The sequence below is a fragment of the Eretmochelys imbricata genome, chromosome 19 (genome assembly GCF_965152235.1).
Source record: "Eretmochelys imbricata isolate rEreImb1 chromosome 19, rEreImb1.hap1, whole genome shotgun sequence".
NCBI lineage: Eukaryota > Metazoa > Chordata > Testudines > Cheloniidae > Eretmochelys > Eretmochelys imbricata.
Genome location: NC_135590.1, coordinates 16,418,868 through 16,995,583, shown reverse-complemented (window position 1 = coordinate 16,995,583; position 576,716 = coordinate 16,418,868). Strand labels below are relative to the sequence as shown.

The window sequence follows — 576,716 nt, the reverse complement described above, 5'->3', positions numbered from 1 at the left end:
ACTTCATTAGCTAAGTCATTAATGAAAATGTTAAATAGCACCAGACCCAGGACAGACCCTTTCAGGATCCCACTAGATATGTCATAGAATCATAGAATATCAGGTTTGGAAGAGACCTCAGGAGGTCATCTAGTCCAACCCCCTGCTCAAAGCAGGATCAGTTTGATAGCAAATCATTGATAACTACTCTTTGAGTACAGTTTTTCAACCAGTTGTTGCACCAACTTTATAGTAATTTCATCTAGACCGCATTTCCCTAGTGTATTTATGAAGCACCCTGACTGGGTTGCTCTATTTGAGTTTAAGAGCCCACACGGTTGCACTGTAGTTTTTGAAATTCCCTTTCTTCAAGGTTACTTCCATGCTGTTTAATAAGCTCTTATCTTGTAAGCTAAAATACAGTTGCAGGCTTTAACCTGGTGTGACCGTGTTTGGGGATTTCTTCAGCATTAAAGTATCCTAGGGACAGAACATTCAGGACCAAACCCAGAGATATAATGAGGTGATGAAAACTAAACTACAGTGCAAAACAGATTGAATCGCCTTGTGTTTTGTTCGTCTGGCCTCCCCCGTCCCGCAGTCCAGCTGGAGTCAAGCTGCCCTTCTTCATCCTTGCTCCACTCCTGTTGTGCATCAGGCAAACACAAAAGAAACACAATTCAGTCTCCACCACACACATGCAAGTATGTGAAAAGCCATAGCAGGGGGTTTACAAATCACCCTTTCCACTCACCAGCCCAACCCTGTAACTCCTTGAGTTTCTCCTCTGGCTCCCCCTTCTCCAGCACATCAAACACAACCATCTGGCTCTCACCTTCAAGGCCCTTCACAGTTTAGCTTCCCCCTATTTATCCAGTCTCTTATCTCCCCGCACTGTGACTCACCTTCCCTTGGTTCCAGACTCTTTCAGCCACGTCTCCATTTCTCCCACAGGCATCCAATTGTCACACCCACGGCAAATTACCTCGGGTCGGTGGTCAAGTGGGTGTTAGTGATGCAGCGATATCTCTTCCCCATGTATCTCATTTTAAATAATTTTTTTAAAAACGTTGATGGCTGCCCATTGTGCACTTGAGGCTTGATTTTCAACTGAGTTCAGAACCAGATTTTCAAGAGCTCAGCATCCACAATTGGGACCAGATTTTTGGACAAATCCCAAAGCCCTGTACAAACCACAGATCTGGTTTGGTTGGAAGAAGGCAGCTATTTAACTCCACAGAACAACAGTGTACGAGAATGTAGAGCAGAAGGGGAAGAAGAACATGGCATTCAACTGAAACTGCAGGAGGGAATTTTGGAAGGTAGAATATAGGGCCAAATTTTCAAAGCACCCATGAGCAGGTCTGGATTTTCAAGAGGGCTTGGCTCCAAGTTTTGGCACCTGAATAAGCAAGATTCTCCAAAGTGTCTAGCACCAAACAGCTCCCATTGTGACAGTGATGATCACATTTTCAAAAGAGCTTATTTTGGTACCCATACAGGAGCTGGCTCATCTGAACACTTTAACCCATGCATCCTTGTGTTGCTATTATCACCCTTGTCTTCCTCCCTCCCCTCCCACAATGAGTCCTCTGTCTCTTATGTTCATACAGTGCCTAGCGCAATGCAGCTCTGAAGCTGACTGGAGCCTCTGGCCACTGCAATACCACAAATAATAAGCACTAATGCTAGTAATCCAGCACAGCATGTGAAAACTAAGGCTGGGACTCCACCATGCAGAAGAGGGTGTTGGGCTTTGAGTGTCCCTTTTGTTTGGGGAGTTTGTCATGCTGTCAAGAAGAGTCAGGAAAGCTTGACCTTGGTGGTGGTGCTGGTGAATGCCTGCTAAGATTGCTGGACACCCCTCCTAGGACAGCCAGCAGGCCAGAGCTTTGAAATCCACCCCCCACCGCCTTCCCCAAAGCCATTCCTGAAAGTCCTGGAGTTATCAGAGAGCCGAGGGAGGGAGGCTGGAAACATGACCTTCCTTGTTTAGTCTCAGTCAATAAGCAGCAGGAAAACATCGCCATCCTGTTTTCGAGGCGATAGCACGCAAATAAGAATGAAGGAAAAATACGGCGGCCTCCTGACAGGCTGTGATTAATTCTCATTGTGTCCTGCATTGAACAGAGGCCAGCGGTGCTGTTCAGATATGTAGCCCCCTTTCCCCAACCCCCCAGGCCTGCGAAAGGCTGGGCAGGCTGAGCCTGTTAGGGCAGGGACAGTGAGTGGCTAGTGACGAGGGGGCACGGTCTAGCGAAGCAGAATGTTTATAGGTGGATGCACTTGAGGAAAGTGCGTGTTGCCAGCTGGGCCCAGTAACCATAAGGCCAAAGGCACCTGCTCTGACGTAAGAGCTTTGGAAGAAGTGGTTTAGGCCGGGGGACAGTGCGGGAGGAGCGCCTGTTGTTTTCCTCCTCGACTGCTTGGCCCTGTCAGTCCAGGAGAGTGTGATTCACCTGCCCTTGCCCTGCTGCTATCTCTTCCTAACCCCCCTGTGACACAGCCCCGGGACTAGCTTTGTCACACAGTGTTGTTCTCATGAAGAAATATCTTCCAAGCCAGTAGGGAGACTGTGTACAGTGGAGACACAAGCCCGTCAGCCCCACCCAGAGTCAGCTGCTCACCAGACCTGCATGCGGGTATGTGAGGGCACAAGGAGCCAAAGTGCCATCCCTGTGTGCGGTGGATGCTAGAATCTCCCCCCCACTCCAGGTGCAAGCATCCCCCAAAGGAGTGGAGATGAGCAGGGAGCCCACCTCGTCCACACTGGCAAGGAGATCGCAACCTGCACCCTCCTCAGGGGCGGCAAAGGCAGATTCACCCCAAGGTTTCCTGAGGCACAATAGCTCCTAGTGCCTCCCTGTGCCAGCACCACTCTTTATTGCCCCCAGTGTGGGTGTGTGGCCCATTCTGCACACAGGGGGCCACACTATCTACCTTTTTGTCACTTAGAAAATGGGGGGACGGATAGCTCAGTGGTTTGACCATTGGTCTGCTAAACCCAGGGTTGTGAGTTCAATCCTTGAAGGGGCCATTTGGGAGCTGGGGCAAAAATTGGGGATCAGTCCTGCTTTGAGCAGCGGGTTGGACTAGATGACCTCCTGAGGTCCCTTCCAACCCTCATATTCTATGATTTTTATTACTGCTCAGACCTGAGGCAGCAGGTTGAGTTCAGGAGACTCCTGGCTCTGCCTCAGGCCTGCCAGGCAACCCTGGCTGAGACCCCAGTGTAAACAGGCACTTAGCCACCTTCAGGGGCACCACAAAGAGGCGGGGGGAGAGAGGTGAAGGTCTGGGCCTGCTCTCGACACTTTCAGTAAAATATTGTCCCATGGCTGGTAGGGCAGCTGTGCCTCAGAGACAGCACAGTGCCCAGCCAGCGGGTCTCCTCCTGCCCATAGAGAATGACCAGCTGAATGGGAGCTTGGGCTGCTGCTGCCACTGGCTGGTGGGGGGACACTCCCTGGGGGGCATGCTGAGGAGCTGGCTCTGGGGGTGCCATGGGGGAAGGAGGGTGTGAGAAGCTGATCCTGGGGGTGCCATAGGGGAGGGGGCATGCCGAGGAGCGAGCTGTGGAGGTGCAGTGAGGGAGGGGGCATGCCAAGGAGCCAGGTGTTGGGGTGCTGTGGGGGAGGGAGGTTGCTGAGGAGCTGGCTGTGGAGTGCCATAGGAGAGGGGTGATGAGGAGGAGCCAGCTGTGGGGGTACCTTGGGGAAGGGGACAGTGAGGCCCTGGGGAACAGCATTACCACTGGCAGACCCGTTTTAGAGTGCGGCTGGTGCTGGCCCCACCCAGGAGCCCGAACTTTGCCCCCGTCTCCTGGTAATGCCTGAGGCGGCTCAGGGCAGAGCAGGGCTGGCTCAGTCCCAGGCGTCTGGCTGGAGCAAAGAGGAGCTAGTGCACAGTGGGGGGATGGCGCAGAAAAGCACAAACCCCATCCAGTAATTCAACATCATGGCCCATCCCCTGCCCCCTTGAGCCACCTGACTCCAGCCCCTAAACCCCACCCCAGTATCTATCCCAATCTATTCCCTTGACTGGGGACTTCTCCCCTCAAACCCTTCAATCCCATCCGCACCCTTAGATACCCCAGCCCCAGAACTCCACCTCCTAACCCCCATGGCCTCCATACCACTCTCTGATTCTAGTCACACCTCCACTCCATAGAACAGAAAACCCCCATCCCGACACCCCGATCTTGTAACAACCCCCCCTCACACACACAACCCCCACCCCATTGCTCACCCCAGTCCCACATAGATAGAGATCATGGACCCAAGCCTGCAGATACAACTCTGGTACCCACTCCTCCCCTTCTGCCTCTTCAAGCACATTCCACCATTTGTCCCTTGCTTCCCCATGCCCATCCTCAGGACCCCCATCCCAGGGTCCTTCCCTAGCCCACTACTCATTTCCATCACTAATTCCACTTCCCCACCTATCCCCAACTCCCTGTTTGTATGAGAAATATGTATTATTTATCTCAACTGCCTACCACATATGGAGCTGCAATGTTTCTATTCCCATCCTTCCTCTCCCATCTCTGGCTATAGCGAGAGATTTTGCCTGTTAAGTCTTATACTATGTAAAACTCTTTAAAAGTTTTGATCTCTCTAAGAAATTAAATACCTTCTTTCATTTTTGTGAAATACCCTGTAACTAGCAAGTGTAGTTCTGAAATAGAAAAACAATGCTGATGAGAAATTAATGTTAGGTGAGCTACATAACAATACTCTGTGTGTTTCATTCATCAAGACACACATTCATTGGAATAAGAAAAGGAGTACTTGTGGCACCTTAGAGACTAACCAATTTATTTGAGCATAAGCTTTCGTGAGCTACAGCTCACTTCATCGGATGCATACTGTGGAAAGTGTAGAAGATCTTATTATATACACACAAAGCATGAAAAAATACCTCCTCCCACCCCACTCTCCTGCTGGTAATAGCTTATCGAAAGTGATCACTCTCCTTACAATGTGTATGATAATCAAGGTGGGCCATTTCCAGCACAAATCCAGGGTTTAATAAGAACGTCGGGGGGGGGGGGGGGGTAGGAAAAAACAAGGGGAAATAGGCTACCTTGCATAATGACTAAGCCACTCCCAGTCTCTATTCAAGCCTAAGTTAATTGTATCCAATTTGCAAATGAATTCCAATTCAGCAGTTTCTCGCTGGAGTCTGGATTTGAAGTTTTTTTGTTGTAAAATAGCGACTTTCAGGTCTGTAATCACATGACCAGAGAGATTGAAGTGTTCTCCGACTGGTTTATGAATGCGATACAACCGCATTTGCTCCAACCCCTCAGACAGAGACAAACACCTACAAGATCTCTATCAAGCATTCTTACAACTACAATACTCACCTGCTGAAGTGAAGAAACAGATTGATAGAGCCAGAAGAGTTCCCAGAAGTCACCTACTACAGGACAGGCCTAACAAAGAAAATAACAGAACGCCACTAGCTGTCACCTTCAGCCCCCAACAAAAACCCCTCCAACGCATTATTAAGGATCTACAACCTATCCTGAAGGATGACCCAACACTCTCACAAATCTTGGGAGACAGGCCAGTCCTTGCCTACAGACAGCCCCCCAACCTGAAGCAAATACTCACCAGCAACCACATACCACACAACAGAACCACTGACCCAGGAATCTATCCTTGCAACAAAGCCCGTTGCCAACTGTGCCCACATATCTATTCAGGGGACACCATCACAGGGCCTAATAACATCAGCCACACTATCAGAGGCTCGTTCACCTGCACGTCCACCAATGTGATATATGCCATTATGTGCCAGCAATGCCCCTCTGCCATGTACATTGGGCAAACTGGACAGTCTCTACGTAAAAGAGTAAATGGACACAAATCAGATGTCAAGAATTATAACATTCATAATCCAGTCGGAGAACACTTCAATCTCTCTGGTCACGCAGTTACAGACATGAAAGTCGATATCTTAAAACAAAAAAACTTCAAATCCAGACTCCAGCGAGAAACTGCTGAATTGGAATTCATTTGCAAATTGGATACAATTAACTTAGGCTTGAATAGAGACTGGAAGTGGCTTAGTCATTATTCAAGGTAGCTTATTTCCCCTTGTTTTTTCCTACCCTCTCCCTCCCCCCGCCCCGGACGTTCTTGTTAAACCCTGGATTTGTGCTGGAAATGGCCTACCTTGATTTTCATACACATTGTAAGGAGAGTGGTCACTTTAGGTAAGCTATTACTAGCAGGAGAGTGAGTTTGTGTGGGGGGAGGGAGGTGAGAAAACCTGGATTAGTGCTGGATATGGCCCAACTTGATTATCATACACATTGTAAGGAGAGTGGTCACTTTAGATAAGCTATTACCAGCAGGAGAGTGGGGTGGGAGGAGGTATTTTTTCATGCTTTGTGTGTATATAATAAGATCTTCTACACTTTCCACAGTATGCATCCGACGAAGTGAGCTGTAGCTCACAAAAGCTTATGCTCAAATAAATTGGTTAGTCTCTAACGTGCCACAAGTACTCCTTTTCTTTTTGCAAATACAGACTAACACGGCTGTTACTCTGAAACCATTCATTGGAATGATCTTGGTACCCTCTCACATTTATTTCTGTGATTTACATTGGTGTGAGTGAAAAGTAACAATAACAATCGATAAAAATAGCAAGCAATGTTACCAAGGTAAGTAACAGATGAATGATCAACAAGAAGTGAAGTAGTAAATGTAATTATGAACGAATCCATATGAAAACATAGATTCTATTTTAATTAAGACCTTGTTTCTTTAAGGAGATAGATGGTTTTAAAAATCCTCAACAATCAGTGAACAAGATAAGTCAACACATTTGAAAATTCTGCAATAATTCTTAGTGGAAAATAGTTTTCTCACAATCTTGCTTAAACTTTAAGCAATGTTCATAGGTATTTTCATATTTGTCCATTAAATTAGTTTATCTTCAGTTCATTGTGTGATACTTAACAGGAATTTTTGGTTAATGTAGCCATGCGACATATTTGAGGACTTCAGTAACTCAGCCAGAGGTTAGGGGTCTGTTACAGGAGTGGGTGGGTGAGGTTCTGTGGCCTGCATTGTGCAGCAGGTCACACTAGATGATCATGATGGGGCCTGGCATTAAAGTCTATGAGTCTATATGGAATCAGGCCTATTGTCTTTGACAGGGTCACACTGGTTTTCTCATGGATTAATAGCTGCTACTGTAATAAAATCTGACAATCTTGTTAATTCTGGATTCCCAAATGTTTATTTGACTTTATCAGAGCATGTCTGGAGTGAAAAATAAAAAATCTGCGTCAAGAAGCAATGGCGCGCTAGTGCGCTGTTCCGAGTGCAGACATACTTTTCAGAAAGACTATTTTAATGAACTTGTGAGAAGATGCCGTGCTGATCTTGAAGAATCTCAGAATTTTCAAATTCTAAAAGACGTGCCTCAGTTTGCCAATCTGTTTGCAGCAGCTAAAGCCACAACAAGTGGGAAAAGACAGAAGTTAAGTGAAGTTTCCAAACGTATCAATACCAGTCATGTCATGTCCAGCCCAGCCAGACCCAACGCATACGGAGTCCCCTTTGCCTGTAGATACACCACCTCCCCATGAAGTTTCTTCTGATCTTAAAAAGGAAGTAGATGCAACATTTGAACAACCATGTGAGTAAATCTGTCTATCCTTACACAGAGCCAAATTATTAATCTAAAATGTTAAAAATGCTTCAGTTCAGGATGACAACAATACCAAACTATTGGGTGATGATATTCTGCCAAGTGAAATTGACCAAAAAGTATTGCTTGAGGAATCCAACGAGGAGCCGATTTCCATCTTCACTCTGCTTGGATTCTTTTCTGGTTTAACAGCTTGAAACCTTGTGAACACAGCTTAACTGCTGCAAAGGAAGCAGTCGTTTATATCCTAGATCTGTATCTCACAAAATCTTAGATATAGCCAAAGAGACGAGTAACAAAGTGTCTATGTTGCTTGGCAGTGTGAAGAAATTCACATCACAAATCACATCCACTAGTGACATTTCTGTTTCATTGATTTTGTGAGTTCAGGAACATGATCCCGACAGGCGGCCTAGAAATTTACCTGAGAAACTTAGGTCTGTGCCAGCGTCGACTTCAAAACTACCCTCAAGACCCACAGATTTTGAAGAGGGGTATAAGGCACACTTGCATGTTTGTGAAGAGCTGGTTTGATGAGTATAGCTTAGAGAAAGATGCCACATTTTGCTTTGTGTGTTAAGTTACCTGTCAGACCAGGAAGAATGAATGCCAGTGATGCTTTTGTACCAGGATCCAGAGTCTGAGACAGGATGAAAAGCTGGGGAAAAGATGATCCCAGGTTTTTGGTAAAACATTTTAACAGTGAATCACACAAAGCAGTGCTCATGGTCTACCTACAATTCATGAATGTCAGGGCTTCTACTATTGAAATGCCAAGACAGGAACTTGTCAATATCAAGAGAAGTTGAAGCTGAGAAAAAATGTAATTTATCAATGTTCCTTGATGTAACAAAATGTTCTAGCTCATCAACGGCTTGCTTTTTGGGGTTCCAGTGTGAGACAAAGGGGAATGTTCATCAACTAGCCAAACTGATCTCCAAATAGAATCTCTATCTCAGGGCCTGGCTGGAAAATCATCATGGATGCTCTCATAAAGCAGAAGTGTCAGAATGAATTCATCAAGATTCTTGCAGATGGTGCCAAGAACACAATCCTGGAAGATTTGAACAAATGCAAGTTCCTTGGCATCTTTGCCAACATGACACCTGATGTCAGCCATGCTGAACAGTTAGTTGTGGGCATGAGATATGTCAACAGTAAAGGTGTTGCTAAAGAAAGAACAATAGCTGTTCTTGAAGCAAAGTCAATGACGTGTAAAAACTTAGCAGCCGAAATTGTGAAATACATCTATGCCTTAAGACTGGATGTAAACTACACTGTCTTTCTAAGATATGATTTTGCTCAGGGTCATATTCTGGGCGGTTTCTGTATTTCTGTATTTCCAGTGCTTAGGCCATTGAGAAAATAATATAGTAGAGCACACTTGCAAAGCTAATGCCCTCATATGAAATGTGTTTGGGACTTTACAAACATTTACAACTTCTTTACCAGTGGAACAAAGTGTTATGTACTTTACAAAGGTGCAGTGGAGTTGGTAGAGGGCAAACATCATGCTAAAAGGTTTTGGGAAACTCGCTGGTGTGCTAGGAAAGAATTGCTGCAGACTACCTGGAGCACTCAACCAGAAGTGGTGAAGCTTCTCAGTGATATTTCTCATGATTCTACGGCATGACTCAGAAATTAGAGTGAAAGCTGGAAGCCTCTTTGCCGCCATTTATTGTTTCAATTTCATTTTTGTTCTGAGATTCATGAGACCTTGGCTCAAAAAATCAAATGCTTTAATATCTTCACTGAGGATTTTGACATTGTTACAGCTTCTTGACTAATATACATCACATTTCGTCTGAACCAGATAACTTGGAATGAGATAACTGAGTCAGTAAAGACAGTAGTCTTATTGATTATTTGGAAGACAATGGCTCTGAGGAATATGACCTTGAGCAAGAGTTCTAAGTGAGGCATGGAGCATGACAGGCCCTTGATCGGTTTCGAGACCCTAGCAATGCACTCTATAGACAGCCATCATTTGAAGAGTTCTACAGATCTGAAGTCCAGAAAATGCTGGCAGTTACGGTGCAGGAGATATATCTGGAGATGAAATAAAAGAGCCTCCCGGTTATCTTGACCTTGACCTTGACGCAACAAAATGCAAAAGGTTCTCCGAGGCATTTCCTTTTTGCAACCTGAACAGTTGGTGATAGAACTGACTTTGTTCAAAGATGATGTTGAAAAGAATTTTGGAACAAGTTTACATATTGGTTTGGATGTACTAATCAAACATTCATCTGGGATCAAAAAGGGGCTCCTGAACTTGTGGACTGTATTTAAATTGACAAAGACAATCTCTGTAACTTCTACAAAAGGAGAATGAATCTTTAACAGGATGAAGCTGGTCAAAATGGTGCTACCCTGGGTGATGACTAGTTGGACTGTTTGCTCCTTCTTCCTTGTGAAATGAACATAGTCGACTCCCTGGACACTGAGAAAATCGCCGAAATGTGGAGTGCAATCGAATCATGGAAATTTCCCCTCAATTAACAGTTTATCAGTCAATACATTTAAAGTAATTATTACTTGCTTGTTTTATCACTTCTCCATAGATTTCAGAACTGATGTTTTAGTTAGCTCACAAAGCTGATACTATTCAGTAAAAATTCAGGAAACATTCAATAAATTTTTTACACTTCACCCCCACCTCTTGAGACCTCGAGTGGTACCCCTGGCCAGCTTGCAGGGGGTGGGAGGCCAAATCCTTTACCGTCATGTTAGAGTAATGGTACTTTGAGCTTTTCTATGCCTGTCATCTGAGTACCTCAATGCATTGTGCAGTGCCTCTGAATTAAATCAAAGACCACGTCTGGGAGGGAAATATACTGCTCTCCCATTGTACAGATGGAGAAACAGGCCCAGAGACTGGCTATCCAGTGTGTCTCAAACGGGAATAGAAGCCAAGTCGCAATACTCCCAGTGTAGCTGCTGGGGTGTGAGGGAGGGAGTGACTACTGCTTGCTGGCTAGAAGGGGAGATTGGGATTCTTGGGTTGTATGCTACTGACTTGTTGTAGGACCTTGAGCAACTCACTTTCCCCGTTTTGTGCCTCAGTTTTCCCATTTGTAAAATAATGAATAATTGTCTCATTGTTACCTGGTAGCCCCTGCCTGTTAGGCACACAGACCATCTCTTTCTTACATGCGTCATCAGCACCTAGCACAGTAGCGTCCATAGGTGCTCCTGCAATCTGACTAATAAACAGTATAATTTTGATCCATGCTTCAGGGATGCTGAGAGGCTTCATTAATGTTTGACAAAATTGTTGAGCTGTTTTTAATAAGTGGCTGGAGTAGCTGCCAGAATGAGACCTGCGGAATCAAAACAGAATGTGTTCCAGTAATATGAGGGCTTGGCACATTTTATATTGATAGAGATCTCTGTGGCCTGCAGCCTTCGGGAAAGCTTGGCAAATTGGTATTCACATGTTAAAGGAAATTTTCAAAAGCACCTAAGCCCTTAGAAGCCTAAGTCCTATTTTCAAAAGCACCAAAGTTACCTAGGAATCTAAGGGCCAGATTTTTAAAGGTATTTAGGTGTCACAGTCCCACTAAAATGGGGAGTGAGGTGCCTAAATACCTTTAAAAAAAACCTGTCCCTAAGTCTGATTGAATTTCAGTGGGACATAGGCACTTCAGTGACCTAAGTACCCTAGAGAGTGACCTCTCATGTGCAGAATGGACTGTATTCTGGTATGAGCATAATGTGCTTCCTTGGCTGTGAGCCACCTTACCCACCTTCTGAGTGATCTTTTCTCCCCTTTCCATTCAGGCAGGGGACGAGTGGTGTATATGAAAAGCTCCCAGAGTTGCTCCTGCGTACTGCTGGTTGTCTGATGGTTAGAGCAGGGGACAAGAAACCACACCTCTGGGGTTCTGTTCTTTCCCAACATGATCCGGTGGCTGGAAGCTGAAATAAGTGAAGTTCAAAATGGAAAAGAAGACACATATTTTTAACAGTGACGGCAATTAATATTGGGACAGCTTATCGGGGTATTGGTAATGGTGGATTTGCCATTTCTTGGAGTCTTGAAATGAAGACGGGATATTTTTCTGAAATATACACTCTGGGTCAACCACCAGCTGTTGGGCCCAATGCAGAAATTATTGAGTGAAATTCCATGGTCTGTGTTATAATAGTTCTTTCTGAACTTAAAATCTCTGAACACTCATGCTTCACAATCAGGATATAAATTAATTGTTCACTGGTATGAGGAAGGAAAACTTCCCCGTCTTCTACCTGCTCCAAAACATACAACATTTCACAACTGGGTACGTGCAATATTTAGGATTTTCACCTTCCTCTGAAGCCTCAGACACTGGCCGCTGACGGATGCTGGTCTAGACGGTTTGATGGTCAGATCCTGTATTGCAAATCCTTCCGTGCACTCAGATGAGCCTCTTCACTGGGTAAAGATGTACGTGCTATTTGATGAGGGAACAAATTGGATGCAACTTCATCAGAACCAGATAAATGGGACCCAGATTCCCTCCTGGTTTGGGGTTTGGATCCAGCTGACATGGGTTTGCAAAACCAGAACCCGCCCACATCTCTTTTTAACTATATAATTGCCCCCAAACCTTCCCCCACAGTTAAGGCTGCTTAAGGCAGAACCACATCCATCAACACACCACACCCCAACACACACACGCATGCACACACGCACACACACACACACACACTTAAAAGCAAAAAATGTCCAATTGAGTCTCTTCCCAACACATCACATTTATGCCTTCACTAACAGAGTCTGCCTCTCTATAATTCCTTTATGCCTCCAACATACACAGAAACTCAACACAAACATCATCATCACACTGTCACACAAAACCTTCTCTTCGACCTCACCAAAACGAAAACAAAGGTCTGGTGGGCTTCTGTGGCCCAGTGAACTGAGGGATGTATTGTTGTTGTTTTTCCCATGGTGAAGTATGAGGTCAGAGTTCAGGGTTCGTATGATGGCTTTATGCTACCACCCTCACAGCATCAGTCAAAGAACCGGAAACCACGTTGTGATGCACAGCCTGAGCTCTGATCTATTGATTTGTTATTTCATTATATAGCACATTACAAAGGCTTTTATGTAACAGTTTATCTTTCAATAATGTTTGGGTACCAATTTGTTTGGTACAAGTCCTGGTGTAAATAAACAGCAGATAAGTAATGATGAGTATGTGCAAAGCTTTACATTCCTCCTCTATCTGGCATATGGCATGCAAAGACACTAAGATTGTAATTTTCAGAAAGAATGGTCATTACATTATTAAACACTGTGGCACTAGAAGGCCAGAGTTAAGGTGATGTATTGCATTGTGATTTCAGTCCTTTAAGATGTGCTCCTAAGATACTATTATTGTTGGAGGGAAAATTAGGGCGTTTGGTGTGGTGTGGCCATGATGGCAGAGGGTAACGCCTGGAGAATGGCGTTGTAGGACGGTAGCCGTCACTCTCCTTGCGTCTTACGGCAGTGTGTACAGTTCAGGCACAGCATGCCCAGCTAGTATAAACAGCAGTGTAGATAGTGAGGCACTGTACAGACATGCCAGACCCTTCGGGTATATACCCTACACAACAATCCACTCGCCCAAGCAGTGCCTCCCACGTCCACACTGTGTCGAGTCCTGCTGCGGCCCCCCACCAGAGCCTTTCACTGCCATGTGTAGCCACGCACCACAGTGTGGATGCAGCGTGTAGCTATGCACCACTACACACACACTGCCACAAGGGTAGGCAGGGCCTTAGTGTTTCTGCATTTGTGAGGAAATCCACTCAGGCAATCTTAACTCAAAGTTATCAAACTTCCCCATGTGGGAATCTAAATACAACTCTGCAGCTCTGGGGGAGAAAAACAGGAGCATTAGTCAGCACCACTCCGGGGGGGGGGGGGGGCGGGGGGGAGCCATACAGAAGGAATCCGGACACAGTCTCCTCCAGAGAGGGTGGAAAATGCACTGTACAAAATATTTTCACAGAGCAGGAAAGCGCTGCATTCTTTGCATGACAATGGCGTTGTGTCAGTGCCTGAGATCACAGCCCTGAGGCAGTTCAGTGCTGGGGGCAGGGAGGGTATAGCAAGTGGCGGGGGAGGGGGGTGGCTGTGGATCAGGGCCTGTGCTGCTAACTGTAAGATGCTCTCAGAGGTTCCAAAGACAACACAAGGTCATTGTTTTATTTTTCCTGAAAGAACTGTTCCTGATGGATTGCCCGGCAGTGTAAATACTGCACTTGGGTCACGTGCACGAAGCGTGAGCACAGTGGGCTTGCGTTCCCTGGCACAGATGGACACTTCGCCTGCAACAGCCTCTGAGGCACCTGGGAGAGCAGCATTCAGCTGCTTTACGCCATGTGCTTCCCACAGCCTGGCGTTCCACAGCTCTGCCTGATGGAGAACTGTGCAGCATCTGATCCCAGTCATTAGCACATCGCTGATATTAAGAAACAGCAAAGGACAGACTGCACCTAACCTTGCATAATCTGGGGAGGGGCTGTAAGGAGCCTTCCCTCCCCCCTTGGCATCGCCATGGAAGATACAGGTACAACTTCAGACTGGGTACTTTTCTGATTGTCTTCTGCTATCACTCCTGGGGTGCTAGCCACTCCACAGGGTGATGGAATAGCAGGCGTAGCCCTGACGCCCTTTGCATCAGCCTGCCTTGCTGGCTAGATATGCAGGAGACATCACGTTGCACTGTCTTAGAGGATGATGGGCATGCTCTCCATGTCCGCTGGGAGGCACTGTGCTCCCAGAGCTCCTCCCGGCACAGTGCTGTCCTGTGCTGCCATCAACACGGGGTTAGGTCTGCAAGGCCCAATCTGGCCCTAAACCTGGGCTCCTGTGATTTGTAGTACATAGGACCGGTCTTTTATTGACACCCTGACACTGACAGGAGACAGAATGCAAGTGAAGAGGCCCGTGGGTCTGTACAGAAACCTTCTATTTTTACTTCGGGACAGAGGCTGCATCTCCGTCTATGTTTGGAAAGTCTAGCACAGTGTCCCTCAACCTTTGCAGACTACTGTACCCCTTTCAGGAGGCTGATTTGTCTGGCCTACCCCCAAGTTTCACCTCACTTAAAACCTTGCTTGCTTACAAAATCGAACATAAAAATACAAAGTGACCCAGAACACTGTTACTGAAAAATTGCTGAGTTTCTCATTTTTACCATATAATTGTAAAATAAACCAATTGGAATATAAATATTGTACTTACATTTCAGTGTACGGTAGACAGAGCATTATAAACAAGACATTGTCTGCAAGAAATTTTAGTTTGCACTGACTTCGCTGGTGCTTTTTATGTAGCCTGTTGTAAAAGTAGGCAAATCTCTGGATAAGTTGATGTACCCCCGAGAAGACTTCTGAGTACCCCTGGTTGAGAACCACTGGCCTAGCACATCTTGGCAACTACAATAATAATATGTTTCTGGTCCAAAGAGTTTGGCCAGGATTTTCAAAAATAATTAGGCCACCAAGTCCATGTTTATTAAATATTAACTGTGATGGGATTTGTTGGGTGAGTAGCCCTTTTGAAAATCCAGTCCCTTCTATCTGTCTCAGGTTAGGTACCCCAGAGCTGAGGCACCCAGAGTCACTAGTCACTTTTGGATGTTTTTCTAAAAGATCCACCCTAGGAATTATTTGGGGGAAGTTCTCTGGCCAGTGATACAGGAGGCCAGGCTAGATGATCAAAATGGTCCCTTCTGGCCAAGGAATCTATGAAAATGTAGGCCATGATACTTGGAAAACAGAAGCAACATCAAGGCGCAATGCAGACTGGAGAGGTGAAGGCTTTGAAGATGGGGTGGTAAGACAGATAAATGGACATCATTTTACAACATATGTAGAGGAGATTTCTTTGGAATGTGTCTGTGTGTAGCAGCTTTCGCCCCAAAGCACATCACGGACCATCTAGACAGTCTCCCACCGGAATGTGCAATGCCCAGCAGCTGGAGGAAGGGAGAATGTGGCTAAGGCTAGGTGACAAACACCTACTATGTAGGATCTTCAGTGTCCATGCAGGGCAGACAGAGCCTCACATTTTAAACTCTCTGATATATGAGTAGCACAGTAACCTGCATGTGCCTCAATTTATCTCCTTGGGAAAGATGAAAGACAGAGGGGGCACCATTGGCAGGTGAGCATACGATTCAAAGGAGGTGAACTATGGCATTGTTCAGATCTCTAAGCCACACTTGCCTGCCAAGAGATGTGACTGTGACTACAGATCACACAACCTCAGAGAATTGCAGTGCTGATGGTACAGCTATTCTGGGCTCTGTGATCTTAAAGGGCCCCCCATGGTTATATGATGTTCAGAGAGCCCAGTTACTTTTATCCTTATGGAACAGAAGAGAAGCTGCCAATGAAACCGCCAGATTAGACACTTGGAGGAGCTTCAGCATGAAAAGCGCAGAGACGACACTTTACTGGGAGCGGGACATCTTTATTAGAGTCAATTAATAAATAGGAATGTAAAGACACAGGATTTACGGAAAGTTAACGAAATCTGGGCAGGATCTCATGAGCACTTCTGCAGCAGAGGTGAGTGAAGCCCCGTGATTTGGGTTCTCAGCTTTGTGCCAATTTTTTCTCAGTTTCTCTTCATACAGGATTATTCCTCTTGCTTTCCACCCTGGATTTCAGGTTCAAACAAACTCCAGACCTCACAGCAAAATTCATCTGAAACCACAAGTTATTTACTCTTATTCACCTGACTCTGAAAAAGAAGTCCAAACAAATACAACAAGAAAATAAAGTGCCTGGCTTGAGGAACTTACAGTCCAAAGATGTGCTCCTGCAAACACTTGAGAACATGCTTATCTTTATGCACAAGTAATTCCGTTGAGTTCAATGGAACTAGTTGTGTGTGTAAAGTTAAGTGTGCAGAAGACTGGAAAATTCACTAGGAAACAACATCTGTTAACTAACACATAGTAACTAACACAAGGTAAAATCCTAGTGAAGAGGCAGAATGTCGTTTTCACCCACGTTAGCATGTCAGGGTAAACAGTCGGGGGAAGCCCAGGGTTTACACAGACCTGCTAACAGGTGTTAAAACCTCAAACTGCCTGATCTTCACTGGGATTTTACCTCACCCTAGTTACCCTGTGTTAGCTCACACAAGAACATTCTATAGTGCCAACCCCAGATGCTCAAAAACCGTGTGTCAAAGCTCAAAAAATCATTAAATTGGCCCCCAAATCATGCAAATGGGAAAAAAAATAGAGAGAGATTAGAATTCTGTATCTGTCTTTTAATTGTTGAACTCCCCCTTGCCCCCCCCCCCATGAGTGTGTGACAGTGCTGGCAGCTCTCCCAAACTTACACACTAGGCCCTCACTGCAGGAGTTCTCTGGCTCCACAATTCGAATGAATGAATTACCTCCACAATGGCCTGGCCTCCAGCCCAGCAACTCACGATGCACCTCCCTAGTCCCCCATCTGATCTGCTCCCCGCCCCCTCAGCTCCGCTCCTGCTGCAGCTCCAGGGGCTCTCTGACACCGTCCCCTCACCCCAGCCTGTGGGGGGCTGCAGCAGAGTCCCCTCTTCCCCTTCCAGGCTGGGTAGTGCAGTGATGGGTAGAGGGAAGGAGGGGAGCAGAGATGCCCTGAGCTGCTGGGCTCTTTCTGCTCCTTCCTCCTCTCCCCAAAATCTCTTCTTGGCTCCAGGGGGCGGGGAGGCCTCTGCCTGCCTCCTCCAGCAGCCTGGATTGGCTGTTCTTCCCCAGAAGGGTGGCCAGTCAGAGTGGGGTTTTCCCCCAGGCAGGGCTGAAATTCCCAAGAGGGCTGGGGCATCTCCTATCCAGCCAAGACTGGCTCCCACCGGGGCCAAACCCTTTGCTGGAGTGGAACTCGCTAGAGCTGCCAATGCTGCTCTTGTTCTGAGAGAAGACAGGCCCTAAGGGTGAAATTAATGGTGCCTAGACCTTATGCAGGTCCTCTACAAAGGACTGAATTTAATCCTAAAATACTAAAAGCCTCCTTGCTCCACGTTTCAGACTGCACCAGCTGTCCCACATGTGCCTGAGCTCTGGCTGTAGTTGGTTTATGTGTGGCAAAATCTCTGACTGTCATTTACTCCTGCTTTAGCTTGGGTCCTGGCTCTTCCTACCTATTCCCTTTCTCCTCTTATCTGCTGCACATATGTTTCTCGCACTGAAAGTTAGGGGTAGGGTTAATTTTGAAAGGGGGTTTCCTGGTCTTCCGCTGCTGCCATGTGTGGGAGCTGCTTCCCTCTCATTGCTATTTTAATATTTGAATTGGAAGTCAGGCGTGACACATGCATGAAGCTGTTTGCAAAGACCTGGGGAAGAGGGGTGAGATCCAGGCGTGGAAGGGTTCATTTGGAAAGCCAGGTCCCCACTCTGCCATGCCGGCGAGGGCTTGTCTTGCCAGGGGTGTGGTTAGCACTGGTGCTGCACACCATTTATTGGATTAAACTTTTTTTCACCAAAACCTGCAGATTCAGATCAACTGAAACGTCGTGGGAATTGTTCAGAAAAAAGAATGGAAGCGTTTCAATCTTTCAACTCAAAACCCCTTTTTGTTTAGAATTTTACTAGAAGTTTTTAAATCAAAAAACTCAAACAAACCATTGCATTTTGGGCTGAACAAAATGTGGGTTTTTTTGTTCAACCCAAAATGAAATTTTTCAAAGCTTCCTAGTTCAGCCACTGACCACAGATATGGGTTACTCCCACAGCTCTGGTCCTCACTTGGTGCCCTACTGAAGAGCTGTGGGGATGGAGCCTGGTAGAAGACCCCATAGATCCCTGTCCCTGCTTGCCATTCATTTTGGCTCTTGTTAAACGCAGATGTCATTTTTCATCCCCTCCTCCACATCCCGCGACTGATGCAAGCACAAGGAACAGTCACCTGCTGCGGTCCCCGCTGGGAACGGTGCAGCTAGCAGTGAGCACTATGTGTGAAAAGTTCTAATGCTTCCTACCGCCAGGCGTTCCAAACGCTCTCTGGCACCGGACCGTGCAGGCTTCTGAGGGGACTACTCGCAGGAGTGAGCGCTCTACCGGTTGTAAAAGGGTCGGCAAGATCAGGAGTTACGACCAGACATAACATGCTGAGGAAGGCAACAAATACTAGGGCCGCGGGTAAGGTCAGCGTATACAAGAGCTCTAAGTACCCGTGGCTGCTTTACTCTTTAGTTCTGTTTAATTCAATTCTTTGCAGGACTCTGCTGGACGCTGTGGAAGGCAGCATGGAACAGACAGATACTTCGTAAGCGTCCTAGATGCATAGTGTAGCAGGCATTTTGGCCCAGGTATTCTGTTATATTGCCCTGACAAAAGACTTTGGAGCCATATTTTCTAACGATCCAAGTGAACTCCAATTTGCATGCATACACTCAGCCTGTCACACCCGCATCTGTGTGCACACAGCAGCCTACCTGGCACTTAGCATGGGTCTTTGTGCAATTGTGTTATTTCGCAGGTGCAATTCAGGTGGTTTGGTTCGAAAATTTGACCTTAAAAGATAACAGACAGTTAGAGTGATAAAGAATTTGTTTGTCATAGCTTGCATTCTCTGCCAAAGACAAATGCAGACTAGTGTGTTTGTGTGAGCTTGTGTATATTGTTTGTATGCGTGTGTGTGCAAATAACTTAGTTACATTCCAGTTAACAAACTCCAGCCTGTAATAGAAATGAGGTTATCTTATCTACATTGTCAGTGTAATTATATGTATGCAAACAATTCTTTCTGAATTGCTTCTTAAACCTTCTATAGCCGTCAGGACTATTTTCCCATGCTAGCACAATTAACTCACCAGTAATTTATTAATTTCCTACTCCGAACTTTTCTAAAGTACAAACTCCCTGAACAGCCAGTGCAACTTTGATTCCTTAGCATTTCATTTTTGCTGTGCCTCGCAGAAACACATCTGCCAATCCAGATGTAACCCACACACCTTCTGGGTGCGGTGCTCTGTCCCGTCTAGTGGCACCAAGACCACTTGGAGAGAGTTAAATGAGTCTGCTCTACAGCCTTAGCTAACACCCAGCTGGCTTTTAGCTCATGCTCTAAAGGCTCATGCACTGAGCTCCAAAGGTCCCCTATTTGATCCCGCCTGCCCAGTCAGCAATACACTGACTCTGCCCACTGCCCCCAGCGGTGCCAATCAGACTGCATCGTTCCACTGCCCACTCGTTTCCTAGATAACCAGTGCACAGACATCGAGAGATTGAAAAGACGCCAGAACGAGCTCAGCAGCATTTCCACTTCTCTCTGTGCATTGAAAGCATCCTAGAGTTACAACACATGGAACATGAAGAAGGACAACCAGGCTCATCGCAGCTGGGGGTCTCTCTTCATCCCAGGAGGTTAGCCTGATAGATGATACACACACCCCAAAGTCCCTGACCACTCTGCCATGTGCAGAAATTCCTGCTTTACTATCAGCCCTAATAATCTCCTCCTGGATGGAGGGGAACCAATTAGTATAAGAACTCAGTGGTTTCAATGGAGCAGAGGGGTCTGAGTGTTCTCCCCAACAGCCCTCTGGCTGGGATACTGCATAGAGGTCAGACCTGAATAGCTGGGGACCCACAGGGTGTGTAGCCTACACAGTTTCCTTCACCAGATCCCCATCAAGCCACCCCGTCCCCAGCCCAGCAGCAGCACCAATAGCCCTGCAGACTTTGGCCGTCGGCCATGGGAGGAGGACAAGTCGTAGAATATGCAGAGGGAGTTAATGCTGCTTCCCCAAGGGAACAGAACCTTTGTGAAGCTTTTCCTGCAGATTGGCCACCTTTCTTAATATGGCTCTTCCCCACCACTCCTTGCTGCAGGGACTTTTCCAGGGGTCTGTACAAGTGGGGCAGCATCCTAACCCCCTTCCCATCCTACATGCTCCTCTCCAGAAGATTCTGTGCAATGCTGAGGGGCTTACAGCTTGCGGACGGTGTTCAGAATGGGCTCGGCCATATAGCAGCACATAAACCAACCTACTCAGTCTTAGCATCAAAATATTTACGCTGACTCCCCTGTCCTCCTCTGGAAAGCCCTTCTAGTCTGATGCAATGGACTCCAGGGAATGGCTGGTCCCTAATTATAATTCTTGTAATTGGGTAGGATACGCAAGAGGAGGATGCAGATTCCCTTGTCAAAGCCCAGATAAGATAGCAGAATTTCCTATTCAAATAATAAGTACCCTTTGGACACTGAAACAGTCCCGTCTTCCCTCTGCTGTTTATGCACCATCAGAGACACAGGGCATCAGCCTTGCTCAGAGGTCACAAAGAGGCCACCCTTGCCATCTTGGGCATCCTTACTGTCACTGTTCCCAATGTTTTGTCCATGCAAAGACGACCCTCTGCTGCACGGTAGGGTCTCCACAGGAGCTCAGCCCTGGGAGTGAACAAAGCGGCAGGCCCCATCCCAGCCCTCTGAACTGTAGCTTTCTTTCCTATGGCCTCCGGGAGCGTCTATCAAGGTGATTCCTCAGCTGTCCCTGTACACAGCTGTCCTGGAGCTCAGCACTGTCTTAGCAGCACAGAGAAAGCCGGAACTGGGACAAAGAACTTGGCTTACGGTGCTCCCAGCAAAGAGTTTTCACAGCTCTGGAAAATTCCTGGTTTTTTTAAGGTCTGCCTAAATGAAACATATCCAACCCACGGTGTGCAGGCATGTCATGTACACACCAATGTCAATGCCAGTGACTAAAGCTTGGTCAGCTATTGCTAGTGTCGGGTTTGCACACACTTATACACTGGTATTAAAATGCTAGAAGGCACTACATTAGACACTTGTGAATCAGGTGTCTATCAAAAATTAATTTTTCTTGCAGTCTGTGTTCCATGCTCTTCTGTTGGGAAAGGGGAAGTCAGCGTACAGCAATGCATAAGTGAACAAAGTAACATATAGGAACACTAGACTTTTGAGAGCCAAAGAAAGCCGGGGAAATCATCACTGCATGATTTGCTCCCTTCTTTCTGAGCAGCGTTCCACACGCGACACGCTGCCCATTTAGTTGGGTGTCTAAACGCGAGTTGAAATAGCCGTAGAGGTCACATGGCCTGTCTTTGCTCAACTTGAGTCATGGCCCTTCTACCTCCTTGCACAATGGCATTCTGCTGTGTAATCAGGCTTGGCAGAATTCAATTGTTATTGATTTATAATATTGACAGAGAATATCGATCTTCATTTTTAAACATTTTTTCAATTTTTATCTTTTAAATTTTCACTGGTGTGTAAAATAATGGGCAGGGCAGCCAACAATTATTTCATAAGAGTCGACACTGGGATTCAAAACGTTAAAGCTTCATATCTGTTAAAATATAAGTTGTCAACATCACATGTCAAAATAGACATAATAAATATCCTTAAAATAAACTAATTCTCAAACAGCATTTGCCTGAATTGCCTATCAGTAAATTTCAATTATTATCAATTGACTAAATATTTCTTCATCGGTTTGTGTGTCTACAGTGAAATAGACATTTACTGGTACAAATCTAATCCTCCCAAGCCTATCTATAAGGAAATATTGCTGAGCCCTTCTGTGAACTTTCCATGAAGCAGATGAATATCTTGTCAAAATATACAGTGATACAATGCATGGGGAGGAGCTTTTGGGGAGCACCTTTTACACAATGATTATTCTAACTCTATCTTCCCTATAGAGAGCTATTTTGAGGACAACACAAAGGATGTTTATATCTGTCTTGATATAGACATAAAGGCTGCCCTTTCAATCCAGAGTATCTTACTGGCGGTTGCTGTTCCTAGATTCCCAGAGGATATTTCCCACCTGAATTTATTATTTATATTACCATAGTGTGCAGGAGCCCTAGTCATGGCCCAGGACCCCCATGTGATGTGTGCTGCACAAACACAGAACACAAAGTCCCTGCGCGGAACAGCTCACACTCTAAACAAACAAGATAGACAGAGGATGGGGGTAGAATGCACAAACAGAGTGAGCAATGGGATGGCAGTAAAAGGCAAAATAGTGCCACAGTTGTTGCCCAAAAGGGCTAACAATATTATATGACAGAGAGAGAGAGAGAGAGTGAGCACGTATGCAAGGGGTTAGAAGCCAGGAGGCCTGGGTTCTAGTCCTGCTTCTGTCACTAACTCATTGTGTGTTCTGGAGAAAGGCACTTATGCACTCTGAGGCTCAGGTTACTTACCTGTAAAATGGGTATCATGGCTACCACAGAGAGGCATTGGTTACCCATTGTCTATAGAGTGAGTTAATATCACTGGATGAAAGGTGCAATGGAATTGAAATGTATTGATACTTCTTATCCTACTGGAAAATATAACCATACTCTAAGGAAAACCAAGAAGTGATCACATTAGAGGTTTAGAGTAACAGAAAAGACCTTCAGACAAGCAATGCTAACTGACCTGAGGTAACAGAGGGAGCTCTCACGCAAAGATTGGTGGACAAGGGCAGATCAGTTCTACATAATGATCTGGATCGCTGGGTAAGCTGGGCTCACTTGAATATCATGCATTGTAATACAGCCAAATGCAAGGTCATACAGCAAAGAACAAAGCACACAGGTCATACCTACAAGATGAGAGCCTGTATCCAGGAAAGCAGGGACTCTGAAAAGGACTTGGAGGCCACAGCAGATATCCAATTGACCATGAGCTCCCAGCACAACACTGTGGCCAAGGGGGTGAACATGAGACTTGGATGTATAAGCAGGAAAAGCTCAAGTAAGAGTAGGAAGGTGGTAGTTCCTCTGAATACGGCAACAGAGAGACCATTGCTTGATACTGTGTCCAGCTCTGGTGTCCCCACTTCCAAAGGGATGTTGAAAACTTGAGAAGTGTTCAGAGAAGAGGTACAAGAATGAGGAGGATGGAACACCTGCCTTACAGTGAGAGGCTAAAGAAGTTCAAACTACTTAGCTTATCAAAGAGAAAGTGAAGAGGTGACTTGATCATAGTCAACCCTTACATGGGAGAAGATTTCTGACTGTAGGAGGGCCCATTAATCTAGTAGCAGACAATAGCATAATGGAATCCAGTGCCTGGAAGATGAAGCTAGACAAATTCAGATTAGAAATAAGGGACAAATATTCAAGTGAGGATAATTAACCATTGTAACAACTCACCTCGGGATGTGGTGGGTTCTTCATCATCTGGAGTCTTTATATCAAGACTGGGCATATCTTTCTAAAAGAACAGCTCTAGCTCAGCCAGAAGTTATGGGCCTGGTGCGGAATTATTTTAATAACAGTCCAGAATAGGGACTGTATTTTTTGCCTCTGTGACTGTCTCTGGAATACCTGTCCTCCTCCCCTGGCCAGTGCAAAGAGCCTGGAGACCTCCCTCTCTGCTAAGTTTCTTGGCACTTTTAAAATCCCTTAATGGGTTTTCAACCTCTGTGTGAGGGACCTCGATAATTTCCAATTTCTAATCATTAGTCTGTAATGATGGGGTTTATTGTAATGCCACACACAGTGTGGGAAAATACCATGAGAGAATGGTATCCAGGAGCACATAATTGATGTGTTAGAGCTGTGAAATCTGACCATATATAGCTCATCAAGTGTCTCTTTCCTTATCAGATAAGGAGTTTAGTTTACTCCCTGGTATGTCAGCACAAATGCAATCAGTACTTAAGCTGATCACGCTGATCATGCTACACTATCCCTCTAGCACAAAAAAGCCTTATGGATAGACACCTTCATATTTCCTATATTTCCCTTTATGGTTTCTCTCTGTCACAGGTATTTAAGGTGTATGGGGCTGATGCAAAGCCCTTGAAGCCAACAGAAAGACTAGCCATGACAAAGTTAGGCTTTGGATCAGGCCCTTAGTGAGAAGCAGCTCAATGTTGCGATCATCCTAGAGGGGACATGTGGCTTACCGTCTGTCCTGATGCTTCATACAAAGCTGATAACGACAAGTATCAGATACAGACATACAGATGGAAATGCAATGCTGGGTTATTCTACAAGGTGTCATATAACTGAATATTGGCAAAAAAGCTTCCTACCAAGTGATGTCTAATAGAATGTGGATTAGTCTCTCAAGGAAAATGGGGAAGATCCATCTTTTGAGGATTTTTATACCGGACTGGAAAGGGGGCTGAAGAATAGATTATTATGTATATTACATAGAGTTCAGGGGCCCCAGTGTACTAGGTGCTGCATATGCACACGGTGAGAGAAAGTCCCTCCCCAAAGAGCTTAGAGTCAGAACAAAGAAAGGGAGAGGACAGCAGCAGTCGTATCTCCATTTTACAGAGACATTCATGGACAAGAGTTAAAGTTCTAATATGTCTTTTCTGCCTCTAAGTCCTATGAGCAATTCATCAACTGAGATGAGACTGGATCCATTCTAATGTGATGAAATAATTATTAGCGACACAAGGTGGGTGAGGTAATATCTTTATTGGGACAACTGCTGCTGGTGAAAGAGACGAGCTTTCAAGCTAACACAGAGCTCTTCTTCAGGTCTGTGTGAGCTCGCAAGCTCGTCTCTTTCACCAATGGCAGTTGGGTCAATACAAGCTATTACCTCCCCCACCTGGTCTCTCTCATATCCTGCCCAAAGGCCAAAGTCAGGATGAAGATCTCAGTGTGTTGGGCACAAATGAATATACAGTCCCAGAAAACATACAGTATGAAGGATGCATTGGAAATCATATTGGAAACAATATGCCCTAGCTCAGCCAGCATTATGAGTTTGATGCAGGAATCACTGGGTTAAAGCCTCTAGCCTGTGTTATGCAGCATATCAGATTAGATTATCACAATGGTCCCTTCTGCTCTTGCAATCTATGGCTACTACGATACAGTCATATACAGTCCAAAAGTGTTAGTATTACCATGTGACTGTTTGCATCTGTAGTAACACAAACATAGCTGGGCACGTCAGTACTCAGCACCAACCGATGCTTTTCACATTAGAACTGTAGGTAAGGTAGAGATCAGTCCAGGCCATCCAGTTAGGATAAAGTAAGAGGACCAAACTATTGCACAAATCTGAACCAAACCACTTTAGAAGTTCAAAAATGCCTATTTGGGCTGGGATTTTCAAAGAAACTTAATAGATTTAGGTGCCCCAATCCCACTGAAAGTCAACAAGCTGTGGGTGACTGACTCCCTCAGATGCCTTCGAAAACCTTAGATTTCACTTATTTGTTTTTATGCTTTTCATTTTCATGATCAGGACCTGGGTTTTACATCTCATCCAAATGGCACCTTTCCAGCACCACAGTGCCCCAAGAGCTGGTTCACTACTTACAAGGGAAAGTATCAGCTTGTTAAGAATCAATACCACTTCTTGTGATGCCCCAATTCTCCGTGGAGGTCTCCCAGTCAAGTAATAAACAGGCCCAACGCTGCTTAGTTTAGGAGATCTGATAAGATCAACACCTTAAGTGCCAGGGCTACAGGCCAAAATGCTGCACTAATAAACCATTTTCTGTCATACCACCTTGTCTGGACTTGTCTTCATTAATGGAGTTAGGCAAAGCAATGCACTCAGGTGCAAAAAATGTGTAAGTGATATTGATATTTGTCCAACCCTTTGAGGCCCATAAGTCTTCCAGGAAAGATGGAGTAGGAGCACTACGAAGAAAATATGGAAGTTTAGGCATGGATTCCTTTTCTGTTGTCACCTCAGAAATGGAGTCTGTTGATGAAATGCTCCCCCCTGGGGTTTCTTCTGAACTATCAGTATTCCCACAAGCTTGGGTCTGCCTATTTCACACACACACACACCACACGTACACTCACGCACCCCTGCATGTGATCAAAGAGAAAGAATCAAGTGTCTAAGCTAGCAAAAGGTGGAACCTAAAGGCCAGCAGCAAAAACAAGTGAAGCGGCCCTGGAGAATCTCTCTCCTAGCATTTCATTCCAAGGCAGAGCTCTGAAATAAGGAATGTTTTCTGCCACTGAAACTTAAAAATGAAAACTGACGTGCTAGCTGCATTTGGCAGTGGCTGATCTAGGCTGTTTTGAGCAGCTGAGATAAGAGATCCTATTGATGTCAGTGCTGTGCCTACCCTTTCAGTTTACATCAGTTACCCCAGGACATGTTGTATTCTTCATGCAAATCAGACTTGTGTCACCACAAGGATGCGTCTTAGTGAACACCACCGAGACACAGCTCCTGGTATAAATTATCCTGGCAAGACAGCAATGCTAAGGAAACAATGTTTCCTGTTTTTAAGCACCCAATATTTACAGCACATGGTTCCTTGTCTTCATTATCCCCCAGGGAAATGTTTGTCACTCTTAATGCATTTATTGATGGTGTCATGTGAACACACACTGGAAAGTGCTGACCACGTGCCACGTAGAAGAGACAAGCAGCAATCTAAGACTGGATGTCCAGTGCAGTTTGGCTCAGTCGCACATGGCTGGCCCTGCTACTTCCTCCCAAGGTCAGCCAAGCAGCAAGAGAAACACACTAGTAGGGAGTTCTGCCAGAAGGACCCTGCCATGAGTCAGAATCAAGACCTGCCTGAGATTCATCAAGGGCCATAGAAAGCAATTTCCTTTATTTATGAGACTGACAGCCTCTTGGCTCCATGGAGATTCCTCTCATGCAGGTATCTCAAAATTATGTCATTTTCTTCTCCCAGGGATTTTTTATTTCCCCCCTTGCAGAGAGGGGCTGTACTCAAGCAGGCTTCCTGACATCTGCTCAAGAGCAATACAGCAGTGTACAGACAATCCAGGAAGTTTTTGGAGAGCGCTGGGGACAACTTCCTGGTGCAAGTGCTGGAGAAACCAATTAGGGGCTGTGCTCCTCTTGACCTGTTGCTCACAAACAGGGAAGAATTGATAGGGGAAGTAGAAGTGGGTGGCAACCTGGGCAGCCTTAATGATTATTCCCCTCTATTCAGCTCTGGTGAGGCCACATCTGGAGTATTGTGTCCAGTTTTGGCCCCCCACACTACAGAAGGGATGTGGACAAATTAGAGAGAGTCCAGCAGAGGGCAACAAAAAGGATTAGGGGTCTGGGGCACATGACTTACGAGGAGAGGCTGAGGGAACTGTGCTTATTTAGTCTGCAGAAGAGAAGAGTGACAGGGGATTTGATAGCAGCCTTCAACTACCTGAAGGGGGGTTCCATAGAGGATGGAGCTCGACTGTTCTCAGTGGTAGCAGATGACAGAACAGGGAGCAATGGTCTCAAGTTGCAGTGGGGAAGGTCTAGGTTGGATATTAGGAAACATTATTTCACTAGGAGGGTGGTGAAGCACTGGAATGGGTTACCTAGGGAGGTGGTGGAATCTCCATCCTTAGAGGTTTTTAAGGCCTGGTTTGGCAAAGTCCTGGCTGGGATGATTTAGTTGGGGTTGTTCCTGCTTTGAGCAGGGGGTTGGATTAGATGACTTCCTGAGGTCTCTTCCAACCCTAATCTTTTATGATTCTATGATTCCAGCTCGGCTGCCCAGGCTAATCCCATTGGCCTCACTGGTTTGACTGTGGGTAGGATTTCAAGGGGAGTCCAAAAGACGAGAGTCAGCAGCACTTACCCTGAAGACTACTCTGAGCTATCCTGGGTGAAACTCACCCTCTGAAGAGGGATCAGCACCAGCCCAAGTACCACTTAGGTCTCACTAAAGCCTCAAGTAGGACTTAAGTGATGCATACCCTTGTGCTACCTCTTTCCACAGCGGTTCAGGCGTTAACATGTCTGCTCACCACTATCCTCCCCAGTGAGTGAATGGGAATATTGGAATGTTCTTTTTGGTTCTGTTTAGGGAGGGGGAAATTCTGGAAGAAATAAAAATCATTTTTATTATTCTTATTCAAGTGAATGCCTTTTAGTGCCTGATTCTTATCAAATGTTGATGTAAATCAGGAAGTAGACCAGCATTTTGGACATTACTACAGATGCATGCAATGGGGATTTTTAGAGGTGTCTAAGAGCAGTGGAAGACTGAAGGGAGCAGGCTGGGCACCACTGAGTGGAGAGTGGCTAGTTACTGTGGCCTACAAAATGAACGCTCAGCCAGGTCGCTGCAGCTGGGGTTTTAGTTGGCGCCAGCCTCTCTCCTTTCCATAGATGGATGGTGATAATACGTTCTCCTTTATCTCTCCTTCCATCTAAGGATCTCAAACTGTTTTACAAATATTAAGGCTAATATTAATAATATTAATATTGGGGAGGAGGTGACGAGCCCTCTGTGGAGAAAGAAGTGGTTCAGGACTACTGAGAAAAGCTGGATGAGCAGAAGTCCATGGGGCCAGATGTGTTGCATCCGAGAGTGCTAAAGGAGTTGGCGGATGTGATTGCAGAGCCATTGGCCATTATCTTTGAAAACTCATGGTGATCGGGAGAGGTCCCAGATGACTGGAAAAAGGCTAATGTAGTGCCCATCTTTAAAAAACAGAAGAAGGAGGATCCTGGGAACTACAGGCCAGTCAGCCTCACCTCAGTCCCTGGAAAAATCATGGAGCAGGTCCTCAAGGAATCAATTCTGAAGCACCTACATGAGAGGAAAGTGATCAGGAACAGTCAGCATGGATTCACCAAGGGCAAGTCATGCCTGACTAATCTAATTGCCTTCTATGACGAGATAACTGGCTCTGTGGATGAAGGGAAAGCAGTGGACATGTTGCTCCTTGACTTTAGCAAAGCTTTTGACACTGTCTCCCACAGTATTCTTGCCAGCAAGTTAAAGAAGTATGGGCTGGATGAATGGACTATAAGGTGGGTAGAAAGTTGGCTAGATTGTCGGGCTCAACGGGTAGTGATCAATGGCTCCATGTCTAGTTGACAGCCGGTATAAGTGGAGTGCCCCAAGGGTCGGTCCTGGGGCCAGTTTTGTTCAATATCTTCATTAATGATCTGGAGGATGGTGTGGATTGCACCCTCAGCAAGTTTGCAGATACCACTAAACTGGGAGGAGAGGTAGATACGCTGGAGGGTATGACTAGGATAGAGAGGGCTCTAGACAAATTAGAGGATTGGTCCAAAAGAAATCTGATGAGGTTCAACAAGGACAACTGCAGGGTCCTGATAGCTGCTTTCAACTACCTGAAAGGGGGTTCCAAAGAGGATGGCTCTAGACTGTTCTCAGTGGTAGCAGATGACAGAACAAGGAGTAATGGTCTCAAGTTGCAGTGGGGGAGATTTAGGTTGGATATTAGGAAAAACTTTTTCACTACGAGGGTGGTGAAACACTGGAATGCGTTACCTAGGGAGATGGTGGAATCCCCTTCATAGAATAATAGAATCATAGAATATCAGGGTTGGAAGGGACCCCTGAAGGTCATCTAGTCCAACCCCCTGCTCGAAGCAGGACCAATTCCCAGTTAAATCATCCCAGCCAGGGCTTTGTCAAGCCTGACCTTAAAAACTTCTAAGGAAGGAGATTCCACCACCTCCCTAGGCAACGCATTCCAGTGTTTCACCACCCTCTTAGTGAAAAAGTTTTTCCTAATATCCAATCTAAACCTCCCCCACTGCAACTTGAGACCATTACTCCTCGTTCTGTCATCTGCTACCATTGAGAACAGTCTAGAGCCATCCTCTTTGGAACCCCCTTTCAGGTAGTTGAAAGCAGCTATCAAATCCCCCTCATTCTTCTCTTCTGCAGGCTAAACAATCCCAGCTCCCTCAGCCTCTCCTCATAAGTCATGTGTTCTAGACCCCTAATCATTTTTGTTGCCCTTCGCTGGACTCTCTCCAATTTATCCACATCCTTCTTGTAGTGTGGGGCCCAAAACTGGACACAGTACTCCAGATGAGGCCTCACCAATGTCGAATAGAGGGGGACGATCACGTCCCTCGATCTGCTTGCTATGCCCCTACTTATACATCCCAAAATGCCATTGGCCTTCTTGGCAACAAGGGCACACTGCTGACTCATATCCAGCTTCTCGTCGACTGTCACCCCTAGGTCCTTTTCCGCAGAACTGCTGCCTAGCCATTCGGTCCCTAGTCTGTAGCGGTGCATTGGATTCTTCCGTCCTAAGTGCAGGACCCTGCACTTATCCTTATTGAACCTCATCAGATTTCTTTTGGCCCAATCCTCCAATTTGTCTAGGTCCTTCTGTATCCTATCCCTCCCCTCCAGCGTATCTACCACTCCTCCCAGTTTAGTATCGTCCGCAAATTTGCTGAGAGTGCAATCCACACCATCCTCCAGATCATTTATGAAGATATTGAACAAAACCGGCCCCAGGACCGACCCCTGGGGCACTCCACTTGACACCGGCTGCCAACTAGACATGGAGCCATTGATCACTACCCGTTGAGCCCGACAATCTAGCCAGCTTTCTACCCACCCTATAGTGCATTCATCCAGCCCATACTTCCTTAACTTGCTGACAAGAATACTGTGGGAGACCGTGTCAAAAGCTTTGCTAAAGTCAAGAAACAATACATCCACTGCTTTCCCTTCATCCACAGAACCAGTAATCTCATGATAAAAGGCGATTAGATTAGTCAGGCATGACCTTCCCTTGGTGAATCCATGCTGGCTGTTCCTGATCACTTTCCTCTCATGCAAGTACTTCAAGATTGATTCTTTGAGGACCTGCTCCATGATTTTTCCAGGGACTGAGGTGAGGCTGACTGGCCTGTAGTTCCCAGGATCCTCCTTCTTCCCTTTTTTAAAGATTGGCACTACATTAGCCTTTTTCCAGTCATCCAGGACTTCCCCAGTTCGCCACGAGTTTTCAAAGATAATGGCCAATGGCTCTGCAATCACAGCCGCCAATTCCTTCAGCACTCTCGGATGCAACTCGTCCGGCCCCATGGACTTGTGCACGTCCAGCTTTTCTAAATAGTCCCTAACCACCTCTTTCTCCACAGAGGGCTGGCCATCTCTTCCCCATTTTGTGATGCCCAGCGTAGCAGTCTGGGAGCTGACCTTGTCAGTGAAAAAAGAGGCAAAAAAAGCATTGAGTACATTAGCTTTTTCCACATCCTCTGTCACTAGGTTGCCTCCCTCATTCAGTAAGGGGCCCACACTTTCCTTGGCTTTCTTCTTGTTGCCAACATACCTGAAGAAACCCTTCTTGTTACTCTTGACATCTCTCGCTAGCTGCAGCTCCAGGTGCGATTTGGCCCTCCTGATTTCATTCCTACATGCCCGAGCAATATTTTTATACTCTTCCCTGGTCATATGTCCAACCTTCCACTTCTTGTAAGCTTCTTTTTTATGTTTAAGATCCGCTAGGATTTCACCGTTAAGCCAAGCTGGTCGCCTGCCATATTTACTATTCTTTTGACTCATTGGGATGGTTTGTCCCTGTAACCTCAACAGGGATTCCTTGAAATCCAGCCAGCTCTCCTGGACTCCTTTCCCCTTCAAGTTAGTCCCCCAGGGGATCCTGGCCATCCGTTCCCTGAGGGAGTCGAAGTCTGCTTTCCTGAAGTCCAGGGTCCGTATCCTGCTGCTTACCTTTCTTCCCTGCGTCAGGATCCTGAACTCAACCAACTCATGGTCACTGCCTCCCAGATTCCCATCCACTTTTGCTTCCCCCACTAATTCTACCCGGTTTGTGAGCAGCAGGTCAAGAAAAGCGCCCCCCCTAGTTGGCTCCTCTAGCACTTGCGCCAGGAAATTGTCCCCTACGCTTTCCAAAAACTTCCTGGATTGTCTATGCACTGCAGTATTGCTCTCCCAGCAGATATCAGGAAAATTAAAGTCACCCATGAGAATCAGGGCATGCGATCTAGTAGCTTCCGTGAGCTGCCGGAAGAAAGCCTCATCCACCTCATCCCCCTGGTCCGGTGGTCTATAGCAGACTCCCACCACTACATCACTCTTGTTGCACACATTTCTAAACTTAATCCAGAGACACTCAGGTTTTTCTACAGTTTCGTACCGGAGCTCTGAGCAGTCATACTGCTCCCTTACATACAGTGCTACTCCCCCACCTTTTCTGCCCTGCCTGTCCTTCCTGAACAGTTTATAACCATCCATGACAGTACTCCAGTCATGTGAGTTATCCCACCAAGTCTCTGTGATTCCAATCACATCATAGTTCCTTGACATCACCAGGACCTCCAGTTCTCCCTGCTTGTTTCCAAGGCTTTGTGCATTCGTATATAAACACTTGAGATAACCTGTTGATCGCCCCTCATTCCCAGTATGAGGCAGGAGCCCTCCCCTCACAGACATTTCTGCCTGTGCTTCCTCCCGGTATCCCGCTTTCCCACTTACCTCAGGGCTTTGGTCTCCTTCCCCCGGTGAACCTAGTTTAAAGCCCTCCTCACTAGGTTAGCCAGCCTGCTGGCAAAGATGCTCTTCCCTCTCTTCGTAAGATGGAGCCCGTCTCTGCCCAGCACTCCTCCTTCATGGAACACCATCCCATGGTCAGAGAATCCAAAGCCTTCTCTCCGACACCACCTGCGTAGCCATTCGTTGACTTCCACGATTCGACGGTCCCTACCCAGGCCTTTTCCTTCCACGGGGAGGATGGACGAGAACACCACTTGTGCCTCAAACTCCTTTATCCTTCTTCCCAGAGCCACGTAGTCCGCAGTGATCCGCTCAAGGTCATTCTTGGCAGTATCATTGGTGCCCACGTGGAGAAGCAGGAAGGGGTAGCGATCCGAGGGCTTGATGAGTCTCGGCAGTCTCTCCGTCACATCGCGAATCTTAGCCCCCGGCAAGCAGCAGACTTCTCGGTTTTCCCGGTCAGGGCGGCAGATAGATGACTCAGTCCCCCGGAGGAGAGAGTCCCCGACCACCACCACCCGCCTTCTCCTCTTGGGAGTGGTGGTCGTGGAACCCCCAACCTCAGGACATCGCATCTCATGCCTTCCAACCAGCGGAGTCTCCTTCTGCTTTCTCGCCCCAGACATATCATCTGGTCCACTCTCCGCAACGGTACCTGCGGAGAGAACATGAAAGCGGTTAGTTACCTGTGTCTGTGTTACTGGAACCCGGACATTCCGCTTACCTCTTCTGGAGGTCACATGTTGCCAAGCTTCTTCACTGGCCTCTTGGCTCCTCTGTGCAACCTGCTCTATATCTTTAGAGCTTTGTGCCCCTAGAAGCCTATCCTGAGTTTTGTCTAGAAAATCCTCAGTTTCTCGTATGCAACGCAGGGTCGTTATCTGTTGCTCCAGACCTTCAATCTTCTCTTCCAATATGGAGACCAGCTTGCACTTTGTACAGACAAAGTCGCTTCTGTCCTGTGGAAGAAAGACAAACATGGCACATCCAGTGCAGGTCACAACAGCTGAACCCCACCCCCTTCCATATCACCTTCCTACTATGAGCTTCCTCAGAGCAGTTTGCAAGACGTAAGCCTCACTGGGCTCACTCCAGGCGAACTCCCAGGCAAACTCTTGCTGTGAGCTGCTCTGCTGTCCCCCGCTGCTCAGCTGGTTCGCCGCCGCTCAGCTGGTTCGCGAAGCTCTGGCTATTTTTAAACAGCCAGGCTTCCCTGACGCAAACAAACAGACACCCTAATGCCCGCCCCCTGCAGGCTAGCAGCCAATCAGACACTCACGCAGGCTCTCACACTGCCCTCCCAGCAAGCACACGCTCGGATACTTCCTTAGCAAGCAAACAAACACACACTCGGATACTTACCAGTCCCAGGCAAACTCCTGCTGTGAGCTGCTCTGCTGGAACTCTCCTTGGAAGTTTTTAAGGTCAGGCTTGACAAAGCCCTGGCTGGGATGATTTAGTCGGGGATTGGTCCTGCTTTGAGCAGGGGGTTGGACTAGATGACCTCCTGAGGTCCCTTCCAACCCTGATATTCCATGATTCTATGATTCTAAGGCTATTTATTCTCTGGCACTTACAGCCAGAACCTGGGTCAGGAGGTGAGGTCAGCAAGTACCCAGCGTGGATTTAGCCAGACTGTCTCCAGGAACATATATATGTGCTTCCTCCTGGTTTAGTCCAGTGGCAGCTGTTGGTGCAGAAAGGGGCTGGGCATACATTTTTGGTAGCAAGAGTAATTAGCCATTGGAAGAATTTACCAAGGGTCATGGAAGAGTCTCCATCATTGACCATTTTTCAATCAAGATTGGATGTTTTCCTAAAAGCTTGGCTCTGGGGACTATTTGGGGGACATTCTCTGTAGCTCAGACTAGATGATCACAGTGATCCTTTTTGGTCTTAGAATCTATGGGCCCACATCCTAGCCTTCTTTGGGATCTTGTGATACCCTGGTACTTGCACAGTGGAAGCACAAGGACTGGGATTACATCTGCCCCTTGCCCAGATAAGGAAGATGGGAAGGCCCATTGCACTCCTCACAGCACCAGAACAAAATTAATTTAATCTCTCAACACATCTGAGAGGAAGGAGAGGATGGCAGGAACCTGATGGAAGAACCAGAGAGAATGGAAATGGGGCTGTCAGGAGAGGCAGAAAGAAAACCTACCATTACGCTCAGTACTATGCTGTGTAAAAGCAGTTGCCAGCCCTGTGATGTGGGTTCCCTTGCAACATCCTGGACGTGCTCTCCTCCAATAGCCTGGACCAAGATTTTGGAGCCATTAGAACAGAGAGAACTACCACTATCCCGAGGGTGTCCCTCTCAGGTCGCTTGCAAGACCCAGTCCATGCTGGGACAGGATTTGAGTTGTTATAGTCCAAGCTACACAGACAGGCTGTATTCAGCTAAGATCTAATGCCAGATTTTCAGGATTATATCTGTTTTGGTCACACCAAGATGGCAGCAAGGCCTTGAAACCTGCTAGGACACTTGAATAAGGAGCTTCACATCTGACCTTTAAATCTGATAGTTCAGATGTGAGGGGTGGGCTGAGGCATGTGCTCAGTTTTAATACAGAGAGCAACTACCTCACTTCAGTCCGAATGACCTTTACTTTCAATGAAAAGAACAAACAAGATAGTAAGGTCTCCAGGGGAGAGAGCATGCATGCGTGTGCCTCCTCTGTAACAGTCTGCAGCAGGAGTGACAGACAATGGCTGCCTGCCTCTGCAGAGAGCACTGCCCTTTGACTTTTAAAGGTGCAGGACACAGATAACAAAACCGTACACGGTCAGGCCTTAGGCCATCAAAGACCTACAAACACCAAACCAAAGGGCAGCTGAGTTCGTCAGGAGGTTTCCCTATTGATCTGATGATGGTTATCCAGAGTCCAGCTCAGCATTCTCCACTTCACCTTTGCACAGAAAATAACCTGCTGGGGAATAGCCAGGTCTCTGTATCTATAAGGGAACTAGCTTGTTTTCTATCCTGAGAAAATTAAGAGAAATTAAGAAAATGAAGGAGGAGGGCTGGGCAGAGACGGGCTCCATCTTACGAAGAGAGGGAAGAGCATCTTTGCCAGCAGGCTGGCTAACCTAGTGAGGAGGGCTTTAAATTAGGTTCACTGGGGGAAGGAGACCAAAGCCCTGAGGTAAGTGGGAAAGCGAGATACCGGGAGGAAGCACAGTCAGGAACGTCTGTGAGGGGAGCGCTCCTGCCTCATACTGAGAATGAGGGGCAATCAGCAGGTTATCTCAAGTGCTTATATACAAATGCACAAAGCCTTGGAAACAAGCAGGGAGAACTGGAGGTCCTGGTGATGTCAAGGAATTATGACGTGATTGGAATAACAGAGACTTGGTGGGATAGCTCACATGACTGGAGTACTGTCATGGATGGTTATAAACTGTTCAGGAAGGACAGGCAGGGCAGAAAAGGTGGGGGAGTAGCACTGTATGTAAGGAAGCAGTATTACTGCTCAGAGCTCCGGTACAAAACTGCAGAAACACCTGAGTGTCTCTGGATTAAGTTTAGAAGTGTGAGCAACAAGGGTGATGTCGTGGTGGGAGTCTGCTATAGACCACCGGACCAGGGGGATGAGGTGGATGAGGCTTTCTTCCGGCAACTTGCAGAAGCTACTAGATTGCACGCCCTGGTTCTCATGGGTGACTTTAATTTTCCTGATATCTGCTGGGAGAGCAATACAGCGGTGCACAGACAATCCAGGAAGTTTTTGGAAAATATAGGGGACAATTTCCTGGTGCAAGTGCTAGAGGAGCCAACTAGGGGGGAGCTTTTCTTGACCTGCTGCTCACAAACCGGGAAGAATTAGTGGGAGAAGCAAAAGTGGATGGGAATTTGGGAAGCAGTGACCATGAGTTGGTTGAGTTCAGGATCCTGACACAGGGAAGAAAGGTAAGCAGCAGGATACGGACCCTGGACTTCAGGAAAGCAGACTTCAACTCCCTCAGGGAACGGATGGGTAGGATCCCCTGGGGGACTAACATGAAGGGGAAAGGAGTCCAGGAGAGCTGGCTGTATTTCAAGGAATCCCTGTTGAGGTTACAGGGACAAACCATCCCAATGCGTCGAAAGAATAGTAAATATGGCAGGCGACCAGCTTGGCTTAATGGTGAAATCCTAGCGGATCTTAAGCATAAAAAAGAAGCTTACAAGAAGTGGAAGTTTTGACATATGACCAGGGAAGAGTATAAAAATATTGCTCGGGCATGAAGGAATGAAATCAGGAGGGCCAAATCGCACCTGGAGCTGCAGCTAGCAAGAGATGTCAAAATTAACAAGAAGGGTTTCTTCAGGTATGTTGGCAACAAAAAGAAAGCCAAGGAAAGTGTGGGCCCCTTACTGAATGAGGGAGGCAACCTAGTGACAGAGGATGTGGAAAAAGCTAATGTACTCAATGCTTTTTTTGCCTCTATCTTCACTAACAAGGTCAGCTCCCAGACTGCGGCGCTGGGCATCACAGCATGGGGAGTAGATGGCCAGCCCTCTGTGGAGAAAGAGGTGGTTAGGGACTATTTAGAAAAGCTGGACGTGCACAAGTCCATGGGGCCGGACGCGTTGCATCCGAGAGTGCTGAAGGAATTGGCGGCTGTGATTGCAGAGCCATTGGCCATTATCTTTGAAAACTCGTGGCGAACGGGGGAAGTCCCAGATGACTGGAAAAAGGCTAATGTTGTGCCAATCTTTAAAAAGAGGAAGAAGGAGGATCCTGGGAACTACAGGCCAGTCAGCCTCACCTCAGTCCCTGGAAAAATCATGGAGCAAGTCCTCAAAGAATAAATCCTGAAGCACTTACATGAGAGGAAAGTGATCAGGAACAGTCAGCATGGATTCACCAAGGGAAGGTCATGCGTGACTAATCTAATCGCCTTCTATGATGAGATTACTGGCTCTGTGGATGAAGGGAAAGCAGTGGATGTATTGTTTCTTGACTTTAGCAAGGCTTTTGACACGGTCTCCCACAGTATTCTTGTCAGCAAGTTAAAGAAGTATGGGCTGGATGGATGCACTATAAGGTGGGTAGAGGGTTGGCTAGATTGTCGGGCTCAACGGGTAGTGATCAATGGCTCCATGTCTAGTTGGCAGCCGGTGTCAAGTGGAGTGCCCCAGGGGTCGGTCCTGGGGCCGGTTTTGTTCAATAGCTTCATAAATGATCTGGAGGATGGTGTGGATTGCACTCTCAGCAAATTTGCGGATGATACTAAACTAGGAGGAGTGGTAGATATGCTGGAGGGCAGGGATAGGATACAGGGGGACCTAGACAAATTGGAGGATTGGGCCAAAAGAAATCTGATGAGGTTCAATAAGGATAAGTGCAGGGTCCTGCACTTAGGACGGGAAGAACCCAATGCACCGCTACAGACTAGGGACCTAATGGCTAGGCAGCAGTTCTGCGGAAAAGGACCTAGGGGTGACAGTGGATGAGAAGCTGGATTTGAGTCAGCAGTGTGCCCTTGTTGCCAAGAAGGCCAATGGCATTTTGGGATGTATAAGTAGGGGCATAGCGAGCAGATCGAGGGACATGATCGTCCCCCTCTATTCGACATTGGTGAGGCCTCATCTGGAGTACTGTGTCCAGTTTTGGGCCCCACACTACAAGAAGGATGTGGATAAATTGGAGAGACTGTTGCCAGCGAAGGGCAACAAAAATGATTAGGGGTCTGGAACACATGACTTATGAGGAGAGGCTGAGGGAACTGGGATTGTTTAGTCTGCAGAAGAGAAGAATGAGGGGGGATTTGATAGCTGCTTTCAACTACCTGAGAGGTGGTTCCAGAGAGGATGGTTCTAGACTATTCTCAGTGGTAGAAGAGGACAGGACAAGGAGTAATGGTCTCAAGTTGCAGTGGGGGAGATTTAGGTTGGATATTAGGAAAAAAAATTTCACTAGGAGGGTGGTGAAACACCGGAATGCGTTACCTAGGGAGGTGGTAGAATCTCCTTCCGTAGAAGTTTTTAAGGTCAGGCTTGACAAAGCCCTGGCTGGGATGATTTAATTGGGGATTGGTTCTGCTTTGAGCAGGGGGTTGGACTAGATGACCTCCTGAGGTCCCTTCCAACCCTGATATTCTATGATTCTATGATTCTAACTTGCAAGGCGAAAGCAGGCATTGAAGCCCCATCCAGCAGTATGCTCGGAACTTCCTAATGAGGATGAGTGGAGTGGCAGTTGTCTCATGCCTGCAAACTGGCTGCACCTTGATCCACTTGAGTGCATGCTCCTTAGCTCAGCTATGAAAGGCCCCCAGGTGATTATGTGCAGACATGTCTCTATGGTCCTGTAATGAACTGAAAATCTGGGCACAACTGGGACGTGCCTGGAGCCATATCTAGGGCTGCGCTTTGCTAAAATGGCCACACAAAATCTTTGCCAATTGCAGGGCTCGCAGGTTTCATGGATTAAAATGAGGCTTCTAGTGACCCAAACTCCTGAAATTGTTTCTAATCAGGTGTTGTTCCTGATCCATTCCACACAACCAGGTATCTTCATTTCCCTGGTGTGATTATCTTTAGTCACCTGCGGTCTGATTCCCCACAGCCTGGCTGTCAGGATTGAACTTGGGGCCTCTGGATCTTAGTGCATGAGCTAAAAGCCACATGGCCATTATCTAAGGCTGTAGTCGACTCATTAATCTCTAATGACAGGTTTCAGAGTAACAGCCGTGTTAGTCTGTATTCGCAAAAAGAAAAGGAGGACTTGTGGCACCTTAGAGACTCACCAATTTATTTGAGCATAAGCTTTCGTGAGCTATAGCTCACTTCATCGGATGCATACTGTGGAAACTGCAGAAGACATTATATACACAGAGACCATGGTGTATATAATGTCTTCTGCAGTTTCCACAGTATGCATCCAATGAAGTGAGCTGTAGCTCACGAAAGCTTATGCTCAAATAAATTGGTTAGTCCCTAAGGTGCCACAAGTCCTCCTTTTCTTTTTTCATTAATCTCTAAGTGGTCTCAGTGCTACTACAGGGAACAGAGCACCACACCCTGGAAGGGTGGGTGTTACATACTTCCCCCAACTGAGGAAGTGCATCTGGAGCTTTAGAGACTTCCCAGTTGATATCCCAGACAAGCCCCTACTTGTAACACCAATAGAGCCCAGTCACCAGGTGGGATCAAACCTGGAGCCTCAGTGCATGAGCCTCTACTGCATGAGCTAAACACCACATGGCTCTTAGCTAAGGCTGTAGAGCAGACTCATTAATCTCTAAGTGGTCTTGGTGCCACTAGAGGGAACAGAACACCACACCCAGGAGGTGTGTGGGTTACACTTGCACCATGCATTGCCAGTTACTCCTGTGCAAGGTGACTGCTGCGTGCATGTAAATGTTACCCCTTCAGGACAGGAGCATTTCACAGCCCAGTGGAGGTGGCAGCGCAAGGCAGGGGAGAGTCGGGTCTCTGGTGTCTCTGCGCCGTTTACTCCTCTGAGAGCCTCCACAGGACTGTGCTGCTCCCTTGCTCTTCCAAGCTGCTCTAGGTTCCTTGGGTTTGATCGCCTGTGCAGGGTCAGCATAGGGTAGAGCAGTGGAGACAACCCTTGTGGAAGCTTTGTAGAAATCAGGGGCAAGACTTTCCAATGTGGGTGCCTGACGAGTGGCCTGATTTTCCGAAGTGCTGCGCTGTCAGCAAGGTGGTTGGATTTCACTGGCAGCTTGCAGGGAGCCCAGCTTTTAGGCCCCAAGCTTTCAGCGTGATCTGCACACAACCCTGATTGCATATGAACAAACCATAAGGCCTGGCAGGAAGGTGGCAAAGTGAACAGGGTATGAAGGGGGAGGGAGGAGTCCAAGAGCAGAACAAAAGGGAGGAGAGGAGGGAAAATGCAATGGCAGGAAGGAAGGGAAAAGAGATGGACTAAGAAGAATAACCACGGGTGTGTGCACTGTGCCCTGTCCCTCAAGTGGGCTCTCGCACTGTCAGTTGCTGGTGACCCCATTCCAGGCCCAGAGGCCCAGGAGAAGGCCAGTTTCTGCCTTTGGATATATTAGTCCCTACACACCGCCCTCTTAGTGCCTCCTCTTTCATCACAGAGATGAGTTAGCTCTATAGAGCTTTTCAACCACAGCTCACCCCTGCTACGCTCCTAGCACCATCCAGCCTCTAACGAGGCTAGTGCTGAGCCCCAGTCCCACCCAGCAAACCCAGATAGCCTAGTAACCTATTTGTTACAATTCACCTCAATCAAATAAGCAGAACCCAACACAGCCCAACACACCCAGGAGATATGCTGCAAGGAACCATAATAGCAACCCAATAAAAACATTAAGAGGGCAATAAACATTTATAGCCATAATGAAAAATTCCTCTTAATGCTCATCAAACAGAGTGCAAACAGAGAGCAGACAGAAGCTGCAGAACCTAGCCGCACCTGGGGGCTGGGCTGAGCCGCCATTGCAGGACAACAACTTGGAGGCCAAAAAGAGGAGATTCCCTGAATGGCAGCCATGGATGGTGGGGTCCTAGCATGTGACCCAGAGACACGCTCCCTTGCATGGGGAAGACGAAGCCGTGGGTGATTGCCAGTAATGAGCAGTTTTGATTCCTCTGCTTAGGGATACGAGTACCATGGGAGTTGGTTTTACAGTGATGTACATTTGCACTAAGAGGAATGACTACTATGTAGGAGCCATGTGGCTGTCTGCAGTGCAGAGGCTGGGGATCCAGGGTCTAAAGGCCACTGAGCACTTAGTGCACAAGACGCCCTGCAGATAAGGCAAGGAGGGTGGTTAAGGTCCCAAGGATCCTTATCAGGAGCAGCCGGGCAAGGGAGCTTCTGAAGTGGAGAGAGCAAGAACCCTCGCCCTCTATCAGCCAGGGGAAAGGAAACATCCTGTATCTTCGCACCAAGTAGGACTGCCAACTCTGACTGAAGCTATTCCAGGTTTTGTTTTTCCCCCCAACATGATGTAATGTCATTTTCTTAAAATCTCCCGGATTGCTTTCAGTAGTCACCAGGAGATCGATGCTGATTCCGGGAGACTCCAGGCCAATTCTGGAGGGTTGGCAACCCTAGCACCAAGGTAGACAGAAAAGAGAGAGTCCTCCCTTACAGCAGCTGAAGGCATTCACAGAGCACACTAGGGAGGGCATGGACACAGTCTGTCCTGCTGCTCCCCCCGCGGTACACACACAATGCAGGGCTGTGTATTAGAGGCACAAACCAGCCCTCAGTTGCCTGACCCAATTCCATGAGGACTTACCAGCCCAGGCCCAAAAATCTACTCCCTGAGTAGAAGGCCCTGAAAGAACAAATGGCTTTATTCTTTAAACACCTGCCTGAGGACAAGTTCTCTCTCCTGGACCATGTGGTCAGCCAGATTCAGAGATCTTTGGGCTTTTCCATGGATAACAGAGTTGGGCGAGAAATGGTTTTCCCATCCTGTGACTATTTGCAAGAGTTCAAAAAGTTTTACCACCCTGAATTGGGACAAAACCGTTGCAATCTTGCCAATGTTTACAACTTGAAAAGCTGATTTCTCCCCCTGCCCCCCTGCCCAGTTTGGGTCAATCAAAGTGTTTCATTTTGAAATGTTTCGTTTCTATTTCAACCTTTTTTTAAAACCGTTTTTTTCAATACGTTTCCGAAACAAAAAGTCATTTAAAACCAGAAACCCTGAATTTTTCATTTCGACAATGTAGACACTTCCCCCCAACCAACTTCTGTTTGAGTCGAGGGACTCGGCAAAGCCAGCACTGACTCCCCACCAGCTGTACTGGATAATGAAAATATCTGGAGTTACTGCGAGCAAACTGCAGGGGATATTACACCTTGAGCTCCAGGTTTTACACCAGTCATTTGGGGTTAGGAGGAAACGTAATGTGGGGGGCAGATTCCCTCTCATCCTCCTGCTGCGGGGTTCTTACACCTTCCTCTGAAGCATACCATGCTGGCCTCCCTGCTAGGGGCACCACGGGTGTGATCCAGTCTGGTAGCTCCCATGTTCTGATGCTGCTAGGGAGAGCATGCTCGTGGAGCTAGGTTAGGGTCTGAAAAGGCCTTAATTGTCTGCAGAGAGTCGTTCCTCACTGGCTGCTCCCTGCCCAGCGGAGGAATGGCTAGGCCTGTGCTCAGCTGCTTACCTTGGCTATCTCTTCTCATCATGGTCTGTGTTACTACATTTTAAAAGCCGATGCAGAGGAAGAGAGGAGGGAAACAACCCTATGGTCTGTTTATGCTTGAGGGGCACAGCATGAAACTTACCTTGCATTCCCCGGACCAGCAAGCGTTTGCAAAGTGTTCCATAAGCAATAGGCCAGTATCAATAAACATTCACCAAAGACAGTACAGAGTCTCTTTCCTCGAAACACCTAAGGATCACAACTCACAAGCTGAGGGTCAGACTCAAGCGAGGGACAGCTGGAAGTTTGTTTTCCACATTTTTAGGTATAAATAGCTACTCTGGTTTGTGAAAGGTCAAAACTACACTAGGTAGATAGCAAAAAGAAAAGGAGGACTTGTGGCACCTTAAAGACTAACCAATTTATTTGAACATAAGCTTTCGTGAGCTACAGCTCACTTCATCGGATGTAGCTCACGAAAGCTTATGCTCAAATAAATTGGTTAGTCTCTAAGGTGCCACAAGTACTCCTTTTCTTTTTGCAAACACAGACTAACATGGCTGCTACTCTGAAACTAGGTAGATAATAGATCATTTAAGGTGGAGCAATGGCTGAACACAAGAAGCCCAGGACCCGGTCAGTATTTATAGTGAGCTTCTTTTCTACAGTTCATCATGATCCTTTGCATTTACATAGCACTTTTCATCTGAAAACCTTGAAGTATTTTACAAAGGAGGGTGAGTATCATTCTTCTCATTGTACAGATAGGGAAACTGAGGCACAGAGAGGCAAAATGACCTGATCGTTTGTTTACAGACATGAAAAAAACACACATCTATAATTTCTCAACCACAAACTAGCCCCATAACCTGTATGTCTAATTCCCCCTTTTGCCATCCTCAGTTCCCATCACTGACCTGCGTTTGGAGTTTGGTAGGCCCGAATCTTATAGTCAGCTTTCACGGCTTCTGAAATTTGACAGAAAACTTTAAAAATGCAGTTCTTGTATAACATTGGGTCGAATCCTGAGCTGTGCTTCATGGGTATGGGGAAAGAATAGGAAAGCAGAGCACTGGGCATCAGGACTCCTGGTTTCTATTCCTGTCTCTGCTACTGACTCACTGGTGTTGGGCAAATCAGAGGTGGAAAAATGCAACGATTTCTCATTACAAAGAACAAAGGTTCATCCAGGGCAACGTTAATAAGGTTCTGAGACAAGGTCTTATAAACCAAGATCCTGTCTGGATTGGAATTAACATTGTTTCATTATCAAACACTGTATTCACCCACAGAAAGGGCAACATGCCTCCTTGATCAAATTCACAGATGATTATCAAAATACAGGAGCATCTGTATTGTCATATAGGTGAAACTCACCCTGCACAGACAGCTAATTTTTTTAAAGGGAGTGTAATTATCCATTGGAACAGATTACCAAGGGATGTGGTACATTTTCCATCTCTTGGAGTCTTTCTAATAGATACACTTTACTTCAACCACAAGTTATTGGGCTAGATGGAATCACTGGGTGCGGGTCTCTGGCCAGCGTTTTGCAGGAGGTTGGACTAGATGATCATAATGGTCCCTTGAAATCCATGAAAGTCCCACCTAACCCTTAAGTGGTGTGCAGGCCTCGAACTGAAGAGCTGCAAAGGAGTGAATTTCACCAGTCAGTGAATTGGTAGGGGGAGACATATCTGGATATGCAGCGCATTTAGTTTGAAGTGGCCAAAAGAAGCAAGGAGATTCCTAGTATAGCACTTGCAATCCCACGAAACCCGGGGGGCATGGGATGGAACCACACTGGATAAGAATATATTCTTGCATGGCAGCCAGACATGAGGAAGAACAAACACACTGCATGAAATATTCATGGATACCGGCTGCCTAGTTGGCAGCTGGTATCTAGCGGAGTGCTCCAAGGGTCGGTCCTGGGGCCGGTTTTGTTCAATATCTTCATTAATGATCTGGCGATGGTGTGGATTGCACCCTCAGCAAGTTTGCGGATGACACTAAACTGGGAGGAGTGGTAGATACGCTGGAGGGTAGGGATAGGATACAGAGGGCCCTAGACAAATTGGAGGATTGGGTCAAAAGAAATCTGATGAGGTTCAACAAGGACAAGGGCAGAGTCCTGCACTTAGGACGGAAGAATCCCACGCACCGCTACAGACTAGGGACCGAATGGCTAGGCAGCAGTTCTGCAGAAAAGGACCTAGGGGTGACAGTGGACGAGAAGCTGGATATGAGTCAGCAGTGTGGCCTTGTTGCCAAGAAGGCCAATGGCATTTTGAGCTGTGTAAGTAGGGGCATAGCGAGCAGATCGAGAGACGTGATCGTTCCCCTCTATTCGACATTGGTGAGGCCTCATCTGGAGTACTGTGTCCAGTTTTGGGCCCCACACTACAAGAAGGATGTGGATAAATTGGAGAGAGTCCAGCGAAGGGCAACAAAAATGATTAGGGGTCTGGAACACATGACTTATGAGGAGAGGCCCTCTGACAAGCTAGTGAAGCTTCTGGGCTCTGACATTTCTCTGGCAGAGCAGTGACTGTGGAAGCCACCCTGGCAAGTTGTGTTTGCAGATCACTTGGTGTTTGGCAGGTTGTTGTGCTGTGCAAACGCTTTGCTTGCACGGAGCATGGCGCAGTGTGTCACACGCAGCAGCTCACTCTGTGCCCATTTTTTAAACTGTTGTTCAGCATCTTTCCCACCCCTCATCCTCCGGGGTCAATTTTATCCTCTGAGACGGAAAATTTGGGCATCATCATTGGTTTGTGAGTCTCCTGTCTGATCTTCCTATTTATCCTGACGTCCCCAGCAGCCAGGCAGACATTGATACCAACCGACAGAAAGCCAGGATCTCTCATTGGACAGCTCTCACTAGGTTAGGCAAGGATTGAAAGCCTTTCCATTTCAGGAGTGTTTTTGTGTCAAATCACTCTCAGCCCGTATTTAGGATTCAGCCCTTTTTTAATGACTCCACTTCAGTATTTTGTTCTTCGTATTAGGAACCAGATTTTCAACTAGTATTAGAAAGGCAAGTTATATCACTGCCCCGTCCCTCAGATTCCCCATCAGTAAAATGGGGATAATGATACTATCCTCCTTTGTAAAGTTCTTTGAGATCTACAGATGAACCGTGCTGTATAAGAGAGAGAGAATTATTTACTTAGTTGCATTGCACTAGCAGCCTCAGCCATGGAACAGGACCCCACTGTGCTGGGTGCTGTACAAACACAAAAAGAGACAGTTCCTGCCCCGATGAGCTTAAATGGTATCCAGCTCTTGAATACATGCGCAGGGCGGTTAGGCCCCTAAACCCCATGTGCCAGACACAAGAGCAGTCCCTGTGTTCTCCTGAACGCTGAGGCTGCTTCCTGATAGTGCTCCCTGGAGTCCTAGACACGCTAAAGTTGGCAGAAAGGAGGCATAGCCATGGGATTCCACCCTTTCTCCCTGCTCAGGGGAGCGTGCTGTGCCCTCCCCACTGGGTCTCTTCCCCTGTGCTCTGTGAAGGTCCAAACGCCCCCTTTACTAATAATAAGAAGCCCCTAGTTTATACTTAAAGAGATGTCAAAATGCTTTATAAAGGAGGTAAGCATCACTACAATCAACTTCACAGCTGGAGAAACTGAGGCACAGAGAGGAAAGTGATTTTCCCAAGATCACCCAGCAGGAATAGATCCAGTGCTCTACCTACTAGGCCCCACAGCTGCTCTTTAGAAGTGGTGCCTTCCATAATGACCTCATGCTCCACCAACACAAGTGTGTGCTGTAATAATCTGACCCGTCTGTGGTTTATGAAGAAGTCACTGAACCATCCTCAGATTGTATTTTAACTCTTCGTGCGTTCCCACACAGGGAAGAAGAAGACTTTATCCATCAAGTGAGTCTCAATATTTGAGATTATAGGATCCTTTAATCTTCACCATTTTTTCCTCCTTTCCATTCTAAATAGAAAAAATCTGTCTGGCCACAGTAATTCTTGCCACATATGGCTGCCAGCGAAGCAATATCTGTGAGACATGACACAGAATGAATGAACAGAACGATTAGCACAGCTTCTATCAGGGTAATCGTTACAATAAGTCTTGTCTTCCAAACGAGAACGAGACGCGTTCATCTCAAGTGCAGAGGCAGGAGCCCGCTACAAGGTTGGTGCACTGCTTATGACCCATGTGAGTCCTTAAAAGAATGTTAACCATGTAGTAAAACTCCACAGACTTAAGGAAAGCAGAGCTGGTGGAAATGTTTTCTACTGCACGAGGGAGAGGTGGCCGCGTAGCTGAATGCAATCAATGTCCTGGAGAGGATGAGGCTGGCCTGCACACAAGCCAGTGGGTGGAAGCCAAGACTTGGGGGAGCGCTTGCGACATCTTTATCATGGGTTAGGAAGTCTGTTCTGGGTTCTGGGTGGGCTCCCCCCAGTGCCGCCCGCTGGCTTCATGCCTGCCCAATCCCCTGGCCACGCTTTGCACCTTGTACAGCGCTGCCTGGGCTAACCAACCTCGGGGCAGCTCTGAAGAGTCCCATGCGAATGGGGAACAAATATCTGCTAATGAATAGGCTCCTCAGCCTAGCAGAGAAAGGTCTAACTCCATCTAGTGGCTGGAAGCTGAAGGTGAACAAATTCAAATGGGAAATAAGGTGTAAGGTTTCCTTAAAGCGAGAGTAATTAACCACTGGAACAATTTACCAAGGGTCAGGGTGGATTCTCCATGAGTGGCAATTTTTAACTCAAGACCAGATGTTTTTCTAAAAGATCTGCTCTAGGAATGTTTTTTGGTGGGAGAGCGAGGAGGGGAAATTCTCTGACCTGCGCTATACAGGAGGTCAGACTAGATGATCACAGTGGTCGCTTCTGGCCTTGGAAATCGATGAATCCCCAAACACACACCATTCACCCCTGCACACTTTGAGCTGGACTTACATACACAATTTATGTGCGCTGTGCACGACACACCTGGTCGTAGTCAGACACACATCCATACTAAGAATACACAGACTGCACAGAGCACCAGGCACCCACACCCAATGGCTGAAGCCCCCAATACCTCCGTCAGCTCAGAGTCTTGATGCACAGCAGCTATGCATTAGCACGGCCTCAGCTGGCTATGCGTCCATCAGCTAAGCAAGGCCTTTTCTGGCTGGTCCTTGTATGGCAGCTTTCTCCAAGAAACAACTATGAATCCCTAGAAATGGTGCTAATGAGATTTAGGAGGGGTTGACCCGCTAATGCTGCAGAGGGGAACTCTAGAATTCTTTTAGATGTGTTGTAAAACTGATCCATTGACGATCCTTTCTGCAAGTGTTGGTGTGTTAACCCCAGTGTCCTGGGCAATTCTACCCTGGCTATGGAGTTCTTCACTTCCCCTTCTAAGCAGTTTTACAATGTGCAGCTGTGACCCACACTTCTCTGCAGAGGTGAGAGCAAGGATCCCTGTCCTGTGTAAAGAGCTCTGAGAGCCTTTGGCATGAAAGGCACCCCACAAATGTAAGGTATTGAACATAGCTAACAGCTGACATGTTCCCGATGAGGGCGAGAACACCCCTCTCCTGTCATTGGGGCTGTTATCAATGTCTTGCAGGGATTCCTGCACTGCACAGGGCAGGCTGAGTACTTCTCCGTTTGGTTTTAGCCTTTGGAGAGCTGGGCCATGAACACGGGTTTCCAGCCTTCTTGTGCCACACTGGATGGATGCCATTCACAGAAAGATTCATTCTAATATTGTTTGTGCATTGGATTTAAAGTCAGCCCAGGGAAAAGATTTTGGCTTCTGTCTCAAGTGATTTATTACCATGACTTTAAAGAGCCAATAAATCAGTTGGGCAAATACTAGGCGGGTGATCACATGTATTTGGATTTCAGGGGCGTAAATGGTTGTGCAGTTGGGATATCACAGACAGAAATCCAAAACACGGAAACACATTTTTTCATGTTTTGATGCAACCACTTGAGTCTTTAAGACACTGAAATAAACCCAGGAAACCTCACTGGCTGGACTGTAAAAACTCCCGATTCCTGCACGGCGTGTGGTTTTACCGAGCCATTTGAAAGACAAAAAATCAATCCCATAATTAGGGTTTTAGGGTGATTTGATGGGACACGGAATAAGTTGTTTTGGTCAGTTATTAACAGCGACATTCAATTCAGCTACTACAGAGGCTTTTCTAGGGTTTCAGACTTAGCACAACCTAATTTTCTGAGTTCCCCCAAAATAGCCCTTTGCCCTTTTCTCCTCTTCAGATGACAATATTCCCTGACTGTACTGACCTGGAGGGTGCAGGAATTGCCACTGTTACGCTGTCACATCCCCTCCAGGAGCTAGTTCACCAGGTCTCCCCCCAATCTTCCTTCAAGTCCCTCCTGAACTTGCCCAAAGGGCCAACATCCCCTTTGCCCCAGTCCTGCAGAGAAGCAATAACTTACAGGCAGCTGAAAAATCATCCATACAATCGAACAAGGGAAGGGGAAAATAAAAATCCAAAACAAACATAATGGGACGAGGAAGACGGGGTCTTACACCACCCTTTGACTGCCCTGATCTCAGTTATCTCTCGCCACCCTTCCTGTATTTGCATGTTTTCTGTTTAGACTGTGAGGCCTTATTCATAGAGTCACCGATTTTTAAGTCCACAAAGTACCACTGGGACCATCTCGTCTGACCCTGCTGCATAATACAGGCCAGAGAACCTCACCTGGTGACTCCTGGATCAAACTTATAACTTCTGGTTCTGTTAGTGCCTGGGTTTGCCTATATGGAGAGTGGCAACCATTGAACTGAAGGTGTCAATTTAAAGAGAAAAGGCTACAGCTCCGATGAAGTGAGCTGTAGCTCACGAAAGCTCATGTTCAGATAAACGGGTTAGTCTCTACGGTGCCACGAGTCCTCCTGTTCTTCCTGCAGATACAGATGAACACGGCTGCTGCTCTGAAATCTACCTCTTAGGAACATGGTTCAGCTAAACCAAAATAAGAGTGTCCACACAGCAATTTGCACTAATTTAACTAAACCAGGCAACCCATGCAAGTTTGTATGTATACAACACCCAGATCTTTTAGAAAGACACCCAATCCTGATTTAAAGACTCCAAGTTTTGGAGAATCCACTATGTTCTGAGTCAGTTGCTCCAATAGTTAATTATCCTCTCTGTTAAAAATGGCACCTTATTTCTAGTCTGAATTTGTCTAGCTTCACCTCCCGCCATTGGTTCTAGCTCTGCCTTTGCCCAGGAGATCAAAGAGCCCTCTTTCAGAAATCTTCCCCCCAAATAGGTATTTATAGAACATGATGGAGACACTCCTAACCTTGTCTTGAATAAACTAAATGGATTGAGCAACCTTTGTCTCTTGCTATAGGGCATGTTTTCCAGACCTCAAATCATTCTTGAAGCTCTCTTCTGAACCCTTTCCAAATTGTCAAACCCTTTTGCAGTGCAGACACCACACTTCTAGGCAGCAATCCAGTTTTCATTCTTGTCTGTAAAGTGCCATTTAACCTCTTCAAAACCAAGAACTGCCCCGCACACTTTCCTTAAAACCTAAATCAAAAGCACCGGAGCTCAAGTAATTCATATGTCTCCATTCTCAGGAAAGTTTCCAAGCTTTCTGCTTGGACATTCTCTTCACAATGCCTGCCCTTTCCTCCCAGCTCCCTGCCTTCTTTAATCATTCTGTAACCAGCTCTTCAGTTAGGTGACTGGTTGTTTTTTCTTCTTTAGTCTAAGAACAATAATCCATAACTCCTAAAGAGTGTACAAATGCTGCCAACCCTCCCCACCAAGGAAATCCTAGGCTCTGGGTCCCACATTTTTAAAGGTATTTCAGCATTGGTCGGTTCAGCATTGCAAGATTGGAAGGACAGATTTTCAACAGTATCTAGGTGCCTAAAGGAGACAGGTGACTAATTCCTATTGGTTTCATGGGAGTTAGGCACCTAGTGGGATTTTTAAAAGCACCTAGATGCCTATCTGCCATTTAGGCATCGAAGGCTCATTGAAAATCTGGCCCTCTGTGTGGAAAGAGCCATTTTACTGCAGTTCATAGTCTTGTTGAACATTGCAAATATAGAACTTTAAAAGAACAACTAATAAGAAACAGGCAGGGCTTAAATTCTTATAGAGTATTTCCCGGAGCTCCCCACATCCCAGTCACTCCCCCCAAACATGCTATAAAAACTCCAGGATGGGGGTTAAAAATATTTACCGGATCTCCACTCCGGACAGCTCTGTCTGAATTTAAGCCCTGGAGACAGGATAGCTGTTGGTATAAGAGACACCAATTTATCAGCACAGCTTCAGTTGGACCTAGATCTCACACTAAAAAAGAGAAGGAGTACTTGTGGCACCTTAGAGACTAACCAATTTATTTGAGCATAAGCTTTCGTGAGCTACAGCTCACTTCATCGGATTCAGACAGCTCACTTCATCGGATGCATGTAGCTCACGAAAACTTATGCTCAAATAAATTGGTTAGTCTCTAAGGTGCCACAAGTCCTCCTTTTCTTTTTGCGAATACAGACTAACACGGCTGTTACTCTGAAACTAAAAAAGAGAGAATGCAAGAAACAATAAAGAAACAGCAATGTGACTTACATGCTATAGGGGAGACTGCATCAGGCAATACTAACACCGGAAAGAGAAAAGACACAATTTACAACATAAGAACAGTGCACAACCAGGAAGCGGTAGACCAAAGAACCTTAATAGGAGAGAAGCGTGGAAAGCTGTGGAAGATGTGGCAAGTCACCAAGCCACAGGTGGCAACAACATCCAGCAGAAGAGGCAAAATGTAAACGCCACAAAATGGAACAATTTGCCATAGCATGCAGGGCACCGAGAGTGATGGAAACCATCCAAGAGGGAGTGTTATCATCAGGTGACAATGAGTCCATACTTCTAGGGACTGTATTCTCAATAGAACAGACAACAAACGTAATTCTAAACAGATGAAATCTTACATTTAAAATGGATGCCGGAGCAGAAGTCACCGCAATTCCAAAAAGGGTTATAAATTGATCTTGGGATGGAGTTCTGCAACAACCAGATAACATTTTACATGGGGCTAGTAACAATATTTTGGATGCTTGTGACCAGTTCCCTGGGAAACTGAAGAAAGGATGGAGAGTTACTCAACCAATAACATATGCAATACAAGGACTGACAACTGAGCTAAAGTTGCCACCAACACAGGGACTACAGCTAGCTGAGAAACTGAAATGTGTTAGTGGCAAAAAGTAAACGACATAGGAGATGTATCCACATATCTTCACAGAGCTCAGAAAGCCATCAGGGATGTCCAAATAAAACTGGTGCCATCAGCAACTCCCTTTGGTCTCACAGCCCCATGCTGCATCCCCATACTCTTGCTAGGGAAAGTAAGAGAAGAATTAAAGCGAATGGAAGACATGGGGTATATTTCTCAGAGGAAAAGAACCCGCTGACTGATGTGTGGGGATGGCTGTAGTAGCAAAGCCCAATGGCAATATCTGGATTTGTGTGGATCGTACATAACTTAAGAAAAGTCTATACAGAGAAAGACACGTGCTTCTCACAGTTGATGAGACATAACCGCAATTATCAGAGGCCAAAGTCTTCTTAAAGTTAAATGCACCTACAGCCGGCTTCTGGCAAATCCCCCTTGCCAAAGGAGCTATACCATTAACTACATTCATCACCCCATTTGGAAGGTACTGTTTCAATCATCTTCCATTTGGCATGTCTTCAGCACAAGTACATTTCCAAAAGACAATCTCTCAGATCATGTTAGGTCTGCCTGCTATCATTTACCATGGAGATAATGTGTTGGCATATGGCAGAGAGACAAATGAACATGATGTATGACTACATGCAGTTGTGAGATGCTTCCAACAAGCTGGCCTCACTCTGAATAGGAAATGTGAGTTTGGGAAAGGAGCAGATAAAGTTTATAGGATCAGCAACGGAGAATTCAGATGGACTCAGAAAAAGTATTACTTACATTACCTGAACGCAAAGATATTTCTGCTATAAGAAAATGGGCATGACAAGTCATTTTGGTAAATTCTTACCAAATTTGGCTCATCTAATAAAACGCTTGACAGTCAAAATCTATAGATCTGGGATTGGACACAACAAAATCCATTCAATAAAATAAAAGGACTCTTGACATCTCCACCTGTTTTGGCACAGTATTCGGTAACTTATCCGACAACAGTAGCAACAAACACCTCTTCATACGGATTAGAAACAATGGTCACATAAAAGCAGCCCAAAAAAACCAGAGACTTGTTGCATTCATATCAAGAAGTCTCGCAGAGAGCAAGCAGTGCTATGCTCAAGTGGAAAAGGAACCTCTAACAGTCACTTGAGCCTGTGAACAGTTCAGCATATATCTGTTTGGTTTGATTTTAACATAGAAACAGACCACAAGCCCTTAGTGGCATTACTGGAATAAAAAACACTGGGAATCTTTGAATTCTAGGTTGAAAGTCATCGATTATGGATGATTCAATTTTCTTTCAACATTCAACACATGCAAGGGAAATAACTCATAGCAACTGACAGTGTATCTAGAGCCCAGATTAAGCACCCATCAACAGAAGAAGAAAAGGTTTTAGAGAAAGATGTCAAAGTCTACATTGACCTTCTTCAGGCAGCAATTCCAGCATCTGGTAGCCAACTTCAGCAAGTTAGAGATGAACAATTAAAGAATGAGACTTGCCAGAAACATACTCAACTTTTCCAAGGACGGTGGAGTTGAAGGAATCAGCTCCCAACATACCAAATGCCATATTGGCAGAACCTTCACACGGCTGATGGCCTGATTTTGAAAGGATGGCACGTTCTTATCCCTATGGTACTTCAGAAAGAGATACTCTCCAAAATCCACGAGGAACACCAAGGTATGAACAAGTGCAGGGCATAAACCCAACAATCTGTTTGGTAGTCCTGTCTGAGTAGCCAAATGTAGACCTTAGTTGAGGGCTGCAAGGTGTGCACAAAGGAGTGGGGGTGGGAGGAAAGAGGAGGAACACAATAAAATAATTATACAGAAGTTGCCAGAATCATTATTCTCACAGATGTTGGCAGCAAGTAGCAACAGGTTTTTCTGGAAAGGACATGCATACTTGATTGTAGCTGATTACATCTATATTGACTTGGCTACACTTACACAGACTTAATCAGCACAGGCCATCCAGAAACTAAAGTCAATATTTGCAAGGGGTTCCTCAAATCCTCCTATCTGACAATGGGCCTCAATTTACCTCTAAAATGTTCCTAGCATTTGCACTGGACTTTGATTTTGAACATTGTACTAGTAGTCTACATTATGCCCAGAGCAATGGGAAGGTGGAGAGAGCAGCACAGACTGTAAAAAGATTTCTGCAAAAATCAGTGGATTCATTTGAAGCACTCCGAGTAAATAGGTCAACATTGCTTGCAGAACTTCCAGTGGGAAGATAACTAAGAATGCCTTTACCTGGGCACCAATGCGGTTTAAGTAGCCTGACCTGAAGGAATTTTGCAAACAGGATACTGAAATAAAAATTCGGCAGCAACAAAACTTGGATGTTCAGCACAGAGCAAAAGCACTTCCTGAACTGAGACCAGGGAACTAGTGAAGACCCGCTAAATCGACGGCAGAGCGCTCTCCGGTCTCCACCTCTCTGAGAAGAGTAAGGTAAGTCAACCAGAGAGCTTCTCCTGTTGACACAGCGCAGTGAAGACACCAGGATAAGTCGACCTCAGCTATGTCGACTCTATTCACGTAGTTGGAGTAGCGTAACTTAAGTTGTTTTACCCTGGCACTGAAGACAAGCCCTTAGTGGAGACTCCAGAAGGATTTCTCTGGAGGAATTGGGATCTGAGACTTACAGGTACTCTGTCAGGAGGTGAGCCCCCTCCATGGGGAGATCCACATGCTAACTCAAAAGAAGTGAGATCACAGTCTGGAAGATTGATTCAGCCCCCGCAAAGACTTTGTTCTTTAGAATAGTGCTCATGACTATTTAAATGCAACTGATAACGGGACATAGTGGTGTAAATAGTTTTCAGGAATCTGAATTTTATTTTGAATTGTTGTGTATGGAGAATTGGTTTAGAATTAAATTTTAATCTTTTATTATAAGGAAAGGGAGCTGTGGAGTGGTTATAGAGTTCCTGGTCTTCCAGGCTGTGTTGCAGTGGGGAGTTTAATAAAGGTAGGCACTTCCTGATCATCAGGGAGTTCTCTAGTTGCTGCTTAAGGTGGGTTATTAAGTCCACTCAAAACCAGCGACCTTTTGCTTGTTTTTGGCCAGTCAGGCCGGCATTTTTAGACAACTGCAGCCCACAGGGTTTTCCACATGTCTTGTGGGCTGCTTCCCCCCCACACACACACACCTTTTTTTTTTTAACGATGCCCTGCAGGCATTTTTGACACAAACCCCACCCAGCATCATGGCGACATGACACAAAATCTGTCCCCGCTTATATTTTTTGGTTTTTGCACTTCCCCTTGCCCCTATTTTGGCTGGTTTGGGGTGGTTTTCTGGCACAGGGAGGGTGGTACAGGGCAGGCCGTAGTAGGCATTGCAGAATTAACCACAGTGTGACTGGAAGAGGTGTGTGTACACAGAGACAAGGCAGACTCCTATGACCCAGCTCTTTGCTTCCCTAAAAGCAAAGGCTACTGGATCAAACTCCTCTGCCTCATTCCCTCTGGACAGGAGCTGCAGGAATGGAGCAGGTGGTAGGACATAGGGAGGGGGTGGGTCAAAGAGAAAGAGCTACAATTTCCCTGCTCCTGAGGTGGGAAGTGGCCTGAGACATTATAGGGGATCCTTTTTCCCTCCATCCCAATTTCAAATGCCTCACACAGCAGGGGAGCGGAACCAGGGCCGGCTCTAGGTTTTTTCCCGCCCCAAGCTCCAAGAGGGCAACTGCCCAAGGGTGGCCGGAAAGCCGCCCCTGGAATTGTGCCACCCCAAATACGTGCTCGCTTTGCGGGTGCCTAGAGCCGGTCCTGAGTGGAAGGTACCTGGCTCAGCAGAGACCCAGGCCCAAGTCCATGGAAGGATTCCCAATCACTTCAGTGTGGGCTGAGTCAGGCCCTAGACCCTTTGCTAGGAACCACAGATGCTGGCCAAAGCAACTGAATCTCCAGCTTCAGAGGAGCTCTCCATAGTGGCAGCCACAGCCCTGGTATTGCTGGGAGAAATGGTTCCGACGACTCCATTGCAATCAGCACCAGGGAAACTTGCTGAGCCATGCCTGTTCCAACAGCTCTGTTCTGACAGTGAGGTGAGTCAGCCCAGCACATTTAAAGATTTGCATAACCAATGCCAAGAGGCAAGGTGGTACGCCCCGGCCATGCCAACCCAAACACCCAGGAATGAGCCTCACACTCCAGAAGCTGAGCAAGTGGACCCTGCAGAGCACCTCCTAGGAGTTAACGGCATGACACCTTGGCGCAGGGATGCAGCCTCACTCTGCCTCTGGCTGCAGCTCCCGTGCCAAATACACGAAGAGCGATGCAAGAGTGAAAAGCAAACCATGAGCACCTCCCTGTTCCCACTGACAGCCCTGATCCAGGAAAGCCATCCACATGTCCACAGCGATGCACTCATGTACCTTTCAGCAGCACCATTCAGAAAAGGGCTGCAACACACTTAACCAGCATTAGTCACTGGAGGCTCACAGCCCCCCAGCGGCTAGGTGAGTACTGTGAGATTCAGTGTAGAGCTGGGTACACTGAGCTATGGAGAGGTTACTTGCTCAAGAGACTCACAGCTAGGAATGCAACTCAGGATCCCCTGCTCAAACTGCTTGCCCGTATTCTCTCCTCCTGAATTACAGGTGGCCAAAGTGGGAATCCAAAAGACGGGAGGGGTGCCTGTATTTCCAATTCTTTTCTCTCTTTATAACTTCCACCTACAATCAGACTGACGCAGGTGCTAGAAACCCCCAGGGTTCTATTTCTTATGGGGACTTACTTCAGACTGAGGAAAGCACCATGGAAATACCAAATATAAAGCCACAGTCCTGGGCCCTTGCTGAGCAACACTCAGTGCACCTCATGAGGAGAGCCACCTCTGCACACTGATCCCAGAGCCTCTTCCTGCTGGACTGGTCCCCAGTACACATTAAAGCAGCCTTGATCTGTTCTATCTTTCACCAGCTGCCAGCGGCCCCCAAGGGGTCAGTACAGGAGCTGGAGATTGCCAGAGCACAGCGGATCCCTGACCCTACACCCTGAGCCAGATGGCATGGTCTCTGGCCAGCTAAGGCAGCTTTGTGCTGGAGGAGAGGTGCAAGGTGGCTGCCCTTTGTCTCCGGTAGAGAGCGCGCAGTGACTCACACAGTGACTCGCTTTAACATTCTGCATCTGAACTGGGCAGACAAAGCAGCAACTGCCTCACACCTGCCCCCTGAAGCAAGCAGGGAGACTCCTCTCCATTTAAAGGTGCAATACCTGGAAGAAAGAATGACATCATCTCCTTTCAATTACAGAGCTACCTACACCACACCCGGTATTTACATCCAACAGGCCTGGTAACCACTTCAAAGGAGCACCGCAGTGCTCCTAATAGCTTAGAGTTAAGTGAGGCTTTAGGAAATAAAAGTGCCTGGTTATCAATCCTACATATTTGGTCATAACAGCCAAGTGTTAAGCTCCAAAATGATGGCATAAATTGCATTTGTCATTCACCTCTAATGGCCTCCAGTGACCCTGCCCGCAAATCCATCTCCAGAGGGACTATGGCTACAATCCAGACCTCAGGCAGCTCTCTGACAGCTGCTGTCATAAAACAGCTTTCCTCAGTCCCCCCTTACTCCCCAAATGTGGAGCCTACCCCAGAATCCCAGCATGCCGTCCTAAGATTTGTCCAGACACATTTCAGTCCTGGAGGAGTGATACTTTTATACTCCAACAGCTCACAACCATGAGTCCTAGAAACACCTTCTTTATGCCACTTGAGACGCTGCAAAGCCAACTCTCCACGGGGTATAGAATCATAGAATCATAGAACTGGAAGTGATCTCGAGAGGTCATCTAGTCCTGTCCCCTGCACTCAAGGTAGAACTAAGTATTACCTAGACCACGGATCGGCAACCTTTGGCACGCAGCCCATCAGGGAAATCCGCTGGCGGATCCAGCACATCCCTCAGCCCGTGCCGCTTCCCAAAGCCCCCATTGGCCTCGAAAGGCAAACTGCAGCCAGTGGGAGCTGCGATTGGCCGAACCTGCAGATGCTGCAGGTAAACAAACCGTCCCGTCCTGCCAGCAGATTTCCTTGATGGGCTGCATGCCAAAGGTTGTCGATCCCTGATCTAGACCATCCCTGACAGGTGTCTCTCCAACCTGCTCTTAAAAATTGCCAGTGATGGAGATTCCATCACCTCCCTCGGCAATTTATGCCAATGCTTAATCATCCTGACAGTTAGGAAGTTTTTCCTAATGTCCAAACTAAACTGCCCGTGATGCAGTTTAAGCCCGTTGCTTCTTGACCATTCGACCGAGTGAAGCAGTGCCATATCTGCATATTATCTGCGGGCAGTCTGGGGACACTGAGGGATAGCTTGACTAAATTTTGTACTTGGGCCCCATAGTTCTGGGATTACCCTGTGGGAACTCTCCTGGGCAAAGCCTGGGTAATGAGTGGGTTTGGGGGTCACCCTGATGAAAACTGGTGTTTTCCGAGGTGGGGGAAGAGGCCCCAGACAGGCCAAAGAGGGAAGTTGTGTATGTCCCTGGTTTGCAGACATAAGGACCGTAATGTGAAAGAGCTGTGCTAAGAGCCGTGACTGCCTTATCTGAAGAGAAGTCATTCGAAGGTCTGGTTGTCTAGCTAGTAGCAAGCAGAGGCCAGAGCAGGACTGGTCATCTGAGCAGCAGGCTCAGCAAGGCAGTGGTTAGGCCCAGCCAGAGGGAAGTGGCACTTGGATTCACTCCTAGCTGAGCAGCAGAGCGAGAGCAGTTGTGTGCATTACAGCGGGAGAAGAGGATTCACAGCAACCATCTAGTCAGCCCAGTGACCGTGGTGAGGCCTCCCTGTCCTAGCTGCTGAAGTCATTATAGCAGGGCAGGTCGTAGGTCCCAGGGCTGCCTGCAAAACAGGAACCCTGGTTTTCCTGGACTCATGGAAGCGCAAATCGTGAGTGAGGAAGTTGGGGACCTGTGAACTGAGAGTGGGAGGCTGGGAGGTAGAACAAACAGCATCAGCCATGCAGGGTCCAATTGTTTGGGACTGTGACTTATGCACCCTGAAGGAAATGGTGGCAGAAGGTGTTAAATTGTAATTATTTGTCCCAGTTCAACCTGGTCTTTCCCTTTTCTTCACCCCTTCTGCCCCCAATAAAGTTGGCTGGTTTAAACCTTTGTGCTTGCAAGCGGGTACAGATTTGCCTAGCAAAGGTTCCCAGCGTGGTTATAGGTTTCCAGATTACTGGGTGCGAGCTTGAGGCAAAACCAAGTGAGAAATTTTAGAGAATCCCCTCAAATCAGGACCTGGCCCTTGTTGTTGCCAATGCCAGGGGCAGAAGGGCTCAGAAGGTGGGGAGATGGGGGCAGGGAACGGTGTAAAGGCAGCTGAGGAATGAATCAGCCAACAGCCACTCTTGCTCCTCAGTTCAGCCCCTCCTCAGAGAAATCTGCCAGGGGACGCTGGGGTGGCAGAGGCTTGTGCAGGAGGGTTGTGGGACACCAGGGCAGGCAGGGGTGGCTGGATCAGCTGTGCTCAACTTTATTCAAGTCTGAAACTCTGCACATGGAAGACTTAAAGCCACAGGCTGGTCATAGAGTTAAATCCTCTACCCTTCCAACCCAAGCATCCTCCTCGCCCTGTCAGTGGAGAGAGAGAGAGAGAGAGAGAGATGCAGGATGAGAAGCTGACACATTTGTCACCATCAGGACCTGTTTGACGAGAGGCTGCTGCCTTATTAGGTGAGAAGCTGGCACTTCATGCTGCTCCAGTGATTTATTTCAATAGATCTTCGGACTTCTTAGCAGCAACAACAACATTTTGAGGAGTCCAGCTCCATGTGGCATAGACTCCTAGACTTCATGGTCAGAAGGGACCATCATGATCATCTAGCCTGACCTCCTGGGACAGTGGAGAGAAAGGCCTGGAGATAGGAGTGGGATGAAATCCAGTCCCTTTGGCTGGATTTCACCGTGAAAGCTCTGTCTGATCCATGCTATTCTGATAGACATTTCCCACCTCTGTTTGTTCGGGTTAGGCTGTGAATGCCGTATCCCGTATTGCCAGCCCCAAGCATTCAAAAATCTTGAGTCAGGCCTCAAAAAATCATGAGATTAGCTTAAAAATCTGCAGACTTTAAAAAAGAATGCCTCTGGGGGCCTCTTCATTCTGCTTTCTGGTTTGAGCCTTTAGGGGTCACACTTACAAGATTTTGTATGCAACCATGAGGACTAGAAACTTCATTTTTGAAATGAGAGCTGAGATTCTCCCATAATGTGACGCCGGGAGACAGGACTTTAAGGAAAACATCAAATATCATTGGCAACACTGTCAAATGCAGAAAATTCCCACATCATGATTTGAGGGGCTGGATTCTGTGCTGTTGCTGGTAATCAAGAGCCTTCGCCCAGTGGGCAAGTCATTTGTGTGTATCTTGGTCATAGAATCATAGAATATCAGGGTTGAAAGAGACCTCAGGAGGTCATCTAGTCCAACCCCCTGCTCAAAGCAGGACCAACCCCAACTAAATCATCCCAGCCAGGGCTTTGTCAAGCCAGCCCTTAAAAACCTCTAAGGAAGGAGATTCCACCACCTCCCTAGGTAACGCATTCCGGTGTTTCACCACCCTTCTTGTGAAATCCTTGTGTTTCCTAACATCCAACCTAGACTTCCCCCACTGCAACTTGAGACCGTTGTTCCTTGTTCTGTCATCTGCCACCACTGAGAACAGTCGAGCTCCATCCTCTTTGGAACCACTCTTCACGTAGTTGAAGGCTGCTATCAAATCATCCCTCATTCTTATCTTCTGCAGACTAAACAAGCCCAGTTCCCTCAGCCTTCCTCATAAGTCATGTGCCCCAGACCCCTAATAATTTTCGTTGCCCTCCGCTGGACTCCTCCAATTTGTCCACATCCTTTCTGTAGTGGGGGGCCCAAAACTGGATGCAATCCTCCAGATGTGGCCTCACCAGTGCCAAAGAGAGAGGAATAATCACGTCCCTCGATCTGCTGGCAATGCTCCTACAAATGCAGCCCAATATGCCATTCGCCTTCTTGGCAACAAGGGCACACTGCTGACTCCTATCCAGCTTCTCGTCCACTGTAATCCCCAGGTCCTTTTCTGCAGAACTGCTGCTTAGCTAGTCGGTTCCCAGCCTGTAGCGGTGCATGGGATTCTTCCATCCTAAGTGCAGGACTCTGCACTTATCCTTGTTGAACCTCATCAGATTTCTTTTGGCCCAATCCTCCAATTTGTCTAGGTCAGTCTGGATCCTCTCCTTCCCCTCCAGTGTATCTATCATTCCCCCTAGCTGAGTGTCATCTGCAAACTTACTCACAGTGGAATCCATCCCATCATCCAGATCATTAATAAAGATGTTGAACAAAACCAGCCCCAGGACCGACCCCTCAGGCACTCCGCTTGATACTGGCTGCCAGCTAGACATTGAGCCGTTGATTACAACCTGTTGAGCCTGACAATGTAGCCAGCTTTCTATCCACATTATAGTCCATTCATCCAATCCATACTTTTTTAACTTGCTGGCAAGAATACTGTGGGAGACAGTATCAAAAGCTTTGCTAAAGTCAAGATTCAGGTTTCAGAGTAACAGCCGTGTTAGTCTGTATTCGCAAAAAGAAAAGGAGTACTTGTGGCACCTTAGAGACTAACCAATTTATTTGAGCATGACCTTTCGTGAGCTACAGCTCACTTCATCGGATGCATACCGTGGAAACTGCAGCAGACTTTATATATACACAGAGAATATGAAACAATGCCTCCTCCCACCCCACTGTCCTGCTGGTAATAGCTTATCTAAAGTGATCATCAGGTTGGGCCATTTCCAGCACAAATCCAGGTTTTCTCACCCTCCACCCCCCAACACAAATTCACTCTCCTGCTGGTGATAGCCCATCCAAAGTGACAACTCTTTACACAATGTGCATGATAATCAAGTTGGGCCATTTCCTGCACAAATCCAGGTTCTCTCACCCCCTCACCCCCCTCCCAAAAACCACACACACAAACTCACTATCCTGCTGGTAATAGCTCATCCAAAGTGACCATTCTCCCTACAATGTGCATGATAATCAAGGTGGGCCATTTCCAGCACAAATCCAGGTTTTCTCACATCCCCCTACCCCCATACACACACAAACTCACTCTCCTGCTGGTAATAGCTCATCCAAACTGACCACTCTCCAAGTTTAAATCCAAGTTAAGCCAGAACATCAAGATATATCACATCCACCACTTTCCCCATATCCACAGAGCCAGTTATCTCATCATAGAAGGCAATCAGGTTGGTCAGGCATGACTTGCCCATGGTGAATCCATGTTGACTGTTCCTGATCACCCTCCTCTCCTCCAAGTGCTTCAAAATGGTTTCCTTGAGGATCTGCTCCATGATTTTTCCAGGGACTGAAGTGAGGCTGTAGTTCCCCGGATTCTCCTTCTTCCCTTTTTTAAAGATGGGCACTATATTTGCCTTTTTTCAGTAGTCCGGGACCTCCCCTGATCACCAGGAGTTTTCAGAGTTAATGGCGAATGGCTCTGTAATCACATCAGCCAACTCCCTCAGCACTCCTGGATGCATTAGATCTGGACCCATGGACTTGTGCATGTCCAGCTTTTCTAAATAGTCCTTAATCTGTTCTTTCACCACTGAGGGCTGCTCGCCTCCTCCCCATACCGTGCTGGCTGGGACAGCCGTCTGGGAGCTGACTTGTCTGTGAAGACCGACGCAAAAAAAGCATTGAGTACCACAGCTTTTTCCACATCGTCCATCACTAGGTTTCCTCCCCCATTCATTAAGTGTCCCACACTTCCCCTGACCTTTTTCTTGTTGCTAACATACCTGTAGAAACCCTTCTTGTTACCCTTCATATCCCTTGCTAGCTGCAACTCCAGTTGTGTTTTGGCCTTCCTGATTATGCCCCTGCTTGCTCGAGCAATATCTTTATACTCTTCCTTTGTCATCTGTCCAAGTTTCCACTTCTTATAAGCTTCCTTTTTGTGTTTAAGCTCACTGAAGATTTCTTTGTTAAGCCAAGCTGGTCACCTGCCATATTTGCTATTCTTTCTGCACATCGGGATGGTTTGTGAATGGGGCTGATGGTTCAGCAAGAGATGGGACCTCACTGCTTCCTGTGATTTAATGGAGTGACACAAAGAAACATTAGACACTTTCCAAAAAAATTCCAAAAATCAATGTTTTTTTATTTGTAAAAGAACTCTAACTCAGCTTCATCTACCTGTGCCAGCTGTTGATGACACTTAACTCTATAACTTTTATGCTTTCAGATTTGTCTCCTTTCCTTGGTAGTGATCCCAACATAGCCTGCAAGTAGGTTTAAACTTGGGACCTCTTGCACCAAACCCAGGCTTCTTCCACTTGAGCTGACAGTGCAAATCTCAGTTACTGGTGGGAGTGAGTAATTATCTTCTAATATAGCAGATCCATGACTTGTCAAGGAGAATTAGCTACAAATATAGTCTGAAGTGGCAGCAATAAACTGTTTTGATGCGAGAGGAAGCCCACGTTAGAAAGACACCGTTTCAAATCAAAGTAAATTTTAAACAATCTGATCACTGAGAAACTGTGATGAATTTTCTTAAAACATTGTCATTTGCCTTCAGAATGAATCTGGACATTTTAAGACTAAGCCAGTTTTCTATTGTTTAAAAATAATAGGTGGGTGGACAGATGGAAAGGTTATAACAGGGGGTTATAATGGTTGTTGGGTGCACCTTTTAATATTCTCCATATTGATTATAAACATATGGGGAGTGAGGACTAAAACTTTGTTCCTTTATTCAAAAAACACAGCCCTCTAATAGCTGCATTAAACAAGCTCTCTCTCTACCACGTTAGCAGCAAGTCCCATATCCGCAATGAGCACCCAGATGACTTCATTCACTCATAGACATACAAAGCCAGAGCATTACATTGGAGTTTTCTTTCAGCCCACTATTGAGATGAAGCACTTGCAAATTCCTGACCTTGGTCAGAACTTTTGCAAGGTTCAGGGGCATTCAGAGCCCATGGTTGTGGTTTAGATCCATGTCCAGTTAGTCTTTCTTTCCTGTGTAAAGACAGGAGCCAGATTCCCAAGAGGTACTGTAAAAGCATAAAATCCACAGACATCCTGGATATTATTCATCCTGAGTGTAACGCTATTGACTGCAGTGATGTTGCTCCAGAAATCAGTTTATCCCAGTTTGTTTGACGCTATTTTATACAATGACATTGAAGTTCATAGACTGCTGGTTGATACATCGTGGAGCAGAGAGTCCCATAACAAAACCGCCCTCAGCGTTACCACTGTGAGGCCCTTTCAGGCAGAGTCAACAGAGAATCCAAGGACTAAATGGGCTTTGAGGTTAGAACTTTCTCTTGTACCCCTAGTGGCGGTCCCCTCCAGGGCAGGTTTCACACACACAGACAGAGTGGAGGAAGATTCCACCCATGCTTGAGGTGTTCTGGAGAGGCGGTGGGCACAGGGCTGCTAATCCAGCCCTTCACTGGCATTAAAATCACTAAACGTAAAAGAAAAGAACTTGAGAAATAGCTATTGCTGTCAAGTGGCAAAAATCATTTGTCGCAGGACTGCAGGCTCTGAGGCTCACTCTGAGATGCTCACCTCTGAAAACTCCTGGTGATCAGGCGAGGTCCTGGACGACTGAAAAAAGGCAAATATAGTGCCCATCTTTAAAAAAGGGAAGAAGGAGAATCCGGGGAACTACAGCCTCACTTCAGTCCCTGGAAAAATCATGGAGCAGGTCCTCAAGGAAACCATTTTGAAGCACTTGGAGGAGAGGAAGGTGATCAGGAACAGTCAACATGGATTCACCATGGGCAAGTCATGCCTGACCAACCTGATTGCCTTCTATGATGAGATAACTGGCTCTGTGGATATGGGGAAAGCGGTGGATGTGATATATCTTGACTTTAGCAAAGCTTTTGATACTGTCTCCCACAGTATTCTTGCCAGCAAGTTAAAAAAGTATGGATTGGATGAATGGACTATAATGTGGATAGAAAGCTGGCTACATTGTCAGGCTCAACAGGTTGTAATCAACGGCTCAATGTCTAGCTGGCAGCCAGTATCAAGCGGAGTGCCTGAGGGGTCGGTCCTGGGGCTGGTTTTGTTCAACATCTTTATTAATGATCTGGATGATGGGATGGATTCCACTGTGAGTAAGTTTGCAGATGACACTCAGCTAGGGGGAATGATAGATACACTGGAGGGGAAGGAGAGGATCCAGACTGACCTAGACAAATTGGAGGATTGGGCCAAAAGAAATCTGATGAGGTTCAACAAGGATAAGTGCAGAGTCCTGCACTTAGGATGGAAGAATCCCATGCACCGCTACAGGCTGGGAACCGACTAGCTAAGCAGCAGTTCTGCAGAAAAGGACCTGGGGATTACAGTGGACGAGAAGCTGGATAGGAGTCAGCAGTGTGCCCTTGTTGCCAAGAAGGCGAATGGCATATTGGGCTGCATTTGTAGGAGCATTGCCAGCAGATCGAGGGACGTGATTATTCCTCTCTCTTTGGCACTGGTGAGGCCACATCTGGAGGATTGCATCCAGTTTTGGGCCCCCCACTACAGAAAGGATGTGGACAAATTGGAGGAGTCCAGCGGAGGGCAACGAAAATTATTAGGGGTCTGGGGCACATGACTTATGAGGAAGGCTGAGGGAACTGGGCTTATTTAGTCTGCAGAAGATAAGAATGAGGGATGATTTGATAGCAGCCTTCAACTACGTGAAGAGTGGTTCCAAAGAGGATGGAGCTCGACTGTTCTCAGTGGTGGCAGATGACAGAACAAGGAACAACGGTCTCAAGTTGCAGTGGGGGAAGTCTAGGTTGGATGTTAGGAAACACAAGGATTTCACAAGAAGGGTGGTGAAACACCGGAATGCGTTACCTAGGGAGGTGGTGGAATCTCCTTCCTTAGAGGTTTTTAAGGGCTGGCTTGACAAAGCCCTGGCTGGGATGATTTAGTTGGGGTTGGTCCTGCTTTGAGCAGGGGGTTGGACTAGATGACCTCCTGAGGTCTCTTTCAACCCTGATATTCTATGATTCTATGACCAAGATACACACAAATGACTTGCCCACTGGGCGAAGGCTCTTGATTACCAGCAACAGCACAGAATCCAGCCCCTCAAATCATGATGTGGGAATTTTCTGCATTTGACAGTGTTGCCAATGATATTTGATGTTTTCCTTAAAGTCCTGTCTCCCGGCGTCACATTATGGGAGAATCTCAGCTCTCGTTTCAAAAATGAAGTTTCTAGTCCTCATGGTTGCATATAAAATCTTGTAAGTGTGACCCCTAAAGGCTCAAACCAGAAAGCAGAATGAAGAGGCCCCCAGAGGCATTCTTTTTTAAAGTCTACAGATTTTTAAGCTAATCTCATGATTTTTTGAGGCCTGACTCAAGATTTTTGAATGCTTGGGGCTGGCAATACGGGATACGGCATTCACAGCCTAACCCGAACAAACAGAGGTGGGAAATGTCTATCAGAATAGCATGGATCAGACAGAGCTTTCACGGTGAAATCCAGCCAAAGGGACTGGATTTCACCCCACTCCTATCTCCAGGCCTTTCTCTCCACTGTCCCAGGAGGTCAGGCTAGATGATCATGATGGTCCCTTCTGACCATGAAGTCTAGGAGTCTATGCCACATGGAGCTGGACTCCTCAAAATGTTGTTGTTGCTGCTAAGAAGTCCGAAGATCTATTGAAATAAATCACTGGAGCAGCATGAAGTGCCAGCTTCTCACCTAATAAGGCAGCAGCCTCTCGTCAAACAGGTCCTGATGGTGACAAATGTGTCAGCTTCTCATCCTGCATCTCTCTCTCTCTCTCTCTCTCTCTCCACTGACAGGGCGAGGAGGATGCTTGGGTTGGAAGGGTAGAGGATTTAACTCTATGACCAGCCTGTGGCTTTAAGTCTTCCATGTGCAGAGTTTCAGACTTGAATAAAGTTGAGCACAGCTGATCCAGCCACCCCTGCCTGCCCTGGTGTCCCACAACCCTCCTGCACAAGCCTCTGCCACCCCAGCGTCCCCTGGCAGATTTCTCTGAGGAGGGGCTGAACTGAGGAGCAAGAGTGGCTGTTGGCTGATTCATTCCTCAGCTGCCTTTACACCGTTCCCTGCCCCCATCTCCCCACCTTCTGAGCCCTTCTGCCCCTGGCATTGGCAACAACAAGGGCCAGGTCCTGATTTGAGGGGATTCTCTAAAATTTCTCACTTGGTTTTGCCTCAAGCTCGCACCCAGTAATCTGGAAACCTATAACCACGCTGGGAACCTTTGCTAGGCAAATCTGTACCCGCTTGCAAGCACAAAGGTTTAAACCAGCCAACTTTATTGGGGGCAGAAGGGGTGAAGAAAAGGGAAAGACCAGGCTGAACTGGGACAAATAATTACAATTTAACACCTTCTGCCACCATTTCCTTCAGGGTGCATAAGTCACAGTCCCAAACAATTGGACCCTGCATGGCTGATGCTGTTTGTTCTACCTCCCAGCCTCCCACTCTCAGTTCACAGGTCCCCAACTTCCTCACTCACGATTTGCGCTTCCATGAGTCCAGGAAAACCAGGGTTCCTGTTTTGCAGGCAGCCCTGGGACCTACGACCTGCCCTGCTATAATGACTTCAGCAGCTAGGACAGGGAGGCCTCACCACGGTCACTGGGCTGACTAGATGGTTGCTGTGAATCCTCTTCTCCCGCTGTAATGCACACAACTGCTCTCGCTCTGCTGCTCAGCTAGGAGTGAATCCAAGTGCCACTTCCCTCTGGCTGGGCCTAACCACTGCCTTGCTGAGCCTGCTGCTCAGATGACCAGTCCTGCTCTGGCCTCTGCTTGCTACTAGCTAGACAACCAGACCTTCGAATGACTTCTCTTCAGATAAGGCAGTCACGGCTCTTAGCACAGCTCTTTCACATTACGGTCCTTATGTCTGCAAACCAGGGACATACACAACTTCCCTCTTTGGCCTGTCTGGGGCCTCTTCCCACACCTCGGAAAACACCAGTTTTCATCAGGGTGACCCCCAAACCCACTCATTACCCAGGCTTTGCCCAGGAGAGTTCCCACAGGGTAATCCCAGAACTATGGGGCCCAAGTACAAAATTTAGTCAAGCTATCCCTCAGTGTCCCCAGACTACCCGCAGATAATATGCAGATATGGCACTGCTTCACTCAGTCGACTGCCCTTGCTCTGCCAGCAGACAGCTCCCTCAAACACCTTGCTTCTCTCATAGGCTTCAGGCCACAGGGCTCACAGCTCCAGTCCTACCTGCCTCGGTGCTGACTTCTCATAGCTTTTAAGGCCAGAAGGAACTCTTATGGTCATCTGGTCTGACTGCCTGCATAGCCCAGGCTAGAGGTTTCCACCCAATGATCCCTGCATCCAGCCCGTCCACTCCAGTGCATCTTTTAGTGAGACACCCAGTCTTGACTTAAAGACTCCATGGGATGGAGACCCCACCAGATCCCTAGGTGAGCTGGTCTCATGGTTAATTACGTTCATTTCTATTTTGTTATATGATGGTGTATGCCTGTAGGCTGTAGCTCTTGAGGGGAGGAGCTCTCTACCCCCATCTACTGATGAACTGGAGGAAGATACAGAATGAGCAAGCCTTGTTTGCATCTTTGTTACTGCGGCAAAGTCGTTGCCTGAACACACACCCTCCTGAGTAGTGCGGCACAGCGGCAACTTTTGCCTCAGTTTCCCCCACCTTCTTTTGGCCCACTGTGTCCATAGGAGTGTCCTGGCCCTCCAGCCAGTCCACTTTACAGAGCACAGCCCCTTCCAGGGCAACAGAGTCATCAAAGTCCCACAAAAATGTATACAAACCAAACTTTCAGCCCAGGTGGGCTCAGCACAATCACACCTCTGCTGCTGCTGCTCCCTGGTTTGATCAATCCTCCAACCCCCCCTTAATCGGGGATTCCAGCAGGCTCCAGCTCACTGGGGCCCCATCTCAGTCAGGCTTCCAGCTCATCTAGTCTTTTCCCCTGTCAGCCTTCTTTTCAGGCTGCTTCCCAGAGACTGGGCATTTCCCTCTGGGTCTTCTCTCCCGATGGGCTCACCCCACTCATTATGGCAACAAACCTTCTCTCCCCAACTTGGCTTTATTTCTAATTCAGCCTGGCCCACCCTCCCGATGCACCAAGGCTGGTTAATTGGCCTCTCGGGTCCATATTAATTCTTTTGCAACCAGTGAAGAGTAAGCACCCCTCTCAGTCAACCATCACCACAGTGTGAAAATGGTGGTTATTTCATTAAAAATGCTTGTAAGTTTGGGTTGTAGGGATAATGAAACCTTATTATCACAGAATCATAGGACTGGAAGGGACCTCGAGAGGTCATCTATTCCTGTCCCCTGCACTCATGGCAGGACTAATTATCTAGACCATCCCTGACAGGTGTTTGTCTAACCTGCTCTTAAAAATCTCCAATGATGGAGATTCCACAGCCCCCTTAGGCAACTTATTCCAGTGCTTAACCACCCTGACAGTTAGGAAGTTTTTCCTAATATCCAACCTAAACCGACCTTGCTGCAATTTAAGCCCATTGCTTCTTGTCCTATCGTCAGAGGTTAAGAAGAACAATTTTTCTCCCTCCTCCTTGTAACATCCTTTTACGTACTTGAAAACTGTTATCATGTCCGCTCTCAGTCTTCTCTTTTCCAGACTAAACAAACCCAATTTTTTCAATCTTCCCTCATAGGTCATGTTTTCTAGACCTTTAATCATTTTTGTTGCTCTTCTCTGGACTTTCTCCAATTTGTCCACATCTTTCCTAAAATGTGGTGCCCAGAACTGTACACAGTACTCCAGCTGAGGCCTAATCAGCATGGAGTAGAGCAAAAGAATTACTTCTCGTGTCTTGCTTACAACACTCCTGCTAATACAGCCCAGAATGATGTTCACTTTTTTTGCAACAGAGTTACACTGTTGACTCATATTTAGCTTATGGTCCACAATGACCCCCAGATCCCTTTCCACAGTACTCCTTCCTAGGCAGTCATTTCCCATTTTGTGTGTGCGCAACTGATTGTTCCTTCCTAAGTGGAGTACTTTGCATTTGTCCATTTTGAATTTCATCCTATTTACTTCAGACTGTTTCTCCAATTTGTCCAGATCATTTTGAATTTTAATCCTATCCTCCAAAGCACTTGCAACCCCTCCCAGCTTGGTAACGTCTGCAGACTCTATAAGTGTACTCTCTATCCCATTATCTAAAACATTGATGAAGATATTGAACAGAACTGGACCCAGAACTGATCCCTGTGGGACCCCGCTCGTTATGCCCTTCCAGCTTGACTGTGAACCATTAATAACTACTCTCTGGGAACGGTTTTCCAACCATTTTTGCACCCACCTTATAGCTCCACTTAGGTTGCATTTCCCTAGTTTGTTTATGAGAAGGTCATGTGATACAGTATCAAAAGCTTTTCTTAAGTCAAGATATACCACACTTCCCCCCATCCACAAGGCTTGTTACCCTGTCAAAGAAACCTATCAGGCTGGTTTGACACAATTGCTTCTTGACACAAATCCATGCTAACTATTACTTAAAACCATATTATCTTCTAGATGTTTGCAAATTGATTGCTTAATTATTTGCTCCATCATCTTTCCGGGTACATTGTCCTTGCTGTGTGATACAGAGGTAACAAGAGCAAACTGACCCTGCCATGAGTGAGGAGTTGCCATAGTGGAAACCTCAGTCTTGCATTCCTGGGTGATGGGGCTTGGTCCCAAGCCAGATAGCAAGGGAGAGCCTCCTGTTTTGTTGAAAAGAATGAATCCCATTTGGCAAGGACTCTGCCTAAGGGTCCTGCGTGCTACTGAGTTCTCCTGCATTGTGCACTAATAGAACTGAGAGAACTCTGGGAAGGAACGTCGTAACAGTGGTAGAACTCAAATCACCATTGCTGAGTTAAAGCCTGGGTACTTGGAAGTGACCCAGAGTGATACAGACGCAGTAGCGCGATAAAAACCAATGTCTGAGTGCTGATAATAGCTCACCTTAATTGATCACTTTCGTCACAGTGGGTATGGCAACACCCATTGTTTCATGTTCTCTGTGTATCTATATATATCTTCCTACTGTATTTTCCACTGTATGCGTCCAATGAAGTGGGTTTTAGCCCACAAAAGCTTATGCTCAAATAAATTTGTTAGTCTCTAAGGTGCGACGAGTATGCCTCATTCTTTTTTCAGTCCCTTTTGCACTCCTCCTGCATCACTAAGGGAACAGACTCCAACTCTGTCCCCCAGCATGGCGGGGGCTCCCCATGGGGAGCAGTTAGTGTAGCTGGGTCCTATGCCACCCTCCCCCACTATCCCCAACACAAGGAGTATGCTGGGATTAGGGAAGAGATAGAGAAGGGCAAGGAGCACTAGACGCTGAGTGCAATGTACTCTGGCTATGTTCTGCTGGTGGCTGGCCCCTTAAGGACCATACGCAATTGGTGCGAGTTAGAACAGCCTTCAGTCTGCTCCAGCGTGGGTCAGAGCATTAGGAAGGTGTAGCTAACGCCCTGCTGGACCTCACACCTCTGCTGCACTCTGCTAAGCTCAGCGGCGAATGTGGCCCAAAGTGTAGAGAGTTAACTTAAAATGCTAGTAAACAAGCGGTAGGCTAACGCCACCCCTGCACGCTAGCTTGGGGAGGGCTGTTCCTCCGTGCTACGCCAGCAGGGAAATGGTGCCTTTAGAGCTAAAGAAAAAAACACACTGCAAAGTGCAACTGCTGAAGTAAACCCCTGACACGTCTGCACATCATCTCACTTTTGCCTTCAAGGCTTGGAGTGAAAACTAGCTCCTCGAAGGCCTCAGACAGCTTTATCTACAAAAAGAATGGTTAGCTAATTAGCACGGCATGCAAACTGCCTGCACCACGGGAATGTTGAGGCTGATACCAGTGCCATGGGTGCAGAAGGACTGATGGGACCCACCCTTCTGCCTGGGATAATACTTTTAATGCCTTCAGTGGTTGGCTTTGTTTTGCTGTTTTGTTGCTATGCGCCCAAGATCTCAGCAAGGGAAACCGGGACTGTACAGGAAACAACACCAGCAAAAAGTCACCAAATCATTGTCCTGATTACATTCCATGTCAGGAGCAAACACATGAATCTGGGCTTGTTTATCCTGAGGCACAATTTTGCCAGTTCTCCGCAGTGGTGAGATGTGTATTGGACATGCTGGTCTCAGTGGCAACCCAAAAAACAAAACCAGGAAAAGACTAAGTGTTCCCATGCAACTTCCAGTGCAATCAGCAGGTCTCCTCAAAAGGGCCTTTAGAGCAAGAAATGGGAGAGGGAAAAAGCAATTAGCACAGAGAGTTAAAAGAAAAAAAAGACAATTCTACCATTAATCAGGCCCTTATCAGCAGCAGGGTGCTATAAATGACAGGGTTTAATTGGAATTGTGCAAATGTGTTTGCGCTGGTATGGAGTGCCCTAGAACGCAAGCAGGAATGCAGCCTGCATCCTGTTTTCTTTACTGATGGGGGGTGGGGAGGAGGGCAGTGCGCTCCAGGACTCCTTGAAAAGCCCTAGTGTGTTTTCCAAATGCTCCATGCTGGGCTCATGAATTGTGTTTGGGTTTCCTAGCTTCCTGGACAGCAGCACTAGCCTTAAGGGGTCATGAAATGCTAGCTCTGCGCTGTATAAAAAGTGAACCTTCTCTCATGGGCAGCAAGAAGCGCCAAGGCTGCTTGGCACCAAAAAGTTACATTTGTCTTAATCCCCTCTGGGCCTGGGCTGACGTTGGAGGAAAAACAGACGATTCCCAAAGATGGGAGATTTGTGGTCCAGAAGCTGGTGTACTCCCAATATGCTGGTCAAATAAATAGCATCACATTATCCATCTGGTTCTCTGTGAACGTGGACAGATCTAGTTAATAAAGGATGTGAGGATCAGAAAGAATCCCATGGGGTAGATGGTCAGGTGAATGGCTCAACGGGGCTTCCAACTGGGCCTTCGGGTGCTGAGGGCTGCTGAGAAGAGCTGGGGGTAAAGTTTTCCGTCAAATAGTATTGTAGTGAGGGGCCCTGGCCTCCCTCCAAGACGACGGGGTGGGATGGCAGATCACTACGATTATATTCACTGACAAATGCAGTTTGGGGTCAACTGAAACTATTGGCAAATTTGGGTTGAATTTAGGCAATAGTTTTGGCCAAAAAGATTAAAACCACCCCAAAACAAAATGAAAAACTGAAAAAAATCATTTCAGGTTCCACAAAACTTTTTGCCCCCAGTTTTTTGTTTTGGCCACTGAACCAAACATTCAGTTCTCTGCCCAGCTCTAGTGCTGAGTGGCCTCAATTCCCATTCAAGTCCATAGAAGTTGAAGGTGCACAGCACTTTGCAGGACTGAGTCCTTAGTCCAGCCCTGTAGATTCAGTCAGCCATTTGGTCCACCAAGAAGGCACCTTTCATCCTTTTGCATCACAGTGCATCTTCTGTGGCAGGGTCTACTTCAACCTGTAGGAATCCTCTCCTGTTTCTCCTGGGGATCCTGGGCAGACCTCCAGCTATTTATCTATTCCCTCTCTCTTCCTCATGGTGGGACTTTAAGTGATTCATCTAGTCCTTCCCTCTCCATGATGGCTGGGAGCTCTTCTGATCCATTCAGTCTAAGGCCTTGCATAATGGTATCTCAACTCTCCTAGCCCCAGGCAGTGTGCTGGAAGCTCTGGTGAGCTATCTGGCCCGACCTGCTGACAATGGCATGATTCATTTAACTATCCTCAGCACTGGGGGAAAAAAATCACCATGGACCTTTACCCCTTTCAGCAGAAGAAGTAGTTATGACCTGGCAGATATTTTTTTAAAGGGAATCGTAGTCAGTGTTTCATTTTGCTTTCTGTTTACACTGAGCAGTGGCTCATTAGGGAGGGAAAGTCACACCCCTGGACCAAATTCTACAGCTCATTCTCAATCAAACCTCCCACCTGCTTGTGTGGGAGTGTCTCTGAGTAAGGGACTGAGCCCCTTGTTCTGTGAAACCCTTGGACTGCAAAGATGTGATTTTGTTTTATAAACGCAGGCTCCAGGTGTGACAAATGCAGAAGGCATTCCCACAGTAATTAAGCAGCATTCTTATTTATGTCATCTCCTGGCTCTTGCATAGGTTTTATGATTCTCATTATGTAGACATATTACTTTTGGATTGACTCACTTGATGCACTGATCAGCACTTTACCGTAGCCTCCAGTTATAGTGGTTTTTATGATATTCAGAAGAATTTAACTATTGCCAAACTATTAGAAAGAACACTGGAAAATGATTAAGTTGCTGAAGGTCAAGGAAATTTCTCTAATCGTTCTGTGTATGCTACTCCCTCTAGGACTGAGCTGGAGGGAGATAATTCTGCTTTAATAATAAAGTCACAGAGATATACCTTGTCTTTACCATCAAATCTCTGAAGAAAGGGTTATTCTCAATTTTAAGAGCTTGTCTAAGCTGTTATCAGCTCTCTGCTGAAATGAATTCTTGGAAGTTTTCATGGTATGTATTGTAAACTACAAAACAAACAAACAAACAAACCCCATCAGGTTGGCTTATTGAGTTGCTTAACACATATTGCAAATAATGTGCTATCAGGGTCATCATAAACTGAATGTAAAGATGGGCTGATGGGAGCTCCTTTTAAAATCCCATCACAGTTTGAGAGGGAGGTTGGGTGATTCTCCAGACTGTGATGGAGTCACCCCCTTTCTCTGGGTACAGCCAAATCATTCCTGCGAAAGACTAGTTATTGCTGCAGCTCATCAAAGTACCTCTAAACAGCCTCCCGCACCCCCCCTTTGGAATGCACCAAGTGTCAGGTATTTATTTCCAGGAGTACATCCCTCTGCAAGGTGTTCATATCCCCTATTGCCAACCACTACAAGCTAAACATTGGGCTGTAGTCTCAGGATACTCAGAATAGCTTGTAGGACCAAAGCATGAACATTCCCTTCAGGAACAACAAGGAATCTGGTGGCACCTTAAAGACTAACAGATTTATTTGGGCATAAGCTTTTGTGGGGGAAAAACCCACTTCTTCAGATGCATGGAGTGAAAATTACAGAAGCGAGGACTGGCCTGCCTCTCAAGGTCTGTGAGAGTGAGGGATCCTTTTCCAGGATAGGTTGTACATAAGAACAAATGGCCATACTGAATCAGACCAAAGGTCCATCCAGCCCAGTATCCTGTCTGCCGACAGTGGCCAATGCCAGGTGCCCCAGAGGGAGTAAACCTAACAGGTAATGATCAAGTGACCTCTCTCCTGCCATACAGCTCCACCCTCTGACAAACAGAGGATAGGGACACCCTTCCTTACCCATCCTGGCTAATAGCCATTAATGGATTTAACCTCCATGAATTTATCCAGTTCTCTTTTAAACCCTGTTATAGTCCTAGCCTTCACAACCTCCTCAGGCGACGAGTTCCACAGGTTGACTGTGCGCTGTGTGAAGAAGAACTTCCTTTTATCTGTTTTAAACCTGCTGTCCATTAATTTCATTTGGTGACGCCTAGTTCTTATATTATGGGAACAAGTAAATAACTTTTCCTTATTCACTTTCTCCACACCACTCATGATTTTATAGACCTCTATCATATCCCCCCTTTGTCTCCTCTTTTCCAAGCTGAAAAGTCCTAGCCTCTTTAATCTCTTCTAATATGGGACCCATTCCAAACCCCAGTCATTTTAGTTGCCCTTCTCTGAACCTTTTCTAATGCCAGTATATTTTTTTTGAGATGAGGAGACCACTTCTGTACACAGTATTCAAGATGTGGGCGTACCATGGATTTATATAAGCGAAATAAGATATTCTCCGTCTTATTCTCTATCCTTTTTTTAATGATTCCTAACATCCTGTTCGCTTTTTTGACTGCCGCTGCACACTGCATGGATGTCTTCAGAGAACTATCTACAATGACTCCAAGATCTTTTTCCTGATTAGTTGTAGCTAAATTAGCCCTCATCATATTGTATGTATAGTTGGGGTTATTTTTTCCAATGTGCATTACTTTACATTTAGCCACATTAAATTTCATTTGCCATTTTGTTGTCCAATCACTTAGTTTTGTGAGACCTTTTTGAAGTTCTTCACAGTCTGCTTTGGTCTTAACTATCTTGAGCTGTTTAGTATCGTTTGCAAACTTTGCCACCTCACTGTTTACCCCTTTCTCCAGATCATTTATGAATAAGTTGAATAGGATTGGTCCTAGGACTGACCTTGGGGAACACCACTAGTTATCCCTTTCCATTCTGAAAATTTACCATTTGTTCCTACCCTTTGTTCCCTGTCTTTTAACCAGTTGTCAATCCATGAAAGGATCTTCCCTCTTATCCCATGACAACTTAATTTATGTAAGAGCCTTTGGTGAGGGACCTTGTCAAAGGCCTTCTGGAAATCTAAGTACGCTATGTCCACTGGATCCCCCTTGTCCACGTTTGTTGACCCCTTCAAAGAACTCTAATAGATTAGTAAGACATGATCTCTCTCTTTACAGAAACCATGTTGACTTCTAGATCATTGATGATGTGCTGGAGAGGTTTTAGCTAGGGTTGTACGTGATGGCCAGTGATGTTCTGTTATTTTCCTTGTTGGGTCTATCCTGTAGTAGGTGACTTCTGGGTACCCATCTCACTCTGTCAATCTGTTTCCTCACTTCCCCAGGTGGGTATTGTAGTTTTGAGAATGCTTGATAAAGATCTTGTAGGTGTTTGTCTCTGTCTGAGGGACTGGAGCAAATTCGGTTGTATCTTAGGGCATGGCTGTAGACAATGGATCATGTGATGTGTCCTGGATGGAAGCCGGAGGTATGTAAGTCAGCGTACCAGTCAGTAGGAAACCTACTTTTTTGATGATGAAACAGAAAGCCTACACCCCCAGAGTGTCAGGCACCTAGAGCACTCGCTCTGCATCTGAAGAGCCAAGTTTAAGTCCCCACTCAGCCTGATTCAGAGCAGGGACTGAAACACTGGTCTCCCACACTCCAGGCAAGTGTCAGTCTCTGTTTCTCCCTATAGCTGGTTAGGGCTGTCCCACTTTTTATGAATAAATAAATATTCATGGAGCCAGAGAAACTGCTTCTAGAGCCCTGTGATCAAAGCACTCCCTTGGGAGACCTGGCTTCAAGCTCCTACTCCAAAGCAGGGATTCAGAGCAGGGTCTGTCACAATGGGGTTTCTCTGGTTTTAACCAGAAATTCTATCTTGGACAGGAAACCCTTCCCCAACAACATTTTCACTGAACCTGGTACGTTCCTGCGGATGGCTTTGGTTTGGGCAAATGGGCATTTTCCTACAAAAACCTGTTTTGTCAAAAAATTCCCAACCAGCTCTTCTCAGACTGTCCTGACTCCCAACAGCAGACTCATTCTGCCTGTGCCAGTGCTTAATTTGTGCCTGAGCTTGGTAGTTCAGAGCCCTGGCACCTCTGGGCTTGCCGCATCAGTTCTGTATGTTAAAAAATTGCTTGAGCTGCAGCACCTAATTGCTTGAGCCCTGGTATCCCTTTCATCACAAATTAGGCACTGGCCTGAGCACACTACTACTCAACAGGACCAAGCCACTGGAGTCCAGAGCTGTGTTCCCTCTAAGCTGTGTGGTCGGGCGGCCGCCCAGGAGAGATTCAAGTGCCGCACACTTGCTTAGCAGAGCCGCGAACGTCCGGCAGCATGTGTTCAGGTGCCCCTCCCCCCCCCGCTGCTCTGCAGCCACATTGCTCCTGAAGCTGCTCCCAGGACCCTCTTGCCAGCTGTGCAGAGCAGGGGTGGGGAGTGCTGATGTCAGGGTGTCCCCCTTCCCCCATCCCTTTACCCCATCCCCACAGAGCAGGGGAGAGGAGACAGGGCTCAGGACTCACAGCAGCTCTGAGGTCTGAACGAGCCTTCCAAGCCCTCTGGGCAGTGAATGAGTTCCTTAAAGAGACAGCGCACAGCATCGCTCAGAAACTTCCCCAGCAGCCAGCACACACAATCTCTGTTTCTCTCTCTCTCTCTCTCTCTCTCTCACACACACACACTCTCTCTCTTTCTCTCTCCCTCTCCCCCCATCCACATACCCCATCTCCGCAGAGAAGGGGAGAGGGGACATGGCTCAAAAGCAGGAGAGCTTCAGTAAGTGCCTTAAAGAGACAGTGTACAGTGTCGCTCAGAAACTTCCGCAGCAGCCAGCACACACACACACACACACAGAGTCTCTGTGTCTCACACACACTGTCTCTGTCACACACACATACACACTGTGACAGGGCAAGGCCAAAAGGCTATAGTAAAGTAATGGGAGACAGATATTTTACCCACAGACTAAACAAATCCCTGTTACCAGGATAAGCAAATGGCAGCTGCTCCAGGTCAGTTAAGACACCTGGGGCCAATTAAGAATCTTTCCAGAAGGCAGGGAGGACAGCTAGGTTGATTGGGACACCTGAAGCCAATCAGGGACTGGCTGAAACTAGTTAAAAGCCTCCCAGTTAGTCAGGTGGGCGCACGTGTCAGGAGCTGTAGGAGGAAGTCGTGCTGTTGGAGAGACTGAGCAAGACAAACCATATCAAGCACAAGGAAGGAGGCCTTGAGCTAAGGGTGAAGTGGATCTTGAGGAGGTGGGGACTGCTGTGAGGGAGTGGCCCAGGGAATTGTATGTGTCCTGTTTCTAAAAAGTCAGCTACCACAGCTGATACTATTAGGGTCCCTGGGCTGGAGCCCAGAGTAGAGTGTGGGCCAGGGCTCCTCCCCCTTTTGCTCTCCCCCTCCCCCCCCAGATTAATCACTGAGACTGGGAGACAACAGAGACTGTGCAGGTGAGGGTAGCTTCTCACATCCCTTGCTGGCTTATGATGAAAATGGCTCAGTAGGCTGTGACCCTTGCCTCTAGAGAGAGAAGGGCTACATGGAGGGTCACAGTGAGCCTCTGAGGATAGCGAAATCCACCAGAAAATGCAGGACCCATAGAGACAAGGACAGAGCTTTGTCACAACACACACAGTCTGTGTCTCACACACACATACTGTCTCTGTCACAGACACACACACATACAGTCTCTGTGTCTCTCTCTCTCACACACAGTCTTTCACACTCATCTTCCAACACATACTTGTATTGTTGTTGTTGTTATGTCTTGGTGCTTCCTGCAATGCACATATAGTCTCTGTAATTTTATTCTTTCAAAGTGTGTTATTTTAGTTTTTTGACTGGTCTATGCATTTCATAATTATTATTTCTCTCTTACACTTAAATTTAATTCTTTCAGTTGTGAGTTCTAAAAGGCCTAACCAGTCCTGGCTGAAGTAATTATCCCTATGGTAACTTTTTAAAAATATATATTATATCTAGGGTTTTTGTTTCTACTGGTGACGCACATCTGCACATTACCTCGGTGCACATAACAAAATTTATTCCACACATGGATGAAAAAAATTAGAGGGAACATTGATCCAAAGATCAAAGATATCTGGCTAAAGGGATATTGTCAGGCAGCGTAGGCCCCAAATCTCAGTTTTGTTTTAATTATTTTTGTTTTAATGTCAAAGGAAACCACTTGGGTTTGGATTTAACTATCCCCCTGTCTGGCCCTTGTGCAATCCAAACAGTGCCCTGATAGGAAAATGACAATAAACCAATATGAAACTCACTTATCTACTTTCATTCTTTAAGAGCAGAGACTTTCAAAATGAAAACAAACAGCTGAAGAGTAAATTAAATTTTCAGATTATAAATTCTTCAGTGTCTTCCTCTGTGTTGGGAAAGTACACAGCACATAATAACTAATAAAATTTCAAAAAAATTATCTCTGATTTAACAATCTCAGGCTCCCGTTTTGCATTGAGTTCCATGCAGTAGCATCCACCTACATGCAACTCACTGTGGGATTGGAATCTAAATTTTTATTAGTAATACCATACTAATAAGGAATACAGTTTTAAACAATATGGCTGTTAACCTGGCTGGGCCCTTTTGATTTTTCTTTTTCCAGTTTCCAGTGTCTTCTGTGCTTCCTATTGTCATCTGTGACACAAAGGCAAAGTACCTAAAAGTTGTTTTCATGGCATCTGCCAAGAGCCTGGTAATGGCAACCTCATGAATTTTGTAATCTGAGCAAAATGATTAGATGCTTATCTGAACTTAACCTCTGAACCTTCCATGGTTCCCTTGTCACTGCTATAACTTAGAAAGAGCTGGCCAAATTACAGACATTGTACGGAGCCTCCATGTGAAGTCATGTCCAGGTCATCCTTTCAGTTCAGGTTAATGGTGTTGGTTGGTTTCTGATCATAAATCATCTCTCTCTTTTTTGAAAAGAGGTGTCCATTACAGTTCTTTCCCAATTCAAACTATCACTACCTCAGAGAGACAAAGTGGGTCAGGTAATACCTTTTATTGGCCCTACTTCTGTTGAAAAACACAAGCTCTTGAGCTTACACAGAGCTCTTCTTTAGGTGCTATGTTTCAGAGTAACAGCCGTGTTAGTCTGTATTCGCAAAAAGAAAAGGAGTACTTGTGACACCTTAGAGACTAACCAATTTAGTCTCTAAGGTGCCACAAGTATTCCTTTTCTTTTAGGTGCTATGTAAGCTTGAGAGCTTGTCTCTCTCACCAACAGAAGTTGGTTCAATAAAAGATATTACCTCACCTACTTTGTCTCACTTGCGGATACAACAACACTGTAAACACTTTCTGAAGCCTGTGCATTATTTCCCTCTAATGCGGGAGTAGCTGGAGGGTAACTTCAGCCAAGATGAGGAGAGGCTGGAAGCTACTCATTGGTAAAGCTACGATTTAGTCACGGGTATTTTTACCTGTGACTAAATCGTAGCTTTACCAATGAGTAAAAGTTTTTAGTAAAAATTACAGACAGGTCACGGACAATAACCAAAGTCACCCGACTTTTACTAAAATTACCACTAACCAAATCTTACCTGCTTGCGGGGTGGGGGTGGGAGGCAAGGGGCGGTGCTCCAGTGGATGATGCTGCTCCCGGGGATAGGGAGGAAGCCCATGGCCATACCACCACCACTCTGGGTTGGGAGGCAGCCCAAGGCCCTGCCGCCACTCCTCTGGGCCCTAGGATCAGCCGTACCAGCTGCACCAGCCACTGCAGCTGTGGAAGTCACAGAGGTCCCGGAAAGTCACAGAATCTGTGACTTCCATGACCTCCGTGAAAGATTCACAGCCTTACTCATTGGTAAGTGAATATGAGCCTAAAGAAGAGATTCTAAGAAGAGTCTAAATTAGTGTTATTTTCATATTGTGCAGGTAGGAAGAAGGTATACATTGCATTAACTTATATTCCCTGTAGATTTGCCTCTGGATCTGATCTATTACTCTCTCTGACTCTGACTTGCTGCAGGTATCTGATCAAATCACTTAATATCTCTGGGCCAGATTTTTTTAAAGATATGTAGGTGCCTAACTCCCATTGAAACTAATGGGAGTTAGGTGTCTATATACACCTTTCAAAATATGGCCCTCTGTGCCTTAGCTTACCAGATCTGTAAAATGGGAATAATATTCAGCTACCTTAAACCAGGGAGACATCATTGGCTGAAAGTGCACATTGATACTTTTATTGCTTCCTCTCTCTTTGGGATGCTCCCATTCTGGGTTTGCAGGGCTGTATGAGTAGCCATCTCAGCATAGACCGGAGCTCTTGAAAGCTTGCTTCAGTTACCCAGAAAGCTGTGCTCTCTGCTGCAAAGGAGTCATTACAGCCTTCCTAGTTCAGTTAATCATGTTAATTAATGCTTGACATTGTAGGATGAACAGCCACAAGAAGCCTATCAAATGAAGAAGAAGTTTACTGAAAATAGCCTGTCGTGTTTTGTTATTTGATTTTTATTCATATTTATGAGTGATTTTTAACTGATGGAATCTTATACAAAATAAACAGGGCTGGGGGAAAAGTTTTCAGTCGTGTCTAAATTACATATATTGCTGCTCCTCTTTCAGCCTGTGCAGGGGGATAGAAAGGCCTTTCACAGTGTAACAGAGGCCGGGGACACTGAGATGCCGGGAGACTAGCCCCCAATGTGTCAATCAGCTAAACATCAGATAACTTTGCACACCATGCATCCCACCATGGCATGTTTCATCTTCTTCTTTACAGCCAAGACTTGATTTCAGCTCTCCTGGGGGGTTTTCCATACGTGAAACAAATGAAATAGAACAAAATAATAAAATGTCAATAAGGAGAAAATTCCAGCAGAGCAGATGTCTTCCTACCCCAGCTTCTTCCTTCAGTGTAAGTGATGAAGGCAGGCAAAGCTCTTGTTGCATGCATCACTTGTTTGGGTCAGGCAACAAAGTGCTGTTCTTATATTTTATTACATATGCTCCACAGGAGCACCCGCCACTACAGCAAATGTGGGAAAAGTCAACAGAACTTTTTTGAACCTCATGGAAGTTTTTAAAGAGCTGGCTGAGGAGATCACAGGACCATTAATGTTGATTTTCTTGGATTTTGAAGTCTGAAACACTGGGGAAGTACTGGAACACTGGAAGAAAGCTAATGTTTTCCCAAAATTTAAAAAGGGTAAACAGGATGACCTAGGTAATTATAGGCCTGTCAGACTGACTTCAATCCCAGGAAAGATAATGATACAGCTGATATGGGTCTCAATCAATAAATAATTAAAGGAGGTTAATCTAATTAATGCCAATCAACATGGGTTTATGGAAAATAGATCCTGTCAAACTAACTCGAGATTTTTTTTTGATGCTATTCCAAGTTTAGTTGTTAAAGGTAATAATGTTGACGTAACATACATAGAATTCTGTAAGGAGTTTGACTTGGCACTATTTGCCATTTTGATTAAAAAAATTAGAACAATACATAATTAATATGACACACTTTAAATGGATTAAAAACTAGCTGATACATAAGCAGGGAATCATCATAGACTAAGTGTATTTCCAATATGGTCCTGCGGGATAGGTTTTTGGCCCTACACTCTAAGATTTTTTTATCAATGACTTGGAAGAAAACATAAAATCATCTGTGATAAAGTTTGCAGATGACGCAAAAGTTGGAGGAGTGGTAAAAATTAAGAGGGCAGGTCACTGATACAGAACGATCTTGATTGGTTGGTAAACTGGGTGCAAGCAAACAATATGCATTTTAATAAGTCTGAATGTAAATGTATACATCTGGAAACAAAGAATACAGGCCATACTTACGGAATGGGAGACTAGCCTGGGAAGTAGCGACTGAAAAGGATTTGAGGGCAGTGGCAGATAATCAGCTGAACATGAGCACCCAGTGCGATGCTCTGGCCAAAAGCACTTATGCAATCCTTGGATGCATAAACAAGGGAATTTTGAATATTAGAGAGGTTATTTTACCTCTGTATTTAGCACTGGTGCAACTGCTATGAGATTACTCTGTCCAGTTTTGGTGTCCACAATCTTGAATGGTGATAAACCGGAAAGGGTTCAGAGAAGAGCCAAGAGAATGATTAAAGGATTAGAAAACCTGCCTTACAATGATAGACTCAAGGAGCGCAATCTATTTAGCCTAACAAAGAGAAGGTTAAATGGTGATTTGATCATAGGCTGTAAGTACCCACAAATATTTGGTAATGGGCTCTTTAGTCTAGATGACAAAGGTCTAACGAGATCCAATGGATGGAAGTTGAAGCTGGACAAATTCTGGAAATAAGATGAGAAATTTTAACAGTGGGGGAAAATAACTATTGGAACAATTTGCCAAGGGTTGAGGTGGATTCTCTATCACTGGCAATTTTATAGAGAGAGTAGATCTTTTTCTAAAAGCTAAGTTTTAGTTCAAACAGGAATTATGTGGGGGAAGTCCAATAGCCTGTATTACACAGGAGGTCAGACTAGATAATCATAGTGGTCTCTTGAGGCCTTAGAATCTATGTATTTCTGATGCAGATTGAATGGCTTCTAAATAAAATTATCAGGTTTCATTCCCTGAGGGCTACAGTCTCCCCTCCTTACTCATGCTGAATAAGTTCCTCATTCCATAAATATCCCATTGAAGGGAATGTGGAATAAAGTTTTGTCCGACATGTATAAGGGCATCAGAATCTGCTCGAGTGCACAAGGTATTCAACTAATCAGAAATAAGTCTTATACAGAATCTCCCACTGGAAAAAAATCAAGAGTCCCATGCCAGGCAGGAGAGTTCCTCATGCATAGGAGGCATTAATCATGAGAAACAATTATTAGTCTAAAGATGGTATATAGGACAGGGACTCTGGCACTCTCCATCACTCACACTGAAGGAAGAAATGGGGTTGGGAAGACATCTGCTCTATTGGGATTTTCTCCTTATTGAAGTTTCATTATTTTGTTCTATTTCTTTTATGTATAGAACTTTTAAAATATTCTTTGATCCTAGTCCTGCCCTAGTCTGTGTTTTGGCATGGCATGTAATAAATTTAAGTGGAAATAGTATTCATTTTTGACCCTACGTAACATACTATTAAGCTCTCAATTCCTCAGGTGCTCTACATTAGGTCTTATTAGTACAAACTATGAACAAGGGGTCAGTTTCTAAGCCGGTGTAAGTTGGTGTAGCTACATGAAAGTCAATGAAGCAATGCTGTTTTCCACAAGAAGCCATATCCAGTGCCCTTTGAAGTCACTGGGAGATGTTCATGGTCATTAGCTCAGACCCCAGCTGAGATGCTGGCCTAAGGTTTGTAAGAGTGGCCAAGGACATTGGATTGCCTCAGGTTTTGGATGCCCAGCTGGAGATATCAGAAGTGTTTAGTATCAGCCCCTCCTGCCAGAGGGCTTGCTGATAAGCTTGCCCAGCTGTGTGTAGAGAGCTATCATCATTCAAATCCCATTGAGGGATTTCTTTTCCGGTTGTAGATATTATGGCCAGAAGGGCCTGTTATGATAGCTCTGTCTGCCACCTGCATTGAACTTCCTCCATATCCTCATGTGATCTAGAGGACATTTCTAGCTAGACTTCCAGGGGTGGAGATGCTCTCCCTTACCTTTATTAGCCGGGACACTGAGCAGGGGCTTGGGCTGCTCTGAAAGGGGCAGGTTTCATTCCCATTGGGGATGGGGAAACAATCCTATTCTCAACCTGCCTAGGATCATACTTCTTCTATGAAGAAAGAAAGACAAATAAAGGCTGGGCCTAACAAAGACTGCTACAAAAGACATTCCGAGTGATGTGGAAATCATTCCAGAGGAACAAATGAAAGAAACCATGGAAACTTCAGCTTCCTCATTCAGTAACCCTGACATCAGCAACAGACACAGGCAGCTACAGCAAACGGGCTACCTCTTTCTCTTTGGAGGTTTTTGGGGAGAAGGTTGAACGAGTGATAGGAGAATCCCACTTAGGCACAGGACCCATCCCGGTGAAAAGTGGGCAGGACAGGCCTGTCCACTTGCAAAAAGTGGGAGGGCCCTGGCCCCCTGGTTCCGGCACCATTGGCCTGGGGCCCCAGACACAAGGGAAGGAAAGATCAGCAGTAGAGCACAGAGAGAAGTAGGAGGAGACCTGGGGATGGAGTGTGGGCAGGGCAATGCAGGCTGTTGGGGGGGTGGGGAGGGGTGTCACCCTTCCCCTGCCTTTGATACCTGCTGCCCATGCACTTTGGGTTGGTTTCCCACTCTAGCACACCCATTGGTGCTAGTTGGTATGTTTTATTATCTATAACCTGTCCTGTCTTCACAGAGTGTCAGATGGATGGGTTCATTTTTAAACAAATGAAAGCAAGTCTATAGGTGAGAGGAGGGAAAGTTAGTTATTTTGGTCTCACTAGCACCCCATTCATGTTCATCACTGTAACAGGAGATCAGAGTCTAGATCCTTGCTTTCAGGAATCCTGGCTATTGCACCCAGCACAGTGCAAGGCTTTGATGGTTGTGACTGTGTTAGCATCTAGTCCACAGCTACATTCCCAACAAACACCAGCCAGAGGAGGGCCAATTATATTGGAACCATCCCAGGCTTTTAAGGTCACTGCTAAATGGGGCCACCCTGAACTGAAACCTGTCTCCCCCTGAAGACTCACCCCTAATTCCTGCCTATCTCTACAGTCTCATGGTCATGTCTCTGTTCCAAGACCTTGGGAAACAACTAATTCAGCTGCGTTCTGACCACACCCACCACCCCACCCAATAGCACACCCACACTTAACCAGCTATCAAGTGGGGGGGGGGGAAAAGGAGGAAGGAATCAGAAATGTCACCTTTTACCATCATTTATTACAAATTAAAGTTTACATATTTGCAAATTACTGTCTAAAAATAGGTTAAAATAAATATACTGAAATGTTGGGATACTGCACACGGTGGGTGCATGCTATAAATTACTCCATTCCAGGAGGGGACAGGACACACAGAGCAATTTAGACCAGTAGTTTGATTTAAAATGACACAACTTAGAACATTAAACAGTGTGCAAAGTTTCCCTTTCAAACAGGAATTTATCAGATCTTTTCAGGATGATTTAAACCTTCAGAAGGCAAAAAAACAAACAAACAAACGCCATGCTTTTCTCTCCAGCTCCAGACACCAGAGGATTTTTGTCTTGACTGTCCTACATACCGATACATGGATTAACTGGTCTCATTGTTCTCTTTCTCGAAAGAGAACTGAGGAAGTGTTTTGCACGCCCAATGGGACTAGACTACAATACGGGTATGGTTCAGTCCACCAGCACCCTTAAGTGTTCATGTGAAAGAGTGAGGTCACAGCCAGAATTGAGATTCCAGCCAGGATTTCAGGAGTGTTGGTGTATCTGCACTAACTAGATGAATATTTTGCAGCCAGGCTCTGTAATAGAAGTTGTATGCTGGGAAATCAAAGAGCATTTGTGATACAAGCCCAGCCTCCCCCACTCTTGACGTTTCATCAGTCTGGCAAGAGGATCTTCCAGAGCATGGATGCAGTGTTCTTCAGTGGAACTCCTCCCGGAGGGCCAGTGGAATTATAATGCTCCAGGACTGTACGTGACCATGATCCTGGGTTTTGCCTAAGCCCATCCCTCTTGCCTAAGCCTTTCCCCATGAGCCACACCGAGCATGTCATCATTTGTCCCTTTCAGTCTGTCACTAAGTGAAGCAGCAAGCAATTGCACCTTCTCCCACTACCTCTTCACTGCCTCCAGCTTCTCCTTCAATGGAGTGCTCTGTGCATATCAGCAAGCTGGGAGGGCTAAGTTAAGAATAACCTAGTTACAATGTTCTACCCTGCTAATTACATGTCTAAGGACATAGACAACATTCACACCACCGCACTTGTTGGGACTAGTAGTTTGGCTCTGAATTTCCCCCTCCCCATGTAACAAATGTGACCTGCAACACTCCCAGCAGCAACAGAGGAGAGAATCAAAGAAATGCAGCTCTACCAGAGTTTCCCCACCCACTCACTGTGGAGCCAGGTGTGCAGAGCTTGGATTTAACACAGGTTCAGATTTAAACAGGCTATTCTCGGTCTACACTTGAGCCACTCATGGAGAAGGGACCTCAAGCAAATGGCTTAGCAGGAGAAAGCCAGAGCCTGGTTAGCTATACCATGGTACAATGGTATGTGTTACATGGGAATCCCAATTTAACGCACATCAGATTGTCTTTGACAGGGCAGTAAAGAGGAAAAAGTGCTAAGACGACAAGCCCAACAAGGCAGCAGCTCGTCAGTCCACGAGTCTGTGATGGCCACCCAAACCATGGATGAAAGCAGCGCAGCTGGAACCCTGTTCAAACATGTAGGCCAGGCCTCCAATACAGGAGTTTTGGGGTGCTGCCAAGTTCAGAATTGAACATGTTTTTTTCTAGGCCTAAGTGCATGGACTGCAGAGACATGCTGACCATGGGCAGCATCCAGTGTGGAATCTAGCTGGTATTTGACTGATAAAACCCAGTCCTGATCCAACAGGCCTGATCCCACCTTCACAGCGTGTCCATGGCCACATAAGAGGAGATGCTGTTTTCCCTTACAGCAGTCTCTGGAGCGCTGAGCTGCCTCCTCTGCTTCATCCACCTCTCCTGCTTTTCCATCATGGTCTTTCCTTCTGCTCTTTCAGGCACCCATGGCAAGAGCCAGTGGCATCCACAGGACTCCAAATTATTCCAGAAAACAGGATTGTTACCTGCTCTGTATCTTTTTCTTCCAGGCAAGGCTGCTTGAACTTTCCTCTGAAAGCAGTGCTGCCATCTGGGAAGCTGGGAGTTAGAGACAGCAATGTCCCTGTAAACAAAAGGGACCAAACACTCAGCATCTCATCTGTTACCCTCCTCACATCCAGGGACAGCCAGTGTCCTTTGATATTTACATGCTGTCTGCTAAGTTGTTTTGCATGGCAGAAGATGGGAAAGTCCTGAGACTCATGACCTGCACAATACTACAATCCTCCATTGGTGAGTGGAAGGTGGGCAAAGGGGTTTCCTTTACCCCTCTAGTCTCCTATTCTAGGTTTAGTGTCAGAAGTTTTCAGTGTCCCCTGACTGGAAAAGCTGAAATTTGAGTAAAAGCTACAGTCTTGGAATCACAATCCTGTGGGATTTCACATGCTTATAGGGCAATTACTTTTGGGGAGCAGGGTGGCAAGGCCTTATGTATTTAGATCCAGTTTAAATGGAATTCTTACCGTCAGGCTCTCAGAAGATCAGTTTGTGGATGCTTCACATCACTGCTGTGGGGACTCTTTACCTATACGCTACGGCTCGGTGGGAGCTTAAGGTTCCCAAGATACCTGAAAGTCAGGATAGCACAAGCATGTTAGCCCCTCGCTTTCAGCAGGGAGAAAACACATGGAGTGGAAGGAGCACAGCTCTAAATATTACATACATCGCTCTATAAGAGGGTTGAAAGCTTTATTTTGAAAGGGCTAATCCCCTGCCATTTCTGGCAGCAGCTTATAGTGTCACTGTTAGACTCTTTCCTTTCAGAACCCACTCAGTTCCCTGGAACTATTTATAGCCAGTTTTATTTCTCCGCAAATTTGTTAGATAGAAAATTAAAGACAGTGGCCCTTTCTAGTACTTGGCAATTTGAACACATTATACTGCTTCTATGTTCATAGACTCTCAGGGTTGGAAGGGACCTCAGGAGGTCATCTAGTCCAACCCCCTGCTCAAAGCAGGCCCAATCCCCAATTTTTTGCCCCGGATCCCTAAATGGCCCCCTCAAGGATTGAGCTCACACCCCTGGGTTTAGCAGACCAATGCTCAAACCACTGAGCTATTCCTCCCCCCTATTTTGTCCCACTTCAGACTATAGTGACTGCCTATAGTACAGTACACACTTCCTGCAGCAGGCTCTATGCTTCTGAACGCATGAGTGTTCACATAGCAGAAGATTTTGTTATCTCCAAGCCAGCTCCATTCCAGGGCAGAATGGGCTGAGGGGAGAGTGAATATTTATATCTGGATTTACCCCAAGAGAAGCAAGCAGAAAAACAAGCAGCTTTTATCGTCTGGATATGGCTCTTCTGAGAGGTAAGAGAAGCAGGTGCCCCTTCAACGGACGACTTTCATTCTCCTCCCCTGCAACACGCCAGAAGGAAGCTACTGTCCCCAGGAGGGGAAGTCTCTGGATAACCCTCCCGTGCGCTTCACGCTGATTCTCCCGCCCCCTCCCATGTGATCGACGTCACCCAACCACTACGCAAGCCAGCACTTCCTCACATGCGCTGCCACCACACCGCCAGAGGGAACATTGTTTTCTACCAAGCAGAAAGGGGACCATTGTACGAACAGAAACGTGCTCATGACCCTTTGCCAGGGCTTCTCTGGGAGGGTGTAAAAGCCACTAGACAAGTTCCAGATGCTGCCAGAGAACAGTGCAGCCGCCGGGGAGTCTACGGAATTAGTCCATCTCTTCACTCAGAGCCTGGAATCTCAACCACTCCTTTGCAAAGCACCCCTCGACCGGCCGTTGGCTAGACGGGGGGTATCAGCCCTTTCCCAACCCGTCCCAGGGGCCTGCTGGACTCACCAAGGCTTTGCCTGGCAGAAGGTAGCACAGACGCTGTCCTTGGAGTGTGAGCACTCACACCTGTTCAGTGATCTCTTGCGGCGACTTGGAGGGCTTCCCAAGCCATAGGGAACAGTCTGTCTGTTAAAACAAAAGAAATCAAATAAGCAATTACTCTTTATTAGCAAAGAGATTTACCGTGCAGGCTTGGGAGGCAGCCAAGCTACAATAATAATAAAAAGGACATCTGTAGACACAAGGTGAAGAGACCAAGGATACTTCTCAAGCCTATAAAATTCAGCTCTTGCCTCCCACCCACCACTTTTCTTCCCACCACCCTCACAGGTAGCCTGGACCAGCGTCAGCCAGCAAGTACTGGACTGCAAGTGGAGTTTTATCCTCCTTGAAGCTGCTCAGAAACACAGGGACACGTTCCCATGCAACAGCGATTGTTCAGCATGCAGACGAAATTTAAATGCAGAGGCAGGACCAACGCATGGAAGAAAGTTGAACGAGTTTCCAATGCCCAGTTTGCCAAGCAGCAAGAGGCTCAGGCAGGGGGCCCTCCTCCCCACAAACACATGAAACAGTTGTGACTGCACAGGACATGTTACAAGTTAAAATGCCTTAGGGCTATAACAGGTTCTTCTGATCACAGCATACTTGTATAGCTGTTGGTGTACACGTTCCCTTTCCAGCTTGGATCACAATCCACCCCCATCACCTCCAAAGTCCTCCCAGAGTTTGGGAATGGCAGAGACTGCAGCTATTTTCAGAGCAAGTTGTTACTAATGAGTGCACATTACCAGGCATAATTAGAGCCACACCTGACTGAGACCGTCTGTTGGCACTGGACATAAAGGTGACAGCCACGGGTCTGAAAAGAGCTCTGCTTTCCTGCCACAGGTTCTTAATGCCAAGCCCCTGCAGCCCCACTACAAATACCAGCACCTTACGAGGAGCGTTCGGAGCAACAGGTGTAAAAGAAAAGAAGTTTGTGGCAAGTTGGAATTGTTACATTTTAGTTTTTGTATGGTGGCAATTTGAAGGGTTTTTTTAGTATAAATACCATGGGGAAAAAACAGTCACAAGGGGATCGACTTCCTGAGCTTTCACCCTATCTGTTTGGTGACAACATGAAGCAAGCAGCTGTAATCCCTAGAGGAAACAGGGGTTGTCCTTTTCTGGTGTTACTGTTTGCACTGTTATCTGCAACAGGTGACACAAACTGGGATTCGCTCTATCCAACTCACCACCCAACAACCACCATCAGCCAGAGAAATCCCTGCTTTGAGATCAATCTTTTACTTATAAATTATCAGCAACATTCTCCGAAAGAGCTGTCCACATGCTCACCCTGGGGTGTTGACCCAGATAATATCCAGGTGACAGAAGTAAATGCACTCCTTGTCCTGCCAGCTGTTGCAGGAACATCTCTTTGTCCTGGAGTGCCTGCTGCCGGTTGCAGCTAGGTGGGACTCAAAGGGAGGACGGCCCATACCTGCAGCAGAGGGAAGAAAAACGGATCCGTCCTGCTATAGTTTAAAAGCTCTGGAACGCACAATACTATGTAAACGCTGCAATTACACCTCTATCAGGGATTATGTTGATTTCAGTTTCCAGGGCAGTTTTACAGTAGGTGCAGCCTTGCTGATTAGGCAGTACTAGATCATAAAAGCACTTGCATAACTAAGCAGGGGAGTTTGCTAGAAAACCTGGAGCAATGAGGGACTGTAAAGGCAAAGTAGCACTGCTATGGCAGCTTTTGCTTTTTCGGGCAATGCCAGGCAGTCAACCCACTGGCAAATTGCACAGGTTATTTATCTGCCCACAAACAAAACCACAGAGAGGCAGCTATCGCCCTGCACATGCCTGCAACACATGGTTGTGGGCTGTGTGTTTATTTATTTATTTCTGTCTTGGCTTCTTATCAAGCTATGACTGCGACCTGCATGTGCGAGCTCTCCCTGCCAAGCGCGAAAGCAGGCACGATGCAGGGTCACTAGGGCACACAAGCAAACACGTTTCGATCCAAGGGAGGGAGCGGTGCAGTGTGCAGGCTGACCTCCTAAGAAAGAGGGTGTGGGGCGGACAATTGCACGGGGGCGTTAGCGAGAGGCTCCCCCATCTCCCAGGGTACCCTAACGCCTAGCTCCCTAGAGGAGCAGAAAGCAGCTGGAAGGGACACGAGCAGCGAGGGGGGGAATCTGCCCTGGTGACGTGAAACTTCGCGCTGCTCTGGAAAGCAGCTGCCAGGCTCCGAGTCCGAGCCAGGAGGGCTCAGCCCCAGCACGCCGGCCCGGAGGGGCACGGTTCCTCGGCAGGGGCATCTTCCAAAGCCCAGCCCAACCGTGAAATCCGCCTTTAACAAAAAACAAAAAGCCGAGCCGCAAAGAGTCTCACCTTCTCCCAGCAGGATGCAAAGGGTGATGGCCAGAGAAACGACGCCCGCGGGCCGGTTTGCCATGGCGGCTGGTTAATTCCGGGCCAGGAGCGGACGCTGCCTTTCCCCAGCACGGCCCCAGAGCCGCGCCGGGCAGGTGCTTTATAGCGCCGCTGGCCGCCGAGTCACGCCCCGGACCCGCCCCCCAGCATGGGACGGGGGCAGAAGAAAACAAAACCAGAGACCGGGCGACGAGCCAGCTGCGGCAGCCCCCCCGGCCCCGGCCCCGGCGCGCCTGCCAGGGGACCCGGCGCCCGGCCCGGCCCGCGGGAGCTGGGGAGCCCGGGGTCCCCCCGCGCCGCGGCCCGATTCCGGCTGGGTCAGCCGGGGGGTCCTGCTCGGCCACCAAGCGCGGGGGCGGGTCAGCCGGACACGGGGACCCCGGGACACCACAGCGCACGTGGGGCTCTCCCCCCGCAGCTCCGTGCAGCTGCCCAGCCTCTGCCTCTTCCCAGGGCTCCGCGGCTTTGCTCCCAGGGCTGCCCTGAGCTGGCGGGGTGCAACCGGGGCAGATAACCGGGGGCAGCAGGTTTCACACCAGTGCTGGCGAGCCGCAGAGACCGGCCTGGGGAGGCGGGCGGGCGGGTTGCAGGCGGCGAAGGGACCTGTTGAGTCGGGTGTTCAGGGCGCTGATTTGCATTCTTAATGAACTCCAGCCTGCGCACGGATTTGGTTGTGAAATCCCCAAACTGTATGTGCGGGGAGGCCGCGGGGAGTCAGCCGGTCCGAGACAGGGGAGGCGCGAGACCTTTGGGGTCTGAAATAAGCAGCGCCCCACCTTAAGAGACATGACAAATGATCGTGCAAACCACAGACAAATAAATGTGGGAGGAGGGTGGGAATAAATTCCCTGGCTGTTGTTAACTGTTCAGAGCCTGGAGACACAATCCGGAGCTGGAGCTGGTTTTCCCTTCACCCCTGCTGGGTGTATCCGGGGAAGCCTCCCCCCACGTCTGGACAAGGCCCTTGCTCTGGAACAGGCTGGCTTGAATAGTTTTTTCATCTGTCATGACTTCGCCTTTAAATCTTTTGAATTGAGGCAAAGGCCTTTATGATGGAGCCTCATTGTTTCATGATGCTGTAATGGAAGGGGAAGGAAGGAGGCAGCTTGCCGGTGTGGCCAGCAGGTGGAGCAATCAGAAAAGAGGCCCAGAACTGAGCAAAACACATGGGTGGCCGCCCAGTGAACTGGCAGCCCCTGGCCCTCACTGAGAGTGTCAGAAGGGCAGCCTTTCCCTTGCTTTGCTAAAGCACAGCCTCCTCGAGCCTCTGAGCCCCCCAGCCACATTCATGGCGCAGAGACCGGGCGCTATGACCATGCCCAGTTTGCCCCCAGAAAAGTGAGGCTCAGAAGTCACACAAGGAGTTTGTGGCGGAGCTAGGACTAGAAACCATCTGTCCTCCATCACAACTAAGCCAGCCCACATTCCAGTTCTGCTGCAAAAGCTCAAAGCCCCGGCACCGGAACCAGAGGCAAATCTCCTGTGTGAGCACTATTGGGGCTAGGACACTGCTGAGCTGTTCTGACTCTGTCCAGAAGACAGTAGTGTGTGCTCACACACATGTCAATAGATAAGAATATTTATTAATGAGGCCAGGATTTCCTCCCCTAGCAACACTGTCTGTACTGCCAGCGAAAGAGGACATGGAAGAAGAGATAGAAGTTTACAGCACAGTAGGAGAACAGCCAGGGGTCTGGTCTCTAGGCAAAAGCAGGTGTAAGGAAGCAAGGCTGTGACAATGAATACAGATCCCTACATCCCACTAGATGATCTCTGTGTTACCTTGAGTGTTTTCCCCAGGAATTGAAATTAGAGGGAGGTCTTTGAAATTACAGGGAGAGTTGGAAAACAACTACATCGGCAACACTGACCACTAGGGAGCCTGGGGGAGTTCGTGGAGTAAAAGGAGTTTTAGACTCTCTTACGACACCCACCCGAAAACAAGGTGGACAGAGCAAGCAACTCCTCATCAAACTCTGAGCCTTTGAGCAGCCTGCAGCTGAGAGATGAGCAGCCTACGAGACACAAGCTGGGAATGAGGCTGGCCCCAAAGTCCCTTTAACTAAAGGAGCTAAAGGTTCCTTAGTCATGGCAGAAGGCTAGAAAAAAGGCAAGGCCCTTGAAATGGGAAATAACTGATTTTATACAAGATGACAATGTCTTAAAAACATACCCTGAAGTCCTTTCCAACCCTTGCTGAGGCATATGTCTACACTTCAGTTGGACACCCGCAGCTGGCCTGTGCCAGCTGACACAGGCTGTGCTTGGTCTATATAGACCATAAGCTTGTTAAGTCCACTCTAGAAAAGTGATCATTTAAGGTAGCTTTAGTAAGCTTTCCCCTCGTGCTCACTTGGCCATGTGAAGTGTCTGAAGTCCATGTTAGGATCAACCTTCATTTAAAAAATAGGCACTGCACTGAATTGGGTACCCAAGGGAAGAAAGAGAAAGTGAGGGAGGCCAAGGAAGGACAGTTTGACAACTGTGACAGAGGATATTGATTGCGCTGGCATCCCCTGCGAAGAAATACCACAACTAGTGAGCAACCATAATCAATGGAGGAACTGCCTGATGTGTCTGTGGCACAGGAGGTGTACAGGGGTTCACGGGGTTCGGGCTAAGGGGTATTTTTAATTGTAGTGTAGATGTTCGGGGTTGGGCTGCAGCCTGAGCTCTGGGACCATCTCACATCGCGGGGTCCTAGAGTCTGGGCTCCAGCATGAGCCCAGACATCGATACCACAGTTAAACGGCCCCTTAGCCCGAACCCCGTGAGCCTATGTCAACTGGCCAGTAATGGGTTTTTAGTTGCAATTTAGACATACCCAGAGAGGGATTGGATAATGTACTTCAAGGACCAAGCTCCCTGTGATCCCAATGGTCTGATTCAGTGTAGCAGTATCCTGGGCTCCCAGATCTTGATGTGCAGGCAGGCCCTGGGAACAGGAGTAAGCCTAGAAACAAGAGCTATGATCCCCCGGGGCATTTGGAAGAGGCTACCTGGCAGTCCTGCTAAACTAGAGAGTTCTCCAGGAAGGTATTTTTTTAAGGTTTCTCAGGAAGGAAGTGCACCTTTTACCTATTCACTCAGAATACTTAGGTTTTGATTGTATCGCTGTCATGAATCAACACTAGCTGCTGTCAATGTGGTAAACCAGCGCAGCCTTGTGTAAAATGTAACAAGCACTAAAAACCAAGGAAAAGCAAGGAAAGCTAAGAGTCTGTCAAGAAGGAGAGCTGCTTAGAGTGGAATTTGTGTGAGCATTAACTCCTGCTAATTGTGGCAAGGTATTTCCAAGAGGCAGAAGGAGTTTAAGGAATTCAAATTAACTTAGCAAGCATAAAATGCACTGTCACTGAACACCAGTGAGAAGAATTTTTTTCATGGGAAATTAACACAAAATGGACACGAACACAGCAGGAACAGAGTTAGACTTAAATTCAAATGAATAGTCATGGGAAAACATCACAGTATTCACCTAGAAGCAGAGACCAAGTACGTGGTGCAGATTAAAACAGGGCTGTTTTAAGAGAGGTTTAGTCCACTCAGTTGGGGATGAAAGGAGATAACAGATGAGGATGGAGGGCAGAGGAAGATTGTACAGTAGGTGGCAGAGGAAAGGACAAAGTGGCTGAGAAGGTAGCCAGGTGGACAGGGAGGAGGGACTGCTCGGCAGCTAATATCAATGTTAATGAGAACAGAGAGAAAAAATAACAAAAAAAGAGATGAGTGTAAGAGAAAACTCCAAGATGTAAAGCAAACACATTGAAAGTCCTATAGAGGTAAAGGAGGGAAGTTTCTAAGACATCTAGTCTTACACAAATGCAATAATTATTCTAAAGACAATAAGGAAGCACTATAGCAGCATTAAATGTAACTCACCGAATTATAATTCCAGTATTGCATAATAGCAGAGTGATGCCAGGGCTGGGATAGTATGAGATATTCAGGCTACAGTCTAGAACCTAGATGACCTAATAAGTCTTTCCTGGCTCTAATTTCCATGATCCTCTGATTCTGATCACTGTACTGTGAAAGGAGGTATTCTCGAAATGGAGATGGTAAAGCAGGGATGCCAGCACGCTGCAGGGATCCAAAGATGTTAGTTATCCACACGCAAAAAAGGCTACAGGGATGATGTCAGCGAAGTTTGGAAGAGAGGAGCTTTAAGGTACGGAAAACTTAGAAGAGAACAGTAGATTCTACAAGGCATCTGTGTGAAATACCAGACAGAGCCAGGAACTGGAGGCTTACAAAGGTTCAATTACTAAAGGAATTAGCAGAGGATTCCTTTATGCCAAGAGCCAGGCTGTCATGTGGGAGGAAGGATAGCTTAGTGGTTATAGTGTGACCCTGGGATTCAGGAGGCCTAGAGGGTCAATGCCCTTGTACCTATTGGGTTCCGGGAAGTTGGTGGGCTGCAGTCCGCCCACTGCTGAAGGACCCCCCCCTGCCCCAGCCTAAGGGGAGGATCCACAGGACCTGGAAACCAGTGATTCCATGGGACAGCTAATCAAATAACAGGGACAGGAGTGTGGTCAAAGGGTCAAAAGAAGGGAGCCTGACAGGAACACCGAGTAGAGAACCCCGGACAGCACCCACTGCTCCTCAAAGGAGTCAAGGGAGCCAGTGGACGTCGCCCAGAGGAACTCTGCCCGGATACGTGAACAGACAGAGGATCGGAAACAGGCCCCACAGTCACAGGAGTCTCCATCGGCCAACCTCCTCCCCCTGGTTTTATAGATGGTCGTTTTGGCCAGGGCCAGGAGGAGGTTGAGCAGGAGGTCCCGTGACTTTGTGGGACCACGGATAGGGAGTGCATAGACAAGCAGGTGTGGGGAAAAGTGCAACCAAAACCTTAACAAAATATTCGTGAGGAGCCAGAATAGGGGCTGCAGCCTGGTGCACTCCAGGTATTTGTGCGCCAGGGTTTCCCTCATGCCGCAAAAGGGGCAGATGTCCGGGATTGGGGTGAACCACACCAAGTACACGCCCGTGCTCACAGCCCCGTGAAGGAGCCAGCAACTGATATCCCAAGCGGGCCTCACGCCTAAGGTGGAATATAGGCCGGCCCACCAGGGCTCCTCACCCTCTAGAGGTGGCAGGAGGTCCCGCCACTTTGTGGCGGGGCGGGTTCAGTGCCCTTGTATATTGGGATCTAGGAAGTGGGCGGGCGAAGCTCGCCCACTGCTAAAGGATCCTGCCCCCAGCCTAAGGGGGAGATCCACGGGACCTGGGAAACCAAGTAATTACGGGGAACAACTAATGAACAACAGGGCAGGAGTGCGGTCAAAGTATCAAACGAAGGGAACCGGACGGGGACACCGAGCAGAGAACCCCGGACAGCGCCCACCGCTCCTCAAAGGCATCAAGGGAGTCAGTGGACGCCGCCCAGAGAAACTCTGCCCGGAGGTGTGAACGGATGGAGGACCGGAAATAGACCCCACAGTCACAGGAGACTCCATCGGCCAACCTCCTCACCCTGGTTTTATAGATGGCCACTTTATCCAGGGCCAGGAGGAGGTTGACCAGGAGGTCTCGCGACTTAGTGGGGCCACGGACAGGGAGTGCGTAGATAAGGAGGTGAGGAGAAAAGTGCAACCAAAACCTTAACAAAATATTCGTGAGGAGCCAGAATAGGGGCTGCAGCCTGGTGCACTCCAGGTATTTGTGCGCCAGGCTTTCCCTCATGCTGCAAAAGGGGCAGGTGTCCGGGATTGGGGTGAACCACACCAAGTACACGCCCGTGCTCACAGCCCCGTGAAGGAGCCAGCAACTAATATCCCAGGCGGGCCTTGGGACTAAGGTGGAATTTAGGCCGGCCCACCAGGGCTCCTCACCCTCTAGAGGTGGCAGGAGGTCCCGCCACTTTGTGGCGAGGCAGGTTCAATGTCCTTGTCTATTGGGATCCAGGAAGTGGGCGGGCGGAGCTCGTCCACTACGAAAGGAGCCCCCCGCAGCCTAAGGGGGAGATCCACAGGGCCTGGAAAGCCGACTAATTACGGGGGGACAACTAATGAAAAACAGGGACGGGAGTGCGGTCAAAGGGTCAAACGAAGGGAACCGGACGGGGACACCGAGCAGAGAACCCCGGACAACGCCCACCGCTCCTCAAAGGCGTCAAGGGAGTCAGTGGACGCCGCCCAGAGGAACTCCGCTTGGAGGCGTGAACGGACAGAGGATCGGAAATAGGCCCCGCAGTCGCAGGAGACTCCATCGGCCAACCTCCTCACCCTGGTTTTATAGATGGCCGCTTTAGCCAGGGCCAGGAGGAGGTTGACCAGGAGGTCCCGCGACTTAGTGGGGCCACGGACAGGGAGTGCGTAGATAAGAAGGTGAGGAGAAAAGTGCAATCAAAACCGTAACAAAAGATTGGTGAGGAGCCGGAATAGGGGCTGCAACCTGGCGCACTCCAGATAGACGTGCGCCAGGGTTTCTCTCACGCCGCAAAAGGGGCAGGTGTCCGGGATTGGGGTGAACCGCGCCAAATACACGCCCGTGCTCACGGCCCCGTGAAGGAGCCGCCAACTGATATCCCCGGCGGGCCTCGGCACTAAGGTGGAATAGAGGCTGGCCCATCGGGGCTCCTCACCCTCTAGAGGTGGCAGGAGGTCCCGCCACTTTGTGGCGAGGCGGGTTCAATGTCCTTGTAGCGGGGCAGTTACCCTGCTCCTGAAAAACAGGGAGACAAGGCTAGGCTGATTGGGAAGGCAGCCACAGCTGGGGCCACAATTAGGAGGCAGCTGGCCCTATAAAAGGGCCGGGAGCTGGGGCAGTCTCTCTCTAGCTTTGGAGAGAGATGGACCTAGCTGCCTAAAGGAGCAAAGGCTACCGTAGACAGAGCGGTACTGGGGAAGGGGCAGCCTGAGCTGGGGAGCTCAGGCCTGGCAAGCTCCCAGGCTGCAGCCTGACAGGAAGGCCTGGAGAGGTACTGGGCTGCAGGGAAAGGCAGCAGGTCCAGACCCCCCTTGCCAATGATGAGTGTCCATTACACTGCAGTCTGCCCCAGTGAACAGGGGCTAGATGATGACTGGCGGTAGCCACTGAGGTGAGGTGGGCTGAGAGGGTTGGGGGTTCCCTGGGAGGGGAGACCCAGACTGTGGGGTAGTGCTGGGGCAGAACCCCAGGGTAAGGGGCACTAGAGTCCAGGAGGGACATGGGGCCTGAGGCAGGTGAGCCACCGGACAGCAGAGGGTGCTCTGAGCTGGAGCCAAGCTAATTCCCAGGGCAACCAGTAGGAGGTGCCGCACTGGTGAGTCTCACTTTGCTAGAGCCCTGCTTTACTACAGATGTCTTGTGTGATTGCAGGCTGGTCACTAAGGGCTAGATTTTTAGATACCTAAAGATTGAGAACTAATGGCTTTCTTTAACCCCCAAATACAGAGACACTTACATTTCTGCTTCCAAAATGGTCTCTGTTCCATGGGTGAATAGTAGGTACCACTGCCAATCCCACCAGCACCCAAATCACTAAGGGGAGCAATGGAAAGGAGTTGGGGGGGAATGAGTCTAAACAAAGCCACCAGCAAAACTGCTTCTGGATCCTAAATTCACGACTGGCTTGCAGGAGACTTTGGCTTCTGCCTCTGCCTTGCACCAGACTTTGGCTCCTGTTATTTTTCATTTCCCTTCTGGCCATAGGAGTACATTTCCCCACCTTGTTGCGAGGAGTTTCAGGCAGACATGATGAAAGGGACAAAGTGTTTTAAGAAAAGGGACACCCCGTGCAGCTCTCATGAAATGTTGTATCTAGAGGCAAGAAGGAACAAACAGGAAAACAGTTTAACCATTGAGAGGAAGGGATGCTGGCATGTGCAACTCGCAGGAACAATGGGGTGACGTAACTGTGCAGAATTCTCCAAGATGGCTGGAAGCACATAGCAAAAGTTCTTGCCTTAGGTACAGTAGCAGAACTGCAAAACTTTTCCACAGCCAGCTTCCCCCACCAAAGTCCTGTTCGAAGGCAGCACAGGAAGGGACACGAAATCACATTTCCTTTTGGAGAAGCCCCAGAGCTACATTGTCAGCAGCTGTAAATCGGTGCCACTCTGTAAACTTCTGTGGAGCTACACCAATTACAACAGCTGAGGATCTGGCTCCTTATATTCCACACTGTCTGTAAAGCAGCTCACAAGGCCTGTGTAGCGTTTCCTGCTGTATATTTGTCAGGGGTAAATGGCCAGAGATTCCATTCCTCCTCTAGGGGTTTGATCCTGAACTGAGTAGATACAGGGCTTTGCACATATAGGTTCAAAGATGCTGAGCATGGCAGGGATGACCCCTACCCAAACGAGGTAGCTGGGTGGCTGCTAAGTGACTACTGCTTAGTGTTAGGACTGAAGGAGGGGAGTATGTAGCGACGGGTGAGTCTATGCTACAGCGGCTACAGCATCACAGCTACAGGGCTGCAGCTGGGCCACTCTAGTGTCGCAGGGTACACGCTGCCTATGTCAACAGAAAGGGGGTTTCCATCCGTGGAGTTAATGCACCTGCCCAGGTGGAAGAATTCTTCCATCGACCGAGCTGCAGCTACAGTGCAGGTTTGGTCGACCTAAACCTGTCGCGTAGGGCACGACGTTTTTCACAGCTGTATGTGATGTAACTAGCCCAACCTACCTTTTAGGTGTAGACCAGGCCTCGGTGTGCTTAGCCCCTTGACTCCTCAGATACACCTGTTCTCCACCTGTAAGCAGCTCCACCGCATGCCCTGCACGCTTGCAATGGGCATGCTGGGCACTTCAGGCCTACTCATGCTCCATGCAGAGGGCTGCGCGAACAGCTTACCCTTGCATCCACATGCAGCCTCCGCTTGCCCGTGCAGTGGAGCACAGTAACTTTGTGCCCCTTGCTCCTTGTGAAAGGCTAGGAAGTGTCAAGACCTACGTGCTCCTTAGCCTCATAGGCAAAGAACTTATTTGTCGTCTTCACGATGTGTTCCCGTGTGATTTGCAATGCCAGCTACAGCATGAGGTGACATTTACATTCATCTGCAACGTCAAGATCTTTGTCTGGTTTCCCGAGACCTGGGAATTCCGGGAAAGGAATCCCTGTGCCTTTAGACAGGCCATGGGGCGCTGACATCCCTTGAGTCCTAGCTCTGGATCTGCCGTTGAGTGGCCTTGGACCAGGAGCTTGGCCTCTCTATGCTGCGGTTTCCCCATCAGTCGTGATAGGGGTGATATTTACCTTGGATATTGTCAGGATTAATTTGCTCAATGTTGACAGCACTCTGAGGAGGCAAAGCACTGTAGAAGGGATGAGTCGTGCTTGTGGGATGGTCGAGCGCTTTTCCGATTGAGAGTTTCAGTTGGCAGCTAATGCCTGATGGCTAATAAAGAAAACAATACCAATAGAAGGGCGGTCTCATTGTTCGTCTTAACCCTCTCCACTCATGTCAAGCACCTGTCGGGGATGGCCCGGCATCAGCACAGGGGGCTGGACTAGATGATCTCTGTGTCCCTTCCAGCCCTACATTTCTAAGATTCTGTGTCCAAGGTCTTCGAGGTAATTTGAACAAGAGACAAATTTTCCCCAGGGGTAACCGGAGTTATACCAAGGCTGGACTTGGCTCTGGATGTCATTGGCAAGAATGGGGCACATATGAGGCAGCCTGGCAGCACTAGGGAACTGCATTTCCTGAACAGGCCTGGTACACTATGTGCTTCAGCATTCAAAGAGCTGAAGGGCTGGAATTTAAGTAACTGTTAATGAAAACCCAAGTCCGGGAAAAGATGTAAATTAGAAGTGGGAGGAACAGGAGCATTGAATGGCTGTGAGGACTATGCAATCTATTAGATTATCTATGTGGGGTACTTCTAAGAGGTTTATCAGTCTGTTATATCAGTGGTATTCAGTTAGTTAATTAGTTATTTAATAAAGGCAAACTAGTGCCTTTTGCCTCTAGGCCACAAGTTCAAATCCAACCAGGAAGATACTGGGCAAAAACTGGCCATTTGGTACCTTTTGTGAAACATCCATCCTTAATGCTAACAAATTCTGCAAGGAATATTAAACCATGTGCATCAGGGCTTAACCCAGTATCTGACTGTTAGAGATTGGGATGAGACCAGAGTTAGGGTTAGGGATGGGTGGAAGGAGCAGATCATCCTACCCTACATCATCTACTGCTGGGTTCTTACACATTCCTCTGAAGCCTATGGTGCTGGCCACTTGTCAGAGCCAGAATCCTGAGCTAGATGGACCTTGGATCTGATCCTGTCTGGCAAGTCGTGCGTTCCAATCCACTGCCAGCGGTTATGTGACCACCAACAAATTTAGCACTCCGGCCCCCTTATGCAATCCCTAAGCTAGTGCTGCTATGAGCAACTTTCCCATTACAGCCCACTGCCCATATTAGTGATGTGTCAAGTCTGGTCAAATATTGCCCCGGAGATTCCATCACATAATGATCTTCCATATCATCAGCTAAGAGCCTGCTGGTTTGTTTTTTGAACCTCAGTAATAAAGGGCCTTCTGATGATGCCATTCCCCATTAAGAAGACTCAGTGTAAGACAATGACCAGGGAGCCAGCTGTATCCACTGAGCCTGGAATGAAGCACCTATGAATGAAGTCTCAGACACAGAACCCGGGAGAACTCCATGTGCTTCAGCAGCGCAGAACAACCACCAGATCCAGGCTTAGAAAGATGAGAGCTGGTAAAAAATTGGCAATCTTCCCAGTGCTAGGAGGTTTGCTGAACTTTTCAATGTAAACAATCCCCCCACTCAAAACAAATCACACAAACAAAAAAGGCACCATGTAACTAAGCCTTTGTGCTCGTCTTTTTGGGTGTGTGTCAGGCAAATTAATGCTGCCCCTTTTTCCATGCGTGGAAAAGTTGAGCCGTAGGGAAATATTTGTAGGTAAGAAGTAAAGTGCTTAATGGAGTTAAATTGAATGTCAGTTACAAATCTGTCCTGGGTGTCTGTCTGATTACATACACTTTTTGCCCAGAGGGCAAGAAAAGAAACGTGTAGTGTATGTTTAGACAGCCCCATGGAGACATTCCTTGTAAGCCGGGTGTTCATTGGAACACTTTCATGTGGAAGCCTGAATCACTCCACTTTGATTGCAGAGCTGTCCTCAGCCATCCAAGGTGATGACTGACCTGGAATTTGTAATTACAGTCGGGTATAATACAATTAATCACCACTGCTCGGCTGACTTCTATCTCTAGCTGCTTTATGATGCCAAAGTGTTGCAGCAAGTGCATGAGAACAGCTTGTAGGTATGCAAAAGAGCAACTTCCAGCCAAGACAAGCTCAGCAGAGCTCCTACAATCCCTGACAGACAGGAGGATCCCTTTGTGCTCCCCTGAGACAGCTGCTTTCTGCTGATGGCAAAGTGTCCTGGTTCAAGTCACAGACACAGCAACATTCAGCACGTAGCCACAGCAGGTCCATCCAGCTAATGGGGCACCTAACTAATTGCTTAAGTCCCCTTTAAGTGTCTAGTCACCAGCTTATATTAATCATGATTCTCTTTTTAATTAATCATGATTCTCTTTTTCTCTGGTTCATTCTTTGGTTTGGGGCTTTTGGGGGTAAATATTTGTTTTTATGGCAAAGCCAGAAAGTGATGCCTGCTTTTTAAGACTAAATATACTTTTCAGGGAAAATCAAAAGAGGAAAGAAGAGAGAAAAATGTATGTGTCATCTTTAAACCATAACAACACCGCTTGCTGAATGGGACTATGGGATCAGGTCATTATTAATGAATTATTTTTGTTGTTTATTTATTTATTTACAATTCCACCTACACACCAGGAGCTCATTGTACTCAGTTTTCAGTGTTATACAAACACATAAGCACGAAACAGTCCCTGTCCTGAAGAGCTCACAATCCCAGTGTAACATGAGCAGGAACAGTTGGATAGATTGTTATAAATAATACCAACAAAACTAATACCAATTAAGTACCTAGGAGTTGCTATACTGGCTCAGACATGGGGGTCCATCTAGCCAGTTTCCTGTCTCTGACTGGCCAGCACCAGATGCTTCAGAAAAAGGTATAAGAAACCAGTGTTGCTGGAAGGACTGCAAATGATGGGGGGCCCTAAGCTAATAAAACATGTCATATTTGAACGGGGTTGCAATCTCATGCATCAGGTTGCAATGCCACTTGTTCAAATTTGGCCTGCCGCCCTCCCCTGTCATGCCGGTAGGAAAGGGTCTCATCTTTTACACCACCCAGCTCCAGTCAGGGGCCAAGAAGGTGGGGACCCCCCCTTGTTACACCCCTGCCAAGACTCCCCCCGTCGTTACACTCCTGCCAAGCTCAGATTCTCAAAAGTGGAGAGGCGATGATCCTCCCCCTCATCTCCAGCACCCATGTGAGAAACTCTGCAATTGTTTTGGTTTCCTGCCCCCCACACTTCTGCAGTCCTTCCAGTGCCACTGGTTTCTCACACACAGCCAGTTCCCAAGTTCCCTTCAGAGGGGCTTTCTGTTGTCAGTAAACCAAACGAAAAGAAAGACTGAAGCATTTGCATTCTCACTCAGGCAAACTTCCCCTGCATGCTCGCAGCCAGGCAGAGCTCCCTTTGAAGAACTCTGGAAAGGGCTCCGATTCCTTCGTCTGGGCTTTTAAATGAGGAGAACTATGAGGACACCTTGGCTAGAAAATAGACAACAACAAGCAAAAGGTTTCTGGAAGGGCCGAGTCACAAAGTTTGGAGCCAGATCTCAGCTTCCTCAGAGCTCTGAGGGGATCTGCTCCATGGTTTTGGCCCTGGAATGCCCCACACCACGTTACATGAATAACACAGCAAGCCCTATGGCTTATGGACTCAGTCTGCCAAGGATGGGAGAATAATTAGGCTATGAGTTGTAGGGCAAGATGGCAGGTGGCTCAGAGAGGTGCCAGCACCGAGGGCACATTCCAGTTCCTTCCAGCCTCTGCCTGCTGCCTGCTAAGCTCTGCTCCCAGCCCATTCCCAGTCTCTCACTCTCCTCTGTGCTGCTCTCACTATGCTCCTCCTCTCTCCAAATCCCACCCCGCAAGGAGTTTCCTGCTTCTATCACTACTCCCCGCCTCCTCTTAGCGGAGCATCACCCACAGCCATCTGGATCTTGAGCAAGTCTTTGCAGCCTCTAAAGCAGCCGCTGGTTTGCGTTAGCTTAATGGAAGACAGATGGAGATGTCTTAGCCACATACTTCCTCTATGACCTTGGGCAAGACACTTAGCAGCGCTGGGCCTCAGTTTCTCCTCTGTAAAGTGGGAGCAATAGCACTTCCCAGCCTTACGGTTGGGAGGGGGAGCTGTTGTGAGTAGGGCTGGGTGAATAACAGATATTTTTGGTTTGCTGGAAAGTCCGCAAAAAATTGTTCTGGATCAAACAAACTTTTGTTTCTAAATTTTCGGTGAAGCAAGAAGTTGACAAAAGACATTTCAAGTAAAAAAAAAACCATTTCATTTTAACAAAAATCAGAATGTTTTGTTTCAATTATGTCCATTTTAATTTTTTTCATTAAAAAAATAAAATTAAAGGAAATACTCATTTTGACCTGAAAAAGAAAATATTTTTATATTTCTTGGAATTTTTAAGGGTTTGGGGGGGGGGGGTTAACCGAAACAGTTTGGCAAACGCAACATGAAGTTGCAAAACAGTTCAGTATCGTCCAAACTGCGTTTTTCTCAGAAAAAATGTTTTGTGTAAAAAAAAAAATGTCTCCCAGCTCTCTTTGCGAGGATAAATATGTTGAAGACGATGAGGCACTCAGTAGTGGGGGCTGTATAGTACCTAGGATGGCTAGATCCTCCTCACATGAAGTATGCTACATTTTTTTCAATACTAGTATTTTTGCTATGACCCTGTAAAGGTCACACAGGCTGTACAGATCCTTTCCTGGTAAACATTCCCCGTCGTCCACAAACTGTACTCCTCCTTCCTAAAACAATACACTTGTCCTGGTCGTTTCATGACATTTCGAAAGCATTCAATAACGTCCTGAAGGACACATAACTGAGCAGGGACAAACACTGATAACATTGGAAAATGGCAAACAGAGTTTGATAGCTCCCCAAATACCGACTACTACCCTGTGTTTAGTACTAAGAACAGTTTATACAGGATGGACCCACTTGGTGTCTCCTCGGTAGACTCATCTTTAGCTGGCGTAATTTATCTTTCTTCATACACATAGAGCAAGGAGGTGCTTTCTGTTGGAAGGTGTTTTCTTATAGCGTAGGAGAACAAAAGAAGAAATGAACACGGTGTCTGTGACAACCTGCAATGAAATGAACACAAAATGGCTGCCTGGCTTGGTAGATAACAGAGACCTTAGAGATTTAGTGTTGCCGTATACAAAAACAGCCATAATAGTTACCTAGCACCCCACACGCTGCGGTAGCAGTTTGCTTCGAGGTTCCCCAAGCAGTTCTTTCCCTACAGCTGAAAGAGCAGGTGTGTGGGGAAGGGAAGGTATGTGTGTGCCACGTGAAGCATATTTGTAGGGACAAACAGATGCGTAGAAAAGGTATGGAGGGAACGGTTTTATGGTGGGAAGGTTGGAGGGAACAGAGTGCATAAGACAGATGTGTGGGAGAAGGCAGGTGTGTGGGGGTGGGGCATGTGTGCTGGGACAGGAGTGTGTTGGTGGCAATATTTGTGGCAGTAAATAGCCTAGCTTGTGAACACACCTAAGATTTGGTTTCTGGGGGCAGGCTGGAACTCAGAGCCCCTCTGTGGTTCCACCAGAGACTCAGTTTGTTCAGGAGCCCAGAGCACAGCCCAGCAATGGGTTGGGATGTGCAATGGGATGGCTAGGGCTGGCAGGTTGAGCTTTGTTCTCTAGGGTAGTTGGACAGTACCCCAGACGTGTTCTTGTTTGTAACATTTTCTAAGGTTCCACTGGGCCCAGGACTTTGGACAATGGGGATTGGGCTTTTTTCTAAAAAATAATAATATCCCAGATTTTCAAGTAACTGCTGGTTCTGGCTGCCCCGTTTGGGAGTCCAACTGGAGATACCTCCGGGAGGTGGGGGGGAAGGGGTCTGTGTGGGGGGGCACTTCCAGAGAGTGTGTGCTTAGTGATTTCTGAAAATCAGGCCAGGCATCCAAGAACAGAGCATCCAAAATCACTAGTCACCTTGGAAAATCTCGACCTAATATATCTTAATTACCGGTAAATAACTCTGAGAAAAGGCCTTTGAAGCTGGCTTTGATCAAATGACCTGGAATCACCAGTGCTGGTGTTCAGCTTCCAAAATGAGGGCCACTTCCAGTTTTCATTTTACTCCCAGTGCTTCACCTTCTTGTACTGCTGGGAGTCTACACCTGCTCCAGGTGCTATCACTGAGCTCCCCGAGGTGGGTCAGAGTGTCCAGGTGCACCGAGCTGTAATACTAATGGCTGCGTAGCAGGAACGAGGGAAGGGATCTATTGGCACTTACTTTCGGACTGGATTTGTAACTCTTGCTCTGGTGAATTATGCTCTGGGAGAGTGGAGGCAAAGGACCTGTGTGCATAGCTCTGCCTGAATCAGTCTCCCCTTCCTCTTGGTGCAGTTGTTTGAACCTCTTTATGGCTTAGTTAAATGTTCAAACCTTTGTAAAGCATTGCCGGCAAGGCAGGTTGCTTAGCAAAGCAGCAGCTGCAAATACCCATTGTGCTAAGGGTGTCTGGGTATAATGTAGTGAAGCTTTGGCTTAGCTATGCCAGAGGGATAAGCAGGTCCAGAAGCACATATGGGAGGATCCACTTATGTTAACAGTGCAATGCAGGAGGTGTGAAAAGTATGAGCTTTCAGACAGGCTATGACAGCCCCGAGGGGTAATTTATTTGTATATGTGATGATCAGATATTATGATGATTGATGCAAGCTAAAGAGAGGGGTGCATCGATAGATAGATAGATAGGAAAAAACAAACCTGAGGAAATGTTAGGTACTTCCAGAAAAACTTCTGTACACAGTGAGCAATTAATGCTGAGCATGGACTCCTAAGGCAGAGGAAGAAACTGCAATTGTGAAATTATCCGTTCAAGATCTGACAAAGGTCCTGCAGGGTACAAACACAAGACACCAGGGCTGAACGGCCCACACGTCACTGGGTTATTTTGCAGGGCTTTGTGTCCTGGGGTAGGAAGGTGTCTGTTCAACTGTAATAATATCCAAAGGACCTGGGCATGATGTAAGCTTTGGAGAAAGGTCTTTCTGGGCCACATCAGACCCACTTCTGGGGGAGCTCAGCACCAAAAGAGAAGGGGCGGGGGAGACTAAAAGTTCTAAAGGGCATGAAATCCCACCGTCCAAGGGAGTGAAAGTTGGGGGAGAGGTTGTAAGTTTGTCACCATTTATGCTTATGGAATAAAGGGAACATGCCCTCTGTTAACAACGAGACACCACTGCGTTGTGCCATACTAGAGTGGGCCTGGTGCTAGGGGACTGTGCCTTTTAGACCTTGGCTTCCGTGCCAAAAAAAAGGTGCATTTTTTTAATCTCAGTGTATCTGTGACCCACGGCCCTCTTGGTGCCAGCTGGCAGATGGCACGGGGGTCCATAATGTTTTACAGGGATCCCTTGGGTCAAATATCTGCATAATGGTTCACCAAGGGGGGGGTGGGGGTGAGGGTTCTACCAAGGGCCAGTAGCCTGCTGGTCATCATAACCACGGGGAAATGTCTGTGTGGATAATAATGAAGGAGTTGGGTGTCTATACTGAAAATTATATTCTTAAGGTCTTGAATTAACACAGGTCACTAAGAGGAGACATACCTCAGACATACCTTTCTGGCAGGAGGTAACAAACGCTTGTCAGATGTGTGCTATATGCTTCACATTGGAGATCTGTTTGCACCCTCAGACAGGTGCCTGTCGAAAGGTTGCAAAATCTGCAAGAAAGAAAATCTACAGGAAAAAATAAAACAGCAAGGGCGGGGGAGGCCTGTTTATGAATGAAGGCAAAGCCTGGGACTTGCTTATCTTGGAAGGCAAAGGACCACAAGGGATCCTTCACCTAGGAGACAAGCTGACAGCATGTCTGTCTGATGAAAGAGGGGTCACAGAAAAGCCCGTCTGTAAAACGCTGGAGGGACATTAAGTAAGCATTGCTCTAGAGTAGTGGTTCTCAACAGGGATACACGTACCCCTGAGGGTACTCAGAGATCTTCCAGGGTGTACATCAACTCATCTAGAGATTTGCCTAGTTTTACAACATGCTACATAAAAAGCACTATTGAAATCAGTACAAACTAAAATTTCATACAGACAGGTTTCAGAGTAACAATGACTTGTTTATACTGCTCTATCTACTGTACACTGAAATGTAAGTACAGTATTTATATTCCAATTGATTTATTTTATAATTATATGCTAAAAATGAGAAAGTCAGCAATTTTTCAGTAATAGCATGCTGTGACAAATTTGTATTTTTATGTCTGATTTTGTAAGCAAGTCGTTAAATGAGGTGAAACTTCGGGGTATACAAGACAAATCAGATTCCTAAATGGGGTACAGTAGTCTGGAAAGGTTGAGAGCCACTGCTCTAGAAGACAAGAGAGTATCTAGTGAATTAGGTTCTAGAATGCCTCTTATGATTTTATTTTATATGTAACCATTTGTTTCCAATACGTCTATGTTCTACTGCTTGAATCTCTGTGCTTTGTTAAATAAACGTATGTTTGATTTCACTATAAACATATCTAAGTGCTGTGAGTTAAGCGGAGTGCTGATTTCAGGTGGAACTGGTAGACTGGGGTGTCCTGTTTCTTTGGAAGCAGCAAATCTGTAAATTCTGCGAGTGTCCAGTGGAGCAGGGGCTGGAGACTTCAGGGAGACGCTCAGAAGGCTTGGAGGTTGGATTGTGCTCATTGCTAACTGGGAGAGAGAGAACAGGGCCTGCATAGGGCTAGAGCAGTGCTTGTGGTGTCTGTGGCTGGGGGCGTCAGGGACTTGACCCTGGCGGGACCAAACAAAACCTCCTCATGCTAAGGCCAGGTGGTAGAGAGATGGCTCACAGCCCTGGGTACCCCCCAGGAAATGTCACAGTAACTAATGCATATGAGCTGTCCTGAGAGAAGAACACAGAGCAGAGATAAACTGGGCAAGGTCAGCCATGTCCAGGCCAGCTACTGCTGGCCTGGCCTAGTTTACTTCACAGTAAAACTGAAGTGCCTGGTCCTTGCTGTGGTTTTGCCTCGAGAGAGCTGCCGCATAACAGTTACCCTGAGGTAACAAACACACCTCACTTAGCAGTGCTGACAAGGCCTAAGAAAGGAATCTCCTCGAGCAACTTGCAGGCAGGACAGCAGCTTTTGGGAAAGCGAGCAGGGTGCCATCTTCCGGAGTGCCTCAGCTTGGTAGGCTCTGTGCGCATTCACTGTCATTTTCACTAAATCTCAGCAATTTAGCCATAGAAATCTGCTGTCCTGTGCAGGCCATAGTTCAAGGATCCCCTGGGCTGAGTCTGGGTCCTGGCTTGGGGCACTGGCCTGGCCAGTAAATGTGGTGTGCCAACAGTTGAGATTTGATGGCGAAGCTCTTGAAATTTGGCATTTTTCTTAAAGCCTCAGCTACTAGAATCCTGTGATAATCTCAGTGGTCATTACCTAAGAAGAAGCCTGTAGTCCTCATGGTTGAGGATAAAAGCTTGAAAACATTAATCCTAATGATTCGAAAACCAGAAGGCAAAAGCAAACAAACCCAACATGTAGTGATTTTTAAAACCTTATTCTTTTTAAGCCAACCTCATAATTTGGGGGGCATATTTTATAATTTGTGAGCAGTTGGGGTTGGTGATAATGTTAATGGCATGGGAGGCCCTGGTTTTCCACATGGGAAGAGGGCCCAGGGACCATGTCAGGGTATGATATATACGGCCCACCTCAGCTGGAAACTTGCGCTTCACACCAGGAAGGCAGTTGGGAGGTTCATGAGATCACAATATCACATTATTCAGATTACATTCTTTCATGTTCCTGTCTCCTGTGCTTGTAGAGAGCACCCTGTCAACTCGCCCTTCCTTCCCTCTGCACTCACGGACAATGCACGGCATGCAGTAATTCAGTGCAAGGAGCATGCCTGCTTAAGGAGACTCTTGCATAATTCAGACATGCTTCTTGCAGCTGCAGTGTCCCTGGCAATAGGAAAGAACTAGGCCTCAAACGTAGCAAAGAGGATTCTTTACGGAGGTTGCTGGGCACAGACACACAAACTGCAGGAGTGCTGAGCAGCACTACTACACAGCGTCTGTGTTAATCTCGGCCAAGATCAGATGATCGTGGAATGGGCTGCTGACTACACAAGAGCACAGTGCAGGCATGATACTTGCAATGGGGCTGGTAGGGCTGAAAAAGGTCGCAGGGTGTTCTCAGTGCTCCATCTTCTTCAGCCATCAAGGAGCAAACTCCTCTGGGTGGTCATCTGAAAAAACTGTGTTTTAATCTGCTGAGATACTGGCTTTGTTTGGCCTTGCCATAGGAGCAGAGGGAGGGTAAACGCTCCTGGGAGGACAGGGCAGGTGGGAGGATTATCTCCTTTGTTTTGGGAAAGGCTCTGACTTTACAAACATTCACTCATAGAAACAAACAAAAACAGCTTCTGCGGTAACGGCTCCTTGTGCCTGAGCCTTCTCCCGGGCTAGCTGATATGCAAATCCCACCGCACACAGCTGGGCTGGAGGCTTGCGGTTGGCAACCTTCTGTACCAATTTTGGTAACAGTCGTCTACGTGACTCCAGTGTGACTAAGCAGAAAGGAATTAGCGGAGACTCTTTGTTCTCGCTGTACAGCCGAAATATGAACGTGCTGGACTAACAAAAGCCAGCTCTTCGCATAAAGGCAATAAGGAGACCTGGGAGGTTAATGAGTGACATAATCAGCTTGCTGGAAAACTCATAGCAGCAAAGTATGAAAACAATGTGCAACTGAGATAATTGATTATCCACTGCGTGCTGCTGGAGGAACGTGGATTCCCCAGTGCACTGACTCAACAAAGCTTAGCAGGGACTGGGAATGAGGGAGAGACCTGTTATGGACAAGGCTGGGCAAAATAGTCAAGAGGGATCCTCAGAGTGTCTGTTTTAATTGCACTAGGAATGCCATGTCTAAAGACCAGCTTCTGCAAACAGGGTGATGGTGTCCAGTGCAGACAGAACACAATCAGAAGGATGGCCACATGGTTAGAACATAGGGTCGGAGACAGACCTGGTTTCTGTTCATATAGGATTTTCTCTCTCTCTCTCTCTCTGCTTCAGTTGCCCCATCATTCTCCAGATGATAATAAATGTCACAATGGGAGCTGTTGAGGGTGGGCACTTGACAACCTGGCTCTTATTTAGGTGCCTAAATGGGAGCTGAGCCCTTTTGAAAACCCAGCTCTAATCATGGGCGCTTTGAAAATCTGGCCCCATACTCCATCTACCAAAATTCCCTCCTGCAGTTTCAACTGGATGCCATGTTCTTCTTCACCTTCTGCCCTACATTCTTGTGCACTGCAGCTTTATGGACTTCAATAGCTGCCTTCTCCCACTCCAGAGGGGGCTGCATTTCAGTGCAGGGTGCAGTGATACCTGCTGTATCTATGGTTTGTATAGGGCTTCCAGCTCCACCAGCATTAGGATTACACACCACCAGCAGCATGCTGGGTGATTTACAGACAGTACAAAGACAAGATCCCTGCGATGCAGAACTCACAGGATGGCAGGTGCTAGAGAAATACTGTTGCCTGGGCTCTGTGTTATCAAAGAACAACAAAGACAATTACAGTCTTGGTAGTTTGATATTTTCCATGATGGGCCAAACTTTTTCAAATCACTAAAACTAGATGAAGTTCAGTCTGAGGTAAAGGCAAAAGTCTTGGGGTCCGTTCTTATATGCTCATGTCCCATAGGGTGACACCTCCTGATCCCATTTAGAGATGGCACCTAGATCCCAGAGTGATGGGAGTGTTTGAAATTGGATAGGTAAATAGATGGGACAGAGAGAGAGAGATCCACCTTCCTGAGAAAAGAGGGCGGGTGTAGAGACTGACCTTTGAACCCAATTTTACTTTGCTATGTGATCACTGAACTTAGAGAAAGGAATGGAAATGCAGTCTTTTTAGCAGTCAAATGGCCCATTTTACAGTCCACCAGGCAGTAGCTTGTCATGATCATTGCTGCATGCTGCCATACAGTGGTGTCCCTCCTGCTACATTATGGGCCTACATTATAAAACAAAAATATGTAAATGAACACTTCTTCTCAAAGACTCTCTTCTATTTGCAAGAGTAGCTCACTGAGGCCCATCCCCGCTAAGGGGCCTGGCGGCTCTGGAAAGCCAGACACTAAGGGCTTGTCTACATTACCCGCTGGATCGAGGGGCGGGGATTGATCCAGCGGGGATCGATTTATCGCGTCTAGTCTGGACGCAATAAATCGACTGCCAAGCGGTCTCCCATCCACTCCACCAGGGCGAGACGTGCAGGTGGAGTCGACAGGAGAGCGTCAGCAATTGACTCACCGTAGTGAAGGCACCGTGGTAAGTAGATCTAAGTGCGACGACTTCAGCTTCGTTATTCACATAGTTGAAGTTACATAACTTAGATCGATCCCCCCCACAGTGTAGACCAAGCCTTAGGCTATGGGGGCTAATGTACAATGTGGGGCACACATTTATCTCCCTGGTGCTGAGACTCTGTTAACCAACAGCTCTTGCTTCCCTTAGGATGGACTGGAGGCTGGAGACAAGGACTCATCTTGTTGAGAGGAACACACGCTGCCATAATCAGGCTTCCCTGGAATGCTCGAAGCTAACCGCTCCTCGATGTTCTCACTGGAGTTCATGTTCACACCTATCACCTTGCCAGTTCTGAGGAGCGATATTTTGTTCCTTTTCTTTTTTAAAAAATGAGTCTGCGTTTGGCACACCAGCATGTGGACCGCCGCTGGTAAATGAGTCCCCCGGGAGTTACAGACTCAAAGTGCGGAGCTATTAAACAGAAGGTGGGACACAGCTAGCCGAAAATGGTTAAATAAATGGTTGAAAGAATTTATGCATCAGGATATCCGTGTCACTTATCTAACATGATACCAACGTGTGTAACAGGGCGAGTGAGTGATTTTCTAACACAGCGTCCACATGCACACCAAGCGAAGCTGTGAATTCCAGCACACTGCTGAGTATAGGAAAAGACCCAAATCTGAGCTTTGGCCTTTCTGTCATACGTCACTAAAAGGTCATCAGCCAAACAACTTACAAAAACCATTAATTTCTTCGGGGAGGCGGCCATGCTGAGCAGGAACTTGAAGGTTTTATCATAGAATCATAGAATATCAGGGTTGGAAGGGACCTCAGGACGTCATCTAGTCCAACCCCCTGCTCAAAGCAGGACCGATCACCAATTAAATCATCCCAGCCAGGGCTTTGTCAAGCCTGACCTTAAAAACTTCTAAGGAAGGAGATTCCACCACCTCCCTAGGTAACTCATTCCAGTGTTTCACCACCCTCCGAGTGAAAAAGTTTTTCCTAATATCCAATCTAAATCTCCCCCACTGCAACTTGAGACCATTACTCCTTGTTCTGTCATCTGCTACCACTGACAATAGTCTAGAGCCATCCTCTTTGGAACCCCCTTTCAGGTAGTTGAAAGCAGCTATCAAATCCCCTCTCATTCTTCTCTTCCGTAGACTAAACATCCCCAGTTCCCTCAGCCTCTCCTCATAAGTCATGTGTTCCAGTCCCCTAATCATTTTTGTTGCCCTCCGCTGGACTCTTTCCAATTTTTCCACATCCTTCTTGTAGTGTGGGGCCCAAAACTGGACACAGTACTCCAGATGAGGCCTCACCAGTGTCGAATAGAGGGGAACGATCACGTCCCTCGCTCTGCTGGCAATGCCCCTACTTATACTTCCCAAAATGCCATTGGCCTTCTTGGCAACAAGGGCATACTGTTGACTCATATCCAGCTTCTCGTCCACTGTAACCCCTAGGTCCTTTTCTGCAGAACTGCTGCTGAGCCATTCGGTCCCTAGTCTGTAGCGGTGCATTGGATTCTTCCATCCTAAGTGCAGGACTCTGCACTTATCCTTGTTGAACCTCATCAGATTTCTTTTGGCCCAATTCTCCAATTTGTCTAGGTCCCTCTGTATCCTATCCCTATTCTCCAGCGTATCTACCTCTCCTCCCAGTTTAGTGTCATCTGCAAATTTGCTGAGAGTGCAATCCACACCATCCTCCAGATCATTAATGTAGATATTGAACAAAACCGGCCCCAGGACCGACCCTTGGGGCACTCCACTTGATACCAGCTGCCAACTAGACATGGAGCCATTGATCACTACCCTTTGAGCCCGACAATCTAGCCAGCTTTCTATCCACCTTATAGTCCATTCATCCAGCCCATACTTCTTTAACTTGCTGGCAAGAATACTGTGGGAGACAGTGTTAAAAGCTTTGCTAAAGTCAAGGAACAACATGTCCACTGCTTTCCCTTCATCCACAGAACCAGTTATCTCATCATAGAAGGCAATTAGATTAGTCAGGCATGACGTGCCCTTGGTGAATCCATTCCGACTGTTCCTGATCACTTTCCTCTCCTCTAAGTGCTTCAGAATTGAATTTTTGAGGACCTGCTCCATGATTTTTCCAGGGACTGAGGTGAGACTGGCTGGCCTGTAGTTCCCCAGATACTCCTTCTTCCCTTTTTTAAAGATTGGCACTACATTAGCCGTTTTCCAGTCATCCAGGACTTCCCTGGATCGCCATGAGTTTTCAAAGATAATGGCCAATGGCTCTGCAATCACATCCGCCAACTCCTTTAGCACTCTCGGATGCAACGCATCTGGCCCCATGGAGAAAGAGGTGGTTAGGGACTATTTAGAAAAGCTGGACGTGCACAAGTCCATGGGGCCGGACGCGTTGCATCCGAGAGTGCTAAAGGAATTGGCGGCTGTGATTGCAGAGCCATTGGCCATTATCTTTGAAAAGTCATGACGAACGGGGGAAGTCCCGGATGACTGGAAAAAGGCTAATGTAGTGCCAATCTTTAAAAAAGGGAAGAAGGAGGATCCTGGGAACTACAGGCTAGTCAGCCTACCTCAGTCCCCGGGAAAATCATGGAACAGGTCCTCAAGGAATCAATCCTGAAGCACTTACACGAGAGGAAAGTGATCAGGAACAGTCAGCATGGATTCACCAAGGGAAGGTCATGCCTGACTAATCTAATCGCCTTCTATGATGAGATTACTGGTTCTGTGGATGAAGGGAAAGCAGTGGATGTATTGTTTCTTGACTTTAGCAAAGCTTTTGACACGGTCTCCCACAGTATTCTTGTCAGCAAGTTAAAGAAGTATGGGCTGGATGAATGCACTATAAGGTGGGTAGAAAGTTGGCTAGATTATCGGGCTCAACGGGTAGTGATCAATGGCTCCATGTCTAGTTGGCAGCCGGTATCAAGTGGAGTGCCCCAAGAGTCGGTCCTGGGGCCGGTTTTGTTCAATATCTTCATAAATGATCTGGAGGATGGTGTGGATTGCACTCTCAGCAAATTTGCGGATGATACTAAACTAGGAGTAGTGGTAGATACGCTGGAGGGCAGGGATAGGTTACAGAGGGACCTAGACAAATTGGAGGATTGGGCCAAAAGAAATCTGATGAGGTTCAACAAGGATAAGTGCAGGGTCCTGCACTTAGGACGGAAGAACCCAATGCACCGCTACAGACTAGGGACCGAATGGCTCGGCAGCAGTTCTGCGGAAAAGGACCTAGGGGTGACAGTGGATGAGAAGCTGGATATGAGTCAACAGTGTGCCCTTGTTGCCAAGAAGGCCAATGGCATTTTGGGATGTATAAGTAGGGGCATAGCCAGCAGATCGAGGGACGTGATCGTTCCCCTCTATTCGACACTGGTGAGGCCTCATCTGGCATACTGTGTCCAGTTTTGGGCCCTGCACTACAAGAAGGATGTGGATAAATTGGAGAGAGTCCAGCGAATGGCAACAAAAATTATTAGGGGTCTGGAACACATGACTTATGAGGAGAGGCTGAGGGAACTGGCATTGTTTAGTCTGCAGAAGAGAAGAATGAGGGGGGATTTGATAGCTGCTTTCAACTACCTGAGAGGTGGTTCCAAAGAGGATGGCTCTAGACTATTCTCAGTGGTAGAAGAGGACAGGACAAGGAGTAATGGTCTCAAGTTGCAGTGGGGGAGGTTTAGGTTGGATATTAGGAAAAACTTTTTCACTCGGAGGGTGGTGAAACACTGGAATGTGTTACCTAGGGAGGTGGTAGAATCTCCTTCCTTAGAAGTTCTTAAGGTCAGGCTTGACAAAGCCCTGGCTGGGATGATTTAATTGGGGATTGGTCCTGCTTTGAGCAGGGGGTTGGACTAGATGACCTCCTGAGGTCCCTTCCAACCCTGATATTCTATGATTCTATGACTTGTGCACGTCCAGCTTTTCTAAGTAGTCCCAAACCACTTCTTCCTCCACAGAGGGCTGGTAACCTCCTCCCCATGCTGTGCTGCCCAGTGCAGCAGTCTGGGAGCTGACCTTGTTCGTGAAGACAGAGGCAAAAAAAGCATTGAGTACATTAGCTTTTTCCACATCCTCTGTCACTAGGTTGCCTCCCTCATTCAGTAAGGTGCCCACACTTTCCTTGACTTTCTTCTTGTTGCTAACATACCTGAAGAAACCCTTCTTGTTACTTTTAACATCTCTTGCTAGCTGCAACTCCAGGTGTGATTTGGCCTTCCTGATTTCACTCCTGCATGCCTGAGCAATATTTTTATACTCATCCCTGGTCATTTGTCCAATCTTCCACTTCTTGTAAGCTTCTTTTTTGTATTTAAGATCAGCAAGGATTTCACTGTTAAGGCAAGCTGGTCGCCTGCCATATTTACTATTCTTTCTACACATCGGGATGGTTTGTCCCTGTAACCCCAATAAGGATTCTTTAAAATACAGCCAGCTCTCTGAGGACACAAGTTTTATTGGATGGATTTTAGCCAAAAATATTATTGAAGGTGAGTGAATGAGCCATAGGCAATTAAGTTAACACACAAGTTCATTCAAAGGGTGGACTTTCAGTCAGCTAATAGCTATATGGACAGGTATGTGCCTAACAGGTGTTGTGTATACTGTCCCTCTAATGGCCACATATACAAGACCTGGGATGTGATTTCTGTACCAAGCTGAGTTCTGGGAAGGCTGGAGTGGAATGGCGGCCCTGTTTTCACGCAGGGTCTAAGGCTTGGTTTGCTGTTCTCATGTGGAGTGAGTAATGGGTCAGATCTAAACAGGTGTTGACTGAGTATTTCATGGCTGTACCCACAAGGGTTTGTTTCCCATGATCCTGTGGAGGTCATTGAAATATACAGCAGCGCCTGAGCAGATCCAATGTCCTCACATTCTGATGAGCTTCGAACCCGAGCTTTCATTGCTGGCCAGTCTCTGCTGAGAACGCTAAGACACAGTGTGGAAGAGGAGAAGGAAGGTTAGTCACACGTGTAAGACACTGTACTGGACACCTGAATTCAACTCCCAGCTCTACTACTGGCTTCTTCCTTGGACAACCTTGGACTCGTCACTGATTTCCGTACAATGGGGATGTATTACTTCCCTCTCCCCTCACCCCCGGAGGGGCACAAAAGTACTTAAATGAAAGTATTTTGTACCATCTGAAAATTTTGCTACCTCACTGTTTACCCCTTTTTTTCCAGATCATTTATGAATATGTTGAATAGGACTGGCACAGATCCCTAGGAAGGCACCACTATTTACCTCTCTCCATTCTGGAAACTAACATTTATGCCCTACCCTTTGTTTCCTATCTTTTAACCAGTTACCAATCCATGAGAGGACCTTACCTCTTATCACATGACTGCTTATTTTGCTTAAAAGCTATTGGCGAGGGACCTCGTCAAAGGCTTTCTGAAAATCTAAGTACACTGTATCCACTGGATCCCCCTTGTCCCCATGCTTGTTGGCCCCCTCAAAGAATTCTAGTAGATTGGTGAGGCATGATTTCCCTTTACAAAAGACATGTTGACTTTTCCCCAACAAATTATGTTCATCTATGTGTCTAATAATTTTGTTCTTTACTATTGTTTCAACCAGCTTGCCAGGTACTGAAGTCAGGCTTACTGGCCTGTAATTGCCAGGATCACCTCTGGAGCCCTTTTTAAAAATTGGCATCACGTTAGCTATCCTCCAGTCATTTGGTACAGAAGCTGGTTTAAATGATAGGTTACAAACTACAGTTAGTAGTTCTGCAATTTCACATTTGAGTTCCTTCAAAACTCTTGGGTGAATCCCATCTGGTCTTGGTGACTTATTTACTGTTTAGTTTATCAATTTGTTCCAAAAGCTCCTCTAATGACACCTCAATTGGGACAGTTCCTCAAATTTGTCACCTAAAAAGAATGGTTCAGGTTTGGGAGTCTCCCTCACATCCTCAGCCGTGAAGACCGATGCAAAGAATTAATTTAGTTTCTCCACAATGGCCTTATCGTCCTTGAGTGCTCCTTTAGCATCTTGATCATCCAGGGACCCCACTGATTGTTTAACTGATGTACTTAAAAAAAATTTTGCTATTATTTTTTGAGTCTTTGGCTAGCTAGTGGAGGAAGTTTGCAGTACAGCTGCCTCTTCTGTGGCTGTTTTAGCTATGTAACTAGGTTTCTATACTGTGAGTGCCTGTGGCTATGGCTAACCAGGACTTCAGCCTCCAGGAGTATCAGGCTAGCAGCATTCACCATCACTAAATGCATCAAAAATCTGAAGACCATTTAAAAACTACGTGGGCTGAAGAAGTCAACAATTCTTTTCCCGTGCTCCCGCTGGAATTAGAACAAGATCTTGGAACATGGCAGATTCCCTCATTTGAGACATCCCACACGTTTGCTAGACGGGGATGCATTATCACCCTGCAGGAATTCACATCTTCTACAGGCACCAAGGTGGGTGCTTTCCTGGCCTAAACAATGCAAAACATGGTGTGTGACTCAGCCCTGCTGTCTTGCTGCCTGGCACCTGCATGGGCTGCTGCTCTCCCCTCGCTCCTTGCATGCCAGAAAGCCCTTTTCAGACATGAGTGCCACAGTCTCTTGCAGGGATCTTTGTGAGCGTGTGGCAGAGCATAGCCACCAGACAGAGCCCAGCTGGAGTTGGGGGGAGAGTTACTGTGGCCATGGCCTGACTGTGAGGGTCAGTGTGGAGTGGGTTATAGTGCAGACCACAGTCTTTTGTGCGTCTCATGTTCCAGACTGCAGAGACTTTATGCGTGGGGTCACTTTACTTTGCATGGGGCCCATAGGCAATTGCCTTCCATGAGGCACTCCTTGCTGCCTGCATGCCTTTGTCTGTCTGTAGCAGCCCCACTCTATCCCCCGGAGACAGGGAAGGATAATGCCTAGCACTAATACAGTGCTTTCCATCTTCAAAGCATGGTGCCTAAGTCAACCCCACAAAACCCCAGCTAGGTAGGTAAGTAAATATTATCAGCTCTGTTTTACAGATGGGGAAAAAGCAGAGAGGTTAGCACTTGCCCAAGCCCACACAGTGACCAGTGGCAGAGTCAGGATAAGAACCCAGGAGTAGTCACTGGCTTCCCATCCTGTATTCTGAACAACTGTCAGTGCTGCCTCTAAGTGGCGAATCAGGGACATCGCAACCACTTTCCTGGTGCTTAGTAGGGGGCAAATGTGCTCTGCATTTCTGTCTGGCCAATACAATTCTTTCATCCCATTCCCCACAGCCATGCTTATCAGTACTAACACTGAGTACCAGCCAGCCCAGGGTGTCAGAGCACTGATGGGCTAGTCTCACGCCATGCCTGCACAAGCAGTAAGTGTCATCACCCTCCTTACAGATGGCAGAGGAGAGGCTCCATGAGATTAAAGGGCCAAGCCCTGGCCCCGTGGAAGCTCATGTGAGTGCAACCTTTGACGTCTGTCTGACCAGGATTCACTCCAGGTCAAACGGCAAGGCCGTAGCAGAATCAGGACCAGGCTCATATTGAGAAATGTGGGGCCCTGGCATGTCATGTTCTTTGGGGCCCCACCCACTCCCATTTAGTTATTTACACAGATGTTATGGTGGGACGGTGCCTGAGCTTGGAGCCCTGATATAACTGTCTCTCTTCTCAGCCCTGGTCAGGACTAGAATCTAGATCTCTGCACTCCCAGGCCTGTGCTTCAACCGGTTCTCCATGCCTTCTACCACATTGCAGTGTATCATACAGCTCCAGCATTTGCTCTGTTCAGGGTTCTGCTGTGCTCACTGACCTGTACTGTGCACGTGCCTCAGGTCTTCTGTGTCCACAGCCTTCCAGTGGGAATGATAGCTGGCCCTCCCCATGGGCACTGGCAGTGGCCTCCACATCCCTTCCAGGCCCAGCAGCAGGCAGCGACCTGGGATGCCCGGTACCAATAGGATTACCACATCATCACTGATCTTCAGCTTACTGAATCGGAGTAGGGGGGAATTCCTTTCAGGCTGATGAACAGGAGTAGCCCGAGCGTGACTCTGCCAGGTGCTTGGGGCTGTGAGAAGCTGAGAGCAGCAGCTGCAGTGAAGGAAGCTCAGGAAGATAAAGATCAGTCCTCAGGGAGAAGCCTGGAGGGGGCAGGAGCCCAGTGGGAGATTCAGAGCTCTGTGTCCATTTGATCCCTTAGAGCCATTTGCAGCACCCCTTTGGGAGCAGTTTCTGTGCCCTGGAATGCAGTCACACGTTGTTCCTCCAACAATGCACCTTGTGGAGATACCAATCGGCACTCTGTACACTCTGCTCTGGCCAGTCATGTGTGGAAGTGTGAGCCACTGGGAAGGGCTGAAATGTGCGAGCTCCACCTGAAAACCAAAGTAGTCCACCATTATCTGTGATGGGAAATTACTGGGAACAAGCCAAGGAGGGTAAAGTTCAACCCCGGGCCCCTCCCAGCACTCCTTGGACTGGTTTCCCGCCTCACACCTTCTTTAGACTTTGGACATGTTTCAGCTCAGCCTTAAGCAACGCTGCAGCCTCTCTCGCTCGCCCCGATTCTCCCCCTCAGTGGGTCACCAGCAGAACTTTACTCAGCCATACATTGGCTCACATTGAACCCAATCCCCAAGTAAGGCCATTAAGGTAAGTTACAGCAAGCGCATGGTTACATCTGGAAATAAGGTGCCATTTTTTTCACTGAGGGCCGTTAACCACCGCAACAGCCGACCAAGGGATATGGCGGATTCTCCATCACTTGGAGTCTTTTAATCCAGAGTGGATGTCTTTCGGAAAGATACACTCTAGCTCAAGCACAAGACATTGGGCTAGATGCAGGAATCGCTGGGGGAAATTATGGGCTAGAGGAAAATTACTTTCATGACCTGCCCATGGTTCTCTTGCCTCAGCTGCAGTCCACTGTACCTGACTGGTTGGATTCTACCGAGGCCATGCAGCTACCCCTCAGCTGGGGGCACCTCATTGGCATTGTACAGCCCCTTGTCTGCACTGCTCAGACTTCAACAGCACTTCTGGAGCCCCTTCTGTGTACCGGTTTAAAGGGACAGACCAAGGGCCAAAACAGAGGAAGGGCCAAAAAAAGGCAAGTCACTGCATGACAGAGGAAGGGCCAAAAAAAGCAAGTCACTGCATGTCGCATGTCTGTACAAATCTCCCTTCCACACTACAAGAACCAAAGGATTTAATCCAAGTCAAGGCTGCAACATCTTTGGAGGAAAGCTTGGTATCTGTCTATCCATCCGTCCCTCCCCTTACACCCCCATCCCTCTCCATCTCTTGCTAAGGTACTTATATGGCCTTCATCACTATAGTATCTGAGCACCTGGCAGTCCTTACTGTATTTCCCTGCACACATCACTGGGAGGCAGGAAAGGGCTAGCATCCCCACTGTACAGGTGGGGAACTGAAGCCCAGAGACACAGTTCCTAACTCCCATTGAAACCAAATAAGACACCCAAGATTACACAAAGAGTCTGTTGCCACCATTCCTCACTTCCTACCTCTTCATAGAATTCAGCCTTGCTAGCTGTAACTGTGCATGGCCAAAGCAATAACCAGGCATGGAGAAAGCAAATATCTTCCTTTGCTGCCCCCACGAACCTATTGTTGACTGTGTCTGCAAAGCAGGGGCGAGGGAAGACGAGATGCTTCCCCTGGGGTCCCCCTCTCTCATTGTTAAGGACTTTCTCTGGCCAGTGCTTAGAATGGGTCTTTCACTTCTAGATCACCAGCTATAATCCTAGCCAGGTTACTAGGGCCCAAAGGTGACTGGCATCTGGCTGCTGCTCCCTGATTGGCGGGTCTCATGTGAGTTGACCATGGGCAGCACAAATCCCACCACAACTGTCACTAATTGGCCACCTTTGTGCATCTCAGCTGCAAAGGCAAGGGCTGAACGGGCCATTAGAGACGGGACTCCCCCTCACCCGTTCAGAGGCTGTCTCTCCAGGTCAGGGTGAACTCCCTTTGGGAGGAGGGTGTGTGGCTTAAACTTGCATGGCCAATCAATGTGCCAGCTATGCAGTGTGCTCCTGTCTCTAGGGCTGTTGCTCAGGTGCCTTGCACCTACAATGCACCAATTGGTCCTGCTTCGAGCAGGGGGTTGGACTAGATGACCTTCTGGGGTCCCTTCCAACCCTGATATTCTATGATTCTATGATTCTATGAATTTAACAACATATGAATAAGTAAATAAATAAAAAATATTTATTCTGATATTGCCGGAAAACTACATCCACACACAAGATGCCTACAAAAGCCCAGGCTTCCTTATAACCCTGTTCCCACTTTTGATATGTGCATTGCTCTAATTGTTTAATTAATGGACAGATGGGTTCGGAGGGGGTCCACTTTTCATCAAACAAGGTGCAGGGTGGCAAGTTTTATTAGCATATGAAGCAATGAAATCAAGGGCAATTGATGTTACCCCATGCCAAGTGCCTGCTCAGCTTGAGTACTCTGGGTTGCAGGTATTGGGTGGAAGAGCAAACATGCCAGACTCTGATCTCAGTTACACTGACGTAAATCTGGAGTAATTCCATTGGCATCAATAGATTCAATCTTGTGAAACTGAGTTCAGAATCTGGCCCTAAGTATGTGTGACATTTGGTATTACAGATGGCACTGGAAGCTCTGGTTTGGAGAAACTGATTCAGATGGCAGCAAGCTGGCAGCTGGCCAAGGAAGCTTTCTTTTGGCATGTTTGTGGGAGGTATAAATGAAGAGAATGGAAATGTTGAAGGTTTCCCTGTGCCAGTTATTAGTAATCTTATGTCTATATATAGCGCCTGCTTAATTTACCCGCAGTGAGCAAATCGAGTGGCATGTGAATTACCCCTCCCGTCACGTTGACCTCTCTTTGAAATGCAACTTGTTTGCTTGCTTTATCACAGTGATGTAAGTCTGGCTGGGGGAGGGGATGAACGCTGCCCAACTGAGCTCACTGCTCTGCAGCAGGGAGATTACCCTGACACGTGTGAAAAATCCCGGATATTGCAAGCAATTAGATGTCCCCCAAATCACTCCCAGCACAGCAGAGCTCAAAAAAAGTCCTTGAGGGAGAGAAGATAGGTAGCCAACCTTCACCATTCATGTAGATGCTCCTCACCAGAGTTCTGTCTGTGTCTGTTGGTGTCTCGGGTGGGGTAACTGGCATGGTAAGAATTTAGGTTGGCACAACGCATTGGATAAAATAACAACTGAGCTGAACCTTTGTCCATACCTCAAATCAACCACAAGCCTCGTACTGAGGTTCCCAGAGGTTTGGTTAAATTTTCCTGTTTTTTTTCATTTCTCTGCACTCGGCAGGCTGGGACCAGAAAAGGAAACAATCCCGCCAGCAGCCAGTCCAATCATAGAATCATAGAATATCAGGGTTGGAAGGGACCTCAGGAGGTCATCTAGTCCAACCCCCTGCTCAAAGCAGGACCGATCCCCAATTAAATCATCCCAGCCAGGGCTTTGTCAAGCCTGACCTTAAAAACTTCTAAGGAAGGAGATTCCACCACCTCCCTAGGTAACGCATTCCAGTGTTTCACCACCCTCCGAGTGAAAAAGTTTTTCCTAATATCCAACCTAAATCTCCCCCACTGCAACTTGAGACCATTACTCCTTGTTCTGTCATCTGCTACCAATGAGAACAGTCTAGAGCCATCCTCTTTGGAACCCTCTTTCAGGTAGTTGAAAGCAGCTATCAAATCCCCCCTCTTTCTTCTCTTCCATAGACTAAACATCCCTAGTTCCCTCAGCCTCTCCTCATAAGTCGTGTTCCAGTCCCCTAATTATTTTTGTTGTCCTCCGCTGGACTCTTTCCAATTTTTCCACATCCTTCTTGTAGTGTGGGGCCCAAAACTGGACACAGTACTCCAGATGAGGCCTCACCAGTGTCGAATAGAGGGGAACAATCACGTCCCTCGATCTGCTGGCAATGCCCCTACTTATACATCCCAAAATGCCATTGGCCTTCTTGGCAACAAGGGCACACTGTTGACTCATATCCAACTTCTCGTCCACTGTAACCCCTAGGTTCTTTTCCGCAGAACTGCTGCCGAGCCATTCGGTCCCTAGTCTGTAGCGGTGCATTGGATTCTTTCATCTTAAGTGCAGGACTCTGCACTTGTCCTTGTTGAACCTCATCAGATTTCTTTTGGCCCAATCCTCCAATTTGTCTAGGTCCCTCTCTATCCCATCCCTACCCTCCAGCTTATCTACCACTCCTCCCAGTTTAGTGTCACCTGCAAACTTGCTGAGGGTGCAATCCACACCATCCTCCAGATCATTTATGAAGATATTGAACAAAACTGGCCCCAGGACCAACCCCTGGGTCACTCCACTTGATACCGGCTGTCAACTAGACATGGAGCCATTGATCACTACCCGTTGAGCCCAACGATCTAGCCAGCTTTCTATCCACCTTATCGTCCATTCATCCAGCCCATACTTCTTTAACTTGCTGGCAAGAATACTGTGGGAGACCGTGTCAAAAGCTTTGCTAAAGTCAAGGAACAACACGTCCACTGCTTTCCCTTCATCCATAAAGCCAGTTATCTCATCATAGAAGGCAGTTAGATTAGTCAGGCATGACTTGCCCTTGGTGAATCCATGCTGACTGTTCCTGATCACTTTCCTCTCCTCTAAGTGCTTCAGAATTGATTCCTTGAGGACCTGCTCCATGATTTTTCCAAGGACTGAGGTGAGGCTGACTGGTCTGTAGTTCCCAGGCTTGTCAACCCTCCAGGCTTGTCCTGGAGCCTCAAGGAATTAAAGATTAATCTTTAATTAAAGATTGTGTCATGTGATGAAACCTCCAGGAATACGTCCAACGAAAAGTGACAAGCCTAGGTGTGTTTATGACCAAAGCGAGGTTCCACTGAGATGGCTTGGCGATGGGTGTGGTAAGAAGGCTAGGTAGATAGGAGAGATCAAATCCTCAACATCTTACTCAGACCTACCTTGGGCAAATTCCTATTGCTTTCAATGGGTGTCGGTTTGTGTGAGGAATGAGTGAATTCTGAGTAAGGCCCCCTGGGACAGATTTCACTGGAGTGCCAGTGGGTAGCAGATGTTAAACTCCCTAGTATCCAAGGATTGAGCCCCAACTATAATTTTTTTTCCATTTTTTAATTAAATTTCCTGGGTTCAACGTAATTTTTTAATCCTTCTGCCAGACAGAAACTAGCATGATCACAAAACTCCCACTTCGGAGAGCTTCCAATGGCTTGTCAGATAGCTCCACAGCTGTAATCGGAGCACCAAGGGCTCACTTTCAATATGTACAGAGCAACAGCTTTTTATCCAGCATGTTAGCCACAGTGGCATCAACTCCTTTCATTTAAAAATAAAAGCCCTACCTCTAACATACCATCTTAATTTGCTAAAGTATCTCCCAACCAGAAAAATGGCCTATTGTGCTACTGGGGAGATAGTGTATGATTCTGTTATTAAAGGCTGCATTGTAACAGATACACACAGGAAGTTGTGCATGCAATACTCATATGTTGTCAGGTTTGGTTTATTAATGCTTTAAACACTTTGAGATCCTTTGATGAAAGGTATGTTATACCTTGAGTCAGCTCTCAACTCTCAATCAGTGATTTAACTGAATCAGCTGATAATCTGGCCTCTTTAATGCAAATTGTCATTGGAATCACTTTGCTTCATCATCTAAAGAGGATTTTATTCCAATTCAGTGGAAACAGACTTAGGTGTTCATGGCTTGAAAGGGGAATAATAGAGATTTGGCAGAGGTGGATTCATCTATCTGCATACCTAGGTTGTTTAACTCCTGGGCCCTGATTGGTGCTGATGGTTCATATAACTCAGGAAAAGGCTGTGTTGTTTGGATTGTTGTGTCTGTCAGTAACATGGTATGTGTGTGACTGCATTCTCTCAGTTTGAGTCATTCTCTAGATTGGGCCACCTGCAGTTTGCCTTGTAGAGACTAGTAAAGAAGAAATTACAGTAGATTGAACAAAACACTACTTTGCAACTGCTTTCACACCTAAAGGTGCTGAGTTCCATTAGCTGTGACTCATACCAAGTCTCATTTGTTAGTCATGAGGTTTTGGGCACCCAGGAAAACTCTCCCAAATCCAGAAAGCATCAGAAATTTTAGCATGAATCATCTGAAAATTCATCCTGGAAAGTGCCTCGGTCACACAAGGTATTTGCCCATTGAAACACATCAGCCAAGGAGCAGAAGCAATCCCTGGTGACTGAGATGACCAGTCACACAACACCAACAGCAAATAGTCAAGCCATTTGTGAATGCCCCAAGGCTAGAAATTATTGGAGCAACTGATCTCCTCCTGACTGGAAGGATGTGCTACCTTCATGGGCTGCTAATGCTGGAAAGTCCCAGCACCTGTCCATTTTGAGGCCAGCTCACCTAAGAGATCCTAGTTCCAATCTTGCGCTGGGAGAAGTACACTGAAGAAAGGATCTCTCATTTGTGGTCACTGTCCAGCACTGCTCTCTAGCCAGTTGAAGGAACATCCCCTGACTATCCACCTTGGTCACCAGAGAGCAGAGACAAATCCAAGATGCAAATTCAGATACAGGTTTGAAACTACCCCAGCAATGGGAAGTGTTGGGCTGTAGGTGGCTGGTTCAGAAAGATGGACACAATGAGACATGGCCTAGGATGGAGTGTGGGTGAGTGGCAGAGTCAGGGGGTGAGGCATTTAAAGGAGTCCAGGGCAGGAATCGCTCTGAACCCCTGAAAATAACTCCATGCTGCTGAATGAAGGAGTCTGAATGCACAGGGCTCTCCCACACCCTTCAACCAGTCTCCGTGTCGGGGTCCCCACAGGCTTGCTCTATCCATCTCTGACTCCCATGTGCTTGATCACTTCTTTCCTCTGAAATATTCCACCTGTGCCTTTGCTAAGTAGATTCCATCAGCACAGTTCTCCCCATGTTCAGGACGAGGACTCCCAGGAGAGGCTGGGAACACGACACTGTAACAGCCACTGCCATGGCTCCGCAAGGACCCACTGTCTATTAGCTCCACATTTCCAGGAAGGCTGCAGCACATCACCCCTGAGGACAGAAGTCTGCTGTGCTGGTTGCACATGGTTGGGCTTGATGCAGGTGAAGCTGGGAGTGGGTGGAAGGAACTGAAACTATTCCCATGCAATGAAGAACAGAGTCTTCCCCTGCCTTGGACTGGGGTTCCATTTGGAACGAGGGAACACACACAGTTACAGCCACGTGTGCACATTCACATGCAAACACACCAGGCATTCACACTCATTTAGGTACACACATGCAGACACTCATACACACACCCTCACATACGCTGACATAACCCTGTCTACACACACACTCACACACAGCCATGCATTCCTGTGCACACCCATCCACCCACCCACATTCACACACCGTGTCTAAGTTTGTATTCTTAGGCATGGCAATAGTTCTCATCGCCGTGGTAGTTAAGCGCTGTATTATATATTTATTGTCTCTATAGCACCATTGACATGCATGGGCCTTTACAGACAAGTAAAGGGACGAGGTCCCTGCCCTGAGGCGCTCCCGGTCTGACTCAGACAGATAACATGCACAGAAGCAGAGTATGTAAGGACAAAGTGGAAAGGGGCTTCTCGGAGATTACTGATTCCAAAGCACTCCCGTTATTTATTCTGTTCTCTCACTCTTACATACACAGCATGCAGAGATGCACAAGGGTTTGTACCTGTTTAAAAACATACTGTACATTGACTTTTGAGAAATGGGAACAGTAAAATAAATCGCCACTAGATGGCGATCCATAGACACCCATCACTCTCTGAGCAGCACCATGTGTTTCCATGTTTGGGAGGGGGGTGAGGGGGTGAGAGAACCTGGATTTGTGCAGGAAATGGCCCAACTTGATTATCATGCACATTGTGTAGAGAGTTGTCACTTTGGATGGGCTATCACCAGCAGGAGAGTAAGTTTGTGGGGGGGGCGTGGAGGGTGAGAAAACCTGGATTTGTGCTGGAAATGGCCCAACCTGACGATTACTTTAGATAAGCTATTACCAGCAGGACAGTGGGATGGGAGGAGGTATTGTTTCATATTCTCTGTGTATATATAAAGTCTGCTGCAGTTTCCACGGTATGCATCCGATGAAGTGAGCTGTAGCTCACGAAAGCTCATGCTCAAATAAATTGGTTAGTCTCTAAGGTGCCACAAGTACTCCTTTTCTTTTTGCGAATACAGACTAACACGGCTGTTACTCTGAAACATGTTTGAGCAGTCCATCATATAGGAAGCAGGACAAGCCACAGGAAATTCAGGGGCTCTAGTCCCATGGGGGGGAGCTGGTGATGGTTGTCAGCACTCTGCTCTGAAGTTGTGCTGTCGCAGAACACCAAGTCTGGTCCCAGATAAATAAACTGGCGATTCACTCCCAGCTACTGCTGGCGATAACAATACTTTGCCCTTCCGTGGCACCCCCCTTAGCCAAGGGTTGTGTGGTGCTTTCGAACCATCCGAAGGAACAATCACCAGGTCAGTGGTATTATCACCTTCAATTAGAGCGGGGAAGCCAAGGCCCAGAGACCGGAAGTGCAGTGCCCAAGTGAGGCATTCAGGAAGAACGGGAATAAAGACCAAGAAAGCCCAACTCCCACACCCCTGCCTTAACCACTGGCCCATCTGAATTATAAGGGCCATCTGGATTGGGCCACTAGGACAGCAGAGATGTGGCCTATCTTGCCATGTGTTTAACATTATTTCTCTAATCCACAAACTGGGGTGAGCACAACCCCCTTGAATCCTTGGGAGACTAGTTAATATGGAGGTGGCTGTCCTTTGGGAACGGCCTGGATCCCAGGGGCTAGACACACATGGACACAGGCTGTTCCAGGGAGGGTCCCTAGCTGGACCGAACTGGAGCTACAGGATCTCACCTTCTCATCCTGTGTCTCTTCATTCAAGAAACTCCTCCTTCGTTTGGCCTGTTCTCCCAGTCTGACTTGCTGGTTCCCAGGCTGTCCATCAGCAGGGGAGGGTGACTCCTGTGAGCAAGTCTGGCCAAGGCTGCGTCAGGAGCAGGCCAGGGGAGTTTGGGCAGAGGATTGTCAGGCGTAATGTTGCTCGGTACCCGATGCAGCAGAGTCACACTAAGTGGGGAGGAAGGAATTGGTGCAGGAGGAAGGAATTGGTGCAGCAGGAAGCCTGTCTCCTCATCAGACCCTGCCTTGGCCGGGTGACTGAATTTGAGCCAAATAAGAACCAGCCTAATTTTTCATCCCAAATCTTAACCAGACACCAGGACCTTTACGCAAACCCATCGCTGAACCCCTTGCATCCCTTGCTCTCCAGTGGACCAGGAAGGGGGGGAACCCCTTTTCCTGATTGCCTTACGGCGCTGGCATGCCACTTCTCTGGTACTAATGATCACAGCAGGGGACTGAAAATGAGGCCTCCTAGGATCTAGTGCCTTCTTCGGGAGGCAGTGGAGCCTGGGTTCAGTCCCAGCTCTGACACTGATGCACCAGGACACTTTGGGACCATCCCTGTGCCGCTCTCTGCCTCAGTTTCCCCATCTGCAATGCATAGATGGTGACAATCATGATGCTGACGGAGCTCACAAGTACCTGTGTGAAATGGTCGTGTGACCACAGGGTAGCTTTGGTGGCGGGAGTGTAACTTCCATAGCTTGACAGAGCTTCCTGAGGCAATTTAATTAAAGAGACAAGAGTGCCAGAGAACGATCATTAACTTCTCTTAGCACTAACTCATGGTGCAAAGCATCTGCCTGCTGCCGCACTGTCAGGAACAGGGCCGCACTCCAGTGGGAACTGCCGCTGCACCCACACACCCGCTAAACCCATCATTTTATGGCTCAGTCTTGCAAGCTCATGTTAATACCATCCGTCAGCAAGCCTCTCCCCACTTCTCAGCGCTGTAATCCCGTCGGGCATCAGGCAGGCGGCAACGGAAAAGCCAGAGGCACCTTCCGCAGGCAGCACGCGCAGTGCAGAGCAGTGCGGCACACGCCAGGGAGGAACCGTTCGTTCCGCGTGAGGGTGGGGCAAGCTCGTCTGTAAAATTACAGTGATGAGGGCACCAAAAACGTGCCCGGTGGTCTACAGACATGAGGCGCTTACAGTATTAACCGGCTAAATGCAGACAAGGTATGGAGGGGGGTTGTAAAAGCATCAGTCTGCTCAGTGATGTCTGGCCAGGGAGCTGTCGAGGCCTGGGTGGTGTTAGCCACTTGCCTTTGACAGGAGGAGCAGGGGGATGTAGGGTTCATGGATGAAGGAAGTTGGCCTTAAGGTCACCGTTCAGCTCTAGGCCTCCCTTCCTTTAAGGGCTGACAAAGGAGCAGAGGGTGGAGGCTGGGTGGCCTGGGATTGTCTAGGAAGCCTCGCATTGTCTAGGGGCATTGTCTAGGGAGCCTGGGTGCGTAACTCGGGACTATGGATTTCACAAAGTGGCAGGGCACCTGAAAGTTAGGCTATGTGCTGCAACACCAAAGTCCCCTTTGTGGATCGAGCCCTCAGTGTCTCTGGACCTCAGTTTCCCTCATGTAAAATGGGGACAATAGCACTGCCCTTCCTCACAGGGGCGGGGGTTGAATACATTCAAACTTCTGACTCGGCCAGATCCTTCAGTAATGCAGGGGCCGTACACGTATCTTAGATGGACTGATGTCCCCATGAGGTGCCTCCAGAACACAGTTGTGGCACGATGGGGGGCTGGTTATCTTGCCCTGCTGCCCCCCTGCTATGCCTGCACAAGGGGCTTTGCTCTCAAGAGCTCTGGGTGCTGTACTTCCAGCCAGCCCTACACTCACTACTTCAACTCCATGGGATGAGACAGTAACACAGGGCTGGGTCCGCTTGTCCCTCTCACCCTCTGGACGTGACGACAAAACAAGCCCAAGAGAAGAGGGAACACACACCAAATAAAACCTTCAGCATCACCCTCCTGGGGTTCCCTTCCCTCTTGGCCTTTTGTGGGGGGAAATGGCCGGCGCATGTGCTAGGATCAGGAAGTGAAACATGGGAGAGACGTGCCTCCCTCATACCACACATGTCTCTGATTGTGCAGTTCACACCGTAACATACAGTGGCATGGGCATGCTGATGATGCTCTCGTTATAGAGCATCGTCACAGTGGGGGTACAGAAGAGCTCAGTACAAGCTTCCAAGCGTGTCTCTTTCACCAGCAGAAGTTGGCCCAATAAAAGATCTTACCTTGCCCTCCTTGTCTCTCTCATATCATTTAAGTCAGACTGTTACATTGACGGGCAGCCCCATTCCACCCCACTCATCTGCTCTGTGAAGGACAGAGGGATGAGTATTTGTTCCCTGGGAGGAGAAACTCCATGTCACCATGTCTTTGGGCCGGTAGGTTGGAGTCAGCCTTGTGCTCAATCATAACATATAAGCGGAGATTTGGAGGAGGCGGCTCAGGTTGGAAAGTCACTTCCCGAGAGAACCCTTGGGGGGCATCTTTTGCACCATCTTGAAGCTACGGCTTTTCCCATCGTCAGGAAAGGCCAAGGACTAGGAATAAATGTGGAGGTGGCAAATGAGCAGTATTTTTCAGGCTACCCTGGGCAAATGTCTTGGGGGAAACACTGCTGTTATTTGTCAGCTGATTTCCTAGCAAACAGCTGTTATGGAGCTACGGACATTTAATTTGGTCGGCATGACTGCAGGGCTCCAGCAGGTGGAGCTCAGTGACTGAGCTGAGCTGTGAGGATGGCGCTTTGCTACACCTCCGTCATCAAGAGCCCGTAGCTCCTTGCATCAGGTATGAGTTTTCTGTCTGGCATGGCTGGAGCCTGGGCCCACCACACCTCACTGTGTGCTAGTGGGATGAGTGGGCATGCCAGGCAGAGAGCTCGAACACAAACACTCCCTGCTGGTGTGTGGGGAGCAAGTGTGTCATGCCTGTGCGCTACGTGCTCTGTCGATCAGCAGAGGGAGGCATCTGGGCACCTGGCCATAAGACGGGATGTACTGCACTAGCTACCGACTGCTGAAAGGCAAATGAACCCCCCATCTGATGCGGGTACACTGCCCGCCCCCGAGCCAAGAGATACGTGTGCACGGAGACACAGAGCTGAGATGCACACACACGCACGCAGGGACATACATACTCGTGCCTAAACTGAAGAATCTTCTCAGTTGTGTCCAGTTATTAAGCTGCAGGTTATGGATTCAAGCGTGGTCAACAGCAGCGAGGAGTTAGAGCCCAACAGGCTACTGGGATCAGGCCACTGAGAGTGGCTAATGGAAACACATTCTTCTGGCACCCCTGCAGGGGTCACAGTGTCGGTGAGAAACAAGCAGGATGTCGTCATGTAGCCCTGCTTGAAACGGGGTCAGCGTTGCCGTGGTCACTGAGAATATCTAGACTGAAAAAAGTCCCCCGCAGCAGGGATTCTCAGAGCCTGGCTCAAGTGGCTTGGCTTCCCAGAGCACCCTCCTACACCCCAAACTCCTCATCCCCAGCCCCACCCCAGAGCCTGCACCCCCACCCCAATTTCGTGAGCGTTCATGGCCCGCTATACAATTTCTATTCCCCGATGTGGCCCTCAGGCCAAAAAGTTTGCTCAACCCTGTTTCAGAGAGTGACATCCAACCTTAAAGACTCGGAGTGATGGAGAAGCCACTGCCACCCTTGGCAAGTTGCTCCAAAGGTTAATTACTCTCGCTGTTAACAATGTGCACCTTATTTTCAGGCTGAATTTCTCTGGCTGCAACTTCCAGCCATTGGATCTCATTCTGCCTTAGCCTGCAAGATCACAGAACCCGTTACCATCAGAAATCTTCCCCACACTGAGGTATAAATGAGGACAGGTGACAGGGCCAGGCAGTACAGTTTAACATGACAGGGACCAGGATCCACTGACTCTGCTGGTTACTGTTACAAAACTGATGAAGGAGGGAGCATCTCTTTGCCCCAGTCATTCAAAGAAAAGAGAAACAATGGGGAAGCATTAGAAGGCAAAGTGGTCTAATGGTTAGAGCAAGGCAAATGCCAATGCTACTAATTCCTGACACACAGCCCCCAGTCCTATTCCAGCCTTCATACATATTTCTGCGATGGCAAGTCAGGATTGCAGGGTGGATCCCTGCTATTCCAGTCCTGCATTTCCCTGCCCACCACTCTGACAATGCCCCTCAATCCTGACCTGCTATGCCAGTGCTGGACTCCCCCCACAGAACTCTGCTGAAGACCCTGACTGTTGGCCTGCAGCACCCCAGGGTCTTCCAGCCCTGGGTTCTCATGCTCAGAGCTCTGCTTCCATCTGCCAATCCTGATTCAAAATGGCCTTGCCAGCAATGGGATTCTGGGGAGTGGAGAGGGACTTGACATGGGCGAGATGAGACTCAGCCAAACTGACTCCTGACTCTATCCTTCGGGAGAGGTTTCGCTGCAAGAGGAGCTCTCTCCTGCCCTCTGTTCCATACAAAGGCTGCCTCCGCTGCGTGGGATTGGACTTGCCCATGGAGAAGACACTTCCTTGTATGGTGATGCGGACAGCGGCTGCTTACCCACTCTCAGCAGCATCAGGGTGGATTCAGGCACAGGGGCTAGTGCAAGCAGTAATAGCGTGGGGACTCTGCATACACCACGGTTAAGAAGGGGCTGAGAGCCACCACCAGCAGAGTGCACAGATAGAACTAGCCCTAGACCATTGGCGTCCCACTAAGCCAGGTCCCTCTTGATGCCTGGCCTGTTTTCTCCTGCCCCATTGGTAACACAAAACCAGCTTGACACCTTCCTTGCTTAACAGCTCCCTTGTGGCATGAGGGGTGTGGTTGGAAAAAGCAGGCCAAGCATCGGGTGGACCTGGCTTGGTGAGACATCACGAATGTCAGCCATGCAAGTTTCTGGCAAGGCTGTTACCAGATGCACACAGGCCTCTCTGCATGTAACTCTGGTCTTTCTGCGTGCTCTGCAAAGATCTCTTTCCTGCAACTCTGTCTGCCTGCTGCATCACTCAGTGCTGATGAAATATGGATATTGTTTTCTGAGGCGATTACAAGGTTGATTGATAAAGGTAATAGTGCTGAGGTGGTTAGAGTTCTGTAAAGCTTTTGACTTGGAACCACATGACATTTTGATTAAAAAACTAGAACAATACAATGTTAACATGACAATATTAAATGCATATAAAAACTGGCAAACTGATAGGTCTTCAAATGTAACTGTGAACAGGGAATCATTACTGAGCAGGTGTTTTTCCAGTGGGGTCCAGCAGGGATCAGTTCTTGGCCTTACACTATCTAACATTTTATCAATGACCTGGAAGAAAACATAATTTTATCACTGATAAAGTTTGTAGACAACACAAAGATTGGGGGAGGAGTAAATAATGAAGAAGATAGGTCCTGTTACAGAGCGATCTGGATTGCTTGCTAAGCTGGGCAGAAACAAGCTCTGTTTGAATACTGTTAAATGTAAATGTATACATCTAGGAAAAAAGAATGTAGCCATACTTACAAGGCGGGGGGCTCTATCCTGGGAAGCAATGACTCTGAAAAAGATTTGGTAGTCACGGTGGATAATCAGCTGATCATGAGCTTCTAGTGTCATACTGTGGCCAAAAGGACTAATGCGATCCTTGGATGCATAAGCAGGGGAATCTCAAGGAGGAGCAGAGAGGCTATTTTACCTCTGTATTTGGCAGTGGTGCGACTGCTGCTAGAATCACGTGTTCAGTTCTGGTGTCCACAACTCAAAGGGATGTTGATAAACTGGAGCAGGGTCAGAGAAGAGCCATGAGAATGATTAAAGGATTAGAAAACATGCCTCATAGTGATAGACTCCAGGATCTCAATCACTGCATCCGATGAAGTGAGCTGTAGCTCACGAAAGCTTATGCTGAAATAAATTGGTTAGTCTCTAAGGTGCCACAAGTCCTCTTTTTCTTTTTGCGGATACAGACTAACATGGCTGCTACTCTGAAATCTAATTTAAGAAAGAGAAAGTTAAGGGGTGATTTGATTATTGTCTATAGGTACCTACATGGGGAACAAATATTTGATAAAGGGCTATTCAATCTAGAATAGAAAGGTCTAACATGATCTAATGGCTGGCAGCTGAAGCTAGATAAATGCAGACGGGAAATAAGGCATATGTTTTAACAGTGAGAGTAATGAGGCATTTGAACAACTTACCAAAGGTGGTAGATTGTCCATCACTCCATCTTGAGATCAGACGAGATGATCAGAATGGTCCTTTGTGGCCTTGAATCTGAGCCCTATTCAGCCCCAATTGGCTCTCTGTACACAAGCCTAGGAGATGCTCCATCCTTTTCCTCTCATATCCTCGCAAACCCCCTCCTTCATCGGCCTCAGATCTCAGCTCTGTCACCCATTGGTGGCTCCGAGTCCCCAGTCCCCTGCACCATTCATGTGAAGAGGGCTGTGATTTTCCTGGTTTCTATTAGCAACAGTTCTGAATGGGAAATCCAGACCCTTCTCATAGTGCTTTAGTGACACAAAAAGCAGAAGGACCAAGTGCTTTGGAAGCACTGAGCGAGACCTTCTGGGAATAGTTCATGGTGCAGGAATGTTGCCTGTCAGAGCACACACTAAGATAGGTTTCATTTCCCCCTTACAAACAGGAAAACAGATCAACTATGGGAGCGTGCTCTAGTTTTATTGGGATTTTCCTCTCCCGAGTAATGAGAGAACCATGGAATGTTGTGATACTTTCAACACTGTTGTAAAAGACAGCACTAGCATCCTGAGGATGAATAAGTCTGGGGGTCTTCGGTACTGGGATGATGTAGGAGATGATGAGTTCTGATCTTTATTCCTAACTTGCCAAGTGACCTTAGTATAGTCACTTAGCCTGGCCTGAGTCATTATCTTCTCTGTAAGAAGATGATTTACCACTGAACCAGTTTACTATGGTAAAAACACCAGAGACTGATGTACACTCTCACTGCTACCACAGAAACAGCGGGAGCATGTCAGAAATAGCTCAGTGCAGATGCAGCTGCACGGGTTGTGAATATATTTCATTATTGTTTGTAAAGTGCTTTGCAATCCAGGGAGGAGCGACACTATCATGCTGCGTAACGGGGAAGAAGGCTGTGTCAGGATCCTAACAAGGGCCATCAGGACCAAGGGTCAGAGCAGGGTCAAACCTGAGGCTGGAAGTAGCAGAGGAGTTCACAGTCAGGTTCCAGAACAGGGTCAATATCAGGGTCCAAGTCAGATTTCAGGGTCTGGGTCAGAAGACGAAATCCAAATCAAGCCAAGGGAAAGACAGCCGTTCAAGAGCAGGGAGCAGAAACGGCCATAACAATGACAGAAGATGCACACTGTTTCCCAGACACTTCACGGAATGCCTTTGGGTTTATATAGGGAGGGGAACCAATCAGGAGCCATGAGGCTGCTGCCCGTCAGACCCCTTGAGGTGCGACTTACCATGGCCTGGGTCCACAGCCCCATTCTGATTATAAAGGTGCCTAGCAGCTGTCACTAAAACTCATTCATTTCCCCTATTGTAATATGGTCAGCTGGTGAGTCTCACAGTATTTGGTGTTTTTTTTAAAGCCCCAACTCCTGGAGTCAGGTGACTGTGAGAATCTCATCTTTTGTTAAAAAATAGTCAATGTCTAGCTCTCGCTGCTGTGGAAACCCTGGAACATGTCAGAACCCTGAAGGCAAGTACAAAGAAACCCACAATTTTTTAATCTCCTGGTTTTTAAGCCAATCTCATGATTTTTGGGGTCTGACATGATCTTTGAAAGTTTGAACGGGCAATACTACATTGCAACATGTCACCTACTGCTCCACACTGGACCCCATGTGGGATATAATTAAACAGTTACAGAGCTGGACACACCAACTCAAAGGGGTACCAGACGCTGCCAGAACAACAGATGTAAACCCTGCAGACATATCTCCACTGCTATGATGACCAGTATTCCCCACAAAACACAAGATCCATGGGTCCTACACATGCCTATCACAACAAAAGGTGTACCTCCTCCAGTGCATCAAATGCCCCAATAGAAACTATGTGGGTGAAACTGGACAGTGAACTCACATAGGAAAATGGTAAGAGACAAAAACACCCTATTACCTGTGAGCAAACACTTTTCACAGAGCAATCACTCCACATCTGATCTTTCAAGACTTGCCCTCAAAGGAAATCTGCACAACACCTTCAAAAGGCAAGCCTTGGAACTTCAATTCATAACTCGCCTAGACACCAAAAACCATGGACTCCTTCAGGCCTGTCTGCAAAGGCCTGTATTTCAAGAATTTAGGTGTATTCTTATCACTTGGCTAGTTATAGAGATGTAAAAGAATCAAAATCACTGTCTGCCGGTGTAAGGGCCTTCTCTTACTGTGACAGTCTGAGGCCCTGTTCTTAGGCTAAGGCCTTTGGCTAAGCAGCAGAGGCAGCCATAAGCTGGGAAGCGACCGGTCACATCCTCACATTCCAAACTAGTCACATTGAAATAAGGTGCTACTGGGCTCTGAGGCACTATCAGGACAGGATTGTGTTCCTATCACCTCCAGAGAAAGGGAAGTGCCTAGAAAATGTAAAAGGAAACTTAGTTTGATAGCATCCTGTCTGGCAAGAACTCACTTATCAATAGCTGGGATGTGGAATCCTCACTTCTGTATTGTTTTGTCAATATAGTTCCCACTTTGCTGTTGTTTGTCTGTATAACCTCTGTCTGGTTCTGTGATTGTTTCTGTCTGCTGTATAATTAATTTTGCTGGGTGTAAACTAATTAAGGTGGTGGGATATAGTTGGGTACATAAACATGTTACAATATGTTAGGATTGGTTAGTTAAATTTCAGGAAAATGATTGGTTAAGGTATAGCAAAGCAGAACTCAAGTTTTACTATATTGTCTGCAGTCAATCAGGAAGTAGGTGCGGGGCGTGGGCATGTGGGTGAGGAAAATGGGAACAGGGAATGGGGGTAAGGAAATTGGAATCATGTTTTGCTAAAGGGGGAGATGGGAACAGGGAATGGGAGTGGGGAAACTGGAATCCTGTTTGGCTAAGGGCAGGAATGGGAACAGGGACACAGGTGTAAGGCTCTGTGGTGTCAGAGCTGGGAAGGAGGATACTAAGGAAGGAAACTGGAATCATGCTTGCTGGAAGTTCACCCCAATAAACATCGAATTGTTTGCACCTTTGGACTTCGGGTATTGTTGCTCTCTGTTCATGCGAGAAGAACCAGGGAAGTAAGTGGGTGAAGAAATAAGCCCCCTAACACTTGCCCTCAAAGGAAACCTGCACAACACCTTCAAAAGGCAAGCCTGGGAACTTCAATTCATAACTCGCCTAGACACCAAAAACCATGGACTCCACAGGGACATTGGTGTTTATGGCTCATTACAACACTTTGTAACACACGCACACTACACTGCCTGCTACCCGTAATTGCCCACTCCAACCCCGTTAAGTATAAACCATATACCTTCCACCCATATCATGTATTACTTTTGTGGTTACCCAACTTCTGTTTAGCTCAGACAATGATTTCCTTCTGCACCTGAAGAAGAGCTCTGTGGAGCTCGAAAGCTTGTACCTTTCACCGACAGAAGCTGATGAAATAAAAGATATTACCTCACCTACCTTGTCTCTTGCAGCATTTGTCATTCACAATTTGTGCCTTTAAAAGGTCCAGATGTGCGAGGAGATAGGTACCATTTCTTGAACATTGTAGTACGAAACCAGGCATCAAGGGGGCTAGGGGCACTGCTGGGCAGAAACTATACGGTAAAGCAGACACACACACATGGTTGATTTAGGGATTACACTCTTTTTTTGATTCTAATAAAATTTGTGGGAAGTCAGTGATAAAACAAGGAGTATAACTGAGAACTCCCAAGTCCCAGGCCAGCACCTTCACCTTCCTCTCCCCGTAGCATGTCGCCCGCATTGCTTGCACAGTGGAAGTGTTTCTAAGCAGACATGCTCACCTCAAGCGCATACCCACCAAAGATGGGAAGAACCTCCATGGACTAACAGCATGGCCAACCTGAAGCATTCAAAAATCATGAGTCAGGCCCCCTACACCAAAAATCCGTGAGATTGGCTTAACAATCATGTGATTATGTTTTTTTTTTAAAAAAAATACATTTTCCATTCTGTTTCTTGGCCTTCTGGTTCCTGAGCCTTTAGGATGTACTCAGGTCACGCTGCCAAGTGTTTCGCTGCAACCAAGAGGATTAGCCCTACACATATTTCTTCAAGCACCTTCTTGCACTCCTTCATGTCTCTATCAGCCCACATTTTCATACTGAGCGAGCCCTGAATGCTCTTGGATAGCAGCAGCCAGTGGCGCCAATCAGGGAGGCCAGGGAATGGGGGGAGGACGGGAGAGGAGAGGGGAGGGGAGGGGGCAAAATGCTCTCTCCAAGGTCTTTAGACTTGCTTCAAGTCTCATAGGCCGTGGCACTGGTGAGGAGGGCAGCCTGGCTCAGCCACTTTTAAGTGGGCGGGGACGTATGCAAGTACATCCCCTACATGGCTGTCTGCTCGCCCATGCCAAGCTTCCCTGTCCTGGAAGGCTCTGCCAGCTCCCCCTTGCTGGAGCCTTTCCCCACACTAGGGAAGGACTCCGGCAGCGGGAAGCTGCAGAAACCTTTCCCTGCTGCCAGAGGCTTTCACTGACATGTGTAGCCACATGCCGCAGTGTGACCGCAGCCTGCTCGTCACTGCAGTGAGTAGCTATGTGTAAATTACACGCCCCCGCCAGCGCTGTGCAGTGGAGACTTAGCCTCGGTGTCTCTCTCTGTCAGAGGCTGCTACAGCTACTGCTGCCTGGTTAGCCCCTTTCTTCGAGGCTGCGGTCTTTAGCAGTTCACGGTCCGTTTGAGCCTAGGCTTGGACCTGGGGAAAGTAACCCTGCCAGCCTGGCTGGGACAAGGCAGAAGAGCATTTCCCATTTAATAGCCCCCCCCCTCCATTGCTCTCTTAAGGACCCTGTCATGCTGGGTATTTTCGCTGGGGGGACCTGATCTCTGTCTTTGTTTCATTTCCTGTTTGTTCCCCCCTCTACCCCCACAGAGCCTCTTTTGATGTAACTCCATGCAGACCTACAACATAATGCCAAGCAGGCAAACTGAGCCACATACAATATTCATAGAGAAGAATATCGCTCACGCCTTCATTCCCCACGCAGGCTTCTCCTAGCAGCACCACTGAGCTGGGCCTTAAGCTAGGATGAAGCTGAGAAGAGAGCTATTGAGGATTTTACGATAAATATCTTCCCAACGGGGGTCGTGCGAGAGTAGAACGCCATATGGGAATTTAGAGCAGTGCACCTCAGGAGGTGCATGATGCGAGAGAAGAATAGGCATGCCGGAAAGAAGAAAGCCTGAACGTTGCACTGTCTTGGCTTTCTCTTCCTGTTCTTACACTTGGACTGGCTGGAGGGGCTCATTCAGTGCTGTGGCCACAAAGCAGAGGGGCCAAGGACTCCAGGTTTCAGTCCTCATTTCACCTACAGTTTGCTGAGGCTGTGTTTTGGCTGCAGTGTCTGATACAGGAGCTCCTTGTTCTCCAGAACTGAGGGGTCAGCTGCTAGGTGGTTGTAGGAGGTACAGTAATCATTAGTGGGAGAAGGATACCAAGTCACCTTAATACTTGAGTGATTCAAAAGACCCAAGGAAATGTTAGCGTCTCAGTGAGCAGTGTTGATTTAGTGTCATAACAGCCCTTCCTTCACATGCTGATTGGTAACCAAGTTTCCCAGGAGGCCCTGAGCTGTAATATCAGCCAGGAGTCTTCATATTTTGACAATACATTTGGCTTCACAGGGGAGGAAATGTCTAGTCTCTGTGTCTAGAAAATAAAGACTCGGAGGGTTCAGGCATGTTGTGGGACACCTGATTAATTTGAGCCACTCTGGAGATTCATGTAAACCAAATTGGTTCCAGGTTTGAGAGATTACCAGGGTTTAGCTGCAGCTTTCCCCAGACAGCCCTGGCTGCCTTTAGAGTGTCTCTGTTTTTAAGCACTGGCAAAACTGTTCTTTGAAGGGGAAAATGACTTCTCCATCCACTGAGCTGGCAGGGTAGCTGGAACAAACTCTGCTGCCCCACGGGCTCCATCCTGCACGACCACAAAGGAAAATAACAGGTGTCCCTGGGCTAATGGAGGGTCCAATCCTTCTGCAATCCTGACTGACACATATAGTTAGGTGCCTAAGTCCCATTGACAGTGATATAGCTAAATACTTCTGAGGATCTGCACCATAGCCCTAGCTCTCACTAGACCCATTGGAGTCAGTGGGATTACCTGGGGGAGTGGGGACCAGATTGAATCACTGGACCCACACGTACTGCCGGTTGTGGCATGGATCCTGCGTGGGGCTGTGCAGGTGAGCTGGGCATAGGGAGAGCACAGTGAGCATCCAGATACTGAAACCGAGGCATGTCCCTGCATAAGCCCCATAAACCCCAGGCTGTTGGAGCCCAGAAATGATTCCCAAACATATCATAGAATCATAGAATATCAGGGTTGGAAGGGACCTCAGGAGGTCATCTAGTCCAACCCCCTGCTCAAATCAGGACCAATCCCCAAGATATGTGAACCCTGCACTTACCTGCTGCCTCTGACCTCATGAATCCAAGTCTTCTCTGTAGTAATAATGACCCCTAGCTCTTACATAGCACTTTTTGTCAGTAGAGCTCAAAGCACTTTACCACGGAGGTCAGTATTATCCCTATTTTACAGCTGGAGAAAAGAACTTGTCCAAGGTCACCCAGCAAGCCCATGGCACAACCTGGAACATGTCTCCTGAGTCCCAGTACAGTGCACTATCTACTAGGAAAAACTACCTCCCTATAAATGGAACTTCCAGGGAAGACTCTGCAGGACAACCAACCTCTGTTCTCCCCCCACCACTACCCCCAAACGGGTCCAGTCATCACTACGTGCCCCCAAAATACAGGGCACGTGAGCCATCTGGGTTAATGCTGGAGGTGCAGAACAGGTGAGGAATACATGGGAGGAGGAGTACTTCCAGCGAAGTGGGGTAGGCTTCCAAGGTGAGGAGTGAGAAACCCCCTTCCCTCCCCCTCCCAAATAAATTACTTGCATACAGGAACTGCCAAGCCGTCCCGCCCCATCCCTCAGCATTTTTGTCCAGAGTAGCCAACATTAGGGCCAATGCATTTGTAAGCAGAGTCAAGATGAGCTCCACCCTGACATCTGGTGGTGAGGTGTGGCAAGTTGTGGAAAAGAACTTCAGGGTCTGATCTCATTTGCATAGGCACACCCACCCCGCCTAGCATGAGCCCATAGCTGCCCAAATGGTCACTTTGGCTGCTATGGGATCCCCAGTGTCTCTGTTACTGGGGCAGGAAGAATAAATTGTTATTACCCTGACTATGGGAACTGTGCTTGGAACTGTACTGGGCCTTTTGTTATGATGGAGGGACTCGCCATCAACTGAGCAGCACTCGCTAGGCAAAGGACATGGGTTCCAAAACTGTGTGAATTGAGAGAGGTTGGGGATAAGTATTAATACTTGGTGGTATGGGCCCCTTAGTGAGGGCCTTACATACTAATTGCACTTTCTCCACTGTGGAATATCAGAGTTAATTTTGATTTCATTAGAAGTCTAGTTACAGGCTGCTGAGCTCACTTTGGGCTGACAGTGCACCAGCACTGAGGCTCCCCTACTACAAGCTGAATTCACCTAAGAGCTGAAATCACTGAGCATTGTGTTAAGTAGTGGGGGAGCCTGAAGATATATTGTGGAGCAGTTTGCGGGATGGCTGGAGTGGCTTGTGGGCAGGCTGGTGGAGCAGTTCATAGGATGGTGGGAGCTGCTTGTGGGATGCGGAGTGGAGCAGTTCATGGGATGGCGGGAACTGCTTGTGGGCTGGAGAGCCGAGCTGAGCGAAGCAGTTCGTGGGGTGGCTGGTGGGCCGGAGCGGAGCGAAGCGAAGGCCTATGGAGCTGTGGGGTGGTCAGCTTCAGATCATGGAAGGTGCCCCTTACCTCTCTCTCTCTTCCCCCTCCTCCCATCTCCACCCAGGTTGGGAGGTAAAGCTCTGCAGATAAACTTTCGAACTCTGGGGCTGCCCTGACCAGGGAGAGAGACTTTTGGGCCGCTGGACTTTTGGGACTTTGGGTGATTTGGGGTTGCTGGACTCAAGAACCAAAGGGAAAGGGCACGCCCCAATTTGCTTGGGGTGGGTTTTTTTGCTCATGGGTTGTGTTACGAATCCTATTGGTGGTGTTTCCCCAACATAATGCCACATTGTTTCTCTCTGTTATTAAAAGGCTTTTTGCCACACTCAGACTATGTGCTTGCGAGAGGGGAAGTATTGCCTCTTGGAGGCGCCCAGCGGGGGTGGTATATATTTGTCCCAGGTCACTGGGTGGGGGCTCGAGCCGGTTTGCATTGTGTTATTGGAATGGATCCCCTAGATATTGAACCCGGCCCTTGTTGCTGCCAACTCTGACGGGCAGAAGGGTTACACATTCATGCATTCAGAAAGCAATGATCTGGGAAGCTAATCATTCCTGAAATGGACTCTTACAGTTAGATAAGCAGCAGCTGGCTTCCCTGGTTGATACCCCCTGGGTTGCATGGCCTCGGGCAAAAAAGATCTATATCTCTATAAACATACCATCTTGTCTCCTAGCTCCCCTTGCACTAACCTGCCCACTGGCCCAGTCAGAATGTTCATGCATGACCGGGGGAGACCAAAGTGCGCCCTAATTCCACTTATCTAGCCAGGCAGGGTCTGGCTGCAGTGTGGCAGGCAGCCAGCCTCCCAGCAGGGCAGACAGACGTGCACTTGCGTGACTCGAAGTAGCACACTAAAAATACCAGTGTGGCCCTGGCGTTGGGTGGTGGCTTGGGCGACTCCTCCCCCACTGGCAGTTTGACTAGACAGAAGGGTTGATGTTCAGGCCCAAAGGCCTCTCTTAATCTCCCTGGCTGACAGCTGTGTCTGGCACTCTGCCTCGCAGGCCAATTACAGCTGGATCGAACCCTGAAACTTCATAACTTGGCTACCCTACAGCTAAGGCGGGGGAGGGCTACGATACACGCCTCCAAGAGCAGAAGGGCAGCAAAGCCCAGGAGGGGGAAAGCCTGTCTGGGGTGGTCTGAGGAGCACTGACTCCGTGTGACGACATAAAAATGAGCGATGGGACGTCAAGGAGGAGTTCTGAAGCAAACAGCCGATCTGACTGTGAAACAGTTTCCCACAGATGGGTTACACAGAGGCTTAAACAAAGCCTTTGGCAAGGATCTGTGGGAATCAATCCGGCCTTGGCAAGGGGGAACGTGGTGATTTTCTTGTGCTATGCACAGTCTCACCAGCAACTGAACTGGGGGTGGAGGGGAGAGCAGGCCTCTACGGTGGAAGCTGCATGCCCTGGTTGGGTTCCTCTGGAGAGCCTGCTCTGCAGAGCCCTCAGCAACAGCGCCAACAAAGGGCCTCACGGGGCAAGGCCTGCACGTAGACGTACCTCTGAAGTCAGCAGGAGCAGGTATTAGGTTCTAGCAGATTCACCCCCCTGCTTAAATTCGCCCAAGGGCTGTGACAGACAAGTTACAGGCTTTTTTTTCTAAAGAAGGAAATATTGGGTGGGTGGGTGAGAAACTTGCGGCTGATTGATGGGCTCCGAACAACGTGTATGTTTTTGGAAGGGGGAAATAATTTACTTAAGTTAAAAAAAATCTGTACTATTTCCAAAGGCCCCTAGAGCATTGGATGGACACATTTTAAAAATCAAAGCCAATAAATATTCATGTGGAGTTTATCCTGTTCAGTCTATGGCTGCCACTGAAATAGAGTGGAATCCTGGCCCCACTGAATTTGCCATTAACTCCCATAGGGTCCGGATTTCACCCTAGCATTTACCACGCTGCAGCGTGTCCTCCATTTTGAGTGGGACACACTGGAAAAGACAACTGCGAAGTTGCTCTGCCTCAGCGGGCTAGCTGCTGTGGGGTTTTCAGTGGCAATCTCTTTGGCCTGTGTGTACGGCAATGCACGGCCCTTTATCCAGAATTTGGCTCCGTGATTCTGAAGCCCAAGTCTATGAATGGATAAAAGCAAAAAATTAAGAACTGCCAGTCACGTAAGTAGTGATATGTTGGGACTTTAAAATTTATTCCAACATGCTATTTTTTTAAAAATATGCTCAGACTGAGCGGACAGCCTCGAGCGGTAGTAAAGGCAATAGCATACTCGTAAAAACGTTTCATTCACAGTACAGATGTCATTTACAACAAGGGTCACAAACATCAAATACTGAGTATTTTTTCCTTTTGTTTTTTCTTCTCACTTTTTACATCAGACTCTGTGCTTTTTACCTGCATTTTTTTCCCCGTTTTTTTTTTTTTGTTTTTTTTTGCACTGATATAACCATACAGACATTGCAAGATGCAAATGTAGAAACTGGAGTTAAAATAAAATTACAGGCAAAACTACCAAATTACATTGTACACTGTACATATTTACAGTACCTTTTTTGGAATGTATTGCCATTTTTAAGAACATATAGAAACTTTCTACAGACTATTCCACTTACAGAATACATACATCTTTTAGAAAAAAAGGCAAATATGTATCTTACATGAGACCATGTATATTAAATTTGCGTACACATTATTATTATTTTTTACATTACATTTACTAAAGTGATCTTAAGTGCCATCATAGTTCAGTAATGAAAACAAACTGGTTTTATGCCATCAGGACTGATTCTTTGTGTGTGTGTGTGTGTGTAAATAATTTACAATATTTTTATTTGTAAATACTGTGCAATAGATGGAAATTTTTTTTAAAAAGAAGAAACACATGATGAAACCAAGTCAGGAAATGAAAAAGAATGGTGTAAGAACAAGTAAAAGGGCTAGATCAAATTGTACACACAATTCGAGTAAAAATAGTTATAATTACACAGTTTTGTGTGTCAATGTATTTTGTTTAGATACTATTTTTGAGGATCAAAAGGAAAAACAAATTAGAAGGGACAAAAGGAATTAATTAAAACTAATTTTTTGGCGGCTTTTCAAGAAGGGGTAGAGGGAAATTAAATACAAATATATGACCAAATTATCGAGTCTTGATGCCTAAAATTTGGCTCCTCCGGCAGGAAAGTCAAAGGCAAGTAGGGCTCTGAGATGCTGAAATACCTTTGAGGATCTGGGTCAAACTCTCATTGAAATTAACGGGAGTTAGGCCCCAAAATACCTTTGAGGATCAGGACCTTTACTCCTATTAACTTTTAGTGGATGTTATGAGGCCTAACTACTATTTGAGTCTGTGACAATCTTCTCCTACACCCAGATTTGGCACCTCAGTAGAGGTGGTCTGATTACTAGAGCTGCTGAATACCTGCAACTCCTGTTGATTTCAGCAGGATTTATGAGCGCTCAGCATTGCTGAATAGCAGATCCCTTTTACCTAGGTGTCTAACTATGGCTTTAGGAGCCTAACTTCAATGACCCATGTCTGAAAATGTTGCCCTGTAATAACAGGTGATGAAACACATCCCCCAGTCGTAACCAATAAAGCCACAGCTACTGCATCACTAGGTTTAAGAGTTTCCTGTTGTACTTCTTGGGTATCTAGCAAGAAACTGACAACTTGTAAATAATTTGGGCTGACAATGATCTGCTGAAAGGCTGCAGGATGTGTCTGGGAACAGACTCTGATAGGGCTCAATCCTGAAAGACGCTGAGCACTCCATCCCTGATCCAGGAAAGAAGTTCAATATGTCCTTTAAGCACACTGAAGTAAATATGACTATGCGCATGCTTAACATTAAGCACATGCTTAAGTGCTTTGCTTTATTGGATCAAGGCAGAGTGCTCAACACTTTGCATGACTGAGTCCACTGAGAACAGGGAGAGTCAAATTGTTTCATAAGGTGGGTCTTTCACTGACAGATTCTCTCATGGACACATCCATACCCGTTTGCCATTGAGTAGCACCCCCAGCAATGGCTTACATGGAACATTAGGGGAACATTCAGCAGCTAGATAAAAGGATAACTGGATCCACATGAAAAGCCAGCTCTCTGTAGGTCAACATCCAGCACTCCACAGATCACTGGTGCTTCCTGGACCACAGCCAGGAACCTCTGGCATAGATGAAATTCTGGAACTTTTCAAAAAATTATTTTTTCCACCTGTTTTTTAACTTGTTATTTGTATTATTCATCTCTTTTGTAGCATGGGATACAAAGTGCTTGTGCACATATTAACTGATTCCTCCCCTCCAAACCTTCGGAAGGTAAATCAGGATTTATTCTCCCCTATTTACAAATGGAGGAATAGACACAAAGAGCCACAGTAAGAGTTCAAAACTGCAAACACTTACTAGCGAGCATAGCACGTACGCCTGTGACTAAGCCAAGGAGTGCACAAGGTTAAACAGTGCAATGCTCGGTAATAAATGTTTACAGGACTGGCACCTGATGTAAACAGGTGAAAATCCACTTAAATAAATGGCGTTGCACCAGTTTAAACCTTGTCAGAATATGATCCAGAGGAGTTGAGTGATTTGCTCAAGGTCACACTGTGATTTAATGGCAGAGCTGGGCTTAGCGTTTGGGTATTCCTGTCCTCTAAGCCTATGCTCAGACCAAGAGACCATCATGCTTTAGTGGGGGGCACTGTTTCCCTTGGAGTCAAACTAACATGATCATTTTGCTCATACATATCAATGCTGTTTTTCTTTTTCTGATCCTATGTGGCTAATTCTGACCTGCCATAGGTACCTGCTGAACACAGTAGAGGGTGCCATGAAGCAGAATTCCACCCAATCCTAGCTTCTCCCCGAAAACTACAGGAGATTTGTCACAATGGGAATCCAGGCCAGGCCCGAGGGCTGGGAATTTCTGCCTGTACTCCCATAGAGTTTACAGTGATGCCTGCGTTCACACATGCACATTCACCCACAGAGAGTACAGATTACTCCTGCACATGACTGGCATGTTATGTGAATGGGACCAAAGCTTGGCAGGATATGGGTGCACCTTAACACTGCGGGAATTGTGGTTTTCCCTCAGAAGTGACAGGAAAAAAACCAAGCTCTTTCCAATGTGCTGACATGTCAAGGGTTAAAATATGGTTAGAAAATAAAGCCAAGCAAATTTGATCTAGCCCAAAGTTAACGTCATATGCACTCAATGTAACCAGGTGCTGTGTACAACCACTGCATTATTTCTCTTTATGTACAATTTCAATTATAAAAAAACAATTAAATACATAAAGCTACCTTGAAATAATGTTAAGAATGTGACAAGGGGAAAGAAAAGAGAGAACCAGCCATAGCCAGGAAATTCAAAGCTGTACTCATTATGGAGGGAAGGGATGGGTTCAAATGATGCTCACGCCCGGGCCCTGATTCCGTAGTCCATCGCTGCTCATCACAGCATTTAAACATGTGCTTAATTCCCATTAAAATGAATGGGACGTAACCATGTTTTCCTGAACAGAGGTGGTTTGCTGAGTTGGGCCATGAGCCACAATCCTGCAGTGAAATCTGCTTGGGTCTGACTGGAGGATTGAGGGGGTCAGAGTTATGCTGTGCGTGGATCGGGGGAAAGGAAAACTAGGTAAAAGTTTTAGTCAGGAATGAGGAGGTGGGGTCCAGTGAACTCTGAAATCTGGACACTGGTTTAGTTGGTGTCACAATCTTAATGTTATTTTCATCGGATCTTCTTTAGAACTTAATTCCCTTTATACCAAAAGAAAAAATATCACAGAAGTTTATTTAAAACACCCCATATTATTCACCCATCAGTCAGGAGCAGTTCATAGCTCATCAAGTCTGGCAAGGTAATATGTCCTCATTCAGGATTATATTTGATTTATTATTATTATTATTTTAAAAAGTGTATTATGTACCCGATAAACTGGAACAGCTCTGAAAGAAGAAAGAAATGGCCCATTGGTTAAATATTTCTATCTTTTTGTTTGTTTGTTTTCTTTTAAAAATGTGTTTGTACAGATTCCATTGATTGGAAAGCCCTCTGAAGCAGTAAAGAGCCTGCTGTCTATTAGGGGAATCATGTACTGAACGTGTGTATTTTAAAAAGTGTGTTAACACAACAGAGCAGAATGGCTCCATCACATCTCTCCATATTTGGTATCACATCTATTGGCAGTAGAGGCCAACGCTCTGCTAGAGATGGTCATATTTAAAAATATGCTATGAAAACAGTTACTATGCATGCATAACAGGCCAATTTTCATACATTATCCACTCAGTCATCAGAACCTCTGTTTATGAAATACCCAAAAGGCCCCTCCACAAAATGGAGGCTAGGTGTTTGCAACATTTCGTTTAAATAAGTAAATAAAATAAAATATGCCATGGAGCCAGATGTGGGTTACAAAGCCATAGGTGTGCAAATAAAAGAGCACATGAGCTCTTCATTGCATCCCTATAACTTTTTCCTTAAAAAGGGCCGCATGGAAATTGTTTGGGAAGGCAGGGGCTGTAGAAATATAAATAAAGGTATGGCCAAAAATTGTTTGCAAGGCTGAGACTTTATTTTCATTTTGAACCCAGGAGCGAATGGTGACAGAGGGCTTTGAAACCCCAGAAAACGGGGCATCGGGGTGACACAGGCAGGACCACTAGCACACTGTGCCCTGTAAGAGCAGCCAGCCCTGGAATGTCACTATTAAAGCACGCCTAAGAATGGCTCTTTTACAAACCGTGAAACGCCATTCCCAGAACTGGTTCTACATTCGATACCTCCTTGTTTTCTTGCAGTTAAATATTTGAAGAACCCTTTTGTCGCTTTTAAAAAAAGTGCTTTTATGGGTTCTGCAGAAGGGAGGTGCGTTGAGATTTTTTTTTCTTTTTGGAGTGATGTTTGCATTCATTGCTAATGGGCCTTCCATTCTAAAATAAGTGCTAGTTTCATTTACAATTCAGGGTAAACACATTTTCAAATGTAAAGCAGTCGCAACTGTTTAAAGCACAAAGATAGGCAACCAGAGTGATGCAACAACAAAAAAAAAGCACTTTGCCAAGAATTAAATAAAGCAGGTAATAAATATGAATCATAAACTTCTGTACACAGGAGAAAGGGTTTGTTTTTTTAATCATTTAATCAATATTAAAAAAGATTTTTTGTTTTTGTTTTCAGTGCATCTTCTTCCCCCTTAAAATGCTTAACCTTTTCCTTTCTGCATCTCTCGAGCATATATGAACACACACCTAAATGGCAAAAAAGACAAGGTCTAACAAACCCCTTTCCAAAAAACTCTAAAAAAATATTCACAGCCTCAAACATTTTTGTACATTTCAAGCAACAAAAGGTAGAGAAAAAGGCACAAGTAACTGCATACATGTGGAGATAATACCAGACTGGGACAAAGAAAACCAAGAATCTTCCATGGGTTTGGTCATACACTAGAGTGCTTTGTATAGCGATGATTATAGTAAAGGAAATAGTGTTGAAAATGTCTGTTGATTTACATAGGAAGCCTAGAGGTGGAAGAGATAAATGGAGACTTAAGTACTTCCTGTATTCTCATCCACCTGCCTTTGAGCTTGACTGAACCGTGTGAGTTCTAAGTGCGGGCTGCTCTTCCTATGGGCTCCCCCTTGGTGACTTGGCTCTCCCGAGAGGTTCCTTCTCCTAACGGAGAACTGGTGGGAGTGTGAATGGCTCAATGAGGGCTCCGACAAGCAGCCGGTGCTGCTGCTTCTGTCCAACGTCTGTGCGGGGAAATCTGAGATGAAAGTGCAGGATGATTCAAAGTAAGTGCTTGAGCTGCCACATTGCTTCTTGCCCGTTTTTTTCAAGGGTTCTTCCCCGCTTGTTGAAGGCTTTGGAGAGTGCTCATAATTTGTGCTCGGACAGTCGGTGGGAGCTGAGCAGCCTTCTTGCGCTGAGTGGCTGGGCTCACCATACTTTTTTACCCTGTATTCCTCCTGTTCTGTCTTTTGCTGATGCTCACTAGTCCTCATTTTCTCTTCTAAGTAGCCGCTGCCTTTAAGCTGTGGGGACAGTGTGTATTTAGAAACCTTCGCAGCTAGGGATATGGATGAAGATTCTTGTGGGACCTGTGGTTCCTTGCCCCTTTCCTCAGCCTGGCTGGATTCTGTAAAGCTGCTGCTGCCATTGCCACCAGGTGAAAAATATCCTGCTTGCAGGGACACAACTGAATCGGGCATCAAACTGGGATGGGTACTTGGCCTGGCCTGGACCATCTGGATGCCCCCAATGGGAATCATAGGATATGGAGTCCTTGTTAGCTGCTGTGAATGCAGCGGAAGATGGCTGAAGACATTCTCTTCCCCTCGGCTCGGAGCATGGACATGTAGTTCATGGGATGCTTGCAAGGGTTTGGAGCAGACAGGCTGTGTGATGCCAGGTGAACATGCTGGGCTTCGAGGTTCTATCTTCTGCATTTAAGAGAGAAAAAAGAGCTGAGTGAGTGAGGGTTATAGCTCCTAGGATCATCACTCCACAGCACGAGCAACCACTGACTGGCTTTATTAACGTTCTATTGGAATGTAAAGGGGTGCGCAAACCTCAGAAGATATGCAGGTTCTGTTCAGAATAGAGAGGGGCCTGAGCCATGAAATTTGGTTCTGGACTCAACCATTTACAAAGGCTGGTGGGGTACAGATCTAGGGTTTTGATTCAGGCCCTCTCTATGTCAGAATCTTTCCCAAAGCTCCCCCATGAGTTTGAAACAGATCAACACCACCACAAGAAAGACTATTCTTCCTATATTCTAGTTCTGCTTTTGCCTGGCACAGTGAAGAGCAGTAGAGTGACATTTTTTTAAAAAGAAACCTTAAACCCTAACAATTTCTAAGTACAAAGCTGCGTTTTGGACTGAGTTTGAGTTCTCAGGGATGGACAGGATCAGTTCTTGTTTAATAGGAACTAATTTGCATGACTCTATCAAGTTATTTTTTGTCTGTTCTTCACTCTGTCTCTAGGTTTCACATAGTTTTCTGACCTGTGTCATGTCCAGAAATGTGGGTTACACAGAAATGGGTTACCAAGGGGATTATTACAGCTAACCACCACACAGGACCCCCAAGAGGAAGTGGTGGAATTCTCAACAGATGATCCTTAAAATTGGGTTGAACACAGAATTTGAGAATTTACTGCAGGACCCATGCTCCCAGTTATGGTCTGTAGAGGACCAGCTGCTCCCATGATGCTGGTTCTATGAGAAGAGATTGGAGACAAAAGGGAAAGTGATAGCAAAAGCAGTCAATGTAAATGGACAAAATATTTACCATACTGCAGGCAGTTAAAAACCCAAACTCTTGCCTAATATCCCTTCTCCAATGCAAGCTATTGACAGAGGTGCACTAGATGATTAGGGGTCTGTTTACACAACAATGAAAAACCAGATGCTGGCCCATGCCAGCTGACTGGAGCTCCCAGAGCTCCGGCTGGGACTCTTGCAGGGTCCTAGAGCCCAGGCTCCAGAAAGTCTACACAGCAATGAAACAGATCCGCAGCCCAAGCCCTGTGAGCATGAGTCAGCTGGCAGGGAGCAGCCAAGCGGTTTTCTTTGCTGCATAGATGTCCCCTAGGAGAACACAAAGAGAAGGAGGAGGTGGTCTGTGCAACAGCCAATGAGAGGGGAAGTGGTTTTACACACAATTTATGCTTCAATTAAGCCCTACTTTAAGGGTTTAAGTGGTGTCTGTGTAGGACCTTGTACAAAGCCTTTGCACTGGGGAGAATTTCACCCTGTTTAAATAGGCTGATCTAATCTTGCACTGGCTGGTCTAAAATGGTTTTTGTATCACTTCCTATGATTATAAGAGTACTTCCTTCCTTCATAAAGATTAGAGCACTCACTGAACCTTCACTTACCATTATTTCTAAGTGTCACAGTCACACCTGGGATCTCAGACTGTAGGTGACCTGAGACGGGCAGCTCACTACTGAGGTCACCGACCACCAGGGAGACGATGTTTTCGTAACTGAAATCAGGCCATGCTATACTGTGCTTTCCATCCCACCATCAACCTCAGCCTGGACCAGTCCACACAAGAGATCCACTTCCTGGACACTACGGTGCTAATAAGCGATGGTCATATAAACACCACCCTATACTGGAAACCTACTGACCGCTATTCCTACCTACATGCCTCCAGCTTTCACCCAGACCACACCACACGGTCCATTGTCTACAGCCAAGCTCTACGATACAACCGCATTTGCTCCAACCCCTCAGACAGAGACAAACACCTACAAGATCTCTATCAAGCATTCTTACAACTACAATACCCACCTGCTGAAGTGAAGAAACAGATTGACAGAGCCAGAAGAGTACCCAGAAGTCACCTACTACAGGACAGGCCTAACAAAGAAAATAACAGAACGCCACTAGCCATCACCTTCAGCCCCCAAATAAAACCTCTTCAACGCATGATCAAGGACTTACAACCTATTATGAAAGACGACCCATCACTCTCACAGATCTTGGGAGACAGGCCAGTCCTTGCCTACAGACAGCCCCCCAACCTGAAGCAAATACTCACCAGCAACCACATACCACACAACAGAACCACTAACCCAGGAACCTATCCTTGCAACAAAGCCCATTGCCAACATATCTATTCAGGGGACACCATCACAGGGCCTAATAACATCAGCCACACTATCGGAGGCTCGTTCACCTGCACATCTACCAATGTGATATATGCCATCATGTGCCAGCAATGCCCCTCTGCCACGTACATTGGCCAAACCGGACAGTCTCTACGTAAAAGAATAAATGGACACAAATCAGATGTCAAGAATTATAACATTCATAAACCAGTCGGAGAACACTTCAATCTCTCTGGTCACGCGATTACAGACATGAAGTTGCGATATTACAACAGAAAAACTTCAAAACCAGACTCCAGCGAGAGACTGCTGAATTGGAATTCATTTGCAAATTTGATACAATTAACTTAGGCTTGAATAGAGACTGGGAGTGGCTAAGTCATTATGCAAGGTAACCTATTTCCCCTTGGTTCCCCCCCCACCCAGGTTCTTCAGACGTTCTTGTTAAACCCTGGATTTGTGCTGGAAATGGCCCACCTTGGTTATCATACACATTGTAAGGAGAGTGATCACTTTAGATAAGCTATTACCAACAGGAGAGTGGGGTGGGGGGAGAGAAAACCTTTTGAAGTGATAAACACCCATTTTTTCATGGTCTGTGTGTATAAAACATCCTCACTGCATTTTCCACTTTATGCATCCGATGAAGTGACCTGTAGCTCACGAAAGCTTATGCTCAAATAAATTGGTTAGTCTCTAAGGTGCCACAAGTCCTCCTGTTCTTTTTGTGCTTTATATTGTGACCCTACAGGCTGGGTCAGTGTATCTCACTGATACGATTGTAATGCTTCCCTATTTAATAGCTCTGCCTGGTAGAACTGTCTTTCTGCAGCACTGCGCTGCTGCATACTCCACAGCATGACCGTCCAAAAATCCAGACGGGGCAGGAAACAGCCACAGTGCTAGCTGTAGGCCATGGAGAAATGCTCTGCTCTGAGGCTTTGTGCAGCATCTGTTCCCTCAGGTCTATGGATGCTCCTGCCCTACAGCCTCCACTCTCGCTTCTTTATCCCTAAAAATAAATCTGGCTAGATTGTCGGGCTCAACGGGTAGTGATCAATGGCTCCATGTCTAGTTGGCAGCCGGTATCAAGTGGAGTGCCCCAAGGGTCGGTCCTGGGGCCGGTTTTGTTCAATATCTTCATAAATGATCTGGAGGATGGTGTGGATTGCACTCTCAGCAAATTTGCGGATGATACTAAACTGGGAGGAGTGGTAGATACGCTGGAGGGGAGGGATAGGATACAGAAGGACCTAGACAAATTGGAGGATTGGGCCAAAAGAAATCTGATGAGGTTCAATAAGGATAAGTGCAGGGTCCTGCACTTAGGATGGAAGAATCCAATGCACCGCTACAGACTAGGGACCGAATGGCTAGGCAGCAGTTCTGCGGAAAAGGACCTAGGGGTGACAGTGGACGAGAAGCTGGATATGAGTCAGCAGTGTGCCCTTGTTGCCAAGAAGGCCAATGGCATTTTGGGATGTATAAGTAGGGGCATAGCGAGCAGATCGAGGGACGTGATCGTTCCCCTCTATTCGACATTGGTGCGGCCTCATCTGGAGTACTGTGTCCAGTTTTGGGCCCCACACTACAAGAAGGATGTGGATAAATTGGAGAGAGTCCAGCGAAGGGCAACAAAAATGATTAGGGGTCTAGAACACATGACTTATGAGGAGAGGCTGAGGGAGCTGGGATTGTTTAGCCTGCAGAAGAGAAGAATGAGGGGGGATTTGATAGCTGCTTTCAACTACCTGAAAGGGGGTTCCAAAGAGGATGGCTCTAGACTGTTCTCAATGGTAGCAGATGACAGAACGAGGAGTAATGGTCTCAAGTTGCAGTGGGGGAGGTTTAGATTGGATATTAGGAAAAACTTTTTCACTAAGAGGGTGGTGAAACACTGGAATGCGTTACCTAGGGAGGTGGTAGAATCTCCTTCCTTAGAGGTTTTTAAGGTCAGGCTTGACAAAGCCCTGGCTGGGATGATTTAACTGGGAATTGGTCCTGCTTCGAGCAGGGGGTTGGACTAGATGACCTTCAGGGGTCCCTTCCAACCCTGATATTCTATGATTCTATGATTCTATGATTCTATGATTCTATGATTAAACATACCAACGCAAGGGTATGGATATCAGACACCAGCAGACGACATTTCGAAACTAGTTGCTTTAGTATCTTGGCCCAGTCTGTGCGGCAAAAGGACTTAAGTGGAAGGGCCCTTGGTTTATGTTCCTTTGCATCCACTCCCCATATCTGAAGTCCTACATATGGGGAAACTCTTTGGATTTCAGAGAAGGTTGAATGACATTTAGGCAGCAATTCCAGCCTCTGTCTACCCAGCAAAGAGCAGAGCACTCTTAATGGAAGCCTTTCAGGGCAGGGACCACGGTTTGGTATATGGTTGTTCAGAACCTAACACAATGGACACTGATTGTTTCCAGGTTTCAGAGTAGCAGCCGTGTTAGTCTGTATCTGCAAAAAGAAAAGGAGTACTTGTGGCACCTTAGAGACTAACGAATGTATTTGAGCATAAGCTTTCCAGGGCCTCCAAGCTGGACTCCAATAAAAAATATTGTCACCATAACATGGGGAGAAATGACACAATAGAGGTCCCTGGTTACTCTTCCTCAGGGACTCCAGATCAAATGCTATTCCTTTATAACTCAAGAATCTGTTTTTCTAATTGCTGTCCCTGCAAACACCACCTTGGGTTGGAAAATCCAACTCTGATCTTTTGCCTCCTGCATCGTCATCAGGAATAAAGATTCTGCGGTGAAAACTCAGCTGACAATCTCAGTGATGATGGGTGAAGCAGAATAGGCTCCAGCTCCATCTCTCATAGCTGCTCTGGCGCTGTAAGTCTAGCGGGAGCGAAAACTTCTCTGTGTCAGTAAAATGAACAGAGGAGACTAGGGGCTGCCCAAAGAGCAGACAAATGGACTAAGAAGAGGTCACTTTTCTGATTATAACCACTCTTCAAAGGGACTGGATTATTTACCTCCTTGTTTGCCAAAAGCATCATTAATGACATAGTCAGTTATGTCATTACAGTCTGGGAATCTGGTTTGTCAATTTGCTTAGGCTGGAGAGCTACCTCTGCTGTACGGGATTCTAAAATTTTCAAGGGTTATCATGAACTTGCAAATAGAGAGACAGGGAGGTTTAGAATCCAGTGTCACATTTGGGGTGTGTGTACAATTTATATAATAATTCATAGAATCATAGAATATCAGGGTTGGAAGGGACCTCAGGAGGTCATCTAGTCCAACCCCCTGCTCAAAAGCAGGACCAATCCCCAATTAAATCATCCCAGCCAGGGCTTTGTCAAGCCTGACCTTAAAAACTTCTAAAGAAGGAGATTCCACCACCTCCCTAGGCAATGCATTCCAGTGTTTCACCACCCTCCTAGTGAAAAAGTTTTTCCTAATATCCAACCTAAACCTCCCCCACTGCAACTTGAATTGTATGTCTGCTTTCTGCAGCATAAGGATCCATCACAGGAGATCATAGAATCATAGAATATCAGGGTTGGAAGGGACCTCAGGAGGTCATCTAGTCCAACCCCCTGCTCAAAGCAGGACCAATCCCCAATTAAATCATCCCAGCCAGGGCTTTGTCAAGCCTGACCTTAAAAACTTCTAAGGAAGGAGATTTTACCACCTCCCTAGGTAACACATTCCAGTGTTTCACCACCCTCCTAGTGAAAAAGTTTTTCCTAATATCCAACCTAAACCTCCCCCACTGCAACTTGAGACCATTACTCCTTGTCCTGTCCTCTTCTACCACTGAGAATAGTCTAGAGCCATCCTCTTTGGAACCACCTCTCAGGTAGTTGAAAGCAGCTATCAAATCCCCCCTCATTCTTCTCTTCTGCAGACTAAACAATGCCAGTTCCCTCAGCCTCTCCTCATAAGTCATGTGTTCCAGACCCCTAATCATTTTTGTTGCCCTTCGCTGGACTCTCTCCAATTTATCCACATCCTTCTTGTAGTGTGGGGCCCAAAACTGGACACAGTACTCCAGATGAGGCCTCACCAATGTCGAATAGAGGGGAACGATCACGTCCCTCGATCTGCTGGCAATGCCCCTACTTATACATCCCAAAATGCCATTGGCCTTCTTGGCAACAAGGGCACACTGTTGACTCATATCCAGCTTCTCGTCCACTGTCACCCCTAGGTCCTTTTCTGCAGAACTGCTGCCGAGCCATTCGGGCCCTAGTCTGTAGCGGTGCATTGGGTTCTTCCGTCCTAAGTGCAGGACCCTGCACTTATCCTTGTTGAACCTCATCAGATTTCTTTTGGCCAATCCTCCAATTTGTCTAGGTCCCTCTGTATCCTATCCCTACCCTCCAGCGTATCTACCACTCCTCCTAGTTTAGTATCATCCGCAAATTTGCTGAGAGTGCAATCCACACCATCCTCCAGATCATTTATGAAGATATTGAACAAAACCAAGATTATTTCACAGTAGACTGAAATAGCTGTATGGTGGGTGAAAGTCTGGGCCTAACCCAGGGATAGTGTTTGAAGTTATAAATTAAAAGAATTAAACAAACAAACCCCAAGGGAAATCAGTGCCACATCCCTGATAGGGAAAAACCACAGACAAGGAAAAACACACACTGGGCTACATGGTTTCTATGAGGAATCATAGGATCACTGTCTGTCAGGAGAGTACTATGGCAGAAGTTCTGTAAGGGCTCTCTGTCCCCAGAACACTCTCCACAGGCGCACACCAGTTTCACAGCAATGTAACTGCATTGGCTGACTTCAGTGGTGTTACTCCTGATTTACACCAGTGTAACTTAGGTCTTGTTCACACAAGGGCTTATTCATGCATTAACATCGTACAGTTTCGAACTAGGGAATTTTCAGTCTGAGCCAGCAGGGTCTACATGGCCTGTTAGTGTGCAACACACTACTGCGCACGCTTCAGTTCAGACTAACCCACCATGTAGACAAGCCCTCAGATGAGAGCCAGGCACATACAGACTTTCTGTGGAGAGCTGTGGCAGTAACAGTGGAAGTGGGAGATTTCTCTACAAACCGCGTGTCCTCTTTAATCTATATGTATGGGAGAAACACACTAATGCCCTTTACATGTAGGATGTGATGTGTCCAGCAAAGGCAGAATTAATTGTTTTTTTGACCCAACGGGGAAAATACCTAGTTGGTCTGAGAAAGCGAGTGAGATGAGAAGCCCAAATAAATCTTTCTCAACAGCTAACGTAATGGAGCTGGCTGGAAGACTAGATGGGATTAGTAATGGCGACAAGAACTTTCGCCTTTACTGGTTCAAATCTGGTTCAGGTCCGTAGAAACGGAACATATCTAGAATATCATGGCTATTCATGGCATTTGAGAAATGAGTTAGTGGGTCTCAAATTCCTGTAGAACAAGTGTCCCTATCACAAAACCACAACCTCAGTCTTCACTAAGTGCCCTTCCCACCTTGTTGCCTCTTCAGCAGAAAGGCCAAGGACTGAGTGAGCCACAGATAATGAATATCCTCCCATCCTTTAGAAGTCATTCCTCCACACAGCATGGCATTAACCCTTAACTTTAAAAACAAAAACACACAAAAGAAAAAAAAACGGTGTGGGTGTGTGAGGGAAGAGCAGGGGGAGAGAGAGGAAACGGAAGGGGGAAGAAGGAAGAGGAGAGAGAAGAAATGGAAGGGAGAGAAAAGGGGTGCAGAGGAAAAGTGATGGGGGTGGAAAACACGCACTTGCTGCTACCTATGTAGCACCCATCCTGTGACTCAGCAGAGGATATCAGTCAATCTGACATCTTTCACTAGACAATATCCATGAAAGAAAATCAAAGGATTTACAAAGATGAATAGAAAATATGAACATAGAAGAAGAATTGGAGCTTACCAACTTGGACTCATACAGCTCTGCACTTTTGCCAAGGAACCTGTGAGGTAGAGGCATTGAAGCTAATATTCCATGCTGGAGTTTTAGTGAGCTTTGAACTTGGTCATCTGCAGCTGATTTGCTGCTACAAGGCAAGTCCTCTTTCCCTGGGGATGGATATCTAGAAAGTGACTCTGAACAGGCTGGAGGCAACATTTTCTTCAGTGATAAATATCTGACTGATGACATCTCTCTGCTGGGAGACAAATGCCCCACAGGGGAGACCCCCCTCTCTGGTGGGAGGTGCGTTCTTGGGGATAACTCTCTTCTTGGGGAAGGGTGCCTGCCGGGTGACAGCTCAAGCCTTGGTGACAAACATCTCAGTGGAGATGCCTCCCTTCTCGGTGACATGCGCTGACATGGTGACATCCCTCTCCCTGGAGACAGGCACCTTAGTGAAGACATTTCTCCAGTTGGCGAGAAACGTTTCGGTGAAGTTTCATTTTTGGTTAACAAGTGCTTTCTAGCTAGCATTGGCCTGCTGCCGCTGCCGCCACCACCACCAGAGTCCTTGCCTGGAGACCACTTCTTTCTTGGGGAGGTGTCTTCTGAGGTTGACAGGTCCATAGCTAAGAACATGTGCTGCTTTGTGACAGATTCCCTTTCAGCAGAAGCCAAATGTTCACTGGAGGTCAAAGCTGGCCTATGGAGACTCAAGAAGCTGTGGCAAACAGCAACTTCGCTACTGTCTGCTGACCATTTTGTTTCCAGCCCTGAGGAAGTGGTCCGGTGGCCCCTGCCTACTTGTTGGATGCTGGAGACAATATCTTGTGTTAAAGACAATGCTGCTCCTGTGCATTCCTCTGGAGCAGATGGAGAGCTGCCCGAAGAGTGCATTGGAAGGGAGGTATGTTTTGCTTCTGAAAACTTTAAAGGTGGCTCATCTTGGCTCTCCTCTTCCTCCTCATCTTCATCATCTTCATTGTCATCGTCATCGTCAGATTCCTCTAGGTCTGAAAACTGGTGCTCCTCAATAGGCTCGGATCCCTCCCTCCCTTCGGAATCTTGGAATAGGTCTTCACTGGTTCCTGGAAAAAAACAAAACAGGAAAAAAAATCCATCAAGCATGCAAAATAGACACAAATATATTGAAATAATCAACTTCTGTGTTAAACTCCGAGTGCTCAAAGGAGCTCTGAGTGGACTAGATGAAGAAAGGATATTTTTGCTGTCCAGACCCTTATCATCTTGTGTCTGATACCTGCAACCTCTTCCTCTCTGCCCTTGATGTCTGCAATCTCACCTCCTGTAGTTCATTCAAAGGCTGCTGCTAAAATCACCTTTCTGGCTCATTGCTTTAACCAGCCTCCCACCATTTGCATCCCTCTGCTGGCTGTTCGCCACCACCTCAAACACAACCCTTTAGCTTTAAGGCCCCTTCCCAATTTAGCCCCTCCATAGCTCAATGACCTATTATTTTGGCATAACACTGACTGCAGCCTTTGCTGTGCCAGCATACTCAGCCATCACATCTGCTGCTCCCTCAAACACCTCCACGCATTCTCCCAGGCCTCCCATTATGAATGGGAAAAGCTCGTTGATAAGAGCCACAAAGCCACACTTTCTCTTCCTTTAAGCCCCTCTTCAAGACTTTTCTCTGCCATGATGCCTGCAAAGCTCTACCAGCTGGCAGTGTCTAGGCAGGTGGAAATCCGCCACATCTCTACCAAATGCTTGTTTTTCCGGTTATCTCACTCATGTCACCACTCCCCTTTGTTTGTCTCTTCCATTAGTCACATGTGGACATAACTAGAGGTGGGTGAATTTTTTTTTAATTCTGTCAACGTTTCAGACATCAAAACTGCCCCTTCCCAAACAAACAAACACCAGGGGAAACCATAAAAAAATTCTGTGAATTTTACCCTTCCCATATTTTGACCAGTTCTAGTCATAACTTAAGACTGTGAGCTCTGTCTGGCAGCGGCAGTTTCTGCATCTCTGTCGAATGCCTAGCAGCATAAGGCTCTGATCCTTAACCTGACACCTAGATGTTGCTGCCAATACAAATGAGATTAATACATCAACAGCACCGAGCGTGCGATAGGTGCTGGATAAAGTGCACATTCTAACTGCCATGGGGCTAGAGTCACAAAGGAACAAAGACACTTAGAAAATCACCAGGATTCACAAAGCCTGAGTTAGGTGCTCAGGCTTCCTATACAAGGAATGGAGGCAGACAGGTGCCTAAGAATAGGATCCACCAACGCCAGCATGCTAGGCAGGGAGCCGCCTAAGCTAGCCAATGAGAGGGGAGTTTGGCATGTAAATCTGGGCTTGGTATTCTCAGCTGTGAGCCCTCACCCAGAGTCAGGCACCTCAGGAATTTCTTGCAAGAATCTGGGGGGAAGAGGGGTAACAGCCGCCTTCCTCATAACATTTAGCCCAGTTGTTGGGGGAGAAGGAACTGACCAGGAACATTCCCATGTGTGTCAGCGTCACTATCTTCTATTGAAGTGGCTCCACTTTGAACACACAGAGTTATCTGAGCACTGGCTCCAGGGTGAGAGCTCTACCCATCAGGCTACACAGTCACTCTCATGCCTGCTTTTGCTCTCTCTTATCCACACCAGCATATCCCACAGTCCAGTGGCTATGAGAGAGACGGCAGAACCCTCTTCAAATTCCCTTTCCTCATTGGGCAGAGGAGAGACTTGAACCAGGGGTCTTCCACATCCCAGAAGAGTACCCTAACCACTGCACCGGACGTTATGAGGGAGGGCCTCACCTCCCCCACAAACCCTGTCCCCCCATTTTTTGTGAAGTGAGGCATGCTCTGTGCATGTCTATCATACTGGGCCTCACAGGCAAGCTAGGCGCAGTAGCTGGTCCATGCATTGCACAGGAGCTTGGGTGTCTGGGCGCCCAAAGCGAAGCAGCAGTGCACATGTCCAGAGTCAGAAACACAGGCAACCTGGGGAACGTTCTCTGCAAAAGCTTAGGCTCCAAGTAGGTTTAGGCACCTACAGGGCTCGGTGGCAGCTGAGGGGGGTCTTCTGAATGCCACTGGTACCTAAATCTGGGACTTAGTGTCACTGTGCTTCCAAGTTTGTTGCTGTGTTGGGTAACTCCCTGCTGCCCTCTGCTAAGAATGTTTTTATCTCTGGGCCATGGACGTAAAACATGTTGGCAGGGGAGACGTGAGCTGGTTTCGAAGAGATCCATAGGAACAGCCACTGGATGTCACTATTGCTCAACCCAAGCAGGATTTTCCTAGTGCAAGCTCTTCGAGCTGGCTATTTGAATATTAACATTCTCAGTTTCTCAGCCTCTTTGTGTGCCAGGCTACATGAAGAAAACCAGTGTCCCTTTGCTAGTCCACGTTTGCTGACTGTCTTCAGTAGGTCTCTCTGTGGTTAGTTCCCAGCAGTTTCACAGACACCTGTGTGAACTCACTAACTGCAGGATTCCTGGACTCCTTTTCCACTAGGTTCAGATGAGGACACCCTATTTCTCACCTGATCAAATCGATGTTAACTGAAACAGCATTTTATTTAATGATGCCATCCACCAGCCAGTCAGAGCACCTGGAGAACTAAGCAGAGCGAAAGGTCAGGCCAGACCACTTCTGACCACGCCAGGTGGGTTGTCAGAGCTAGAGCTGGCCAAACAATGAGAAGCCGCTCTGATCCATGGATAAAAGACCCCAGTTCAGGTTACTGTGAGTTGTGGGGTCTGATCTGTTGTTTGTGAGTATTCAGCAACTGTCAGATGTTGTGAAAAAGGGCATGCATTTTAGCACAGATGCATCATTGGCTCTTCTGTTATTTAAAAAGTTTCAGCTGTCACACAATATATGTAGTGAATAGTCAAAGTGAACAGCTCACAACCACGAGGCTGACTGTTACATGGTGAGACACGAGGGGTAATGAACAAATTAGCTGAAATTAGGATCCGGCTATGGATTATTTGCTAATCCAGAAAGGAGCTAAATTCATAACAAGTATTATTCTAAATGAATAGTTCAACCAGCTCCAGTCAGAACCATGCATATTTCTTGCTCTGAAAGGGAAAACATTTCACAGCCAGATCTAGGAGTTAGTTATTTCCTCTACTCTAATGACTTTATGCCTTGGGAAAGCTTAGAACTGGCAGACAGTGATGGCCAAAGTGCACCCCACTGTTAGCTTCTACTCCCTAGGAATCCTCGCCCTGGGCTGTTTGGTTTCCTGGCAGTGACAGAATAATAGATAGGCACTGACAGTATCCGGTGAGCACAGCACGGTCAGCAGTACAAAGCTAGGGTAAAGCTAATCCATTTCTATGTGGTGGAGTAGTCCACATTTGCCACACAGGAACTATCGGAATGAGTGAGATTTGGGGGAGCCCCAAGTGGATTTTGCCTTGCCCTCCTGACATGTTCCCACTGTGCAGAAAGAAAGCTTCAAACTCAGCCAAAGGCCAGAACGTTTCACAAGAGAAATCTGATCCTCTGAACTCAGCGGGCCAGAGAATGGGAAGGGAAAAGCTGGAAGGGCATTTTATGACAATGTGTCTGGGCAGTGACACATATCAATGGATGCCTAGAGCATATGGGCTTGATTCTCCTTATTGCTTGACTGAATTCAGTGGAATTACACCAAGGTAAAATTTGAGTGAAAGAGCAGAGGATCAGACCCAGAGTCTCCTTTTATGGCAATGGGAAAAGTCCTCTATTTCTCCTGTCCCTTAAATAGAAATAAACCCATCATGTGAAACACAGCCAGTTTTAGAAACGGATGGCAAAGAGAGTGCAGAGAGTCTTCCTAGAATAGCTCATTGCAATTGGAAATGATCACTTTTGGATGGGCAAGCCCTTGAATGGTTCTGTACTGATCTCCCTCTAAAAGAAGAGAAAGACAGTCTCTTTCACTACAAAAAAGAATGCTCTTTCCAACTCAGTGCCCTGCCAGCAATGGAAGCTATGTGATAGTGAGAAAATCTGGGATGTGGGATGGAGCTATGATCTTTAAATTTCATGTGAAGGCAAGTGTTAAGACATCTCTGTATCTTTTCCCTCTTCCATCCATCCATCCATCCATCCCCCAGCACTTACAAGATCGTACATGATTTTCTAGCCCTTTGCATGGATGCTAGACTCTGCATTTCTGAGCCTCGGGTCTCTTCAGTCATGATGCAGAATGCATTAAACTTGGGCAAAAGCCCAGGAATTGTTTGCTTGTACCAAAGGAAACCCCCACCCTGAGTTGCTCTGACACCAAGCCTTCCCCTTTTCACCTTTACACATTCTTCCCCTGTCCCCTTTACACAAACACAAATGGGAGGAAGCGGAGACTGCATATTTTTTGTAATTCTAAAATTACATGGATTGTCTGCATAATGCAATAACGTCCAGACAGCTACACAGTCCAGACAGCAGCGGTGCAGCCAACATCAACAAATGGAGGAGGATTCCATTCGGAAAGCTAATGGAGTCCTACCCCTGTGCTTTCCTGAGTCTAGGCAGGTCCTTTCCCTCACTGAGCTTAGCAGGTGTCCAGGAACTGAGTGCTCATTCACAAACAGGCATGGACACATGATTTAATGAGGGGAGAAGAGGCCTCCCAGCTGACACTCACTCCAACCGTCTGCTAAGCATTCTCCCAGGTGACCTCTGGGTGAAAGGCAGATTTTTAACAGGGTTTTTGGTTTAATGGTATTTTTTAAAAATGAGACCAAAGGCAGAGACAAATGCAGCCTTCTCGTCTGCTTAGCGCGTTCCTTTTCCTAATCAGAATACTCCTTTCAGCTTGCAGCCTTGAATGGCTTTAGAACAGCTCACACACTGTGCTGCTCACAATACATTACTATTAACCCTGTATGATCGGAGCAATGAATGATTGAATGAAATAATTAATGAAAGCATTCCCTTGAATGACTGAATTGAGCTCTCGCAGTTCTGGCCTTTGCAGCCTACAATTATCTGCTGCACAAATAGGATTTCTGATTTGCAGGTTTTTAAAAGCTTCACACAATTAATATGATTCATTAGTTTTAATTTACTATAATGAAAAGGTTTACAACAATCCTTGTGCTTTCAGAGTATCAAGCAACCAAAATTTCAGTAGCAACTGTCTCCTCTCCTATCAAGCTTTGATCTGAGTAAGAATCAGGTGCAGGTAGTATAATGGCAGGGGGAGATTTGAAGGAGCCATCAGCTAATCAATTATTCTAAGTGAGTTAACAGACTGAAGGAGACCTCCAGCAATCTGACACTGGAGCAGGCTTCCGCTGGCTAACGCCGCACTAACACTTTTCCCCTGGGACTATCACTAGCAAATCCTAGACTGGGTTTTTTTTTCTGGCCCTGCTCCCCCCACTCTGAACTCTGGCAATGCCCCTGCCAAACAAAGAATGCCTCGGCATGAATGAAAGGCTGCTTTTAAGAGCAGGACAAAAGCCTAAAGCATAGTCAGATTTAAAGGAAAGAAAAGCATCCATTTCGGCAATGTAACCTGCACCAGCAGCAAGGGGATAAAAAGCCATTGTGCTTCCTCTGCCTATAGACCACCTTGGTAGGGGGGGAACCAGCAGCTTCCCTGCTTAGGAGTAACGGGGCTGCGTTTTACTTTAAACCACATTAACAAACCTCATCAGATTTATTTAAACAATTCTCTCAAAAAAACATCCAGGTGAGATTGTTAAAATGCTCCCTCCCATCACTGCTTGCCACTTGTCTGCCTGGATGTGGGTCTCATATCACAGGTGAAAACCGGTGATCCCTGGGGAATTGAGTCCTCTGTGTATACAGAGAGACCAAATCTGATCCTTGGTACCCCTGTGTCAACCCACTAAAACTAGTGGAGTTCCAACAGATTTACACCTGTGTAACTGGGATCAGAGTCTGGTGCACAAGATGTAGAGTGGTTGAGAGCCTTACCATGGGATGTGGCGCTAGGAACCCCTAATCCTAACTGTCGTGCCTGCCTTCTGTGTGGCCTCGTGAATGTCATGTACACACCTACCCTCAAGGGTGCTGTGATTCACGAAGGTCTGTGCAGAGCTTTGAGCCATGTCCTATAGAGCTAGACTCTTTTGCACTAAACCTTTGCCCCATGAAAATATCTTTCGTGGCAATTTAACAAAGCCAACCAGTTCCCCATGAACATATAGAGACGTGAATGTGGTGTCCTGAGTGCTAGTTTAAAAATGAGCAAACATGAATTTAAACCGTTGTACAGTAAGTATCATCCCTATTGTTAGCAGATTCCTCAGGATGAGCCCACTTCTGCTCTAAAACATCATGGGAACCAGTGGAATTCACAGTGGTATAAATTCAACCCAGGGCCTTATTAAAATGGTATCTTCACCAAACACAGAAGACTTCAGCCCACATCCCAGCAAGGCTGAGGGTGGCCTAGTGCCCAGACACCCGAAGTCTGGTTACTGCAGGTGCGGGAGATGTCGGGTCATTACTGGCACCAGCCCTACTCAGCCAGGGCTGCTTCCTACCTGCGTTGGGCGGCTGCAGCTCACAGCCCTGGCTAAGCGGGGGGCAGGGTGGGAGGAGAAAAGCAGCAAGAGATGGGGGAGAGGGGGAAAGAGGAGTGGATGGGGCAGAGCCTTGGGGGAGGAGGCAGGGCAGGGCCTCGGGTAGGTGGGGGTGGGAAGAGGCGGGGCAGGTTCTGGCACTCCTACTGGAGTGTCTGTTTTTGAAATATTACCAAGTTGACAACCCTAATTAAAATTCATGTGATGCCTTTGTGAAGAGTGGGTTCCCCAGAGGGTTCAATTACTAGACCTTCTAATGACAGCTTCTGAATTTGAGTAAATTTCCAGGCCTGACAGTAAAGTATTGGCCACTGTGAGCCTGCTGCAAACTGAACTCTGCTGGTTTAGGGAAGTGACTCAGCACAAGGCCAGGACAATCAGACTGGCTCAGGCTGGGAGGGGCAGTAGAAGGAAAAAGAAAAATGCTAAACGCAGTTGCAAGAGCTGCTCTGGTGACGAAGGGTATGGGGGGCAGCAGGAAGAGGTCAGTGGTGTCCCATCAGCTCTGCAAAGCTTTGTGAATGGAGAACGTCATGTTGACCTAGCACACTGTACTGAAGCTCTGTGCGCCATCGGGGCAAACCCCACGGTGAAGGCGACAGGTGTATCATTTCTCCCCCTCAGTACACCTCTACCCCGATATAACGTGGTCCTCGGGAGCCAAAAAATCTTACTGCGTTATCGGTGAAACCGCGTTATATTGAACTTGCTTTGGCCTCGAGCATTTCCATTATTAATGTCACTTCCCACCCCCTGTCTGACCCCCTCAGAACCCCTGATCCATCCAACCCCCCCGCTCCTTGTCCCTTGACCGCCCCCTCCAGAGACCTCCCCCCGTCTCTAATCACCCCCAGGACTCCACCCCCTATCCAACCCCCCGGCTCCCTGTCCCCTGACTGCCCCGACCCCTATCCACACCCCTGCCCCCTGACAGGCCTCCCGAGACTCCCACGCCCTATCCAACGCCCCCGTTCCCTGTCCCCGGACTGCCCCACTCCCAGAACCTCTGAACCATCCAACCCCCCCGCTCCCTGTTACCTGACCGCCCCCCGAGACCCTCTGCCCCTTATCCAATCCCTCGGCCCCGGACCGTCACCCTTAACTCGCTGCTCAGAGCAGCATGTCAGAGCCAGACACGCTGATGCGCTGATCCGTCGGAGCGTGCAGCCCCGCCCCCCAGAGCGCTGCTTTAAAGCGTTCTAGACGAATTCGTGTTATATCAGGTCACGTTATATCAGGGTAGAGGTATATTTAAAATATATTTACTGTCTATACAAATGACCCACTGACAACAATCCCCAAATCCCACCAGCACTCTGAGACATCTGCCATCCCTGAAGGCTTCTTCCCACTTATCCCTGCATGGAGCCTCCAGCCCACGATACCGAGAGCCTCACTAAAGGAAACAGAAAAACAATCATAAAAACATCTAACGGCTCCCAAAGAGCTCGTCATCTAACCCTCAGCAACTGTCAGAGCTCAGCCTCTAACCATTTGGGTAAAATATCCTTCTTTAGTTCACACAGCTAAGTATACATTAGGCTTTCCCTAGTTCTTTTTGCTCCTCTCTTGGTGATCTCTCACCTTGCCCTCGACATTTCAGAGCTGTCATAGTAAATGGAGTAAAAGGGTTAAGGGGGAAATGGAGTGTAAAGCCATGGGAGCACCATTTACAGTGGGCAGGAGGATACACCTACCCCTGAGGGGTTGGAGGCCCGGGGCGAGGGGAGTTGGGTCCTGCCTCTGGGGGGCCTGGATGGATGGGTCCTACCCTAGGCAGGTGCTCGGGAGGGGTTGGGTGCTGTCCCCAGAGGGTGTGATGGAGAATGAGCCTACACTCACCTGCAGCTGTGGCTTCTGTCCCTCAGTCTGGACCCAGCTCCCTCTCCAGGCCACTCAGGTTTGGCACGTACACCCCTCTGTCATGATGGAGGGGTGTCTGGGCCAAATTTTAATGAGCGGCGTTGTGACCCCACATGCCAGGTCACAGAACCCAAGCGGGAAGCTGGGCCCAGCTCGCAGGAACAGGAGCTGCTGCTGCGAGGTGAGTTTATTAAAATCAGGGACACAAAGAGAAGTCCTGGGCAAACCTCACAATATCCGTGACATTTTCACCACCACGAAAAATCTGCAGCCCTACTCATGCTTCAAACAGAAGGCCGTCGTTCTCAGGGCTGCAGCCCGCTGCTCTGATGCTCCTCAGACACACAGGGAAGAGACCTGCTTATTGGGCCGATGTCAATGAAACTCAGCTACAGACACCATGGAGCAAGGGAGACACTGCTGTACTAAAGAAACTTAGGTGGTTCACAGGAACACAAGAGGCTCTTGAATTCAAAGGCCCTTTAAATGGGGGTGGGATGGGGGGGGTTGCGCGTAGGGGAAAGAACTAAGCACAGGATTGAGGGTAAATAGATTTTTAAGTATACAGAGTAACCCAGCTAATATCTGACAACACCATGAAGTTTTAAGTACTTTCTGATTGTCTGCTTCACTGCTGAGAGACGCCCTAGGTACTGTCATTACTGGCCCAGATTGTGCCCCATGGATACACACATGGAAAGGACCCTCTCTCTGCATGCAAATCTCTACCTCCCCTGCGATAAGGGGAATTGCCCATCTCCGGGGCACTCACCCCCTCCCACCCTGACCTTGCAGAGGATGTGTGGGGAGATTGGGTCGGCCACACAGGAGAACAGGGTCAGCTGGGGGTGGGATCAGGAGATGCTCATCATGCTCCTTCCAGCACCCTGGGGATCCACCTGGAAACAAAGCTCCAGGCTGTATTTTTTCCTTGGAGGCTCATGGGGGTAGCCACAAGGAGGCTGTGGGAACCATGCTACATGGGGGCCACCAGGAGTCACAGCCAGAGTGCATCCCAGGGGGGCTTCAGATTTGGAGGTAGGCCACACATGCTTTTCCACTGGAGGAAAACCGATGCCCCTGATGTGGGCAAGGGGATCCTCATGGAGATTTCCTCCCCTGGAGCCCCTTCAATGAGGAAGGGATAATCTGGATTGTATGATCAGATATTTACAAAGTGCATCTCACAAAGACTCTCGCATCAGGCTTCACATGCTATATTCACAGGGGTCACTTCACCCAGCAGCACGATGCAGCTACAGGAGGTCACACTTTGATCTGGGCATCCCTTCTTGCCTTGCACTCCATGACCCATGAGCAGAGCAGCATCTGTTTAGCAGTGCAGAATGCTCTAGCCAGCTGAAGCAGAGAGGGGAATTTAAGGTTCTGATACCCTGGCACCCCCTTATTCACTATTGTCATATAATTAGGATATGTTTTGTACAAAGTATGCCTTGTGAGGAGGTATCATTCTAAAAGCCTTGATCTGCTAGACACTAATATCTTGTTGGATTGTATGTGCTATCGTTGTATGGAAGTTATGAAGTTTCGCTCTGTATGTGTTACTGAAACATGTTGTGAGATTGAAAACACCCACAAGTAGCCTTTCAGGAACAACAGTAAAAAGACCAATCAATGTTAATGGCTTATTGAGGAGATGCACACAAGCACAGGGATTACTCCAGGAACTGTGTACAATAGAAACCTCCCAGAGATAGCACTACACAGTGGGAACTGTTTGGCCCAAGTCACAGCAAAAGAGCTTTCCAGAAAGTGGGAAGAAGATATAAAAGGGGGAAATGACATCATGTGGGTATCTCACTCTCCCTACAACACCACACCTGGAAACACCTGAGGAACAAAGACTGAACTTAGGGAAGTGATGGTTCCAGGCTAGAGGGATTTTTAGCCTGCGTACGAAAACCTGGGAAACCCAAGCTGCAAAGCAAAGGCAGCTTGTGCCTTAAGAATCTGCTTATCACTTATCTGTTTATCACTCAGGGTGAGAATTTGCCAATTCATATCCTACCTATCTAGTGTATTAAGATCAGCTTGCGTTTTTGTTTATTTACTAGGTAATCTGCTTTGAGCTGTTTGCTATCCCTTATAATCACTTAAAATCTATCCTTTTGTAGTTAATAAATTTATTTTATGTTTTAATCCAAACCAGTGTGCGTTTGACTAAGGTGTCTGGGGGAAATCCCAGCTTGGTTACCACAAGCGTGCATGGTCCTCTTCACATTGAGGGAGAGGTGGAGTGGGTGTTAAACCCATATACTGGCCAGATTTGACCAGAGCCAGGATGGTACTTTTCTGGGGTCCCAAGCAGGGAGGCTGGTGGTTAGAGAGCCTGCATGTAACTGCAGCTGGGTGTGTCCCTGCCTGTGTGAACGTTGGTGAAAGTGCAAACTTGGAGGGCTTTGGAGCTTGTCACAGCAGGATAGTGTGAGAGGGAGCCCAGGCTGGTGGGTCAGAGGACTCAGTGGAACCCCAGTTCCACGTGGCACCCTGGGGGAACCCGTCACAAGTCAGCCAGGCTACTGCTACTTAACACCTCTGCTCTACTGAAAAGCGCTGGAGGGTTTTACATGGCCAGAGAGCAGGACATTTATTTATGTCTCATCCAAGAGATTGACTGTGCAGCAGCCAAGTGCCCCCTTGCATTATATCACTTGTGTAGCCCCACAGTGTGCACAGAGCACCGTCCTGCAGCACCGACTCTACTTACTTCTAACGAACATAGGAAGCACCATACTGAATCAGTGGTTCATCTACACCTGTGCCCTATCTCTGATGGTGGCCAGCACCACATATTTCCAAGGAAGGCGCAAACCCCACCCCCATAGGCAGATATGGGACAATCTATGCCCCCTGCCCCCATGAAGAGTTTCCCCCAAGCATGGCACTGCAGCCGAATCAGGTCTGGTCAGCCAAAGCTCCCTTCCAGCGGTGCCCAGGGTACCTGGAGCACCTGGACGCTCCATTCATGTGAATGGACATTCTGCTACCTAAATACCATGCGTTTTCCAAGCAGCAGTGGGAGAGCCCACAGTTTAGAGAATCTGTACCTTCTTCAGCTTCCAGCTCCACCAGTGAAGACACCAACACGCCCATCTCCTGACATTTTTTGCTGTGGGCCTTTGACTTCATATGTTTAGTCAGATTCCCTGAAAGGAAACAGAACAAACACCTTGATCAATAGTCTGTTTCTTTCCCCTGGCAAGGGGGTAAGTAACAAGTTGACAACTTCACTTAGACCTAGCTGCAGGTTCAGTTTAAGGTGCTCTCTCTGCAGAAGCCTTTATCCCAAGCAGTCAGCCAGCCTGCAGCATAGGGATAGATTTTCTGTTTAATTGCTTCACTGCTGGCTGGGATGAGAGAGAGGAGGTGCCAAACCTGAGACTTCAGAGTAACACGGCCACCATGCAGCCTAGAACAGCTGGAGGGCACATACTTTGCACAGATACTCCCCAGCATGCGCACTGCTGCATTGTTACAGCACCAAAAAGGAGCAGGAAAAATAGGAACAGTTAGGTGATCCCTTCGCATAACAGCCCAGCCCAGCAATCCATCCGAGCTGGTCCCAGCACACAGTAGGCAGCACTGTGTCTCCAGACAGGAGACACACCGTTAACAGTGACCAAGGAGTGGGGTGGAGACAAGAAAACAAGGGTCCAGGGAGAAAACTGAAGGAAAAAAACCAAGAGTAAAAAAACCCAGCTGAACTATGTTGGGCTTTGTCTGCCTGTAACTTAACATTTGGATAGAACGGTAAATAACAGCAGAGCTGCCTGGAAAACAGAATTTCCATTCAACAAAAAAAAAAAAAAAAAAAAGCCTGTCAAGAGGGGTTGGTGGTAGCAAGGAATCCAGGGAGCTGGGCAGCCCATCAGGAATACCGGGAGCTGGCAGGAAACCATGCAGGAGAGCCTGCCTAGCTGCTGCTTTCCACGGAAAATTTCAACAGAATCAACCTGTTCGAGTGGAAAATTTCGCTTCCATCAAGTCAGCATTTTCCAATGGAAAACTTTTTTGTCAGAAGATTTCCCATCAGCTCGAGTAATTAGCCAAGGTAACTGAGCTAACTCACAACCAGTTTGAGAACTGTAAAGCGGAGATATCCTCATGTGCTGAAACTGCCTGAGAAGAATCTGAGCAGTAAAGAAAGGTGGAAACTTCTCAAATGACCCCCAGGTCTCTAGCTGGGAGGGCTGCCGGGATGTTCTGGCATGTGCTGAGTGGCCAAACGAGGAGCACACCTACCCCAAACAGTGACACTTCACAGACTAAAGCTCTAAAGCATTTTGCACTGGTACTTAGCGGTGAGAAATATGATTAAGAAAAAGTATATTGAGGCTGAGTACCAGGAGAAGTGAACAGTGAGCTCTGTTAGGCTGTGGGGTATCCTCTGCAGGGCCATGGTCACACTGTAACATTTATAAGAAGCCTGGAGAAAGTGCTACAAGATATGATGTAGGCACATCTACAAAAGAATGGCAAAGGAATGGAGTAGATGGCCTTATAGGTCTTTTCTGTCACTAATTTCTAGAATTCTGCCAAAACCACAACTGTCTCTCCCAGCAGGCTAATGGAGCAGTTTTTATTCCTACTTATAGAAAAGGGAAACCCAGGAGAAGGGAGCCTAGGGGTGTGTGGAACCTGGATCTGGGAAAGAAGAGAAGAGCAAGAGAAATGATGGGAGGAGTAAAGAAGAAAATTGCCCCGCTATTCTCTTCTTTACCCTTCTCCCTTCACCTCTCTCCTCCGTGGACTGAGCCGATTGATAAGAAGAAGAAATGTACGCTCTTGCTGCAACTCCTTCAAGGGTCGGTGAGTTCCCAGCATGACTCAATCATATCTAGCTGAGCTCTCCAACTTCATCATAACAAGACGACATGGCACAGGCTTTCCTGTTGGCCAGAGCCTGCCATGCCAAGGACCTGGAGTTCAGGATAAGAAGGGACTGTGTAATTGGGCCCATTGTAACTAATTATACCAAAATGTCAATAGTGACAACACTCCTCAGTAAATGAAACCCTGCTGCTACCTTCGGTAAATTATTGCAGCTCACCACAGCTGACACAAATGACCCATCTATGCTCAGTTACCATCACAATAACCCTAATCTGATTCCTTCTGGTGAGAGTTTACACAGGAAATGAATCAGCTTAAATGTACTGTGTGTTCAGAGGTTTGCGAGTTACGCTGCAGCGTGTGGTACCCCAGGAATTCTACGGCAACGCTAACCATGGGCTGGGAGGAAAGCTAGACTAAAGAGGCCTGCCAAGCATGCCACTTCTACCAAGCTCCCCCGCGAGCTCACAATGATTCACTGTGGTGCATACACTGTACTACAGGGACAAGAATCGCAATGACTGTTAGTCAGGAGCCTGAAAGCTGCACTTCATTCGCATCTGATGGATCAGAGGGCAGCCTCTCTAGCTTTAATAGGGAGGTGCAGCCAAGGAAGACAGGGTCCACAGAGAGAAACCACTTCTCAGATGGAAATCTGGTCTGTCGGCTGCACTCTGCCTACCCCTGCTTTGGTCTGATAGCTGGTCATATAGCCAGATCCTCAATAACTTCCCTGTGAGTGGAGGTGCTAATCCCATTTGAAAATCACCCTGGGAAGCGTTGGCCTAGATACATCGCGATTTGTATTTCAGTAAGAGACGTTTCTCTTTGCTATTTTTAGGGGATAACAGCAAATACAATATCTCACAGCACCCAATGCGTCTCTTCTACAGCCCACAGCATTGACCCACCACCTTATTTAACCTGCTTTTAACCCAGTTCCACTCTAGGCAACATACTTCTAGCTGAAGAGAACTCTTCAGAAGTCCTATACCTTGATCAGCTGGAGGCAATTGCCTTGGAGCAATGTAAGAGCCATATCCCCACTCAGCTACGCACACTATGATGCCAAGCCAGAGGTGTGACTAAGGCCTTGTCTACACTACAAACGCTTTGCTGGCATAGCTATGCCAGCAGATGCAACCTATTCTGACAGAGAGAGATCTTCTGCTAGCATAGTAACACCTCCGTGAAAGTTAGATGTGCTGACGGAAGCACTTGTCTGTGAGCATAGCTGTGTCTACACTAGAGATTTGGCTGGCATAGGTATAGCAGCTAGGAGGTGTGTTTTTCTCATACACCCTGACTGACACAGCTATGCTGCCAAAGCTTTATAGTGTGAGCTGGCCTTAGACTGGGAGTTGTACTAAGCACCAGGACGCTGTCTGGCCAGTGCTAAGACTCTTTTTATATTGACAAAAAAAATCAACTTCACGTCAACTAGAAATGAAGCAAAGTAGCGTTTTACGTGCTGTGTTTCCTTCTCCTTTTCTTCTTCCCTTTCTTTTCAGTCTCTTCATCCTCCTTTTGTCAGACAGGACCACACTTTCACATGCTGGTGCTTAAGCTGCGCCTGCAAAAATGCGTGTGCAAATCCCACATTTGTGCATGAAATGGGCAATGTGTGTGCACAGCTACGTGGCATGCACTTGCAACTGGGGTGTATGCGCAGATTGGGCTGGTGCAATTCCAGCATCCATTTCTGAACACGTAGCCCATGGAAGGAAAGTCAAACAGGCCTCATTTAATTGACTTGCTTCTGAACATATTGAGGCCGGATAGGATGCGGAATCCCTTCCCTATTCAAGAGCAGATTTGGGAGGGCAGTTCCTTTGTTCTTCCTGTTGGGCTTATCAGACGTTAGTAGGTACAATGCTGCCCTATCATAACGGTGGTACTTCATTCCTTGAAAAATACCTTATTATAGCTAGAAGTCTGAACTAGTAGCCTGGAGAGAGGATGGGGAACAGAAGAGAAAGATTTCTCCTGTCATCTGACAAAATATGGATGCCTCTCACTGGCCCACTGTTCTTTCTGAGAATTGAGACCCATTGGGCCAGATCCTTAGCTGGTGTAAATTAGCATGGCTCCATGCATGTCAACAGAGCGATGCCGATTTACAACAACGAGAAACAGAACCATTATTTTTAGAGCAATTGGCAGAATTATATGATTTTGTTTTTCGAAGTTCTTCTGGAAATGTGTTGGTGTTTTTAGACTCCCCTTAACTAATGCTAAAAGAATCCAGTTGTAAGGTCCTTACTAGGGCAAATTCCCACTGAAATCAACAGGTGACTGCCTGAGTAATGACTAAGTAAAAGCTGAGAAAGAACTTCAGGGGGAGGAATTCACAGCTATTTGGGGCCCAACCAAGGACTGGCTACTAACTGATTCCACTTACCATAGCTTGGAAAGAACAAAAAAATAAATATGAAGGTGTGGGCGTGAGCTAGAGAGTGATAGAGAAAGACATTTATATTGGACAGTAGAACGAGTACACTGACAATTAGGCAGGTAAGTCGTCCGCAGTGAGGAGTTTTCTCAAGAGTATTCTTAGGTTTGAAATAAATTGGCCAGCTCCAAATAAAATAATGAACCACTGAAAATGTTGAAGCAGCGAAATCTTGCTAAATCTGAGTCTGACACAGAGCAATCCCAACACAGAGATATTCTGCACATGTGCTTTCAGAAATTCTGAATTGTCATTGTATGTTCTCAGCTCTTGTGCCATTATAGGGTCTTATTCAGGACTTAAAGCAGCTTAAGTGCTTGCGTTGCCTTGAGACAGTTAGAACACTTGTGCCTCCTTAAATCCTTAAAGCAGTTTAGAGGGGTTGGAAGCCATTTTTTCTTTAAAATCAAACAGGGAAATTAAATTCAGTAAAGTTCATTAATACCCCCGTCAGGTTGCAGAATTAAAATAAAAAGCAGGTAATGGAAAAGTTAAGAGTCCTAAAGCAACTTTAACTTGGGCACAATGCACCTATGTCACATGTTCTCCTTCTTTTGTTAAACGTACACCATGAAACATGCTGAGTGTGCAAAGCCAAGGTGCAACTGCGACAGGGATCGTAACCACTTTCCCTGGACTTTACATTATTTTCACATTACTGAAAAGAGTGTACAAGGAAGATCACAACAACTCTGCTACAGCCAGCAAGACTCCCTTTTTACAGAGAAAGAATGAGATCCACCTCTATGCAGAGGATCATTACTAAGCCTGTATATTGCCTAAGCCCCATGTAAGCCCTCAGAATAGGACTTTAGTGGCACTTATGTGATGAATTGGCCTTGATTTAGTCTCTGCAGAGAGATGAATTTCACCCACTGGGAATACAATAAAAGGAACATTCTAGTTTATACCACTGTATCTAGCCAAAAATTTCATTTAAAAATAATTGTTATTATTGTATATATTCATAGATTTTCAGGCCAGAAGGGACCGCTGGGTTATCTAGACTGGCCTCATATATAACACAGGCTATAGAATTTCATCCAGTTACTCCTGTACTGAGCCCAATAACTTGTTTTTGACAAAAGCATATGTTCCAGGGAGGCATTCCATCTTGATCTGAAGACTTCAAGAGATGGAGAATCCATCACTTGCCTGGGAAGTTTGTTCCAATAGTTAAATACCTTTATGGTTAAAAATGTGTGCCTTGTCTCTAATTTGAATATGTCTGGGTTTAACTTCCAGACATTATTTCTTGTTCTGCTATTCTCCTTTATACCAGTGTTTTCTCTCCATTTCTCAGTCTACAAAACAGTCTCTCACTGATGACATGCTACTGAAATTCATCCATGGACTGTCGGGATATTTTCTGATTTCCAATGCCACTGACACATCCAATTGCACAAGAGAATATAGAGACATTTCCTGAAGATTACTCTTCATCTTCACACCAACGGAACTTGGTGAATTACTGGGGGGCAAGGGGTAGGTGCTGGAACTAGGGTGCTGGGGGTGCTGCTGCACCTCTGGCTTGAAGTAGTAATAATAACCCAAATACATGGTTTCCGCCTTCAGCACTCCCACCATAAAAATTTTTCCAGCACCACCGGTATTGAAGGACTGTCTGAGAACATTCTCATAAAATGTTACATCCGATGAAGTGAGCTGTAGCTCACGAAAGCTTATGCTCAAATAAATTGGTTAGTCTCTAAGGTGCCACAAGTACTCCTTTTCTTTTTGAAATGGCTTAGTCTCTTTCTCAACTTTTTTCCAAATGTTTAGAAAATGCCTCAGCACATAAAGGTGTTATGACATCTTTTAAATCTATATATCTATTACAATACCAGTTAACTCTTCCTGAGCTTTTAGCTGGCTGGATTTATTCTGTAGTTTCTGAAACAGGCCTAACATAAAATTGAATCTGCTGGCCCAGTAATAATAAACTGTACAACCATAACATTGCATTTAATTTGTTTTTTTGCATTTAATATATTAATATGTTCACTAACTTCAATAACTGTCACACTCTGATTTAAGGAATTGCAGTCTAATTAATTAAAGGAATAATACGTGTCAGGACATAAAGTAGTCTGGTGTCTGGAAATTGTGACTGGACTAGACTATCAAATTAACATTTTCCGCCAACACATCAGTTACCTGAACATATTTTACTTTAATAGACATTTCTTTGTCCCTTGTAACCACCATAAAAGTAGTCAAATGTAGTGGCATGGACCACAGTAAGTTGGTCAATGTAGTTTATTCAGACAGTTTAGGAAGCTCAGCCAATCAGAATGTGAGAGGCTAATGTGATTAGTGAACAAGACCAAAAATGGGTATGGGATAGAATTCTATCTGTACTGGGCAAAAATTAAACACCCAACACTAATCTGTGGCCTAGAAAAGGTCAAAAGTCAAGAGGAAAAGGCTTTACCTCACCCTCCCAAGACAGACAATCATTTGAGAGCAATATCTTCTCATCTCCTGCCTGGCAAGAAGCCTGTTAACCTCCACAAAGGCCCTGACAATGCTTTTATTTGGGGATTGTTAAGAGTGATACTAACTGCCCATAAGACTGTAGGTAAAGGCATCATATTAAAAGGGGCACATTTAAACTTGAGCCAGAAGTTTGGCTTTCTGAAATAAACCTTTACAGTCCATATTTTCAAACAAATGTTTCCATTAATTAAAAAATAAAACCTCCAAGATTATTTTCTTAAACTAATAAACATTTCTCTGAAGGTTGCAACCTTGTGATACTTTATAGGAGCTACCCCGCCACCAGTAGCCCCACCACGTTGCCAGCAGGCCCTCCAGTTGGATGCAGTTTATGGTCACACCCAGAACCAACCTTCAGAGTAAGGCGACTATAGGATGCCTCAGAATCCTAGCCCCCACTGCCTTGTGGGTATGCCTTGGTTGGAGTAAGACCAAGGGACATCACCCTGACAGAAACGCACCCTTGCTGAGGCGTTAGGCAGTCAGCAGCAGCTCTAAGCTGTTGTTCTCTGGCAAAAGCTACAATCCTTGAGGCACTGAACATCTGGACTCGGTCTGGCCTTCGGACTCTGTCTCAATGTTCTAAAGCGGGATGGTAGATCCAGGGCAGCCTCCACTACTGCATATTCTTGCCTACGCGTACGTGGCAAAGGTCTTGGTGTGTTTATCAGGCACCTGATTAGACCTCATACGTGTATACCAGGATCCAGTTTGGATCAACAACTGCCAATAAAACCATTTCCCTGCAGTTTTTGCCACCCAAATATTACAGCATTGTCCACACTGAAAGAAATGCAAAAGGTAAACAAATGTGATAAACAGTGAAAAGCATATTAAGAAGTGTTCCACTCTGAGTAATTACTACTAATTTCTGTAACACAGATAAGGTTGTTTTTTAAAAAAATAGGATTTTTAGCAAGCCATTGATCCTTATAAAAATAAGTAAAGTTGAAATGCCTTCAGCCCACTTGAATGTGTAGAGTATTGGATCGTGCTGAGGAGGCCTACAATAGCTGAACTGAAGACAGCTCCATAGCTATCCCCCTTGTGTTTTACACTGAAAGTCAAAAGTATACCTAGAGAACTGATTTGTAAAAGGGCTTCTACTCAGCCTGCATTTTTGCAGGTGCACCCAGGTAGCTTGCACCCTGCAATTAATTGCAGTTACAAAACCACACCAAAGAACAGAGAGGTTATTTGTGAAATCAGGACCCAAATGCACTCAGTTTAGAAGTATTAAAGATGAGCTTTGTAACCACCAGTCCTGGAAACTCCCTCTAGGATCTGAGAGTCAAGCTGGGTACTTTGTGCCTTGGACTTATCACCAGTCGCAAAGATTCCTCAAATGGAGTTTAGCCAATGATCATGTTGCTGGTCCATATTACAAGCTCTCCTGTAACTTTGTTGAATCCTGCATGTCCACGTCAGTAAAGCAAGCAGCTGTGACTCAGAGATGCACATGGAGCAGTTATACTGAGTAAAAAGATATCCATTTTACATACCCAGCTTTCTCACTGTAACCCCACTTCCAGCAAGAAATCAATTTTCAAGCAATTCTGAGGTTATCAACATGAACTACCTTTCACAACCCTGCAGATCCACACGAGTTCTGACCACTCAAATTTAGGGTCTATGCATTCATGTAACTGGAGGGAGATATGACAGTTTTGCCCTTAAACCCTAGCATTTGTTTTCCCTCCATGCTGACTTCCTCCCTCTCAGTGGTTTCTTGCTGAAGCGGAAGAGGATTTTTGAAGGGGGAAAGTCGTTTTAGGTGACAGCCCCTTTCAAAAAGGCCACTATCATAATGTATCCTGAAGGCATAGTTGTGGGACAAGAAAGCAGCTGGAGAGATGGTAAGAACGATGGTTTGATTCCAGCATACCAAAGAAAAGCCTGACAGAAATTAAGTAGGAGGCAAGAAAGGGAAGCAGCTAAAGAGATTTCTCCCATCTCCAAGGAAAACCTCAGAGGAGAGGAACAAAGCAAGAGGAAAACAGAAAGAAGACAATGAATAAGTAGAAAAAGAAAGGAGAAATGAGTCTGAAGAAAACCTGGGAGCTCCAGGGGCACGGGGAAAGCAGGAACTCAGATCTGCTGTGTGCATTGAAAGGAGAATTTAGCTTCAAATTCATTATTTTCCCATTGCTGCCACATTTCCAGTGATTACCAACCCACTGTCTTCAGCTGACTCTACATGCAAAGCCACCAGCACTGGGTATTGTCCACTCAGCCTATTGCAATATTCGAGGACTTGATGGATCAAATGCCCCCTGGAGCAGCGAGCCCATTTGCGTTATCAGTTAACTGTGCTTGATTGTGTCCCAAACATTGCCTGGTCGATGAAGTGTGGTCCAGTTTTCTGCCTTATTTACCATGTGATTATATAGTTATTTACAATGGCTCTCAAAGGTCACTGTTTGTTCTCTTGTGCCACAATTAAAGAAACAAAACCCATGCAAAAGTTACCATCTCTTTCAGAAGAAGTGGCTATGGGTAAAATGTTCAAAAGCACTTAAATGATCAAGGTGCCTAAGTCCCATTGGCATCACGTGGCAGTTAGGCACCTAAGTCACTTAGGCCCATTGAGAATTTTACTCTGTGTGCTTGCATTACTTCCAGTCACACAGTGAAGATTTTGAGCTGGGGATTTTTACACATCTGGCGGAACATTCCTGTGCTGTCACTTTCTCAGAGCACACATGATGGATGACTCCACATTATAACTGATCATGTAAATTAAGACATCGATGGGTGTGTTTGCTGGGGAAGGGGAGCGATGGGTGTGTTAGGGGTGGGAAATGTTGCAAATTCCCATGTGCATCAATAGCAAGCTTCCTGCTAGAAAGCACAATCTTCTCGGAAGAACTAATTTGAGATGATGCATATTCTGCTGCAGCCACATGCAAGGGGGAAAGATGATAATACACAGCACAAATACTGTCTTTGAGAGCACTAGCATGACGAGCCACCCAAAGATGATCAACCAAGTGATGAGACTGTGTTTGAATCCCAAATTGAAGGTGTTTTCCTACACAGCCAGATGCTGTTCAATTAAATCATTTGCAATGGTCTTCAGTCACTACTGGAACTATGCTTCAGGACCTTTTTCTTTAAAAACACAGATTGGATCACAGCACAGCTGCTATGCTGCAGGTGAACTCTTAAGTGAGGTTATTGCTTTCTGCAGTGACTCAGCAGAATGCATTCGAGCATAACACAGCATTCATGCAATTTCAGCCAATTACAGATTTCTCTTGCCACCGCCCAACCAAATCCTAGGGTTTTCCAGAATCAAGGAAGGCCCTTCCTTCCCTGTTACTAGTGCCCCCATGTAGGTTTGATCAGTAAGTCAATACACTAAGAAGAGGAGCTAGGAGCTGACTGTCTCTTACCTTTGGTTTTAAATGCAAAGTTACAGTACTTGCAGACGTATGGCCTGACGTCTGTGTGCGTGCGAATGTGTTTCTTCAGCATGCTGGGTTTCTTGCAGCGAATTCCACATTCCTCACATACATACTTCCCTCTTCCGCGGCCTCGCACATACACATACTCTTCGTTTGATTTGTACCTATGAGCAACAGGTGTCATGATAAAAAAAAAAAAGATTCCCACCTCAAAAGAAGTAATAACTTTCCTAAATTAATTCAGCACATTATTGACACCAGAGGTGAAAGGCTGAACTAGCAATTTACCCAGAGTCACCAGCTATGAATAATTAGGCTAAACACAAAATATGTTTCAGCTCTTAAGCCCATTTGAGTCAAACATCTCTCCCTCTGGAATAAGGTTTTATAATCTACAGCTGCCCTTCCCTCATGTCCATTGAGGCAATTAGCAAAATATTTGATAGAGCTACAGGGTGACCTGAATTTCCTATTGCCCTCCCCACTCACAAACCCAGGAAAACTGGGGGAGTTGACCATAATCCAATTATTTGCCTCACAATCTGTCTCATCTTCCCGAAAACTGTGAGATGTATTGCTGTCAGCCACTTCTTCAGACATATCCAAAAATATGCATGACTTGCTACAATACCACCTAAAATAGCTTCTCTTCAATGATCAGCTATATCCCAGATAAACCACAGTCAAATTTTCAAAGGGATAACCTTAAAATCCAACTTGAAAGTTACTGAGATGCCATTCTGAAACCTGTGGCCCATGCCCAGAATTCTAGCTGGGATTTGGGGACAAAACTTATCCAAAATATATCAGAGACAAGAAAAATCGAATTCTGTAACACACTGTGCTAGCACAGAAAATCAGGGTTCAAGGCCCTAGGTTCTTTTCCCCACTGGCTCAGAGTGAGGAACAATGTTGCCTGAAAGTATTAGATTGCACATCCTTCTTTCTTATTACAAGTCATGTACCTTCAGTCCACACATTAGCACAATGGGACAGTTATTGTGAGGTGGGTCTGAGTAATATTTGTGAGAGTCACAGAAGTCACCTGCCTCTTGCAGTTCAGCAAATTGAAGAATAGAGAAACATCAAATTGATCTCATCAGATAAATACAGTAATAATAGACCAAGATTTTAAAAGCGATGAGTGATTTTGGGTGCCTCAATTTTTGAGTGTCCCATTGAGGCACCTTGAAGAGGTCTGATTTTCAGAAAATGCAGAGCATTCACTCTCTGAAAATCAAGGCTCCTTAAAGAGTCTAAGTGGGGAACCCACAGATTGAATCACCCCAAACCACTAATCACTTTTTAATATCTTGGTCAACAAAGACTAACGTCAAAACTACAAAGGGAAAAATGTCATCAGCATTGAAGAGGAATGGAGCAGGAATGGCAGCATGGAACTACTTTGTCATGAGTAGCTTGGGTGCTTACATAAATGAAGGTGTGATTAACCTTACAAAATATTTGTACTATAGAAACCCAGAGGAATTCAAAGCTGAGTACTGAAGTAGTCTGACAATGTTGGTTCAGGGGCTAAGGTGCTATCTTTGAACTCACAAGACCTAGGTTTAATTCCTTGTACTGCTATAGACTTCCTGTGAGATCTTGGACAAATCATGGACAAATTTCCTGGCTCAGTTTTTCACCTGTAAAATAGGGATAACAATACTTCCCTACCTCATAGGAGTGTTCTGAGCATAAATATGTTTAAAAGATAGTGAGATGCTCAGATACACCAATAAGAGGCCATAGAAGTAATTTGGGGCTTGTCTACATGGGGAGGTTCAGGAAAATTAATCCAAGTTAACTAAAGGTGTCACCATGGAAGCGGATCAGCTAAACTGCATTAAATCCCTGTGTGAATGCTGTTATTCGGAATTAAAGTGGCCTTAATTTGGTTTAGTTTAATTCACTTTGAAATTAACCAAATTAAGGCCACTTTAATTCTGAACGAGTGTGTTCACACAATGCAGTTTAAGTAATCTACTTCAAATTCACACCTTTATTTAATTTGAATTAACTTTCCTGGATGTCCCCATGTAGACAAGCACTTAGGGACAGGTTTACACTAAAAAGTTAGATTGACCCAGCTACGTTGCTCAGGGAATGTGAAAAATCACATCTCTGAGACACATAGTAAAGCCAATATAACCCTCCATGTACACAGCGCTACGGTGACAGAAGAATTCTTCTCTTGATCCAGCAACCGCCTGTTGTAGAAGTAGATTAACTACAGTGAAGGGAGAACCCCCTCCTGTCGCCGTTGTGAATATCTACACCTAAGCGCTACAACGGTGTAACTGCAGCTCTGCAGCTGTGTTGCTGTAGCAATTTCAGTGTAGACATAGCCTTAGGTAGATCCAGGGAACAAAAACAGAGGAAGTAAGAGAAAAAACGGGTGTCCACAGAAAATCCAGTCTAGCTTCCACAGAATACCAGTACATCCCGGGGCTGTCATCTAGAAGTTGCCAGTGAGAAAATGGTAAGCAGTGCAGTTCTTCAACATAAAGCAGAATTTCTTTTCAGATCATGACAGAATAATTCTGTCAGTGCCCCACCCTTTCCCCTTAGAAGGAGCTGTGCAGTACTCTGACACAGTGTCAAACACGGGTGGTCTCATGGTAATCGATGATCTCCTAATATTTTTTTACAGGAGGTGGGGCAGATTAGGGACACTTGGAAATGTCACGGTTGCTTGTTCAAAACAGGGCTGAGGAGGGGTTGCCATCTGACATGCTTTTAAATAGCAGCATCTTATGAACATTTACGGATATTCTCACCACTCCCCTGTGACACAGGCACACAGTGTGCCACCATGTCTTTACCCATTCTTTGGTAAGCAATGAATGATACCATGACATTCGCGGTGTATCTGAGATACCGTTAGTGTAAGGACTACTGGGGTAACGTCATCTACTTACAAAGGCAATGCTGAAGATATTAGGCCAACCAGTACACTTCAGCTATTTTGCAGAGGGGTACTGAGCATTGGCCTAGGTGAAGCCAGTATCTAGAGAGTATCTACTAATTTTGGGTGCCCAGCATACCTAAGTGTCTCCAGTTAGATACCTAAAACTAACAACATGCTGAGATAGTGAGGGTCCGTCGCGCTGAATGTCAATGGCCAAATTGTACAACTTTATTCCACCTTAGAGACTAACCAATTTATTTGAGCATAAGCTTTCGTGAGCTACAGCTCACTTCATCGGATGCATACTGTTTTTCCACAGTATGCATCCGATGAAGTGAGCTGTAGCTCACGAAAGCTTATGCTCAAATAAATTGGTTAGTCTCTAAGGTGCCACAAGTACTCCTTTTCTTTTTGCGAATACAGACTAACACGGCTGTTACTCTGAAACTTTATTCCAGACATCTAAAAGCTGCACAGGTTTATTACTGACCTGGTGCAGTCAAATTAATCCCAGATGATCCTGTGAATACTGCCTGTCTGTGGCTGGGCAATGTCTCCTCCTGACCTCAAGTCTGATCTTCAGAGCTTCAGGTGAGGGGACTTTATCTGTGAGGGGGACTACATGACCAAAAAGTGCCAGCCAGAGGTGACTGATGATGACTTCAATCCTCTCGAGACCAGTTCTCAATAACACATCCCTATTGCTGATAAAATCAAACCATTTTATGCCCAGTAGTTGCTGCTGACAATGTGTATGAAATGCCTCGAGCCTCCTGTTTAAGCAATGTCCATGTTTCAGATCCGTATAAGAGGATCGAAAGTACACAGGTTTGATAAATCTGTACTTTGACATATCCCCAAACTAAGGCATACAAAAGCAATAGACAAAGCTGTCCAATGGCTCTTGTTCACTCAGTGATTCAGTGGAAGAGCTCGGAGTCCGGATTCCCCGTCCACCGCTTTAACCATTTTCCATGCTCTCTCCTGCTATTCAATTCTTTCTGTCATTATTCTGTAGTAACACATCATATTGCCATTTAAAAACAAAATTGCTCCTTTATCAGCCATGTACTTGTGCTATCCTTAATTGCGCTCTCACATAGAGCTGTTTGAGTAACTCCTTTGTGTCCAGCAGCCCCTTAGTTAGCCTCGTGAATGCTACCAGTGGCTAACTTCTCCTGGACAAAGTGACACACAATTTGATCTGAAATTAGACACTGCAGCTTATCTGACACTCACTGAGGCTGAGTCCGCCTAGAAAGAGGGGCTTCCTGTCCCACTTATTTAGTGTGTCTTGACAGGAGCCAGAAAAAGAGAACCTTAAACAAGCTAAACAAAACCAGAACCAACCAATCCAAATAAAGTGTGCCATAAAACCGGAGATGGCTGCTGAAAATGTCCTCTAACTGCTACTGAGAGAGTGACACATTCGTGGAGGTAATTACAACACTAGGAGGTCACTGCTGCCTTTGTTTGTGGGTCTATGTTCACATAATTTGCATCAGACAGACAAATCAATTACAGACCACTTCACTTAAGGCTTTACCCTCGACAAGGGACCTTCCTGTTCCGTAGCATTTACTGTAACCAGACTCCTCCACTACTCACAGTTTAAGTTTGTGTCAGCAAGTTTGTGCTTCTTTTCCAAAGCACTTTCATAATCCTACAGTAAGCAATTTAAATCTCCGATGGTGCCATGGTTTCCACACAATGTTGAAAGGATTTGAAACCTGTGAGGCTAAATGATCATTGTGAGGTCAGTCTAATTTTGGAAAGAGCCCCTTTAAAGCAACAAAATGAAAGATGAAGGATGAGCTTTTTATTGCATTTTAGAAAGTAACCCTTGCTTAAGAAACAGGCACATGTTAGACTTCACATGGCTACTACAGGTATGATTCCAAAGACAGGAATTGCCATAGCTGGGATACCTAGGCCAGTATCCTTTCGGCAGTAGTGGCAAGTGCCAGACTCATAAATTTTAACACCAGAAGGACCAGTATGTCCATCTCCTCTGACCTCCAGCATAACACAGGCCAGAGATGTTTCAAGGAAGGCTGCTAGAAACCCTGCAATGGGCAATTATGGGATAATCTGGTCACAGAAAAAGTTTCCTCCTAACCCCTTGGAGATTGGCTGCTACCTTAAAGCATGAGGATTTATATCCCTTTTGCAATTCTTGTTTAATTTGTAATATTTACTATTATAGCTCTGGATGTTCTTGTTAGCCATATAAATGTGTAATTCCTTTTTGAACACTGGTAAGCTTTTTGGTCTTCATGATGTTTTGTGGCAAAGAGTTCCACAGGTTAATTGTGCACTGGGTGAAATAGTATTTCCTTTATCAGTTTTGAATTTGTTACCTTTCATTTTGTTTGCTTTTTTGAATGTTACTGTAGACTGAGCAGAGATCTTCACTGAGTTGCCCACAATGAGGCTCAGGTAACCCAGTAAAGTGAATGAGTAGTTCAAATTATTGCCTCCAATAGGCACTACTTTGCATTTAGCAGTCCTGCATATTCCACCTGGCATCATGTTGCCCATTAACCAGACTTTTGCTCCTCTGAAGTTGCTCAGAGTTTTCTCTGGTCTTGACTAACCTATTTACTGTTGTGCCATCTGCAAATTTTGCCTCCTCACCAATCAGCCCCATTTCCAGATCTTTAATAAAGGCATTGCTAAGTATTATTATAATACAAAACATTAAGAAATATATTTCATGGCATTTGCAGACAGCTATCACCTAGGAGCTCAAATTAGTTCATAACCAAGTAAGCCTCACTATCTCCTTTTATAATCCCAGTTTTACAAGGTGGGAAATTGGGCACAGCAAGTCAGTGGCTGAGCTGGGTGTGGGAACTGGGACTCCTGACTCACAGTTCCCTCCTATAATATTGAAATATGTGTCTTGTAGACAGTACTCCCTGATCTCCACTCAAACCTCAAGGGGCAAATGTCTCAGATGAAAAGGACTGATGTCAGACAGCTGGACCTAGCCCAAAAAGAAAGTCTATGATAAATGTATTATTACAAATTTTCATTTGATCCTGAATCAAGCACTAGCCATTGAAAAAGCCTGCAACACCAAAACAATCCCAACATCCCATCTGGGCCACTTACCATCAAACCTCAGGTTCATCTGTAAAGTGGGAACAATATTTCCTTTCACCCACCCTTTTCCTGTCTTGTCTATTTAGAATGTAAGCTCTTTGGGGCAGGGACTGTCTTATATTATGTGTTAATACAGCACCAAGAACAACTGGAGCCTGACTGCAGTTAGGCCCTCTAACCACCACTGCATAAATGATCACAGGTGTACCAAGGCTGAGTAGCTGGTTTTAGCTAAGGGGGTTCCCACAGGGATTGAGGGAAATTAAATTTTCCCACAGGTTTTGTCACAGACACTAGTGCAGCTTCAACGTTCAGGAGCTTATGCAAAAATTATATGCATACACACACACACACACATTATGGGGGTGGGGATGGAGGAGCCTGGTATATCCACTGAATTCCATGCTCCTACCCCTAGCCACAGCACACTGCACTGATATCACTGTATCTGGGGCGCTCTGTAGAAGCAAAGGACAGGGAAGGATTTGCCCTTTTCTTTGAATTTGATGTCAGACGGGGTTACAACGTTAAAAATACAGCTTGCTCTCTGGAGCACTACAATGATCAGGTTCCTTATATGTTTCAGTCCTATCTGCCCACAAGGACAGAATGGAGAGATGGCAAGACAGGCACACATGTATCTGCAGACCACATAAAATCTGGTAGGTCTAATTTTAGACCTTGCTGCCTTGCTGGTGCCTCTTCTGCACAAATGACAATGTAATCACTTGGAAAAACAACACGCTTACGTCAGTTCTGCAGTGGCCATTCTATGAGCTTTTTATGTACTGAGAATATATAGACCTGCATTCACAAAGTCTACGTAACTTCATCTTCCTTTGGTAACACGTAACAGGTGCTGGTCTCTGGCATTATTCAGTGCTTCATTCATTCCAGATACAGGGTTTGGTTTATCTATTTAAAGGAGGCAGCATGGACTGGGAGACAGAATACTCTACTGGGAGTCAGGAGGTCTGGGTTAAAATGAGACCCATTCCGTTGCAAATACGGGTTCTGAAGGGAAGTGGTGGAAGCACCACAACTCGGGATATTTAAAATAGACAAGTCAAGATACTAGTGAATATCATTTAAGCATTGAGTGAGTAGATGGACTGGATGATATAAGAGGTCTCTGCCATCTCTAACTTCTACGATTCCATGAAATGAAACATAGCAGCGAACTGCAGTAGATTAACCTGGTCTGACCGTATCTTCAGATGAACCTGCTTTCTACTTCAGCAGTCATGGGTCAGGTTTTACACTATTAACTGGCACTAACAGGGCATTTAGAGGTATGGTTAGTACTGGCTAGACTAAATATACCATCACAAATGAGGCTCAGCTCCCTGGAGGGGGACGACTCTAACCTTTTTCAGGGCAGGCACTAACCAGCTCAAGAGAAATAAAAAAAGAGAAGGGTTTATTGTGTTCCCTTGGTAGATAGTTCTGTAGTTGCTGAGCCCCAAGTGAAAACAATCTATTGGACACTGAATATTTCACGGATGATCCTGCTTTAGCTGAGTCCTATTAGAAAACAGCTATGAGATCATTAAACACAGTTGCTGCCTTTGACCAGAGTGGCCCATATGGGTGCATCTCACCTCCGAAAACCACGATTGCCAGGAAGATAAATACATTTTAGACCATGTAGCCTCATGTGGGGAGGCTTAAAGAATGGTCTGTATCTTAGGAGAAGTCATCCCAGAACCCCTGTGCTGGCAGAGAAAAGAATCTTTATGAGCTAAGACTGGGAAAGTGGAGTTTATTGAAAGCTAATTTATTTGATTTCCACTTGGGCCTCTTGATCAAGCTCCCCTGACCGTCCCTCCCCACCCTGACTGCTTGTTCAGGCCTTACTGCTGTTTAAGACTCCTGGTAAAAAATGAAGACACAGAGGGAGAAGGAAAAAAAGCTATTCTCCAAGTTTTGCAGCAGAATTCTAACTGCGATGACATCACCACCCAGTGCTACGTGTGACGGTCTGACACTGTCATATAAAAGACGAGGTCCTGCTGACCTCACACGTGAGTCATGCCATAGAAGTAGTAGGATTACTTCATCAAGTGAGGCATGCAGGACTGGGCCCTGTCTTCATTCATTACTGAACATGCCTACAGGACATTAAAGATGTCAAGTGCTATTTACATATGGCAATGATGGTTATTGCTATATCTGACACTGCACCATCCATGAAGATGTCAGGCCAAGCCCAGGAGAGAAAAGCTTTCCACATGCATACAACTGCTTTTGAGGCCCTTAACCTGTAAAACATTTCTCATGCAAACAACTAAGACTGGAGGGAAAGACAGAGTATAATCACTAGTTCTATTAGTATTAATTTCACATTATTTAGGAGCTTCTCAGCTAATGGCCCTTAGCTAACAGAATTGTTTTTCTGTGCATTGCTATCTTTTGATGCATTTACATGCCACATTAATTTGCTATTCATGACAGGGGAAAGCATGTAAATTATTTTTAAATGATGATCCTGTCCTCATATTAGGCTGCCACTCAGCAAGAAATATTACACTGGAACTGTCTGAAAGCATTAAAAAGTAATAGCAAGATAGTACTAACAAATGGAAATACCAATTACACTACAGCAGTAGAGTTACCTGGCTAAAGAAACGCTTTATTAGTTTTTAAAATCAGTTAATAGTGATTAATTAATGTATGCTCAGAGATTTGAAGATGTTAAGTGCTATATACGTGCCAGACATTATTATTTCTACACTCAGTGATATTCATTGTAGATCGCATTTTCAGCCTGAAGGCTCCCAAAGCACTTTATAGAGGAATTCCTTTTGCCACAATGGAAATGCAGCCACCTCCGAGGCTGAAGGTAATCGTTGTTTAATAGGGAAGAACAACTCTATGCAACAATTTAGGAGGAGAAGTGTACTGAAAGCAGGGAAATATTAGGATTTCTATTGAATCCTTGACTTCTGGGCCTCCTCTATGCTTCCATGTAATGGGATTCTCATTAATTATATGTTAGCCAGCAGCATCGTTAGCCAGTCACACTGCTACTGACATAGTGAAAACACATGAAGCCATTTCTGCCAGTTTAGAAACTGGAATTAGTTGACAGTTATGGTTGCTGATGGACTAATAGCTCCCATTAAACGGAACTCTCTTTAGATTTCTCAGCTCTGTTGTCTACCGCAGCGGTTCTTAAACTGGGGTCTATGGACCCCCGGGGGTCTACGAGGCTAATTCAGGGAGTCCATGAGTCATATCCGGGGCCACTGGTCCCACTGATCAACTTCTCCTCCCTCCCAGTGCCTCCTGCACGTTGCAAAACAGCTGTTCAGAGGCGTGCAGGAGGCGCTGGGAGGGAGGGGGATGGGGCGCGCTTGGGAGAGGGGCGGGGGTGGGAAGAGGTGGGGCTGGGGTGGGGCCTTGGCGGAAGGGGTGGAGTGGGGACTGGGCCTAGGGCTGAGTGGTGGTTGAGCACGCCCAGGGAAAATTACAAGCTGGCTTCGGGGTCTGCAAAAATTTTAAAATCAAAATGGCGGTCTTCGGGCGGCTAAAGTTTGAGAACAGCTGGGCTACCATATTGCAACCTGTAAACCACAAGTTCGAAAATCTCTAAAGACAACTTTAAAAAGAAATGTAAGCAGCTCATTTTTTCTCATGATGGGCTTGAGCACAGTAGAAAGGGTAGGAATTTGAGGGCACTGCAAAGAAACTGTGTGGAAGATGGCCATGAGATAAGGAAAAGCTAGTGCCTGCAGTTTACAGTAGCCTTGATTTGTGTCCCACAGGCAGATCACCTGCAGTAATTTCCCTCCTTTCTTTGAACGTGAAATGGCAGGTGGATGAGAGTATCACTACAGTGCAGCCTACATGGTCACAGACTCCCTCAGCTGCTGTCAGAATGACATTGGCACTGCTGACTGGCTAAGTGGGTGCATGCCAGTTACTTCAGAAGTGAACCTAGCAGTGGCTAGGACATTGTTCTAAAAGCAGATCAATGCTTCCCCAGCACTCCAGCAAAAATAAACAAATTAAAGATGACGCTAGTGCTGTGCTTGCTTCAAAAAGCCACAGCAGCCGTGTGAGCCAGGGAGCAATGTGATAGGGCACCAAAGCCAATGTGATTTGGGTGTATGCACCAAGACATCACATCCAGGAACAGGTAGTCTCTCTCGGTCTAATCACACCTGCAATACTGTGTTTAGCTCTTTGCACTTCACGGCCAGAAAAATGTAGACAAACTGGAGGAAATTCAGAGAAAAACATTTATTAGTGGGTAGCAGGGACTGAGAGGTGAGGAAACATTAACACAACTAGATCTGTTTAGCGTGGCTCAGTGACAGGAAGCAGGGTGGGGAGATGTTAACTGTCTCAAAATAGCTCATGGATGCTAACGATGGAGAGGAGTTATTTGGGGTGGCCTTTGGAATTATGGGGTGAAACTATGAAAGGGAAAATTTAGGCTGTATAACAGCAAAAACTCTGGGCAGTGACATCTACTTGGTGTGTCCTACACACAGTTTTTGTACTGATTTAAGTACTCCAGCCCTTAGTATGGACACAGTCACAATGGTATAAAGGTGCCTTATACAGCTATAGCTCATTCCTGTAAATTTATGGCAATAAGCTTTACTAGTATAAGCACCTTCATGCCAGTCTAGCTGCATCCACAGTAGGGGCTTGTATCACTTTATCTATACCGGTTTCAAACTGAACAGTTTATACAAAAGCCCCTAGGCAGGGTCTACACTGGAAATATTTGCCAATAGAGTAACGTTGGTTGGGGGAGTGATTTTTTTGCAACATTTCTACACCAGCAAAAGCCCTGGTGTAGATGCAGTTATACTGGCATAAACAGGACTGGGAAACGGGAACACGGAAAGTGATTTGCCCGAAGTCTCACCGTGAGTCATGGTAGTGCCTGAAAGAGAACCCAAGAGTCCTGACTCCCAGTCTGCTACCTTGACCACAGAATTATCCATCGCTAACGTACTGCACAGTAAGCAAAGTCTGAGATAAAGATATTTTCCTTCCATAAGGTGAACTGTCCATCCTAGGGATGGCATCTTTGGGACATATTTCATGAGAGGTACCAGGTCTGGTCTCTGTGACCCCTGATGTCTTTTAATTGTCATCACAAGCAACACAATCCAGTTAAGCACCGCTTCAGTAGTCCTATGCCAATTTACACCAGATGAGGATCTGGCCCTATGGTACAAAAACTTCCTCAGAGCTCAAACCATACCGCAAACCTGACATTATACTCACTACAAGGTAGCTTCAGCTTCAGTCTCCTGCACAGAGTATGCTGCAGCTGAGAAGGACTGAATATTGCTTCTGTGTACAGATTAAACAGTCTCCCTCTGGACCTCCCTTCAGTTAAACGCAACTGCAAGAGCAGAGAAGTACTGCGGGCAGCTCGACTTTGTCCCACCACTGTCTTTTGTTCTCTTTTGGGAGAAACAGTGTATCTCTACATCCAAAAGACAATATACAGAAATGGAACAACTACTGCAGAATACACGCGATGTGAGCACCTAATCAACCCAAGATGGCACTGACATCTATAAATAATAACAAGGGAAATGATGTAATTTGGAGAGCCTAGAGTGACACGCAGACACCACTGCTTTCTGCCCTCCCAATACACTCCTTTACTTTGAGGATTCATTGTAATAAATGTATGCTGCACAAAAGCTAGTTGAGGATTTAACTTTATTTCCTGGCACCAATCATATCCAAAAGTATGACAGGGCCAGTATTCACTGATTCCAGGAGTGCTGTTACAGCTTCACCTTTCTTTTTTGAAAAATCAAATACAAAAAAAAAATAAAATATTCGACAAAAATAACCACCACAAACTAGCACAACCAACTGATAAACTATACATAGAGACAGTTTAGGATGGAGGTCAGGACAGATGACCTGACATCCCTCACCCACAAGAGATCATAGAATCATAGAATCATAGAATATCAGGGTTGGAAGGGACCTCAGGAGGTCATCCAGTCCAACCCCCTGCTCAAAAGCAGGACCCATACCCAATTAAATCATCCCAGCCAGGGCTTTGTCAAGCCTGACCTTAAAAACTTCTACGGAAGGAGATTCCACCACCTCCCTAGGCAACGCATTCCAGTGTTTCACCACCCTCCTAGTGAAAAAGTTTTTCCTAATATACAACCTAAACCTCCCCCACTGCAACTTGAGACCATTACTCCGTGTCCTGTCCTCTTCCACCACTGAGAATAGTCTAGAACCATCCTCTCTGGAACTACCTCTCAGGTAGTTGAAAGCAGCTATCAAATCCCCCCTCATTCTTCTCTTCTGCAGACTAAACAATGCCAGTTCCCTCAGCCTCTCCTCATAAGTCATGTGTTCCAGATCCCTAATCATTTTTGTTGCCCTTCGCTGGACTCTCTCCAATTTATCCACATCCTTCTTGTAGTGTGGGGCCCAAAACCGGACACAGTACTCCAGATGAGGCCTCACCAATGTCGAATAGAGGGGGACGATCACGTCCCTCAATCTGCTGGCTATGCCCCTACTTATACATCCCAAAATGCCATTGGCCTTCTTGGCAACAAGGGCACACTGCTGGCTCATATCCAGCTTCTCGACCACTGTCACCCCTAGGTTCTTTTCCGCAGAACTGCTGCCTAGCCATTCGGTCCCTAGTCTGTAGCTGTGCATTGGGTTCTTCCGTCCTAAGTGCAGGACCCTGCACTTATCCTTATTGAACCTCATCAGATTTCTTTTGGCCCAATCCTCCAATTTGTTTAGGGCCCTCTGTAACCTATCCCTGCCCTCCAGCGTATCTACCACTCCTCCCAGTTTAGTATCATCCGCAAATTTGCTGAGAGTGCAATCCACACCATCCTCCAGATCATTTATGAAGATATTGAACAAAACCAGTCCCAGGACCGACCCCTGGGGCACTCCACTTGACACCGGCTGCCAACTAGACATGGAGCCATTGATCACTACCCGTTGAGCCCGACAATCTAGCCAACTTTCTACCCACCTTATAGTGCATTCATCCAGCCCATACTTCCTTAACTTGCTGACAAGAATACTGTGGGAGACCGTGTCAAAAGCTTTGCTAAAGTCAAGATACAATACATCCACTGCTTTCCCTTCATCCACAGAACCAGTAATCTCATCATAGAAGGCGATTAGATTAGTCAGGCATGACCTTCCCTTGGTGAATCCATGCTGACTGTTCCTGATCACTTTCCTCTCATGTAAGTGCTTCAGGATTGATTCTTTGAGGACCTGCTCCATGATTTTTCCGGGGACTGAAGTGAGGCTTACTGGCCTGTAGTTCCCAGGATCCTCCTTCTTCCCTTTTTTAAAGATTGACACTACATTAGCTTTTTTCCAGTCATCCGGGACTTCCCCCGTTCGCCACGAGTTTTCAAAGATAATGGCCAATGGCTCTGCAATCACCGCCGCCAGTTCCTTTAGCACTCTCGGATGCAACTCATCCGGCCCCATGGACTTGTGCACGTCCAGTTTTTCTAAATAGTCCCTAACCACCTCTTTCTCCACAGAAGGCTGGCCATCTATTCCCCATGTTGTGATGCCCAGCACAGCAGTCTGGGAGCTGACCTTGTTCGTGAAGACAGAGGCAAAAAAAGCATTGAGTACATTAGCTTTTTCCACATCCTCCGTCACTAGGTTGCCTCCCTCATTCAGTAAGGGGCCCACACTTTCCTTGGCTTTCTTCTTGTTGCCAACATACCTGAAGAAACCCTTCTTGTTACTCTTGACATCTCTCGCTAGCTGCAGCTCCAGGTGCGATTTGGCCCTCCTAATTTCATTCCTACATGCCCGAGCAATATTTTTATACTCTTCCCTGGTCATATGTCCAACCTTCCACTTCTTGTAAGCTTCTTTTTTATGCTTAAGATCTGCTAGGATTTCACCGTTAAGCCAAGCTGGTCGCCTGCCATACTTACTATTCTTTCGACACATCGGGATGGTTTGTCCCTGTAACCTCAACAGGGATTCCTTGAAATACAGCCAGCTCTCCTGGACTCCTTCCCCCTTCATGTTAGTCCCCCAGGGGATCCTACCCATCCGTTCCCTGAGGGAGTCGAAGTCTGCTTTCCTGAAGTCCAGGGTCCGTATCCTGCTGCTTACCTTTCTTCCCTGTGTCAGGATCCTGAACTCAACCAACTCATGGTCACTGCCTCCCACATTCCCATCCACTTTTGCTTCCCCTACTAATTCTTCCCGGTTTGTGAGCAGCAGGTCAAGAAAAGCTCCCCCCCAGTTGGCTCCTCTAGCACTTGCACCAGGAAATTGTCCCCTACGCTTTCCAAAAACTTCCTGGATTGTCTATGCACCGCTGTACTGCTCTCCCAGCAGATATCAGGAAAATTAAAGTCACCCATGAGAACCAGGGCATGCGATCTAGTAGCTTCCGCGAGCTGCCGGAAGAAAGCCTCATCCACCTCATCCCCCTGGTCCGGTGGTCTATAGCAGACTCCCACCACTACATCACTCCTGTTGCTCACACTTCTAAACTTAATCCAGAGACACTCAGGTTTTTCTGCAGTATCGTACCGGAGCTCTGAGCAGATGAGATGATCATCCTCAGTATCTGACCCTCAGTGGCTTTTGACTGTCAAGGAAAACCATTTGATACTTCCTGTCTTAAAACAGTTCCTTTTGCAGTAGGTTCTTCAGATGCTGAGATTGATCCACCATCTGGAGCCTGTGGATGTCTTCTTTGAGGAGCCTTCTATTCCTCCTATAGGGTTAACTGTCATGGGACAGCACTTCTGTTTGATGGCCTCATTCAAATCTTCGGGATCTGTACCAATCCTTAGCATGTTTGGTTGTATTATAGCAACCAGGCTGTTAGCCAACTCCTCATTCGGGTTCTGAATTCTCTAAATAACATGTAATTTTATCATTCACCTTTTGATTTCTCTTTCTGTGCTAATGGCATTTTACATGTGCCTGCAGTTCTGGAGGCACTCTGGGTCAATAGCAATGTGATGGACCATATCCTGACTGGATCCCAGGCCATTAAACATCACATCCAATTATTTCAGAAAATGTTTTGTATCCTGGTCAATTACAAGTTGTGCACCCTTTGGTCATCTGCCGACTGCTCTTCCATTCAAGCATACATGGGACTTCCTGTTTTGCTCTTTCATACTCTGCTGAATGGCATCTGTCATATAATCTCGTATGTGTTCACTATATAAAACAACCGTAAGTTTCTACATTAACATCTTCTGCCACTAATCCTCCGAATACACTTGTTGTGATTACGTGATAAACAGCTCCAGCGTCTTTTGAAATTCTCTTTTTTTCCTTTTTATTTCCAGTCTCACAAGCCAATCTGCTGTAGAACTCTATGTTTCTGTATCATTGTCATAGTTTGGATGATGATCTTGATGTCCATGACTGTATTTGGTTTTGTATTTCTTTGCTATTTCTGCCAAGAGCAATACACTTTTGCTAAACGGTTGCTTTCACTGCATATACAACACTAAATCCTTTGTATTGAACATCCTCATGTTATAATGATCTCCACATTTATTTCAAACCAACATGTCTCTGCTGCTGGGTTCAGTCTTTACACACTCCTAATTAGTTCTTTCACTGCTTGCTAATGTTTTCATTTGGGAAGCAAAATTTTCACTAGCCCTTAAAAAATTCACTGTTCTTCATAGATTCCAGCGGATATTGTGATCATTTACTTTGACCTCCTGTATAGCACAGACTATAAAGCTTCCCCAAATAGTGCCTGGAACAGATCTTTCAGAATAACATCCACCACAATCCACCGTAAATTGTTCCAATGATTAATTACTCTCACAGTTGACTCTTTCATCAACAGAAGTTGGTCCAATAAAAGATATTCCCTCACCCACCTTATCTCTCTAATATCTTGGACCAATACAGCCACAACAAAACCGTAAGCAAAAATTAATACCTTCCTTCCAGTCTGAATTTATCTAACTTCAACTTCCAGCCATTGGATTGTGTTATACCTTTCTCTGGTAGACTAAAGAGCCCATTATTAAATATCTGTTCCCATGTAGATAGTTATAAACTGTAATAATAGCTAAACAGATTGAACCTCCTTGAGTTTATCACTACAAGGCAGGTTTTCTAACACTTGAATCGTTCTCATGGATCTACTCCGAACCCTCTCCAATTTATCAACATCCTTTTTGAATTGTGGGCTTCAGAACTGTACACAGTATTCCAGCAGCAGTCACCACAGTGCCAAATACAGAAATCAAATAATTGCATTACTCTTACTCAAGATTCCCCATTTATGCATCCCAGGATCGCATTAGCTCTTTTGGCGACAGCACGTTCAGCTGATTATCTGCCAGGACCTCCAACTCCTTTCCAGAGTCCCAGCTTCCCAGGATAGAGTCCCATATCCTGTAACTATGGTCGACATTCTTTGTTCCCACATGTACACATTTACTTTTAGACATCTTAAAATGCATATTGTTTGCTTACATCCAGTTTACCAGGTGATCTAGATTGCTGTGATTCAGTGACCTGCCCTCTTCATTATTTACCACTCCCCCAATTTTTATGTCATCTGCAGACTTTATTAGTGATTTTATGTTTTTTTCCAGCTAATTAATAAGATGTTAAATAGCATAGAGCCAAGAACCGTTTCCTGTGGGACCCCACTGGAAATTGACCTGCTAGATGACAAATCCCTATTTACAGTTGCATTTAGAGTCCTATCAGTTAGCTAGTTTATGATCCATTTAACGTGTGTCATGTTAATTTTATATCATTCTAGTTTTTTAATCAAAATGTTGTGTGGCACTAAGATAAATGCCTTACAGGAGTCTAGGTGGATTATGTCTACACTATTACCTTAACCACCAAACTGGTAACCTTGTGAAAATGAAGTTTATTTCCCATAGTAACCTTGCTTTGAAATAGTTATTACTTATATGGGTATCACAAACAATCCAGTTGCTAATTAGTCCATCACTGATTAGTTCATCTGCTGAAATTCACATATTTTAGCATTGTTTTGTAGGACTGTAACATAATGGTTAATGGTCTCACCTGGCAGCAAGTTTCTTGTAATGAATATCTGCCTTTCCTGAGTGATATTCTTGTGTAGCCCATGTATTATTGAATTTTTGGATGACTTTATCTAGCAGTTTGACGTCCCCTTCATGCTCCCACTGAAAAGTACTGTAAATCTCCAATACATCTGGGTCTGGCACATGTAGCAGTGTGTAAGATGTCACCCTTTCTGATTTCTCTGCAATGCCACTTGCTTCCAGAAAAATTAGAACATGCTGCAGCCTCCTCCTCATTTATCTGCCAGGTTCCCTTCCAGCCTGAGGGATTTACGTTGCTTCACTTGCTCCATTTTTGACAAAAGTTTAGTTTACACCCGACACCATGTCATACAGGTGCCACACAGAGGAGTGCTGGTGTCAGACTGGCCCCAGTTACCTAATGTGAATCAAGGTTCTAAAGGTTTAATGTTTCTTTCATGGGACAACATCAGTAATCATTGACTCCAGAAGCTGATGCATAGTAATGTATGCTATATTCCAGCAGCACACCTGATACAAAGCTTCTTGTGCTTCAACTCACTACAAATAAATCAATCTTAGATCCGGCCTGGAAAGTGAATTTCACTTCTGTGAAAAAAATCAAGGTTTCTGGGAGAAAAATTGTCCTGAATCAGGACAAAAAGCCAAATCTCTACAATTTTTGAAAATATGAATTTTCATAATATTTAATTTCAGAAACATCAGACAATCCCTCTGCAGGAATCTTTTAGTGTTTCTGAATTGAAACATACTCCCCTGCCTCCCAGGAGGTCGACATGTGGGCAGGTGAGCTGGCAGGGAAAATGACGTTTCCAGTTTCCTTCAAAAGACCTGTCAAAAGTGACACATTTCTGTGGAACGCGCTGCATTCGATGATTCTGACGAGAACATTCCCTTGGAAAAGTTCCCACCTGCTCTCTAATACTCTTCCTATTTACAATCTGCACCTCAATGGGTGACACAAATGGCTCTTCAGGACAGATACAAAGAAAAGACAGAAAACAGCTACAATGTGAACAGAGATTAAGTAAATGAAATAAAGACACCTAATAATATTAAGAACCATTAAGTCAACAGAGCCAAATAATTTAACCTCTACTAATTCCAAAATGCATATAATAGTTAGAAACTTGGCTGGTGCTTTTCATCCATAGATCTCAAAGCACTTGACAAAGCTAAGGAAGCAGCAGTATCAGCACCATCTGTAAGATGAAGGCATTGAGACATGGAGAGTGGAAACCACTTGCCCAAAATCACACTGAATCACTGGCAGAATTGGAAATAAAATCCAGGAGTCTTGACTCCAAGTTCGTGTTCTATCTACAACCCATAATATATATAACATATAAAAATACCATGTTAGAATAACTGTATTTAGGTTTCAAATTCGAGCATTCAAAGTTTAGGAAATGCTAGATTTAAGGTTGCCTGTGCAACCTTAATTTTCATCCGCTTGTTTTTGCATTCTAAATAATGTCCTTTCAGCATCATTTTTGTGTGTAATTTCCTAAGTTTTTTTAAAGAAAAAAGGTAAAAACAAATTCCCTTATGCACAACTGTAACTACCCCCTAAATCATACACCATCAGCAGTGCATGAACACTGGACCTTCAGCACTACAGCTTCTGCTCCTTGCACTACAGAACACATTAACTGGCTGAAGGAGAAACTATTCGCATAGGCCCCAATTCAGAGCCTGCTGCTGCTGCTGCTTGGCTGCAGTTTGTATCTGGCCCGTTAGGATGTACGTGTTTAGTTATTGTTTTGGCAAGCTGCCAAAATTTCCCCAAGCAATGGGATTGAGAGAAGGAAAATGGTGATTTTCAGAAGTTTGTATTTCAGCAAAACCTCCGTGTCATTTCATGGGACAAAGAAAAGGAACTTTTCCAGCCCAGGGCTTTCCCTTTGCAAACTTCAAAGGCCTGCTGCAAACAATGAAGGTGTAAGAATTTCTCAAAAAAAGGTTGCAAGAATCCTTTATAATGGAAAGTACTAGGCAACTGAAACTTATGGATCGCTACCAGCTTCACCTACAATATTAAGCAACAGGGTTAATGATAATTTTGTTGCCATACAAATGTCTGTAGGTGGAAGATGAGGAAATTGACACCCCACACAGAAATTAGACACAATAAATGCTCCAAACCAAACCTATTCCACTGGTGAATCAGTCTGGTCTGTCTTCCTCTCCCAGCCTCCTGGACTCTGGTCCTTCTTCCCAACCACATAAGCTTTGAAAGGCTGTGTGTGTAGGGAGAGGGTTAGAATGATCTCCAAAATCCTCACTCCTGCCTCTCAATCAGAAATTAATTTTGGAATGACATCGGCGGAAACCAGGAAGACAAGAGCATTGTCTGATGAAAAGAATGCTTCCCTTTCCCTTTGTCCATCTCCTCCTGAGGGATTATTATCTTACTGAGATGATTACCCTTGGGGGGAATCCCGGACACTTTCTCTCCCTTTTTAGTTTGGACCAAAGTGGGTTGTTCAGCTCAGCTGATTATGTAGCTGTGTGGGGCTTGGGAGGAAGACGACATTCAGTAGATGTTTTTTGGTACACTGCTAAGCCAGTGATCTCCATCCATATGTTACTTAGCAATAGAAACCCAAACACTCTTTCCCATAGTGTGGAAGGCTCCAGCAAGGGTCCTGTGGGGAAATATTGAATTTCATTTGCTCCTTCAAACCAGTGACATGAATACGAATCCACAAACTATTGGCACTATACACAAGAAGTATCAGACCGATTGCCATTAATATAATGCAAACCCCATTCAAATGGAGACCCAGTTACATTTGAAAAAACAGGAAGTACCTTAATTTTAAAGAATTTTGGAAGTGAACCCGATATGCTGCTCATTATGGAATAACTTCTTCAAGACAAATATTTGACTTCCAAACGTCCTCACAGCAGAGCCCAGACAACCCTCTTGCCAACCCCACTGAGAAAGGAAGCAGAAGCGAGGGAACTGTTTAGAGAATAGTGGTGTATTTATGGGGGAAACAGCCCTGTACCTAGGGAACAGTAGTTTGCAGCTATTTTAGGAAGAGCTGAGAGAGATGGAGATGTGAATGGAACTGGAATCACCGGACTTTGAGTAAAAATATAAGAATGGCCATACGGGGTCAGACCAATGGTCCATCTCACCCAGTATCCTGTCTCTGACAGTGGCCAATGCCAGAGGCTTCAGAGGGAATGAACAGACCAAGGTAATTCATCAAGTGATCCATCCCTTGTAGCCCATTCCCAGCTTCTGGCAGTCAGAGGTTTAAGGAAACCCAAAAAACAGGGTTATGAACCTGACCATCTTGGCTAATACCCACGGATGGACCGATCTTCCGTGAACTTATCTAATTCTTTATTGAACACAGTTATACTTTTGGCCTTCCAGGCAATGCATTCCACAGTTTGATTTTGCGTTGTTCCTTATGTTTGTTTTAAATCTGCTGCCTATTAATTTCATTGGGTGACTCCTTGTTCTTGTGTTATGCAAAAAGGTAAATAACACTTCCTTGTTCACTGTTTCCACAACATTCATAATTTAACAGCCTTCTATCATATCCCCCTAGTCACCTCGTTTCTAAAATGAACAGTCCCAGTATTTGTAATCTCTCTTCACATGGAAGCTGTTCCATACCCCTATGCATTTTTGTTGCCTTTCTCTGCACTTTTTCAAATTCCAATATATCTTTTTTGAGATGGAGCGACCGAAACTGCACACAGTATTCAAAGTGTGGGCGTACCATGGAGTTATATAGAGGCATTATGATATTTTCTGTCTTATTATCTATTCTTTTCCTAGTGGTTCCTAACATGCTGTTTGCTTTTTTGACTGCACTGCACATTGAGCGGATGTTTTCAGAGAACTATCCACAATGACTGCAAGATCTCTTTCTTGAGTGGTAACAGCTAATTTATACCCCATCATTTTGTATGTATATTTGGGATTATGTTTTCCAATGTGCCTTACTTTACACTTATCAACATTGAATTTCATCTCCATTTTGTTTCCCAGTCATCCCATTTTGTGAGATCCCTTTGTAATTCTTCACAGTCAGCTTTGGACTTTACTATCTTGAGTCATTTTGTATCATCAAACTTTGCCACCTCACTGTTTACCCTTTTTTCCCAAATCATTTATGAATATGTTGAACTGCACTGGTCCCAGTACTAATCCTTGGGAACCCCACTATTTATCTCTCCACTGTGAAAACTGACCATGTATTGCTATCCTTTGTTTCTTATCTTTTAACCAGTTACTGATCCATGAGAGGACCTTCCCTCTGATCCCATGACTGCCTACTCTGCTTCAGAGCCTTTGATGAGGCATCTTGTCAAAGGCTTTCTGAAAGCCAAGATTCACTATGACCTCTGGATCACCCTTGTCTGCATGTTTGTTGATCCCACAAAAAATTCTAATAGATTGGTGAGGCATGATTTCCTTATACAAAAGTTGTGTTGACTCTTCGTCTAGCTTTCTTATCCTACACAGCATGTCAATACACCATGCATTTCCCTGGGCTAACCCACTACTGACCTTGTGATGTTTCAATCCCTTTCCAGGCTAGCTGGGATTTTCTTGTCAGCTAACTGTTCTAAATAATACACCTTGGCTCTGTGGACTGTTGATTTTCGGAACCCAGAGTGGAATATTCTTGTTCCACAGAATCTGATGCTTCCCTGAATGGGCCCCCTCCTCTCCAGTCCTGAATGTTACTGACAAAACACCCAAGGGTGTTCATGCTACCGTGACATCTTGAAGTCCTGGAAGGTCAAATAACTGGAGTGTCATTCTGGAGTTATCACATCAGACTTTCATTCCTTTTCACCCATCCTGAATTATACAAGTAATAATTGTAACCCCATGGGCGGTGGGTATAATAGGCGCACTGCCACAGCCGGCAGACCCCTTGTTGCAGGGTTTGGCAGCGAAGTTTTTGCTTTATTATGCCCCATGCAAATTCTGGGGTAACAGTGGAGGCACATACTGCCTCCTCAGCTGCCCCAGACCCTGCATAGGGCATATCAAAAAGCATCTTCTACAGACGCTTCCCCCTGGACAGTGGGTGGGTTGGGTCCGGGGAGGCATGGCATGTCTACGACCAGCCCCAGGCTCCTCCAGGTGGGGAGAGGCTCAGCTCAGGGCTTCAGCCAGCCTGGCCAGGGCTCCTCTGGGCAGGGAAAGCTCAGCTTGGGGCTTCAGCCAGCCTGACCGGGGCTCCTCTGGGTGTGGAGGGGAGGCTTAGGGCTTCAGCCATCCTGTGGGTGGGGGGACATGCTCCGGGCTGCACCTGGCCTGGGGCTTCTCTATTCGAGAGTGTGTGTGTGTGGGGGGGGGAGGGGGGGGTCCTCCAGGCTGCACCTGGTCCAGGGCTCCTCTAGCCGAGGGCTGGGGGTGCTCCGGCCTGCAGCTGGTCCGGAGCTCCTCCGGGCAGGGGGTGCTTGTGGCTCTGGCCGCGGGGGGCGCAGGCAGTCTCGTGGCTCCAGCCACGGGGAGAATGGACGGAGCTGGGGCTAGCCTCCCTAGAGTGGGGCTCCACCCACTGCCCGTGTGTAACCCCCTTGGCGTTAGAGAGCATGGCCCCTTTAAATCTTTTTCCTGAGGGGGGAAGTGCTGATGGTTCCAGAAGGAGGAAATGCTGTTGCGGGAGGGGAGCAGAGAGTTCGGGGAGAGCAAGGGGGGGTGTTTGGAGCTCCAGGGAGAAGGGCTGCAGGCCCTTGCAGAGCGAAGCCCCCGAGAACCTGCCTGAAGCTGGGGAGGGACAGGGCGGCCCATCGGGGACACCCCAGGCCAGGAGCCAGGAGGAGCACTGGGCCAGGGAGGAATCCCCCGAAAAGGACAGGAGCTGGACCCAAGATCACTGCTGCCCAGAGCTGCATGGGGCCGTGAGTACTGGGGCTTGTGACTCTGCATGGGGATAAGGAGGGAGGCTGTCGCTCTGTGCGGCTTTGCAGAGAGAGGCAGAAGAGGGCACCAGAAGGGTTTGTTGGAGAAAGTTCACTGGCGCCGAAGACGACTGGGAGCACCCAAGACTCACCACTGGACTGGAACTTTTCCCAGGACTCCTGAACTTTGTGTGCAGACACATTGCCGGGTGTCTGCCCTTTCAGATTGTGCTACCACTGGGCCTGTGGGGCCTTGTGTTGAATGTAACCCTGTTTTAGCACTCCCCCGATATTTTCCCCTGTTGTTTTTCTCCATTCATCCCTCTGTAAATAAATATTTTCTTTTCCTATATTCATTGTACTCTTCCAGTGGGTGTGTGTGTTCACTCTGGGGGGTTGGACCAGGTGCCCTTGGGGTGGAAGGGACTTTCCCTGCTGCATTCCTGCACACACCTTCTCTTGGCCAGAGCTGCCTGCGGAGCAGACTCCATCTTGGCCACAAGGGCGCTAAAGTTACATGACATTGGAAAGGTAAAATGGCTCCCATCCTCATCCCTACAATTTACCCATTTCTGGAAATGGATCGGAGCCAAACCAATGCTTTACATTCCCAAAATATTACTCGTACGTGTTTAATTATTTTTTATTTCCACACTGCCTCCATCTGTCTGGGCTTCCCCTGAGGCCAGAAACAGAAATATCACAACAAAGGCTGCTCTTGTGACAACTCCACCCGACTAGAAGCCAGAAACGCCAGGAACTGCATGAGGAAGTGCGCGGTCACCAGATTTCAGACCCACTTCCGGGACACAAAACTCAGACAGGCTGAAGTTCAGGCATCTAAGCTCTTCTGAATGAATCAGAATGGGGAAGCTTTGAATACTGCTCATCACTGAGAATAAGTGTTTGCTGTCCTGCCTGGATGTCACAGGTGTGTTATGAGCAGAGCTGGGTGACATTTTTTCGGAAAATAGTGAATTTGTCAAGAAATGTATTCTTCAGAGTACCCAAACTGAAAATTCAGGTCAAATCTAGCAAACAGTTCTGGCCAGGAAAAAAAAAAATTGATTTTTTTTAAAAAGTCAAAATGATTGGTTTCAACCATTTCAAAAAGAAACATTTTGACTTTTCATTTCAAAATGTTTTGTGTAGAAATTTAGCTATATTTATTTGAAAAACAAAACAAAGCAAAAAAAGGATGAAAAACGTGAAAACAAAACAAAATGAAAAACAAAAAAATTAATTGCTTTTTTTTGCTTTTGTTTTTGCTGGTTTTTGCTAGAAGACACAAATGTTTTCAGCATCTCATTTCTGAAAACAAAACCACACAACACAAGCATAAATGCAGTTTTGGTTAAAAACAAACCCATTTTTTTTCCAAATATTTCAGTTCAGTCCTTGAATTAAAAAAAATCAGTGATTTGCTCAGCTCTAGTTATGAGTGGAAGGCAGAGTGTAAGCAATGGACAGATGCCACTAAATCTGCACACCCTGGAGTGTTATTAGATAATAGGCTGTGTTTTATACAAAGAGTTCAAAATGTGAGGCTTATGGGCCATGGGCCAAATTAGGAACTGATCCATCTCTCCATGAAATCACTCTCATTGACTTCATTGAGAGCTAAATTGAACCTTTAATCCCTGGTGTAATTCTAGATAAGTCACTGGAGCTGCACCAGCCATGTATTTGGCCCAGTAGAACATAAAACAGGCATCAACTGATCTAAATACTTATTTGCCAGCTAATAGCTTGCTCCTTTAGTCAAGGTCATTTTATGGAGTTCATTAATTACCATTTTTTCATACATATCAAGTGAAATGTGCCCTAAGAATCCCCTCCCATAGTCATCCTGTCTTAAGCAACCACTTTCAAGAAGGCCCAAGGTTTCCAGGACATCTTTGTTTGACCTGTAGTTAGTGTGGTTCTACTCTGAGGAGTGACTATGTGAAAATGGCTCCTTCTCACTGAGCACATCTCCCCCCCATGCGTATTCAGAGTCAGAATGTCTGATTTGAGCTACTATGAAGGGTTATTAATGCCCTCTTTGCTTTACTCCTGCAAAGCAAGCACAACTCTGTGAGAGGGAGCTGGATTCTGTTTCTTCTTGCACATCATCAACACGATTGTTCAGGAAGTTCCAGTCACTTGTGCAACCTATTGAAGGCAATCGGACAGCACAAGTATCACAAAGGGCAGAGCATTTATTACAGGTGATGATATATGAGAAGGAAAGCAGATCCCAGATTACATTCGCTGGATGCAACAGTTCAAATCCTTATCTTTTTACTTGGAAACAGCATACACTACATAGCAGAAGGATAGTCCAGGGGGTCGCGCATGAGCTTAGGCTATATGAGACCTGGGATCAATTCCCTGCTCTGCCTTTGGTTTCCCATGTGACCTTAGGCAACTTGCTTCATCTCCCTGTGCCTCAGTTCCACAAGTGTAAAACAGGGATAACAGCAGTGCCCTGCCTCATAGCAGTGTGGTAACGATAAATACAGTAAAGTCTGTGCAGCGCTTTCAGATCTGCTGATGAAAAGTGTTATATAGGAAATAGCCATGATCATTATTTATTATCAGATACTGAAATTACTGAGAATAAATCTGGAAATCCTGTAATGAAATTTTTTCAGTCACTTTTCTCCAACTGAACTTGAAAGGCCCTTCTCTTACTAGGCAACTACTTTCAGTCGGTGTCTTCTGTGGCTGCTGTAGAGAAGTTTCGCTGTATAATAAATAATAATAAATAAAATAGTAATAACAATAATTAATAATAATAAAGACACAGTAATACACCTTCATGCAGCATAATGAGTTTCTGTGCATGTCCTAAGAAAGAGCTATTAAAGGTCCCAAAAGATTCTTTAGCCATGGGTATTTTAATTTACAGGCTGCTAATTTTAGAAACCAATTCCACAGATTTTAGTTTGATATTTAGTTTTAGTAGTTTTATAACAACTTCAGACATGACATCAAAATGTTTTTGTAAACTCCAGTGCTACTGATAATGGTTCTCACAAGATTGCTATTTAACACACATATCCCATGCAGGTCTCATCCATATAGATGGAAAACCCCCATTTCATTAAGATCTGCTGACTACTCCGCTCCCCAGTGCATTCCTGATAGAACCGCGGGATCATGCTTGTCTGTCAGTTCCCAGACACTATGCCACACCCACGGGTGAGATCAGAGACAAAGCCGCAAAGCAGCTGGGAAGCTAACAAGGCAGGGATGCAATCCTAAAGCACTTATGCAGAGGAACACCGGCAGCAGGAATTTGTCTCCAAAGAATGCTGAGTGGGTGGAAGGAGAAGAATGACTCCCTCATTACTAATGGAAAATGCTTTGGGTCTGGCTACCTCCCCTGTGGCTTGACAAGGACTAAATGTTCCTCTTGGAAAGTTTCCCATGGAAATCTCCTGGCGATAACACATAGAGAAAACTTTCCAGCTCTTCCAAGTGATGTAAGATTGGGGTGGGGGAGAGAGTTAACCAGAAAAAATGCCCTTGATGGCTCAGAGGTATGATAATTGAATTCAGAGCCTTTCGCTTAGGTCCCTGATTCAAAATTCAGCCCAGGTTGGGAGTCACTGAAAGCTGTTACCCTCTGATGCCCTTGGCTGTTCATAGGAAATGAGCTGGCAGTCTCAGTTCAGTTCTTAATGGTCAAGTATCCAGATCACAAACTCACTACCATCACTGATGTGTGCTGACTGGACATCCCTCTTCACCCCTGTAGGCGTTCCCCTCGATCACAGGTGATGCACATTGGCAGGGCAGTGAGTGACTCCATGCCCCAGTGCTGTCAGTCCAGCAACTTTTATGCAAACTAAACTCATTTTTAAAAGACACTATTAGTAGTCGTAGTGTTTGGTATTACCATAGCACCTAGGAGTCCTAGTCATAAGAACATAAGAGCGGCCATACTGGGACAGACCAAAGGTCCATCTACCCCAGTGTCCTGTCTTCTGACAGTGGCCAATGCCAGATGCCCCAGAGTCTTGGGCAAGACCCTGTGATGCTAGGTGCTGTACAAACGCAGAGCAAAAAGATAGTCCCTGCCCCACAGAGCCTGCACTCTGTGTACACAACAAGAGACAACAGATGGACACCAACACATAAACTGGGGAGTATAAGGAAACAATCAGACAATATCAGACCCCGTGATGGGCAGTGGTTTCACAGCACCAGGTTTGGTAGGCATGGTGAAGGAGAGTTTTGAAGGTGGATAATGAGGTGGCTTTGTGGGTGTTTATGCGGAGCTCCTGCTGAGCATGAGGAGCAGCATGAGAGAAAGCACGAAGGTCCTTGTGAGAAAATGTAACAAGGGGCAGTGGAGGCTGGCAGCATTGGCCAACTGGAGGTGGGAGCTGACATTCTAATAGGGAATGAGAGACGACAGGCAGAGTAGGGATATGCCATATTGGGATTTGAAAGTGAAGATAAGCAGCTTACGTTTCATGTGACAGAAAAGGAGGATGAGGAGGAGCCAGTGGAAGCAGACAAAAGAGCATTGTGAATAGATATGAGCAGGGCAAGACTGCATTTGTCAAAATCAGAGAAGAAAATGTTGCAGTATTGAGCTGTGAGATGGTGAGAGCCAAGAGCCTGGACAACAGTTATGGCTGTGTGGATGAAAAGGAAAGGCCATATCTTAGAGGCGTTATACGGAAAGAATCTGCACGACTTAAACAGAGCGTAGCTGTGAGGACCTAGAGAGACCAGGACAGGCAGGATGGTGGTATTGTCCACAGTGACTGAGAAAACGGGGTGGTGGGGAGGGCTTGGGGGAGGATAAAAGCTCTGTCTTAGCCATACTGAGTTGGAACTGACAGTGTGACATCCACCAAGAGATGTCAGAGACATAGGCCAGGATTTTAGTTTGGAAACCTTATTTTTCTAACCTGCATTTCACACCAATTTCCTGGTCACTTTAATCCTGAAGGCTTTTGGATCACTAGGACAGTCACAATTTTCCTTCACTCTTTGAGGGATGAAATGTATGGATAAAATAAGGGCCTAATTCTTCCTTTGTATATGGGTGTAACTCAGGAGTAACTACTGAAATCAATGGAATTACACTGGTGTAAAACTACTGTAAGTGAAAGGACAATCTGGAGCTAGAAGTGTCATGTCTGTTTTATTGAACACACTTTACCATGTAAAGTACAGTCCGACCAAAAGAGAGATTTTAATCTCACAGAGGCGCCTCACATTTGAGATTAGATGCACTCACTTGAAAGTCTCTCCCCTTTGTAAATAGGATTATTTTATATCTAGAATGGGCAACCTTACATATCTTAAGTAATATCCAGTTCTGACCCTTAACAAGATTGGTCTGGGGTGAAGCTCAGATCTCCTACTACAGTTCTGAGCCTCCTCTTGAATAAAGTCTTCCTACCCAATCTCATCCTCCATCAGTTTTCACTGTCTAGAAAACCATTTTGTAGAACTGATCCCAACTCTGAGGAGAGGTGTTAGTTTTCTGGTTCACTGTGAACTGCAGTCTAAAGACACAGCTACTTGCAATCAGCAACACGTCCCTTAGCCAAGGCCACATGGAGAGTCTATGAGAATTGCTTGCATGAAGAGTATTTGCCAAAGAAAGTAAAAGCCATTTCCCATATCCTTAAAGAAATGTTCTTTGCATTAACACTTCAGGACAAAGCATTTTATTTTAAAGTATATCTGCTGACTGAACATCTCTGAAAATCCCTGTTCTACAAATTATCCCTCCATGTACTATGCATGTACCCAAGAGCCTGTCAAACATAACAGCACATTCTGCCACAAAAATCAGAAAGCATTTGATATAGCTGAACATTAAGGACTTGATTTTTGAAAAGCAGTCTCTGATTAAATTTTCACTCACAAATAATGTAATTACATCTGCAATTAGCAGCACATTTGTGGGTACATCCAGAAATTGTGTGTCCAAGTCCTGTGAACTGCTGTTGATTCCAGATGCAGAATAACGTATTGTAAGAGTATGAGATTCGAAGTATTTTTTATTCTTTTTACGGTCACATCCCTCATTATATTTTCTATAAGAACCCTGTGGCAGCTGGAAACTAAAATATGTTTGTTCTCCCCTTCCTTCATTACACCCAGGCCCATGTTTGTTACTATGAAGTTGCTGGTTTTGATTAAAACAAACTGTGCAGGGGAAATACTCACATACCCAAACAGAAACAGGACCCCTACTGGGACTGTACAGGCTCATGCGAAACAAATCTGATTTGAGAAGCCTAGGTGAGCACCATCGATCCGTTCACTTGGATAAGGAGGTTCATGCCACTTCAGTCATTCTCTGATTCATCATACTGGATTTCGCTGAATCAAAAAAAAATCTAAGACTTTTTTTTTTCCTCCAGAAAACAAACCATCCCCTGCCTTGCTATGACAGCGCACTTGAACGGAAACCTCATTGAAGCCCTTCTGCCAGGCCTGGGGGAATGCAGAGAACTCCTCTCTTGTGTCTGCAGTGTGCACATCTTAATTAGGGACACTTGGGCCTGCTTCTAAATGGGATTTTGTTGAAGATGTGCTATTGCTTGAAGACAAGGAGATGCTAATTCCACAAGAATCTCCAAAACCACTCATCTTCCTTCTGCCGAGTCAAACATTCACTAGTAGAATGCTGCCAGCAACCAGAGATACTGGTGGGACTGCTATTCAGCCGGGAATTCCCTTGACAGTGCTGTCTGCAGTGGACCTGGAAGCCACCTGATTAAAGCCACTGTTCCTGAACCCATCACGCCAGATGTGACCCTTGACACTACAGTGACCAGATAGTCTAGAGACATGACTCACACTTTTTAAGAGCAAGCAGGAAGTCCACAGAGAATGTCTGTGCAAAAACAACCAGCTGTTCTTCCCGCTGTTTCTCATGTACTCCAGCATTTTGGGGATCGTGCAGAAAAGGGAGAGCTGTGTTGTCTCTTTCCCAAGAATGGCATCAGAAACTAGAAATGATTTTAAGTTACTCTTATACCAAGTGATAAACAATAGAACTCCCCAAAAGTAATAATCCTAATTCAGCTGAGGAGAATTTAAACCTTTTTATACAAATATATCATGGATTTACAGCTGGAACGACACTAACGTGCCTATGTTTCCTGCACCAGAAAAAAAGCATTTTTCACTTGTGTATCCTTTAATTTTTTCACTGTGATTTCCTCACTGCCACATCACAGCTCTGACAGTTGCTCCACTTATGCGCATGCTTCAATGTTCCACTGAGAGTAATCCCATTGAAGTCAGTGGGTCTTCTTGTGTGAGTAAAGTATAATGCTGACATCTGGACACTCCCCTTCAGGGCTGCCCTTTATTCACAGGCTGCTCTACATTTACTGTAATAGGGTTTTGTTTTAATACTTGCAGTGAGCCCTACTATGATGCAGTTTATTTGCAATGTATAAGCCATACCACAAGCTGCCATAGATTTCAATGGTGGAACCGTGTAGTTAGGCCACCATTATCACTCTTGGGGGCCTAATCTGAGCAAACTGAATCTACATGAAAGCACCTACATAAGAGACCTGATTTTCAAAGGTGCCAAGCACGCACATCTCTGACTGACTTCCATGGCTGCTGTGGAACCTTACGTGAGTGCCCACCCGTACACCCAAGATTCAACACTTGAGTCTTACTCATAGTTAGCAACAAATTAGTAGTGGTAGTAGTAGTAAGAGACAGTTAGCAGTTACTTGGTGTATTTATTTGTAGAACTCGAAGTGTTTTACAAATTGAATAAATATCAGTATTAGTCTTAATTTGCCCTGTGCTCACATACACAATAAAAACACATGGTAGTTTTGTGATGGTCTTTACTATTATGGTCACCATTTACTTTGCAATCTTGAGCATTGTTCTCTTTTCTACAAGAAGGAAATTGGGCCTGGAGCAAGTCAATGGTAAAGGTAAGCATAAAACCACTAATATCCGCTCCAGTATTGAGAAAATGGAGTTCATCAGTGAGACACTAGTCAGAACACATTCTCCCTCCTCCCCAACCACCTTTATCCCTTCACAAATCTTGGGTAAAATCTGACATGCTCTTTCCAACCAACCGCACTGCATCTGGCAAGAGAAACCACACCATTGAATTATGCATATGAAGCTCCACTTTTGTTTCTTTTTTCCAGCTTCCTAACTACTTTATTTCTAATGCCCCTGCCATCATGGTACCCAAAACAGTCACTAGTGCAGGTGATTGTGTCTGTCTCCCGCTAATGGCTAATGCTAACGACCATACAGCCTGCTAATTTCTTACCACTAAAGCAGCTCTCCTACAGCTGGGTAGAGGCCTGTGTTTTTAGCACTGACAGCCCTGGTTCAATTCACATTTTAGGCAAAGGTTTAGGGGAAGATTCTTTTATGCAAACCAAGTTATGGATATGGGCAGCTCTGGCATCTTGTGGCCAAATGACTTTCCAAATAATCCAGGGCTTGGAAGTCCCTCTCAAGCCTTCTAAGGGCTTGGAATCAATACAGCTGAACCTCAGAAGAGAGGTATAAGTGCTCAGTCTCTTGCAACCTTGAAAAACCATATGATCCCAGCCATTAAATAGTTTGTTTAAATAGGGATGGCAAGAAATTCAAAAACATTGGAAACCACTGGTTTAACTGATCTGAACATCTGCAAGAAAGATCTGTGCTTTGAACTCTCAGCTCCTGTGCTGTTAACCAAGCCAAAAGTCACACAAAGCAGGTCAATCATATCAGAAAAAGCCAATCAGAAGAGTATATGGAAACTAGATAATTTACAGCAAAATATTTGCCCACAGATTCTCTATGTAGTTGGGCAGTTTTTAGGACCATGCCTTGAGTAAAATTTTGAGAGGTCGGCACCCAAGCTCCACCTGGAAAGTTAGTAGCTGTACCTGTTACATTCAAAGACCTCCGTTTGTACCCTGTGATAGCGGTATGAGCAGACAACAGCTGACTCACCACTCTGGACACTTGGTAAGCATCCCCTCATGGGGCAAATTATGGTGATAATTGATTAAGGATTGAACAATTAATAATGTGGCTCAGCTCATCGGCGGAGGACAGCTAAAGGAGAGACAGGAAAGGGAAGAGGGGTAGAGTGGAAGAAGGGCCACAGAAGCCCAGGATCTCAGGGAGGTGATCTCTCTCATCCCTCTCCCACTGTGCCTAAGGAGAAGGTAAGAGCCTTGTGCTGTGCGGAATTTGTACTGGTATTGCACATTGTAAATAAAGCACATGGTGTTGAACTTGCCAAAGAAATGTGTGAGGAGTGTTTGCACCAAGGAATCCAGGGTAAGGGAGACCCACCCTGTGACATACCCACAAAACTAAGCCACCATGTGCAGAATTATGCATTTGCACACACAGTTATGTGCTGCCTTTCCAGAACCTGTCTATAAGATTAGATGAACTAGCCAGGGCACTGGCCTCCAACCTTCCACTGAACCCTGATGAACTCCCACTCCTGCTGCCAGTTTGTGAAAGTGGCACAAAGTCTCATGGTCCTTCTGAACTTATCACTAACCCAGAATGATCAGGGCACGAGAGCGGTAAGAATGCTTTATTCGTGGATACTTTACCCTCTACGATACAATCCTGGGCACAATTATCCACGTGTCTGTCATCTCCAGTCCCGATTAATGTATTTCACTGTACTGCAGTCAAAGGTGAAACTAATGCAGAACCTCCAGCTGGATAACCCATGTCCTTAGTAGGACAGACCACTGCAAGCCCACTGCTGTGCTTTGATTCCTCTATTGCCTCCCAGGCCACTTTCTCTGCCAATTCAAGGCCTTTGTTTGACTTGATATTCAAAGCCATCAAATGACCCAGCTCCATCAGTGACTGCATCTCCATCCATGACCCACCAAACATCTGTGCCAGAGCACCATGCAGCTAACCAAATTCAGGATGAGGCAAGTCTCAGTTGAGAGTTTGTCTGTGGAATGAGACACCAGGGTAAATTAGACTAACACAGAGTGATCCATTTTAGAACATGATGCAAGATCCTCCTAACAGGTAAAAGATTTCTCATAGACAGTGAGCACGGGATCTCTTGAGGTCACTGTAGAAACATCCAGTCTTCAGCACAACCCTGTGAACGTGGCATCTTTCCATTGCTGAGGAAAGAGGAACAATAATCCCCTCAGAGCAGATTCATAGAGTTTTAAGCCAGAAGAAACCATCTAGTCTGACCTTCTATATATCACTGGCCATTATATTTCACCCAGTTATCCCTGTAATGAGCGTTTATAACTTGTATTTGACTGAAGCATAACTTTTGTTTGGCTAAAGTGTATCTTCCAGAAATGCATTCAGTCTGGATTTGAAGTCCTCAAGAAATGAAGAATCCACTACTTCCCTTGGCAGTTTGTTCCATTCTCACTGTTAAAAATTTGTGCCTAATTTCTAATTTGATTGGACTGGCTTCATCTTACAGGTTTTGGTTCTGTTTTTCTCTGCTACAGAGCCCTTTAGTACCCACTATTTTCTCCCCATGAAGGTACTTATACACTGTCATTTCTCAATCTTCTTTATGATAAGATAAACAAATGGATTTCTTTAAGTCTCTCACTGTAAGGCATTCTCCCTAGTCCTTGAATAATTTTTGTGGCTCTTTTCTGTACCCTCTCCAATTTTTCAACAAGCTTTTTGAAAAGCAGAAACCAGAACTGGACACCATATTCCAGTATTGGTCTCACCAATGCCATACACAGAGATAAAATTACCTCTCTACTCCCCATTAAATACATCCAAGGATCACATTATTCCTTTTTGCCATAGATCACAAAGATCCACTTTGACTCCTAAATCCTTCTCAGAGATGCTGCTTTCCAGGATACAGCCTCCTTCCCCTCCCACTACTAAAGGTTTGGCCTGCATTCCTTTTTCCTAGGTATATAACTTTGCATTTGGTGGTCTTAAAATGCAATTTGCTTGAATGGTCCCAGGTTACCAAGTGATCTAGATCACTCTCTATGACTGTCCTTCCATCATTTACCACTCCAACAAACTTTATGTCATCCACAAATTTTATCAGCAGTGATTTTAGATTTACTTCCACATCATTGATAAAAATATTGAATAGTGTTGGAAGCCCCACTACGCAACATCCCCGTTTGATGAAGGCTCCCCATTGTTCAGTACTTTTTGAGATCTATTAATTGGCTAGTTCTTAATCCATTTATCACATGCTGTGTTGATAATGTATAGTGCTAATTTCTGAATCAGAATGTCATGTAGTACTAAGTCAAACACCTCACAAAAGTCTAAGTTTATTAGCAGTTTGAATAAAAATGTAGGAATACGGGTTGCCATCTATTGAGAAGAATTTCTACAGAAAGCTATGGAAGAGCAGTAAGATGTAGTAAACGAAAACATTTCTCAGAGCCTCCATTTTAAGAATGGGCAACACGATGAATATTGAAAATAGAAAGTTAATCTGTATCCAGAGTATTTCCCAAAGTTTGAAGTTTAAAAAAATAAATAAAAAATTCAGTAGATTCCTGGCTCTCTCAGTTCTTGCTCCTTCGGGAAGTAATGGAGTTGCCTATAACTGTTCAGTCAATCTGCTCTCAGCCCTCCTCATTACAATTAGCATGTTTGTGTCCCATGTTCTGCCACTCGAGTACACGAGTGCCTCTACCAGGAAGGGAACTAACCAAAATGTGGAGCATTTTCAAAAGCACTGAAGTGACTTAGGAGCCAAAGTTACATTGACTTTCTATTGGATTTTGGCTCCTAAGTGCCTAAACCAATTTCTGAAAATGGTACTTAGGCTCCTAAATTACATATGTTTGAAAATTTTATCTCAGTCTCCTACTGCCTCAGCAATGCAGGATTGTTCCCCAGAATTTCACATCACATCTCATCACTGGGGCTCTCCAATTTTCTTTAACATTTTACAGATTCTAAAATCACGTATCAGATTTTGAAAGATTGATTGTTTTTTTAATCATGTTAACATTTGCCTGGAGAACAGATGGGTCATTTCATCTGTAATTTTTCCATTCTTATAAAGACAAAAGGCTAGAGGAAGAGGTCCCACAAAATCCAGTTCACAATTACATTTTCAAAGTCCTCTTTTTCCTATTTACCAGAGAATCTACTGGACTATGGATTGAGTAACAGCCGGTTCGGTCTGGGACTGTCTAGTTGGATGTCAGGTTTCTAACTGATTGCACAGTACTCAGAATCTATTATAGAGTTCCTATAAATTACTTCTATATAGAACAGGCTGCCAAGGTGTGCAGATGTTAGGAGTTGGCTAATCCTAAATAAACCTGGTAAAGACATTTGCCTTCTAAAATTTTCTGCTGAATTGACTGTAGAGATCATTTCATTGAATCAGTAACGTGAAAAGCCTATAATCCCGATGTTTGCCACAAGCCCATGAAGCAGTCTGCAAACATGAACACCTTATCATTCCAGACACTTGGCTCCTACTGAATAGACTCAGAATAAGACACAATCTATCGAGTCTGTGAATCTAGAAATGTAAGAAGACAGCCTGAGTGATCATAGACATACTTAAGTATTTAATAAGGCTTCTTTTACATTTGTAGCTTTGGAAGACCTGACAAGGGAGAATATCCAACTAGTCTATTAGTTTTTATTAAACTGGAAAGAACGTTTATTCTTACAAAGCTGAGGACTTGTACGGAATAGGAAATACATATACACTCGCATGCCCCATTAACTCAGCAATTGTAGGTGTATGTTTGGTTGCCATTACTATGAACACACCATCACTGAGGTCATCTTTGACTCCTTATTCTCCTTTTCCCTTCACTTCTCCTGCCACTTCTTCCTCCACACTATATCAAAACACACACACTTATTTTCTGTTCTTACAGCTAAAATGCTAGTCCAAGGTCTAGTCATCTCCCACCTCAATTATTGCAACCTCTCCCTCCCCAGAATTCCCACATTTCTCTCCTTCATTTCCTGCAAAACATAGCTGCTAAAATGATCTGCCACACCTGATCAGACTTCTTTTCTCTCTGAATCCATCTACTGGCCTCCCCTTATTCACAATAAGTGAGTAAGTAAATCCATTTATCTGTGTTTGAATATTAGTGACATTGTAACAATTTTCTAAAGCCATCATGATCCACTGCTAACTTCAAGCACTCTACAGCCGATCTTCCAGTGACCTGCCACACACCACCCATCCAATTCCTTGCTGGTTGTCCCCTAATATGATGACTCCCCACCATTCCTTCCAAAATAAATTTCTCAAGGTTTTTTCTGTCTCTACACCGAATGAGACCAATGTACATAAGTTTGTGTTTGTTGGTTTTCAACATCAGGGTCTACTTCTCTTCAATAATATTTCCAATATAAGTATTCACCCTTTTTTCTGTCCAGGAGATAAGCAAGAGTGTTCGTCAGCAGCACATTTCAAATGCTTATTTTTTTTCTTATCAGCCACATTAACGTCTCAAAATTCACATCCATAAATCACTATGGAAAATATTAGGCATTTCACCAGTTGCCCTTTGTACATTTCGAGATCTATGCTTTCTTAAGAGAGGCATAGCGGAGTGAGTTATCCCTAGTCATCTTCTGATTCCTTTGGAACAGCCTCCTTGGTTGCATACGTATGATCCCAGATAATTAACAGCTTCTCTGTTAATTGTGATGTCCACTCGTATCCTGTTTTAGTCACTCTTTTTGTTGCATTCAGGAATAGTCCATAGGACTCACGCCCTGTTCTTACAGACACCAACTTTTGTTGCACTGCATCAATGGTTGCAGAAAAGAGCGTTTCATCAGCAGCATATCTGAGGTCGATGAAGAGGTGTCCATCAATGGAGAGCCTAGCTCCTTCCACTTTGTCAAAACCTTCCAAGGCATGTCTCATAACGAATTCTGCATATATGTTAAAGAGGTTTGGGGACAAAATACACTCTTGTTTCATACCCTGCCCAGTGGAAAACCACTCACTGTCACCTACTGCTGTTTACACCATGGTCTATTGTTGGTGGCAGTGACTTGCAATGAGTTCAATGAGAAGCTTTGGAATCTCCATGTCTACGGGTACTGGAACTATTTTTATAGTGGGGGTGCTAATGATGGAAACCACATATTTGGTGTTTGTTATTACTACTTCAAGCCAGGGGGTGCGGGAGCACCCCCAGTACCTCTGGTTCTAGCACCACTGCCCATGTCCGCCAGTATCCTCCAAAGACACTCATGACAGATGGTATCAAATGCTTTCCGAGTAGTCAATGAAGCACATGATCAATGGATGAATGTGTACTCTACATTTTTCAGTGCAGTACCAATGTACTGTATCAATTATAATTTTCCTGTGCTCACCTTCAAGGCGCTGTGCAATCATGCTCCACCAACAGCTTGGATCTCATTACTTGTCCTATTCTCCCATAGCCTCCTTTACTCCACTGATAATTGCCCCAAAACAGCCCTTTGTTCTCTCTCGCTCTCTCCTCTCTCTCTGTTCCTTTTACCTTGCAGCCCGACTGGTAGATCTGGAAGGGGGTACATAGTAAGATCTGGTAGATCTGGAAGGGGGTACATAGTAAGAAAAGTTGGTGAACCTTTGAACTAGATCATGATGGTCCCTTCTGGCCTTTAAGTCTATGAGTCTATTTAGCCAGCCAGCACTCTTCACTGTGGTATCTGAGGTTTCTGCTGTGAGCCTTTTCCTCCTAAGTCCAGAGGCCCTGGGATGTTTGGGTCTCCAAGTAAGCTCCCCAGCCCTTCAGGCTAGCATTGGTTGTGAGGGTTAAAGTATATGGAAGGCAGCTTGGGATGCCTTTGCAGACATTGTAATGGATTGACCACCGTTGTAAGAAGTTGAACATCTGTGCTGGAACCCGTACTTGATCTTTCATGTGTATCAGGGCATGGTCCCAAACCTTTAGTATGAAAGCTTGAAGGCTTCTGCTGTGTGATTGTGCCATGGAGTCATCCCTACGCATGACACCAGGACTCCTAGCAGTTGGAGGCATAGTCCTATGGTAGACCTCCAGAAAATAAATTCCTGGATGGCACCAGAGAATTCTTCTTGGCATTGACGATGAAGCCATGTGCCTGAGGAAATTTAACATCTGAGACATGGCCCTGTGTGCAGCTGATCAAAATGGAGCTCTGAACAGGATGTCATCCAGGAAGGGGCACAGGAAAATTCCCTGCTACCTCCGTCTGATTATCACTGTCAACATCTTTGGAAAAACCCTCGGGCCCGAGGACAGGTTGAACATGAGTATTCAGTACTGATAACATTTCCTGCTGGAGGCGTACCTCAGAAGTCTCCAACAGCACAGTCTGATGGGGATAGGGAGATATGCGTTTGCTACATCTACTGAAGTCAAGAAGTTCCCCGAGGACAGCAATGACACTGTAGAAGTCAGGGTGTCTATCCAAAACCGCATTTTCATATTCTACTGAGCCTTTTGAAGTTAAGAATGGCTCTGATACCCCCTGTGTACTTCTGTACTATGAAGATGGAGTAGAACCCGTAGAACAAGGTCAGCTCCCAGACTACTGCACTGGGCAGCACAGCAAGGGAAGGAGGTGACCAGTCTGTGGAGAAAGAAGTGGTTCGGTACTATTTAGAAAAGCTGGACGAGTACAAGTCCATGGGGCCAGATGCGCTTCATCCGAGAGTGCTAAAGGAGTTGGCTGATGTGATTGCAGAGCCATTGGCCATTATCTTTGAAAACTCATGGAGATTGGGGGAGATCCCGGACAACTGGAAAATGGCTAATGTAGTGCCCATCTCTAAAAAAGGGATGGAGGAGGATCCTGGGAACTACAGGCCAGTCAGCCTCACCTCAGTCCCTGGAAAAATCATGGAGCAGGTCCTCAAGGAATCAATTCTGAAGCACTTAGAGGAGAGGGAAGCGATCAGGAACAGTCAGCATGAATTCACCAAGGGCAAGTCATGCCTGACTAATCTAACTGCCTTCTATGACAAGATAACTGGCTCTGTGGATGAGGGGAAAGCAGAAGACATGTTGTTCCTTGACTTTAGCAAAGCTATTGACACAGTCTCCTACAGTATTCTTGACAGCAAGTTAAAGAAATATGGGCTGGATGAATGGACGATAAGGTGGATAGAAAGCTGGCTAGATCGTTGGGCTCAACGGGTAGTGATCAATGACTCCATGTCTAGTTGGCAGCCAGTATCCAGTGCAGTGCCCCAGGGGTCGGTCCTGGGGCCAGTTTTGTTCAATATCTTCATAAATGATCTGGATGATGGTGTGGATTGCACCCTCAGCAAGTTTGCAGATGACACTAAACTGGGAGGAGTGGTAGATACGCTGGAGGGTAGGCATAGGATACAGAGGGCCCTAGACAAATTGGAGGATTGGGCCAAAAGAAATCTGATGAGGTTCAACAAAGACAAGTGCAGAGTCTTGCACTTAGGATGGAAGAATCCAATGCACCGCTATAGACTAGGGACCGAATGGCTAGGCAGCAGTTCTGCAGAAAAGGACCTAGGGGTTACAGTGGATGAGAAGCTGGATATGAGTCAACAGTGTGCCCTTGTTGCCAAGGAGGCTAACGACATTTTGGGCTGTATAAGTAGAGGCATTGCCAGCAGATCGAGGGACGTGATCGGTCCTCTCTATTTGACATTGATGAGGCCTCATCTGGAGTACTGTGTCCAGTTTTGGGCCCCACACTACAAGAAGGATGTAAAAAAATTGGAAAGCGTCCAGCAGAGGGCAACAAAAATGATTAGGGGACTGGAACACATGATTTATGAGGAGAGGCTGAAGGAACTGGGATTGTTTAGTCTGCAGAAGAGAAGAATGAGGAGGGATTTGATAGCTGCTTTCAACTACCTTAAAGGGGGTTCCAAAGAGGATGGCTCTAGACTGTTCTCAGTGGTAGCAGATGGCAGAACAAGGAGTAATAGTCTCAAATTGCAGTGGGGAAGGTTTAGGTTGGATATTAGGAAAAACTTTTTCACTAGAAGGGTGGTGAAGCACTGGAATGCGTTACCTAGGGAGGTGGTGGAATCTCCTTCCTTTGAGGTTTTTAAAGTCAGGAATCGTATCTGCCTTGGTGGGTAGGGGACCCCACGTGCCTGTCTGACTCAGAGCCCCAAGAGCTAGCAGAGTTAAAGATGGAAGCTGGGTGCAGGCTGGGCACAACTTGCCATCTGCCGAACCTGGGAAGGCTGCCTCACACATAGAGCAGCACTTGGATTTGACCTGGTGCTTTCTTGGCTGCTCTGCCAAGGCTGTAAGGGGCAGAGGAGCTGGTAGGGAGATGCTGCAGCAGGCTCAGGCAGGGATAAACCCCCATAGGGTTAACCATCTCAGGGGGCAGGAGGAATGCTGAGGAGGGAGAACACTGCTCCCCATTGCCAAGAAAACTGGGCAGAAAAGTTAAAATAGTAGGAGGAAGGGCAGGAGCAAAGGAAGCCACCACTGTCTGCTGCTGTGGAGGCACAATCTGTCAGCAAGCAGGTGCTGAGACACAAAATCTGATCCGCCTCTGTGAGCTTCAGGGAGAGGCGAGCAGCTCAGACGTCCAGAACTGGGGCGGGAGACGCTGGGGTGCAGAAAGTCATCATCTCTCCCTGTCGTTCTGATCATGTCACTCCCCTCTTTGAATCCTTTCACTGGTTCCACATCTTCTATTGCTTCGGATTTAACTATGCCTTTCTATTTACCCGGACTCACCTCACTTCACATTGTGCACTGATGCTCTGCCAATATGCCCACTCAACTGCCCGGTTGGCAGCTCCTCACACAAACACGTGCATGCCTACTTTCATGCTGACCCCGCAGGCCTGGTGTGACCTTTGTGCAAGGCCTCTCTCTTCTCCATTTTGGGGCCTCCTTTGAAGACCCTCTCTGCCATGCTGCTTACAATGAACTGAGCTGACCCGTATATTACATGAGAAGAAAGGAAAGAAGTATGTTGTTGTCCTACTCTCCCTCATCTCTGTCTCCTTGGCGATCTCTCTGTCTTCATCTGTGAGCACATGGGGAGGGTCTGCTCCTTCTTATCCATGTGGACTGCACAAGTACCCTAGGGGGTGTTACCATGAACACACACTGAGTAACTGGAACAACATATGCACACATTTTATTTGGATTGTTTTAATTAATTTAATTAACTTAGCGCTGGAGACAGGTGACTGACAGCCCCAGAGCCCAAGCCCTCTCTTCATCCCCTGATCAGGAACAGCAGAGCTGTTAGCAATGCAGCTTACTGGCTCCATCCATCCATAGTACCTGAACAATGAGCTGGGGGCTCCCCCGCTAGCTCAATACTCATGGCCAGTTCAGTCTTTTATTTCCCCTAATTTTAACCCAAAGCTCACTTTTATAGGGCCTCTAAAAGGCAAAATCTCATGAGGAGCTGAATGTAACCCTCCATGGACTGCCCTTTTTAGACAGACTACTGCTTAGCCTCCTGTGCCACCGCCAGGAAATTCCCAGAAGCAGCCAGTATAGACTGCTGAGGTGACTGGGTCAGAGTCACCACTCAGTAGGAGAGAAATCGCTGCAGAGAAGGTGAGCTTCTCTCGCCAGGTTGGGCAGGAAACAGTACATAATATTTCTCAATAGATGCCTGTGGAAAATTAACAGTGAGCTGCACTTTGAAGTTTTTGCCAGAGAGGATGTGGCAGGCAGGCAGACTGACTGTACAACGGAGACATTGTTACTGCGTTAAAAAAAAATAATAATCAGACAATAACCCAGTCTAAATTCTGCATTTGTCTAATTTCCTGGGGAAACAGGAATACACAGCAGAGTGAATCCAATTTGACAAGTTAAGTGAGTGGATATTCAGAGCAGAAAAGAGGGGGAAAACACTAACACTCTTCATCAAAGAACATTAAGCCCTTTCAAAGACATTAAAGAATGAAGCCTCGCAACCCCTGTCTGACGTAGGTAAGCATTATCACCCTCATTTTACAGACAAGGAAATTGAAGTTCAGAGGGGAAAGTGACTTCCCAAGGTCACAGTGTGTCTTGGGCAGAATCCAAGATTCCCAATTCCTAGTTATCTGTTCTAACCACTAGAGTGCACTGTCTCTAGAATATGCGTGTGCAGGAACTGCTCAGTGAAAACACAGGTGGTATTGAAGGAAAGCCTGCCTTGGCACTGTCAGCCACCAGCACATGAGGACATTATTCAGTCTCAGCCCCGGAGGAGAAGATGGAGGAAGTGTAAGGTATCACAGCACTCAAATCATAAATGACACTCCTGTGTATGTGTGTACGCATGTGTACTTGGGCATCCACCTGCTTTGATGATAAGAAGCCTACTGAAAACTGTAAATTCCCAGCTGTTTATAATGGCATCCACTCATAGAATGACTGGGCATGTCACTAATGCAAGGAAAATGCAGACTTCATTCCAGCTCCGAGCTCTGACAGAAAATTACAGCACTTCAGAGTATGGAAACACGCAATGAATTTACTGCCATCAGATATTAATAATCTATTTTAAAAGCTAATAACCTGAGGTTACTTCTTACAGAAGCGCTCGTGGCATGCAGACACCATCTGTTGAGTGGCAGGTTTGGTACGCAGCATTGTGTTCCAGCTAGAGCTATCCCACGCTCTTACTGGAAAGGGAAACCGTTAGCTCTCCAAGACAAAGTAATTCTCATCTGACAAATCCAGCCAGCTATTTACAACAAACAGACATACACTGAGATGTGCAGAGCTGGTTTCCAAACATGTCACAGCTCTTCTCTTATTTCTCTGTACCCGTCCTCCCTTCTGGATCTCTCATTTTCCTTTTCCTCTTGCACTTTACTTCCTGCCTTCTACCAGGCTGACTCCTATTCCTAGAAGAGTCTTCCTGAATTCATCCACCAAGCGCCTTCTCTCACCACATGCAAATCTACCTCTTGTAACAATCCTGCCTCCATTGTTCTCAGCATTAGTAACTCAGACTCTCCCCTCGCCAGAACCGCTGCTCAGTGTCTTGTCTTGTCTGGACTGGAAGCTCTTTGAGCAGAGAACATGCCTTGCTTATATTCTGTAAAGCATAGTGTAAATTTATGGTGCTCAGAAGAGGCCTTATCATTTCTGAATGTGTCTGAGCAAGAATGTTTTGTCTCCTACCACGAAATGTAGCACACAGCTCTTCACCCTCCATCCCACCATTACTCATCGGGGCGGGTCTCGGCACTATGAGTCTTGAGAATACACCCAAACGTCAGCTCATTGGTTAAAAAGGGGGGGATGGGAGAATTCTTGCGACAGAGAAGTGGAGGCTGTGCTACGGCTCTTGCAGAGGTTCCGACACTTTGGACTGATCTAATTTTTTGAAATTAGGAATAAAACCAAAACCCAACCCCGCCCCCCCAAACAAAAAAAAACAAACAAAAAATAAACACTTACCCGTAATGGCTGGGGGCTTTCACATCTGCCATGGGTGTTTTGAGGCACTTCCCCAGGGGAGCCCAGTAGGGATTGTGCAATGATGTCCCCTACATAGGTTTGAAACTCTTGCCCCTTGTGGCTCCAAAGATCAAAGTGCCCCCGCTCCCCACATTTTAAAGTAAATGCTCAAGAGACAGAAATTTTCCAGATTTCAGAGACTTGGGTCCAAGTCCTGCCCCACCACATTTTCCCTTTTCTTTCCTTAAGGGGCAAGTGCACCACAGGCTTCTGGTTTCAACCAAGCAGGGTTCATATCTGCACACCAGCTGTCTCACATGCCACCCTGAAACACCTGGGGCCTGGTTTTCATAGGTGCTATGTTTCCACAATTTCAAAGCTGTGCAGGTCTGCAGCTCTGAAAATCAGGGGTCCAGCCCTCAACAACTGGAGGCACCCCAAATTAATGACACTGATCATTTTGGCCTAATTGGAAAGCTACCATGATGCTCTGTTGAGCTCTCTGGTCGCAGGAACCGCTCCCTTCCCTTGTGAAGTGCCCCACATTAGTGAGAGTTAGGGAAGCCACTTCATTTAATCTTTGAAAAGCAAAATATTACAATAGGAATTCTTCAAGCTGTAATTGCAGAGAGTGTATGCACGACAAACACATTAACATTTAACACTATAAGCGCTTCAGAGAAGTGCAGAACCTCACCACAAAGCTGTGCGGAGAAGTGGTGTGTATGAGAGACTGAGCAGGTTTGCAGAGGAAGGAATGAGAATTAGCAACATTCTCTCTCATGCAGATATTAATCCCTGCCGCCGCAATAAAATTTCTCTGTCTTATGCTGACGTCAGCCACGTCAGAGTCCTCCTTAGCTGATACATGGCTCATTATGTGCTCAAGCCTATGTCTCTGGGAAAAATTACTTTAAAAATAAAAAGAAAAGGAGGACTTGTGGCACCTTAGAGACTAACCAATTTATTTGAGCATAAGCTTTCGTGAGCTACAGCTCACTTCATCGGATGCATATGTATATGTGTATGCATCCGATGAAGTGAGCTGTAGCTCACGAAAGCTTATGCTCAAATAAATTGGTTAGTCTCTAAAGTGCCACAAGTCCTCCTTTTCTTTTTGCGAATACAGACTAACACGGCTGTTACTCTGAAACCTTTAAAAATAAAAAAGGTGAATTCCTTGAGCTCACCTAAGTAGCAAAGGAAACCTAGTGAATTGGGTTCCGTTTGGAGTTGCACATTGCGAAACTTTGTGTGTTTAAAGGAGAGAGTTTCTCTGGGGTAGTGAAACATTTGCACTGTTGTGCCAGGGATTTGCCATGAGGAGTGTCAGCTAGTGTCTGGAACTGCAGTTTCCGCAGCCTGTCATAGAAAGGGGATGAGATCATCAAGGAGAAGCCAACCACAGATTCCAGGTTGTCCACCAAGGTGAGAAATCACAGGGGAAAAAGCAGTTGAAGGCAGCTAACATGCTCCAAAAAAGATTTTTTTAAAATGTATCCATTAATTAGTAGTGATGTTGAAGTCTGAGAAAACAGCCCCAAGGCTTCTACATTTCCCCTAGACCAAAGGTTCTCAAACTGTGGTCTGTGGACCCCCAGTAGTCTGCGAGCTCCATTCAGGTGGTCCGCGGATAGTTCCCTCTAAGGTGTGGGCCTGGGCGGCTGCACACACAAGAACGAAGGGCCACCCCCCAATTAGTGGAGCCGCGCAGGCATGGCTCCACTAATTAGGTGCCTGGACCCTGGAGAAGTCGCACATGTAAGGTGAGGTGGTGATCTTGGGGGGAATAGGAGGTAGGTGGGAGGGGGCAGTGGGGTGAGAAGAGGGGGTGGGGGAATTTGGGATGTGCAGGGCTGCGGCAGCCAGAGAAAGAGGCGACTTTCCCCAGCTCCAGGGCTGCAGCTGCCGGGGAGAGACCCCCCCTCCTTCCCAGCCTCAGCTCTGTGGCTGCTGTGGCAAGAAAGAGAGCCCCCTCCTTCCCAGCCTCAGCTTGGGGGCTGCCGCAGCGGGGAAGAGAGGGCACATCCATCGCATTCGAATGGTAAGATTACTGATTTTAAAATATGAGTTGTGTGCTTTTATTTGTAGAACAAAAAACCATTAATTATTAAGTTTTTTTTATATAGTGCTTTTATCCAAAGTGCTTTACAATAGTTAGCTAATGGTACAAACAACATTTGGAAAGATCATTAAGTGATCCGCTGAGACCCTCAGCAATTTTCAAGTGGTCCACAAAAACTAAAGTTTGAGAACCACTGCCCTAGACTGAAGGGAAACTTTCTCTGACCAAGCAGGCTGGGTTACGCAGATGTGTGAACCACTTTAATTACAATCCCATCTACAAGTTTGCAGCATGGGGTCTGGAAAACAGCACTGCAAGGCAGAGTAACTTGCAGTTCAACCCTGGGAATTTCTGGGGAGCAACAAGTTTGAATCTCATCTAGTCCTCTAATGATTTGCATTGTACTAGAAAGACAAGGCAGTGGGTTTTGAATTCTTTCAATTAGACATTTAGTCTGTTCAAGGGAGTGGGATGGTGTTTTTAGATTGAAATCATAACCTTGATTCAAAGGACTTCAGGGTTGATGACACTACAGCCATCAGTGGTGAAGTTTTAGTAAAGAGGCTGGATGAAGGAATTAGAACAAGAAGAAGAGTGATCCTAGCAAGGGCCTGAATGCTGCTCTGACTCCCCCCAAATCAACCACAACAAGTCTCTAATGCAAAATGAACCCAGACAACATTGCCCTTACAACCAAAGATGTGCAAAAATGAAATGTGATGAGGGTAATTCTTCTTTCACTTATACCAGTGTAAATCAGAAGCAATTCATCTGAAGTCAATGAAATTACACTGGTGTAAAACCAGAGTAAATGAGACTAGAATCTGGTTAAACTGGTGGAGTTACACACATGTGCTGGTGTAAATCTGGAGTAACTACAGTGGAGTTTTACTGTTTTAAAAGAGGTGTGAATGAGAGGAGAATTCAGCCCATGATCTTCTCCTACAAAGAAAAATAAAGTTTTACCATTAACAACAACAGACGAGCCAGCCCATTTGTGTCTGCTTTCTTGAGAACGCACTTCTGCCTTCCCCTTTTATAAAGTACCAGTTGTATGCGATAGTCTTGTAGAAGCATAAGTGAAAGCTATCAGTGACTAACCAGTTTAGATCTTAGCATTACCTTCCCCACTGCAATCAACTGGTGCAATGAACAAATAGATGCAGTATTGTGAAAGCACAGAGGGGTTGGCCATGAAACAGTAGAACATATATTGACTGTAACTACTCCCCAGAATATTAGATTTCATCTTGGAAACACTAATGCATAGTAAGCAGGCCAGGTTTCTCCTACCATGACAGACTCCCCTCTTTCAAACCTAGTCAATATCAATGTACAATTTCATGATATAAGATTTCAAAATGGGGACAACACCTGTGAAATACTGAAATGTATTGATGAAGATGATACAGAATCACTGAGGAATCATGACACTGCTCCCAAACTAGCATTGATCCACTAGACCTTTAAAGATCATTTTCATTGTTCCAAATCACTTCAGTGTCTTTCAGTCAAACACCATGCGGGTGTTTTTATTATCTCTGCAAGAAGTATCAGCTGTGGCATGGCCTTTTCATGCAATGGCCACTTGAGAGACACTGTATTAAGAGAGCTAAATACACACAGTGGCAGTCTCTGAGCTCAGAAAAATGAATGACACCAGTTGTTGTACAGTAAGGCCCTTCATAGGACAGGTTTGTGTATGCTGGGTGAAAGTTTGGTGCAGTTGCAGATTCATGGCTGTATATAAATTCTTAAAAAGAATGGGGAGTACTCGTGACACCTTAGAGACTAACAAATGTATTAATAAATTTATTTAATAAATTTGTTAGTCTCTAAGGTGCCACAAGGATTCCTCGTTCTTTTTGCTGATACAGATTAACACGGCTACCACTCTGAAACCTATAAATTCTTAAGAATTTTCAGCATTAAGAGTGAAATCCAGCAGCTGAAACTACTGGCCAAATGGGTTTCAGTTTTGGGGTTTGTTCTCTGAAGTGGAATTAGTTCTGGTTTGAAAGTTCTGATTGACAGCTCTGGGGACAAGTCCTTTGTTCAGCTCCAGGTAAAGTACAGGCAGAACCAGACAAGTTTCACTCATACTCCCAAATAGACCTGAACCCTGACATGGTGAAAAGCATAGGCTGAGATTTCAAAGAAGCCTAAGGAAGTTAGATGCCTAAATCCCAGTAAAATTCAATGGGAGTTGGGCGCTTTGCTCCCTTAGGTTCATTTAAAAATCACTGTCATAGCCCAGACTCTTGTGGCTCACTTAGTTCTTATCTTGTCTTCTGAGGCAGCCAACAGGGGTCCAATTAACGGCCTTGTGGTGATATGAAGAGCTACTTATTAGGGGATGGGCCCGAGACCCAAAACATTTCACACAGTCCACTTTTTGGTCACCACCATGCTGCTGTGATCCAGAGGGGAACATTTCTGTCCCTTAACTTTGGATTTTGAATACAGTCATGAATGAAACCTTCAGGGCAATGTTCAGCATCAACAAAACTTGGGTTCTGAACCAGAACTTCTCTGAAGTTCAAGAGCATTTGGATCTGGAGCTCCAGTTTGGGACCATCTCTGTTAAAAAGTCCCCTGGAGGTAAAATGCAACAAAACCAGCCATCAGCCTCTCAGAACTGCCAGAGAGACATTGTAAAGTATGGCTACAACACTACATGTTTTAAAGTGAGTGACACTGGGCAAGTCGGACTGTCAAACGTGGGGTCTGTAGACTCTCACAGATTCACTGTAAGGTTTGTTTAATTCATCACTCTTGTACTTTAAGATTGGCTAATGGGTAATGGAAATCTTGAGGTATAGCTCTTATTCCCCTGTTCACTAGCCAAGCAATAAGATTCTAGTTAGCAGGCTGGGCAGCAGCTGGGAGGCAGCATTGTAAATGATGTAGTTGTGGGAAGAAGTTGAATGGTGAAGCCAAAGAGTAATAGCAGTATGGAGGGAGGCGAGTGCTGACAGCAGCAGTGAGAATGAGAGAGGAGTCTGAAGAAAGAAAGAACCAGAGAGAGACAAAGAGAGAGCTGGAGTGAGAGAGATGCAACAAGCTCAGCTTTTGTGGGAGCAGAATCTTGAATTGCTTTGCAGTGACTCTCTCCGGTTGACCCACAAGAAGCATTAAAAAGCTCCCAAAAGATCTGCGACCAACCATGGTTGGTTAGTAGGATGGGTCTGGCCAATACTATAGGACCAGGGTGAGGCAAAGAGATGAAGGGGAAAATAAGGGAAAGAGGGTATTGTCCCTTTGAAAAATACACAGTGAGATAACTTCTTTGGGGGAGTGGGTAACCAAATTCTGAAAAATAATCCCAGCAGACTGAGTGTGAAACCACTTATATAGTACTGAAGTCCCTGTGGAACCCTCTGAAGGCTGGTCACTTCACTGGTAGAAAGTGTCCTGAGAAGAGTCACTTTGCCAAGCAAGAATGTAAAGTGTGTTAGGGGCTAATTCGTTCTATATCAACAGCTGCACTGGTATGATAAGACATTGACCACTGAGTGTTCCCATAGTATCTCCGGTGAACCACTTTCCCCGTGCTGACAATCAGAGCTCTGAGCGGAGCCTTTACTCTATAATTTGGAGGTAATATTTTAGCACCCATTTCTGATGTGCTGCATCACTGATTATGCTTGGGAGTAAGCAGCTGTCATCTTCTCTTCTATATACAGAAGTATGGCTTTTTTGGGTCAATTGTACTGCTGTTTTGAAATAAAATGTAAGGTTATTTCAGGATGAGTAATACATTCATTGATGTTATGTTACACAGAGCATGTTAAAAAGAGTTACTTTGTTTTGTTTTTTAAAGAGTGTAAAGTTTTAAAAAATGTGGTTACGAGACTGGATTTCGCTCAGTATTGGGGAACATAGGTCTTTCAATTAAGCCCTGAGTGGGACACCTACAGTTCATTTCCCTATTGTTTAGAGCAGAATTCTCTTAAAATGGGTCACTCTGGGAGAGAGACTCCTGTGCTGATCTGTGTAAAATAGGATGAATTTCAGCCACATCAGATTGTCTTTCTGCTTGATCACAGATGACAAGGTATCTAACTCCCAGAATATAAGTTTCCCTTTGAGATTCCTAGTTCCAAGAGGAACCAGTAATGGAGGTGCTTCATGTGTTTAAAGATAATAACATTCAAGATCATTTGTCCATGCGAAATTCATTCGCTACACAGAAGTAACACCACCATGCCTAAACAAGAGTATTTGCACAGTGTCTTCCACGTGTGGCTTTGCTCCCGTCCCCTAGCCTGCCTTCTAAATCCTGGGAACTCACTTATTCTGAAGGGTGCTAATTAATAAACACTGAGTTGCTAGCCACAGAGTTCAAGATGAGATGTTATTATTTGTTTGCTCTTCTATACCTCTCTGCATGGATCTACCTCTCAATGCCATTGCCTACATCTATGCAAGCTGAGTTGACTTGTAAATTTGATGGCATACGTTTAAGCAAGAGAGGGATTGCTTGAACTGAACCTAATGGTAAACTTTCATTAAGCCCTCTTTTGGTTTACATATTTTGATCCGCATCCCTGACACAACAACGTCTTTTCCAACCAGACAAAACCAAGAGGACTCACCATCTCCCAGCAGGACTGACCTATCCTGCTACAAGCTTCTGAAGGTTTTTTTGCCCCTTTGAAATACATAGGACGTAGGATTCTTAATTGTATCCCGTTGATGTACTACTTGTTAACTGATTTTTATTTTTCAAAACATAATCAGAAATATTAAGCGAGTGCAAGAGAGTGTAATGAATTACCATGAAGTAAGAACAGATTATAGAGCAAATTTAGAGCTTTTGGTTGGAACTACGCTGGTAGCTAAATCAGAGAGTTGGGAGTGAGCCCAAACAAGCATATATAAAGCAATCCTACTGTTGAGCATTTGACTTGTGTAAAAACAATTGGTCAATTGGCCAGTCAAATATTACGAAATAATGTAAAAAATGGTCAAATATTTTAAAGCATTAATTTATTAGTACAGTAACAACAGTAACAAAAAAGAGCAAGACATTATGGTCGGCAGTAGGCTTAGCATTGGATTCTTATGCCTAATTACAAAAAATAAGTTACTTAACCAAGGTACTTTAACTCAGAAAAATACAAAACAATGAAGTTCTAAAAAAATTAAAGAATGACACCATCCAAAAGGTAGGCTACTGCCTATATCAGGACATTCTTGGAATATTTGACAATATTTCATGATGGCCAAATAATAAATAAGTGATCAACTGACATTATTTGACTAGTCAATTGACCAGTTTGCTAAGCCTATGCAATCTATCCTTTCAACTCCCCAGCAAAAAAATCCCAGCATCAGAAAAGATCATTCCAATTCCTTCATCATACACGTAAAACAACTAACAAGAACTTTATTTTGATCTGAAGACTCTGAAAAGAACTAGGAAATATGGTATCATCTCCACTGCAATCCATCATCTCCTCCAACAGAGACAGCTGCAGGAAATATCTGCACTCTTCAGCTGTCTCAACTGAACCACCTGCAGAGCAGTGCTAATGAAGTGCTTGCTAACTTGAAGACCAACTCAGGAAAGAAACTGAATCCAGCCTGAATTATGTATAAATCTCAAGGGTGTTTGGTTTAAGGTGGCTGTAGAAAAATAAAAGGGAACTGCTCATGTCGATCTATACCTGGCCATCCCCTGCTGATATCCACCAGACACCTTTACTGACTTGACTTTGTTTTTACTGATAACTCTTATGCAACAAGCTGTAATAAAAGTCTGAAAACAAAATGAGATACTTACCCGCCTTCAAAGATCTTGATCCTGGCTGGCTCCCCTCTTTTGGAAATGGGAGCCTCTTCTTCTGATTTGCCTCTTTTATCCTCTTCCTTCTCAGCTCTAGTTAAATCTTTTCGACCTTCATTGGAAAGGAGTGAAGGCAAATGAACCTATCTCCCCAAAAGAGCAAAACAATCATTTGTTACATTTCAAATGGCTCTAACAAACACACAGACCATATACACTGGGTTCCCTCAGATAGAGAAGTTTCAGAGTAGCAGCCGTGTTAGTCTGTAGAGAAGGCAACCTACCACATGTGGTACTGACTATGATGATTGTACCTAGTATCTATGACTTACATTTTCAAATATGCTCTCAAATTCTGGATCTTGTCCTCTGTTTGATATGTCTTATTTAGACTGAACTTTTAAGGGTGGGGAATGTCTTAAAGTACCATGTAAATTAACAACAATTTACATATTTTATTGTAAAAACAATAATTATTAACAAATATTTAAGAATTACATCCCTCTTGTAAGGTGGGTCTATACAGTTATCTTCATTTCACAAATCTGAAAACTGAGGCATAGACAGATGAAGTGTCTTGTCTAGGGTCACTCAGTGAGTCAGTGGCAGTCGGGAATAGAAATCAGGAGACCTCTAAACTTTGTATAAACCGATGGTTACTGAAAGCTCTTGGGTGACTTCCTTTCAAGAAGAACAAAGCTAGCCAAGGGCTCGGCACCCCCACCGCCACAAATATAATGCCAACAAAACCTGTTTCTCCTTCTCCCCCGAGAGATTCTAAAAGTGAAGTTTTCTCTTCTTCCCACTGCTAAGCATGAGGCCCTTTGCTTTGTCATACACCCAAGCATAAAGACAGTCACACAGTGACATGCCATTTAGCGGGACTGTAAATCCTTATGTTTACACCATGCAGATTTAAACCTTAGTTCTGTGCTATGTGACTCAATCTGTTCTAAGAAGAGCAAGACTCTGCATCTGGACCTCGTTATGCTACTTCAAGGAGCTCTGCGTGACATTACATTTTGGTGACATGACAAAGTTATGAGTTAACAAAACATTTTCTTTCACATTATCCACAAAGGTTTGAAAGAGCAAGGCAAGTTAGCTTTCACCTGAACTACATTTACTCTGTGTACACAGCAGCACAGAGTGACTTCATTTTGTGGATATTGCCATTTCATGCTCAATGTATCATCCATAGCATTAAACTGTGTCCCAGATGACCAACAGTTTACTTCTTGGGGGAAGGTTGGGGGTGGCTTATGAGAAGTTTCACTATGGTATGTTATTGCAAACTACCATCGGATTACTAGACAGAGGAAGGAAGATCTACCACAGAGAAGTGATATGACACTTGGCAAATCACTTAGGCCAAAGTTTTCAAAATTGTCCACTAATTTTGTGAGTCCAGCTTGAGACACTCAGCCTACATCTACACAGCAAAAAAATCCCCACAGCACTGAGTTTCAGAGCCTCGGTCAACTGACTTGGGCTTCTAGGGCCCATGCTGTGGGGCTAAAAATAGCAATGTACATATTCGGGCTTGGGCTGGTGCCTAGGTTCTGAAAGCCGAGGGTCTCAGAGCCCAGGATCCAGCCCAAGCCCAAATGTCTACATTACTATTTTCAGCCCAAGAGCATGGGCTGTAGGAGCCCAAGTCAGTTAACCCATGCTCTGGGACTCGCAGCTGCGGGGATTTTTCTGCTGTGTAGACGTACACTTAGGGTGCTGAGAACCTAATGAAGTCAGTGGGAACACAGATGATCAGCACCTTTGAAAATCAAACCTTAGATGTCATGATTTGAACATCCAAAGTTAATGAAACTTTTCTGCAAGTTTTCACCTTAACTTTTTCTATGCCCCAGTTTCACCATTTGTAAAAGAACAGTAATAATATATGCCATCACAAATGTAGCGTTAAGCTTAATATATCAATGTTTTTGAAAGGGCAAGATATAAATGGAGAGATGGAAGGCCCTAGACAGATGTAAAATAAATTATACAGTTGCTATTTTGCTATTATTGCATCTCATTTAGAAAGTCTGCATGCTCACTAAGCAGTTTAGTTAGCCATGAAGCTATTTGCAGAGCAGTCTACTCTTGCTTCAAACTTCACCAGCTTGGTAAATCTCCCTGAGACTGAAAAATCAAGCCAAGTCTGAACACCGTATGCAATGTACTACAGCTTACTAGTAACTGACTGTATGTCCCATTGTATTAAAGACTATGGTTTATATTAACTTTTCTATTGTATTACCTGACAATGTATAGTTATATAAAGAGGATTTTTAAGGAAAATAATTACAAAGGTGCAGACTGAAGCCTGAACTTTCAGCCCCTTGACTGAGGCAATTGGAACACAGCTATTGTTGACCACAACTTCCTGGGTAGCCAGGAAACTGTCCCTGGGAATCTTTCTCAATAACATGTAAATGAGCAGGCTTTAGAATTTCACTCCTACTGAACATTTGATTAAAAATCACTTTTTTTCCTCCATTGAATTAAATACGATTTGTGCTAATACTATCCCATTTAAGCAGAGGTTACTAATATAAACTAAGGTAAGCCATTTTCTCAGAAGACACATCAATAAAGCAGCCATCCCAATTTAGTGTGTCCCAGCTGAACACAGTAAACTTAAAAACATATTTTACACATACACAGCACCTTTCATCATGACACATTTAACAAATATATACATACACCACCAGCACATGGTAGCGGCTTTGGAGTGGGATACATATATAAGAGAGAGCACAACAGTGCAGGGAGGTGAATTTTGTAGATACACCAGGGCAAATCCCCTACTCTTGCAAAATGCATCATGACCACTTTAATATCCACTGGGGCTTTCTTTTTAAGGTTTTGGCAAAAAGATCTTTAATCCATTTGGGGGAAACCGCATGTAATGAAATATCTCTGTCTTGAGGATTGAGAGTTGTGTCATCCCTGTCTAGATTTTAACCTATGATTACAGGGAAACCAGATATTTTAAACCTGATGTGTAGGTCATCTTTCCCAGCACAGCCTAAAAACACTACTCTATGTATGTGAGAACCCACAGCCCATGTCAAAGTCAACCGGAGGGTGGGTGGCTCAGCATTTCTCAGAATGAGGCCCATAGTTGGTAATATACATTAAGACTCTTTGGGAAGAAAGATGCAGCATAAGGGTAAAGTATTTGTTATTGTTATTATAACACACATAGTGAGTGTCTCCTGGTTCCTTGAAATCATGTCTTGGGGGTTTCTGCAGGATATTGATGGAACTGCTGAAAAGAAATATGGTAACTCTGGTGTGTATTTTAAGACATATTTATAAGCAGCAATTGCAGCTGACATTACAATAAATTCAATCTTCAGGGTTCATTTTGCGATTCAGAAATAAAACAAACAATCCGGCAATACAAATTGGGTTGAAATGACTACCAAATTGCAAAAATTTCAGAGCAATTCTGTTTGCTAATCTGTATAATAATGACCTGGATTAGGGATTTGTATAATTCGGTATTAACTGAAAATAGTATGTGCTATGCTCTGGAATCCTCCTTCCCCTCCCCGCCACCAAAATGAGGGGGAAAGCACCGTGTGGTAACCAATAGCTTCTCCCAAACCCAGAGGCCCACGTGGCGTCCCACTGCCTTGAGTGGAGCTCTGCACAGTCACCGGGCTCTGCCCGTGTGAAGCAGCTTGCATGACTGTGGCATGGTGGGTTAAGAATATAAAACAGGTTTGTCTTACTTCTTTTAACTCTTTTCAGGGTTTAGGGTCAATTTTACAGAAATATTTAGGCCCTTAAAGATGCAGATAGGCACCTAGTGGCATATAAGGACCAGAGTGAGTTAAGTGCCTAACTCCAATTGATTTTTCAATGGGAGTTAAGTGCCCAAGATGTTTAGGTGCTTTAGTAAATCCTATGACGTGCCTATCTGCATCTTTAGGGTCCTAAATATCTTTGTAAATCTGGCCCTGAGTACTTTTGAGTGTTCAGATACCATGGTGGTGACTGTGGGATAGGTAGGTAGACTTACAGATGGAATCCCATTATCTAAAACATCCGTACCTATACACGAGTTTGTTTTTTATTAACATTTCACAAAATAAAAAAAAATGATAACTTTTATCATTTTTTTTTTTAAAATTGCAATATCAAGGCATCAAGGCAAATATAAGTGTCATCTTTTGTGCTTAGTACTGGTAGTTCAACGTAAGGAGGCGATCGCATACTGCTCTGCTGATTGCCAGACAAGTAGACACAGAATTTTATAATATCCTGCCATAAAGCAGCTTTGCCAATGTCTTTTGGCCAAGAGTGTGTTTTGCGTTCTTACGCACTCCCGTTGTCCCACGGAGGGTAAGCATTCACCAGGATGAGAAAGAGATGCACAAGGAGCCCCTACTAAATTAAGACCTCTCCTCCCTCCATTTCTGCCCCCCGCCCACATAGATAGGAGGAAAGCCAACACTTTTCTTACCTCTGTCATTTTTGGCTTCCTGGAGCTGGACGGCACAAGCCTGCCTGTCTCTGGACGTGGAGCGGTAGCCATGGTATAGATTTCTTTGCACACCTTCTGCTTGGATCTCAGGAGTGAGAGGGCTGCTTTAGTAGATATACCTGGGAGGTTGGGATTATACAAGCTAATGCACCAGCTGGCATACACTGAGGACCTTCCGTCGACTTGCTGGATGTGATTTGGCTTTATGTAGTTTAAATAGCACCAACTGACATTAGTAGTTGTGTGGAGACTGGGGAACTGAAGTACCTTCTTCAGATCTGTACCTTCTCGAGACTTCATTGCACTTTGCGTGACGTCGAAATGAGGCGCTGGGCTCGGAGGATTTGGTAGGGGGTGTTCTGCTAGATCTTTGGAGTCTTCCTTCTTTACTGTTTGCAAAGGTGTCTTGCTTCGGAACTGCTTGCCAGCTTGTGGTGTGTATTCCTCCAGTGCCTCAAAGCTCGAAGCACCTGAATGTGGCAAGGCTGGTGGCATAATACTTGGGATTTCCTTTGGCTCAGACTGCTTTGAGGACAAACTAGGTGGAGTTTCAACCTCAAGTCGGCCTTGGCTCTCTGGCAGAAAGTGAGATATATCCTGCTTTTTCCCCTCCTCTATTGCACTGGACGGCTTCACCACTTCCAACTTTTCTTCCACTTCAGAGACTTCCTCCTCTTTCACTCTTTTCTGCTGCTGTGTTTCCATCGTCAGCTCCAAGCTACCAGCTGGAGAGAGCATCCGCTTGCTTCCACCAACTGTTGACGAGCCTCCTTCCAATCCCAGGACACTTTCTGATGGGGAGGTGAGTGGCATATAGCCCTTCCTTTCTGGTAATGGCAATGGCACTCTGAGATATGGAGTCTGGAAGATGCTTCTTTGATCTTCTGTGATCATCTGTGCCAAATCGAAGCCTATTCCATGAACGTCAGAGCTGCACACCAGGGCACCTTTGGGTTGGTGATCATCGAACTTTGGAAGGACAACAGAAGATGGACTACACTGGGACTGAGTGACTAGGATTTGAGAAAGGGTAGTATACATTGCACTCCCATAGGTTGGCATGTTAGTCTGAATGCGAACGGGGACCACAAGTGATACCATAGGAGCCGGACATGTAGGAACCACCAGCTGAGATGTGGAGACTGAGGCTGAAGGGCTGGTTGTGCTGGTCAAAGGATGTAACCTGCTGTCAGAGCTGTACTCTGTGCATGGAGAAAGGCTGGAGGCTCCTGCTGGTGGAGAGACACTGGATTTGATCTGTGGTAAATGGCCACCAACCTCACTCGGCAACTGGAGAGCAAACGGAGACTGTAGAGGTAGAAAAAATGCAGAAGGGAGCGGTGAGGAGCCTGGGTAATGGACAGGTAAGAATGAAGCGTGCTGCCTATATGGTAATTCTGCTGGATGTGACATTAATGGAGGGACAACGTGAAGCTGGCCTGGGTGGAGAAGAGCCTGCTGAAGAGGAAGTGGTGGTGTCTGAAATATAGAGGGAGGAATCTGTGGCATAGGAAATTGAGCAGAGAGGATGTCGGACACAGTATGAGTGGAGAAGAGCTCTGCAGACTGTCCTGGCTGCGGCAGAAGGTGCTGGAAAGGGAGGAGAGATACTTGTGGGGACATACGCTGTTTTTCATGCAGTGCTAGTTGTGGCATCGGATGATGAAAGACCTGCAGAGCCTCAGAGTATGGCTGGCTGTACACAGGCTGAGGGCTATCTTTTGGCTGACTCTTATCACCATGTGGGGATGAGGACAATGAAGATGTAGGCTGATGGGGCAAACTGGTGGCAGGAGATTTACTGGAAGAAGGCAATAGTTCTTCTGTCTCTTGCCTTCCTTTTGGGGCTGAGTCTGGCTCATGCTCTGGATGACTGGTAAGAGATGCTTGCCTAACCAGAAAGCACTTCCTCCTCTCCTGTGGAGCCGAGGAAACTGAAGGGCCAGGTATTGAAGCAGAAGAGGATGACAAGCTTCCATAGTCAAATGATTTACTACGGGGCTCCGACATCTGAGAAGGATGAGACACATTAGGGGTCTGCTCAGAAGCAGATCTTCGCATTTCCCTGGAATGATGATGGTGGCTCGGTACCATTAACATATGTGAGCCAATGCCAAGGGGTTTAGTATGGGATTCAGAGGGCTGGCTGACAGCCTCGGATTTACTGTATTCTTCACGATCAAATGAAATGGAATGGCTGGAGCCATGGGATATACTACTTTCCTGACTTGGACTTCTCGTCAGGGAGACGGACTCAAAACTGGACTCTCCAGAAGACTGAGCCATTTCTGCCAGCCGCAGCCTTTTCTTTTTTGGCGGGAGTTTCTCGGCAGGAAGTTGGGAGAGAGTTTGGCTTCTCTGAGGCCACTGAAATTCCTCAGTTTTTTCTGGCTCTTTAGGAGGTGGCTCAGGCTCGGTTTCAGGTCTATCAGGCTCTTCAGTGACAAGAATCTCAGGGACCTGGATGTTGGGTTGGCGTACCAGCTTTGGCTGCAGGGAATGAGGTGGCCTATTGTGCTGCATTGCTGGCTGAGATGAGTACTGGGTTAAAGGTTTTTCTTCTGCTTCCAAGCCACTCAGCTGTTCTATAGAATCAGACTTCTCGAAGGAACTTGTATGCTGGATGACAGAGATCTCTTTTGAAGTTTTTCTTCTCTCTTTGCTTTCTGTACTAGAAACTGGCTTTGTAGTTCTGGAGAGAAAGCCAGCACTAACTTCAGTGAGCGGGATGGCTTTACCTGTATCAGCTGGTGACTTAATGGACTCACGGGGTAAGTTCAAAGCAACATCCGATGATGCTGGGTTAGCAAACTGACTTACTGGCCTCATGCTGGATGAGGGAGTTTCAGGCAACTCAAAAGCTGGAGGGTCCTCATCGTCACCAAGGCTCTTCTCTTTTCGTCTTTTTCTGAGTGGAGTAAGCTCTAAACTGGTCCCCAGCTTGTAATGCATCATCTGCGGCCATGTATCAGGATCCACAAGACTTTTCTCAGCTTCTGAAGAGGTATGGGAACTGGAAGAATGAGGCTTTGAGATCTGAAGTTCTGAACAGTAATATTTCTTATGCGCTTCATAATTATCCCTTTTCTTGTAGCGAGCACCACAGATATTACACTCATAAATGAACCCTTTAACTTTCGGACCCTTCCTTGACTTTCTCGTCAGATCACTTTCCTTGATTTCTTGTTCCTCGGCAGGTTTGGAAACGGTTTCTTTGCTTACTGAGCTAACCTCCTCTGAACCATATTCCATTCCCAAAGGTAGCTCAATAGCTGGTTGTCGTTTTAGCATTCGAGGATGTGAAGAAAACACTTGACTGCGGCTTACGACATCAGATTCCATGATGTGGTCATCAAATGAATAACTACCTCTAAAGGTCTGAGGGGAGCTTATAGTGCAGGCAGCAGAAGGCATTGAATGGCTTCTTAGGAGAGGCACTGTCTCTGTGGCACTGTGGGATTGCTGAAGGGATAACAATGATTGTTCAGGCTTAATTTTTTCACCATGAGATGTCAATGATTTTGATGCATTCAACTGGCTACTGGAACCAGACTTGCTGTCAAACTGAAATGGTTCTCTATATGCACCAGACTTTGGAGATTCAATGCTGCTACGTCTAGATAAAGAACTTCTTCTAGGCTTCACACTATCTATTTCACTGGTATCTACAACAGCTTCATTAATTGTAATTAGCTTAGTGATGTGTTCAATAACCTGTGTTCTGGGCACAGACAATGGTACCATGCTAGGCTTATCTTCAGTGGACACGTGTGGAAACCCCTGGGTTGTGGTCGCAGCTAACATTGCTGTCCTTTGCCCAATTCTCCCACATTTCCCAAAAATAATTTCTGCATAAGATTTTGCATTTGTATTTGGTGGGCTGATTTGTTGTTCTGCACTTTCTGATCGCGAGAAGTAGCCTGACTCTGTACTTCCTTTACTGCCAGGGCTAAGGAACGCCTGCTCATCTATCACCTTCTTCCTTTCACTTAATCGGAGTGCAAGCTTCTGTTTTATAGTATGTGTATCTTCCGATTTGTGGCTCAAAGCATGATCAGATGAGGGCTCCACAAACTGCATGTTGTCCTCAAGAGACTGAGACATACTGGAATGGGATAATGAACACCGGTCGTGGCTGGAACCTTGGCTTCCTAGACTATGCAAACTACTAGATAACAGGGTGTGCTTTCGCCGGGGTGATAGTTCTACTGAATGACCTGACATTGCACCTGTCTCCTCTTCTGAATCTGTGCTTTCTCCTTCAGTAGGTTCTTCAAATTCCTCCCCACCGATCCTTTCCATTTCCAAACTGGAAGGATATATCTCTGCTCCAATTCCTGAGGCCAGCCCCGCTTTTATTCTATGAGCATGAGACTTCCTATGTTTATACAAATTGCTTTTAGTCTTAAAAGAAAAGCCACATGGAATGCAAGGGTATGGCCGCTCACCTGTGTGTGATCTGATATGTTTCTGGAGAACACTTGGCTTTGCACAAGGCCTACTGCAGTACTGACAAATGTATTTGCCTGGCTTCTGCGGTTTCTTCTCCTTCTTGTGCACTTCCTCAGTTTGTTTTAAGGAAACTTGGGAAGGTCGAGGGATATAGACTTTTTGAACGGATGGCATGTCCTCTCCAGGAAGGATTGGTGAATGGGAAGGTATGAGCTGGCTGTGATGAGAATGAAGCCCAGGTGACGAAAAAGAGCCAGAAGGACCCGGTCTTACTGGATCGACTAGCTGCCATGTGGGCCCTTCAAGGATCTGCTCTGGTTTTCCAGGAGACATAAATGCTGGTGACAGTGAATGCTGCTGAAGCTGTGAAACGTGGGGAGCGTGCTCCAAAGAGGAATGCTTGGGTTGCTTCTGACTTCCAATTTTCTCCTGAGATTCCTCTCTTGGAATTGGCAAGGAGCCAGAAAAGTGCTGCAGCGATCTGATATCAAGAAGAGGGGTTGCTTGTGAAGACGTAGAGCTGCCCTGATACGTAGAGGCAGATGAAATACTGGAGTGGAAAGCCTCTCCTTTGGTAAGCCTCTTTCTGGGACTTTCCTCAGCCTTTTTTGTGCTTTTCTGGCTTTGTTCAGGATCCATGACCTTAAAGGGTCTTTGAATGCTATTTTGGGCAGGTTTTGGCAGGCTTCATTTATGAATAATAAAGGTCTCCTCTGTAGATTCCCTGCTTTGCCTGCATTTGCTATGAAGCTGGAGCTACCAAGAGATGGTTGTTGATATAAGATTTTACTAAAGTATCACTAGTTGCTATTTGATTCAAAAAAATGTTTCAGGGTCAATAAAGTTCACATTGGTAATGCATGACAAACTACTTCAAAGAGAGAAAACTGTCCAAAACTTTTAGTCCAAATGTTTTCCTTGTGAACTTGGTTAAGGCTTTAAATCTTGCCATTTTATTTCAGTTGACAGTGGCAAGCCTTCAAAGTCAAGAAGCAACCCACAATGTGTCTCTTGTTTGTTATGCAAACCTTTGAAAACTTGAGACTTTAGTGCTCATCACATAATCATCGTTTTCCTTTACAAGGAAAATAACACTGAATGGTGTGTGTTCCCCGTGTCTTCCTGCTCTTCCACTTTTGAGTTCAAAGGCCTCGAAAAAGTATTCCCCACATTTCTGTAATCACATTAACCAAGACACAAATTACTGCAGCATTCATATTTCACCAATGAAATACTGTTATATTTTTATAGAGGATAACAAACATTCTATACAAAAGAAAATTCATAATAGTTCAACTAATTCTTACCATTTTTAACGTTTTGAGTGACAATGCAAACCTAAATATTACTGCTGTGAAAACGCAGGGATCTACTCTCTCTTCAATACATGCGTACCCAGGCACTGTAACAGTAACTGAAGCTAGAGGGATACAAACAACTTGAAATCTAGTCACAGTATTTTTAAAAAAAATGAGTTAAAAGTCATTTCAGATCTTACACCTGCTTGACTTCTCCCACAACCCCTGCCAATTTTTATAGTTTTATAATCACATTTTCCTACCTAATTTAATGGACTATCCAAAGAAAACCATGGAACTAAGTACATACAAAGTGTTACCAAATGCACCAAGTAAATACACTGAAAAACAGAGAACAATCTCTCTCCTTCTAAGTCTCTTAATGTTGCAATAATCTTAGGTGTCACTAGTAATAGCAGTACGTAAAAAAAATCATACAGAATATGGTTTTCTTAAATTGCTTGTGTCCCTTTAAGTAAACTCCCTGAGTTTATCATTTTTTTCTAATAGATAATGACATGGAGACTTATTTTAGTGCTGCTCCTGTCAGATGCCCATATCTCAAATATGGGGTTGCTCACATTGGCACTGTGTGCGTAAATGCTAGGTTTATGGGCCTACCATTTTAACAACCCAGTGTGGGCTTGGGATGTCCTGTTTACATGACCACATTTGAAAACAGAATCCTTGACTGGTATACCACATTCTCAGATCAGTATACATTATCATAACTGTCATTCACACATCATCTTTGAGAACTACTGTGAGATTAAAATTCAGAACAGTAGGACACCTCACTTGTTTTTTTGTCATTACTCTAGGCACCTAAACAATATAATTGCCATGCTTTTCATATTCCTAGACATCTCTCATATCAATCAGACTCCAATATTTAGCTTGCTCTGTTGCTGACGGGCCATTGCCACTGCTCTCAGCCTCTCCAGTCCTCTGGCTGTAATTCACAATGTATTGATTTCCAAGTGCATGGACTTATCTGCCAGGTGTGCGGGCACGTGGCAACAGTGAACGGCAACTCCCAGAAAGAATCTTTGGAATTTCAGCACCCTGCAATGGATACCTGTACATGTCAATATAAGAGAGGAACTTAGCTTTGTGAGCTTTCAGCATGTTAAAGGACTTAAAGGAATAATACAGCTGTTTTGGAGCATGTCTCTGAGACTCTCTCCAGTCACTGGAGTTAATTGCATTAACGGTATTATATCACTTTTTTTTAATCATATGCATAGGGGTTACAGTTCTCTCCCATCTGCAATATCCTTATCTAGAGCATATTCTGAATATGGGGGCTGCAATTTTCAAACCTGAGTGCCTAAATTTAGTCACCAAAATAAAAAGTCTGATTTTCATTTCAGAGATGCTGAGCACCCATAACTCCAACTGAAGAAAGTGGGAGCTCAGCCCTCTGAAAATCAGGTGAATTGGTTATATAGGGCAACCCACTTACAGTGAACTTGGATATGAGACTCTGTTAACCTGTTGTGCCAGTCAACAAACAAAAGCTTTTAAGGAGAATAGGAGAGCTTCTTAGAGGGATGGAATGGAAGACAGCCAGTGTCTTGTGAGAAAAATTGGATTGTGTCTCTTAAGTAGGAACAACTGGCAAGTACAATGTTGTGACACACTGTACCTCAAAATAATACCCTGTAACAACCATATTCACCACTTTTATATGGGGTTATGATATATTTTGTACGAAGTATGCCTTGTGTGGTATCATTTGAAAAGTCGTAATTTGCTGAACATTGTTGTCCTGTCAAAATTTGTGCATCAACATTGTATATGGAGATATGAGATTTTGTTATAGGTTTGTTCTTGAAACATACTGTGAGTCTGGGAAACACCCACAGACTAACCCCTCAGAGGTAACAAAGGACAGTAAATAAAGGCCTTGAATGTCAAGCTGCACATATATAGAAGGTGCAAGCAAGAATCTGCAATTCATATGAAGGACTGATTGTAGGGCAGGTAGCCAATCGGACTGCCTAACCCCATGACACAGCAAGGATTGTTCCAGTACGAGGAGTTGGGGTATAAGAAGGCAGAACACACTACACCTAAATTACCTCTCCTCCCCTCACCTCTACTCACAGAGCAAGATCGTCTGAAAGACAAAGAAGCATCATTGAACTAGAGGAATGGTCCCAGGCTGTAAGGGGATCCAGCCTGCAAACTAAGAACTATGCACTGTAAACTGCCTGCAGCATCTGGTGTGATGAGAAAGTTGCTTGCTTCAAATTTTACTTATCTTGGTAAAGTTTAGGAATTAGATTGTAATTTTATCATTTTATTTCCTTTTGTAACCAATTCTGACTTTTTATGCTTGTATCACTTATAATCACTTAAAATCTATCTTTCCATATGTGACATTATCAGACTGGAATATGACCATGCAAATCATTGTTTCTACCACTGTTATATAATTGCAACAAATCTTATACAAAGTACGATGCATGGCCTGAAAGGGTTAAGCATCCTGCAGGATAAAGGACCCAGATCCAAACTTTAGAGACATGTTAGAAAAGTATGTGAATGGTAATTAGGGCCATTCCATGGCAGATAGGCTAGAACTTTGAAATGCAAACCTATATTGTTAGACGTTAGAGGTGATATTAATTGTATGTGTGTACACATAGCTTGTTAGAGGTTAAAAGTGTAGTCAAACAGTCCCTGTCTATGCTGTATTCTGTTAATTAAGAGATCAAAAGGAAATATTAACATTTAAATTAATTGTAAATATAGTGATATCAATGTATTCACCTCTCTTTGAAATGTACAGCAAAACACCTGTGAGTGGTGGAAAACAGGCAATTGCCTTATGTTAATCCATGTAGCTAATTACTGGTGATGCTTAGGAAACAGGTCTACTTCAGAGTCTCTATGATTGCCTATTGTTCACCTAAGGACTTCAAGCTGTCAAAAGAAGGCCTGAAACTGCATAAAAACCTTTGGGTCCTGATCCTTATCTCAGATCTGCTTGATGCGTCATGCAGTGAAGCTTAAGTCATAAGACTGAGATTTCCAATCCTATCTGCATCACCCTGATTATGAACATTGGACTATAACCTATGGACTAATCCTGAAAGAATTCTTTGCAACTACAAAGCTCATCATCTCTACTATGAATCTGATCTCAGAACTGTACTCATGCCTGTATGTATTCTGATCTTTTAACCAATACTCTCTCTCTTTTCTTTTTTAATAAATTTTAGTTTAGTTAATAAGAATTGGCTGTAAGCGTGTATTTGGGTAAAATCTGGAATATTAATTAACCTGGGAGGTAATGTGTCCAATCCTTTGGGATTGGTAGAACTTTCTTACATGATGAATAAGATTTTCAGTAATCCTCATCATATTTGACTTGGGTGTGGGGGTTGAGGCCTGAGGCTGGGTGGCTTTAAGGGAACTGTGTTGTTGGCTTCTGGGTAACGAGCAAGGTATTATAGAAGCTGTTTTGTGCTGGCTTGGTAAATCTAAGGATTGGAATATCCACCAGCTTTGGGTATTGTCTGCCCCATTCTTTGTAGTTCACCCTAATTGAGTAACCTCAGCGCGGCTCCCCTGGGATCCCGGTCACACCATAGTTAATAAACTTGTTTTCATATTTTATCTCAACCAGTGTGTTTTTGGTTGAAGTGTCTGGGGGAATCCCTACTCAGGTTAACAAAGGTTGTGGCATGATAATTTGCTTTGATGAAATGACAAACTAATGAGCTTACACTGATCAAGAGGGTCTTGAATAGTGTAACATACACATTTCTGGGGTGCAATGCTGGGGCTGGGAGATTTGCAGGTGTCCCAGTTCCTGAGTGGCTGGGAGAGCATTCATGTAACTTTGCTGGGTGTGCCTTTGCATGCTAATGGCTGTGCGTGAGCCTCAAGGTTAAGCACTGGAGTAAACTGCCTAGGGAGGTGATGGAATCTCCATCATTGGAGATTTTTAAGAGCAGGTTAGACAAACACCTGTCAGGGATGGTCTAGATAATACTTAATCCTGCCATGAGCGCAGGAGACTGGACTAGATGACCTCTCAAGGTCCCTTCCAGTTCTATGATTCTATGAAGAGGGATCAATTGATTTAATAAAACATCTTAATCAAAATGCTGCTACTTAATAGTTTGATCCTGGCCAGATGGAACGTATTGGTACGTGAGCATGAGGTAAATGGTGCTGAGCTGGATGAGGAATACAAGGAATCCCCATCCTGTGTTATGGAGAGTACTGCTCCACAGTCCCCAATTCACTACCGGAAATAACAGCAGTGAGGCTCAACAGGGGAACATGTTGCCTAGCTGATGGTTGTGTTTGACCATCCCATTGTCTCTGTGAGTGAGGCCCTGTCTCAACTAGAAAACAAAGGTGTTATTTTAAAAACCTGCCAGCTACCATTTTTAATTAATGCAGTTGAAAAATGTGGCAGCATCCTAGCATTCGTCACAACCAGCTGGCTTGTGCTGGAAAGGACCAAACGCTATCCACACTAACTGCTGGCACATTTCTAAACACCGCTTACAGTGCATTAGCTAGCACATTTAAACAAAATCAAAATACCTTTCTTTCTAGTGTAGACAGGAGCTTTGTGAACCCGCGCTCAAAGGAACTTGAGACTTACTTCCTTTTGTCTACACGTGGATTCTGCTCAGTGCTCACGTTTGTCCTGGAGCTTCATGCCCTTCCACTATCTGCTGAGCACCTCGCGGACTTGCAACAGCAATCTAAAGAGGATGCCTTATCTTATTCACAAGTTTGTTGCTAAAAGGAGCAATTCATTATCGTTTTGAAACCTTCTTTTTAAATGGTCCTGGCTGCCAGCGCATGTCTGACTAACACCAGCTAGGACCAGTCAGCTTGAGGCAGAACACTCATCATTTTTGGTAGCACTGATGATTAACTGCATGTCCTTGTCACGCTTGTCACAATTTTAAGAATTACCCTGCTCTGGGCTCATTTCTAGACTTACACCAGTGCATTGTAGTTTCGACACAGCTGCCTCTCTGTGATGCCCTCATGCCAGCGGTAGTCTATGGAATAGAACATTAATTTAGCCACCAGCTTCTTGTCATATTTACATTTATGGTGCACAGATGGATCATGGGAGTGTGAAAGGAGAACTTGGGATGTAACAGACCCAAGTCCCCAGATTCCAATGAAGAGAATCAACTTCAGTATCATTTCTCTGTTTTAGTTAACATTCTTCATCATGAACATGGTGCTACAAGATTACAAAATGTCCTGTAAATGAAGTGATAGTGTTACTTTTTGTTTAAAATCAGTGCTCTTTGCTCAGCACACCAGTAAGATAAGACAGAAGCGGTCTGGCATTTCTTTTCTTACGACTTTAGTTTGCTGGAAATGGATCTAAGCAGAGACTTTTTAAGAAAGCTGTGAGCTCTCTCTCTCTCACACACACACAAGCTCAAACCCATGCATTAAAAACTGCCAGCTACAGCACTTTGCGATAAGCCAGAAAAAAGTCTGCATTTTGCTTTCTCCTATGGCCTCCATGATCACAACTCTGTGGACAATGACACCTTTATGATTTGGGGGAGGGCTTTGAGATGATTCGTTGTGTCAACCCAAACACGATCTCTAGCCTTCTCCAATGAAGAAGTCGATCCCAGCTGTTTCTGCTGGGATCTTTGCATGGCAGTTAACATTTAAAAAAACCCAATCAATTGACAACTCATCAAGTGTGGGCATTCTGGAGAAATTCAAGATACTTTCTATCTTTTTCTTCAGTTACTGAATGATTGGAGAGAGTCCAGCGAAGGGCAACAAAAATTATTAGGGGTCTGGAACACATGACTTATGAGGAGAGGCTGAGGGAGCTGGGATTGTTTAGCCTGCAGAAGAGAAGAATGAGGGGGGATTTGATAGCTGCTTTCAACTACCTGAAAGGGGGTTCCAAAGAGGATGGCTCTAGACTGTTCTCAATGGTAGCAGATGACAGAACGAGGAGTAATGGTCTCAAGTTGCAGTGGGGGAGGTTTAGATTGGATATTAGGAAAAACTTTTTCACTAAGAGGGTGGCGAAACACTGGAATGCGTTACCTAGGGAGGTGGTAGAATCTCCTTCCTTAGAGGTTTTTAAGGTCAGGCTTGACAAAGCCCTGGCTGGGATGATTTAACTGGGAATTGGTCCTGCTTCGAGCAGGGGGTTGGACTAGATGACCTTCAGGGGTCCCTTCCAACCCTGATATTCTATGATTCTATGATTCTATGACTGTATCCAAAGTAGTTGGCAATGTTAACAGAACAAAAAAGTTCTAAAACCAATCCCCTCACCCCAGAATTATAATTCTCCAGGGAAAGTACAATAAATAAAGGAACAAGAATAAATGTCATGAACCTAAAAGTAGGGGGCAAGGTTTTCCCCTGTGTCTGAACTCTGCTTAGCACAGGATAAAGTAGTGTGTGGGGTGCCTCTCAGGGGCTGGTTTTGGTTGTCCGACCCTCCACTCCCTAGCTCTGAGATAAGTTAGAGCAGCTGAGGAGCTGCTCTACATTATGCCAGTAGAGAAGAAATGTAGTGGAGTTCTGTTCCCCCATGTTCTCTTCTTCTGCCAACACGGCACTTATGCTGGAGGAGAAAAGGAGGTGGCTGGTGCAGGAGGTGGATATGCTGACTCTGACAACTTAACACCAGCAGAGCATTCCCATACACAAGGGAAATTCTCCACTGGCCACTTCTGGCCAGAATTTGGCTGCTTTGTACCCCCTGAGCAACGCAAAGTGGCCACAGGGGAAGGGGGAATCAGGCCAGATTTATTTTCTTGATTAGTCCCTTCTTCAAATTGCTGTCCCAAGCTCTTTCCATTCTCCAACATATACTGTCCATCTCCATGCCATTTTCTTTTTTATCCTGATCTTGCTGTACTATTCAATCTGTTTTGTATTAATTTTCTCCCCTCTCTTTCTTTGAAAAGCAGCCCCTCTTTTCCTCTCAGTCTTTTATATTCACCCCGAACTCTCTGTTCACCCCTCCGCTTTCTCCTGTGGTACATGGTCTATTACCCTTCACTCCCTTTGCGATTTCCCAACACTACTGCAAAGCAGAACACTGTGTTGCCACCACATCAACAGATCTTTAAAAAGATTCTGATCTGAAGACACCTACATCTTAGCTACTTTTGAATGTCTCTGGGGAAATACGAAAGACATTCAAGCTAGGGGTTTTGGTTGTTATTTTTATTCATTTCCAGTATCTGAAAAATGCCTGGCTGCATTAGAACTTTGTATCTCCCTAGATAGGTTTACTCGACCCCAAAACGGGTATATTTGAAGAGAAATCGGCTGCTTCATTAGCAGTGGCAAACACAAAGGGTGACGTTCTGTCCTCACTGAAGTCAATAACAAAATTCCCACTGACTTCAATGGGACCAAAATTCCACCCCGATTTTTTTACAAAATACTTATAAATGCTTTTTTAAACAGTCTCATTTATTGTTTGCATCCTACATTCCTGCATGTGCTGGAACTCAACCCTGTGCACAGGGCCAGTCACAAGGTCCATAAACCACTAAAAACTCATCCAAGCCTTCAAAATAGGGCTTAAGCAGGACTTGAGTTGTGCCTATGCCCAATGCTTGACCCCAGCACAGGGGAGAATGTCATCTTGTGTGTGTACTGCAACACACAGACAAGGTGCTTGTTATGTCACTTGGGGTGAGACCCACAGCATGAGGAGTGCTACAGGCTGTAATTCACAGCTGACTTGTGATTGGGATGAGAATTTCATTAAAAGTACCCTTAAAGGAGCCAGACCATTTTCTGCTGAGTTTGAGGAGTTTTGTTTTGTTTTATTTTTGTTTGTTTTGGGAGGGGTTTTTTTGTCCCCAAGTTTGTTTTGAAAAAGCGATTCTTGAAAACTTGCAACCCATGTTGTTTTATAAATTGTTTTCAGTTTAAACTGAAAGCCTTGATGAAACTTCTTCGTCAAAGTGACAAAACTCTGCTTTCAGGAACACCCCTAGAGAAGGAATTATTTTCTCATACATTAGGGTATGTTTCAATTAGAACAAGATCATCCTGCTTAGTCTGAAGTTCTTCCGGTGGAAACTCTGCCTCTGCTATATGTATTCTCACTGAGGAATCATAACAAACAATCTTTGGTTCTGAATGAAGTTCACAGAAGGCCAATGAGTTCTTTCCCCCATATAACAAAATATACTGCAAGAGATCTTGTCTCTTTTTTTCCTGTGAAACATGGTAAGATATTTCCACTCAAAAACAATATACAAGCTATGAATAAAGCATATGGAGTTGTAAGTACAGTACTCTCTGCTTCCTGTATTGTATGTTCCTGACAACTAGTTCTTGCCAATGGGTTTGAGTGACAGAAGATATGTTGCCATAGACCTTCAAAGAGAAATATTTGTGACCAAAACGGAATTATGATGTAACCAGTGATCTGCATGAGCATTAGCACAGCTTCGGTCATTATTTTTGGTAACTGGAGTCACTAATATAAGTTAAACAAGCTAACGTGATGTTGGATTAGTTACATTCTTGATAAGCTTATCTGGCAAATGCCTCTAGAAATATTGGAGCAAAGAGCTAAAGCAACCAACCAAATAGAAAAACAAGTCCTACTGTTTCAGTATGAAGGGCAGAATATATATTCGACTTATACCCACTTTAAATCATTAAAACAAAACAGAGATTACTTACAGTGGAACTGATTTTCTTTAATTTTGATGGGGTGCCTCCTTTTTTTGCTCAGGGTTTAATTCAGTCTGAAAAACAACACCACACTGTGATTATTAAACCAATATATTAAAATGCCATCTCAGCAGTGTTAGTGCAGGACTGACACCAGGTGCCCTGATGAGCAGTTTGCCTGGTAACAGAGAGAGTACACAAACCCAGTCCCAACAGGTGGAGGAGTCCTTAGCGGCTTGGTTAACCTCACTCGGCAGGTTCACTAAGATGGTGACATGCATGTTCATGAAAAGGACATCCCCAGGGTTATCCCTTCTGCCAGTGTGACAGCATGCAGGAAATCACAGGCTTGTTTACGTCAGCCACGTAGGCATCAGGCAGAGCACAGCTCTAGGTGGGTGCAGCAGAGCTGAGAGGAGCCTCAGAATTCAGATCTGGATTTCAACAATTCAGATCAAAGGTTCAGATTCCACAGCTCTTCCCCTAAACTGCTGAGATTGGGGTAGGAGGTGTTGTTTGAGCCCTTCTCGGGCTCTGAGTAAATTAAGTGCAGTCCATTTCCAGGTGCCAAATGTGCTCTGCATTCAAATATAGAGATGCTTTCTTCCTAACTACCAGCACTAAAAATTCCCTCTGGAATTTGAGGTTCATTTCAGTCCTCACCAATAATATAAATATCTGCAGGCTAAATTCAGACCTCACAGACACCTGAGCAAATCCACTGCCATAGATGGCAGGTGAACTGCCGGCTTGGGGAGGCCAACCAGGCCTGCCCCTCCTGCCAGAGGCCTCTCCTCTCCCACCCCCTTCTCCTGCCAGAGCCCAGAGCCTCCTCCCTCTCTGTGGCCACCAGCCCCTCCACCCCCACCCCAGCCCCCAAGCACTGGGCAGGTGGGTAGCGCGCAGCCCCCTGAGTGCCAGACAGGCAGGTGGGTGGTGTGCGCCCCCCACCCCCAAGTGCTGGGCAGACCATGTGGCCCCCAGCCTCAGCACCCTCAGCCCCTCCCCGAGCACAGGGTGGGCAGCCCCAGCACTTGCAGCCTCCCCCACAGCACCAGGCAGTGTGGCCCCAGCATCTGGGGGGCCCCCCAGTGCTGGGTGGCCCCAGCCACCCCAAGTCCCAGCCGCAGGCCTGCTGTGGCCGCCCTACTCTCAGCCCGCTTCCCAACTGGAAGATGAGCAGCCTTCCTGGGCTGGAGTCAAGGGGGAAGGGCAAGCGGGAGGGGGCCTGGGGCGGAGCGTGGGCAGGGCCATGCTGGGCTGTTTGGGGAGGCAAAGCCTCCCGCAGCCTACAATATGCACTTCCCATGCCCACTGCCCTCAACTTGTGCCGTCAGTTGCACTGCACAACCAAATGTCTTCAAGAGAGTGGAATTTCATCCTGCAACTGGAGTTTCATTTATACAATTATAAACTATGCCCGAGTCAGAATGAAATACAGGGCCCTCTCCCATAGTTGTGCTGGTTCTGTTAATAACATTTGTTTTTGGCAAGCAGCACACAGTACTCACACAGCTCTAAGAACTGATTTTTCACTTCGCTGGCAGTGTAGTGACAAAACGTCATCCGATGATACTGCACTTGTGATACTGGGCCACCATGAGGCAGCTGTCCCTAGCCTACAATACAGCACATTGGCCCATCACTCACTGTGCTGTTGAATAGAATGTCTGAGGATAGGAACTCAGTTTATTTATTTATTTAATAATATTTTAATTTCCAGCTAAATTACAATAGATGCTAATGAAGACAATGGCTGATAAAGTCTTGAATAAGGATCAATGCATACAAGTGCTGCGCTGACTTCTCCCACACTGTTCTACCAATGCACATTAATCTGGACCTCCAGATATTCCATTCCCCCCACACACATCCTGCTCTGCTAATTCAGTGCATACCAGATATGCAGCTTCCCTGATATTTCATTCCTTAGTCCCCCAACCATGCTGCCAATGCTCAGTCCTCAAAATGCTAAGGCTTGATATCCTCTTTTGTGGGCGAAATTTGCACTTACAAAATTTGCAATCATATTTTTGCGCTCTTGAAACGACCTGTGGGAGCAAGCCAGAGGACTTTGAACCAGCAGTCAGGTAGTTAGACTTGTGAGTAGTTAGGGAAAGTTAGCGCTCACCAAAGGGTGGCCACTTTAGAAATTTGACCCTAAAGATCCTTTTCATAGAATCATAGAATATCAGGGTTGGAAGGGACCTCAGGAGGTCATCTACTCCAACCCCCTGCTCAAAGCAGGACCAATCCCCAATTAAATCATCCCAGCCAGGGCTTTGTCAAGCCTGACCTTAAAAACTTCTAAGGAAGGAGATTCCACCACCTCCCTAGGTAACGCATTCCAGTGTTTCACCACCCTCCTAGTGAAAAACTTTATCCTAATATCCAACCTAAACCTCCCCCACTGCAACTTGAAATATCCAACCTAAACCTTCCCCACTGCAACTTGAGTGTGTATCTGTGGATCTAGGTTAGGTGCCTAGCTCCACACAGAATAGCCAGGGAGGTCCCAAGGATACTCCAAAATCCCTAACAGTATGAGACAAAATCTAACAGACCAACTTCAAAAATGATTTATAAAATCAACACATAGCTGTATGAAACGGGTTCTCATTTGGCAGCTCAGAACTGTAACAGTGGAGTTTTGGTTATATCACAAGTAAAAATGAGTTTGGTGGTTTACATAGTACTCTTTTAAACACTAAAATCAACACAAAATCTGTCCTGATCAGCACTCTATTGACATGAGTTGCAGTGCCTCAACATTGCTTGTGGCTGAGCAGCATCAACAGCACTGGGAGGCAGGAGAGGGAGTGCTGGGCTGAATTAGCAGGGTGTGTCTCATCAGGTTGACAGTCTCCCAGCATTTATTCTCATATTGGAAATCCCCAAAACAGAGGTTGAACAATAAAATGAACTCAGCACAGGAAATAAATTACTTTGAATACTCCTCCAATTTACAAATTAATTTAAACACTTTTTGTTAACACATGATTCTAGTTGACAGAGGGTCGCTTTTTTTAAAGTCAAAATGTAAAGACAGCATCAACTGTTGCAACAAATGCACCTTCAAGGAGCTCCCACATTTTTATAAATAAATAAAACTTTATACCACATTTTAATTCTTAAATAATGGCCCACAAACAATACGGCACGGACATTGTGACTTGCATCTACTGTGCCTCAGTTTACCAAATCCTGAAAATAAAATCACAGCTCTAGTCTCTCCCTCACATACTGTGCCATAGCAAAGGAATGCCATTTACTTCCTTACATAGTGGCTTTTCCACTAAAGAGTTCAAAGCACCGGATAAATATTAATGAAGCTCCACAGCAAACTCTCTTGTGCAGCTAACTATCCTCGTCTCGATTTTACAGACATGGAACGATTGGGCCCACGGTCACACAGCGAGTCGGGGGAAAGTGAACTTAGAAATCACCACACTGTGCTTTAACCATGAGACCTTGCTCCCTCCATGTCTGACTGCTAATGACAATGCTACTTGCATAGCACAAGCCACTGGCTTTTTAGCTTGTGTTCTCAGTCTAGGCTACAGATATCCTAAGGCCATTAACCGAATACTTACCCTTCTTAACAGAGCCACACAAATTTATAAAGTGTATCTACTATTCACAGGCAGCTATTCACTTAAAAGTCCAGAAGCGAGTTATTATATAAACTAAATTGAATGTTATACTGAACCAAGTGGCCTCCTTTTACCTGAAGTTTGAGGTCACAGGCCACAGGAGAACGGTATTTTTTCCACCTTCACCCTTTGCCTTCTAGTTTTACTATAAAATTGAAAACAGGCAAACTGAAGACTCATGGGAGCCCTGAGCATCGGAAGTATGCAGCAGGAACAGGTGTGTTGCTACAGTGGCTGAGTGTGTTAGTCTTTCACCTTTGGAAATCCAAGTCCAAGCCTTGGTTATATCACAAGTAAAAATGAGTTTGGTGGGTCACCCCAAAATCTGGCCCAGATCAGCACTCGGTGGACATGACTTGCAATGCCTCAGGCTATGTCTACCCTTGCAGAGTTTTTGTGCTGCAGTTTCAATGGCGATAGTGAACTGGTGAAAGAAAAGCGCTGGTTTGTGTACTCACTTACTTCCACAGGCATCAGATCGTGTTCACCTTTGCAGCACTTCCATCCCTGATGAGAGCAGCGCACTGAGGGCAGCTATCCCACAGTGTAGCTCTCTCCATTTTGACAATAGGTCTTGTGGGAAGGCGGGTGGGGTGGTGTTTGCGGGGCACCCTGGGTCCCTGCACAGCCCCCTCTCCCCAAACACTGATCAGCTCCAGGAGCTCAGCTTTGCTCCACGCAAGGGATCGTTTGCTCCATGGAGCAGCCATTGTCACCTGGCCAGATGACACATGAGCACTTGCCAAGACAACAGGAAGGGGAGTTTCAAAGTTCCTGGGGCTTTACAGGGGGAGGAGTGGACGTCTGTTTACCTGGCATCAGAACAGCAGAGCTGCAGGCCACAGTGGTCACCTAGGCACTGTGGGATATCCTGCGGAGGCTAAAAGCGCTGTAAACAGGAAGAACATGTCTTCACTTGCACATCACCGCAAAAGTATCACCGGTAAGAGCCATACACCTCTCGTGGAGGTGGTTTCCTTTTTGCAGTGTCATTGGCAAGTGTAGACACTCCCACAGTTTTCGTGCAAAAAAAGGGACTTTTTCTGCTTTAAATGGCAAGTGTAGACATGCCCTGAGTAACGCTCAAGACTGAGCAGCATCAACAGCACTGGGAGGCAGCGGGGTAGGGGTAGGGGGGTCCAGGACTGAAACAGCAGGGTGTTTCTGATCAGGTTGACAGCGCATTGATAATGCTGAGTGCGGCACATACATGGCCCATGCTTCCAATCACGCTTAATTTTGATCTAAGTTCTATGCTTCTGCAGCACCTAAACTTGGAATGGTTTATGGAGTTTGAGATACATTGCTCCAGGTATTGCCAGACTCGGTAATTTGAAGAGGAGTACCTGTGGCACCTTAGAGACTAACCAATTTATTTGTAATTTGTGACTGCAGAAGTTATCAGTAGAAAAAGGGCTGGGGCAATATGATGTATAATTTTGTGTCCTGCTCAGAGAGGCGATCTCTGAGCTGCCTGGGCCCACAAGTTGCTTTTTTCTGCAAACTATTATTTTTCACTTGGTAGGTAACAACTGTGCTCAATGTTATACATGGCATAAAAGTAGCTTACAGCCTAAGGCCAGGTCTACACTATAAACTCACATCAGTATAACTATGTTGTTCAGGGGTGTGAAAAATCCACCCGCTGACCGACGCAGTTACACCGACCTAACCCCTGGCATAGACAGTGCAGTGTCAGCAAGAGGGCTTCTCCTGTCAACACAGCTACCACCGCTCGTGGAGGTGGATTAATTACGCCGACTCCTGTCGGGACAGTAGCGTCTTCACGGAAGCGCTACAGCAGCCCAGCTGCACTGGGGCAGTATTGTAAGTGTAGACGCGCCCATAGAGAGAGACCCAGAGAAGGTGGGATTCACTGAGAGACCATGGGGAGGCAGCTGCTAATGAGAGAAGTTAGGGTGGGGGCTGGTGCTGCAGTGGGGAGGGCATACAACATATAATGTTTGTGTGCTTCACAGAAATAGTGATGGAGGAAAGGTTTCAGAGTAGCAGCCGTGTTAGTCTGTATCCGCAAAAAGAACAGGAGCACTTGTGGCACCTTAGAGACTAACCCATTTATTAATTATGTGGCTAATCACATTAGCCACGCCATCAGGGGCTCGTTCACCTGCACATCCACCAATGTGATATATGCCATCATGTGCCAGCAATGCCCCTCTGCCATGTACATTGGGCAAACCGGACAGTCTCTACGCAAAAGAATAAATGGACACAAATCTGACATCAGGAATCATAACATTCAAAAACCGGTAGGAGAACACTTCAACCTCTCTGGCCACTCAGTAAAAGACTTAAGGGTGGCAATTTTGCAACAGAAAAGCTTCAAAAACAGACTCCAACGAGAAACTTCTGAGTTTGAATTAATATGCAAACTAGATACCATTAACTTGGGTTTGAATAGAGACTGGGAGTGGCTGGGTCATTACACATATTGAATCTATTACCCCATGTTAGGTATCCTCACACCTTCTTGTCAGCAGTCTAAATGGGCCATCTTGATTATCACTGCAAAAGTTTTTTTCTCCTGCCGCTAATAGCTCATCTTAACTAATTAGCCTCTTACAGTTTGTATGGCAACTTCCACCTTCTCTGTATGTGTATATATCAGTTCTTACTACACGTTCCATTCTATGCATCCGATGAAATGGACTGTAGCCCACGAAAGCTTGGGCTCTAATAAATTTGTTAGTCCCTAAGGTGCCACAAGTCCTCCTGTTCTTTTTGACGGAGGAAAGTCACATTGGATCCTGTCAAGCTCCTAACCACCCTGTTCACATCCAGGCCATAACCACTCCCTGGTGCCAGCACTGGGCAGAGTCCACAGGCCACTCCCTGCTGTTCTGTTGTGTAAACAGCGAAAGAGAGAGTCCCCTGGCCACTCCCAATACGACGCCAGCACTGGGAGGGAGGGAATTTCCAGGAGCTGGCTGGGGTGGGCGGGGGATGGGGGGAGGGTTTTCCAGCCTTTCCCCAGCCTCTCTTCCACTGGGCATCGATTAACCTTGCTGCTACTGCCACTCCACTGTCTCCTTTGCTGGAGAAGGGAGGACTCCAGGGGCTTCTCCTAGCCGGAAGGCTGCTGCCAGCGGGACACCTGAGATGTGTCAGAGCTGCGAGGCCAGCCTGGGCTGAACGTAGAATCCTGGAGACCCCCCATTAGAAAAGACTCACCTAAGCCTGAGCCAGGGCTGGCGACTCAGCAGCACCCTGAGCAGATGCAGCTGAATGAAGGAGTGGGAACTACGCCCGCCAATGCCAAGGCAGCCCAAGTGAGAAGTACAAGGGGAGCCCACCCATTGTCCAGTACACAAATGAGTGTGGACGGTGAAGACAAAAGGCGCCTTTCCAGCCCCGGTTAGCTGTATTTCCCTTTGGTTTGGCAGCTCCTCACAGTCTTCTTACCACAGCCACGTGTTCTGTTTCTCTTAAAAAGAAAGAAGGAGCAGCAGCAGTGTGAGAAGGCTGGAGGCAGGGAGGAGAATGGAGGGATACGGCTCTGCACATGGGAAGATGGGCTGTTCAATTACAAAGATATGGGAATTGGTATCTCAGGAAGCACCCGCGACAGCACATGCGAGCAGGAAGCTCAGCACAGTGGGAGGCTTCTTGACATGCTGGTCGGGGCCAGTCATTTCACTTTGCGCATCTGAACCTCAGCGCCATCCGACACACACTCTGCATCCATGGATTTGTCCTCTAGAATGTAGTTTTCAAACTTCCCCTTTATCCCAAGTGCCGGGGGGGGGCTACAAATTCTTTTGGATTTTATCCTTCTTTAGCAACAGATAATTGTTAGAAAAAAAAGGGAGACAAGGTAGGTGAGGTAATAGTTTTTATTGGACCAACTTCTGTTGATGAGAAAGACAAGCGTTAAAGCGTCCATCTTCCCATGTGCAAAGCTCTTCCTCAGGTCTGGCAAATTTACTCAGGCCTGGTCTATATTACAGAGTTAGTCAACGTAAGGCAGTTCACATCGACCTAATTCTGTAAGTGTCTGCACTACAATGTAGCTCTCACTGATGTAAATCGCCCACTTCACCAACTTACTAGCTCCACCTCCGTGAGAGGCATAGCACCAAGTCAATGTAGTTAAGTAAACGCAGGGTTAGTGCAGACACTGCATTGCTTACATTGGCTGTTGCTGCCTTTCAGAAGCGGTCCCACAATGCCCCACACTGTAGTTAAATTGGTGCAAGTGCTCCTGGTGGAGATACGCACTGCCGACAAAAAGAGCGTAGTGTGGACATCCAAAAGCAGTTTAATTACTGCAGTGACTGTAAGTTAACATAACTTACGTCAACTTAATTTTGTAGTGTAGACTTGGCTTAGGTCAATGCAATGTCAGTGTAGACTTCGTTGCTTACATCGACTGTTGCTGCTTTTCAGAGACCGTCCCACAATGCCCCACACTGGCAGTTAAATCAGTGCAAGTGCACCAGGTGAGGATGTGCACCGCCGACACAAGGATCAATTACTGCGGTGGCTGTAACTCACTGTAACTTAGGTCAAATTAATTTTGTAGTGTAGACTTGTTCTCAGAGTCCCAGCTAAATACTAGATGGAACAGATTGTTTAGCATACGTAATTAACACATATTTCAAAGGACCATTCAAGGTGAAGTTATCCGTTAACACCCCTCCAGTCATAGGGAGGAGAAAAAAAGGGTGTGTGTGAAAGGAACTGGGGGGGAGGGTTGTCAGTGAGTTACAGATTGTTGTAATAAGCCATCCTGAAATAAATCTTTCCTGAACCCCCTTTCCTAGCCTTCAAATAACCCCCCAATCTCTCCAACCTCACCATCAGAAGCAAGCTGCCCACAGACCAGGACACAATAACCCAAAGTGGCAGCAGATCCTGCCAGAATAACATGCAAAACCTGCAGACATATCTCCACTGCTACAATGATCAGGACTCCTCACAACACACCTTTCAAGATCTACTGGTCCTACAGATGCTTATCACAACACGTGGTGTACCTTATTCAGTGCACTAAATGCCTCAATAACAACGACGTGGGTGAAACCAGACACTCACTATGTTTTCAAATGAACTCACATAGGAAAACGATGAAAGACAAGAACACCACATCACCTGTGGATGAACACTTTTCACAAAGTAATCACTCTATACTGACCTCAGCCTCTGAGGAACCCTGCACAACACGTTCAAAAAGGCAAGCTTCGGAGCTTAAATTCATAATGTCGCTAGACACTAAAAATCATGGACTGATAGAGATATTTATTTCAACAATCTACAACCCCTCCCACCTTCCTTTCCTCCCTATGCCTGGAGGAGTGTTAACGAACAACTTCACCTTGAATGGTCCCCTGAAATATTTCAGAGTAGCAGCCGTGTTAGTCTGTATTCGCAAAAAGAAAAGGAGTACTTGTAGCACCTTAGAGACTAACAAATTTATTTGAGCAGAAGCTTTTGTGAGCTACAGCTCACTGCATCCGATGAAGTGAGCTGTAGCTCACAAAAGCTTATGCTCAAATAAATTTGTTAATCTCTAAGGTGCCACAAGTACTCCTTTTCTTTTTCCCCTGAAATATGTGTTAACTACTTATGCTAAACAATCTGTTCCATCTCCTCTGAGGGCTTGTCTTCATGCAGCCGCACTGCTGTAGCACTTTAGTGAAGATGATCAGACACTGACGGGAGAGCCTCTCCTGCTGGCATAGTTCAGATACCATCCCAAGAGGAGGTAGCTACGGCGACAGGAGAAGCTCTCCCGCCGACAAAGCGCTGTCTACATGGGGGTTAGGTCGGTATAAATGCATCACTCAGGACTGTGGATTTTTCATGCCCCTGAGCAACATAGTTACACTGAAGGGAGTTTATGCTGTAGACCTGGCCTGAGTACCTTTCCCAGACCTGAAGAAGAGCTCTGTGTAAGCTCAAAAGCTTGTCACCCTCATGAAGAGAAGTTGGTCCAATAAAAGATATTCCCTCACCCACCTTGTCTCTCAAATATCCACAGATCAACACAGCTACAGCAGCACTGCATACAGAAAGTTAAAGGGATATTTATGGGTCTCTTTACAAATTCTTTACAAAGGACGAATCAATATGCATTTTAAAGCCACAAACACAAGTGTCCAGAAACATATGCAGTCGGCCTGATTCTCCTCTCACACCAATTTTCCACTGATGTAACTTCTGTGGAGTTACTCTGCATTTACGAAGATGAGGTCAAAATTAGCCACTGGACTACAACTCAAGTAACTTGGGGAATTCCGGGAATTCCCAGCTAAGCTACACATTTTGTGGGAGAAGTCAGGCGAGTGATTTAATATACAAAGTGCCTCAGTTCCCAGTGGTAAAATGGAGATAATATATGTGTGTTGTAAGCATAAAAATCCATCAACAACTGTGAGGCACTGAGATACTCCACTGAGGAGGGCCATACAAGTACATAGACAGATACATAGATTAAATGCTTTCTTACAGTCTCTTTTTCATTTAAACAAATTCCTGTAGTTGTTACAGGAATGGTATGGGAGCATGAATGAGAGGGGAGATGGTCAACATAACTGGCAAATAGAAAGACAATGTGGGGGAGGTAATATATTTTACTGGACCTACTTCTATTGGTGAAAGAAACAAGCTTTCAAGCTCACACAGAGCTCTTCTTCAGGACCTGAAGCTTGTCTCTTTCACCAACAGCAAATAAAAGATATATTACCTCACCCACCCTGTCTCTCTAATATCCTGGGACCGACATGGCTACAACAACACGGCAAAAAATAATTGCCAATGGAAGGAGAGGCGTTTGGGAGACAAACCCTCTATTAGAATGTAATCTCCATTACGAAAAGATTTGGGAACGCCTTCTGTTGAAGGAAAGTTTTTATTCGTTTTACCCAGATTCCACCCAGGCTCACCAACTTTCCTTCTCACCTCACCATAAAATGAAGTCTCAGCTGATAAAGAAAAGCAACTTAGCATTTTGCCAGCATGATATGTGTAAACACTAAACAGTAAAATTTTCATAACCTCAAGCAGCTATTCCAAACAGAGAAGCTTTTTAGTCACACAGACAAATTTTTGCAAAAGTGCATTTTTTAAAAAGTTAAAAATAAACATTAAAATTGGAAGAAAAAGGAACAAACTATCAACAGCCACATGAATGTCACATGATGGTGATACAGCCTGGAATTCAGGCTCCCTCCTTCCAAACACAGATTTAGGAGAGGTACTAGCAGATACCTGCCTTTAGTTTGGTCCTAGGAGCACAATACAAATGACTTGTCATCTTAGACGAATATGCAGTTCTGGCCCATCCATCTCAATCCTGATTGGCAGCACCCACTGCTATTCCAGCCCTGGAACATTTCTATAGTTCCATCAGTGCACTCCCATCCCCCTCTGCCAAGGCTGCCCCATTTTGTGGTGGACAAACACTCACTTGGGACTATGAAACTCCATTAAAGTCATTTCCATTGAGCTAAACTGTGATTTGAACTCAGTCTCCTGCAGTTAATAGCTACATACATACTAACTCTTATATAGCAATTTTCATCAGTAGATCTCAAAGCACTTTACAAAGGAAGTCACTATCATTATCCCATTTTACAGTTGGTGAAACTAAGGCACAGAGCACCCCCCAAAACTGTTCCAACTCTACTGCCCCCAGGGATCTGCAGGGCACAAGTTGAAAAACACTGCACTAGGAGACATACCCTGCCTCTGGGAAGAGCAGCTCCCTCCACCTCTCATTTTACAGTCCAGGAAACATTCTCCTCACGTACAATGATCTTAACCTATAACCTCACAAGCAAAACTCAAGAAAACAGAATTCTCTCTCATTTTACTAAGAAGACCCTCAAGATTGTTCAGTGTTTGTGGCTGTGAAGTAGAATTACACTATATGTGTCTAGAGACTCCTTGGGATTAGTGTAAAAACTCTCTGCTATTTTCAGTTCCTATACTCGGTCGTGATTTAATTTATGCACTGGTGTGAAAAACGATTAGTAAACTAATATTTTGAAACTAGTGCCAAGTAATGATTCTTTCAAAATTCATTGGAATTAATGTCTCCAGCCCTGCCAAAACCAAGAGGGGGAAATCAGCTATTGGCAAGATGTTGACTCTTTCTAAATTTGTGTGTCTTGGGTGAATCTAAAGCAGTAATTCCCTTTCCTTGGCAACATAGTCGTGTTCCCCACCCCCTCACCCCGAGACTTATGGTTATCCTCATGTATTGTGAAATCTTCCCAAATGTTTCCACATAGTTTCAAACCACAAAGTGGGCGGGGGGGGGGTGAAGAAGAGGATAACTACAGTTCAGATGGAGTTTACGATTGCTGCTCAATTTCATAATTGCAGGGTGAATCAGCAGGGAGCAAGGTTTCAGTCAATACCATGACCCCATGGCCGGTAACCTTCATACAGATCAGCTGAAAATGGTTTCCCTTGATGCTCTCCTGACAAATCCATGAACTTGAACTCAAGGATTATTTTATCTTTCTTTCTCTGACACAGAAATTCTGTATCATAAGACTCTTGCTGAGCACTTCCTCAGAATAGATTCTTCTCAACACTAGTTGCTAGCTTCTTACATTTACACTATATACAACTGAACCTGCTGACAGGTGAACTGGTCTACTATGAAAATTTGGTTTATAGGTAAGTTGAATGAAACTCCCAGGGCTTGTCTAAAAGGGAACACTCAGGAATTAACTTGTGGTGTAAACTCAATGAACATAAATTAAAACACATTCACCGCCTGCTCCCAGTATGAATGCAGTGGGACCCCAGCTGCATGCGCATTACACATGGTGCGTACCACTGGCAGGGGCAGAACCGGACCCACAGCAGCGCCAAGGAGAAAAAGGGCTGGCCGCCTCATGGCCCACTCAGTTTGGCCTGGTGACCCCTCCGTCGTGATGGGGAAGGGGGAAAGGGGACAAAAGTGAGTTGCAATTCAAAGCCTGAGGCTTGCAGCGCCACTCAGGTCATGATGGAAGGCCGTGGTGCCAAACGAAGGCCGTGGTGCCAAACCTGAGTGGGTAGTGGGGTGGCCAGTGCTGCTCCCACTTACTGCTACTGAGGGGCCACCTCCTGCACCTTGGCTCCCTCTGCCAGGGGCCTGCCTGACCTCACCCCACTTCCAGCAGCCCATGTCCCATTTGTTCTGCCTGTAGAACTCACTCAGCCTCAAGACTTGCTACAAGTACAGGGAGCCACAGTGAGTGTCCACACAGGGTAGCTGGCCAGGTGAAGGGCGACAGGGAGCCCTGGTGGGAGGGGTGGACATGAGGGGGGTCTTGACTACAGGCTGGGCTCTGTGATGGGTCGTGGCGGGTGATTCACTTTTTTTTTTCTTTGCTCTGGATGGGAGTTTTATTGGACAAGAAACTTGGGTGCATTGTGCCTACCAGGTGAAACATTTCTGTGGGCAACTGTGTGGGCGTTTTCATTCAGGAGCAAAGTGGCTGTAGATCGCTGTACGTCAATTATCCTGCAGTTACAGTGAACTAAGACCAATTGCTCCTGAATGAGAGCATCCACACAAGAATTTAATTCGCTTTAACTCATACACATTGATTTTGCACCTTTATTTGATTTGCTTTAATTTCCTGAATGTCCCCATATAGACAAGCCCCCAGATTGCTTCAGAGCATCACAATGCGCACAACAGAATCCTGCTTTTAGAGTGAAATTTACTCCTGTGTAGAGAGCCAGCAAAGGGCCTAGGTTCCACTTAAGACCTTCTTAAGTCCCAATTTTAGGGCTTAAGTAATGCACAGACCTTGCTCTCTGCAAAGGCTGAATTTCACCAGTAGTGTACCTCCACTGAGAGGGAAGTTGCCCTAGGGAAAGAGGGCTTCATTGTACAATCAACTGATTTTAAAAAGCCAAGGCACCTTTTCCCTGTTAATGATGACTGCCTCTAAGAGTCAAGAGTGTAACACTATTTCAAAAAAGGGGAACATATTTGTGGGACGTATTAGCAGGAGTGTTGTAAGCAAGACATGAGAAGAAATTCTTCCGCTCTACTCCACTCTGATTAGGCCTCGACTGGAGTATTGTCTCCAGTTCTGGGCACCACATTCCAGGAAGGATGTGCACAAATTGGAGAGAGTCCAGAGAAGAGCAACAAAAATGATTAAAGGTCTAGAAAACATGACCTATGGGGGAAGACTGAAAAAATTGGGTTTGTTTAGTCTGGGAAAGAGAACACTGAGAGGGGACATGAGAACAGTTTTCAAGTATGTAATAGGTTGTTACAAGGAGGAGGAAGAAAAATTGTTCTTCTTAACCTCTGAGCATAGGAGAAGAAGCAATGGGCTTAAATTGCAGCAAGGGAGGTGTAGGTTGGACATTAGGAAAAACTTCCTAACTGTCAGGGTGGTTAAGCACTGGAATAAGTTGCCTAGGGGGGTTGTGGAATCTCCATCATTGGAGATTTTTAAGAGCAGGTTAGACAAACACCTGTCAGGGATAGTCTAGATAATTAGTCCTGCCACGAGTGCAGGGGACTGGACTAGATGATCTCTCAAGGTCCCTTCCCGTTCTATGATTCTATGATTCTAGGGCAGGCTGGTGACTCCCTCCACCCCTCGCTGAAAGATAATTCCAAGTGAAACTCTAGTGGTTCAATTAGGGCACACCATTTTGCATTTGATGGCTGAAATGGAAACTTTAGTACCAAAATGCTGGCCAGAGTGGCAGATACAGAATGTGGATATCCTACAAACTAGGTACCAAAGAGGATAAGTGTGCTCCCCACCATTTGGAGCATTTAATTTTACCCACACATTACACAGTGCAGTCCACACATTTCAGTGATTACCTTCATATCCTCCATGCGCTCATAAAAGCAAGGCTAGATTGTGCTGGTCATGAAGGGCTAGATTCTGCCACCCTTAGTCTCCCTGAGTTCAGGGCCACAACTCATGGCTAAGGTCCCACTCACCATAAAAAGGGTTGGAGGATACAGCCCATTTTAATTAGGTTGGACAGCAGTGGTGGCTATAGTCTGAGGCTCGGTCTACACTACAGAGTTAGATCAACATAAGGCAGCTTACCTTGACCTAACTCTGTAAGCGTCTACACTACAACATTGCTCCCGCTGATGTAAGCTGCCCACTATACTGATGCTTAGGTCACAGTAGTTAGGGCCTGTTGGCAGTCAGCCTCACGTGGGGCTCACAACTGGAGTCCCCCACCCTGGGGATGACAGCCCAAGCTGTCAGCATCACTTGGGGCTCACAACTGAAGCCCCCACCCCAGGGATGACAGCCAGCTCCAGCTGCAGGCCCCAGGGCAGGGCCAGGGTGCTCCAGCTGTCAATGCCCCACACAGTTGATGGATGTGCTCCTGGTGAGGATGCATACCACTGACAGAGGGGGTAATGTGTGGACATGAACCATGGTGGCTGCATGTCAACCTACATTAGGCTGATTTAATTCTGTAGTGTAGACAAAGCCTTAGTCACTGGATATAAAACAGAAGCACAGAATTAAAAGATGGAAAAGAGCTATTAGGTAGGTCAATAGCATCAAGGAAACAATAACAGTGATTAACTATAAGTAAGCCTCTGTGTTTGTCACGGAAGCCACAGATTCCATGATTTTCCGTGACCTCTTGTGACTTCAGCAGCGGCCTGTGTGGCTGGCCTGGGAGCAGCCTGAGCAGCTTGGGCAGCCCCCGGGTCTGTTGCACCGGCTGCTGCTGGGGCAATCTCGGGCCCCGCAGCAGGAGTTTGGGTGTGGGGGGGCTCAGAGCTGGGGATTGGATTGCGGGGCGGTGCTTACCTGGGAGAGGTCTCCCTGGAGGAGCAACAGGAACTCCCCTCCCTCAGCTCCTAGCTCCACCTGCTGCCTCCACCTGCAGGCACCGCCCCCGCAGCTCCCATTGGCCATGGTTCCCAGCCAATGGGAGCTGCAGAACCGGGACTCGGGGCGGAGCAGAGGCGGCATGTGGAGCTAGGAGCTGGACATCGCGGCTTCCCAGGAGCTGGGCAGGGAACCTGCCCCAGCCCCGCCAACGCACCCCCCTAGGGAACCTGCCCCAGCCCCGCCAACGCACCCCCCCCCGTATCTGTGGTACTCCCTGGACTGCGCGCTCCCAGCACCCGCCGCACTCCCTTGGGCCACGCCCCCCTGATCACCCACTGGGCTGCCACCCCAGCACCCACGGCACCCCCAGGGCACCCCCCCCCCCAAGTTTTAACCGGGGTATATAGTACAAGTCATGGACAGGTCACGGACTGTGAATTTTTGTTTACTGCCTGTGACCTGTCCATGACTTTTACTAAAAATACCCATGACTAAAACATAGCCCTAGGTCTAAGGTCCCCTCCTGTTCCTTGCAGCATATTCTCCAGTTGTTTGCTCACATCAGTGCTAAGTGTTTCCAGTGATGTAGTGCCCATCCCAGGCAGTGCAATTCCTATCACATTTTGCTGCGTAAGGACACAGAGAAAGCTGCACAATGATTCTCAGTCTTTGACTGGTGTAGCCCCCAAGTAGCTCAGCCAGGTTCCTGGAGCTGTGTGTGCTGGTATCTCAGCAAGACGCACACTGTCCCTGGTAGGGAAGGGGAGCCAGGGCAGACTCAGAGGTAGAGAGAAGAGCCACTATGTAGAACGACAGGGGCCCCGTTGGTTTGGGGAAGGACTACAGGCGTGCCCTCTCGGAGGAGGGGGCAGAGTCAAATGATTGACAAGAGACAGCCCGGAAAAAAGAGCTAGCCTGGAGTGGATACCCCCCCTGGGGGCACTGCTGGGGGGAGAGGCCATTTGGGAGCATTCTGGAACCAGCCAGGGAAACGGCAGGACTGGCTATGTGGGAGGCTGATAAGGCCCAGGTAGGGTTGCCAACCCTCCCGGTTTGGCTGAGAGTCTCCCGGAATGGGGCTTGATCTCCTGGAGGCTACTGAAGCCAATCCGGGAGACGTTAGGCCGCTAAAATTCTGGCGGCGCAGCAGGGCTAAGGCAGGCTTCCTACCTGCCCTGGCTCCGAGCTGCTCCGGCATGTCCAGCAGTGGCTCCTAGGCAGAGGCGTGACAGAGGGTCTCTGTGTGCTGCCCCCGCCCCAAGTGCCAACTTCTCAGCTTCCATTGGCCACCCCTGAACCTAGGAGCCACTGCCGGACATGCCACCGTTTACAGGAGCCACCCGAGGGCATCGCCACCCGGCTGGAGCTTGCACCCCAAACCTCCTCCAGAACCCCAACCCCCTACCCCATCCCTAAGCCCCCGTCTGCACCCAAACTCCTTCCTAGAGCCCACACCCCGAATCCCCTTCTGCACTCCAACCCCATGCCCCATCCCTGAGCCCATTCCCACACCCAAATTCCCTCCCAGAGCCCACACCCCCTCTTGCACCTTTATCCCCTTCCCCAGCCCCCTCCCGCACCCAAACTCCCTCCCGGAGCCCACACCCCGAACTCCCTCTTGCACTCCAAACTTTTGCCCAGCCCAGAGCCCACTCCCACACTCCAAACCCCTCGACCCCACCCCCCAGCCCATAGCCCCCACCTCCTCCTGCACCACAACCCGCTTCCCCAGCCTGGTGAAAGCGAGTGAGAGTAGGGGAGAGCGAGTGATGAAGGGAGGGCGGCTGGAGTGAGCGGGGGCGGGGCCTCAGAGAAGGGATGGAGCAGGGGTGTGATCTTGGGGAAGGGGCTGGGCAAGGGTGTTTGGGTTTGTGCGATTAGACATTTGGTAACCCTAGACCCAGGCCTGCTTGCAGGGTTCCCCTGAGAACTGGCCTCTGGGGACCTGGAAGCAAGAACCCTCAGCCTGAGCCTTTCCCTCTCCAAAATGTAGAGCTTTGCTGAGAAAACTTCCCCCAGCCCGGCTGAGTGAGCACCCCCAGCTCTCCAAGTCAGATCAGTCAGCAAGTGGCCAGCTCTGCTCTGCCCGCTAGTCCAGGGCTGCCGCCTGCTGCCAGTGTGTCTGGGCACTGGGGTAGGAGACTAACGTTAGGATTTTAGTAGAGTTTTGTAACCTGCACCCTGAGCCCTGCACCCCTTTGTGGGGAGGGGAAATCCTGGCACCAGTAGCTGCCTGACTCCTGCATGGAGAGAATGCCTGCCAGCAGCGATCGTCAGCCCTCTGCAGGGACTGAGGGGTCCAGAGGAGCAGTTGTGGAGTTGTGAGTCATCATCTCTTAGTTAGCTAGTCAGGGAGGTTGTTTGGGAGACCCCTCCTCCCTGAACTGCATCCTCAAGCCAGGGGGTCAGGGGTTGGGGATTTTATTATCTGCTGCCTGTTAAACCTGTAGAGGGACTTCCCACTTTATCCCCCTTGTGTGTCCTTTGGGTTGCACTGAACCCAGTCAGCCACATTACTAACTGCTGCACAGAAGATAGTGTGGTCACCGGTCACCAAGGGGCTCAACACAGTATGCGTACCAACAGGACAGTAATTTCACATTTGCTATATCAAGTCCATGTGACTGGGGAAATTAATGGTTATTATCAGCGTGGGCACCAATGACCCAGAGAACAGTGTTATACCCTGTTCTGTTCTATTTAGCTCCTGTTTGATGTAATTACTGTGTTGGAGATATTGTATGTGTTTGTGATATTTCTTGGGAGTCTCCAACTATCTGGCAAGTAAGTGGGGGTTACCCTGTGGTCAGAATTTTCCTCCCAAGCTGCCTGGTGACACTGACAGGAAGGAGCGAGGGGGTGGAGGCACCCCAAATAAATTCATATGGGGAGAAAATAAGGAATTTACACCCTCCTGAGTAAGTGGTGGGATCCAGAAGAACCCAGGCCTGTCCATCAAAACCCATAAGGAGATTGGCGCTAGAGGAGGTAACCATGTGGATAGGGGGTGCTACACTAGTAATAATTCTACAGTTCTGTACAGCAGGGGTAACACCAGACAGGGGTCTAGATGTCCCAATTTCTTGCATGACATTCACCACCTAAATCATAGAAGATTAGGGTTGGAAGAGACCTCAGGAGGTTATCCAGTCCAACCCCCTGCTCAAAGCAGCACCAATCCCAACTAAATCATCCCAGCCAAGGCTTTGTCAAACCGGGCCTTAAAAACCTCTCAGGATGGAGATTGCACCACCTCCTTAGGGAACCCGTTCCAGTGCTTCACCACCCTCCTAGTGAAATAGTGTTTCCTAATATCCAACCTAGACCTCCCCTACTGCAACTTGAGACCATTACTCCTTGTTCTGTTAATTGTTAGTTAGTATAACTAATTTCCTTTTCATTTTATTTGCATTTCCTGGGCTCCCTGGGTGTGGAGATCAGCATTCTCCACGGCTTTGTTAAAGGGGGGAAAAAATCAACAGGTGTCATGGGCTTGTTAACTGTGTTGTTTTACTCAGCCTTTAATTTTTCTATGGTAAATAGCTACAGTGGTTTCCGCAGTTCCACAATCAGGAAAACAAAGAATCTTGGCATACTTCATAAATACAAAGAACAGGGCTGCATGTAGCTGATTCCAAAGGTGATTAGAAACAAAAGAATGCCAGAGCATTCAAAGAACTTGGTACTGCCTGACCAGGACTAATCCTCTTGCAGCCAAGGAGGCAGTCAAGTTTAGTGGGATGATGAGCTTGCAGGGACATAGTAGGGGGTCAGTTCTGTATCCTCTAGGGCAGTGTTTCCCAAACTTGGGATGGGGCTTGTTCAGGGAAAGCCCCTGGCGGGCCCGGCCACAGGTTCACCGCTGCAGTTTGGGAAACACTGCTCTAGGGCAATGTAAATTTATGGAATTGAACAAAAACAAGTGGGGAATTTGCAGACAATGAAAGCAGTAAAAAACAGTTTTACAATTCAAATTCCATCTCTGTTTCTTGATCATTTCACTCTGCAAGCTATTTCACAAACAGCTTTTTGTCTCATTAACAACAAAGCAGAAGCAATTAAGCAAAAAGCAATAAAACTTAAGCAAAATAAAACAGCCTCCAAGATTATTTTATAACCTCACTAAAATGACAAAGTGATCTTTCAACTTGAAATCACAAAACACTTCCAATTTGCTACACATACAGATATTATTGTGACAAATACTGGAGAAATGTCTCTAAATAAGTAAGGCATTGCATTTGGGACCTGATCCTCTGTTGCCCTGAACCAATTAAAAGTGAGTGCAAAATGCTCACTTTGCATAGAAGTTAATGGGTTTGTAGGATTGTGCTCCATTGGACTACAAATCTTGTGAGCAGAGAAAGATTCCTTACCCCCCTATTTCCAAGGGAGAGAATGAGGGAAGCACTTCAAATATGTTAAATTCAAACTAGGTTTTAAAGGTTAGATGAAGACATGAACACCTTTACACTGATCCAAACTAGTTTGTCCACTCTGATCTTTATTGTGAAGTTCTTTCCCTTTCCAAGGCATAGAATCATAGGACTGAAAGGAACGTCAAGAGTTCTCTAGTTGAGTCCACTGCACTCATGACGGGACTAAGTATTATCTAGACATGGCTGACAAGAGGTCATCCTTGCATTACTGTCTGCAATTTTCTGCATTTAAAATCTGTGTGTATGTAACACTGACAGACCCTGGGTCATCAGCAGGCAGGATTGAACCGGGAACCTCTAGAGCTTAGTGCATGAACCTCTACCGTATGAGCTAAAAGCAAACAGGCTGCTAGCTAAGGCTGTAGAGCAGACTCATTTTATCTCTCTCTCTAAGTGGTCTCGGTGCTACTAGATGGGACAGAGCACCACACCCAGAAGGTGTGTGGGTTACATGTACATCTCCATAATATCTTACTAGTAGCCTAACTTTGATGCTTGATCCTTATTTCAGTTAGTCCATATTTTCTCCATTTAGGATTTTCTGTTTTGTGCATATTTTTAAAGAAAAAGTAAAAAACCAAAATACCCTGTGGGACCTAGTCAGATTCTCCCTCTGATGAATAAAGTAAATTTACAATTATTATTTTTTTGCAAACTCAGCCCCCCCCTTCAGTTCAGCCCCCTACCTCATCGAGCCCCGACATCCTCAGTTCACCCTCCCAGCACTCATCCCATCTGCTCAGAATCCACCCTCAATACAGTCCCCCCACCCTCCTGCCCCTCTGCAGCCCCCAGCCTCACCTCTGCTCCTTAGGCTTCTTCACTCTACGCAAGCCTCGGGGGGCTACAGTGGGATCCCCTGTTCCACTTCCCAGGCGGACAGCGGGAGCCCCAGCCATGCCCGGGGCAGCTGACAGTATTTCTAAGTAAAATGAAGCCTCACTTTTAGAACTCTCAAATGTCAGATGTAGCTGAAAAAAAAATCCCAACATTTGAGAGTTCTATTGGGAGATCACGATTGGGGCTTAATTTGACTCAGAAATCACAACTCCTGTGATCAAATCATGAGAGTTGACATGTCTGCTATATATACATATATAACGCAAGAAACAGTGAAATAACCATTTTTTCACAAGCGGTATTTCTCTATTGCTTTTTCACCCTTATAGGAACCGACCAGCTGATAGCTGGAGCAGTCCTTACAGATTGGATTCCAATGTCACCCAACTAAAATACATAAAGTATATTTTCTTCAAAGCTTCTGATGTGATTTATTTGGCCTGAAAAAACCCATCTTAGCTGGAGTCTTGGAGCCAGAAGAAAGTCCTCTTGTGCCCCATACAGCAGAAATCACACTCATATTTTTGCCACATTTCCACAGACCACAGCACTTTAAGTGGACAGCCCTCTGCTGCTGGGGGTTATCTACAGTCACCACTTCAAGCTGTGAACGCTCATCTCTCATAAGCAAAGCAGAATTAGGCAAGATCAGTGTGCTTGGATGGGAAGCCTTCAGGGAAATCTGGGTGATGAAGATTCAGCAGATAGCACTGCTGACTGAGGGAGAGCTGAACTGATGTCCCTGCACGTTATGAGGCTGCTGGAAGTCTCATCTCAAGTGAACTATAAATCTGAGATCCTAGTCATTAAAAATCCCACACCATTTTTTGCAGGCTAGGGGCGCTGACTCTGGTCTAATTCTACCTCAGATGACCACGGCCTGAAAGTCCCATTGCATTTTTGGCTGGATATGGTATTTTTCTTGACTTTTTGTCCTAAAATGCTGTGTAAAATTGCTGTGCATACAGCTGCCATGTTTCAATTCAGAGGTGGTCACATTTCAACCATGGGTGAAGTGATTTGTTATATTCTTTAAAGCCAGTAAATACAGTTCATAAAATGCTTTTAGAGCCATAGGGATGGAAGGTATTATAGACACGTGAGAGCATTATCAATGCTCCATACAAAAGTGTTGCAAAAGCAACATGTAGATTAGAGGATTATTTTATCTGCACACACCTTTGCCAAGAAAATCCTAGTTCGGTAGCAGTCAATACTCGCAGATAGTAAGTTACTTTCTAGTGTCATCATCAACAACAAAATACTGTATTGTGCGAACAAAACTAGTAGATTCTGTCACTCATTTAACCAATGCAAACAGAAGAAACGGCAAGAGTTTGGCGTAAATGGACAGTGAAAAAGCCTGCAATCTCAATGGAAATTATTCAACAAAGAAAGCTTTCCCACCGAATCCATCTGAGGACAATGGGATTCTTCCTGTCCTGACTGAAGAGAAAGAGAGGAAAATGGTCTTTCTATTTCACACAGGCAGCAGAGAGACTCTGGTCCCACCACCAGACCGGCAACATTCCATTTACAGAAGGCTCATTACCAGCACTCCTACACATGTACCTTTAATTTGTCACACAACAGAAATGGAAAAGAAATCCATGGTACACACGAGTAGCAAGTGCCTGCCCATGGCAATGCTCCCCTTGTCATGAAACACTACCTTGGTAAAGCTTCTCTGTTTTAGTTACCCAGCAGGGGAATTGGTACAAGCCCCCATTTAATTAAGCAAACTTTTCAAGGTAAATATTTTCTAAGCGAATTTAAGGCTGGTGAAGAATGCTGGATTGACAGCTCCAGAGAGCAACAGAAAAAGTTTCCCTCAAAGATATGCCTCAAACCTCACCTTGAAGGGACTACATATATATCACACATATTATGTAGCTTAGCAGTTTTGCACTTAAAGTCTGTATGGAGATTTCCAGATGTGTGTACGTGAACGTATGTGAAGAAATACATCTCTTCTTATAGCCAAGGGCTGGCCCTGGTATATGTCAATGGGACTCATGTACTTAAAGAGGCAATTGTCACATTTTAGACTTGAAATAATGAAAGAAAAGGCCAAGCCAGGACACAAAACGGCAGAATACTTTTAAAATAAGCAAGATATACTTTTCTTTAAGAGAAAAAAATAATAGAGTTTCAAGGGAATGTTCTTAACTTTGTAAGAAGAAAAGAATCAAGTCTGAACAGTGTTTTTTTCCTTGTCACCACAAGTTCTACAAAACTCCATTGTGCACAAACACAAAACTACACCTCATGCAAGTGAAAGGAAAATGCATTTAAAGAGAACCAGAATCTATTTTGGTTAGTTTCCAGGTGAATGGTCTCTTATTAACACATACTTCTTGTGGATGAATGAAAATATTTATCTAGAGACCCCATCACCAGTGTGTCCACCTCTTCCTGTTTTTGTTCCTTATAAACCAGTCCCTGCAGGAACCCACAGCACTCACTGAGGAAAGGAGGGAAAACACAGAGCAGTTTTTTCCAATGTTTTAACCACTCCAGTCAGAATTGCACCTAAGCCACAGAGATTCTATTCATTTACATCTGAATTTGCTTCAAATACTAATCAAAACTCCCCCACCCCACCACCTACCCCAACTCCTAGACAGTGTCATTGACTCAGGGAGGCAGTTACACAGAGAACAGTACTGTAGCAGCTGCCAATGGACTGCTTCAGCTCTACTAGTGAGCTGAGATCAATGTAGCTTGTTCACACTCTGAAGAAGAAGGTTCATTGCGTAACATTTTGCCATGCAAGAAAAAAAAATCTTTAATAAAATTAAGTCCAGGAGACATCAGTCGTCACATAAAATTTGAGGTTGTTCAAGTCAGTTTCAGTAAACAATTCCGTAAGGGATTTGATTGTATGCATGCTCATCCCTGTGTCCCTGCCAGAGGTGTTGCAAAATCTGCACATGATCCCTGGGGGTATTAAACACCCACGGCTGGCCCATGTCAGCTGACTCGGGCTTCTGGGACTGTAAAAATTGCTATGTAGATGTTCGGGCTTGGGCTGGAACCCAAGCTCTGGGATCCCACAAGGGACGAGGGTCCCAGAACTCAGACTCCAGCCCAAGCCTGAACGTCTACACTGCAGTTTTACAGCCCTTCAAGCCCGAGTCAGCTGACACAGACCAACCGCGGGTGTTTAATTGCTATGTAGACATCCCAGGGGTCTAATTTGCTATCTTTTCTCGCTATGAGAAGCTAGAGCACTTTATGGAATGCTGTTTACTTTCACTTTCTTTCTATGTATAGTAAAATGGTCTGGGACCTAGACATGGGCAACCCTCAAAGTTCTAGATTCATAGAGGTTATGGCCACAAAGGACCATCAGATCATCTAGTCTGACCTCCTGTATAGGACAGGCCATTAAATTTCACGCAGTGAGCCCAATAATGTCCCTGATGGCAAAATGAAAAGATTTTCCTTCCATCAATAATTTCCCTTCCTAACTATTCGAGGTCCTGGTGAAAACCAAGGAGGCAAGCCAATCACAAGTTTTTGATGCTCTGTTCTTTGTCGGCCAAACAAGCATGGAACTACTGAAAAGGGTAGGAGGAGGAGAGACCCTCTCTAAGGGAAATTTCATCCATTTTCTTTTGGCAACCAGGATTTGGAAGAGAGCAGTGGCTCCATTACACAGCCGATAACTGGGGTTTCTGGTCCTCCAGTTTGGGTTACTAATGAGCTCTACTGACATTTTTGAAAGTGCTGACAATCCCTGTTGGCCAGTGCTGACAATCCTTTTCAAAGAATTACACAAACGATCACTTGCAAAATATAGCAAAAGCTCCCCCAATGACCACATCTCTAGTAGACTTTGTTAGACTACTGAACTATCCACAGGTTTCTGTAGGACAGGGGTTCCCAAACTTCATTGCAACGCGACTTGCTTCTCACAACAAAAATTATGCGACCCCAGGAGGGGGGGTTGAAGCCTGAACCCGCTTGAGCCCTGGCCCCTGGGTAGCGGGGCCAAAGCCTGACCCTCACCGCTCCGGGCAGGGGGGAACAAAGCTGAAGCCCAAGGACTTCATGGTTTGTACTTGCCATGGCTCAGCCATGCCTCCCCTCCTCTGGCATTCCTCTGGTAATGCCGCACATACACTGCTATTCATACTCATAGTAGCGCAATGAGAGGTCTTGGGTGACTCACTGGCCAATATCCATAAGCATCATGTGATGCAGAAAGGTTCCAGCCAGGTGCTGCAGAAACTTAAGCAAGATCCTCATGGCAATACACTGATGTGCATTAGATCCATCGTTCATCTCAGCAATCTCTGCTCTCAAGTTCCAGATTCAAGATGGATCTTCGATAAGTACACACACTAGTGCAGCCCCACAGAGGGAAATTTCAGGTAAGTGTAGACGAGGCCCTTGACTTTTAAGGAACAGCCTATTTAAAGTGAGACTACCACGATAGTTTCCACAATATCATGAGGGATCCATAGATTCACAGATTTTAAGGCCAGAAGAGACCACTAAAATCCTTTAGTCTGACCATCTGCATGACAACCTCATCCAGTGACTTCTGCATCAAACCCATAACTTCTGTTTGAACTACAGCATATCTTTTAGAAAGGCATCCAGTCTTGATTGAAAGACTTCAAGTGATGGAGAATACACCACATCCCTAGGTAAGTTGTTCCAATGGTTATTATCCTCACTGACAACATTTTATACCTTATTTCTAGTTTGAATTCATCTTGCTTCATCTTCTAACCACTGGATTTCATTACTCCTTTTTCTTTTGGATGAGGGAGTCATCTACTATTAAAAATCTCTTCCCCATGCAGTATTTTTAGACCATGATCAAGTGACCTCTTACCCTTCTCTTGTAGAAACTAAAAGACATTGAACTAATTAAGTCGCTCAGTACAAGAATAATATTGGAATCATTCCCAATTTTTCAACATCCTTTCTGAAGTGAGGACACCAAAACTGGACACAATATGCAGTAATAGTTTCATCAATGCCACAGAAGCACTGTGGCCTAGAGGCAACAGCACTGGACTAGGATTCAGGAGACCTGGCGCTATTCCCAGCTCTGCCACTGGTTTACTGGGTGACCTTGGGCAAGTCACTTCACCTCTCTGTGCCTCAATTTCCCCATCTGTAAAACAGGGATCATGGTACTTATCTCCGAGATCTATGGATAAAAAGCACTATGTAAGAGTTAGGTACTATTATTAATATAACGTACGGAGACAATACCATTTTCCCACTCTTACTTATCAAGTTTTCCCTCTTAGCTATAGCACTGCACGGTGAGCTCCTGCTCAGCGGGCTATCTACCACAACACCTAGGGCCTTTTCAGTGTCCCTGCAGTCAGTGTCTACACCGGGGCTTAGGCTGGCTTAACTACTCCACTCAGGGGTGTGAATTTTGCACCCCTGAGCTATATTGACTTAACTTTTAAGTGCAGACCAAGCTAGGGGATGACACATCCTGACTATAGTCAGGGCCATAATTTGTATTTTTTTTTCCTGTACACCTGAACATTTCAAACCATTATCTTTAAATATTCCTGTCAACAGAAGAGCCCTTCCTAGAGGCTGTAGGGCATAGCAATCACAAAATGCAAAGCACTTGAGACCAAAGAGTCTGAGGCTATGCAAGAACCATGTAAATGCTTCTCTAGCCTCCTAGTTAGCTCCCTAATATATCTGAGTCTGAGTTTTAGGGGGGTGGCGTGTGGTTTTGTTTTTCAACCTATGTTCCAGTTCCGTACAACAACAATAAATCTCCAGGAATAATAATAAAAAAGAATCTGAGTCAGGGACAGCTAAGCTGGTAGCTTTTCCATCTGGGAGGCAGATTAAATGGTGCTGGTCCAGCCTCACTATTTTCAGAGGTAGCTGCGCAAGCTGAATGAAGGGTCAATAGCAGGAGCAGCTCCAGGGCTGTTTTACTCACAGTAACTAGAAACTGTTTTACTAGAAGATACTGTATAAATATTTTTGCTAAGCTGCAAAAGGAGGAAACTTACCCAACCCTGGGCTGACATGTGTCGTGATCAGTTCCCAGGCACAATGCTCAATGAATGCTATTATATGAAAGGGTGTTTATTTCACATTGCAAAGCGGTTGCCAGAACACACAACCACCTGTCTTACCCTAAGGTCTTGCTCGCTGCTCCAGGGAAACTCCTTTTAGAAGGAGAATGACATGATTATACTGATTAATCCTCCAATGACAGGAGTGGGGACTTCCCAGGGACCCTAAACTCCCAAACCAAAAGACTAACGGAGCAGAGCTATACACATCTGAATGGCATCCCCAATGAGCCAAATCCATTTAACTCCATGGCAGCCCACGCAGCTGTTCCAGTTCCATACACTGCAATACAATGTACAGCAAAATATGTTTGAAGTTTCTCCACAGATCATTAGCAGATCTACTCAAAATCAGTGTCTTTCTGTGGGATTTAGATTTCACTTCAACTGTTATTTTCTTAGTGAAGGCAAATGAAGAAATGTCAGGGGAAAGATGGTATCAAAATCCCTGCTCGCCATTTAAAACTATTCACTTAAAGGACTCTGTCTGACTACAGTTTTAAACTATATCCCTCTCCCCACAGTCGCAGACGGGACAGAATGAAATTTCCAGAAAAAAGGAAGTGTGTAGACCAGGAGAACAATTCTGATCTCATTTGACTGGTTTTACACTGGTGTAACTGTTGTCTTTAATTAAGTTGCTCCTGATTTATGCATATGTAAGGTCAGACTTAGGTCCAATCAATCCCCTGATTCAGGACTTCACTTGTTGATTTATACAGCAGCTTTTATCCCAGGATCTCAAAACACTTTGCAAACATTAACTAATTCTCAACAACCCCAGAGGTAGCTATTAATATTATCATATTACAGCTGGAAAACCTAAGGCACAAAGAGGTGAAGTAATTAGCCCAGCATCACAAAGAGTCGGTATCAGAGCTGAGAACAGATCTCAAGAGTCCTGTTCTGCCTGCCTTTATCGTGGTAGTTCTCAGCTTTTCTATTCTAAGGCCCACACTGTAAATAAATGATATTCCTCCCCTCAATTTCCCTGTCCCCACATCTCATACTAGACTAAGCAGGTGTTCCCAAAAGAAGGGAGGCTTAAGAATGAGCCATTGTCAGCTTCTGCACAATAGGAAGTAGGAGGAACACAATTTACTCTAGTAGACCACTGCAGAACAAGCAGCGGAGCAAGTTCCGAATGGGATAATTTAGGGAAGACTGACATCTGGACAGACAGAGACATATGGAATTCACCCCGGACTGAAACGTTACTGTCACAGCTACACATGGACTGAGAGTGGCTGCGAGTCCTCGCAGTAGGGCCTTGATTCTGCTCCTACTCATATCAATAAGAGTTTTGGTTTCAATGGGAGCAGGATCAGACCATAGATTTACATACATGGTCCACAAAACCTTTGCTTTCAGTGTTATACGTCTTTGACACGCGGAGTAACACATGCAGCTCTGCATGGCAAAGGCCTTCCCTTTGTACAGAACAGCAGGGACGCAAGCAGTGTTTGATTATTAGGTTCTGAACCTCCTCTGGTTTTCCCTTAGTGCATTTTGCAAAATGCACTGAGTGCTGTAAAGGACAGTGAGAGCACAGGGGCCCTGTCACGGAAGAGAAAAGGCTATGGGATTAGTAACTGTCTTCTACTTCCACTGCAATTTCTCTATGTGTCCATATAGTACATGGTACAATGGGTCCCTGATCTGTGACTGGAGACCCTGGCTGCTACCACAATGCAAATAAATACTACCCCTGTTACTAATAAAGATACATCTCCCACCGCACAGTACACGAGAGAGAAGACTGAATGTACTTCTCTCCTCCATCCCATATATGCAAGGGATGAAGTATAATCTACCGCTACGCAGGGAGCCCCAGGAGAGGTTACCTGAAGCCTGGCAGCTCGACAGGCAGTTTTCTGGGTGAGTTTATGGCAGTCATTCTCTTGCTGTGCTGGTATGCAGGGGAGTGGGACTGGCCATTCATGTTGCACTTGTGCAGCACAGGGCATGCCTCCCACCCGCCCCACAAGAGGTATTATGCCTTTCAAAGAGTCAGGATTACCGGCCACCATTCAGAGACTGGCACCCTCCCTTTCCAGAGCCATAACTGAGCTAAAAGAAAAGGAGGCACCTTAGAGACTAACCAATTTATTTGAGCATAAGCTTTCGTGAGCTACAGCTCACTTCATCACTTCACTGCATCCGATGAAGTGAGCTGTAGCTCACGAAAGCTTATGCTCAAATAAATTGGTTAGTCTCTAAGGTGCCACAAGTCCTCCTTTTCTTTTTGCGAATACAGACTAACACAGCTGTTACTCTGATAACTGAGCTGTACACTTGTTGTCAAGCCAATAATAGATATAAAAGAAACACAGTAACTGATAGTCATTTTAATAGCCCTGTCAGGCCAGTGGGGACACGATGGCTTCTTTAATTCCTTTCCTTCTCGTCTCTCCTCTTTATCTCACACTCATCCCCAAGGTATCTTAAGCTGCCCAGAACTTCCAGTCCCACCACATGATCCTCTGTTTGGCCAACTGATTAATTTTAATGGGAAAATGCTCAGCTGCACAATCAGCTAAGATCTGGTCTTGTGGTTAAAGTACTAGGACTCAGAGATATGAATACAACTCCCATCTCTGTTTCAGGCAACCTTATGTGGCCTTTGGCAAGTCCCTTTGCCTCTTTGTGCTTCTGTTCTCCATCTGTAGAAATGGAGATGATAATTCCCTATTGTGTAGATAAATTATTCCTATTACTGTATTTGAATTACAGTTGGGCCAACCATGCCCAAACAATGATCAGGGCCCCACTGTGCACGGTACAGACACGTAACAAAAAAGACAGCAGGTTTAAAAAAAGCATGAGGAAGTATGTCTTCACACAACACACAACCTGTTGCCAGGGGATATTGTGGAAGTCAAAAGTATAACTGGGTTCAAAAAAGAATTAGATAAGTTCATGGGGGGTAGGTTCCTCAGGGGCTATTAACCAAGATGGTCAGGGATGCAACCTCATGCTTTGGTTGCCCCTAAGCCTCCAACTGTCAGAAGCTGGGACTGGATGACAGTGGATGGATCACCTGATAATCACCCTGTTCTGTTAATTCCCTCTGAAGCGCCTGGCACTGGCCACTGTCTGAAGAGAGGATACCAGGCTAGACGGAGCATTGAGCTGACCCAATATGACTGTTCTTATGTAGCTGCCCTGGAGAACTTACAGACAGTAATGAATGTCTTTTGCACATTCTTGGGTACGAAGACCATGAGGAGCTCAGATGCCACATGTGGCATTTAGATGCTGCTTGTAATTATTAGAACTGGGAGCACTGGTTGTTGGGAGTTTGAAAGGACAGGAAACAGGAAGTGGGGGGGAGTTAAAGATGCGGAGTGAGGGTGCAGCAGCAGCTTGGTAAAGAGGTTTCCACTTTATTTTTAAAGTCCTGTTTAAGTTTGTTAGTACCTTGCCTGGTTGCTACAACACCACAGTAATTGGGGGAGAGGGAGGAGCAGCCTAGAAGCACTGGGTAGATTAGATAGACTCCTATGCCCTCTCCCTCTCCCCATCTTTGGTGTGAGTGCTTCTCCTCTGTAGCTCCTGGCATCTGAAACAACCTCCCTCTTTCTCTCTTTGACTTTCCACATTATTATTAATTATTATTATTATTATTATTATTATTGATGGAACCCATCTCTTTTTTTCCTTTGCCGATTGTACATCCCTTCTTTGCTGTTACTTCTCATTTCATTTTGTGAGTGCAGTAACTCTGCACAGCACTGTGGCATACTGTCCATATGAAGAACTCTATAAAGCTGTATTGTATTAGCCACTAGAAACCGACAAGACAGAGAGATGATCCAGAGTCTGCTGTGATGCTCCTTCCCCCTAACCTCTGGGTGAAAGCCAGCGGTTCTAGAGGCTAGGAGGCACCCTAACAGTTAACCTGCGCTAGTGTGCTCAGCGACTCATCTAAGTTGATTCCCCCACAGGACCTAAAAGAAAAGCTCATTTTCTTTCTCTGAATCATACTAAAAAAACTTCCTCAATTAAAAAAAAAAACTCCATTGCTGCCACAACACAAACCCAGGGGGTGGGAGGGAGTTATTTTTAGAAGCAGCTATAAATAGGGTGTTTGTTACCTTGTTACAAACCTCACTTTTCTATTTGGGTCAGGATGACGTAAGGGCAGTGACACACCCTTGGGAGGAGAGACACTTGGTATTCTGCACCAACATGCCAGCATGCAGGCAAGCGAGTTGGGGGGAAACAGGCTGGAAAGGTGAAGGAAGGAAACTTAATTTGTCTTAAAAAGAAAAGGAGGACTTGTGGCATCTTAGCGACTAACACATTTACTTGAGCATAAGCTTTCGTGAGCTACAGCATCCAATGAAGTGAGCTGTAGTTCACGAAAGCTTATGCTTAAATAAATTGGTTAGTCTCTAAGGTGCCACAAGTCCTCCTGTTCTTTTTGTGGATACAGACTAACACGGTTGCTACTCTGTAATTTGTCTTAACACTTCACTGCTGATGTAAGGAGGTGTCAGGGCCTCACAGAGGGGAACAAAAAGAGGTGAGACAGACCGAGATGCTTTCAAAAATAATAAATCACTTCCCACTAAGAAAGTGAGGGAGAAACACTCTATTTAGCTTTGGAGAAAAGAGCTTCATGGGATATGATAGCCAGCCACCAAACCTGAAATGGACATTAACACAAAATGGGTATGTGCTTTAAAATCCTACAGCCTTTGGCAAACTGGCTCTTGTCGCAGGGGCTTTAGGTAGTGTAATGATTCTGGCAATACTGGTATACTTTGAAATGCAAATATACTTACTGAAAGTGATCAGAGAGACAGAGATAGATGTTAGTACGCATGGTTCCCTACACACACACACCCATCGACACTGCAAAGTGCCTATGTTCTGAAATGGTTTTTAATCAATGCAGCTAACAGTGTTGTGACAGACTGGGCAGAACTATTTTTAGATGTCAGTTGAAAACTATTCTCAAGGCTAAGGAGTGACTTTGTAAAATCCCCGATGAGGCATACTGCCCTGTAGACCTAGCTATATTCTCTTTGGTGACACCTGTGCACTTTATTCTGTCAATAAAGCTATTTAACCTGCAAATTGAGTCAGGGAACGTGATTGCGCGTGAGACCAATTCTACATTAGAAAAGAAGAGGAGACTTAATTCAAATAGAAAAGGAGTACTTGTGGCATCTTAGAGACTAACCAATTTATTTGAGCATGAGTTTTCATCGGATGCATCACTGCATCCGATGAAGTGAGCTGTAGCTCACGAAAGCTCATGCTCAAATAAATTGGTTAGTCTCTAAGCTGCCACAAGTACTCCTTTTCTTTTTGCGAATACAGACTAACACGGCTGTTACTCTGAAACCTTAATTCAAATAGGAAATTCAAGGGAATACATTTCAGTGACACCAAAGTGTCACAGCACAGTGAAGCCAGAGTCAGGAAAAAAATAACAACAACAAAACAATGACAAGTCACAAGAGGTTTGGCAAGTGCTCAGGAAGGGACTCTGAAGAAAACACCTTGCTACTGTCCATGACTGCCACCTGTTCTCTATGGCACTAAAGCTTCCTGTTTAACCGATGAAGATGTGGTTTAATGGCTGCCAGCCTGGCAGACCTAGGGTTATTTTATACAGGAAAAGAGGGTTTGATTTTGCAACCTTACATAACTCAAAACCAGCTAAACACTTCCTACTGAAACTTTCCAAGAAAACAAATTCACCAATCAGCAACAAATCAGCAGGAGCTAGATGAGAGCAAAGGGTGAATATGATGCAAAGCTATCACGTTTGATGGAACCTGTTCTGCAACCTTAACTATAAGCAATTATACCAGGGTGAACGCTTACTGAATGCAGGACACATTTATTTTGTGAATCCCACGCTGCTTTACAGCATGCATACTGCCAAACGAAGAAATAACAGCGAAGGGAGAGAAAAAATAGGTGGCAGAGACAAACGGGAAAAGATATGGCTGTTGTTGAGGCTTGTTGAGGGAGATGGAGGTGGAAATTATTGGAAGACTGTTGCAGAGGGCAAGAACCCTTGAGGAGAAGGCTTTTCTGCTTATGTCGGTGAGTCTGTGAGGAAGTGCTAAGGCAAGGGGAGATGAAGCATGTTTGGCAATATTAGCAGAGGTACAGCTGAGACATCTGCACATGGGCAGTGTTGCAGAGGTGGTGAGAGACAGATTTGCTGGCACAGATGATGTGGGGGGAGGAGAAGTATTAAGGTTAAGGCTGACTCTAATACCAAACACAGCACAGTTTGTATTGAAAGCCAAATTAGTCACAGTTGAATGAGAAGTACCATGTGCATTATTAAAATTACTAAAACTGTTCAAGGTTTTAAACAAAATCCTCCAGCCAGCGTAGCAGTATTTGTTCCACACAAATAAGAGTCAGATAGACATTTGCTCATTATTAATCCCATCAGCATTACTGCACTAGTGAGGGCTCTTTACTGATAAACTGAACTCTTTCCTTTTCCAGACCTAGAAGAATTCCCAGCATGCAAACATCAGTGCTTTCTAACACTACCATACTGCAGAGCACATCATGATGGTGAAGTCCGTTTAATCCAATTATGGTTGGAAGTGAATTTTCATAACTCAAACATCCACACACTAAATCCGCTTGGAGAAATGCAATGAATACACAATCATGCCGTTCAGTGGTCTCTGCTGGGAAAGGAGGCTTGGAACCTCTTGCCCCTAGTCAGCACAGCTTCCTGTACTTGAATTCTTGGCTGTGACTGAGTTCTGTACCCTAGTTGCACAGACCTTCATTGCTTCACAAGTCCTTTCAGCTTGATGGAGCACGGTCTAGTGGAGAGAGCAGGGGACTGGCAGTCAGGAGTTCAGGGTTTTATACCAAGGTCTCATGCTGACTCACTTTGTTAGCTTTGCCAGGTCCCTGTTCCTCTCTAGGATTCCCTCTCTCTAAGGTAGGGATAATCATGCTGACCTGCAGCTCAAGACTAGGCTGGGAGCCTTGATTCATTATTGTTTATAAAGCCCTTTGAGAGTCTCAGAAGAAAAGCAAGAAGTACAAATTGGTGTTACTATTTAGGATCAAGTTTCCAGAAACAGTGGCTTTCGGAGAAGGGGTCTGGAGCTTGAAAGGGTGAAGTTTCAACCCCAGCACTGTACCGACCACTTGCACATGTAGATATTTACATGCATTTATTTTTAACAATGTCTAGAACTATAACTATAACTCTCTTCTTGAGAGAGAAACAGAAACTGTTTGTTGTTTAAGTTTGAAGTCACCTGCAGTGGATTAATTTTGGGCTCCCTCTGCAGCTGTTATTATTTCTTGGTCGTTAAACACTGACAGTTACATGGAAATAAACAGTGGCTGTGGACTATATTTTTGGTCTTTGTGGGCATAGTTGCCCTCCCCCCCACTACAAGCTTCAGGCCCCAGTTCACTATGAAGTATAAACTTGGCCCATAAATCTTCATTTATCAGATCCCATGGAAATCATAAGTCTTGAAATATTACCTCCTTCACCACGTCCACCAAAACGAACGTACACAATGCTCTACTGACAGTTATACATAAGTGTCTGAGCCAGAGGCATTCTACTTTAGAAGGGCAAAAACCCAAGCAAAGGGCACAAACTTTCTAGTAATGGAACATCTGATGAATACAAGCTGCAAAGCCCTACCAAATCAAACCCATTCCAGCATCACTCCACTCTGCCTCTTCATTTTTCAGCCCAGGAAACAAACTGTGTTTAGTTTTTCCCTCTGGGTTTGAGCCCCAAATGAAGAGGTTCATTAACAAACAAATATCTGCTGAACAAAAGGACAACCACCATGTCTGAATGGACAGCAGGATTCAAAATTACAACAACAAACAACAACAACAAAGGAAATAGAAAAATGTAAGCAAATAACCAAACAGAAAAATGTCAACTTGCCACTTTCTCAGCAGAGGTAACTGCCTCTATTCATTGGCATTCCAGTCCCTACTCAGTGTTTATATTCTGACCATTGCTTAGATAATGTGTAATTTGTAGTTATGGCACTTGGATAGTGGTGTCTGATGGTCCTCACTCAGGGATTGGTCGGGTAGTGTGGCCTAATGGTCAGGGCTACAACCTGTGACCAGCAGGGGATTGTTGGTAGGGGAGACTGGGCCTTCCCATTCCACAAGGCTCTGAACCAGGGCCCTTTGGGGCTACCAGTGGTCTGGCAACAGAGGCTACTTAAGGTTGCCCTTCCTGGGCAACTTCCTATCTTCCCTCCCGCCAGGCCAGCTCAGTCCATAGCTTTCCCTGCTGGGGGAGTCCAAACCAAGAAAAAGAAAAAGGGGATTAACAATGTCCAAGGTAATGCTTCCCCCCCGGACTGTTTCTGGAGTGTGTCCTCCCTTCCCACAGGGAGGGTCCTTTGGGTCAGTTATATTAGAGATTTTGGCCTTCTCTCTGCTCTGTTCTGCGCTACACGAGCCACAGCTCTGCTGTCTTCTAGATCTGTCCCCAAATGAGCTGTTTCCCCGTCTTTTACTTTCATTTGCTGCAGGCGTGGTGAGATGGGGCTGGCTGGTCCCAGAGTAATTCCTTAACACCTTGCTGCCCAGTGTGGGGTTTGTATACACCATTAAAGGGTGATAAAATCTCTTGCTTTAGGACATAAACTGATCAACAGGGACTGGAAGAATATTCTCTCTACCGCTCCATGCACAGCAGTACACAGCTGGCCAAATGCATTCTGAGTCGTTTCTACCTTCGTCAGAAGTATCAGTTACTGACCACTGCCTCCCGGTCTACACTGACCAACGGTCTAAGCCAGTTTTGCAAGAGGCAGGATACTAGACTAAACGGACCAACAGTCTGACCAACACCTACGTTTCCTGAGGACTGTCAATTATTTATATTACGATAGCACTTAGAGGCCCCAACACAGCCAGGGCCCCACTCTCCTAGGTGCTCTGCATATAGACAAAGACAGTCCATGCCTCAAAGAGCGTAGAATCTAAATAGGTAAGACAGAAAAATGAAGTATTATTAAGTCACTTTTACAAAGGAGGAACTGAAGTGCAGAAAGACCAAAAAAATTGCCAAGGTAATTGAATTGAACCCAGAACTCTTCAGTAAAACTTTTCGGGAAACAGTTTTCCCATATTGTGAAAATGTTTAAGATTTCGGAAATTGTCCTGTTCTGCATTGGGGTGAACCCAAGACCTTTCAAAGTTTTTTCAAAAAATGAGAGAGAGAGAGAAACAAAACACACACCAAGAATAGCCACGAACCTGGTGGTGAGCCTCCCAGGTGAGTGCCCTCACCACCAGGTGATTGGCTATGCTCAGGTGGATCTTTCTCTCTTGTTTGAACCAGAAATTCCATCCTGGACCTGAGAAACCTTCCCTGATGAAAGTTTAATTGAAACTGGTACATTTGGGTGAAAGTTTCAGTTTTGAAGAATCTGCATTCTGAGGGGAAAACATCAAAAAATTCCCAACAAGCTCCACTCCTGAGTCCCAGACCAGTTCTGTCACCTCAAGACCATCCTTCCTTTCATGAGAGCCAAAATAATGCTTTCAAGAACAAAATATCAAGAGGTAGTCAACACAGAGGAGGTGTAAACAGAACAGTATAGTTCATTTCATTTGCGCTAAAGTGCAGCCATACATACACGGAAGGATATTAATACAATTTTATTTTTAAACAAATCTGGCTTCCCGCATTGCACACAAAATAGCCACCTGTAGGTGAGAGATTAAAATGTAAATGATCAAAGAGCTAATTTCTTATTAAAAATAACCTGCACAGAATAGTGATGGGGATGAATGGAGTGAGCTTGTTTGTCTCTAGTCCTGGCAAATGTGGGAAGTTTGACGGCTGATGAGAGAGTGCAAATATTTTCAACATTTTGCCCAACTACAAAAATAAATTTAAAAAAATCCCCTCACAATTGGCCCCCGTTTTGGAAGCCTCAGCAGAGAGGCTGGAACAAGGTGCCTGACCTGGTCCCATGAGAGGAGCCTAAGTTTCTTCCCAGCAGTTGGATATCAATTCGGTTTACCCTTCCCACTACACCATAAAATTCTCCCTTTACAGCATCAAAAGAAAAGCCAGTCCCAGGTCTGGGCAACCTTCTGCTCAAGATCTAGGGTAGTGAAAGGTACTCCCTTCCTCCCAGGAAGCTTTGGCCAGTACCCACACTAAACCTCAAGCCCACCCAGCTATTTCTGCCCCAGGCTGTATCTGTTCTGTGGATAAACAAGGGGAATTCAGTCTCCAGGGCGGTCCATACAGATACTTTAACCAGAAGTAAATTCACTTTAAAAAAGGGAGGGAGAAAATAAAATATACAATATTTCAGAAGCATACAGAATTGCATCCAATTACAATAGAAACTAATGCCAGCTAAGTATTGCATGGGTTTATCATAGTGTATCCCGGTAAGCATATGCTGGCTGCCATGCCAACGCCAGCAATTTCCTTCTTTTTGGAGGACAAATTCCTCTAGCATGATAGCAACTACTCTGCCACTCAAGTGTGGCTAACGGGGGCTGCACTCCGTAGTACCCATCGTGTATCTAATCACAAGGAACCTATTAGAAAACCAAGGGAATAAAGACTGTGATTGCTGTTTGTCTAATTCATAAACCATCTGAACAGCTTTCCTTTCACGTCATCTTTGACACTCTGTAGCCAGTTTAGTTAGGGATCATCCTATGAAATAACAGACAGATTTCTCCTTATCATCACACCAGTCTCAACTGGGAGGCATCTGCCCAAGCTGGCATTTGGACCAGGAACATCAGATGAAAAAAGCAGCAGTCCAGGCACTTGAGACAGAGGAGTGGTTAGTGGTAGCAAGACTAATACTTTCCTCCCTGGCAAGGCTGCCAGGCAATGCCATGTCTTGGCACTGACATGATGTGAGCAGTTTGAACAGGATTTAACAGGGTAAACCTGCCCCAGTTGAGCCAATCTGTAGGTCTGTACGCTTGCAACCTGGCACCTCTCCTCCTGAAAGACATTAGCATCTTCAGCCTCTCCAGACAGCTCAGCAGCCAAACATTCTTAGGTGACTGGTAATGGAAACTGTAGAAGACTGATTGGTTTTATAAGCAGCATCCACAGCAGGGTGCGTATCACTGTATGGGTTGGGCATGTAAATTGTGGGGTCAATAGCGTAGTGCATTCTGCAGCTAAGCAAGGCTCTTACCATATACTAACACTCACTTTCTCGTGCTGCTTTTATAAAAACAGGGCTTTCTATCGATCTTTAATTTTATTTTCTGAGCTCCTTTCCCATATGGCAGCCACAAGCCACTTAAACAAACATGCTGGAAGCTTCTTGCCTTTAAAAATGACCCTTCACAAACCCAAGATGGTGGCCACCATGTGACAAATGCAAATTTGGGCCTAACCTTGAAGTCTTTACTCAGGCAACAGAACCAACCAAAAGTGGAGGTTACTTAGGGTAACTGGAGGTTCTCCAAGGCTTGTGGTCCCTCTCTGTATTCCACACACGGATACACCATGCGCCTGAGTCTGGAAGTTCTTCAAAGCAGTGTCCGTTGGCCCACACATACACAGTAGATCTCCTTGTGCTTCCAACCAAGGGTACAAGAAGCAGTGCATTTCAAGGCCTCTCCAGTGTCTCTCCTTACCACAATACAATGGGATACGAAGCAGAGGGGACACAGGGTGGTAGCAGAATACAGATAGGGGCCACACATCTCAAAGAACATTCAGTTACAGTAAGTAACCTACACTTTTTCGTCGAGTGATGGTCCCTATGTGCATTGCACACATGGGTGATTGGCAAGCAGCGTTCACACTGGAGGCAAGTGCGAGGAAGCTGGTAGCCAAGATGCTTGCAATACTGTAGATCCCATGGTTGCATCCGCAGCTGCAGCATGAACTAGGGCACAGTGTGTCGGAATGTGTGGATCAAAATCCAGGTGGCCAGTCTGCAGATGTCCTGCAGCGGAACGTCTGATAGGGATGCTGTAGAGAAAGCTTGTGCTTGCATGGAGTGAGCTGTGACTTCCCTATGGGGAGGAACTTGTAGCACTCCAAGATGCATCCTGAGACCCATTTAGAAATCCCCTGGGAGGATATGGTTTGCCCACACAACCTGTCTGCTATGGCAATAGAGTCTTGGTGATTTCCTAGTGGATTTAGTTCTTTGCAGGTAGAACACCAGGGCACACCAGACATCAAGGGAGTAAGGTCTGTCTTCAGAGGAAGTGTGGGGTTTCGGGGAAAATACAGGTCAGTGCATCATTTGAGTAATGTGGAACTCAGAAACAATCTTGGGGAGAAACTTGGAGCATAGCTGAAGAGAAACATTCTCTTTGTGAAACACCATATAAGGAGGGTTCACCACAATGGCTCCTAGCTCACTAACTCTCCTAGCTGCGGTGATAGCTACAAAGAACGCCACCTTCATGGACGGGGGGGGGGGGGATGAGGGGGGCGAAGGAGGGGGGGAGATGGTACAAATCGCCATGGGGCCAAAAGGTGGACTAGTGAGCTTGAACAGGACAAGGGAAGGTCCTGATCAGATGTTTCATGAATCATATTGTAGCTGGGGAGCTGGAGCGTCCTTCCCCCAGAGGGAGGAAGGCACTAATCACTGCTAGGTGTACTAGTAGCGAACTCACAGAGAGACCAGAAATCTTTAGGGATAGGAGACAGTCTAGAACAAATGGAATGATTACAGTATCTGAAGAATGTTGGTGCAGTATTGCCCAGGATGAAAAACGTCTCCATTTATCTCGATAGCAGGATCTAGTAGGCTATTTTCTTCTCTGGTTACGGATCACCTGAATGGGGGCTGAACATGAGCATTCTATTTCCAACGCCCATCCAAAACCCAGGCTGTGAGATGGAGTGAACCTGGATTGGGATGCTTGGTCTTCCCCCCATTTTTGGTTAGGAGATCCCAAACCAGGCAAATCCTGATTGTGGGCAGGCAGTCATTGTTAGACGTTTGGGGAACCAGAACCATCCGGGCCAGTAGAGAGCTAGGAGAATGATTTTGGCTCTGTCCAAGTGAGCACCCCACCTCAGAAGGGAGGTGTCCATCAGAATGGTGGCCCTGTGGGTGGGAGGGCTGAAGGGAACTCCCATCATGACTTTTTCCTGGTTCGTCCGCTGAGTTAGAGAGGTGACAACTCTGGTGGGCATGACCACCCTGGAGTTGATGTGGTCCTTGCTTGATTGGGGTCAAGTGGGGCCAAGCCTGTAGGCATCAAAAGTGGAATCTGGCAAGAGGAATCATGTAGGTGAATGTGGGCATGTGGCCTAATAGTGAGAGGTACTTGAGCACTGTGGTTCGTGGTCTGCAAGTGATGTGTGAAATCAGGGCGCTCAATGCATGAGATCTTTCTGAGGGGAGGAATGCTCTCGCAGAAATTGAGTCCAACCTTACCCCTATAAAGTTTATTGACCTTGTGGGTAACAAAACAGATTTTTGTTCTTTTATGCAAACACTTAGGGCTGTTAAAAGTTGTATAAGAAAGACCCCTTGTTGCCAACCAGGCCTCCTGATGAGATCAGTCTACCAGTAGCCAATCATCCAGGTATGGGAATATCGTATAGCCCTGACATCTCATCTGGCTGCTACCACAGAGACAACATTTACAAATACTCTTGGTGCCATAGCCTGCCCAAAGGGGAGGATTTGAAATGGGAAGTGTTCCTGGCCTACCATAAAATGCAGCAACTTCCTGTGTGATGGGTGAATTTCCATATGGAAATTTGCATCCTTCATGCTGAGAGCCACAAACAACATCCCTTCCTGAAGGGAGGAGATCATATATGTCAGTGTAAACTTCCATTATTGAATAAAGATGTTGAGTTGCCAAAAGCCCAGGATGGGTTTCCACCCTCCGCCTTTTTGGGGAATTAGGAAAATTCAGGGAGTAGAATCCTCTCCCATGGTTATGAGATGGAACACGCTCTATTGCCTCTCGGTGTAACTGGGATTCTGCTTCCCATTTAAAAATTACCTCAGGAGAGTCATCCCTGAAGGGGACCCGGGGAGGGGTTTGTGAGATGGGAAAGAGAGAAACGCTATCGAGTATCCCTAGTAGATAATCTCCAGAAATCAACTGTCTATAGAAATCTTGTTCCAGATTGTGGGCGAAGAGTGCAAGATGGCTCCCAAAGGTAACAGGGGACAACATGGTTGGCATCAGTGGTGTACAGAGGCCTCGATCAACACGGGGTTGAGAGTGGCTGGTGGTTGAGAGTGAGTAGAGGCTGTGGCAGTAGCAGGGGCCAAATAGCAAGGCCTCTGAATCCTCTGGCATTTGCGTGGTGGCTCGGCTATGTGCTGGTAATAAGGTTCATGAGGAGGGGGTGGCCTCAGTCTATTGGGTTGCGTTTGGTGTTTCCTTTTGGGGGCCAAAATATAAATCCCCCAGGGAATGCAGTGTTGATCTCGAGTGTTTTAGTGAGTTCAGGGACTCACCTGGTTCTCATTAAAGAGATTAAACCGTCAAAAGTCAGATCCTGGATGGTATTTTGGACCTCCTTAGGAAACCCTGACTATTGCACCTCTTTAAGACTAAACCAGCAGCCAAACTTCTGGAAGCCATGTCTGCCACATCCACTGCAGCCTGGCTAACTTTGGCACTAGTTTTCTCTTAGCTAAAAGAGACTGAAATTGGGCCCTCTGTGGGAAGCTTAACCGTGAAGTCCGTAATCCTGGAATAGGTATTAAAATTATATTTCATTAACTATGCTTGGTAGTTAGCGACATGAAATTGCAGGCCTGCAGAGGAGAAGACCTCCTTTCTTGTACCTCAGTCTTGCATTCTAAGGTCCACTGTAGGTTGACAGGTACAGTGCTGAAGGAAAAGCACCAAGCACTTAGAGTCTTGGTCTGGTAGCAAGGAACTGTTGCCAGTAAGTGTTGGGAATCCCATAGAGGTAATGTCACGGAGTGACTGAAATGCTAGAATAGACATTTTTCTGCTACAAAATTTAGAAGAAGAAAGGTTTCCTCCCATACATGTGCTATTTCTTCCTGTCAACAGGAAAGAGGTGGAAAGGGTCATAGCTTCTGAACTGAATTACAACTGACACATCTAGAGGTGAGGAAAGAAGAGCATTTTGTGAGCTGAAAAAAAGAATATTAGTAAGTGATACTGCAGCAAGAACACAGCATCTTCAAACCTGTTCCTTCCTCTCTTAAGTGTGAAATCAGAGAATTCTTGCTGTAATGGTTTTGTTCATTTCCTGCCTGACTTTATGACTTTATTAAAATAACTCAGGATTAATTAACATCAGCGATTAAAATCATGTCCAACCAAGACTTTCTTGTCTTCTTTTATGGAATTATACTAAATCATGCATAATGAACAACTGACTAGTTATGATCAACACTGTCCTTAGCCCGTGTTGAGTTGGAACTTGAGTCTTGCCGTCAAAAACAGAGTTTGCCATTTAGTGCAACTCCTATCCTACCAGAAAACCCAGACAATCTTCTTAAGTTGGTTCTTTGTTTTCAGATGGGCCAATTATAAGTTGTGACAAAGTTCCTCCTCTACCTTGGTGGGTCTGGCACTTATTGGCGGATTTGCTCGCCTCGGAGATTCAGGGCAGCCCTCAGTTTGGCTGTTTTCGTGAACCCACAGTCCAGGTCAACTCCTCCTGTGTCTGACCAGGAGTTGGGAGGTTTGGGAGCAACCCAGGCGCACCCTCTACTCCGGGTTCCAGCCCAGGGCCCTGTGGAATGCAGCTGTCTAGAGTGCCTCCTGGAACACCTGTGTGAGAGCTACAACTCCCTGGGCTACTTCCCCATGGCCACCTCCCAACACCTTCTTTATCCTCACCATAGGACCTTCCTCCAGATGTCTGATAATGCTTGTACTTCTCAGTCCTCCAGCAGTATGTGTTCTCACTCTCAGCTCCTAGTGCCTCTTGCTCCCAGCTTCTCACACGCGCACCACAAACTGAAGTGAGCTCCTTTTTAAACCCAGGTGCTCTGATTAGCCTGCCTTAATTGATTCTATCAGCTTCTTGATTGGCTGAAGGTGTTCTAATCAGCTTGTCTGTCTTAATTGTTTCCAGAAAGTTCCTGATTGTTCTAGAACCTTCCCTGTTACCTTACCAAGGGAAAAGGGACCTACTTAACCTGGGGCTAATATATCTGCTTTCTATCACTCTCCTGTAGCCATCTGGCCCGACCCTGTCACAAAGTCCATCATCATCCAGAGATTTATTTTTAAAATTCCTAGAAGGGAGAAAGGGGATGACACAAAAGCTGGAAGCTGTGGTCTGAGGTATGTAAGATGTGTTTTCAGCAAATGAAAATCCAATCCATAGAAAAAAAATGAAGAGGAAAAATAAGACTGGAAGGATATGGAATGCTGAAACAAGGAATAGATAGCTGAGAGGGAATTCTCCTTGTTTCCCCTCAAATATAAATCACTGGCCTTATTAGCCTCCACATTCTCAGCAGTTTGCTCACAATTTTTTAACCATTACTTTTCAAGTGTTTTTGTGTGTGGCCGAGAAGAATGGAATGCCTTATCTTTCCCCTCCTCTGGGAACATGCTCAGTAGGCTACTGCAATCTCAGGTCAGGTTTCCTAGTGAATGGGGTAGTATGTATTAGGCAATGTCTACACTTGCAGAGTTTTTGCGCTGTCGGTTTCACCGGAGATAGTGAACCGGTGAAAGAAAAGCGCTGGTTTGTGTACTCACTTACTTCCACAGGCATCAGATCGTGTTCACCTTTGCAGCACTTCCATCCCTGATGAGAGCAACGCACTGAGGGCAGCTATCCCACAGTGTAGCCCTCTCCATTTTGACGATAGGTCTTGAGGGAAGGCGGGTGGGGTGGTGTTTGCGGGGCATCCTGGGTCCCTGCATAGCCTGCACTCCCCAAACACTGATCAGCTCCAGGAGCTCACCATTGCTCCAAGCAGGGGATCATTTGCTCCATGGAGCAGGCATTGTCACCTGGCCAGATGACACATGAGCACTTGCCAAGACAACAGGAAGGGGAGTTTCAAAGTTCCTGGGGCTTTACAGGGGGAGGAGTGGACATCTGTTTACCTGGCGTCAGAGCAGGAGAGCTGCTGGCCAGAGTGGTCACCTAGGCACTGTGGGATATCCTGCAGAGGCTAAAAGCGCTGTAAACAGGAAGAACGTGTCTTCACTTGCACATCACCGCAAAAGTATCACTGGTAAGAGCTGTACGCCTCTCATGGAGGTGGTTTCCTTTTTGCGGTGAAACTTCTGAGTTTCACCGCAAAAAGTCATTGGCAACTAAATGCTCTCACGGTTTTTGCGCAAAAAAGGGACTTTTCCCACTTTAAATGGCAAGTGTAGACATGCCCTTAGTCATTCTGCTCTAGAGTGTAAGCTGGGTCTCCCTAGATAGAAACCTGACTCTTTCCAGCCTGGGAGAAATCCATAAACCTGACTCTTGGGTCTAGAGTGACTACACAACCAACAACTGTGGTACAGTGAATAGTGCTAGGACCATGTCCAAGGTCACTAAGGAAAATGACAATGCCAATAAAATGTTCAGCCACCAAGAAGTTTTGCATGCTCTTCTAAAATACAACACCTTAAAAAAATCTTCTCTTTGAAATCACAGCAACTTGGGGTTTACATCAACTGTTATAACTATCACCAACATTCACACAACCAGCAGACCATGGATTTATTCATTCAGCACATTTTTAGTACTTGTACTGATAATTTGTTTGCAGTAATACCAATAGTATTCTAAGGGTTTTTCTAGATATACAAGAAAGGATGGTCCCTGCCCTGAGGAGAGGACACTAAAACGACAGACAGACAGAGAGACAGAGCTTGGGGAAGGGGAGTGTTTTAGGCATTTTAACTTTGCGGACTGTCTTTCAAAGAGATTTAGAACATCCTGCTGAATTAGAAGGGATGAGACTAGGATATCTCCTGAGTCTGAGTTGGCATTTCATTGGACATAAATCTTGGTTAAGCAGATACTCCATTGGTGAAAGAAAGTCTAAAGGAGGAACATAATCCTTGTAGGCCCTGTCTCTGAAGATAATTATTGTAAGTACAGTGTAAGGACCTGTTAAACAGATACACTGCAGTTTAGTAGACTAAAAAAGTCACTTAGCTTCCCTGGGGTACCATCTCGAACCTCTCACCTTCCAAACTGAAAAGTCATGAATATCCACGCTTCATTCCAAAAGTGAGCATGAGAAAGCTAATGTGAGATTTCCTGTCATATGAGCAATATGATGAGAGACCACACATTTTACAGTTCACTGGAGAAGGTTTTGCATTGATGCTTGCAATCCAGAAGATCAGCTCTCTCATTTTTATAGGTAATGGAGCCAGAAGAGCGTGGAATCACCTCACCCATGCAGTCTGTCCCGTGGCATTTTGCAATATTATTCCCCACCATCATTCCCACTGATGTTTTATGTAATCATCCCCTGAATATCTGCAGAGAACATTTCTTGCCCTCCTCCCTCTGAAGGTCTATTCTAATGTTCAGTTACAAGAAATATTTCCTGATGTCTAGTATAACCCTTTTCTTCCTTAGCTTTAGGTCACTTGCCCTTTCTCCAAATGTTTTCTGCAAAGAATAAGTCCCTTCAGAGAGTCAAATTATTTGGCCCAATAAATGAGTGTTGTCTTTGTTAACAATTTGGTAAGGCAACCCCATGACAGTATAAGCTGTAGCTGACAAAGTACAGTGAACCAAGTGTAACCCACACAACTCGTGGGTGTGGCGGTCTGTCCCCTCTCGTGGCATCAAGACCACATAAAAATGAATGAGTCTGCTATAGCCTTAGCTAAGGGTCATGTGGCTTTTAGCTCATGCAGTAGAAACTCATACACTGAGGTCCCAGGTTTGATCCCGTCCACCAACGATTGGGGTCTGTCGGTATTACACAGGCAAGTTATAAAAGCATTTGAGATGAAAACCAAATTCCTGTATTGCACATCTTGCAAACAGAGTTCCTCAACAAACAAATAAGTTTGCATCATTCTTGACTCTCTGGTCAAAATGGTTTAATACATCAGCAATTACTGTGCCATCAGTCCTTTAATTTGCTTATCTGAAGAACTAAACAAAAATGATATTCCTGAGCAAAGCGTTAGGGAATCACAATGAGTTTTAAATTCCACTCATGACATGGAGCCATTGGATGATTTGTACACAGAGCGCAGATTTTTCATGATAACTTTGTAAAACAGATTTGATATTACTTGCCATGCAATAGAGAAGCGGTAATGCTCTGCAGTGCACTGAAATTCTGCTGAACTTTTGCTGGCTGACACATGAAAGAGCCACAACTGCACACCCTGCAGGAGACAAATGGCTGATACAAACGGAAAACAATGCAGCAAAGCAAGTCATTCAGTAGGGCAAATAACTTTGTTCTCTCAGGGGCTTTTTTTGGCTACCTTCTTTCCATAGAAAGTTTCCACTGCAGATATTTAAATTAAACTTACACGTATTTTGGTCTCAAACCTAGGAGGCTACTCAACATGAGTTTGGCTGAAAATCAACAGAAAATAATATCATCTTCAGTTCCAGGTATCCCAGCTTCAGAAACACAAACCAATGGCAAGGAATTCAGAGAAACAGTCAGAAGGCTTAGTTATGTGAGGAAAGAAATGAAGAGACTAAAAGGCAGTAGTTTAGCTGAACGACAGCTACTGGGGCTATATAACAGACCAGAAACATCTGAAAAGTGAAAGTACATTTGAGAGTGAATATATTTTGAGTGGAAATGAAGTGAGCTGTAGCTCACGAAAGCTTATGCTCAAATAAATTGGTTAGTCTCTAAGGCTATATAACAGACCAGAAACATCTGAAAAGTGAAAGTACATTCGAGAGTGAATATATTTTGAGTGGAAATGAAGTGAGCTGTAGCTCACGAAAGCTTATGCTCAAATAAATTGGTTAGTCTCTAAGGTGCCACAAGTACTCCTTTTCTTTTTATGAATACAGACTAACACGGCTGTTACTCTGAAACCTATATTTTGAGGGTTATCCATTGCAAATATAGTTAGGTCTGATCAGGTCAAAGTGATCAAAAGAAAATGAAGGATGAATATCTGAAAAAAACTTTCATGAAGATTCATCAAGTGCATAAATCCCAGCACCTGAGTTATCTAAGACTAGACTGGACCCAGCAATATATACTAAGCAATTGAAAACTTTCTTCTTTCAGGAGGCAGGTGAATTTAGATGAAATTCTCCATTTCCAGTTTCTGTGGCCTCAGTCCTGAAGTCTGTAATCAGGATAAAGTTCCATGTGTGTCAATGGGAGTATTGCCAGAGTCAGGACTTCAGAACTGGGCCTTATGAGTCTATGAACAACCTGAATGTGTCTGCCACTTTACAAGGTACTGCAGGCCATGCCTCCATGCACATAGTTGGCTGAAATTAAAGAAACTTCCATTTTCTGGGACTGCATGCCAGTGGGGTAACATTCATATCGTGTACAAAAGATGCTTCCTTCACAAGATATAGAATCTACCTTTAAATACACTAAAGGGATTAAAATCTCAACAGACTTGTGGGTTCTTATGGAAGAATGACTCATAGGAAGGATGGCAAAGACGCATTTCTATAAAATATTAAACATAATAGATCTCTCTGCCAGAGACTGAAAAAATAAAAGACATGATAATTGGCCCAGTGTTTTTCTCCTGATCCTGAAAAGCACTAATGGCCCCCCTTTGGGTGTGTGAACAGATGTCAACACAGTACTGCAGGTACCACATTTTATCCATTGCAAATTTTTGCTCGGCATTTAATTAAATTTTTATTGTGGCGATTCTTGTCAATTCTCTCCACAGTATCAAATGGACTGAGCAGAACAACATGCCTCCTGAGCAAGCAGTCACAGCTCATCTGTATAAAGATGCAACTTGTAAAGGGAAAAAAGAAAGACTAAAAGCACAGTTAAGATATTTGATTTATTTAAATTTTTGCTCCCTTTACAGAGGGCCCAAGGTGCACTCACTGCCTACTGGGGTTCCTTAAGCCTGAAACTTGAACTGCCTACTGAATTCAGAGGGCACTCTAGATACTTAGAACCTCTCTGGATCCACCCAACTAAAGCTGGAATTGAACAAGTTAACACTGAGCATACTCCAGCCTGCCTTGCAAACAGGACAGCAGCCAGCCAGCTATAAATGTGTGTGCTGATGCTTTACCTCTGGGCACCCCCCAAGAGCTTTAGGAAGTCACAGGAGACAAAACTGGAGTGATGGACTGAAAATTAAAAGCTGAATCAATAATTAAATGCTGCAGGTCATTGAATTGCACAAATCTTTTAATCAGAAGGGCTGCTTCAACAGTGGGTGGTGTGTTTCTGTAAGAACCATGTTACATACCGCTGCCTTGATGCCTATGTTGGGTGGTGTATCAATCAATAATAATAAATCATTTGTAGAACTCTGAGTCATTAAGAGTGTTAAGCAAATGGAATGTCTCCAGAGCCCCGAAAACAGAGTGAGAGACTGATTTGAGTAACTTATTAAAGCGTTTATTAAAATGCAAACTCGCAAAACACCAAATATGTGTAGCACAGACAAAACCTCCTTTCCTCCTCCCGGTATCAGTCTCTCCATAACAACTAGTGAAAGAAAGGGCCCTTAAGCTCATGTGCGCACGCACGCCCACACATGCATAGACACACACACACAGACACAGGCAGAGCTACCAAACCCCAGCTCATTATCTGGCATTGTAACCCTCTGTCTTCCCCGGCTGGCATGCTCCCTTTGCTTTGATTTTGCCTCAGACTGTAAACGCTTTGTTGCAAGGACCATAGCATGCTGTTTATTCCTCTGTACACTCCTAGCACACCATGGGTACTATACAGATGACAAATAACCAAAAATTAGTAACAATAACAAACAGCAGTACCTAGGCCAGGAACAAACTTCTCTTATAATTGTCCCCTATGGGGGTTCTTACACATTCCTCTGACAAACGTGGCAACTGAGCATTCTCAGCGACAGGATACTGAACTAGATGGACCCCTAGTCTGATCCAGCACGTCAGTTCCTACAGACACCCTACAGCACTCGCAGCAATGCAGCCGCATGCCTTGCGGGGGAGTCACAGACCGTCCCGTAAGCCGACGGGAGCCGACACAGCACTGTCCACACCGGCGCTTAGGTCAGTGTCATTGACGTCGCTCAGGGGGATGTGGATTATTCACAGCCCTGAGCGACGTAAATTATGCTGAAGTAACCTGCAGTGTAGACAAGGTCTCAGTATAACCCATCTAGGGCTGTACACAACAGCTGCATGACAGTGCATAAAAATGTTACACAACAGGTTAAGGCATGAAGGGAAGAGGAAACCTGTGTCTATTTCATACCAAAGGAGAAATTTTAGATAGGCAGAAATGTAATTGCTCATGCCATAATTTAGCCAGAGCTAACATCCTACTCTTGTGGGAAGTGCCAGGGATTGTCAGTGCTTCAGTGAGTGCAAGTACACAGTCAGGGACTCGCTTTTATGATACATCCGTAACAGAGGTTTTGAAGTTCTCCAGAGCTCTTCCTGAGCTGGTAACAGAACCCTGTCAGCTTTATCTGTGCACAGGCATTACACTCCAGGGTGAATGCAATCCCTCCGGAAAGGGACAGCAGCACTCTTCATTGCTTGTGCACTAGCTGATAAACTGCGGCTGCCACTCCCATGAATGAAGCTCCCCATGAAACATGCCCCAGCTATTTCTCCCTGTGCAGCGGGCATTGCAGAAAGAGGAAAAAGAGTGCCTGGCAAAGACACTGACTGTGCTGGAATCCAGCTTAACTGCATGGATCAAGAGTCATTAACCAGCAAAACCATGAGAGTGAACAGCCCATCAGGTGCCCTTGGTCTCTGCAGTCCTAATGAACAGCCTCTGGGGTTATAACGAATTGGGTATCTGATATCACCACATCCCTCTTTCATATCCCAATTCTCCTTTCCATGTGATTATCAGTTGAAATGTGCTATGCAGGTGCCAAAATCCTGGACACAGTGCATGGCAGGAGCACTTGTGCTGTGCACTTCGGAATTTGTCTGGGGCTGGGATGGGGGTAGAGGAATCCTTCTCTGTCCATGCCATGGAGCAACTGCGGAGTCACTCTGCGACTATTACTGCAATCTCATAACTTGAGTCACCTTCTTGCCACAGGCATGACCCCTATGTGGAGGAAATGGCTGATGGATCCACTGACTCCTTCCTGCCCCCCACTCCTTGGTAGGCAGTAACATACAGGAAAGTCCACAGGGCTGGGCATCATGTTATGCACACTTCCCAAATCTCGTCCCTCTCCCACAAAGTGACACCCCCTTGGCTTCACTGCAATAGGGCCATCTGTGGGCACACATGGGTAGGACATCTATCCCTCCAATGTAGCAGCCTACAGCTAACAGGGGCCTAATAAATGCTTTGATAAACAGACTGAGCCCCTGAATTAGGGAAATGCTACAAGGCATAGGCCAAATCTGCCACCATTCTGCACATGGACTCCACTGAGTTCAGACATGTTTACTTCAAAGAAGATTTTTTTTCCTCCCCAGAAGAAAATCTGGCTGTTAGTAAGGAATCCTTTTTCTCATATACCGAACATGTTCTGAAATACAGTGATAACAGCCCACCACTGGAGACACTGAACACAAAGCAGCCCCTTGCCAATCTATCTGGGGGCTTTTGGACACCATTTCCTATCAGAGTCATAGCTGTTTCTTGGCTCCATCAGAAACGTGGACAATAAAAATCTCCCGAAAAGACTGTTCCCAATTAAAATGAGCCCCGAAGAAATCAGTATTGTGGCCACTTGCTTAACATATTTCTCCCGAGAAGAATTTCTAGTGTTTCCTTGATGAACCCAGAGCTTAGCAGTTTCCGCAATGATTACAGAAAAAGCAGCAGTGCCAGAAAAAACACTGTTAAAATGGAAACATCCCCTGTGCTCACTCACACGTATACACACACACCCTCTCACCTACAGCACAAACACAGCTACTTTCCAAGACCAGGAACCATTCCTCTCAGAGCATCGGAATAGCACAAGCACCAGATGCCCACGCTAGGCAAATAAAGAGACCTGATTCTGCAGCGGTAAATGCCAGATGTAAACTGAATTAGAATCCTACTATTTATATATCACTGAGTGTATCTGCATATGTACACTTTCAACACCTACCCACATACGCACTTTATAAATGGACATTGTTATAACGGACCATCACTGACAATGAACTAAACGCGGCTTCCCAAGCATTAGACTCCGTATATTACACCTGGTAAGAGTGGATAGAATCACAACTTATTTTCTGCACTATAAGGGGCATTTTCTGACCCTCACATGTCGCTGATGCAGAAGCGGCAAGGAGAAGTAGCAGATTCACCACCAGCAGTTTAATTTACTTAGTTATTTGACTTCGAACACATAGAGAACTGCAGCTTCCATTCTGAGCAAATCCCTCACAGCTGAAATGGTGCCTGTGTTCTTGGCACCTTCCCCACTCACATCCACATTCTCACCCTCCCCACTACAAATAGTCCAGCTCTCTGAATTCAAACAGACCCAGACTGGGGACGCAGACATGCCCAACACTGGCTGTGGCTACAGTACGTAAAACAGGGCTTCTGGGTTTCAGCATTTCTTTACCAAAAAGCAGGAGATAATTCTCAACAAATACCCGTCCAGCTGCAGCCAGCACCCTCACCTCCTTCAAATCCTCTTTCTGATTCATTTCTGTCAGGAAGCACGCCAGTGATCAATTATTTATTTAAATTAATATGTTTGTTCACTGAGACCTCATCTAGTCACCCCCGATCAGATTTATAGCACACACTCCCCAGTACTCCCCCACCTTGTTGGGCTCTCCCTAATTCACTGTGTTATCTCAACCTTTTAGATTGTTAGCCCCTCCAAGCAGAAGCATCATCTGTTTGCTTTTAGAGGGTCGGGGGGGCAGAGAGGGATGGATAGCTCAGTGGTTTGAGCATTGGCCTGCTAAACCCAGGGTTGTGAGCTCAGTCCTTGAGGGGGCCATTTAGGGATCTGGGGCAAAAATTGGGGATTGGTCCTGCTTTGAGCAGTGGGTTGGACTAGACGACCTCCTGAGGTCTCTTCTAACCCTAATATTCTATGACACCCATTTCGCCACTGTATAAAGCAAGAGCCTGATTTGCCTATCCTTATTCACAGTGAGTTTATTGGAAACCAGTTTAAAATGGCAAGCTATTCCTTTCAATGTGAGGGATTTCCCGGTCCTGCTTGGGAGCTAGAGGGCCCTGGGGAAGCCATGTGGTCTGAGTCAGTCAGCAGACAGCCACTCTGGAAAGAATCAGCTTAAAGCAAGGTGGGGTGAGTTGTGCCTCGCTACAATAGAGAGCAGCCTGTTTTTGCCCCGGTTTGGGGTTCTGAGTTCTAAGAAATAACATTGTGCTATGTTGCAGCTTCCCAGCAGGAGTATTTTGCTTTTCTCTAGCTTCTCTGTGCATGTGCTGCAACCATAACGAACGTATGTAAGTGTGGCAGAACTGGGTTCAAACTGAGCAGTAATATCCAAGTATGTTTTCTGTGGTAATTCTTCATGCTTCCCAGGATCCACACAGCCACAGCCAACAGCTTCCCAATGAGAAATGGGCTGGAAGCCACATGCAAATGGCCTCTGAGGGCCACATTATGTGAAGCGGAACGCAAAAAAGTTGGGCTTTTCTGATTTTTATCTTCACATATTTGCTTGTGTTCACTCTTCTTCTACCCATCATTACCCATTTACTTGGAAATATCAAAAACCTTGTGTGTACATTTTTGCATATCATATCTTCTCTTGAATAACTTCAGGTTTTGATTAATGCAAATATGATCACAAAATATTTTCTATCTTTGTACCAAATACCCACAGGTGAATGTCAGATCAAAACATTCAGGCAACAGACCGTCTACGCTGGCAATGTATTACAGGCAGAATCAAAAATAAATCATACTCCATGATGGCAACCAACCCTCATCTGGGAATTTCCCTCAACTTCTTTAAAGAGATACGCCCTGCGTCATGAATAATAAAACCAATGCCGCAGACTTGTCTCAGGCCAAAGAAAAACAGCACAGCACTGACTTTGGATTCCTTGATTTGGCAAAAATGATCTCAGCCTTCCAGGGGGCACTATATCTGACTGTGAACAGCGCCATTTAAAACAGGGGTAGGACAGCAGTCAGGGTTTCGTTTTAATAAATATTCCTTGCATAAAAGCTACTATTGCAATAATGATGCAAAACACAGCGGTAACCGGATCATTACTGTGAAAAACCTGCAATATTTTAGCAGCGAGGCTGTGCCCCTGAAGCACAGCTCTGCCCATGGGCACCTGTGGGAGGCACTATGCTTCTGTGAGCCAAAACATCTCCCCAAAGTTCCTGGTGAGCAAGAGGAACACACCTGCTATGGCACTGATTAGGGGAATTCTGCACATCTCCCAGCCAGACCCACTGGCCATTATAGGGAAGGGGACAGGCTTTTCTGCAGCCTTTGGGGTAGTTTGCATGTCAGGGGGACTAAACGGGAACATTTCCTGCATTTGGGAGAGCTCCTGAACTGCAAATGGGATCAGTGTCTGCCTGGAGCGTGTGGGGGGAAGGCGTCTCGTGCTGATTCTCTAACCCTGCGCATGTGTGGAAGTACCAGCTCCAGTCCAGCCCTTGACGACCAAACTAAGCCGACGATTAAGGCCAAGACTTTGTCATGGATATTTTTCACTAAAAGTCACGGACGGGTCACAGGCAATAAAGAAAAATTCTTGGAAGCCCGTGACCTGTCCCTGACTTTTACTAAAAATATCCATGACCAAATGGGGAGCAGCTGGGCAGGTGTGGGTGCCCGCTGGGAGCTGCGGAGCCCCCCGTGACTCCAGCCTGCAGTGGCCAGGAGCTGCAGGGTCCCTCTGCTACCCACGGTGGCCGGGAGCTGCGGGGTACCCCCGCTGCCCTCAGTGGCTCAGAGCTTGGGGGGGTCCCAACAGCTCCCAGCCTGAAGTCACAGAGGTCTTTGGAAGTCACAGTTGTAGCCTTACTGATGATCTTTTCCGTACTATGGTTTCAGCAGTTAGTTACAGCTGCTCACTGTAACACACAGTGTGTAAAATAATATTCCTTTGCCAGTTATCTAGCACTCTGGACCCTGGGCTTTCAGAATGCAGATTGTGAGGAGCCAGACAACATCCCGGAGAGGTCATGAAGTGTTGTTATCCCCACGCTACAGACCTGGAAGCTGAGACACAGGCTTTGGCTACACAGGGAAATTGACCAGAAGAGCTATTGCAGAATAAATTATTCCAGAATTGCTCCCAGACTGGTCATATTATTCTGAAATAAAAGTAATTTTTATTCCAGAACAGTGTCCAAACAGGCAACTATTCTAGAATAGCGACACTGGTCAATGTCCCTTGTAGACAAGGCCATAGAGTGGTGAAATGACTTCCCCACAGTTCACACTGTTAGTCTATGACACATACACTCTAACTCAACCATAATATTTGAGCTTGATGCAGGAATTCCTGAATGAACTTCTCTAGCCTGCATTATGCAGGTCAGACTAGATTATCAGAATGGTCTGTTCTGGCCTTGGAATCTATGAGCTGGGAACAAAACCCAAGTCTCCTGATTTCTAGTCCTGTGCTTTAACCACAAGACCATTCTGCACACTTTAAAGTGCCTATACTGACCAGGTCCACTGGTGCTTGGCTAGGGAAGGGTAGTTCTATCATAGGGTTTTGTTGCTTTTACTCTAGGAAGGTAACAAAAGAAATACATGAGTGCTACAGTCCTGTTTGTGGGAGGTAATTTAACACACATCTTGACTTCCAAAAAGTCTGCATTCTTCTGTAGATACACACAATCCCATTTTCATGTACGGTTCTAGTCTGACCTTTCAGTGCACTATTTTATTCAGCTTCTCTAATTCTAAAAAAAGGAGCCATCTTCTATTTTCAAACAAACAAAACCTTCTTTTCTTTAAAATGTACAAACCCTATGATATTTTATACTGTTCTGTAGCTCAAATATAAACAAAATGTTTCCTCTTCCCCTAGCAACCCCAATTTCCTCTCTGCAAAAAAAAAAAATCTCTCAATTCAGGTCATTACTCAGGTTAGGAAGCCAAGTTTGAAGCTCAGGCTCGATCGAAAGACTTTCCCCACTGGTTTCCCCTCCTCCAATGAGAAGCTGCTGTGACCAACCCTTCTAAAGAGGAGAATTCAGTCCAGAAATTCTATATAGCGCTTAGCCCAGTGTAGAGTGACTACTACTTCTCCTTCAGCTACGGGATTCACCTCTCAACCCCCCTACCAAGGAAATTAACAGCCCTAAAATTGTTCTTTTCTGTTTTAAAGGTTAAGGTTTTAAAGGTTGGTGTAAACAAGCAGAGCTCTAGTGACTTCCGTGGAGCTCTGCAAATTTGTATCAGCAGAGAATCTGGCCTTAGACGGACTGTAATCCTCCAGCAGCAGAGCTGATGCTGGCTTGGGTTCACTATCCAGGTGCCGAGTGTTCGTTTAGCTAAGCTCTTCTAACTGAAAAGGAGAGAGAAACTGGAAATTGCTTTGCTTTCTTTAGGCAACCGATTGTTCATTATTTCTCCCCAACAACTGCACTTTATGAACATGTTTCTTCATTTTTATTTTTGAATCTTCACATTTTTGTCTCATCTTTGCCCTTGCTGGTTTTTTAATTAATGTTACTAGATTTCCTCAGAAGGAAACAAAACCAGAAAATAGAATAAAGGGCAGGAGGAAGCAAATGAAACTCGTGGGCAGCTATTTAAAGAGTCAGTGACGCCTCATGGAAAACTCCACAAGACATTCCAGCTAGCGACAATTCTGCTGCTCCAGCCTAAGGTCAGTTATTTGTTTTCCTTGGGTTCCTTATAATTACGGGCACTGGCATGGAAAGACCTCTGTTTATTGAGAATTCATCCACTCATGCTGCTCATTCCCCAGGTGATGCTGGGATATGGTTTGTAACATCTGAATCATTTCCACAGCTCCCGGATGGGACGTCACTGGCAGAGTGGAATTTAACATGTGTGGGGTGGGAACACGGGGGCTTAGCTAAAGAAACACAGAAACTCATCAGGAACAGAGATGCACCTATTAATAAAGAGCAAGGCAGCAAAATACGAAAGCAGGTGCTATGGTAGATCTGCCAAGTGTCATACATGCATCATGCATGACACCCACACATTTGGCAATTCTGTCAGGCCTGTCCACATATCTGGTAAAGAAACGTTTTGAGAGAGAGACAGAGACATCCTCTACTGCATAGTACCCTGTAGCCTAGGGTAAGGGCTAAGGGACACCGAGCTGCAGGCCAGGAGACAATGAGTCCTACTTCCCATTCATTCCCTGTATGCTGTCAATAGCTCTGTACATTTCACAACCCATATTCTTAGCTAAGCCCTTGGTCCCCTAGTTGATGAGGCAACTGTCATTCATGCACTTTACAGATGAGGTCACCTTAGGCAGTGCTGCTTCTGTGACAAACCCAAGTCTTATCCACATTACCACACTGTCTTTAAGAATGGATGTACCGAATTATGTGCTTGGCTATCCTGTCTTGAACTACTCGACCACACTCTGCTCCCAAGGCCAGGAACAGAACTTGGGAATCCTGGTACCTGCTGTCTCACAAATAGCTGTCTAGCCCACTGGCAAAGTGTGTCAGTCTTCTTCTGCAGCTGGGTCCACTTAGAGGATAACAGCCTACCATCACCACCAATTGCTCAAGTAAAAGAATTCTGTGCTGTGGATCTAAAGGGCCTGAGTTCAAGACCTGTTAGCAATCCTTGTGGAAAACAACAGCATGTGGTCATGGAATTAAAGACAGTATCAGTTTTGTCCTCATGGGCTCTGCAAGGTAGGAATCTACCCCAATGCGGACCAGCTACGGAGCCCAGGAGGGGGATTTCCCTTTGGTGCTCTCCAGCAGATGGGCAGCAATGGAGTCCCTTGGTTGGATGTGGGAGCATGATAAGAAGGAGCTTAGGGAGCCAAAGGGTTTATGTGGAAAAAGGCAAAGGCTGGATCTACTTGGAATCTGCTGATTCGCACCCCCTCCTCCCCTCCCCCCAGCCCCTAGTTGTACCATCAAAATAGAGAACAAGTGTATCTGTTCCTAAGCACATCAAACACACCCAAGACCTTGAAGCAACCATACTGCAAAACCCCAAATCCAGCGTCTGGATCCCACTGGACCAGCCAATTTTGGCTTTAACTCCCAGAATTCCAGTACCTGCATAAAGAACAAGTCTTGTCACTCCTATGCACCAATAAATCTGAACCCCAAAGCTTCCTGGTGCAACAATGCTGCAAAAACCTAGATCCATGGATTCTTTTCCCGGAGACCTTTTAAAGTCTGCAGGAAGAGCAGAGGAAGGGCCAGCTGAGTTTGGTGGCAGTGGGTTGGGGCCGGGAAGCCATGGATCCCCTGAAACTGAAATCTCGTTTGCATAGAAAACTCTATACACCCTATGTACAAAGTTTACCATGTGTTTGAAAACAGCATGTGCTGAGCTCATAGAGTTTGCCACATAAACTGGTGCACTTGTGCCCTTGAAAACTCCAGACCTAATTCTCCTATCTTGCACCTTGTGTCGTTATTTACACCTGAGCTCTGCAGATGTAAAATGCCACCAGATTCCCCACTCTTTCACACCAGTGGTGGCATTTTACACTTAACTTTACCCAGCTGTCAGTGATTACACAAGCTGCAAGGCCACAGACAAATGCAGCCCTCTCTGTGCAGGGTACATACATTTTTGGGGTGTGGGTAAAGGCTGAATCTTGCTAATTATTTCCTCCCAGTCAAGAGCTGCTGAATGGTTTCTTCTCAAACTCTCCAAAAGAATAGTGCCCCAATTCAGTAACGTTTTGTGCAACTGAAATCAAGGGGTTAGAAAAGAAACATTTAGGCAGCCTTAGATTGGTTACCATTGAGCCCGCTAGGGAAAAAAACTTCTCAGAATTTTTCCATCAGACGTAGCTCTATGTACGCAAAAGACTCCTCTGCTCAGCCTCACTGGGAACATTCTCAGCCTTGCACAGCAAATAACCTTCCCTCTCCCAGTTGCACAAGGAAATCTTGCTCACCTGGTGGCCACGGAAACTTTTCTGCATACAGAAATGGACCAGCATGTTGAGAACATGGCTAAATTCAAGCATCTGGGAAAGCCAATACTACACTGTGCCTGTCCTGGGATTAAAGGGAGAGTCTTTGTCTTGGCTGCCAACCGAAATACTGTGATATGGTGGGGAGTGAAGGTTTACTGCACATTTACTTGGGCCTGGAGACAGAAGAAACTAAAGGAAAACTAGTTATTTCAGTGCAAGAGGAGTGTACCCAAAACAACTGTTGAAATTCACCACTGATGTATTTCAGGGAGTTCTCAGGAGACCTACCACCAACTTGAGAGGATGGCTGGGCTGATTTCCCAAACCCTGGTACAGTCCCTGTTTCTCTGATTACTGCTAGACCATCCATGTCAGAGACACCTTATCCCTGGCACTCAGGAAATATTTCTCAACATCACATTTGCTTTTCCCTTTGGAATAAACATCAGGTATTTTCAAAACATTTTCTCAGAGGATTCTCTCCTTCGTATGCCCCTAGAAGTCCCGTGTACATAATCTCACACACCCTGCAAACTGTGCTAGCTGAATACCATGCTATTTTATCAACAGCTCTGTATATTTTTCAAGCACAAGCTCTAAACATTTCTGTTTGCCCAGTGGTTCTGCCTCTCTCCTTAGTTGTGGCCATGAGAACGTGATTTGTTTAAACAGGAAAACAAACAAGTAGAGTCTGCAGTCCCTCTCTCCATTTTCTCTGCCACACTTGCACATGAGGCATAGGCTTATCAGGATAGAGGGGAAGGAAAATTTGTGGGAGCTCCTTATTAAAGTACCAAGAGTATGCTGCCAGGGCACATACCCATTCCTTCAATAATCCATGGCTGACCCTGAGAAATCAGAGAGATCCATATTGTAGATGAAGATTAAAAATAATCTATTAAGAGTACAAATTATTCAATCTACTTCTCTTACACTTCAACAGTCCTGCACAGAGATGAAGGTGAAGTCAACAGAGTCCAAACATTCTCTACAGGGGGAACACTGGGGAAGCATCACTGCAAGTGAGAGCATGGTGTCCCAGATTCCATGAATGTAAAACTGCCACAAGGACAACTTTAGGGGGTTTACAGCTTCCCCAGCACTTTAATTAGTTAATAATTCAATTAGGACTGTTCATTTTGATGCACAATTAGAGTTTCCCTACCAAATTGTTTTATTTTACTTTTTTCCTTTTCTAAATAATAATTGAAATGAATGTTGTGCTGGAGAAAGGAGCCAGATTGAAAGCCCCAGAGAAAGAGACTCTCTGTCCACAGAACAGGAGCAACCCAGAAAATAAGAGCATATGTTTCCCTTGTTCCACCCCACCATGTGTCCTTCAGTCCTCCACTAGAAGGTTCCCTTCTAAGGCTGAGTGGGATTCACTCAGCGCCCCTCTGCTGAGGCTGTCAACAAGGGGGGCCAGTTAGTGCCATTATACAGTAGTAGGTTTTTTGGCTTTTGAGATGCCCCATCATCACCCCCCCAGTCCTCGATTCATTTCAGGCAGGCTACAGTTTTACTCCTATCAGAGAGTTGGATTCTGACTGTGCTGTGTATATTATTCTATGGGAAACAGAATGTAAAGTTTCTATGGCATTGAGGTTGTGTGAACCCAGCAGACAATGACAACTGCTAAGGAACATTAGTAGGTCTCTTCTGCCACATGCTCTAGGGGATCCCTGAAATGTACTAATACAAGTCAGGACAGGGACAAGAGCTATAAAGGAGGGGATGTTGGGGCATCCAGGCGCCTGCTTTCCAGATGATAAAGGCTAAAAGTGTCCTTGCCTGCTGACAATGATAATGGTCAAACAGACGAAGTAAGTGCTCAGAAGCCACGAGCTACCTATCAGCAGTAGAGCACAGCTCAGCTTCTATTGCTGACACTGCACGTCACCATGTCAATTGCCCCAACCATTTTCACTTGCCAGAGTTTTACTGGGCCAGAGACACTTTTGTGGTAGCTGCACAATTAGTCCCAATTCTCAAAGGCTACAGAAAATAAATAAATAAAAAATACCCAGTCCTTCCCATCAACACCGTATGTAGACTAAATATCCACACGTTCGCATGCAGCCGTTCAGTGCATGTCTCCATTTCAGAACACACCTCTGGCTGCCTTACAGGCGCTGTTAATTTCCATTGAGAAGGATTAGGGAGCTTAAACCATTACAGCTCATTTACATAAACGTCATACATTTTTAAAGCTACCTCATTTTATGCTGATGTGCAGGTGTTAATCTCCCATGAAATATTGAAAAGAATAAAATGCCCAACAGGTTCAGCCCTCTAAAGGCCCTTTACTCCACTATTCTAGCAAAGTTTGCCACTCTCTCTTACTGCACTCGTCTTGCAGATATTTTCTGTCTCCAGGTTTGGAAAGTCAGTAAACTTTGCTAAAGTTCATCTTCCTTTCCAAGTGCAAACAGAGGCATCCCATGAAGTGAGCTGTAGCTCAGGAAAGCTTATGCTCAAATAAATTTGCTAGTCTCTAAGGTGCCACAAATCCTCCTTTTCTTTTTGCGAATACAGACTAACATGGCTGCTACTCTGAAACCTTTGCTAAAGTAGTTACATATTTTAATCAGATGTTGCATGACAGCATCCCCATTATTTGCCACTTGCTTTCTTCTACTAACAACCCCTCCCCCTCCAAAAAAACCCAGCCATTCCAGATTGATGGCTCCCAAGCTGCCAGTGCTACCCGGTACCACCAGTGACAGTCCCAGACAGGACTCCCCGAGAACATCAGTTATACATGTACTTCAATTAACATTCAAACTGCAGTTTATTTATTTGCCAGTATTGGCACTTGGGCTGCCTGGCGAAGGATCAAGAGAAACAAGCCGTTCATGTTTACAGTATACAGGAGTCCTACATCCAGTAACTCCTGGTTACTCATTTACAGTGACCTCACTGGGGAGACATGCCTGAGTGTTACAACTGCCCTTACTTCACTTCTGGGCAAACTGCTGCGCCTATCTCTCCCCCCTCCCCCCACCTGACCACAGCTGATAAAAGGGAAAGAAACCCTCCCTGAACATTCATTGCCTAATCAGGATTTCATTACCTGCATCGACTCTGCTCCCATGCCCCCTGCATTGCAGCCTTCTCTCTCATGACTGTGGCTTGTAAGAGACAGGAACCCTGAGTCTCCAGGGGGATGTTCTGATGGGCTGTAATAGAAAAGGTTACTTTAAAGCTCCTTATTTGGGCAGTGATGTAAAGGGAAGTTGTTCAGTCAGCACCACCCACTTTTTCCATTCACTACACATTGTTTCCTGTTGTCAAGCAGCTGCTGTGGCTTTCGATACAGACAAGGGAATCCTTCAGCCCTTGGCTGGCTCTCATGCATTGCACAACTTGTTAACAGCGCATTTCTGAGACAACCATCTCCTGGGCCACACTCCTTATACTTCTAGCAAACATTTCTTCCTTTAAAATTTTGCAAAAATTCATCAAATCTTGACAATAGACAGTGATATAAAAACCTCTCTCTCTCTCTCTCTCACACACACACACACCGCCCCTCCATCACAAATGCTCACTTGTTAGCAGACTAGTGCCATCGGAAAGTTGCTAAGTGAGACTGTCATCACAATCGGTCTGAGAACCAATCTGCAGCAGTGGGTACAGATCAGACTGCATCTCACTGCAAGTCTCTCTTAAGCAGCCTGCCCTGCCTCCGGACTGTAAGGTGCTCAGATACCATGCTGGCAGGTGCTATATAACGATCTAAAGAGAATAAGACAGAACAAGGACTGTCTGCCCCAGCAAGAATCACTTGCCAAATCCCAATAAGGAACGAATGGGCTATGGGACCAGTGCTGTCTGCAGAAGAGCCTCTCTCAGGGACAGACACCCTGATAAGGGATGGGTAGATTAGCCTGAAGCCGAGCCACGTTGGAGTCCCGGCTACCAGCTGATGGGACTGGCCCTGCGGCTCAGCGCTAGTGCCGCGGAGCGGCTGCTGTGGACTCTGGCGCTTGCCTCACGGCAGCCAAATGCACCTACCAGGAGGACGCCGGCTGAGAGCAGAAAGCAGCCCCCTGGAGATGCCCTGCAGGCACCAGCGGGTCCGCTCAGACCCGAGCCCTGTGCACGCAGAGGCGCTGGGGGGAGGAAGAAAACAATCAGTGTGTGTGTGAGTGTGTGAGTGAGTGTGTGTGAGTGTGTGCGCGCCCCTACCCTCCCCGCCCCCACCTCTCTACCGCAGGCTCTGGCGTCTCCCCCTCTCCATCCTTCTCAGCCTGCCTCATCTCTCCATCCCCACATCCTCCGCCCCCGCATCTGGCCGCCCCCCGCCCCGTGACACGCGCCCTCCCACTTTCGCTCCGGCTTGTTTCCCCGCACGCGGGGCGCGGGCTCAGCCCCCCCGGGTCCCTCCCCAGGCCGGCCCGCAGGAGCCGTGCGGGGCCACGGGCCGGGCGGAGCCGGGCAGGGCTCCGGCGAGGGGCGATTCCGCTCCCGGTCCGGGACTCAGCGACCCGCGCGGAGCCCGCAGCTCGGGGCAGGGGGACTCCGACCCGCAGAGGGGTTATCACCTGCAGCCCACGCCCCAGCCCGGAGCTCGGGGCAAGGCGTGGGGACGGGGCACAGCCCAGGGAACCGGGAGCTGAGCCAGGAACAAGCCTGTGGCCCCTAGGAAAAGGGGGGATTTTGACTCGTGTTAACTAAGATGTGCCAAACATCCTGCGCTGGCCAAGGCAAGGGGGAGTTTTAACAGGTGTGAGCTGGTTCCCAGGATTTATCCTGAGCAGCTACCAGGGTACAACTCCAGCTTGCCTGGCCTACAGTTGGATCTGGACGTTTTTCGCAGCTGACCCGTGTTAACAGATGGTTTTTTTGTTTTATTGTGGACGTGGCCTTAGAGGCAAAGGTTGGAAGATGTGAAAATGCTGCCCCCCTCAGTCTGGGTCGGGCTGTCTACTCCCCTGGGAACTGGGGCACACAGTCTCTTCTCCGGCAGGGTTAAGAGGAGAGCCCTGCACACCCCTCCTTGGCGAGAGGGAGGGACAGGCTACAGGGATCGTTAACATCGGGCTTCCACCACAGGACGCTCTCCAGCTGAAAACAGAACGGGTACCTTCACAGCAGCACAGCACACAAGCCACCTGCATCTGGCAGCCACTTTGCACCTCCCCTGCCTAGCATAGGAGACACCCACTTACACTGGTTGTATGGCAATGTCGTAAGGGGACTCCTACCAGAGCCTCCACTGACCCACCCTAAGTCCAGCCTGCAAAGTCCCCAATCTGCACGCATTGAATCACTTGCTCTAGGCTGTTTAGCAAGTGCTCTCCCTTAAACAGATCCCATGCCAGCATGCAGAGCTCCTGAGCTGTTGGGAAGTACCACGAAGCTATGCCATGCTTCCAGCCTGGCCTCCACTGTGTGCAGGATGAACCAGGGAGGGGAGAGTCCTGCTGGGAGCAGGCAAGTCTGAAGCCCTTAACATTTGGTTACACTACTAGTTCCTGACACTGCATTCTTTGCACCCTGTAAGCCTCTCTCTGTGTTGCTTGGCCTTGCCATTCGGTGAGAGCCCTATGTGCCTCATGAAAGCAGAGCAACTACCTACAAGTATGAGAATATCTCTAAATTGCCCTGATCACACATTAGCCACAGCTGTGGGAAAGAAGCCAGGCTTCCAATTTCATTTTCATTCAGACTTTACATGTGGAAGCTTTCATGAGTGATGACACAACAATGACATCAAATCAGCTTTTCCACAGAATTGCTGCATGAAGTCTTGAGGACACTGAACTCGGCCCACAGACCAGAAAGCTGTGGGATACCTGTGTGCCTGACCTTACATGCTAAACTGTGTGAATGGGCAGTGTGCCTATGCCATCCTCAGCAGAGAACACACGGCCTGGGACAGTGTCAAAACTTATACTTATTCCTGGGGTTTGGCCTTACTGGAAACACAGAAATACTGCCACAACATAAACCGCATTCTAAGTGTCCTCCCCAAGACTAGGAGTTCCCCGGGTTTCTTTTTGGGACCTCCTCTGCCCTAGCATCCTAGTTCTCTACACCCCAAAGAGGCACTCTCAGACCCTTTATATTCTGGATGGAGCTAACCGGACCTCCAAGCCAGCATGACTCAGCAGGAAATACCCTGATCTTCACACCAACTTTTAGCACCTACACTACAGCAATTCAGCAGAAGAGCCCTGGATTCCTATACGGGGCTTTAGACTCTGTCGCTGTCATAGATTAGTAAAAGGCACATTGGGTGGATGTACAATACACACATGTTAAGAGGCCCACCGTATAATAGCTAATAGATTTTAAGAGGGGGACTTGTTCAGGAGGGATTTGGCATTATACTTACTTATCAAGAACTTCGGGGGGGGAGGCAGGGGATTAAGTCATTGTCACTGGTGCCCATAGCCGAACTGAATGGATTACCTTTATCTTTACAGGGGCAGACAAAATGTTTCATTGTAAAGAAAGGACGTGGCTGCAATAAGACAAAATGATCAGCCAAGGGAGACCTGTATGGGCTTGTTCCTGTTCCATGTGGTGATGGCAATGGATTTCAATGGGTGTTTTTAGTGGCTCCCATATACCATCAGGTTTCCAAGATGATGGATATAATGCATGGATTTAAGTCCTGAGATGATCTCAGAAGACAAAGCAACACAATGTGGAGCTTTGAATTCAGGCAGCCGTAGGAAATCATGTTTTTTTACAAACCACAAGAACAGCTTTGCATCTAAGGCCAGATCTACACTTAAAACTTTTGCCCGCATAATAATGTTGGTTAGGGATTGATTTTTTTTAAACAATATTTCCCCATAGCGCAGACAAAGATATACCAGGGGGAAAAGTGCTTTTGCCACGAGACCATATTTTGTTCAGGAACCAGTATAAGCTGTACTGGCAAAGCAATCTTTTGCCATTATAAGCTATGTCCACGTGAGGAGGCTTTGCTGATATATCTATACCTTTATTACTATACTGGCAAGCTTTTTTCTAGTGTAAACTATGCCTAAGACAAATACCCACTATTTTAAAAATCATTGCCAAGCCTTCATTCCCATCCCTCTGCAGGCTTTCCAATATCAGGGCATTATTAAAGCTGTGTGAGGTCCCTATAATGGAAATAGTGACTCTGACAGGCAAACAGTGGGATATGTTTTTCTGGGTGGACATCAATGGAATTGTATTTCTGTTCAGTAAACAGAAAGCAGCTCTTCAGGAAAATTAATCATTGGAAATCTACCACCAAAACCCCACACTGCCCGGTCCCCAGTCTGACACAGCACCACTTCATTTCATCCCCCAAATGCTTCAATATCAGAAATGACAAAACAGCAGCTAAGTGTACAGTAAAAATACATCCGTTTTGTGTGTGTGCACTGACTAATTCCTCACGGCTCCAACTCAGCTCCTCTCATTCATGGCAAAAAGGAGGGTTAGCCTGTGAAAGAGGGGTGGTTCTTATATTTAATTTTACACACCCACTCTCTTTCTCTCTGCTAAATTCACACGATGTAAGGAGGTGCAGCTGCAGTGACTTCAAGAGAGTTGCACCCATTTACTGATACACAAGGTGTGAATTTGACCTGTGTCTCTCCAAAGATGGCTAAGTGGCAAAGCCTTCACTGTGGTCATGCCACACCAACCAGAAAGATCCAAAAACAGCAAAACCAGAAGGGCAGTTATAGTGTATAACGTGACTTGGTGAATAATGGGCCTTGGTGAATATTTACACTGACTTACACTGACTCATCCTGATCAAAATACCTCCATCAAAAGATTAGCTTTCCCAACAGCCAGAGCTGGAAACCCCACCTAGCAGCTGAACATCCAGCTTCTCACCAGTTAAAAAAAAAAAAAAATAAACGAGGCTGCATCTAGAACTGAGCTGAGTGTTGTGGTGTTCTGCATGAGACAGAACAGAGTCCACGCTGCTTCCTCATAGCAGGATCAGCCCCACAAAGCCAGCAGGAGTAAGAACATCTTGGTGTCACTGAAGGTGGCAGACATGACTCGATGATGCACAGGGCAGATATGGGGAGTAGTTCCTTTTCTAACTCTAAATACACTTTAGTATTTGCATATTCACAGAATGAACTTGGTGCAGCTCTCACGCGAACGCTTTGAGAATCGTGAGGATACCTAACACAAGCAGATTTAACAGTCAGTTTGGTCTATCACTGACTCTAAGGCAGCGGGAAGAAAATCAGTTGTATCCCTATAATTTTGTAAGGTTCTCAGATGCCATGGTGATGAGTCTGGTAGAAATGACTTGATAAGATTAGCTAAGGAAATAGACAGATTCCCTCTGAAGCACATGATTCTCTTTCCCTTCTTCTCACACAGGGCATGCTGAAAGGGTCTCTCAGGAGCCACTTGTTGAAATTCCACCTCCCAATTTGATGGGAGGTGAGGAGATAATCTTGCTGCCTGTGATGGGAGTCCTGCCCTCTCTGCATGGTACTGATAAACCATCCCTACCTGAGAGCACTTAACCCCAGGGCTCATAAAAGACAGGTACTGAAGGGTGAATTGTTTGCCTTTGGAATGCATCCATTGCACCAGTCATCAGCTCTTTTCATGACATTTCCCAGGAGAAGATACCATCCATAGACCCTCTCTCACAAAACACACACATCACTCTAAGCTGCAGTCAATTGAACTCTGTGCCACATTGCCCATAAAGTCAGTATATTTTTCAGCTAAATAGTATAAACATTGTCATCGAAGTGCAATTAATACAAATGTGTTTGCCCAGCAGGTTTGCCTCTTTCCCTGGTTGGGAGAAAGTGTTTTCATTTAAACAGGAAAATAAAAGGAAAATTCCCCAGGGACTCTCCTCCTCCTGTCTGCAAACCTCAAGGATACATGGGGTTTAACAAAGGCTAAATGTGAACAGTTTTATGGAAGCCCTTTGTTAACATGACTGCCCTCCCAACAGGAAGACTGTCCACAATTCCATTATGATTAAAATAACCATACTTTACTTCACATTCAAAGGCTAGACTTTTCCCTCCCCTAAGCATTTTGACAAAGTTGCCAGGGAATATTTCCTCATACCCCCTCATTCCTGCTTACCTTATCCTGGCCCAGGATGTGCACAAGTTGCCTACTGTGTTGGAGTCCTCTTTGAAGCTGTTTACAGAATGAAGGAAATTGCCCTGTATCTCTCTTGTTCTGACCCTTTCATTGTTTTTCCTAGTTCTCTGAAGTTTAATCTAGCACAGAGGTTTCCAAAACAGTGGTCCACAAAGCCTGTTCTGGTGGTCTGCACAGTACTGGTTGACCACATGCTTCTCTAACTGTCTTCCTTGTTTCCAGCTGCTAAATTACATTAACAGAAGCTAAAATTACATTAAATATTTTTCTGATGTTACTTTTCCACATAAGCAATTTCTGTAGTTGCTCAGGTATGCTATATAATTGTAAATGGACAGGAGATGTCCATTACAAAACACCTCCACTAAGGTTTGGCTTAACCTATGAAAACATTTGGGAACCCTGTTCTAGAATTAGAGCCAAAAACTGTGAACTAGGACTCCTGGGTTTTTTTCCTGGCTCTTCCAATGACTCAGTGTACAACTTTGGCTATATCACTTTATCCCTCTGTAATCCAGTCTTCCCTACCTGTCTCATGAGTATTTAGGATGACTGTGTAAAGAGCTATATGATCCTCATGGAGTTATTACATTATAGGTTCTGCACTAGAACAGGGGACTGGGAATCAGCGCTTCTGGGTTGTATTTCCAGTTTTGGAAAGTTTGGGACTTCAATGGTTGAAGGAGGAGTAACATTTTCAAAAACACGTAAGCAACTTGGGGCCCAGAGTGTTAATGGAATTTAGGAGCCTAGAGATGCAGAGATTTTACAAAACAATCAATAAAATCAGTGGGAGTTAGGCATGGAGGTGCTTTTGAAAATCCCACTGTCTATTTACATCTTTAGGTACCCAAATACCTTTATAAATCTGGCTCTAGGGGACTAAGGGCCAGATTTTCAGCGGTATTTAGACACCTAATTTCCATTGGTTTAAGTCACTGAGTTGCTTTTGAAAATTTTACCCTAGGACTCCTGGGTTTTATTCTCAGTTCTAATATTGGCTGTGTGACTTCATGTCTTCTCTCAGTACCTCAGTCTCTTCATCTGTAAAATGGGGGTGATAATGTTACCGATCTCCCAGGGGTGTTGTGATACTTAATTACTATTTTGAAAGCATTCAGGAGACTCTCCGATGGTAAAAAGAATAGTCCCTACAAAGTCTCATTACTATTCCAGCATTTACATTAAAGACGCTTTAGTCCTGCTAAGTAACAGGCATGAGGAATCATTATGCCAATTTTAGACATAGCCCTGGTCTACACTATGAGTTTGGGTCAAATTTTGCAGCATTAGATCGATTTAACCCTGCACACATCCACACAACAAAGCCATTTTTGTCGACTTAATGGGCTCTTAAAATCAATTTCTGTACTCCTCCCCGACGACGGGATTAGCGCTAAAATTGACATCGCCGGGTCGAATTTGGGTTAGTATGGACACAATTAGAAGGTATTGGCCTCCGGGAGCTATCCCACAGTGCTCCATTGTGACCACTCTGGACAGCACTCTCAACTTGGATGCACTGGCCAGGTATACAGGAAAAGCCCCGCAAACTTTTGAATTTCATTTCCTGTTTGGCCACTGTGGCATGAAGTGCAGAGCTCATCAGCAGAGATGACCATGGAGTCCCAGAATCGCAAAAGAGCTCTAGCATGGAGCGAACAGGAGGTACTGGATCTGACTGCTGTATGGGGAGATGAATCCGTGCTATCAGAACTCCATTCCAAAAGACGAAATGCCAAAATATTTGAAAAAATCTCCAAGGGCATGAAGGACAAAGGCTATCACAGGGACTCACAGCAGTGCCATGTGAAACTTAAGGAGCTCAGGCAAGCCTACCAAAAAACCCAAGAGGCAAACACCCGCTCGGGGTCAGTGCCCCAGTCATGCCGCTTGTATGATGAGCTGCATGCAATTCTAGGGGGTGCCCGTACAACTACCCCGCATCTGTACGTGGACTCCTGCAAGGGAGTCTCCCCATGCAACAAGGATGAGGATTTTGGGGATGAGGAAGATGATGAGGAGGGGGAGGTTGAAGATAGTGCACACCAGGCAAGCAGAGAAACTGTTCTCCCCGACAGCCTGGAGCCAGTACCTTCCCAACTCTCCCAACCCAGGCTCCCGGACCTTCAAGACGCAGAAAGCAGCTCTGGTGAGTGTATCTTTGTAAATATAAGACACCATTTAAAAGCAAGCGTGTTTAATGATTAATTTGCCCTGAAGACTTGGGATGCATTCGCGACCAGTACAGCTACTGGAAAAGTCTGTTAATGTATCTGGGGATGGGGCGGAAATCCTTCAGGGACATCTCAATGAAGCTCTCCTGGAGTACTCCCAAAGCCTTTGCAAAAGATTTCTGGGGAGGGCAGCCTTATTGCGTCCTCCATGGTAGGATACTTTACCATGCCAGGCCAGTAGCACGTAGTCTGGAATCACTGCATAAGAAAGCATGGCAGCGTGTGATCCCGGTGTTTGCTGGCATTCAAGCAACATCCGTTCTTTATCTCTCTGTGTTATCCTCAGGAGAGTGATATCATACCTGGTTGAAATAGGGGAATTTTATTAAGGGGACATCAGAGGTGGCTGTTCCTGCTGGGCTGTTTGCCTGTGGCTGAAAAGAAATCATTCCCGCTGTTAGCCACGCAGTGGCGGAGGGGTGAAGCGGTCATCCCAGAGAATTGGGTGTGTGTTGGGGGGGTTAGTTGGTTTTGTGCTGCACGTTAATCCGAAAACATCAGCCCCTCCTTTTAAATGGCCAATGTGTCTTTTTCAATTTTAATCTCCCTTTTTTTCCTCCCACAGCTGCAACTGTTTCAAAGCTGTGACTAGCATCTCCGTCCCAGAGGCTAGCGCACATAAGAAGACAAAAAATCCCCACACTCATGATGAAATGTTCTCTAAGCTCATGCAGTCCACCCAAACTGAAAGAGCCCAGCAGAATGCGTGGAGGCAGACAAAATGAACACGAGGACAGGAGGGATGTACGAGAGGACAGATGGCTGGAGCAACAGGAGAGGTGGCGGGATCAAGAGGAAAGGTGGTGGCAGAATGATGAAAGGAGGCAGGATGCAATGCTGAGGCTACTGGAAGATCAAACTGATATGCTCCAGCATATGGTTGAGGTGCAGGAAAGGCTCAGACCACCACTGTAGCCCCGGCACGGACTGCCACTGCAGCCCCTGTGTAACCAACTGCCCCCCTCCCCAAGTTCCATAGCCTCCGCACCCAGATGCCCAAGAATGCGAAGGGGGGGAGGCCCTCTGGGCACCCAGCCACTCCACCCCAGAGGACTGCCCAAGCAACAGAAGGCTGGCATTCAATAAGTTTAGAAGTGCAGTGTGGCCTTGTCCTTCCCTCCTCCACCACCCCTCCCAGGCTACCTTGGCAGTTATCCCCTTATTTGTACGATGAATTAATAAAGAATGCATGAATTTGAAACAACAATGACTTTATTGCCTCTGCAAGCAGTGATCGAAGGCGGGAGGGGAGCGTGGCTGGCTTACAGGGAAGTAGACTGAACCAAGGGGGCGGGTTTTCATCAAGGAGAAACAAACAGAACTGTCACACCGTAGCCTGGTTAGCCATGAAACTGGTTTTCAAAGCTTCTCTGATGTGCAGCACACCCCACTGTGCTCTTCTAACCACTCTGGTGTCTGGCTGTGCATAATCAGCGGCCAGGCAATTTGCCTCAACTTCCCACCCCGCCATAAACGTCTCCCCCTTAACTCTCACAGATATTATGGAGCACACAGCAAACAGTAATAACAATGGGAATACTGGTTTCACTGTGGTCTAACCTAGTCAGTAAACTGCGCCAGTGCGCTTTTAAATGTCCAAATGCACATTCTACCACCATTCTGCACTTGCTCAGCCTATAGTTGAACAGCTCCTGACTACTGTCCAGGGTGCCTGTGTACAGTTTCATGAGCCATGGCATTAAGGGGTAGGCTGGGTCCCCAAGGATGACTATAGGCATTTCAACAGCCCCAACGGTTATTTTCTGGTCTGGAAAGTAAGTCCCTTGCTGCAGCTGTTCATACAGACCAGAGTTCCTGAAGATGCGAGCGTCATGTACCTTTCCCGGCCATCCCACACTGATGTTGGTGAAACGTCCCTTGTGATCTACCAGTGCTTGCAGCACCATTGAAAAGTACCCCTTTCAGTTTATGTACTGGCTGCCTTGGTGGTCCGGTGCCAAGATAGGATATGGGTTCCGTCTATCACCCCACCACAGTTAGGGAATCCCATTGTGGCAAAGCCATCCACTATGACCTGCACATTTCCCAGAGTCACTACCCTTGATAGCAGCAGCTCAGTGATTGCACTGGCTGCTTGGATCACAGCAGCTCCCACAGTAGATTTGCCCACTCCAAATTGATTCCTGACTGACCAGCAGCTGTCTGGTGTTGCAAGCTTCCAGAGGGCTATCACCACTCGCTTGTGAACTGTGAAGGCTGCTCTCATCTTGGTATTCTTGCATTTCAGGGCATGGGAAAGCGAGTTACAAAGTTCCATGAAAGTGCCCTTACGCATGCGAAAGTTTCGGAGCCACTGGGAATCATCCCAGACCTGCAACACTATGCGGTCCCACCAGTCTGTGCTTGTTTCCCGGGCTCAGAATCGGCATTCCACGGCATGAGCCTGCCCCATTGCCACCAGGATGGCCAAATTGCTGGGGCCCGTGCTTTGAGAGAAATCTGTGTCCATGTCCTCATCACTCTCGTCACGGCACTGCCATCGCCTCCTCGCCTGCTTTTGCAGGTTTTGGTTCTGCATATACTGCATGATAATGCGCGAGGTGTTTTCAATGCTCATAACTGCTGCAGTGATCTGAGCGGGCTCCATGCTTGCTGTGGTATGGCGTCTGCAGGAGAGCAGAGCTGAAGGAGAAGCGGTGGTTGAATGACCCGTTTTGCAGGCCTACTGCACCATCTTCTGCCAGGACACAATAGCTGAGCGAGCTGCACGCTTGCTGTGGTATGACGAGACAAGAGCAGCCGAGCAGAGTTGCAGCGAAAGTGGCCCTGCGAGACCACCAGGAGAGCAGAGTGGCAGCGGAAGCAGTCGTTCAATGAAGACGATGGTTTGCAGACCTACTGCACCGTCTGCTGCCAGGACACAACAGCTGACTAGGCTGCACGCTTGCCGTGGTGTGGCGAGACGAGCAGCCAAGCAGAGTTGCAGCGGAAGCAGCCCTGTGAGACCCCCAGAAGAGCAGAGTGGCAGCGGAAGCGGTGGATGACAATGACGGTTAGCAGTCTTACCGCACCGTCTGCTGAAAGCAGTATGGCATCCACACGGAAAAAAGGCGTGAAATGATTGTCTGCTGTTGCTTTCACGGAGGGAGGGGCGGCTGATGACATGTACCCAAAACCACTTGTGACAATGTTTTTGCCCCATCAGGCATTGGGAGCTTAACCCAGAATTCCAATGGGCGGTGGAAACTGCGGGAACTGTGGGATGGCTACCCACAGTGCAACGCTCTGAAAGTCGACGTTTGCCTCGGTACTGTGGACGCACTCCGCCGACTTAATGCACTTAGTGCATTAGTGTGGAGACACACACAATCGACTGTATAAAATCGCTTTCTAAAAAATCGACTTCTATAAATTCGACCTAATTTCGTAGTGTAGGCATACCCATAGCATCTGCTCAATGTTAAAGCTGAAACCTTTTGTCCTGAAAATAAATAAAATGATTTTTCTTCTGAACTGACATTTGTCAGACAACATGTTGAGAGTAGAAATTATAGCAAACCATGTTTTTTGTAGTGGAATAACCAGTGGACGCAAGTACCATACTGTGGTGAAAAGTACTAGGATCCAGAACTAGCTGCATTTTACTATGACAAGAACTACTGACAGGTACAAAATCCACAAGCTGATATGCCTGCTGATTCAGATGCTTTTTGCCAGCAGTCATGTGGGTCACAGTCACAGAGCTACCTGAACCTCTATCCCTCTGGTCTCTCTGAGTGCACCCTTTCAGGTGTCAGGTTTTGTGGATCCTGGGGTGGAATTGTGGGATTGTCCCACTCTTAGACTGGGCTCTGGATAGCAACCATGCTTACCCAGCTTGCCCGATATGGTTCAGCACCTGAGGTTCTTCCCTTCAGGAATCTGTGACCAGACAGATGTATGTAGTATATAGTAACCAGCCAGCATCCTTACAACCAAAGCACTGTCTATTTCATAGAATCATAGAATATCAGGGTTGGAAGGGACCTCAGGAGGTCATCTAGTCCAACCCCCTGCTCAAAGCAGGACCAATCCCCAATTAAATCATCCCAGCCAGGTCTTTGTCAAGCCTGACCTTAAAAATTTCTAAGGAAGGAGATTCTACCACCTCCCTAGGTAATGCATTCCAGTGTTTCACCACCCTCCTAGTGAAAAAGTTTTTCCTAATATCCAGCCTAAACCTCCCCCACTGCAACTTGAGACCAACTTGTCCTGTCTTCTTCTACCACTGAGAATAGTCTAGAACCATCCTCTCTGGAACCACCTCTCAGGTAGTTGGAAGCAGCTATCAAATCCCCCCTCATTCTTCTCTTCCGCAGACTAAACAATCCCAGTTCCCTCAGCCTCTCCTCATAAGTCATGTGTTCCAGACCCTTAATCATTTTTGTTGCCCTTCGCTGGACTCTCTCCAATTTCTCCACATCCTTCTTGTAGTGTGGGGCCCAAAACTGGACACAGTACTCCAGATGAGGCCTCACCAATGTCGAATAGAGGGGGACGATCACGTCCCTCGATCTGCTCGCTATGCCCCTACTTATACATCCCAAAATGCCATTGGCCTTCTTGGCAACAAGGGCACACTGCTGACTCATATCCAGCTTCTCGTCCACTGTCACCCCTAGGTCCTTTTCCGCAGAACTGCTGCCTAGCCATTCGGTCCCTAGTCTGTAGCTGTGCATGGGGTTCTTCCGTCCTAAGTGCAGGACCCTGCACTTATCCTTATTGAACCTCATCAGATTTCTTTTGGCCCAATCCTCCAATTTGTCTAGGTCCCTCTGTATCCTATCCCTGCCCTCCAGCGTATCTACCACTCCTCCCAGTTTAGTATCATCTGCAAATTTGCTGAGAGTACAATCCACACCATCCTCCAGATCATTTATGAAGATATTGAACAAAACCGGCCCCAGGACCGACTATCGGAACAAAGCATTTAGAGATAAAGGATTTTAAAACAGCAGTCTACATCCACATCTGTTTTGCCTAAAGCCCTACCGTCCTGTGATGCATTCTGAGACAGGCCTAGCTTCTTCAGAGAGTGTAGCAAGTTCCTGCATCTTAGTCTGGCTCCCCCAAACAACTACCTGAACAATTATTCCCCTCTTCAGGGACAGTCCTTTTAAACTACTTAGTCCTTTTGAACTGCTGGTTCCTGGGCCTTTGCCCTGCTCATAAAAACCAGTCCTGTAAGTTGGCTGGAATTGGGAGTCAGAATCTTTAAAGATATTAGTTCAGCTGTTGTCGCTTAACAACCCCTGAGTGTTTTCTGTGGGGGAGAGGGGAGGTGGTTAATGTGGAGCCATTTTCCTACCCTGCCTGCTTGTTTTTCTTACAACTCCCCTATTAAACTAAACCAACAAATTAACACAATAAATGTCCCAATAACTAGGTCAACATACAGAATCCATAGATTATTACAGAACAGCTCCAATACCATCATAATGTGGTTGGAAACTTAACTTTTTAATGAAATGTGCCTTTTGCCATGATCTGTTGGATTGTTCTGCGTTCAGGGGATTAATTTACAATAGAATCTGCAGAAAACTGTAGCATTTTGCCGTAGGGGTCTGAAAAATTTTGCAGAATATTAATAACTGAAACTAAGAAGTCACAGTTCAAAATTTGACCTACCTTAGAATTGTTAAAGGATAATCAACTGGAGAAAGTCCTTTGGATTATAAATATATGATCATACAGATCTCATGATCCATTATGAAGTGTACAATGGGGTTTGACCCTGTGTCCTTGGCCCAAATTTCCTCAATGCCTTCTATAATCACCCTCCAACCCCAGTCATTTGCTTTTCAGTGGTATTGTATGGATATAGTTTGTAAAGAATTTTGGCATCCTTTGAAATAGAGTTAAAATGACAGAATTATAATTGTATTGTAGAATTATATGTTGTTCAAAAATCCAGCAGTGAGGGCTAAAGCCTGTGTCTCTCTAATGCTGACTTTATCAATACATTTCAAATCACAACAATCATTTAAGTCACTATCAAACATTGTCCCAATTGAATGTCCTGTTAAAATGTCCAGAAGTCCTGATTTCGAGCCCATGCTTGGAGGCATAGGCAGGGGTGCTGCCTCACAAGCAGGAGTTCTCAGAGCAGCAGCAAGGAGTCCTAGGACTCTGCCTATAGAAAGTCCCCCAAACCTCCACCACTCTGTATGTAACCAAATTGTCTCACATGCCTTGGTGGGAGCATACTAACAACTGTACGTAATAATCAACTGTGATGTCAGGTTTCAGAGTAACAGCCGTGTTAGTCTGTATTCGCAAAAAGAAAAGGAGGACTTGTGGCACCTTAGAGACTAACCAATTTATTTGAGCATGAGCTTTCGTGAGCTACAGCTCACTTGCCGATGAAGTGAGCTGTAGCTCACGAAAGCTTATGCTCAAATAAATTGGTTAGTCTCTAAGGTGCCACAAGTCCTCCTTTTCTTTTTGCAACTGTGATGTGTGGACATTCCAACCACAAAGGCCACAGCACATATAAAATTCCAAAAGGGCAGGGGAAGTAATAGAAAAAATAACCCTCTGAAACAAACAGAACGTAAAAGGAAACAAAAGGCCTAACCTTACTTACCCCAGTGTCACTCTCTTAAACCAGTGTCAAACCATTCGCTCTTGATTTACACAAGTGCTAGAATCAAGCTGCAAAACTAGCTTTGTCCTGTGTTTACCTTACTGCTGGGCCATGCCAAACAATCAGCAATGATGTAGTCCAGGATAAGTAACCTGATCCAGGATGTCCATGGCCACTGGAAGGAACTCAGCATTGTACAAGCAGAACTGCTTGACTGAGTGAAAGCAAAGTGGGTGCTGTAGTCCTTTGAGTGCTGTTTAAGCTCACCAGAAGGGAACACATTGCTGATGGGACCACATTATTCTGAATCTGATGTTCTGTGAGAACACCAGGGTTTGAATTCTCAGTTGGGTCTACAGATAGCTCCAGTTTTATAGGCTTGAGTTAGAGTTGCTATTTTTTGTTGGACATCTGCCTGGAGGTTCCATCACATAACATAATCTTTAATGAAAGATTCATCTTTAACTCCTGGAGATTCCAGGACAATCATGGAGAGCTGGCAACCCTAGCTTGAGTCCAAGCCCATCTATGTTTCAACTTGAGTGTCTTGCTTCTATGTGGTGCTTTTCTGCTTTCTAGCTTGCCTGGCTCTGGTTCTCTAAACTGTTCATATCCAATAGCCAGAGAGATGCTTTCTGGTGAGTTGCAGTGGAACAAGAGCCCTGAATTTTCCATGTATGTGCACTAGTATTATATTTAGTTAGGCCCCAATGCTAAGATTAAATTGAAGATTGTCATCACCTGAGGCTTATACAATATCTGTAACATACGGATACAGTTGCAATCAATGGAGACACCTGGTCTAAAGCCCCACTGACATAAGAGAGAGGAGGGAGCTGGCAGGGCATTCTCCATTAAAATCTTGGACTTTTGTAACTTGCTTCTCCCAAGTTCATAACGGCATGCTTGAAGGCCCACTGCATCTCCCTGGCCCAGCAGCTGTTATATAGGGCGAGGTCCTTTGGAGTGGGGAACACTGTGGATTATATGTGTGGGGAGTAGATTAATTTCCACTCTATCTATGTTGTCACTGAGTTATTTGATTTGCTCTTGGTGAAGTGACAGGTTTACTTGTCTAGTGTATTTTTAAAAGAGTGCCAAGGGCACACGGACCATTGGGTGGGTGCTCTTTTATTACAGTTTGCAAATAAATATGCATGACTGCTCTGCTAACGATAGCTGTCCATTGATTTCAATGGGGTTACTCTGAGAAAGAATTTGACTTCCCTACTATGCTTAAATAAGATGTAATATAAACAGCAAGTTTCTCTAGCAGGGACAGATTCAGGAGAGGGTGATATAAACACAGAGCAACAGCAATTGCTGTTACACCTTCGGTCCAAAATTTAGATATTTCAGGTACAGTTTTAAACAGGGAATTGCTGGAATGAATGGCGTAGCTGGAACTGGGTAATATCACAGTCATCTTCATTTGCTCCAGAAGGCAGAAAATCACGCATTGTCCAAGCTCCTGACCACATGCCTATTCTATTAAAACCCAAGAGGCTAATAAAGACACCACACCAACCTGGTTCTTCCAAATCCAGAAGAGCAGCAATCAGAAACGGTTAACTACGAAAGCAACTCGTATCAGTAACACCTATTTGTCCTGGAACTCCACAACCACCTGTACTGTGAAGCCATGTGATAACACAACAGTACATTTTCAAGGAAGAATTATCTCCCTTTATGAAGGGGGCTGTAACAGAATGTGCTACTGCCATTTGGATTAATTGCATTAGTTATTTTACACCTCTCCCTGCTAGAGAAACTTGCAGTGTTTTAATTTCCGTGTCTTTTTGAGGTCAGAATTAGCAATTGGAAAATAAAACTGTTTTATTAGCCGATTGTGTCCTTTTAATGAACTTCAACAAGACACAAAATATTACAAGCTCTGCATCCAGTGGCTAAATGGAACAGGACCAGGGGGGAGCACTAGATCACCGTAAGTGCTAGTGACCTATGATGGAGGCTCTGGGGAGGCCAGGAGAGAGAGAGCCTTTGAAACATATCATGTGACCTCAGCAACAGCACAGCACCATAGAGCCAAATTTCTGCACTGCACAACAGTTCAGATAATCACGGCATATTTAGGGTAGCAGGATACAGAAATAGCCATTCTGAATTCAGTTAGAGACCATAAAGCCAGAAAAGTTATTATTATGCAGGCACCCGTCATGGTTTTGTAAATAAAGCTGAGCTGAGTTTTGCACTTAAAAGCAAGCCTCTTTGGTATGTATGAAAAATGTAGCATGTCCTTCCCAAACCAACAGCACTTACTCTTCAGTATGGAATGAGTTTTGTGAGAATTTACATCTCTTAATTAGCTTATGAGTTAACATTAATTTTAAGATGGGTCCATAAATTTAGCATTTGTGTCAGCCTGTTCTTTGTCCCAAATTATCTTAATAATAGACAGTGACTCTAAGTTTTCCATAGAGTGATATTTCATTGAAATTTTGTGCATAGGCTATAAAGACATTTGTAATTAACCTTAGTTATTAATGATTGTTCTGTCTACTTGTGATTATATAGACTACACAGAGCCAGGTCAACAGCTCAGGTAACTTAAGTGGGCCACTGTGGTAGAAGTACCTGACCAATCACCACTCTTCCTTTAGAGCTAATTTGCATGCAACACTCCAGTGGTGTAACAAATCAGAAGTATGAAAAAAAAAAAAAAGCTGTGCAAGAATTTAGACTGATGACTGCTATTATCATTGCTGATCTGATTTATTTTGGTGCTTCTGAGAGGTTCTCATAGGCCCTACCCATCTGAAGGCCCGTACACTAATATCCAGGGCTCTACCATCCACACTGGCACGTTGGTGTATAGATTAACAAGGATGATGTTTATCCTGGTACTGCAGGAGTCCCATCCCAACTTTAAACTAACGTATTTCATTTTGAAACCACATCCTGCATTTACTGTAGGTTATTTCTTCATGGACGAAACTTAAGTCACTTTCCAAAATGACTGTTTACAAAAGAATATATACATTTTTACTACTGTTTTCACTATATTGTTCAGTTTAAGACTGTGCTGAGGATATACACTTGGCCAATACATTTCATTTAGTTATTGTGTTGATAGAAAGAAGATAAATGAATTACATTATAGCCCTCTCTACCTCTTTTCTGTCCTCAAAGGTAAGAGGAAGAATGCTCAAAATTTGTTTTAGTTCAGACTCACCCAGGGCTGCTGTGAAGTAGAAAAAGAAAAACGCATTTATCCACATAGGTGGGAGTGCTGCCCCAGGCTAACGATCCAACGTTAGACAGAGATTTCTGACCCACACCACTTCTGGGTGATATATTAAGCAATTTCATATGAAATTAAATACAGCTTGTATGTGTCCAGTCCTCATGCATCTATCCATACAGGGCTGATTTTGGAGGATGTGGCATTTAAAATTATTTTGCTCACAGTCTTGTCTAGTTCCGCATTATAACACTCAAAATCAGTATTTAATTCAGTAAAGCCTCTCCCCCAGACACCCCAACCAAGAGAAATCACAAGGTCTAAATGTAAGATCAGTGCTTCAAACTCAGGGGATCTGAAGAAGAGACACAGAGTTAGCACTGTCTGAAAATGCAGATTTGAGCTGTCAAGTGCATATGATGACCAAATAAAAGGGTACCTTTCCAAGCATTTGATTTATTTCTAGAAGGAAAGAGACAGGACAGGCACACAGTAGATTTCAAGGCAGAAAAGGGCTGTTGTAAATCAGGTTTTTGGTTTTTTTTCTATCTTCTGAAATGAAGAGAATCCCAGTGAGGTTAATTTAAACAGCAAGGTATGTTTCCCTCTCCCTGATGGCTGGATGGCAGATGCTATGCTGCCATTTACCTCCAAGCTATACGAATAGGGAAGGTCTTCTGCCGGAGACCAACCAGTGCTGAACTCTGGCATTCAGCAGGCAGAAGAAGGCAGAAGAAACTTCTGGAGCTCTGTTCTCTTCTGTGGGGATTACAGACATAATCAACCAGCAGATCCAGATTCTAATGTGCATATAAAACTGAAGACCCAGTGCTATACGGAGAAGCAATAGAGCATAAAGATTCCCCACAACCTTCCCTTCCTCCTATTCAAGGTTTATGATCCTAACACCATTTGTAATTGATACAGAGCTAATGGCTTCTGGGTTCAAAGGTTAAGCAGCCAGTGGCTGTGACTGGCAAATGATGCATTTTAAAAGGACACCAGGCAGCTAATATCCATGAGAGCTTTGCATAAAGAATAAGCTATTTATATAACCCATTCAGTAGTTCCCAAATTACACACTTTCTCCAAATAACTGTGCACCTAGCTTAGCAAATGCTTAGGTGACATACGGAACATTCCCAACTCTGCATAGATGCTTAAAAGATTAGCTAAGAATTTATTTATTTATTTATTACATTTTAAATTCAGTGGGGGAAAGAACTCCTAAAATTTTCCTTTTAAGGTTTAAATCTGAGTAATTATAGGACACAATCCTCCTGTGTAAGCTGGCTGCAGGGTCGCCCCTCGCTGCCAGAAAAGCAGGTCAATTATAAGCAATGTACCACATTACCACAAGAGAAGGCTGGTTTGAATTCTGGTCAATTAGTACTAAAGCCCTCTTGGAACAGAAAGGTAAACTGAGCTAACACAGCTATGTGAGACGAAATACTTCAGCACTGAACTTAGACGCAAAGGTTTAATTGTTGAGATCGCAGAGACTAATGCTGTTTTGCCCCCAAAAGTAACTGTGCACTATAAATGGGCATGGTCACATACCTAAATTCTTTAGGGCCACTCCTATGAGATTCTCAGCACATTTAGCTCCCATTTAAAGCCCTGATTCAGAAAAGCATCCCTATTTAGGAAGAGTGCTTGGCATGTGCTTACATGCTTTCTTGAACTGAGTGCAAAGGCACTCCAGCCTGTAAGGGGTTACTGGGATCCTGCCATTCACATGACTGATATGGGTGGAGTTATAAAAGGAAATGGGGAAGCTGGTACAAAGGAGGCTGCTATGGGGGAAGCAAGTCCTCTCTTCTCCCAGCTGGCTCAAGCTGGAAAAGCCTTGGCAAGTTAGTGTCCAGTAGTTGGTTTGTTCTTATTATACTCTATGATCAGTTTGTATTTCTTGGATATGTTACCCTTTTCTCCTTTTTCTGCTGCAAGGGGCTAGGGAGAATGTTGCTGGAGTCAGCTAGTTTAGCTTTATTAAGCAAAGATGGCAATCTGAACAGAGATACAAATTTCGAGGCTGCCATTTTTCCTGGGATGCACTGTAACAAAGGTACCAACGGTTACTGTATAAACAGACATTGTGAAAGGTTTTAGAACCCAGCGAGCTCACCCACGTAAAGAAGTTAAGAACATAGTGAGGCACAGGCTTAAGATACAAGCACTTCAGGGGGTTGCGTCTCTTTGAACCAAAGCTTTTACTTTTAAACAGAGCAGGACAGAACTATGTGTGCTACCTTTGAAAGCAGCTCACTGTAAAACCCACCAGCAGCTCACTGTAAAACCCACCAGCAGCATACACACATCTCACACCAGGGCACCTACACCGCACGGAATGGATTTACAGGGGCATAAAGCTGATATAAGGAAGAGAAGCATCATGCCCAAGTTCTGCCCTGATCCAGAATATAAATGCAAGCCAATTATTTGGTGAGAGAGGGTTCATCCCATTTCCCTCCTCCCTTCAGGTTTCAGTAGGCTGAACTTTAGCACAAAGTGGGTATTGTGAAATCCCAGGAATGTTACAAGGTCCCTGGCAGCGAGGTCTATTGGCCTGCTCATGCCTCTAAGTTTTCTTCAAAAATTCATGAGCAAAAAAGCTGATGTTCAGAATCTGAACAATTCGGAATCCCAAAATCAGATGTTTACAGACACACACTACAAAAACACTGGGAGTCGCTCTAAAAGTTGACATATTTTTCCATTCTGCTAGATGCCATGACCCGAAATGCCATTATTACTCTTAGAAATACCTCAACTGACCTACAGCTGGCGTGAGCAGCAGAATTACCATGCTGGATCAAACCAATGGTCCTTCTAGTTCTGCATACATCTCCAATAGTAGCTAGTACCAGATGCTTAACAGGAAAGTGTAAATCTCCCAGAATGCAGTAACATGCCTAAGAGAAAAGTTTCTCCCTAGCCCCACCCAGATAGTGGCTGGATTATACCCTGATGTACCAGGACTTCTCTCTCTCCTAGATTTTTATCTTTCATTTTAGTGCATTCTTGTTATTCATATAAACGTGGATATTCTTGGTGTCAAGTATCAGAGGGTAGCAGTGTTAGTCTGGATCTGTAAAAGCGGCAAAGAGTCCTGTGGCACCTTATAGACTAACAGACGTATTGGAGCATAAGTTTTCGTGGGTGAATACCTGCATCCGATGAAGTGGGTATTCACCCATGAAAGCTTATGCTCCGATATGCCTGTTAGTCTATAAGGTGCCACAGAACTCTTTGCCGCTTCTTGTTATTTATATAAATGTCTAATCCTATTTTTTAATCCTACTAAACTCCTGGTCTCAAATATATCTAATGGCCGTGAGTTCCACATGTTAATTATGCACTGTGTAAATAGATTTATTTACACAGTGCATAATTAAGTTTTGATGTAATGCCTCTTAATTTCATTGGGTGTCCTCCTGTTCTTGTGTTCTGAGAGAGGGCTGAAAAGGAGCACTTGATTGTCCTTCTGTACAATTCTATCATGCCCACAATTATTCATCTCCTTAAAGCGTCCATATTGCATTTCTTTGACAGTGTTAAAAGATTACTCTGAACATATTCAAATCATTAAATTCAAAGTAAGTCATATTTTAAATACTATACTGATATTATGGTTCTTTAGGTCCATCTTGATTAATATTGACAAAAAACTCAAAATCTCAAATGTTCACCATTTATCCGTCTCAATGTTTCCAGCGCAGCCTAGGGGAGACCCGAGTTTACGTACTAATGAAATTATTCACGCGCAGGTTTCACATTAGCTATCACGCTACCATAATGAACAGATTACAAAGTACAGATCACTACAGTCTATGCCTTATCATATTTGGACACAGCTGGTTTCAGACAAACTCTTCCTTTAGTGTAATATTGGGATTGTATTCATGCAGCTGGTTTCATATCAGTTATTCCCTTGCCAGAATGACAAAGCTATATGCACAAAGAGCTGGTTTCACATCACCTTTCCCCAAACCATAATCCCCAGATTATATATGCACTATTGGTTTCTCATCAGCTCTCCCATTACCACAAGATGGAGACTATACATATATTGTAGTTTCACATCAGCTCTCCCATTACCATAATGCTGGGACAGCACATAAGTAACATAACCTATAACCCTATGTGCTTAACCATAAACTCAAAGACTAAACTTGTGCGACTGGTTTCACAACAGATCTCTCATTACCATAATGCCAGGACTATACATGTGCACTGGTTTCAGATCAGCTCTCCCAATAACACTGGCTGTATAGACACTTTCAGTTTCATCGTGCCCTATTGTTCTTGTTAGGATATAGATATTCATGCCTGTCTGTAAAGGCCTATACTCTAAGAATTTAGGTGTATTCTTATCACTTGGCTAATTATAGAGGTATAAAAGAATCAAAATCACTATCTGCCGGTGTAAGGGCCTTCTCTTACTGTGACAGTCTGAGGCCCTGTTCTTAGGCTAAGGCCTTTGGCTAAGCAGCAGAGGCAGCCATAAGCTGGGAAGCGAACGGTCACATCCTCGTATTCCAAACTAGTCACATTGAAATAAGGTGCTATTGGGCTGTTAGGCACTATCAGGACAGGATTGTATCCTATCACCTCCAGAGAAAGGGAAGTGCCTAGAAAATGTAAAAGGAAACTTAGTTTGATAGCAGCCTGTCTGGCAAGAACTCACTTGTCAATAGCTGGGATGTGAAATCCTCACTTCTGGGTTGTCTTGTCATTGTAGTTCCCACTTTGCTATTGTTTGTCTGTATAATCTCTGTCTGGTTCTGTGATTGTTTCTGTCTGCTGTATAATTAATTTTGCTGGGTGTAAACTAATTAAGGTGGTGGGATATAATTGGTTACATAATCATGTTACAATATGTTAGGATTGGTTAGTTAAATTTCAGGAAAATGATTGGTTAAGGTATAGCTAAGCAGAACTCAAGTTTTACTATATAATCTGTAGTCAATGAGGAAGGGGGTGGGTGGGGGTGCGGGTGGGCATGGGCATGTGGGTAAGGGAGATGGGAACAGGGAATGGGGGTAAGAAAACTGGAATCATGTTTTGCTAAAGGGGGAAATGGGAACAGGGAATGGGAGTAAGGAAGTTGGAATCATGTTTTGCTAAGAGTAGGAATGGGAACAGGGACACAGGTGTAAGGCTCTGTGGTGTCAGAGCTGGGAAGGAGGATACTAAGGAAGGAAACTGGAATCATGCTTGCTGGAAGTTCACCCCAATAAACATCGAATTGTTTGCACCTTTGGACTTCGGGTATTGTTACTCTCTGTTCATGCGAGAAGGACCAGGGAAGTAAGTGGGTGAAGGAATAAGCCTCCTAACAGTTCTAATATTCTGTGTAATAAAATGCCTGCAAACTTTAGAAATCACTTCTTCTATATTTCACTGAATACTAGGGCTGCCAATAGCCCCTTATTACAAGGGACATCCCTTATTTTTTCATCTCTGTACAACAAGATCGGGAGCTGCTGAGCAAAAAGCAGCAAGAAATAACCCGGCGAATGGAGGTGAGTGCTGCTTAGCATTATTAATGATGATGATAATAATGATAATAATATAAGAAGGAGGAGTGGAGTGGGGATGCTAAGAAAACAGTCCTTATTTTTGAAATACAATGTTGGTGCCCTTCTGAATATGCTCTCATACAAGTATGAATTTAAAAAAGGGAAATTTAAACACAAAAACTATGTTAACATGAAGGTCTCTGTTCTTGAAACACAAGTTACTTTATGAAACTTTAGAAGTAACTTTATCTTTCATTCATATTATCCCAATAAAGGCACTCATGTTGTTAAAAACAAAAACAAAAAAATAAAACAAAAACCCTAACAACCTTAACTCTGCCCATGTTTGTGAGAAGTCTCCATGTCACATTTATTGTTTGGTTATCAAATCATAGGTTGTTCATATGGATAAGTTGTTGTACAGTGCCTCTCTCCTTGAAAGGTAGAAAACATGTTTCAAATGTAACTTGATAGCAGTGCATGCACAATAGAGATATATTGGGTTCAGACATTGACAGCAGAATATAGGTTTCTATTTCAGATGTGTAATCATTTTGATGTTTTAAACACTTTAAATAATGATAAAGGAATATATCTAATCATGTATTTATTCTAACTGCAATACTGTTCACAGTGAGTCGGTATGCTACATTATAAATTCTCTACAGATAATTTTAAAAAGTCTGGTGTTTCTTAAATTGTCTTATCAAGGAGTTAAAACATTAAAATGCATTAAAAATGTGTCTGCCAGTCTTGAACAATCCCTAAACCAGACAACTGTAGAAGCCCACTCCTCAGCCCCTCTGATAGCCATTCTATATCAATCTTTGAGTTCAGAAATTTGTGCTTATAACATTCATATCTAAACGAAAACCATTGTCCTGTAGTGTACAGCATTCATCTACACAGTTCTAGTTATTCCACTTCTGAAATTTCAAAAGAACAGTGGCACCATACAGTATAGTTGTAACAATATTAAACCCATGAATATGATGGACAGTTGGTTTTGCTGAAATGGAGGATGAAACATTTTTGTCGTATCATTTAAAAAAATCTGTGTACTGTGATTTAATAGGTTTCAGAATATACTGAAAAAATACATGATGGGCAGAGCTATGGTTGCTGTGCTTTTGTTGTTGTTTTCAAATGCACCTAAGTGTACTTATTTAATTATTACATATGAGGGAGGAAGTGATCATGTTGAAGGACAAAGTTTGAAGGAGAATCTCAACTCCAAATTTCCTATATTTTTCTTGTTTGTGTACTTTTTTTTTTAGGAGGGATGTTTTTGTTTTTCTTATGAATGGAGCTCAACAACTTTCATGTTAACATTTTAAGTTAAGTTTTAAACCTGCAAAATATATACTCCTTTCATTTTGGGGTCATAGAATTATAGAATCTCAGGGTTGGAAGGAACCTCAGGAGGTCATCTAGTCCAACCCCCTGCTCAAAGCAGGACCAATCCCCAATTAAATCATCCCAGCCAGGGCTTCATCAAGCCTGACCTTAAAAATATCTAAGGAAGGAGATTCCACCACCTCCCTAGGTAACGCATTCCAGTGTTTCACCACCCTCCTAGTGAAAAAGTTTTTCCTAATTTCCAACCTAAACCTCCCCTACTGCAACTTGAGACCATTACTCCTTGTTCTATCATCTGCTATCACTGAGAACAGTCTAGATCCATCCTCTTTGGAACCCCCTTTCAGGTAGTTGAAAGCAGCTATCAAATCCCCTCTCATTCTTCTCTTCCGCAGACTAAACAATCCCAGTTCCCTCAGCCTCTCCTCATAACTCATGTGTTCCAGTCCCCTAATCATTTTTGTTGCCCTCCGCTGGACTCTTTCCAATTTTTCCACCTCCTTCTTGTAGTGTGGGGTCCAAAACTGGACGCAGTACTCCAGATGAGGCCTCACCAATGTCGAATAGAGGGGAATGATCACGTCCCTCGATCTGCTGGCAATGCCCCTGAGTGTACAGTAACAGAACTTTAGTCCAATGTACCTTTAAATACTTTTTTAAAAAGCAAGATATGATGAGCTGTAATCTAAAACCAGAGAGATACATACAATTGAAACAGTATCTTTGTTCTTTTCCCTGATGAGCCTCCCAAATGTCTTGCTGATTTTTACTAGTTTCTGTTGTAGGTTCCAGTGGATCTTCACTGTCTGAGAGCCAAAAAGACAGAGACTAAAAATGCCAAAGTGGGGTGTTTTAGTGTTATGATGAATCACCTCTGTAATATCACTAACCTAGCTGTAGTAGTCAGATTCAGACCACATAAAAGAAGACCCCCCCCCCTTAGTGCAAGCAGATGTTCCTCTGTCCATGTGAAATATGGCTCCTCCAACTCAAGTTCCTAAATGCTAGATGTATAAATCTTGCAGAGACACAGGATGCAGCCTGAAATACTGTGCATCTCCAGAAAATTAATGTAAAAGAGCTGATACATTTAGAAGAAAATGATTCTTGCAAAGGTTTTCTGCATTAATACACATTTTAACTTTCCAGACCCAGGGAGAGTTTTGTACATAAACTTGCTGAGCAACTCAGTGCAGTATGAGTTGGCATCTTGGGAAAGGCTGCTAAGAATAGGCCCTTGGGTCACCACAGCAAAATACTCAAATATGCATGTAACTATTTTGGAGCTAACAGAACCTGAACCCCAGTCTTCTGACCATATATATATATCTCATAGTAAAATGACTGATCAAGTATTCTACAATTGGTTAGTAACATAGTAAAAGCATTCTGATTGGTTAATAATTAAATCACACAGTGTTTTAATATCATGGCCTGCAAACAGAAGAGCAACTTGCAGCTCCTGAGCTGCAGTCTGAGTATCACTGAGCAGAACAAGTTTAGCAGTCATCGGCAGTAGCAGGGAAAACACCTACTTTTAGAACGTATGAACAGATGCAGAACGATGAGAGCCAGGAAAAGGCTTTGTCATCCAAACTTTACTAGTAAGTAAATTGGACCATCTCTGACTGGCATATTTCAGAGTTAGTGTTGGCTTAGCAAGTGTCATGTAACATTTGACAGCACTTGTGCACTTAACAGTAATAAAAGAAGATGTCATTGAACAGTTCCAGGCCATGCGAGAGAGACTTCTCTGCACAGTCTCAACCAAAGTTATGTACCCACTTATGCCAAATAAACAGTATCTTGAGCCACACATCAGGAGCATGGCATAGCACTAAACCCAACGACAACTGCCTTGTATGTGTCCTCACTATGCTCTTTGTTCTGCATCACGCACAAGTGCAGTCCAAAGAAGTCCATTAGAGTCGGAATGGACGGTGGGGTTCATGCTAGCAGATCCTTGAGCTGCATCAGGGCATAGCAGGTCTCTAACAGTGGAGAAAGCAAGAATGGCCTTCTTCAGACAGTCATTTGGCAGCACAAGATCTGAAGGCTGGAGGCACTCATCTAGTGAATGAATTCAAATCTGCACCACTACCTCCTAGCTGCTGGCAGATTCTGTCTTACACCTCTGTAGCATGGTTAGATTTCTCTTGGATGAATTCAGCCTAAAATAACTAATCCAAAGCCTCAAGGTGCCAAGAGCTGCCAATCCCATTCTGCTCGTAAAACTATGAGCTCTGGACAGAAATGGGAAAAAAGGTGCGTGGGTGGGGAGAATGCATGGAGATTAATCCCAAAACAACACTCCAAAGCTACACGTTTAATCCCGTAAAAATGTTACAACAAAAAGCTCTATGGTTACTTACTTAGCACTGGTACAAAGTTAAAGGCAGTCCAGTAAAAATACAGCCTTATTCTGGTAAGGAATCATCCACACATTTTAATGTGCCACCTGCATATATTGCTCTACAAGGTCCGAAATATAAACAAGCAGCCCTTTCCTGGCTGTTAAAATGAACACTACCTCAGCTTGTTCTCGGAGCAAGCCAAAATTATAGCTGTTTGGAGATCAGAAACATTTTAGGGTGGGACACCTTTTACTCTCTTCTTTTTACAGTGTTTGTAGTTTTATGAATAAAGCATTCATTGTACCCACACCCCAAAGACATCAAGTTCAGAGGGTAAACTAAAATTAGCAGTAAGTATGCTCTTGAAACTGTCAGAAAAACAGATGGTTCCTGATGTGTGTTACAAATTCTGTAGGCACAGCAGCATCACTGAAAAGGCTGTGTTATTTTCTGCACCCTTTGTGCACAGTTATAGCGAGTTAATGGCTTTGTATATATGTGACATACCATTGTTTACTTGTCTGCAGGACTACCTGTTCCTGCCGTGCTCAGCATTGTAAATTTGCTCTGGTGCACGCATTCCTGATCACACTGCTTATGGGAGCCAAGAAAATTTCATGATCATAGAACCGTAGGGCTGGAAGGGACCTCGAGAACTTGTCCAGTCCACCCCTCTGCACTGAGCCAGGACCACATAAACCTAGACCATCCCTGACAGGTGTTTGTCAACCTTTTCTTAAATACCTCCAGTGATGGGGATTCCCTTGGAAGGATATTCCAGAGCTTAACCCCTATAGTTAGAAAATTTTTCCTAATATCTAACCTAAATCTCCCTTGCTGCAGATTAAGCCCATTACTTCTTATCCTACCTTCAGTGGAGATAGAGAACAATGGATCACCGTCCTCTTTACAACAGCCCTTAACATATTTGAGACAGTTATCAGGTCTCCCCTCAGTCTGCTTTTCTCCAGACTGAACGTGTCCAGTTTTTTTAAACCTTTCCTGACAAGTCAGGTTTTCTAAACTTTTGATAATTTTTGTCGCTCTCCTCTGGACTCACTCCAATATGTGAACTGGACACAGAACTCCAGCAGAAGCCTCACCAGTGCGGAGAAGAGTGGGACAATTATTCCCATGTCTTACATATGACACTCCTGTTAGTACACCTTAGAAAAGATATGAGCCTTTTTTTTGCCATTGCATCATATTGTTAACTCATATTAAATTTGTGATCCATAATAACCTCGAGATCCTTTTCAGCAGATTGTCACCGAGCCAGTTATGTCCTGTTTTTAGTTGTGCATTTAATTTTTCCTTCCTAAGTGAAGTACTTTTTTACTGAATTTTGTCTTGTTGATTTCAGTTCAATTCTCTAAATTGTCAAGGTATTTTTTTGGAGTTCTAATCTTGTCTTCCAAATTGCTTGCAACCCCTCCCAGCTTGGTGTCAACCACAATTTTTATACGCATATAAATTCCATTATCCAAGTCATTAATGAAAATATTGAATCATACCAGAACCAGGACTGACCCCTATGGTAACCCACTAGATATGCCCTCCCAGTTTGACATTGATAACCATTCTTTGAGTATGGTCTTTCCACCAGTTGTGCACCCACCTTACAGTAATTCCATCTATATTTCCCTAGTTTGCTTATGAGATTGGGGGGACAGTATCAAAAGCTTTACTAAAATTAAAGTAAAAAGTATTTTCCACTGAACGCATCCGATGAAGTGAGCTGTAGCTCACGAAAACTTATGCTCAAATAAATTGGTTAGTCTCTAAGGTGCCACAAGTACTCCTGTTCTTTTTGCAAATACAGACTAACACGGCTGCTACTCTGAAACCTAAAATTAAAGTGTAACTATGTGAATAATTAATGTCCTAAAGACCCCAAAATCCTTTATAGGTAGTATAAGCCTGTGATCATGCGTATTAGGACTGGAGGCCCCCTACTGGAGGCCTCGTGGGCCTACCACACCACACCCCAGAAAAGAGCAGTGGAGGTGGGTCCTCCAAGCTGCCTAGAGTGCTGTGTGGGACAGAGCCAATCAGAAAGAGGCTGCAGGGAAGAAGCCAATTAGGGCCCACCAGGCTTATATAAAAGGAGCTGCAAGGCCAGAGTGATTTCAGTCTGCTGGCAGGGACTGAGGGAGCAAGAGGTGCTCCTGGCTGGCTGCAAGGGCTAAGGCAGGCAGGCAGTTACTGGCAGAGACTGGGGGAGCAAGAAAGGTGCTCCTGGCTGGCTGCTGGAACTCATAGAAGACAAGGGCCCAGGTCCCGCCCAGCAGTCACTGGGGAAGTGGCTAGGCCCTGAGAAAGGGCTTTGAAACAGGCCCAGGGAAGTTAAACCTTGATACACCCCTGGAAGGGGATGGAAGTGAGACTGACTGAGCTGGAGAGCTGGGATCCATGAACAAAATTCAAGAGGAGTGGCTCAGCTGGAGAGCTGGGATCACTGAGGACTCAAGTGAAGGTAGAGTCTCCAGAGAGGAAGCCCAGGGGGTGCTGCTCCGCTCCAGAGCAGGAACCTTTGTAAGCTAGCCAGACCCCAACAGAAGGTACCGTGATGGGCCCTAATAGACTGTTAAAGGACTGACTCCAGGGAGAGTTACAGGACATGACTGATGGAATGGGGATAGGCTCAACTGGACACTATACCCCAGAAGGGGCTTATTTTGTTTCACACACAGACTGTGTGTGACTCAGCTGCAGCGCTGAATCCTTGACCCATCTGACGAGTGAAGCAGCTAACGGGGACACCGTGAGCGGAGAAATCAAGGGAGAAAAAGAGCAGGCACGCTCAACCAGGAGGCACTCGTATGAGGTGAATGCACCCTGTTACAATGCCTTACCACAAAAGGCAGCCATCTCTGGTGTGGAGTGTGACATGTATTTAAACAGCACACAGCAATACTACACAAAGCCATACAAACAACAAGGGAGATTCCTTCTTTGCTCCCGCATGAGGCATAGAAGCATCTGGCTATGGGTGCTCTCCCCATTGCCTTGTGCAGGTCCCAAGAAACGGAGACAGGAGCTCCTGGATGTCAGGAAGGTGAAACTCAGCAAGCCCCTCAGCTGGATAGTGTGAGAAACCACAAGACAACAGCTGGGAGGAAAGGGTGAAGGGCCTGCTGTCCCACATAGAAAAATCTAGTGTGGTTGGGAGAGGAAGGCAGCTGCCAACCCCCCTCGTTGAACCTAGGAGAAGGCTGGAGCCTTAACAGCCCAGGGTTATACTTCCACTTGTTTAAATCCTTGTGAGCAAGGACTGTGGCTTTCTTTGTGTCTTGTCCAGGGCTGAGAACACCACCAGTAGCTAACCAATAACAACAAAGCAGCGATGCTAGCAGCCAGTCAGCATACAAGTCCCTCCTTCCCTTTCCCAACCTTTGCTTACATTTCATCTCCTCTACTTGGATTCCAAGGTTTAATAAAGTTTAATCCCAGCATGTCTTGAATTAATTAATTAGCTCTCATTGCAGCCAGGCACCAATTTCAACAGTTACACTGTTACTCACAGAAGGGTTCAGAGATTGGCTGCATTTATTCTACAAGCAGGCATAGCTACAGACCCTATGAAAGATTAAAAATGTTACAGAACCAAGCCGACTACAAGGAAAGCAGGTTTAGTTTCAAGGCATTTTAATTCTTCCCTCTCTTTAATTTCCTTGCCCCCACCCCACCAGAGGCATCTACAGATATAATTTGTTTATATTCTGGGTGTGATCTCAACCTGGCTTGGATGTCTGATGTGTCCCAAACTACTACCATGGAAAAGGAGGGGTCACCACTGAATACGCAGGCCAAGGAGCACAGCACTCAATGGGAGGGGGATTTTTTCACCTATATATTTAGTTTTTGTGTCTCAGACTACACAAGTCTAGATTTAGGGGTTCTCTGCCCCCACCCAATCAATAGGCTGCAACATCAAGTACTAGGAATGCTTAAACTGTAGATCTCCTCAGATTTTATACTGATCCCCAGGAGATATTTCAGTGATCTGGATTTACTGCACTAAACACAGGGGTTGTAGCCTGTTCTCTTGACCAGCATAAGGAAATTGGCAAGGGAGTTTGTAAGACAGTGGGATGAGTTAGCAGGAAAAAAGTCTCCGTCAGTAAGATCTTTTCCTCAAGGATCAGTGTTTGTAGCAAAGTAGGAAATTTTCTTGATGCTTTGTATGAGTGCTGGGTGTGCCTCAATTTCCCCTATGTGCTGCAAGTTTAATGAGGTGGTAGAAGAGGGTGTTGTTGCACAGGGCCAGGTGTGATCTTGCCTAGCAGCTGGGACCCTGGGTAATGGCCCGGTCAGGGTGAAATTTAGCAACTGGTGACCCGGAGGCCCATCCCATCTTGGAAGCCAGTCGGTTTTGGCCAGTGAGAGCACAAAGGGCTGAGGAGAGGGGGCCATTGTGATCTGGCCAGCCAGTTTCAGCGAGTGAGGGAACAAAGGACGGAATAGAGAGGGCCCAGGTGATCTGTTTTCCCAGAAAAGAAGGCAAAGAATGGAGGAGGGACTGTTGGGAAGCTGATAGGGTGGTCGGCTGGAAGGACGTCACAGCAGGACTAGGAACAAAGAGGGCCTGGGCCCAAACTGGACTGGGACAGACCCACGTGGATGGTGCTCAGGCTTCCTAGGCTTGCAGGCTCTGAGAATGGCTTGTGCTGGGTTCAGACGTTCAAGAAACCTCTCTCTTTTACGTTGGCTGAGAGTCCCTGCAGTCAGAGATCGGGGTGGCATTGCTTCCTCTGGGTTGTGGAGGCCCCGGGGACCCAGAGCAAGTGGACTGTCTGAGCAGGCTCATGGATTGAGACAGGCATGCTGAAGGCTCAGAGAGGTGTAGTTCCAGGAGGTAGCGGAGCCAAGGGCTTAACCCCCAAGAGAGACTGTGACTCCTGAGGAGGGATGTCCCCCTGAAAGGTGTTCCTCACAAAGACCATGTGGAGCCGAGAGTGCACGGACCCAGTGGAATAACAGTGCTTATAACAAGTAAAATAAGAAAGCCAAACTTCCCAGCTCAGGGTTCAGCCCAGTCACACGATCCCAGAGGGTGCTGCCCAACCTTCCCTGTGCCAGCTGAGCTAGCTCACTCCTTCTTCAGCCAGTGCCTGTGCCCTGGTAGAGATGCTATTTTCAGATTTCGCAGAGACTTTGTTTTGTAACAGAACAGCAGCTTGCAAAGCTGCTATCCACACCCTCTCCTCTCCCCAAGGAAACCCAAGATGATGGCGCTGAAGCATGACGGCTTTGCAGAGCAATAGCCTGCAGCTTCATTCTGCACCAGTCTGTCTTCAAGCCCCTACAGAGCTAGGATCACCATCACTGGGCTGTGCTACACTCCAGTCAATCTGGCCCATTCCTTTCTATTGCTGCAGTAGGAGCCTCTGCACCACTTGTCAGTTTTGCCTTTGCGCTTTCACTATTAAAAGGTAAATCTCCCAGTTCATGCCATGTTCACTGTATGTGCTGACTGCCCGTAACAAGCAGGCTTTCGGTTCTGTAAGGTCCATTTCTGCTCCTGTTGCTGATTCCTGATCTGATGTGTCATCTGAGCATGCAGCACATTAGTGACATTACAGCCACCATGGACTGCCACTGAAGCCCAGAACCAATCGACAGAGCAGTTTGTCACGTGTAAGTGCACAGTTTGAACAAGAGGTTGCTATATTCTGCCCTTTGAAATGGAAAATCATCAATATAAAATATTTGTAAAACTACTCTCTATATATTTTCAACAGGACTTCACCAACTTCCTCATGCAGGCTCGTTCTATGTTCCCATGGTGGGATACACAGTGAATGCTGGGACATCACAGTGAGGCAGGATCCAGTGATCAGAGCAGGGCTAGATTTCAGGGAGATTTTTAAAAAGACAACAGGTATAAATGGGTTTCCGTTCTGAAAAGGGACTGTAAAAATGTCATTGTGTGGCCCCATACCTTCAACTCAAGTGTGTCCAGGCTACAAGTAAAAAAAGAAAAAGTTTTGTTTTTAAATGTGCCAGTACCACGGATTCCCTTGGGATCAGAGAGTCAGGCTAAGTTCTTTCCTTCTTGCATATCATCATCAATAATAAAGGGTCTGCAGGGTCAAATTATGCCCACAGTGACACCTGTGATCATAGAATATCAGGGTTGGAAGGGACCTCAGGAGGTCATCTAGGCCAACCCTCTGCTCAAAGCAGGACCAATCCCCAACTAAATCATCTCAGCCAGGGCTTTGCTACTCCAGTCTCTTTGCTGGGTTAGCACAGATGTAAGTGATTCAAACTCAAAGGCTTCTGTTGATACACAAGGGAGGACAGACTCCAGCTCCCTCTCCCAGAGCTATGTTGGCTCTGCAGGGCTAACGGGAGGAAAAGCATAAAAAATGTATTTTTGTCACTAAAGTCCGAAGCATGCAGGGGGCAGATCTGCTGAGTAAGGAGGAGTCAGTTTTAGAGGAGAAGCACACTTTACGGTAATGCTGTGCTTGCCACCAACCCTTTTAGCCAGGCGACTGGGGGCTTTCAGTTTATTTTGAGTTGCAATTCTGTAATTTCCCTTGGCAACTTGCTTTAACAGCCAGATTTATGCAGTGTGTTTCTGGGGTATAAACCATACTTGCCAATTTTCACATGATATATAAGCACCCCAACTTTCACAATAAGCCAAAAATCAAGCTAATCCCATTTCAAAACAAGCCAATCCCTAAAAACCGCAACACTCTATGTGACTAGATCCGGCGTGCAGTCTGGGACTGTGGTGGGCCCGCTGTGCACCCGACTCTCCCCCCTTGCTCCTGCTTGCCACACCATTTACTGCGATGACCCCCCCTTGCCGGGAACCAATCAAAGAAAAGAAGCAACAAGCCAAACAAGTGTAAGCAGGGGAATACTCCCGCTATTGTGGGGAACTTTCCTGGCTTCTGTACTACCCCGGTGAAGTGGGCTAGCGAAAGGATCCGAGTCCTCGCTCCCACTTCCTTTACCCAGTGGCCTCCCTGCCCTTGAGGACTCCCCTTCCACCCTCCTGCCTGGCAGAGTCCTCGCAACCCCAACAAGGATGGGCCCAGGATTCCTGGGGGGCTTGACCCCCAACCCTGCTGTGGTCACCTACGACAGGAGCTAGGGTGTCCCCACTCCGGGGTACTCTCTCTGCACTGGGCACTTCTTTGACCCACTGACCATTACACACAAGTTAAAGCAAATGCAAGTTATTTAATCAACAATTAATTTTAAAAACAATAAGAGAAAAAGGGAAAGGTTAAAGGAAAGACATCACCCCGCTCTGTGGCAGGGAACATCACAAACAGTGTCTCTGGAATGTCAGGGCAGTTCACAGTCTGTTCCTTGTAAGTCCCAGCCCTTCTTCTCAGGCCCTGGCCGTGCTGCAGGGATGCTGTGGGTTGGACACTCACTCTGGTGGTGGCCACAGGCTCTAGGTGGCAGGGCCCTTCTTCCCAGTGTTGCCCCCACCCTGTTGGGGTTACCAGTCCCCCTCAGAGTCTGGCCTGCAGAGCCTCCTGGCTGAGGCGCCTCCCTGTGCTGGGTCCACTGCCCAGGGTCCCCCCTGCTCTTCCCAGCTGCACTTCCCAGCTGCTCACGACACCCAGCTCCAGACGGCTCCAGCCCCAGCTCCAGCTCGACTCTGCCTCAGCACGGTTGCTGCTCTGCCTGGGCTGCTTCTTTGGCCCCTCTGGCTCTGGTTGCTGCAGCTCTGCTCCCAGGACAGGTCTGATCTGCCGGCTGCTTCTGTGACTCTGCTCCCAGCACTGACCTGCTTCCTGGGCTGCTTTTCTGGCCCCTCTGGCTCTGGTTGCTGCAGCTCTGCTCCCAGGACAGGTCTGCTCTGCAGGCTGCTTCTGTGACTCTGCTCCCAGCACTGACCTGCTTCCTGGGCTGCTTTTCTGGCCCCTCTGGCTTTGGGGCTGCAGCTCCACTCCCAGGAAAGGATCTGCTCTCTCTGGATCTGGCACAGCTCAGCTCGGGCCCCTGCTTTCTCCTTAGCTCGGCCCCACTCTGTCTGACCCAGGCAATTCCAGCTCACACAGAGGACGGGACCTCCCTGGCCTCCTGACTCCCTGATTAGCCTGCCCGCCCTGTCATTCAGGCTCACCTGGAGCATTGGCCTTTCCCCATTGTTCCTGGGGACTATCAGTCTCAGGGTCCTGGTTTCCCATAGACCCTTCCCCTTTTAGTACTGGGAGCTAGCCAACCAAAACACCCCCCACTGAATGTTAGTAAGGGGCAACAGTCCCCTTACACAAGCAACAAGCTACAAGCCAAAAACTTGCCAACCAGCAACTCACAAGCCAATTAAGCCAAAAACAAGCCCAATTTCTATGGTTTTTTTTGTGGGTTTGGCATGTCTGGTATAAACCCTCACAACTGGTACCACATCAGTGCAGAGTTCATGCCCTCTGAAGCAGACTAGTGATGCATCTCTGCCCAGCCATGATCCCAAGATCAATTTCCTTAATGAGGTATGTTTCAGACTTCCTGCAATATTGCAGTAGACAGTGAGGACTCATAAGATATACAGGCAGCACTGGAGTGGTTGCTTGTGGTGCTGAGGATTTACCAGCATGAGGGTCTTGCAGAAGGAAGGGAGATTTGCTGCTGCTCTTGCTGAACGTGATTAATGGGAGGTAGGGGAGGAGCAACTCTTATAGCTTCCCTTGCACATCTTGCCAAGACTTCAGCATCTGCCCTATCACACAATCATGGATGGGAAAGAGCTATTGGCTGCCATCTACTCCATCCCCTGCCAATGCAGGACTGCTCTTTGCAGTACATTTGCTTGCACAATTTCAGCATCTGCCTCTCCGGCTTCCGCCCCCACGTCCCCTACTTGTGTCCCTGCTGTTAACTGCAGCACTTCCCCGTGTCTCAGCTGCTGTTGATCTCTACCACTACTACACCATCATCCTCACCTGCTTCTCCCCCAGCTCTGCGACGACATTTACCCCCACCTTAAACAGAGACAGCCAGGGACTCTGGTGTTGATAGGGAGGAGGGTCTTCTCCCTCATCCCTTCCCTTATCCCTTGTCCTCTAGCTCTGTCTTCCCCTTCTGCTGTTGTTTAGATTTAGCCACCCGAGTCTCCTATCACAAGAAGGGGACGCTCCTTTTATTTTTACGCCAAGGGAACAGAGTCACCCAGAGTGATTTTAACCAAGATTGGTTTTGTTGTTGTCCATTCCCACCTTTTCCACGATCTGGTTTCTATCGAGCGTGACATGGTGCTGATCCCCCAGGCAGCACATCAACCCCCCAAAACAGAGCAGAGCCAAGAGAACGCCTCCTTTTCCTTTTAGCTCCCCCCCACCCGCCTTTCTCAGTGCTGCTAGCCTGAAGAGACGATTACACTGGAGAGCTCAGCTGCCATAGTGATGAGCAGAGTATAGAGTGAATGGATAGAGACAGACAGATGGAGCTTCTGTGAAATAGGGTATAGTCTCTGCTCTGCTCTGCTGTGTGTATGTGTGAGAGAGTGAGTGAGTGAGTGATTTTGAGGTCAGAGACCTCTCCTAAGTTTTGTCTGCTGTCGGCACGCAGGCCAGCAACTCTGATGAAGTGCAGTTAAAAGTTTATTCAGATCCCTTTGTTTCTTTCCCCAGTTGCCAAGAACTCTTTACTCAGCTCCTGGCCGGCCCAGCACCAAAAACACAAGCCTGACTGCGGAAAAAGAGGGAGATGGGGAGGTGGATGGATAGACAGAGGGTGGCTAGACAGAGCAGCAGGGGAATGCATTATCCTGTCATCTCTGGGAACTGACTTCTGAATCCAGACCAGGCTGACGGAACACATCAGTCTTAGCCACTTGTTAAATTAAAGGTCACTGATACAAGGAATTACAAGCTCTGCTGGAACAAGAGGGTGTTGACTGATGAAGCCTGCCCTGGGCTCGCACTAGAGGGGTGCACCTGCAGCTTTCAGGGTGAAAAATCTGTCCCCTTCAATTAATGTCCATTGAGAAGACAAAGGGACTTTGTGCCTCAGACACTAACAGCACCATGTGAGGCTGCCATGCTCTTTGGGAAAACATCAGTCTTGCTCAGACCACAGTCGCATTATTTCCAGGCCAACGGCTTCTCTCCAAGAAAGGCTGCTGCTTTCGCTTCCTCTTCAGCAGCGGCAGCCACACACAAACTGTCTCCTCCTCCCACAACCTTCACCTCCGAAATGGCTTTCCTGCTCCTGCACTCAAGTAGAAAATGCTGCCTCACTGCCCATCCAGTGTCATCGTCTTTTAACAATGACAAGAGACTAAGGTTGTGGTTCAACAAAATATCCTGACTCCAAGGACACCAGTAAATTGCCAAGGGACGCACAACTCTGCAGTTAAAGCCATGTGTTCCCAGGGGGGAGCAATAAAGAGTGTTTTACATGAAAGGATTTTGTTCATCTCTCTCATATGAGCCAAGTGATTCAAATTCATTAAAGACCTAACAGCACAAAATGCACCCTGCAGGTCATGCAATCAGAAAAGGTGATTGTGGCTTGGCTCTGCAATGCTTTTCCACGTGATGATCTGAAAGATCTTTATAAACATTAATTCATTTTCACAATCCCTCTGGGAGTTAGGCAAGTACTGTCCCTATTTTACAGGTGGGGAAACTGAGGCACAGGGTGATTAAATGACTTGCCCAAGGTCAATGAATCAGTTGCAAAGTCAAAGAGACCTTTGTTGCCCTGAGTCCTTTGCTCTTACCACTACACCCCACTGCCTTCCCTTCACTTAAGAAAATGCCAGTCTCTCTGCTTAGAGGAAGAGAAAAGGGTCATTCCTGCTCCACAAACACTGATTCTAAGCATGGACCTTCAGCCATCCTTGCAGGCAGAAGAAACTTCTTGGCTCTGGGTGCTGGCTGGTGACTTTCATAACTGTAAAGTACTCAGTAAAACAATCTAGATACCAACTTTACAACAGCTAGAGAAAATTCTGTCTCCCATTGAGGACACGTCTTGTGGCACAATATATGGCTCATAATTAGACCCATTGTGATATAAGGTTCCCTCATACCCTGTTCTCTCTATAAACAATTTAAGGGGGGGGGTGAACTTGGGGACCTGCTCACTACACTAAAGAAATGAAGACTGGCCCAGGTCATCACTCTGGCCAGGCAATGGAGGGGCAATAAGCTCGCCCCACAATGAGGGCTGCCAAGTGCATCTTGCATGGCACTCATGCTGTTGCGGCAGCAGGTCACTAGAAGTTGCTGCGGGGCCTGCTCTGCCGGGAGCTCCTTTTTCTCTCCGGCACTGCTCCCCCTTCTGGATGACAGAGGGGAAGGAACGGCCAAGAGGTGGCAGCAGCCAGCGGGTCGGGGAGAGGCTCCAGCACCCTCCCAGTCAGACAGCCCCAACCCCAGGCTTCGGCCTCCCAGACTCCCAGCCAGATTCCCCTCAGTCCCCAGTGTAACCCCAGCCCCCAGAGAAAGTCCCAAATTGGCCCTCTTATCCCCCGAGAAACTCCCTCAGTTCCCAGCTTACTCACCAGACAATGAGCTCACATCTCCACAAAGTTCTCAGCTTCCATGCGCCTCTCCACCTTGTCCATCCCCCCCACAGTTCAGTCAGCGCCAGCCATCTACCCAGACGCTTTCCAGCACTCACCCCACCTCCAAGCTCCAGAGACCCTACCACTGTCCAGCACCCACCCATCTGTACCCTCATACCCTTCACCATTCACCCCACCATCTACCTGAGCTCCCCACACATATCCGCAACCCAGATGACAAGTTCTGTGCAGCTCCAAATACCACCCACCACTGCTTGGGGCAGGGTGTGTTGACCACAAATGGAGGTTTATGGTCCTATGGAAATAATTAGCACATGTACAGACTTGCTCATTCTATAACTTGCATGCAACATCACATGTGGAGCTGCACAAACCTTGGCAGCTGTGCCCACTGCATGGCTGCGCACGGGTTGCTCACCACAGCAGTCCCTGCGACCTCTGAAGGAGGACTTGGAAAAGGAGAGGCTTGCAAGAGATGGAGCCAAGGCCCTGCCTTTGCCATCTACTCCCCAACTCCTGCAGCAGGGGCAGTGCAGAAGGAGAAGCAATCTGTGCTCTTTTCATGGATTGAGAAGATGGTTTTCCCCCTTGCCCAAAAAGCAGTGCCCACCCAGTCCCTCCAGTGCTCCACCAGGAATGGGTGGTCTCCACACTTCCCCCCATGCAGGCACATGGGTATAAAGCTAGAATCTAGCCCTTTGTTTTGTACAGAGTCTATCCAGGGAAGATACCAGTACCACAAGAACTTTGGTAAATACCCACTGGAGCTATGAGCAAGCTAAAGGGTGGGGCTTTGTATCATAAGTGAAACAGAGGAACCATCTGTGGGAAGGCCAGAGGAGCACATGTAGATAGACTTTGCAGACTTCTGTGCAGAGGGAACCTCTCTGAGAGATGGCAGCTAAGGTCGCCTGCACCATTTCCATTTTTATATTTGAATCTTTTCACAAATTCGTAGAAAAACTTCAGCTCCTATAGGGATCCCATGTTCATCTCACAGTTTAAGTATCTCCACTGGAAGACAATATCTGACACTACAGTGGTCTTTACTCTAGCCAAGAATGGTATAACAAGATCCTATGGCTGGAAATTGAAGCTAGAGTGGAGACAAAGATGGGCTGACCAGAAGCCCTGCAACATGGCCCCAGAATGGCTGCATCCTCGTGAAGGCTTTGTAGACTCCGCTCTCCAGACAGTCTTTCCAAGTCATTAGAGCACATCTCCAGTGATATTCACCAAAACAAGCCATCACTATGGACAGCCACCAACTCATGGGAGGCAACTCACCACCCAAATGGCCTCCACGTCTCTTACCTGGTGAGCTGCCGCTACAGAGTCATTTCTCTGAAGTCGCAGTAACACTCAGGCATTAGTACGGTGATCTCTGAAAGGGAGCCTGTGGGGACGAAGAGAGAGAGACGTCAAAATGTAGTTACCCAGGTTTCCTTTGAATCAGAAAACAACACACGTTAAGTGATCATACTCTCAAACTTCAGGTTTCAGAGTAACAGCCGTGTTAATCTGTATTCGCAAAAAGAAAAGGAGTACTTGTGGCACCTTAGAGACTAACCAATTTATTTGAGCATAAGCTTTCGTGAAGTGAGCTGTCGAAAGCTTATGCTCAAATAAATTGGTTAGTCTCTAAGGTGCCACAAGTACTCCTTTTCTTTTTGCAAATACTCTCAAACATACACACACAACCAACACACCCTCCCCAGGTACTCCAGTCACTCCCAGACCTTGCCGCTACCTTTCCTCACTAATATGCAGCAGGCTTTTTCTTTCTCCACTCTGCTGTTTCCACACTCCCATCTCTCACCCGGCTCCATTTTTCACCCCATTCTTGCATGGGATTTTGTTCTCCCTACCCCAGTCCCTACACCCTCTCTATGTGGGACATGAACCTAAGATCATTCCAGTTAGAGCTGAACTTGTGACGCTTCCAGCATGAGTACTGAATTAGACCAGACCTGTTCACCAAGCCCCTACTTTTAGTTCTCCTCCTTCACGTTCTGGTATTGTGGGGTCACTGTTCCATCAGTGGGGTTCAGTAGTGTTTGCTCTGAAATAGTGCCCACAGAACGATGGTGTCACATAGAGCCAGGCTTTTTATGTGCATTTAAACGGATTTATTTCCAACCACAGAGGCAGGGGAGGAAACCTTTGAAACAAACTGATTGTTGGTGGCCAAGACCAGGGAACTGGGTCGTTGTGGACTCCCGGTCTTAGGGGGCACTATCAAAGGGAACAGTGATGGATTCCTGAAGCTGGTAGACAAGCTGTAGTGAAGCTCTTGCTGAAGACAGTGCTGACTGCCTCTCAGATGCTGAAACTAATCTCTGGTATGCACTCCTCTGATGGGGCGTTCACCCCACCCCACTCCTGAGGGGGTTAAAATGGGATGCTTGATCTGATGGGCTGCACCGGGGTGAGGTGTAGGCTGGAAATACAGCCCTAACTGACCTGAAGCCCAGCTAGACAGGAAGAAGAGGGGCTTGTATAAAGCCAGGGAGAGCAGGAAGGGGCCCTGGGGGAGAGAGTTGGCAGTCACTCTCACGGTTGAGAAAAAGGAGTAGGAAGAAACCAAGGGGAAAACAGCAGCCAGGGTGAGACGACAAGGACCCTAGCTGCTGATTGTAAAGTCTCGGAAGATGCACGCACACAGCTCCCAGTGAAGCTATGCAAGTGCATCTCCTGGGCTAATTGGCAATGGGAAGCTGGAGTAAGCTGATGGCTTAGGGAGGAGAGCCAGAAGGATGGGACTGGCTCCAGAGATGCAGTTGCAGTCAGTAAGAAGGGCAGTTGTGCAAAAGTTCAGGAACTGGGGAAGATCCAGTCTTTTCAAACTGGGGGGACGGAAGGCCAGATAGTTGTCTTCATCGGCTCACTGCAGTGAATTCCTCCTCGGCATTCTAAGGGGTGTTTATAACCAGGCGATTATTTAGGACAAAGTGGGCTAAATTTTACTAGACAACGTGCACCCCGTCACAAAAACGTACCCATGAAAAGAGTCTTCAAATGGCTGCTCAGATCCGTTTAATGCAGATCTAAGGAAAAGACAATATGGTTCCAGGAATAACAGCAGCAAGAGGAAGCCTCTGACAGCTGCCATTGTGCAGTGTCAATGAAAGTGCCTTCAGACAGCCCCTGCAGAAGGGCTATGCTGTCAGTGCATACTAAACCTGCCAGGAAGTGTCACATCAGCTGGCTTCGCTCTCCAGTACATGCTAGTTAGAACAGCTACAGTATTGTTGCATAAATCTGAACTTCCGTCTGTTCTGACCAATGTCCAGAATCTCCAGAAGGGGAGCAGCCCCGATGAGAGAAATGTGTGTGAAAGCATCGAGGTGGGACAGGTTGCATGTGCGCATGCAAATGAGAGAAAGAAGGAGGCACAGCGAGAATCTATGGGAGAAATTAAAGACAACTGTAAGACTCTGCCCTCATACAGCACCTTTTGTTTGAGGGTTTCTAAGCTCTTTATAAATGTTAATTAATTCTCACAAAAGACCTGTGAGGTGGGCAAGTAACATTATCTGTTTTTACAGATGGGGAAACTAAGGCATAAAGTCCCAATGTCATTGTGCCAGAACCAAAAATAGAACCCAGAATTTTTGAGCCCAGGTCCTATGCCCCCTTTACTGCACTATGCTTCTTCCCAGACCTTTCTGAAAATACACACTGACATGGTCATTCTCCTCGGCCATTTAGGTCATTTTGCTTTTGTATGTGAGAAGGAAGAACTACAAAGTCAATTCTTACTACAAGGGTTTAATAAAAATGGACATCTTAAGGTTTCTTCATAATTCTTCAAGTCATTTTCTCCACTATCCATGCCACTGAAAATAAAACATGATTAAATAACTTATTGGAAATTGAAATCTGACCCCCTATTAATGTTTTTCTTCCATTGTGCACACACATACACGCACAGTACATACGATATCACATACAAACTTACTGGTACTATAGGGCTGATCATAAGCATTGGGATTGTTCACACTGGTTTAATATAAAAAACTAAAGCATTTGTTCTGAAGGAAAAATCTGCACAGAAAGAACAACATCTAATTGGGAACAAAGAAAAACCTGTTGAATTTTGAGGCTTTCAACTGTCTTTTAAGGACAAGTCTTAGTGAATTTAACAGGGATGAAACCAATAGGTCTATAAAAAAAAACTTTACAGAGTTCTATAAAAATAACTTTAACAGCCCACAGGATTTACTAGAGAATGAGGTCCTTTTTATAGGTTTTTTGAACCTGCCTATGGAATTCTACAATATGGATATATTTCTCTTAAATTCTATAGGCTATGTCACAAACGTTGGAAAAGTTACCATTTTCTATTAAATTCCGTAGGACTTCATTGTCCCTTTCACTAAAATAAGTCTACCCACCTTCTTGAGAATTATTTAGTAGGCAATCAAATTTCTGTAACCTGCTGACATTCCTTCCCACAATGCCTCTGTCCTTAGAAAGCTAGAAGTGTTTATAAAAGGCCAGAAAAAGCTCACTGCAAGCAAAGTGTATTGAATATAGTATGTGTAACCTGAAATTTACATTTCCCCCTCTAGTTTAGGAACTGCAGTTTCTGGAAGGCTCAAGATCCAATTTTAATCCAATGCCCTCCATTCCCAAATAAATTGTATTATCTACAATAAATACTCCAGCCCTCTCCGTGTTTTGTTTTCCCTTTGAATCTCAGGATCACACTACTTGCAGGAGAGAATTATGTGGGAAAAAATTTTACTTTCCCAGTGGCTTTAAGATCTGTATATGTTCTGCTTAGGTCTTTACCTTATGGGTAAAGGTCTGTTTTTCTATCTAGGTGATTAAGACCCAGCCATCACCAATGTGTGGGAGAGCCTGACAAAAATTACTAACGTAGCGATAGGCACAGATGTCTAAGTCTGCACATAGACTTAGAGTTCTGCATGTGTGCAGCCTGTATAATATCAGAAGTGAGACTGCATGCTAAAACCATCCAATGCTTCAGCAGCCAGGCTGCATATGTCTTTATAGCATATTCTTATAGTGCTGTACAGTGAGAAAGTGTTTTACGAATCAACTTTCAAATGTATTAAATATCAATTGAACTTTTACAGACATTTTTAAAGGGCCCTAAGTGAAACTGCGCAGTAAAAATAACAGTACAGTAAACAATACTTTCTGGTTATCTGGCACCTCCCATCTGATGCTCTGAAAGCAGTTTTACAAACGTTAAATAATTTAGCATCATAGTGCAGCTAGGACATGGGTATTATTGGACTATAAGGTGGATAGAAAGTTGGCTAGATTGTCGGGCTCAACGGGTAGTGATCAATGGCTCCATGTCTAGTTGGCAGCCGGTATCAAGCGGAGTGCCCCAAGAGTCAGTCCTGGGGCTGGTTTTGTTCAATATCTTCATTAATGATCTGGAGGGTGGCGTGGATTTGCAGATGACACTAAACGGGGAGGAGGTAGATATGCTGGAGGGTAGGGATAGGATACAGAGGGACCTAGACAAATTAGAGGACTGGGCCAAAAGAAATCTGATGAGGTTCAACAAGGACAAGTGCAGAGTCCTGTACTTAGGACGGAAGAATCCAATGCACCGCTACAGACTAGGGACCGAGTGGCTAGGCAGCAGTTCTGCAGAAAAGGACCTAGGGGTTACAGTGGACGAGAAGCTGGATATGAGTCAACAGTGTGCCATTGTTGCCAAGAAGGCTAACGGCATTTTGGGCTGTATAAGTAGGAGCATTGCAGCAGATCGAGGGACGTGATCATTCCCCTCTATTCGGCATTGGTGAGGACTCATCTGGAGTACTGTGTCCAGTTTTGGGCCCCACACTACAAGAAGGATGTAGAAAAATTGGAGGTTCCAGCGAAGAGCAACAAAAATGATTAGGGAGCTGGAGCACATGATTTATGAGGAGAGGCTGAGGGAACTGGGATTGTTTAGTCTGCAGAAGAGAAGAATGAGGGGGGATTTGATAGCTGCTTTCAACTACCTGAAATGGGGTTCCAAAGAGGATGGATCTAGACTGTTCTCAGTGGTAGCAGATGACAGAACAAGGAGTAATGGTCTCAAGTTGCAGTGCGGGAGGTTTAGGTTGTATATTAGGAAAAACTTTTTCGCTAGGAAGGAGGTGAATCATTGGAATGAGTTACCTAGGCAGGTGGTGGAATCTCCTTCCTTTGAGGTTTTTAAGGTCAGGCTTGATAAAGCCCTGACTGGGATGATTAAATTGGGGATTGGTCCTGCTTTGAGCAGGGGGCTGGACTAGATGACCTCCTGAGGTCCCTTCCAACCCTGATATTCTATGATTAGACTGGCTGTACAAAGGACTGAACTGAGACAACAGTGAACGGATAAGTGATTTGCCAAAGATTACACACCAAATCAGGGGCAGAAAAGGAAGAGAACCAAGGAGTTCTGACTCCCAGTCCCTTGCTCTAACCATCTGACCATACTGCCAACCTAGGGAAAGGAATAAAATCCAAGAGTACTGGTCCCCTATTGCCAATGCTTATCACATAGCAGTGCTTCATATATAAAGCACTAAGAAATAAATGCTCTACCAATCAGATACCTTGGCTCAATTCCGAGTATGCTTAGCCCAGTGACACACTCTTCATAACAGTGGACTTCCATTAAGGTGTGAAAACTGCAATTTATTTTCTTTTTAATTACCATCACAGCAGTTTATAAATATCCCCAATTTGCCTTAACCCCTGTGGGATATGGAGAGGAGATGGGGGCCTCATACATCAATAATACAGCCCAGTGTCTGACTTACTCTGGAGATGATGCCTGCTAATAAAACCTCACCCAGCTCTCCATTAGTGTGTGCAAAGCAATGTGTGACCAGCCACCCATTGATACGCATTAATGCTTTGCACTTTGTACCTCTCAACTTTCCAAAAAGAAAACAACTAAAAATCTATCTCAGCCTTTCCCTGCTACAGCTGGCATCACTGTCAGGCTTGTTTGCTAGAAACAGCCAGGCACTACTCAACCAGGGATTGAAAATATTTAACCTGGAAACATTTCTATCCTCCCCAAACCCTCTGTGTGTGTCTTGTTTTCTTTCCTTCTTTCCCTTTTCTCTCCTCCTGGGCAGCAGTCCAGTGAAGAGGACACCAGAGTAAAGTCAGGTGACCTCGGTTATTTTCCCAGCTCGCTCTCTCTCTCATGTGACCTTGACTAAGTCACTTCCCCTCTTAGTGTCAGTTTCATCATTTGTGCAATGGAGATACGCCTCCTTCGTAAGGCGCTTTGAGATCTATGGATGACAATCGTTATAATGAGTACTATTATTCGCTTTCACTTCTCCCTCTATACCTTGATGCACTTTTCCCCCATTCTTTTTCAAAGACTATGGGTTTGTCTGCGGTGGGATTTTTGCACCAGTGTAGCTATCACACAGAGCACACCCCGGTTGAGCGCCCTAACCATTAGGCTACAGAGTCACTCTCTCCTGGTGGAGCTGTTCCATTTTGTATACATTATTGAGTATTCATTGGGCCAGAGAGCACGAGGCTGACTCTAGAGCCCAGTGGTCAGGGCACTCAATGGCACATGCAAGACCATGGCTCAAGTCCCCACTCTGCCTGATTCACATCTCCCAGATCCCAGGTGAGTGCCCTAACATCTCTGAGCTATTGGTTATTCTGGGGTGGGTCCGTCTTGCTCTAATTTTGACCAGAAATTCTGTCCTGGACCTAAAAAACCCTTGCTGACAAAAGTTTTGCCAAAACTAATACATCCCCAGAAAAAGCCCGAGTTTTGACAAATCAGCATTTTCCGACAAAAAAATGTTGTCAAAAAATTCCTGACTAGTTCTAATTAATAACAACAATAAAGAGAGTGTTGTGGCTAACCCTAGTCCACACAGTGAGTCAGTGTCTGAACTAAGATTACACTCAGAAGATTCTTGTCTCAATGCAACACCCCTCTTGTAACCGATGCATTTAATTACGTTTTTGGGTGCACACATGCAGGCTTTTGCAGCCACAGTTTAGGGAGTACATAGAAAATCTGGCTCCAGGACAGTGTTGTTCTATTTTACTTTCTTTACTGCATGAAAAACATTTGGCTGTTACTGAAGAGAGTGAGGCTAGACACATACATTACAGCGTGTTCCAGAAATAGCTCAATCCGGTTTGCACAATTTTGCAGCTAAAAAGCTTCCTTTTAGCTCAACAGCCTGTCCCTTTCCATGGATCAGCTCTGCACAAGGCAAACCATGGCTCTGGGGCTGGGGCTTTGGATGAATCATTTCAGGAAGATTTCATGATTTTAAATGTAGGTGAACCAAGTGCAAGTGGGTTTGATTTCCTGTGACTTAGCTCGCAAGTTTTGTGCATCTTATGCAAATTATGTACTGAGCTAATTTGTACTTTCGAAAATAAATTGCATATAGTCACACATCAGCTTAAAAATTAAATTATTTGGATTTAATGCCATGGAAGGGGTTTGCTTCACAGCCCTGGTGAATGAAGTTTTCTGTTTAATCAACAGGACAGTCCCACAATCACTGCCCTGACAGCATGCCACAGTCCTGATCAGGGCGAGGGGCTGCCTGGTGTAGCAGGGGTAGTTCAGTCTCCATGCCTTCTCTGCAGACTGCACCAACTGGTGCAAAGTGTGGTGATAACTTTATACAATGTGGTAGCGAGAACTGAGAACCACTACACTCATCTTGTGTACGGCTCACCAAACGTCTATCAGATGGGAACAGTTTTTAATCCCTGCTGAGCTGGGCTGGGTTCAAATTGGTGCCCTACAGATGGAAGGCTCTGTAGCTCCTTAGCTATGTCCCAAGGCATCCAATCCACTTGAGGTAATGGCACAACTGACAGCAGAAGCAGCCAGTTATCCTCGATGTGTAGCAGCCCCTTAAGAGTGACACAACACACACTTTGCTAGTGAGTTACACAGATGTTTATGAAAAAGCATTGGAACACTGAGTATTAGGGTTCCCAGGTCTATTCCTGTCTCTGATAGCATAGGGCAGTCTCATGGTTAGAGCAGTAGGTACATACAGGATAGCCAAGCCCACAGATTCATTGTTCTGAGTGTATGACATTAGGCTGTATTGTCATACTAGGTCCTGAGTTCTAGTCCCAGCTCTGCTTAAAGTGACCTTCTGCAATAGGGCTGCCAACTTTCTGATTGCAGAAAACCGAACACTCTTGCCCCGCCTCTATCCCGCCCCTTCTCTGAGGCTCTGCCCCCTGCTCACTGTCCCCCACTCTTGCTCACTCACTCATTTTCACCGGGCTGCAGCTGGTGGTTGCGGAGCAGGAGGGGGATGAGGGTTCCAGCTGGGAGTGGGGGCTCTGGGGTGGGGCTGGGGATGAGGGGTTTGGGGTGGAGGAGAGGGCTCTGGGCTGGGGCTGAGGGGTTCAGAGTGTGGGAGGGAGCTCGGGTGCAGGAGGGGCTGAGGGCTCCGGCTGGGGGTGTGGGCTCTGGGGTAGGGCCAGAAATGAGGGGTTCAGGGTGTGGGAGGGGGCTCAGGGCTGGGGCAGGGGTTTGGGTTGTGGGACAGGGTGCAGGTTCAGGACTGGGGAAGGGTGTTGGGGTGCGAGCTCCAGGCAATGCTCATATCCGGCGGCTTCTGGAAGCAGCCAGTGTGTCCCTACAGCCCCTAGGCGGAGGGATCAGGGGGCTCTGCAGGCTGCCTTTGCCAGCAGGTGTTGCCCCTGCAGCTCCTATTGGCTGTGGTTCCTGGCCAATGGGAACTGCAGTGCCGGCACTTGGGACAGGAGCAGCGCACGGAGCCTCTTGAACCATCCCTTCGCCTAGGGGCTGGAGGGACATGCCAGCTGCTTCTGGGAACCGTGCTGAGCTAGGGCAGGCAGGGAGCCTGCCTTAGCCCTGCTAACTGGACTTTTAACGGCACTCGCCGGAGCCACCAGAGTCCCTTTTTGACGGGGTGTTCCAGTCGAAAACCGGACACCTGGCAACCATATTCTTCAACCTTGCCATTACTTTATTTGTAACAAACCAGAGGGAAATGATAGATACCGGCCTGCTGGCTGGTGATGATATGGGTCCTTGGTCACTACTAAGGGTCATGAACTGCATAGAAATATTAAGAACCCTGAGCAGAGGAGATGAAACCAGCACCTACGGTCTCCTGGCACTAGGCACTGCAGCTTCCCCTAAGCCAAAGCATCTCTCTCTCAAATACGTTTCTTGAGATACAAGAAAGTATAACAGGACTGCCAAACATGTAAGCTTCCTGTGAAACGCATGATGCTCAGCAGGTCTGCCTCTGTCAATTCTAACACCTCCACCCCTCAGAAACAGAAACTTGGACATTTCCCTCTTTGGAAAGAGAGGTGTAATCAGAGCCCCTCTGTCTGCCGCAAGAGAAGGGAGGGAAAGATACAGTGGGAGCAGGAGTTCAACCTGCAACAGCAACCAAACACTGCTGGTTAGCAATCACACTGCAGGTACCGTCACCAAAGTCACACTAATCTTTACAGCTATAAGGCAAGCTGCTGAGATCCCCCCATCCCCTCTCCCCACCCTCTTTTTAGATGGTATCAGATTGTTTTCCTGCAGGCTACAACATTCAATCCTTTAAGTGCTGCCTGCTCTCTTACAAGATTTTGTATCACACGTGCTTATGGGCTGCAGGTCGCTGGAGTCTTTGTCTGTGATTTATAATTTATCACCTTCTGGTGAGGTCATAGGTTTTTTCTGGTGCTGTGGTTTAACTCTGATGTTTCTGGGTTGACAAAGAAATGTGCACATAGCAGGAAATACAAACAACACTTAAAATTTCAGCCCTGCACAATCTTCACTGCAGTGTCAAGTCAGAGCTGAATGGGTCCCTTCAGGCATCAAAACAACAGCTGGAGCCCCCCCCCCCCCCCCAGAGGGGCTTACAGCACCTCCTTGTATAATGAGCTCAGACACCATGCCTAGCATCCTAGATCTGGAACCTTTTGCAGAAGAGATCGAAAACAGCTGTTTGCCTCCTGGAGAGCAGCACCACTTTGCTGCTTCTCAACCTGAGAAACTGACTGCTCCATTTTAAAAAGCATTGGACAGTTGCTATAGCAACAAAGGTTTCTATATATACTTGATAGACTCAAAACCAGGTTGTCACGGGAAACAGGAGTCAGTGTTGCACGGAAACTAAACTTTTCTGGTAGCCCAGCATTGTCTGGTCTGTAGGCAGCCAGAAGTGATGGGGATGGGAGCCCAGGTACGGCCTGATGTTTCACTGTGGGTCAGCCAGGTCCTGGCTGCCTGAAGGCTCGGAACAGTCACACAGCTGATACAGCTTCTTTAGAGGAGGATAATTTTCTTCATCCTGTTTGCTTCTTCCTCCCCACAGGCTACCACAGCACCTTGCCCCAGGCGGGTAACACAAACCCATGGCTCCGTCCCAAACAGATGGCTGTATGCAAGGTCCAAAAATAATCTAACCCACCAGCCTACGAGCTTTCCGTCTGCTTTGCTGACTGGCTGACTCTCCAGGGACCACCACTGGCAGTAGATGGTTAAGACGTGAGGAGGAGACTGAGTAGCTGATCAGCTGGTTTGAGTGCCAGGCTCTGGGACAGGTTTGGTGGAAGTAATCACGCCGGTCCTAGCCTGGCAGGAATGCAGAGTGACAGCAGGACAGGTATCTGCGTCGAGAAGCTAGGCCTGGTATTCAGTTTGGTTCCCAGCCCTGTTGACTACCCCTACATTATGCCCCTTCTGCAAAGTGGCTGCCATACCATACCTCCGTTCATCCCTCTTGCAAGCTCACAGGGAGGAGCACGGAGGGAAAGAGGCAGAGCAGAACAATTCAGCACCCACTGTTGAAACACAAGAGGGGCAAGATCACAGGAAATCAGCTCATTGTACTGCCTCTTGTGATAGATCCCAAGGCTGATAGACACACACACACACACACACACACCCATATGCTCTGTGGTTCTCTGCCTCCATAGCTCCCAGACTAACACAGCCCATCCTGGCCTGGGAACAGAATGCCAAAAACAAGGCAGGGCGAGGGTCACCTCCTTCTCCCTTCACACAGGCCTGCTTGCCTGAGGTAAAATCTCACAGGTGCTTTTCCCAGGACAGTGCGACTCCATGCCAACCACTCTGCAGGGCTATAACATAAAAGCCAAGATTATCTTGAGCTCGGGACATGTACTAGAAATATATGGACAAACTAGTCGAAAAGGAGCGCACAGAGGACTGGAGGGAGTGATATCAGAGGGAAGAGTACAAAAGCTAAAGACACATTTTGGATAAGCAGAAAGGGGGTGAGAGGGACCTACAAATAACTGAAGGGAGTAAGTGCCAGGAATTATTTAGGGGTGTAACTGAATTTGGGGTAACATTAAAAAGGAGTAAATTGAGGCTGAATATTAGGAAAACCTTCTGCCAGTGAGATCTTTGACCCTGTAGAATAGTCTCTTAGGGGAAGTGGTGGAAAGCCCATAAGTACAGTTAACACTAAACTGCACAAAGCACGAGAAAACGCAGTGTTGGGAACAAATGCGAACCGGCCTTAGGGACACAGACTAGATCTAATCTAATATGCCTCCTCTATCTTTAACTTCTGTGAGTCTCTGATCTCCTTTTCACAGCAGTCTCCTTTATGCCAAAGCTGATTTTACATTCTGATTAATGTCTAGATGGTACCTAATGTGTACCACCAATGTCAGCATATTAAAAAACGAGTAAGTGCAGATTCAAATCCCCTTTCCCCCACTAATCAATCAATTTCTCTCCCCTTTTCTTTAAAATATCTCTTTCAGTTGGACTGAATGTTTAACCAGGGGTTCTCAAACTGGGGGTCATGACCCCTCAGGAGGTCACGAGGTTATTATCTGGGGGGGTCATGAGCTGTCAGCCTCCACCCCAAACCCTGCTTCACCTCCAGCATTTATAATAGTGTTAAACAGAAAAAAAGTGTTTATAATTTAATGGAGGGGGGTCGCACTCAGAGGCTTGTTGTGTGAAAGGGGTCACCACTACAAAAGTTTGAGAACCACTGTTTAAGATGGTCTGTGCACTGTATTTTTGTATGACTGTACATTACAAGCCAGATCCTTGACATAGCGCCACTGAAGTCAATGGAGTAAACAGCTGTTTTACACCAACTCAGGATTTGGCCCTATATTATTATATTTTCTTGTAATTTCTTTTTGCTACTTTCTTAGTGAATTTAGTGTTGATGGAAGGTGCCGCACTGAAAGCCCTGGAGACTGGGTGAAATTCACCCCCGTGCAGAGTGGCAACCACACAAGGTCCACTTAAGCTCACAAATAGCATTTAAATGTGACTTAAGAGGTGTATGGGGCCCTCTGCAAAGGGATGAATATCACACTCAGAGATTCCAACAGCCATGCCCTGCAAATTCTCTGTACATGATGCCAACTGCCTCAACCCTGTTCTCTTGAATCTATATCCCTATGGCTGGGAGGAAAATTCAGACTGACCATGGTCCATACACTGCTTGGCCTGTCTGCTGAGCCTGCCAACAAGGGGCCCAACCACTATTGACTGTGGCAGCTTCTGTGACATGGACAGCTGCCCACTGACCCATTTCACCTAGACTGTCAAACAATCATTCGATGGAAACAGGTTTCTGTTACTTCTAGCCAGGAATTGTTCTGAACTGGTGGCCTAGAGTTGACAGATTCTGTATCTGTTACCTGTCCCCTGACTCAGCCATTCCTCTCCCATTCATTATTTTTCTTAAGGTTCAAAGTTAAATATTTCATTGGCAAAGCATCACTAATGTAATGTGTGTTGTGCAGAACACATATCAGAAGTGGTGTCTGAAGGAAGCTACTTAAATTTACACACACACACACACACACAAAGCTGTAGTTCATAGCTTCAGAGAAGCTCAGCTGAAGAGACAAATGTTCCAAATGTTGTGTTACTGACAAGCAGCTCTGAGGCTTGGAGTGGTGGTTGAGGAGGAACAGCAGACGGTAAGAGAGAGGATGGGACATGGTGCACACCTGTCATAACTAGTTTACAGGTGGTAATTAGTGGTGCACAGCTGGGCTGTTGAGCGTCTTGCTTCTGGCTGATGTAATGGACAAGGGGCAGGAAACAGTGCTGGGTCAGAGAGTGCAGCAGCCCTGCTTACAGTTAGATTTACATCATGGTTTATGCCTGGCTATTCTGGGAAGCACCGTGGGTGACAGGAGAAGGGCAAAGATGATGATTTTTATTTTTGCCTAAAACCTCGTTTTTGAAAGACTTATTCTTGTCCTCTCATGAATATAAATTGAGAGATGGTAAATAGATTCGGCAGCCCTCCCCCAGACTACACCCTGAAACCACTTAGACCCTATCTGCTGTAATAAGATATAACCCATAATGCACACTTTTCCTTAGGAACCTGACTGGCCACTGCACATATTTAATACATTCTGGGTAACTTTTGCAATCCATAAAGTGCCAGAAGATGACAACATTTTTGAAGCTACATTTAGACAGATGTCTGCGCAAATGGATAGATGTTTCCAGTGACCACTTTCCTCACTGGACAGTGCAGATATAACAGTAAAATGCATTAACATGTACCCATAAAATAAGATTCCTCCAGTCTCATGGAGTACTTAGAAAGCTCCTTCACAAATAAAACGGTCATGAAAGGAGACATTTGTTGCCCTGCAGCTTTATTGTTTGACCCACAGTCCAATGTTGCTGTAAGAAATGGAATACTTGAGCATTAAGTGTGTGCTATAGAGCTGCCTTATACAGCAGCAAAGTGATTAATTAAAATTTACAAGAGTAATCCAAACTTCTAAACATGTTTCTTGGCTGTAGCCCCTGTAATCCAGTGCCAACAACATCTGAAACTAATGACAACCTCAAGTCGATCTATGGAAGCTGTGAAGACTCTCTTGTAAGCCCCCTCTGTAACTGGAGAAGAATGAGGAGATACGTACGTCTTCATGAAAAATAAAACACATAGTGACAGTAATGTCTGGGATGTTTGGCTAGCACTTGGAATAGCCTTTCCTAAATCACAGGCACTGGCCAAAGCCCAGTCTGATCCATGAGATGCTGAGCACCCTCAAATACCATTGAGATTGTACTTGTGCCAGAATTAGGCTCTAAGTTCTCCCCTGAGAAACAATAAGAGAAGCACATATCCAAACATGCTGCCCTCATCCCCCCGTCCACTCTACTTGCAAAATAATAATCCAATACTTTTGAATCCTTGTGCTAACTTCTTAAAATCCAAAATAATTTCCTAGGAGGGCCCATATTCGATTCTCAGTGAGAGTCACTGGGGAAATCTGACTTAAATGGTGCAGAATCAGAATATCATCATTAGAAATTACTCTAGATTTATACTGGTATACCTGATTAGGATCTGGCTCTTCATATTTTGCATATGAACCATGTGGCACAAAAACAAACAAATTAGAGGGTGAAACAGGCCCTTTTAGGTCCACCTAGACCACGTATTTTTCATAACAGACCAGAAAAAACAACACAGCTTTAGATCAAACAACTGATTCCCTTTGCTCTGCATAGGTAAAGGTGAAAGCTTTTTTACCTTTTTTTTTATAATGGTTAGGCCCAATAGGGAGAGGTAGGCACCTAGATAACTTTGGGGATCTGAGCTTGTCTCTAACATGCATTCCTATATTAATTATCACTGATATTGATTCCGGTGTTCCAGTGTTGATTCCATTGGATGCTCACTGGTAATTAATTATTACATTACCTGCTCCCAACCAGGAATGGGAATCTCACCCATGAAAGATACAGTTCTCCACTTACAAAATTATTTAGGAGTCATGAATTACCTTAGTAAGGAATTTAACAATTTATTTCAGTTCTGCTGGAATTACAATCCTGTAGCAGTGCTGCAAATCAGCTGAAACATAAAACAGTCTCTCCCAATTAAAAATAAATTGTGCAATACAGTTTCTCATTACTACTCCTTCCTTCCTTTGGAAGCCAATGTGAGATGATTAATTATGGTTAATTGTGTTGGCATTTATGCAACTATAGTATTAATTCCACAGACATTGTGTCATTATTAAAGTACACGTAAACTATCATTAAAAATGAATGTTAACATTTTCAAACCTTAATGTCTAAAGTTAGACACCTAAATTCATATTTAGGCATTGATTTAATTTCAATGGGAGCTGTGGATGGTCAGCACCATCTGAAAATCAGGCCATTTGGTTACAGATTTAGGTGCCTAACTTTAGACACATGGGTCAAGATTTTCAAAATTGGGTGCCAAAAGTCAGGCTCCCATATCACTATTTAGGCACATATGTAGGGGTCCTGAATTTCACAACTGAAGAGCATCCAGCAGCTCTGACTGAAGGGGTGGGGGGGAAATGTAAAAAGGCACACACAAAAAACGAAACTTTTTTCCAACTATTCCAATGAAGACCTCTAGGAAACCTGAAATTTTGTATAGGTATAGTCCTGGAGTCTGAGAGGAATCCTTTACTGACCCTGTGAAAATTCACCCAGATTTCACCAAGTTATAAGCTTCTGAAAACTGTCATTTGCACATGCTTGGAAGATCCTGTTAGAGGCTTGAGGCTAAAATCTCCAAATATTCCATCTGCACTGAGCATGCTCCAGCCCCAAGTTTTACCACATACCAATGTCACTGAGCCTCCTGCTTGACCCTGCTACAGAGTATGCAAAGAGTCAAAGGGAGGGAACAGCAGCCATTTGTGAAAGGCATACTGGGCTACCAAGCAGGAATTCATGGGCTCCAGTCTCAGCTCTCCCACATACTTGTGTTAATGTTGTGCACTTCATAGCCTTTGTTACTGAGCAATGTTTCATGCTAATCAAAGGGGAGTGACAAATAAGATAACAGAGAGGTTGCACAAGATCACTTCTGGTATAATTGGGCACAGAATCCAGGTCTCTACTATGGCAAGTCTCATTCAGTTAGCCACACTGCCCGTCAGTAGGACTGTATTTGGCTGTGCCATCTCTAACCACTAGAGAACACTCTCCAAGGATTTCTGGTTTCTAATATCCCTATGCTGTCCAGTAAACAGCTTTTTAAACCACTTAGCAAAGTGTGTGTCACATTCGCCTCTCGTGGCTTGCCCACTTGGAGGATAATCTACTACGGCTAACCGTTATGCCCCCCAGTGTAAGTGGCAGGGAACTATACTGTGACATACTATACTAAAGCTGCTAGTTTCCATTTTTGCTGCTGACCCATGCAAGAGTTTAACATGATTCCAAAGGATGGTATTTCTGTTTTTTCAGTTTGCTTTTTAAAAATCCTAGGAAATAACATAAAGAGCCTTACATTTAGAGAATGTTAAGCTTGCAATGTTAGGAAATGCCAGTATTATGGTTGGATAAGCAACGGCAATTTGGCCCTTTTCCATGTATGCGTTCTTTACTTTTCCATTCTATGAGACCCCTGCTTCATTCACTGCACAGGGTGGACAGTCAACGAGGCAGAAGATGCCAAGAAGAGAAAGGATATTCTCTTGTATTTAAGGCACTGGAAAGGGACGCAGGAGAGCTATTTAGGTGTGAATTAGCTGTTACCACTCGAGAAAGAGATCTTGGAGTCATTGTGGATAGTTCTTTGAAACCATCCACTCAATGTGCAGCAGCCATCAAAAAAAGCAAACAGAATGTTGGGAATCCTTAGGAAAGGGAGAGATAATAAGACAGAAAATATCATATTGCCTCTGTATAAATCCATGGTACACCCACCTCTTGAATACTGTGTGCAGATCTGGTCACCCCTCTCAAAAAAGATATTTTGGAATTGGAAAAGGTTCAGAAAAGGGCAACAAAAATTATTAGAATTTGGAATGGCTTCCGTATGAGGAGAGATTAATAAGACTGGGACTTTTCATGTTGGAAAAGAGACAGGGGTATGATAGATATCTATAAAATTATGACTGGTATGGAGAAAGTAAATAAGGAAGTGTTATTTACTCCTCATAACACACGAACTAGGAGTCATCAAATGAAATTAATAGGCAGCAGGTTTAAAAACAAACAAAAGAAAGTATTTTTTCACACAATGCACAGTCAACCTATGGATAGGGTGACCAGATGTTCCGTTTTTAAAGGGACAGTCCTGTTTTTTGGGACTTTTTCTTATACAGGCACCTATTACTCCCCACCCCCTGTCCCATTTTTTCACAATTGCTATCTGCTCACCCTACCTATGGAACTCCTTGCCAGAGGATGTTGTGAGGGCCAAGACTATAACAGGGTTCAAAAAAAGAAGTAGGTAAGTACATGGAGGATAATAGCCAGGTTGGGCAGGAATGATGTCCCTAGTCTTTGTTTGCCAGAAGCTGGGAATGGGTGACAGGGGATGGATCACTTGATGATTACCTGTTCTGTTCATTCCCTCTGGGGCACCTGGCATTGGCCACTGTCGGAAGACAGGATACCGGGCCAGATGGACCTTTGGTCTGACCCAGTATGGCCGTTCTTATGTTTTATTACATGGGTTCTCAAACTTCATTGCAACGTGATCCGCTTCCGACAACAAAGTTACTACATGACCCCAGGACGGGGGTGGAGCCTGAGCCCCGCCACCCTGGGTGGGGTGGAGATGGGACCACAGCCTGAGCCCTGCCGCCTCAAGTGGGACTGGAGCTAGGGCTTCAGCATCAGCCCTGGGTCCCAGTAAGTCTAATGCTGGCCCTGCCGACCTCATTAAAACTGGGTCACGATCCACTTTGGGGTCCTGACCCACAGTTTGAGAACTGCTGTTCTCTTATAAACTTTATGTGAAGTTGGACAACACTAGCAAAATGTCTAGATTTTAATGTTCTTTTTATGTAGGTTTTTAATGTAATCCCATATAAATGGTCATATAACCTATTGCAAGCTGGAATTTCTTCCCTACAAAGCAAATGTACACAGTCCTTAAAAGCACAAGATATAGGGTGTCTTTTGAGTGAAGTGCAATGCTGGTGATTGATGATAGCACCCTTAGCACCAGCAAACACAGGCTTTTAGTTTCTCTTTGGGCTTTTAGTTCCTTAGCTACCAGTCATAAGCTGATGACTGCATTAAAAAATGGAATGTTTCCAAAGAGAAGGTAGCACGGTCACAGATATTGCCCAGAATTCAGATTTTGTCCACAGCTTCCCCATTTCCAGGCAGTCTGATGATAGAACAATGTATGGCTGAGCTACATAAGCTGAACTACCTCTGTGTGGCAGTTTGGGGCATCTTTCTATGCACAACTTGTGTATTCTGTTTGATATTATGAACTCTCTGTATGTTTATGCCCTTCTGGTAGTCTTTACTGTATTCTCAAATCATACATCTTGTGGCAAGGAGAAGGGGACTGGCATCTGGGTGTCCTCCTCTGAATGGGAGGGTTGTTAAGGATCATCAACAGCTGAATATTATTATCTGTACTACCGTAACACCTAGGAGTCCTAACCTTACCCTAATAGAACAATGGGATGGCTGCAACACAGATAAAGCCAGTTCTCTCCAGCTTGTTGACAGCAGAGAAGAGGATGGAATGAGACAGGAGAAGGCTCAGAGGACCAAGGTGTTACTGCTGGCTCTTAAAAACCCAGAGACTGGAAGGTCATGAGCACAAAGGGTCAGGCTTTGAGATAGAAAGGTAGTTTGGGGCAGGAATGAGAGGAGACTCCATGATCTGGAAGAGAAGCCTGAGTTGGAGAACTCAGGTCCAGGAGATGGGACCTGGAACCCTGAAAAAAGACACTAACCAAATCCCAAATAATGCTCAAGAGTGGTAAGGAAACTGAGGCAGGGACTAGTGTACAGGTATTTCTTAGTTTGCCTGGATCAATATATATCTTGCACTTTCTGAAAGTGATTGGTTTAGAAATCCCTCTGCAAAGTCTGTGTCTTATTTGCTTCAACTGTCACATGTCCCTGAAGGGTTAAACTATAAACGAGCGTAGCCACATGGGTGGAGCTCTGAGAAGGGTGTGCTTAAACTACTGGGAGTTTTGGGGGAGGAGGGGGAGGGTCAGCACTGGTCTTGGGGTCTAGGGCAGCTGGACTAAAGGGCCTCACTTCTGAGAAGGGGCACCAGACAGAGTCTGTGACCAGGGAGTAAGCCTAGACACCAAAGAAGACACAGTGATGGACCCTACCCAAACAAGCTTCAAAGCACATGGATCCAGTCTGAGAGTTGAAACACAGCTGCCTGAAGGGCGTCTAACACAGGAGGTCTCGACCAGGTCTGTGGCAGAGATATATAACCTGCATTCACCAATCTCAAACCAGGGTAATAAATGAAACAGTATTTATTCATACAAATAAATACTCAAAGTGGCATTTAGATAGCTCCTTCCACCCAGGGATGCCAGTCTTTTCACAAACATCATTTACACAAGTGCCTTGCCCCAGAAGATTCCAAAGTGTTTTACACACTTACACTGAAATACATCAGCACCCTCTATCTGCATTGGCCCGTGTCGACTTGGGCTCTTCCTTGACTCAGTAACTGGGCCTCACATGGGTCACTGGCCAGACTTACTCCCGGCTAAATCTTCTAACCCTAGCCTCAGGCCCACCCTCACCGTATACATTTCCAGTTTGCCACGAGTTGCTTTTGTTCCATCTTTACCATTTGAAGAAAAATCAGAACCTAAACCAGTCTCTCCACAACTTTCCAAAGCCTCCATTGCCGGCCTGTTGCCACTACACTCTGCATAAGCAATCCTTTCGCTGGGCTGGGATGCTGTGGACACATGAAAACTGGTCTCTGCAATTCCAGGTGGGAGTGCTAGAGCTGGTATTTATCGCTCTATTGCTGATACAATGGCATTGTGTCACAAGACCCATTTAAGCTCTGTTATAACTTCTTTTGACTGATGGGCAGAGAGTAACAAGTGGCTTTGCCTGGGGAAGGCCAGATGTAAAGGAAGCTTTAAATAGACCTGTCAGGGAGATGCTAAAGAGGCTAATACAATCAACCAAATCAGCGCTCAATACAGAAAATCTTTTTATCTAGCAGCCCTTCAATAATAAATGTTTACCAGGTCCCGAAAACTAATGTTGCGTAGGTAATAAGTTTATTCTTCATAATTACAATAGCCATTCTGAGTATATCATGGGATTTCTTTTCAGGGGAAAAAAAACTAGCGTGATGCCAGGCCTTCGAATGCTTCAGTAGCTGACAAAAGACTAGAGAATTTGGGTTGATTTTCCAAAAGAAAAGAGAATGATTTGAAGTGATGAATTCACCTGTTGTTATGGGAACTAGCAACACAGATGATGTCCCTCAGCAGCAATGAAGAATGTGTATGGGAGCTGGGAGGATAATAGTGTAAAAGACAGACATTTGTAACATGCATGGATATCACGATATATGTATGACAATCTAACAACACACTCGTGGTGCATGCCCTCTATGCCAGCAAGGTCCTGTATCCTATGCAGCACAGCAGATCTAACTCATGTGATGGGAATCCTTGAACTGCTCCCCCTCTCCCTGCTTCACAGCCTACCAGGAGAGCATCCCTTGTTGTTTATTTTGTAAAATTCATTTCATTTACACTGTTCCAAATTTTTCATTTTCACTCTGCTGCAAACTTTGTATTCCAGACACATAAATGCACTATAGGATGTGTGAGATGGGAAGCTAGAGGTTCTGATATCTGGGTTGAAGGCACTTGGGGATTTTGGCACACAGGAAGGTGAAAGATAGCTTTGTTTTTTTGGAAAACAGTTGACGCCTTTGGTCTTGCAGAGGAGATGCACCTCCATTTCTCAGTGGTAGAGGGAACATAAATTTGGAGGAGAAGGGTTGAATTTCCCATTCCCCACTCCTGCATATCCTGAAATCAATGAACTGCCCACATGTTATGCCTAACATAAATGTATTGGCTAGTATCATAAGTGTTGGGAAGTTATGTTAACTGGATGTATTACATTCTCCCCACAATTCTGTTCACCCATGCATTAGCTGAAATCAGCTTTGGCTTAACTAGACAGGAAAACTGTCAGGATCAGGACATACGAGTGTTTTACCATAGCAACAGGTAGGGAAGTTATGCTCCCAGGCCTGTACTGGGATGCCACAGAGGAAAAGGACAAGATATGATTGTTCTACCCTGGTACAAACCTAGGAAGTGTCTTCATGCCCCTTGGTACCCGGAATGCATGTGGTCAGAATAGAAAAGGGGTACCCTATGGTACCAGAAAAACAAGGTAGAAAGCTGATGGGTTAAATCTAGGTTCAGATGGCACACAATACTTTTTTACGTGGTAAACAGGGTGGGTATAAACAGGATGGCTTGAGGAGCATAACTTTGGGAGCCCACCTCATTTGTAACGTAAATTTAAAACTGCATGAGACTGCTTCCTGGCAATGGTATTGTATCAAACCTTTCTTCCTGTAGCATGCTATTTGAGCAATAGACTTTGAGCAATCAACCTGGCTGATACTAGTTATTTGGTCTATTGAATAGATCTCATAATGAACCAAAGTGTGGTCAAGCAATTGACTATACAATTTATCAACACACTGCATCCCACATAAGTATCTGTAACTATCTGAGCGGATTGGACTAGATGACCTCCTGAGGCCTCTTCCAGCCCTAATCTTCTATGATTCTATGAATGTCCAAGAAGTACATTAGATTGATGTTTCCAGTAAGCACTGGAATGGCTTCAGAATTAACATGCCTTGATTGTGATGGATAAGGCAATTCACATCTCTCAGAGCTACTGTGTCAGGCTGCCTGCAGACTCAGACAAACAGCACTTACACATTTTGAACATTTTCTTGGTAATCAAAGGTTACAGGTTTGTTTTTTTTAAAATAAAGTACATTTAGGAGTACTTTTGGAGCCATTTTTAAAGGACAATAATGTGGCAATTTACACAGCTAATTGTAAGTAAGAAGAAACTATTGTAGAACTCTGAATTCAATTCTAGCAATTCTTCTTTAGATGCTGAGAAAGCCTTCAAACAGCAGGAATGGGAATACTTCAGACAGATTTTGATCATGTTTGGTTTGGGAAATCAGTTGTATAGGGGCATATCAGTGCTATATACTCATCCTTGAGCATCTGCTGTGATTAATGGTCATCAATTCCCTCCTTTTAATTTGATCAGGGGTTGGAGAGGGGGTTGGCGCACTATCTCCCATTGTTTGCTTTGGCAATGAAGCCATCTGCACTAAATGTGAGAAGCAGTCTCTTGACAAAGGGTATCAAAACACCTTTTGGATTAGAACACAAAGTATGCTATAAGAACAGGAGTAATTGTGGCACCTTAGAGGCTAACAAATTTATTAGAGCATAAGCTTTCGTAGGCTACAGTCCACTATGCTATGTCTTTTTAGATTTACAGGAGACAGAGACCTTGTTCAAAATTTCAGAACAACTGACTGGAATTTGGGCAGGTATCAGGCTACAAAAGAAATGAAGATAAATCTGAAATTTTAGGAATTAATATTCTCAAAATGGTCAAAACAAAGTTGTCAGCTACATAAACATAAAGGAGTAAATGAAACTTAAGAGTTAGGAACATTGTGGAGAAACATAAATATCCTTTAAGGGAAAATTACCTTTCAAAGTGGAATAAAATAATACAAGACTTAGAAGAATGGAACAAATATGAACATTATGGCTAGGCCGGGTGGACTTGGTAAAGATGACTGTCCTCCCAAAGTTGGTGTTGTTCTAGTGTATCCCTGACCTAACATTAAAAACATGGCAGAAAGCACTATTAACATTCAGATGAAAACACAAAGACAAAGGGTGAACTCCAGAGTTCTGAATAAACCTCCGAAGTGAGATAGATTAGTTTTCCCTAATTTGGCTAATTATATTATTATGCATCACAATTAAAAGGAGTGATCAACTGGGTTAACAGATCCAAACACTGGGTAAAATTCTAACAAAACTGAAGCGCAAATATAGCTATTCATAGTCATTGTTGGGATACCAAAAAAATTAGGTCACCCTCCAAAAAAACCCCAAAAAATAATAGAAGACTTAGCTTTGGACAAATTTTCTAAATTCCTGTCACCGAGGCCCTCTCCCTTAGCTATTTTATTAATAATCAGGAATTTATCCCTAGGAAATAGAGCATTAGTTGTGGGTAAGCAGAGATTATTCAATTTGGACAGCTGTTCCTGGGTCCCGATTTGAAATCATATTAAGAGATATGTAATAAAAAATGTGGTATTTTCAATATTTACAAAAGTCAAACATTTTATTGTTAAATCTCAATAGGAATCAGCACTAGCTTGGCCTTGAATCACATTTGAGGCGTTTATCCAGGAGCAATTTGGAAGAAAAGATTTAAATTTCTAAGATCTTTACAATTTTGATTGAAAAGAATATTGATAAGAAGGGAAATGGGATTTGGACAAAGAAATGGATCTGGATGAATTGGGTCTCTGTATGGGAAAGGGGATATACATCTTCAATTTGCATTGCTCAAAAAGAAAAATTATACAAGCTACTGTACAGAGTCATTTGACTCCAGTTAAGATCCATCACATTTTTACTCCTAGGGAGGTGGTCATATGATTGGCCCTTATGTTTCACATCTGCTGAGTGTTCACAGCAGCACTGACAGGACCTAGAGAGCTTTGCTACTAACCTCCCTCACCCACAGGAAGGAGTTCTCTTTTTGAAGGGAGAAAGAGGAGAATTTTTGAAATACAGGAATAACAGGGTGGTCCTACAAGCACCCCTAAAATAAAACAAAAATCTAGGTTGTTGACATGCTGCTTTGAGACTGGAATCAGGACTCCTGGGTTCTGCCCTTGTCGCTCAGTAGGAAGTATGGTCTGGAGAATCCAGAAGGGGAAATGGCAGTGAGGCCTCCTGGGTTTAATTTTTGTCTTTGATGTTCACTCATTGTGTGAACTTGGGCAAATCACTTGCTCTTTTTATGCCTCAATGTTCCCCCATCTGTAAACTGCTTATAAGTCTTGCTTCTCTCACAGGGGAATTGTGAGGCTTCATTTGTGTTTGCAAGGTATTTCAGTTCCTGGGATGGAAGACGCTACAGAAGTACAAAAGGATAATTGTACTTAACTGCCAATCCAGGGCTGTATATGCATGTATTTTCATTTCTCCTCAGGGTTACCCCATCATTAACTTCTACTCGAGAGCAGGGAATTGTTAAGCAAAGTTGCCCTACAATTCTTAACAAAATTGGCTACGTTTCTTGTGAGAGTTGTGAAAATATGCAACAATGCTGCTGGATAATAAGAAAGGCCATTTCCTATGGCATGAAATCAGAGTTTATATTTCACGAAGAGAATGGAGCTGTACATCCTAGCCCTCTATCTCCAAGCAGGGAGAAATGGCAGCTTCTTATATTTAAAAAAAGTTACAAGGGTGAAGATGGCTTTTGGCCTGAACCCGGAGACTGCTCTTGTTCTCACTTGCCACTTTTTGACATGCTGAAGGTTATTTGACTACATAAAATTAACATGAGAGGAAACATTCCCTGCTATGAAATCTTTGAGCAACAGCATCAGGGAGCCCATTTACTTGTACAGCTGGTAACCATCTTCCACATTTACCAAGTTTTTTCTGTCATAAAGGATCCTTACTAGAGCATGGGATAACAGTGAAACACCTTAGCAGTGAAGCAACTAGTGATACTCGGGGACCTCTCTCCACATCTCCAGTTGTGTATTATTCCAGAGAGTAATAGAGAGCAAGCTTGAACCATATCACTGTAGAAATACTTAATGGGTTTAGAGGGTTTGTTCTCAGTTTCATGCTAACTTGAAGCACTGAGGAAGAGTAGTCTCAATTCACCGATGTTGTTCTCTCTTCCTCTTCCAAGCTGCTGTCTCTTTCACCCATCAGTGAGTCAGCCCTCTTTCTAACACTCCCAGTTTACTTTCAGAAGATGAGTATGTGCTTTATGTGTTGCAATACAAGTATTCTCCTCCATAGTTCCAGCTGCCTTCCTCTTTTCTCCTTCCTCCCCTATATCTGAGGTCAGACTTCATGATGTATACTGGTCCCTCCTGGCCTTAAACTCCATGAAATCACCCAAGCCTGAGCTCTCCATCCCGCTACCAGAATCTGACTCATGTCATCATCCATCTGCTACCTACAGCACACGCTTTGCCACGCTCTCCCCCTTCCAGATGCCAGTTCTACTCCAGCTTCCTACCAGTGGAAGTGCCCATCCACTCTACTTCCCAGATGTCCTGACCTGCCCACAACCCACCCACCCCTGTCAAAAGCTTGAAGAACCCTGCCACCTGGGCAGCTCCCAGGTACTGTCCACCTAGAAACTATGTCCAATGGCTTCAAACAACAACAGGCTGGGAGACTGACTGAAGCAGTGAGAAACACACACACACACACACACACACACACACACACACACCTCCTCAGTATCATGCCTTCCCTCTGACCTGAGAGGACAGTTCAATTGTCCATTCTTAGTCTGTGGCCTCTCTGCCGAGTCTGTCAATATGCAAGCCAATTCCTCCTAGTTATGGTGGCTTTTCTGATGTGGATAGCTGTCCTGAGAGGAACAGGTCTGAGACCCATCACCACCTCATTGCATTCAGGCTACTGAACAACCCATGATAACGCTGACTGACTGGAGGTAACAAGCAATCAGAACTGGATTCTAACCCGTGAGTGAAAGGCTTTGTAGCCCATTACCAATTCCCTCGGTCACCCAAAATGCGAGAGCAGACTGACCAACATTTTCAAATTAAATTTCAGGGACATTTGTGGGGGTACTTGATTTGCTAATAAAGCCTATTAGAACAGACACACAATATAAGTTCTTGTATTTAGAAAAGTTATATAATCTAGAAACACAGTTACCTTATTAATGATCTTGCTGAAATACAGTGAACTTAGCTCTTTGCCTTCTTTAGCATTTTCTTGCACACACTGAGCTGGTAACAGTCCTGTTTGCAAAACAAGTTCACTTTGGTGGCCACCATACCCCAGAGGGTGGTAGTTTTAATTTCATTTCTTTGCTGGGTTCAAGTATTTGCACACATGGTGAAAATCCCTTCACAGCCAACATTGCTATGAGGCAAAACTAAGGAAGTTTTCCTAGCTTTGGAAAGCAGTGGAAACTGTGACCTCCCAGACACTGGACTTGAATTCACTCATCTTGTTTCAAAAGCCATCCCCTAGCATTGATTCTGTTTCAAATTCAAAACTTGCTTGTTAATTCCACAATCAAATTCATTGCTCAGGCTGTCCATTTCTTCTATAGGAATCACTCTAGCATCACGAGAGTAGAAAACTCATTCTTGCTTCTCTTCCTGAAATCTAACACAAAGACTGTAAAATGTCATCCTTCACTGGGAGCTCTTCCAGAAGAGCTGCACTGTAAAACTTCCTGGCACCAGAGTAATATCTTTTCCTAATAGTGTCACAATGAGCATGGCTTTGGGTTTCTTCAGACTTCAGGAACAGCAAAGCACCAAATCCAAACAATTTGTTACTTTCCACTTGTTTGCCTGGATTTAAGATATGTACCTTTAACAGGTCTTCTGTTTCTTTAAGACTGGCTGGCTTTGTATGTCTTCCAAAGATCTGGACCAATTCCAGAATGCTGGTATGCAAGCAATGAATGGGGGTGGGGCTTCACTTTCCAGCATCTCATTCACACTGTCAAACAAAGGCAAAATACTATGCAAAAAACGTGTAGAACTAGATAAGTTCATGGAGGATAGGTCCAACAATGGCTATTATCCAGGACGGGCGGGGATGGTGTCCCTAGCCTCTGTTTGCCAGAAGCTGGGAATGGGCGACAGGGAATGGATCACTTGGTGATTACCTGTTCTGTTCATTCCCTCTGGGGCACCTGGCATTGACCACTGTCAGAAGACAGGATACTGGGCTAGATGGACCTTTGGTCTGACCCAGTATGGCCATTCTTATGTTCTTATGAAATTCAATTTGTAGATTTTCCAAGATTTTACACCAGGATCTTTATCATCTTGAGACAAAAAAGATGCCTTCAAACCTGGCTGAAGTAGTTTGGTTAAACAGAGCTGAAAACTTAGCCATCAAGTTGGCACATGCTTCAAAATGTTTTGGTTTTTTTGCACTGCGGAAATAATCAAATTTCCTTCGTATTTCTTTTCAAGCTTCTTGATGTAGCCCCTCCACAGAGGCATGGCTCAGGCTTCCTCCCTGGTGCTTGCGAATCAAAGTGGCTTCACCCCCTCCTTGCATAGATTGCACCCTGGGTTCTTTATTTTGGCACCTGGTGCCTCCACCCAAGGGGATTCCTCTCTATGCCTGGGACACAACGGATGATCTTCCTTGGGAAAATAACTAATGCTATCACCCTACTCGCAAGGAATATAACCATCACCACAATACATCAAATACAAATCCCAACAAATGATATGCCACCCTCAAAAAACAATACAACAGGGGACTTCATTAGAGACAGGAAATAGAGGATCTCAAGAAGGAAAGGGTGGAGATTAACTAATATACTAAAACATCAACAAATTCTTCACCTCCCTGCATTCAGCACTGCACACAGTTGCCCAGCTAGAAACCCTGTTCCACGTAGATGGGACGCTGCAGATAAGTCCTGTAACAAGTGCTGCAGCACAGTGATTGCTGGCCAGTTTACACAAAAAGAAAGGAGCTCCCTTATAGTGACTTCACTCCTGAGCAGGGCAGAGTCCTCTCCTGGCTTCCTGGTCTGGAGGTCTCGGCTGGTGCTAAGTAGCTGGCACCAGGTTGGTTCTCTGCCCCTCCCTGATGGCTAGTCTCTGCAGGGCTGGCACTCCCTGGTCACACACTAAATCCCACAGTAGGTCACAGGCCCCTTTTAGGTGGCGAGTGGGAGTTGTTTAGAGACTCCCCAGGCCATGCTGCTCCTCTCCCAGCTCTAAAGGTGAAATCAGATCGAGTCCCTTTGTCTGGGGGGCAGCCTGTCCCCTCCCACTGAGGGAATGAGCAGTCCTGGCTCTTCGTTGGCCAAGCATATAAATCACTCCATCAGAAACTCCTTGATGGCTTTTGTAGGCATTTCCAGTCTAGTCTGTCCCCGTCCCAAACCCTAAGCAGGCTGGGAAATGGTGTCTGGAGGCTCTGGAGCCATTGTTATTGTCCAGAGCGTAAGACCCCTAGAGGCTCAGTTCATTGTTCCAGGATCTAGCAAGGTCCAAAGGGGACTGCATATGCTCTGGTTACTGATGTCTACTACTGATGTAGAAATACTACATATTTCTGATGTCTACTACTAACATCTTTGCAGCTTTGATGGTCACAATATGGATCAGATGGCATGGACAGCCAACATTATAGATGACATTGGGCTGCTTTTCTATTAGTTCTGTGAGAACAGAGTTATTTATTCGCTTAATCAGAGAGGCATTATCACTAGCAAATCCTGTTATGTTCTCCCATGGAATGGAGAGTTCCTGAAACGTTTCATTCATCTTCTCAAATATGGATGCAGCTGTCCCAATATTACACTCCTTTAAATCTAGAAACTACTCCACAACCATTTCTTCCTCTTCACTGAAATCCTGCACTAGTAACATTAATTCTTTGCAAGCTTCACCACTGCTTGCATCAATACATAACGTAAAAGGTTTGGAACAAATTGCATGGACAGTTCCCTTTAAAGCATCCTCAGCAAGGGCTCGACCAATAACGTGTACACAACTGTATGGTCACAACTGTATTTTTCAGCCATTTCCGAGTCAGAAAACATTGCTTTAAATATTTTGCTTGCATGAGAAGCAGCACGAACGTCAAAGTATGCTCTACAACAAAACTAGTAAGTAATTCTGCTCAACTAATTTTTTCTCCAACATCTAGTTTTGAAGATGAAAAACATGTTGGTTTTTTTCTTTGAAGCTGCACCAGCTTTTGCTGCAGTGTCATGTCAGGACCCAGCAATGTGTCTTTTAATGTAATTTATACCACCATGTGTGACTGACAAGTCACTCTGGCAAACAGTACAGAACACATATGACTCACCGCTACTTAATTTCTTCACTATAGGTCATTCTTTTGTCATGCCACTAGAACGCCTGCGTTTTTATGTTTTTAATTTTTGTATGGCCTGGAGAATCTGAATGTGTTGTCACTGTCAACATCTTCCAAGTCCAAACAGAGCAAACCACAGTATTTCAGAAAAAATACCTCTTTTGAGATGGTTTGCATTCTTTACATTTCATATTGAAGTATCAAGCTCATACCTTGTGCTCCATTCAGGAAAAAAACCAAAAAGGTGATACTGACACATGATTAGCAGAAGCACAGCAGAGGTCAACTACATTACCCAGAATCTTGTGTGTGAGCCACACACACACACATCATTCTCTCTTACTGACTCAAAGACTGATCAGGGGCTGTGAAGCATCATTTAAAGGGGGGGAGGGGCCCGACAAATGTGCCCCACTTCTTCCCCTGACCTTTCTTTTTCACTCTCAGACACCCACCCCCTCCAAATTTGCGAGAGTGGCATTGTGCCCTGGCTTGCAGTTACAACACCACACAGGTTTGGCGCAGCCAAAAAGTGGTTGGGCCATGGTCCAGGTGGCCTCCTCCCGCTCTGCGACCTATGCTGATGCATATGTGGCTGAGGCATACAAGTCTGGATAATGTAGTAATTTTTGCATTTGAAATAAAATTGATGCTTTTCATTATTTTTATGTGACAGATTACATTATTAAATCAGGAGGTTTTTTTGGTTGTTTATGGGAATCTCCCTGACATACCAGGAATGCTCAGGCCCTGGAAGTTTTTGGGGAAAAGACACTATTTTTGTAATTTTAAAAAAAATTATGTAATACTTCACTGTTTTCTCCTTGGAAACTTGAAATTAAAATATTTGCCTTACCAAAGTAGCTGGCATTGTGTTTTGAGCACACACTGGGTCACTACATGGTTACTCAACACACTGGAGTGCTATCAGAGTTGCTCATGAGTTTGGCTCTGTGTCTGTCACGGAGGTTGCAGAAGTCATGGATTCCGTGACTTCCTAAAACCTCTGTGACTTCTGCAGTGGCTGGTGTGGCTGAACCCAGGGCCACCCAAGCAGTTGGCCCCAGAGCCAGCTGCTCAAGCAGCCCTGGTGACAGCCACACTGACCACTACTGGAGCGGCTCTGCAGCCAGCTGCTTGGACAGCCCCGCAGCCACCCGCAGCAGCTGCTGCTGGGGTGGCCCCGGCCCTGGCGCCAGCTGTACCAGCCACTGCCCTGGCGGCCCCAGGCAGCTGGCCCCGCTCGAGCAGCAGCCAATGTGGCTGGCCCCGGGGACCGCCTGAGCAGTGGTCTCAGGAGCAGCTGGAGCTGCTGCAGCTCGGCAGCTCCTGGCAGCGGTCCTTTGGGCGGCCAGAGCAGTGGCTGGTCCCCTGGGGCTCTCCCTGCAGCGGTGGCCGGGGCACGGACTGATATTTTTTGTTTTGTTTCTTGCCCATGACCTGTCCATGACTTTTACTAAAAATACTGTGATTAAATCGTAGCCTTATACATGAGTGCTGGTTTTTTACTGTACTGCTGCTCATGAGAGCTGAACTGAAAATGGGTGTTTTAAAAATTTCTTTTAAATTTTAAAGAGGATTAAAATATTTCCTTTCACAGCTAGAACTATAAGGATGTTAGAAAGAACCAGAGAGAGATGGAGGAGGAAAGGAGGTCAATCGGGCTATACAGTATCACATGTGTTCCTATAGTAACAATTGTGCTCAGACATGTAACTTGAGCCCAGGAACATTAACACCTGGCTTTAAAAAGTACAAATTGTTACTAGAGACAGTGAGGAGTGAAAGTATGAAATATTATACTCTTGCTAACAATATCCTTGTTTAGAGGAAGGTGCAGTAGTCTTCCTTGAGAAGCAGTCTAGCCTTTGTGAGTAGAAGAGCTACTAGTATGGAGCTGAAGTACTTCCCCCTTGAACACCACTTCATGCTGCTATAAACAGGACAGTAATGTGTCACATCTGGCACTGACCCTACCTTAATTCTAACTGCTGCTCTGTATAGGTAGTAAGTTAAATAGCTGTAGAGGCAGATAGTAAAAGTTACCTTCTTTGCCACAGTAGGTACCATACATTAAGAACACTAGAAGAACATCACAAGCCCATGCCCGAGATATCATTTGCACTGATCAATATCTACACTGATATGAAGTACAACTATGATTTTCTCTTTAGAATGTTGATCAAAGAGTTCAAAAGAATAGCACAAAAATACTAAGATAATACTTAGTCCTGCCATGAGTGCAGGGGATTGGACTAGACGACCTCTCAAAGTCCCGTCCAGTCCTACAATTATATGCTTCTATGTAAGGACAAAATCAGAAAGGCTAAGGCACAAAATGAGTTACACTTAGCAAGGGATGCAAACCAATAAGAAGAGGTTCTTTAAATATATTAGAAGCAAGAGAAAGACAAAGGAAGGTATAGGTCCTCTACTAAGCAGGCAAGGAGAGCTAATAACTGATGACATCAAGAAGGCTGAGTTGTTTAATGCCTATTTTGCTTTAGTCTTCACTAAAAAGGTTAATGGTGATGAGATAGTCCACCCAATTAATATTAACAAGGGGGAAAGAATGCAAGGCAAAATATGGGAAAGAACAGGTTGAAGAATATTTAGATGTTAGACATTCGAGTCACCAAGGCCTGATGAAATTCATCCTAGGAACTAGCTAAAGCAATCTTGGAACCAATAGCAATCATCTTTGAGAACTCATGAAAGTCAGGTGAGATCCCAGAGGTTGGGAGAAGGGCAAACATAGTACCTATCTTTAAAAGGGGGAACCAAGAGGACCTACGGAATTATAGACCAGACAGCCTAACTTCCATACCTGGAAATAAACTGGACAAGTTATTTAAAAAAATCCATATGGAAGCACCTAGAGGATAACAGGGTTATAAGGAATAGCCAGCATGGATTTTTCCAAATCAAATCATGCCAAATCAACCTAATTTCCTTTTTTGACAGGACAAGAGGCCCCGCGGATGGGGTTGGGGCAGTAGTAGACATGATATGTCTTGATTTTAGTAAGGCCTTTGACTGTGTCCCACATGACATTCTCATAAGCAAAATAGGAAAATGTGGTCTCGATGAAGCTACTATATGGTGGGTGCCCAACTGGTCGAAAGACCAAACTCAAAGAATAGTTATCAACTGTTCCCTGTTGTATCTCGTAGGGTCCCAGAGGGGTCAGTCTAGGGGCTGGTACTATTCAATATTTTCATTAATGACATGGATAATGGATTAGAGAGAGTGCTTATAAAATCTGCAGATCACACCAACCTGTGAGGGGTTCTGAGTGCCTTGGAGGACAGGATTAGAATTCAAAACAATCTCGACAAATTAGAGAATTGGTCTGAAATCAACAAGATGAAATTCTATATAGACAAGTGCAAGGTACTAGAGTTAGGAAGGAAAAAAAAATCAAACACACAATTACAAAATGGGGAATAGTTAGCTAGGTGGTAGAACTGCTGGAAAGGATCCGGGGTTATTCAATTTGTGATCCACTCTATGATTCAACAATGTGATGCAGTTGTGAAAGAAGCTAATATACTGGGTAATACACCCAGGAGTGTCATATGTAAGACATGGAGATATTTGTCCCACTTTACTCAGCACTGATGAGACCTCAGCTGCAGTACTGTCTCCACGCTGTAGGAAAGATGAGTCCAGAGGAGAGCAACAAGAGAGATAAAAGGCTTAGAAAACCTGACCTAATAGGAAAGATTTAAAAACCTGGGCTTGTTTAGTCTTGACAAAAGAAGGATGAGGAGGCACCTGAAAAGAGTTTTCAAATATGGTAAGAACTATTATAAGGAGAACAGTGATTTGAAGGTAGGACAAGTAGTAATGGGCTTAATCTGCAGCAAGGGAGATTTAGGTTAGTTAGGAAAGACTTTTCAGCCCTGAAAGAGGGTTGCAAGGGAGGTTGTGGAATCCCTGTCACTGAAGGTGGGGGAAGAACAGGCTGGACAAACACCTGTCAGGGATGGCCTAGGTTTACTTGGTCCTGCCTGCCTCAGCTTAGGGACTTGGACCTTAAGACCTCTCAAGGTTCCTTTCAGCCCCACATTTCTATGATTTATGTGAAAATGAACCTTTAGTCCTTACTTATGTGGAAAAGAAAAGCCATAAACCCTACGGGTTTTGCATTTGCAGGTTAGCTTTGGTGATCAGCATGATTCCAATAAGCAATTTACAGATATAACAAACCACCACCATGATATCACAGTTGGTCTGAATAGGCTCCTTACTGGTTCTCTGGTGGGCGAGAGGGGAGGAAAATGCTGTCAGTCATGTTTATGTAATAAGACTTGTAATCATATGAGAAATCAGGTTTGGGGAGATCAGCTAAACAAGAGGTGCTGCAGCAAGAACTGGAAAACCCAGACATGAGTAGCATTGCTTACTTCATCCCAACAGTGATCCAGACTTGAGGCTGTGCTGTGGCAAACATGATGGGAGGATGAACTCATATGGGGCAGAGACTTCAGCGCTGTTGGGATGAAGCACACTTCACCTGTAGCCTTTGCTTTGTTTGATTCCAGGTTTGTTCACAAATAACTGGGAGCCACTTGTCTGGAAATCTCAAGAGCTGGGACTGTTCTTGACCGGTACTGACAAGCGTTCTCTTCTGATTTTGCAAGTATCTATTTTCCTATTAAACATCCATTATGCTGGAGGGGGGAACCTAAAACAATGTTGGAGCAGTACACAGGTGTATGCAAGATTACTTAGAAAAGCAGCTGACACAACTGCCATACCCTAACAGTATGCACATACTGCATCCCATACACCCTATGGTGTGGTTTAGTATTTATAACTGTTTTACACTCTGGTAACTCCACTGACTTCAGTGGAATTATTCCTGATTGACACTTGCATACTCAAAGGAGAATCAGGCTAAGTACATTTAATTTTGATTCCTGTACTTACACTTCTATACTGTTGTAGTCAACATTTTCTAGACATTTTATTCTATAGCAGTTAATTGTCCAAGGTACTAGTTTTGTTCTATACTTTACTCAATGCACTGGGACTAACTGGCCACGTGACACAACAGTTAGGTCAAGACCAATGTCTTATTTTTTTGTCTCATACACTCAAGACCCCCCAGGGGCTAACTCCAGAGGAGGTTTGACTCTGATTTGGTCTCACACCATGTATTTTGAGAGTTGATTGTACTGTTCAGAGACAACTGTTGTAAGAAGGAAGCCTAAGCTTAGGGTTTCTTTGGTTTTCCATTTTAGAGCAAGTTGCCTTGGACTGAAAACACTGTAACCACAACCAGCTTTTCAGAAGGAAAATCAGGGATATACAGCATCCAAAGCAGGTTGGAGTCTGGGACAGGAAGTGCTCTCCATTGCTCTTGCAGCCCTCTTTTCCTAGTACCACTTTGCAGCAGTGAGAAGGGGGCAAAGAGAAAAGCAGCACCAGCCATTTGAATTGTGAGGGAGGAGGAAGCTCTGCAGAACCTGAACTCAGGTGTTTTTCCTCGTCCCCTCAGGACTCCAGTGCCGATGGCATGTAAGGGAATAAGCAGGACCAGAAGCAGCAGATGACAGGTCAAGGGCAGTGAGAGTACTTGTCATGGGAGTCATGAGTCAGAGCTCCTCCATATTGGAGCATTATGAAAGTGGCAAGGCTCATCTCATTGGATCCAGGAGAAGACCTGGAAAATGGGTTTTTGAAACCAGTTTAAAAGTATTCCACTTAATCCCCCTCAAAATGTAATAATACTTAGCTCTTATACAGCACTTTTTAATCGGGAGATCTCAAAACACGTTAAGTATGGATGATGAAGGCATCTGGAAGATAAGCAGGTGAAAATCAAAATGGATGAGAGTAACTCACCATAAATGGTCATTCCAATCTCAACCTTGCTGAAATGCATTTGGGGTCTCCCTTTTACAGCTCTGGGCAATTTAGCTACAGCGTAGTTTTCAACTATAGTACATTCTGATCTAATCCATGGTCAGAGAAGAACAGATTGATTTCTGGACACCTATGCATGCCTGGAGCACAGAGACAATTTGAACCAAGAAGCCACTGAGAGACCAATAGAGCAAAAACAAGACCTGACATGGAGGAGATACAGAACCAAAGGCAATACCTGCTGGAGATGGGATATAGTTAGAGGTCAGGAGAAGAACTGAAAGGCAAGAGTGCAACAGGTTTTGCCAGAAGTTGGGAATGGGCAACAGGGGATGGATCACTTAATGATTACCTGTTCTGTTCATTCCCTCTGGGGCACTTGCCATTGACCACTGTCAGAAGACAGGATACTAGGGATGTAAAAGGTTAACTGGTAAGCATTAGACTTACCATTACCTGGACCTTAACCATTAACCCCAGCATCCGGCTGGCCGGTCGGAGGGACTGGGCACCAATAATACTGCCAAGAATAACCTTGAGCAGATCACTGCAGACTACGTGGCTCTGGGAAGGATAAAGGAGTTTGAGGCGCAAGTGGTGTTCTCGTCCATCCTCCCTGTGGAAGGATAAGGCCCGGATAGAGACCGTCAAATCGTGGAAGTCAACGAATTGCTACGCAGGTGGTGTCGGAGAGAAGGCTTTGGATTCTTCGACCATGGGATGGTGTTCCAAGAAGGAGGAGTGCTAGGCAGAGACGGGCTCCACCTAACGAAGAGAGGGAAGAGCATCTTCGCGAGCAGGCTGGCTAACCTAGTGAGGAGGGCTTTAAACTAGGTTCACCGGGGGAAGGAGACCAAAGCCCTGAGATAAGTGGGGAAGTGGGATACCGGGAGGAAGCACGAGCAGGAGCGCGTGAGAGGGAAGGGCTCCTGCCTCATACTGAGAATGAGGGGCGATCAGTGGGTTATCTTAAGTACCTATACACAAATGCAAGAAGCCTGGGAAACAAGCAGGGAGAACTGGAGGTCCTGGCAAAGTCAGGGAATTATGATGTGATTGGAATAACAGAGACTTGGTGGGATAACTCACATAACTGGAGTACCGTATTGGATGGATATAAACTGTTCAGGAAGGACAGGCAGGGCAGAAAAGGTGGGGGAGTTGCATTGTATGTAAGGGAGCAGTATGACTGCTCAGAGCTCCGGTATGAAACTGCAGAAAAACCTGAGTGTCTCTGGATTAAGTTTAGAAGTGTGAGCAACAAGGGTGATGTCGTGGTGGGAGTCTGCTATAGACCACCGGACCAGGGGGATGAGGTGGACGAGGCTTTCTTCCGGCAACTAACCGAAGTTACTAGATCGTAGGCCCTGGTTCTCATGGGAGACTTCAATCACCCTGATATCTGCCGGAAGAGCAATACAGCGGTGCATAGACAATCCAGGAAGTTTTTGGAAAGCGTAGGGGACAATTTCCTGGTGCAAGTGCTAGAGGAACCAACTAGGGGCAGAGCTCTTCTTGACCTGCTGCTCACAAACCGGGAAGAATTAGTAGGGGAAGCAAAAGTGGATGGGAACCTGGGAGGCAGTGACCATGAGGTGGTCCGAGTTCAGGATCCTGACACAAGGAAGAAAGGAGAGCAGCAGAATATGGACCCTGGACTTCAGAAAAGCAGACTTTGACTCCCTCAAGAAACTGATGGGCAGGATCCCCTGGGAGCATAACATGAGGGGGAAAGGAGTCCAGGAGAGCTGGCTGTATTTTAAAGAATCCTTATCGTGATTACAGGGACAAACCATCCCAATGTGTAGAAAGAATAGTAAATATGGCAGGCGACCAGCTTGGTTTCACAGTGAAATCCTTGCTGATCTTAAACACAGAAAAGAAGCTTACAAGAAGTGGAAGATTGGACAAATGACCAGGGATGAGTATAAAAATATTGCTCAGGCATGCAGGAGTGAAATCAGGAAGGCCAAATCACACTTGGACTTGCAGCTAGCAAGAGATGTTAAGAGTAACAAGAAGGGTTTCTTCAGGTATGTTAGCAACAAGAAGAAAGTCAAGGATAGTGTAGGCCCCTTACTGAATGAGGGAGGCAACCTAGTGACAGAGGATGAGGAAAAAGCTAATGTACTCAATGCTTTTTTTGCCTCTGTCTTCACGAACAAGGTCAGCTCCCAGACTACTGCACTGGGCAGCACAGCATGGGGAGGATGTGACCAGCCCTTTGTGAAGAAAGAAGTGGTTCAGGACTACTTAGGAAAGCTGGAAGGGAGCACAAGTCCATGGGGCCGGATGCGTTGCATCCGAGAGTGCTAAAGGAGTTGGCGGATGTGATTGCAGAGCCATTACTTATCTAAGAGTACATTATCTTCGAAAACTCATGGCGATCAGGGGAAGTCCCGGATGAATGGAAAAAGGCGAATGTAGTGCCCATCTTTAAAAAAGGGAAGAAGGAGGATCCTGGGAACTACAGGCCAGTCAGCCTCACCTCAGTCCCCGGAAAAATCACGGAGCATGTCCTCAAGGAATCTGATGAGGTTCAACAAGGACAAGCGCAGACTCCTGCACTTAGGATGGAAAAATCCCATGCACCGCTACAGACTAGGGACCGAATGACTAGGCAGCAGTTCTGCAGAAAAGGATCAAGGGGTCACAGTGGACGAGAAGCTGGATATGAGTCAACAGTGTGCCCTTGTTGCCAAGAAGGCCAATGGCATTTTGGGATGTATATGTAGGGGCATTGCCAACAGATCGAGGGACATGATCGTTCCCCTCTATTCGACATTGGTGAGGCCTCATCTGGAGTAGTGGGTCCAGTTTTGGGCCCCACACTACAAGAAGGATGTGAAAAAATTGGAAAGCGTACAGTGGAGGGCAACAAAAAATGATTAGGGGACTGGAAACATGACTTATGAGGAGAGGCTGAGAAAACTGGGACTGTTTAGTCTGCAGAAGAGAAGAATGAGGGGGGATTTGGTAGCTGCTTTCAACTACCTGAAAGGGGGTTCCCAAGAGGATGGATCTAGACTGTTCTCAGTGGTAGCAGATGACAGAACAAGGAGTAATGGTCTCAAGTTGCAGTGCGCGAGGTTTAGGTTGGATATTAGGAAAAACTTTTTCACTAGGAGGGTGGTGAAGCACTGGAATGCATTACCTAGGAAGGTAGTAGGTGCTAGGGAATCTCCTTCCTTTGAGGTTTTTAAGGTCAGGCTTGACAAAGCCCTGGCTGGGATGATTTAGTTGGGGATTGGTCCTGCTTTGAGCAGGGGGTTGGACTAGATGACCTCCTGAGGTCCCTTCCAACCCTGATATTCTTTGATTCTATGACCCCAGCCCTGGCCAGTGGGACCCCACCCCCAGCGGGCCAGCAGGACCCCAGCCCTGGCTGCAGCTGCGCAGGACTGGGAGGCCTGGAGAGGCCCCAGTGCCATCCGCAGCAGGCAGGTGGGATCCCCAGCGCCGTCCGTGGCAGGCAGGCCGGGTGGTGGGACCCTGGCTGCACCAGGCCACGTGGGCTGGAGCAGCCCCAGCGGGCAGGTGGGGCCCCGGCCAGCAGGCTGGCTGGACCCTGGCCACTGCGGACTGGAGCAGCCCCAGTCCCGGCTTCGCTGGGCCGATGGTACTCCAGCCCTGCAGCCCCAGCGGGACCCCAACCCCGGTCAGGCCGGCAGGACCCATGCTCCGGCCACCCTGCACAGGCCCGCCGGTGTGACCTCAGTTAACCCATTAAATGATAGAAGTTTTAATCGTTTAACTGGTTAACTTTTTTAACAGATATTTACATCCCTACAGGATACTGGGCTAGTGGACCATTGGCATGACCCAGTATGGCCGTTCTTATGTAGGTTTAAATAAGGGTCAGATTGTGATATCCTCTCTCATACTGAGTAGCATCTTATTCCATAAAATGTTTCGTTGATGTAAATGGATCAGCTCGTTGTGTAAGTGTTACTCAGCATTAGTCGGAGTATCAGAATCTGCCAGTTAGCAGGGCTAAGCATAGGAGCCACTTATCCAAGGCAAACCTCCCCATTTAGTGGGGTCCGCCCCATTAATCCACTCCCCTTGCTGTGTGCGAAGGCACTGTAGTCACAGAGCTCATATGAGTGTAGCACAGAATAGCACCATTCGACGTGCATACAAAGGTGGCCCAAGGTCAGGATCCTGACTCTTTCAAGGGTTTTCTCAGTACTTTCCTCCCCCTTCAGATATTGATGTAATATTATTTTCTGTCTAAACCCCCTAATTTGCTCTCAATTAATTGTTCAGAGGATTAATCCTTTTTTTAACATAATGAAAACACAAGAAAAGCTCAGTGACAGGAGGATGAAGGAAGTCTGTGCTATTCACCATCCACCCAGCCACCCACATGCTATCTTAATTCATCAGGAGACAAAGCCAGCTCTTTGTCTTTGCAGCTCCCTCTATGCCATTCATTCACAGTGAGATATCGCTCCCAGTAATCAGAGCCCGCCTATACAGGAGAAAAAAAGAATAGAAAGAGAAAAAAACATCTAAGCAGGCATTAGACTTGCTTCATTGTCAAAAAAGCAGCTTTTTTTTTTTAAAAGGCAATTTATATATAGCAATAGCTGACATACGGATCTTGATTAACCACCCTTTCCATCCAAAGCTAAATGGCATCTAATGTAATAGACAATGATTTTACTTATATATACACATTTACTCTACATTTAAAATATACTTTTCCCCATAATGCATCAGAGTAAATCATCTAATAATTCGGCAAGTACTAGCACGTAGCATTGTATAATGCTTGTTTTAACCCGTGCACCCCTGAATACTTTGCCATTTTCTGCATAGTAAACCACACATACAGCTCATAGCAATTAACCTCTTAACTGCTAACAATTACTGTAACACATTAAAAAACTTAATAACCACCTGCTGTTGTTAAAACATCTTTAAAACACGTTAAAACACCAGCGCTGCCTGTCATACTGTTAACTGTGATTATAAACTAGTTACACTCACTAGTTGCCTTCTCTTGACACATGCAAAGTTTTGCCAGTTAATCTTTGCATCATGGTTTTATTTGCAAGTGTCATAAAAACAGCAATGGTGGAATCAGAGAGCCCTGTTTAATATGCAATCCAAAATGAATCTTTTTTTAAGCTTACTAGTTTGGTTTTGAAGCTAGTGAGAGTGTCACTGCTCAGCAAAGTCATCTTATGGGAAGACTATATACATGAACTGCAACACAGGTATTAGAGCCTGGAAATCACAGGACAAAGATGAAAAAGACTAACTGGCCTCACTCTTCAGCTGAGTCTAAAGAACACACAGCTCAGGAAGGAGGTGCAAAGGTAGCTTTACACCATATGTGCATTCCCCCAATCCTGGGCCAGCTGTGTGTCAGCCAGACCCACAATGTAAATAATAGTAGATTGAATTGACTCTAAATCACACCAGTTTCCAATGGCCAAAGGGGGCATGCTGGCAGCTAGAGATTGCTAGGCTATAGGAAACCTTTCACAACCAGATCATGGGCAGCCAGACTTTGTAGTCAGAGCCACAGTCCACAGTCACAAGACAGGAGTCAAGATACCAGAAGCAAACCAACTGGAGATCAGAACCACAAGTCACAAACCAGAGTCAGGAACCACAAGTCAGATGCCAGGAGTTAAGCCAGGTCAGAATGCCAGGAAACCACACAGCAGCCACAAGAGCAGAGTGGAGCACAGTTGTTCAAACAGCTTCCTGGCTCTGCTGCTGGCTTAAGTAGGGCCAGGGAGCCAATCAGCTTCTCTGACACTCTGCCAATCAGACCTCAGAGGTGGAGCCTCATGCTGGGGCTGGGCTTTGTGGATTCCAGGTAAACAGCTGTCAGCAGACTACCCCATGGTGGGTTGGATCATAGCTACCCCCATTAACCCTATGGGCCTGGGTTCAAGGCCAATGAGTCATGACAAGATTCCAGCCATGCCTCCTCTATTCCAGATTATGAAGAGGCTGTAACATAGGAGCCATCATGCTGGTCTATACCATTGGAGGCTCTCCTTCACTATGGTGCCCCTTCTCTGGCCAGCTGTGCCTTCCTTAGCGGTGCTTGGAGCCAGTGAAGCAGCAAAATGGCCCTAACAGAACCACAGATGGAGGGTCATTAGGTCTGAGAAACAAAAACCATCAAGCATACCAGAATAAGAGAGCCTGCAATAATATAGCCATTTAGGGCATACCCCATGCGATCTTTAATTGTTGTATGATGCTTAAGTACCACATTGACAGGTGCCTTAGAAAAGACAGAGATAATTTTACGCACCTTGTCTACTGTGCCATTCCACAGTGAGTGCAGGATTGTTCCCTACAACACATTTTCTAGCATTTCATCCAGTCTTGTTTTAACTGGATTAAGCAATGGGGCTTTCACCACTTCCCTGGGAAGATTATTCCACAATCTAATAAAATTGTATGCCAGGCTGCATTTTTCTGAGAGTACTTGCCAGAGGGAACAATTTGGGAATAGAAAGAGCCATCTAGTCGAGTTCCACAAGGATCAACCATTATTATTATTCCTATCACACACAGAAACGACATTTAGTGACATTTAAGCCTGTATCTGGACACACCCTACATACCCAAAACCTCAACAATTTGGGAATCAGAAGTTAAGGCAAACAAAATTGAACAAATAGTAACCTGTAAAATTGAAGAAACAAGCATGAGCAAGAAGGGGCACTTAACACTAAGTTGTATTGTCCTACTTAGCAGATGTACAGAAACATGTGAGGTAAAATTCAGACCCTTGGAGTTTATACATTTTTGCCAACGGAGATCAACAAAAGCTTAGACACCTCATTCAAACCCATTCAAAGTAGTCATTTTTGGTAATTTATTATTCCATGGGAAACAACCCAATCTCTACCACTCCAATATGAAACATTCAAACACTTTGTCAATTTTTAATTTATTTTGGCCAACATTTTTTAAAAATAACAGCTTAAAATTCCCATTGAAATTAAAACTCTTCTCAACCTTAACTAGAGTGCAGCTACCACTCCACCATACGGTAAATCGCTAGGACAAGAAGATATAGAAAAAGCAAACAATTTTTATGTGCATAGATTAAATAAATACTGTTTCTACATGCAGGGAGGAGTAACGACAGAATTATAAGATTGTGCAACTCAACTGACTCCTTAGTTATGGTTAATGAAATACCCTGCTTTAATTAAAAGCCCCCATACTCAGAAGGTTTTAACTTCCTGAAGAAAAAAATTACTCTACTGAATTATCTTGAGGTTATTTTTTAGCCAAAAGGTAATTCCCCTCCACCCCCAGTTAAGAAAATTTCCTAACAACTATTAAATCTTAGATTGCTCAAAAGAGTCATTGTTTTAAGAGATCAAACTTTGCCATCAGTGATGACAAATGTTTTTGACGTGTGAAGAAATCTCCCAAAAGAGCTATAAAACCACATAGCAAATATAACCTGTATTCTGAAGGTTAACTTGTATACTGGGATCCTAGGGAATGGAATAACTGTGCAACTCTTATTCATACTGAGTAGCACTTGTTCACACAAGGAATCTCTTTGATTTCAGTATGTCTCCTCAATGAAGTAAGTGCTCACCAAAGTGACTAGGGATTGCACAGTCAGGCTCTAAATAAGTTGTGTGTGTTCTTCTAACTTCTTAACACTGAGATACACACACACATATACACGAATGGGCACATATTGGCACTGGGCACATCTTTGCTAGGTTTCATAGTATCATAGATTTTAAGGCCAGAAGGGACCATCATGATGATCTAGTCTGACCACCTGCCCATCACTGGCCATAGAACCTCACCCACCCACTCCTGGAGCCAACCCATAACCTCTGACTGAGTTACTGAAGACTTCAGGTTACAGAAAATCCATCATTTACTCTAGTTTAAACCAGCAAGTGACCAATGCCCCATGCTGCAAAGGAAGGCAAAACACCCACAGGGTGTCTACCAATCTGACCTGGTGGAAAATTCCTTCCCGGTCCCAAATATGGCAATTAGTTGAACCCTGAGCATGTTGACAAGACCCAGCAGCCAGACACCTGGAAAAGAAATTCTCTGTAGTAATTCAGAGCCCTCCCCACCTAGTGTCCCATCTCCGGCCACTGGGTATTTTTGTTACTGGCAGTCGCAGACGGGTGGGTCACTTGCTGTTGTAGGCAGCCTCATCATACCATCTCCTGGTTTTTTGCCCCCGCTGCTCCCCTTAGAAGACTGTTCCAGAACTTCACTCCTCTGATGGTTAGAAACCTCCATCTAATTTCAAGTCTAAACTTCCTGATGGCCAGTTTATATCCATTTGTTCTTGTGTCAACATTGGCCCTTAACTTAAATAACTCCTCCCCCTCTCTGGTACTCATCCCTGTGATGTATTTATAGAGAGCAATCATAGTTCCCCTCAGCCTTTCTTTGGTTAGGCTAAACTAGCCAAGCTCCTTGAGTCTCCCCTCGTAAGGTAGGTTTTCCATTCCTCTGATCATCCTAATAGCTCTTCTCTGCACCTGTTCCACTTTGAATTCATCTTTCTTAAATATGGGAGACCAGAATTGCACACAGTATTCCAGATGAGGTTTCACCTGTGCCTTGTATAATGGCAATAACATTTCCCTGTCTCTACTGGATATACCTCACCTGATGCATCCTAGGACTGCATTAGCCTTTTTCATGGCCACAGCACATTGGTGGCTCACAGTCATCCTGTGATCAACCAATACACCCAGGTCTTTCTCCTCCTCTGTCACTTCCAACTGATACATCCCCAGCTTCTAGCAAAAATTCTTATTGTTAGTCCCTTGCATTTCGCACTATTCAGTTTCATCCCATTTCTATTATGCCAGTTTACCAGGTCATCCGGATCTTCTTGTATGATATTCCGGTCTTCCTCCGAATTGGCAATACCTCCCAACTTTGTGTCATCCTCAAATTTCATTAGCACACTCACACTTTTTGTGCCAAGATCATTAATGAAAATGTTAATAAGATTGGTCCCAAAATCAACCTCTGAGGAACTCCACTGGTAACCTCCCCACAGCCTGGCAGTTCACCTTTCAGTGTGACCTGTTGTAGTCCTCCCTTTAACCAGTTCCTTAACCACCTTTCAATTCTCATATTAATCCCGATCTTCACCAATTTAACTAATATTTCCCATGTGGAACTGCATCAAATGCCTTACTAACATCCAGGTAGATTAGCTCTACTGCATTTCCTTTATCTAAAAATATCAGTTATCTTCTCAAAGAAAGAGATCAGGTTTGCTTGCCACAATCTACCTTTTGTAATACCATATTGTATTTTATACCAATTACTATTTACCTCTGTCCTTAACTACCTTCTCTTTCAAAATTTGTTCCATGGCCTTGCATACAATTGAATTCAAACTAATGGGCCTGTAGTTTCCCAGATCACGTTTTTTACCTTTCTTAAAAATAGGCACTATATTAGCAATTTTCCAGTCATAGGGTACGACCTGCAAGTTTATAGATTCATTAAAAGTCCTCGCTCTTGCGCTTCCAATTTCATGTGCCAGTTCTTTTAATATTCTTGGATAGAGATTATCCCAGCCCAACGATTTGATCCCATTGAGCGGTTGGAGTTTGACTTCCACCTCAGATGTGGTCGTTCTATACCCTCCTTTCCTTTAGCCACCCTGCCACTACCCCTAAGCTCCTCATTACCCTTATTAAAAACTGAGGCAAAGTATTTGTTTAGGTGTCACTGTTTCATACCCTTATCTTGTGACTTGTATGAAATAAGGAAGATTTTAAAGCACATTTTCCAAACTGGGCATATTTTTAAAAGAGATGTATATACCCCTCTCCCCCACAAAGAAATAGCTCTACGGTGGGTGAGACATCATTAGGGTTGTACCTGAGGGGTGTCACATGGAGCAGCAACCTGCAACCTAGTGAGGAGGGCTTTAAACTAGGTTCACCGGGGGAAGGAGACCAAAGCCCTGAGGTAAGTGGGAAAGCGGGATACCGGGAGGAAGCACAGGCAGGAATGTCTGTGAGGGGAGGGCTCCTGCCTCATACTGAGAATGAGGGGCGATCAGCAGGTTATCTCAAGTGCTTATATACGAATGCACAAAGCCTTGGAAACAAGCAGGGAGAACTGGAGATCCTGGTGATGTCAAGGAATTATGACATGATTGGAATAACAGAGACTTGGTGGGATAACTCACATGACTGGAGTACTGTCATGGATGGTTATAAACTGTTCAGGAAGGACAGGCAAGGCAGAAAAGGTGGGGGAGTAGCACTGTATGTAAGGGAGCAGTATGACTGCTCAGAGCTCCGATACGAAACTGCAGAAAAACCTGAGTGTCTCTGGATTAAGTTTAGAAGTGTGAGCAACAGGAGTGATGTAGTGGTGGAAGTCTGCTATAGACCACCGGACCAGGGGGATGAGGTGGATGAGGCTTTCTTCCGGCAGCTCGCGGAAGCTACTAGATCGCATGCCCTGGTTCTCATGGGTGACTTTAATTTTCCTGATATCTGCTGGGAGAGCAATACAGCAGTGCATAGACAATCCAAGAAGCTTTTGGAAAGCGTAGGGGACAATTTCCTGGTGCAAGTGCTAGAGGAGCCAACTGCGGGGGAGCTTTTCTTGACCTGCTGCTCACAAACCGGGTAGAATTAGTGGGGGAAGCAAAAGTGGATGGGAATCTGGGAGGCAGTGACCATGAGTTGGTTGAGTTCAGGATCCTGACACAGGGAAGAAAGGTAAGCAGCAGGATATGGACCCTGGACTTCAGGAAAGCAGACTTCGACTCCCTCAGGGAACGGATGGGTAGGATCCCCTGGGGGATTAACATGAAGGGGAAAGGAGTCCAGGAGAGCTGGCTGTATTTCAAGGAATCCCTGTTGAGGTTACAGGGACAAACCATCCCGATGTGTGGAAAGAATAGTAAATATGGCAGGCGACCAGCTTGGCTTAACGGTGAAATCCTAGCAGATCTTAAGCATAAAATAGAAGCTTACAAGAAGTGGAAGGTTGGACATATGACCAGGGAAGAGTACAAAAATATTGCTCGGGCATGTAGGAATGAAATTAGGAGGGCCAAATCGCACCTGGAGCTGCAGCTAGCGAGAGATGTTAAGAGTAACAAGAATGGTTTCTTCAGGTATGTTGGCAACAAGAAGAAAGCCAAGGAAAGTGTGGGCCCCTTAATAAATGAGGGAGGCAACCTAGTGACAGAGGATGTGGAAAAAGCTAATGTACTCAATGCTTTTTTTGCCTCTGTCTTCACGAACAAGATCAGCTCCCAGACTGCTGCGCTGGGCATCACAACATGGGGAATAAATGGCCAGCCCTCTGTGGAGAAAGAGGTGGTTAGGGACTATTTAGAAAATCTGGACGTGCACAAGTCCATGGGGCCGGATGAGTTGCATCCGAGAGTGCTAAAGGAACTGGCGGCTGTGATTGCAGAGCCATTGGCCATTATCTTTGAAAACTCGTGGCGAACGGGGGAAGTCCCGGATGACTGGAAAAAGGCTAATGTAGTGCCAATCTTTAAAAAAGGGAAGAAGGAGGATCCTGGGAACTACAGGCCAGTCAGCCTCACCTCAGTCCCCGGAAAAATCATGGAGCAGGTCCTCAAAGAATCAATCCTGAAGCACTTACATGAGAGGAAAGTGATCAGGAACAGTCAGCATGGATTCACCAAGGGAAGGCCATGCCTGACTAATCTAATCGCCTTCTATGATGAGATTACTGGTTCTGTGGATGAAGGGAAAGCATTGGATGTATTGTATCTTAACTTTAGCGAAGCTTTTGACACGGTCTCCCACAGTATTCTTGTCAGCAAGTTAAAGAAGTCTGGGCTGGATGAATGCACTATAAGGTGGGTAGAAAGTTGGCTAGATTGTCGGGCTCAACGGGTAGTGATCAATGGCACCATGTCTAGTTGGCAGCCGGTGTCAAGTGGAGTGCCCCAGGGGTCGGTCCTGGGGCCGGTTTTGTTCAATATCTTCATAAATGATCTGGAGGATGGTGTGGATTGCACTCTCAGCAAATTTGCGGATGATACTAAACTGGGAGGAGTGGTAGATACGCTGGAGGGCAGGGATAGGATACAGAAGGACCTAGACAAATTGGAGGATTGGACCAAAAGAAATCTGATGAGGTTCAATAAGGATAAGTGCAGGGTCCTGCACTTAGGACGGAAGAACCCAATGCACAGCTACAGACTAGGGACCGAATGGCTAGGCAGCAGTTCTGCGGAAAAGAACCTATGGGTGACAGTGGATGAGAAGCTGGATATGAGTCAGCAGTGTGCCCTTGTTGCCAAGAAGGCCAATGGCATTTTGGGATGTATAAGTAGGGGCATAGCGAGCAGATCGAGGGACGTGATCGTCCCCCTCTATTCGACATTGGTGAGGCCTCATCTGGAGTACTGTGTCCAGTTTTGGGCCCCACACTACAAGAAGGATGTGGATAAATTGGAGAGAGTCCAGCGAAGGGCAACAAAAATTATTAGGGGTCTAGAACACATGACTTATGAGGAGAGGCTGAGGGAGCTGGGATTGTTTAGCCTGCAGAAGAGAAGAATGAGGGGGGATTTGATAGCTGCTTTCAACTACCTGAAAGGGGGTTCCAAAGAGGATGGCTCTAGACTGTTCTCAATGGTAGCAGATGACAGAACGAGGAGTAATGGTCTCAAGTTGCAGTGGGGGAGGTTTAGATTGGATATTAGGAAAAACTTTTTCACTAGGAGGGTGGTGAAACACTGGAATGCGTTACCTAGGGAGGTGGTAGAATCTCCTTCCTTAGAGGTTTTTAAGGTCAGGCTTGACAAAGCCCTGGCTGGGATGATTTAACTGGGAATTGGTCCTGCTTCGAGCAGGGGGTTGGACTAGATGACCTTCAGGGGTCCCTTCCAACCCTGATATTCTATGATTCTATGATTCTATACCTGAGAGGTAGTTCCAGAGAGGATGGTTCTAGACTATTCTCAGTGGTGGAAGAGGACAGGACAAGGAGTAATGGTCTCAAGTTGCAGTGGGGGAGGTTTAGGTTGGATATTAGGAAAAACTTTTTCACTAGGAGGGTGGTGAAAAACTGGAATGAGTTGCCTAGGGAGGTGGTGGAATCTTCTTCCATAGAAGTTTTTAAGGTCAGGCTTGACAAAGCCCTGGCTGGGATGATTTAATTGGGGATTGGTCCTGCTTTGAGCAGGGGGTTGGACTAGATGACCTCCTGAGGTCCCTTCCAACCCTGATATTCTATGATTCTAGAAGTCTTCATGATTCTATGAAGTCTAGATTTTAAGGGGCCAAAAAAAACCCTTCCACCACGGGCAAAAAAATCATGACCCCAGATCTGTTGCTGAAGATCCCCTCTGTGTGCTGTTCTTCTCCCTTCAGGTCAGAGAGACAGAACTCCATCTCCCCCTGCTCCAGACTTTGTGGAGGGCAACTGCAAGTCCTGAGTGAGTATTGTCAGTCCAGGCTCCGCTCAGTGGGAGAAAGTGGGGATTGATTAGGAAGAGGAGTGGGCAGGGCAGGGGGATGCACATCATCCCCTCTCCAACCCTGCAAAGAGCCCCCAGAATATAGGATCTTCCCCTATCTTGCCACCGAGGTAGCTTTTGACAAACAATTTACTCCTCTTTGCCCCTTTATGTAGCATTAGCTCATTCTGCTGGTTTCATATTGTAATCTTCCCTCTAAGGCTCTGCTGACTGCATTCTGGCTTGGTTAACCTCCTGTCATTTCCTCTTCTAGTACTGGTTGGGCAGTTTATGAGCCATCCCTCATGGAGTAGTCATGCTCCTCCTTGGAAGAGAGAAATTACACCTAGGACTTTAGGGACATGTCGCAGAGCCTTTAAGTTCATTTCCTTTGCCTGTGCTGGTTTAAGGCCAGAGTAAGGGTCTGACATAGAATTTCCTCAAATGGTTTTCAAAGCCTCAGTTTTGTTGATCACCTTGCTTTACAGAGACCTGGGAATTCCCTGCTGGCACGTTTGAGATACTCTCATAATTAAAGGACACGTAGCAAAAGCAAAGTAATGCCTAGGTATTTAATGTAATCACATTACTACTATTACTTGGTGTATACTAAGTTCAGAATTAGTGCAATCCTAGACCCAGTGCTGTCATGCTTATGTCACTAAGAACGCAGAGGAAAGGAACATTGCAGGCCTACAGCTTTGTCAGTCACACGCTTAAATCGTTGGACACCTTCTGGAGTAGGCACTGTGTGAATTCAGCAGTAGCAGAAACATGCATGGGCACTCCCGAGATGAAAAGCCTGAATGTGTGTGTAGGCTGTTTGACCCACAGGGTAATCAACACATGACATTCTCTCCCCCAGGAGCTGCTCCACATTACTGGGTCCCAGTCAGACCCACTGACAGCAATTCTGGGCCCCAGGGCAGAACAGTCAATGGACCCCACACACACGCACAAGCCGCGCATGCATGAGCGTGGTCCCTCTGACATTTGGGCGGTGCTGTACCTGCACCGGCTGGTGCCCAGCGAGCTGTGGGCTGCGCTGCTGGGTGCGTTCTTCCGGCATGGCCAGAGTTGTCATATGCCCGCCCGGTAGGGTTACCAACTGTCTAACTGCGCAAACCCAAAGACCCTTGCCCCACACCACCTTCCCTAAGGCCACACCCTGTCCCGCCCCTTCTCCGGGGCCCTGCCCCTGCTCACTCCATCCCCCCTCCCTCTGTCACTCACTATCCCCCACCCTCACTCACTTTCACCAGGCTGGGGCAGAGGGCAGGGGTGCGAGAGGGGGTGCGGGCTCTGGGAGGGAGTTTGGGCGCAGGCTTTAGGTTGTGGAAGGGGGTTGGGGTGCAGGAGAGGGGCTGGGGGGCAGTGCTTACCTCGGGCAGCTCCCAAAAGTGTCTGGGAAACCCCTCTGGCAGCAGCTCCTAGGTGGGAGGTCCAGGGGGCTTCTGCACGCCGCTACCCGCAGGCACTGCCCCACAGCTCCCATTGGCCACAGTCCCCAGCCAATCGGAGCTGCAGAGTCAGTGCTCAGGGCAGGGGCAGCATATAGAGGCTCACTGCTCTCCCGGGGCCATAGAGCCATTCCGGCCACTTCTGGAAGCGGCCGGAGTGAGGGCGGGCAGGAAGCCTGCCTTAGCCCCGCTGCGCTGCTGGGGGCCCCCGGGCCCTTTTAAATCACCTGGGCCCCTGGGCAATTGCCCACTTTGCCCCCCTCCATCGGCAGGCCTGGTCACAATGCACCATGACAACAATACTTGGCATGTCTCTAGCACCTTCCATTTAGCAATGTCAAAGTGCTTTATGAACCTTAGTGAGATAAGCCTCACAACTCCCCTGTGAATTGCATTGTCCCCTTTCACAGATGGGAAAACAGAAGCACAGAGGGGGCAAGTGATTCACCTAAGGTCACACAGCAAGACCATGGATAGAATCCAAGAGTCCTGGGCCAGCGCCTTAACCATTAGACAATCTCTTCTCTCAAATTTAAATATGTGCAATTATAACTCACTTTTCAGTGTGTGTTACAAATTCCCTCTCTAGTGTCCGATCTGAAGAAGATTGTTTTCGATACGTAGCAGTAAAGAAGTTATGTTTCCAGCTAATATAGTAGCACTTTTAGCACTGGTCGTCCTGGGTTCAATCCCCAGTGATGACTCCTGATAGGAATCATTACACAAGGACTCAGATATCAATGACATCTAAAGATGTAAAGACGTCTGATCACTGAGATTCTTGCTCACATGCACTTTCAACATATTGGTTTGTCCCCAAACAGGTGAGTAACAAAAATAGCCATGATAGCAGCAGGCAGTCTGTGCCTTGGAGTAGCCTGAACAAGGCAGGAATTGTTGGGTCCAGAGTTTTGCTCATTAGCAGTAAGATCTTACGGAGAGACTTTTTTTGTTGCTGCTATGTAAAGTCAAAGCTAAGTGTCAGTATGGAGCAGAATTTTGCAGCCTCTGTAAAATCTTTGTGGATTTTTTGGAAAAAAGTCAGATCGGCCTCAAAATTAGTAGGCATGGGTCTAGTGGAGACTTTCCTTTGCGGGAGGGAGGCTGTGCTGGGGGGGTGAGGAGAAGAGGGGAACCTCTGTGACTTTGCTGTTCAGAGGAAGGGTGGGGAAGGGAGCACAGGGACCACCAGGCTATGGAAAAAGTGGGTTGTGGAGCCAGGCATAAGACCCACACTGTATATCAATGCCAGTGGGAATGTAAAGGAAATAGCATCCTGGCTTTCCCGGCTGGTGGAAAGATCCTGCTGCAGCAGCTATAGTAGATGTGAGGGTGCAGTGGAAAACAGAGCACACCTGGCAAACTCTCAGTGACTGAGCTTCCACGGTCTGGAAATGGAGACTGAGTGCACCCTCAAGACAGCGATTCACTGCTGAAAACGGCCTTCCATGAGAAGGGACGTACAATCCCCATACAAAGTAAAAAAAAGTCTAGACATCTCACCTAGTCCCTCCCCTGAGGGCCAGCGTACAATTATTCTTTAAAGTGCAGGTCTACTCTGAAAAGGGATTTCAAAAATGGCAAGCCCAAATTCAAATGTAGCTTGGGATCTGAGAATCAAGCTGGGTTCTTTCTAGCCCATGCATCACCAGCAGTAGAGATTCCACCATCAGTGTCACCTTAGCAACTCAATTGCCTTCATATTTGCACTGTTACACCTGCACAACCTGAATAACTTCAACAGGGTTCCACTGAGGGTAGAATTTCAGCCTGCAAATGGAACCATTTAACAATGCTGTTGGATGAATGAGCCAGGATAGAAACCAACTCATTCTGTCATAGCTGTGTTGGCTCAGAAGCTCAAAGAAGAGTAAAAAGTAGTAACAATGTATTTGGGCACTAAAGCAAGTACACATGACTCTGGATATGCACAAGAAGCAGAGCTGCAGAGAGAGAGGGGACCATTCTCACACAGTCAGTTCTCAGAATAGAACTGCACTTTCTCCACTCTAGAATTAAACAATTCAAGCGATGAGGCTCCCACCATTCCCGTGCAGAGAGTATTCAATAGCCTTGGAATCTACTCTGGACTTGGAAACTGTGAATCTATAGGACTCACTATTAGAAAGCTTTTCCTGACATTTTGCTTGAAATGTATTTTTGCTCCATTTCCTCCCATTACTCCTTATGTTAGCAAAACAATTCCTTTCTTTCCTTGCTGTTTATATGCTACAAATCAAACAACTCCACTGTGACGTTGCACTCCATATGTTTATGGAAATATGCTTATGAATATGACATAACTGGAATATGCTTTACGCTAAATACCCCTTGCATGGTGTCATTAGAAAGCTTGTAATCTACTAAATGTGTTCATCCTATTTGTTTGCATGTATAATGTCTATATCTGGAGTTAGGAGAATAAGATATAAACTTGTATCACTGATGTAAATATATTAAATGGAGGCCATTAAGGGTGCTCCAGAAACAATCAGTTGTAAATGGCCTTAGTTACTTAAAACCCTTCCTGTGTAGATGTGGGCCAGCCCATGGGGAATGGAGACTAGGGGTCTTACAGTGACATGTGACAATGTCACCTGAAAATGAAATCCATCTTAAATCTGGATTTTTTCCATTTAGAGGGAGGGGTGGGGACCCAGAGAGACAAAGAATTCCTGCCTTGTGTCAAAGCTATAAAAGGGGGTGGAACAGGACAAAAGGGGCTGCCAGTGATGAGAAAACCCCTGCTTACCACCTGAGCTGTCTGCTAGATCTACCAAAGACTGTACCGGGGAAAGGATTCGGCCCAGACTAGGAAGGAGTCTAGTCTGTAAAAGAAGCTTATTGGAACATCTCCGAGGGTGAGATATTACCTGTGATCAGTTTCTTAGTGTATTAGGCTTAGACTTGCATATTTTTGATTTATTTTGCTTGGTGACTTATTTTGTTCTGTCGGTTATTACTTGAAATCACTTAAATCTCACTTTTTACACTTAATAAAATCACTTTTGTTTATTAATAAACCCAGAGTAAGTGATTAATACCTGGGGGAACAAACATCTGTGCATATCTCTCTATCAGTGTTATACAGGGCGGACAATTTATGAATTTACCCTGTATAAGCTTTATACAGAGTAAAACGGAGTTATTTGGGGTTCAGGCTCCCAGAAAGGCTGAACACTGGGCGTTGTGAAAGTCCCTGTTAACTGAGAAGTCCCTGGGCTGAGTGAATCTCAGTTTCAGTGAACTGCAGAGAGGCGTGGCCCAACCTCTGGGTCTGTGCTGGAGCTGAGTGGAGTGTCTAACTCGGCAAGACAGGAGTGGAGGGGCACCTGTTCTGGCAGGAGGGTTGTTCTCAGTGGTATCCCACCTCGTCACAGAATCATAGAATATCAGGGTTGGAAGGGACCTCAGGAGGGCATCCCATTGAGTGACAGTCTCAAGGGGAGTCTCTTTGACCGAACCCGTCACACTCTCAAACATACAATGAAATTAGCTGTTGAAAAATGGAAATAACCTATGTTGTACATGTCTCCTAAAGTCGGCCACAATGGACTTGCAGCCTGAAAAGCTGCTTGCACCTTGCAGTGTTTGACACACAGTCCAAACATATGAATTACGCTCATTTTTGAATATTTAATGCTTTTATGGATCATCTCATGTAACATCAGTATCCAACAGAGGATAGGAGAAGATAAAAAGGAGGAAACTGAGGTAAGAAAAATATGTAGCAATCTGACAAGACTAAAACACTGTTGTGCTGAAAATATAGACTTGCTGTTACATGTCAGAAAACAGTAATTTACTAAACCCAACAAAAGGGAAATGTTCAGACTAGTAAAATAATATACCATCCCTGGTACAAAAGGCATGAGGTACATGGAACTACAGCATGGATCAGGTCTATTATTAATTGATACTCCTTTTTGATCACAGGTTTCAGAGTAGCAGCCGTGTTAGGCTGTAGCCACAAAAAGAAAAGGAGTACTTGTGGCACCTTAGACTCTAACAAATTTATTTGAGCATAAGCTTTCGTGAGCTACAGCCCACTTCATCGGATGCATGCAGTGGAAAACACAGTGGAGAGATTTATACACATAGAGAACATGAAACAATGGGTGTTACCATACACACTTGTAAGGAGAGTGATCACTTAAGGTGAGCTATTACCAGCAGGAGAGCGGGGGGGGGGGGGGAACCTTTTGTAGTGATAATCAAGGAGGGCCATTTCCAGCAGTTGAAAGAACGTGTGAGGAACAGTTGGGGGGGTGGGGAGGGAATAAACATGGGGAAATAGTTTTACTTTGTGTAATGACACATCCACTCCCAGTCTTTATTCAAGCCTAAGTTAATTGTATCCAGTTTGCAAATTAATTCCAGTTCAGCAGTCTCTCCTTGGAGTCTGTTTTTGAAGTTTTGTGTTGAAGAATTGCAACTTCTAGGTCTGTAGTCGAGTGACCAAAGAGATTGAAGTGTTCTCCGACTGGTTTTTGAATGTTATAATTCTTGACGTCTGATTTGTGTCCATTTATTCTTTTACGTACAGACTGTCCAGTTTGGCCAATGTACATGGCAGAGGGGCATTGCTGGCACATGATGACATATATCACATTGGTAGATGTGCAGGTGAACGAGCCTCTGATAGTGTAGCTGATGTGATTAGGCCCTATGATGGTGTCCCCTGAATAGATATGTGGACAAAGTTGGCAACGGGCTTTGTTGCAAGGATAGTTTCCTGGGTTAGTGGTTTCGTTGTGTGGTGTGTGATTGCTGGTGAGTATTTGCTTCAGGTTGGGAGGCTGTCTGTAAGCAGGGACTGGCCTGTCTCCCAAGATCTGTGAGAGTGATGGGTCGTCCTTCAGGATAGGCTGTAGATCCTTGATGATATGTTGGTGATCCTTGATGTTCCTTACACATTCTTGTCAATTGCTGGAAATGGCCCACCTTGATTATCACTACAAAAGGTTCCCTCCTGCCCCCGCTCTCCTGCTGGTAATAGCTCACCTTACCCGATCACTTTTATTACAGTGTGTATGGTAACACTCATTGTTTCATGTTCTCTATGTATATAAAGCTCCTCACTGTATTTTCCACTGCATGCATCCGATGAAGTGAGCTGCAGCTCATTAAAGCTTATGCTCAAATAAATTTGTTCATCTCTAAGGTGCCACAAGTACTCCTTTTCTTTTTGATCACGTTATTGGTTGACAGTATTGTCTCATTGTGAACATTAATGGATGTTGTTTACCTAATGTAGCCATGAGAGCAAAAGAATAGGTAAATGCAATGAAAATATGAATAGTATGTTAATAAAGCAGTGACACTGCAAAATCCACCCTGTCCCAAACCAGAAGTTTGATACTGTTTGTAAGCAACATCTGTAGATTTGCTTTATAAATGAACATTGTATTACACCAGGGGCGGCCAACCTGGGCCTGAGTAGGAGCCAGAATTTACCAAAGTACATTGCCAAAGAGCCATACTAATACGTCAGCAGCCCCCCATGAGTTCCCCCCACTCCAACCTGCAGTGCCTCCTGCCCGCCGGCAGCCCCACCAATCAGTGCCTCCCACCCATCGCAATCAGTTGTTACGCAGTGCGCAGGAGGATCTGGTGGGGGGAAGGAGAGTGAGGGCATGGCAGGCTTGGGGGAAGGAGTGGAGTGGGGGCAGGGCCTGGGGCAGTGCAGGGGGTTGAGCACTGAGCACCCCCCAGCACACTGGAAAGTTGGCACCTGTAGCTCCAGCCCCGGAGTCGGTGCCTGTACAAGGAGCTGCACATTAACTTATGAAGAGCCGCAATCGGCTCCGGAGCCAAAGGTTGGCCACCCCTGTATTATACTGAAGTAAAAGCAGAACTTCCCAATGAAACAGTGGTCTCTCAGTGCAGGAAATGGTGACAACTGAGAGGAGGGATAGCTCAGTGGTTTGAGCATTAGCCTGCTAAACCCAGGTTTATGAGTTCAATCCTTGAGAGGGCCATTTAGAGATCTGGGGCAAAAAATTAGAGATTGGTCCTGCCCTGAGCAAGGGGTTGGACTAGATGACCTCCTGAGGTCCCTTCCCACCCAGTGATTCTATGAAAACTGAATCCACTACTTGACAGTGCAGTGGGCCCTCCTAAAGTCTTTGAGGAAAGAAGCTTGATCAAAGGTGAATGGAGCACTGGGGATCATTTAACAGAAGGAAGATTCAGTACAAAACAGTAAGGTGCATCCTGAGACATTAAGATATAAAGGGAAGAGTAAAATGATAATAGCAGGAGTGAGCTACATGGACAAGGGAACACACTAGCTCTTCCATGTGACCCACCTCTGACCATGGCCCATACAAGTTCCTTTGAAGGATACAATGGACAATTATGCAATAATATGCCCCTGAAGGGAGTTATTTCCAGGCAGTTTGTGTTTGGCTTATCTCCTGAGCATGAGAGCTGATATTCCATGAACATTTTTATCTTAGTTAGTGTAACCCTGCATCTTCTTCTTATTTATATAAATAGCTATTTTTTTATCATTCTAATATATTTGCCCCAGTAATATCTTGCAGCAGTGAGGTTAACTATGTGTTGTTTAAAACAGTATTTCCTGTTATCTGTTTTAAATGTGTTATCTTTTAATTTCACTGAATGTCCCTTTTTTTGTAAGTAGGAGACCCTAGCTAGCCTTCTCTTTACCATTTGTAATTCGATATATCTTACCAGATCACCTCTTTAAATGAAACCCTTCTAATCTTCTCTATCTTTTTGCACAGGGAATTTTTGTCATTCCTTTTATCATTGCTGCCCTTCCCTGCACCTTCTCTAGTTCTGCTACACCCAAGATATGAGGTGACCAGAAGTGAACACAGTAACCTCAGTGACAGCATACATACAATTTATCTAATGGCAATATAACATTATCTTTAGTATCCTCTATCCCGTTTTTTACAAACCCTACCATTTTGTTTGCTCTCTTCTTAAATCTCCACTGTGCACTAAGTAGGAATTTTCACTAAGCTGTCCATAGTGATGCCAAAATCTTTTTACTGAATGGTTACAGCTGATTTAGAATCCCACCAGCATGTGTGAAAGGTTCAAATTGCCCTATGTGTATTATCTTAGACTTTCTTCAACGAATTTCATCCACTGCCCCGTAATCCAATTGTCTACATTTGGCAGGTCCTTCTGAAGTTCCTCACAATCCAATATAGACTTGTCTAACCTAACATTGAGTGATATGCAACTCTCTTCTGTACCACTGATAAATGTATTAAATAACACTGGTTACCCAGCCCGTAGTTTAGTTTCCTTAAGAGCTTATCATAGACCTCAGGAGGCCATCTAGTCCAACCCCCTGCTCAAAGCAGGACCAATCCCCAATTTTTGGCCCAGATCCCTAAACAGCCCCCTCAAGGATTGAACTCAAAACCGTGGGTTTAGCAGGCCAATACTCAAACCACTGAGCTATCCATCCCCCCTGAAAGCCTTCATCAAAAGATGTTTGTTAGCCCATACAAATAATAATTTACTAGTTCTCTTTTATCTACTAGTGGGTTGACTCCCTCAAAGAATTCAAAATGGTTGGAGAAAAACAATTTTACATTACAGAAGCCATGTTGATTTGTCTCTATCAAGCCTTGCTCATCAGCATGGTTTGTAACTCTATCCTTAATTACTTTTTCAACTAATTTACATGCTAGTGACTCACTGGTCTGCAAGTCAGTATCATCCACCTGACCTCTCTTTTAAGTATGGTTACAAGATTTGCTACCTTCCAGTCCTCTTCTACAGAAGCTGATTTCAATAGAGATTGCATATTTTTGTTAATTCATCCACTTATCTAAATGCCTTCAGAATTCTTGGATGAATACCCATCCTCTCCTGCTGACTAATTTCAGTTTAAATTATCATTTTGTTCCAACACCTCCTCTTCTGGTACTTCAGTGTTTGACAGCCCCATATCTTTACTATCTACAAAGAAAAGCTCTGGGGGAGTAGGTATCTCTACGTTGTTCTCTGTGGTGAAGACAGAAACTAAAAAACTGTTTGTAAATTTCAGATGGGTTTTCCTGTGCTTTTAATTAGTGGTAGAATAGGAACTTATTTTAACCTGTGATATTTAAGATGGTTCAGGTGAATCACTTATTAGGAAAAATGCATCAGAGAGTCAAGCTGAGGGCAACATTCTCTTCTCTTGTCCACCACTTAAATCTTTACCCGGCGCTCTGATCTCTATTGCTTACATAAACAGGGATGGGATGTCCAGATGAGGAAAAAGGGCAGATCTTTAAGAGGAGACTTTTATCCTGCTATTGATCACTGTGGAAAATACTGTGTGTGAATTTCCACGTGGTATTTGATATGAAAGATATACTTGATCTACTTCAAGGCCAGGGATTTCTCCAGCATTACCATTCAAAAGTATCCATGTGTCTGTAGTAAACCTAGCTCCAAGGTCAACACTATTTTATTCGCAGGATATTAATATCATTATACAGTGTGTGTGTAGGGTAGATCTGTACTTCTTTAATTAAAAAAACCCAACACCATAGGCTCCTATTTCTGGGGTCGGAAAGCAGTTTCTCAGAAAAAGCTGATTCAGAGTACAACAGAGTAAGACCCAGGTGATTTTACTACATCTTACATCAGTCATATTGTATATTGCAAAACACATTACTACTGCAAGTTTTATGTTGTTCCCCCTTCACAGCATAACTCTGTGGTGTTGCGAGTAAGGATTTTCCAACAGTAAACATTCATGAGAAATGCATTAATGGCTAGGGACTGCAAAGCCTGATTGCCAGAGACAAGGGATTACTTCTGCAAGAGGGATTGCATCCAAGAGAAAGCAAAATTTACACACCCCACTGTGAGTGTAGTAGCATTGTGGTGTTATGATCACACAACCCACAAAAATTTTCTGAAAATGAAGTCATTTCCATTGTAGAAAGACACATGAGACATCTGTTCCCAGGCATATATCATTGTGCACTAGGAAAAACAGGAGAGAGAAGCCATTCTAGCTCTGACTTATTATACCAGTTTGAAGAGAAAAAAAGAAGAAAAAAAACCACTCTACTAGTCCTTTCCACAGAGGAGGGTCCCTTTCTTTGAGGAGCAAAACCTGAAGAATAATGATACTGAATAATTCAGCTAACCCATCACTTTTTGGCTTTTAAAGGGGAGTCTTTCCTAAAAGGAAAAGCTTTCATGTGTATGAGATGGTATTTATTTATCTGGATTTGTTAAAATAGCCCATCCAAATCTAGGTATCCGTCTATCAATAAAAGATATGGATAAATCTCCATAATACAAAACATGGTGTTGCCCCAAGCTGCTTCACAACATATCCCATCAATCTCACCTTTACTCCAAGTTATAGTCAATAGTTAGAACTGCAAGCAACCATCCCATATCCCTGAACCAACCCATTCTTGTAAAAAACCAGCAAAATTAGGTAAGTTGCGTATATGCTCAATTTGTTCAGCATTTTCATGGTTATCACTTCACTGAGACGGGATCCCACAAGTTTCTCCTAGTTGATCTTTAAATCTGAATACTGTCCAAAGTGTCCTATGATGAGGGATTTGGGCTACAAATAGGACAGGTTTCAGCCACAGAAAGGAATGTTTTCTGCTAAAAGGGATATTACCTTCCTTCCCATACTGAGTCCCGCTCTGGAGACACAGAGCAGAACTCTGCTGCCTGCTCTGAATAGATTCCACTGGCAGGACTTCAGCTGACCTCACCAAGAGGAGATTGTCTTGCCCATTGTGCCATTTGTGAATCACATTCACCCTGCATGGCAACAGACTGATGTAATAAAGTCACAGGGTTCTGACTTCACTGCAAGCCCCAGTAGGAGGAAAAGAACGGGTGGAAGGAGAATCCTACTGAGAAAAAGCTTGAGCCATAAGAGAGAACTGAAAGACCCACCCCCAAAGCAATATCAATAGCTTTATAAACGCTCATCTCCCAGCTGCCCCCCACCCCACCCCTGCGGTCTCCCCAAGGAGCTGCGTGTTAGGTTAATGAGACAGCATTTCATCTGTAAATTTTGCTCATTTGCCCTTTTGCCAATAAAAGAAAGTTGCTCCCAAAATGCTGTTAGAATTTCACACTTTTCCCCAGTGGCTATCCTGGATGCAGAGAACACCTCTGTTCTTGCTAATCACCTGCCCTCTCAGCCAGGGGCAAGACACTTCTGACTTCCACCGCCTCTGCTCTCCTTTGACAGCACCGGGCAGATAATTACAATAAAAGGCTGTTCTGCAATAAAAAGCAGTTTAAACACTAAAGAAGCAGCTACAGGTTCTGCAGGCAACATATCACCACCCATCGGCCATATCTGCATGTCAGCATCTGTCTGCCACAAACACTCGTCCGTAAAAATGAAAGAATAAATCAATGGACTTGTATACCCAGGCATATTATCTCAGAGAACACGGCAGGGATCCAAAGCTCCCTCTTTATTTGCTCAGCCAGAACTCATTCAGGCTGCTTGCAAGGCAATGTTATGGGATGGATTATCTTGCAAGAGCCTCAGTATATCATCGCATAATCTCATACACAATATGACAGCAATTATCAAATAACTTGGCACAAAGCAGTTTCCTGACCCAGTTACTGGCAATTTTTTCATTTGTTTTTAAATGTCCTTTACTTCTTCCCTCTCCACCTCACACCTTTAGAAAATTTTCCTGAACTCCAGTCTCTGCTGTGGTGTCCACATTAGCTTCTCTTAATGGCACTGGAGTATGACACTGTATCATGTCAAGCTTTAATGGTTAAAAGGTCAATGTCATTCCCAATAGATTACTACAAACTCAGACATTACTGGCCTTTGACTAACTTGGATACCCAGGATATTTAGGATGAAGAGAACAGCAGTTCCACTAAAACCACCTTCTTAGCACTCATAGCAGGGGAAGCTGCTTTCACTCAGGATATCAAGTAAGCAGCCTACCTGACCTTAAACAGGTCTGTACTACCTGTTTTCACTGTGCTCCTCAGCAGAGTAACCAAGCTCCAGTAACCCACTGAGTGGATAAGGCCTGTCCTAATATCGATCCTAAAATTCACTCCCCTTCATTTCAGACCATGATCCCATGTAATACTCTCTCCAAACTGAACCGGTCTTTCCTTCTGTCCTTTGTGAGCCCTTAGTGGCAGTGCATCTCTGCAACAACCACCCAATTCCAGCCCACACCAGACACTAAACTAGGATGACCAAACACATTTCTAGTTATGATTTGAATATAAACTGAACTCTGATCATTACAGGTGAAAGATTACTGATTAACTGTAATCTACAGGGATGTACCCTAGTCTACAGTCAGTACTGTTTATCCTCTTTATCTTGCAGTCTACAGAACTTCCAGTCTACAGAAGCCAATCTGCTTAAATATCACTTATCTTGAAAGAACGCACTTGGGATTTTCGAGGAAATAACACTGGTGTTCACCTTCACCTGTTACTGGGTTACATAAAGGGAAACAAAACAATTTGTTTTTAAAGCTCCTTAGAATCATAGAAGGTTAGGGTTGGAAGGGACCTCAGGAGGTCATCTAGTCCAACCCCTTGCTCAAAGCAGGACCAATCCCCAATTTTTGCCCCAGATCCCTAAATGGCCCCCTCAAGGATTGAACTCACAACCCTGGATTTAGCAGGCCAATGCTCAAACCACTAAGCTATCCCTCCCCCCAGATTTTTCTTGGTGATCCTACTTACCCTGGTATATTTCACTCCAGACAAAAAGGAGATTGGTTCAGAAATACAATTTAGAGATTTGTTTTATTTCTGATCTTCACTCCCCCCCCAACACACACACACAAGGTCCTATTTAAGGAAAGGCAAAGGAGAAGAATGAGTTTTACATAATGACGTGTGAGGGGAGAAGAAAGGAAGTTGGACCTGCTAAAATTAGAAAGTCCTTACACCCCCAGGCTGCTGCTTCAGCCCCCGCATTTCACCATGAGTAGGTGCTGGGCTATATTTAACTTCTGCAAGAAATGTTCAGCTTGAGATGGGACACAGAAAACCCCACCAGGATGTGGTGAGGGAGAAGGGAAGTTCACAAGATGTGATCTCTAACTGACATCACTTGAAGCACATCTGAAAAGCAGACGCTTTTTGTTTTTTATCTGCAATTTCCTCCAAAAAAAAAAAAAAACAACAAAAAATGTAGCTCTTACACACCCGTCAGCATCTAGACAGCAACAGTAATCTTGTTTAACTAGAGTCAGCTCTGAAGCTTATTTACCTGCCAGTATGTAAAACTACTGTGGGCTGCATCCCATGCCTTATGCTGGATTTGTGGGGCAGAGGGTCTCCATAAAGGGTTGGAATAGGGAGACTAAAGGAATCATCCCCCAACCACAGAGCAGTGTTGCAGGAACAACAGCTGCTACGGAAGCCTGAGGGCTGTAGTGTGTCTCGCACGTGTTTGCCAACCCCGCCCCTTACAACGCGTGGTAGGAATGACTACCTTAACGGTAAAAAGAAAAGGAGGACTGCTGGCACCTTAGAGACTAACAAATTTATCTGAGCATAAGCTTTCGTGAGCTACAGCAGTCACAGATCTGCATCCCCTGGACACAGAAAGCCCCAGAATAGCTGAATTCTGCAGTGTTCAGGGGAGGAGGCACAGAATCCAGGAATTCTGCCCCTCTCTCTAGAGAAAGGGAATCACACAGGCTGCAGTGTAGCCATGCCCCCCTGAACTCCTGAGAAGAGGGTGGTCAGGATCAGTTAATTCACACAGCGGGAAAACATTCTTAATGTTAATAGTTTAAAACATTATAATCTGCCAATTATGGTGCAACATGTAACAAAACACAGGTCTTCCAAATTTTGGTTAGTTGTCACACAAGTTAGTTGCTTTTGTCACATGCTGACACTCTTGAAGACTGAGTTGCTTGGGCAGCTTGACAAAACTCTTAAAATCTTATTACTTGTATTTTTATGAACTGTATCAACTGAAATTTTAAAGGTGGAACTACGTACTTGGATAATGAATGAACTTCAGATATACTGGACTGATGACATTTGCTGGACAGTTGAAATTCTGGAACTCAAAGCTGTAACAAATGTTACCAAATCCCAAACAATTAACTACAAAAACTAAACAGCCTCACCTTGCCAAACCAGACCTATGCCTTAGGTCTCTTTATAGAATCTGGAATAAAACAAACTTTGAGTTTCTAGGCCAAACTGTTTGTGAGATATGACTAGATTTTTAAAAGTGTCAACAAAATTCAAAAAATATTAACCACCTCTTGTTTGTTAGTAACATAGCTCTGAAACAGCTTCTGTTACACCTTACACATGAGCAAAATAAATCGTTGTCAGGCCAAAGGCCTTACATAACAAATGTCATTTACCAAGGGTCTTTCTTAAGAAATTTCGATGTAAAGTCAAGCTTACAATGGAAAGCTGCAAACTTAATACAAAGAGAAATCATCAAAGTCCTCTTCTTAGAGGGGAAACTAAGGTTTCAGCCATACATAGTTTCTTGCTATCTTAATTTAAATTATTTCACTCAAAGCCCAAAATATGCTCTGGTTTTTGCCAAAGCTGGGCCTTTTTACCCATATATTCCAATGAAAACCGGAGACAAATATTTCCCCAATTGCTCAAGACGTCTGCAGAACAAACAAGGTCATATTCAAGACACCAGTGCACCTTATTCCTACCATAGTCTCATGAGCTAGGAGTTTACCATTGCAAATTTCTTTATGGTATTGTAGCGCCCTTCAAGTTTTGCTGATACACCTTGTATTGCACTGAAGTTTCATGTAAGCCTTCCAAGTCACATCATGCCATTCAGTAAAGTGTTGGTTGGAAGAAACCTTGTATCAGGCAAAAACAGTTCAACAACCAAACCTGAACCATATTCCACTCATTCCTTGACACTTTGCATTAAATCCTGGCTCCACTGAAGTCAAGGGAAGTACTGTCATTGATTTTGATAGGGCCAGAATTTCACCCTTTGGGTATTTTCACCATAACCGACTATCTGGAAGAACAAGCAACAAAGAATCATAAATGTTCACAGATTATCGGTGGTGGTCGTGAGGTAGAGAGGTAGTGGTAATAAACACAATACAAAGCATGTTCACAATGGTGCGGCAGTTTGGCTGGCATCATTGTGTGACCTCTCTTTTTGCTGGATAGGTTTAATTTTTGGCACACATGTCAAAACCTTACAGCTTGTGTTGCTTTTTTCAAAGACAGGCAATAAGGCTGACACACTAGATGGCGTTTGTCACTGCAAAGTAGCCAACATTCAGGTGGCCAGACAAATATTCCAGGACTCTCATTATAGTATCTATTTACAGATAAGTATCAAGTCTTGCCTAATCCAGCCTCCTTTCTGCTTCCCTAGAGTATGAAATGCTGTTATGCAAGACAGAATCTTTGTGCATTCTAACCTCAGTTTTATCTCTTAAAGTTACCAAAGATGACCTTTTAAGAGCATAAAAAACTGAAACCGACCTTCTTTCAACTCCTCCACAGATTTGGGATTTTTACGCCCGTTGAGAATGTACTATACTGATCAGACCGCTAAAAGGCAAAGGAGCGCCTTTAACAGTACATGAGAAAAGGAGTCTCAGAAACTGCAGTAAGCATAAAAATTACCTTGGACTGATTTGCACCCTACGATGAAATAAAGATCAGGAAGACAACCTCTGGCTCTTTGAAAAGGGATTATGCAACCACCATTCCAAGAAATGCTACTTTGTGAAGGCTGAAAATGTTTTGCCTTCTAAATAAACAACGAAGTGCTTTATTCTTATTTAGTAGCTACATATGCTAAATATAACAGTAAAAAACCCTTACTGCTTCCAGTGATGCTGCAATTTGTAACCATGCATTCCATAGCTGGCGAGTGGATTCACCATTATCCAGTGCAAGTACTGTAATGAAATTCAGGAAGACATCATTCTCAAGGTGCCTGACATTGTTATGGTTATTATTCCCAAACAAACAAAAAATGGTTAAGACCAAGTTAGGGTTGCAGACACACATCAGTGGTCTGAGCATACACTGCTGTTCAAGAATGCTAGAATATAAAAAAACAGAAGTCAGAAAACCAGCAAATCCAGAAGGACGGTTGCACTTCTCTGACAAGGAACTGATTCACACTTACAGAACAACTGTGGGCTGGCTCCACACAGGGACTTAGGCGTTGCAAAACCTTTTAGATGCCTAGAATATCACTAGAACAACAATGGGATCCACTAAGGGTGAGTTAGGTGCCTAAGCTCCCTATACAACAAATGGGGAAAGAGAGGCCTCTAGGAACAGGATCCACAAAAACCAGCATGCTAGGATTAACTAAGCCAGGGGTGGGCAAACTACGGCCCGTGGGCCGGATCCGGCCCCTTGGGGCTTTGGATCTGGCCTGTGGGATTGCCCCCCATGGTGCCGCAGGCCCCACGCTGCTCTCAGAAGTGGCCGGCACCATGTCCCTGGACCTCCTGGCGGGGGGCAGAGGGCTCAGTGCGTTGCCCTTGCCTCCAGGCACCAACCTCCACAGCTCCCATTGGCTGGGAACGGGGAACCGTGACCAATGGGAGCTTCGGGGGAGGTACCTGGAGGCGTGGCAAGGGCAGTGCGCAGAGCCCTGTGCCCGCCCCTTCCCCAGGAGCCGTGCAGGGATGCGGTTCTGGCCGCTTCCTGGAGTGGCGCGGCGTGGGGCCAGGGCCAGCAGGCGGGCAGGGAGCCTGCCCTGCCCCCGGTGCATGCCGCTGCTACCCCGGAGCTGCTTTAGGTAAACAGCGCCTGGCCGGAGCCCAAACCCCTCCTGCACCCCGCCCCCCAACTCCCTGCCTGCACCTTACACCCCTCCTGCACCCGAACCCCCTGCCCTGAGCTCCCTCCTGCACCCGAACCCCCTGCCCTGAGCTCCCTCCTGCAGTCCACACCCCTCCTGCACACCTGCCCTGAGCCCCCTCCTGCATTCCACACCCCTCCTGCACCCCAACCCCCTTCCCTGAGCCCCCTCATACACCCCACACACCTCTTCTGCCCCAATCCCTTGCCCTGAGCCCGTTCCTGCACACCGTACCCCCTCCCACACCCCGCACTCCGACCCCCTGCCCCGGCCCTGCATACAATTTCCCCACCCAGATGTGGCCCTCGACCCAAAACGTTTGCCCACCCCTGGACGAAGCTAAACCAATGCCCACGTCAACAAGAGGGTATGTCCTAAGCCCTGCCCCTGAACAGCTTTAGGCACCTAAATCTAGGTTGCAGGGAGGCGTCAAACTCTGCTTGCAATCCAGAGCCAGGAATCCCTCTCCTGGAGTCAGGCAGTTTAGGGGCTTTAGTGAGTCTTGCAAGCAATGTTGGAGGAGGTGCTACTGCCCTCCCTCCTTATAGCTTTTAGCCCAGTGGTTAGAGCACTCGCCTGGAAGGTGGGAGACCCAAGTTCAGTTCCCTCTCTACCCAAAGGAGATAAAGGATTTGAATAGGGGGCTCCCACAGCTCAGGAGAGTGCTCTAGCTGCTGAGCTAGGGATAGTCTGATGTGGGGCTCCCTCAGTCTGTCCTGTTGAAGCTGTTTCACTCTGGATACATGATTAACGAGTCATTGGGCCAGAGAGAAAACGTGAGAATGACTCTACAGTTCAGTGATTCAGGCACTCCCTCCTCCTCCCCGGTGGGTCCAGCCCTCCCGCTTCAGTAACTCTCTCATTATTTATCCAAAGTGGAACAGCTTGGACAGGGAAAACTGAGACAGGTGCCAAGAGTGAGGCAGCCAGGCACGTGCCCAGTGGCAAAAACACAGGCATCCGGGGAAATTTTACCCTGAAAATTTAGGCACTGAGTGAATTTAGGCACCTGTTACGTGGTGGCCAAGGTTACGTGGTGGCCGAGGAGGAGGTTTGTGGATTGGCTAAACCCGGATTTAGATGCCTAAGTAGATTTGTGGATCTGGGCCTACAGCCTTAACGGTGATCCCCTGGAAGAGAAGGCACATCTTTTTTCAGAATAAAGCACAAATGCAAAATGCTTTCCTGGTGCGCGCTTTAGCCAGCTCCGAACGAGAGCAAACCCTGTGGTTGAAAAATAGTTGTAAAAATTAAAGATGTATTGAAAAATAGTGCTTTTGCTTACTTTTAGTGCTGTCAGTGCTTTGTTAAGGCTAAGGAATTTGTTAAGTAAGAATCCATAATTTTCCTGCCTTTTAACTTTTCATTTTTCAAAGACCAGCAGAAAAGATTTTCTCTGAAAATGGTTGTCCTCTCTCCATAAGGACAGGATAGAAAGGATGTTTTAGATTTGTGTAAGAAAAGAGAAATTGCACCAGAATGTATTGTGATAGAATCTTATGACAGCCCCATTCCTACAGTAGCAATGCAACCAGTCTCTTTGTACTTGCTGCTGACTACTTTATGGAAGGGAATGCCGATGATGGTACAAACAACTGGTAACACTGTCAGCCTCTAATCTCTAGGTGGACTCTCATCTAGGTCCCATCTCCCTTCACACCTTCCTGAGGTCTGTAGGAAGGGAGTCCTGTTCCTGCAGATATCAGTAAACCTAGGTGAGCAGGGATGCAGAGATTAGGTGGTTTGGGGAGGGTCTTCTGAGATCTGCAGGCAAGGAGATCCAAGTAAGTCTTAGGAGGCTTGCAACCACTCTCCCCAACTCAGATTTCCTACACTTATGCTGGAATAAACATATTCTTCCCATTGACAGGCCTCCCTAGTGATCAGGTTACACTTTGAGCTCTCAGTCTGTGAAATTATCTTGGTCACAGATCTAATCTATACATTTTGAGGCTAATATGACTTTTTAACTGGATTTTAGAGAAGGGGGTTCAAAATTGGGCTTATAATGGAAACTGGGCTGGAAATTTAGGTATGAAACAGCAACTGTCACCCCAATAACTATTTTAAGAATTGGAATTTTCCTTACTAATCACACTTGGCTTGTCATTAAACAGTTAATGACTCTGTTTTAACCTCAGATGATGGGATGAACCAGCAGCAAGTCCTCCAAAAAGAAAGAGCAAATACTCACTTTTGTACTGTAGCTTAATTCAGGATACTATGCTTTACATGGCTTGCATTTCCTGTGTTTGATACTCGATTCCTCAAAACATTCTATTTTAACCTATTGCTGACTACAAACTAGATTTTCTGTACTTCTTCATGGTTTTTGAATCAATAAGAACATTGAGATGAAAACAGGACTTTCTGCTCATTCCCCATCTGAAGTCAGAATCCTATCTTTGAGACATCATAACTGGCTGCTGTAGAAATGAATGTGATGTCACAGATAATGATGACCACCAGCCAAGAGGAGCTTGCAAAGTGCAGTTCTACACTAAATAATTCCTGAAAAGCGCATCACGCGTTTTGTGTTTGTGTGTTTCAGCGACCCAAGATAAGATTTATTCCACTGACAAGTAAACAGGGGCTTTTTTCTAGCACTCTGGTGAATTTAACCTGGAATGAGAGAGTCAAACTAGATTCTTTCTAGTCCATGTTTCACCTCTTAGGAATAGTTTTCGGAATAGCAGCCGTGTTAGTCTGTATTCGCAAAAAGAAAAGGAGGACTTGTGGCACCTTAGAGACTAACCAATTTATTTGAGCATAAGCTTTCGTGAGCTACAGTTCACTTCATCGGATGCATCAAATAAATAAATTTATTTGATGCATCCGATATAAATTGGTTAGTCTCTAAGGTGCCACAAGTCCTCCTTTTCTTTTTACTTAGGAATAAAGGTTCTGGGAGCCAAATTCTGTCCTTGTGCATTCACTTTTCTTACTGGGACGCCAGTGAAGTAGAATTTGGCACAGTACCTGGACCATATGGCCTGATTAGCACAGCTGATGAGCACTCTCCTTCTATTGGATTCAAAAGGACTTATGAGTGCTCAGAAAGGCTGGTGAGTAACAAGGTGGCATTTTCATAAAATCACCTTTCAGAGTAGATCCACGTGTTAAACAAACAAGATCCAGTGTCCTTGAAAGTGTCTGTACCAACAGAGGAGGACTGAGGGGGAAAGAAGAGTATGTGAGACAAAGTGTGAGAATTGTTTCTGCACAGAATTATTTTAATTGGTTTCCCCATAAGGAGGCAGCAGCTTTCTCACACTCAGACCACTTGTGTGTGTGTCTCGGAGGACATCCCTCCATTCTTGTAACAGCTCCTTAAGTGTGGACAAAACAACCAGAACAGCATCAACACAGGCAAAGCTGAATTTAAAAATTAATCCAGATAGAGGAAAGTTCACGCATCACTGACAAACATCTAAACTGTGTGAACATCACATGAAAAAAAAATGATCCCTGGTGGCAGACAAAGGCAGGCAATGGGCAACTAAACATTTGTTTCAATCTGCAGTGGACTGTTTAAAGGGTATAAATATGGCTGGATGGAGCTAGAATGTCCAGCAAGTCATCAGTCCTCAATGAAACATGCACTACAATGAAAAACAACAACAAAAACAGACGCCCATATTACGCTAACTCTTTTATCAGTAAAGTTTAGCCTGGACTTTGCCACTACTAGAGACGCATGACTTAGTTGCTGTTAATATGACTGTAAATTTGAACGACATGGGCAGTTTGCCACTTTCCATGAAAAATCCCCCTGACAAAGATGTCCTTGTGTCAATACAGTATATTTGCTTATTCCCATTCTATTTATAATATGGGCTATGAATGGCATAGCCAGTTTACAGCCCCCAGGAGACTTTTTGGTGGTTGAAAGGGATATTTTTGGATGAGAATTTAGACTCATAAAAGGATGCTGTGGCCTTCAGGCCTGCACTCTCTCTTGTCATTTATTCCTTCACAAGTCTCCCAATTCCAGCCTGATTTCAGCAAGTCACGGTCATCCCTGAAGTCTTCTATCATTTTTTTAAAAATATGTTCCTTTGTACCTAGTGTGACTGCATTCACTTCTGGGGGGTGGGGACTACAGTTTCGCCTACCCTGACATCTATTTCCACTGCTTGATCATATGGCGCTGTGGAGAATAGTGACATTCTTAAACTAGTTTTCTTCTTCCTTAAAACATAAAGCTCACAAGAAAACTTGTTCAACCCTGAAATCTTTGAAAACTAGACAGAATGAGCACACTTGGACGGGCTGTACTGTCTCTGAGTATATCTACACTAAAACTGGGAGCATGCTTCCCGGAGTGGGCAGACAGATGCGCTAGCAGCTCTGCTCAAGCTAGCATGCTAAAGGAAGCAGTAGCTGGGGTTAGCATGGGCAGCAGCTTGTGCTGGTCTGGTTTGTTGTCAGGTGGCAGCCCACGCCACTGTCCGTGTTACCTCCTGCTATGCTGCTATTTTTAGCAGTCTAGCTTGAGGAGAGGTTGCGTCGGATTGTCTGCCCACGCTGGGAAGCACGCCCCAGCTGCAGTGTAGATGTACCCTCTGACTGACCAAAAGGACAGCCCGTTAATTTCGTATTTGGAGGCCCTGAATGGGCATGGTGAGGCAGAGGGAGTAAAGAGTCCTAAGGGGGCAGGTAGGACGGTGCAGACTTGCACACACGGGCACAGCTACAACTTGAACTGAAAAATGTCTCAATATCAGTTTTTTTAAAATGCAAATATTTTCATAATTTCTACTTTCAAAATTTAGCTCACACAAAATAGAACAGAGCTGCAAGATTCCTGGCCTGGCATGCCTGGGTGTTAGAACAGCCCTTCTGTGAAAACTTTGTGAAAAATCAATTCTGCTTTGTGAATTGGCCTGGAACAACAGGATGAAGATTTTGGACACTCTCGGAATTCTTGGTCACTGTTGTAGAGCTATACTATGCACACAGAGGTCACCCATCAACCCCCAAGCCAGTCCTCTCCCTAGGGATATACGTGAGTTCCGTTAGTAACATACGTAACCCCCAAGGAGATCACCTAGATTCCTGGGGCTCCGTGTGTGCATAGCTCATGGAGGCGCACACTGTTCCTGATAGGAAGGGGGAGCCAGGGACAGACTCAGAGACTGCTCGGCAATCAATATGCAGGGAGATGCCCTTCCCAGGGAGCTCGGGAGGGGGAAAAAGCCCAGTCTGGAACCAGCCAAGGAAAGGGCAGGACTGTCGGAGGGTGGGGGAGGGGATCCTGGTGAATCCCAGGCCTGCATATAGGATTCCCCCTGAGAACTGGCCTCTTAGGACTAGGGTTGCCAGGTGTCTGTTTTTTGACCAGAATGTCCAGTGAAAAAGGGAAACTAGCAGCATCTGGTCAGCGCAGCTGGCTGAAAACTAAAAGTCCAGTTACCTGCAGTAACGGGCTTCCACCACCAGGGGGCAGGAAGAGCAGCAGCTGCTGGAGCCTGGAGGATCAGCTCAGCTGAGCAGCGGCTGCTGTTCCCACCCCCAGCCTGATGGAGAGCAGCGGCTGGCTTCCAGACTGGGCTCCAAAGTAGGTACCAACGTTGTCGCTGGGGGTGGGGGTAACCTGTCTGCCCCCCTCGCTTGCGCTCTCCCCAGACTTCCCCAGCCCAGCCCCTCGCTCTGGGGACTGAACCCTGCCGTACCCCGCGGTGCCCTGAGTGGGCAGGCTCCGCGTCAGCTCCTCCCAGCCCGACTCTGCAGGCGGCAGGTGAGTGCCGGGGGATGGGGGAAATGAGTGGGGTGGAGAGCAAGTAACGGGGGCAGGGGGGACAAAGGGGAGGCCTCAGGAGCAGGGGCGGGGCAGGAGTGTTTGGTTTTCAGGGATTAGAAAGTTGGCAACCCTCCTGAGGGCTTGGAAGCAAGATCCCTCATCTTGAGCCTTTCCCGTGCCAGGGTGACTCCCAGTTTGTAGAGTTTGCTGAGAAAACTTCCCCCAGCCTGGCAGAGTGAGCCCCCCCAGCTCTCCAAGTCAGATCAGTCAGCAAGTGGCCAGCTCTGCTCTGCCTGCTAGTCCAGGGCTGCCGCCTGCTGCCAGTGGGTCTGGGCACTGGGGTGGGAGACTAACGTTAGGATTTTAGTAGAGTTTTGTAACCTGCACCCTGAGCCCTGCACCTCTTTGTGGGGAGGGGAAATCCTGGCACCAGCAGCCGCCTGACTCGTGCGTGGAAAGAACCCTGGCCAGCAGCGATCATCAGCCCTCTGCAGAGACTGAGGGGTCCAGAGAATCCATCACAGAGTTGTGAGGGAGGGATAACTCAGTGGTTTGAGCTTTGGCCTGCTAAACCCACTGTTGTGAGTTCAATCCTTGAGGGGGCCATTTAGGGATCTGGGGAGTTGAGGATTGGTCCTGCTTTGAGCAAAGGGTTGGACTAGATGACCTCCTGAGGCCCCTTCCAACCCTGATATTCTAGGAGTCACCATCTCTTAGTTAGCTAGTCAGGGAGGTTGTTTAGGAGACCCCCTCCTCCCTGAACTGTGTCCTCGGATCGGGGGTTGGGGATTTTATTACCTGCTGCCTGTTAAACCTGCGGAGGGACTTCCCACCTTATCCCCCTTGTGAGTCCTTTGGGTTGCACTAGACCCAGTCAGCCACATCACTAACTGCTGCACAGAAGATAGCGTGGTCACCGGTCATCAAGGGGCCCAAGACAGTACGCGTACCAATAAGACACTAATTTCACATTTGCTATATCAGATCACCTGACTGGGGAAATCTGCAGTTGGTATCAACGTGGGCATCAGTGACCCTGAGAACAGTGTTATACCCTGTTCTATTTCTCTCCTGTTTGGTGTAATTACTGTGTTAAAGATATTGTATGTGTTTGTGATATTTCTTGGGAGTCTCCAACTATCTGGCAAGTAAGTGGGGGTTACCCTGTGGTTAGAATTTTCCTCCCAAGCTGCCTGATCACCCTGTCAGGAAGGAGCGAGGGGGTGGAGGCACCCCAAATAAATTCATATGGGGAGAAAAAGAAGTTGCAGTTTGCTGAGTGGGTGGTGGGATCCAGAAGAACCCAGGCCTGTCCTTCAAAACCCATAAGGAGACTGGTGCTAAAGGAGATAACCAGGTGGATAGGGGGGTATGTGAGGTGTTATCTATGGAGTGATCTGATCCAGCACCCATTGAAGTCAATGACAAAATGATTTCAATGGTTCAGGATCAGGGCACATTATATAAGTCACATTTTGTTTCATTTTAAACAAACTATGAAACACCTTCCTCTATCCATCTGCCCATCCCGGTGCCACCTGCTACTGGATCACCGCTCTTCCTTCTTTCAGCTAGGACACTGGCCTTGACAGATAAGGAAAAAGGATGTCACCTGTGCAAGGTGAGCAACTGCTTTTACTTGGTTAGGCTTGATGAGTTAATGCCTTAAGTGCTGAAAGTGCCAAATTCTGCTCTGTAACAACCACGGTGCATCCGCAAACCAGGTCAGAGTTTGCAGCATTGCCCCTGCTGCTGGGAGAGTTGGCTTGTTTCGGGAGAAGCAGTTTCTCTCTCCTTTGTTTGTATTAGTTCAAGTTTCTACTGCTGCTCTCTCTCAAAGCTGGCTGGGTTCATCATCTTATCTGAATGCCCACTTACTTCTGTTTAAAAACTGATCAGTATAATAGAGCTAAACCCCTGCCTCAGCTAATTTATCAGTGTAAAAATGCAGCATCACAGGGAATATTTTAAATTGACAAGAGCCAAGAAAGGCAGAGTTAAGACTAAAGCATCATCCTTAACAGGTTATGTTGTGCCAGAGTACTATAAACACAGGCAGATTCGCAGACTTTTAAAAAATGGGGGTAGCACACTTAAGAGTCAGTTCAGGTATGGTAAATTCCCCACAAGACAGACACTGATATAACAAGATGGTTAAACATGTGCCTTAAAGTTAGGCATGTGCATAAATACCTATCTGAATTACAGCCTAAGAAAAATGCTAAAAATCCGTGATACTTTGAATGTAAAAAATGGTAATAATAACTGGCACATACAAGGCTCAGACAGAACTTCACAAACTTTGTTCCTGCTGCCACGGAATTCAAAGTTAAATGTTGCTTTAATTTCAGTGGGAGCAGGGTTGGACCCACAAGGTCTGAAAATACCCCTCTGAGGTAAGTATTAGCCGGGGACACAGACAGAATAAGTGACTTGCCCAAACTCACACTGCAAATCAAGGACAGAGCCAAAGACAGAAGACGCAGTTCTTAGACACCTGCTTTAATCATTAAACAACATATCCTTCACTGTATGCTCACAAGGCCTTTTTAACAGAAACAAATAAATAAGTAGCAAAAATTCCCTTCCCCACTTCCAAAAAACATGAGCAGCACTCACAGAAATGGTGACCACCTCTCTGTTCTGTGTTTGTACAGCTCCTAGCACAATGGGGTCCTGGGCCATGACTGTGGCTCCTAGGTGCTACCGCAATACAAATAATAAATAAGAAGACGACACAGTTTATAGATAGATATGGATAATACCACAACTGGCACACAGAAGCACAAAAATTAATATTTTCAAGATAAAGCCCTGGTAAACAGCAAGCTTGCAAAATGTTCAGACCTTGTGAGCTAAGCGTCAGCCCAAATCACATTTATTTTTAAATAACAACGTTATAATGGCCCAGAAATGTATTTGAAAGCAAAACCCTGAGTCAAGAAGTCCCAATCTGTCACCAAAAACCCGCCATGTCGAGGACCCCAAAATAGGATCAGAGTAAATAAACAAGAAACCATAATGGTCTCTTTAACTGAGTGCCACTCTGTGCATCTGCAGCAGGAGACGAGCCCTAGCATTATGGGGCATATCTACACTGCAATTAGACACCTGTGGCTGGCCTGTGTCAGCTGATTCGGGCTCACAGGGCTCAGGATAAGGGGCTGTTCAATTGTGGTGTAGACGTTTAGGCTCTGGCCATGCGGGGGAGGGGGAAGGGTCTGAGCCATCCCCCATTCTCGGAAAGCTTTCTGTGTGGCATGAGAGGGTTATATAACTGACAGCAACGTTAGCTAATAGATTTCAGAAGGGAAAAAATGAAATGATCCTCCTGGGGATTTTAACAGATAATTCCTGTGGGTGTGGGTGGGTGTCTGTGTGAATGTTTGTGTTTCTGAGATGCATTCGAACTGTATTTTTCCCGGCAGTGAGCCACATGCTTACAAGACATTACACTGAAGAAATTAATTTGTTGCCAGCAGACAGAGAACAGAGTGGGGCATTATTTTTCCTCCATAAATTACAGAAACAGCCTCCCTGTCTAAATATCACAAAAAATGTATAACACAACAAGCTGTAAGCATAGCCAGACCACATTGGGGACCCAGTGCGGCACTCCCTCAGTTCCTATTGAAATCAAAGGTACTAAGTACCTTGTAGGGTCAGATCCAACATCAGAAATAAATCAGAGCCCACAAGCAGTACTTACAGGTGTGAATTTACAAATAGCTTCAATACTGAATTCCAGATTATCTCTACCTTTGCATTCAACCCCCTCCCCAAAAACCACTTCCTCAGCAGAACATCTCAAGAGTAATCCAGAGTCAACAATCCAACTAGTTATAGTAGAACACTGTCCTGCTAGGAGACTGTGCATCCGGGGTCCGACCTGCAGCATCCTGTTCTGAATCAGTTTGTGGGCTCCTCTAGGTGTGAACTCAGCCATGCACAGTGTCAGTGCTTGGCAAGAAATAACAGGCAACATACAAAATGCTATGCAAGCTTCCAAACACTGATGTCATCCATGTGCCCCTTCATGCTCAAAGAGAATAACCTCATCTCCCAGCAATGAAAGCACTGGACTTTGTACTCTTAAAAAAGACAGATGGGATCAATGAGAACCAGGCAGATTTTCCAAGAATCCCCAGAGAAAACATCAGCCCAGTGACACAAAAGGCAGCACAATACTGTTGGATCATATTAAAGAAGTTCTGTATTAAAATCACAAATGAGTTTGATTCTCCATAGTTTAAATTCCAGAGTATTACTAATTAAGAGGTCTCTTGGTTTTTGGTACTGTTTCTCTCCCTCTATGTGTGAAACTTGCAAGCTCCTAATTGCGTTAGTACATTCTAAGACAGAGTCTGTTCTCAAAGCAATTCACACAGAGAGACTCAAAGCAATACTCAGTAACAACAGAAACAGCACCCAGAGACTCCCCGCCCTTTTGTTGTATTAACAATTGTGATTAAAATAGAGATAGAGGATGTATGTGGATGGATGCTTGGTGTGGATAATAACTGAATGATCAGGGAGGTTCCAGCCTAAGAATCCAGGGTCCATCGGCTGAAGAAGGCGTCAAGTGGAAATAACCAGAGGACCCCCCCGGAGGGCAGACTGGAATCCACCCAACAGCCTCAAGAATGGGAGAACCAAAGAACAAGATAACATCTAGCAGCACGGAGCGGTCAGGAATGTGCCATCTGCTGATTGATTCAGCAACAGCATGATGAAGCAATTCCCATAGACCGGCATAGGAAGAAATTCCTATAAAAATGGACTCTAGAAAGTGAGAACTTTGGGGTCTGATTCTGCAAACCAACTTCCAGGAGCATCAGATGAGCATCTCATGTCCAGGCCACCTGGCCAGTGGCTTGGCATGAGCAACTCTAAGGCTGGTAACTATGATAACTACCTTGCAGAACCTGTGTGTGTGTGTGTGTGTGTGTATGAATGTGTGAATAAATATGAAATTGAATGGAATGTTATAGCTATAACTAACTGCTCACTATGATTCTTTCTGTATTCACAATAAATGTGGTATTTTCCTTTTTCCCTTCAATAAGATCCTGCTGGTTTTTAATTTATTGGTATAACAATACCAACATTTGAAATTAGTAAAGAAGAAGTATAGAAAACAAGCACATTTACTAGAACTATGATCATACTCATCCTTCTGAATTCTCAGGGTACTGGGTGGGGCATCTCTGCTCCAAAGGGACAGCAAGGAACAAAAATCAGTTAATTGGTGAACAGGGAATCTATTCGAACTCGCGTGCAACACTTTCAAATTGCTGGCTCCACAGAGATGCCCACAGAAACCCTAGCGGGTATCGTCCATTTGAAGGGAAGGATTTCAGGAACAATCGCACACTGAAAGAGCTACTGGTCCACCAAAGGAAAAAACTCAGTTCAACTGTCGCACCACAAGGGGGAAGATCCTTCCATATCCAGTTTCATTGGCCCCAGAAACAAATGCAAAAATGGGCAGTTAGAGATGTATTGTGGGACTCTACATTCAGTGCCCTAAACAGTCATTACCAGAGAGGGGCCAGACTTTTGCCCAGGCAGGAATTAACATACAGAAACTACATTGCTAGTTGTTGCTACCAAGCTGAGTTCACTAACAATTCACAGCTCTTGCTATTCATTAACGTATTTAAAGGGCATTCCCTAAAGAGAGAGAGAGAGAGAGCAATATTGGCCCCGCTGAGAGAGACATGAAAGAGCCCATTAGCAGATACTGGGTTGTTGGGGTTTCTTTCATTAACTACTTACAGTTTCCTAGAAAGTTAGAGTTACTATAATTAATAATTAGAATCCTACTAAAAGCAAAAGAGTTTTCTTTTCAGTCATTCCTTTGGGACTTTCAGCTTAGTGATCATCAATGAGAGGGAGTCTATTTTAGAGGTTCCAAATCTAGGAATCAGGACTTGTAGGTCCTGGTCCCTGTTCTGCCCCTCCATTGTGAGACCTTGGCCAACTCACTTAGCTTTCCTGTGCCTTGTTTCTCCCATCTGTAAAACCAGTAGAGCAATATAGAGCTAGGTGAATAATTTCTAACTCATAACTTATTATATAACTGTCACAGGGTGTCCCTGGCCCTTCATGGCCCCCTGCTGGAGGCCCTGTGGTCCTACTACACCCCACCCAGGAAAGAGCCGTGGAGGTGGGTCCTCCAGGCCTGCCTAGAGAGATCTCTGGGAAGCAGCCGATCACAGCCCAGCAAGGTCAGCTAAAAGGATCTGCAAGGGCTGAGTATTGAGGATGCTCACGATCACGCCTTTGAAATTTGTTTTCTGTAACAATGCTTGAATATCTGATTAAAATGTTTGTTCTGTAGCCTTTCTGCTAGTAAACTCTCCTAAAATATTCACAAGAGGCAAGCACAGAAGGGTGTGAACAAGGGCAGGGGCAATTCACTTATAAATTCAAACAAATATTCACCCCAACTGTTTGCTGTATCCGCCTGGCTCCAATCATTATCTGCAGCACAGTAGTTGTGCAATGAAAGTAACATGCAAAATGACTTGAGAATCTTAGATGACAGAGGCTGTGTAAGGGCAAAATATGCCTATAACTCACTGCAATATCTAACCCCTGTATTGGTGCAACATTACTGGAAGATTGGTTTGTCTGGAAGAACGTTAGGAGTCATGCAACTGCTCCAGAATTAGAGGATTTGATACTCGAAGGAGAATCTGCAAGGGTCAGCAAGATTTCAGTACTTCAGACATTGCAACAATAAATAAATTTACACCATCTCCACATGAGAATGCTCCAATTTTGCTGTATCCTGTATGTCATAGTATGTTTGAGGAGGCAAAAGCAACAACAGACAAAGAGAAGTGTGTTGTGGCTAAACTGTATACTAAGAGTAAGGGGTAGAACTAGAAAACACATGCTAAGATGTGATAACTAAAAGGCTAACTTTCACTAGCATTTGTTAACTCCAGCTGCCAAATACAATTAACTTTGGTGTCTAGATTAGCGATAGACAACACAGTAACTTACAATGTAACAAATGTACCTTCCTACGGACTTCATTCAGCGTTATATAAGGACCATCGCTGTTTTGCTTCTAGTACAACAACACAGCTGAAGGCTAGAATGTTTACTTTACTGTTCACTCCAGTTTAGAGACTGGTGATTGTTTTGCTTTACGGTGTATAGCTAAGGGCTAATGCAAAAAGCTGGTAGTGCAGGGTGTCTTCTGTTCACAGCATGGCCACAGACTCACTGTGTGAATTTGGGTAAGTCCCTTAACTCCTCATGCCCCACTTAATCTAAAATGGCTACACTGTGTAATTTTTATGTGCCTCACAGTGGTGTTGAGCTTTCATTCATTAAAACTTGTAACAGCCTGAGAGGCTAGCAGGAAAGGTGCTGGAGAACAGCCTACTACGGAGGACATTTTTGCAAGGATATAAAATAACGACCGTTCCAGAGTAATTACCCTTTGGAGTAATGGGACCACTCACACATGAACACAATACACAAGTTACATCTCATTCGAGGAGTACAGTCCTCCACCAGCGAGGAATACTTTGCTAAGATGTCCATCCACTTTCCTATTACCTAAAGCCTCATTTCACCAACATTTCTGTCCTGCTAAACCTACGTGACCAGCTTTTCTTGCAGGCTGACAGGCCAATGCAGATGGAGAAATGATGGCAACAAAATTCATTTTCCTCAGGACTCCAGGACAAACATGAAAAGCTTTCCTAAGAACACAAGTCCAGCATTCCAAGCAACCAAGGCACCTGAACCCTACTGGCACCTGGCCTAGTTAATCTGACTCTCCTGTAAGGTTTAGCGTCAAAATTCCCTGCTCCACATTCTCGCTTCTGTGGTAACTAAAATAAATAAATAAATACATCAAAACATAACGTTTATTTTAACTTAACAATTTGGCCAAGATGGGGGGAAAAAGAAACCTACATTTCAGTAGTTTCACTGGAAATAAATCAAACCAAACCTGAAACCCTAATCCAAAGAAAACTTGGGTTTTACGCTGTACCATGTTCTTCAAACAAACTGACAAAACTGTGAATGGAATGCAGATGTGCATTTGCCTGCCTGTTTCAAAGAAGTCAAAAATATTTTTATTTTTCACGTACACACAAGCTAACCTCTGGGAAGGCGTTTTGCTCTCCCCTTGGCCTTTGCATTGCATTTATAGTGAGATTTATATCGGTCAGTAATAAAGTCACTTTATGGTGACACTATCGTTATAGCTGTGTTCTAAAAAGAACAGCAAATGAGGGCATATCTCCAGGGTTTTCCTGTAAAAGTAGGTAGCTAACTGGTGTGAAATTTCACACAGGGCGTACTTTGGTGCCCTTTCATTTGCTATGTAGTTTGGTTTGGTTTTTCTTTCATACATTCGAATAGGAAGTCTCTGAACATGGGCTCTGGAAGAAATGTCTCTTTGGCTCCCCTCGGGCTCGTCTGGATGAACAGTTAGCGTGCTGCAAGCTGGAGTATCGCTCTGCAGAGCTCTAGTGTGACACACATTAACTGTCCACGTGGAACCTGCTACCACACTCTTGGAAACAGGAGCAGGTCAATGCACAGTCAGGAGCTTTCGGAGCACGGTAGCAAGGTCCGCGCGGTGTGCTGCACACTAGGATGCTGTAGATTTATACCCCAGCTTGCTGCACATTAGCGCTATGTCTACACAGGGATAAAAAACCTGCGGCTAGCCCAGGTCAGGTGACTCAGGCTCAGACTCAGGGGCTGAAAACCTGCGATGCAGACATTTGGGCTCAGGCTAGAGCCCAAGCTCTAGGACCCTGCAACGGGGGAGGGTCCCAGCGCTCAGGCTCCAGCCTGAGCCTGAACAGCTACACAGCAATTTTTAGCCCTGCAGCCCGAGCCAGAGTCAGCTGACCCAGGCCAGCCATGGCTGTGCCGAGGGGCTTTTATCCCCACATAGATGTGTCCCAACTATTCGCCTAGACAAGTCCCTAGTTTCCATTGTTGAAAGGAATCTCCTAAAGATGACAGTCCACCTATACAGAGCTTGGTGCAGAGGTGGATCCTGAGTAGACCTGGTGCAAGGTTTTGTTTGGTTTTTAAATGTCACATTTAGGATCATTTTCAGCTGTTATTCATGATGTAACTTGAAAGTTAATACCCTGTGCACGCAAACCTGATTGATGGAGATCGGCACATGCAAATGACGTTGATTACTTGGGATGGAACGTGCAGAACCATGACTGATATGAGAAAGTGGGGCTGTGTGTGCATACCTCTCAATGAGGCGGGGCACACGCCCACGCAAGCCTGATTGACACAGCCAGACCCATATCAAACTTTCTCCATCTGGAGAAGTAGTTGGGGTTGCTACAAACACAACATACTTGGCACAAACCCACAAAAGGAAGAAAATGAGAAGTTTAGTCACCTAAGGTATATATCTTCTACTTTTCCAAACACAAGCACAAACCTTATCTCTACCATAGCTATCATACACCAACAGACCACCACCTCACCTTAATTCTGCCCTTCCTCAGTATGCCAACCTTCCATCACCCCTTTTTACTGCCCTTCTGCTCATACTCTTTCCCCAGACTGCCATCTCTCAACAAAAGTAACTACTATGCCAAACATCCCCCTATTATTGTTGGGGTGGAGGGGGAATAACTTGGGAAAGGAGTGCATGCAGAAGGGCAAAAGATGATTTAAGGTTGAGGTAGGGTTCTGTTGGTGTATGATAGCTGTAGTAATGGTAGGGTAGGTACTTGTGGGTGGAGGAGAAGTAGAGGGTATATATTATGTTAGGTGGCTTAATTTTTCATTTCCTACACTTTGTGGGTTTCTGTTAGGTATGCTGTTTGTGTAGCAAACCAAACTGCTTCACAATATTTTGTGTATTAATCAATCTGTAAACCTATAAAATAATAATATACTCAGAGACATTGAATATATGATGCTGTAGGGTGGCATTTTTTTAATCGGTATGAGTTTGTTATAGACTCAGCTCACACACCTGAAAATCTGACTCAAAACCTTTATACTACACTGCACCACCAAGAAATCCATATAGGTCAGAAAAACTAATTTACGAGTGTTTTAGAAAAAGTTTTCAGTGCTTTATCAGAACTATTTCTTATATGTCTGCCATAAACTCAGGGGCCTTGGCTAACATGAGGCAAAATAGGGGCTGCGCAGGGCTGAGAGAAAGAGAATTACAACTAATAAGTATAAAACACCTTCTAAAAACTACCTAAAATAGCTCTTCTAGATCTAAAAGTGTCATGACTCTGTCATCTGACAGAGCCTTCCAGGGTCAGAAGCAAGTGCTGCGTGCCCATTGGGAAGTCTATTTCTACGACACCATTTAGGGGATGCAGGGTATCAGACTTAAAAGGCTTGGTGTTTTTTGTACAACAAAAAGCTGTTACCGGCCAGTACTGAATCTTGCTGGTGCCAGGCCATATGCTGGGATAATTTGGAGGGAGAAGAAATCACATTTCTCTGTCAGGTTAGTTTCTAAAAAAAAGTAGCTATCCAGAAATTTCAGAATAAATCTCAGGAAGAGGGATTAATGGGCAGGTGATGTCATCATAGGTAAGTGAAAAATTGCATCTAGAAACCTTTTTCATTTAAAGTTATTGCAGCCAATCATCTGATCTTCAGGAACAGCTAAAATACACTCTACTTGCAAGATTCTAATCAATACTGAGCTACCTTTGGCATAAAAAATTGTATTATCCATTACTTTTAAATCTCTATGGTTTGTAATGTTCTCTTAAACACTTTAAGACAATCATTTTCCTGGAAACCTTTGACGCACTGGTAGTCCCTGTTCACGTGAATTATTTTATTGAAGTCAATGGGACTTACTCACTGACTAACGGTTAAAAGATGGATGTTTTTCAGTGTTTTTTTTTTATTTGTTTCCATCACTCTTTGAAAATGAGGTAAGTGACACAGTTAACTGAAAACCAGAGGTCATAAGTCTATTGGAGTAATTTTTCTTATTCAGAAGATGCAGCCATAGGGAACCAAGTGAGGTCTGAATATCAAATCAACCATAACACAAACAAAGGAAACAGTGAAACAATCTGCTGTCCCAGAACACTCAGGCTCTTGTTACATTCAAGCCTGATGGGAGAGAATAAACAGCAGGCGTCAAAATTCCACAATCATTTAGAGTGACCCAACTCTTGGCTGGATCAGACAGGAGAGCTAAGGTGTATGGGAAAAGAAGGGGACCAGCCTGTTTCAGGAAGACTCATTTCCAAAACACAGATAGTCTTAGATAGCAAAGGAGTCAGAGAACTCTATTTATACACCCAAGGGATCAGATGTCTCCTGGAAAGCAAAATAAAAGGTTAACAGGAATGAAGTTAAAAGAAAAGGAGGACTAGTGGCACCTTAGATAGTAACCAATTTATTTGAGCATAAGCTTTCGTGAGCTACAATGAAAGTGAGCTGTTCTAAGAAGGAGATTTGTGCCAAAGTCTTCCATTTTGCACACAAAGTTGCTCCTCAGAAATCACTGTGCACCAGCCTCATTGCAGATGTCAGCAGTGCCCACAGCTCTGGGAATATGACCGCGGTTACGGTCTTGAGGGAGACCAGAACGGGGAACTCCCACATTGGGGCTTAGATATGTCAGCCCATAATGACCTGGAAGGCCAGTACTTTTTTTTTTCTTTTTTTTAACTTTTGTGTTGTGGTGTCGTTGTTTCTGCGACAGCGATTGAGTGGCAGAGTTTTGAAAAGGCAGATAAAGGGATTTACCATCCTCTCCAAAGGGAAGCTTCCCGCCATTCTGCACTGCAGAATGGAGCAGATGGGCATCGGTAACCCACAACAGGCCTGGGAAAATTCCCATGGAGAAATAAGACCTTTGTGCGTCATCTTACCATAGCACCACCTCCAGCCCCTCTGCAGGGTGCTGTATTTACATGTTTTGAAGCTTACATGTATGGCTTGGATGAAGAGAGGAGGACTCAAGGCTCACAGTCTATGGTATGGTGATAACTCTAGCACCAAGGAATGCTGCTCAGGCTAGCAGTAAATCCACTGGTCCACAGATAAAAGGAGAGTGGAGAAGCCAGTGGTAGCACAGAAGTGAGCAATGTTGTGAAGTTTGGCCAGTAATTAGCTGGGCCAGATTTCAACAGCCAGTCAAGAACCATAAAGATATTTTATTAGGAGCTGTAGTAGTAATTAATATTTATATGACAGAAGCCCCCTGAGATTCCGATCAGGATACCTCATAAAAATATGCTCCTTGGTTCACATAGTTTACAATCTAAGATGATATTCACTTGCAAACAGTGGGGCAAGAGATGTAATCAGTACAGCAGCTAGATGCTATGGTGGCTGGAGTTCATAGATGTATTATAGACAAGGCCTGTATTACACGATGCTGTGGCCATGGAACTTCCCTTCTGACACAGGATTGTGCCAGATGGTTATGGAGATAACCTTCAAACCACGAACTGACTATAAGTTTATGCAGTAGTACCTGTCCACATTTACAGAGAGCTTGAGCAATAACTCTAAGAGGTGTGAGCGGCTCCATTCAGCTCAGTAGGCCTCTGTAGCCTCTATGACACCGTGGCTGCAGAACATGAATTTTCCCAACATATCTTCCAAATTAATATTGTGCTGTGGAATTTTCTATTTTGCTGCAGCCAGGTGCCCAACATTGTGTTTTCTATTCCTGGCTTATCAGTGACCTGCCTGCATCTGCCTCTTGCTCTCCAGCTTTCTTTAGGGGAGTTAATTGAGTAACACTGCAATGTTCCACAGAACCAGTCAAATCTGCAGCCAGAAGAGTAGGCTGGTGAACTGGGTTGCTTGCCTGGAGACCAGTACAGCAGCTTGGGCCCAAGAAGTTGCAGAACCTAGCTACAAGCTCCCCCACTTCTCTGGCACACATAGCAAAGAAGGAAATTCTGAGCCTGACCACCTGGATAATATTGTGGGATCTAAGGCCTGGGGCATGGAGCTGGGCTGCCTGGAGAGCATAAGGGGAAAACCTGTTGAAAACATCCAAAACCAGGGGTCTCAAACTTGAATCACCAGGAGGGACACATGAGGATTCATACATTGGCCCGAGGGCCGCATCACCCCCCTTGCTCCCGCTTCCCACTCCACCCCGCCCCTGACCGCGGGGTGCAGCAGGGGGCTCAGGGCAGGGGGTTGGGGTGCAGGAGGGAGTGTGGGGTGCAGCAGGGGGCTCAGGGCAGGGGGTTGGGCTGCAGGAGGGAGTGTGGGTGTGGCAGAGGGGGTGCCCTGCGGGGAGCTTGGCGGGCCACAGGGAAGAACCCCGCAGGCCACATGTTTGAGACCCCCGTCCAAAACCAAGCAGTGCTTAACTTTTAGGCACCTTGAAAATCACTGTGATTCACAGAGCATCCAAGCTCTCGAACTGGGAGACTTGGACGCCTTAGGGCTTAGGCTGCAATTCAAAAAAACCAGCATGCTAGGCAGGGAGACACTTGAGGTAGCCAGGGGAAGATGCCAATCAGGGGTGCTAAACCCCAACCCTCTCACTGCGATAAGCATAGGGTTGCCAACTTTCTGATTGCAGAAAACTGAACACCCTTGGCCCCCCCCAGCCCGAAGCCCAGCCCCCAGCTCACTCCGTCCCCCCTCCCTCACTCATTCACTCTCTCCCAACCTCACTCACTTGCTCATTTTCACCAGGCTGGGGCAAGAGGTTGGGGTGTGGGAGGGGGTGAGGGCTCTGGCTGGGGGTGCGGGCTCTGGGGGGCCAGAAATGAGGGTTTCAGGGTGTGGGAAAGAACTCTGGGCTGGAGCAGGGGACTGGGGCTTGTGGGGGTGAGGGCTCTGGGATGAGGCTGGGGATGAGGGGTTCAGGAGGGGGCTCCGGGATGGGGCAGGGGGTTGGGGTGCAGGAGAGTGTGCGGGGTGCGGGCTCCAGGAGGGGGTGAAGGGTGCGGGGTCCCAGCGGTGCTTACCTCAGGCGGTTCCCAGAAGCAGCCAGCATATCCCGGCAGGCACAGGAGTGGCCAGAGGGCTCCGCGCATTGCCCTTGCCCGCAGGTGCTGCCCCCCAGCTTCCGTTGGCTGCAGTTCCTGGTCAATGGGAGCTTTCGAGCTGGTGCTCCGGTCAGGGGCAGCGCACGGAGCCTCTCTGGCTGCTCCTGTTCCTGCAGGGACATGCTGGCTGCTTCTGGGAGCTGTGCACTGCCAGGACAGGCTGGGAGTCTGCCTTAGCCCCGCTGCGCTGCCAACTGGACTTTTAACGGCCCGGTCAGCAGTGCTGACCTGAGCCACCAGGGTCCCTTTTCGACTGGGCATTGTGGTCGAAAGCCAGATGCCAGGCAACCTTAGAGAGGAGCCTAAGTCCAGGCTGCAGGGAGGCACCTAAGACTCCCAGCCAGGAGCCCTCTTTGGAGTTGGACTCCTATGCCACTTTTGCATGAAGCCAAGCTGGGCGGGAGCGGGGGGGCACAGAGGAGAATGAGGAGGAGGAGGAGTAGAAGTAGAAGTAGGACCTCCCTCATAACACTTAGCCCAGTGGTTAAGGAACTCACGTAGGATATTGGGAACCTCCAGTTCAAATCCCCCCCTCTACCTGAGAGGGAGAAAGGATTTGAACAGGGCTCTGCCACCTCTCCAATGAGTGCTCTAACCACTGGGCTATAGGATACTCTGATGTGGGGCTCCCTCAGTCTTCCCTTGAAACTGTTCTATGTGAACAAATAAGTAAAGAATCAGAGCCTGGTTGTTAGAGCACTCACGCTGGATGGGAAACCCAGGATTCAGTCCCCCTGCTCCGGCACCTAGAGGAGGCAGCAGTGTGAATGTTCAGAGGCAGAAACATAGGTGGCTAGGGAACTTTTACTACAAAACATAGGCCCTGAGTTTAGGCACCTCCAGGGGTCAGCAGCAGTTTGTGCATCACAGTGGAGCCTAAACAGGGGTTTAAATGCCTAACTCCTATTGTGCATGTAGGTCCAAGTGCTTGTTCTAGTTTTATGTTCTGCATTCTTCCACTGGTCACTCAAATGAAAACCTTCCTCTCTTCTGAAATAGAAGTGAGCAGCAAACACCGATAGGAATCTTTCTGACTGATCTATAATCCTCTCTCTCCTGGCTTTGCCGACCTGAATCAACCATGGGATCTCTTGCTCTAAAAGGGCACACTTCCATAATGTTCCCATAATCAAAGAGTAGGGTTTGAATTTCAAAAGGCATAAAGTGCAGTAAGGAATGGGGTAGTGCTGTTAGAAACCAATTGTGTAGGAACAAATTCACACAAGGCTAAAACATTTAAACTGCATTTCTTACATTGCCACTTCTCACTGTATCCAAAGTAACCAGGGGAAAGTAATTAAGGAATTTCTTGGATCTTGATATTACACAACTGGGGAGAGAGAGCAGCAGGATGTTTGCAGAGTATACTGCAGCCTGGCGTGAACTGCACAAGTCCACTCATTCACTGCTCTTAGTACAAACAGCAGAGAACAAAACTGTCAATATTTTAAAATGGAAATCCAGTGAGTTAGCCAGTTTAAGTCTTCCTGTGGTCAAAGCCCAAACACAAGCTTGTGGCTACCCAGCGATGAGTTGGTTAGGAAGGAACAGATTCCTTCTCCCACACTACGCTTCACACTTCCATTAGGATTCTGAAAGTTCCCCAGTAGCAGAGATGCCCTGAGTAGCTACAATCTAACTGGTTTTTCAGTGTTTTGATTTTTCTTCTTCAACTACTTCTAGGTTGCTGGTTCAAATCCCGCCTGCGAGAGCAGCAGCTGAAAGTTGGGACCATCTGATGGCTTTTCTGTGAGCCCCATGTGAGCCCTCACTTCCCAGTGAACAGATGCTTAAAAGCCCCCATTTCAGCACACACCACAGATGGAATGGGCATGTAAACTGCAATACTCCCTAACCCCGGCGTGTGGACACTTGGGACCTGGGAGCAGTGTGTGGGGGGGGGGGGGAGGGGGCACCTGTGCTACAGTTGCTCTTTCAGCCCCATTCCAGGGATTATCACAGAACTGGGTAACTTTTATGAGCTATAAACAAAAATACAAAGAGAAAATAGTCTGCAGGGCCTTGAGTATTTCCTGTAGTCCAGCAAACAACTAGGAACTCTGTAAAGAAACACAGGCCAGGGAAGGGAAACCATCTAACACAGAAAGCTGGATCAGCAGGAACAAATACTGTTCATTAGTCTGTGCAAGCCCTAGATTGTCTTTACGATGTCAAGCTCAGTAACTTCTGAGCTGGCAAATAACCAGGACTCCACTTTGAAAGTTTGCTGCAACTGTGATGCAGAAAAAGTAAGATACACTGTCATCTCAGTAGCCCACCTGAAGACAGGAAGTGTGTGGAGTCTGGAATGCGCCACCGGTACAAAATGCTGACACCCACCAGCTTTGCAATAAACAGGAAACCATGTAACCAGTATCAAAACCAGAGCAACCTGAAAAAATAAAAACTAGAAAAATCCAGTGGCTCAGATTTTTTTGATTGTTTCCCAAGTGCTATACACTTCATATGGCTCTTTTTGGGGTTTTCTCCATTGTTGAAGCTTAGTTTTTCTGAGAAAGTACATGGCCATTCCCTCTGAATGCCAAGGAAAAAGTCCTATTCACTCACTTGGCAAATCTGACATTCATTAATAGTTGGGGAATTTTTTTTCCTCTCAATGCCATTAGTCCATCTAATTCTGTTTGCAGCAACAGATTGGAGGAAGGGAAGATTTTTCAGTGTGAACAGTGTTTTCCAATGCACATCACTACATACGTTATCTAAAATATATATCAACAACTGCGTCAAAATTCCTAACCTACAGGCCAGGCCCTAGAGCACTGAGATAGCAGAAAGCCTCCTTAGTGCTGCCTGTGCGTCACAACGCCCCTTCTAGCAGAACGGCCTGTCTCTTAAGTGGGAGTTACTACAACCCTAGAGCACAAAAACATACTTTAAAACTCTCACAGGGGAGATGAATCAGCTTCCACACACAGGTTAACAGTTGTGAAGGGAGGGATAGGGAATCTCATGTTCGTCTCTTCCCTATTGATACTGCAAAAGGAGTTTCTCTCCTCCACTCATTGGGGGTTTCATTTGGTTTCTATGAGCATGAGGGGCAGAGGCTACAGGGCTTAGGGTGACCTATCAGCAAGTCTGAAAAGTTGGGACGGGGGTGGGAGGTAATAGGCACCTATATAAGACAAACCTCCAAATATCGGGACTGTCCCTATAAAATTGGGACATCTGGTCACCCTAATTGGACTGGAAAAATCATGGAGCAGGTCCTCAAGGAATCCATTTTGAAGCACTTGGAGGAGAGGAAGGTGATCAGGAACAGTCAGCATGGATTCACCAAGGGCAAGTCATGCCAGACTAACCTGATTGCCTTCTATGATGAGATAACTGGCTCTGTGGATATGGGGAAAGCGGTAGATGTGATATACCTTGACTCAAGCAAAGCGTTTGATCTGGTCTCCCACAGTATTCTTGCCAGCAGGTTAAAAAAGTATGGATTGGATGAATGGACTATAAGGTGGATAGAAAGCTGGCTAGATTGTCGGGCTCAACAGGTAGTGATCAATGGCTCGATGTCTAGTTGGCAGCTGGTATCAAGCGGAGTGCCTCAGGGGTTGGTCTTGGGGCCGGTTTTGTTCAACATCTTTATTAATGATCTGGATGATGGGATGGATTGCACCCTCAGCAAGTTCACAGATGACACTAAGCTGGGGGGAGAGGTAGATATACTGGAGGGTAGGGATAGGGTCCAGAGTGACCTAGACAAATTGGAGGATTGGGCCAAAAGAAATCTGATGAGGTTCAACAAGGACAAGTGCAGAGTCCTGCAGTTAGGATGGAAGAATCACATGCACTGCTACAGGCTGGGGATCAACTGGCTAAGCAGCAGTTCTGCAGAAAAGGACCCGGGGATTACAGTGGATGAGAAGCTGGATAGGAGTCAGCAGTGTGCCCTTGTGCCAAGAAGGCTAACGGCATATTGGGCTGCATTAGTCGGAGCATTGCCAGCAGATTGTGGGAAGTGATTATTCCCCTCTATTCGGCACTGGTGAGGCCACATCTGGAGTATTGCGTCCAGTTTTGGTCCCCCCACTACAGAAGGGATGTGGACAAATTGGAGAGAGTCCAGCAGAGGGCAACAGAAATTATTAGGGGGCTGGGGCACATGACTTATGAGGACAGGCTGAGGGAACTGGTCTTGTTTAGTCTGCAGAAGAGACGAGTGAGGGGGGATTTGATAGCAGCCTTCAACTACCTGAAGGGGGTTCCAAAGAGGATGGAGCTCAGCTGTTCTCAGTGGTGGCAGATGACAGAACAAGGAGCAATGGTCTCAAATTGCAGTGGGGGAAGTCTAAGTTGGATATTAGGAAAAACTATTTCACTAGGAGGGTGGTGAAGCACTGGAATGGGTTACCTATGGAGGCGGTGGAATCTCCATCCTTAGAGGTTTTTAAGGCCCGGCTTGACAAAGCCCTGGCTGGGATAATTTAGTTGGGGTTGGTGCTGCTTTGAGCAGGGGGGTGGACTAGATGACCTCCTGAGGTCTCTTCCAACCCTGATATTCTATGATTCATCTCTGCTCCCCAGACAAGTGTGGTTAGGTCAGTAGCCACTGCTAGGCAGCATGGCTTCTTTAATATCAAAAAGAACAGGAAAGAAGTTGCTCCTCATGTGAGGACATCCGAGCATGCTCAGAGCATCTCCTGAAGATATACCCATAAGTCTGAAGACTACATGGAGTCTGTGATTCCTCTGCAGGAAGGGCAGGAGATACTCTGCATCTGCTACTAAGGTGGAAGTCACCCCTCAGAATAGGCAGCAACCGAGGACAGCACAGGGCACTAATCAATGCTTTTCAAAGAGCACCGACCACCTTCTTCTTCCCTTTAAAGTCTGAAGTCAGGTTTGAGCAACATGAAATGCATTTATTCAAGTTTTATTTTTCCATGCAGATTGACTTAAGAAGAAAAGAGTTCTCACAAGAATCATATGACCCAAGCCAAAGTTCCTTAGAAAAGACTCCTGTCTGAAGCATCAGGTTGCTACTACAGTCTGATCTCAACTGCCAGCTTTTCCTGCAGGGATATATAGTAGGAAATTGCCACACAGTATCGTACAAATGACACCAGACCTTATTTTGTCCCCGCTTGCCTATTTTGCTTTTAGGTTTAGTATCAAACTCTAATTTGGTCCATTAAAGAACAAGAAAAGCTAGGAAATAGACTGAAATAATTCCCAGATACAAACACAGCAGGGAGGGAAAACACACACAGACAGCGCACTCCCCCTCTGTTCCTCATCTGGAGTATTTTCCCTTCTGCTGCTGGAATTTATTCAGGTTTAGGATTAATTTTGGCTGGTGGGTAAATCAGCAATTTTGGTGTCTATTTAAAAAAAGGAAACTGCTTTCTCAATAAGAAACTGTTGAACTTAAATGCACCAAGGACTTGATAAACATGCCTTTCCTGAAAAACACCACGCACCATAGGGCAAGCAAAATAAAGAGACCATAATGGGTTTGAAAGTGCTGGATCTAGACTATTTCATTCAGAATAGGAATATTTTATACTGCAACCATTGTTCCATTTGTACATGATAGCATTTCTAAACTAGAATTCCCACAGATCCCTGCCATAGTTAAGGAATCTGCAAAAGTGGCCATGTGCTATTATCTAATACTACAGTATTATTATATGTACAGTGTGCCAGAGGCTTCACAGAACAAATATAAAGACAGAGTCTCTGCCCCAAAGAAAGGAGGCCCAAATCCACAGAGGTATTTAGGCTCCTAACTTCTATTGAAATCAATAGAAATTAGGGGCCTAAATACCTCTGTGGGTCTGGGACTTACAGTCTAAAAGCCCAGATTCACCAGTGTGCTCCAGCTGCTTTCTGATGCGCCGGAGCCACAAAGTAGCCATGAACCTGGCCAGGTTTATGGCTGCTTTGTATCACCAGCACAAAGCAGCTGGAACACACTTGTGAATCTGGCCTTAATTTAATGGGAGCAACAAACAATAGGGATAGGAGGGGAGGAGGAACATGGGTCACAGTAATAAGAACAGATGGTTACTCAGTTATGCACATAGATGCACGTCAAGACAGTTCTGTTTAAGTTATTATTCGGGGGGGTTTTAACTCACTTCTTGTAGGCAACACTGAAGATGGGAGGGTCAGGAGTGCCTTGAATATAGAGAGAAAGGAATTCAAAAGGGGTGTCCTTCATAAGGGGAAAATGGAAAGAGCACTGAGACAGGAGCAGATGAAAGGACTGAAGGGGGTTTCATCTGGCATCACTGGCAGAGAGGAGGGAGTAATGGTCAGTAAGTCTCTGCTGTAAAGCTGGGGTCTGATGTTCCGTTTTTTCAATGAATGAAGAATAAACGGTAGGGTATGTGCCATGAGCCACAGGCAGGAAGCCACACTGGCCTCACAGACAAGTCTTCTTACTGTCCTTCTGGGAGCCTCAGCAGGAAGATTTCAACAACTACAATTAATACTGTTTACACGACAGTACCACACAAAGCGTGTCCAGAGCTGTACAGACATGCCCTGCCGTGAAGATCTTACAACCTAAAGATGAAAAAAATCACCAAGGGAGGCTGGCAGGGATGCAGCCTACAAACAGAGAGCTCAAACAATGAGTGGTGCAGAGTTTGTTACTCCCATGTTTGTTTGTTTGTTTGTAAATAAAGCTATCTCCAACTGTTGCAAAAGCTCTTCAGTGCAGGGACTGTGTCTTCCTTTCAAGATCCAGAGGTCCTACACATGCCTAACACTGCATGTAGTTTGGGAGAATTCTGCACCACTGCACATGTGCAGAGAGGTAAATCACTGCGGGGGGAGAGGGGAGGGCTGGGATGCCCTGACCAGTCTCTCTGGGCTCAGCTGCTAGTCCTGGCTGGGCTGGGGAGGATGGGACTTCTTCCCTGCAAGGAGTGGCCGGGGCCAGGTCAGACCCACACCTGAAACCTCCCCCAGTTGTGAACCCCCTCTCACTTCCTGCCCCCATTGCTCTTCAGCCATGGTGGGGAGGGTCACTATATGGGGAGCTGCTCTCCCGTCCACCTAAACCCTGTGCAGCTGGACCCCCCTGCCAAGCCTCACCCCCCTGCACGCAGAACCCCCCCCCCACCACTGAATCTCCCCCACCTGACCCCCACCCCGCCAAGCCTCACCGCCTGCATCCAAAGCTCCACTGCACCTGGACCCCGCACTGACACCCCTCCTTATCCAGACCGCCACCCCTGCACCCAGACCACCACCCCCACTGAGCTCCCCACACTCGAACCCCCATCCCAGTGAGCCCCACACCCCTGCACCTGGACCATCCTGACGAGCCCTCTGCACACAAACCCCCACCCCTCCAAGTCCCACTTCCCCAGCACCAGGACCCCCTCCCCCACGCAGAGTCCCCGACAGCCAGACCCCTCTGCCGAGCCCCAACCACCTTCACCTAGACCCCCCTGCACCTGGAACCCACCAATGAGCCCCTGTGCATCCAGATCCCGCACTGAGCCGCCCGCTCCCAGATTGCCCCACGCAGAACCCTTTCACCCCACATCTGGATCCCCCCCACACTAAGCCCCTCCACACTTGGATCCTGCTGGGCTGAACCTGATGAATCTGATGAGGTTCAATAAGGATAAGTGCAGGGTCCTGCACTTAGGACGGAAGAATCCAATGCACCGCTACAGACTAGGGACCGAATGGCTAGGCAGCAGTTCTGCGGAAAAGGACCTAGGGGTGACAGTGGACGAGAAGCTGGATATGAGTCAGCAGTGTGCCCTTGTTGCCAAGGCCAATGGCATTTTGGGATGTATAAGTAGGGGCATAGCGAGCAGATCGAGGGACGTGATCGTCCCCCTCTATTCGACATTGGTGAGGCCTCATCTGGAGTACTGTGTCCAGTTTTGGGCCCCACACTACAAGAAGGATGTGGATAAATTGGAGAGAGTCCAGCGAAGGGCAACAAAAATGATTAGGGGTCTAGAACACATGACTTATGAGGAGAGGCTGAGGGAGCTGGGATTGTTTAGCCTGCAGAAGAGAAGAATGAGGGGGGATTTGATAGCTGCTTTCAACTACCTGAAAGGGGGTTCCAAAGAGGATGGCTCTAGACTGTTCTCAATGGTAGCAGATGACAGAACGAGGAGTAATGGCCTCAAGTTGCAGTGGGGGAGGTTTAGATTGGATATTAGGAAAAACTTTTTCACTAAGAGGGTGGTGAAACACTGGAATGCGTTGCCTAGGGAGGTGGTGGAATCTCCTTCCTTGGAAGTTTTTAAGGTCAGGCTTGACAAAGCCCTGGCTGGGATGATTTAACTGGGAATTGGTCCTGCTTCGAGCAGGGGGTTGGACTAGATGACCTTCAGGGGTCCCTTCCAACCCTGATATTCTATGATCTATGAACCTGCCTGCCCACACCTGGTGCACCTAGCGCAGAGGACAGGGCCCTTGGGTGTTTCTGGGGCAGGCCCAGCCCCAACACTATGTCAGGGTTGGGTACAGCCTCATTGCCAAGTCCCTGTCCCAGGGGATGGGGGGTGCTGCAGGGTGATCTCCCACCTCTGTGCAGAAGCCAGTGGCCTCTGCTCCCCACTGGATTGCTGGAGCCTCCATATTTATTTATTGGCAAATAAACTTTGCTGAATTTTAAAATCTTATGTGCAGAATTTTTAATTTTTTGGCACAGAATTCCCACAGGAGTAATGATGTATCTCACACAGTGCATCAAATGTCCCAACAACAACTATGCAGGTGAAATCAGACAATCATTATGCTCCTGACTGAACTCACACATAAAAAAGATAAAAGACAAAAACACCCTGTCACCCATGGGCGAACACTTTTCACAAAGCAATCACTCCGTCTGACTGAGTCCTCATCCTCAAAGGAAACCTGCACACAACCCTCCCAAGCTCTACCTGGGAACTCAAATTCATAACTCTGCTGGATGCTCAAAACCACAGACATAACAGAGACAATGGTTTTATGGCCCATAGTACAGAGTCATTCTTAGTTCCTGACTCAGCCCTGGGCTACAGACCCATATTACTGTTGTTTTAATTATTTCCCCAACTCCATTCAAATCCTAGGGAGAAAAAAACGGTTTTGCCACCAATGAGCCAACGTCCTCCCTCACCCAGACACACACCCTGCACATATCCACCCCCGCAGCTGTCCTCCCTCGTCCCAGTCCCCCACCCTCCCTCTGCACATCCTCACCCCCACAGGGACCATCCTCCCTCCCACAGCCTCCTACCAACCCTCTGCACATCCCTACCCCGCAGCCAACCTCCTCCATCGACCCAGCCTCCCACCCTCCCCCAGCACATCCCCAACCCCGCACCCAACATCCTCCATTGACCCAGCCTCCTACCATCCCTCTGTACATCCCCACCCACACAGGGAACCGTCCTCCCTCCCCCAGTCTCCTACCATCCTTCTGTACATCCCCACCCCCGCACCCAATGTCCTCCCTCGTCCCAGTCCCCCACCCTCCCTCTGTACATCCCCATCCCCAACATCCTCCCTTGTCCCAGCCTCCCACCCTCCCTTTGCACATCCCCACTCGGACAGTAAATGATCATTCAGAAAAAGTCCCTCCTGATGTCACAGCATTACTGAGGCTGGGAAGATTGCCCCCACTCACCCACCCTTGCCATCTCTTCTGGAAGCCACAGCCTCAGTCCCTGGATTCCCAGTAGCTGCTGTGGGCCCAGTAGGGGAGTACTCCTGCTCCCAGAGTGGTTGGATGGGGCCACACACTGGGCCCCATGTACACTTAAGTACCCACTCCTGCCACTTTCCTGGGCTCTTTCACACCTCCCTCCCCACAAACGTGCCTGCTGGCTGCCCCAGCAGTTGCAGACCCCAACTCTGGTCTCCTGGGAGCAGTTCCAGCCCCAATGATTTAGCCCCTTAGTATTTTTCAGTCCCTGCCCTTCATCCAATCTCCTACTCAGTTAGCCCCATTTTCTCAGCCTCCCTCCAGAACAGTCTCCCAGCCGTCACTCAAAAGCAGCCCAGAGTCTGGAACCATGGTCCTCCATGGGCGCCTAGGGCTGTAAAGGCCTGTTCCCTCCTCCTGGACCTGGAGCTGCTCTCCTCTCCTTCCTGGAGAAAAGTGAGTCTTTCTTAAAGAGCCACTCCTTCTAGGAAAATGGATAGTGGGTTCCACCCCACATGGTGCTCGTCTGAGGGGAGGAGAGGTTCTGCAGTGGCCATGAGACCCCAAAGTCCTGGTAGCTTAGGTCTGACTTCTGTAGTTTCTAATTCAATTTTTCAGTGACAGCACAACTGGCTTGAAGGCTGGTCTGTCTGGGACAGGTTACGCTTGGAAGTTTAATTAGGTCTTTTCTCGCCGGATGAGTGGGAGACTTGCCCACAAAGCCTCTAGCTGCCTGGGTGATCCCCCTCCGCCCCCCCGACACACACACACACTTCTCTCTGCACGTTTTGTGTGTGAGAATTCTTTTGTGAAATGTAATGCAGATTGGAAACTGACAATTTGTTTACTTAATCAGATGCAGAGTGATTCTATGGCTATGGAAAGGTTTCTATTCCAAGCAGTCAGACAGTAATTAACCGGCATGACCCACACACCCTCAATTACAGCAGGTCTACTCAAGCATCTGTTTACCAGGCCAGTTAACTAGCAATTATGGAACCTTTCACTGATGCTTCAAACCAGCAAGCCCTTTAACAATATTCAATTTCCTTGCAAAAGTAAGATGAGTCCATTCTCCCACTTACCTGAGTCTGTTCATTAAACAGCCACTGCCAAACTTAGGGAAACTTTCCTAATAGTTTGGCCAAATCTATTAAAGTACCTGCAGTTGTTTAGTATTAACTCAGTTTACCCACATCATCTTGGGCTGGGATGCTGAAGATCTTACCAGCTAAGTAGAGATAGGCTAGACCTACACTTGGTTGGGAAACCTCCAAAGATAACCAAGGGTGCAGTGAAAGTGGCTTGGTGATTCAGTAGAGGGTGCACTGCTCTCTACTCTCAGTCAGTGTTGACCCAATGCTTCAGCATGGTGTTAAAACAGAGAACTGGTGAAGGTACAATTTGAGATTTGTTTATAAAGCCCTGGGTGGCTCAGGTGCTGGATATCTAGGAGACGTCTTTCTCCTATGGGCCATCATGACCACTGAAATGAGCTAGGGAGCTCGACTCAACAGTACCTAAACATCAAGGGGCTGGGGTAGAGAAGGGCTCTTGACTAGAACTGGGTTGTTTTGCTGGTCCAACAAAGATAGAGTATGTTTGCTTGTAGGGGTTGGGGCTTTTTTTCAGTCATTTGACTGCAGGATGTTGTTTGAGGGGAGAGCCCTTTTCGGGAGCTTTGTAGCTTTGCTTAAATATTGTGTATATGCTCAGAGAAATGTTGAGAAGGTGCATTGTTATAAACCTATGTACATAAATGTGCAACTCTCCCCCAGGGTAAAAGGGGCTGGACTGAAAGCCCTGAAGACTAAGGGCCAAATTCAGGTGCTTTGAGTAAGTCTAATTGACACAGATGGTAGAGCAATATTTACACTGGGACTTCCAGGAATGCTACCCATGATATAAACTGATGTAATTCAGACCTACTTCCAATCCTTTCCGCATGTAAATAACACAGTTTAGACTGGGGACTTTCTTTTGCCTGGTCTACACTAGAAAAGGCTTGGTGGTATAGTATAAAACAGTTCCCTGTTCAAAATAAGCTACATCAGCAAAACCACTTTTTTGCCAATATAACTGCATCTACGCTAGGGCTCTTGCCAATATAAAAAATGTAATTAAAAAAATCAACTCCATAAGCAACATTACTACACTGGCAAAAGTTTTAAGTTTAGAGTTGGCCTTCAGCTCACACCCACGTACCCAGCTATAATCCTTCCCTAGCATGTCTGAATTTGGCCAGTGAGTCAGCGGGAGTCAGAGCGGGTGTAACATATACCCTGAGGAGCCAAGTGGAAATGAGACAAATGCTACTCTCATGGAAAGTAATGTGGGATATTAAAGTCCATGAAGAGTAACATTTTCAAAAGTCGCTTAGGACAAAATTTGTAAAGGTATTTAGGTGTTGCTGCACTCTGTGTTGCAATGCCTAACTGATTTGGGAGCCTCAATTTCATTTGTAAAATGATATAGGCACTTATGACCCTATATCCCATTGATTGTCAGTGGGATTTTGGCTTGTAAGTGTCTGATTCCCTTTTCAAAATGAGATTTAGGGTCCTAAATCAGTTAGGCTTTGCAACACTGAGCACCACAATGCCAAACTACCTTTACAAATCTGGGCCTTAGTTACTTAGGCGTCTAAGTCACGTTCAGAGTCAATGGCCAGATATGTAGTCACCTAAAGAAACTCATAGGCACCTAATGGGATATCCAAAAGTGCCTAAGTAGGTTAAGCACCTAATTTCTATTAGAAACCAAAGGGAATTAGGCTGATAACTCATTTAGGCTGTTTTGAGAATCCCCCCAGGTGCTTGACTGCTGCATCGTTAGGAAATCTGTCTCCTTAATGCTTAAATCACTTTTGAAAATGGGACTTGGGGAGCTCCTAAGTCACTTAGATCCAGATGCTCAGAGGAAGGTAGGCATCTGGCTCCCACTGAAATCAACAGGAGCTAGGCACATAACTACTTTTGAGGATCTGGGCCTTAGTTGCCTTTGAAAATGTTCCCTTTCACCTATAAACTGCGTAGAACTCAAGTTTTCAACAGCACCTTGGAATAAGAGGCTGAGTTGACACATCCTGGGTCTAAACTTGTAGTTCTATGGAAGCCAGACATTTCCGACCAGGAACGCATGTCTCTCTGATTCCATGTAAAACTTTTTTTTTAAAATATGCATTCAGTGGGGAGTGAATGTGGCTTGTGCACTGGGCAATGAATGACACATGCACTCAAAGTGCTTTAACACCACATTTCTCCACACTAAGTTGGAATGTAACGTGTTGACGTTTTTGTGCTGAAATAGTCACAAAAATTGCTGATAATGTTAAAACATGCAATGATTGAGGGTTAGCCATCCAAGTGCATTACTTTTGCTTAAAAAGTAAGTGTCAAAATTAAGCCCATTTAGCTGTCAGCTGCAAAGATTCCATTAAGCTCAAAAATTTCTCTACCATGGCAGACAGACGGCCAGAAAGATCAACAGATTTATTAGCTAGACAGGCAGACACATGAACATCTTGGTGTCAAAAAATGTGTCTGCAAAGTAACAGATGTGGGGACCCAAAGTCCATCACAATGCAGCAGCCTAATTACAATAATGTCTTGAAGGCCACTCAAAACACTCAAAGGAAACAAATTACATGTGCATGCCAACCCTGTCTGGGCAGTCAGGAAATGATGATAAATGCCCCCCTTCTTTCTCTGGCACAGCCCAAGCCCAGAAAAGTTAATCTGTTACATTTAGTGCAGCCCCCCCAATCATGATATGCCAGAGGAAAAGTCCATAAAACAGGTAAATGTCAGAGGGAGCTGTACTTGGATAAAGAATACAGAGCAGTTGTAGATTTAAGCACATCTTCTCAGGCCACAGCAGGGCAGTAAAATTAACTTGGCTCACCTGTTGCCAAACAGAAGCACTGTGAACTCATTCTTCTGTAAAAGAGCCTCTTGTTGCATACCAGGGAGTAGGGCACATGACCAGGAGTCAAGAGACCTGTGTTCTATTCTTAGCCCTGCCATTCACTCATTGTCTGCCATTTCCATTTTGTGTCGGTTTCCCTATCTGTAAAAGAGGGATAGCTGATATTCACCCGCCTTTGTGATACACTTTAAGATCAATGGGTGAAAAGTGCTAATTACCATTATCATTGATATTAAAAGGAGGGTGATGGAACAAGAGGCTGTAATTATAAAACACTCCAGAGCAATGCTCTAAAACAATGCAGTAAGGGTGTTATGACAGGGTTTCATGCCATTAGCTCAGAACAGTGTAGCTGGCTGTATCTGTGGGTGTGTACTATTATATATGTATGAGTACGGTTCAAGATGGCTGTGAGGTTAAAAAAAAAAAGGAGAAGAGGGTTTGACTGAAATTCTGACAGAAGACTGAAGGAAAAGATGGATGGCGAGGAATCTCCTGATTGCTAAATAAACCCTAGTCCGTTAATGTGCAAGTAGTGCCTTTATTTCTACATACCCCGCCCCCACCGCACAAGTGCATTCAGTTGCCACAAAACTAACTGTACAATGAATCAATGCCAAAGAAAAAAGAAAAGGACCCTTTATTCGTGGTATCTCACATCAATAGACACTTTATATTAAAATCAAGGCACATGGTTTCAAAATTTAAAAGCTACAGAAAAAAACCCCATCTATCCATTAACGCTTCCATAACTTCTTATTTGAGTTGGCTAGAAGTCTCTGTTGGAACCACCTGTGGAAGCATGGCAGGTGTGGAAATGTTCACTGCAAACCAACTTGGCTGCAAAGGGCACAATTAAGATAGTTTGCTAGCCAGGAGCCTGGTGGAAAGGCCGCTGGGGGTGGGAATTCTTGTCACATAATCAATGTGAGTGTTATAGTTTAGACCCAAGATTTAACTTTCCTATTGTTGTTAGGACTTTGTGGTGAATGTCCTCCACATTCTAAGGGCCACATTTTTGGAAGATGGGACAATGGATTCATCTGCTAAAATATACATACAGTTATGATACAGACAAAAATTGATTATCAAGCTTTTAAGAGAGAATTAAACACAAAGAAAACACATTAAACCTATAAAAATAAAGCAGTTTTCAGGTGCCTTTACATAACTTCTAAGTGCTTTGGCTTTACTTTACATTATTTTATTCTTTCATGTTTTCTTCTACTAGCTTTATAAAGCAAATAAATTCACCCTCTGCTGCAGACCTGAGGATATAATTACAGCCTGTGCTTGCTAGGTATTTTAATTGTTTCAGGTTATTTTAATCATTTTGGTTCACAGAGGGGACCAATTCTTGGTTTTACAGGATTCCCTAGGTTGCTCTAGGGCAGTGGTTTTCAAGCTATTTACCACTGTGGGCCACATACACAGCTCTCTGTGTGTTATGAGCGCCACATTCACACAATATATATACAACCTGTATGACCCTGAGGATGTCCCATGTATGCTGACTGGGCCACAAGTGCCCCTCGGGTTGAGAACCACTGTTCTAGTGAATACACTGGCAGCACAGTGTACGGTATTTATCAGCAAAGATGCTGTCTAGCAGATGTGATGGCACAGTAACATCTTGACAATTTGTGGCCAAGATTCCTCAGCACCATTTGCAAAAGCATGAGTCATTTGTCATTTTATCATTTTTTTTTAGGTCCCAGAGCCTAAAGATATAGTAGAAAAGGACAACAAAACACTAGGAATGTGTGAAAAAACCTTATACCACTTTTTGCAGACAAACAAGCCAGCTTTATGTTATGGGAGCAGGAATCAAACAATGTTCCAAAAGAGCAGGATTATGAATAGTATGACAGCAAATTCAGAGGTAGTTTTGAATCTAGTCTGAAATTAGCAGATATATAACATAAAATCTGAGCACAACTCCCGCAACTCTTTGATGTTGCGAAACAAATACAAGTTTAGGAGCTGATCCTGCAAATACTGATTAATGGGTGTAGTTGCAACAATGAGTTGTTCCACTGACTTGAATGGGATTGCTCATGGTAGTAACCACAACTTGCAGCCGGTATTTCCAGGATCAGGACATTAGGATTTAATATTAGTTTTACTATTTATCTTGTAAAGAAATCTTTCTTTGCCTTTTTATCTAAATGAAAGTGACAGTCAAGTATGTCTTGCTAGGTTGATTGTTGAGAGCTTTACCTTGCCATTACTTTTCTGCAGTGCCTGAATGCACCATTTCTTTCTCTACCAACTGTGCTCTTTTCCATTTGGCACACCATACTTGCTGGTTTTTTCCACCTGCAAGCTTTAACCCTTTTTCCTGCAATGCTCAGCTGGGGCTTGTGTGTTCTGCTGTATCACCAGCTCTTCAAAATGACAAATGTAACATGAGGCAGCATCAGTCATGTTTTGCCCTGGGTACCTGCAATACTGAGCAGCCCCTGAGTGCATGCACTGCAGAGCAGGATAGCTTTGCTCCTGTTTTCTTCTTTGTTGTCATAAATATCCCTGCAGATGTCACTGATAACATCAACACAGTTCTGGGAAGAGGTCTGGCAATTAATTTGTGCTCCCGCTGCTGGCTAGTGGGTTCTGTAGCTGCAGAACAGTTGCACTGAATTATATTAACAAAAAGTGGCTAGTGTCCTTACTATTGTTAGTAGAACTGCCAACCCTAACGGCCAGGTCTGCCCTGCTTGTATAAATCAGCCAGGTTCAAAACTCATTGAACAGATACAAAAATGTCATGAGATTGGCTTACAATGAGTTAGCTTTATAAATAAATGATCCGTATTTGTGTTTGGCCTGTCTCCCCATTTATTTATTTACTAACCTTTCGAGAGATGCTTTTATCCCCAATTTATGTGCCATCACTTAGGGCTGAAAACTCGACCTGAAATGCACACACACAAATGGAAGCCTCCCTACACCAGCACGGAGTAGAACTCCATGCCCAGTCTCCTAACCCCGTCCATTCTTTTTCCTCTCTTCACCCCTCCCTTAATGCTTCCTTGCTTCCTTCTGAAGACCCCTCACAGACCCTCTCATCTGCACTTCCCCTCATTCGCCTGCTCCATCCCCTGTCCCCCAACCTCCACTGTCTAGTCGCCCGTCCCTACTACCCTCCCTACTTCCCCTTGGCCTCCTTACATTCTTCTGCCACTCATTTCTTCTTTTCTCTTCCGTCTCACTTTCTGCCCCTCCCATTCTCCCTTCTTGTCCCTCACACTCTCCTGTCCCAACACTTCCTTGCTCCCTATTTTCTCTCCTTATCCCTTCCCACCACATTTCCTTCCCCTCCATTTCACTCACTGCTCCTTGTTATAGTTTAGGCCCAAGATTTAACTTTCTGGGAGTACCCAGGGTTGTGAGGCACCTCGCTACCACCTGCCCTTAGTATGAGGACATCTTGTCTGTGCCTGTGGTGGGTCAGCTCCCCAACTCCATCAGCCACAGGCAACACAAGCACTGCCCTCTCAGCCTACACCGGCTCCGCTGTCTCTCTCCAGGTTAGTGATAGGCACAGTTCAACCGCTGAGCCTTTTGACAGGTTTCAGAGTAACAGCCGTGTTAGTCTGTATTCGCAAAAAGAAAAGGAGGACTTGTGGCACCTTAGAGACTAACCAATTTATTTGAGCATGAGCTTTCGTGAGCTACAGCTCACTTCATCGGATGAAGTGAGCTGTAGCTCACGAAAGCTCATGCTCAAATAAATTGGTTAGTCTCTAAGGTGCCACAAGTACTCCTTTTCTTTTTGAGCCTTTTGAGCGTCTTCCTGGAGTTTCCAGCCCCTAGTCCACTGGACGCTTGCAATATTCACTGATTTGCTGCTTTAAAAGAAGCAGTACACTCCTGCATACCAGTTACAGCTCAGATCATCACTCAGGTTAATATACTGCACTTTGATGGGTTTACAGTGAAAGTATGTATACATTTATTTAACAAAGCTCAGAGATTCGGGTAATAGCAAGTAAAAGTATTGTAAACCATTGGTCACGTAAAATATAATCATAACACACATTCTAGAACCTCAACTTACTTAACTAGATATTTTCATGTCTTACAGAGTAATGCTCACCCAAAGTCCTTCCAGCGTTTTACAGCCAGGCTTGGCTGTGATTTTCTGTTCATGAGAAAATCTATTTGCTGGTTGTTTTTTTCCTGTGTACTCCTTTCTTGTAGATTTTGCAATCTCTTAATCAGCATCTGGCTCAGTATGCACATAAATATACATTGTGCGGCATGCAGTACACAATGACCTGACATTTTGCAATGATTGCAATGACCAGTAGGCTTCTGACTCCCGCTAGGGACCCCACATGCCACCTTTTAGGGAATCAGACCCAAGCAATCCCTGTGCAATCCTATGTACCCCTTGTGCCCTCTGCCAGCTGGCATCAAGAAGACCCTGGCCACAACTCCCACATCCTGTGGCTGTATCCCCCCTCCCGACCTCTTACATTCATTTAATTATTGTCCTACCCAGAGCCAAGACATTAAAAACTCAACAAATAAATACCAAGTCTCCTTTACTGAACTCTGGTAATGAGGCACAGCAAAAAAGAATTCACATTATAATATTAAAAACTTTGATTATGTGCTAAATCAGCAAAAAGTCAGCATAAGGTTTTTGCTGGATATTGTCCATGGCAACCAGATTATTAAAACAAAATCAGATTGCAATGCATCACAAGAGAAGTTTAAGGACAATGTGTTAATATCAGACCAAGTCAGCATCTTTACATTAAATCAATTCAGCCATTGGCTCAAAGTCAGAATTGTTTCCTTCAGACCAATTAAGCGGCAAAGAGGTAACTCTATGCGGAAGAAATACATTTATGTCTAAAACTCAGTGCTCTGATCCTTGGGTTGGCAGCAGCTAAACTGCTGTGGAAAAGGCAAAATTAGCCTCAGGTAGTAATGAGGAAGGGAAGTGGTGTTAGTCTTGGATCAGGGGTGGGCAAACTACAACCCGGGGGCCACATCCGGCCCTTCAGACATTTTAATCTGGCCCTTGCGCTCCCACCGGGGAACGGGGTCGGGGGCTTGCCCTGCTCTGCACGTGCCGTGACTCCGCACAGCTCGCAGAAGCAGCAGCACGTTCCCCCTCCGGCTCCTACATGTAGTAGCAGCCAGGGGGCTTCGCATGCTGCCCCTGCCCCAAGTGCTACCTCCGCAGCTCCCATTGGCCGGGAACTGCGGCCAATGGAAAATTGCAGGAGCGGCGCCTGCGGATGGGGCAGCATGCAGGACCACTCTGCATAGGAGTCAGAGAGGGGACATGCCGCTGCTTCCAGAAGCTGCTTGAGGTAAGCGCCATCTGGAGCCTGACCCCTGAACCCCTCCCGCACCCCAACCCCCTACCCCAGCCCTAATCCCCCTCCCACCCTCTGAACCCCTCGGTCCCAGCCCGGAGCACTCTCCTGCACCCTGAACTGCTCATTTCTGGCCTCACCCCAAAGCCCGCACCCCTAGCCGGAGCTCTCACCCCCCCCACACACACACACCCCAACCCCCAATTTTGTAAGCATTCATGGCCCGCCACACAATTCCCATACTCAGATGTGGCCTTCAGGCCAAAAAGTTTGCCAACCCCTGACTTAGATCCTTCTGTAGTAATAACCAGTTAGTCAAAGAGCAATGTCAGTTCTAGAAGGAGTAATCACTAGTTAAAGGGTACATGGTTTGGGGACAAAGCACCCACTGAACATCAAAATGTCATCTCAAACCCTGCTTCAATTTCCCATTGTGTGCTAGCAGCATAACTCAGTAAACACGGCACTGACTAGATGTCAGGAGAGTAGGTTCTTCTCCCAGCCCTGCCACTGGCTTGCTGGGTAGTGCTGGGCAAATCACTTACTACGTCCTGATTTTCAGAGGGCTGTACGCTCACAACTCCAGCCTTCCTCAGAAAGATGTCTGTGGGTGATCAGCATCTCTGAATGTGTTTGCTAACTTCTCTCAGTTCTAGTGACCTATAATTACAGTAGGTACAGCGTTTCCAGACAAAAACGTGGTTCCAAAGTTGACAGTGTCCCTTTAAAGTATTGGAAACTAGGAACTGGATATCTTGGAAAATTTCCTCTCTAGTACACTGATTCACATGGGATTCGGGTTTAACAATGACCATTATTTTGCTACTATCAAACATGATATAGCACTGTAAATTAACATTATGATGTCTATTGTGTCAAATGTCAATGACTGTTTGGTGACAGAAGGTTTGATCCAACGTTCACTGAACTCAAAGGATCAGGGCCCTACCTGTGAACTCAAGTGGTAGCATTATTTTGGTTCCAAATGTAGAAGATGTTCACATCACGAAGCAACTACCATCACAATTAGCACCTGTCATGCCTTGGCAGACTCAGCAGAGAAGCCACAGATTCAAGAGCCATGATTCCTGAATTTCCTTCCCATTCCTGGAGGTGATCCCTGGAAATTAAGATGGAGGCACATCAGGGGGGCCATGCAGGGGAAGTTTGCAATGCCCAACACATATTTGTTCTGTCAACAGACGACATCACCAGTCTTCACAACTGTCAACGTAGCACCTTCCTTCAGCAGCAAATTCACCAAAAATGTTAAAAGAAACAACATTATTTCAATCCTTACTTGTTATAGAAGTTTTTTGCTGCCACAGACATCAGGAGTATGACTGCCCTGTTCCTAACAGACACATCTAACACAAAGGTATCTTAGTGAACATGAAGATATCCCAAAGAAATTCTCTACCTGGGCCACAGCAATACACCAATACAGGAAACTCCATAAGACTGGGGAAAAAATGTTCAGATAAGAAAGATGATACACAAATAAATGGAGTACTTGTGGCACCTTAGAGACTAACCAATTTATTTGAGCATAAGCTTTCGTGAGCTACAGCTCACTTCATCGGATGCATACTGTTTGCAGTGTGCATCCGATGAAGTGAGCTGTAGCTCATGAAAGCTTATGCTCAAATAAATTGGTTAGTCTCTAAGGTGCCACAAGTACTCCTTTTCTTTTTGCGAATACAGACTAACACGGCTGTTACTCTGACACAAATAAATGAGATCAGACAGACATAGGATTCCCAATGAACAAGACTTCATTTGCAAGCATTACTGTAACAAATGAAGGACACCACGTAGAAATATTTCCCATCAAGCCAGCTCTTCTTACTTCTGCCAAGAACTTGACTCATCCACCAATAAAGATTTATTACATGACCAAGTATCCAAAAAACTGCCAGAATCTAATTTACTTGAAAACATCTTTTTTGCATCTAACATCCTATAATTATTTCCAGTTCTCTTTAAAATTACCTGAAAGGGGGTTCCAAAGAGGATGGATCTAGACTGTTCTCAGTGGTAGCAGATGACAGAACGAGGAGTAATGGTCTCAAGTTGCAGTGGGGGAGGTTTAGGTTGGATATTAGGAAAAACTTTTTCACTAGGAGGGTGGTGAAACACTGGAATGCGTTACCTAGGGAGGTGGTGGAATCTCCTTCCTTAGATATTTTTAAGGTCAGGCTTGACAAAGCCCTGGCTGGGATGATTTAGTCGGGGATTGGTCCTGCTTCGAGCAGGGAGTCGGTCTAGATGACCTCCCGAGGTCCCTTCCAACCCTGAGATTCTATGATTCTATGATTCTAACGCTAGGTGTATTGCCTTTAATAAATATGCAAGGAGAGAAAGAACATTTTGTTTGGCTAGGTAGTGGCTGTGGTACAACATTTATAGAACGCTACAATCACATACTCTCTCATTCACACTCAAGTGCAGAAGTCATGGAACCAGCTAGAAGACTGACTGGATGGCCAAATGCAGTAATGGAACCGACACTTTACCAGGGCTCAGCAGAAATGTGCGGCAGCTGCTGCCTGGGCACAAGCGATGGGCGGATGCCAGAATAGGAGAAAGGTAACGGCACCTGTTGAATTCAACTCTGTCCTTCCCAGAAGTGAGAGCTGCCATCCCATAATCCTTCCGCATACCCTGAGTCTGGAACAGTCTCTCAAGCAAAAAGTTTCTCTATTACCCAGAAAGAGAAACAAATCCTTGAAAGGGTGTTTGTTAACAAGCAAGGAGCCCAGTTTAGTTTTCAAACTGGACTTTCAGCACAAACTGAGATAATCCTATTTAATTAGTGAAATGACCCTCTAATGATTCTCAGAACTCATGCTCAACGACTAGGATTACCTGACAATCTAGAATATCTGTGGCCATGAAGGTCACACCTACTCCTTTACTGTCCTTTCTTACACCAAACCTCCCTTTACACCTTACTTGCTAGTATTCCTTCTCGCCTGTATGTAATTCTCAAAAATCACGATCTTCCAGCTCAGTGTGGTTTTTAGAACACATTTCATCTGGTGACTGGAGACAAAAGCCCATCTTATCCCAGGACAGGTGCAGCATGGACACTTCCCTCGCCGTCTCGCCCATGTGCCACATGCCTGGTCTCGAGGAAGGGGCGAGTCATTCAGCTTCCATGTTCCTGTGATGGGGTGTACTAGACCGTCTAAGGCTCTCTGCTGGAGTCCTCCCGGTCCTACCACACCCCCGCCCCAGAAAGGAGCAATGAAGATGTATCCTCCAGGCCTGCCTAGAAAGGCTGCAGGGAAGCCGCCAATCAGAGCCCACCTGGCTCAGTTAAAAGGAGCTGCAGGGCCTGAGCAGGTGAGTTGCTGGCTTGGACCAGAAGGGTGAGGAAGGAGTGGGAGGCTGTGAGACTCTCCAGGTGATGAGGCCTGAGAAAGACCTTGCACAGGCAGGGAACAGACAGAGAATCCTGAGGTAAGGATGAAAGGGAAGGGGCTATGTGAGAAGGGGCTCAGGGAATAGCAGCAGCAGCAGTAGTAATTACACAAAGCAACGTGTAGCTACTATTTGTAGGGACCCTGGGTTGGGACCGGGAGTAGTGGGCGGGCCCAGGTCCTCTCACTGGCACTGGGGAAGTGGCCTAAGCCCCAAGAATGGGATAAGACTCAGTACTAAAAGCCTGAGAAAGGGGCTAAAATGTAAACAGGACACCAGAGAACCTCTGAGGACTTGAAGATTCTCCAGGAAGAAAGCCCTGGGGGCACTGCTCTATACCAGGACAGACACGGACTTAAAGCTAGCCCAGAAGGGGCTGAGGACTGAGCCCAGAGACAGGGCTAAAGATGGTAACAAGGGCACAGGTACAAGTCCACTTGGACCTTTTACCCTGGAAGAGGTTTGTTCATTCACACAGTGACTGTGTGTGACTTGGCTGAGCCACGAAAGACCTGCCTCACAAAGGCGACAGCCGCCAGGGGGCACCCGGAGCAGAGAGAGAGTGCAGGTTTTCACCCACCCGACAGAAGGCGCTCACGAGAGGCGAGTCTGAACCGTCACTGTTCCATTTAGGCCGTGCCACCTAGGGAGTCACTTAGTGCCAACTGTCATGATGATTTTTGTAGTGCAGACATTTGTCCATCAGGAATAGTAGAGATATAAACAATTCGTTTCACACAGACCACCAAAATGAGGACTTTCAGTCACTACCAACAGCCACGACATTTGAAACCCATAACAATAAATAACATATGAGGGCTCTGAATACGGGATCCCTCTTGCACTGCTGTCTCTGGAACCATTGTTTCCCAGTAGATTAGTATTGTTTATATTTCCGTAGTGCCTGGGAGCCCCAGTCATGGACCGGAACCCCACTGAGCTAGGTGCTGTACAAACACCGAACAAAACAACAGTCCCCTTCCCAAACAGCTCACAATCAATCAGCTTAAAACGGAATCATTTAAAATCTAACAATGAAAATGCCAAACTGTCCCCCTTTCTCATCTCACATGTGCACATACTGATATCGGCCTAAACAGACTAGACCCAAGTGCTTCATCATCTCTCAGCCGCCATATCAGCATTGCTCTAGAATGCTAAGGCTGAAGTGCTGGGGCAGAGAGCGAGTTATTCCCTGTAGCAGATATGTGCCCCTAGAATACACTGCCTTTTCAAATGTGCTTCTGCACAAGTTTGGTGCCATTTACAAAGAGCTGCGGGAAACACCTTTGTGTCTAGGCCTCCCCAAATGGTTAAAGTTCCTAGGATCCCAACCCATTAGTTAGATAAAAAGCTGGGGAGCAAGGACTTTGGGCTCCTTTTTTTGGATCATTAATGGCTCAGCTCTCCCCTTATAAATCCATGGTGATGGGTTTGCTAAATGTCTTGCAATAAATGTTTAAAACTATATTTTATAAGATCTAATCTCTTAATTCAAAAGATGCAGCCCCCAGACTAATCCTAAATCTAAATCATCATCCTCACGACCACATACCCCATTGCTCTTTGTTCCTTTGTCCATCCAAACTGTACTGGTTCTCCAGAAACTCCCACCTCCCTCACTCCTATCACTTCATTTCCAGCTCCACCCATCCAAAAACTACCTTATCAATAGCTCCAGCAACACCATGTGCACATAACAAACTTAAGAAGCCACATAGTCTTACTGGTGTAACCTTTGCACTCCCTCCTACTGTACCTCTCATGTTTTCTGCTCCTGACCCACTCACTGGCTCGTCTATAAAATTAGGCCCCAATCATTCAAGTTATTCCATGCAGGCCCACGCAGAATCCCTTAGATTTCAATGGGGCTACGCAGCCATAAGACTCTGCCTCCATAGAAAAGCTTGCAGGATCAGGGCTTTAGATTGTCAGCTGTCCAGGACAGAGACCATAAAACACACAGTAGGCTTGGGTGCTATAAAATGAAAAATAAAAATCATCAAAATCAATATCCTCACTGCCATCCTGGTACTTCTGTTGGGTTCCCCAGCTTCTTTCAGCTGACAGATGGCCTGTTTAGAAAGCAAATGCTGAACAACTAATACAGATATTTCCATCCTTAGAAGCAGCACGGCTTTCCTTTACCTGGCTTTCAGTCCTGGCACCATGATACCCTTGTGCACACTCAACAGTGAGCAGAACTGGAAATAACTCAGTCCAAGAACATGCACTTGGGAAAAGAGCCTTTAAATCATTATCACAGAATCAGAGACACTAGAATGAGAAAAGCTCTGTTAGGTCAGCCCCTGTTCTACCACTAAGCACTTAGAGGATTAGTCAGGTGCAGTGCTCATATCTACCGAAAGAACCCGCTAGTCCAATTTATTCAGTGGGAAATTGTGTAGGAGGGAAAAGAGAGAAAGCCATCTATCCACAGCCTCACGCCCTGGACCAGCCCAGCTAGTGGTCACCAATGCCTCGACTCTCATGCATGGGTCCAGGAGGGGTGCTGGATACTTCCCTGGGCTGGGAGGACTGGGTTTGATTTGCAGCCTTGCATGACATCACACCCTCCTCAAAGAAGGAAAGACAGGGCTTTGTCTCCTGAGAAAACACTCAGAGAATTTGGCTGACGCTCTTCTTACTAAGGGAAAGTTTCAATTAAATTAGTTTCTCTTTCTCTCAGCTCCCTGACACTTTGGCAGTTAATTTCCTATATATAGAAAAGAACAAGCTGGCAGGAGGTTTTGTTCAGTCCCAATAGCTTTCGCACATAGTGAAATATGCTCAGGCCCCAGCTGACACTCTGACCTCATAACACACAGCACGCTGTGCTCCAAAGGTCACTTCTTGGCATCAGCCACAGGCTGCTGCTCCTGTTTCAGGACAGATCTGAATCTTATGGAGATGCAGGGTCTCTGCACCCCTTCTCCTGCTGTGTAGGCACAGAAGCTTCCCTCGTCTTACTCCCTAATCTTTCCTACCACATGGGTGCAGAGCCCTCCCTCTGGGCTCCTCCTGCTTGGTGTAGCGGTCTCCTTCCTTCCCCTCTGGGACCACCCTTAGTCTGGGGCACTGGGCACACGCTCTGTTCCTGCTGTGCAGGAGCAGAGATCAAACCGCCTCCTGTGTTGTCCAGGTAGCAAAACCATCTCGCTGCCAAGGCAGTGCTGACACTCGACCATCTGCTGCCTGTGACAAGCACTTCAGAAGGGGCCAGGATTCTTACCAGCACCTGTTCCAGCCGAGCTCCACCCAGCGTAGAGCCCAGCCCAGCCCAGCGCTCACCTCTGCTTCACAGAGAGAGGCAGACAGAACTGGGACCTAGTTCAAACCATGTGGGACAGGACATCCAAGACAAGATTTGCAGACTCCAAGCAATTGTAAGGCATATTGAACACTGATTGGCTAAAGCAATCTAGGCTGCCTGTGCAAATCTGTCCCAGCTCTGAAGTGACTAAAGCTTGTATGTGAAAACAGCTGGTAATATCCAGCCAGTGCAGTAACAAACTGTCCACACTACAGAACAACCATCAAGCTGGCCCTAACTGGTAGCTGTTGACAGACTCAGAAGAGAGGCCAAGGACAGGGAACCTGAACTTTTCTCGGCTCTCAAGGTTCCCTTCAGGGCAGGGGGGAGTACGTTGGCAGGGCCAATGTACGGAAAGCTTGCCCTGCCCCTGCCCCTGCCCTTGCTGTAGCTGTTCCATGAATAAAGAGGTCAGAATTACTCAGGAACTGTGAATCCAACTCCTTTTCTGAACTTTAAACTCACTTTAAAAGCAGGTAGGTTATTCTTATTTCTGAAGCTCCTTGACTATTCTTTTTGTGCCAGGGCAGCCCGCACTATGGCTTGATTGTGCAGAGCTTTCATTAGGAGTCCAAATGTCTATTTTATAAATTGCTTACAAATTCAGGAGTCATCACAGATTCCTTTCTACCAATGCATGGAGCTTATCTACTTGGCAAAGTTATACCAGTATAAGCTAAGGCGTGAAGTGAAAGCTCTGTAGTTATTCGCAAAAAGAAAAGGAGTACTTGTGGCACCTTAGAGACTAACCAATTTATTTGAGCATGAGCTTTCGTGAGCTACAGCTCACTTCATCGGATGCATACTGTGGAAAGTATAGAAGATCTTTTTATACACACAAAGCATGAAACAATGGGTGTTTACCACTACAAAAGGTTTTCTCTCCCCCCACCCCACTCTCCTGCTGGTAATAGCTTATCTAAAGCGATCACTCTCCTTACAATGTGTATGATAATCAAGTTGGGCCATTTCCAGCACAAATCCAGGTTTTCTCCCCACCCCCGCCTCCCCGCCCCACACAAACCCACTCTCCTGTTGGTAATAGCTTATCTAAAGTGATCACTCTCCTTACAATGTGTATGATAATCAAGGTGGGCCATTTCCAGCACAAATCCAGGGTTTAACAAGAACGTCTGAGGGGGGAGGGGGGTAGGAAAAAATAAGGGGAAATAGGTTATCTTGCATAATGACTTAGCCACTCCCAGTCTCTATTCAAGCCTAAGTTAATTGTATCCAATTTGCAAATGAATTCCAATTCAACAGTCTCTCAGCTACCTTCGAGACACCACTGACTTCCTGAGGAAACTACAATCCATCGGTGATCTTCCTGAAAACACCATCCTGGCCACTATGGATGTAGAAACCCTCTAAACCAACATTCCACACAAAGATGGACTACAAGCCGTCAAGAACACTATCCCCGATAATGTCACGGCTAACCTGGTGGCTGAACTTTGTGACTTTGTCCTTACCCATAACTATTTTACATTTGGGGACAATGTATACCTTCAGATCAGCGGCACTGCTATGGGTACCCGCATGGCCCCACAGTATGCCAACATTTTTATGGCTGACTTCGAACAACGCTTCCTCAACTCTCGTCCCCTAACGCCCCTACTCTACTTGCGCAAGTACTCCTTTTCTTTTTGCGAATACAGACTAACATGGCTGTTACTCTGAAACCTATAGTTATTCCAGTATAACTCCCCATGTGGATACTCTTCTTCTGGTGTTGGCGTACCTATTTTTGATTTAGCTTATGTCACTTTGGAAAGGGTTTAAGTTAAGCCAAAAAAGGCCAATCTCACAGCAAAATAAGAGTGTCCACCTGGGGATCTATACTGACATAACTCTAGCAAATTAACTATTCAAAAGTGTTATTATAGCAACTTTCCCATGTAGACAAGCCGTCACACACAAATTCCGCTGTTCTCAAGTCTGGGGCGTCCTTAGCTTTCTCCAGTAGCTGATCCACCAGCCAGCTATTTCCATGTAGGGTGGCCATCTTTTCAAAAGGCAAAAGCGGGACACATGTAGGAGCCCCGCCACCATCCATGACCCGCCCCTTGTGCCTCCTCTTCCCCTCAAGACCCCACCCTCTGGCCAGGCCAGAAGCTGGAGCCAGTCTGTTGTAAAAAACCCAAAGAGCTCCAGATCCTCCACCTGCCCTGGGCAGAGGACCAGGGTGCCAGAGAGTAGCCCCTGACCCGTGTCCCCAGCCCCCAGGGTGTGCCACCCAGGGCTCCCCACAGCAGTCTGGGCTCCCTAGGTGGCTCTTACCATGGCCCAGATCTAACTTCAAGATTGGGCAGGGGCAAGGCCTTAGGGGGAAGAGGGCAAGCAGAGGTGGGGGGTCTCATGGTGAGGGGGGGCTAAGGCCCACCTCAGCCCCTCCAATGGGAAGAGGCTGGCACCTTGGGCAGGCCCAGAGCGGCACCACAGGAAATCCAGGACAAATACTGCCATGGAGTCATTCAGTCCAGGACTGGGACTTGAACTCTGCATTTCGGGACTGTCCTGCCTAATTCAGGATGGGTGGTCACCTTACTTCCATCTAATGTGTCTTTATAATGCTTTATCTAACCACCCCTCCCTCCAAAACAGAGACACACATCTTGGTTAGAAGGGGTACAAGGCTGCCTTTCTGAATACATCCATTTTCTTCAAGGGCCATTGTTAGACTGTATCAGTCTATACCTACCCCAGATGAGCTACTGACCCTACTGCTAGAGAAGAGACACAGGAGGAAGGCAATGGCTGCATAAACGGAAGAGACCAGCTTGATTCATAGATTCCAAGGCCAGAAAGGACCACTGCGATCATCTAGTTTGACCTTCTGTGTAGCACACGCCAGAGACCTTCCCCAGAATAATTCCTAAGAGCAGATCTTTCAGAAAAACATTCAATCTTGATTTAAAATTATCAGTGACAGAGAACCCACCACAACCCTTGGTACATTGTTCCAATGGCTCTCTTCTAAATATGTACACCTTATTTCCAGTCTGAATTTGTCTAGCTTCAACTTTCAGCCATCAAATCAAGTTATACCTTTCTCTGCTAACCTGAGAGCCAATTATCAAATATTTTTTCCCTATGTAGGTACTGAGAGACTGTGATCAAGTCACTCCCTAACCTCTCTTTGTTAAGCCAAACAGATAGAGCTCCTTGGGTCTATCACTAGAAGACATGTTTTCCAACATTAAAAATCCTCATGGCTCTTGTTTGAACCCTCTCCAATTCATCAACCTCCTTCTTGAATTGTGGACACCAGAACTGGACACAGGATTCCAGCAGCACTCACACCAGTGCCAAATACAGAGGTAAAATAACCTCTCTACTGCTACTCAAGATTTCCCTGTTTATGCAACCAAGGATGGCATTAGCTCTTTTGGCCACAGCGTCGCACTGGGAGCTCACATTCAGCTGATCATAGAATCATAGAATCATAGAATATCAGGGTTGGAAGGGACCCCTGAAGGTCATCTAGTCCAACCCCCTGCTCGAAGCAGGACCAATTTCCCAGTTAAATCATCCCAGCCAGGGCTTTGTCAAGCCTGACCTTAAAAACCTCTAAGGAAGGAGATTCTACCGCCTCCCTAGGTAACGCATTCCAGTGTTTCACCACCCTCTTAGTGAAAAAGTTTTTCCTAATATCCAATCTAAACCTCCCCCACTGCAACTTGAGACCATTACTCCTCGTTCTTGTGGCACCTTAGAGACTAACCAATTTATTTGAGCATGAGCTTTCGTAAGCTATAGCTCACTTCATCGGATGCATACCGTGGAAACTGCAGCAGACTTTATATATACACAGAGAATATGAAACAATACCTCCTCCCACCCCACTGTCCTGCTGGTAATAGCTTATCTAAATTCTCTGTGTATATATAAAGTCTGCTGCAGTTTCCACGGTATGCATCCGATGAAGTGAGCTATAGCTCACGAAAGCTCATGCTCAAATAAATTGGTTAGTCTCTAAGGTGCCACAAGTACTCCTTTTCTTTTTGCGAATACAGACTAACACGGCTGTTACTCTGAAACTCCTCGTTCTGTCATCTGCTACCATTGAGAACAGTCTAGAGCCATCCTCTTTGGAACCCCCTTTCAGGTAGTTGAAAGCAGCTATCAAATCCCCCCTCATTCTTCTCTTCTGCAGGCTAAACAATCCCAGTTCCCTCAGCCTCTCCTCATAAGTCATGTGTTCTAGATTATCCACTACCAACCCCAAATCTTTTTCAGAGTCACTGCTTTCCAGGATAGAGTCCCCAAGCCTGTAAACAGAACTTTCAGTCTTTGTTCCTACATTTACACATGTACATTTATCTGTATTAAAACACGTTTTTGGTTTGTGCCCAGTGTGCCAAGTGATCCAGATCAGAGTGTATCAGTGACCTGTCCTCTTTGTTATTTACCCACTCCCCCAAGTTTTGTGTCACCAGCAAACTTTATCAGTGATGATTTTACGTTTTCTTCCAGGTCATTAATAAAAAAATGTTAAACTGTGTAGGGACAAGAACTGATCCCTTCAGGGCCCCACACCATCGCTCAGTGATCACTATAATAATCGAATGGCAGCACTTCAGGCAAAGAGCTTCAGGCAAGCATTGGCATAGGAAGAGGCTCAGTGGTATTTTATTAGTAAGTAGGATCAGGTGCAAGGACTGCAGGAGACAGAAAGAGAACAGTGATAAAATGTGCTTTTCTCGCTATATGCATATTATAAAATTTCAGATGTGCTGTCTGACTGAAAGCACTGCTACAGGAAAGAGAATATAGGAGCACGACCAAATTCCGTAGTATTTTCAAAGATGGCATGGCCAGAACAGTAATTTTCCTTTAAACTACAGAAAGTGGCTCCAGGAAGCATGACAGCACCTGTAGGTTTTTTGTGGGGGCTAGTAAGTGTCATGCAAATTATTCAAGCCCAGAGTTTGATAAGTGGGAATCATGGGGCCAATTCCGACAAAGTACTTCTGAAGAGAGGATGGAGAGTGACATCCATGAAGGCCACATTTTTTCCTGTAATCATTGTCCAGAAGTGTACAAAAGAAAGACAAAACTACCGTACGTGACTCTTTCTTCACAAACTTTCCAGCAGATGTATGATGCTGTATCATTTATATATACGCTTGGCCGAAAGTGACCAGCAATTTTAAGCACCACTGTTCTCAGCTCTTCTCTCCTGAAGGATCTGAGACATTATATGGAGAGTTTTTACAATCTGACTAGAATTAAGCAAGACTTTTCTTATTATTATGTAAAATCAACTTGTTCACTGAGCAATCTTTAATTGCCTGCATGTATGGATAGATCAACAGATCATCTAAATCCCAAAGAACACAAACTCACACCACTGACAGCAAAGAAATAAAGAAACGCTAAGGACTAGATCCTCATCTGGTGTTAATCAGCATAGCTCCAATGAAGTCAATGTAGTTACACTGATTTGGACCAACTGAAGATCTGGCCCTGGATTTCATTCTGATGGTTTCGAAATCATATTTTAGACAACGTCCTAAGTATAAATAAGAGAAGACAGGCCAATTCATGTATCTAAGTATTGAGAATGGGATTTATATATACATACAAGTAGAGGATTATTGTCACTGTACCTGTGAGTGCCAATGGGCTGCCTGAGTTAGAAGCTCTGTATTCGCAAAAAGAACAGGAGTACTTGTGGCACCTTAGAGACTAACCAATTTATTTGAGCATAAGCTTTCGTGAGCTACAGCTCACTTCATCGGATGCATTCAGTGGAAAATACAGTGGGGAATGCATCCGATGAAGTGAGCTGTAGCTCACGAAAGCTTATGCTCAGATAAATTGGTTAGTCTCTAAGGTGCCACGAGTCCTCCTTTTCTTTTTGTGGATACAGACTAACACGGCTGCTACTCTGAAGCTCTGTATTGAGGATCTATACACAGTCATATGCTCCAGTTTGCTTTGGCACTGCAGTTATCTTTGCACAATTAGAGGACGCTTTCATTCAGAAGCAGTTCAGATAAACTAGGAAATGCAGAAAGGTGTTAGCTCATCGTGTCCATTCCCCTGCCCATGCAGCATGAGTCACTACAGCTTGTTTCCCAGGGATTTAACAACTAATAATGGGGCTTCCGACTTTTCCTTTGGGAGACTATTTCATACTTTCCCCCACGGAAATATTTCCTTATATTCAACCTAAAACTACTCTGCTCCATTTCATTCCATTATTTCTAGTTATCTCCATCTGGATAACCCTGAACAATTCCTCTTTGTCCTGGGTCTTAGAAATATGGTCAAGAAACAAGGAGCATCTCCATTTGGGAATATAAACGACTCTAGATCCTATTGTATAATTTCTCTATAATCACTGGAGTTTGTAAAACTTCCTACTTGCAGTTTAAATGAATGTGCCACTTATCTCTTCTTCCAGATCATTAATGATGCTGCTAAATAATTCAGCAATTAAATTCCTCATGTAAAGGTAAATTTGATGCAACATGAATTTGTTTAAATGACAAGATTTAAATCCTGCTCTATTGCATATATAATTGCTTCTAATATAGTATTAAACATTTTCCTCCTTTCTTGTATATTAATATTGGAAGATACAATAAACAGTAAATAAATAAATAACAGGCCAAAAATAGGAAGGCAAAACAATGTTCCTGTTTAATGTTTTTCTACCTTTAATATTCTTCCACCTGTTTAATGTTCTTCCTAAGGACCCACTAGCCTGACAACACTTAAATATGTACCATGTGAATGAAGCATCCGTGTTCCAGCACCAGAATATGGAATAACAAACAGTAAGGGGGTTACTTTAAAAGGGGGGGGCTGGATTAAAGAGGCTAGAAGATCCTCTCCTGGTTTTATAAGGTTTTGTTCCAAGACAGTCTGTATCCCCAGTCCAGCTCAATATGTCTTTTATTGAACTGTGAATATGAAATATATGTTGTGAGATGGACTTAGGGAGATTGATTTATGGTGCCCCACATACTGAAACAGTGAGCTGTAGCTCACGAAAGCTCATGCTCAAATAAATTGGTTAGTCTCTAAGGTGCCACAAGTACTCCTTTTCTTTTTGCGAATACAGACTAACACGGCTGTTACTCTGAAACCTGTCAGGATAGATACTGTGATTATCACAAGTGGTCAAGTTATGAGCTTTGGGACTTCCGTCACACCACTTTGGGGAATTTTGAATAGAAAGAAAAAAAAAAGTTGTTGGAAGTGCAAGAATGTTTCACGGCATAAATCTGGCTCTACTGCCCAACAGTCCTAGTGTCACTACGCTTGGTACCATACCTCAGAGTAAATTCTGTTAGCATGCATGCAGTGTTCTTTAATTTAAGTCAACATAATGTGTACACAGCAGGGTCAAGTAAACTACAACCAGGCAGAATTACATCTGTAGAAACATTTCCCTTCCTCCCTCACTCTAACTTCATCTGATTACTCTTTCCCTAACTCAGCATTGACTTCAGAAGATTTTATCCTAAAGAGAACTTACATTTCCACCAGTGTCCCCATGCCAATGTGGAGCTAGTATTTACCCTTCCTGGCAGCAGGTGAGAACCAGTCAAACCCACTTCCTGGCACCTTCCCTTCAATTTGAGGCATTCCACAGCCTCACACAGGTGAGTCCCGTGCTCAACAGAAGTGAGCTAAAGAAAAACAGAATCAGACTTTTTCCATCAGCCACACAGACACCAGGTCATTTACTGCTCCCAGAATTAGACTAATAAATACTGAGAAACACAAAGTAGTTCTCCCAGTTTGGTGCAGGGGGACAATCAAGAAACATTTTTTGGACAGAGTGAATTCTTCGGCCAAAGTAGGTACTTGTTCTGCACAGAAACGTGAGACTTTCCAAAACACATCCAGAAAGATCCTTGCAGAAACCAGCATCTGTTTAGATCCGTAGAGGAGATGAATAAGAGAGGAAATGAGAGAGGAATATTAAATAATGGATGGTATAGAGTAATAAATTCAGCACTCCTATTTTTCATTCCTCATAATACAAGAGCAAGGAGCCATCCAGTAAAATTGAAAAGAAACAAATTTAAAATAAATAAAAGGAAATACTTTTTTAAATTACATGATTCCTGACTAAGCTGTGGAGTTCATTACCACTACATAGCATTGAGACCAAGAACTCAGCGTTCAAAAGTGGATTAGAAATTTACACTGACAAAGAAAACACCCACAATTACACTAGGTAGGGTAGCAAATGTAAGGGATATAAATCCGACTGCTTGAGGATACAATACGAACGTTAGTAGCCTGGGGTAAAGAAGAATCGTCCCCTGCAGGCAGGTTATTCCATATCTATCCATTGTGGGGCTGCCCCTTCCCCTGAAGCATCCCATACTGGCCAGTGCTGAAGACAGGACACTGGATGAGACAGAACGCAGACGTCTGATCTACTATGGTAATTCCCATGTTCCATATGTCCAGTGTGTAGTATTGGGTGAGCAGGTCAACTCATTCTTTGATGCAGAGCTAAACGTTTTTTAACTGTACACTCACTACTGATGGCAGCAACTAATACTTAGTGGACATTGAAGAAGACTCTACTGACACAGCAATGCATCAGGCAATAGAAAGCAAGGGCTAAAGACCTTTCACTGTTCCCTCAGCCAAACTAGCCCTACATATAGAGAACTCACCCTCCTTAAGACATGAGGAACTTGCCTCATATGCAGGAACCAAAAGGAGCCTTTTCCGTAGATGATGGTGACATGACAGGAACAAGGTATCACAATTATTTTTATTATGATAAATCCTGTATTTGCACTTTCCAATTAATACCAAAGCACCTCCTAGCTTCCTAAACCCCTGTAAACTGCTCTCAGGGGACAAGGGCCTACAATTCTCTAATTCTTCTACCTGATACACATTAGGAATGAACTTAGGATAAAGCAGCCTGATGGATCTGAAGCATTTCTACAATAGTATAAGACAACCTTGCTTTCTTGATGATAAGCTGAAAGTAAAGTTATCCACTGTGATCCAACCAGGACTGGAAGGCCTTGAAAAACCACCTCTGGATGGTTTGCATGTCCTCTTGAGAGCAAGGTCCTGAAACCTGCTCTGCTCAGACTGAATGTTCACAAGGAGAAAAACACCTGCCTTACCTTTTGTTTTGAGCCATGAGAGCAGTTACCATGGAAGATCCAAAAGGGAAATCTGCAAGCTGCTTTCCTATGGTATGTGACTCCTTATCTACGAAAGGGTAGCCTGGTCAAGCAGAGGAGGATAAAGCTTCTCCCAGGCATCTCCTGCAGTAGCAGCGTTTCCAGCTCAAATATTCTTTGGAGACTTAATCTAGACACTTACCAAACTGTATCTCCCTGTAAGTAGAGAGATCAAGTCCTTTTCTTATTGCCTACGGCAGTCTGGAGAACTTGCTTGGGCCAGCAGTCCCATTTCCCTTGGTCCCGGGCTTGCTTTGGAAGCTGAGTGGGACCAGGGCGGAGGACTTGAAACTCTGGTATAGCTGTGGTCCTGGAGAGTACTCTCTACTTGTCACTGCAGTTTTCCTCCTTGGCTTGGCTTGTGTTCTACTCTCTCAAGGGATGGAATCATTTAAATTTAACTTTTTCCTAAAAGTGCCCTTTTTGCTAAATGCCAGCTCCTCAAAATTGACTGTCTGGAGATTAAGTTTCTTAGGAGAAGCCAAAGAAATTCACCCTTTGCCCCCAAATAACCTATAGCTTCCCAGCCTGCAAATGCCTTTTTCCTCTTTAAGTATTTTCCTGTTTCACATTATCACATGCTCACCCTGTTACAACAACTGCATTACCTATGTGTAGCTTGTCCCCTCTATAAAATCCACAGTTAAATTGTTGAGATTATAAACTACCCCTGAGATGTGGACAATCTAAATTATTTTCTTTCCTGAAAATAGAGTCAAAATTAACAAGAACCTAAAGCACCACTTACAGAGAAGAGAATATTACATACCAATGGACAACTGGTTTATTAATAACTCAATAATTATTAAATAATTAATCATTAATAAATACTAATACATTTTAGTCCTTCAGCATGCAATGATCAAGGGCCTCAAAGTGCCTCAAAAGAAAATAACTAAACAACATACTACAAAACTATAAAGTAAGAGGTCTGATTATGCACTCCTTCCCCAGGTCAAACTCCCACTGAAGTCAATGAGGTTTTGCCTGAGTAATGATGGTATGACTGGCCACAGCAAGGAACCACAGCTCAGAGACAAGCAAATCACAGTGACAGTGTAACATCCGACAACAGCCACACCATTAAAAAGGAAACAAACAAGCCTTCATCTTAGCCCTGAAGGATGCCAAGGATGAACAATGGGGTGTAGGGAAGAGGGAAGGCCCTGAAGGATGCCAGGGATGAACAATGGGGTGTAGGGAGGAGGGAAGGGGAGTTACCAGAGTTATCCACCATGCAGAGAAATGCAAGCCAAACAGAAAAGGAAGTACCAGTCAGTGGTGTCACACTAGTTACCGTGTTAAATTCGAGGGAGGGAGTTGTCACCACCTGCTGGGAGAAAATGTAAATCCCAAACTCTTGAATTGGCACAGAGAGCGATGCAGAACAATCATTTATTCTTCTGATGCAGTTTTATGCACTGACATTGAGTTGCTTTTTTATCCTTTGACTCTATAACTATTTATGAGAAACTCTGTGTGGATTTAAAATAATCTATCCAGACTGCCAAGCAGCCAGAGATAAATTATTCATGAAAGGGTTGATTTCACAGGTAGAGTAAGTACATCTCAACGATTCAACATACAAGTTTTAGGAACTGCTATATCAACATAGATGAATAACTACAACATAAGACATTTTAATAATATGAAATAAAATAAGTTCTACTTTAAATGGGAAAAAAACCCAACCGCCCCACTATAAATCATGTTTGTGATCCCCAGAAACTTCATCAATGATGTATTTCTAACAAGTCCACTTATCCCCATGAAATTCCATTCAGACTTGGTTCTTCCTCTCCTATTCCCACAAATCCAGCCCCCGGCGCTGAGGCAGGATTACATAATCCTAGACCATCCCTGACAGGTGTTTGACCAACTCGTTCTTAAATACCTCCATTGATGAGGATTCCACAACCTCCCTTGGAGGCCTATTCCTGTGCTTAACTACTCTTATAGTTAGAAAGCTTTTCCTAATATCTAACTTAAATCTCCCTTGCTGCTGATTAAGCCCATTACTTCTTGTTCTACCTTCAGTGGACATGGAGAACAACTGTTCACTGTCCTCCATATAACAGCCCATGACATAACTGAAGACTAGGAGTTCTTGTGGCACCTTAGAGACTTACCAATTTATTTGAGCATGAGCTTTCGTGAGCTACAGCTCACTTCATCGGATGCATACCGTGGAAACTGCAGAAGACATTATATACACACAGAGACCATGAAACAATACCTCCTCCCACCCCACTGTCCTGCTGGTAATTACTTTAGGTAAGCTATTACCAGCAGGACAGTGGGGTGGGAGGAGGTATTGTTTCATGGTCTCTGTGTGTATATAATGTCTTCTGCAGTTTCCACGGTATGCATCCGATGAAGTGAGCTGTAGCTCACAAAAGCTCATGCTCAAATAAATTGGTTAGTCTCTAAGGTGCCACAAGTACTCCTTTTCTTTTTGCAAATACAGACTAACACGGCTGTTACTCTGAAACATAACTGAAGACTGTTATCACGTCCCCCCTCCAAACTAAACATGCCCAGTTTTTTTAAACAGGTCAAGTTTTCTAAACCTTTTATCATTTTTGTTCCTCTCCTCTGGATTCCCTCCAATTTGTGATGTCCAGAGTTGAACACAGCACTCCAGCTGTGGTGTCACCAGAGCAAAGCAGTGTGGGACAGTTACCTCCTATGTCTAACATACGACACTCCTGTTAATACACCCCAGAATGATATTAGCCTTTTTTGCAACTGCACCAGAGTGTTGCATCACATATTCAATTTGTGACCCACTATAACCCCCAGTACTACCACCTACCCAATTACTCCCCATTTTGTAGTTAGGCATTTGATTTTTCCTTCCTAAGTGAACAACTTTACACTTGTCTTTACTGAATTTCATATTGATGATTTCACACCAATTCTTTAAATTGTCGAGGTTGTTTTGAATTCTAATCCTGTCCTCCAAGGCACTCAGAATCCCTCCCAGCTTGGTGTCATCTGAACATATTATAAACATACTCTCCAAGCCATTATTCAAATCATTAATGAAAATATTGAATTGTACCAGATCCAAGCCCAAGCCCTCCAGGACCCACTAGATATGCCCTCCCAGGTTGACACTAATCCTTTGATAACTACTTTCTGAATTCAGTCTTTCAACCAGGTGTGCACTCACTTTATAGTAATTTCATCTAGACCACATTTCTCTAGTTTGCTTATGACACGTCATGTGGGACTGTGTCAAAAGTCTTATTAAAATCAAGATATTTCATGTCTACGAGGCCAGTAACCCTGTCAAAGAAGGAAATAGGTGGGTTTGGCATGATTTTTTTCTTGACAAATCCATGCAGCCTATTCTTTATAATACTATTATCCTGCAGGTGCTTACAAATTGATTGTTAAATAATTTGTTCCAGTATCTTTCCAGATATCAAAGTTAGGCTGACTGGTCTATAATTCCCTAGGTCCTCTTCGTTCGCCTTTTTAAAGATAGGTACTATGTTTGATTTTCTCCAGTCCTCTGGGACCTCATCTATCTTCCATGAGTTCTCATATACAATTGCTAATGGGTCCGAGATTGCTTCAGCAAGTTCCTTAAGTAACCTAGGATTAAATTCATCAGGCCTTATTGATTTGAGTATATCTAACCTAACTAAATATTCTTTCACCCATTCTTTCCCTATTTTGGTGTGCATTCCTTCCACCTTGTTATTACTATTAACTGCGTTGAGTATCTGGTCACAATTAACCTTACTAGTGAAGACTGGAGCAAAATAGGTATTAAATACTTCAGCCTTCTTGATGTCATCAGGTATTAGCTCTCCTTCCCCACTAAGTAGTGGACCTACAGTTTCCTTTTCTTTCTCTTGCTCCTAATGTATTTAAAAAACCTCTTCTTCTTGGCTTAAAACAAGTGAAAGGTACTATTCAAACATACAAACATTACCAGCAGCCCAGTTAAGTATGTAAATCCTTATTAAAGACCTTACCCAGTTAGGGTAAACACACTACTATAGTGCAAAAAATAATGCAGTATAAAAAACACAAAGAGCAGTGATGACCTAAGGAAGCAGCATTCTCCAAGCATAATGTTCAGGAGAGTGGAGTCCTACCCATATCGACCTTATGACTATTTTTCAAAACTGTTTCCATTCTTTCATCCTCATAAAAAAAAATAATTAATTTTCATTCTAATAAAATGACAGCCCTAAAACCTGAAATCCTAGTAATTCCTCCATTGTAAGGGTTGCAATCTAAAGTGTGGCTCTGCTCTGAGAAATGACCTCAAAAAAGGTAGTGTTGTGGTTCCAAATGTATTGTCTCTCAGTGACTCAGGACCAGACTTGTGCAGCTTACAAGGCAAAAGATGATGGTGATGTTTTTAACTGCCAGGTTACAAACCCCTCCTGTGATCTGAGAGTTAAGCTGGATTTTTTCTTCCTCACATATCGTCATTAGTAATAACCGTTCCACAAGCCAAATCAGGCTCTCAATGATAGCAGGCAAACCAATAGCTTGTAAATTATAAGCGCTCAGTAAATACTTCTGTTGATGATGCACAAGTAGAAACAGAATCCAGCTCTGTCTCTACAGCTATGTTGGCTCTGCAGAGTTAAAATATTAATCAGCAATAAACACTTATTTTTGTCACTAAAGTCAGCAGATGAGACTCTGAATACACAAAAAGGGTGAAATTTATCCCTGTGCAGACGGCCAAAACAAAACCTAACTACTATTTACATCCCACTTAAACCCTCAAAAGAGGTGAATTTCACACAAAGCACAGATGTGCTGAATATGAAGGGGCCATTTTCACAATCACTTTACAGAGGCAAACTAGTTAAGTCCTACGGATCGATTCTCCTGCTTACACTGTTAAACTCCATTAACGCCAATGGAGTTATTCCTAGATTTACACCACTGAGAGAGAAGCATCAGTCCCCAACTGTTTATACCCTCTAATTTTGCAGAAAATGTAGCTCTAGAACTACAGCAAACCCATTGGCAGTACAAGCTATCACCTCACATATCCTGAAACTCACCTGAAAATATCACCAGGGCATCTCTGCTGACATTGCCAGCAAGTCTGACAGTCGTCAAAGTGTATCATCTTTGGAAAATAGCTGGCCCTGATTCTGATCTCACTTACACCTGTTTCCACCACTGTCAACGGTCTCACTCAGGATTTAAATCAGTAAAGCTTAAAACAGAGCCATAGATTTTTAGTAAACACTGGGGGGCAGATTCTGCAGCCTTTTGTTCTACTGAATACCCATTATTCCTGCAAGTAGTCCCAAGCAAGTTAATGGACTTATCCTGCTTTCTTATCCTAGTGTCAATCAGGGGTAATGCCACTGAAGTCAATGGGATTTAAATAGCATTAAGGAGATCAGAATCAGGCACAATAGGACTACTTGTTTGAGTAAGTGCTACTCAACACAAGTAAAGGTTGAAAAATCTGGATTTCAATGTTATAAACATTTTAATATAAATGTACATATAATTCCCCTGCCATTACTACAAAAACCTGCACAATTATCTTGCTAGGTTACCAATGTATCACTGACAAGTGCCACACAGGTAAACACAGACTTCTACAGTGCCGCAGGTTATGTTTGGCAAGTAAATGCTGCTCTGATCAGAGATCAGTAAAGCCATCAGGAAGCCATTCTGAATGGGCAGCTCTCTTCAGTGCCTGTTTCTACAAGCTGAAGAAGTATAAAAAACCTGGATAAAAAGCTATTGCCAGGGAAACATTCTTTGTTCATCCTGGTAGTTTAAGTTCACTGAACAAGAGATGCTATCAGACTTAGGCTACAACAGTGAGCACCTTGTATTGTTGCTACTGTGCATGACTGGAGGGTGGAGGGAACAACAGCCACACTCAGTTAATACGAGGAAGAAAACTGTTCCACAAGGGTTACTCTAGCTGTTTTCAAACATTAATGCAGATATGTCAAATCAATCCTCAACTCTATAAAGAGGGCTGGTTTGAGCATATCTGGGATGACAAGGCAACAGATTCAAATCAAATGCAAATAGCATACAGTGGGCTTGCGGTTTTAAAAAAACAAAACAAATGTCCATAAAGTTGAAGAACTGCTTAAGCTTTCAAAAATCTGGGGTCAGTCGGTCCATGCGTGGTTCTATGCAAGAAGGTCAGGGCACCCCTCCACAGCATTCTCATGCTGGGGATGAGTGACAAAGCTCTCTCCACATACCACAGGAGTCCCTGATGCATTCCAGCATTCTGGAGAGAGGCTACAGAGGGCGTCTATTCATTCAGAGTCCCAAAAGAATATTGCTCCTGAGATCGGCATTGTCGCTCAAGTGAACACTACATACTATGTGGACTTGCAGATTCCTTTCTTCAGTCTGCCCTCCAATTTACATGGTTCTTCCAATTGACTGCTGTGTGTTCAAATCAACAAACACACCCCCCTCTGCGACTCTGTGACCAAGTGTATCAGTGCCTTCAGGGAAATATTACACAAGAAAACACAGTGCTGCTTGTCTCTCATTTTACAGCAGTCTGAAATACATCTCTACACAATATATAGAATAATGTGACATCTATTAGCTAAGATAAATGACAGATTAAATAATGACTATGCACATTATTGCTAAATGTGAATATTCCAAGAGAAAAACCACGCTTTGAAATTGGAGTTAAGGTTTAAATGGCACTAATTCGCAGCCATTGGGCCAGATCCTCTCCTGCACAGGACACCTGTGTGTAGATCTGTTCATGCAAAGCCGGCCTAAACCAAGCTAACATGGCCTCCAGAGGTTGTCCCTTAACAGGAGAAATATTGAGTGGCATAGATCCTCCATAGTGACTTCTGTGCCACATGGGAGCATAACTCCTATGCCTTGAGGCCCAGCCACTGCAGAAGAAAAGTGGCATGGCAATGGGGCAACTGGCAGTCAACGCAAATGGCCCAAGAAGGGAAGGAGGCCCATAGGTAGCTAAAAGCCACGTTGCATTCATACAGTCTGCAACTGCACTGGTCACAGACGAGAACTGGGCCCGTAGCCCACACCTGCTGCAGATTCTGATCTGGAGGCAATTTGAGGTGATGGTTTAGATTTATAAGAAGCCTTAATGGCTCTGGTACTGACAACCCTAGATACCTTACCTTATAGGATACCTGCTGCATCTTAGATAAGCTGATGCATTCTGCATGCCCCTCTAGACCACCTCTAGATGCCGCAGTGAGGAATTTGATATAGAAGCTCGGTCCCTTGCTCCTGTGAGCAACTCCTGAGAGGGACTATGCTTTCCATTCCCATTGTCTTCATTGGGAATTGAAGACACACAGCAATTGTAGGAGTCAGTCATCACCTTCAGGACTTAATGTCAGCATTAGACAGATCCTGCCAGGCAGATTAAATTAGCTAAACAAACAGGCTACAGGAGGCTTTTCACTGAATACAACTACCCCTCATTGGAAAAATCAAAACATTGGCAAGTCTGCTGAGCTGCTAGTATAAAAAATCTGATAACACAAAAGTAAAAGATTAGCAACTATTACTGGGAGAATTAACTTCTAGGAGTAAGTTTCCAATCGCCTTGACCAGGGATTGACCTGCAAGACTGACTAAAGAAGCATAATGTTCCTCCTCCCTGCACCAAATCAAGGATTCATTCCACCTGGACTTATTTCCCTTAGCACCAGGATAAATGCTCCAGTTGCCACCTTCGGCTTTCCTGCAATATTCAGTGCTGGCATTACCACAGGATTCTTTGAGGCTGGCACATGAGTGGCTAATGCTCTGTCACATGTTGAAGCCAAGGTGGAAATAAGGAGGGGAGCATCTAAAAAAATTCAAGTGCAGAAAGATGTGGGAAAGTGCAGCATTATCTGGACCCACCGCAAACAGCATGTTCAACGTATTTCACTATTGCTTTAAAATAAAACCTGTGTCACGAATATTTTGTTTCAGCTTTCAACAAAAACATACTCTTAAATGTGGCAATAATAAGCTCCTTCCAGTAAGAAAGGAAATTAATGAGTCAGACTCTGGACAAGAGCACAAACAACATGAGTCCACTTGCCATTTCTGCTAGGAATCTGGTTCTAATGTATCGTCTCTCTGAGACCATGCCAATGAGATGCTGAATGCCATCAACTCTCTCTGACGTCCATGGGCCTTGACAGCACTCAGTGGATCAGACATCATTTATTACTATTTGTTTGTATTGCAGTACAATACAGATTAAGGATCAGGCCCACATTGTGTTCGATGCTGTACAGGCCTCCAGTAAAAAGAGCTCACAAACTAGGTTAAGATAAGACACAGGTGAATGGGACAAATGAGGAGGGGGCAGGAGATGTAACAGTAAAGCAAGCAGATTGTCATATATTAAGTATTGCTCTCAACTCACCAGCTGCGTAAGCCTTTAATCTTGTAAAATTGAGTTATTTAGCTTTACAGAATTTCAGATTGTTTTAAAACAACTTTAAATACTTCTCTTAAAAGGCTGCCTAGTTACAATCCACCCTGTTTATTCTACATATCCACAATTTTTTATCATTGCTAGATGCTGCTTTCTGCCCCACTGTTTTATATGCCTGGGACTCACCAGTGTAGGGATGGAGCTCAGAGCAGGGTTAAATTTTGGCATCTGAGACCATGCCTGTTGCTGAAACTTTAGGATCTGGGATTCCGGGGCTCACCATTCCAGTTCAAATAGCATTAGGGTTGCTGACATTAATGAAGAAATAACACCCATGGAAGCTAGGTAAAATTATTGTGACCCCTTTTTACAAACAGATAAATGGCAACAAAGAAAGAGGAAGTAACTTGCTCAAGATCACATACCCAGAGAGAGCGGTAGAGCTGAGGGCAGAACAAGCAGTCCAGGGGGCTCCTAGTTCCCTGCTGAAATCACTTACTCCTGAGGGCATTCTGTGCCAAAATATTAAAAATTCTGCACACAGTTTTTTAATTTCTGCAAAATTCTGCAAGTTTTATTCTAGCAACTGATCCCAACTCAGGGTAGGAGCCACTGACTGGGGTGTCCCCAGCCCTACGGTTATTTACCTCTCTGCTGCCTGCTCTGGGTGCACAGAAATGACAAAAGGGAACTTGCAGGGGAGATCACATTCTTCCTTGAGAGCCCCATTCACAGCAATGTTCTTAATAGGAACATATCCATGCAATTACGGGTAAATCTGCTTTCTCTGCTCTACAAAGCAGGGAGCAGGGCTGCTCTGGGCCAGTTTTAACAACATGAGATGATGAAGAGAATGCTGGGAAAAGTGAGCATGCATTTAGGTCTAAAGCCAGGCTGATCTGGAAAATCAGGAATGTCTTTCTTCAGTTTTCTAGAGTCCTCTATTCCATTAAAGATCTTTGGGCATCAGATGTTCAATGCTATTCAGGATGCATCCGTTTTAAACACCTTGAGGGTCTAGCCCCCTTCCTCCCATTCTATTCTGTACTGAATGCCAAGAAAAAAAGTAGCAGAAACTTACTAGTGCCTAGATTTGTCAAACACCCACTGCTTTGGAGAACAGGCTTTGATTTGTTCTCACCAAGAAGGGGGAGAAACCGAGGAAAAAGCAAAAGAAACAAGACACACCATGTAGGAGAGAGAAATAACCACAGATAACTGGAGGAGAGAAAAGATGGTGATATAATCATAGGGAGTTTGGAAAGGACTCCCTACTTTATCAAGACCACACCTTAGCACTAGTGTGGAACTTTCTTTTACACTAATCCTCAGTGTTTTATCTCACTTACATGTGAACAATGCCTCTAGTGTCAGGGCCTCAGAGACATCCCTGGGGTAACACTCCAATATACAAAGTCAAGGGACACAGCTTATGATCAAAAAGGAAAGCAGCAAATCCACTCTCTTTGCTGGCAGGACAGGTGCCACAGATGCTTTCATTTCTTCCTCCCAGTAGAAGTTCAAACCTCAGAAAAACAAAATAAAAGAGAGTGTATGTAACAGGGACTCTGATATGGGCCAGCCAGGAACTAAGTTAGAGGAAATGGGGTTCACCATGGAAATGACAAACTTTAAAGGCTGCTGAATATGTCTGCTGTGGAGATTCAGATTTTCCCAGTTCCCCACTCCATTCCTAGTCACACCCAAAGGGCAAACAAAAGGCAATTCATGAATGGATACAGTTGCTGCAAAAGAGGCAGGACCTAAGGCCCACATAGTCACCCCAATACATAGAATCATAGAATATCAGAGTTGGAAGGGACCTCAGGAGATCATCTTGTCCAACCCCTGCTCAAAGCAGGACCAATCCTCAATTTTTGCCCCAGATCCCTAAATGGCCCCCTCAAGGATTGAACTCACAACCCTGGGTTTAGCAGGCCAATGCTCAAACCATATATATATATATATATATGAGATGTGGTTTTCAAACAATACAACATGATACAATTAGCTGCTATATGGACTTTGTGTAGCACGTAATGTACTTTTCTAAGCAACCATTCATTACCAATCGCTAGGAAGTAAAGGGGAAAACACTGGATGGTAAAAGAATCAACAACGCCTGGCTCTTCTCCAGTACCTTCTTAGTGAGGCTCTGAAAGTGCCTTCCAAACACCAGAAACAATCTCAGGTAGGTCAAAGCTATTATCCACATTTTACAGATGAGGAAAGTGAGGCACAGAGAGGTGATGTGGCTTGCCCTGGGTCACAACTGGAATAGAAACCAAAAGTCCTGACTCCCAGTCACCACTCAAACACTAGACAATGCACCTGTGCTACAGTGCACTTTAGTCTGGCCTTTAGTTATAAGCAATTAAGTTCACTGACTGTTGGTTCATTAGTTAAAATCATGGGACTGGATCACCGCAGCTGGTGGGAGGGAAATGTGCTTTCCAGCTCCCTGTGCTAGCCTGATCTCGTGAGTGCCAGAGGGGATTCTCTCTGAGCCAGGGAGGGCAGGACCTAAGGCCCTGTAGTCACCCCAATACATACATGATCTGGTTTCCAAACAACACAACATGATGCAATTAGCAGATATATGGATTTTAAGCCTCCCTCAGGGTTTTCGTCACCATTAGTTTGCAGCTATGGCTCCTGAAGATCCCCACCGGATGAGGCTGATAAAGGATGCATTGCATCAGTGCATCCCCCAGCTACCTTCTCTCTGCTCATCACTATTTTTTGGGTTGGGCTGACCCACTTGGACTTCCCATGGGTGTTCTACATCCAGATACAATCACAGCCCATTTTTCCATATGTAGAGATGAGAGAATTTCTCAAGCAGGACTTCTTTAATCAGACATACCTCTTTTATTAGAAGAAATATACATGTTATTGGAAGGGTTTATACTGTTATGGCTGGGAGGGTAAATTGCTAATCCCCCTCTGCCTGCTAATGCCTGGCATCCTCACAGGATGCACGGACTGCATGTCCTGGACCACATGTCCTTATGAAAGACAGAGATACCCTGGCATGCATCAGATTCTTGAACGCTCCAGTGCAAAAGGCAAACTAATAAATGGTACATTTATAACTCCTGCATTTTTATAGATTCCTTAATCAAATTGCTTAACATCAGAAAACAGTAACATAAAACACATGGTCCTGTAGCACGTACAGCTTCTTCCTGGCAATCGTGCATTTTTATGACAAAATATAAAAAGCAATTAAAAATGCATCTCAAACATTTGTATTTTTTTGCAGTGCATTAACTCTCCTGGCTCATCGGCTTAACTCTTAGCAAATCATATGCATAGTTAAAACAAAACCCCTACTCTTTTCTCCTGAGTCCAGAGCTGATTTTTCAGGAGCTGCACAGAAATATAGGAATCGCCATACCAGATCAGACCTACGGTCCATCTAATCCAGTATTCTAGTCTTAGACAGGGTCCAGCATCAGTTGCTCTAGTGGAAGATGCATGAAATCCTACAGTGGACAATTATAGGATAGCCTCCCCATAAAAGAAGTCTTTTAATATCTCCTGGCAGTTGGTGGTTGTGTTGTATCCTCAATTGTCCCAGCACCAATGCAATGCCAGAGCATGTGGAGGGGAGAGATAGCAACGAGTGTACTTGCACTGCACCAATATTGACTCAAAAACCAAACAAACAGAAAAAGGAAGGCAGAAGAGAAAAAAGCCAAAGCAAAGGACGGAAGAGGTGGTTGAAAGGCAGAGCCATATTTACCAATGGTCTTGAGAGGCCAAGGACAAGGCCCAGGCCACATGCGGTAGTCAAAAGGGATAGAGAAAGTTTCCACTTCCATTTGACTTACTTGTGGTCCACGGCTGCTGTCTGGTCACTAGGACACTTATCAGTGGGCCCCTGTTGCTCTCTGGCCCCTTGAGACTGTATCCAATATACTCTTGCGAGTACTTAAAGTTTTGTTTCTTTGCTGCACGTGGCACTAATGTCTTAGGCGGGATCAGTTCAAGCACATCGAGGGACCCCTGCAAGACCACTCCACTAGGACTCCCTCCAGGAACACACGGCAGCAGGGTGTGGGAACTCAAAGGGGTGGTGCTTATGGGGAATCCTGTAATGGTTATAGGGTATTGAGATCAAGTGAATATTTGAAAAGCACTTTGAAGATGAAAAGACAAGAACTAGATACTTGTTAGAAGAGCAAAAATATTAAACAAATTATTGGGGGGAGGAGGTTGGTTGGTTGGTTTTAACAGAAAACCACCTTGCTGGATTTAAAATACAACCAAATCCTGAAGATATTTAGAACCTAGAGGATATTTCAAACCAACCAATCATTTTAGCAAAGTCGAATATGAGACATAAACTACCTAATAGTTCTGCTTTCCCATACCTCTGGGTGTTTTTCTTAAACATTAACTGCAGAGTAGCGAAGTGTTGAAGGTAGATTAGCATGGTGTATTACAGGCTTTAAAGCTTTGCTTCTAGCACTATGCACACACAGCTCCAGTGACACTGTGTTTAACCAGAGCATAAATACAAACTAGGACAAGATTTTCTGGGCCTATTGCCTATTTTAATGGAACTTGGAGTTTTTTTGGCCTGGCTCCAGTTCTCCAGGGTTAATCTAATCCTCCATTCTGTAGCTGCAACAACCAGTAGGATCACAATAACCAGGCTTTTGATTCCTTCCTCCTAACAAACCAGGAACTTTGGGTTTCGCTAATAACCACCCAAAGAGTCAAAAGAATACTCCTCACTAAACAACAGAAAAGTCATTCACTTACAATCCAAATTGCTCTCTATAGGTGTCACTCCTACCCTATTGTCCACATTAAAACTACAAACCGCAGAACATGTGTAAGGTGTTCCGTGCCCAGCACTAATCAGTAAACTCCCTGAGCTAGCAACTTCTGCTCTTCAGTCTGGCCCTCCTTACCACACTTTCTGTTGTGCACTCCCTCGGCACAGACTGGCACACCCGCCCCCCGCAGTAAGGGGACATAGAGACCTTTTAGTGCTCATGTACTCTATTGATATTTCCCTCTGCTGCTCCCTGCTACATGTTTAAAATCAGGTCCAGAATACCCAGTTAGACACCAACCAGCACAGTTGTGTCTAACTCCTCTTGAGGTTGATTTTATTTATTTATTTTAGTAGCTCTAGCCACGTGTACAATATTTAATAATAAAATAATATTCACATAAACAACACTACACCTAGATAGATGGATGACAGAAAGATAGACAGATGTTTTGTGCTCCTTCAGAGAGGGGTAAAGCTGCCAGAGCATAGCAGTTAATCTGACCCAAACATTTAAAATAAAATGATTTAAAGTTTTGTACTACATATCTTCATATTGTTAGAAAGCAAACATGCCAGCATTCCCTTTGGATCTGTTAGCTAGTGTTGATGTATTAAATTTTTAATACTTAAAAAAAAAAACCAAGGAAATTCTCAGACAAAAACTATGTTAAGACTGAGTGAAGGTTCAGAGTACTTACCAGTAATTAACAGGAAAACACATCACAAGGGTATTGTGATTATTCCAAAACCCTGTAGTATAAACCTTTATACATTATAAAGGAAATTCAGAGTGAAAGTTGATTTTAAAATATATTCAACCAAATCGTGCTTAAGTATGGAAATGCACAGTTAGGGAGCCCGGAAGACTTTAACATTCCCCTCTAGTAACACCATGAGGAAAAGCAGAAGGAACAAAAAAAATCTAATATATCTTTAAAAATCTGTTTAATCTGTCCCAGGACCAAAGCTACTAGAATAGACAGCCAGGATAACAAACACTAAAGTATTTTATTTATGATCATACGGTTATTATATGGTGTCACTACAGCAGTACTGCTAACCCCTGAAAGTTCAAAAATCATGAGCCAGACCCCAAAACATCGTGAGACTGGGCCCCAAATCATGATTAAAAATAGATTAGAGAATGATATTAATTATTATTTATTATTATTATTACTATTACAGTAGGGCTTGGGAGCCCCAGGTATGGAGCAGGGCCCCTCTGAGTGACGTTCTGTACAAACAGAACAAAAAGCAGCTCCTTAGCTTAGAGAGATTATGCTGTCTTCTGGGTTGTTGGTTTTTTAAACTTCTCCTGCCCCACCAATGTGTGTGGGTGACAGTATTGCCCAATTTATAATTAGAAATATTATTTTAGCCACTGCATTGCTATGTCTGTGAACTAGACGGGCTGGCCCCCCACACTAACTCTGCACCCTCAACCCCAAACCAATTAATTTTAGCACCTACCTCTCCCAGGGGCCACAGTCCCACAGCAATGCTGGCCACCCACCAGAACACTGGGCACCAATGAAACTGACTAGTATGAGGTCAATGTCATTCTGCTACTAATTGGGGAAACTGAACAGCAGCAAAAGCAGGCACTGGAGCAACTGATACATACCTAGATGCAGAGGCTGCGGGAAGGGTAGAATACTAGACACTATTTCCCTCACAACAACCAGGAGGATCTGGTTGGGAGAGGAGAACATGACTGAGAATGGGTGAGGTAATATTTTTTATTGGAGTGAATTCCGTTGGTGAGAAAGACAAGCTTACAGCAGTCAAAAAGGGTGTGAGGACCAGGGAATCTTCACATTTAGCAGACTTCTAGCAGACAGAGTCTGACACAAAAGATGGAGGCTCTGAGCAGGGTCTAGAAACAGCCCTGTGGTAGGAGTCCCAGGACTCTCCCCTTCCCAGAAGTTTGGGGTGACGGGGGAAGGTGGAAGGGAGATGGAAGGGAGGTTTCATTTGTCATCAGGGCTTTGTGACTGGATAGTGAGGGCCCCATCTTTCATACTGGTCTTGGACTAGTTGATTTAGTGTTCTGGCTACCTAGTTTCTGGTAAAATTCCCAACCCCATGAGGATTGGTTAAGACTGAAAAAGGATGTGCACTGAGTTGTAGGGGTGTTGCCACCACAGATATTTTCCACCCTGGCAAGTCCTTGAGCTTGTAGGTAGGTGCCAAGCAAACTTTTCAAACCTTACTAACACAATTCACAACCTAGGACGAATCCCAAAACATTTACTGTACCCTGGGGAAGAAAAGCACTAAATATTAAAATAAAAGAATCTATTTTCACCAAAGCCACTAGACCAGAGGTTCACAAACTTTTCTTATGGTGTGCCCCCTTCCAGGTCTACCAGCTGCCTGTGTGCTCCTACCCGTCTCATCACTGAGACTTTGTGTGTTCTTAACACTACCTGTCTGTAGCCATCTCTCCATATTTCACTGTTATGCACAGATATAATGCAACATATACAACCGAAAAAAACCCTAAATTCTAAGCTCAGTTAGACTGGACATTTGCTGGGCAACTGAACCCGCACTGTACAGTGATTGGAAGTGAGGGATCTGTATGTTAGTGTCTCTGCAGATCTGTGTTCTCATTGGTACATCTTGAAGTAAGTTAACTACTGTATTTTATATAACAGATTCCCACAGAGTTTTAAAGCTTTGTCTGAGTAGTCTATTATGAAAATGCAATAAATAAAATAATTAATCAATAAAATCCACCATGACACAATTTCTCCCATGTACCCCTTAGAGATGTCTCATGTACCCGCAGGGGCACGCGTACCACAATTTGGGAACCCCTGCACAAGACTAGATAGCCAACCGAACACCGTAAGGATGGAAGGATAATTGACTGAGGTAACTTTCAAATCTTTCCCGCTTTTGTCAGTTAAATCTCTGCTTTTACTGCATGAAACATAAAACCAAACCCCAAAGGTGCACAACTAGTGAGAGTGCATTCAAATCCCAGTTTCACAGCATATGAGCCTTTCCAGACAACTGCAGGCATACACTCCATAGCACATTTGTAAAGTGATAATTAGTGATAGACTTGTTATGAATATTCCAAATAACATTTCTCTCTACAGCAGCCTAAGACTACAAAGGGCAACATTCTAAAGAGCTACGAATAATCGAGATGAAAAAAACCCCTTTGTAAACAATAGTGAAAATTTTAAAGCTTATTTCAGTAACACTAACCCAAACCCTGTCCTTTAGAAATGCGCAGCCATGCAGCTGTCAGAATGAGATGCCCATTTGGCTGACGGGTTGGCAATGCTGCAGCTCCCCGCCATGCAGTCAGTCCATGTCTTTGTCACCTCAGGGTTGGATTACTAGCATGTCTACTACATGAGGCCAGACCTGCAAAGCTTCCAATCATGTGGAGTGAGGTGGTCCACTTATTAAGCAGTGTTTCATACAGACAGCACTTTAACCCTGATACCCTGTGATTTGCATGGGTTCTAGCTGATTCCGGAGTGTTGGTTTGGACTTATAACACCCTAAACGACTTGGGTCTTTCTTCCCTAAGAAGCTGCCTCTCACCACATGATACTGCAGCATTACAATTAATTCAAGTGCTTGAGATAACAGCCCCCTCATTTAATCAGAAGGGGGCTGGTGGTAAGTCATTCTGGTAAAGGGACTATGGGCTAGATCCACAAAAGGACTTAAGTACCCAATGGTAATTTTAGGTCCAATGTTTAGGCACCACTGAGATCCTCAAAACTCCCGCTCAGCAACCGCATAACTATATAGGAGCCTAAAGTCCCTAGGCACCTAAATATCTGCCAGTGAGCATGTACATTGCTGCCTCACTATACACACCCTGGCTAGGGTGCCCAGTTGGCTGCTATTGGACCGGCCTGGACATTTTTTTAATGGATTTGCCAGTTGCCAGAACAGTAATTTAATATGCCCGGGTTTTTTCACATGGGTCTAAAGAGTTGCATTATTATCACAATACTCTGGGATATCTATTGTTAAAAGTTTCTGTGTCCAGCTAAAGATGCTGCAGTGTTCCTACGTTCACAGTTTAAGTAAGAAAATGATGTTATCAATCTTATCTCTATGTGTTATCTCTCTACATACTATAAATGGCTGTTGAAGGGGGGGTGCAGAATTGCTTTGTGGTTGGGGTTGTGGCAGGCTTGCCTTGTGGGGGGGTTGCCGGGTTTTTTTGCATTTCAAAGGTGGTAACCCTAGCCCTGACACCTGTCTTATGGCTAAGCCAGAGTAGGATCCTCAAAGTAGGTTTTCCCCTTCTAGCTCTCATTCAGGGCCCTTTCCAGAAGACATTCTCAGAGCATGCCTGAACCCACACAAAACAGGCAGAGACAGAGGGGCTGCCCGCCCCACCTCTATAACATTTAGACCAGCGGTTAGAGAACTCACACATGATGCGGGAGACCTGCGTTAATTTCCCCCTCCACCTGATGTGCAGAAGGAATTTGAACTTGGAGAGGGGCTAGGAGGTATTCTGGAAAAGGTCCCTCTCAATCTCCCATGTTGAAGCTGTACTGTATATAAATAATTAAATAAACAATGGAGCAGGGAGCTTGAACCTGGGGCTCCCACCTCCCTGGGCAATAGAGTCAGTCTCGGTCTTTTTTTCTCTCTCTCTAGCCTAATGCTTATTTCCTGGAGCTCCCTGTTCAGCATGCTGGCTGTATGGATCCCATTCCTAGGCATCTAACAATGCATCTCCCTGTGCATTGTATCGGAGCCTGGGTGCTGTGGATTCCAGTGGGTGGCAAGATCCCAAAAAGTGAGTTGCCCCTTTGTCCTCTAGCTCTGGAGTTTACTGCCCCCCCCTTAGCTCAAAACTTGGGTGGTGACATTTCTAAAACCACGTGTGCTCCCAGGATTTTCTGTGCTCCCAGGTGTGCTCCCAGGTGAAAGGCAAGTGGGAAATGCATTATGAAGATGAAGGCTGCAGTAGAGTCCAGGTTGCTGGAAAGAAGCCTGGTGTTCAGATGTAATTATGTATTATGGTAAGATTTGTGGGTTTAATGGTTGGATCTTAGACAAGCACAATTAAAAACTGAAAGAACAAGTAAACAAGGATAAGGATAGAAAAAAGGGATCTTTTTAGATGGCAAGAAGCTTGGGATGATGGGGAAGGGAAGAGACACAGGACTGGACCAAGAAATGTACACAGGACAAGTGGGTTTACTCTCAAGGTAGGCAACATTCAGGGGTGGGGTGGACTGCATTAATAATAAATGCAAAGTGCCTTAAAAATTGAAGTTCCAAAACCTCAATTCCGATTTAAAATTCAAAATGATTCCACTGAGCTTAGCACTGCACTAACACAGTCCTTCCCCGCCCCAACATACCCCACCTAAAATTGCTTTTTTTTCTCCCCTCATTCTTACAGGGTAATTGAAAGGATGTTGAGGCTTTGGCTTTAACCACAGCAGAGAAATGATGCATTCTGAAATCAGAAGAAAAGGAGGAGAAGAAGGGTGAGCAGGCTCCGATTTTCTCACAATTCATGTCAGGTGAGATGAGTCATTTATACCATGAGACGTTAGAAAACATCATCTTTTAAGAATTCATAAAAACACAAAGCCCGCATGGAAGGCTGTTAAAGAAGAGGTTTGCAATTTGCAACGTTAGTGTATCACTAATGTGTAACTATGCTGAAACCACCAGCAATTTTAAGCCTTTTTTGCAAATATAATATTCTATTTTAAGGATAAAATTGAGCTCTTTAGTAGTAACAGAGAAAATTGACTAGGAAGGCATAACAAAACCTGCAGAATTCTGAGCCAGATGGAGCCACTTTGCTTCAGATCAACTGCTGTCTATTATCCTCAAATGCCCCCAAAACTAAAATGTATATTTACAAGATTATTACTGGATTTTTAACTTTGTGAAAAATGCTCAAATTTCAGTTTTAACAAGTTTTTTTCTCCCAGAATATTTATTAGGAATAAAGAAATTGTTACCAATAGCAACAACAAAATGTCCCATCAGCTTCAGATGTTGATTGTTCCGTACAGAACTGATATGGCATAATGATAATGACTCCAGAAATGAGTCACTACTCCCACAACACTTGCATACTGCCCAAGCATTTAAACTCAGCTGGGGGTTGGGACCCCAAGATGGCCCATGGAAGGGTAGTCGCTGAGTCATTATAGAATCTCTCTCTTTTCACACTCCACTTTAGCACAGATTTTGCTAGAAAATGCTCTTAGTTTTGTTTTGAAGGCAGGAGAGCCTGGGTTTGGGTTTCATCTCTCCTACTACTAATCCTTCTGTGCAATTCATAATACTAATTACTGACCAGGACCTCATATCCCTGTCCTAAGAAGCAGGTAAGTGTTATTCACTTACCTTAGAAATAAAGTAACTTCCACAAAGTCACTTCAGGCAGAACTGTAAACAGAATCCAGATATTTGATAAGACCCTTTCAGAATTAATGTGCCAGATCCATGCATTCAGCTAGGCTGTCTGTAACCATTTCTCTAATCACTAAGCCACACTTCTCTCTCAGAGCCAGGAACAGCACCCAGGACACTCAGACCCAGCTGTCTCACAACCAGGTGTGCTCAGTGAGCCATGTGCCATTGGAGACACTGCACCATACAGAGAATAATAGGCTGCTTCTACTACCAGGTATTCCTTTAGCTCAAGCAATAGCTGCCAGTGCTGTGGATATAACAAGCCTGGATTCAAATTCTGCTGTCAGCTTGTGAGAAAAAATAGCAATGATCATGTAACTGAAGACTGTATCACATTGTAGATAGAACTAAAGGTTAATTCTAGTATTCCTAACTCTGAAGTAACCCGCATGTCTTTTGACAGAGTTTTTTGTATGAAATTATATATATCTAGGCCCCCTGTTACGTTAGCACTGTTTAGAGGACTCAATGCTCAGTCGAATCCAGCCCAGCTCAATAGGGATTAAAAGCTGTTTTCATCAAATGGACATTTAAATGGCCTTTATATGAGATTAGTTTGGATAGTCTCAGTTCCTGCTCTTGCATCAGAAACTCACCACCATGCTTCACACTAACTGGCAAATTCAGCAGAGAGCCCTCAAAATGCATGAGCCATAGAGGCTGACTACCTGTTACCCCTCCAGACCAGGGCTGCAGCATACAGAGGGTGGCAGGAAGCCTTCACTGTAGGTAAGCAGCGGGCTTCATTCAGCAGACCCTAAATCTACAGAGTTTTTTCTTTTTATACTTTTGAAGTGAACTGTATGGTCAGATGCAATTTAAAAAATATTCAAAGTAGCTAATTAAATGATTTGCATACATTGTCAAACATGAAGCTGCACACAACTTGACAGATTGTGATAGGGTGTCCAAGGCTTGGAAGGGGTTAAGGTGGCAGGTGGTCCAATTAACTCCCCTGGCTGCACCTGGAGGAGGAACCAGGGATTGATTAAATGAGGCTCAGCTGGACAGGACGTACCTGTATAAAACCCAGAAGCTGAGAGGAGAAAGGGGCTACAGGAAAGTAGGTTGCAATCACTCTCTGGGAGGAGGGAGTTAGGACAGTGGTGAACCCAGAAAGGTAGGAGAAGGCTCAGGGGAAAGCAGCAAGGTTGGATACTGCAGGCCTTGACTGATGTCCAGAGGGCCCCTGAGCTGGAACCTGGAGTAGTGGGTGGGCCTGGGTTCCCCTACCAGCCACTCGGGACGTGGCACTGGCAGGGCAGCAGACAGGCTGGGATGGTTGGTCTGGGAAAGACTTTGTTCCATCACTCCAGGAAGGGGAACACATATGGTGACCTGGCTGGCGGGCTGAGTCACAAAGAGGAGGCTGTAGTTCCTGGAGTGAGAGGTGCTAGAGGGCGAGATAGGACGGGTGAAGACACCACCAGAGGAGGATGCAACACCTGGTAGAGCTAATCCCCTGGAGGAGATGCCACCTGCGGTGAGTGAACCCCATGACACAGACCTCATGGAATTCTCAGACCATAATAAACTAAAATCAAATAACCTCAGTCCCAGGGCTCAGGCCTTATGAAAGTCAAAAGAATAATACTAACTTGGAGTTTCTGGCCCATATTGGTTTTGAGCTGCAAGTGGCATAAACCTTTTCTCTCCCAAGAGCCAAATGTTTGTTTGTTTGTTTTTTTTCCCCAACACCATGTCAGATTACCCCAAAGTCTCTCAGACAAAACTCTCTTCCAGGAGAGGACCACTATGATGTCTCCATTTGCCCCCTGAGCCCAAACAGACACTATGGTTGTCAGCAAGGACAGACCCCAAGACCTTTGGTTCCAAAGGTACAAGCCCTGCCACTTGAATGACATGACTTTTCTGTTGCTGTAGCAGTATTTGGATTATCAGGTGGGGCACCCAATAAAACAATCACATGCTTAACCATTTCACTACCCCACACATAAGAAACTTTGGTGAAATTCATGGAAGGACTCGGGTCAAAAACAAGCTTGTAACAGGGAGCTAAACTTGCCTACTGAGAGACCACTACCACCCCACAAAGTAGGGGTCTGTATTTTCCCATCATTATATAAACGTTACCTAGTTAACCCTCAGGCCTAGCTGTGAGTTGGGTCAGTATTACCCCATTACACACAGGGGAAGCAAGGCTTGGAGGGGTTAAGTGGCTTGCATGGAAGTCAGCGTGTCTCTGAGTCTCATCAGCTGTAAAATGGGGTACTTACCATACATGAAATCTGAAAACATACAGGACTAAAGGATGTCCACAGCCACCTGCTGGCAGACAGGTGAGTAATATTATTTCAGAGAATGAGACCCAGAGGTCAAGGCCCATATTTTCAAAACTGGCCTCTGATTTTGGGTGCCTCCAATTTTCATTGCTCAAGCTTGGACATCTTCAAATCAGGCTCCTCAGTGGCTATCCTCGGCACCAAGAATTGAAGTATCAGAAATTAGAAGCCACTTGAGAAAATATTGGCCTCAGACTTTCTGAGCCTTAGTTGCCCCATCTGCATAATGAGGTTAATTAATATTTTCCTACTGCACTTCAGAGGGGTGTTGTGATTCCTCATCCAATAAGGTTTTTATAGGGCTACACAAATGCAGACTATTATTAATGCTACTTAGTGGTATTGGAGGGATCATAACTCAGGATCTCATGGCTCCCAGACTAGTACTTAATCCACTAGATCATGTGGCTTTGGCAGCTCTTTTAGGAGAACCTGATGCAAATTTCCAGGCTTAGGCATTGGTGCCACAGGGACTTGCCATGATACTTCTCTGCAAAAAATTTTACTAAGCCTGCACTGGGGCTAGGTATGCTTCCTAAATAGTGCATGGCACTGATTCAGTGTCTAGGAAGTTGGCATCAGACCAGCACATACTTCCTAAAGTACACACAAGTCAGCCTGCAGAATTCAGAGTGCTGTGATGCTCAAAGTACAAACGCAGACTGTAAAAACTTCAAAATTCCTGCCAGCTGCCCTACCACTAGTGAAAGGCATCAGTACACGCCAAGAGCAACCTATAAAACCAAATCTGAAGCTCGTAGGCCTAGCTGCCTTTGTGTTATGCCATTCCCAAGATATGTTAGGAAAATTCCCAAAGTTGAGAACAGCTCATTTCCTAAAATCACCACAGCTTCTAAATGCTTCATCTGCTTCACACTTTCCAAAAAAATATCATCTTCCTCCTCTTCTTCCTCCTTGCCTTAATCCCATCAACCGGGGTCTGCTCTACGAGTCCCCTCCCTCCTAAGTGCTCTGTTCAATGCCACATCCTGTACCACACCACACGCTAACAAGTCTTCCTTTGTGACATCCCACCACTTCCCCTTGGGTCGGCCCCTCAATCTTCTTCCTTCAATCTTGACGTTACCCACGCAGTTGTCAGGACTGCACTTTACATGAACAGACCATCTGAGCCTGCATGCCCTCATTTTTTCATTTCTGGGTGTGACTTTGAGCGTGTCTCTCACATACACATTCCGCACTTGGTCTCCCTTGCTCACACCACTCATCGAGCTTAGTAGTCGCGTTTCTGCAGAACAGATTGTTTGCTCTTATTTCCCCTTTGTTGCCTAACACTCAGTGCCATACCTTAAAACTGGACAGACCCCCATTCGAGAGAGACTCCCTACCTTTCTTCAATCGTCCTGTCACATACTACACCACTTACCTCTCTCCATTTGAAACAGGCATTTTTTATCCTAATTCTAATTTTGCTGTCCCTGTTCCCACTTTCTAGGTGTCTGGAACCCAGATACTTGAAACTTTGTGTTTTCAGTATTGTCTGCCCATCTAGTTTCAGGGATAATTCTCCAGTGTTTAAATTACTGAAATTACATCATATACTCCATTATTCCTCTGCTTATTTTGAGCCCAGGTCTCTCTCTAATACATCTCTCCATTAGTCTAGAACAGAATCTCAATTATCTTTCTCCTCACTGCATAGAATGATATTGTCTACAAACAGCACACACCAATCTGCCTCCTCCTTTATGGTCCTTGTGAAGGTATATAGGACAAAGTTAAACAAGGGTCTTAGTGCTGACCCCTGATGCACTCCCACCTTTATCAATAGTCTGTTTCACCAGTAGAAAAGTTCTGACTATTGACACTGCACGTATATACATAGCTTAAGAAGGCACATAAAGTTACCATACTATTTTCTCCTTCATGTACCACCATGATTTCTCTTGGAACTCAAAGGCCTTTTCCAGATCAATAAACACCATGTGAATATTTTTCAGAAAAAATATACCAATCATATTTCTGGAAAGATTAGCATCTCTAAGGCAGGAGCTTCTGCTTCCAATGGGCAAAGTCTTCATTTTACTGGTTTACTAGGGAAATTCACTTCCACCTCTTTCTAATATCCCAGCCCGGTTTGCAATTCTCCCCTGATCACAGCTAGTTAAGGCACAGAGCTGCAATAATCTCTCTGCTCCTGTCCCTCTTGCTGCCTTTACATAATACATTTCTTTTCAGACATAAGGATTTGAATGAAATAGGCAATTCAGCTGAGCCTACACACACAGTTCACTGGGAGTTCATTTCAACTCAGCTGAACTACTGTACCTGTCATTTAAAAAACCCCAGAACAATGGTACATTCTGCTTAGATTTTCAGCTTCATTTTTATCAAGGATTCCATATGGATCTAAATTCATTGCTCTTCCGGCATATTCTCTTTGCTGGGTATCAGGATGGCCCAGTGAGCTATAGCACAGAACTCTTTACAGGCAGAAGAAAGTACTTTTCCTCTCCCTCATTCACTGTACTTGAGTACAAACGGAGATGAGAGGCTGAGGCGGCTTCCTCCCCGCTGCTGTGTGTCTGTTGGGCCAGGCTCCCTAGAGCCGGCATAGCAGCATGTCAGTCCCGCTCCTTGGGAGGCAGAGCAGGCACCGCTATTGGCGCTGCTCTCCTCCGGGATCCCTGCTGGAGGGGAGCAGCTGTCTCCCTCTGTCAGAGGCTCCATGGGCAGGAGACTCTGAATCTGTGCACTCCCTGGCCACATGCTCAACGCAGCCAACATGCTCCACTTTAGGAGCCGAGCAGATGCTCTAGAGACCCTTTAAGGAAGGTTGCAGCTCCTTTCTGCCCCAAAAACTTCCTGCTCTGGACCCCCACGCCCACCCCGTCCTCTGCCAGGCTTCTCACTGACACTGGAAGCAGCCAGTCTGTGCCCTGAAGCAAATCGAGCCCACACTCTTAAAATGACAGGTTTCAGAGTAACAGCCGTGTTAGTCTGTATTCGCAAAAAGAAAAGGAGGACTTGTGGCACCTTGGAGACTAACCAATTTATTTGAGCATGAGCTTTCGTGAGCTTTCACATCCGATGAAGTGAGCTGTAGCTCACGAAAGCTCATGCTCAAATAAATTGGTTAGTCTCCAAGGTGCCACAAGTCCTCCTTTCTTTTTACTCTTAAAATGGAGAGCCTACTTCTGCACAGCCTTGCACCATGGGTCATCATTTACACCTGTGCAAAAAGTGAAACAAGGGTTCAAAATCTGATCCTATCAGAAAAGCTACGTCCACACTACTAGGTGGGGGTGTGATTTCCAGCTCGGGTACATCTACTCACATTAGCTCTCATCTACCTAGCGTGAGTAGAAACAGCAGTGTGGGTGCAATAGCACACGCAGCAGCAGCAATGGCGGACAGCCATGCCAAGTACATACCCACCAGTGCCAGGCAGAAGAAAGTGCTTTTCCTCTCCCCCTTCACTGTACACGAGCAAAAACAGAGATGAGAGACTGAGGCATTCCTCTCCGTTGTGGGGTGGGGGTGTGTGTGTGTGTGTTGGGCCAGGTTCACTAGCCATGCTACACTGCGATTTACACTCCCCCTAGCATGATGAGAGCTAGCCCAAGTATGTGCCCACAGGCAAGGGAATCACACCCCTCGCTGGTCGTGTCGATATAACAAAGACCATGCTTTGTACCTACTTGTACCAGTTCACTGACTGTACAATAGGCAACACAGTGAAGAAACAGGGGTGTATAGATACACTTTTGCCAGAAGTCTCTCCCAGGCCTTCCTGCCTTGGTTATCCCCAACTACCTAAGCCTGCGTAAAAGGCCTGCATAAAAGCCTTCAGCTACATATGAAGACAAAGCCCTTTTACACTGTCAAATATCCCTGAACACCATTGCGAACTCACGAGCACTTTGCTGCAAGACTGACACGCAGCTCTCTGTTTCAAGGGACAAGAAAGAATCCTGACAGGTCTCACTAACTGGGACCCCTAAAAGAGTAACACCGCAGAAAGAAGTCCAGTTAATGTGATAGTCTTTTAGAGACCCTTTAAGGAAGACTGCAGCTTCTTTCTGCCCCAAAAACTTCCTCCTCTGGACTCCTCCCCTCCCCCCACGCCCACTGGCAGTCTGTTATCTATTCTCACCAAACCTCTTCATCTGACGTTCACTTTGACGTCACAAAGAATACTTTCTGGATGGGGCAGGGGAATTTCCCTACACACAGTTGCAGGCGGTGATGGGTTCGAAACATTGGCGCATCTCAGTGGAAAGAAGCAGTTTTGGCATTGCTGTGTTTAAGAAGCTATTTATTTACAATATTCTCTCTGCTCCAGTTTCTCAAGTCTCTGCCCTCCTTGCCCCCCAGTTTTCTCCTGTAGTCTTGCTGTGTTTATGATGGCTGTTATCTGGGCAACACCTCTCTCCATCTCACTCTCCTTCTCACTCGTTGCCTCTCTCCTTCCCACTATGCTCTCCCCTAATCCATTTGTCCCTTTTTTCTTTTTGTATTCACCCCTCTCTGATGGAGTCTGTCCCTCCTGCTTTTGGGCCATACAGTGTGCAAGTACCATCCCTACACAGTGCAATGTGCTCTCCGCCTCTCCCTGCCATCGGCCACTCTTAGAATCATAGAATATCAGGGTTGGAAGGGACCTCAGGAGGTCATCTAGTCCAACCCCCTGCTCAAAGCAGGACCCATCCCCAATTAAATCATCCCAGCCAGGGCTTTGTCAAGCCTGACCTTAAACTTTTAAGGAAGGAGATTCCACCACCTCCCTAGGCAACGCATTCCAGTGTTTCACCACCCTCCTAGTGAAAAAGTTTTTCCTAATATCCAACCTAAACCTCCCCCACTGCAACTTGAGACCATTACTTCTTGTCCTGTCCTCTTCTACCACTGAGAATAGTCTAGAACCATCCTCTCTGGAACTACCTCTCAGGTAGTTGAAAGCAGCTATCAAATCCCCCCTCATTCTTCTCTTCCGCAGACTAAACAATCCCAGTTCCCTCAGCCTCTCCTCATAACTCATGTGTTCCATACCCTAATCATTTTTGTTGCCCTTCGCTGGACTCTTTCCAATTTATCCACATCCTTCTTGTAGTGTGGGGCCCAAAACTGGACACAGTACTCCAGATGAGCCCTCACCAACCTTGATCCTGGCTTGCTCAATAGCTGCGTTCTCAATGGCAATCGCAGTCAAACGGCACTAGTGAGCCATGCTAAACAGCCAGCAGGGGGAAGGAGGAGGCAGAGCCTTGCAACGATAGCCCTTAAAGGCTGTTCGGCCCAAGAGGAGCTGAATGGCAGCAAAGAAACCAGGGCAGACTCAATCATCAGCATCTGTGAAGGATTCTCCTGTAAAACCCAGGTCTACAAGAACCCAGGTCCCTTCTCCATAGGTCTCAAGAACATTAAGCCTAGTGCTAAAATGAGATCAATCAATGTTCATGCAAAAGCCATGCTGGAGTTTGATCTCCTGTTACATTCAACCCCATTATCTTTCCAAGGGCTTTGCATATTAGGGCAATTACTGTTAGAGTTAATATATTCATCAAGAACACAGCATAAATTAAAGAGGCCAGGAAAAATAATCACATACTCACCAACATCTGAACTTGAAATAATCCAATCAAACTGTTAGACAACAAATATTAGTCATTTCCCCCCATCAGGCCCTTTTCCAGAATCCACAAATCGGGGAGAATTGTGTTCATTGCTGCTTCTCTACCAAGAGATGGTGCTGCAATTTCTTCATAAAACAGCGCAGCTCCATGACCACTACGGGCATCCGGAACACCTCAATGCTCACTGACTTTGATGGGCGCTGGGGGAATTCTGTACTCCCAACATCGGGCCCATAAGTACTCTGGGTGCTAGAATAACCCTCCACAAGTATGTGAAGAGCATAAACACCCAGGAGGGAGATGAACTACTTTGGATGAGAACAGAGGTAAAAAGCACTATTCCAGGTTAAGTGCCAGCAGTGACCAGCACTGCCCAGGCTACCTAAGCGTTTATACTGCCCTCATTGCTGGAGTGCCTGAGTGCCTTACCCACCATGGCTTACCCACCACGCCTCCAGCTTTACAAGATGGAATTAAAACAAAAGAAAACGTGGGCTGACCAATCCAGCAGATCCCCCTCAGTGACATGTGCTGGATTGAGAGTCCCCAAACGGGAGTGGCTCCATTGCTTGAATCGTTTCAACCCAAACAGGACAAAGCACTTGGATGTATGCTGCAGGGTGACTGGTCCCTCAGGGGATGGGATATAATGATCGGAAAGTAAAAACTGGAGATGAGAGAAATATTCCTTCCATTTTCTTCTGATTACACATCAATAACATTCTTGTTCCTGTTCTTTTTTTTCAGTGCCTTCCTACACAGTCAGTACCTCTGACGCAGAACACTTAGGAAAAATGGAAACTCTTCTTTGTACACCAGCTCAGGTAAGAATCAGCTGCATAAAATTGCTCCCTCTTCTATTTCGACAGGCGCACTAAAGCGGCGCACTTCACTGGAACCTGAAATGAATGACTTCGTGAGACCAGGCATGATACTGCAGTAGACCAAAAACTCTGTCTTCCAAGGCAGAGTTACAAAGAAAGTGCAGTACACACACATGTACACAGCTGATGTGTAACATTTAGGATCACAACATAGAAGGTATTTCTAATTTGGCTCTTTTGTGTGTGGTTTTTTTAATTTATTTTTGACAGGTCATTACTGTTTCTGCATTTATAAATAACCCCCTCGGGAGTTTACTTTGCTCCAGACTTCCCCAAGCCCTGCCAGGTTGTGTGTGGTTTCCACACTACCAGACAAAAACCCAGTTTTGTTCAGCAGAGCCATTCAGTGAATTCTCTGAACGTTTGCCAAGGTTGAGTTCAGTTCCACTCATCTCCCTGATTATTGCATTCCCTTGCTCCCTGCTAAAGAGCAAACTGTTCCTTAAGAATCTGCAAGAACATTGTCTATGAGAAATCAAACCTGCCCAGATGACCACAGTACTAACTCATCAAATAAGATTTCTTCCTCAATATGTTACCATATTTCTTCCTCCACAGTTACCAACAAAACATTGTTCATCTTTCTTTTAAATGCTATCTCCTAAACCACTGAAGCCAAGATGCACTCAGAGACAATTAGACCACTGAGTAGTTTGAGATTGGGATTTGCCAGTTTGTTTTCACCTGCTCTGCCACAGCTAAAACAACTTTCACAAGGGCTGTTTTCAATCTGCGTAACAACCTGTGTTACGTAAATGACATTGGGGAGACAGTATGTTGATAATTGAAGAGTTCAGATTTTGCACAGACATGGGAATTTACACTGTTAGTATTAGGGGGTTTCAGAAAAGTGAGGTTTAAGTACTAAGAAAATATTTTCCACCGACTGGGGAGTACGGGTTTTTGACTTCTAGACCAAAACCCTTTGAATCTTCTAGAATGTAGTACAGGGCATAACATTATGTAAAGGAAAGTTGTTCCTCCCTTCCTCCACACCTGTAACATACAGCATTTCTAAAAATCCATACAAAATATACCTTCAAAAGGAAGCGCGTGGGGGTTGGGAAAGGGCGCAATGAAGTAGCCCCAGCTAAGTGGGTTTGCAGAGACCCAGCACATTCCCAGTGAACAGGTGATGCAGAGCACCACCACAGCTGCTCCCATTCACTCTCATAGTAGAGAGGATGAGAACTGATTGGGCCATGGAGGTTTCACTCCTGTCTTTCCCCTAAATATGGCTGCCCCCTTCCCTGTTGATCAAGGCTAAGGTACATTGGGTAGGCCACATGTAGAAAGCTTGCTCTGTCCATGCTGTGGCTCTTTTACAGAAAAGACTGCAGCCCACAAAGCAATGCTTGAATCCAGCACTAAAGTTAAATGTAAAAGTAATGTTGAAGGATCTATAGCTTCTGCCAAAGAGGAAGCAAAAGGGAAAGGTTTCACACCATCCCAGGTGAATTTTGAGGTCTCGCAGATCATGGGCTTCTCTTGCAGACTTGCTGCCTTTCCTTTCGGATGTCAGTTCTAGCTACTAACATACCACAAGGCACCTGCAACTCTGGGCAGACTTCCTGTGAACTGTGAAAGTGAGCATCTTCACTTGTCTACAAGCCAGTATTCTCTGCAACATGCTTCAGGCAGGAGGAAGTATGTGTAAATTAATGACTTGCCCGAGGCAACTTGATATTTTTCTTAACTAGGTCAAATGAATTGTAGCAAACCACTCTCAGTCCTCCTTCCCCTCTGAAAAAATACCAAGTTGCAAGTTTAATGAACAGAGCTTCCTTCCAAAAAAGAGTCCAGTCCACAGCTTCCTCTACCAGCTAGGGCACTTTTTTTAAAAGGACCCAAACACAACTGACATTGTCCAATATCTGATCTACCTTGAATTGTTCTAAGTGATAGAGATTGAATGCCTTAGCAGATTAGTTACAAAATAAGGAAATCTTTCACCTCAAGGTCAGAGGTCAAGGCCAGCCCCTAATGTTGTTACCATCTAAGTCTGTGGTCCCAGTCTGGAAAGGTTTAAGGGCCTGATTCTCATTTGCTCTGCACTATGTATTGTCAGTTACACCAGTGCAAAGTCGGAACACCATTTCACTAGGAGGGTGGTGGAATCTCCATCCTTAGAGGTTTTTAAGGCCTGGCTTGACACAACCCTGGCTGGGATGATGTAGTTGGGGATTGGTCCTGCTTTGAGCAGGGGATTGGACTAGATGACCTGAGGTCCCTTCCAAGCCTGATATTCTATAATAAAATGCTACTGAAACCATGATGGAATCATTTGACATTCATTTTGCACTGGTAAATGACGACACCAGGTGCATGTAGACCTCCGGGTGTGTTTACACTGCAGTTAGACACCTGTGGCTGGCCTGTGCTAGATGACTCTGGCTTCGAGCTAAAGGGGTGTTTAATTGCAGGGTAGATGTTCAGGCTGGGGCTGGAGCCTAGAGTCTAGGACCCTGCAATGTGGGAGAGTTCCAGAGCTCAGGCTGCACATCTAGACTGCCCTTAAATGGCTCCTTAGCCTGAGCCCTGAGTCAGCTGGCATGGATTAGCCCAGTATTTTAATTGTAGTGTAGACTGTGTCCCTTTCATAAAAAACACCAAGTGATTGCCAGCAAGGATGGCATTTTCAGTAGAGTACTCAAGGATATAATTCCTCTCTTACCCATAAAGGTGGCCATTTGAGATGAGAACTGAGGTATGAGAGGAGCTAGTGGCATACTGTTCATACCCCTGCTACCTACATTGTACCTGTCTGCAGAGGGCAGTATGGGTGAGTTTGCCCTGCTATTGGCCATGCTGTACTGGTTTTATGGATTAAATCCAAAGCAGACTGCCCAGAGTTACAAAGAGGTCTCCCAAAACTGGGTGATTTGGCAGCAAAATGACAGATGAAATTCAGTGCTGATAAATGCAAAGTAATGCACATTGGAAAACATAATCCCAACTATACATACAAAATGATGGGATCCAAATTAGCTTTTACTACTCAAGGAAAAGAATTTGGAGTCATCGTAGATAGTTCTCGGAAAACATTCACTCGTGCAGCGGCAGCCAAAAAAGCAAACAATGTTGGGAATCATTAGAAAAGAGGAGAGATAATAAGACAAACTATCATATTGCCTCTATATAAATCCATGGTACGCCCACATCTTCAATACTGTGTGCAGATTTGGTCATCCCATCTTAAAAAAGAGATATTGGAATTTGAAAAGGTATACAAAAGGGCAACAAAAATTATTAAGGATATGGAACAGCTTCCACATGAGGAGAGATTAAAAAAACTGGAACTGTTCATCTTAGAAAAGAGATGACTAAGGGGGGGATGTGATAAAAGTCTATAAAATCATGACTGGTGTGAATCAGGAAGTGTTATTTAACCCTTCACATAACGCAAGAACCAGGGGTCACCCAATGAAATTAATAAGCAGCAGGTTTAAAACAAACAAAAGGAAGTATTTCTTCACACAACGCACAGTCAACCCGCAGAACTCTTTGCCAGGGATGTCATGAAGGCCAAAACTAAGCGTGGATTCAGAAAAGAATTCCTTATGTTGATGGAGGATAGATCCATCAATTGCTATTAGCCAAGATGGTCAGGGACTCAATCCTAAGTTCCACATGTCCCTAAATCTCTGACTGTCAAAAGCAGGGAATGGGTGGCAGGGGATGGATCACTTGATGATTGCCTGTTCCATTCATTCCCTCTAAAGCATCTGGCACCGGCCGCTGTCAGAAGACAGGATAGGGGGTTAGATGGACCGTTGGTCTGACCCAGTATGGCTGTTTGTATGTTCTTATGTAAATAAAGAAAATGTCAGTTTCCACAGCAATCAGTGAAAGAAAGAGCTATAATCGTTATGCTGAAATAAGCCACTCTGTTCCTACAATTTGTTGCATTCTGCAGCTGCCGAAGCACAAGGCAGCAGACAGAAGCTACACTAACAAACAAGGCCTGTTTCCAGGGCTGGGCTGGCATGGCTGAGATGCTGGTGCACAAACAAGGAAGGAAACAAGGCAGAAGAATACAGACTGTATCAGATATTACACCCAGAAGACAACATGCACACTCACATGCAGGATGCTGAATTAGTGCCATTTCACCATGGTAGTGGCATTTGAACTAAGGCTCTCTTGATATAGGAGAGGACTCCTGCAGGCTTGTCTAATTGGCTCCCTCCCTTAGTGTGCCAGAACATGGACTTGAAATGTTTCCAGATATGCTGCAAGACTCTGTGTGTTTTTTAGGCATCTGGGAGGGATGAGATGCGTGCCAAATAAGGGTTTACTGACATAGGGACCAGATCAGACTGGGATCATGTGGGCAGTGGATTTAAGGGATTTATTATGTGTTGGGCTTTGCTTTTTTTATTATTATTATTTCTGTGGCTGTTAAGTCAGGTCAGGCTCAACCTTGGGATGGGCACTATGTGATTTGTTTTTTAACAGAGAATATAAAAATATCTCAATTCCCAGTCCAGCAGCAGTTGAATGTGCTCAGCACCTCTGAGGAGGGAGTACTGCTGCACAGCACCCCTTTGAGGGCAGTTAAATGAAGCAGGCTTGACAGACCCCAAACAGATCCCTGTCTAGTCCACTACGGCCTTGGGGTGGTGGCTGCAGGATGAGGGCTAGAATACAGTGGGAGGGGTACAAACAAGGGGGAAGAGGCATTATCCAGGGCTTCCTGGGGACCATCTGGGGAAAGAGTTAACAGGGAAAATCTTGAGTCAGAAGGACAAAAAACAGCAAATGAATGTCAGTGTCTCTGATGTAAGCTCATACCCAGAGTCAGCCCTGCCAAGTCTCACTCATTTGGAGTTTGACTCACTTGTTTTGGATTAATGTTAAAAGATCTCACCCTTGCGCTTAAGGATTCTGCACTGTGTATCCAGGAGTACTTTAAAATCATACTCTTCATTTTTGTGAAGTCTTACACATTGAAATTGTCTCAGCTCTGGGAACCCTGCAGAGTTCTGTCCAAACAGCATGATGCATCATAAATGCATTGAAGCAACAAAATATAATAGATACACACTTTATTTATTACTCCTCTTAAAGGGGAAGTCACATGTTTTGTTCTTTGCTTATGTATTTGTGAAAATATGTATATTATATTCTCTCTCTCTCTCTCTCTCTCTGTTACACACCACCACCCTCCACAGGATAGAATCAGAACTGCTCAGCTGTGAGTCCTGAGAGTCAGATCAGCTAACAAAGATCCTCCTCTACGTTCGTTAGGTAGTGAAGGCACCTGCTTTGGGAGCAAGAGAATCTGAGTTTTATTCCAGATGCTGCCATGTGCCATACAGTTCCCAGTAGCTGCAGGATGGAGTCTAATGACAACTGGGAAGTTGCAGCTGGCTAGAAACTGTCAGTGTCCAAGTTATAATCCTTTTCTTTTTCTTTGATCCCAGTGGATGTTGCTGGATGTTGCACAGCATCGGAGATGAGGAAGACAGAAGATGCACTATCAAGGAGAGATTGGCTGGATGTCAAAAGTGAGGCAATTAGCTTATCAGTAACAATGATGTAAATACACTGACAGTTATAGTTGTCAAAACTGAGGATAGTTAATGTTTGACAAGCTAGCTAACAGTCAGTCAAAGTCAAGAGCTGCTTGCAATATCACTGAGGGTTTATAAACTTCACCCCTCCACCCCCCAAAAAAACATAGTAATTTCCATTCCTCAATGAGGATTACCTTTATGCCAATTTTAAATTAGATTCCTTGAGCCATTTTTGAGTCATACTAGTGTAATACACTGGCTTAGTGCATGTGATTGTGTCTCCCTCTAGTGGCTGGCCCCAGTAGCTATAACAGTTTGCTGTTTACTTCCAGCTAATTGTGTTAACACTTTCACTCAAATGCTAGGAGCTTGTGCTTTTTTTACTACTATTCCGGATTCAACCTCTGCTGATTAGCCATGGTATCCATATGCATGTAGCCACAAGTCTGTTAGACAAGAACAGAATAGCAAAATTCCTAAAGTGAGTAAAATGGTGTATTTTCCCCCATAACAAAACACACTTGAACCAACTTTGCTCAAATGTTTCAAGCCAATTCACTGACAGTAGGCAATCAAAACTATGTGTTAGAAAATTAAACTCCTATTTTCAGTCACACTTAAGAGAGATTCCTTCTCAAACTAAGCTACAGGGTTTAGTCCTGGCTAATGCTATAATTTTAAAGGGAATAAAAAGTCCCCTTGAATGAGCAGCTTTACTTCAGATTTACGTTTAATTGAAAAACAACTGGGACAAAAAGTGGAGGCAGATCACTAGTTAATAATCATGTTTCTACCAATCAGTGCAGAGTGCTCCATCTGCCTAGTAAATGTATATATTTGGCATGTGGTAGTTTATAATAATTTGCATAATACCACATGCTGAGAATGTGACTGTTCCTAGGAATGGCTCTCATTCAAGCACCTAAAGAAAGGTGCTTTTTAGGTAAATGGCTTTCTAACAAACTGTATTAGTCACACAAACCGAATTTCAGCTGGTTTCCAAACCACTCATGAAGGTTCGGATAGTACACTAAAGACCTGTGCAATGGAGCCAGATGTGGTGCCATTGCATGGGGTGGCCCTGCCCCACCCTGCCCTGTCCGCTGCCAAAGATTATTCCTACAGAGACTTGGATGTGGGTCGGGGCGGGACTATGGGATCTGTGATCATGTCAATTATTTTTTGTCAAGGTCCAAATTTCTTGGTTAAAGTATCATCAAGGCTCAGACTCCAGAGAAAATAATAATAACAACAATACTGATGATAATAAGTAAATAAAAAGATTTTGGGATCCATTCAAAATGTCTGGTGGTCCAGATTTGGCCCACAGTCTGCCTATTGATTATCCCTGTTGTGGAACCAGTGACCAAGAAATCCTGCCTGTGGTATGGAGCATCAACAGGCACTATTCTAACTTGCTTAGAATGAAAAATAAGGCAAACCATCCTGAAGCTGAGCTGCTATTGGGGATGTAGAATTTTAAAGCATTTCTCACATACTGAGCCCCTCCTTTCTCATCATTTCTAAAACAGGTATATAGAGCTAAAACCACTGCAAGAGAAGGAGCAGAATCACATGTAAAAGGAAAAGCAGTTTCAACCTAACTAAAACTATGTTCCTATCCAGATCTTTTAACTCTTTGTGCTGTATTTGTCTTTTCAACAAAACCTACATTTAGGTCCCAATCCTGCAATCCGCCTTGGGTGAGCACATCCCTGCACTCACATAGATCCAACTGCAGGACTGAGTTCTTAAGTAGTAAAAACACAAGAGTGTCCTGTTAACATCCTGCTGCGTTACTTTTAAAATTCCATTCAGGTAGCCCCAACAGAGAGACTTGGCACTTTAATATCCCAACAGGAGCACAATAACAGTCAATGGAATTCACCCTGCAGGGTGAGACGTGCTCTATAGACAGTAAGAACATTGATGAGCCAGGGCTTTTAAATACAGAGGAAGTATGTTTTAAGTACGGGAGCAAGCTGAGAGTCAGGCAGCATTTCAAGGACTGTCTATGTGTTCTGTGTCTGTACAGTGCCTAGCACAACGGGGTCTTGCTCCAAGACCGGGGCTCCTAGACACTATGGTAAGACTAATACTAATAATTTCAGGTCGGGCCTTGTTGATTCTAGGTCTTAGAGAGCAGGAGGATATTCCGCAGGGTGATATTATCCTTTGCATGTGAATATTGTGAATTCTGAATATTCTTCCTGCGGCTGAATCACTGAACTGAGGGATTTCCAAGTTTTGTCCCCAGATCTTTATGCTGCCCAGTGTAGTGCAACAGAACCATGAAGGGTTTCTTCCTTAACCTAATTATTACCTTACATTTCTCTACACTAAACGGCCTAAGCCTCTTACCTGCCCCACGCTCTGAGCCTATTCAAATAGCACTAATGAAAGCAAAGGATTCTCATTATAGCACAAATTTCTTCTTTAAACATGGCCTGCTTCATTCTGAGCCCCAGGAAGAGAAAGCAGCATACTCTGAGAGGTGAAGGGAAGGATTGTGCTGCCTCGCAAAGCACAGCCAGTAGACGCTCTCGCTCATACCTCAGGAAGCCACCAACTCCACTCCCTGGGGCACAAGCTGGGAGGAATTCATGAGGGGGACAACGGAACATGTTGAACCATTTTGACCTGTGTGGATTCTCTCCTCCCCCATGCCCCCTCATCAGGAATTTAGTTTTCAGGTTTGAACAACTTAAAGCCAGAAACTCAGCTAAAATCACCATGTGTCACTAGGCTCCAAGTGCAAACAATGGGAAAACCCAATTTTCTATGAGAATTCAACACAAAACCATGAATATGTCCTGCACTGGCTCTGAACCGTGCCCAGATTTGCTTGAAATGTTCTGAATCTGAGCAACCCTTTCAGAGAACAGGCTGTGAGACTGCATCATTTGACAAACTCAGGAAGGTTTGTACGATTCCAGGTTCTCTGCTGAAAGTGTCCCCCAGCGCCAACTCCAAACCTCCCTGCACACCCAAACCACAGACTCACTAGAGAGGGGAGGGCAGTGCAGGGCATGGACCCATTCCGTCTCCCTGAGAGCTCCCCATCCCCTCCCTTCGCCCTTTAATATCCTCCTCTCCTATCTCTAGCTTCCCAGCTCTGGTGATTCTAGCTAATAAAAGCCAAGTGTAAATGTCCTGCAGAGTAGATGATCACCCTAAGGAAGACTTTATTCATTCCACAAGCTAGTCCTAGCCCAAGAAGAGAAATATTAAAAGGAGTGGATACTCCCTACTGGCCTATTTCTCCTTTCCCCCTACTCTGCAGCCCCAAGATAGGCAAAAATTTCACCCTTTCTCTCCCATCCGTGAACTAGCTCCAAGCCAGAATAAGCAATCAGCATTCCTGTGCCAACCTCTTGATCTGTGGTCATTTTGCTGCTTTGTGCCTCAGTTTCCCCATGAGTGTATGATTATAATATGGTTGTGAGACTGAATTCATGCTTGTAGAGTGCTTTCAGACTTCTTGGTAAAAGGCATGATGGTGCAAAGTCAAACTATTATTTTATTCATACAGATCCTAGTAAAGAAATTATTTTAATTTAAATACAGTAATTTTACTTGCTTCTGGTCTCCCACGACTGTACCAAATTCTGCCCTTGCTCCTCTTTTAAGAGTAAAGATTAGTATTAAAAAGGTACCTCTTTGTTCTGAATTATCTAAAGTAGGGAGGGAGCTTCTTTTTCCGCACACTCAGTCCACAGGCCGGAAAAAGAAAAAAAAAACCTGACAGCAAACACACAGGAACATAATAAAGAGACTGTCTGAAAAAGTCCCATTTTATCCTGGAAGCTGCTTAGATACTGCAGAGGTTTTGAACTGCCAGCTAAAATAGATCAGTTGGCCTTGGCTCATTTTAAAACATAAGTTTTCCATATAACATGTACTGCAGCATCTACAGGGTCGGACGTTCACCATGTTCACTGCCCATCAATCAGTATTTTGATAATCAGATAATGGTACACTCCAAATAACTACTTAATCTGGTTCCCAGGAAAGTTTTACATAGATTAAAAAGGGCACATCTCCTTGTAAATTATAGAGGCCAGCATAGATTAATGGATAATGCACCAAGCGCTCTTTCTTTTGCAACTGTGGTTCAAAGCTAGCCTGAGAACAGGGCAAGGCCTTCCATCCAAGTCCGTGACCAGTTTGGCTTGTGAGATATGACCAGATCTCAGCACATGTTATTGGCTGGAGCCTACATATTCAAGCTCCGCTGAAATCAACTGAACATTAGGAAAGATGAGTATTCAGCACGTATACATCTTCCTTGGTGTATCTGGAAAGTTCAGAGCAATCAATCAGTTCAACAACTTTAATATCGATGCTGGGATAGTAGTAACAGACAGACAGACTTCTCTAGATCATGGCTGGTTTTGGCAGGCCATAATGTAATGCATATTCTAACCAGCGTGTTCATCTCCAGCAATAAAGTGGAAATCTCTTAGAAAGAAGGACCCTGACAAAAGTGAGCTAGACCCCAAGCCTGCAATTCCAATGCACCTGCTCATAGCCCCATTGAAGAATTAGGAATCAGACATTTAATAAAATTCTAGATAAAGTTTAAAGATATAGTTTTATGACAAAATAGCAACTTTATAGGTAAGATGCCTATGGGAAAAAAGTGCACTTTTACTCTTCTGCCTATGCACATTCAAATGAGAATTTAAATAAAGTTACACCTGAAACTACTGTCAAAACTTCATTACCACATTTTATTTAGATTTCTTTCTCTCTTCCTCCCTTCCCTCCTCATGAGTTCAAGAGGGTCACAGGTCACTTCTGTTTCAGCCATACAGTTTCAGAGAAAGACTGGCCTTATCTGGTTCACTAAATAAAATTATAACCCTTTGAGCACCAAAGGGCTACAGCCACTATAGAAGATGCATCCAGGGCATGCACTCAAATAGACAAGGTTAACATAGTCTAGATCAAACAAATACACATGTGTATTAGTCTTACACAGCACAGGGTGAAGAGAAACACCAGTAACGTCAAGCCCATGTCTAATCAGAAATTCTCTGTTTGAAAAAACCAACTCTTGCCTGGTTTCAGAGTAGCAGCTGTGTTAGTCTGTATTCGCAAAAAGAAAAGGAGTACTTGTGGCACCTTAGAGACTAACCAATTTATTTGAGCATAAGCTTTCGTGAGCTACAGCTCACTTCATCGGATGCATAAAGTGGAAATTACAGTGAGGAGATTTTATACATACACACAGACCATAAAAAAAATATACATTGTAAGGAGAGTGATCTACAACCTATCCTGAAGGACGACCCATCACTCTCACAAATCTTGGGAGACAGGCCAGTCCTTGCTTACAGACAGCCCCCCAACCTGAAGCAAATACTCATCAGCAACCACACACCACACATCAGAACCACTAACCCAGGAACCTATCCTTGCAACAAAGCCCGTTGCCAACTTTGTCCACATATCTATTCAGGGGACACCATCATAGGGTCTAATCACATCAGCCACACTATCAGAGGCTCGTTCACCTGCACATCTACCAATGTGATATATGCCATCATGTGCCAGCAATGCCCCTCTGCCATGTACATGGGCAAACTGGACAGTCTCTACGTAAAAGAATAAATGGACACAAATCAGATGTCAAGAATTATAACATTCATAAACCAGTCGGAGAACACTTCAATCTCTCTGGACACTCGATTTCTGATCTCAAAGTGACTATCCTTCAACAAAAAAACTTCGAAAACAGACTCCAACTAGAGACTGCTGAATTGGAATTAATTTGCAAATTGGATACAGTTAACTTAGGCTTGAATAGAGACTGGGAGTGGTTGAGTCATTATACTAAGTGAAACTATTTCCCCTTGTTTATCTCTCTCCTAACCCCCCCCCCCCCCAGATGTTCTTGTTAACTCCTGGAAATGGCCCACCTTGATTATCACTTCAAAAGGTTTTCTCTCCCCCCACCCCACTCTCCTGCTGGTAATAGCTCATCTTAAGTGATCACTCTCCTTACAATGTATATTTTTTCATGGTCTGTGTGTATGTATAAAATCTCCTCACTGTACTTTCCACTTTATGCATCCGATGAGGTGAGCTGTAGCTCACGAAAGCTTATGCTCAAATAAATTGGTTAGTCTCTAAGGTGCCACAAGTACTCCTTTTCTTTTTGCAACGCTTGCCTGCCGCTCTTTCATAGCACACACTATCCAGCATTTCCTAGGTATTTTTTTTAAATACCGTCTCTGTTCAAAGAGAATTTTCCACACTTTGGACACTTGCTGTGTTTAAAGGCTTTCAGGCCCTTTTTAATTTGAAAAAGGAACCACTGAAAACACAGACATTTGAAAGGAGGACCACTTGGGAAATTTTAATACAAATGTAGTGACTTGCATGTGCTTTTCCTTAGAAAGGCTCTAATATTTTTAAAATCACACTTCCCCCTCCCCCCGGCCATAGACAATGTCAGATCAGCCAGAATATATGACATGACATTTCTGATGATCACAGGTGACCCTTTTATCCTGCTTTTTTTTTCACTATACAATGGTTTGTTTAAGATCCAGAGACTACTTAAAGTCTATAAACAGCAAGACTGTCAACTAATGTCAAAGACTCCAGCTTTCAACCATTAAGTATATATACTGCAAACTCTCAAGCATCTGCCTTACTATATCAAATTTTCTGTATTAATTATATTATGTATTTACATAGTTCCTTTCATCTTGAAGGACCTCAAAGCAATTTACACATTAGACCCGAGGTTCTCAAATTGGGTGGCAGACCGCCACGGAGGAGGAATGGGGGCACAGAATGTATTCGGGGGCGGGAGGGGCAGGAGAAGCTTAGGGGGAAAAAGACGTACTGCACACATTTTACCCACAGAAATGAATAACTTGCAAAGCGGATTGCTCCAGACATACCAGGTCCTCAGATGGCGCCGTGCATTCGACTCTAGATGGCGTTGTGCATGTTGACGGATTTCTGACAAGCTTGCAGAGCATTATACAAAGTCGTTGCCAACTGTACATTAATGCACATTTAATTGTAAGCATCGACCACAATCGCAGTTTTGCTTTTGGTCTTATTACAATGGATCATTGGCTCTATTTGAATCACTGCCTCACTGTTTTTAATATTTAGTGAGAGTTGCGTGTTGGTTTCTTTTTTAACAGTATATGTACTTGTGTGACAGGGCAAGGGGCCACAAATTACTACAGACACAAAGAAGGGGGGGGGTATGACCAAATAAGTTTGAGCACCACTGCACTACAGAAAGAATCGACTCATGCCCAATGAAATGCTGCAATCTGGGATAGAATATGACAGCTGTTTTCACAAAAGTTGTACGGTGGCATTTTTGAAAGCACCTACATGAAGGTCAGTGACACTTGTATTCCTCAGTAACACAGGCACTTTTGAAAATCCCATCCTTAGAAAGTGAAATATTATGTAAAAACTTGGAATTTAGGCAAGTAGAATATACCCAGATTAGAATCAGGCCAGGCTGCCATGGTTCACAATCCTACTCTTGTGCAAAGTGCCACCAGAGCTTTAATGACCACAAGTGATTAAGAACTCCATTTTATACATCATCCAACTTCCTCAAAACAGCTGGTATAGAGTACTTCCCACTGAGTTATCGATACTGCTTGCCTGCAACACCAGAGATTTCCCTAGATGTCTCCCATCCAAGTATTGACCTAACACTGTTTAGTTTACAAGTGAGATTAGAGCCCCTAGCTGTGGTACCTTGTGTGCAATGGCTCCGCAGTAAGTATTTCTGTCCTGTTCCTGGGGAAGAGTTAGGCTGAAACAAGCTGAGAATTTCTTTTATTCAGGACTTCAACCTGGATTTAAATTGGCATTTCAATAGGTGAAAAGCCACTCAGCATTTATAGATCTAAGATTCTTCTGTGCTAGGTAGATCACATATAGACCTTGAAACCATCTTCATGATTTTGCAACATACAATAGTGCATTACCACACAGTGTAGACAAGCCCTCAGATCAAGTCATTCAGTCTAATGGAGGTGAAACCAGTGAAAAAGGTAGATGATTAAAAAGGAAAGATTACTACCAAAATAATCTGGGATGTTTGATTTCTGGCAGCCTTCAATAGGGCTACACAGCACATTGCACCTCCTCCCATAGGGACTAGCTGTAGCTCGATCTGTGGCACAGCAGGGTACAGATTTGCTTACACTTGCTGCTCCAAGGGCCATCAATGGAATTTCTAAGTAATAAGTGCACTCTGTAATTATGAACTTTTTTGTTTTGTTAATTCATGCAGAAAGAATACATAATACAAGTATGCATGTCAGCAAGAAAGAGGTATTAAAGCAACAGGATTGACAAGAATAACCATGGCAATTTAAGTAAGTATAGAGAATGCCTCCTTGACAGAGAAAATAATAATAATTTAAAAACTTAGCAAAATAATATAGTGCATAGAGTGGGAACAAAGGAGAATAAGTGGGATCTAAAAGGGGCACAATAGCCCAATGGTTATAGTACAGTCTGACCATATAGAATCTAAGAATGGAACTCCACACATTAAATAATAAGCGTGACTGACTGTTTAAATGGTATACAATACATTCTACAGGTACACATATAATAGGTAATATATTCCTCATTAAATAACCAAAGGCTGAGCTGGTTTTTTGGCCAACAAAGAAACGGGGAATTTGCTTTCTAAATTTGCAAAAATATATTTATAAAATTGTGTTCTGAACCATTTACAGGATCCAAATGCTATTGAAACATTAGGTACTTCAAATATGTAAACAACAAAATCTCTGTTTATTAACATTTTGTATCAATATCTTGGACTTAAATATCTTTGGTTCCTTAATTGGTAGAAAGCACTACTCTTTGAGATGGTTAGAATCACCACCAAGACCGTATGTGGAAAGACAGACGAATGAAAAAAGTTTAAAAGAATTAAGAGTCTTTCTTGCCACCCATGTTACCCATACAGAGATCACCGTGAACTGACCAGTTTTATCTGTTTTAATAAGAGCTCCGCTGGCCTAAATACAACTTCCATGTTTTTATTTGTCTTTCTTATGGAGACATCCATTTAGGTCAAAGAAATATTCTAGAACATCTGAGTAGAATTCTGTACAAGAAATCCTTCGTAATTAGCAAAATTTGATAAGATAAGGATAAAATGTAGACGCTGGAAGAGCAGTAGCTGAAGAGAGGCGTTAGTGCCATCAGCAGTACTCCAGATCAAGGCACTGTCCTATTAGAAACAAAGGGCCAAGTTCTTCTCTATTATACAAAGGGCCAAGGTCTTCTCTATTATACCTGCAGAAACCTGATCATCTGGGTCAGTGAATAGTCAGAGAGGACCCTGAGGGATCACAGCACTTTGACAAATAGGAGGTACACACATGCAGTGGAAGGGAATCTTGGCTACTTCTTCAAAATGTTTCCCCCTTTCAATCAGCATTGCTTCAGTCTTGCCCAGGTTGAGTTTGAGCCAGATGCTCTTCATCCAGGAGGTGATTTCTTATGACCCTCCAAACTGGTCTCATGTAGATGCTGAAGAGAAGAGAAGAGAAGAGAAGAGAAGAGAAGGCACTGTAGGGAAAAGTGTAGCAACTATTCACCACCATTCACTGAGGTCCACTGAAAAAGAGTGTTTGGACCCATTGTTGTGCTGCACTGTCGACTTCAGCCATGTCACATAGGGAGTCTAGCAGTACCTTGTGATCTACTGTGTCAAAAGTAGCAGCGAACTCGAGTAGCATGAGCATGAAGAGGTTGCCTGTATTTATAACCACAAGGGGGTTAGCTTTGAGTGCTCTGGGGGCTCTCTTCATCTTGTTCCCTGGTCTGAAAATCCACTGTGGGGCACCCATCATGTTGGTAGAGGTCACATGCTGTTGGGAGTTTCATTGTCAGCACTTCCTCTGTGATTCTCCATCAGCATCAGAGGAGGTTAAGGACACTCAGCACCTTGCAACAGGCATATGCGTTATGACGTAGTCTTTAATCACACAATCATGTACTATTTTTTCTCCAGCACCCATGCTCCATTTCAGTGCACAAGATGGAGCCACAAGGGGGGCAGAATTAAGGCGGCATGGGCGTCTGTAAATCTAGCGATTCCTAATTTTGAGTCTTTAAGTTTGTAATGTACATAATGTTATTTTAACATGGTTTTCTTTGTATGTAATATTACATGTGTACTCTCCCTCCCTCTCACTCCTACCTGATCACGCTGGTAACCAAATTTAATATTCAGCATATAAAAACAAGTACTCAGTACTTTTAACAGAGAACATACTGTACTGCCTGCAAACAACTGTCCCAGTTCCAGAATGCAGGAAAACGGGATCCTGAAAGAGGGAGGGAATTTATGCTGAGTGGCAGTTCATTTCTACTTTCTCTCAAAAATATTACATTTTCCTGCTGTGTTTCCATGGAACAAATCTACCGCATATTGAAAGAAATACCTTTAAAAGGAAAGTGCTAGCTTAACCCTGAGTAATCATTTCATTAATAGACCCTGAACAGGAATCTCTTTGCTTTTTGTGTTACAGGTTTGCAACTTCTCAGGAAAATCTAAAAAAAAAATCCCTAGAATAAAAAAAAAATACTTTAATTTCTGAGCCAGTTCTTCAGTGATGAAAATAGCATTTACATAATTCCTCTAGTACCCAGAGATTTGAGGGTATTCACAGAATACAAACAGATCCTCACTGAAAAGCCAAGGCATGGAATTAAGAATTACACAACCAGGCAACAGTATCCTAGAAAAATCATGCCGATTCATGCAAACTGAGATACCTCTGGTAACACTGTTACATATACATCCTTGGCTCTTTATGCAGAATCCACAGGATTAACAGGAGTTTGTTGTGACAAGCTGTTTTCACCACCCCCTGCCCCTACCCTCCAAAAAACAACACAAATGCGAGGTATTTATTGCATTTGTTCTTCAAATGATGTCTTTGATCTCCACTCAGATAACATGCAAGCAACTGGGGCTAGCCTACGGGCACAGTGGCAGCCTGTTGCTCTGTACACAGTCAGGGAAGCCAGACTGGGCATTCCGCCTTCTGCAGAGGCTGAACTGGAGTGTAGGATGACCGTAACGGAGTTCGGGCTAGATACCGTACTCCAACACCCATACTCTGACCTCCAGCAAACACAGCTTTCCCAAGCTAACCAATCAAGCTTTAGCACAGATTAATGGTCACCCTACTTTTATCCTGTGCCCGCAAATACACTCCTAACCCAACAAATGGAAAACACTCCCCATGCCATGCAAACATATTCTCAGAAACCTGACAGTGTATTAAAATGCAGAGAAGATTAGCTAAGTGCCTGCCCTTCATGACCCAGTTCCAGACTAAAGGCTCGTCTACACTGGCACTTTATAGGGCTGCAACTTTCTCGCTCAGGGGTGTAAAAAAACACCCCCCTGAGCGCTGCAAGTTTCAGCCCTGTGCTATAAAGTGCCCGTGTAGACAGTGTGCCAGCACTGGGAGCTATTCCCCTTTCAGAGCGCTGGGTGAGCTCTCTCCCAGCGCTATGCCACGACTACACAAGCCACGTTAAAGTGCTGCCACGGCCAGCACTTTAACGTTGCTAGTGAAGACATGCCCTTATATCCACAACCCACAGAAGAGTGGCTGTAAATAACAACGACACCTACGAAACCAATGAATCTGAGAGAAGAAGGATGGTCTTGTTAACAGTGTTGCCAACTCTCACACATTTATCGAAAGTAATGTGACTTTGGCCCCTGCTGCAGGCAGTTTCCAATGACGTGAAAATCTACAGCCATCGCTCAATGTTGGGGAAATAAAACCAGAGAGAGGGGGAGACAATCCCGCAATGTAGCCAAAGGGAATGTGCACTAAACTACAAGTCTAGAAACCAAGTTAGTCCCAGTTCTCTAACGACACCCGTTAATATTCTGTGCCATTCACAATCCCTATTATAGGCCAAAGTCAAAGGGGAGGTACCTGTCATTCACCAATTTCACAGGGCTCCCAGACTGGGGGAAATACAAGGCCCTTTAGGAATCTAGCAACTGGATGGCAGGAAAATATTGTGTGACCATGAATGGGGGGATGGGGAGCTGATATCATTCTCAACTGCACCCTTACAGAGCTGAGAGATAGTCCTGGATTCTTTAGGGATAGCAGATAGTCCAGAATAACAGGAATTGGAGTTTCTACAGGAGTTGTATTGTACGCTCAAATAGAGAATCTCTTACACTTGGCTGTATAGATCATCATGGTAGACTCCTTTCTATTGTGTACTAATATATTCTGGATTGCAGTGGAGCAGCATTCTTCCATGGTAATTAAGCATCTATCATCCATGGTGTCAAATGCAATGACATCAGGTCCAGGAGCAGGATCTGCCCTTCTCGAATATTATGTCAGGTACGATAGGTAATGTGACTGGAGGATGAATTGACAGGATCATTAGGTCAGAATACAAGAACTGTCTGTGCCAATCTGGTACCAGCATGATCATTACAGATGAGCCCTCTCTGAGTGTCCCCAGAACCTTCTGCGTTAATGGGATTGGTGGATAGATGTACACTGAGTCCATGAGATGAGGAAAGCATCTGACCAAAAATCTGGGCTCGACCAGAACATTTGGTACTTTTTATTCTTGCCTGTGGTGAACAGCTCTACCAAGAGGTGACCCTACCTGTGGAATATGTTCTGTGGGATGGAGTCCTTCATGGTCCATTTTCAGTCACTTGCAAATTGCTTGAAGAACTGGTCCAATAAAATATTCTGTAATCCTGGCAGATGCTGAGCTACTGATGTGATTTGATGAAAGATGCAGCATTTCCAGAGGTGAACAGCTTCTTCACAAAGGGAGGACAGTCACGTTCTTCTCTGTCTGTTGACATAAAACATTGCTGTTGTGTTGTCCATTGAGATTTGGACTGTCAGTCTGCACAAAATGGGAAGAAATGCTGTGTAGGCTAGATGAACACCTCTGCTCTTCAGAACATGTATGTGAAGGTAAGCCTCTTTGGAAGTCCAAAGTCCTTGGGTCTGAAGGTGGCCCAGGTAAGCTCCCCACCATAACACGGAGAAGAGGCACCTATAGTTTTTACCACAAAGGATCCAGGCAAGGTCAGCACTATCCCTTGTATGGTACAGAGGCTGATTTAAGTAACAGATTACATTCCATACTTCTGGGGGAATTCTGTGCCACTGCACATGCACAGAATTTATGTCCCCCATAGATTTCTTTGCTTCCCCACAGAAAAATGACTTTCTGATGGGGAAGCAAAGGGAAGCTACAAGAGCGGCCATGTGACCCTCCCCAGCAGTATGTTTCCGGTGCCCAGGGCAGCCAGCAGAGAGGTAAATCACTCTGGGGCAGGAGGCAGGACTAGGGAAGACCCAGCTGGTGGCTCCTACTCTGCGCCGGGCTCAGCTGCTAGTCCCGGCTTGCCTCTTCCCTTGCACAGCATCCAGGGCCGGGTCAGACCTGCCCCCAGATTTCTCCCACAGCTGCAGGAAGCTCTGAAAACTCCCTCACCCGCCTCCCACTTCCTGCACCCATTGTTCCTCAGCTGCAGGGGGAGGTATCCCTGTGCAGGGAGCTACTCCCCCATCCACCCAACCCCCATGCATCCAGACCCCCTCATACCCAGACCATCCTGCCGAGCCTCACGCCCCCTGCACTCAGAAATCTCCCCCTCCGATGAGCCCCACTCCCCTGTACCTGGGCCCCCCATTGAGTCCCCCACACCCAGACGCCCCGCCAAGCTCTATCCCCTCCATACCCAGACCCTTCCCCACCACTGAACCCCAACCACATTCACCTGGACACCCCAACAAGCCCCTGTGCATCCAGATCGCCCTGCACCTGGATCCCCCACTGAGCCACCTGCTCCCAGATTGCCCACAGAGAACCCTCTCAACGCACATCTGGATTCCCCGACATTAAGCCCCTCCACACTTGGATCCTGCCTTGCTGAGCCTACCTGTCCACACAGAGGGGCAGGGTCCTGGGATGTTTCTGGGACAGGCTGAGTCCTTGCACTGTGTCAGGGTTGGGTGCAGCCTCACTGCTGAGTCCGTGTCCTAGGTGGGAGGTGCACAGTGATCTCCCACTTCCGTGCAGCCAGTGGCCTGTGCACCCTAATGCCATGCTTGAGCCTCCAAATTTATTTGACAAATAAAATTTGAAGAATTTTAAAATATTGTGCCCAGAATTTTAAATTTTTTGGTGCAGAATGCCCTCAGGAGTAATAACACAGCTAATAGTTCTAAAGTTTCATATTTGAGTTCCTTCAGAACTCTTGGGTGAATACAATTTGGTCTTGGTGACTTATTAGTGGTTAATTTATCAATTTGTTCCAAAACTTCCTCTATTGACATCTGCATCTGGGACAGTTCCTCAGATCTGCCACCTAAAAATAATGGCTCACATATGGGGATCTTCCCCCATACCCTGTGCAGTAAAGACCAAAGCAAAGAAATCATTTTGCATCCCCTCAGAAGCCTTATCTTCCTCAAGTGCTCTTTTAGCACCTTTATTGTCCAGTGGCCCCACTGATTCTTTGGAAGGCTTCCGGCTTCAGATTTACTTAAAAAAAAAGGAGTACTTGTGGCACCTTAGAGACTAACCAATTTATTTGAGCATAAGCTTTCGTGAGCTACAGCTCACTTCATTGGATGAATGCAGTGGAAAATACAGTAGGGGGATTTTATATACACAGAGAACATGAAACAATGGGTGTTACCATACACACTGTAACGAGAGTGATCACGTAAGGTGAGCTATTAACAGCGGGAGAGAAAAAAAACCTTTTGTAGTGATAATCAAGGTGGGCCATTTCCAGCAATTGACAAGAACACGTGAGGAACAGTGGGGGGGGGGGGAATAAACATGGGGAAATAGTTTTACTTTGTGTAATGACACATCCACTCCCAGTCTTTATTCAAACCTAAGTTAATTGTGTCCAGTTTGCAAATTAATTCCAATTCAGCAGTCTCTCCTTGGAGTCTGTTTTTGAAGTTTTTTTGTTGTAATATTGCCACTTTTAGGTCGGTAATCGAGTGCCCAGAGAGATTGAAGTGTTCTCCGACTGGTTTATGAATGTTATAATTCTTGACATCTGATTTGTGTCCATTTATTCTCTTATGTAGAGACTGTCCGGTTTGGCCAATGTACATGGCAGAGGGGCATTGATGGCACATGATGGCATATCTCATTGGTAGATGCGCAGGTGAACGAGCCTCTGATATTGTGGCTGATGTGATTAGGCCCTATGATGGTGTCCCCTGAATAGATATGTGGACACAGTTGGCAATGGGCTTTGTTGCAAGGATAGGTACCTGGGTTAGTGGTTTTGTTGTGTGGTATGTGGTTGCTGGTGAGTATTTGCTTCAGGTTGGGGGGCTGTCTGTAAGCAAGTACTGGCCTGTCTTCCAAGATCTGTGAGAGTGATGGGTCGACCTTCAGGATAGGTTGTAGATCCCTGATGATACGTTGGAGAGGTTTTAGTTGGAGGCTGAAGGTGATGGCTAGTGGTGTTCTCTTATTTTCTTTGTTGGGCCTGTCCTGCAGTAGATAACTTCTGGGTACTCTTCTGGCTCTGTCAATCTGTTTCTTCACTTCAGCAGGTGGGTATTGTAGTTGTAAGAACGCTTGATAGATATCTTGTAGGTGTTTGTCTCTGTCTGAGGGGTTGGAGCAAATATGGCTGTATCGTAGAGCTTGGCTGTAGACAATGGATCGTGTGGTGTGGTCAGGGTGAAAGCTGGAGGCATGTAGGTAGGAACAGCGGTCAGTAGGTTTCCGGTATAGGGTGGTGTTTATGTGGCTATCGCTTATTAGCACTGTAGTGTCCAGGAAGTGGATCTCTTGTGTGGACTGGTCCAGGCTGAGGTTGATGGTGGGATGGAAATTGTTGAAATCGGTGGAATTCCTCAAGGGCTTCTTTTCCATGGGTCCAGATGATGAAGATGTCATCAGTGTAGCACAAGTAGAGTAGGGGCATTAGGGGACGAGAGCTGAGAAAGCGTTGTTCTAAGTCAGCCATAAAAATGTTGGTATACTGTGGGGCCATGCGGGTACCCATAACAGTGCCGCTGATTTGAAGGTATACATTGTCCCCAAATGTGTAATAGTTATGGGTGAGGACAAAGTCTCAAAGTTCAGCCACCAGGTTTGCTGTGACAGTATCGGGGATATTGTTCCTGATGGCTTGTAGTCCATCTTTGTGTGGAATGTTGTGTAGAGGGCTTCTACATCCATAGTGGCTAGGACGGTATTTTCAGGAAGATCACCGATGGATCCATCTCTGTCACAGATCGTGGAAGACAGGCCAGTCCTTGCTTACAGACAGCCCCCCAACCTGAACTAAATACTCACCAGCAACCACATACCACACAACAAAACCACTAACCCAGGAACCTATCCTTGCAACAAACCCGTTGCCAGCTGTCCATATATCTATTCAGGAGACACATCATAGGGCCTAATCACATCAGCCACACTATCAGAGGCTCGTTCACCTGCGCATCTACCAATGTGATATATGCCATCATGTGCCAGCAATGCCCCTCTGCCATGTACATTGGCCAAACCAAACAGTCTCTATGTAAAAGAATAAATGGACACAAATCAGATGTCAATAATTATAACATTCAAAAACCAGTTGGAGAACACTTCAATCCCTCTGGTCACTTGATTACAGACCTAAAAGTGGCAATATCACAACAAAAAAACTTAAAAAACAGACTCCAAGGAGAGACTGCTGAATTGGAATTAATTTGCAAACTGGACACAATTAACTTAGGTTTGAATAAAGACTGGGAGTGGATGTGTCATTACACAGGGTAAAACTATTTTCCCGTGTTTATTTTTCCCCCCTACTGTTCCTCACACGTTCTTGTCAACTGCTGGAAATGGCCCACCTTGATTATCACTACAAAAGGTTTTTTTTCTCTCCTGCTGTTAATAGCTCACCTTACGTGATCACTCTCATTACAGTGTGTATGGTAACACCCATTATTTCATGTTCTCTGTGTATATAAAATCCCCCTACTGTATTTTCCACTGCATGCATCCGATGAAGTGAGCTGTAGCTCACAAAAGCCCCATGCTCAAATAAATTGGTTAGTCTCTAAGGTGCCACAAGTACTCCTTAACTATGAGATTGTTTCCCTTTGCTCCTGCTTGATGTTCTCCTTCCCTGAGTCTTTCATCCTTCTTAACAGCACAGAGGCTGTCAGACTAGAGGTGGGACCATTCTACTGTGTCCCAGAAAGTCTCCTTTGTGTACCTCTCTGTCTCCCTTAGCTCCTCTAGCTCAGCCAGTCTAGCCTCAAAAGCCCATGCTAGGGTCTCTGAGGGCCATGAGTTGCTTGCACCAAATGCACACATACACCACTTGCCCACAAGACAGATAACCATACCTGCTGCATTCAGCCAGTGCAATAAACTGGATAGCTCCCACTCTGCTGCTGGACCATAGGTGTCTGCGAGGGGACGCTCGCTAGAACCTGTCCCCTACACAAAAGGGATTTAAGTCACACAGTGCCCAAAAGAAATAGAAGCTGTCAAGGGTTCCATCTCGCAACCTGGGTGGTGAGATGGAATCATGGGACGTGTGGGCCTGCTCTGCCCTCTGTGCCCTCAGGTGGGGGATGAGGGCCCAGGTACAACCCTGAAGGACACAGCTGGTCAACATGAGCTCTCACACACAAGAATGTTGACGTCTTAGCTCAGTGCACAGCACCATGCACTGCTGTGGCACCTTAGAAATAAACAACTGTAGGCAGATCCTGCTCGCACTTACACCACTGTAAATCCAGGGTTACTCCATTATAGTCAGTTTAGTTTCTCTGAATTCTCACCAGTGTAAAAGAGAGCAGAATCTAGGCCTCTTATCGGTAATGTATATTGCCCCCCTTTGTTTACTATGGGCAGGGGAGTCTCAGAGCAGAGATCACACCATATCTATCCAGAACCAAAAGCAGTACAGGCCAGGGCCTCAAAATCATTGAGGCTCCTAATTTACACTGAAATCAATGGGAGTTAGCTGTCTAAATACCTGTATGGATCAGGGGCTCAGTGTTACCACTCTCAGTGGATCCAGGCCCTTGTCTGTGATGGGGACACATACAAGTAAAACTTAGTAGCTGCCAAGCGGGAAGAAAAATGAGAGAGAGAAAATGGAGGAGAGACCAGCAAGATTCTAATAGCAACTCAGGCAAGAAGCAAGTGACTTTTGAAAACTTCAGAACTATTTCGTGTCAGCACTGAGAGCCATCTCCTTGTACAATGCCCTCACACCAAAATGTGTGCCCAGAAAAAATTCTTTTGTTGTTAAAACTGGAAATGTGAAAGTCACAACTGGGCACTCTCTTAGGTAACTGGTTTTACACTAGTGCAGCTTTCTCTATAGGGTTCTGCAGCACTGATCAACTGGAAACAGAACGGCACCAACTGATAGCAAGCTCCTTTCACCTGCATTTTCTGGGAGCTGGAGTCAAGCAAAGGGGCTTCTTTTAGAAGCAGTTCATGTTACCAGGGGCCAAAAGTGCCAGGTTATTCCTGAAGAGCATGATTTTAATTCACCGGGGAAGCCCATTTTTCTGCTCCCCTCCGCCTTCCTAGCAGGAGAAGCTTGCAGTGAATCTTTGAATCAATCGAATTGAATCTTTCATCAATCTGGGCTGTGTCAATGCATTCCTTCCCTCCCACTACCCATACAGTCTTCCCCCAGGTGTTTTCTCCTCCTGCCTGCAGAGTCCCTGATTTACTTTTACTTTCTTCCCTCACTCTATGCCTCCCAGCTCCCCCAAAACCTACCCCACCCTTGCACAGACCCCCGAGTCCACTCCCGTCCTGTTCTTATTGGCCTTGTTCTCTCTGAAACAAACCCACTGAAGACTGAACGCAACCATTCCCTGCATAGACTCCATTTTCCAGTTCCTCGCTGCTTCCACAGAGCCCATCCTGACCCTGCCCACCCTCAGACTGGCCTTTCCTTCCCTCTGCAACCCCCAACTACGTCACCTTTTGATGACAGAGAGTCCTCTCAACTCGAACTGAAACTGAAACCAAGTCCAACCAATAGCCCTGGAGACAATTCATGTGGAGATGTTAATTTTCTGTTTCAACATTCCATGTTGAAACAATGCTAAGAACAACTCTTATGTATTGATTAAGGATGGTGGAGGTTCAGCCTAGGGTTACCAACTTTCTAATGACAGAAATCCGACACCCCTGCCCCGACCCTTCTCTGAGCCCCCTCCCCTGCTTGCTCCATCCCCCCTCCCTTCATCGCTCGCTCTCCCCCACCCTCACTCGCTTTCACCAGGCTAGGGCAGGGAGTTGGGGTGAGGGAGGGGGGAGGGGAGAGAGGGCTCCGGCTGGGGGTGCGGACTCTGGGGTGGGGCCAGGGATGCGGGGTTTGGGGTGCGGGAGAGGGCTCCAGGCTGGGACAGAGGGTTGTGGTGCGGGGAGGGGGAGAAGTATGGGCTCTGGGCTGTGGGGTGGGCTCTGAGTGGGCCAGAAGTGAGGGGTGCAGGGTGAGAGAGAGGGCTCTGGGCTGGGGTAGCGGGGTGGGGTGTCGGGAGGATGAGGACTCTGACTGGGGGTGCGGGCTCAGGGATGGGGCCGGGGATGAGGGGTTGAGAGTGCAGGAGGGGGCTCTGCGCTGGGGATGAGGGGTAAGGGATGCGGGCTCCAGCCTGGGGTGTGGGCTCTGGAGTGGGGTCAGAGATGACGGGTTTGGGGTGAAGGAGGCAGCTCCAGACTGAGGCAGAGTGTTGGAGTGTTCAAGGGGTGCAGGCTCCGGGAGGGAGTTTGGGTGTGGGAGGGAGCTCTAGGCTTAGGCAGGGGGTTGAGGTATGGGTGGGTGCAGGGTGCCGGCAGCACTTACTGTGGCTCCCAAGAATCAGCCGCCAGGTCCCTGCAGCCCCAAGGCACAAGGGCAGCCAGGGAGGGTCCATGCGCTAGTGCCCTCGTGCCCACAGGCACTGCCCCCACAGTTCCCATTGGTCGTGGTTCCCAGCCACCGGGAGTTGCACAGCTGGCACTAGGGGCGGGGGCAGCGCGCAGAGCCTCCTGGTCGCCCATGTGCCTAGGAGCCGCAAGGACCTGGCACCCACTTCCATGAGCCATGTGGAGCTAGGGCAGGCAGGCAGCCTGCCTTAGCCCTGGGGCCCAGCTGTGCCGCCAACTGGACTTTTAACGGCCTGGTCGGCAGTGCTGACAGGAGCCAACAGGGTCCCTTTTTGACCAGGCGTTCCAGTCGAAAACCAGATGCCTGGCAACCCTAGTTCAGTAGCAACATAGTGATTAAAAAAGGTAAAGCCACCATGTCCAAGCAATGCTGTTCAGACCACACCAAAGGCACTGCTTTGCTACTGCATAGCAGAGCCAATGACTGGTGCTTTGAGATCTTCACTTAAAGGATCTACCATGTACAGAGCTACAGGGTATAGATACCTCCCTACACACACACACACACACACAATTTACTCATTATTGGCACAGGAGTTTCATATAGGAGGGGCTTGGTGGGGGTGAGGTGTTTTTACTCTTGAGAGACCTTCATTAAATGACGGAGAATGAAACTGCTACATCAGACAGGTTTCAAGGTCTCCGTGTACCAGACATAGTCTGACTCAGGGGTGAGAGAACCAAGAACAAGAAGATTTCTGACCCATTAAGAATCCGTAACTCTTTTCTACTGGGGCTTTTAGACATAACAGCAAAGGGGGAAAACAGCAAAACACTTCAACACCCATTCATGCTCAAAGTTGCATCTGCTCTAGCCTTGAAAGAGCAAGAAACCAGAACACCCCCCGCTGCTGCTGCTGCACAATTGTCAGCGATCCTGTGCCAAGGAAATGCCTGGAGCAGTGTTGCTGACTGTCACACCCAGCGGGTGCTGTTTGTGGGCAGAGCCTGTGAAGCAGTTTCTGAGACACAGAAAGGAGGTGGGGGAAGGAGAGAGAAGGAAAAAGAGAGACAAGAAAGAAAAAACATTTGCTGCACTGGAAAATGAAACTTACTAGACGTGAGTCTGACCACACCTTTGACAGAACCCCTCTCTATTACTGGTGGGCACCTGTATTTTTATCTTGTGGTTTTCTGTTTTTGCAGACACATTCCAGCAGGGAAACAGAGACAATACACACCATTGAGCAGAACAGTTTATTTTAAGGGATATAACATTTTCCTATGAGGATGCTTTATTTGCATCTGCTGCAGGAAGCAGTAAAATGGCAGGTGTGTTTCCATGTAACCGGAAGACAGAAAGCAAAGTGAACAATGCAAAGCAAATTCTTTTGTCTTGCAAATTTCTGCTCACTGCACTGGAAAAGAAAAAAAAAAAAAGAAAGAAAGAAAGGGGTTTTCCCCAGGCCTGTTTTCTACCTAATTAGTCCTGCAGATGCTCACAATGCCAGGAAGGAGATTCATGCCCACTGGCATGAGAAGGTAACAGACACAGTCTGCAGGCTGAGCTATTGCTCCACATTTGTGTGCATGTAAAATTTATAATTACTACCATGGCATGCTATATCTTGGAGGAAATGTGTGTTGTTCCAGAAATACACTTTAGCAAAGTGCCTTTTTTTTTTTTTTTTTTTTGAGGCCCAGTTCAGAGCTCACAGCCTTGAAAATTTGGAGGACAGACTAAGTATTTGCCCAAAAAAACTGATCCAAAGAGGATTCAGAATAGAATTTGTTTAACCTGCACCAACATCTTTAGCACACTGGAAACTTGTAAATTTGTCTTTCATCCCTCCATCTTCCCAATATTTTATCTGAATGATCACTATATTCAGGGCCACAAAATTGTGAACTCCTAAATCAGATAAGAGCATAGAAACAAAGAACCTGCTTTTTCACTGCCTTGTACCTTATGTAATTACCGACAACTGTGCAGTGTTTAAAATACTCTAATTCTAATTTAGCAGGGCTTATACCTATTTTGCTTTCATGTTGCATGGGTGTCAATGACAACACATGGTGCAACACACTGGAGAACTAGGTTCAAAGTCTTCACCTTGCAAGGAGACAGCAAGTTCTACTAAGCATTTAAAAAGAAAATACTTTTTCACAAAATGCATAATTACCCTGTACGTAATCACTGCAACAAGATCAAACTGAATCCGATAGTTTAACAGGATTCAGAAGCAGATTAGACATTAATATGAATACAGTAAAAGCAATACCCGCCATTACTTGTCATAGGATAAAAACACCAATAAAGGACAAAAAGCAATCACTAGCTTCTTGGCATTGAAACAACTCCTTCTGTGGCAGAAAAATTCCCCAAAAATTTTTTAGGAGAAAATGGCTATTTTGTCAAATGGAAATATCTGCTGGAATATACAAAGTTTTTCAGGTTTATGTTGAAAAACCGAAAACCCAACCATTTTTTAAAAAAAATTGTTTTTTGGCAACTGAAAACTGAAACGTTTCAGTGAGTCAAGCAAAAACATTTGATTCTACCAAAAATTTTTAATCAATTAGATTAATTTTTTTTTTGCAGAAATAATGATTTTTTTAAAAAAAATTACTTGTTTTCAGTTTTACGATGAAAACAAAAAGCTTTTTGTTTGCATGAAAAATTTTCATGGAAAAAAAATCTTTTTAAACCAACTCTACCCCCATGTGCAACTAATTCCATAACTGTCCACTATGGGCTTTCTTGCAACTTTCTGTTAAGCTTTCCATGCTGCCGACTGTCATAGGATACTGAGCTAGATTAGCTAGTCTTATCTGGTAGAGCACTTCCTACATTCTTTTCTGATGTGACAAGTCACTTCAGGTTATTTTTATACCCATCTATATAATTTATCAACACAGTATCTGAGCAGTTACACCTGCTTCCAATTGACCCAACCAGACTGCTCCTGATTGGCTAAGAATTGCACACATCTTATTATTTTTGTTACCTTGTCATTCCCACCACAGACTGCCTGTCTCATCCACCTGCTATCCTTTAGACTGTAAGCTTTTTGGGGTAGGGGCTGTCATAGTGACTAGAAGAATGGGGCCCCAATCTCACTGGTTTTTAGGTGCTACTGCAACATAAATATTAAGTAAATAATAATTTCCGTACCATTCAGAAAGGTGTAAAATTCTACCCAACCTTTGAAAGCATCAGAGAATATAATGCACTGCTTCTTACCTAATGAAATCATAGATACCAATGCCAGAAGAGAACAATTGCCTCACGTCCTAGTTTGTCCTCCTGTATAACCCAGGCCAGAGAACTTTTTCAAAATAATTCCTAGAGCAGATCTTTTAGAAAAAACATCCACTCTTGATTTAGATATTGTCATTGATGCAGAACCCAGCATGACTCTTGCTAAATTGTTCCAATGGTTAACTACTCTCACTATTAAAAAATGTATGCCTTATTTCCCATCTGTAGCTTCAACTTCCAGTCACTGGATTGAGTTAGACCTTTCTCTGCTAGACTGAAGAGTCCATTATTAAATATTTGTTCCCCTTGTAGAAACGTATAGAGTGTGATCAAGTCACCCCTTAACCTTCTCTTTGTTAAGCTAAATAGATTGAACTATTTGAGTCTAGCACTACAAGGCATCTGACCCCTTCCAGCCAAATGCTCCCCAGAGGGACAATACGTCAACACCAAAAGGCTTTGGAGACCATTTTTGATCCACAGAACATGAAAGCAGCAATCACAAAATCCAAACAACACTGAACTTACAGGTCAGCATCTCTCTCAACACCCACTAATAGCAACTATTCACAGGATTCACATTCCACAAACAAAAGGGAAAGGATGTCTTATAATAACTGCGTCTTTTAAATACTGTATACATATGTGCTTCAGCTTTCTGCCTGGAACTAACCAACCACAAGGGGTCTCCCACTGATAAACAAGAATAGTGAGGCTTTAGCATGAATAATCTAGGCTCAGTTCATAGACAAATCAAAGGCTACAGGGCTGCCTCTCAATGTACCTACAATTCATCTCCACAAAGCACACTGGACATTGAAAATACAAGCTACACAAAACCGTTTTCTTTACAGCAGAGATCATACTGTTGAGCTTTATCATCATAAGTATCCCTTATGAGGGAGATCCCCAAAGGAGGAAGTCACCCAGCTGAGATGGCCATTTCATACTCAGACTTACTCAATTACTTATATGATAACAAAACATTTATGAAAGATAAAAAATACTACATGCATTTACGCGAAGGGACAGGTGAAACATAGCGCAGCACACCATTCAATTTGCCTATTGGAGGAGAAATAAAGGGTGCAGCTCCTTATATCTTGTATTACTGGCCAAATAACGTCATATTGCCCTGCGTAGTGCAGTCATGGAATGAAGGATTGTATGTACATTCCTAGGGAAAGCACTCAAAGACAGAGGCTGGAGAAGGGCAAATGATTTCGACAGTGCCAATGAAGGGAGAATGCAATTTTATTTCAAGTGAAATAAGTGGTACAGTCCACCAATGCAGCACTCTGCTGCGTGAGAGCACAGAGTTCAGATAGGATCCACCATAGGAACTGAAAGTAACAGCAAACAGCACAAAAGCCTGGTTATTTGTCTTGCAAGGTCTGAACTCTTCCACTCGGTTCTAGTCCAGCTCCTGTGTGCTCTGTGCACATCTAGCAAGAGGCAGGGTGGGGGTGTTGTTAAGAAACTGAACTGGGACTCAGGAGATGAAAGTTAAATTCCCAGCTCAGCCACAGACTCGCCGTGTGCTCACTTCACCTCTCCATGCCCCAGTTCTCCATCTTCCACTCTGATGGCTGCTTTTCATCCAGTGACAGGGAATTTTGGCGGGTGGGAACTTCTACGAGACACCCCCACCTCAAAAACCATGAAAAGATTGGATGTGCTATTTCACTGGTGAATATATCCAAGGCAGTTCTCTCTCTCCTTTAACCCATTAAAAAACAAAAGAACTCTGCCCAATTTGCAGCTGAGTGTCAGGTGTTTCCCTTAGGATTTCCGCACTGCACGTTGACAGCACCAAGATACCTTTCTACTGCCAGCAGGAACCCTGACTGTTATCACCGATACTGCTTTGCCCTGGCGCTCGGAAGGAAATCACAGCGGGGGCTGCAGCAAGTGCAAGTGACTGCGCCCAGTTCTAGAGACGTGTGTCTGGAGCGGCGGGTGGCTCTGCTTAGCTGTGCAGCATTTGACTGGACCACTCGAGAGAAGCTGCTTAAAGGCATTCCAGAAACTACTAGATGACGCTGCACTTATGGCACACACACAGTCTAAGTGACAGAAAAAATCTCAGCCAGGGCAGGTCACCGTTCTCGCTGTTTGCTGTGAAAGCTCAGCTCCAGCTGTACACAGCTGGGGTAGTTACAGAGGTCTTTCCCAACGCTGTGCGTGGAGCTATTGTTGCTGGCAACCTGTGCTACCTCTCGCCTATTTCTCTCTACGTACCGAGTTCTGTTACCAGCACCATTTCACCAGGGCAGAACTCAACCCTAGGCCGTGGACCACTGAACAGGACTTGCCGTAGTATTGGTGCCAACACCAGTGAACCATCCAGCTGGGCTTTCTGCAGTGTGTGTGGGTCATGTTGTTCCCCTAGACCAGAGCCCATGGTTCACGTAAATCCTCTCTGGCCCAGAGAGCACAGATCAAAGTCAGCTCTTGAATGGAGATCTCCCAAGTCATTGTGTAGCTTGCTGCTGCTGCGGCGGCAACAGACGAACCACACGGAGAGCAAAGCAGGCTTAACAAGAGGAGTCAGACTTTCTCCAGGAAGCTCCAAGCATTTTGTGAGATGGTAAGGTCCAGAAAAGTAACAGGGATCAAATGAGTGAAATGCAGAACCAACAAACAGCAGCAGTGTTCAGAGCCATTTCATGTGAAAAATACAATGTCCCTGGAATGGCTCAGATTGTGTAATGCCTGGACTGTGAAATTGATGAACACTGAAGCAAACCACAGAAGGAGGATGCAACCATTTATGTTCCCCATGCCCAAACCCTGAGCATGTTCCTGGTCCCGTTGAAATCAAAGCAAAACTTCCACTGACCTCAGTAGGAAAGGATCGGACCCACTATTACTGACATTAAAAAAATAAAAGTTATTTATTGGTCCTTGTTTCTGTATAATCTTCCTTCTTGTCTCATCCTGCCTATACCAGTGGCAAACAGCTGAAGGCTCAGAGGAAGGTGAACGTCTAATGCACCTGGCCAGCAATGCCCTCCTGTATACAAACCGGCGGGGGAAAATTCCTGCCTGGTCTTTGCAGCAACCAATTTATGCCCCAAAACACAAGATGTGAGTGTGCCCATCGTTGCATGTTTAACTATAAATATTGGGCTCAATCTTAACCCCACTGAATTCAATGGAATCAGGACCAGGCTTATTACTGCAGATAAAATTAATCAGGTCCAGTTTTAAGTGGAGCCACAGCATTTGATTCTGCCCTCCTGCAGCAGCAAATCCCACACATTGGTTCTGTGCTGTGGGAAGTATTTTCTTTCACTGATTCTAAATGGACCACCCATTAATTTCTCTGAGTGACTGCTCTGTTCCAGTATTATGGGACAGTCTAAAAAGGAGGGATTGAGCAGTTTCCCTTTATACCCTTCATAATCCTAATACTCTCTAACTCTTCCCCGTCCAGATTAAATATTTGTGTGGGGGGGAAGGGGGGCTGACATAACATGTAAATCGAGTGAGACATCGACCCACTCTCTCCCTGGAGCTACCAGCTGCAACCCACATTTTGTCCTTATTTCCAAACGCTTGAGCAGTGTTCTCTAGAACAACTGTTATTAGTTGTTCCCATTGATTCCCTTAGCATTTGCTTCACACATTAACCTGCCTATAGAAACCTCTTCTCAATCTCTTACCTGCCCAACCCTTCCATAAATTTGTGGCCATTTTTTCTAGTGTTCGTCTCTGGCCCAGTAACTTAGGGAAATGATTTCGTTCTGTTTATTTGCTTCAGAATTTAACACCACCTGAATAAGGTCCCCACTTAGTCTCCTTTTTTTGCAAAGACAAATGGACATGATTTCATATGCTGAAGTGTCTGTACCAGCCATAAATTACCCCATTTCCTTTTATATAGAAAAGAAGCCATAGTCTATGCTGTGGCATATGTTTTAACTTTGTACATGATGGTCATAGAGCTGACTCTAGCAATACTCACATGATCTGGAGCTGGTGCCAGCATTGCCACCTGCCCCTATTTTTCAGAAGCGTCTCAATTTTGTTGGAGCAAAACCCTGTCTACCTACCCTGCACAGTCCCATTCCCATCGGCACAAAGTGTGGAAACAGGCCACATGGCTCTGAAACAGAAGTACATTAAGGATGGAAGACAGTTTTCATGTGAGCTAGTGTTCTGGCTGGAAGCGACCCTACGCAAAGCCCTCAGCCACAGTAATCTGTATGGCTGAGGGAGGGAAGGGAAACAGGTGCAAAGATGTCACTAGCCTTAGTAAAGAGGCTTATGCACACAAATGTTTGGCCCATGCTCCCTGACACCTAGCTACCCACTCCAGAACACCCCCTTACAGCTCGTGTCACAGAGGGCCCACAAAGCAACATATCCCCAAGTTTTCACATCAAGTGGAGGAGCCAGAGTTGATAATGGAAACCATCTGCCTTTATGTTCCCCTGTGGTACACAGATTTTCCGACAGGTGCCAAAATAGAGCATCCTGCCAGAATATGACCCTTTGGTTTATACACTTGCTTTACATCTATGCAGTACATACTTATCTACACATAAGTGCCTAGACACACTCAACACCTAGTGTTTTCTAAGTATTGTGGAAGAAATGCCAAATTGCTGACTAAATCTCAGATCAAACAGGGCTAAAGAGTCTTAGCAAACAGCTGAGAGCTGGGAATTCTTCTGCTAATCCTTACGCAAATCTACTAATGTTACAGCTAGTCTACACTGCCGCAACAGCGCTTTAACATGGCTTGCGTGGTCACGGCTCTAAAAAACCCACCTCCACGAGGGGCGTAGCTACCAGTGCAGCTCCCAGCACTGCTGCCCTGTCTACACGGGCGCTTTACAGCACTGTAACTTGCTGTGCTCGGGGGGGTGCTGCACCCCTGAGCGAGAAAGTTGCAGCCCTGTAAAGCGCCAGTGTAGACAAGCCCTTACAGTACCTCTGTTGCTACCAATGCTTCACTTATCCCTTTTAGCAACTGGCCTATGCACCAACTTCACATAACTGAAGAAAAGAGAGATACCATCGTCTACTGCACAGGGCCCTCTCATGCAGCTAAACTAGTCTCGGCTCCCATTTTCCCTCTCCCCTTACTGGGCCTCCAGTATGTATCAGTCCTCAGCGGAGGCATGGGATGATAAGTGAGTGCTTGAGCACCACTGCTTTACCAGGGGACATGAAGGACCGGGGGCAGCTTTACTGCATATTTCATAAATAATGTACATGTTCTGCAGGCTCTTTTTCAGAGCTCAGGCATGTGGGAGATGCTGCTGAGGCAGAAACTGGACACCTATGGTGACCCCTAGTGAAGTATATGCATGTGTCTGTGTGTATGTGTGTGTCCACCTGCCTATCAACTAACCAGAATGTACTTTGTGTGGCTACGGAAATCCCAGACGAGGATTAAATTTTACTGAGGATGGTTTCAGGATGTTTGTGTTCTCATTCTATGTTTGTGACATTTGTTGACAGGGGAGTTGCGCGGTGAAGGAGGGGTCACTTTAGGGGGGCAAAGCTGAGACCAGCCAGGCACTGCTTTGGCTGCTTCATTCTTCCCTTGAACAAGGTGTTGGAGGCCTGGCAGTGCCCAGACAGCTCTTAGGCCTGCATGCTGCCAGCTGGATAGGTAAGAGAGCCAGGGCTCCAAGCTGTCACTATAGAGAGAGCAGGATCATTCTGGGATTCCACGGGGAGGACCAACTAAGCCAGGGCAGCTGCTGGACCACTGCAGCAGTGTCGACAGACACAGTGGCTAGCCTAGCTCAATGCCCAGCCTCAATCCAGATGGTGGTAGGATGGCTCTGCACTGCTGGTAATGATTTCATATGGGGATGCATGGTGAGCAACAGGCATGCTAGGAGGTCCAAACAGTGATTAGGTATGCACTTTTCGCTTGTGCAGACAAGGCCATATAGTCAGCAGCAGCAAAGATCCACTGCCTTACAATGCTTATTGAAGAGTATCATAAGCAGTGATACATCCTGGTCTAACACTTTATAGATAGTTTTTATTTTTCCAGTCAAAACGGAAATAACCGGTTTTAAAATGGTGATGCGGTTCTCTGCCCTGGCTCTGGGATTTACCCAGCTGCAATGTCTTTACACTGCTAGAGAAGTTACTACTGACCTCCTTGGACCAGACATTCTAAGGAGGAGGGGTAATTTTTTTACTATGAACTAGATGCCTGCATCTATAGCCTATAGTCCAAGAACTCCACCTATGACTGAATCTATAGCACTGTGCAATCCCAGAGTGCTTCTGGACACTCATGGCATTCCTTCTGTGTAGACTGTTTGTTTCTAAACAGACAAGCTTTTTATTCAAAAAAAATCAGTCACATTCATTAACAGAAATATAGGCAAATTGTGAAAAGACAAATGCATACATTTTAATGCAAAATACTGTCAATGAAAATCACTTCCCCCTCAACATATCTGCCAAGACCTGAGTTCAGGGGCTTCTGTTCTCCCAGCAGATGATTTGCCAGCTATTAAAACAGCATTTAGGCTTTCTATTATGTTTTACGTATTTTTGATACTATCTACAACTGCAAAAGAATTCAGGCTTTAGCATATTGAAACAAAAACAGTTCCCTTCACACAAATACTCGGATGCTATTTTCTGGTTAATAAATACACTGCATTAATTTATTAAGTGAATAAAATCTGGGAGCCTGGGACTCATGAGCTGCTGTGCTATGGCTAAAATAGCTTAACTGCTGATTCCCTGCCCTGGAGACCAAAGCTCAGATTGCGTACATCTACTCGGGTGTGCAAACTGCAACCCAGCATCTGAGGGCTGGACATGGGAGAAGTGGCATTGGCCCCTGTAGGTAAGAAGGTAAGAATGGAAAATTTCCCTGACTGTTGCTTTTACTGGTACTGTAGTTTTAGGGCTGGCATAACCAGCGACCTTCGGTGGAAAAGGTGCAGGGGCTGTTGCCACTTCATGGTTTTCAACTGGGGGGAAAAGACAAAAGTGTCACAATCCTGCTATCACAGAAACCAGTGGGTTATTTCCAGTTGTCACTGGAAGGAATGAGAGGATAATTAGGCCCTATGTTAGCACAATGATAAGGCTGCAGAGATAGCACTCAAAATTAAGAAAATGTAAACATTAATGTTAGCCACATAGCATGAAATCATTCTTCCTTGTACCAACATATGAAATGTACGACCATATGAAAGAGTGTTTAATTACATGGTTTAAATAATATGGATGGGATTTTCAAAGGCATATAAGGGGTGAGGCACTGACAATTTAATTGGCACTTAACTCCCTTTGGATCCTTTCAAATCCTATCCAAAATGTACTCTCATTCATTGTACTACTGCATCACATGCACATAGGTGTCTACAATAACTGTGATCACATGCAGTAATTAGAGACTATCAGAACACAAAGGCATAACAGGAGGCAGAGTTAAGGTTGTGTGTTCATCCTTAATTTTTATATTTCCTTATTCCTGAGTGATTAAATATCCAACTTTAGAAAACCAGAATTATGGAAATGGGGTCTCTTCTAACAGGCATCAGATGGAAAAGGCCAACTAGTGTTGATCAGGTCACTGGGAAGCCACACACCAGTAGACTTATCATGCACCAGTCAACCAAAGCTGAGACTGACCAAATCCTCATACTAAAGCTTTAGATCTGTTTAAGGTATTTAGATTGTCTTAAGTCCTTATATTGGCACAACCTGTTTAAAATGATCTAAGACTTAAGATTGGTTTAAGCTGCTTATGCAGCTTTAAGGCTTTAGAAAGGTTTAAACTGCTAGGAACATTCCCCAAAAAAGCAAATCGGGGAAATTGCAGGGAGTCTGGGGATGCTCCTGCCACCTTAAGGATATTTTTTTAATTGTGCACTTGCAAGTGTATATGAGTGTACAGGTATATAAAAGTGTATTTTGCTTGCAATACTAAAAGATAAAGTCAACCTTTGGTCAAGTGGGACATGCTAAGTCTACAAATACTCAGCTTGCTAATGACTTCAACTGGCATCAGTTGGCCTTTCATGATTGGTCTCTCTCGCTATCCATGGGTTTTAAAGAACCTGGGAAATTAAATGTAAAAACTATGTTAATGCCAAACTGTGGCTGCATAGTTGAGCAAACAAAATAAATGTGACAGCTTTGCAGCCCTTCTAACTAGGTGCCAATGGCAGCGACAAGGGCTGGGCTCAATCTGTCGTGGGGTCCTTTTCTAAAATAAATAAAATTAAGCTTGGGCCCCCCACCCAGAGCCATTCTGCTACTTCTAGATCTGAGAAATCAAAATAGAACCTGTTGGGTCACCTTAATTATACCTGAGTGGGGTTTAAGTGTGTATATGTTCACTGCAAGAAAAATATGTGTTCTTAACTTGGGTTGGGCTGGGAAGTCAGCTGTGCACCACCATCATTCCAGTCTGGCTCTGCTGCAAAGCTAACTCTGATCTACTACCACAGTTGTGCTTAGCCTAGCCTGGTCCAATCTAGTCTAATCCCATTCTGTCTCACTCCATACATGGTTCAGAATCTCCGGGTAGGGAATCCAGAGCAAAACATAACCTTTGGTAAGAATCCCCACTCCCCAGCCCCTGGTCTCTACAACAGAGCCCTCTACCCCTCTTCTTTATGAACCTGAACCTCATTCCCAAACCAGAGACCACTACCTGAAAGTAAGGGTGACATCTACTCCAGGCCACACCTCCTACAATTCTTATGCCTTCTTGTGGGTACGGTTACAGTAACAGTTATCATTTATACAGTCAGAACAGACAAATCCCAACAAAACACACTATGTAGAACTATAAAAACAACAAGGAGTCCGGTGGCACCTTAAAGACTAACAGATTTATCTGGGCATAAGCTTTCGTGGGCTAGAACCCATTTCATCCGATGCAGAACTACGGGTAAGCAACATTGTAATTCATGGAAAAGAGGCTGGTGCAAGCTGGTTTTCCCCCTTTTCCCCTATAGAGGGAGCAGAGTGTTCCACCCTTCTAAGCCTTCTAGCTCTGGGGTTTATAGTTACATTTGAACATCCAGTCTTATTTCATCTATTTGCATATATGCACTAAAATACAGAGCCATGCTCTGCTCACTTTTACACAAACATAAATCCAGACTATCCCCCATCCCCCTATAAGCCATGATCATGTAATTAAAAGCTGTTTACATGATCATGGCTTATTTTAGGGCATGTCTACACTGCCCCCTTTGGGGGAGTGAATAGCAGTGCACACCAAAGTGCATGTGCAGGCTGTGGGTGCAAATGTAAAGGTTCCCAGTTTGCACTAATGTAATCCTCTTCAAACAGGATTACAACAGTGTAAAGTAGGAACCTTTAAGTTTGTATCTGCAGTGTCCACATGGGGGAGTTACATTGCAGCACTTTGGTGTGCACTCCTGTTCCCACCCCTGGAAGACAGGCCCTTAGCTACATATGTACCAAAGGCTGTAGAAAACACCATATTGTATGTTAAATGAGAAATAACAGATACACAAGGGGAAGAATTAAGGTTACATGCTAAACTTTTGCATTGCTTAACTGTGCAAACTTAACACTGCATTAACACAGACTTACTTTGTTTGAATTTGTATTATGTTATTGCCTGGTACCAGATTGAGGACGAGAGTATTCAGTCCTGGAAAGTGAAAGAGGCTTTTTGATAACCAACTTTTTCCCCTCACCCCATTTCTGTAAATCAGGAGTATGCTTCATTAGCAACAGCTCATGTACATGAACAGCATTCACAATGGCAAATGCTGAGCAAACCACAAATGATCATGAAGGAACACACATCCATATAAATGGCTGTGGAGTGAGTATTAGAAGTAGGGGTACCTATAGATACCTATTGTATACACCTATCCAAGGAAAGACTTACACTCCATCCAAAGATCCATCCATTATGTTTTCTTCATTAAGGGGCAGGAGAGAGAAAAACTGCTGTGGCAATCATTCACATTCATAAGAATGTGTGGCACCCCGAAAAAATGTATGGAATTCCTATCAATATCAAGTAATAATACTTTCCACTGATGCATTGCTTTGCACTTGTCGATCAAAATGTATTTTCCAAACAATAATTACTTAAGACTTGCAAAACCTCTGTTAGATAGGTACCATTATACTCTGAGACACAGACATGTGAAGCGTCTAGTGTTTAGTTACAAAGCAAGTCAGTCACAGGGCTGTGAATAGAACCCAAAAGTTCTGACCTGACCACTAGAAACTTTCCCTCCAATAATGGAAGTTCCACCTGCAGATCTCCGGCAGCATGAGTCTTGTGTGCAGTTACTGCTGTTTTTTCATGCAGCTTTTCTGTTACATAACATAGCAATGAAAATTCAAAATGCACAGATCTCTGAGCTTTTCTGCAGCTTTGTCATGACATGCTTCACCCTTATGTTAATAAACTTGCAAACCATTCCAACTAAATTAGGTACTTTGGGGATTTAGTTATTTTCCTAGTGTTCCCACTAAAAGTTTGTTTTCTAGCACGCTTCTGAGTTATGTCGTCATTCATAATGTATTTGCATTTGCAATACTGGTCAACCTGAAGGAACGTTGACCAGTGCCAGTTGCCATGGGCTGTTACAAATCAGAACACAGAAATGCAAATTCTGTGAATGAGGGGTGAAATAAATGGTGACTCAAATCAGCCAGCGACACCTCCACTGGAATGGTCACTTAAACAATCAGGCATACACAAGTTCTTACAACTCCACATACTTCATGTACTGGTTAAAAACAACACACACACCCTTACAACTAAATGCACTACCACTTCTGAACCATTTAATAATGCCAGATATTGGAACTGGTGCAAAAGTCTGTGAGCCAAAGCCATCAGCTGTATGATAAAGTTCAAAAGTGCACTTCCCTCCAGCTACCAGACGGTTCCAAACATTTTTCTTCCCTACAGACTGAAAGTCCAATAAGTGAAAGCTAATTGCCTCTGTATAATTTTCTAAACGACACATATCTTCCATTATTATCATCTAGTATTTGTATTATGTAGCGCCGAGATGCTCCAATCAAAACCAGGGCCTTACTGTGCTAGACACTGCAAACATATATAGTGACAGACAATTCCTGCCCTCTAAAGCTAACAATCTAACTGCACAAGACAGACGAGGGGTGGGACAAAAAATGTATTATTATCCCCTTTTATTTACAGAAAACTGATGCAGAGATTAAGTAACTTCCCAAGGTCAATCAGATTGTCAGTGGCAGCCAGGAATTGAATCTAGATCTGTCCCAGACTGGTAAGCACAATACCATAATCCTTCCACCTTTTCAGACTACATTTTTGTTTTCCAAACGATAATAACAGTAATACAATAATCATATTCCTATGTAGGAGTGTAAGCTCCCCAGGGCTGGGGCAATGTGTTTTCCTTGTCTGTAAGCCCCGGGGGCTGTTGAAATAATCAGAATACCAGCATCTGCAGAGTGTATCTCAGTATTTTCTCCAGGGATGATAAATTGTGGTAATCACTGAAAGAAGACGTTATTCTATGTATTATTACATGTAATGCAATGAATCTACTGGAAAACATGTGTAATTCCAGTCCAGCTAACGTAATAGTCCTTCCAAAACTGTGACTAGTAGTTAATGGGTTTGGAGAGCACAGATGACTTTCAATGGGACTTCAGCTCCAAAGTCACTTAGGTGCTTTGGAAAACTCAGTCCTTACGATTTTGGGTACCTAACAAAAAGACAGTTGGGCCTGTGCCACAAACATCAAGATCCGAATCTAACCATCCCCAGAATTCAGGGGTGTTGATAGGTTTCACATTGGACTCATTGTGGAAAAATAAAACCCAATAATCATATTACATAGTTGTGCAGGTTTGCCTACATATAGTGACAGGGCTACACTTTTAATTCATTCTTGACACATCTTCCACAAACCTGGGACTCCCAACTCTGCTGGCCATATATCTATGCATCCTGTAGGCAATGTGCGATCTCCAGGAAGCAGTCAGCTTTCATAGATTAACACATCCTTTTCATCACTGTCAAAGCTATTCCAAAGTTTATGACTCTCCAATCTGTCCAATGAGACAGCCTCATTGATCCAACTGTTAAATTTCTCATATAAAACCTCCACTCTGTCTCTTGGTGGGATTAGGACATACCTCCATCAGAGACATCAGAATACGAAGCCACTCTAATGGCCTTCCTCCAAATTTGCCTTGAGCACAAAGCACTTCCTCCCTTCACCTGACACCATCTGGCCAGGTATCAGGCTCATTATTCCCATAAGTAATATAAAGAAATTACGTTGTAACAGATTATAATATATTTGACTAAAACTGTGATTAATTACAATTAAGGTGGTAGTGGTCCATGCCTTTTGGAGCTGTCCCTGCTCTGTAGGAATGTGATTTGAATTAGCAATCATATTGTTTATTCATCTCTAGCAACAGATGCTTGGCAGACTGAAATCAACATTTTTTTTAAAAAAAATACAGTAAAAACTGTTTAAGCTGTTTTGGGGTTGCAGGCCATTAAAATTCACCTGATTATGGAGCCACTGAATAGCAACCTGAACCATTTTTGCACAAACTTTCCCATAACATTCACTTTCAGGTGTACACCAAGACTGGAAAAAGACAGACTGAAAATTTCAGGAAGTTACAAGCAAATGAATATAGGGGAATAGAATGGAAACACACCTGCAACCTGAACCATAGTGGTTCCCCCTACAGTGAGATACATGTGGCCTTTTTACCATTGTGAGAAGTCAGGAAGGGGGCGAATCTGTATACAGACTGAGAAGTGAGGAATTGGTGTCTATTGACTCACTAAGGCCAGAAGGCACCAGCAGACCGTCTAGTCTGACCTCCTGTATATCACAGGCCACCAACACCACTCAGCACCTGCACACTGAACCCAACAACCCAAATGAGATCAAAGTATCACAGCTGACAGGAGACTAGACCATTATGTGTCACAGGCAGAGAAGAGGAGGGACTGAGGTGCAACAGGCCTGAGGCCCCTGCAATGACAGGGAAATGATTAAGGGAGATATACCCAGATAATCCTGTCACATGACATTGCAGAGGAAGGCCAAAAATACAAAACAAAACAAAAAAAGAGCCCAAGGTCCCTGCTAACCTGACCTGGGGGGAAATTCCTTCTCAACCAATCAAATGGCGACAAGTTAGACTCTGAGCATGTGAGCAAGAACCAACCAGCCAAAAGAGATAGAATATTCAGTGCTACCTCAGAGCCCTTGCCCACCTCAACCAACGTCCCATCTCCCGCCATGGACAGCCCTGATACATGAGAGGAAGCAGGATGGAAACAAAAAACCTAGAACACACTGCTGGAGGGGTGTGGGGGGGGGGGGAATCCCTTCCTGACCCCTGCAGGTGGCTGACTGAAACCCTGAAGTGTGACCATAATGAGTAAGTGACTTGGAAAATGGCCTGTGGATAGGCAGGGATTTGTAACCCATATTGCACAGGTGTGTGAGCCAGGGTGGGAGAGGTAGGAGGGTTTTGGATCTATTGGTTGAGGCAGTGAAGGGATGTGTTTGCAGAGTTAATGTTGTCTCTGGAACACTCACTGTGATATTTTATACATGATAATTTTTTAAGAGATTGTCTGAACTGTGAGGACATTTGACTATTTATCAACCTTCCCTAAACTATTTCCAGACCTATAAAAGAGGATTCTTTTAACAGTAACATTCCTTGGCATACATAGCATATGTTTCAACTCTACGGGTAACTTGTAACCTGTTAAGAAGGTAAAGACATTTTTTGTTTGTTAACATAAATAAATGCGGAAGGCTTTTGTCTGAGATTATATCTATGTTATTATGGGTGGAGCACGTCTGATTAATTTAGGGATGACTATTATTTTTCATGGACATCACTGTGAAATCAAGAATCACGCATTTGCTTAGACTGGTGGTCCCCAACCTGTGGTCTGTGAAGCACCAGTACATCAGGGAGTCCTTCCTGGTGGATCATGGGGTGCTTGCTCTTCCTTTTTGTTTCCACTTGCTAAACATCTTTAACAGATACATTAACCACTTCCGAAATACCTCTCTTCCATATAAGCAGTTGCCATAGTTTCCACACAGATGTTATGAGATCATAAATGGGAGTGGAAGTATCCAAGAGACAATCTATCTACTAAATATTGGTCCATGCCATGAAAATATTTGGGAGCCCAAGAGTTAGGCAATCTGATTGGTGAACATTATTCCAGCTCTCAGTAATATAAATTACTTAAGACGTGAACAACAGAATGATTCAGTCATGAGCCAGGTTTTCTCTTATGTATGTAACCATAAGGATTATTTATAAAATAACACATTCCTCCAAGTATTTTTTTATGGCTGCTAGTGACCGGTGAATGCTCAGTCATGAAATAAATAAATAGAAAGCCTGGAGTCTACAGCAGTTGGAACGCCTCATTTCTGTTCTCAACTCTGCCAGCAACTCGTACTGAGATCTTGGCCAAGTCATTTCCCCATCTTCCTCGTTTTCCACAGAGTAAAAAGAGAGAGTCCTAAATGTTAACAAAAATCCATATTACTTCTTCCTCCCACAGCAGTTACACAATGAGCCCAAAGGGGAGCCAATACATGGGTTAAGCAGTTGGTACCTCTCTACCCTCAGCACAGATATTTTGAGTCTTTCAAAAATTCAGGTGAAGATGTTGGGGCCTATCAATTCTGACATCTCCATGGGAGTACGATTAGTAATCTTTAAACATGGTTAAGCAGCACATTGACCTTTGTCTGAATCTCACTTTGCTACCAACAAACTAGAGGCAACACTGACTAGGCCACCAAAGAAATTAATACATTAGGGCTTAAGATTCCTTTCTAATTATTTGTATTACCGTAGCACCTAGGAGCCACAGTCACAGACCAGGGCCCCATTGTGCTAGGCAAACACTGAAGAATAAGAGAGTCCCTGCCCAGTCCTTGGGACATCCATGCTAATGGGTGACACACATGCTTCTCAGTCATACCAGCTGTAGGTGCTTAGTTGTTGTGTTGAGCCAGCCAGATGTTTTTAGCCTCAAATCAGCATAGACTTGTTTTCATTTCCACTATACAGAGGAAAGTGACTTGCTCCCAGCTGGTTCATTTACAAATGACAGTTTTGGGTCAGTGTTGTATTACTATTGTCCTGACCCTGTGTCACGGAAGAGCAGACTCAATGCTCTGGAACTGCTCTGAATGAAGTTCAGACAGGACCCTCTTGTAGTGTGACACCCCTGAGGACACACTCTCACTAGGGCAAGCATCCTTGGTTTCAGCACCTCCTGGGTCTGACCTCGGAGCATTCAGCACCCTGTTTCATGCTGTGAGCTCCCCACAGTAAGTCCACCTGAACAGGACACCTGGCGAAGTCTTATGTGCCCCCAAAGGGGCCACGCACCCCAACTTCTAGTCAGCAATGACTCTTAGTCAGCACTGTAGAACAGAAGGGTTTATTCGTTGTCTGGAACACAATGTAGAACAGATCTCGTTAGCTCAGAAAGCAGGAAGTTACAGCAAAGTCCATCTTGGGGAGACCCAGAGCCCTGGGATGTGCCCCCACCCCGAGCCCCAAACCAAGAGACTGACCAGCTTCCAGCCGCCCCCACTCAGTCACGCCCAGTTGCCACTCCTCTGTCCTTTGTCTGTTTCTTGGACAAACCGGTCACCTGGCCTCCAACTCTCTCACAGTTCTCCAACTCCTCTGGCTGGCTCTTGCAGAGGAGGGGTTCTAGCATCACGTGCCAGGATGCAGAATGTTTGGCCATTGTCTGGGCCCAGGGAGCTAGACAGCAGTCACACCTGCCCTCTAGGGGTCTCTGCAAAATCACACACCCTTGTCACACCACCAACACACAGGGGAAACTGAGGCCCACACAGAGTACTCAGACAAAACATTAAGAAAATTCTCACTTCGTCACACCCTGTTCCATTCCTCACCAGCTTCACATCATGAATGAAGAGAGCTAAGACTCACAGTAATCACTGAACCAACTGAAATCTAGGTGCAAATCCTGAACTAAGCAAATGAAATACAGGATGAGGAGAAGGCAAAGCACTCTCTAAACCAGAGCTTTTCAAACTGGATTCACCATGTTTGCCACATCCACAAAGTGTCTGGATTTTCCTTAGAAAATTTCTTACTTTTACATAATTTTTTTTTAACAGGACAACCATACTTCTTTCCAAAAATCAAAAAAGGTATCAGGATATTTGAGAACCACTGGTCTTAACTACGGCTAAGTACAAAAATTACCATACACCACATTAGCCCAGTGTGGTGTATTCAGAGGCATTCAAGGGGTCTCAGGTATCTCTTTTCAAAGGCCTTGATTTCCACACCCAGTAATGACCATCTGCCCAGAACGGTCTCTGCTTTCCAAGGCATCAGTTTAGACTATCAGGCTGGTCCAAGTCACATTTCAGAATTTTCAACATCTTGTAAACCACTATTCTATACACTTATCTCTTAGTGTGTGGGTGTACACATCTACATTAATAGCTGTTTTACAAACACGACAACCAAAAGGACCAGTAGTCTCCTATGAGATTGTGGTGCTACTCTGTGACCCAGCTTCTAAAGGTGTTCAGAATGATTAACTCTACTCCTATCTTCCCCTTTCCATCCCCAGGAGTTGGAGAATAACAATAATCTCATTTATGAAGGGCCATAAATTCCCACAAAATCCTGAAGTACTTTAGAAACTATATACAGTATTGTACAAGAGTTACTGCATATACCATTTGAATGCAGACACCTCTGGGGTGGAATAAGATAGCTATTTAGAAGCACGCAGCAATCCCACATAACCATTCACAACAGGAAGTAAAGTTAATTACATCCAAATGAAACTACAGGGGGAATTTTGGGAGGGACAATGAAGTTACCCCAACTGGAATTTGGCCAGAACACTCAGGTTTCCCTATTCTTGAAAAAAAAAAGCCATGGAATCTTTAATGACCACAGAGAGATGAGGCCCTTGATGTTAATATCCTGTCAGCAGCACATCACCCCCTGACACCATGATGGAACAATGGTTCTAAAGTGACTCAGTAGGAAGAGCAGCTCCTAGTGAGTCACCAAGACCACTTTCCTGCAGCTCCTAGAGTTTTCTTTGGAGGTTTCTCATCCAAATACTATATCTCAACCATCCTGCCAACCCCTGCTAGTCTGAATTTACTGAAGCCCGAAGACTGGAAATGAACAGGGTCTCTCACATGGTAGCGCTTCACATGACAAGCTGTGCAAACAAGCTGGCTACAACAAAATAAATAAATAAACCCACTTCGTTTGCTTCCAGCCAAGAGGATTCCTGCCCCCTTAAGTGGAAACAAAATCTTGAAAAGAATCTATTAAATAGCAGCGCTACAGCTTCGGTTCACTGACGGTCGTGCTCCTAGAGTAAAACCAGAGACAGACTCTTATCTCTGCAGAAACAATGCCCCATAACTAAGTGATCTGAGGTGTATTGGTCTGCTATGGGGGTATGCCAGAGTTGTTAAAGTACAGGTTACATTTTCTCCACGCAGTATGGACTTGGATGGTGACAAGTTCACATTAGGATAGAGTTGCCATTTCAGGAAAGGACAGGAAGGGGAGGGACGGGAGAGGGAGAGAGAGGTGCACACACACATTGCAGAAGCAATCCTCGGAATCTCCAGGGGCCGACTAGCCAAAGAGTCAGCAGCTGCACAGGTAAAGGACTGGCGGAAGAGTACTTAATGACAGTTCAGACACGTGGTAAATGACTCAGAGGAAGAAACTGGGCTTGTAGGAATAGTCTCAGATCAACACAGTCACTGAGCCAACAATTTGTTTTAATCATACTGCATGCACATTATTCACCCATGTCTATGAATTCCTAATTAAAGTAATTAGTTGGGGGAGATATATCCACAACGATTGTTTTTAGGGGACTCACTAGGGTGTTCCTATGAAACACCATGTGTCATGCGCTGAACGCTCTTGGCTTTTACAATTAATCAATGGCAAACTTCTTGCAGACCATTTCCTGAATACCTGGTTCAAAATGAATGGCCATTTCTACAATAGGCAGCTATTCTCTATCACACAGAACAAAATCCCGACTGTTCACAAAACTCCCTAAAGACATCAAGATCTAGCCCCAGATTCCCAGGCTAAGAGCTAACTTTTGCCCTCAGAGGTTCATGGCACTGAAGTCAACAGAAGATCATACATAAGATGAGGGCAGAATCTGGCCCCAAAAGAGCCCTCTGCAGTCGCTGCTGCAATTCCAGTCTTGCAGTTCTGTGAAACACAGCCGAAAACTGAGTGCATGAACCAGACACGCAGCCAGGTACTGCATGAGGTTGCTGTACAGCATCTGCAGAACAATGTCAGAATAGCCCGCCAAAATCTAAGAAGGCTCATAGAAAAGGGCAAACCTATGAAGATAAGAAAATCCTAACACTGACTGTATCCAAATATTATCTGGCAGGGTATAAGGAGAACTGCCGGTGACCAGGCTTTGTGTAGGAGAGAGGACATTCAAATTCAATTATGGTCAGGGATTTGCCTGTGAAAACGAGGGATGGGTCAAATCTCCCTTTTTTTACATCAGATGGCACATCAATGAGTAGCTCTGAGTATTCACCAGAGACAGAGTACGAATACCAGACATGACAACAGAACGGGGCCTTTTCATACCAACTCAACATAGCCGTGAGAGGTGGCACAATGCTGGTTCTAGCAGGATGAGGCTTCCCAGAGAGCAACATGCTCATTTTTCCTGAATGCAATGGTCAGGACCTCTGCTAGGGGTAAATGCCCCAAACAGCAGTATGTCAATCTTATTCTTAGCCGGCCGACAAGGCATTTTACTTCTACCCACATTGGCCTCCTCTGTTCCACGAGCAAAATATGGCTACACTGGGAGAAAATGAAGTTGCTGTCAATCGACGATGAATTCAGGCGACAGCCAAAGCTAATTAAAAAAGAGCAAACAGCAGTGTGGATGTCTCAGCGTGGCACAGATAGGGTTACACTCTCGATGTATGCTGATTGACACAGCTAAGGTTACTTCAGGCTCACAGCTCTCACCCATCACGCCATGCAGAGCAGTGAGCTCAGCCCACCCAGGGAACACACAGACTCACACACACAGACACAGCACACAGCAGCACAGCCCAACCGGCTGTCTCAACAGCAACCTGACACCTTTCGTAAGGAAAGCGCAGGCAAAATGGAATCTCGCTGTGCTGTTCTCCAACTGCAGCAATAGTCAAAAACACTACACCACCCCACACGCATACGCAGACACACGCAGAATGCAAAACCCCAGTGCCTACCTTCGCTGTCTGACGGCAGGCAGATTCTGTACTTGTTTGGCTTGGTGATTGTGCCCTTCTTTATGAAGTGTTCTGATCAACCAATGCTATTTGCGTTCTTTCATTAGCACCTGTTCCAAGCAAGGAAGGGAAAAGCTCATTATGAGATCAGCTTCCTTTTAAAATAAAAATAAGATTAGTAGATTGACTGTGCCAAATAATAACAATGGCAATGATAAAACATGTATATTAAAGCCCCAAACTAGGCAGTTTAATAATGGGAGATCCTGCAGGTTGTGAGCATGCTCCAGCCGGAACAAATCCTTCCTCTGTTATTCCTCTGAATAAAAATAAACCATGGTCAAGAAACCCAAACGGAAACGTCCTCCTAGAATCCCTGCTGCTGAAAAATCTGTAATAAATTCAGCCTGAAGATGCAGAATCTAATCAGCAGCTGTTTTCTGGATCCACAGCCAGCCAAAGCCTCTCTTGTCTTTTCCCACTATGAGTCTAGGCCTTTTTGAAAAGGGTTTTAACCTTTTAAAGATACAGTACACCAATTATCACTTCTGGAGAGCTGTCACTCAGTGCTCAAAAAACCCTGTCCACACAACCCAAGAAGAGAGAACAGCCATTGTTTGGGCTAATGATCTTTCTGAATAAATGTTGTTATTATCATCACAGACTTTAAGAATGTAATTTTTGCCTTGGGTAATAAAAATAAACTGATAAACTTGCCATTCAGCTGCTGAATAGTCACAACAAAACTAAACAGCGGTTAGTTACAATACACACTGAATTCTCAATATACAGCCTCTCATTACTGATATTATTTTTACTGCTATTGAATCTTTGGACCAAATAGTTACTGAAGCAGCTACTCTCCCCACTTGCTATGACAGGGTTAAGTATAGGCAGAGAACAGCCCCTGTCAAGTACTTACCATCACAACTAAGGACGAGGGCTCAAAGTTTTAAATGGGCCGTTTCGGGCATGAAATACAGCATTCTTCCAAAATACTCTGACCAAAACAAAACAATAAATGAACAGTCCCAACCCTCCACTAATACACAATTTTACTGGCTCGGACCATCCCATCCCTGGTTCGCTTCCATACCTCGTTTTCAAAGAAAGAAGACGAAGCGCCAGCTAAACCTCTCCGGAGCACATTTCCTGGTTCTTTTTAGCAAAAAAGAAACCCCCAGAACCAACCCAGCCCCCGGATCTCAGCGTGTGAACGGAGCTGATGCGCCCCGCGTACTTCTAGGGAAACAATCGCTGCCATCCATTGCAGACACACATGCCCCGTGCATTCATCCAGCCGCTACACGCTTCTCCCCTGCTGACATGCATCATCCAGCCCACCTGAGGGGCAGTAGGAGCAGCATCCTCGGCGGCTGGGGAAGAAACGCCTCTCCCCGGGGCGCTCTCATTTAGCACCCACCACGCTTCTGTTAACGGTATAGTCCTGGATCTGCAAAGCCTGTCGGACAAACCATTGCAATCAAGCGGTACTCTTCCCCCCCCCCCTTCCAACTTTCTCTTCCTCCCTCCCCCTTCCACGGCTCTTCAGCAGAAAATTATCATATTTCATGTGTCGTTGCTCCAGCGCGCTGCCTGCTCTCGCCAATTGGCTGGGCACTTGCAGCCGGAAATGTCAACAGGGCTGGCTCCGCAGAGCGCAGGCTCGCCGCGGCCAGAGGCTGGGCTCGCTCCTTTGCTGCCCGGCCGGGGAGCGGGACCCGCTGGCCCCGGGGGGACGCGGCGGCGGCGGCACAACCTTCCATCGCACGAGCCCTTGAAAACTAACCCGAAGGGAGGGAGCCTCCAGCCAAAGGAGAGGCGGGGGGTTCCCTGGCTCCCAGGCTCTCCTCGGAAGCAAGCAGCTGCCGCAAGAGGAGGAGCGGCACTGTGGCTCGCCGTTCTTCCAGGGGGTTACGAGGCGAGGCCAGAGACCTTCCCCTTCCATTTCAAGAGCTGCGCAAGGGTCAGAGCATTTCGAAGCGCAGGCCGCTTTGGAGACACTTCTGCTTCCACCGCCAACGCACTCCGTTCCTCCAGCCCCCTCCTTTATTATCGGCAGGGCTTTTCTGTATGGAAATGGGAATCTTTATTAAGGGATCCAGTTGTTCCAGCTGCAGTTCCTCGTCCCCCCGACCTGAAGTCATAACAGAGCTGGGCAAATAGTTAACAATTAATAATTTATATATTTAATTAAAATCACTTTAACTCACAAACACATCAGAACGTGTTCTAATTAATCCATTATCTGAAATTATTTAATTTCTTCTGCAGATAATGCCTGACCTGTAATATTTTTTCCAGGTTCTTAACTAGACAGTTTACGTAAACTAACCACCATAGCAAAAACTGTTGAATTTTACAATCAGATATACAATTCAAAAATTGTTTGGGGCAAATACCCAAGTTTAAAATTCACTTTTAGTAAGTGAGTCTGGGTCTAGGCATTTATGCTGCACTCATGACCATGGTATTTGAGAGCTTTACAGAATTATATGGCTCCCCATATTTCCCCCCAAAAGTGGTGATATTCATAGTCATTTTTGTGTTCATGAAGTGTGAGTGCTGAAAGTTCAGATTAAACAAACCAACAAATACAGTAACACTGAAATTTGATGTTTTCCCCCACAATTTTCTCAGATCTAAGATACCATCCTCTGATTGTGGCATTAGGAACTAGTTGAAAATCGGATATCATTAACAGTGGCCTGTTAATAATACTTTGCACTTAACTTATGTAGGCCATTTCACATGAGCTGTGTAAACATTATCATAATCATTTTAGATTATGGGAAAACTGAGAGCCAGGGTCATTAAGTGACTTGCCTGTGATCAAACAGCATGCATGCACCTGAGCTAGGAAGAAAGCCTGGACTTCTGCCTCCACTAGATCGTTCTGCCTCCCATCAAGTGAGATATACACTTGGGAGACAGAATGATGGAAAATCAGAGGCAGATGAACTCTTAAGGACACAGTTATCCTCTTTGCATGCAAATGTGCCTTGTACAAATAAACAAGGAAGGAAGGGGGAACAATCCTATGACATCCGCAGAATTGTACCTTGCAGGACATTTTTCAAAGTTTCCCATCAGGTTCTTTAAAGTACAAATGAAAAAGGAGCAATAGAGATATGTTAGAGTAAACAGCTTTCGTTTTATTTCATCACTGCTTGCACAGGGATAAAAAAAAATCCCTGTCATCAAAAATAAAGAGGATTTAAATACAGTATTTACAATACAAATCAGCTTACGAAGCCCACAGTTCTGAATGGACCATGTTAAAACAAAGTAGTAAATTAATGACATCTTGGGCAGAACATTACTGGACACATAACGGTTCCAACATTAATGAACTGTACTTTCCCTTGCACTGGGACATAAGGATAGAGAATAGAAACCAAGGCCATCTTAAGAACAGCCGTGAACGTCAGTGTTCTTGTCAGCCCGGAGGACAGTGAAAGTGCTCCTCTTAGGGAACTCGGCAGACACCATTTCCAACAAAGTTCAGTGCCCTCTGTCTCCCTTTGGCACAGCAAACACTCATCACCACTGTGTGTCACTGCAGGCACTGAAACTAATGTGGTGAGAGAGAAGAAAGTGAGATAATCACGCTCTTAAACAAAAACACTCTCCAGTCCCCCAACCAGTACACTGGTTCATGCATTTCTTCCCCTTCCAGACTTCAGCAAGAAGCCACAAAAAGGCGATTTCATCACCTAGACAGCTCCTGGAAGCCAAGTGTGGGCTAATGGTTAGAACAGCAGTGACGGGGCAAGACACTTTGCTTTCTGTGCATCATTTGCCCCATCTGTAAAGCAGGAAAAACAATAACTACCTCAGGGCAGTATTGTGGGGCTTCTTTTAGCCTATTCAGTCCATGTTCAGGCCCCTAAAGAAGTGACCTAATTTGCAAAAGTGTTAATCACAAGCATCTTCAATAGGAGTTTTTGGGTGTACAGTACTCAGATCACTTAATAAGGAACCTAAATGTGGTGTTTGGAGCCTAGCTTTAAGTACTTATTGTTTAAAATCTTCAACTTAATCATGGGGAGTTTTCCAGCCGTGCTTCTCAGCTCACCTGTTCTGTCTGATGTATCCTTCAAGAGTGTGTTCTGAGCCAATCTGGGGGGGAATTTAGTCCCACTCAGAGAGCCTTCCTGCCCAAGCCTTCCTACTCTACAGTGAATACACTTGGTTATTTTGGCTACTGTTTGTTTTAATGTTCAGGTGTCATGGCCTTTTCCTGCAAGATTTGTTTGTTTGTTTTTCCAGGAGGAGACAAGCTCCAGGGGACCAGGGAGACAGAGCTGAAATTAAGAGCAAAAGGAGACAATGTGGGTCCTTGTTCCCAAAAAAGGCAAGGCATATACCACACTGAAGATGGCTAAAAACATATAACCACAGTGCTGCCAACTCTCATGATTCTACCACACGTCTCATGATGACATTTGGTGTTTTCCTGAAAGCTCTGGCTGCTGAAATGACGTGAATACATGAAAATCTTGGCTCGCCTTAAAAAAAAAAAAAAAAGAAGTCTAGCCTTTATGGTTGTGGGAAAAGCTTGAAAGTGTGACCCAAGTGCATCCTATGGGCTCAGAAATCAGAATACAAAGGAAAAGCACTCCAAATTTATCCTTTTTCAAAATTCTACCAATATTTAAACCAATCTTGCGATTTTTTTTGAGGCCTGCCTCATGATTTCTGAGTGTTTAAGGCTGGTGGTACTGTAAACACTTCTTTAATATTACTCTTTCCTGTAAGCTGTTACTGTAATTGCCAAAGGGGTGCTGTGCTGTCCTGAATGGAGTGTGATTGTCCATGTGCAGGGATGCTAGAACAATTTATACAGTGGGGGGGCTGAGAGCCATTTAACCAAACTGTAAATCCTGTATATAATGGAAACCACTTCAAGCCAGGGGATGCAGCAGCCCCTCCCACACCCCGAGTTCCAGCACCCATGTCCATGTGACAATCTCTATCAAAATGTGGCACACACCGTGGAAATGTTTGAGAACCCCTGGATTTGACAGACAGGTTAGATAGGCTGACTCCCCTTCTATTGGAAGCAAGGTTGTGTTGTAAATACTAAACATTTCATGTATATACAACTGTTCATAACGGAAGGGATACAATGACAAGGAGTTTGGGCGGTGAGTTAAAAAACAGACTGACTCTCAGATGTATACAGTGAAAAACACATTAAAAGTATGCCTAACTTCTTAGGAAAATGCTCACTTTTAAACTCTTAGAGTTACCAGCTTTCTTGCTGCTCTTCCTACCACAACTCTGTCTACACTGCAGCCTGTGTAGTCATCTGCTGCACCTGACTTCATGCTGCTTGCATTTTTCTAGCCAGGTACCAGGATTCAGCAAGCTGAGTTTGGGGTTTGTTTGTTTTTTTCATGCTAATTAAGGTGAAGATTTTGACCCTTACAATTAATGTGCATTTTACTTTGAAAAGTGACGAACTAAAAGACATGTGAGGCTCCATAGTTCTATTTTCTGGCTGACTGCAAATCAAACCTGTTCATTTCACAAGTAAAAAGTTGTTCATTTGTAACTGCCAGCACCACTAGTGGGTCTGGCACCTCACTGACACCTGTGCAACCAAACCCAGTTGCCTCCCAGGAGCCTAATAAATTCATAAAAGGAATGTTCTTGTTGCAACTGCATAGAGATAGCATCTCATTCTATATTATGCAAAGTGGTTTTAAAAGGTGCAGAAGGGAACCAGAGAACTAGACAGCATGTGCAGGGAGACAAGAGGAACCAGCATGCACAAGGGAACTGAACGGAGGGCTCCAGGTACATATGAAGAGCACTAGATTTCCATTAATTACGCAGGTGACTGGAATCTTCAACATTTCTTCAAAGAGAGGTCAGATTCCTCCCAGCTTGTGCTCAGAGCACTGTGTGGGCAACAGTCTCTGCCTCTGGGAAGGAAGGTGACAGCATGTACCATGCTTTCATGTCTGAACATTCCAGGAATGGGATGTAAGGCACACGTTCATGACCAGAGGTCAGAAGGGTTCTCAACATTTTCAGGCAACTGTACCAGTTACCCCAACTATACAAGCTACTGCCTGCCACTTCCCGATCAACTGAGTGCATTTTAAACCACCATGAAATACAGACTGTTCCAAACCCCACTATCCCAGCTGCAAGACTGGCATGTAGAGCAAACCAAACTCCACAGCAAGATAGAGTGTGCACAAGTGAATGGAAGGGGTGCGGGGGTAAGGGATAGACTGGAACTGGATTGTGTAACCCAGTCTCATTATGCTTAGGAGGACTTATCTGAGGTGATCAACTCCCAACACCAAGAAAATGGCACAACTTGTTTCCAAGGGAGGGAAAAGGGAAAATAGATGTGTGGCTGGTACTCTGCTCTCAAAAGGGCAGTTAAATGGGCTCCTTCGAGCCTGAAGGCTGTTGCTTAGCAGAGCCATAAGAGGCAGATAGGGTAGGTCTCCTTCTTGGAGATTTATGACTCCTTCTAAGCTGGTAAAAATGTTGCTGTGACTGTTCCTGCAGCCTGTACTGCTTCTTTCATGGAGCTGGGGTATGAACCCCTAATGATCAAAGGGACGCATCAGAGTCTGAGTCTATGTAAGCCTTCACCTGTTTTATTGTGAAAACTAATTACAGCCTTTGAAAGGCAAGTCCACAGTGGTCTGTTCGACCTCCACAACTGTGCCAGAGTTCTGAAGCCAAGAGGATCTCCTCATGGTGACAGCTGTAGACATCAGTCTAGCTGCAGTCTGTGGAATCCAACGCAGCCTGAAGGGAAGATCTGGCTACAAAGTGCCATTCAGACACCAGGACTTTGAACTCATCCTTTGCATCCTATGGAAGCTCGTCCACAAATTTCCCCACCGAATCCCAGCTGATATATTTAGAAGACGTGCATGATGGTTGTCAATAGGCATCTGCAGACTCGTGGTGGAATAAATTCTTCTCCTAAATAAATCTAACTTTTTTGGGTCCTTTTTCTTTGGGAGTGATACGAAAATGGCTGTGGTGAGAATGTTCATTCACAGCCATGACTACCAGGAAGTCCAGAGTTGGATGCGAATAAAACTGCTTATAACCTTGAGAAGGGACCTGGTAACACTTATCAGTCCTTTTTTGCTGTTGGTGTGAGGCTAGACAGAGTCTGCCACAGGGTTTTGGCACAATCTAATTAGAGCCTCATTAACAGGCAGCACAACTCTGCATGGACCCAAAAGCTGCAAAATATCTATTAATTTGTGGGCACTTTCTTGGACAAGCTTGGCTTGTCCTCTCACAGAGGTTGCCACTAGTCTCATAAAATCCTTATAAATTTTAAAATAATCTGGTATTGGGGTGGAGAATCTGATACCAGGCCTCATCAGGAGAGGATGACACAATATTTAGAGGGGATGATCCTTCCTTCTGTTGAGATGGATCCTCATGTGGGCTTGCATTTACAGGCAGGATCACAACAGCAGGAACCTGAGTAGCTGCTCAGCATTATGATCTAGGAGAACAGGCTGAGGAAGAGGTAGTACTTGGAGCTCCCCAGAGTGTCCAATATGGCCACTGTGGGTATGGCAGAGAAGGCTAGTCTGACCAGCTCCAAGGACACTCCTTGCAGTATGAGTGTCTTCTCTAAGATCTAGATCTCAAACGTCTCTCAGAAATGCCAAGAGAGTAACAAGATCTTCTTGATGTCCTAGAGATGGCCCCCTACTGTTTTCTGACTCAGACCTGTAATCATCTGATGGCAATGGTGGAGCTGTGTAATGGTTTGTATGTGGCACCCATTTAACCCATGAGGTTGATACTAATGTTGGTACTTAAGTTGGCATCAAAGCTGTATGGATGGGTGCCAAAGACTGTGCACCAAGTACACCCAATGAACCAGTGGTCAGTACCAGTGCAGATGTGATTGTTTGTGCCAGACAAGACTGAACAGCCATCAGTACCAAAACAAGATGGTGCATCAGTGCCAAACCTGTAGATGGAGTTATTGTCAGTACCAAAGTTGGTACCAGTGCTGATGGGGATGATGAAGCTGTGATAGATGAAGCTGTTGATACCAGTGTTGAAGATGGTACCAATAAAGTCAAAATTACAGTTGAAATGTTCAGTTGAATGAGAGGAAACAGAGGGACCGAGATGCACAACCAACCACTTGCTGCTTCATAAGCCTCAGTTGTAGCCTGTGCCAAGAACCCTGGAGCTATGGAAACTGTTGCTGTGTCAAGAAAGTTCTGCTGGTACATGACTCAGCAGAAACCTACCAGATGGTGACAGAGTCAACAGTACCGAGCGCTAATCCGGTACCAGGGAATGTCTAGTTGAAGCTGATGCTCTGACGTCGGTGCTGGAAGCCTCTTGTTTGATTCTTTCAAAGTCTGTAAGTATCCAGAGTCTTTTTTTTTAGCCCTGGTGAGCTCTTTTTTGGTTTGGGGAGGCCTTCGGGCCTTGAGTTCCTGTGAGAAGGGCCTGGAGAAAGGGAGCACTTTCTTTTCTCCCATTGAGAGGAACCCAGTCTGTCCTGGTTTTGGAAGTTTTAGCTCAGCAATGGGGCACTTTTAGAGGTGATAGGATAAGGTCATACTGTGTCTGACAGTCTCGGATCTGACAATGGTCTCATCGCCTGCTCCATTAAGTGCTAGTACAAGCAACGCTCCTTTGATTTTGGGGTCTTCTTTCCCTAATGTGACTTTCTCCCATTCACAACAACCAAGGAGTGTGACCATTTGTAACAGTTACCTGCCCCGCAAGAGGAGCAATGTTTAAACACAGGAGAATCCAGAATACAGCCAATGTTCTCCCTCTCTGCCAAAGGGAGCTGACTCCACAGGGAACAAAAGAGGATTAAATTTAAAAAGGGAATAAAACATTATACAAAGCTAAACACAGCAGCACTACCTAACTATTTACAAATATTAACTATATATTGACAGGAAGAAAGGTCTCAAAAAGAGAAAAACTGGTACTGTGACAGAGCATAGGGAGCTTCAGCTCACAGCTATGGGTCATGAGGGAGAGTTGCGGCAGCTCTGCCCTTTATGCCCTCACTGGGAGGGAGGCATGAGGAGATGCAGAGCACATACTCCACCCCATTGAGTACTGCTACACAGACCTCTCCAGCTCGAATGCACTGGGCATGCACACGTCTAAGTGGAACAGACACATACAAGCACTTGAGGAAGACTCTGAAATGCTCATCTGGTACCTCCTGATGGATGAACCCCAAAAGATTCACAGGTCAGTTCCAAATTAGGTCACCAGTTGATATTCAGGCCAGTTTTTTCATGTCAATCCACTTTGCCCATCTCTTCCTTACAACCTGGCATCTCCTTTCAGTGACCAGGCAAACACCAGTTGTGACCATCAGTTAACTCGCTAATCCACATATTAGAGGTCTGATTTGCCAGCTTCACAACATGCTAATATACTAGCTGAACAACAACCAACAGCCCTGTCCATAAGTCTCAGGTTTCGGTAAATAAATAACAATACTTCGAACTTTAGCATCTTTCCTCTGAGTATCACAAAGTGATGTTCTGACATAACTTAATTAAGCCTTGTGCAATCGTTGTGGACAGAACCCAAGACTTCTGACTTCCAGTCACCACACTCCAACCACTAGACCAAACTTCTTCTCAGTGTAAATCAGCCTATTGTTTAACACACACTCCTGACCTTTGCTTTAGCTAAGATGTCTATTGTGCCATAGTTCAGTGGGAGCACCAGCGTGAGAGGGGTCAGCTTGTTTAAAATGAATTATTTTCTTGAAGTTGGGCTTGTGATACTCAACAGGATTCAGCTTCATTCCTGACCCAAATTCTGTCAGAAAAGATCTATAAAAATAGCTAAGCAGTAGGGCTTTTTTCCCCACCCCTTGTCCTTGAGACCAGAGAACTCTAATTCTTCTACATGTATAGGATTGCCTGCTATCCTGCTACAAGGATCTATATTAAAACCAGCCACAGACAATAACCTCATACCATTCAGTACAGGAAGCATCATGATCTGCAATGCATTACAGGTCTAAAAAAAACTCGCCTAATGTTAGAAGAGTCTCAAGCTGTTAAGCTACTACTTATCTATGGTAATTCACCATAAAATATCTCCCTTGGCACAGCTAGGGAGTTGTTTTCACTTTCTAATAATGAGCATGTGACACAGACATTTAATGAGTTACCAGAATAACTTAACCAAAAGGCAAAAACCAAGAGGTTTTAGTGCCCAGGGGTAAATAATCATAATTAAAATAGTGACTGGACAGAAAAATAAAATAAAGGCTGGAGGTGATTATAAAATCATTTAGCTGGAATAGTGACCGTACTGCTTTCATTTCCCAAAAGGATTCTTAAGCGTGACAAAAGGCAGCTGTCCTGGCAATAGGTACCTGGGGTTCCGGTGCTCCCTCTGCCCTTTATCTTCCCACATCACTGGGAACATGGGTTCCTCAGTTAATGACTGATTGAATTACTGGCAACTTTGGGCACTTCTGTAGCAACTTTCCTCTGCATTTCCAAGCATGTTACAGATGTTAATGAAGCCACGCTAACTTATGTAGACAGGTGACATTATCCTCACTTCAAAAATGTGTAAATGGAGGCATAGAAAGTGTGATTTGCCCAATGACATGTTTCACGTCAGTGGAAGAGGCAGGAATAAAATCCACAAATTCTGACTACCAGTCCCTGCTCTCACCAGTACACCCCTTTGATACCTGTTTTGGTCCCTACATACCATTTATTCCAGACAGCCATGTCACTCACTTCAGGCAGTCCTCAGACTTACGACACAATTGGTTCCTGAAAATCACGTTTTAAGTATAAACGTCATAACTCAATTTTCCCATAAGAACAATGTCAGATCAAGCATCGTAAAGTCAAAACTGACATTGGAAAGTTGAAACCGACATCGGAAAGTTGAAACAGGATGTCAATTTATAAACGTCGTAAGTGCCATTCATTGTAACTCGAACGTCATCAAGTCAAGGACTGCCTGTAATGTATTGTACACAGTTGGAGATGTGTCATGGGCGTAACTTTAAAAAGTACCTAACATTTGAATCAAAATAGATGTATCATTGGACCCGTGATTCTGAAGTTCACACACAAACAAGCACACAGACTCAGACAACATTTACCTTTCTGTCTTTCTTCTAAGATTGTTACTAGGTAGCCATTTGTCTGAGTCACTTGTGGCATTGTAACCCATATGTCTGGCTTTGTGGCATGGACAGGTTTCACTTAATATTGTACATAGAGCTAACGTGAACCAGACAATAAAAACCTCAAGGCAGAAACTTAATTCATAAACTTAGTTCAGAGATAGATATCTGGCCACTAACAAAAACTATTTAAAAAATATATAGTGCCAAGCACTGCTGTCTGTTTCACTGGGATAAATCAGAGTAATCTAACTAACTTGAAAGGAGTTACTCTGAATTTATCCCAAGGCCAGGATTTGGCCCCTGGCATCTAGCTTAACCCTGCAAGAGTTGTGAAATACTCAGAAGTGAACATACTCGACACAGGCTTATGTTGGTAGCATGCAAGGAGTTGCCTCAGCCCATAGGTCTGAATATCTGATACCCAATTCTCCACTCACTTGTATCTTGTGTCATCATTTAAACATCCATCCAGATTGAGTGCACTGTGCTACCAGGTCCGAGGACTGGTAGTTCAGAAGACTGGGGGTGACTGTGTGTTGTGCTGCCTGCACACATGGGTAAAGCCCAGGGGGAGTTGGGCCAAAGGCAGCTTTAGGTCCCACTGGCATCCCTGAGATTGGCCTTGTTGGGGGATGGTGCAGCCTGAACTTAGCTGAGGCAGGCTAGGTTGCTACTCTAAGTTATAGCATCCCTGCTTGGGCTGCCGCTGAGTAACAGCTCAGAGTGCAGCTTAATAGCGTGTCTCTTTCACCAATAGAAGTTGGTCCAATAAAAGATATGACCTCACCCACCTCGTCTCTAATATCCTGGGACCAACAGGGCTACAACACCACGGCAAACAACATGGGAGGGTAGCGCAGTTAAGCACCTAGACGGAAGATGGATCTGATTTGTTTAGTTCATGTAGTCTGCATGAGTGATGCAGGTATGGAGCAGTACTATGTCTGTGCTAAAACCATTAGTAATTGTTGGTTCTGAATTTTTGCAACATCCCTTAGGCATAACTTTTAGACACCTACATCACTACATAAATGCAATAAAATGTAGAACCCAATTTCACCCTCAGATTTGTGAAAGTGCCATCCACTGAAGTCAACATGTGTTTTGGGTTGGATCAAGTGCATAGTGTGAATTGTGAATATGGTTTCAGAGAGACAGCGAGACACTCCAGAACCATCCTGAAACTCACAATGCAGGAGCTCTTCCAATGTACTGGTGTATTTTGCCCAAGCCAGAAGGCTTAGTCCCTGAGCTCATGGGTGTTGGGTAAATTTTTCAGGTCCTGGGGACAATAACTATTTACCTGCCTACCCTACTGCAATGTGTGGGAATTAGCTCATGTTTCCCATGGACTATTTGCACAGTGCTTTGCAGATGTAAAGTGCTGGAAAACTCCCGAGTATTATATCACTGTCTTAGTTTGCTATAGCTTCTTTTATTCCCTTACATATTTAATATGCTGCAATTTAGTGTAACTTTGGCTATGGGAGATTTTCTCCACAGAACTCTGCCATCTCAGAGGCTACTTCAAGCCCCATCAGCCCATATATTATTTCTAGGTAGTTTTTAGGAAAGTTAATAGCTAGCCCAGACACAAAAGAATCCAGCCCATGAGAAAGAAGAACTATAAGCGGAACAGAACACTGTTGGTTTCCATATTAGCATCTCTTGGACTGAACAGCTGTATGGGGTCGCAGAAGCTTGAAAGCTCAATGGGAAAAATGAGGGTGGTAGAAAGAATGTCAGCATTAGCATCTGCTTTCAGAATGAAGGCAAGTGGTTTGTAGAATACTTTCAGCTCTATTCCCCACGGCATACATTCATGGACTGCCTGTACTTCACTGGTCTCTGTGTTAAGCTTCGTTTTGGTTTGAAATTTTTTGAAACATTCCCTCTACTCAGCCTGTCCTGTAGCCTTACCAGACTGAATTTCTCAGGGAGGGTTGAACTGGGACATTTTCTTTTTCGGTTATTTACATTGACTCAAAATGGGTCAACTTCTGAAACTATGTCATGTTACAGTGGAAAGGTATCTTAGAAAGCGTCACTTCCAGAGTGAAATTCTGGAACAGCCTTCTAAGGGGAGCAGTGAGGGCAAAAAACCTAACTGGCTTCAAGATTGAGCTTGATAAGTTTATGGCGGGGATGGTGTGATGAGACTGCCTACAATGGGATGTAGCTGATCTGCGACTGCTAGAAGCAAATATCTCCAAAGGCCAGTGATGGAACACTAGATGGGGAGGGCTCTGAGTTACTACAGAGAATTCTTTCCCAGGTATCTGCCTGGCGGGTCTTGCCCACATGGTCAGGGTCTAACTGATTGCTGTATTTGGGATTGGGAAGGAATTTTCTTCTGGGTCAGATGGGCAGAGACCCTAGGGGTTTTTCACCTTCCTCTGCAACATGAGGTAAGGGTCACTTGCAGGTGTAAACTAATGTAAATGGTGGATTCTCTGTAACTTCTTTAATCATGATTTGAGACTTCAGTAACTCAGCCAGAGAATAAGGGTTTATTACAGGAGTGGGTGAGTGAGGTTCCATGACCTGCAACGTGCAGGAGGTCAGACTAGATGTTCATGATGGTCCCTTCTGACCTGAAAGTCTATGAGTCTACAAACATTGAACAAGAAACATTCAAGGAAAACAGTATAATCCCTAAAATTATTCTGTCTCTCTCTGCTTCACTGTACAGCTTCTGCCTAGAACTATCTTCACCCCCTTTCCTGCCTGGCTTCTGGCTACACATTTAAAGAAACAGCACAAAAAGCCTGACAGGCGCTGTATGACCGTTTAGTAGTTTCACAGTAGTGTACTTAGTAGAGGGCCAACATTCCAGAAGGAAAAAAATATCCCCTCTGTAGTAAAGTAGCTCCTGTTCAGTCACACACTACGGCAAGACAGGAAATACTAGCACCAACTCTTGAGTCTTTATAACAACTCCACATTCACAACCACCTAATGATGGGAATTTCAAGTGCTATAAAATCCAAAGGAAACCCAGAACATTTTCTCCTTTACCTTTTAGTTTCTAAAGAGATTTTATTTTTAAATTATGGCTTGGACTACAGATATCTGATGAGTTGTGAGATAATATAATTGATCTGAATAGTTCTAAACAGGCATTTTTCACTTTGCAAATATCTTTGAGGTCTTCAGATAAAAGGTGGAAAAAAGTAAAAACTGGAATATCTTACCAGCTCATAAGCAGGGAAGTATTATCCCCATTGTACAGATGAGTAATCTGAGATTGTGGAGAAAAGTGACTTGCCCAAGGTCACACAGCAAATCCATGGCAGTGCTGGGAATAGAACCAAGGAGTCTTAGGCCTTATCTACATTACAAATACTTTGCCTGATAGCTGTACCGGCATGGCCCTAGTGTAGGTGCAGCTCATACCAATAGTTTTTCTCCCAGCATAGTAACCCCACCTCCCCAAACAACATTAGTTATGTCGACAGCTCTTCTGTTGGCATAGCTGTGTCTACACTGGGGTTTTTCCCAACACAGCTATGTTGGCTAGGGGATGTGGTTTTTTCACACACTTGATCAACATACCAACAAACCTTTATAGTATAGACCTGGCGCTACGTGCATCCTCTCCATGTGATGCATCAACAGGCTATGGAGTCCTCTGTGTGGCAGCACGTTGGGTTTGGGTGGGAGCATGAGCAGGCCAAGGTCAGAGGAGCCACTGTTGCTGGATACTCCAGGCCACCCTGCAGTGGGGACTTTGGATTGAAGTAGACCCCATAGAGAAAAGCCACAGCTACTCTGCTGGCTTGGCTCACCCTGCATTTCCCAACAGCCAGCACCCAGGCCAGTTAACTGGGACTGGCTGAGCTGTGGGGTAAGATGCGTTAGAGAAAAACATCTTAAAGGGGTAGTGTGCATTCCTCCACAGCTTTGTGACAGTTAACCACTGTCATATACTGGAGCTTGGGCTCTTATCAAAAGCTCACAGGCAGTGCAGAGCTTGGGGGCAGTTGAAGGATGTGCAGATACAGAGATGGACAATGAAAAGTCCATGGCTTTTTCTGAACAGTATTTGCAGTTCAGGTGTGGGGGTTAATCCAATTGCCAAGCCTATGGCCTTGCAGCATGAAAGATGCAAATGGCAAATAGGTTTCCTTTTCTTGGCTACTTGATCTGCAAGGAAGGCAGATCAAACCTCTCTCTTTTGTATTAATAACTAACAAAGATAGCAGCACACAGACACCTGCACACATTCTCCATTCCACCAGACTGTCATTAGCAGACAGTCCTAATTCTCTGCTCAGGGCATAGGACTCTGGATGCAAATAAATGCCTAATACCAATAACCAAAGGAATGCCTTGTTTGTTTTTTTAAACAGGATTTTTAATCATCTCCTTATTTCCAACCTAGACTTGATGAAATCATTTGTAACAAATTTGTGAGCTGTGGACAACAGATACTATTACTTCAGAAACCACACATCAAGTTGGGAAGTCAACACTAGATGCCTTGTTCATCTCAAAAAACAGGTCTTTACCAATTGAGTAGGGCTTCTGATTTTTCAATTTTAACTGACAAACACCAATAAAACGCCCCAACACAAAAAAAGCCCACCAATGAAATAAAAAATTGGTTATCTGATAAACACCAGAAACACTGCAGAAATGGGTACTTGTATCTAAGGATTTGTCTACATAGACCAGTAATGCGGACTACGGGGGTATGATTTCTAAATCACACTAGCATGTTGCACATTCGTTGGTCTATTGGTCTAAAGGTTCCCTGCTGCACTTTAATGTAGTGCTGTTTCAAACGGCACTACGTTAAAGTGCACTAGGGAACATTACAAAGAGATTACTCATTACAGTATATACTACTGTAATAATTGATGTATATAATATACATTAATCATTACGGTATACACAAAGAGAAAGCCCTGAAAACCCCTAATTTTTGGACATCTACATAAACCCCCAAAATTGCTAAAAATAACCCACCCCCCAAATAAAATTAATAAACCTCGAAAAACAGAAGCCCTACCCTGGAGCTAAAGGAAAACTCCAAGAGCTAAATTAGGAGCAGGCCCCTTCTTCTCCCTGTGGACCTTTAGTGGAGGCAATATCTCACTCGCTCTCTCTACACTTGCACTTCATCTGAGCCTCTGAACCACTAAACATCTTCCATCGAGATTATTACAGCTGAAACATTCATTTTATTTTTTAACTCTTAACACTGAGAGGATAAACATGAGCTGGGGTGTGTGGGTGATGAGATGGTGTATGAGTGTGCAGGGTGTGATAGGAGAGGAGATGCAAAACTACTCAGTACAAGTAAAATTCACACAATAATTAGGATCAGCTCTGAAAAAAGAAAGCCCTAGGATGAAATCCTGGCCCGATTTAAGCCAAGGACAAACCTCTCATTAATTTCTTTGGGGCAAGGATTTCACTCCTATCAAGTCTAAGAAATCATGAGTAACTGATTACCTTTGCTCAGGTGAATAATGCAAGTGAAACCAGTTCAAGTAGGAAAACATGAAAACAAAGCTTTGACCTCAATGGTTAAGAATAAACACTTACTTAAGCTCAGGAAGTAACTGGGCTAGTATGAAAATTAGAGTCAAACACCAGACTCAGGTGCCAGGCCAAAACCAAAATCTAAACCTACAGCTGAATAGGGCAAATCAGGGGGTTTACACTGAGTCAGATCTTAGCCAAAAGGCTTTCTTCTCATCAATGAGTATTTTTCATAGGACAAATTCCTTAAGTAAGCAAAGACTTAAACCACATATAGCATTTCCTTCTCTCCTTTGTGGCTCAGAAAGGTAAACACCACAAACTATTTGTTTTATTTAGAATGGAATGCAAGTTGGCTAAGCATAAAATACTTTGGTAAAAATTCTCATATTGTTTTGGTTTGGGTCCAAATCTGGGTACACATGAGAATTACACTTTGTATTTCACACTGCACTAATCACAAACAGGGAGAGTGTGTCTTATTTAAATACAAAACTGTTTCATCCGCTTCCTACTGCTCTGCAGTTTGAGTTGAATATTTTGCATTAGCATTTGAAATCAGCCTTCCTTTGAGTTTGACTATTGGAACTATGCACTTTTTGCAAACTTTTTGGTCTATTTCAATTTCCACTAACATTCTGAGGCTACTGTTCACAAGTAAATTTCAAGTTCAAACTGTGTTCACTGTGCAAATCACAGCTAGTCACATGGGCCAAGAGTCCCATCTTCCATCTCCTGATGACTTTGGGCACCCCATGCAAATACCAACCCGTCACTACCTAATGTGTAGTAGTGCCTTATGTGGATGAGTGATGCTACCCTCTACTGGATGGCCCAAAGAGATGAACAGGAATCTCTTATTACTACAGAGTTACAGCTCTGAGTTTGCAAGGACGCTACATGGGAAAACTGGGCTCCTTCATATCTAACCCTGTTCCAGGGCCTAACAACCAGCTGTGGCAAAAAATAATATTCAGACCTGTTTCAAACTGAACTTGGAAGAGTTTGTATAGATCCAATTATAGTCTGTGCAGGAAACAACGCCTATAATTAAGATTGCCCAACACTTCCCCTAAGATCCTCATGTCAGTTGCTTATAGCTTTGACAAACTTTACTGTTTGGGTTTAAATTCCCCATGCCAATTATCTGCCTCAGGCTGAATTTTTTGTGGGGGAGGGAAGGGAATTTCAGCAAAAACAGTTCAGTCATTTCTCAGAATGAGGTTAAGGGAAAATATGTTGTTTTGTCCAGTTACAAAAGTTGTTAAAATAATTTCACTGAAATGCTCTAGTGACTCCGTGCTTTGGAGCAGGAACTTGAAACATTGTAGAGAGGGTCACCCTGGTGTTAGTGATGTGCCTTTTGCTGTCCTTATGAAATCTGCCCAAATGTTGCCAAGTGATGGGTCTCTGAAAATCTCAGTTTGTGCATTGTCAGTGGAAACTTGTTATGGTTTGGCAACTAAATTCTCCCAAGATTCCATCTGACCTGGATATGCTCCATCCCACAGCTGCAGGGTCTGAGGAGAACTTTCCCTGCATTTGCTCTTTGTGGCAACCAGGGTCCACTGTGGGGCCAGGCAGTGATGAGCTGCCAAAACCTTAACAACCGGTTCCTTCCTCACCCCACGAGGGGGTCATTGCCCACCCCCACCTGCTGGGACTCCTGACCCATCCACCCGCCTTCCCTGTCCCCTGACTGCCCCCAGAACCAGGCAGGAAGGTCTTGTGGGCCACCGTAGTAGGTGCCCACCCCACCCCTAAGAGCCAGAGGGACCTGCCGGAGGCCGAGGTGGGGAGTCCCAGCGGTGCTTACCTGGGGCAGCTCCCAGGAAGCATCCAGCAGGCCCCTCTGGCTCCTAGGGGTGGGATAGCATGGCTAGGGGGGGAGCAGGGGGAGCAGCCGCTCCCCCCACTGATCACATCAAAAGTGGTGCTTTAGGCGCCATCTCCGTGGGTGCTCCGGGGCTGGAGTACCCACGGGGAAAATTTGGTAGGTGCAGAGCACGCACCAGCAGCTCCCCGCCCTGCGCCCGGCCCCAGATCACCTCACCTCCGCTCCGCTCCACCTCCTCCCCTGAACATGCTGCCCCGCTCTGCTTCTCCGCCCCACCCCCGGCTTCCTGCGAATCAGCTGTTTGCGCGGGAAGCTGGGGAGGGCTGAGAAGCAGGCGGCGACTTCGGGCTCAGGCCCAGGGAGGCGGAGGTGGAGATAGGCTGGGGTGGGAAGCGGTTCCCCTGCGCGCCCCCCGGGTTACCTGCTGCGGCGTGGGTGGCCCTCCTCGCCCCCCCCCCCCAGCTCACCTCCGCCTCCCTGGGCCTGAGCGTGAAGCCGCCGCTTGCTTCTCAGCCTCCCCCCCCCACCCGGCTTCCCGCACAAACAGCTGATTCACGGGAAGCTGGGGTGGGGTGGGGGGCAGAGAAGCAGAGTGGGGCGGCGCGTTCAGGGGAGGAGGAGGAGCGGAGGTGAGCTGGGGCCGGCTGGGGCCGGGCGCGGGGCAGGGCAGGGAGCTACCGGTGGGTGCACCCACCAAATTTTCCACTTGGGTGCTCTAGCCCTGGAGCACCCCTGGAGTCGGCACCTAAGGCACCACTTTTGGCTGATTAAATTTAGAAGCCCTTTTAGAACTGGTTGTCCCCCGCAGAACAACCGGTTCTAAAAGGGCTTCTAAATTTAACAACCGGTTCCAGCTCACCCCCACTCATCCACCAGGCCCAGGAACAATCAGAATATCAGGGTTGGAAGGGACCTCAGTAGGTCATCTAGTCCAACCTCCTGCTCAATGCAGGACCAACCCCCAGTTTTTGCCCCAGATCCCAAATGGCCCCCCTCCAAGGATTGAACTCACAACCCTGGGTTTAGCAGGCCAATGCTCAAACCACTGAGCTATCCCTGTATCTCCTGCTCTCAGTGCTCATTGCACCCAAGCAGTGAGGCAGAGAAGGATAAATAAGGCTGGCTTAGATGAAGGGGAATAGTGACCAGGGGAGAGACTGAGACAATGGACTGGGTTGCTTGGGATTGGTGTACTGCAATGAGGACCTGAGGGAATGGACTAGGGGGAGCAGGAGAGGAGAAACAGGGCTTGGACTTGCAGACAAGAAGGGGTAACTAAGGGTGGAGGAAGACTGGGACAAGGACAGGCTGGTGGGCCAGGGACAGGAGAGGTCAAGCTTGAAGGGGTAGGGAGTGTAGAAGAGTCTATAAGCACCAGGGTATGTGCCCCTCAGGATCTGAAATAGAACCCAGAATTCCTGAGTCCAAACGTTCCTCTACAGTGACCAAAGAGCTACGAAACCCACTAGCAAAATGTGTGTCTCACCTCCCTTTGGTGGCAGGGCCACACAAAGGACAACCTATTACTGCGATCACTTACTCTGTTAGTTCAAAGGCCAGTTACTCAGTTAGGTCAGAGGTCTGTGCAAAGGAGCTAAAGGTTTCACCCTGATTATGACCCATTGTGACATCCCCCAGGATACAATCTGGACTACTGAACCACTGTGTCCCTTTAACTATCCAGCCCAGGGTATCTTTTACACTGCTCTGCTAGTGAACATAAGAACAACCATACTGGGTCAGACCAAAGGTCCATCTTCCCCAGTATCCTGTCTTCTGACAGTGGCCAAAAGTGACAAGCAGCCTATCCAGGCTCTGCTCACACACAGCGATTAGCAGGTAAAGTCACTCCCAGCCACTCATGAACTACATATAGGGTGCAAGGCTGAGGCTAAGAATTTGTGGGTGTCACTACACTCTTGAATGAACTCACAGAGAAAAATGATAAAAGACAAAACCACCACATCACCCAAGGGCAAACACTCTTCACAAAACAATCACTCTATATTTGACTTCTCAGTCCTCATCCTCAAAGGAATCTGCACAACACCTTCAAAAGACAAGACTGGAAGCTTAAATTCATAACTTTGTTGGACACTAAAAATCATGTACTTAATAACGACACTGGATTTATGGCTATTGCAACAACTTGTAATCCACTAACTGCCCTTTTCTATCCTATGATTACAGAGGTGTTAACTGGCCACTTCACTTTGAATATCTCCAATGGCTGGTGATGGGACACTAGCTAGGGAGGGCTCTGAGTTACTACAGAGAGGCAGGTGGGTCTTGCCTACATGCTCAGGGTCTAACTAATCGCCATATTTGGGGTCGGGAAGAAATATTCCCCCAGGTCAGATTGGTAGAGACCCTGAGGGTTTTTCATCTTCCTCTGCAGCATGGGGCACGAGTCACTTGCAGGTTTAAACTAGTGTAAACAATGGATTCTCCGTAATGGAAGTCTTTAATCATGATCTCACTTAAATAACTCAGACAGAGGTTAGGGGGCTATTACAGGAGAGGGTGGGTGAGGTTTTGTGGCCTCCAATGTACAGGAGGTCAGACTAGATGATCATGATGGTCCCTTCTGACCTTAAAGTCTAGGAGTCTATGAATGGTCTTTTCCAATGTGTGTTAACTACTTATGCTAAACAATCTGTTCCACCTTATAGTTAGTCATGACAGTCTGAGACCTGGTCTACACTACAAAGTTAAGTCAACATAAGCTGCCCTGCACAACCAAGTTGTGCATATGTCTACACTCAAATTTGCCTCCCATTGAAGCAAGTGCCCTGTTACAGTGATGCAGTACCACCACCTCCCTGAGCAGCGGTGAACAGTGGTTGATGTATGGATGTAGATGCAGCATGAGTGCAGACCCTAACAGTCCTCCAGCAGCTGTACCACATGCCTGACATCCATCACTCTGGTCACAATTGGGAACTCCACTGCACCGGGTCATAGAGACTAGAAGCTCCCGCCACACCTCCCCATTTTAAAACCCAATGAATTTTTAAAATGCCTTTTGCTGATTGTCCAGCTTGTTGAGCACACCTAGCAGCTCTCCATTGTTGCAACTGCACAGCTGACCATGCCAGCGACATGCTGCAGACACGCTCCAGCCTGGAGTAGACAGGAGATATTGGATCCCTTGGACCTTTGGGGATAAGCCAGGCACAGCTACCAACCAGCTACAGAAACATCAACATCTATGAGCAGGTTGCACGGGGAGTGCAGGAGAAGGGGTATGACAGAAATCAGCAGCAGTGCCACGTGAAAGTGAAGGAACTGCAGAAGGCCTGGGAGGACAACAGTCAATCCGTGCCAATTCACAGACCTGCCACTTTTACAAAGAGCTGTGTGGCATACTTCGCAGAGATCCATCACCACCCTGCGCACCACCATGGATACCTCCAAGAAGCCCAAGTCACAGCCCCTCCCATGAACAGCAAGGACAAGGAGGAGGAGGAAGAAAAGGATGATGGGGACATGCCACCGGGAGGCCCAGCTATGCCATGAGCCAGGACCTGTTTGAGACTCCACCACAGTCCAGTCAGTCCTGGCAGTCAAGCACAGGTGAGCCCAATGCAGGGGAAGGAACTTTGGGTAAGTGTGTAAATGTATTCCCATTATGATTATGTACCGATGGCACCCTCAACTTAACAGAACACCGCTATCAACTTTGCATTAACTTACTTGTACTAGAAGAGGTAGCAGTACAACCAAGAGAGACAGAGTTATCTGCTTTTCATTCCCTTGTAGAGTTAGGTGGGGGGTGGGGAGCATGAGGAGCAGTTTGTATATGTGCAGGGGGATGTCCCTTGAATCCTCCTAAGAAATCTCGATGAAACTTCCATGGAGGTACGCTGCAATCCTCTCCCAAAGGTTTCCAGGGATGGCAGCCTTATTCCTTCTTCCGTGGTAGGAAACTTTCCCATGCCAGTTGACAATAACTGTGGTGGGCACCATTGCAGTACACAGGCTAGCAGCACATGGACCCCAATGGCTTTGGGGTGCCAGCAGCTGCTGTGCTCTCTGTGCCTTTGTCATCCTCAGGAGTAAGATAACAGCTAAAGTCACCACCCCTCATGGAAAATGGTGCCAGGATTCAGTGCCATTGCCCTATGCTCATGGAACCAAGCAATTCCATCCTCATTTCCCTCACACCTGGCAGGCGATGGCTGGTGCTGTGCACAAGCGCTCTGAGGCAGAAGTGTCAATCAGTATGTCTTATTTAAAACTTTAGGGGAGCAAGAGAAAGGAGTTCAGAATCTTAACTTTCGCTTTCCATTGTGACTACACTGACAACGTAGTTTGTGTTTTATCTGTAGCTGCTGCCGTTGAAGCCTTGAGGGGTTCCCCCTCTGCACCGATGGGGCGTCTAAACCAGATAAGGTGAAAGAAGAGGACTCAGGATGACATGTTTAGAAAAATCCTACAAGCCAGTGCTGCATCAGACTGTGAGCAGAGGGCCTGCAGGGTGAATATTGCAGACTATATGAAGAAGGAAAGAGAAAACAGAAGAAAGGCACAGGAGTCCCAGCAGGAAAAGGCAAGGGAGATGCACCAGGACACAATGGTTCTTCTCTGGCAGCAAACACAGATGCTGCAGACTCTCGTGGACCTACATGTTCAACAATCCGGGGCTCACCTCCCTCTGCAGTCCATGGAGAACTCCAGTATAGCACCTCCCTAAACCCTCCTTCAACATTCCATGTGCCATCAGAGGCTGCATCCCCACCCCTACCACTCCACACCAGGACATTAAGGACAACCACAGCTTCACATACACTGACTTGTAAGAGCCACGGTTGCTGTGCCTGTAGCTAAAATGGACATGAATACTCTTTCCCCTTCAGAAGTTTTGTTCCATACATTTATTATGTTTTAATGTATTTGCTTTTAACTTGCACAGAATTTTTTTGGCATTGTTTTAATTACTCAAGAACATTCTATTGTTTGGAAAATAATTCATTTTTATTAGTTCCCAACATATGCTGCAGAGTGCCCAGCAGTACTGAAAGCATGCACTTGTTATTGACAGTGTGACAACTCAGAGGATCAGTGAAAAAAAACACTGTAATAGTAATAAAAGTTCAGCAAGCACCACAAAATGTACAGGTACATTGACAGTGCTATATTCATAGAGGTACACCAAGCACCACACAATTCCTAACAGGCCCCAAAACAGCAGGGTCAGGTAGAGCACAGTACATCACAATGCATTACTGTGGCCCACTGTTAAAGTGCTCTTTCATAGCCTCCCTGAGCCATGTAGCTCCATGTTGAGCTCTTCCATTAGCCCTTGCATCTGGCTGTTCAAACTTAGTAGACAGCCACTCCACCTTTGCCTTCCAGCAACTTTTCCCCCTTTGCTCCACAAATATTATGCAGGACACAACACACAGCTATAACCATGGGGATATTTATTTCATTGAGATCCAATCCTGTGAATAAACAACACCAACATCCCTTCAGTCTACCAAAGCACATTCAGCTACCATTCTGTATCTACTAAGCCAGTAGTTGAATCTTTGTTTGGTGCTGTCGAGGTGGCTGATGTATGACTTCATGAACCAGCAGGGGGTAGGCTGGCTCCTAAGGGGCATTATTGGCATTTCAACATTCCCAATGGTAATCTGCCAGTTGGGAAAGAAAGTCCCTGCTTGTAGCTTTCTGAAAAGTCCTGTGTTCTTAAAGATGCAAGCATCATAAACCTTCCCTGACCAGCCAACATCAATGTCAGTGAAGTGTCCTCAGGAGCCCTTTCTACTGATGTACTCTGGGGCAAGATGCTCTGGTGCCAAAATAGGGATATGCATGCCATCTATTGTTCCACTGCAGTTCATGAACCCCATTGCTGCATATCCATCCATCCTGCACATTGCCAAGAGTCAAAGTCCTGCATAGCAGGAGACAATTAACGGCCCTGCACACTTGCATGACAATGGTCCCCATAGTAAATTTCACAACTCCAAAATGATTTCCCACTGACTGGTAGCAATCCAACGTTCCAAGCTTCCACAGTGGTACCGTGACTCGCTGCTCCACTGTCAGTGTAGCTCTTATTCTGGTGTCCATGTGCAGGAGGGCTGAGGCAAGCTCGGCACACAGATTCAGGAATGTGGCCTTGCACATCCAAAAGTTCTGCCTCCACTGCTCGTCATCCCAAGCCTGCATTACGATGCGATACCAGTCAGTGCCCATTTCTCAGGCACAGAAGTGGTGCTCCACCATCTGCAGCTGCTCTGTGAATGCTACCAATAACCTTGAATTGGTTCTCGCTGTGTCCCATAGCAATCTGTCCTCCACAAAATGGTCATTTTCCTGACTGATTTGGTTCTTCTTGCGGCTTCGCAAATAGCAGAGAATCCTGCATCCTATGCTTGCAATGCTCATGACAATAGTGCTGCACCATGCAGGCTCCATGCTTCTGTCAAAGATGGTGGACAGTGAGGACGGACATGCAGGTTCATGGGATTTTTTCAAAAGGTGCGAAAATTATGAGATATAGATGACATAATGGGATGGAGAAAGTTGCATGTGGGGAAGTTGACCCTTGCTCCCAGTCACCCCTGCATGACTCATTTCTGTCCACCTTCCCAAAAGACAGTGCACTGGACAGTGGTGAGTTGCACACTGGGATACCTACCCATGGTGCACCGCACTGTGCATCAACACAAACACTCCTAGTGAGCATGCATGGCACCAACGCAAGGAGCCAAAAATGCATGCACAGAAGCAATACACTAACTGTGGTGGCTTTTTGCTGACATAACTTGCATTGGCAAAAGTTCATAGTGTAGACATACCCTGAGTACCTTTCCCAAACCTGAAGAAGAGTTCTGTGTATCTCAAAAGCTTGTCTCTTTCACAAGCAGAAGTTGGTCCAATAAAAGATATTATCTCACCTACTTTATCTCTATATATAATACTTAGTTCTCTGAAAAATCAAGCCA

The 576,716-nt window shown here is 45.3% G+C and overlaps 2 protein-coding genes across 2 annotated transcripts; both read right to left on the bottom strand.

Moving 5' to 3' along the window:
• Positions 1 to 86,256: 86,256 nt before the first annotated feature.
• Positions 86,257 to 92,454, bottom strand: EDN2 (endothelin 2). The gene is made up of 5 exons (XM_077837907.1): positions 92,391 to 92,454; positions 91,344 to 91,488; positions 90,009 to 90,128; positions 88,660 to 88,764; positions 86,257 to 88,259 (listed from the first exon to the last, which is right to left on the bottom strand). Exons 1-4 carry the CDS (start codon positions 92,452 to 92,454, stop codon positions 88,722 to 88,724), a joined length of 372 nt encoding a protein of 123 aa, XP_077694033.1. The 3' UTR covers positions 86,257 to 88,259; positions 88,660 to 88,721.
• Positions 92,455 to 146,926: 54,472 nt separating this feature from the next.
• On the bottom strand, positions 146,927 to 552,741 carry HIVEP3 (HIVEP zinc finger 3). Its single transcript, XM_077837918.1, has 11 exons — positions 552,611 to 552,741; positions 551,267 to 551,376; positions 355,038 to 355,119; positions 314,932 to 315,037; positions 253,934 to 253,998; positions 239,475 to 245,121; positions 234,998 to 235,143; positions 183,835 to 184,010; positions 173,703 to 173,801; positions 161,266 to 162,332; positions 146,927 to 153,205 (listed from the first exon to the last, which is right to left on the bottom strand). Exons 6-11 carry the CDS (start codon positions 244,584 to 244,586, stop codon positions 152,309 to 152,311), a joined length of 7,497 nt encoding a protein of 2,498 aa, XP_077694044.1. The 5' UTR covers positions 244,587 to 245,121; positions 253,934 to 253,998; positions 314,932 to 315,037; positions 355,038 to 355,119; positions 551,267 to 551,376; positions 552,611 to 552,741; the 3' UTR covers positions 146,927 to 152,308.
• Positions 552,742 to 576,716: the final 23,975 nt, after the last annotated feature.

Excerpts from the sequence above, each read along its gene's own strand:
- HIVEP3 (XM_077837918.1), bottom strand. The coding sequence starts at position 244,586 with ATGGATCCTGAACAAAGCCAGAAAAGCACAAAAAAGGCTGAGGAAAGT. Across the intron at positions 235,144-239,474 it reads GGAAGCCAAAAATGACAGAG|GTTCATTTGCCTTCACTCCT; the intron begins GTAAGAAAAGTG and ends TTGGGGAGATAG. Across the intron at positions 162,333-173,702 it reads GGAGCTGGAAGCTGAAGAAG|GAACCAGTGAAGACCTATTC; the intron begins GTACAGATTCTC and ends GTTTTTTTCCAG.
- EDN2 (XM_077837907.1), bottom strand. The coding sequence starts at position 92,454 with ATGGCAAACCGGCCCGCGGGCGTCGTTTCTCTGGCCATCACCCTTTGC. Across the intron at positions 91,489-92,390 it reads TTGCATCCTGCTGGGAGAAG|GTATGGGCCGTCCTCCCTTT; the intron begins GTGAGACTCTTT and ends CCTCTGCTGCAG. Across the intron at positions 90,129-91,343 it reads ATCTGGGTCAACACCCCAGG|ACAGACTGTTCCCTATGGCT; the intron begins GTGAGCATGTGG and ends TTGTTTTAACAG.